This window comes from Melospiza georgiana, chromosome Z (genome assembly GCF_028018845.1).
Source record: "Melospiza georgiana isolate bMelGeo1 chromosome Z, bMelGeo1.pri, whole genome shotgun sequence".
Taxonomy (NCBI): domain Eukaryota; kingdom Metazoa; phylum Chordata; class Aves; order Passeriformes; family Passerellidae; genus Melospiza; species Melospiza georgiana.
Window position 1 is genome coordinate 63,045,019 of NC_080465.1, and position 549,276 is coordinate 63,594,294.

Sequence of the window (549,276 nt, forward strand, 5' to 3'; positions counted from 1 at the left end):
TTGTCTCCAGCATGCTTCATTTACTAGCCAACAAGGAAACTGCTTACATGCAGGCATTGTAAGATTGAAAAGACAGCAAGTACCAAAAACTGTTCAAGACATACTTTGGAAAGTGTCCTTGTGTCATCCTGCAGCCCAGAGCCAGAGCCTAAGCCTGTTGCTTATAGTAATCCACATGGCACATTGGCCTGAGCTGCATCTCTCCACAGATTGTGGAGATTCCTGTGATCCCTGTCTGCCTTCCCTATCAGGCACCTTTAGCCTACAATTGTTACCTACATTGTTAAGGACAAATAACATTCCTTCTTCATGGCTTTTTCTCCCTCTCAGCCTTCACTGTGGTGACCTCTGGTTTCTTTTTTTTTTTTTTTGGTGTAACTTTGCACTAGGAACAAACTGTCACGAAAGTATAGATCAGTTTTAGAGTCAGTTTGGTTTTTTGTGTTTGTAAGAATTCATACCTTTTTCATACCCAGGTTTCAATTAGAGATTATCACTAAACAACAACCTCAGTGCTCTTATGTATTTGGAATGCTTGCGGCTTTTTCAGTTCTCTGCATTTCTTCAGATACAGGAAAAAAAAAGCCTGATTAAATGATTAGAGTGCAGTAAAAGTCCCACTTTCCTACATTTAAAATGTAACAAGACCCAGTGACTGCTGAAGCAATGAATCACCACAATTTACATATACAGGTCAGCAGGGAACATTCTCACAGCTGAGAGCATTCCTGCAGTCAACACTTAGCTACTCCTATTGCAGCCACCTCTTGGCAAATCCAGATGCATTCCTGTTAGTGTCCCTGACCAGCTCACGGGCGGGAGGAGGAGGACACACTTTCCATTGCCGGGAGGAGGCCGGAGCCCTGCGGGACCCTTCCCTCTCTGGCATGTAGCAGGGCTTGGCTTGCTGCAGCTTGCGGAGCACAGAGGTGCTCCCCTTTCGAGCTGACAGTTCTCTTGGAGGCCAGTCACAAGTCCGTGGCGGACCAAGGTGCGGCCCCGCAGTTCAGGTGCAGGTGACAAGCAAGAACACCTTATCCAGCGCTTGTAGGAGCGGTGTTTGCAGGGAGGGGGAGGCGCTCCCACCATCCATCCCCGGGTCACCAACCTTCCCGTGAACCTGCTTTCTCACTCAGACTAAAACCGGCGGAGAGCGAGGGTTAGGGTGAGGGTTGGGAAGGCAAGGACCCCCTGCACGGCTCCTAGAGCGGGGCAGGAGAGGCCAGCGCAGGCCCCGCACGGCAGCGAGCAGGGCGGCGGGGCCGGGCCGGCTGCGGGCGGGCGGGCGGGGAGCGCCGGTCCCGCTGCCCAGGGTGTATCGCAGCCACCCAGGGCCGTGCCGAGTACGCCGTGTTCCCTTCCCGCCCCTGAACTGCGACTGAACTTCCCCAGCCCGCCGAGCACCGGGGAGCGCGCCCATTCCCTCCAGGGCGCGGAGGGAGAGGCAGGGAGGAGGAAAAGCAAGAGGGGCGGAGGGAAGGAAGTTCCAAAAGGGTTTATTTCATGGTAAGTACTTAAGGTGGGGTGTTGTTTGAGTTTGCTTTTTTGTGGTTGTTTTGGTGGGGGTTTTTGTTGTTTTTTATTTCTCTGTGTGTGTTTTCTTTCTACGTTGAAAAAAAAGCAAACAAAAAAATTTCAAGGCAATCAGCATCCCTAAGCGAACACACTTTCAGAAAATATGTAGAAAAGAAAAAGACATTGCTTTTACAGAAATATATTTATGGCACTTTTGTTTTTTTGCCTTCCTGCCATTGTTAAACAAGTACTTTTCCTTTACTCTTCTCTCTGACCCGAACATTATAATTATGTTTCCTTCCCGAAGGAAACCGAAAGTGTTGTGACCCCACACAAGAAGGAAAAGACCAAAGGTTTGACAAAGACCTCATGGCCACAAGTTGTTTTATTTTTATTAGGATGCCTTTAAAGCTGATGTCTTTCAGAGGTTCTGTGCCATTGTGGTGCTGGTCTCAGGCAAGTCTGTGTGCCCGTGAGAGGTGCAGAGGAGCAAATAAAGCAGTTTCAGCCTGCAGCAGGTCAGTGTGTCAGCAGGCTCAGAATTGTGCATGTGTTCCTTGGGACTGCATTACTGGGGCTGTCTCTGTGAAACCTTTGTTAAAAAGGGTTAGCAGCACACTTGGGTGTTTTCCTTGTTCCGTGAAATTAGGTTTGTGCCAATCTTGGATTAAAATGAATAATAGATCTTGAGAGATTTTGGTAGGCACTATTTTGTATAAGTGCCTGTATTTCATGCAAGTATCACAGTATTTGGATGACTTTTTGCCTTTCTCTGATTTGGTTTCATTATGGAGAACATGGAGAAAACACATTTGTTACAATTGTGTGGCATTCTTCACAGTAGCTAAAGTCACCACCTAGTCCAGTTTAATTCACTTTAAGTTTATTATTCAGAGCTATCTGGACACCATCTGCACATTTTGGGTTTGTCATTTTGTGGTTTTTTTGTAGTAAATTTGTATTAATATTATTGATATGTTATATCCTTAGTGTGTTCCTGTCTGTTAACCACCTCTTAAAATCTTTTACAAATATTGGTTTTAGCCTGTTCAATAGCTAAATGATGCAGCTTCTTGCAGTCCACAGTTCAACCAGATGGAGCAAGAGACTTTTTTTCTCTTCTTTTACAACTGTGCTGCCCTGAATATAAGAAAATTTCTTGCCTGTCAAATGCCAAAAATTGCAAAAAGCCCCCACTTTGGAATTCTTTGGAATCTTTCCTCTCACCTTGGAATTCTTTCCCTGTGAGATGGGTTATACCATGTCCCCTTTAAAGTCTGTGCATCCTGGCAGATGCCTTCAGCAAGTGCAAAGGCAACTTCTCAGGTAGCACTTCCTCCAAGCCTTGTTCCAGTCCAGTCGGGGGTGGATGCGCAGGAGCACCTTTTGGGCCTGATTTGCACCTTTGGCAGCTGATTCCCAGCAGTGCCCTGGGGCTGAAGCGACCAGTGCAGCCTTGTTACAAGCTGTAAGGCCATGCATGGGTGGGGCCTGCCTGATGCATTCCTTGCCTGCCAGAGAAGGAGACTCCTGCTCTGGTCCCTTGCTGGACCACATCTGTCTTACTCATTCTCTTTCTAACACAGGAACTGCTTGTCCTTGTCCCACAGATATTCTTCTCCCTCTGCTTTTCATCCTTTATCTTCCAGCTGCAATGCCTCTTGGCTTTTCTCAGATGATAGTGCTAGTGCCTAGCACTGCACTGGCAGCCACTTATCAATTCATGTGTTTGTTTCATCAGTCTTCTCATTTTATATTATACACAGCGATTGAAAGCTACTTAAGACCTCTTTCCTCATGTTTACAAGGCTGTGGTGCCATAACTAGACCAAAAGTACTAAATGGCTCCTTCCTTTCTAAGAAGCAGCCATGTTTCATGGGCTGTGGCCCAGAACTTGTGACCAGAAATGACCATTGCCCAGGACGGGGAGACAAATAAGCCAAACACACCTGGAGCCTTGCAGTGACTGGCAATAAACTCTTCAGAGGAAATAGGGAAGGAGATGTGGGGGGCTGTTGCCCTGAACGCTCCGGCTCTCACCTGCACATCCTCACAACGCTCTGCCGACACGGTTTTGCCATATTTAGCAAAGTTGACAACATTGTTTTGCCATTTTTAGTAAAGTCAGTGGCCACTGAATGTCACTGTTTGGTCTCTGACAGACAGACACACGGACATTTTTCTCTGTCTCAAAATACAGGAGCCGGCATCCTTAAGGACAAAACCGAAGAAACAAACCAAATCAATCCAGGCACAACGACAGAGCGCAGCGGTGCATCCCAGGACAGCTGGTCGTGGCATTCTGTCCTGGAAGAGCGGGTGATCCAGGAGCTCTGGGGACAAGCCGGGGCCCTGCTAAAGGAGAGGTGACGCTGCAGGGCTGGGATTGCTGGCCCCCGGCTGAGGCACTCCATCAGTTTCGGGTCTGTGGAATTTGTGCACTTGGTTCACTCAGAGAAACCATGAGGACTCCTTCACATGCGCGGCACGGGGAGATGGCAGATCACTTTGGCACTGGCCGTGCAAGGTAGAAGCACAACATTGCTCCCTCCAGTCCTTTCTCAGATTATCTCTTCTGACAGAAATCTGTGTGGCAGATACTCATGTTTCCAATTTGCTGGTCATTCTCCCTGCTTGAAAGCTGCAGTTGTGGAGCGCTCAAAGTCTGCAAGGCTGGATTGAAGCAGGTCCTGCAAGCTGGATTTCTTGCTCTGGCCTCTGAGGTGTAAAAGTTTTGCACAATCCCTCACGAGCCAAGCCACAACACCTTCCCCTGCAAAGGCCTGCCCTGGCTTTAAACTAGGCCTGGACACAGAAAGGCTGAATAGAGAAAGCTTGTTTCTGTGAAAACCTTTTTCCCTCAAGGGAATTCCAGACATCTGCTGAGACAGGGAGCCACAGCAAAGGCTGCACTGACCATGTGCTGAGCACCTGGCACCTCTCTTGCACTTGGGGAGTGCTGAGGAACCCAGTCCTTGGCGCTTGTTCTTCAGAAGAAAAAAGCCTTGAAAGACAAGGAGACATGATAAGGTTGTCCTTCTCATCTTCTGAATTTCTGACACCATTTTCTTGTGTGCCATGGGGCTGAGCGCTCGGCGTGGATGGGAGCCAGTGGGAGTTGCCTTCTGAGCCACTCAGCAGGACTATAAAGATCTCACGAGGTTATGCAGGGAGAACACGAGAAGGGACAAATCCCAATTAGAACTGGATGTGGGGAGAGAAGTGGGGACACAGGAGGAGGAAAAGGCTGAAGTACTGAGTTCCTTCTTTGCCTCTCAGTCTTGAAACACGACCAAGCTGTTCTCTGGGTAGCCAGGATGGGGGCTGGAAGACAGGGACGGGGAGTGGAAGAAAGCTTCCAAACTCCAAGGTGAAATGATTACAGTCACACCAATTAGACACTCACAAACCTCTGGGGCCAGAGGGAATTCACACAAAGGTGCCGTGGGAAATGGCAGAAATGTTCTCCATGCCACCTGCCATCATTTCCCAGCAGTCCTGGCTAACTTGAGAGGTGCCAGGTGAGTGGAAGTTAGCAAAAGGGATGCCCTTGCCGTGGGCACTGGGGAGGTCAGGGAGCAGATCCTTTTCAAAGCAAAGACACGGCCCGTGCAGAGCGAGCAGGGGATCAGGGCCAGCCTGCGTGGCTTCCTGAAGGGCAGGTGCTGCTTGGCCAGCCTGATCTCCTTTTAGGAGCAGGTGACCTCCTCCAGTGGATGAGGAGCAGACTGTGGGTGTCGACTGTCTGGATCTGAGGAACATCTTTGACACTGTTTCCTACAGGATTCTCTGGGAGAAAGTGGCTGGTGCGGCTTGGAGGGCTGGCACTGCTCATGGAGCCAAAAACTGGCTGGTTGGCCAGGACCTGCATGCAGCTGGCAGCCAGGCCCCAGTGGTGTTGCCCAGGCTCAGTCCTGGGGCCAGTGCTGCCCAGCAGCTGTGTTGATGGCCTGCATGAGGGGATGGATGCCCCTCAGTGGGTTTGCAGCGACACCAAGCTGGGCAGGAGTGCTGCTCTGCAGGACAGCAGGAAGGATCTACGGAGGGCCCTGGACACACTGGATTGATGGGAGGAGGGCCGTGGTGTGAGGTTCAACGAGGCCAAGTACCGGGTCCTGCCCTTGGCTCACAACAGTCCCTGCAGCGTTCCATGGGCTGGGGCAGAGTGGCTGGGAAGCTGCCCCCTAGGAAGGGGCCAGGGGCTGTTGGCCCACAAGTGGCTGGACCCGAGCCAGCGTGTGCCCAGGCGGGCAAAAGGCCACTGGCATCCTGCCCTGGATCAGCAGGCGTGTGGGCAGCAGGCCCGGGGCAGGATTTGTCCCCCTGTGCCCGCACTGGTGAGGCAGCGCCAGGAATGCGGCCCTGCGCTCTGGGGCCCTCAGCACAAGGCACTGGGGGCTGCAGCAATTCCAGAGAGGGGCCACAAAGCTGGGGAAGGGTCTGGAGCACAGGACTCATGAGGAATGGCTGAGGGAGCTGTGGAGCAAAGGAGGCTCAGAGGGCCCTTATCACTCTCTAGAGCTGCCCTAGGGGAGGCTGTGGTGAGGTGGGGACTGGTCTCTTCCTCCAGGGAACTGGTGACAGGACAAGAGCAAGAGGCCTCAGCCTGTGCTGGGGGAGCTTCATCTTGGCTATGAAGAAAACTGAATTTTCACTGGATGCTTTCTCAAGCCTGGGAACAGGCTGTGCATGGAACACTGGAGTCACCATGCCTGGAGGTACAGTCTAGGAAAGCTGTTTGGATGTGGCATTCAGGGACCTCTTTACTGATGCACTTGAGAGAGTTAGGTTCATGTTGGACTCCATGATCTTTGTGGTTATTTCCAGCCAAAACGACTCCATGATTCTAAAGCAGTATTCAGAAGCATACTACTTCGGAAGTTACTTGGGCTTTTGTGACTCTTGTCCCTGGGCAGCATCCTGAGTAAGCAAGAGCTTTGCTCTCCATCCTCTGAACCTGCAGCCAGTTCTGATCAAGCGTCCATGCAGCTGATTTGGATGAGGGAGTTGATCTTCCTGAAAAAGGGTGTTTTCTGTGCTTCAGTTCTACTGGATGGGGCAGAGCTCAGAGACCACAGGGCATGGGGGTAGTGGGGAGAAGGATGTTAGGTGAACAGAGGTCTGGAAGTAATTGGTGTGCTGCATAAGAGGCTCTGATTAGGCACATTGGGCTCCAGGATATGTATTTGGGTTTCTTGTGCCAGGAAATGTTGAACTTAAAGTCTGGATGAAAAGTCAGGGTTCAAGGCACAACTGTCTTTCAGGTATATAATATATATATAACTGTATTTAGTGTTTGTTTATGGATTTATATATTTTGTGTTCTTGACAGTTTGTAAAAACAGGGTTATGCCTTCACAGAGCTGTTGTTTTGTTGTGTTTTCTTGTTATGTGGTATTCTTGCTAATTGCAACAAGGGCATTTTCTGATGGTTGGTTATTGTTTCATCAAATAGATTGTTTTTACATCTGCAGTAAGAGTTGGCATATTTCATTGCAACTCTGCATTGCCTGCATATCCTTCTCTGTACATATTATTGCCTCGGTTCAGTTTTCCGACACTTAATAATGTCTCACCCTTACATTCCCAATTTCCACAAATACTGCAGAGATCTTATATTCTTCAGATGGATGAGACTATTTGTCATAATAATTCTGCTTAGTCCTGACTATTGGCTATGACATGAACTAATTTAATCCCTAATTACTCCACTTGATAGCTCTTTAAATTCAGAGGGCTTTGTCTTATTCATCAGGGTGTTGTGGCACTTCAATCTTATAAGGAAAATATTGCTTCTTCAAGTGAATTCTTTCAACATGGCAGCAAGTATCAAATTTTACATCCATGGAAATAGACGGTAAGTCTCTAACAGCTCAGGCTTGCTGTATGCAGCAGTGTGGAAGATCTCACTAATAATTATTTTCCTTCAGTTTCACTTTATTTGGAATAATGGGCAAAGTTGCAACCATTTCTGACAATCTTGTCAAGTTTCCTCCCAGTTGGGATGTTGCAGGCAAATAAATATATTCGCTCAATTTTTAGTTGTCTTTGCATTGTTAATTTGGCACTAAATTAGAATGGTCCCACTGTCTGACATGGAGTAAGACTGTTCAAGGAGGAGGGAGTTACAGCTCAGTTGATTGCTCACATCAAGCTGTTATTTTCCTTATGTCAGGCCTCCAGCTAGATGGGCCAACCAGCTCCTCTGTGCTGTGTTGCTCTCTGCCTTGTTGGAGGTAGAGCTAGCAGGGTAGGCAGCCACTTGGAGTTAGTAATCTCTAGTGTGATGACAACTGATGAGCTGCACATTGATGAGAGAGAGAGTGGACAACAGTGCCTTCCACTGATGCTGTATTGCAGCATCAATAAAAAAAGCCAGACAGAAGTGAGAATTGCAGAAAGGGATGGATAATCAATGCCTGCTCTTGCCCCTTGTTTCTATCTGCAGGTCCACAGATGTAAATGAATGTAAAGGTCATTATTCTTTTAATTTTCAGAAGTGAGGCTATTGCCCGTGTCTGTGAAGGAAGCAGCTGTATGCTGTCAGCTTGAGGCATTGTGGTCGGGGTGAGCTCAGGTGTGTGGAATCCTGGGGGAATACACAGATCTCTTTTGATGCCACTTGGAAATGGGGGTGCTGTGTCCTTCCCCTCCCAGAATTGCTCTGCTCTATCAGGCTCCTGTCTGGCAAGGCTCCAGTGCTTCCATCAGCAGTAGCATTCCCCACCCTTTGGCTTTTTCAGCTGTTGAATCCTTGTCTCCTGTAGGAGCGAGTACTGATGGCTATCTACAGCTCTTTTCCCTCCACCTTGTGTTTTGTTTGAAGGAACAATGAGACCTGACAGTAAGACATTTCATTTCTGTAATAGGGATTGTTTGTATAGGAACATCAAAAATGTAATTTAGACATTAAACATGTATGAATATTCATGTTAAATGTGTATGTGCACACACAAATATGTGTGCATACATATTTCTTATATGGCTGTAGCAGAGCTTTGTCTTTCTCTCGATGTGCTTTTTGAGAGGCAATAGTTGGTAACTTTATGAAAGTTTCTGATATAATTAGCCCATCAGAATGGCTCACTAATCCTCATTTCTATTGCTTGTTCAGAACTGTTCCAGTTTTTGCATCCATTCTCTACAGTCATCTCTGGGCCTTAGTTTTAGCATGAGATCTTTAGCCTTAATGACAGCATGTAGCTCTGGCTGAACTCTTCTTCCTCTTCCAGAAGATAGACAAACTTCTTTTGTGATCAGTCATTGGAAAATTACACAAACTTGCATCAGAAGGCTGAGCAGTGTTAAAGCAGGACCCATATCTTTTTTAAACTCCTGAATATGAGTATAGGGATGCTTTTAATCTCTGACAGGTTTTTTGAATATATAATGTATATTCTGTGGAATCTATGTGTCAGGTCTGGCAAGGCAGAATTTTCTTGGGAAGTGTTCTTCATCCCGAGAAGAAGCTGCAAAAGAACCAGTAGGAATTGCTTACAGTGGTGCAGCAAGTGTTGAAAATAAGGGAACTTACTCAAACGTCTGAATGTGAATATAGATACCTAGATTTGAAATCTTGAGCCATGATAGAATAAACTCAGGAATTTTTACAAGCAGTGCTCTATATCTGTATCATGTTGTGAACTTTGAATTGAAGAGTTTGACTATGGTGTTTATAATCTTTACTTGCTTAGCTAAACCATATATGTAAAAAATCGTGTTCCAATTATCTGGAACTACTTTCCCTCCCCAAATAAGTAATCTTTCAGCTAAAGATAAGAGAGAAGAAGTTCTAGAATTAGTTTGGGCAAGCAGAAGTTAAAGTAGTATTAGTTTACAAGTCTAGCTATGAGATTTGTATCACACCTTTACAGTGAGTGTCTTCCACATAGAGTCATTGCAAAGGACCTTTATTAAGAACATTTTTATGCCAGCCATATGGAAGTTGTGGATAAAAGGCAGAAGAGTAACTCTGGCCATTTGCCGTCTTTCTCCTGCTATGTACTATACTATAGCACAGTCCAATAACTTTTAAATGATTTGCAGCTTCAGATAAAAGGCTGATTTTTCCTGAAAATTAAGTAATTTTGTATTTTTTTTTTCAAGAGTAAAAAGGAATCATTAGGACCTCTATGACTGTCGTGCTCTACAATTAGACAAAGCTCTTTTATGGATCAGATACAGCCTGTATATAGAGCAGGTGTGCTCACAAAATGTGCTTGAAAGAAAACAGGATGCTTAATGGATTTATGCCTAGCCTTGTTACATTTGCAAATTCTCTCTTTGCATTGCCACCAAAGATGCTATTTCAGGTTCCCAGGTTTTCTCCAGTACCATTTGAACTGCACACTTTGTGCTTAAACCCCTCTGAGAGGTGACAAACAGGAGAATAGAACTCCCTGTCTATTTCAAATACTACATGCAGACAAAAAGAAAATACCAGGTCATTTACCCAAGGCATGGGTTATACCCACTGCCGGGGCCTGTGCTCCTTGCAGGATCCTCTCAGGGAGAGACACAGCCACATTCCAGGCTGCTGCTGCTTGCACTCATCTCTCTGGGTGAAGCAGAGCTGCTGTTCTTGCTCTGTGCTTGTGTTATCACAGAGGTGAGGAGCCCAGGGCGGGGAGGAGGACCTCTCTGTGCAGCACCTGTGCAGGTATCAGCTAAAAAACCAGACATGCACGTGACAGGCCAATGTGATAAGGGAAAGTGGGAAACAGACAAGTAGAAGGAAGTAATTTGACAGCACCATACCACTCCATCAACAGCTTGGCTAGATGAGTTTTTTGTAGGTATTGAGCCTTGCATATAACCTTGAAAGACTTCTGGTAGAGTAATGAGATCCCTCAGAAGTCCTTCCCAGGCATGGAAAGCAGCCTGTGAGGGAGGCTGGCATCATGACTGACTGGAGAAATAGAGAATAAGCAGGGGCGCAAAACTGGAAACAAATACAAGATCTAGACATGAGAGTGGCAGTCATGTTTGTGCAGTCATAGCCACAGCATATGTTCCTCTCCTCTGATTGTTGGTCACTGCTGAGAGTCTGCGATGGCAGTGAGCACAAATGTGCCTCAGACCAGCAGGAAATTGTCTACTGCAGCAGTTTGGATTTTAGAATTTATGGGGTTGTGGTTTCATTAACAAGTTTGGAGTTAAACTCTAGCCTAGCCACTCTGGGGTTTACTATTGCAGTTTATAATTTTGTACAGCAGTAAACAGAGGAAAAGGCAGCTCCCAGTTCTGCTGATGGGCAAGATCAGATGCTTGTGTACAGGCTATGGTATTGAAACCAGGTGATGAATTAAAGAGGTCGCAATCAACTTGAAAATCCTTTTTACTTTCTGACATAATTTTCCATATTGCTGCTGATAAAAGGAAGACAAGATTATTTCAGTTGCAGTACCAGCTGTACTGTTTAGTTAACATTTCCATGTGAGGTGTAACTTCTAGATTAAACTACCTTTTATTTTTTCCTCAGGATATTGTGTTTATATAGGTCTTTCGCAACAGTGCAGGAGTTAAGGGCACTGAGAATCTTGTGAAATTCTTTAAAACTAATTTCAGTTGTTTAAAAAGGAAATTTGTCTGTCTCCTTTTAGAGTCTGTGTATTGCACAAATTCAAACACTAACCTATTTTTTTCTCTTTTAATCTGAAGGTAAGCCCGGATTAGCAGTGCTGAAGAGGAATAAAATATAATTGATGTGAACTTAAAGGTAAGAAGGAGTCCTTTCCGGCATATTCCCTCTCAGATTTTTGGCAACACAGAGAGTCTTTACTTTCTAGCAATTCAATTTTTTGCAATTGAAGTAATCTGCTTGAGGCTCAGAAGGAGACCTATTGCTCATAGAACCATTTTCCATCTTCTTGGCCTTCTTTGATGTCTGAGAGGCAGGACAGAGGGATGAAGATGGACGGATGGAGGGGACAAGTGGGGCTGGGAGCTGGGCCGGGGCAGCTGTGGGGACCTGGTGGTGGGGAGCTGTTGGGCTGGGTGTGTTAATTGTGAAAGGAGAAGGCTGGCTGCCCGTCCTGACTGCTGACCCTGAGGGTGACGCCTGCTTCCACCAGTCACTGCATCAAGCATAAAGCTCCATCTGTGCTGTAATTCTATATCCTGCATATGAATGGCCTACACTTTGAGGTGCCCATATAGCCTCAGTTACACCCCTGAGGTTTGTGTTCAGCAGATTTAATTATATGATTATTTATCATTTTGTCCACAGGATTTTCCTTTAGACTGTGTGTGAGATGGAATTGCTCTGGGGATGAATAAGACGTGTGCAGCAATAGAAGCATTTGTCTGCAGGAGTCAGATTTCATTTCTTTCTGGAGTCTGAAAAAGCTGATTGGTACCTAACAACACTTTTTGTGGGGAAAAATGCATTTGGGGTTTGATGTGGCTTTTAAAAATTTTCTTCTTGAATTGGTATTAGAATTATGGGGTTTGTTTTGCTTCCTTGATGCCTGATGCATAAACTAATTATGACAAGACCCTACCAGTCCTGTGCTATTAGGTGAAGCCTCCCTTCCCCTGCCTGACTCACAAGGAGGCAGAGAAGTCTAGAGGGGAGGCAGATGGCAGAATGCACAGACAGGGAGGAAAATGGTCTCATTTTGGGTGAGCTCTTATGCTTCTGCAGTTTTTCTACATCCTAAATAATGTATAGTTTTCCAAAAGGGACATTTTCTGTCACAAAATACTTCCTCTGGAAAGTTTACAGTAAGGGGTTCTGATTGACACAGGAGATTCCAGGAAAAAAAAAAGGAAATTATGAAGAAGGCATGGGTCAGTCCATGTTTCTGCCACAAAGCTGTGTTGGTTTTGGTTAAGTTGTTGTACATTAACTTTTCACAGTCACCAAATCTCCCCTGTTTTACAGGCAGCTGCATTGAGGCCATTTGTAAAGGCAACATATGTTTACAGATGTAGAAAACACCACCTAAATTCAGTATAAAACACTCTAGAGGTTTAGAGGTCTCAATGACAAGTTTTTCAAATAGGATTTTCACAAATACAAGCCCTTTGTTAAACTGAGATTATCACTATTTATTCATGTTGAAGTTGTTGTGGAAATAAATTAATTAATGATAATTTAAAATTACTATCACAGAAAAAGACATAATAACATAGTGACAAGTTGAACTTTGAGAGCAGACTGAGAAAGCTGTGCAGGCATTGATGAGAAAACAGCATAGCTGCTCATACTTTAAACCAGTGCTATGGGTGGATTGGGACAAGGAAGGAGAATTATTTGAACAAGTCACAAAGGAAATGCATGGAGGACCTTTTCAGGGCTTTGCAACTTTAATAATGCTTTTTGTGGAACATAGAAAAATGATAGTTGGTAAGTAGAGCTCCCCTAATACAATAAAAGACATTCTAGTATTTATTTTAGTGGTTACAGTTTTGAAGGACCTGCAAGCTTGTAGGACCACTGAACTGCCTGTATTAAAACATGTATTGTATCTCTCTCATATAGTCTGAATAACCTACTGTGCCTGGTCTGTAACCCTTTTGAATAACCTCAACAACTCAGTTGGAAAAGGTCTATTTTGCTGAAGGAAAAAATCCAACTTCTTGGGTATTTGCATTTTGAACTGCCCAGGAAGGATTAGGTACTAAACACTTTGAAACATCCAATCCCAACTTACAATTTAATTACGTTATAATAGAAATATTAACTTCTGATTTCCTTGACCTGGCTGGGGAGAAGACCCACTTTATCCCATCAGCTAAAAGCTTGTGCATTTTGTAAGGCATGGATTTTCCTTGAAGTCTTAACTGAAGAAGAAGTTTCAATTGCTAGTTTCATAATCTTTTAAAAAACACACCTCAGATTCATATGTACAAAAATTAATTTCCCAGAGAAGGATTTTAATATACTGCAATTTCTCAAAGAATTTAAAATGTCCTGTTCTTTTATTATCTGGTCAGAGAGAATGAGCTGCTTGCAACTAGTCAAGAGCTAAGAAACCATTTTTCAGATATTTGATAGATCATTCAGCAGACAATGACTCAAAAGACCAATATCTGCCCCAAAGTCCATGTACTGTATGCTAAGAAAGGTGAACTTAATAAAAATAAATTACTGTATTGATAAAAAAATTGGCCAAAACATTACTTTAAAAATTGTAACAATTCAGAGCTTACCCTAGTACTTCTATTTACTTGTAGGACATTTCTTTCTGACTTTTATCTATTTGTATGTTTTCCAGTGTTTTTTTACAAAAATAAAGTAAATATTTTCAAGATGTAAGATAAATGTTACAATTTTTCCTGCTATTTTGGGGGGTTTTTTTTGATGGCAGCTGCGTGTTGAACAAATGGAGGTAAGAAGCCCATAGAAATGCATGTCTATGGTTTTAGAGGATGGGGAGAAGTCTGAATTAAGTACTCCAGAGAATGCTATTCTAACATGAAAATGGCAAGATCTGATAGTGGTATGACCCTATCAGCTGGTGTTTGTAATCCACCATCTCTACAGAAAGAGGTACAAAGCAGGTGCAGAACTCAAGAAACACATACAACCACACCCATACCAGATACCAGTGCAGAAGGAAACTATTGTAACATTGTCAGTGATATTAATCACTATAAATTGATTAATAAGATGGTGCTCCTTCTGTGCATCAAAATCCAAGCAGATCTGTGCCAAGAATGGTTATCAACAATCTGCTTACTGAGGTCCTGTGATGGGCCACCTGTGGTGGTTCGTGGTAGCAGCAGTGGAGCAAATGAATGCACATGAGGCAACAGCATGGTAAGAAATTATCTGTAAAGATCACTTGTGACCCAAAGACTGGCAACAGGAGCAGTGGGACTTTAACCACAGTTTAACCCTATAACCTCAGTCTGAACTTACGCGCTACAGATTCATCAAAACGCCCTCCTTGACTTGTGCTCAGCACTTCTAGTCCATTCCTACCTCTGGGCCTTTGGTTTGGCAGCTGCTCTTTTTTCTTTGGGGACATTTCCTCACTGAAAGGGGGTGGTGGTTTATCTTATGCCCCCATTTGGGACAGCAGTAACCATGCAACTTAAAGCAAGGAATCTGTGATCTCCCCAGAGCCTCACCTGCTGAAGCCCCTCAGTTTGCTTAATTGCACCTGTCCTGAAGGCAAGGCAGTACAGATTCCTCAGGGGTGAGGCAGAGCACTCAGCAAGTGAAACTCTGGCTTCTTGGGAGCCTAGCATCACCACCGTGGAGCACTGGGACACTGGTGCTAATGGGGATGGGACCTGGCAGCACGGAGCCCTGCCTGGAGTGGGGCTCGAGGGAGTGCAGCGCAGGGGTGGGTGACGAGACTGGCGCTGATGAGCGAGCCCTGTGCTAGCAGCGTTCTGCTCCCCTCCTTGGTGACCCTGCGCCTGCAGTTGGGTGCTGGGGTCTGGACTGTGACCCCTCCACCCTGCAGGGGAACGTGCAGATGGAACAGGAAATGGGAAGTGAGGTGTCCCAGGTTGATGTGGCAAAGAGACAGGCGTGCTTGGGATTCTGCATAGCCAGGAGGCCAACAGTCCCAGGGGATCGTGGAGAAATCTTCTGCTCCCCGTAACACCTTAAGGTCAATTTGTGCCATGCACTGCTCCCATTACTCTGGGATGACCTATTTTTTTTTTTTTTTTTTGCAGGGAGGTGGATGGCTGGGATATGTTGTCCAGTGCTTTGATACAGTGCAATTTCACCTAAATGCTGCCTAATCAGACACTCTGTGCCCTCCCATCTCCATGTCAGCTAATTTTGCCAGAAGGAAAGGTGGCAGCTGGCTAGCAGAGCTCATCCTGTGCATCCATGTTGGCCTTGTGAGTTTCTTTTGGGCACAGGGTACCATCTGTGTATCTGTGTCGACAGGTAAATGCTCTATTTCTTTAATTTCCAAGATTATGCTCAGGAAGTTGCTCAAAAATGCTAGCTTAAAGGAGAAGCCAAAGAGATTTTTACCCTTACCTTTTCATTGACTACAGCCTTGGCTAATCATCTGCTATGAATTAAAATAATTTGTGGGCATAAGCAGGTTCTAGGAGTCTGATGTTGAATTTAGAAATGTGGCCATCAATAATGGCAGTAATAGAAGTATATGCCTGTAGTTTGCTTCTATGCCTAGAGTAGGAGATAATTATCACTCCTCTTCTTTCAGCCCTGAATACTGCAGCTCTTGTTCTGATAGCTGGAGCAATGTTTTTCCTTGTTATTCTGAACAATAGCTTTCACAGAGCAGGTCAAGGATATTAAGCTAGGTTGCCCGTTGAAAGGAGATGAAACCTTGCATGCAGCTACTATGTAAATTCTGATGAATCATTGAGGCTCACATGGTTTATGCTTCACTAGTTTCACTAGTTTATATCAGAAGTGGGCTGTAGTGTTGGGTTTTTTTGTTTGTTTTCGTTTTGTTTTGTATTTTCTGGTAGAAAGCCATAAGAAAAGTAAGGTGGGTACATCCTTTTAAGAGAAATCTGAGGTAGTTCTTAGTCATGTGAGTTTAGGTGGTTCTCTCTTTGGAACAAATAGCCAACATTACTGATCCCACTGCATTACCATTTCATTTTTTGTGCCAAGTTTCACTGTTAGTTATTTAAGTGCCCAACTTAAGAAACTGGTTTCATCAGTGGAGCAGCAGTTGAGCAATTTGGGCTTAAACAAGGTGAGACTTTGGTCTTCAAATTAGATTTCTCCTTCTATTTGCATTTTTGATACACTGTTCAGAAATCACAGATATTGTTGTTGCTTTTTCTAGGGTAAGACAGTTTTTAGAGTAGAGTTTGTTTTTGAAAGTTTTGTTTTATTTAGATCATAAAATATTGATTTTGATCTCTGTGTTCCTGCCAGATGTTCTCTTTCATCAAGATTTATTTGTTATTTGTATATCCATATTGCTGTGTGGCTCCTAGCCTGGACACGCACCTTTGGATCCCATTTCAATTCATCTGTGTCTGTTCTAGTGGTCACAATGGGAAGATAAACTGGATAAAAGGAGCATAAGAAGTGTTGCTTACTGAATATTTCTGAATGTTAATTTAGTACTATTTTTGATATTTTGATAGCAAAATCAAAGACATGAGGTGTGAGGAGTATTCAGTGATAGAGTTCTGTCATTTGGTTTCCTGCTTTAACTAATTTATATTTGAGGAAAGCTGCAAGTGCAAAGCAGAGGAGAGACTTCCTATTGTAAAATTAGGTGAACTTTGGTTAGACTTGAGTATTGGGGTTTCAGACAGATAGACTAGCAACCAGGGATTCTCAGTATACCTTTGCAATCCCGGATGGTCTCCCTTTTTATTATTATTATTTTTTAATTTATTATTTATATGCAGAAGTGGATATATTATAGGTGGTACTCTGTCGCACAGAGAGAAAAATAAACCGGTGAGTCTTGTGATTGCTCAGCTGCTTGGGTAGATGTAGTAGTCAAGTTCCCTTGTAGTTAAGGTTTTGCTCTGCATTAAATAGGTACTAGTAATAACCCCACCCAAATTCCAGATTGTTAGACTGGTTGAAGATGTGCTGTTGTAGGGTGTTAAAATCTTTGATACCAGCTTTGACCATAATCAATCCTTTTTCTTTTACAATAGTTCAGGTGGCAAATATGAAACTGAAGGAGAGTGAGATTTAGCCCTGGACCTCCATAACATCTCATCATAATGGCTGTCTGAAACAACTATGTTACAAAAGTTAGATTGGTAAACCTGCCTAGTAGTTGCCTAGTGCATAAGTCCATAACTGCCTGTGTATTCCCAAAATTTTTTGGGAAGGGCGTATCCATTACCTTTTACACATTATTTTTTCAGGTAACCAGGAGCTTTGGCTAATATATGGAGTCCATTAAAGAATCATTAAACAGTTTTTTCCCCGCCTATATTTTTTCTTTTGATTTCCAAGATGAGGAGGCTAAAAATAGGCCCACTCAAAAAATGTATGATAAAACAGGGAGCAGGAAAAGCAGCTGGTTATATCATTGATGTTCCTTTTTTATACATCATATAAAATGCACTCTGAACTTTGAAAGATTTCCAGCATTTTGTGATACCGCCTCTGCCTGAAACCCTTCAAATTGCACTATGGGAATTGCCTTAAGGTAACTTTGGACCCTTTGGCTCAGGAATACCTTTTAACAGTTTCCTGACTGAGAGTGCTTTGCCTGAGAAGATTCACAGATGGGAAACTGAAGAGGTGCTTTCTGGGGAGATGTGAGAGAGGTATGTTCTTAGACAAATCTGATGTAAAGGGGGGATTGTACTCCATTTTTCTATGTACTGGATGAATGCTGTGAAAAGAAGGTTCTTAGCTCTTGTATATTGGAGCAGGAGGACAGATGGAAAAATGCTTTGTTGGGAGATTTAGGTCCTGATCAGGTATATATCTGCTCAGGAGTTTCAGCATTATATGGCAGTGCACAGAGAGTCATAGCATTGTTTAAGTTGTAAAAGATATTTAAAATCCATAACTTGAAGTAGAAACCAAATTCACCACAGCATCACATCTTCTAAATACCTCCAGGAATATTTATTTTAAGCCTGCCCACTTATATGAGAAGCCTATTTCAAGTTGGAATGATTGCAAAAGATAGTAAATAAAAGTTTTATGATTGAATGTCTGTTCACCTAACATCCCTCTCCCCACTACCTCACACCCTGTGGTCTCTGAGCTGAGTCACATCACTGCCCCATCCAGTAGAACTGAAGCATAGAAAACACCATTTTTCAGGAAGATCAACTCCCTCATCCAAATCAGCTGCATGGACGCTTGATCAGAACTGGCTGCAGGTTCAGAGGATGGAGAGCAAAGCTCTTGCTTACTCAGGATGCTGCCCAGGGACAAGAGTCACAAAAGCCCAAGTAACTTCCGAAGTAGTATGCTTCTGAATACTGCTTTAGAATCATGGAGTCGTTTTGGCTGGAAATAACCACAAAGATCATGGAGTCCAACATGAACCTAACTCTCTCAAGTGCATCAGTAAAGAGGTCCCTGAATGCCACATCCAAACAGCTTTCCTAGACTGTACCTCCAGGCATGGTGACTCCAGTGTTCCATGCACAGCCTGTTCCCAGGCTTGAGAAAGCATCCAGTGAAAATTCAGTTTTCTTCATAGCCAAGATGAAGCTCCCCCAGCACAGGCTGAGGCCTCTTGCTCTTGTCCTGTCACCAGTTCCCTGGAGGAAGAGACCAGTCCCCACCTCACCACAGCCTCCCCTAGGGCAGCTCTAGAGAGTGATAAGGGCCCTCTGAGCCTCCTTTGCTCCGCAGCTCCCTCAGCCATTCCTCACGAGTCCTGTGCTCCAGACCCTTCCCCAGCTTTGTGGCCCCTCTCTGGAATTGCTGCAGCCCCCAGTGCCTTGTGCTGAGGGCCCCAGAGCGCAGGGCCGCATTCCTGGCGCTGCCTCACCAGTGCGGGCACAGGGGGACAAATCCTGCCCCGGGCCTGCTGCCCACACGCCTGCTGATCCAGGGCAGGGTGCCAGTGGCCTTTTGCCCGCCTGGGCACACGCTGGCTCGGGTCCAGCCACTTGTGGGCCAACAGCCCCTGGCCCCTTCCTAGGGGGCAGCTTCCCAGCCACTCTGCCCCAGCCCATGGAACGCTGCAGCGACTGTTGTGAGCCAAGGGCAGGACCCGGCACTTGGCCTCGTTGAACCTCACACCACGGCCCTCCTCCCATCAATCCAGCGTGTCCAGGGCCCTCCGTAGATCCTTCCTGCTGTCCTGCAGAGCAGCACTCCTGCCCAGCTTGGTGTCACTGCAAACCCACTGAGGGGCATCCATCCCCTCATGCAGGCCATCAACACAGCTGCTGGGCAGCACTGGCCCCAGGACTGAGCCTGGGCAACACCACTGGGGCCTGGCTGCCAGCTGCATGCAGCTCCTGGCCAACCAGCCAGTTTTTAGCTCCATGAGCAGTGCCAGCCCTCCAAGCCGCACCAGCCACTTTCTCCCAGAGAATCCTGTAGGAAACAGTGTCAAAGATGTTCCTCAAATCCAGACAGTCGACACCCACAGTCTGCTCCTCATCCACTGGAGGAGGTCACCTGCTCCTAAAAGGAGATCAGGCTGGCCAAGCAGCACCTGCCCTTCAGGAAGCCACGCAGGCTGGCCCTGATCCCCTGCTCGCTCTGCACGGGCCGTGTCATTGCTTTGAAAAGGATCTGCTCCCTGACCTCCCCAGTGCCCACGGCAAGGGCATCCCTTTTGCTAACTTCCACTCACCTGGCACCTCTCAAGTTAGCCAGGACTGCTGGGAAATGATGGCAGGTGGCGTGGAGAACATTTCTGCCATTTCCCACGGCACCTTTGTGTGAATTCCCTCTGGCCCCAGAGGCTTGTGAGTGTCTAATTGGTGTGGCTGTAATCATTTCACCTTGGAGTTTGGAAGCTTTCTTTCACTCCCCGTCCCTGTCTTCCAGCCCCCATCCTGGCTACCCAGAGAACAGCTTGGTCGTGTTTCAAGACTGAGAGGCAAAGAAGGAACTCAGTACTTCAGCCTTTTCCTCCTCCTGTGTCCCCACTTCTCTCCCCACATCCAGTTCTAATTGGGATTTGTCCCTTCTCGTGTTCTCCCTGCATAACCTCGTGAGATCTTTATAGTCCTGCTGAGTGGCTCAGAAGGCAACTCCCACTGGCTCCCATCCATGCCGAGCGCTCAGCCCCATGGCACACAAGCAAATGGTGTCAGAAATTCAGAAAATGAGAAGGACAACGTTATCATGTCTCCTTGTCTTTCAAGGCTTTTTTCTTCTGAAGAACAAGCGCCAAGGACTGGGTTCCTCAGCACTCCCCAAGTGCAAGAGAGGTGCCAGGTGCTCAGCACGTGGTCAGTGCAGCCTTTGCTGTGGCTCCCTGTCTCAGCAGATGTCTGGAATTCCCTTGAGGGAAAAAGGTTTTCACAGAAACAAGCTTTCTCTATTCAGCCTTTCTGTGTCCAGGCCTAGTTTAAAGCCAGGGCAGGTTTAAAGCCAGGGCAGGCCTTTGCAGGGGAAGGTGTTGTGGCTTGCCTCGTGAGGGATTGTGCAAAACTTTTACACCTCAGAGGCCAGAGCAAGAAATCCAGCTTGCAGGACCTGCTTCAATCCAGCCTTGCAGACTTTGAGCACTCCACAACTGCAGCTTTCAAGCAGGGAGAATGACCAGCAAATTGGAAACATGAGTATCTGCCACACAGATTTCTGTCAGAAGAGATAATCTGAGAAAGGACTGGAGGGAGCAATGTTGTGCTTCTACCTTGCACGGCCAGTGCCAAAGTGATCTGCCATCTCCCCGTGCCGCGCATATGAAGGAGTCCTCATGGTTTCTCTGAGTGAACCAAGTGCACAAATTCCACAGACCCGAAACTGATGGAGTGCCTCAGCCGGGGGCCAGCAATCCCAGCCCTGCAGCGTCACCTCTCCTTTAGCAGGGCCCCGGCTTGTCCCCTGAGCTCCTGGATCACCCGCTCTTCCAGGACAGAATGCCACGACCAGCTGTTCTGGGATGCACCGCTGCGCTCTGTCGTTGTGCCTGGATTGATTTGGTTTGTTTCTTCGGTTTTGTCCTTAAGGATGCCGGCTCCTGTATTTCGAGACAGAGAAAAATGTCCGTGTGTCTGTCTGTCGGAGACCAAACAGTGACATCCAGCGGCTACTCACTTTGCTAAAAATTGCAAAACCGTGTCGGCAGAGCGGTGTGAGGATGTGCAGGGGAGAGCCGGAGCGTGCGGGGCAGCGCGGGAGCGGCTCGGGCTGCGCAGAGCGCTGAGCGCGGGTGCAGCCCCTGCGCTGCTGCATGAAGGGCTGAGCCTCTCCCTTGCCTCTGAGGGAGGTCCGATAACTGTGGAAATGAGTTTGAAATCACGCGTTTCCTTACCCTATGTAATACGTGTTTTCCACATGTTTTTCCTCCAACCAGCTTTTGACAGGGTCTGTCTTTCTTCTTGAATGTCTTAGGCTTGGGTACTGCTCACTGACACCCCCTGCCAAGTCTGGCGGGTACCGAAATCGGAAATGGCGGTACCCATTGTGCCATGCTACCAAAACACAACTGGGACCCTATGATCCTGTCAGTATGACAGAGACATTCCGGTTGGTGTGCACTATCCTGTCGGGCTGTCCTGCCCTTAGAGCAAGGTTTGGAGGCACAGCCCTCAGCTCTGATTGCACCCTTAGGGGAGGGGGCTCCCACAGACACAGGCGTGTGTGAACCAGAGCACACATGGCACCACGTTTGGCCAATCTTCCCTGGATCAGGTACCTTGCTAATTCCTGTACTTAGCATCCAAGGGGAAAGAATGAGTGGTTTTTCCCAATTACCTCAGGTCGTAACTTCTATTAAAACATGTTAGCAATTTAAAACTATTTATTCTGTAAAATATTGGAATATTTTGATTCCAACTGAATGGAACAGTGTAGTTATTAAATGCTTCTCTCTTGGTAGAGGAAAGATGAAATTCTTGGCCCCTTCTTGTATATTTCAGAGCAGTTTTAACAAATAATGTATACTGTGTGTTATTTTGTATTTCATCATAATATGCAATTTTAAAAATCCTGAATTGAATTCCAGTGTTAAAATTCCACAGAATAGCAACTTGTGTCATTATTCATCCTTTCCTGATTAACATATTTTAATATATATTTATTTTGTGCACCTTCTTCTGAAGCCAAAACATTCTTGATCTGCTGTGACATTTTCTCCTGCCAACATAATGCTGAAGCTAATAGACCCAGTGGATCCATCCATCCCCCAAGGGGATGGCTTGCACCCATCCCTGATGCTGGTGCAGGGAAACAGAAGCATGCATTGTACAGTTGCATAAGACAGCTTAATTTATCCAATGGCTAGGACAGCACTCTGAGACTTTGGAGCTGCTGTGAGATGAGTAGGATCAGCTACTGTTAAGGGAACTTGTTTTGCTGTAAACGTCCATGGTGATGTACTGTCTGAAAATAGTCAGACATTTTAGAAGAGATGGACTATGACTCACCTAACATAATACTAAAATAGGCCTAGTTTATTTTATAGACTTATTAAGAATATAAAAAAGTACACAAAATTTCAGATAAATATTTAAATTACTGCAGTAGCAGTGTAGTTCCTTGGTGTGACTGTACAGGGGGGAAAGGGAATGTCCTTGCATAGCTCTGCACTTCCTGCTGTGGCTGCAGTTCCTCTCTGATTTAGCTGAACTGGGGTGGGAATGCAGGCAATCTGTTCTGGGTAGAAAGCCAAAATGTTTCAGGGAGAAAACAATCCATGGGGAGCTGAGGACCAGGCTACGTTTTCTGAAACTTTGGTCCTTTCTTGAAACAGGGCAGCTAGTCACCACCCCTCAGATAAGACTGGAGCAAAGACACAGAATGTCCTTTTAGACACTCACCAAAAACCACTCATCAGATCCTCTGAGATGTGGACTATTTATTCTACATGAAGCACAGATTAGCCTTTGTTGCTGCAAGTTGTTTGTCTAAGTTATGATTCTCTGAGGGAATGCTACAGTCTTAGCAAAGTAAATAGCACGGTTGAAATGGACTAATTGTAAACTTACACTATTGACAATTGACAAGTTTGCTCCGCAGATGTCCACTCAGGAAAAAAAAAGGTGGAACTTCGCCATATAGTGTGAGAGTGATGTGAATTTTAGAGTTCATTGTTCGTATGTTCCTTTGAGACTAACTTTCTTCCCTGTTCATCATGTGCTCACACCCCTCATCTGCTCCCCTCCTCCAGAAATTACAGTGCAGTTACTGTGGTTCAGCCCTTGTGGGTTATAATTCAGATCTGTGACTAATATTTCTAAGGAGTTTTTGCAGAATGTAATTCTTCAGTCAGATTTACTGTTTTTACTGTTACTTTCAGAAGATTTATTAATTGCTAAAGATGTGTTTTTAGTTTCAAGATTTTAATTAGTGACCAGCAAAATGCTATATTAATAGTTGATTTTTTTTTGTTGTCTTTCAAATAAAGAAAAAGATTGTGTGTTAACATTTTCTCTAATGTCCTTAGAGCCTTGATATATTATTTTCCAAAGCTTCTTAAGAAAATTCTAATCTTGCATGCTATGAACAAAAAAACCACTGGAATATTTTGTGAGGATAATTATTATCTCTAGAGACTGATTCTGTGGTGTTCATGTGGCTATTGAACCTTTGGCTACATGTTTGATTGGGGAAAGGTGTAGCTAAAGAGTTTTAAGTTTTAGAAGGTGGTACAAGCAGAGCAGTCTTGCCACAGGTGTCAAACTTCTTGGTTTGGAATCCAGACTAGCAAAGGCAAAGGCAGTTTCACCCACAGTTCTCTGCAACAGCAGCCTGTATCATCTGAGGTGTGATGTCTGTAACTGTTCACAGACTGCTATTATTATTTCACATAAACAACCCTCTCTGAGATAATGCTTGTCATTATTGCCTCCCAAAAGTAGAATCCAAATATACTGTATTTATGACCTCAATCAGTTATTTGAAAATTTCAAAATGGAATCATGTGAGCTTACATTTTTTTGTTGTTCCAGAGGTATAATATGGCAAATTCGAGCTCTGAATGCAAAATCAATGAGGGCTGGTGTAAGTCTAGGCTTGTGCTGCACTCAGTCATGAGGATAATGAATCATGGTGTAAGTTAAAAGGAGTTCTTTTCCATTGCGTACTAATGACATTAAGACACTAGATCTTTGCCCTAAAGGCTACAAGATAACAGCTCATGGGAGTGAAAATCAAGGCTACTGATTTTTTTGTTTGTTTGTTTTGTTTTTTGGTTTTTTGGTTTTTTTTTTTTTTTTTGCTTGCTAATTGGCTGAATTTAGGTGAAATTTGTTACTGTGAAAAATCAAAATCCCAGGGAGACTAGAGATATAGTGTTACCTGGAGAGTGGCATAATGACAACTCTTTGGCATAGGTTTAGTTTTTGTTTTGGAAAACTTCAAAGCTCCCAGTCTTCACTGAATGGCAGTCCCTGAGAAAGGATGAAGTTAAATCTGATCAGAAAGTTTCCTTCTTAGATACCTGAAATAAAGAACAGTTCTCTGAACCATTCCTCTCTTGAAGTACAACTGATGTATGCAGAACTGTTTTGAGTATCTCATGTCTTTCTGATTCAATTGGATGTTTGTTTTCCTGTGCTTCTTTTCTCTTTGGCTAAAACATGATATTATCTCCGTGAAGGCCTGTTTGTAGAGGTAGAAGATCCTGACCTTGGCAGATTTTGTGTCAGCAGTGTTTTTTCAGCATTTTTGTGAGGACGTATCAGAGCTGGCTGTAGCTGCATGAAGAGGGAGACAATGATTTCTTTTTGAGGAGCTGAGATGCCAGTTCAGAGTCGGCCATGGGTACTAGTGGATTGCTGGGTGTCCTTTGTTTTTCGTGGAGGTTCTCTGGCTGCAAGAGATTCGTGGAGGTTCTCTGGCAATACCACCCAGTTGCCATACAAAGGAGCACACTTCTTCCAGGCTATGTGGATGCAATGCAGAGAGGATCTGCAATCAATGCTTTTGTTCCCCCTTTGCTGGAATGGTAGCGACAAAGCAAAGAAATTATTTCCTCCTTTTAAATAAACCCACTGAAAAGTGCCTCTTTCTTGGTTCTGATATTTGCCAGAATAAGGGACACCTTGAATGAAATCTAATCTCAGAGTGGAAATAATTTGCAACATTCAAAAGGCTGTGTGCAACATAGTAAATATTTTGGTTTCCTTAAAGTCTGTAAAGTTAGAACAGTGAGAGATCTTAGAGAAAAGCAGCTACCATTGCATCACTACTTTACTGCCTTGAAAACAAATGAACATAAATAAATGCTCCAGCAAGAACAGATGTTTTGATCTACATATCTTTTTTTTTTATTGCAAAACAATTGTTACAGAAATTTCAGAAAGTTCTACTGTAGTAATTGCCAACTTCTGCTTTTTATTACGCATCTAAACACAGTCTAAAAGTGCATTGTGAATCCAGTAGACCTTTGGAAAGGACCATTTTCCCTAGTTATGTACATTTAGACAAATCATACTTGAAAAGCTTTGTATTAGTAGGAATTTGTTTAAAATAACATTTTAGTAATTTTTATCCCTTTATAAATGATTGTTATACACTTACAAATGATAGCCCAAATAATAAATGATTAAATAGCTATTAGTAGAATATTGCAAACACTGTTCCAGACAGCAGTAGCAGCAAATAGACTCTCGTCATGTACAACAACTGCAGTGGTGGAAAAAAGATATAACTTTAATACAATTTACTCTTGTGCAGGCATAAAACTGTATTTCACATCCAATTCCCTCTTCTTTCCCTTCCCCCTCCCTCCTAGATATTAAAAGAAACAAGAGTTATACTTCCCTGCAGCAGAAACAGCAGCAATTTAATAATCAAATGTTTTTACCTAACAGCCTTTTGGAGTAAGTATTGTGTGGCTCTATGAATGATCTGAAAGCATACAGCAAAAATTAAAAGGTCAGAGACTGTTTCACAACCAGACTGGCTCAATGGCTCCATCATTAGACCTCCACCTTGAAGATGATATAGTGGAATCCATGCCATAACTCAAAGTAATATTGAGTTAGAAATGCAGAATAAATCCATCTCCTGACAGAAGTCAGAGTATGCCACTGAAATCAGTGGATTTTCTGCAGATTTGCACCAGCATTAGTGAGCCCATAATTGTAGTCAATCATGGAGACGAGAAGCCTGTGTGACCTGTAGAGTTCTGTATGAAATGTACGACTGGCTAAAAAGCAGAGTGCAGAAACAAAGTCTCTCTGCATCCAATACTAATGCCAACGTGTGGCAAGGACAGTAATTCCATCTACAGTATTGAAGGGTTTCACTAGGTAAGCAGACACCCCCAATATTTCACTTCTCATCCCAGTTTGGACTGTAATTTTATCTAAGGTGGTTGAAGGGAAAATTCATGCTAGGAATCTTACCCATTTGTTTTGAAGAAGATGGTCTATACCTAGTATCTCTTGACAGAACTGAAAATGCGGCCTTTGTTGAACCAAATATGCATATCTGTGCAAAAAATGCAAATAAATTGTCACTTTTAAGCAGGGGAAGACATCACAACTACCTAAGTGTTTCAAGGGAAATCCAGGAAAAACCCTCTCACACTTTCCCTTTGGATGATTATCAGATCCACTTCACTGTTTAACCTGAGCAATGTAATAAGACATTTATGCTTGTTTTGAAAACCTGCACCCCGACTTTACAGGGAATTTTGTTTCACTGGCTCACTCTAATACCTCTGATGATGTCTGCTCTCAGGACAGATACTGGCTTATGCCCACTGCAGTCATTGGACTAAGGCTGTGTGCTGCTACCAGCACTTTTTTTTTTTGAGCAGTTATTCACATAGTTGCATTTTCCATATACTGACAGTTTCTAAGAAACAAATCGTTTTCTTCTCATACAAAAAATATACCTAACTAAGATATTTATCCCCTGACAAAAGGCTATCCTTTCCGCAAAAGGTAAAAATCGGTTTTGTTGGTTTTTTTACCAAAAAATCTATAGATGGAAAATTAAAAAAAAAAAAGTAATCTATGTCTGGAACCCAGAGGGATTTCCTTATGTAGATGAATGGATGTTTTGGTTTTTCATTATATTTTCAAATTATCCCCTCACTGCCATTTGCTAACTGGCACTTGTGCTAAGAAAATAGTGTAGCACCTGATCTCTTCCAAAAAAAAGAGAGAGCCAAATGTCTGAGCACTGCTGTAGGTTCGCATTTTGTGTTGAGTATTCAAATTTCATAAAATACAGTTGTCTTTTAAAAATAATAAAAAAAATCACTTGCTTTGCTAAAGATCAAAAATAATGGAAATAATGTAAACATCCAAAAGTTTGAATTCATTCCTAACTGGATTCATCTTTACAGGCAGGCAATAGCAAAATGTTAAGTCTCCTAGCAGTCCAAAGAAACTCATGGAACAATGCATGCATTTTCTTTGACACAAAAAAAGACTGGACTTTAAGGAAGAGAAACTACTTCAGTCATATCACACTGTTATTGTGAAAGAATAATGTGCTATAATACAATACTTAGGACAAGTGTATACCCCAACTGTAGAATAGAATCACTTAAACTGGAAACAACAGAATGGATTACTATAGGAAAATATTTATAAAATACTGCACACTGCTTCCTCAGTCAACCAGCGTATGTAAACAAACAGCTAAGTTCAGTTGAGATTTAAAATATTATTAAAGTTCATATATCTTATAATCTTTTGCATAACATGCCAGTTTGTCTTTCACACCATCACAACTCATCTGTCACAGCCCACAGTGGCTCGTTAGAGGTTTATACATCAGCCCATACAGACATTAAAGTGGAGCTATACAAAGAAATGTGCGAAACATACCAAACTTACACACCGTGACCAGAAATACATATTCCATACGTAAGCTAATAACTGGATAGTGGAACTTAATGTTTGATGCAACATGTGCTATTTTATTGAATGTTACAGATTTACAAACAAGACCATGTAATGAGATATTAAAACTGTCCTGTAACGTTCACTAATATTACCACATGTCACAACTACATATGTGTCTATTTCATAAGCTATCCTTTGATACAGAATACATCATATGGCACATGCTATAGCTACATGATGATGGATGATGAGACTTCTATCTCACTAAATATGGGAGAGAGAATGGGAAGTCTGGTCCCATTGCAAGAAATGGGAATGTTTTATCATCAAATTCAAAAAGGAGCCGTTTGATGCAATGTGTAAAAACCAGGTGAAAATAAAATAATCTAACATCCATCATAATATATTCTATAGACATCACATTGTAGAATAAATGGGAAACATTCAGGAAAAGTAGTGTTCTGACCTCTTGCAATCACACTTTTAACATTTGAATATACATTTTATATATAATGGCAAATTTTAAGAGGTAAATAAAGTGTTCTGTTTCATTTTGCCTGGAATGTGTGCTCCAGATCAATAAGGTGCTGTATCCTAAATATTTATACAGCTTCTAGGCTTGGCAAATTTCTTTACCCTGACAAACTAACCAATGGAATCTACCCCAGAGGACAGCCCTATCCCTAATTCACTAAGCGCTGTTGAGGAATTTCTAATGAATCTGAAATTCCTCTTGAGTAGACCAGTAATACAATGAAGATGAAAGAGTCCACAACAGTTTTAGCAGACATTCATAAAAGTAACAAAGAAAACGAAGTAAGAATATCCCCCTCTACTCTCCATAGATAGATAGATTTGGAGAAGCCTTAGGAAAAGGCTGCTAACAGAAGGTTGGCACATTTGAAGCATATTGTTAAACACAAGTTCCTTTGCCCTTGGGCATTTTGCTATTGTTCAACAATCAGCCTGCCACAAGCATGCTTCATAATGCACAGAAAGGTTTCTGACCTTTCTTGGTATCACCATGTGACTGTAATTCTGCACATGGCCTGCAAGGCAATTGCATAAACATGGTGTCTTGGTGGAGTTTAGTTCACTGAAAGCCTGATCAAACAGAAGAAAGCAAGGAACACGTTGGTGCAGGAAGTGTGAAACACATTGTTCTTGACATCCCCTTGCTGCATTTCCTTGTTTCCTGTCCTGTCCTTCCAACGCAGTGACTTGTTAACTAAATGTTTTCACCTTCTTTGCCTCTTTTCTTGAGGCTGATGATTATTTTTCTGTCTGGATTAGTCGCCTTTTGGACTTAACTCTCAGATGGTGCTCAGAGTCTCCCAGAGTGAGGACTCAGTGAGAAAATATCAGCTTGTATTCTCAAAGCTGCCTAATTCAATTTAAATAATGTAAAATATGTACCCCACTCACAAATGTCAATTTTTAATAACAAAAAGGAGCTGGTTCCACACAGATATTGGTAACTGTTGAGATATTTTAACTTCTGATAGCACTATTGTCAACTTTTAAAAAGTTTAAGAGTTGTGCCGTCATAAAGGAGTGTGAATTGTTTTTCCAGTTGCAGCTTATGCTTCTCCACCCTTCTCCAGTCTTCTGTTTTCCCTTCCTCCTATGACCACCGGACACTGCCTCATGAGAAGTTTGACACTCTTGCTGACCATGAGGGCCCTCGGGACGTGGGTGGAGTCAGTGGAGTTACACTTGTCTTCACCCAGCGCCCGCACCTGCGCTACCCCTCAGACACGCTTTCCCCGCGCCAGCGCTCCCTGTGTGCTGAGCTGATGAGCACACTGTGACGATGAACACTGCTGGGCTGCGGATGCCTACTCACAACTGATGGCTTTTGCTCTTTACACACACTTGCAGTTTCACTTTGGTTCTTTTACTTACCTTAGAAGCATATAGAAATTCTAGTGTTTTCCAGTCCTCTGCCAAAAATACTTTGCTTTAAGCAGCTTCAGTCTAATTACATGAGTCTGGATTCAGACTTATTGATAAATCCTGTATAATTTAAAAAGTCCAAATACAGCTATGTTCACATGAAAAAAAAAGGGGAAAAAGGTGTGAATTTTATAGGTGGGGGAATGATGTGAAGAATCGGCAGCTCAAATGAAACAGCAAGAAGAACCTGGTAGCAGCATGGTGGATAAATCGCCCCAATTTCTATATATAATTAAACTGATCCATGAGAATTGGACACTATTACTATGCTCTGCTCTGATCATCTTATTCTTGCTGTTTCATTATATCCTTTGATTTAGTGAGACAACATACTGATGACAAATGTGGTAAAAAAATAAATATATACTATTCCACTTAATTACATTCATCCTGAGCTTGCTCACCTGTGCTAGAATCTAGAATGCCTGTTTTACACAGGAAATCACCTGACATTTTAACATAAATTCTTCTTCCATTTAAATTGCAGTAAAAAAGGCATTTCGTTTCCCTTTCCGCTCTTGAAAATATAAACTTTCTGTGGCACTAGAAGTTGATACAAAAGGAGACAAGTGAACATTTATAGTTGTTGTTGTGTTCATCTTTCTTCATTTTCACAAATATGGGATGAAGGGACTTGGGAGACTTTAGGGTTTTTTGCTGCCAGTTCCAACAGAAATAACAAATGCTTTTCACCAGTCATCACAATGGTGACATAGATGAAAAAGAAGTTGTGATTGAAGTTTGGAACACCTAATTTGTACATCTTTTTTTTGCCAGTTAATTCCTGCATCTTAAAAACTTGAATAATGATAAAAGGTCTTAGGATACCTTCTAATAAAAGGCAGATATCTGGAGCTATTAATCTAAGTCTTCTGACTTCATTATGGGGTCTTGTTATTCCTCTTGTTTACTGAAGGTTTTGTAAAGCTTTCATCCCTCCCTTTTTTCTTAAGTGCAAATGTCAATTGGGTCAAGATGGAGTACATCAGTAGTGGTGCTGAGATTGAAAATGTGCTCCCTTGACCCATGGCTAATGCCAATTGGACTCAACATGGGGTGATGTGAGGGTTTTTTAAAAATTCTGCTAAGAAAAACAGACTGAAAAGCAGATGACCCTTAGACTGCTGGTGAGCTTTGTATAAGCCTAGCTGTGCTTGCTTTCAAAGCTGCAGAAGGCTCCAGTTCTTGACAGTCTCCTCATGGACAGGTTGTCCCCTCTGCTCTCTGGCCTCGAGGACTTGCTCCTCTCCAAGGGGTTCCGTGGGCTGGCTGTGTTTCGCTGCCTGTCAAGTTTGTCACTGATGGAGTAGCTCTTCCGTGTGTGCTGTGCATACAACACGCTGGACTCTTCTGCAGAGTAGCTGTTGGCTCGCTCTATCTTTGGGAGTGGGATGCTGTTGGGCAGAGTTGTTGTAGCACTGCTGTCTTGAGGAGATAAGGGGATTCCCTTCTTGTCTTTGACCTCGATATCCTCATGATCGGAGCTTGGGTGGGTTAGTTCAGCTTCTCTCTCTGGGTGGCAGCATCCCAAGTCTTCCACTTTGCCCCTGAGGCTTCCAGGGAAACTGGCCCTCTCTGCAATGGCCTGGGGAGCGCTCACACACCTCGTGTCTATGCAATCTGTAATACTTGTGTACTCTGCTGTTTTGACTGGGACACCAAGGCTGCTGAAGTAGCTTCGAGAAGGAGAGAACATGAAGCTGTGAGATTTCACAATTGGTGTTTCCTCCAGAATAAATGGAGTGGTAGCCAGGTAACGACTGCTTTTTGATCGCTCTAAAGTATGATACAAGGGAGGGTCTGAATCCCATGGGATTTGGCAGTCTGTGATTTGTGAATAGTCTGAAGAAAATGCTCTTGTTTCTATTCCAGAAGTTTCCTCATAATCAAGACTCCTGCCAGAGATCTTTTCACCAGCTGTACTGCTGATGTATGCACTATTAGTTAAAAGGGAAGAGGCTATGTGAGCTGGCAGAGCTGCATCTTCAGGACCAAGAATATTTATGGAGCTCTCGAGAGGTTCTGTGTCAGAATGCATCTCATCCATGGCAGAAACATAGATGTCTATACAAGACGAAGGTCTTCTGGAGTCTGGGGCGATTGACAAAGTGCTGGTAGGGGGTAAAGGAGCCTTTCCTTCTTTTGCTATTGAGTGGGAACTGATTGCCCGATGCAGGCTTGGAGATCTTTCCTTAAAAATGCTTTCCAGCTTTTCCAACCCACACTTGTCCTTTATATTTGTTGCATAGAAGGAATGGCTTCGCAAGCGGGGTGTGATCGTAGGTGACGTTGGGGACATGGACTCCTCTCCTGTGGGATCAATGCTCTCTTGAAGCTTGTAGGCATTTCCTTCCTGACTGTTGAAGCTGCTCTGCCTCACAATGTAGGCTGCATCAGTGCAGTCGGATGAGGTCCTGGATCGGATCTTGGTTGTCTCGCCTCTCTCAATGCCAGCCATCTTTTCCAAGGCAGTCACCATTCGTCCCATCATGTCTTCCAGCTGAGCAAGCCTGATGTCAACAGTCTGCAGAGAGGCCTTCATGCAGTGCTCTCTCTCGTTTACTTCTTCCAGCCGCATGGCCATGTTCTCCACCCTTTAGAAAGGGAAGAATTAAATAGGTAAATTTCTACAAAGCAGTGGGTGTTCAGCTAACCAGGTCAGGTCACCAAACCACTTGGAAAAAAATGCATCTCAAACCCCAAAGGCACTGTACACCACCTCATCTACTTCAAAATCCTGCTAAAAGAGGTTTTGCAAAAAAAAAAAAAAAAAAAAAAAAAAAAAAAAAAAAAAACCAAAAAAAAACCAAAAAGCTATGCACTCAGGGAACTGGGGAACTGATACAGTGGATTAAACCATGGGCATCATCTATGTAGTGCAGAAGGGGCTTGGGTGTTCCTCAATCCAGGGAGAGGAGACTTATTTAATAAATGTTACTATGAATTACTGCCTCTTTGTTTCCAAAGCTTCTAATTAGGTTATTATGAATGAATGACACTTAAAGCAGATGCCGCATGATGTTGTCCCCAGTTGTGCCACAGTCAGGACCATCACAGGTGGTTTAAATGAAGTAAAGAAAGCAGGAAATGTGCTACAGAAGAGAGGCACTGCTGTATTTTTTCCTTGAGTTTGCCCCAGATTTGCACTACCTAGTCCTATGCCGATCTAAGGAGATAGTTTCTTTGTTCTCGGATTAATATGTAGCTCCAATTTGTAGAAAAAAAGAAATATCAGCTATTTTGTTGAATATATATAATATTGAGTTAAATATTCCTGAACACTGCAAGGAGGAGAAACACTGATGAAGCCGAATACGACCTGCAACAGGGTACACGCACTAAGATTGCTCCATTACTGTGGTTGTGCTTTGGGTAGTCTGCATTCATAGCTCGAGGATTGAAATGATGGATTTTAAAGTTAGTTTTCAGCTGCTATCATAATACAGAAATAAAAAGTTAGATTAAAAGAAATACGTAATAGCTGAATGTAAGATTCAGTATTTTTAATTTAATTTAATTTAAATTTTAGTATGTCTTTTCTAGACCATTTATCTGCCACATTTTCAAATATTTTCAATTTTTAGGGAATTGTGTACAGATTTATGCTGGTGGCTTCTAACCACTTCAATTTTCTGACTTCTAAAGCATGTCTCCTGAAGGATTTATAGAGTCTGAAAATTCTACATTATGAAATTGCCTGTAGCACATGAGAAACTTCTATAATTATTTTCTCTGTTTGTAATCCCTATGACAGGCTGGGACTTCCACTTTCCATTGAAGAAGTACTAAAAGCTACAAGTTTATGTACTTCTCTGTGTCTGATAGATTATAATTTTGTTTTTTGCCACTGCTGTCGACATTGAAAAATGATCAGAGATGCAAAAGATAACAAATGGCAAAATTTCCACACTCTTTTTCAGTACAGGCCTCTTACTCTCTTCCAGTTAGTGCAATTCATGCTCAAGTATTACTAGTCACACTGCCATAGTTAATAGGCACACAATTACCAGGATTTCTGATGAGGTAAATATCATGTTCCACTACTGCTAGTTATTTTTTCAACAGGACAAGTGATTTGGAACTGACAACAACACCATAACTACTCTTATTTGCATAGAGGGGAAGATTATTGCTAAGAATAGAATATTGGCACTAATGCCCTGTTACCTAATGCTCAGAACTTTTTCTGGTAAAACACTGAAGTCTGACTACCTTGTGGCGATGAGCAACAGAATCTGCCCACTGAGAGGAGAGGAGAACAGAGGACAGGGAAGAGTGTGACTCAGCTCCCTACAGCAAGTCTCACATTCCTGGGAAATACAGGCTTTTCCTGTGAAGTGTGTGAGTTTTGAAGGCACAAGCACAACAAATTAAATGTGCAGCAGCAACTGTATTGCTATCATCAGTCTTCAGGAGACAAATGATCAAGTAATCACTGCTAAGAAATGAACTGGTAGCTTCAAGGAATCTTATTCTACTCATTATCATTTAGGGACCGGTCTGTTTCTAGTTCTACCAGCTTCTCCAACAAAACAGATTAATGTTATTACAAGTACAGGATGTAATTCCACAGTGAGAGCAGTTTATATGGGAAGCAGTTGAATTTTCACTCATGTTATTACTTATATGAACTGCTATTTTATAAAAGCAATTATACTTTTGAAATATTTATTAGCCAATAATTGAGTCCTTCACCCCACATTCAGATCCTATAAAAACTGCTTCAAGATGATGAACAGAAAAAACTTTGCAATTTTAGGGCTGTCAGACATAAGGAAAAATTCTACTGGATTTCACTAGACAATTACAGCTCAGATTACATGCCACAAAAAACCTTTCACCCCACCAACAGTTATCAAGAATTGGAGTGAATTTATAACATTATTTAAAGCTAACTGGATAATCTGGTTGTGGTCTTGCTACCTTGTTGTTACTGTTGTTTTTGCTATTGTTTTGGTTTGATTTGTTTTTTTTTTTTCTTTTCTGCCTTGACACCTGTACACAAGTGAAATATTTTTTAATACAAATGCAGCCAGTTGGTCTATCAGCGTAACTGCCCACAGTGAGGTAACTTTTGTGTCTTGCATTCACGTGAGGCCTACACAATGCTACTGAACACAACCAGGAGAACCTAGAATAATACCTGGCTGGTAGGTGTTCATGTATTTGTTCTGCCTTCCCTGAATGTGATCTTGCAGCTTCTGTCAGTGCCAGAGAGCATCAGACAAGACGAAGAGAGACTTTCGAGTTACGTGGTCTCTTGGTTGCTATGGAACTGATGACAAATGTGATTGCATTGGTAGCGTGGAAAATTTATGGAGAAAGGTAACAAGATAAGCACCGAGCAGTCTGGTTTTGGAAACCACGGGTAACCAGAGATGTGCATAGGTAACTGAAAAATGCATACACGTGTTTGCACTTCATGAGCCTTGACTACAGAGTTTTATTTGCAAAAAGAAAGCTTGATAGATGATGGTCTCCTCCAACCCCCAATGATACTAACTTAGTCACTTGATGTTCAGTTCTGTAACCATTCATCCTGCAGAACAGCACCATGTTCTGGGAGTGAGTCTATTAGAAACATGAGAAACATGATAAAATCACATCAGCCTGGTACTGTGGACACAGGAGGATATGGTCTGGAGAGATACACCCCTAATCTGGTCCTTAAAATGTCTTAATCAAGTGATTTTTTTCTATTTTCCCATATTCTTGGGAAAATGTTCCTGCAGTCAGTGAATAAACAGCCTGAATTGTATTTCCTTTAGGAATAGTTTTGAATTAAAACACAGTTTCAAAATGTGATTGCCTGTTTTGCTTTGTTTTTTTTTTTTTTGTTTTTTTTTTTTTTTTTTTTTTTTTTCTCAATGGGTATTCAGGCGCAAGTATGAACCTTTTAGCAAATCTCACAGTATCCATTTATGATGTCTCCTTTACACCTGTGCTTAACCTTGCAGCAAGTTTCAATGTATTAGAAACTGTATTATTCAATGTGTTATTCAATGTATTAGAAAGTGCCCAGCCATGCTAACAGAATGAGAAGAAAAAAAGAGGATGCTACATGTAAAACATGCACCAAGGTGAGCTGCTGAAGCTCAATAATTTCACATAGTGAAACAAACATGGACTTTACCAGGACAATATGCAATAATGAGGGGAGAACTCAGTACTGACTAAGATTTTGTATTATTTGCAGTAAGACTTTTTAATTATGGTTTGGGAGATGATGACTTTTGCTGGCATTCATTTTGGTTTCTTTATTTTTAACCTTTGCACATTAGTTCATCAATAATTTATTTAAAATAATTCTTTAATGGGACTAAGTCACTCTTTTCAGAGGTAGACCTCTTAATTGAATGGTAGAATTTGGTTCACAAGTCTCTTAGTTGACCTAGGTCCATTTCTAAGACATCAGTCGTATTTCAAAATCCTTTTCTAAGACATCATTCATACTTCAAAATTGTTTTCAAAAGCCACAACGACCATTGACATGAAAGTCACTTACAGAGATCCCCCTGAGCTTGTGATAGGCGATTGTGGAATGGTTGTATTTAAGTAAAACACAGACAGCAGTTCCCAAGCCTGTAATAGGGTACTTTGCCTGACATCTTTTGGTAAAGCAGTGCTGATGCAAGCAGCCAGCCACTTTTCCCGGGTGCAGTGGTTTTTCCTGGCTAAGGGAGTTGGGTTGTCATGGCTGCATTCCCACTGGAGCCTAAGACCACTTAACTCTTTATGACCACAGAGAGATGCCACAAGAGTCACAGACCTTTCCTGCTGTCATTTTTCATGTCTGGGTCTGGTAGGGTCAGTCTTTTTTACCAACACAAAGCTATTTCTGTGCACTTCAGCCTGCCAGCTCTGAAATCAAGATAATAGCTATGTCCTCATCCACACAGACGCTGTATGTGTAATTGCACTGCAGATTATAAAGTGCTGTACTAATGGATACCACAGAGTACCAAAGATGACATAATAATATCTGCTCTAACCAGCTTATCTGCTTTTCAAATACTGTTATGATGTGACCCTGCTCCTTTTGAAAGCAACATGATGTTTTGCACAGGTATGAAAGAACTGGGACCTGTTCACATGGAACAAATGTGCTGGGTTACTGAAGTGATTGTTTCAGTGACTTCATGCCAGATCAAGAAAAACAGTGCAGTATTTTTTGATCATATTCCACGTCTTTGTTCTGGTCAAGATAAAATACAGTGATTAGAAAGGAAGATTCTCCACAACAGGTCATGATTCTTCCACTGCAATGAAGTGAATTTGTCCAGCTTAACTTTCCTCACAGGTTTTCAGAAGATTCACCATGCATGCTTTGATAAATGCATTCAAGGGAAAAACCTTACAGCCTTGTACTGCTTTGTATTTTTCCACTTAGCCCATCACTTCATCTGATATGTATCAGTAACCTGATGCTACTTCCAAATGCTTGTGTGAAATCCCAGATAGTGGGCTTCTGTAGCAGAGCATCTCAGCCCCCACAACTGTTGTTTGCTAGCCAGTCAGATAACTCAAACAGGACAAGCTGTCTTGTATTTCAGGGGGTATAACCTTGAATAATCACTAAGTGATTTTGGTGCCATGGTCACTGGTCTAGCATCTCCCGACTGCCAATAAAAATCTTAGAGATCTGGCAAGACAGACTGCATTTCTGACTGACATCCACTCACTTTACAACCATAAAAGCCACACAAAACCTTCACAAAGCAGAATTCTTGTATACATTTTCCTGGAAATGCGTGAAGTTTCTCCTGCTAGTAGAAACCTACTTTGTGGTTACTCCCCAGGGGTCAAGTGAAGGTATTTGTGTCCATTATCATCGCTTTGGTGGTAAGTTGCATTTGACTCCTAATCAATACTCTTTCTTTTGTTAGCTTTAATATAGGTACCTTGATACAGGGCGCTGTTTCATACTGTAATCCACTAGTAGTTATTTTAGTTATATACTGTGGACTAACTAAATCTGATTAAGGTTTTTCATCTGTTATCTACTGTCTGTTTAATAAATAATTCATTTTTACATAAATATATCTGATTTGCCATCATTAAACTTGCCAGACAAAGTGATTCCTTAAATTTAAACTGTTGCCAAAATCTGAGGTTAAGGAAGGACTGATCTTGATTTAGACCCCTTTCTGTGAAGGAATTTAAATACACAGTGTAGTTCTTTCTTCCCATGAGAGTCGGAAGGCAGAAGAACCAGGGCTTCTTTAATAAACTTTGTCTGTAGTTCCCACTCTCCCAGCAACTCAGTTGCTTAGTCTGAGGTCAAGGAAAGACAAACATCAAAGTGCTGTTCTATGCTTTTAATTTCTGAATGTGAAGTGATCAGGTAAAGGAGGGATCCTGTCTGGTGACACCAAATATGGAGACTTTGGTGGTGTCTGTTGTTACAAAAGAAGTAAGGAGATTCCTGAACTGAGGCAGGCCCACAGGATGCCAGGGTGGACTATCCCAAGGCGAGAGCATCAACTAAAGCTTGTTGCAGGTGAGTCAGACAAGACATTGTGGTCCTGCCCCAGCACAGCCCCTGACTGCACAGTTGAAATAATTCATTGACACCCAAGTCAATGCATCAACGCACAGGATCTCTTCTTGCTTTGATTTCCTGAGCCCCTTCATCTGTCTCTGTCTCTCGAACCCATTGAGGCTTGAAGCAAGACTCTGTTCCCACCTTATGTTTCCCTTCCAGTGCTAGCCCCCTACTCCTGCTTCCAGGTATGCTGGGCTTTGTATGCAGGGTGTGCAGCTGTTCCTCCTCCTGGCAGGACCTGGAGCTGCTCAAGCAGAGGGGAGCATTATCACACATGCACAGAGGTGAGGGAAGGCAGTGACTGGTCCAGGTCCAGGTGCAGGTGCAGTTATGTCACACAGGGCCTGTCCCAACCCTTCCCTTCTTGAGCCTAACAGCATGCTCAGCTTCTTGTAAATGAAAGGTATTTGGGAAGAACTTCACTCACATTTCCAGGGTTTTCTGGTCCCATTTTACACCACATAAAGCTGACCTAATTGGACAGATGACTAAATTGATATCTCATGGCTCTAACATGGGTCTTATACCTGGTCTACTACTACAGGCTAGTGACTGGGCATTGGAAGAGAAACCATAGTCTTGCATCTTCTCTGCTTTCTTTGCTTGGTATCTTGTTACTTGTGCAATGATAACTCTATAAAGAAACTCTAAAGTGCAAATCTGGATTTTACATATTTGAATGTTCCACAGGTTACAAAAATAATTCTAGTGATGTCACAGTTTAGGAATGGTATTCTCCAATTTAGAAGACATGATGCCACTTCCCCTCCCCTGCTTCAATTGGAGGCACACAAGGTGAAGTTTGAGATAAGAACAACGTACTGGAAACAGCAGTAAAGAAGCGAATAAACAGTAACAACAACAAAACTACAACAAAAGGTGGAAGAAAGAGGAGGAGAAGAAGAAGGAGAAGGAGGATAAATATTTACAGTGAAAATGTTCCATCCATCATGTTTTCTCTACCAGAAGGAATCCCTCCTCCTAAGAAGCAAGAGTCCCTTTCCCATGCTCCTGACAAGGACATAAGGTGGTATCAAACAACCTCAGGGTCCTCCCACCCCTTCCTGGCTACTGCAAAAGTTAACCTCACCCTGGCTGGAACCAAGACAAGTGGTTTAGATTTAAGAGGACTTGGTCACGACTGCAGGCAAAATAAAAGACCCAGGCATGCTGTTTCTAAAATGTGTTATGTACAATACTCAGATAGCCCTGATTCCTCAAGTATCTTTTAAATATTCTTCAGACCTATTATGTAGTAAGAACTGCATTCACCTGGGATGTCAGTGATTGGGCCTGGGAATGACCTGTGTATCCCACAGGGTCACTGCCTGGATCTCTCTTACAGAGCTGGGGCACCCTGGTCTCCACATTAAACTATTGGCTAAGATAAATGGATTTTTAAAGAGCTATTTCTCTGTGAGGCTCAGGTGTTTGCCTTCACTTAGGATTCATATTCAGGAGCTTGATTCTGGAACAAGGTGCTTTAAGCTTTTCATTTAAATTAGAGATAAGGGCTCTTTTCCTACAAAAAAGGGTCAGCACAGAATGGAAAGGCAGCCTGTTATGGTTTCATTTTCAAGGACTTACAGCACTTGCATGATGTAGGAGAGGACCTAGCTACATTACTTCTTATTTACAGCTCTTTAAAGATACCTCTTTCTTCCTTGGCCACCAAATGAAAAGCTATACTCAGAGATTTGAACCTGCATCTCTGACTTTTCAGTTCAGTTCTGTGGCCACCAGACTACAAGAAAAAAAAGGTACTCAGTTGGACCACAGACCAGTTTATCTACTATCTTACTTTGAAGTATATGTAGTTCTTTCGCCTGTATATATTTCAGTCTTTCATATTTTTTGCTCAGGAACTTTATGTGCTCAACATGATCTCTATGTATTTAGCAGTCCTTACTGGATTTCTCTTTCCTAAGCTTGTCTAGTCTTGTTTGAATGCATGTAGCATTTTAGCTGACATCATCAGCTTCTTTTAGACCTCACCATCTTTCAAAAATTTGTTCTGTTACACTATTTAGAGAGTGAAAAAAAAATCACCTATTTTCTGTTTATTTTGAACACAGGATCCTGCTAAATTATTCTCTTACTCCCCTATATCTTGTTCTGAGCATGACAGCAAACAATTGATTTCTGTTCACCCTTTCCTGGCTCTCACACTTACACAGACCTCTATAATTTCATCCCTCATTTGTCTCTTCCAGACCCAGGAATGCCGTATTACTTGGCCATCCTTTACAAGGTAGCCATTCCATGCCTTACCAACTTCCCCTCCAATATCATTTGAATTTGCAGACTAGCAACTTCCACTAAATTACTGTATTGCTTTTTCCTTCTGTGCATTACTGTAGGTGAAAGTTCTCATTCCATCTAAAATCCATGTTGCTATTGGTTCCAATGAAACTAGCTTACCTAGCCAGGCTATCCCAAAACAAGGCTTGCTTTTTATCTGAATCACTCACAGATAAACTCTAAAGTCAGGTTTTTCATTGAGGAACTCTAAATTACTCCCATTTTGTTGTGTCTACTTGTGCCCTGAAATCCTGTTTCAAGAGCTGAAATGCAAGCATAATTGGTGCCTCTCACTGCATCAATTATACTTTAATACAACTGGATAAAAGATCCCCCTTACAAAGCTTATCATACAATGATGTGGGTTGGAAGGGACCTTAAAGATCATTCAGTTACAACCCTCCTGCCATGGGCAGGGACATCTTCCCCTAGAACAGGTAGTTAGGCGTGGTTTCCCTCAGAGCCACACCTAGCCCAGCCTTAAACACATATGCTTCAGCAAAACAAACAAACAAACAAACAAACAAACAAACAAACAAACAAACCAACCCCAAACCAAAACAAACAACATCAACAACAAAAAAACCAACAAAACCCCCCCTCAAAAAAAACCCAAAATCACAAACCAGAAAAAGAGAAAATAAACTCATCACATTTTATCACTTTACTTTTTAATTACAACTTACCAAAATTACTTCATTTCCTTTTACAAGAAAAAAAGAAAGAGTGAGGGTGGTGACAGAAACACATTTCCAGATTAACTTATGAGAACAAAGAAGTGCACCTTTCTGAAGTGACACGGATTCTTTCATCATTGGAGGAGTTGAATCTGTCATCCTTTTCTCTAAAATACTCTTCTATGCACTGCTCTTCAAAATCATGGACCTTTTTCAATTCATCCTCAGTTATGAAAAGTTCTGTGGAAAAAAATTGAGAAATAAGAATTTGGCAAATATTAACATGTGAACTAACTACATTCTTATTTGTGAAACTCATGGACTTAAATTTCATAAGCAAGTATGTGGCATTTTGATATGAAAACAGATAGATGCTGTTAATTATGGAATTAGTGCTTTAGTTATATATGATTCTGTAGACAGAAGCACCTAAGCAGGCAAATGCTGACCAAACATGAATATGTTCTGATTTCATGAGATCTAAGCACAGCTGCTGGTCATGACTGGACAGATGGTGAAAGCCAAAGCCCACCTTTAACCTAACAGAAAAATAATGAGATTAGCAGACTGCTAGGAAGGAGTCTGAGCATGCAGGGGTCTGTCTGATGTGGCCAGAAGTGACATCTGCAGGCAGCAGTGTGATGGGAGTGGGAGGAGAGACGTCTGGCTGCATCTCCAGGGCCACAAGTGATCCTTCTCCCTCCTCACAGAGAAGTGGGCTGTGGCATGGGCTAATGCTGGGCAGAGATACACATCCCTTAGCTCCCTGCCTCTGGCATGCACATTGGGCAAGGTGGAGATATTCTAACTCAAAGATAGAGAAGAGGAAAGCATGATCAAAATAATCTGACGGGTTTCTCATCATGGTTATGGGACTTCATTTAAAGCCTGTTGAGGAACTACTCCTCCAGTCTGAGTCAGAGTCAAGGAGAGATTATGTAAACAAAATTGCATTTTACCATCTCTAAGCTTATCTAGGAAAAAAGTGTGCTCAGGAGAAGTATGTGCTGTTTGCTCTGTAATTTCAAAAATAAAGCTGGAACTGTCATGGAGTGAGAAGAATTCCAGCAATAACAGACTAGTAACAGCAAAACAAACCTCTCTGCTTTGAAGGAACAAACAGGCAACAACCCCAAATAGTTCCAGAAAAACACAGCCTCCTTAACATTGCAAAGAGAATGAAGGGTTGGGCAAATCAGGTAAAACTAACTAAATTAGGTAAGGTTTTTGCAGGTGAGAGTTGTTACTTTGCTGGGAAGGTTATCAAGGTTCAGGGCTTTGACTTCATGCATGTCAAACACTAGACATTATGAAAGGAATTGTAAAGCCCCCTTTCTGCATCATCTGAGTCTTACTCAATCCATAGTCTCTCTCATCTGGGTCACTTTCATGCTTCCTCCATCTGCAGCAGAGGTGTTGAAATATCATTGTCATGTGGCTGAAAATGATCAGAGGTGGTGGGAGAACAGGTCTTTCGTGGAATGTCATGATGAGCTGGTACCTTTGAAACTTCCAAACTTGGTTTGATATAGATTTGACTTCGAAAAACGTGTTGCTAGAAGGCAAGAAGAAGAAAATAACATCAGACTGAAAATGGTTTTGGGTGCTTTGCCAAAGATGACATGACAGCATCATAACTAGATACATTTCAATAACGCTGGCAAATGTTTCCTTGTCACAAGAACAGGAAGCAGAACAAAAGAGGAAGTTTTTGCCTGGGCAAAGCATGGTGATAATCAGCCTTTTTGAAGTACCTTATGATTGTAAATGTCTGCACGGCACAACCCCTGGGTCTTACAACATCCGATTGAGATGGGCAAGTATTTTTACCTTTGTTTTCCCTATTGGGAATGAATGATGCCATAACTGAGCCTTATTTGGCTTCTTTGCCCCGGTTCCCATCAGGTGTCTGTCCTTGTAAATGAGCACAATGTGAAAAACTTGGCATTTCCCTTGTTTCCTGGAGACAAGCCTCTTTCCCTCTCCCCCTTACATCCTAGGAAAATGTATCTCAGCCAAAGCCAAAGCTCAACAGTCTTCATAGGCTGTGAACAATTTGCATCCTCCCCAAGTCTATATTTTGCAAAGTGTCACTCACTTGAAAACTGCAATGAGGAGATTCACCAAAAGGATGTTTGCTACCAAGAGGTAGCAGGCCATGATGGCAGGAACGATCCATGCTCCTGTCTTGCAGGGAGGTAGCTGGATAATTTTGCCGTCTTCTCTGGTTTCATTTTGACCACAAGGTGCTGGGAACAAAATTTAGAAACAAAAAAATGCAAAATGGGAATGAAACTTATTTTTCAGTAGTTTGTGCGGAAATATTTAAATATTTATAATGGCCTGCCTGCCAAGGCAATATCATCCAAATAACAATGGCATTGACGTTCTCCCCTCAGAAGTTTATGCTTGGTATCACAGATTTTACAGGCTGTAGTTCTTGTTATTGTGTGTTATGTGCTATGGGTATCAAGATATTTCTCTCAGGACACATGCCTTGTGTGAGTAAGCTGCCTATTTGCATACATAATACTAAATAATATGGTAGTCTGGTGGCAATTAGTGGCTGTGAAAATGAAATTATTGAATTGTTTAATCCTACAAAAAAGCTTGCATATTATTTATTTAACAGTGAAAATCTTATATTTTTTTATTGATTGAGAAGGATGTGATAAATAAGGAAAAGGAAGCCCATGAAGTAAATGAAAGAGTAGACATTTATTGCTGTGCGCTGCACTGTGTCAAACCCCTCTAGGACATAGTCATAATGACTTTCTGCTATTAAGGACTCTTGACTGCATGCCTAGAAACAGTCGGGGAGATTATCAAGTCTTTACTGAACCAGGTACAGGGACATGTATGCAGCAGAGATGCCACCTGTTTATTCCACAAATACATTGGAATCAAAATGTTCTTGATATTAATGCTGTAGAACTGAAGTAAGGGGAGAGAAAACATGGTGAAATAGTTTTCCCTGCTTGTGTTTTAATATGCCTTCATGTGCAGTGAAGGATAATCTTCATCTCCAAGCACGGGTTCAGTTTATGTCACTGCGGCTTCAGTCCTGGTGGTTCTATGGATCTCCACAATCAGCTCTTCGAGAAATTATGGAAGCAGTAGCTTACAAATACAAGCCATCTTAGTAAATTTTGCACAGCACTACAGCTAGCTTTCCCTCATCCCCATCAAAAAGAAGTTTAAGTGAGGAATTTCCAAAGTTCTCAGCACTGGCTCAGTTCCTAGTGATTTCATTGGAGGTTTTGTACAGACTTCATGGAAAATGAGGTTTGATGATGCCATATATAGAATTTCATTGTACGGCAGGAAATTCACATTTCCAGTACCAACCATTGCATCTTCTTGAAAATGTTCTTCTGAACTTGGTTCACTGAGCTTGACATTCACTTGTGGATGTCTGTAATGGCCATCATATTACATTAAGTGTGATTTTGGTACTTCGTTTTGGGCACTATTACACACAGAACCATTGTAGCCATATGTGACACAAGACTACATGACCTCTCCAAAAATATTCAACTCACTGAAAAAGAAATCCCAGAGTGGAATACGGGCAACCCTGCTTTTTATCAGCAGCTCCATTGTATTTGGGCACATGGTGTTACCAGTCCTTCCTGTTTGCAAAACCACATTTTATTACTGGAGCAGGCTGAGACTATGCAATTCTTCATTTCTCAGTAAACATCACTTTGCAAATCATTTTAAGGCAGGGCTATTTCCACACTGCTCCAAGCACTGGTTTCATTTAGACATTCAAAATACCATCAGTGTAGTGCTGGGAGGGTGGAGCTCTCTGCTCTTGGCCTTCATCCAGCAGAAACTGCACCATTCAATTCCTCTTGCTATCAGCACTCAATGTGAAACTTACGTCTCTGTTTGTGTGGAAACATTAACTTGCTCATATATTGAGTCAGAGGTACAAAGTCCAATACAACAAAGTACCAAAACCCATTGTGATTTCACCAGTGATAGAACAATCACAGTATCTGAAACCTGTTGTCCTCTTTTGTGCTGGAAACAGAACAAATAATATCTTTCCAAATAATGAGAAAGATTTTGAAAAGCGTTTCTCAAACCTTAGATAAATGAGATCAAAAACTCGGGTCCAACTCTGGTTCCAATTCTATTATCCCTTTTTTTCCCCTAAAAAACATAGAATTTAATCTAGGGAAAAAAACAGTTAAGAAGACAAGAAATATTTCTCCAGCTCCACTTGCTTACAAGTGGGTAATCTCTGTTGGTATGTGCCACTCAGTGATGGCCAAATTAGATTTCTTTTGCAGACATGTTCCCACAGTCTATTCTATCATATCCATTGTGGTTCAGCTTGTCCTGAAGCTTTGCAGTAGTTTTTCTCTTTTCTCTTTTGCATATTTTGTTGTGGGTGCATGGGAATACTCATTTCTTGCCTTACTAACGGAGAGCTAAGCCACCACTTAATTTTCACATCTTCAGCTGCAGGAGAAAACATATGACGTGTGCTCAAAAATGCAGAAGTCTGTGTTCCATGGCATGTCATTGAACATCTTCTTTCATATTTAAACTATGACATGTATTTTCAAGGATTTTTTTCTCTATGGTTAATTGAAGGTATGTACTCTGCCTTGCCCCTGAGGAATCTGCTCTGCCCTTCATGTATAACATCATTCAAAATATGAATTATTTTTGGAGAGATGAAATAATTTTTGTAATATGTGCATTAATATATTGTAATATATTTCAAAGCCCAATATTAACATGTATGCAAATTTGACTCATCTGTTTTACATTATAGCCTTGCTCTAACACAAACTACAGAACACTTAATTCTAGCAAAATGCTTTACAGAAGAAGCAAATTCTGGTAGCATAATGATATGCCAATCTCAGTTAGCTGAAAAAGCCAACAGCTCTGATACCTACAGGCCATTGAATAAAGTTCAGAAACTATGTCCTGAACTTAGGCTTTAGAAAACAGTAAATGGTTGGAGTTTTAATTTAAATTATATCAATTAACTTCACAAAGCTTTCAAACATTGCCTCTTGACACGTGTAGATGTACATACTTTTTGCATCCCTTGCTTCCTTTTTCACAATCTCTTTCCATGCTTATTTTTTCTTTCTGACTCCCATTTACAGTTTCCTGCTGGCACTTCCTTGCTGCATTCCTAACACTTCCTCTTTCCTGTCCAGGGAATAGTTGCAAAAAAAGCCAAAAGTGATTCAAGCTGCTGTGGGTTTCAGGCCCATCGTGGAGGCAGAGCTCAGGAAGAATTTCCCTGCTGTAATTACTGTCATGACAAGGACACTGTCCACATTTAATGTGTGTTGGGTGGAGGGGTTGGAAAAGGATGCTGGTGAGTTTCTGCATCATGACTCTTACCCCAGCTGCACCCATCCAGAGCAGGTGTGGGAAATAATGAAAAGACCCAATGGCACAATTGAACAGCTCTGCCACTGAATAGCGTTTTGCCTTTCATGAAAACTTCTCCTATAAAAATGAATACCACTTTTACAATACAAATTGATTTGTTTGAAATCACAATAAACTGAGGGATGCTTTCCTGTGTTCACAATTATAAATATAGTGGAAACACATAAAGTGCAACCAAATAACAAAACAAAATTTTTTTAAAAATACAAGTCTGGTTATTTTTAATGCACTTCCATCATCCCATTTATGAGTATGTAGGCACCTTCCAATTTTGACCCACAATGAACCCAAAATATGTGAAAGTGTTTTATAATTTCTGAACCAAATGTCTAAGCGGCCTTACCAGCTTACCAGGCTGGTAAATATTGAAACGCATTGCCCCCCCCCCAAAAAAAAATTAAGTGGCCTCTCTAAAGTTGTTGTCTTCTTCAATGATGGAGAAAATGCTAAAGTCTGCAAACTCTGAATTTCACAGAATTACTCTGTTCATCAATAGAAATATCCAGGGAGTTGAACAGTGTCTCCTTACTTCAAGAACATTTCTTCAACTGTAGCATCCTGACCATGTTGTTTCTTGACCCAGGCCACATTAAATGTGACTTTGAAGGGTCTCTTCAATCTGCTGGTATTTTAATAATAATTTATAGTAAATCCCTGTATTTTTCTTGATCACTCTAGTGCTTTATTCCTCCTCTACTCTACTCCTTACCCCATTAAAAATAGCCAACCAAATAGAACTTGAATTAGAACATCAGGAGTGCTAGATATGGGAATACTGCTGCAATCCAGCCCAGAGTGACTTTCAAAATTGTTTGTAGTCTGTGCAAAAATCTTATCCACCACCTTTGTCTAACAACCTTAAAATTATTGCCACAGGTACGATTTATTCTGTTTTGTACAGAGCTTTCTGTTCTGTTTGTTCTAATTCCAGAAATGTCCATGCAAATGACAGGCCAAGTAGGAAGCTCCTATTGAAAAGCATGCAGCCTGTAAGGTCATAAAGAGTTTACTACGTAATTTTCGTTTGTACAAAGAAATTTTCAAGAATTGTAAAACTTAAACAGATATAAAAGATTAAGAAATTTAAAGAATTTTAAAGTTTTTCATATTAATTATAGTTTACTCCGAAGATCATTGAGTAGTTAAAACCTGTGTATGAGAGTCTCTCATCTTCTGAAACTATTGCATTCTGGTTACTTGATATTCCTGTAATACAATTGAAACAGAAAGAGGTCCCATCTTTTCCTCTTAAACTAGGTAGGTTTTTCCAAAACAGAAATAGACATAAGAAATAAATTCAGACTGATCTTCAGATTCCAGATGGCACGTGAATTACTGTCAGCTGGTAAAAAAATCCAGATGGAAATCCAACCTGTGAGACACCAGGAAAACCTGAAAATCTTCCCAGAAGCCATGTTGACTAACAGCAGGTTCAGTTTCTTGGCCTTCTGAATACAGGAAAATGTGAGCTCTCATGTTCATTTTGTACAGATAACTGCCATTTCCCAACCTGGCATTTACGTCCTCGACCTACATGTTTTTTACCAACAAACTCACATTTCCATTTCAGTATTTCTTATATCCTTCTGTATCCATAGTATTCTGGAGGGGCAGATAGTTCTGTAAGGTGAAAAAAAGTTCTTCACAGGTGAGAACTGTCCTATGAATATTCCTGGCTAAAACTGCTAGCACAAGTGCCAACATGAGGTGAACTCAGGGAGAGATTTTACAGTATTTGTGGGAAATCCACTTCTGGACAGGCATCCACTGAAGCAGTTACATGGCTGGCTGCTGCCCCACAGATCCCATTGGGCAGCACAAGGCACAGATGGATTAGGAAAGACAGCCTCCAAGTGAGACAGTTGCATGTGCCAACACCAGCTCCCTGATTCAGATTCTCCTTCCTCCCCCAGCTATCAGTGGATAATAATATATTTTTACTCAACTACATAATTGAGATCAGTCTATTTTTTTCAATTTATCAAGCTCTTATTATTATTCCTTTCCTGAAATATATTAATTTTTAATTTCCCGACCTTTAAATAATTTATAAATTTGATTAGCTTACTGCCTGCTTTCAATTCTAAGGTCTAAGTCTTTATCTGAATCCCAATAGTTGGTAATTGGAGTTTTCTAGGCCCAAGTCAAAACTCAATAGCTCAAGTTGGTTTCAGTCATGATTGATATTTCACTTGGACTGGTTGGACTTTTCCATGAAGAAGCTTGACTATCATAGTATACTATAGTAGCTTGACTATTCCTTGATCATTACATACTTTCAAAGACTGTTTCATGAAATTGCTAAAACTTCCTGAGTAGACAACATGGTATGTGAAACCTTCTGACAGTGCCAGATCAGCTACATGGAATGTTCTGAACATCCACATACAGTTATGGGGAAAATATGGTCTAATTAACTGTAATTGCACGTCCTTTGTTTATAGATCAAATTCTACTCATTTCCTGCTCAAACACCTAGAGGAAGACCATTATGATTGCACTGTGATAGTGAAGTCTGTCTTTTCTAGTTCCCCATTCCCCAGGCCACGCGGAGCTGGGCTGTGGACTGGACGGGACTGAAAGGGCACCAGGAGACCAGGATGTCCCCACTGCTGGCAGCAGTCACTCTGCCATGTGCTGCTGTCTGTGGCTCTTCCCTCAGCATGTTTCAGGCACATTCAGCAGTGTTCTCACTTCTCACACTCTCTTCATCCAAGAATCACTGAAGCCTACCATTCCAGTTCTACATCTTTTCATATGGAGCATCTGTTTAATATGACAAGCCTTTTAGATGTTTTAGTGGTCATATGATGAACTGCCAGTCTGAGAGGAACTACTTGGAGAGTGGTTTTTCTGTTTTGTCGACTTAACCTGAAAATTTGAACACAGATCTAAAAGATTTACTCTCTTCCACCCCACTTTACAACTGATTCTTAGTCAGAAATTTGTAGGTTTGTAGCAGTTATGGACATCACTGATAATAAACACCACCACTTAATAATGTGTTCATAATCCCAGAAGTGAGGATATAATGTGTCCTCACTTTTGAGTTGAAGATGAGATCACATACCAACAGGACATTAACACATACTCCAGCTTACATATTTTTCCTTAAAAAATGATATGAATACAGAAACGATGGGTAAAAAAAGTAAATATGCACTGATTTAGAACAAGACACTTAGCAGTGTGCTGAAACAAAAATCACAGTAGACCCACTGGATGAAAAAGCTGCCAGCTGATGAGATGGACTCAGGCGTTGTATCTGGTCAGCCTTGATGGCATGTTTCACAAATAAAATAAAAATAATAATCTATTAAATAGATAAAACTGATTTTTCTTAAAAAAAAGTACATTAGAGATGTTAGAGTAGCCTACTTTTCTGTACATTTCTCAGGTAGCAGGATTGATTTCCAGGAGAGTAGCTCAAATAAACATGCTTTTCCATGATCGGCACTTTTACTGAAACCCAAGTTTGCTAATAATGTAGCAATATTAAACATCAAAATATAAACAAAATCACAAAGCAACCCCCTGTTTTTGTTGTTAAAATAATACTGATTAAAAAAAGAATGTGCTCTAAATCATGAAGATAAATTGCAATTTAGATGTAGCATAACAATTTTAGAACATGCTTATCTTATTTGAGAAAGTACAAACACTGTAGCACTTAAACATGAGCACAGTGGCTGATTTAGCTTAGAACAACATGGAAAACATAAATAACAGCAAATGTTTAAACAGTGAAAAAATGTGAGTATACTAGTAAAACCTTCTGGCTGTCCATTGGGTCATTTTGATTGTGTAACAGCATCACCAACTATTGCTTGTGCTGCCAGTCTATTTCACATATAACATTTTTGAGACAACTGAGCATCAGACAGACATGACATTGTGTACACAATTTGTGTAAGGAGAGTGGCAGATTCTAATTCCCTGCATCATCTGGCCTCTCAGGAAGGAGGAAGTAGGTTTTGCTTTTCATTTTGACATCATCACTTTTGCTGCAACTCCAAATTTCTGCGACACAGGTAGAAAAACAATATGTATATGTAAAGCTGGAGTTTAGGCCACCAGGAATTTTACTTTCCCTAAGCTTCAGAAATAATTACTCTGCATCTTTTTGCATTATTTAAATGTTGTGCATCTAAATAACACAAATCCTCATGAAAGGATGTGCAGTCTGCTACCCTGTTTCCATACTTAAACACCCTTCAGTTTCTAAAATTTATGGGTTCTAAACTGTAATCAGCCCTTCATTTAAAAAAAAAAAAAAACAAGAACACTTTATTCAGCCAATTGTCATGTTTGTTGCACTATGGTAGTTACTCAGTACAATATCAATAAATGGCCACTTATAGAGGGACAGACATTATTCTACTTGTAGAAGGAAGTATTGTTTTAATGGTACAAATCTTTATTGCTCTAAAATATGCCTTCAGATCAAGACAAAGTTTTATATCCCCAACTATTACGCCTTTTGAATTAATGAATTTTTAAAAATAAAACCATAGGGTAAAGGATAAAAATGAGGGAATTGGGTAAAAAGTGAAAACATAGTGAGAAATTTTGTGATTATAGGTATTTGCTTACTTCCTTGCATGCCACGCTGCCTCTGAAAACCAAGCAGGGAAGCAAAGATAAAAAGGAGGTTTCATCTGTATCCAGAATAATGATACTGTGCTAGCCAAGAAGAAGATGTCAACATGAAGCTGCTGCAACATCTATCATGGGATACTGAAACTGTATTCAACTGGGGGCATTATTTGTGATATAGATACATTTACTACTTTTAATCAGATCAGGAAAATTTTTTTTCACTCAAATTTTCTCACTACTGAACAAATATCAAATAAATTTTGAAAATAATGTCATTTCCTAAGATGGTACATAGAATAAAATGAAATATTCTAAACAGAGCTTTAATGGAAGCCATCTGCCACTGGAAAAGGTACTGACTTCCAAATCCTGCCAAGACTTGCATGTAGTTAAGTAGGAATGATGAACATCAGTTACATGACAGTAGCTGCAAAAGATGACATTGTTTGTGATTCTTAGTTTGGTCATCTACTGCATCGTTTCTCATGACCAGATCTCTCATTTGGTGGCAATGCAATGAGTGGGACCCCAAGATTTAATTTAAACAGCAAACCAGCATTTTCCTGATCACCTATCTGATGAATCCTGAGGAGATAACATATTTAATACTGTCTCTTTTCCTGTTTGCATTGGTGTGAGCACAGTTTTGCTTTCTAAACAAAAAAAAAAAAAAAAAAAAAACAAAACCAAAAAAACCCAAACAAACAAAAAAAAAAAAAAAAAAGCAGCAATATTCTAAAAATGGATCTAATTATTAGACCCAAAGAATTGCATCACAGGGTTTAACTTAAATGCAGTACTGAAAAGGTAACAGAGAAAAGAAAACTCATCAGGTTAGATCCCTATCAAATACAGGAGCTGAAAGGTCTGACCCCTAATTATTAGACATGATCATCAATATGAAGTTAGAAAAAAGTATTTAGGTCTAAAAATAAACCAAGGAATGAGAAAAAAATAAGTGACCTTTTGTGTCCCAAGTACACCACCAAATTCATGTTGGATACCAGGAAGGGGATTCTTGCCACCAGGCTGGTAAAAAGGACACATTTATAACCTTCTCTACATGCACGATAATTTAGCATTACAGATTTCCAGTTAAATGATTGCCAAGTGATGCCAGAAGCATGTTCTGAAACTGACACCCCAATACTAGCTGAAAAAAATACTTTTGTGATCATTCTCTGTGTTGGAGAAGTTCCTCTACCCAGAGCCATTTATTGAGTAAACACACATGATCTAATAGGACATCATCTGATCAAAGTTGGATACCTGACTTTGGAGTATGAGAATCATAAACTTGCTTACGGTCTATCTGGTCTGCAAACACTTCCCCATAGATCATCCAGTAAGGCATGTAAAAAATGTTTTTCGCCAGCTTCCACGAAGGCTCCTCATTGGGGAAGAGAATGGCCTGTCTTGCCACACCAAAGCTCATCAGAACCACCAACATGATGATGACAAAGTACATCATGTCTATCATCTGAATGTAATGACAGGAAAAAGGAGAGAAAAAAAGAGAGAAAGGACAACAATTAGAGGAAATTTTTGTCCATATTCCTATTATCATGAACTGCAAAAATAAAAAGGTCTGTGAATCTTAGAAACATAATTTTCAGAAACAAATTTTGAAAAGCCGTTCTCATTTACACATAAAAAAAAAATTATTTTTCAAAGAAGTGAAGTGGTATTATCGTGTCCTTGGTTTTACCCAGTGTGACTTCCAAGAACAATTCAAATGTTATGAATAGGCTTGAAAATACAGAGTACCATCTGGTCACACCAGTTGCCTCTACAAGAATATATGGGTTCAGTGGAATCAGCAGCCGGGTCTGGGCAAGGGTCATGAGATGATGTTTATAGGCACCATGTGGCAACTGTACCTAAGCAAAAGGACTGACATGGATAATTTTATTCACTGGTAGTCATTATCTCGGAGCAAAGGGAGCTGCAGCTAACATACGGAGGAACGGGTGGCAGAACAGCCTGTTTCTGCAACATAAGGGACACCATGGTCGTAACCAGTGAGAAAGGAAAGCTGTGATACTGGCTGGGATAAAAATCCACTTGGTGGAGGAGTCTGACAAATGCCACATTAAAAAAACCCAATCAGATAACAGACAGTGAACTCTGCTCTTCTCCACTGTTGAGGGCCTCATTCGCATATGCCCAAGACTAACTAGTGTTTGCAAACAGTGCCCACCCATTCAAAATGTTCCTGAAAATTGTGGGACAGAAATCCTACAAGATGCTGAATAGATCTGAAGAGTAGAAGAAGCACTGTTCTAGAAAAAGCCCTCAAAGGAGCAGAACAATGGGCATCAGTCAGGTACAACAGAGATTACCCAAAGTGAATGTGAAAAAAATGGGAGTTGTGTTAAGTCCCTGGTAAGATCCCTTTAAAACTTAGAGACTTGCCAGGTCTTCATAATTGTTACAACTGAGCCGTTTTTCACAGTTCTGGACATAACTTTTGTCTCTGCCAAAACTCAAGTTGAGAATCCTCTAAACCTTATGAGTTTTATTCCCTCCAGTCTCTGCATTTTCCAGCTTAGCTGAATCCAGCCCTCCCTGCAAGAGAGGCGTGAGCCCAGCCTGCACCTCAGCTGGTGCCTGCTGGCTCCGTGGGGCTCCGCTGCAGCCCCAGGGCAGGGCTGCTCGTGGCACGGGGCTGGTGGAAGAGGGACCTGACTGCAGCAGGTGGAGCTGGAACTGCTGCAGGGGCTCTTCAATTTTAAAGCAACCTGAGGTCAAAGCAACACTGGGGAAGTATGTACCAGAGAAAAGAGGCTTACAGAGAAAACGCTATGCTCGTGTTTATAGAGAGAGGATCTAGGAGAAAGGCACCAGCGGAGCAGGGGTCAGATGAGAGAGAATCAGGAATATGGAAAGAAGGAACCAAGGACAAGTGCAAAAAAGCAAGGGAAAACAAAAGTCTTGAGGTTCATAAAAAAGCAGAAAAGATAGAAAATAACCTTGGGGACATGAGAGAGGAAAAGAAATGCTTTAAATAATTAAAAACCAGTGAAGTCAACCATCAACAGTCCTCTTTAACTCAGGGCATTAATCTCTCAAAAAAATACTCCTTTAAGAAGAGAAATTCCAGATCATTGTACTTCAGAAAGCATCCTGAAATGGGAAAGTTGAATAATGACATTTAGTTCTCACTGCTTTTAGGGAACAAACCTGGAGGTGAAAACCGATTCCTCCTTTCTTATCTGATCAAACTTTGTTTCAGATGGCAATATATAACTTGATATGTTGTAATGTAATAACTATTTAAAAATTTCATGCAAACAAATAAACAAAATCAGTATTTTGAGGCAATTTAAGACAATGTATTAAATGCTTCAAATATTTTTGATCAGGAGTCACACGGGTGTGACCTCATGATCTCATGTTGCAAGAAATAAAATTTTTAGTGCTGTTCCCCATTCAAGATCCACATTACTTTTCTCCTCCCTCAGTTGGGTATCTTCTAAACTCTCAGTAACTTGTCTGAAATACAATAAAATATATGGACAAATTTCCACTGACTTTAATGAGCATTGTATCACGTCCTTTGGCCTGTGATGTCAAATTACAAATGGTGTTTTAGCAAGGCAATCTAAAGAACTCATCAGTTATCTGTTTAAAAAAGTGTTAAAACACAATTTTTTGGGGAACAATTTAATAAAGAATTGACTGTATTTCAACTTTTGTATTTGCAGAAATGCTAAAAAAGGCAGATATTTCCACACATTAAAGGAACTGATATACCTCTGACTCTCTTGACATTCCACAGTCATTTAATTCAATTTAATTCCTGAAATTTCCTAAAGGAAATCAGTTCTATCACTGTGCAGAAATCAGAAAAGCAGAAGCATATTCTGTTACTGAAATCAGTAGATAATAATAGGCTTGGCCATTCAGTTTCCTCCTTGTATCTTCATCTTTGCTTTAACCTATTGTTTTTAAAAAACTCAAGCCCATTCCTGCTTCTTGCTTAATTTCCCTTGCATGTTTGCTCAGAGTGGCCAGAGGTAAAACTTATTATGGGTATTTCATTGACTGCAAGTGTAGAGGCAGACAAAGAGAAAGCTCCTCAACACTGCAAAGATAGAAAAAGCCGTAATTTTCCTCCTGTGTCTAAAATTTACAATAGAAGCTCAAGAAAAGGTCTCAGGCATTAAATATGGTCTGTTGAGTACCTCAGTAGTTGTGATGTGCTTACTTTGTAGAAATATGTATAATCAACTTTATGTCCTTCACAGTGCTGAACTGAGCTTTCAACACCATTTGGAAGAATGTGAGGAGGTAGAGAGACACATGATTTAAACAAAAATACACAAGAGAGCCCATGCAGCAGCCTAGAGTCAGCAGGTGCAGCTCCCAGGGAGTGCGTGTGTTGCACAAGAGAGTAAGCTGGTGAGAAAACAGATGTGAGAGGCTGATCTGAGTAACTCCAACTGGTTGTGCATTGCACGTGGGGGCAAAGGGGATGTGCCAGAGTGGCTGAAAGTGCAAGGAAAGTTGGACAAATGATGAAAATCAAGCAACTGGAAGGCACAAAATAGAAGAATTTGCCTCCTTTAACAGCTGCCCAGAGCTTCAGAACAATTTGGCTGCTAAATTCAACACCCTCTAATGTAGAAACTGAGCACACAGAGGTTAGAGATTTTCCTGCATTTGTTTTCCACAGAAAGTGGAGTCAGGTTTGATTTGTTGTACACATGTGAGTGACAAAGGAATGAAAATGCTATTAATTTCAATCACTTCCTTTCTGCCTGACATAGCAAAAAAATGAACCACTCTTTGTACTGCTGGGGGAGTTGGGCTCCTATCAGCCACCTGTAACACTGACTACTAGAAGTTTGTTGCACATGGGCCCTCTATTATTGAACTGTTGCTCACTCTGCCTGTGTTAGCACCACAGAAACTTTAAGTGCATGTATCTGTGAAAAATAAAGCAGAGTACAGGGGTAGCTGTTTTTTCAGAAGTTTTATACATTTTGTATTGTGTAAGCCCCAGTGACCACCAGATCCACTGGCAGAAAGAGAGTCCAAATGTGGCAGAAAAGAAACCTGCTAAAGCAGTGTTTTCTCTTTGATCTGTATTCCTGCTGAGTATTTTCACTCTGGAGCTCTGCAAAACCTCATGCCAACCTCCTTTATGCTTTCTTGGAGGAAGGGAACTTCAAAATCCCTTTTCCAGGACATAACAACTCAACTATCACTTTCATGTTTTCCCTCAATCTCTCTCCCTGGCTTTTTTTCCACTAAGCTCTTTTTTCTTTGTCAAACCCAGCACTGTGGGCTTGCAGTAGAAAGCTGGTAAACTGAGGGGATAAGACAATGGTTCCCTGTTGGATAGAGTGTGTAAGTGGAAGTATATTTTGCATTTCAGTTCTACACCTGCTCACTGTGCCTGCTGTGACTAATGTAATACCAAGGAGATATTGTAGCCCATGCACTCATACATGTCCCCTTTTCTTATGACAGTGTCCTTAAAGGACAATTGTGAGATAAATACAACAGACAGCCTGTTTGGGCTTGCTGATTATTGTCCCATACCAAACAGATAGCAGTATTCAATCTAGAGGAGTTAATGGTAATTTTACTTTTTTTACTTAAAGTGAGCTTCAAGCAGCTTTAATCTATTTAGAAAACCCCAAATCTTAAACCTCAAAATGCATGAAACAGACATGATTTACACAAGAAAAGCTGGATACTGTATGTGAAATGTGTACACATGTATCAGCTACATATGCAGGTATCCAAATATCAGGGATGTGTGCATGTGCATCTGTAAATCCAGCCATTTTCTTTAACTGAAATAAGCAAAATGCTGCTTAATTGCAACACTTCAATGGAAACATGAAAATTGAAAAGTCAAAAGTCAAGCATGTGGAAGTAAATGTCTCTTGATTCCTTGTGCATGCATTTGCTATTACACAAGCTGTTAATATTCCTGCTATGGTGTGTATGATTGATGTGGCCAGGGTACAGAGGTTGCACTTATGCCAACGGATTTCTCATGTCACCAGGACACACTTGAACTTCAAAGATGGAAGACCATGGGGATGTGGATCAAACTGTAGAAGGGTCAGTCTTCACCATAACCATTACAGTTTTGAACACACCATGACTAGCACAACACATTGAGAGTCTCAAGGTACTACACTCCTGAACAATTTTTTCTTTACCTTAACAAACCACCTTCCTTTAAAATCACCAAATCTCCTTTGTACTTTCTGCAAGTGAGGCACACCGGGCTGTAGGGTGGCTCTGCTGTTGAAGAGTGATGTCAGAGAAAGGAAAATTATACATATCTAACAGAAGAGGAAATACCCATCCTCGATTCTGGAGGTTTTGATTCAGTAAAGCACCAATTTCTAGCCTACATGGAAACACTAATGTAAAAATCATATGGGTGGATCTGCAGCAACGCTGCTGGCTAGGGACACCGAGCCAAGAACACGCTGCCAAAGAGAAGAGGATTGCCCAGTGCTGTTACCATTTTCCCGATCATCATGACGTAGGGCCCCAGGTACTTGTTGACACCGAAGATGTCCAGCAGCCGGATGTACCAGTAGATGATGTTGACGCAGTAGATGACGCGGCCGTCGCTCCGCAGAGGCAGGTCTTGCAGGCGGAGAACCATCCCAACAGAGAACAGGAGGATAGCTATAAGGTCAGTAACATTCCAGTACTCCTGGAGCCAAACTTTGACTTTTTGCAGCAGCTTCCCAGGCTCTGACATGAGGATCTGAAGGACAGAGGAAATGCAGAGGAGAGGAGCTGAGCTGTTTTCATATAAAGGTGAAGAAATCTGTAGTAAGTAGATAGATATATGCCACAAAGGCCAAAAGAAAAGCTGATAGATCCTTATCATCCTTATCATACAAATATCTCAGGGACTCTCTGTTATTTTTCTGCTGAAACCTCCCACCATTCAACCATTAACATGTATCTATGTGCAAGAGACTTTAAAGGACAAAGCGGACAAAGGACTCAGTCTACAATCCTCACAAAATCAGTAGAAATGTGTGTATGTATTTCTGTTTTTCAAATGTATTAACTCTACTTAGGGTCTTGGAATGGAGGGTAAAATACGGAAAGATTTTTTCAATCAGAAAATTCACATTTAAAGAAGCTATAGATTTGCAGAAAGTTACATTAAAATATGCATCAAATGACCAAGAATAATTAATAACCATAAAGCTCTGCATCAGAAATTTAATAAAGAGAGACACTAAACAGTACTTGGGCCTGTTTTTAGAAATTAGGTTACACAGCCAAGAATAAAGGTCACAAAAATAAATAATCTTACCTTATGATAATCTTACCTTATAATTTATTGTCATTCTCCTTGCAAGATCATTTGTGTAACTCGATTGTTTTTCCAAACTACTCTTAAAACTATTATTCAAGTGATCTCCATGAATAAGTCCCACCATTTAGAGAGTTAACAAGCTGTTGGTTTTCATTTTCTATATTTAGCCCAAGAACATTTGAACATGCTCACACAGTTCCTCAAAAAAGATGAATTTGTTTTTGGAATGAATTTTGGGCTCATCTGTGAACAATTCCAACATCTACTTAGAAATCAATCGTCACAAATGTTCTTGGTAAACTTTTGTGGAAGTGCCAGTTTGGGCTGAATGATTAGGCAAAAATCAGGTCACACAACTCCTGAGTGCAGCCTCGTACCTGCTGAGCCAGCAGTGCCTTGGCTCCATTAGAATTGCAGAGTCCTCGTGTGGCAACTGCCACTGCTTTCCTTTCTCTTCTGCCTAACAACGTGTACTCATGGGCCACTCAAGCAGGGTCTTTTCCTCTGCTCTTTTTATTTATTATGTAGCATTTACCACGCAGTGTCAGAAACCTGTCTTTGAAGCCCAAGTGTGGCAAGCCCATTTTTAGTCTAGTCCTCCAGAGCTCTGGCTTCAGAATGTACAAACACAACTGGTAACAGATTCAGCCCAGGGGTACAAATGTGCTCTTTCAGCTGAGGTCAATGGGACTCGCATTCACTCACATTAGGGCTGAACAGGGCCTCTGGTGTCACTGTGGAATAAATGGACCTTTGGCTAAGTGAAAGAGGACAACATTAGGTGGGAGAGACCATGAGGGCAGGGTTAACAGAGCCACTTCACTCACTTTATAGACCGAGTGCTATTTTAAATGCTCTGTCTCTGCTCTATGTGTCTGCTTTTGCATCCTTAGGCAGATGCAAACTATTGCTTGACACAACAAAAAAATTTTAGAGTCACATTTAAGGAATTTTGCCGACCTTTAAGGCTTGTCAGAAGATCCCCATGTACTTGTGAATGCTATTAAAGGAGCATCACACTGAAATTTGAACAAAGAAATTTTGTGGGAGTAGAAAGAGGAAAGGAAGGAAGTGGCAGAAGAAAGTGGCGGAAGGAAGGAAGGAAGGAAGTGGCGGAAGGAAAAGGCGGAAGGAAGTGTTGGAAGGAAAAGGAAGGAAGGAAGTGTCGGAAGGAAGGAAGGAAGTGTCGGAAGGAAGGAAGTGTCGGAAGGAAGGAAGGAAGGAAGGGTCGGAAGGAAGGAAGTGTCGGAAGGAAGTGTCGGAAGGAAGTGTCGGAAGGAAGTGTCGGAAGGAAGGAAGTGTCGGAAGGAAGTGTCGGAAGGAAGTGTCGGAAGGAAGTGTCGGAAGGAAGTGTCGGAAGGAAGTGTCGGAAGGAAGGAAGGAAGGAAGGAAGGAAGGAAGGAAGGAAGGAAGGAAGGAAGGAAGGAAGGAAGGAAGGAAGGAAGGAAGGAAGGAAGGAAGGAAGGAAGGAAGGAAGGAAGGAAGGAAGGAAGGAAGGAAGTGTCGGAAGGAAGTGTCGGAAGTGTCGGAAGGAAGGAAGGAAGGAAGGAAGGAAGGAAGGAAGGAAGGAAGGAAGGAAGGAAGGAAGGAAGGAAGGAAGGAAGGAAGGAAGGAAGGAAGGAAGGAAGGAAGGAAGGAAGGAAGGAAGGAAGTGTCGGAAGGAAGTGTCGGAAGGAAGTGTCGGAAGGAAGGAAGGAAGGAAGGAAGGAAGGAAGGAAGGAAGGAAGGAAGGAAGGAAGGAAGGAAGGAAGGAAGGAAGGAAGGAAGGAAGGAAGGAAGGAAGGAAGGAAGGAAGGAAGGAAGGAAGGAAGGAAGGAAGGAAGGAAGGAAGTGTCGGAAGGAAGGAAGTGTCGGAAGGAAGGAAGGAAGGAAGGAAGGAAGTGTCGGAAGGAAGGAAGGAAGTGTCGGAAGGAAGGAAGGAAGTGTCGGAAGGAAGGAAGGAAGGAAGGAAGGAAGGAAGGAAGGAAGGAAGGAAGGAAGGAAGGAAGGAAGGAAGGAAGGAAGGAAGGAAGGAAGGAAGGAAGGAAGGAAGGAAGGAAGGAAGGAAGGAAGGAAGGAAGGAAGGAAGGAAGGAAGGAAGGAAGTGTCGGAAGGAAGTGTCGGAAGGAAGGAAGGAAGGAAGGAAGGAAGTGTCGGAAGGAAGGAAGTGTCGGAAGTGTCGGAAGTGTCGGAAGGAAGGAAGGAAGGAAGGAAGGAAGGAAGGAAGGAAGGAAGAAAGAAAGAAAGAAAGAAAGAAAGAAAGAAAGAAAGAAAGAAAGAAAGAAAGAAAGAAAGAAAGAAAGAAAGAAAGAAAGAAAGAAACCACTAATTTTAAAGAAGATAGATATTTTTCCTGCTTTTTTTTAAACAATCCATTTGTCTTTCTGAAAAAAAGGGCAATTTTATGATATGCTCATTCATAAAAATGAACCCTGAGAGAAATAATTAAGAAAGATATTAAAATGAAAAAATAAACCTCAAATCCCATGCTTATTCCTTTTTTACTATTTCTTGGCTGGGGAGACTTTACCTCTCTCATCTTCTCTATTCCCAGAGTGAAAATGTATGAGATGACAATCCATTCCTGAATAGATGGCCAGCGATCCATCTTCACCAACACAATGTAGTTGAACAGCATCAAGTAGCCTATGTATGCCAGCTGTAAAGAAAAAATATGAGTATCAATTGCCACTATCTACACAACTGAGCTAGGATATGATATGATATTCCTGATTCTACTGTAACCAGGATTTCACAGACAAAAGAACAATGAGACTGTCCCGGTTGTCTGAGAAAGCTCATATTAAGTCACATACTGTATGGCATCTGCAAAACACATGCACATATGTCCAGCTATCTCCTCAAAAAGACTTTATTAATGCAGTTCCCTTAGATCATCCCACAGTGATGGCAATCCTAATACCACTGTGTCAACTACCCAGTTAAGTAAGCTATGAGAGATTTCTCCCTCATCTGCTTCTAAAGGCCTTTAGTCCTCTAACACCCCTTCTTCGTGTTCCCCCCCTCCCCTTCACCTAATCTGAGCTGTCTGGCATTCTGAGTCCAGATTTTAGGCATTATTAGAGGTCTTCTTACCCAGTGTAGTACTGACCTAACCTAAAGTAGGTTTCCTCCCCAAGACACTGCTACTCCTACTAACATGCTGCAGCAAGGAGCTGCCCATAGCCATGCATTTATTTGCCTTATATCTTTTTGCAAATTTTTGAGTGTGAATGTTTTTCTTTTCCTTCCTAATAAATTCACCTTCCAGGTTAATTTTTGATCCAGAGGAAAAGTGAATTCTGTTTTTAGTTTATTTTTCTTTGTTTTTCTGCATGCTGAATGTAATTAAATGGTCTGTCAAAAAAGACAATGTCAGGCAAATTGAATCATCAAGTTCCTAAAGTTCCGAGAAACCCTAGAGTCATTCTGGAGCATGGGCTGTAGCAAGGATTCCACTCTGGTTTGTAGAGGCCAGAATCCAGCCTCCTGTCTACTTTGCCTTTCAAACAGCAGCCCTATAAGAAAATGCATCTTAAGGCTAAATATAAGTCAGAGAAAAGATGACTCAGCTCTGTGCATAAACATTTAGTCATTGTGATAGAAAGCTGTAACAGATAAATCTATATTTGAATTCAGTTTTTATCTCAGTTGTATGTTAGTCACTATTGCGCACATGGGCTCACAAGCTGAAACAGCCACAAAGGGCATTGAGACTTTTGGGTAGGATTATTTCAATACTCTGCACACCACAGAACAGAGTTTATAGCTCTATTGTATTTGTTAGAGAACATCACTTCCACTCTTTGTAAAAGCCACAGGATTCTGGCCTTTGTTCCAGTTGCTGGCTGAGGACACTCAAGAGAATTTGTTCTGTGGGCCATAACTATGAGTTTAGAGGAAGCAGACAGTTGAAGCACTACTTCTTGTCTGCATAAAACAGAGGAGGAAATGATCTCATTTTTCTTTCAGTTTGTGAGGGATGATGGATTGCAATGCACAGTCATTGGAGGCTGCTCTTCCCTTACACCTCCTAAAGAAAAAGGAGACCAATGTAGACCAACACATAGGGTGACACTGGAGTCAGGAGAACCTCTGTCCGGGCAGGCAGAACTGGATACACACCTCCCTAGTGGAAATAGCACCTTCTAATACAGAGCAAGAAGCCAGGTGATACTGTTACTTAACACTCCTCTTAAACCTTATTGATTACTAATTGTCAGGAAATCTACTTTGATCTGCTTCAGCAGCCTTTGGTGAGCACTTGCAGTCAGTACGGCAAAAGAATGAGGGCACAGAGGTTACAAAAGTAACTGCAAGAATCTAACTGTAACTAGGGGGTTTTGCTTCTTCCAGGTTTTCTTTTGAAATGCTGGCTTTTTTGGTTTTGGTGGGTTTCTTTATGTCAATTCAAACTTCTTAAAAATTGCAAAATATTTTTGCTTGACAAAAGAGAAAGGAATCTTGATTTGTGAGTAAACTTATACTGAAATGTCTCCACTTTGACCCAAGAAATTAGCCCTTGCGTGACAGGGTGAATGATAGTCTCCTCCCTCCCCACACTTCTAACTTGCTCTCACCTTCCCGGAGGTGACATTGATCCAAGACTGTGGTCAAACTGCAGTGTAGCTGCTTGAGCTGGTACTCAAGATTCTTTAAAAGTGCCACTACAGAAGTAGCTGAACCCTGTCTTCTCTTGCTTTTGCCTGGCTTGACAAAGAGCTAGGAGCTGCCACTGTCACCATTGAGGACTGAAGAAGCTAAGGAAGGAAGTGCTATTAAAAAGTTTCAAGTGTGGATTGCACCTGGCCCTTTTATGGATGCAGTCCCATTCCACAGAAAATACTGGAATACTCATAGTGGTAGAGGACACACCTGGAATTGTACCAATAGGTTAATGCTTCACGAAGGAGATCATCCTCCTCTTTTCTGATTGATTGCAATAATTAAATGATCATAAACTCTTACTTCCTGCTAGTATCTTAGTTAATGCTAGTAGTAGTGATGCCTAAATATTTTGCTTTTTATGTATTTTCATATATTTGTAGCTTTTTCGACTACTATTACATAGTTATATAGTTCCTAGTATTTTTGCTACCATTTCTCTTAGATTTTAGAGTAGTAAGTTAACCTTCTAACACATTCTTGAAATACTGTTTATTTTCTTATTCTGTCTTATTCTTAAGAAAAAGAAGTCTGACAAGGAGCAGGCTTCTGTTTTCTGATCAGAATCTGATGAGACACAATATGAAATGGGGCAAAGAAGTCCTAGATCAACTCCAGTGGGTGGGTACCCAGAGAAAATAACCTAATCAACTACTCTTCTAATTGGACAATATTTGTTAGTTAGTTAAACTTATAAAAATTGTAGGAATCCAATGCCATGTGAGCTCATCACCACCAGGATACCTGGAGATTTCCAATAAAACTCAATTTTTTATGTTACTATTTTAACATTGCTGCAAGCATTTTTTGATATTAGGACAGTGGGAGTAGTCAACATTAGGAGAAGATCATCCTCTTCTGCTCAAGCAATCTGTGGGATGAAACATTTGCATCATGGTTTCCAATGCAACAGCCACAAAACACAACAAAGCAGTTGACTTTTGAAATTGCTTCATATCTAAAGAGAAAGACTGAAGTTGGTGGGGAGCTGTTGTTTTGTTTGTGTTGTTTTTTGGGGGTTTTTTTGATTGGTTTGTTTTGGGACTTTTTTTTGAGAAAAAGTTGCCTAGTGTCTGCTGAGCCAAATGTTTCTTACTCAAATATCTGATTTAACTTGCTCTTGTGTATTTGAAGAATGAATACAGCTATATAGTAATAGAGATACGTAAATGCAGAATATTCAAATTGTTTTAAGTGGCGTACAATAGCCATAGGACCTTTACATGCATTTTGGACTACAGAATGTAAAATTTGAACAATTTCTTTTGAAATCCATAAATAATATCTGTGCCCATGTATTTGCAAAATGTGATAGGCTGTACAATTTTAATCCTTCTCTGAAACTTGTTTTGCTTTGACTCTCCAGGAGTTCTCAATATACACAATAGGTCAAGTATGGCAGCCAGAATCCACCTTAACTTGCTCTCCAGGTTCAGTGTATCCAAGATCCAGTTTTAATAAATGACCTTGATTGAGACCTGCCTCAGGACATCAAACTGTAGGAACAAGCCTAAATGGAAATCCAATATTGATTTCTCTCTCCCATTTAAAAATTGAACTAACAGGATGCTTCTTTCCATTTACAGTGTAAAGACTTTTCTGTTTGTGCATAATACACACTGCAATTGATAATGAGACTAGGCTGCTGATGAGTAGTTTCTGGACTTGTGGGCTTGATTAATGTTCAGTGGCCACTGAGTTGAGCAATAAATTACTCCAAGTTGTTACACTCTGCAAGTCTACAGTGTCCACCACAGTTAAGACTTGATTGATGTGAGTTGTTCCCAACATCTGCAAGGCAATTTTTCTTATAAGAAGTCACTTGCAGAAGGATCCATTCTTTGTGATTTGCTGTGCTTTCAGCAGAATGATGGAAAATATGACTGGGAAAAACCACCTGAAAGTATCTAGCCAATTCCATTGGGTTGAGGCATGATTAATTCTAGTGTACCATTATGAATGCATGTCTTGATTGAGATAGTTTAGAAATCACTAATAATGGAAAATCTAGTATGTCCTCATACAGTTCATGACAGCACTTCTTGGAGCAGTTAAAAACCGTTTCCTAACTTCTTACCTAGAACTGTCTGGGTGTTATTTTTTGCCCTATTCAGCAAGAATTTTGAGGTACTTACACATATTCAAAAACTATTACATTCCTTCTGCAGACCTTTTTTTCTTTTAACAGAGAAAACATTCTTGCTTCCTTAATCTCTCCCCTTAAGTATAGCTTTACAGACTTGAAACATTCTCCTTTTTTGGGGTGTTTCAAAGCAGTCCACACTTGTCACATGATGCAGAAGCTGAATTGGAATGGAACATTCCTGCTAAGAAGACTGAAAAGATCGCTTTCTGTGATCTTTTTAGTTTTATTTTTCTACATTCTAGTGTAATTTGCAAAATAATTAATAATAACTAAATAATAACTAAAATAATAACCAATCTCTACTCCATCATCCAAGTTTTGAATAAAAATATCAGATAGCACTTGATACAGAAGAAAACTTGAATCTTGGCTTCCAGCTTGATAATGAATAATTAATATCTACTCTTGAGGACTAATTGTCAAAAAGGTTTTTATCCACATAGTAACTTTAATATAACTTTATTAATTTAGCTGTGAGAAAACCCTGTGAAGTTTCTGGTACTGTTTTACTGTAGTTGAAATCCACGATATAATTTTTTTCTGCTCCTTCTGGAAGCTTAATTTATTTCAAACACAGTGAATATCCTGACTTAACTAATTTGTCCCTGAAAAATGTACATTGGTTGTCAATCATGTTTTTGGTATCTTGTGGGTACTTACCTGCACATTTTCTCTGAGAGACACTCCACAGACTCATCAAAACAGAAAAACAAATAAAAATGTTCCAAGGAAAGAAATGCTCTACCTCTTTTTTTCATCAATTATTAGATAATTCATATTCTGACTCAGACCAACCTCCCACTGGGCTTACCATTGGAAGCAATCCTATTTTGAATTTTCCTATTGGGAATTCCTTGGGAGCACTACAGCAAACCGCCCCTTACCATTTTAGTGAAAGAAAGACATACACAATAATTCAAATTTTAGCCATTAACTTCCTGAACAAAATGGTAATCTTTAAAAGTCTTGCAATGCTAGCAGACTTCTACCAGATATTTTTATTAAACTATTTCTGTAAGCCCTCCAATACATATAAGTGTAGACATCAATGAAACACAAAAGATTACTTTAGTCCAATTTCAGTATTTGTACAAACATTATTAATATAAGAGGAAAGATTTCTTACAGTGTAAAACCAGAACTTCACTATGGGAGCATTGTAGAACTCGTAGATCTTTCTTCCAATGGGGATCATTCTGTGCCTGCTCTGAACTTCCTCATCCTCCTTCTTTCTTGAGGACTCTCCATTGCCCCGTCCAAGCATTGCCTACAAGAAAGACATATTTACGTTTCTTTCTTGTGAAAGAAAAATTATACAATTTTTTGAAATGTCAATAGGAAACTGTTCTTGATCTCTAGACAAAACCAGGTGACCACAGCTAGGCATAAAATGCTTTGCTTTCAAATTACCTTTTTGCAGGGAGGCTTCTCTTTCATACTTTGAAAATGGAAAGCTATAGCTTTAGCCTCAACCCTCAGCTTGAGAGGGTGATTCCTGGCAAAAAATAAGTGTGATTTATTTTTAATTTTTGCTGTGTGGACAGAAACACTTTTACCTGACAACAACTTTATGTGGTGTACTTCTATACAATAAACAGATGCAGACAGAAAACAGGTAAATTTTGGTTTTAAACAAAGAGAAGTTCATAAAGCTGAGATCGAGAGAGAACGACAAGGGAAAAGATGAGTTGATAGTCACTGAACTAGAAGCAAAGGAGACAGTGGCACTTTACAGGTTAATCACTGGACCTGTCCCAGGCTACGATCCCACAGTGAAGCTTACATGGATGCAAGAGGACTTACTAGTAAAGCTCACTGCAGCAGAAAGGCCTTCAATTACAATATTCATGTACATGATTTTAACTTCTTCCATAGTGAAGTTCCAGATTGCTCATGCGTTGCCTTTGCTGGGCTTGATCTCACAGTTACCATTTTTTAGCAAATCAGACCCACTGAGAAGCTACACTGAGCTAAATAAACACATACATAAGAAGTCCCCAGCTATGAGTGCAAACCTAACAGTCAAAAGAAGGCAATATTTTGTTTGCTTACCCTTAACTTTCATTATCAGCTGCAGAGAAATGGAAGAACTAAACTACCATCACTGAGTTAAGCACTAAGTTAGTGCTTAAAAGAAGTTCCTTTGTATTTGAAGTGTAATGTGACATATTAAATGTTCATTCTGAAGCAGTTATTTAGTGAACAGTAGACTAAGCCTGGATTTTAGCTCACTGTGCCTATTGCAAGTTCTTACTGTTTAGTTTGTGGATGCAGCACCCTGCACAGGAAATATCTGCAAGAATTGAGACAAATCTAAGTATGGAGGGACTGCATAACAATGCATGTTTCCATGCTTCTATAATGCTTTCCTACAAGTAGATGAAGGCATCCTTGTGCTTTTGTGTTACTTGAAGCAAACCCTCACCATCCGTGAAGACAGCATTGTCCTCATCTACAACTTAAATGGTGGAAAACCAAGGGAACAATTAGATGCCAGATGTGTAGTCCTTCCATAAAAAGGTCCTTCTTGTCTCTGTATCTGTACTCTCCAACTCAACAGGATGCACAGCACATACTTAACTCTTTGGCTTCAGGTGAGCTATCTGATCACTTTCTACAGCTCTGCAGGAACTGGGGATGCATTTCTCACATATTTAAAAATAAGAATCACAATTTAACCTTTTCTTCCCTTTTCCAGCCTCATGTGGAGCTATTCATATAGGTCTTTTTCCTGTGAAATAGTAATTTGTAATGATAAACTTTTTTCAGTCAGTGCAGATATTTGTAAATTATTAGGACTGGGCTTGGTCCATATGGCTTCTTCTCTTTCATTTCTGAAATTTAATTTAATTTAATTTAATTTAATTTCATTTCATTTCATTTCATTTCATTGTTTATTTATTAATTTCATTTATGCAAAGTATTATTAGTCTAGTATTATTACTTTCCTTGTGAACCCTTGTATTGTTGAATCTGACAACATACAGATGTTGCTGTGCACGTTTTCAATAAATACAACAAAAATTCAGGAGAGAAGTATACTGCACTAAAACTAAGCTGCTGTCACTGTCTCAAAAACTAAAGCTTGCTTTGACCAAGTTAACCTATTTCCTTTAGTTTTAATGGCTGAAGATTTTTAATTTATTTCCCATAAATATGGATAAAACATAACCTATTAAAAATTTAAATGTACCTCCTGTTGGCTCTCACAGAGCCCATAAAACACCTTGAAAGTCCATCAAGACTTTTATAAAAAAAGAAAAAGACAAAGTGGCTATTAAGCAGAGGAGAAGGGTTTTTATGGTTATGAGACTTACTGAATATAACCACAGTAGCAGAAGTTACACAACACCCACAGAAGATATCATTACCTGAATTCCACAAAATCAAAGTGATCCTTTGATCCATATCATTGATTGGGTTTTGGGGGGGAAATTTGAATGTGATCGGAATGCTTTGGGAACACTAGAGCCCAAGAAGGTAGTAATTTGTTTGCTTCTCTCTACTTACTGAGGCTGTTCTGGTAAAACTGCTGTCTGGAGCTACAGAGTTTACTGTAGCTTTTCCCAAGGCTTTGTCTCTGCTGTCCCCTGGTGCTCAGGAATTTTGCAGCAGAATGAAAATGAATGCTGCCTCCTTTAACAAATGAGCAATGCCGTGCTTTAATGAAAGGGATTATTTTACAGAGTTCAAATCCTTCACAATTTTACAAATTTACAAATTCTGAGACAGACTTAATTCTCAATGAAATCAGTGAGTTGCGGGTATTTTTATAATAATGCTCTTTCAATATCTGGACTTATGCTTTAGCTTGTGAATTCTGACTTCCTGTTTGCTACTGCTTTCTTCTTGATAACAATGTGGTAATTTTGTCTCATTACAATTATTTTTGAATTAGTTCTATCATATAATAGTACCTCCTTCCCTCCCCCATGCCACAGATGGGGAATTTCTCTGAGATGGCTAGGGATTAGGTTTGACCTGATGTTCCTGACTGTTAATTATACCTCAGTATTAACAAACTGAAAAGCTTCCCCATTAGAAAGATTCAGAAATAACCTATGTAACTGTGTTAACAGAATAACTGCAGTGCCAAATGTGAACAAATGTTTTTCTTGGAGTGGGATGCAGTAGGGTGGGAACAACTCAATACACTGCTCTGTGTGGGCGGCATCTCTTTCGCTAATACATGATTTTGTCCATGATTCACCATGAGTCATGCAAGGTAAGCTTGACAGCAGCTCAACCTCGTTGTGAAGTACAGTACAACTGCATCATTTTAGCCTGAAGGGATTGATGTTTTCATAGTTTTTACATGGAGATTTTATTAATCTGGTTTTTGTTGTTATTGTTGGGCCAGATTTTGTTTTATGTAATTGAGGACTGTTTGCTGATAATGAACTATCAGGGGAGAGTTTTGGGTTGTTCATTTTGTCATTAATATATGTTAACAATCCTATACTATGCTTATGTGTTTCATAATTAAAGAACAGGAATTTCAGTCATTCTGGAATGAATACAGGCTCTTCCAATTTCATCCTGAGTGAAGTCCACATGCTCTATAGAGACTTACCCCAGTTCACAGAGAACTGGTGTGGAAATTAGACATAGCTGTGTAGAAACACCTTCCTCAGCACACCCTGCTGGATCCTACACGGTGTGTGAATCCTACACGGATCCTACATGCTGCCCCCATGGTAGTTGTTCTAGAATTACTGTTCTCTGCCCTGAAACACTGGTAGAAAAATGTTTTAATGTCTTTGATTGACAGACATATAACATTAGATTTTGCACATGCTTGGTGGTTACAGTGAGCACAGAGGAACAGGACCAAAGTGACAGGAGCTCAGGAATCCTGTCTGCTAGAACTAGACCTTGCCAGGGCCTATATGTGGTGGCAGTGGTGGTGGTATGGAGGATTTCCAAATTCCTGGGAGGAAGAGAGAATCTCTTCTTATGGAAAGGGTCAGCACTTCCTAGACACCACTAGCAGTGTCTCCCAATTCCATTTTCCAGACGAGCTGAAGGGGAGCCTGGTTGCTGGTGTGTGAGGTGCTGTAAGAGTTGTCTCCCACCAGGAAGGGTAAGTTGGGCCAGGGGCACTAGGACATGGATCTTCAGACTTTTCTGTGCTAATGACTGTATTTTTAGTGATATGATTATTATTGTGTTATTTCCTGCCATTGAGAAAAGACTAAGTACACATACTACAGATGAATTAATGTGATCCCAGAGGCCAACAGAACTAGCTGTGCTGCTGCTGAAGAGTTCTCAGACTAACTCAGTGATGTTCTGGAAGACCAAACTTCCTATTCATTGTGGAATATTGAGGCAAAATGAAAAAAACAACAACAGAAACCTTTTAAAGGGCTTAGATGTATTCTGAAATAAAACCATTTACTGGGGAGCTCTAATATCTAAACAATAATGCACTGAATGGGGTTAAGGATGCTCCTAGTTATGGCTTCCAGAATGCTGAGTTTTCTGACTTACCTGAATTTCAGCAACTAAGGCCTTGATTGGGACACAAACAGAAAATATCCCTGGCTGTTAGACTTTAATGCCCTTCTACTTCTCTGTGTTTAATATTCAGGATTAATGACTCTCACCTCCATACATAAATTGTGGTAAATTTCTTGGTGCTGACGAGCACTGACAAGAGCAGTATTCAAATGTATTTTTGTGAGTAGCTGCTATAAGCCTGTTTCTTAGCATCTAGGTGTAAAGAAATGTGGGCCTATCGCTCTCATGTATCTGTTATAAAGTTAAGAGCAGTAAATAACAAGTAGTTTACAGTGAATAAACACATCTTCATAGTATATCCACATGTTCAGTCACCCACCTGACCCTTTAAGAGGAGCATAAAGCAAATACATACTTGCAGCAGACGCACCCATGTGGAGACTTAACTTCACTGTTGCTGTAGTCTGCTGATCACATTATTTGTGCAAATGAGTTGTAAAATAGGGAAAAGATGATTGTGGCCCTGTACCTCATGTACTCTGCAAAATGCAGTACAGAAGAAGAAACTGAATCCTTGGCCTGTCTTTAGTCACCTGGGCTTAGTGCAAGACACACAGGAAATCAATGAACAGACCTTGCCTAGATGAGACCTCTTTGTCTTCATTTTAGCAGAGAGAATATGGGTGTGACATGATGAATACAGAGACTTGAGAAGTATTCATAGGGAACGGCTGGAAGGAGAATCAGGAATACTATTTCAATTATATATTATTTACTGGAAAAGGAACTTTGAGTTAAAAATGATTTTTTTAACTTTGCTTTTGTTTGTTAATCTTTATGCTGAACAAAACTCAGGGTAGGTGAGTGACTAATCTATTGATTCAAAGTTCAGCAATGGATTAAACATTTATGATATTCCAGCGCAATAAATTATTAATCTTATTGAAGTATTTATAAGGTATCCTTAATACACTAAAGGATACCATGGGTAAGGGGAAACGTCACAAAGGGACTTCCCAAAACATCTTTCAGGCATCCTCTGATCAGTGGAAAAGAAATCTGACCATTATGCCAGATCATTTGACTAAGGCGGGAACAGTATGAAACTTCAGTCTAAATTATTTTCTTATATTTAAAATATGTCAGGTGACTAAATGTAATTGCCTGTGGCATCTAACCACAGACATGCCAAGAACTCTCTGCTACCAATTCGTCTCTGCTCACCACTGAGGGGTACCTGAGTGAAACAGCTGTGTTAGAAGTTCTACAATGTGGTATAAATTATATGCAGAAATACTAAGTGAGCAGTGCTGACCAAAGATATTGTTTCTAAACTTGCTGGACTCCACATGAAGAAATACTATTTTATGGAAAATGTTTCAAGTGCCTGAAACTTCACTGGAGTGATACACTGAATTTGAAGGAATTAAGGGAAGAGCCAATGACAGAACAGAGCAATAGGACTGTCAGCACATGGAAGGGAGAAGTGAGGGAACATCTAAGGTTCATCTGGAATAGCAGGTCCACTGTACACACCATTTATTTGCAGCAGGAGTCAGAAGAGAAAAAGGAAACAGTATTGTAGACAAGAAACCAGGAGCTGGGATAGCTACAGCGGGATGGAAAACACATCTTTCCCAAATCTCTCCCCATTGCCAGGTAAAAGGCAGCTTGCAAAGTGCTTATTTGATTTGAATAGGCACTTCATAAGGGAATCAGAAGCCAAGGGTTAGTAAATCGCAATCAATAGCTAATGAGCAGAGAATGCCCCATTGCTGCTATTCTGGCTTCTGGTCCTTCCCAACAGCCAGGTTCTTGCCTGCAAACGGGTCCTGTAGGTGGGTCTGGTGGGCTGCTCCTTCGGCTTGCCTGTATATTGGGTCTTGTAGGCAGGTCCTTCTGCCTGCCTGCAGTCGGGATCCTGCGGGCAGCTCCTGCTGTTTGCCTGTGGGAAACAGTCTGGGTTTTTCTGTTTTTGTTTTTGTTCTTTAACTTAATCAGGCAAATCTCTTTTATGTCTCTATGCTGACCAACAGGGGCAGAGTTTTAAGTCTTTCAAAGACACCACAATCAAACCCAAATAAACTCAAACCAAACTTGACTAAGGCAGATGTAATAGCCTGTATAATAACAAACGAAAAAGTGTGAGGACAAGAGACAGAAGGTAGATGACTTGTGCAGTTTTCAGAGCTTTAGTTGTCTGATTCTTCGTGGTGTAAATTATTCCTCAAAGGCTATGCTGCTAATATTGACAAGTGTCTGCTTACACAATTCTGTTGGATTGTAGAAGGGGAGCTGTCTTTCTGCTTGCTAGTGTCTTCAATGGATTAAAGACTGGATCTGTGTGTGAAAGGCAATGACCACAAACACAAAAAGAATTTTAGACTAAGTTTTCATAATTTTTCTGGCATGTTTGCACACTTGCCTACTCTCTAGTGAAGTCAACTAAAAGAAAAAAAACCTCTGGCTTCCATGAATGTTTGGGCATTTCCAGCCAAAGGTGAGCCCTTTTCATACCAGAGAGGTCATCTATCTTGACTGAGTGCTTCTAAAATCTAATTCACTTAGTTGAGACAATGTGGCATCAAACTGAGTCAAAATATGAGGATATTTGAGTCAAAATACGAGGATATTTGAGTCAAAATATGAGGATATTACAGCACAGCATCTCCATGCACTGCTGCAACATGGAGGCAAATGATGGCAACTTGTGCGGCTTGAGTCTCATGGAGGAGAGAGGAGTGTGAATTGTGATATCCTATCATGTGCTATATTTAGCCATCAGATGTTCTGCAATGCCTACAGAGGCAGGAATTACAAATTGACCGTGCTGAGGCTGATGATTTATTGTGAGCACTTACAGTGAGTTCCATGTCTTCCTCATCTTTTTCTTTCACTGGCTTCTCTGGTTCTTCTGGATCTTTTTCTTGAAGATGGATCTCATTGGCCTGGGTCATGTAGGGCATATCATCTTTGTTCTTGAACTCCAAGCTGAGGATTGAAGGAGGAAGTAGAATTCCTAGAATTACCTAAAGCAATAATAATGATAACAATAATCATCACAGAAAGCAGATTATGGTCATAATGGTTACTTAGCATCAAACAGAAAAACTCCCTTGGGAGATTTAGGAAAAGAAAGATACATGCACATGTGAGTTTCTATGACAATAAAGTATTTGTCATTGGGGGTAATGTTACCAGAGCACTGAATCAAAACATGTGACTTCTACTAGTGCTGCTGTGAATGCTCTTGAATGTTTTATCTACTTGCACATCACCAGGTGCGTACTGATACATACTAGAATATATTTACAAAATATTATATAAGGTCAAAAGTAGGTGGGTCCATGTGGGTGTACAGACCTACAAATGTCTGCATTTTACATAATACAAAACACCAGTATAAATGACACACAGAGAATATTTATTTCTACAGAGAGGGTTAATAGCTCTTTGTGTCCATACTTAATGTACACTGGCAGTCAATGAAGTGCAACTGTGTGTGGATCTGAGGAGATAAGGCAAAGCCAGCAAAAGCAAATGCTGATGTGCAGTCTCCTTAGATTATGTTCCAGTAACAAGGCAGCTGTGTAATGGTCATGTTAATGTCAGCTCTTTCTTTTCTGCCTTCCCCCTCTTAGATGCCAGAGTGTAGAAACCACTAAAATTTCCTTTTCGGGATTTATATGTAATGAACAATGCTTGGGTTAAACCATTAGTACAAGTGAACAGACATCACAGTAAAACAAAGCAAAGTCTGTATTCACAACCACAATAACTTCTCCTGGTTATGCTGCAATTTGATGGAGAATGATTTTCTGATAAATCTCTCCCTGAAAGAGAGTAAAACCAGATAGTTAACTTCTTGGCAGGTTAGAGAGGATGCTTGTGATCATCATATCAGCAGACAGCTTGTTGAAACCATTCAAAGTACACAATGAGGAGCAGGTAGGGTGTGCAAATGCTGCACTTAGCCTTGGAAAAGCTTTCTGCACTGTGCTGTGCTCACAAAATGATGGGTCCAGGGAGAGGAGGTTACAGGCAGACCTGGCTTCACAGAAAGGCTATTTTTAAGAGCAGGTAGGATTAACAGCTGCCCCTAGCCCTTCCATTGGTGCCATACATTCCTAGCAAGAATCTAAATAATTATATTCAAACTTTCTACCGTTTGTCAGTTTCAAAGGGAAAAAAATGTTCTTGGGAAATAAACCATGACTCATGCTTGCAAATTTATTTCTTTGTCATGCTGCCTCATGTAGCTTGTAGCCTTCTCTAGCTTTAACAAGCTCTGCTAATGAGCTTCATTGAAATAAAATACAGACTAGAAACTGAGTAAAGGGTCCTTGTGAAGCCCTGATGTTAGAAGAAGCTGAAACAGAGCCTGTTACCTTCAGTTATGCGTTATGAAAGAAAGGTCTATTTTAGGGCTTAAGAAATGTGCTGAAAAGTGGAATGCATGTAGTGGGAAATCAGTTGCTACACTGTCCTCCATGTACCTAGACTGAATTTCTGCAAAGCTAAACAGGGAACAAAGCGGCTGTCCCTCTGAAGGATAACAGGCCCGTGAGTTCAGGAAATAGGTAGGAATGTCTCCAAATATGAGAAAGTTTTCTATCTGTAGCAGAACAACGTGTATGCACAGGTCCTGCACAGGATTGCTATCAGCCACTTTCTCTCACTCACCACTGTCACTGGATTAAGAGCCAGTCTGGAAGCAATGTGCGCACTCCTAAGCACTCTTGCCATTACTGAACATCTTTTCACATGGCAACACAGCTGAGTAATTACCAATTTTCACACAGGCAATTAGTGCAGAAGAGAGAATCCCTTCACTGAAAATATTTCTCTGTGATCTAGGAGGGAGAGGCAATTGCTGGGTATGTTCTCACTGGTGACTGCTCTGGTGAAACATACCAGGGACTCAAATTCATCTCAGAATTCACTTTGCACTGTTAGCAGTTTTGTCAACCGTGGAAGTAAAGCTGTAACAGCTTTGAAAACTAAATTATCCTTTAAACCCTCTAAAGAAGTCCCTTCAGACGCCATCAGGAAGATTTGCAAGGGTTTGTGAGGAAATTTGTGCTGCTTACTTTGCCTGTTCTGGGAAAGGTTGTCAGATCAGCACCTTTCACTGATGGTTAATTCACTTACACTTCCTTTTCCTTTATTTATCTTTAAAACTCTTGACTAACTCCTCAAGTATACAGGCAGGATGACACAATAACCTTCTAGCTCAATTCTTGTTCTGATAAATGATGCCAAAGAGGACTTTAAGAAAGCAAATGAAAAAATCTAAGCTGTGTGCTTTGAACTTAGGCTTACAATGAGCCCCATCTGAAAAACTGAGTGCAGGAAGAATATACCATGCTTAATGTCACTGCAAATAAATATCTGAAATATGGTTACTTTAGACAGTTATTACTGATTTTTTGTGAAACGTGTCACCATCTATTAGAATCCTCTGAATGTTAATTTTATTTTAAAACAGGAATGACCTTTAGGCCAGAATTTTTTCGCATCCGGAGACGACCCATCCACATGTCAGTGAGCAGCATCTGGCTGCAAGTGTGAGCGATGAAGTCCCTGTGCTTGGCTGCCACTGCAAGCTGCAGGCACGTGGCGTTGCTCCAGTTCTTCAGCTCATAGGTCAGCAGTTTCATGGCCAGCTGCTCGTCCTGCTTGTATGACTGGTCCAGCAGCTCGACCGCCAGCTGGCCGAAGTCCCTGCAACAGAGGGACACAGAGGGACACAGAGGGACCCCGCTCACTCCGTGGGCACACACAGCCCCGTGCTCAGAACGCGCCTCTGCCAGGGGCACGGCGCCTTCCAGCACGCAAATCAACGTGATGTTGACTCGACTCACGGAAACCCACGTTTTCAAACGTGAGTGGCTCATGTCAGGCATATAAATAAGTGCCCCAGCTTAGCAGCGATGAGCACCCACACCTACCAGCTGTCTGCTCCCACCTCCCTGCCCACCTCCCTGACATTTTCGAACTGAAACCCTCTGGTTATCTGCAGCTTAAGGGATGGCTTCTCTGCTGTTTGCCCACAGCTTCATGGTCAAGCCTCCTGGAAGGAGTGTCCAATATCCTTCCTCAAATCCTAAATTTCTGAAATTTTAACATCAGGAAAAATTCTTATGAAATCTAGAATCTTGCCTTGTTCATCTAAGCATGACCTCTTGGTTAATTAACACTTCTGCCTGAATACTTTGCTCATAAGGATTTCAATAACTGTTCTGCTGGGCAGGTACAGAGTATCCTGAAAAAGCACAGAGAAATGTTGCAGTCTGACTCTTGAGGCTGCAGGGAGAACACATGAACAATATAGATATTTCATTGTCTTCTTGACATCTTTTCATTCAGAAGTTATGCTGCTAACAACTTTGCTATTCTGGCAGACAGACTGTTTAAAAGCCATTTGGATTTTCTCTAAAGGGACTGCGCTTCCACTACAAGTTAGAAATGAAAGCAAGCTACAAATAAGAAAATTTTAGGAAGGTCCAGAAATCTCTCTTTCCTCCTTTTTTTTTTTCTTTCCCCCTCAGGAAAGTGTACTCTAAAGGAAATTCACCTGGAATTGTGGTTCAGCTCTTGGGATATATCATCCACCATGTCATTTTCTGATGCCTCGTGGGCCATGGCTTTGCAGAGTTTGCAGGCCACCAGAGCTTTAGCCATAGCCTCTTCCCCGTGTTGCCAAAAGAAGAGGGCCATCTTCTGACGTTTCATCAGCACAGCCCACACCATCAGCTCGTGGAATGGGAATGGAAAGTGATTGATCTCAGGGTCATCCATATCAATATCAACTTCTTCTTCTTTTTTCTTTGTTGGTTTTCTGCCTCGACGCAAAGGGACATCATCCTGTGGGAATTGTAGAGAATTTTTTTCATCAGTGAAGGAACAGTTCACGCAATTCATTGAAATCAGAACCTAACACGTTTCCTGCAGGCCAGCCCATTCATCATTTTTTGGACAAAATATTTAACATAGGTAAACAATAAAAAAGGTATTGGCGCGTGCACTGTAATTAGAAGACAGTAAACAGGGGAACAGAGCCTTGGACTATCACCCTGAATCAATAACATTATCACTCTGAAACTAATAACACAGAGTACAACCACACAATATCCAGAACTATTTTGGAAAATCCACCATTAAAATAAAGGTAAGAGCTCACTGCAAATGTAACATCTGCTGTAACGCATCTGCCTCTTTCCACCTCCAGAAAGTACATATCCAGGGGATTTTCTAATCTGCTGAAGACTCCTTCTATGCTTATTCTTGTGTTTTCTCACTTTATCACCTTACAAAACTAGCAATTTCCCTTCTTTACTCCTATTCTGTGTGTTTATTCCTTTCTTCTCCATCCATTTGTTGCTTCTGTTGCCTTTAGTTTCTTTCCCATTTTAGCCTTTTGCTTTTATCAGGTGTGCTGACCTATTCTGTCCTATGTCTATGGATGGAAAAATGAAAGTGGTTGTATAAAATAAAAAACCATAAAAATACTACCATACCCTTGAAGCATCAGGGTAGCCAAATGTGCCAATAAAACTGAGATAACTTTGGATGTCTTCCTATAAAGATTTCTGCATCATTCTCTGCAAGTGTTTCATTTCTCTGAATATGTTTTGAAGTTAGATGCTATCTGACTGAAATTCTGCTTGCCCTGCTGGACCGAAACACTTTGTTTAATTCTTATTATACAAAAAAACAAGAAGATCTATAGCTGGGGCAGAGTCCTCTTTTTCCTTAGCCATCTCCTGGACTTTAATTAAGAAATGTTTCTTAATCTGCCCCTTGTGTAAACCAACTATCTGGATGAAAATACTAGTCATATTTTCATTACATTGAATTTGAACATAATTTGGATATAGTTTATATTTATCAAAGAAGGAAAAAACATTAAAATTTGTCAGAGGTTGCCTACCTCCATTCCCAACAGCTTCAGAGCTTTTGGCTGTACGAAAAAAAAATTAGAAAAATGTTATTTCTCAGAGAATAGTGATGAAAAACTACAGCTATTTGTGTATACATATACACATACATACACATGCATGTAGAGTGATGTAGAATATACAATAAAATTTAGTAATAATAATAATAATAATAATGAAAATATAGAAAATAAAATGTACTGCAATAGCATATATATACATACACCAATCAAATTATTACATGAATATATATATATATATATATATATATATATATATATATCACACACATATACCAATCATATTATACACATACAGCAATCAAATATGCAATTATTTCAAACTTGAGTTTGACATTATTTCACCAAAACCACATCAGAAGACATATTTGGATTCAGGTAAAAATTACAACTGGTTAGGGCTGTTCTAGCAAGAAAGTGATAGGGGCCACTGATAAGGCATCAATGGATTTCTCTGGAGTACATCAGCATTTTGGCCACTGCCGTGGAACACTTTTATTGACTCTTGTGGAGCCCTCTGTGTGTTGCTTCAGTATTGGTGAAATCACTGCTCAAATGCTTTTGTTAATGGAGTGACTTTGGGAAGGAATTCTCTCCCACCAGCTACAATCACTGTCTTTCCTTTCAAAAGTGAAGAATCTTAAGGAAAAGCATATGGAAACAAATAAGTCCATTTTAGGTAGCTGTCTGCAAGCTTTTCACAGAGCTGTTGCTATTTATAGCTATTTATTAATACTTTCATTGTTGTGTATTGCTAAAATCTGAAATGTGAGGCAAAAGTAGGCAAAGAAGGAACTGGGAGGAACTGGGAGTCATTCTGGGAGGAGCTGAACAGACTCTTGTTCATGGTGAACTGGGTCAATGGCAGTATGGATGATAATTAACAGTTTTTGTGTTTTAGAAAGACTTTGTATTCACTTATCAAACAAGGAACCCACAAAAATCACAAAAATACTTAACAGTGGTGTTGCCATGAACCCAATGACTGCTGGAGCCACATTCAAAAAACAAAACATGTTTTGAGTTATGGGTTTCTTTGCCTTGAAACCTTCAGAATTACGGTATTATTGGTTTAGGTCAAAAGACTTGCCTTTTAAAAGCTGTGAATACTCATAATTACAGGTTTTAGGGTCAGAGGAGACTGTTTTATGTGCTGGTTTCAGTAGGGCAGCTGACTGCAATAATTTTTTCATTAAATTTATAAAAACCATAGCTTGTATCAGTGTCTGGCTTGTGATGCATTATGGTGAGATAATAGCAATGCACATAATGGAAATGAATCTGGACCCCACCAGCCTGGAACCATCTAAGAAGCTATGGTAATCCCTGCCTTGTTACAGTCCTGAGGATGGCAAGCAGCTTGTTTCTTACCCTCTTGGGCCCGAACAAGTTGTGGTACAGTGTTCTGAACCGCTTTCGGGTGTAATTGCAGCGGTACGCTCCTCCCATCAGGTACTCTATCACCAACCCAATATCAATCAGACTTATCCGGTAATCAGGAGGTAAGTTTCCCTGCAGTGAAAATAAGGATGGTGGAAAAAGAAATGCTCATTACTGACATTGTTAAATGTACTTTAAAATGGAGTTAGAATAAAACAAATTAAATAGGTAAAAGCAGGAATGTATTATTATGCTGGTTAATTAATTCACCTTAAAATAGATCCAACCGAAACCTGGATATTCTCGCTTGGAAAGAAGACATAAGTTAAATAAGAAGGTGAAGAACTTGTTGGAAGTAACAGAAGATAACGTCAGTACACAGTACTCATATTCTTCAGCTGGGGAAACAAGGAACATGACTGCAGAAACAAAAGCATGAGGATCGATACACTTGAAAAGTCAGGCACAATTGCTGGACTCTAGTTCTGCAAGATAGCACTTTTCCTGCACCAGCTCTCACCCACAACTCATCCTGGCACCTCGCATCTCTGCTGGCATCTCTCTGGACTGCCTATTCTGAACTGTCAAGGCATGTGAAGCAACATCACACAAAATCTCTTGTTCACATGGGACCAACTCCTTCCCATCCTGCAGTGTTTCCTTCCCATGTTCCAGGAATGGAAGAGCAGGAGGTAAGATTGGTGTTACAGCTCTAGAGGACTTAGGACATGAGCTATCATTATTACTAGTTGCTAAGGGAAAGGAGAGTCTATCAGCATTCAGTCTTGGAGTTGTGTTCAAAGAATACACACCCTTGCTTAAGTTTCACACCAAGAATGAGGAAAGCATCTGTATGTATGAAAGCTGTAATAAACAAAATACCTATGTGGCTAATTATTTTGGGGTTTTCTTATGAAGAAAACTACAGGCCTAGAAATTTTTCGGCATATTCTCTACCTGAGTTCCTTACATATTTTACTAAAAGCCCCTTTAAACACATTATCTAGTTATGTAATTTCCAGCAGAGCCATGGAGATTTTCTCACAAGAAATGAACTGAGTTTGTGGCAAGGGTCATTAGCACGACCCTGGAAAAGATGCCTACATACTTCTCCTTTCATTTCTTTTCCTTTCCTACCCTCTGTTAGATATTTCTATATACCTATATCTAAATAGATATATGTGTGTATGTGTACGCCTATGAATATCTATATGCCTGAGTCTACATGATGTCTTCAGCGTGTACTTTTTAACTTGAAAGGAAACAGAATGACAAATACGTCCACATCTTACTGTCCTTTTTATGGGAACTCCCTTGCACACATCTTCCTACTCTTCACTTTCAAATCTGAAAATGGCATCACTAAGGTTATGAGTTCCCCAGTGCTTGGGGGTTGCAAAACTATGAAGAATGATTTCAGTAACAGATTGTCTCCCACTGCATATGAATTCACTCTGAGTTAATGGGGCATTTCTATTCTCCAGTTGCAGTGAACCCAACGGGACATCTTGTATGTGGAACAATTTCAGGCTGAGCTGCACTCACAGATGTGCCAGTCAAGTCTCTGGGGGAGGTCTCTGGCAATGGAGGAACAAAACCCCAGTGTGGGCACACCTGCTCTTCTATTCTCTTCAGAAAAATCTACACAAGGTAAACTCTGACCCCTTTACAGGAGAAAAGGACTAATGGGAAGGGAATGAACCCAAAGGAAGGTTTGCCTCCTTCTCTAACTCTCTGCTTCTGAGTTGAAAGGTCTTGTTTCAGTAAGCATTCCCTACCAGAAAAGAAGGCATGATTCAGGAAATTGTGAATAGATCACCTGGCTCTAGAGACCTCACCAAGAAACCTTTCAGATTTAGAGAACCCTCTCTGTTCTGCATGTCACTGTGCAAAAGAAATGACTACAAGATAAAGGTGGAGAGACAAATTATCCTTCTGTGAACAGTAGCCTTGAAAAAAAGGAATATTACTCTAACAAAAAATTGTCTCATATAACCAATATTGCAGAAGGACCAGAAATTGTAACTCTTCAAAGCTTCAAAATTTTTCAGTGCACTGTAATAATCTATTGTTCTATAATGATATACAGTACAGATTACAGGGAGCCTGTAGCTTTTTTAATGTGTTCATTAGGAGAAGGTTAGTAATTCACATGGAGCAATTTTATGACTATCATGTCTTGCTTGAAATATCTGCATGTCTGGAGATATCTGCCTGGCTTCTCTGGAGATGTTCTTATTAGATTAGAGCAGAGAATCACTAATGGAGAGCAGATGGCAACTGGCTCTGCAGAAGAGAAAAAATGGATGCAAAGATCCTCCTTCCTTTTCGACTTCAGCCATGAAGGACAAGGCTTATTTCCTGCCCTGCTACCATGGTACAAGCAGCATGCTGCAAAGGCTGAGGAAGGAGAGAGGGAGGTTGTGCTTTCACAGTGTACCATGCCCAGCAATAGGCTGGCATTCAAAGGGACAAAAAATCAAGCAAATTTACTGGAAAAAATTGAGCTGCCAACAATTTTCAAGTAATGTCCTCCAGCATATCTTTTTGCAACCTTCCTAATCTTGTTTAATTTGATGAGTGAGGGAATTACTATGGTTGGCAAGAACGTGTATTAGCTTAGATAATTTGGACATGGTAACGTTTATGCTGAACAGTTTAAGAAAGATAACATCTAAAAATTAAATGAAAAATAAACCTAAAAAATGATATTTCAAAAAGTAAATTCTGCTAGGTTTGGTTGGTTTTCCCCCTAAAATGTTGTTGTCTTCCCAGAATTCTACTAGAGCAAGGATGAAAGGATTAGCAGAAATGGGAGTTGCACTTCCAAGGCAGGACTCCTTCTAACTTAAGGTCTTCACTCAAACTGAAGGCTTTAATGTTATTAAGTGGCAAAAAACATTTGAGCAGTTAAAGAACAACAGGCATCAGGGTGCTATACGTACTATAAAGCTGAGTTTCTTGACACAGTTTTGATTTTTAATTTTCATGAAAGATTTAGATAGAAAGATTCCAGTAAAATAACTTTGATAAAAGATGCATCTAAACCTCCCAGATAATACTGAAACACTTCACTAAAGAAAATTCCCAAATCCACAGGAAAAATACGCACTTCATAAACATTCCTTTTCCAAAGTGCGATACCCTAGTAAAGAAGACTGGACCATCCTTGTGACAGGAGTTACACACATGCCAAAGCACTTGCTCTGTCAGCAGACAGCTTGAACCACCCTGGCAGTGCTAAGAATGCTTGTAAATGAAACACCGTGGTGCAAGTGGGACAGAACTGCCCCAAGAACAACAAGAATTTGGATGAACTAATTCTAGTGCAGTCTAGGTGGTCAAGAATAATCAAGGAAAAAGTTTGATTTTGAGCTAAGATAGTTGTTCTGGTTAATAATCAACAAATCTTTTAATGCTGGGACAAAACTCTTCAGTGTTAATGCACAATTCTTCTCCTGAAGAAATTTCAGGTTTAAACTGTAGCTAGTCAGTTGTAGTAGTTTTTTCACTTCAAGTGCATTTCTGTGTCACTATGTATCAAACCTCTGAGTCTGCGTGCTGAGAAAGAAATAATACTGCCAAAATTCTATATATTGCTAGTTTTTTCTTTGGAAATGCAGATGTGCAGTAGCAGTCCAAAAAAACCCCAACTTTGAAATGTAAATAATCCTGAAGTGGAATTGAGATCTGTTAATTATATACAATGTTTTGGATAAATGGAAAAAAAAATTCATCTATTAGTTACTACTGATCTTCATCAGCTAGTTGAGGCAGGGAAGGATTTTTATTTTTTTAAATTCATAGAGGGCAACCTCCACTTGCAGACAGGGTGTCCAGGAGAGCCAGTGTGTGATTCTTTCTGCTTAGCTTGGGTACATTCCTGTGTATGGTCTATGGAAGGAAGCCAAAGTTAAGTTTGAAATCCTGGACCCTTGACAGGAGGTGGCAAAATGGCCATGAGGCCAAAACTGCAGGCAGGTTGGCCCTGCTATGTAGCTGTGAAATTGAGAGGACTGAAAGGTGATCTGAGGCAGAGTCATTATGACATAATTTGTCTTGTTAATACATGCAAAATTAATGCACATCCAGATTATTGTAAATTCTTTCAGATTTTATCTCCAGGCCTTTACAGTATGCTGCCTAGGCTATCAGTCTTCACAGCAGTATTTGGAAAACCAAAGGGAAAATATATTGTTGTATTATATGTTTTGTGTGCACATGTGTGTCTACAGGCTGCCACAAATGGAATGTGATAATATGACTTCTGTTGTTCTCATTATTTTCTTTATGAAGCAGGCAAGATTGTTTTTCAAACAAAACAAAACAAAACAAAACATAACAAAACAATACTCTCCTACTGATTTACAAAGCTATATAGTACAACAGTAGTAAATTACTGCTCCTATGATTTTTAATATCCATTCTCTATCTGAGAATCCACAATGCTCAAGATGCAAGTTTTTTAGCATACACTCTTTTAAATAGTGCAAGTTTTAAAACTGTGAGGTACATGTATATGCAGTGTATTTCATATCAATTAGGTATTGTCTCAAGGTGGTGTAGTACATATTTTGGTATTTATATTCTGTGATGCTGTAATTAAATCTGAGAGGCTAGGTGTGTGGCATCAAAATATACATGAACTCAAAAAACTAGCATCAGCAGTGTGGTCTGTCTTGCATGCATGATGGGCCATCAAATTGTCAAATGGTGATGTGTCCATTAAGAAGTTTTTTCCAAAGAGGTGTTTTCATTTAAACTGTTGTCGGATCTGAGGACTGATTTATGGCTTGGTTGACTGGTAAGGGATCTGCTCAGCTGTCAGGGCTATAGTGAGCTGTCACCTCTCCTTATGAAACCTGGCTGTTCTTCATCCTGGACAAAATGAGAAATAGAGCCTCAGAGGTCCAGTTTTCCTCTTCTTCAGGAAGGTGCTAAAGAGCCATACCAGACTGTCTGTTTCCAAAGCCCTCACCTATGCTCATAAGACTGATTCAATGTAGTTGGAATTACTGAAGATTTTAGATATTGACAGAGGAACGAAAGATAAATTTATGGAAAGATAACCATCACTTACTAGTTAGAAATCACTATGGAACAAATAATGTCATCAAATATACAAATATAGTGTAAGTTTATTCAGTGTCTATTCCTATACATCCATGAGTACTGGTCATCTTTGATTACTTTGATGCCTTTCCTTTCAAGAGTTTCTTTAAACATACATATTTAGTTAGGGCCTCAGAAGAAAGAGATACATATTATTTAGTTACTCAACATACAATTTGCTATGCCTTTGAAGAAGATCTTGGAAAGGTGATTCTGGCGAAGAGAAGGCATTTGGAAAAAAAAGTAGAAGACAAATTATGCTTCTTTCAAATTAATAAAGGCACATAAATAACTGCATATTAAGTAATAAAATATTCTGGAAACTTCAGCTTCAAGAGCAGTATCCATTCTAAATAGATTCTAGCTTCACTCTGCTCAGTCCAAGGGGATTTGTGCATAGTTTCTTTTTGTAGGCATTTCACACTTCAATGGTCACTTAACACCCTATACATAATTGGTCAATGATGATGCATTTTAACACACCAACCAAAGAATACCACCAGAACCTTCCTAACATGCTACTGATTACTCTGTAAAATTACTTAGTAAAAAGGTGCTATATGACACAATAGTACTCTCCTCTCTTAGGTGGCTTCAATTCTGTCACTGTCAGAAAAAAACACTAAAACCTGTGCTCTTAGAAAAAATATCCTCTCCTTTTAAAATTTTCTGTCTAGTTCCATGCACAGAGATATCCCTTCTCAAGTAGGCTACCCTTGAGGTCTGTCTTACATAATGTGCAAGGTTGTAATCCGCACATGCTCTGGGGGAATATTCAAGTTGATGAGGTCATTTGCAGACTCAATCTCCTTACTTGATCCATATATTTAAAGGATAAGGGATTTTTATTTCTTGCAGCCACTGTAACTCTTTTAATCCTGAGCACATTGGTAAAGGTATTTGATATCTCCTTCCTGCCACTAGACCTTTCAGTATTTCTGTCCAGCTCTTCTAATAGATTTTTATAATTCAAGATTCTTGAAATTAACATGATAAGGGTCAGGGGAAACTTGCACTGTTAATTTTTATATTCTGCTGAGGAAGATGGCTAAAATGTACCACACAATACAGAATGAGGAACTGTTTCAAAAAGCCAGGATCCAGCACAAGGGTAATAGCTATTTTACAGGCTTGGAAGTAAAGTAGCAACACAGAAAATAGCTTAGACAACAGCTGCAGGTATGGAAAAATACAAGTAACAGCATAAATCCACACAGTATGTAAGAGCCTACAATTACGGCAGCAGACACAGTATTACTCAAGCATCTAAAACCACAGAGAAAGCAAGCCAAATAACTTGCTAATTGTGCTTTGTATGCAAAAAGTTCATATTTGGAGCACACAAACAGGACATTCTGTACTGGCAGGAAGGAGAAGGCTCTGACTGAAAGCTCATGCAGAACAGAGATTGTATCTAGCTACGAAAAACCAATAACATTATTTTCAACCTACCGTCTATTGGACTCACCTTTTTCACATCTCTGACTAGATGATGCAGAGTGTTGGATGGTCCGTGTCTCTGCAAAGGACAAATGAAGAAGAACAAAATAGTTTGCACAAAATATAAATGTTGAGATAACTTTCTCACTTTGCTGGTTTAGAAATCAGGCAGCTGAGAGCACTTCAATTGTACAGTGTTATCAATTAAAAAAACCCCAAACAATTACAAGAGCATTATTTCACCCGTTTTTCTCTTTTGTAGAAAACTCTTCCTTAAGAAAACCCTATGAACTGCCACAGTGGATGAAAATGGAATTCCTATGTATTGGGTTAGGCTCCTGGCTTAGAAAAACCAGTAGCATAGCACAGCCTCTGGGAAAGAGTAGAAGCAAAACCAACTGCTTTAGTCTTAGCCTTCCTGCACTCAGGACCTCCAGTTCCGCCGCTGGTGGCTCAGAGGCACTCTGGGCCTGGCATTGCATTGAGGCTGTCTCATCTGAAAGCTGCTCCCTGTGAATGCACACACATGTGAATGCAGAATGCAAGGTCTGTGAATTTTTCCAATATTCTTTTGACTCCAGCTGTCATTGCAAAAATATTATGCAGAGGAGTCCCGCAATTTTGATCATACTACTACTACTACCACTACTACTATTATTACATCTTACTTTATTTTCTTTGCTTTGTTTTGACTGTTGCTGATATTTTAAGAGACTTTTATGAGAGGTCTCCTTGGTTGTAGCTGATATGGATGAGACCACTACACATGTGTAGTCGATGTTTCCGTATATGCATTGCTCTGCACTTCCCAACACTTAATTTTACGTAATCCCATCTCTGAGCATGATGAGACTTACCTGTGATTCTTCATATGCTGCTTCAGATTTTCTAAAACACCTGAAAATATTACTGTCTCTTCTGTAGGTACTATTTTTCAGATCTTACATAAACAAACTGAACAGAGTCTTCCAGAGTCTTCCATGACCCTGGTCATAATGTCCTTTGTGGTAAAAATGGACCATGTTTTCCTTCTCCCTGTTTTTTAGCATTCAAGTAGGTTTTAAACCAGAACTGTCCCTGATCTTCTAAACCATGGCAGCTACATTTCTTTAATAACCTTTGAAATTTTAAAATGCTGTCGAAGTTTTGCAAAAATAAAAAAATGGAACCAAGTGCAACATTCTTATTCTCGTGCATGCCAATTGCAGAAATAGATTTCTAAGGCTTAACGTTTTCCTATAGAAGCTTGATAAACTCTTTGTTGACATAAAATTGATTCCCTTGCCTGTAGTTCTGTACTTCATTCTATTTTTACAAATTTGCCATAGCAGAGGTAAGATTCACTGGTTTGTAGCTTCACAGGTCATTCCTAAATCTTATGCTGAAATATGGTCATTTTTAACTGGCCATGTAATTTTTTTTGGTGCTAAGGCAACTATGGATGCATTTGGTCATACAGTATAATTGGTAGTTCAGGCATTTCAGAGCCTGGGTCTTTTGGAATTTGTGCATGAAAAAATGTACGCTGATTTCTATAGCAATAAATTTGTTCAAAAAGCCCTTCTTTTAGCTGTGGAACTGAAGATTTCTGTCAAACTTATTCCCTGTAAAAACTGGCTTTTGCACAAGAACTATCATGCTTATCCCTGTTACAAGGAAGCTCGTAGGCATTCTGCTCTTAATACATAGATGCCAGTCAATAGGCAAAATGTAAGCTGACCAAAGTTCAGATGGGATCTTGTCTCTAGGGTAGCTCATATGTACCCTATATATATACATATAGACACATACATACATACGTGCATACATATCTATCTATCTATCTATCTATCTATCTATCTATCTATCTATCTATCTATCTATCTATCTATACCTGCCCCTCCCTATTTGGCCCAAATTTAATGAATCCTTTATGAATCTTTGATATTTTGCAAGACTGACTTCTGAAGGTCACCATCAGTGTGATGCACATCCAGACAACAGTCCAGTGCAGCAGCTTATGACAGCAAAACCTGGGAGTTCTACCAACTAGATTTGCCTTGAAGATTTTTTTTCATTACACATAAGAAGTTCGAACTTTCTGAACTACTACCTAAGTAAATAATAATACTGTGAATGCTGGAATGTATTTTGCATTTGAGAATTCAGAAGCAGACTTAATTTGTGCAGTTTTATATTCACTTTAATTGTAAGGATTAAAACCTTCCAAATATTTTTTTTAAAGTCAAAGGTCTAAGCTTTGGAACTCAGTAGGGGCATGGGGAAACCCTTCATTGTAAGAGAGACTGATTAAGAGTTGGAAGATTTTTCTGAAACCATATTGTCAGGAGTCATATAACACCACTGTATCAGTCCTAAATTGCCAGTGACTGTCTTCCAGCCAGTACCACCTGCCTAAATCTTAGGTTTGTCATATTGGAATTACAATGACAAGAAATTAGCTGGCACTGTGTGAAGCTTATTTTATGTCTTTACAAAATCCATACAGCAGATTATGTGGACAAGGCACAGCATGTTACATTATATGAGAGACAAGCAAGAGAGACAATATGGACTAATGAAAAATTTCTGCAGCAGGTGTTGACTGCCTGGTGTATCATCATCATCATCATGCCATTACAATACAAGTGGGAGCTAGAACAGTGAATATAGAGACAGAAAATTTGCCTTAGGCTGGCCCTACCGTATTGTACAATTCCTCTAGCCGGGAGATGGTGAGAAAACGATGCATGCTTACTCCATTTTCTATGAGTAATTTCACAAAATCCACTCTGTCCAACACCAGTGCATCCAGCATTGCTTGCTCAAGGGAGCCCACCTGCAAAGAAGTGATTAATTGAAGCTGTTCCTGGGCGTGGCAGGCTACACCCAGCTGGTTCAGTCACTCCAGCACAAGCAGAGGGACTAACAAAATTCTGAGGGTTTCTCTTCTAAGCTTGGAATGGGATAATCACGGTTTTAATCTGTAACAATTTTTCTAATTCAGGGCTCCATTTCAAAAAGGAATATTGGAGTGCTGGTTAAAATACTCTAGGAAAAATTGTTTAGGACAAAGGAACTGGAATATAGTAAACTGGAGACCATATCTCTACCTTCACCATGTCATTATTATCATTATTTCTTTCCCTGTTAAACATTTTATTTATATTAGATACACTTGTTATGTGCACAAGTAATCACTTTAATTCTGCCTTTTCTAGAGTTTTCTTGTGTTTGTGATATGGAACCTCAGGGAAATTTGAATACCTGGGAAACAGAAATAGCTTCATAATTTGCATTCCTTTGAAGGCCCAAATGCAAGAGGTCTTCTTACACAAAACCTCTCCTTCTTAACTCTTGGAGGTCAGGCAGAATTAGAAGAATGAGAAATTATCTCATTCTTTCAGCTTTTAGCTTCCAAAATGTTTGCAGTTTGAAGATTTTTGCTATGATGTGGTGATGAAGAGATAACAATGAAGACAGTTCAATGCCATTATAATCCCTCCTGTGTTTTGACACGTACTTATGCCCAATATCAAAGACAAAATAAATAGTCCTGCTCACTCCATGACTGAAAAGGCAATGATTTTTTACTAGCTTTTAGGGGTAGCAAGCTGTAGAAAGCTACATTTAAAGCAAGGATACTTAAACAGAGGTTTTTCCCATTGTTATAATTTTTCCACGGGGAATTGTAAATGCTCATGTAATGATAGCACGTGAAATTTTAATGACAGTGATGAAACAAGTGTCACAGCAGTGAGTAATCTGGTCCAGTTGAAACTCCTGACTGAATAAGTTGGACTTTAAGGAGATACAGGTAAGGATGTAGACCTTCTTTTTTTTTTTTTTTTTTCTGTGTGTGACTTCTGCACCTTTAAAAGCTGTAGCACAGTCAAGGAGTTGACTCTTCCTCCTCTGCCTGACACAGTATTCAATAACTCCTCTATTTACAGTCTTCCCACTCCTGAAGAGAATCCACACCCCTGGTGCTCCCTGAGAATGGTATTAGCCAGCGAGGAGCTGGAGCACAGGACGGTGCAGATGTAGAGCAGGCAGATCAATGCACAGCAGCAGTGGGAGCAGAATTAACACCACCAGAGGTCTGGAGCCACAGCCCATTCCTGGTGACACGGCTGACCAGCTCCTGCAGTCTACCTGACCTCCAACATTTGTATGGTATCTTTTATGTCAAACCTTCACCTCAAATTCAGTATTTGCATATAAAAGCGTGCTGCTTGAAGAGAAAAAAGGAGTTTTGACTTTCCTTGAATTTGTAGTCTAGCACTAAAATATGGCTGTATACTCGTTTTCCTCAGCTCGCAGAATCATGTTGGGTAGCATAACTCTGGTACTTCCCGTTTTTTCAGAGGTACGGTGTTCTACTGTTAAGGCATCGCTAGATGTCACCATTTCCTTGGACAACAGAACACATTAACCTCTCTGCAACTGTGCCGGCCTTCGGCTACTGTGCCTGGGAACCGTGAGCTTGGCAGGACCCAGAGTATTTCAAACCACACTAAAACCACCACTGCAAACAGAATGGATTTAATACTCTGTAGGGTGCAAAGTGTTTCTAACAGAAGATGTTGTACATATATATACGGTACCGGCCACTGCTGCCCATAAATAAAGATCTGGCTGCGGGCGATGTCCACTCTGTTCCAGGCTAGCGCTAGGCTCAGCTGGTCGGGAGCAGATGCGTTCGCTCCTGTGCACACAGACAGGGGAGCAGGAGGAGAGCAGGAGAAAAAAGAAACAAGACATTAGGCTCAGTATGCCCTGGTAACTCCTCTTTGTGAAGAGTCTCACAGACGTCCATGTGATTTCTGCAACTGATCTCATATTAAAACAAAACCAAACCTTCCACTGCACCTGTAAAAAAAAAAAAAAAAAAAAAAAAAAAAATCCGTTTTCAAATCTGCATCTCTAGTTCTCAGATTGTCTTACATACATTAAATATTTCCTCATATTTCCCTTCAAAACACTGCAGATACAGGTGATATCAGAAGAGGCAATTTTTGGTTTCCCTCCTACTGAATGTGAGCAAGAGAGCAAGCCAGGATACAGATGGAACTGCAGGAATACACACACCCCCACATGTATCACATGAACCTGCACACACACACACACACACACACACACACACAAACATACATGCCTCTAGCAATTACAAGCAGATTCAACTCATACAGACATCATTGATTTCGGTAGTTCTGCATTTTTTTGGCATCTTACACATTCCATCTGGATAAGAGGCATAGGAGTTTCTCCCCTGTTTGTACTGAGGCATCCTGGTGGGACAAATTTCCCTTCACATATGAAATATCCATGTAAGTAAGCATTCTATAAAGCTTGTATCAAGGTATAATACATCCAAATTAAATGAGAAACCATGCAGATGATAAGATGGATTTGGAGCTCTTTGTATTTGGCAGGGAGGGTATGATTTTCCCTGCAGTTTTAATGGACACTGTGGGACATTCCTGTCCTGCTGTGCTTTTTTATTTCACAGTTCTCAGCTAATTTGTAATAATAAAACAGCATTTGTTCTTCAATGTCAAAGGGAGAACTGGCCTGAATGAACTGATCAACCAAATAAATAAAGGGCTCTTTGACTTTTAACTACATATCTGGTTGCAGTGGTTAGGTGATTGTATAAGGGCTTATTTTTTAAAGACTTCATACCTCTACTGTTATTTTGTGTTTATTAATTCTTATACTGATATCATAGAGTGAGGAGAAATAAAAGCTCTTCATTACTTCAAAGCATTTGTGTCCCCATTTCAGTACTATTCAACCCACACACTGTTCCAGTTGAAAGTGGACTCTGAAATTGGAGGCAATGAAAACAAAAAGCTGCCTGCTGAAATTCTCTGTGAAAACCTTAGTAAAAAACTTTGTGGAGCTTAGCCTATAATTTAATTTCATAACTCTCAACTTTGAGGTCAGTTTACTGCTGATATAGCCAATTCCTTGTCAATGCCTACAGTAATTGTTTGGGAGATGGTGAATTGTGAATCATCCAAATCACATTCATACAGAAATGAGCTCTGATAAAAAGGTAGACAATGCAGGAACAGAATAGAATTGAAACAAATGAAGAAGGTAAAAAAAAGTAAAAATACTTCTGTGACTTCTGTGGCTAAGATGTATCCGGAATGCTCCTTTTCATAAGACACAACTTCTCATTCTATGTACTGCAACACAGACAAGAGCTCTCACAAGAGACCTCAGGGGGGATGCCAACAACATCTGAAACTTTTGGAGTTTCTTACACAAGCAATATGCAGCATTCAAGAACAGAAAATATTTACCTTTGGGAAAGGCAAAAATGTCTCTACATTTCAACATCCCAAGATTTATTTATAAAAACAGAAAAAAAATACCTGCAGTGAGTATGATAGTGTAAGTTAAACACAGAGAGCAAATAATGTTCTCCCCCCTTCTGAAGCAAACAAGAGATGTTCTCATCAGATCTCCTCCTTCCCAATCATGTGCCTGTAGGAGAAGTGAGAGCTTTAGCAGGTGATTAGTCAAGGTTTTTGGGGAGCCATGGAGGAAACACATGGGTGAACTCTAAAACCTGGGGGCAGTGATGGTGATCCCACAGCCTGAAAACATTTCACACATGTGATGAGGGAGCTCCAGTTCCTGATTTTCCTACAATAGCCTATGATGGGTAGCCAGAGGTGTTTCATCTAGTTTCATCTAGTTAGAAATAATTTTGGATCAGATGGACTTGGGGAGGGAAGTGGGCTGTTTACACTCCCCCACTTGAGGCAGAAGTCAAGCTACATCACTGAGGCTCCAGATAAATAACCTCTGAGCCCTAGCAGGGAGTGCTCTCCAGCTTGTGGCAACTGACCCTAGCAGTCCTGGCCCTTTTCATGCTTTAGAAAAGATTCAACTGGCAGATAAACAGAGGGTCTTCTGGTGCATTTGATCACAGGAAGGAACAGCTGGCATCCATTCATCAAAATTGTTTTCTTTGAGCATGCTGATTGCTCCAAATACTGAGCAGAGGGGAAAGCAAGCTGTGGTCCAACCTGTGTCATTCCCATCTCCCTTCATTGTGCTTAAGGCTGCCAGCAGTGGCCAAGTTTTCCTGTTGGAGCACGTGCAGTCCCAGAGTTGATGCTCTTCTCAGCACTTGGTGCCGTGGTGTTTGAGTTCATTGTCTCACAGAGCACTGCAGGTACCTGGCAGTAGAAGGAAATGCGTGGCTTTTCAAGGGGATGTTGTACTCCAGGTCTGAAGCAGCCCATCAGCTAGGGTGTAGTCTATGGACGTGCATCCTGGGGCTCTGGCGCATTTGGTTGGATGGGTGCTTCCACAGTACAGTTTCTTGCCGGAAAGCCCTTGCTTCCTTCTCTTTCCTGTCTTCTCTGAGGGGTTTTAAGATGAATGTGGGACACACTGATTTTACTTAAGAGGAGAAGGAAAATCAAAGCTATAAATGTTTGTACAGAGCAGCATAAGGGCTGTGGATGCCTTTTAATTTATTTTATTCTAGGACAGAACTGATGGCCTTTGTCTCACATGGAAAAGGAAGTATTCAGGCTATTTTAGGTGGAATTCTACCCATGATTAAGAAGTATGAATGATTCCAGTCATATAAGAAAAACTCCCCAGAAAAAAACATGAGATGGCCTTCTTAAGATACAGTCTGCTTTCAATTTCCTTGACTGCATTTAGTGCCATAGAATATGGACTTGAGTCAGCAGGAAGAATCCGAAATGTGACCTCTCTGGGGATGCCTGTCACTCATGAGTGTCACTGTAACGTGCCCAAATCAAAGCCAAAGGATAACTGGGAAATAAATAAGGTAGAGTTAATAACCTGTTGCATTGTATTATTTTAATTACCATATCATACTTATTGCATTAAATAATGTTTTGGGTAATATGACTAATGTCTCTGTAATATTTACTCAGTATTCTGGTGTCTGGCTGATTCTAAGGTATGTTCCTCAAAAGAATGTTTTGAGACGATGACAACATCTGCAGTGTGACCCTTCCTTTCATCTGCTCCTAGAAGAAAAGTTGCAATTGGGATGCAATACGTTGTTTTGGCAGTGTTTTATCTTGGTATAGATACCACTGGATATAGATAGACTGCTGGGACAGCTGTTAGTTCCTGTAGATGTTAATTTTATGTTCTTAGGCTGCCATCCAGCAGTGCTTGCATAGACTCTTTTGCTAAAAAGTCACATTGTCTACTCAATATTTTGGACTGAAAATGTAATAACTCCTTTATGATACAGCCAGGGACTATAAACTCAACGCTGTCTCCTCGGGGAGCCAGGGTACACATCAGAAAATGAGTGCTGTGCACTTGCAGGATTACTGAAGAGCTTTTATATACTTATTATTACAGGCTTTTATGTACTGGCTAAAGCTTACTGTGACCAACACAGACCCCCTAAAGGATTCTCCTGGAATAGCCTATGATCTTGGTGCTCAGGTATCTGGAAAGATGAAATGACATGAAACATCTACCTAGACAGAAATGGTTGTGGGATATCCATTTCCACAGTGCACCTAAGCATGTCAGTCTCCTCTTTGAATCAACATCTAAAGACAAGAACTAGATTAGGGAAAATGAAAAAACAAATTAACTTTTTGTTCTGTGTCTCTGCAGGTCCAGTGCTATCTCCTGTTTCAGCAGCTCTCTAGTGCAAAGGCTGCCTTTCCACAGCATTTGCTACAGAACCATCCGGGCAATTAGGAAACCAATTGACAATATGAAAGCAGATAGCAAAAACAGCTACAAGTGCAGGAACCAGATAGCTGACCTAATTCTGAAACCTTTTTGTGTCTGTGATTTCATGGTTGGCAGACTATCCTTAACCATCTGATACTACATGATGGCTATTCAGTGAGCATGAATCATGACTTACTCACAGGCTGGAAAGTATGCAGAACTTCAGCTCTGCTGCAGCCTAGCATGGTTTATCCCAGCAGGTACGTGGCAGTAATATCACTGTATGCACACACCACACAGCACCTCTCCCTTTCCCCGTGCTCACAGTAGCACTGGGGAGGCTTCTGGAGCACCATCTGAAACAGGGCTGGCACTAGTCTGCTCCAGACATTGCAACAGCTTCGTGAACTAGGATCTTTGAAGCCACTTCAAAACAAGAGTTTTTTTAGACCATCTCCATATGCTGTCTTTAACTTCCCTGTCGTATGCCTTCTGCTTCACTAGCAGCTGCAAAAGGACAAAATCCATTATGGTGTGAGTTCCAACTGCTCAAGTTAAGAGAGCACAAACAGCTAAACTGTATTGATAAACTTGCCTGCTATAAACTCATGCCTTTGGAAATTTACTTCCCACATTTGTGTCTCTCAACATTAAAAAAAAAAAAAGAATTTGCAAACCATATGCTGTTGTGACATCCATGCAATGTAAATTGATAACCAGTTTGGATGCCATTCTGTAGTTTATTGAAGATCACTTCCAAGAAAGATAAATCTTGCTGACAAGATTAAACAAGAGACTTGTGAAAGCAAACAAAGAAATAATATGTGGTGCTGAGTTTTGGGCTTGTGGAATGTGCTGTACAGGAGAGCTCCTGAATTGGCAGTGTGTCTGGTGTGGATTTAAAAAGAGATTAGCTCATCACAAACTTTACACAGCAAATAGGAAGTGATATTTTGTGTTTCCAAACCCTTGTCCCACTCTTCCACGACCAAATCACTCACGCAAGGGTGGGACGGTCATTAGCTGATATGCTCCTCTTGCACTACCAAAAGCTGCAATTTCCTCATCAAGAAGACTGAATGAAAAAAAGTTACTGGTAATCACTCACCAGTTTCATACACTGCTCTGCACCTTTTTTTTACACAGTACTTGAGCGTAGGAAGAGATGAATTCTTAAATTTAAATTTATGAATGCCAAGATAACTCAGACTCAGTCTTCAAATCTCTTAATTTACTGATTACAATTATTATTTTTCTTTAATTTTAGAGACAATAAATTGTAGGAAGTAAGTTTTCAATGCTGTGGAAACTCTAATGCCATGAAAATTTCAATGTCATGAAAATTCCAAAATAAAAAAAAAATCCATTTATTTTACCTATTATAAATAAATTGCTTATTAAAAAGCAATAGACAAGTGGTTCAGGATTGCCACCCTAGACTTTGATGAAAAACCCAAGTATCCATCAGGCTAGTGCGGTATATTTTCAGAAAATCAGTATTTCTTTCCAGATGGGCCAGAACACTTGTACAAAGACATGGTGTGAATAAGGGCAACTGACTTGGCTGAGACAACAGATCTCATCTTTGCACATATTGATAAACACCTTGTGATCAGGAGGCTTACATGAACCAGAGGTGCCTGATGAATCTGATCTTCATTATGTACCTTCATAATCAGAAAGTCCAGAGGAGCAGGGAAGATGAGGTGTAAGTCTTAGTTCCTCTGGCTCTTTCTTGAGCAAGAAACAAATGTTTCTGCCACCAGCAGATTTTCAAATCCAGGTTCTCAGACAAGCATGAAAGGAGATGTCAAAAGTACTTACACAGATCCAGGCACCTCCTGAGCTAATAAAAGTTTCTTATGATGACTTGCACTCTTAACACCAAGAGAAAAGGAAATTTTATTTTACTAAGAGGCCAACAGCACCAATTAAGTACTTGCAAAATGGATATTCCAGACCAGGGAGGACTGCTCATATACTGAGACGGCAACCACTAAAACAGTTGCTCATGTAAATACTGCAAAAGAACATTTCAAATAGAAAACAATCCCTCACAGGCATGTGACTTATTTACTTCAGCTTCCAAGAGTCAGTTTTCAGAAGACTCCAGGGATCTACGTTGGGATACAGATCTTAAAAACACATTTAGAAAAAGCGGAATCACAACTCTAAGACATTCTTTGCCTTATTAATAGAAAACAGGAGCAGTACTTTCAGGGATTGTCTTAAGAACAAATGTGAAGAGAATACCTTCACACTAAAGGTAATGAAGGATTCAGTTACATTTAAGATAAAAATGAAACCTACAATTATATTATTTCCAAGGGACAAAAGAGAAATTTGGCTATAGATGAAATTCTTGATTTTTGTTTTGAACTAATTTTTTAATTAATATAGATCAGGGTCTATCATGAACTGTAGCAATAGGAAATTTAAAGTCAACATTTTAAGAGCAGAAGTGTAACATGTAATGGCTTAGAAAGATGTAACAACCAGCCAGGTTTAAGATTAAAAGCCCAACCATCCCAATAGCTACACTCTTAAATCTACAAGTGAAGGCTGAAAGAAACCTCACACTACTTCCAGACTTTCTAGGGATGACTACAGGTAACACCTTACTTTGTCAATAGAGCCAGCTTAAACTAAATGGATGTTTTAGCTACCAAGGTAATCTGAATCTGAGGAGTTCTTTGGCTTCTCATGAATACTGAGCTTCTCAAGTAACTGGTGTTGGGGGTCACCACTGATATTTCTTGTGACACATCAGTGATTGTGGAGAACAAAAATTCAGAAAGGAAAAACAGTAGCTGTTTAAACATTAAAGAAAGAGCTGGGTTTGTATAAAGCAATTAGAGCAAGAAGCATACTTCAGTTTCACAGTATAGATTTATCATCTTGATAGATATGTCAATAAATGCAGGTTTCAGGACACCAGAGACACAAAATGGATTGATATAGATTCACTCAACTCTGTTACCTTTTAGTAGTGCTGTCAGGATAGCTAAATCAATATCCTGGTGTCCTTCTGATCCCATTCGAAAAACTGTGATCTGCAATATTAATAGACAATACCATTATTGAAACAAGGGTAATTAAAAAAAAGCAACTTAAATTAGGGCTGCGTGATTTGAATCTTAAAATGTCCTGATGTCTATGAGATAATCTTACTTTATTTGCTTTATGAGAAGCTAATTAAATTGGATTAACACACAGTATATTTTGTAACATAAAATTTGGGAAGATAGAAATTGTATTAATCTTCATATGGAAAAAAACCACTCAGTGACACTTACAGGGTGAAACTAGAGATGAAGGAATGTTCCTGTATTAGAGTGACATTAGACTTAATGTTCTCAACAGATTACAAGAAAGATTTAGGTGTCCTATGAGTGTGGACTTAATTGATAGCATATGGAATAGAATAAATATTTTCAAGTGATATTAGAAACCTATTCAACCTTGAGATTTTATACAGGAAAGCCTTTGATAAATAATCTAAGAATTATGCTTCTAACAGGTCTGGGAACATCTTCAGCCATGTATGGTCAATGACCTATAGCTCTAAGTTATAGGCTCTGAGGTAGTGAGGTGAGATTCACAACCCATGAATTACAAGAATGAATGTGCAGCTGTTCCTTCTTGCCAGAGTCACTCTTGGTTAAGACTGCACTGAAACATACAGAAGTGTAAATCCCCTTGCTCCTTTTGTTGCCATAGCAATATCTTTTTTTGAATCTCTGCTTCTTATCAAGCAACACAGATTGCAGCTTTTAACTTGTGCCTTTCCTTTACCCATGAAAACTATGCCATCATTTTGATCTGAGCTGTCTGAAAACTTGTCTGATTTTTCTTTTGCTGGTATGGACTGCCTCAATTCCTTTTTTTTTAAGAATAAGTGACACCTTTAATTAGGAATTACATAAGCATTTTTTATATTCATATTAAGCAACATCTGTTGTTTCTGTGTTCCTAGATTCCTACTCCTACAGCACTGAACTGCAGCAGCATCTGATATTGAGTGAACGTCAGGGCACCAAGTACTGTCTACTGTCACAGGAGAAGGAGAGATACAAGGTCTGAAGAACAAGGCAAAACTTCAGTGATAAGCTCCAGTCTGACAGCTGAAAAGTGCTGTAGAGTGTATCCCAGGAAATCCAGTGCAGCCCTCCTTTAGCACCTATTCTGCCTTCATTTGATCCTAGAGTTTCAGGGGCTTTGGTAGCAGCGACAGTAGAACAGCATCTTAGAGGCTTAAAAGCAAACTGGATAAAGGAATAGGAAACTGGCTTAGCTCAATTAGTCAATTGAGTTGGGTGATGTAAGACATTACTTATGTTAGGCAATCTCCCCAGCTTAAGTACACTATTTCCAAGTTAGACTTGATTTGATCCTTCACAGTGCTCTTGATACAAAGCATAAATGATACTTTAATGAAGTGTTTTCTCTCTCTGGAATATACAGATGTTTCTGGCAAACTACTTGATGTCTATCCCCAGATCACAACTTCAGAATGGAATAGAATAGGACAGAATTGGAATTGGAATAGAATAGTAACAGAATAGATTATTTCAGTTGGAAAAGACCCTCAACAATGATCTAGTCCAACTGCCTGATGCAGAGCTGGCCAAAAGTTAAAGCATGGTACTAAGGGCATTGTCTAAATGACTCTTAAACACTGACAAGCATGAAACATGAACCACCTTTCTAGGAGCCTGGATTTGATCAGAGTTGATCCTGGGTTTGATCACATTCTTGTAAAGAAATGTTTCATTATAATTTTACATTTTTTTTTTATTTCCATGATGTCTGGCAATGAAGATTTCCTGGCAATGCAGGCACTCTGCCCACATGTAACGTGAATAGAAATACACATTTATATGTATGTCTCATCTCAAAACACAGTCAGTACGTGAGCTGATGAGACCAGACCCTCTGCTCTACATTGTTATGATGTACTTCCCTTGCCACAAATGACAAACTTGGAGGTAGCACGAAATGGCAAAATGTCCTTCTCTGTCTTCAGGCATCAGGAGAAGCAGTCTGCACATTGGGGACTGAATATAATGGATAACACAGCTTGGAGGAGGAACAAACAACATCTCAAGCTAAACACATGATCGGTGAACTCCCAACTTAATAAAAAGTAATCATATAAATTGCAAGCACTGAACAGCTTATCACCACAGGAAAATTAAAGAAAGTATTTTTCTGACATTGGACCACATATAACCTTAAACTTCCAATTTCTTGTTCAACCCTCTTCTCTGCATGCATCAGAAAAATAAACCCATTAGAAGAATGAAGTGTTGCTGTATTAAAAATAAAATGGAAATATGTAAATTAGTTACATTAGAATAAAATGGCTGTTCTTCCACATCAACTGTTGCTTTATTATTTTTTAAGAGGCCTAGCATAATTCAAGTAGCAAAATAGAGAAGATAAATAATTGGGGAAAAAAAAATGGAAACTGAAAGATTGCTCAGACCTGACATTAGAATTATAATTTTGGGGTCATGTCTGATATTGAATTGAATTTCAGACAGAATCAAGGAAAAATATGATACTTCATACAGTCACATAATCATAGGATTTTTAGTTTGGAAAAGATGTCTAAGATCATCCAGTTAAACTGTTAACACAGCACTGTCAAGTCCACTGGTAAACCATGGGCTACATCAACTCATCTTTTAAATACCTCCAGTAATGGTGACTCAACCATTTTCCTGGTTTGACAAGCCTTTCAGTGAAGATTTGTTTCCTAATATCCAATCCAAACCTGCATCTCCCACCTGGGAGAAGAAACTGATCCCTGCCTCACCACAACCAACTTTTAGGGAGTTCTAGAGAGTGATAAGGCTCCTTTGTGTCAGGCTAAACATCTTCAGCTCCCCCAGCTGGTCCTGATTAGATTTGTGTTCCAGACCCTTCCCCAGCTCCGCTGCCTTCGTCTGGACATGACTCAGCACCTCACATTATCACAGAAACACAGAATGTCCTGAGTTGGAAGGGATCCACAAGGATCATTGAGTCCAACTCCTGGCCCTGCACAGGATGCCCCAAGAGTCAACCCATGTACCTGAGGGTATTGTCCAAATGCTCCTTGAACTCTGTCAGGTTTAGTACTGGGACCCCTTCCCTGGGGAGCCTGTTCCAGTGCCCAAACACTCTCTCAGTGAAGAACCTTCTTCTAATATTCAGCCTGAACCTCCCCTAACACAACTCAGACCCAAAACCAAACACAGGGCTCGAGGTGAGGCCTCAGGGAGTGACTCTCACCTCAGGCTGAGCACAGGGGGACGGTCACTGCCCCGGTCCTGCTGGCCACACAAGCCAGGATGCCACTGACCTTATTGGCCACCTAGGCAAACTGCTGGCTCATGTTCAGCTGGCTCTCAACCAAATGCTAACTTAATTTCAAAATGCTCTGTGTTTAGGATCTCAAAGACTCAGCTGGCGCTGTGGATTTCTGTATTTTCTGCATTCACAGAGGCAGTAAACAAATATGTCCAGCCTCTTCTTATGGTTTAGATTTACTGTCACAATCCATAGCTGCTTGCTCTCTGTGGCAGAGGCACTCCTACTGTTTAAGGCAACTGAACTTTTGTCCAGGCAGATACTCAGTAAAAGGAGAAATTGAAGGTAACCCTATTGTGTGAGGCTGTCAGTGAGAACATAGAACCAGCTCCAAATAAACACTCTGGCTGGAGCCTCAGCTGAAAAGCAGAGCACAGCAGAAAATCTGATAACATATCAACCACTTTACACTACAGATATGTGCAGACACAGAGCTGTTTGAGCTATCCATCCACAGCAGCTGGCTGGGTGGCATCCACCTTTCCTTCAGCATAGATGCCTCTCACTGGTATTGCTTGACACTGAGAGATTTTTTACCTGGTGCCAGATATTGATGGGTTGATAAAAGACATTTTTCTGCAAGTATGGAAGGTTTAAAATACTTGTAGCAGCCTTTAATTTCTGTAGTCAGAGGCAAGAGGAAATGCAGACACGTCCTAAAGTACTTATGCAGAATTTGCATTTAGAAATGTCCAATATCTTTAGGTCTTAAAAAAACCCCTCTGTTTTGCTGGAGACCTCTTGTTCTGGTGTCTTCTTTCCCCTGAGTTCACAGGTAACAATTTTAGGTTTCCAATGTGGTCAACTCCAAGAATCATTAATGTATGCCACAACCTGCCAATGCAACTTACAAGTACATTGGTGGGTGAATCTCTGCAGAGAACTGATAAGGAACACACTGGGGACATTGGCTGGACCCTGTTAAAATGGGATACAGATGCTTCTGCACTACAAAACATGCTGTGCTAAAGGAAAATATCTCAGTCAGTAAGCTCTATTCCCAGCTACCTCTTTCTGGATGAGTGTCTTCCACCATGGTAGATGCCAAAATAACAGAAAATTAAAGCCTTAGAAACCTATTTAATAGCTCATTGCTAAGAAAAAGAAAAGCCTTTCTTCTTTCAGAGAAGAGACAGTGCCTAAGAGCACCTATCTACTGCAGACCGTTTAAGCCTGTTGAGTTTTACCCTCTGGACAACTTTAGAAGAAAAAAATACAGAAGGAAGAACAACCTAGGAAGGTGTGCATATGGAATCCAGGACATTTCACTACAAAGTAATAAATCCCCTCTATTTAAAAGTAATATATGCCAAGGACTTGCTCATGTACCAAAAGGAAATCAGTGGATAAGAGTTGCAGATTTAGTCAAACTACCACTAGACAGTCTTCTGTATTGCTGTGCAAAAGGGAAGATTAGTTTTAAAAGAAATTTTGTCTGTGCTGCTATGTTTCACATTGTATCTATGAAAACATTCCCTATTTCTCATAGGAACATAATGAAAGAGTGTTAGAAAGTAGAACTACCATTTACCCTACCCTGCTGTTTCCATTTACCATTTACCCCACCCCTCCACACCCCACTATTCTTTTGAGCCAAAAACCAACTTACATCCAAAGAAGAAAAGAAACCCTGAAATCAAGTACTCCTTTTTTCCCATAGTGATTTGGATCCAGATTATTACCTCTGTGTAGCTGGTATTTTCAATTGTTGGTGTTAAACTCAATGATTTTAAAATAACATTTTTTTCCTGCTCCTCTGCCACCCCATCGGGTAATTTGGGGATGGTCTTTTTCCTATTTCCTCCTTTCTTTCTGCAGCGTTCACACTATTCATAGGCTTGAAACAGCCTTTTCAGGTAATTTTCTGAGTCATCTCAGTGAGAAACTGTGATTTTCAACAGAAAACATTTTTTTAGAAAAAGTATTTTTCTTTTTTTCTTTGCAAATACATCAGAAGCCGGGGTTACCATTCCTTACAAAACCAAAATTTTATTGCACTGCACTGAAGAGACAGATCTCCAGAAAGGCATACCTGAAACAGGCAAATGAATCATCAGTAGAGGTTTCCCAAAAAGCTGCAAAGCAGTTGATAGGCAACTGGATTCTTGCTAAATGTCTTGAATTCTTTTGGTGTGCCCATAGTGATCTCCTTGCAAAATACAGTAGCAGATACTTTCAAAGCTGGAGCAGCTGGACTCCATCCAGGTGGAGGTGCTTGGAACCTGACAGTCAAACTTTTGCTAAAAGAAACTACTTCTCATTTCCCTCCACAAAACCTGCCTGAGTAAAATGCAAGAGATTTGCCCTCAAGAAAGACACACATGGTCCCCTGCCCCCCCCACTAAGTCTCCCCCCACAAATCAACAGACCACAAACCAACAAACCACAAACAAACAAATAAATCCAGTGACAAAAAGCTGGGAAGGTTCTACCTCATTGTAGATTTTACTGAAGTATTTTAATGTGAACAGGAATAACTTCCTGGAAAATAAACTAACTGCATCCTCATTCTGCCTAGGAAAACGTGGCTGGAAATCACTGAGCCAAAACAGAGCCTTTGCAAGCAGGATTACAGCACACTGTGAAAGTTGCCAGCAATAATTACAGTCCAGCAGGGCAGAAACCTAATTTTCAGGCAGGGTAGGTAGAAAGCAAGTAAAAACCAAGAAGATGGAGTAAAGAAGAGCAGCTGGATAGAATGCAAGGTGGGAGGAGGCTGGAGAGGTGCTGGGGGGAAGTAGAAGGAAAGTATTATCTAACCTTGGACTCTATCAAAAGCACTTATTTTAAAACTGCTTTGCTCTGTTTATAATCTGTTCCATCCTTGTTTGATTACTTTTTCTTTCCTTTTCTTTTCTTATACATAGTTTCTGGCTCAGCAGGGTCAGTTTAGTCTTATGTGTTTCATTCATTTTTTAATTTTTTCTGCCTTCATGCTGATATTGCATTGAGCTCCTAAAGGCAAAGTCGGGTAACAGCATTTTACTTGAGAGCAGTGAATATCAAACAGACTTTCCAGACTGTGTCTGGAAAACCAACGTCCAGATTAGCAAGTAGTAAAACACAAAATTTTGTTTTGCTTTAAAGAATGCTCCCTAAGCCATCATAACTGTGTCACAGCTTGCCATATTCCGGCCTAGGTGAATATATAAATGATTAGCTTTCATCAATATGAACTTCTATGCATTGGACAGTATGTACAAGTCTGTACTCCACATAAGCAAAGTTGATTTTACTCCTAGAATGAGAAGCAAGAGCAACAGATAATAATCATCAACTGTAAACTTCCCAGCCCATAGGATGGTAATGAGTGTAAAAACTGTTCTGAAATAGTCTCAAGCAGTGTCTGGTAAAATGAATGACAGATCATAAATATTCTTTCAAAGTATCAGCATATTCAGTTCCTCTTTTCATGCCTTTACTAGCCAAAAAATAAGTCTCTCTGAAAATTCTACAGAAATGAAAGAGCTTATTCTGCTTGAGGTAATTGTAAGGTGCCAGGATTAAATTGGAATAGCTATGTAGCACAAGTCTGCATTTGTATTTATTTTGTAACAGGTGAATTTTTTTTTTTTTTACAGTATGGTAAACCTTGACCACTTCAGAGTATGGAGAGCTGAAATATGGTCAGATTTTTAGCATGTATTTGTTTGGAGAGGGAGACTGATGTGCACAATTGTACAGAAAGATGTTTTACTCTGTGTCATGAAAGAGACAAGAGATGAAGGAGAAAAATAATTTTTTAAACCTCAAATTCACTGTACCTGCTGACTAGACAATGGATAGCTGAAGATGAAGGAAAAAATTCAGGACAGCAGTGATGAGAGCAAAGAAAGCACCAAGTGTGCTCACTTTACAAACTTAGCACTCGAAGAATGCTGCAAATTATTCATGCTTTTAGAGATGTAATTTTTTTCTCATCATCATTTCATTATGACATCGGAGAAACTATATGGTGATTTAAAATATATTTAAAGTGCTCTTTTTTAGTTACCTTCAGAAGATCTTTTAGTGTCTTTAAATTTCACCTCTGAAATATAAATATCACCTCTGACATATAAACTTTTTTTATGCACCTCAGTTATATAAGAATAAAACCTCTCCCTTTTCTAAAAATAACACAAATGCAATTGTGAGTGCAACCTGAAAGTCTCCTCTTTTAGAACACAGTTTGGTTTGGCTAAACAGACAATTGCTTCCAGAGTACATGTTGACATTCATAATTTAGCTAGGCCAGGCCTACTTAAATATTTCAGCAGAAAATTACCCTGAAAATAAAAATGAGAGTTTGATAAAACAAAACATTAAAGAAGGTCAGTTATGTAAATTGTCAAAAATGTTCAGGTAAGATGGGAAAGCATTTCCCTTTTTCTTGGAAGGAATAATACTTTTTAACACAGAGGAAAAACTGTTTGAAGAGGAGGCATTTCAAAGATCAAAGTGAGGAGGTGAGTCAATGGGTCATACTGCAGAAGAAGAGGGATGGCCAAGTAAGAGAAAATTCAGGGACAGAAAGATTAGAGGGAATTGTGTTTAGGGAAAACGTAACTTTAGTAGTTTGTTATTTTGAGGAATATGAAAAAGAATTCCAAATGAGGAAATATGAGGGGGAGAAGTTTGAATGTTGGTTGAAAAATTTAAAAAATTTTACCTCTCCTTCATTGTGCAAGCACTGCAACAGTTCATGTTTTAATTTGAGTTTTCATAGACTCAATGTCTAGTAAAAAGCAGGGAACAAGCAACATAATCAGTGCTTATAAGAAAGCCAGCAATTCTGCAATTGAGCCATCAATTGATCTAAGTTACTGCAAATGTCTGGCTTTCCCTGTACCTGGTACCTTTCCTTCCAGACTGGGCATCTGAGACAGCCTTAATGACTGGGAGAACAGGTTATGTAAATCTCACTGCTCTGCCCCATTGAAAAAAAAAAGAAAAAAAGATGCGCACATACTGTTTAAGTCTTACAGTACTATCAAGAGTTTGGAATAGAATATGCATATTTTCCAGTGGAATAAATGACCAAAAATGTTTTGGTAGTAATCCTATTTCTTTTCCCCTACACAACAGGTTTCACACTGGTACATTAGGACATTTCACTGCCTGAATTAACAGTCCCCGTGGTTAAAGTTGTAGATTGATAAGTAAATATAAATTGTAGATCACAAAACATATAAGCTGGCTAATACAAGTCAGACACTGTCCTATAAAACTCTGGGCTGTGCGCACCACAGACTGTGAACTTAAGCAGAGATGTGATTTTATGTCCACTTAGCAGAAACTTGTTAGGATCAGGCAAAATAGAGTAATTGTTTTAACTGCTGAGATAGACATCTTTATTCACACATTCATATAATCCAAGGTCTGCCATTACCCTGTTTCAGACCAGAAATGTGGAAGTGTAATGTAGCTCACTTCCTGCAACTCTTCTACTACAGAGAGAGTTCTTGGAGGTAATGGCAAGGCACTGACATAACAGATATTCTTCTGAAACATAAAAGTCCCAAGTTATGGAGAAAGTTCATCACTGAGATGGATATTCTGTTACTCTAGGAAAACAAGAATTCAGTTTGGTTATTCCCATTGATGCATATCCAGAAAAATTTGTGTAATGCAAGTCATGGCCATAAAAATATTGCCTGCAAGTCTTACATGCACTCATATGTCTTCTGAACTGAAAATGCTGACCTTAGAAGGAAGTTCTGTGAGTTGATTGGGTGGCAACAATATTGATGCTGGGGACTGTTGCTCCATGTTAAACTTCAGTTTCTACTTTTCCTTTGCAACAGTTTTCAAACAGTCTGATGAGACATGGATGCCTGGATGCTTTGCTACGGATGATGCAGACATGGCTATTCTGTACTGAGGGTGACAGTGTCATGACAACATGCAGAGACCAAGCAACAAAAATAGCCACAAGCCATTAGTTTCTTAGCTGGCTTGCTGGTGAGACTAAACAGGCAATATCTGGAAAAGGCAGTTTACATAGTGCGAGATATTCCTGCAGGACAGTAAATTTGCAGTTCCTGCTTTATCTACAGAAACGCTGCATCTCATACAGTGAGCTCCTCATCTCTGGCTGAGATATTATAGCACTAATGAATGAGTCTTTGTGCCCCATGTGAAGCCACAGAAAGGATAATTTTATTTTCTAAGAAAGATAAAAGAAATTATGATTTCCCAGACACAACACATCCTGGCAGAAATAAAGGTTTCTGAACATTATCATGGAATATATAAACTGCATGGAACCCTTCCAATTCCCCGATTGCAAAAACTGGTTTATATTATCTAACATGGAATTTTGCTGTGCCACCAAGTACTGCTTTGCCTTCACTTTCCTTATCCAGAAAATTTACAGAGCTGTATAACAATTCAGTGTGTATTTCCCAGTGTCCCTGTTAATAGTGTAAATGGGGTCATGGATATTTTCAGAAGCTTACTTTTTTAGAGAGAAAAGAAACATTCTAAATTTTATTTCTGTAGCTGCAATTTTAACCACAAAATATGTAGGAAGATAGGAAGTAAAGAGACGGGTAGTAAGTTTCTATAGTATCTATCAGATGACTTCACTGTATGCACCAAATAAAACAGAAAATGTTTGCTTACTGAATATAAGCCACAAAAGGAATACTGGTCTTTGCATGTTCCAGATGTGAGGATGGTGCAGCAGAAGTTTAGGATGGACCCAATAAATTGTACACTTCTGCTTCTATGGTAGGTCTGACGTTTTTGTAGTTTCTATTAGCAGATGCCCTGCCTCATCTGACAGTAGCTGGGAAGCAGATGGTATGATCAAACGCTTTTCCAGGGTTCAGTGTAGTACAACAGCTGCCTTTGTTGTTGTTGTTTTTTTGTTGTTGTTTTTTTTTTTTTTTTATTATTTTTTTTTATTTGGGGCTTTTTGGGTTGTTTTGTGGGGTTTTTTTCGTGTTTTTTTTTTTTTTTTTTTTTTTCTTTTAAATATAGCTCTTTTTTTTGTGAAAGTTGTTCTCTGAGTTACTGAAATGAAAAAAAAACCTAGCATTAAATTTTTGCTCTCTGTGGAGTCAATGACTAGCTAAGTTAGCTTCAACTAGTTTCATCTGGCTTTTTGGCAGCTGAAAGCAAAAAATATGGTCTTGGTTCTTCTTGGTTCTTTACCACAAAAGAAGTCAGGTGGGGTTTGGAGAATTAAAAACCACTACTCATTATCTTAACACTTATAGAGGTAGAACCTAAGTACTAGATTAATCCTATTGATTTGTATGGGCTGGATAGGGAGGTTTAACCTTCTCCAAAATTACTAGAGTGTCACAGTAATTCCTGAAGTGGATTGGCACATCAGTTTGGATACAGAGGACAAACTGCATTCCACTTTATGCTGTAAATCTCACTGAGTGTTTCCATGGGAGAAATGAGAGCTGTTTTAGCAACCAGCAGGCCAGCAGTTACATGATGCTTTCCTGCTCCAAATGCCTGTTGCCAAATTATATGCTGTTCACGGCAGCTATGCTGCAAGAGCTACAGTTGACTTTTACTGTTTGAGAAGACACCAAACCCTCTTCAAATTCCTCTCTAAGAGAAAAGAATGACGTGAGTAAAAAACATTAGCTGAAATTATTTTGTTGTTTCTGAAGAAAAATTTCTTAAAAAAACCAGACCTAAATGAACTTCTAACCTCTGGGAAGGGCCAAAGAAACCAAGCGACAATATGCCAGTAAATTCTTAAAAGTCCATCTTATTTAGCTAATATTTAATTCAGATCAAAGTGTATGCTAATAAACAGTTGCAGCCAGCATTTGATTAGCATGTGAATTCGCTGAGCTTGCACATCCAGCTGAAAGGCACAACGTTTTTTGCAGCTAGTATATGATCAAGTCAAACTCTTCCCTGTATAAACTCTTCCAGAAACACGGAGAGGTTTGCTACAGTAGCCTTTTCTGTCACGCAGATCTGAAGCCATCAAGGATCAGCAAAGCCTTATTGGTAGTCCATGCAGAGAAGAAACTGCTAAATCACTGTGAAATGCTGGAATGTTGATGACTCAAACAACCATTTGCAAAAGCTGAGGATGCTTTGCTGACGATGCTCCAAGTAACTGCAAAGGGGGTGCACACCCAACTGTGGACACTACAACTGAGTGGTGAACAAGATAAGGGAAGAGGCTGAAAGGGGGCAAATCCTGCGAGGTGGGATAGTTCTTTTTATCATGCCAATGTCCTTACACAGGTGGCTCAGCTTCCCACGTAGCCTGAAGGTACTCATCCTTTCTGATAATTGACTCAACTACACCGAATTAAAAGGCAGCCGTAATGCTGTTGTGTCCCATGATCTACAGGATTGCATTACTGTGTAAAACTCCCTAGTCCAGCAGAGGAGTAGGGCATTCCCACGGAGCCCGAGTGTAGCATCAACCCACTGGACTTTGTGCTGCATGGCCTTCCCCCAGCCCCAATGGATCGAGACTGCGAACATCACTTCAACCAACAGACACAGAAACTGCAACAATCAGGTCTCATCTTTGGACCCACAGGCGGTGAATATACACCTTTCTAATCTTATCCTCTCTTTTTCTTTCTTTTCCTTTATACATTTTCTTAAGTGTTAATTTTTATGCTTTTATACTGCTGAATTTCTAACCAAAACTGCTACATTTTAAAATTAGCCAAGTATCTTATTCTACCTTAAAAGTTCTAAAGTTTGCAAGTAAAAGTTTGACATTGAGCTTCCCAAGAATCTTGGGTTTTTTTTCCCCATGCACTGCTCAGAGTAAATCAAACAACTTTTTTCAACAATGACTCAACAGCTTCCCAGTACTTTGTGTAAGTAATTAAGAAGAGTCAAAGCCCTACAAAAGTGTGGCAATACTGGCATTTGAATACTGGCCATGCAAGGCAACTTTCTCATGCACTGTGTATTTTGGGAAAATGGGGATCCACCTCTGTTTGACATAAAAGCACAATAAATAGCAAGCACCTGCATGATGCAGGTAGTCTGGATCTCAGCGCAATGTGCTCAGTTACTACAGCATGACACCTCCTTTGTTTCAATCTGACAGCACCAGAACTGCAAGTTGCACATTCAGTCATCTGGAACTACCTACTGCCATACCCATCAGCAGCACAAAGCTGAAGTGAGGTTTGCACTGTCCCTGAGCAGCCATCATGATTGCCACAGCAACCATACACTGGTACAGGAACAACAGGGAACACTAGAGGCCAGAGGAAAATATCTATTACTTGCTGCTGTGAGCTAGAGACGGGATTTTATTTTTTTTCTTTTAGTGGGAAATTAATCAAATTGGATCTCTTTCCTCTTGGTGGAAATGTGTTCCATGAATGAATGCATGCACACAATGCCCACCGACCACACTCTCCTTATTCTGCAATTCCTCCTTGTAATGCAGTAGCAGGCAATGATGTTATCAGTTTGCTTAATGTAGTCACTGAAACTTCAACTATTCAAGGAAACAAATTAAGTGGAAAATGGCCATGGTAGTAATAAGAAAACAAATTTACCCAGCAGGTGGCACATTACTGCTGCAGTTAATGTGCCACTTCTTATTACTAAGGTGTTTAGATGGGACCTATCCTGATTCACAACAATTTCCATTTTCTATTAAATGAATAAAAGATTAGGTGTATTTACTCTCAAAACACTATTTTGGAATAATTAGTTCTATGACAAACGTCTCTCACTGCCACAGGTCTGGTTGTTTTGAAGGACACAGACCTTTCTGGCTTGACAAAGTGGCCTTTCCCAGTGGCTGCCCAATGAGGCTCCACAGACAGACCCATGCAGCTTGCTGGAAAATGCATTCTGGCTTCTGAGAAATTCACATAATGATTTGTGGAAAAATCACTCCAGCAACATGCCAGTCCTAGCTGCAAAATTAAGTGTTTCCAAAGAGCAGAGCAGCCTGTATTTGCCAGAAAACTCAGACACCAGATTTACTATCTTTAAGGGAAAATACTAAGACAAATTTTTTTATTGAGACAGAAGTAAATACTCCTTTGAAAGCTGAAAACAGACTTCTGAGCTATTACCCAACACAATGTGTTTTTCAGAGATGGCTTGAAGTGGAGTCTCCTAACCTGCTTTCTGAGTACTTAGCTGTGGTGACTCCTCATGCTCTCATTTTAGCATAAAATAGGTCTTGGCAGAATCTTTTTAAAAGAATTACGTGTAAATACGACAATAAAGAATCTCCATAAATAAGCTATAAAATAGTATCCTACCCTTGTCATCTACAGCTATATGTACACAGACATGTGTAGTCTACTTCATTTTAAATAGATTTTTATACCTTAGCCCACATTAAGCACCTTGGTCCAAATACATTTCTGAACAAAACTGGGATGCTTGTAATGTCAATTCAGATAAGCACGCAATTTCATAAAAATTATTCATTGAATTGAGAAGTTAAAATTCTTCTGTCTTGCAAATCTAACACACCTAGATCACTCCCCTTCTAGGGCCTCACTTTATCATTCATCGTGTGTACTTCAGCTTTAATTCAACAGAAAATTTAAACTTAATCAAGTAAATGAAACATACACTTATTATTATTATTATTATTATTATTATTATTATTATTATTATTATTATTATTATTATTATTATTATTATTATTATTATTATTATTACTTTCTGGATGTACAATTCAGAGATCATTATTTAAGAGTGAAATCCAAGATGTCAGAGCTTGAAAAAATCTCATGATCTGAGAAAAGAGGTAATTTTTGCTATGATTATGCCTTTTCCCTGGCTACAACACTTGCATCAGATTTGTATAACTGATGAAATAAACAGGGCAGGAGAATTTTATCCTTTTAATGCCTTTATTAAAAGTGACCAGCCCAGGGTTAGGAAGCTTGACAGGTGTGCAGTCTCCGTCGTGACTTAGGGAAGGAGAATATGCACAGCTTTGTTCGCTAGGGTCAGAACTGGGGGGTCCCATCCTCACGAGAGCTCTAGGATGTCACCCCGATTTTGCAACTCTGCAGTGACTCCTGACTCGGGGTCTTGCTTTCAGATGAGGTCTTTGTTCAGGGTGAGGGGCAACAAAGGTTTTCAGGTCTCTGCAGGCTCAGCACTCTGCTCCCCACGTCTACACGTCACTCTGATATCTAAATTCTGTGTTGGCTCGTTGTTTTTGGCGTCTTTTTGGTAAGTTTGATGAGGTTCCCATGGCATGCTGGTCCCGAGGTTATTTTGCAATCACTCTGATGCCTCCCCTCCACTCACTGTCTGGGGAGAAGTACAATTTAGCCCCAGGCAGGCTTTACCAATACAAAAGGGGGAATTAGCGAAAACGACCGGTCATTACAATAACAAACAGGTAGAACTTCACCTTGCCAGCAACTAGTCCGACTGGTTTTGCAACCCTTTTTTTTTTCACAAAAAAATTGGCAGATTTTTGTTTATAACAACTGATGCCAGACTTTTCACACATTTTAAGCATGTAGAGAAGGAAAAATTATTTCCAAGAAAGCTTTTTGTTCCTTGCATTTGTTACTTGCATTTTATGTTCGTTCTCCTCATCTGTGATTCATCTGTATTGATGTACTTTACGAGCATCCTCCTGGCTGCACCCTGTTTGCACTCAATTATTTAGTGGCACACAGAAATAGGACAAGCCTCTCCGGCACTGTCTAGTTTGTTCTCTATCAATCCAGCAGCTACAGAATAAGATGGGCAGGCACACTGACCACAAACATAGAGAAAAGAGCTAGATCAATCTATCTGCTGCTGAGCTCTCTGAGACAATCTGTTGCATCTTCCTTCTATTTTTTCAGGAGTTGATCAGACTAATGAAGGTCAGCTCATCAAGCAGAGTTTTTCCTTAAGTCAACAACCAAATCAGAGGGTCAAGCTTGAGGAAGGACAAAATCTGGGACAGATGTGGCAATGTGAAGCATCTAGCTTTGCAGGAACAAAGGACATCTTTGAAGTCACCATTCACCCTTGGAAGTACTTCACAACCCCAAGTTCATCCATTTCCTCTGGTTATGCTGTCTGCAGCACCATGAGCACCACCTTTCTTTTACACACATACAGGAGGCTGTGAGTTTTACAGGACCATTAGCCTAGCAACCACACCTGAGACATAAAATCTTCCTAGCATACTGATGTTGGAATTACCTGAGTGCAACTTAGGTACTAGACAGAAACAACTGTTCTAATGTATTATATTTACATATAGTTAGGCTAGTGTTACAAATTGAAATTCAGAATACTTAATTTTGGGCACACCATCTCCTCACTAATAACTCTTCACAAGATTAGTAGGTGGAGAATGTCAGTGGTTACAGATGTTGCATATCTGCAAAAAAACCTGTAACAAATGCACAGCCTTGCTAGGACTAAAAATCTTAATGTGAATACTGTGGACAGAATCTTCAGTTATTTCTCAGTAGCAGGGTTTGTTTAAAGCCTGACAACCTTTTCTGGACTTAGGTGCCTGGAGTAATCAAGAATTGCATTTTTCTAGTCTAGATAATTCAACATCTGCCTCTGCTTTCTATCTGTCATTCCATTCTTGTTCCTGCCTTTGTGTTCGTCTCTCCCTTCCTCTCTCTCTTCCTCATTCTTTTCTTTTATCTTCTATCTATAGGTATGCTTTTTATGTCTATATGCAGAACAGTAGTTTACAAGTAGGTGCTATTATTATTAAAATTATATATTATTATTGCTACTATTGCTACTACTACTACTACTACTACTTCTACTACTACCACTACTACTACTACTGTTACTACTACTACTGAAATGGCCACAAAATAATGAATGCTGTTGCCCTAAAAAAACCACTCTTTCTGATCAGTGGATCAGAAATGTTACAGAAAATTCACTTTACAGCATTTTCATCAACCTGGAGTTCCCAGAAGCTGTGATGTGAATCAAACCCAAACCTTAGAAGACAGATTAAGTTATAAAATTTGAGCATGTCTGTCCAGTCAGTTTGTGACAGATGAAATTCACAGTCAGTTTGTGACAGATAAAAATTTGAATCGCAAATTTTTTCAATGTGCTTTTTCTTCAAAAATATTCCTGCAAAAGCAGCCTTGTTGATCTCCAAGAAACTGCTAAAAGATCTTGTACTCTTCAAGAGAATACAAGGATGTGTTCAAGGGTAGCCTTGCCACGGCAGTACATGAGCCTCAGAGAGAAGCTGCTTTCATTTCATGCCATGTATCCCCACAGTAAGGTAAGAGCCCTCCTGGTACCTCTGCAACCCTACAGCGTCTTTAAAATACAATCCCAGGGACAGATGCATAATTATGACTTTTCTGCTTTCTGTAGTCACATGAAGTAGAACTGTAGTCATGATGTGCCTGAGGATGACTGAAAAATAGTAATATCCATATCCTACTAGCTACATTCTATGCTGTCAGATGAAGCGTAGAGGAATTTACAAAAGGGAACAGATCTGTTGCATTAGTCACTTTAAATGCAAAAATATCGAGTAAACAAAAGTCAGCATGATATCACTTTAGAGTCTGGAAAACAGAGATCAGATTTATGATACCTTCCAACAGGCACATAAAAGACTTGACCAAAAGAATGCATTGAACTCAACATACCAGCTCCTTCTTCTTCATGCACTCCATGAGGATAATGAAGAGGTGCTGTGCCTGGGTTCGGGTGTATGTGAAAGTCTTCTGGATGGTAACTAGCAACTGGTCCCTCAAAGACTCGTTGATCACTCTGAAATTTAAAAAGAGAAGATTAAGTAAAAAAACAGACATGAGTGAACACTGTAACTTCATTTCAACTGTTTTCAGGGACAAAGGTCAAAAAAATAAGAGTCAACAGATCACTGGAGGTTGTTTTGGGCAGGTTTCAAGCTCAGGAATTGCTGAAACTATAAGAGATAAATTGGAAAACACTGTTCTAGGAGAAAATGTTGATTGTGCTGAGGTCCCTCATCTACAAAGTTTTCATACCAGTTCCCACATATTGCATGACAGAAGGTCATTCAAACTATCAGCTCAGTGGGATTTCCTAACAAAAACAAGAACCACACTGACAGTCTGAATTTGAGGGAGACCAACACTTTTAAGTGAACTGAAGACTCCTTTCTATCAGTGAGTTAGAAAAATTCAACTTGTATTTAATTTTATGAAACTGGAAACATTTTTGTTGTCAGTGGTTTTGATTTTAGTTTGAATGTCAACTCACTACAGATGCTACACAAGACCTCATAAGCAAACAAACAAATTTCTCTGTTTCTCACTCAACTCAAAGAAAACATTTTGTTTGGCCATGTTGATCTTTCTGAAGCTCAAGAGAACCCATTTTATATTTCTCCTCAATGCTAAGGCCAGTACTTGCAAAAAGTGGCCTAACAGCAGAAATAAATAGTAATAGTATATGAAATAGAAGTACTGCCTACCTCTTCATTAAAAAAAATCTATTTCTCAGGACTTTTCTGGGTGAAACATTTCAATTCTCCATGTCAAAATTACAAAATAGTGGGATTTAATTTAATTTAGAACATGTATCCTTTGATGCTTCTATACTACAGCAGTTTTCTCACTTAAAAATTATATCTCAATGTTTTAAATTAGCTAAATTGAAATATTTTATGGGATAAGTCATCCAGTGGAGTGAAAATCAGAGAACCTTCATGTCTCATACTTTAGGCCAGAAGATAAAAACATATTTAGTCCTGCAGCAACTGCAGAGAAATATCAGGTAGCTAAAAGCCATTGTTAGCTTAGGGCAGCTGCTTTGGGAGAACAATGACCAAATCCTTCATTTTGCACACTGTTGGCCTACTGCAGTGAAGAGGCACAAATGAGACTGCAGGATATTCATTACACCACTGATTTTCAAATCTGATTTAATTATCTAGTCTTTATACCTGCAGCAGACATGTTGTTAGAAGAGACAACAAATGGGAATCAGAGAGAAGTGCATGGAAGTATACAGAAGACCTGACATATGGAATGCATATGTTCTCTACCACATGAATTTGATTTTGGCAGTAAATATTCCTGTTGAACTGAACTTTGGCTTCAAAAAGAAGCCTGGAAGGCATATGTCAATGTGTTTGGATTAAAATGAGTTTACATGGGATTTTAGACCATGGTGTGTGGATGGATCACTGTTCTTTCCATGCCTGGCTTCTTCTGTTGTCCTCTACTCTATCACAGACTCCCTCTGAGCAGTAAGTCTTCCTCTGCACTTCCTGTTTTCATCTGGGAGCAGTCTGGCGCCTGGATGTCCTATTTCCTGGGATGCTGGACAGGTGGCAACCCTGCATCTACTGCTCATGCATTAGGCAGCATGTAAGCCCACTCCTTCCCTGGAGCACAACCTGCCTCCCTCACAAAAAGGCCACACTTGATGAGTTAAAACTTCCAGCTCTCTTGGTGGACAGCACTGGAGCTGGCAGCAGAGGACTTGCTGTGAGGGAATTGTAAGAGAGATAACCCTGACCTCCTGTACAGAAGCAAGGATGTTGCAAGCACATGGGGACATGAAACCCGATGTCAAGAATACAAGAAGAAAGGTAGGACTCCGTGGTGAAGAGAATCAGCTTGGAAAGACTGATACCCGGACAAGCACTAATATACTTTGAGTTGCAGGCTAGTAGGTCATAATTGATATAAATTTTGATTTTAGGCTCTTGAAAAGAAGGTGTTGGAAATTTGCTTTAATCAAATTTAAACAAAATGGTGCTATCACTGTATTTATAAGTAGACCAGAACTATGCAATTTTCCACCCTTCAAATGGAGAAAGAAAAAAGAGGTTATTCGCAATGAACGAGTTTTCCTAAAAACATCACCAGGTGAACCTAAAGAGCTATTTATATTTTCATATAAATAACTGATTTTCTTGGAAACGACATATGAAAGTGAAATATAGGAAAGAGTGGGAAAAGTATATGAAAAAATACACGGACTTGGAAGAATCTCAAAAATTTCACAAAACATTTCCAAAGTTTCTAGAATATAAACCATCCCACTTTCTTGTAATAATCTAATTTTTCCTTAAAAAATGTGTAGAATCCAAATCTGAAATTTCATTTCAGAAATTGTCTCTCTTTCAGGCCAACTCACACAGAAAGCAAGAGAAAGTTGCATTGAGTGAAAGCAGAATTGTATCCTCAGCAACCATCACTTTTCTTTCTTGAATTAAAGCTCTCAGAAACTCTATAATAGCATCAGTTTAAGCAGCAAGAAAAGCAAACTTCATGTGAAAGATGCAGCATTTGAAAAACCCAAAAAATTAATAAGTGTTTCCTTAACTACAGGGTGAAACATGTGTTGAAGTACTGCTGCTCAGAAACTTCCTCTAGTCATAATTTGATTTATGCAGTTTTCTACCCTCACTAAATGTTTTTCTTTAACATCTCCTTGGTCTGCAAATCTACATCAAGCCTATTCAATGTCTTTGTGAGATCAAAAACTTGAAGTGATTATAATCAAAAACATAAACAAAACAGCAATCTTTCCAGTAAAGTAATCATAGCTTTGTTTGCACTGAAATCAGTTATATCAAGAATGTATCACTTTTATTCCTTGGGAGTCTATAAATGTTAGAAGATATCAAATCAAAGTTCCCAATTTTGTAGTCCAGCCAGGACAAACACAAACTGTTCCATGCTATTAAAGACTCAATCTGTGAGGCAGACACGAAATCCAATTTGTGTTAAACAAGTAATTTCACAGAGTACTGTGAGGAAAACAACTGTGACTTGCAGGTGGGGGGATGACTTATCTCCTTTGCAAACACCACTACATTTCTTACACACACACCTTAAATTCATGCTTTTTAAAAGCAAAGATTCCTAGTTTTAGATTCAGAAAAAGAGATGAGCCCACTTTACCTGACAAACACTACACTTATGACTTCCATCAAAGTCAGCATAGACTGAATAGTGTCAGTAAAAGATAGTATTTTTATCATCTTTCTAGCAGACTTCAGTTCTAAAAATATTTTGCAACATGCCAGTAAAATCCTCTCTGGGGCATTTTGATGGCATGATTCTCTGAATTCCACTTACTTGACATGGAAAGAGTCCTGGTCCTGCCTAAACAAAATGTGCTATAAAAAAAACCGTGTAACCTGTTCTGTTTCTTCCTCATGTAGTTTGAAACTATTCTTTCATTCCATAAATGTATAAGACATGCCCATTATCCTACCAGCCCAGATCTATTCAGCTTTTTCTTCTTTCCCAGAGATTCTAGCTTGCTGATAGAATTTAGGTAGCTAATGTAAAAAATCTGTCATCTAAAGTAGAGCGATATACATTTACATTTATTTTCAGAACCAAAATTTACTCATAATTGTCATCTAAGAGTGTGTGGGTATGTTTGTTTGCTTGTTTGTTTGTTTTCAGAAGATGCCAACCATAGTTTTGACACATCAGATTATCAGAACCGAACTGTATGGCTTTCCAGAAAAGTCAGGATCTTGAATTTTAAGAAAAAGCCCTTGAATGGGCTCAAGGAGTTAGTCAATAGGACCCCCTGGGAAGTGGCACTCTGGGCAGCAGAGCTGCCCTGGGAAATTGCTCTCAAGGAGCAGAACAGAGCTGGCATATTTCTAAGGACACTTTCCATACAGCACAAGAATGAGCCACCCCCACGTGAAAGAAGTAGGGCAAGGAAGGCAAGAGATCACCACGGAGGAGTGGAGACCTGCTGGTTAAACTAAAAAAAGCAGTAAATGCACCATCAGTGAAAAAGGTACAGGTAACCTGGGCAGAGTTTAGGGACACAGCCCAATTATGCAGGATGGGGTGAGGAAAGCCAAGACAAATAGGAAGCTGAACTCTGCAAGGAATAAGAATAACAGGATGGGTTTCTACAGGTATGTCAATGAGAAAAGGAAGGTTGAGAAAGCACTTACCCCATCTGGTAAGCAAGGCTTACAAACTCACAGTGATGTACAAAGAAAAGGCTGAGGTATCTGACAACTCCCAAGGCCAAGTGCAAAGGCCTGCACCTGTGTTGGGGCAGCACCTTAGAGCAGCACAGGCTGAGGGATGAACAGATCACAAACAGGCCTCTGGAGAAGGACTTGGGGCCCTGCTGCGTGAAGGGCTGGACAAGAGCCCACAGTGTGCACTCACAGCCCAGTAAAACAATCATGTCCTGAGCTGCACGCAATGCCCTGTGGGCAAGCAGGGCAAGGAAGAGGATTCTGTCCCCCTGCTCTGCTCTGATGAGAATCCAGTGCAGTGCTGCATCCAGCTCTGGGGTTCCCAGCACAGGAAGGACACGGGCCTGCTTGAGCAGGTCCAGAGGAGGCTTTGCTGTTGATCAAACAACTGGAGCACCTCTCCTGTAAGGAAAGGCTGAAAGAGTTGAGGATGTTCAGCCTGGAGAAATGAAGGCTCTGAGGAAACATTATTAAAGCCTTTGAGCACTTGTAGGGTGCCTGTAAGGAAGATGGGGACAGACATAGGAGCAGAGCCTGTTGTAATAGAACAAGAGTAATGTTTTTAAAATTAAAGGAGCGTTGATTTAGATTAGGTATAAATAAAAAGATGCTTACAACAAGATTGTTTACAACAATGATAAAACAGTGAAAGAGGTGTCCCAGAGAGCTGGTAGGTGCCCCATCCCTGGCAATGTTCGGGGTTTGGTCAGAGAGGACTCTGAACAACCTGATCTACTTGAAAATGAGCTTGCCCAGGGCAGGGGAGTCAGATTTGATGACCTCTAAAGAGGCATTCCAATCGAAACTTTTCTATGTTATTATGATTTATTGTTTAGGATCAATCAGGAAAGGCCACTTCAAAAACCTGAACTGACAAAGTAAAAAAGGCTATACTCTGTTTCTGTCCGAGACATACTGGATGAGTAAACAGTAAAGCAAAACTTTCTTCATTGCTTTGGTTGATGCAGAAGACTGATGACAACATTTTGGCCTACTCCTCAGAAAGAATTAATTTTTTTAAGCTATGCTTAATATTTGAGGTGACAAGAGACATTTCACTTAATCTTTCAAACTCATGGCATATGATTTTGTAGTGATTATTGGAGAAAGATCTGGCATGTAGCCCACCAACTAACTTGTTTAACTTTCTTTTTCCTCAAAGATTTTTAGTACTGGAATCATACAATATACTAGAGAGTTAAAGATTATGCACTAGCCCACTTTCAAAATGCAACTCCATCATAGATTTTTAAAAATGTATTGTTCTCAAAATGCTTTGAAATGTCTTTAAATAATACAATTCACTTAATGAATTGCACATAATCGGTTTCTAACTCTTCAGTTTTGAAGTATTTTTTTCCCAAGGTAAATATATCCATAAAATATCAGTGGAATATGAAAATTATTCCTTGCCCTTCCTTTTAGGAAGCTTAGGGGATTTTTTGTTTTAGTTATAATTTGCACTCTAAGACAAATCACATCTTATGTAAGAAATTTGACCAGAGGTTCTACTCATATTTTTTTCCACTGGATTACAAATAAGTTGTGCAACTTTGCAGGACTGGCTTACACATTTTCAAATTCACACGTTTTGCATATCATTGTTTGTGAAAAGACAGAAAATAAATTATTTGTAAGAAATAAATTATTATTATATTATTATTTGCAATAAAATAAATTTTATGTAATTATTCCTTCACTGTATTCAAACATGGATGATTTCTGTGTGCTTTTATGAAGAATCACCTTTTCACTGCAGACCTGCACTGGTAGTTGTTCTACATAATTTTTCCCTGACCACAGTTTATTGAATGGCTGTTTCTTCACCAAATGAGAGATGAATATATTGACCCTCCCAAGGTCAACAAATTGACTTTCTTGTGTCCCGGTTTTGATTTGCAAAGTACTTTGTTACAAGAGAAGAGTAATGTTATAAAAATATGTAATGTGAACATAATTTTACAAATTAATTCAGACATGATTTGGATCAATGATTTCCAGTAATGTGGTACAGACCATGGGGGATACTGAAGAACCATATCATACATTAGGATCCCTTTTGCTCAATGTGAAAAATTCCTGTATTTTGCGTATAAGCAAAAAGGGATTTAAATAATCTTCAGATTTGAAACCTAAAACTATGCCACCACAGATCCAGAAAAAGATCAGTCCAAAGGCAATCTTTATTGATTCTCATATGAGGATGCTTATTTAAAGCACAGAGAATGTTTGATATTTCCTTGCAAACATTAGGCAAGAAGCAAATTTTTATGGCATTAAGTTGAACTCTTAAGAGTGTCTTGCTTGCAGGAGAAGAACTGATAGAGTAGTTAATGAGGTATAATTTCAACTTGGAGACTGCATTCCAATACTGCAAGTAGTTTCTCATTCAATAAGGAAATAGTTTTCTAAGAAGTGACAAAAATTCTAACCTAGTGTTTTGTTTCTCTGATTTTAAATTCAGTATATAATAAAGAAAAAAATCTCTGAGAATTAGAAGCTTCAAAACATTCCTATAAAGTTGCAGTTTGCATTTATTTTACTTTCAGCTTTTGCTTTTATGCAGGTAAATGAAATGAAAAGGCATCTATCCTTGATTATACAATCCAAAATACTCCAGCTGTATGTGAAGGAGATTTACTACCAATGAAGATATTCACTTAGGGCTTAGTAGAGACTAAATTTACATTTTTATGATTGATCTTATGTTCTTACTCCTCAATGCTGTTCATCATATTTTCAAGTAAAAGAAAAAATAAGTGCTTCAGAGCCTGAAAATCCCGACCTTTAAATCAAGGCCAATTGTGAAAAGCAGCAAATAATTCTACCAATTTACCACATGGGGAATGTTGCATTTAAGATGCCTTCTTATTAAAGTTATACTGTGGACATAGCTTGTTTGTCATTAAAATGTAAAAGGTACCAGGAATTTACTCAGCTCTACTAAATTACTTCTGAGAATTTTATTTACTTGTACTGAAATGTAGCCACCTATTGAATTCTTAAAACTCTGTTACAGACTTTTCCATACCAAGGAACCAAAATTTAGTTTCTGATATTAAAGTCCTAATAAACTTAAACCCTCCCCCCATGTTAGTTCTGTGCATCTGACACTTGAAATGCTAAAAATTCAGCTGCACATGTGGACAACCGCACACGTGCCTTACCTTCCCCTGCAACTTCAATGAGAGAGATGAGGAAATGAGACCCGCAAGCTGGTTTTGCCCCAAAGACATCTTTCCGTCAGGGTGCATCTTTCAGCAGGCGGCTCCTCCGCGGGGCAGTGCGGGCACCGCTCTGGGCCCTGCTGGGGCCGCTCTCACATCAAAAACTCCCACCCAAAGACTGTCCTACGGGAGTGAAATGCCTGCCTTGTCATGAGAAAAGCCTACAATTAGGCTTTAAAAAGGCAGATTGAAGCTTGTCTCCTGTCCTTTCAAAGATGCACCAGGCATTGGCATTGCACCACACCTCCATTAATATAAGAAATCATGAATTTTTCTGCTATGTGGAATGTTCTAGGAAGAATAATTAACAAGGAGGAAGGGCTGGCACCGCACAATTCTTTGAAACCCACACAAAAGGACCTGTCAGGCAGATAGGCAACAGCTCAATGCACTAAAGGATTTCTTTAAATGGAAGGATTGGCACAACACTGATCAAAACTCAAGCAGAGAGAGGTATTTTTTCTCTGTCATTTCCAGACATAGTTATTTTCCCCATGGAAACAAACTTTCAAATTAATTTAAAAGCTCACAGAACTCACAGCAGTGCTTAGTAGACACACACACATTTTTATGTGTAGAAGATTAATCTTTGTTGGGCTACTGTGAGTTAGAATTTAAGATTGTGCAAAATAAGCATAATAACATAAACATGCAAGTGAGTTTGTTTCTGCCATTACTGATCTAAGTTTTCAATTATTTAAATTAGATACCCAGTCCATAGAAACTGGAAGATATGCTGTGTCTCAGAGAACACCTTGCTTCTGACAGGTGGCCAGAATTAAAAAAGGCTTTTGATTTGATAGTCTGATTACACAGAGACTGCAGAATTAAACTTTGCATGCAACTTAGATGTACTACCTTGATTTAGAGTTTAATAAACACAGTTTTGTATAACCTACTTAGATTATATCCAAAAGAAAAAGTTGTTAGCTGAATTCAGTTAACATGGCAATTATTTGATATTCTCCTCATAGTGCTAAGCACTACTCAAACATAGGCTAGAGATGGGGAAAATGGATTCAATTTGTAGCTGAAGTCTAATGCATTTGGATAAAATATTTTAATGAATATAATAGTATTCGTGTTTTACTTCTAGTATTATTGAAAATATCACTACATGCCAGACTGATGTTTTCTGAACCAGGATGAACACATAGAAATTTCCACTGGCTAGTTTGGCAAATTTCATAGTTTGTGCATTCTATTTAGTGCAAAGTGAACAGAAAAAAATGAGTAATTTTGTTGGTTGATAATGCAGGAAACAATCTGGAATGGGACCCCGACATCCCCACATTAACAAGACCAAAGCAAGACAGAATAATACCTTTCACAAAGCCAGATATGAGAGTTTCAGGTAAGAAATTGCATGTTCTGCCTCTACTGATACTATAACTTGCCTTTTCTACAGGCAGGAGTTTGTGATGATGAAATAGAACCACAGCACCATAAATTCATGGAATCATAGAATGGTCTGGGTTGGAGGGGACCTTTAAGGATCATCCAATTTCAATGTCCCTGCCTTGAGCAGGGACACATTTCACTGAACAAAGTTCCTCAGAGCTCCATCCAATATGCCCAGGAACAATTCCAGGGCTGGAATTCTCTCAGCAGTCTGTGCCAGTCCCTCAACACACTCACAGTGAAGAATATCTTACTTATATCCAGTCTAAAGCTACCCTCTTTCAGTTTAAAATCATTGCCCCTTGTCCTGTCACTACAGGTCCTTGTAAAAAGCCTTTCATACAAGCCACATTTATTTACATTTAAATACATTAATTTAAGTCTCCTCCTGTATTTTTTATGGTGACATCGGAACACAGACAAGGTAGATGTACATAATAAATACAAGGATAAAGCATATTTGAATAAGGTTATGTGAAGTGTTATCAGTGAGGTCACTGAAAACAGAGAAATAACTTCTCAAAGAATCAGTGAAACCTGCCACATTCTTATGTATCACAGATGCAATGCTGTACTAAGCGTGAACCTGAATATAAAATGGATTTAAGCATTTGTGGAAAACGATCTCCTTCCCAGTAGGAGTTTTAGGTTGAATGAGTTCATGATCACATTTAGTTCTAAAAGACGTAATACTGCTTGGTCTAGAGCTCAGTGTTTAGAGATTTATATTTTTAAATTGTTAAATCTTCTCTTTATTTGTTATTTTCTAGTCTGGGCATCAGACTGAGTTATGATTTGGGAACTTCTGAGAGGAAAAGTCCATGATCATTGCTGAGCACCTGGAAACCCTCTGAAGGTGCTTGTGGCTGTCAGGTAAGGAACAGGTTAGGGCAGCCACAAGGCTGTGGACCAAGAAAGCTTCAGCATTTTCTAGTGGAAATGCTGCTACTCTGCTGATCTACGATGCCTGTAGCCTTATTTGAAACTGATCCCTTATGAGGCAGGGCCAAGTCCTCGTTAACTGGTGCCTGGGAAAGACCTATTCAAGAAACAGACCAAGAGCACAGCCAAACTTCTGCAAGAGGGTGGAAAGAAGGGGTCCTCAGATTAATTTTTTCCATCATAAACAATCTCCTGTATGGTGGTGACATACTGCAGAGTAGCTTTCTCCAGGGCTGGAGTAGCTGTTCCTGTCTGAGCTGGGCCACTAAGATGATGAAGGGACTGGATCACCTCATACATGAGGAAAGGTTGAGGGAGCTGGGACTCTCCAGCCTGAAGCAGAGCAGACTCAAGAGATGAGGCTTGTTTTAAGGCTTATTTTGTTATGTTCTGAATACCTTCAGCATTTCACCCATATCAAAGATGGAAATGGCCATGTGAGGTAGGTGTTGCTTCTGTGCAATATTGTTAATAATTTCCTGTGCTCCGCTTTACCATGGAATTGAACCTGTGGATACAGAAAGAACATATGTCATGAAATGACTTACCCTCCTTCCTCAGAATATTTGTGGCCAAAGGCAAGGATGTCAGACGCTCGGCCACTGCCATCACATATCACAACAGGAACAGGGGGAGTGTCTCGCAGGTACTCCAGAACAATGGAGATGACGTTGGGACCTCCTTCCACAATAAGGGCCACCACAGGAACCCCTTGGCCAATTCCTGGAGCAAAAGAAAGAAGGAAACAAACCAAACCAAACCAAACAAAAACAACACAAAACAGACAACCAGCCAATAAAAAAACCACAAACACACACAAAACAAATAAGTAAATAAATGCAACAAAAAAAGAAATAAAAAAAATGCAAAGCCAGCAAGGCAAACAAGACATAACAGAAGACAGAAGAAAAAAAAATCAGACTGAAATAACTGCATTATGACTGTACAGCGTAATGTCAGAGAAAATGCATTCAGTAAATCAGGTATTTTGAGGACAGATGGGACCAATGTAGCCATCTCCTCAGTTTCACTGCATAAACCATTATATTCTGGAATTATCTTCTATTTCAAATACAATAGTTATGTTTAAATAGACCATGATTTTCTTTTAAAGATCAAATCTTGTTTTGAAATCATAAAGAAACTAATATATGTCTTCCTCACATGTTCATAATCAAGATTGGAATCTTGCTTGTAGTGTAGCTTTTGCATGATGTCAGCTTCTCATCATTGGGTCTTCCAATAGTTTTGCTTGCTGTTTCAAAATTACCTCTATGATATTTTTCCTGCTGTGTGGGATCCTCTTTGAGGTTGCAGCTGGGCAGCCCTTTAACCTTCTCTTCAACAAAATAAACACACTCTCTTGCAAGTCAGTTCTATATTTGTTTTTCAGCTTTAGTCAGTCTCATGTTTTTTTCTCTGAATTCCCTCAAATTTTCAGCATATTCCTTGATTTGCAGACCCCACACCAGGTATACTGCTCCAAAGAGAGCTGAACTAGTGCTTAACCAAAGGAGAGGCATATTCATTTTAGGCACTTCTGGTGTAATTACATGGAAGCGCTCTGCAGAAGTTGTAACACAGACTGCCAGGAAAGTTGTGTGGATTTAGAGAAAGGCAGTTTGATGCCAGGCTGCTGTTAACACAGCTGAAAAAGCTTTTATGGTATTCACTTCTTGACCAGCTGAGATTGGGGCATTCAAAAGGACTCAGGCAACAGAAGTTGAACATTTTCTATTAGCAATTTTTTCCTGATAGAGGCTTCTTTTCCTTTTCAAGTAGCTTTTTCTAAGAAAACCTAAATATGTTCTGCAGAAAATTCTGACATTTCATTGGAAAAACAAAAATAATGTCCTTCACTATTAATAGCTGGGTTTGGAAAAAGTTGCACGAAGCCATGTAACAACTGTTCATACGTCTGATGAAGTTTTCATTTAGAGAGGGTACAATTCTCCAAAGTAAAGGTAAGCCTGTGAGGCTGGAGCATTAAATCTGATTAGACGCTCTAGAAATATTCACAGATCAAATGGTTTTTAATAATTTTAAGGATTTGAATTACTGTCAAAAATTAGATAAACTATTCTTTAAGAAAGAATGAGAAAAACCAAATTTGTATATATAACAGTAAAATATTCTAGGCATTTCTTGAACCATTTTGAGGGAAACATTATGTTTCCTGAAGTGATTCTCAGCATGCCTTGTTATGTTTGTCTCTACTGTTTGTCTGTGGCTTTTTTATCAAATAACTTAAGTAAAACGTGTGCTGCTTATTTATGTTAAGAAAATTACAGGTAGAATTATAAAATGTAGGCTAATGAAAGAGTGTACGAGGGGTGGAGTATAACAAGGTGATTAACAGAATGATTTGCACAGAGATCAAGGGTTAATTTTTTGCATAATATTAAAGACTTCCCTGAATTGCTGTTCTACCCAATCTAGACACCTGCTAATAAGATAATATTAAGAAGTACTCTTAGTAATTTGACAAGTCTGGATGACATTGAGGATTAATAGGAAGTGGGAAAGTTCACAATTTGAGATGCAAAGCCATTTATGTGGTATTTAATAAATCCTTCTGTAAACTAGGAACTCATTAGGAGGAAATACTCGAAAAGCTGATGAAAAGAGAACTGTCTTTGGTATACCAAGACTACTAGAATACACAGAGCAAAACATTTTCAGAAGGAAATTGGCAATTCAGTGCCATTGTTCAAGCCAGTCCAGAAATTCCATCCAAAATACTATCTGTACCTGTGCTCAGGCTTGTTCAGAAAGAACAAGCTGGAATGAATGGAGGAAAAAGCCAAAAAGAGTGTACGGGGAATAAAGATGTCATCTCATGAAACACGATACAATGAGTTTGACTCATCTTCCTTAGCAAATTAGGAGATAAAAGACTCCATGACTGAATACCACCATGACATACAGCACATTAGAAATGAATAGTTTTAGATGGCATTCGGAAGATTTTTGGTTATCAGAGGAGCGAAGTCCTTACAGTCTTCTTGTAAGACTACAAGGGAAAACTTTGTATTGAAATTATGCTCTGATGCTCACCAATCATCATAATTGCAGCTGTGTTGTGAATCTCAAACTGTTCCTGAGTCAGGTTCTGTCCTTCTGCTGGAACTCTGTTCATTCCCAGTGTTTTCTACCAGACAAATAATTCTCATAATATAAATAATTACGGTTAGTCTAAATAGCTGAACTATTTCTGCCTTGTTGGGCCATTTGAAAACACATCTAAAATTTCTCGTGCAACCTTTGATTTTACTTATAAATTTTTAAACATATATTTTTTTAATTTACAGTCACAAGAGTTGCCTGGCATATAGAAGGCATATTTCTGCAAGTGTTCCGGTTGTGTTCACTGTAGTTAATCGGATGGCAATTTTTCTGTACTCTGGTTCTTCAAAAATACATTCAGCATGAAAACAATCCTCTAATTTGGGGTTAGTAAAATAAAATAACTTTTTGCCAATTCAGACTTCAATGAAACTATGTAGCTTTAAATTTAACCCCCCCCCCCCAAAGTCATGTGAGCCTTGGTTTATCATATACAATTGAGTTCCAGATTGAACTAAAACTGTTTTATAATTTTGGCACATTTCTTTCTGAGAAAAAAAATAAAGATTTAAACACAAACTTGATGTCTACATCTCATTTTCATTTGGGAAATTCTCTCTGGTTTCAGCAAATAGATGATTTTTTACTTTACATTTCATTGTTCTCCATAAATAATTTTGATTTGGAAAAATCTACTGTTTCTTTATTTGGTGGGCAAATTATTCCAGTTAATTTTTGGAGTAAGAAATAATATTTTAAATCAGTTAATAGCACTTTGTTGATATTTCTTCAAAGTATATCAACTTATGGCTTTCAGGAACATTCTCTTGATTACAGCTGTCTTAATCCTAGTGTTATGAACTTCCACGGATTTATGATAATTAATTTCTGAGCAGTAATGGTGTCCACTGCATGAAAGAAAGTCAATAGACATGATGAAATAACAAAAGGTCATGCCTGCTTGAGTGCTACAGAATTTCAAGAAATGGGTAAATGGGAATTATCACATCCTCAGCTTTCTATGATGTTCCCAATCATATTTAAATTAGTTATGACATGATATTAATTTCAGAATAAAAAAAGTATCTACTTACACCAAGCTCAATAACTGTAGCTCAATAACTCTCAGCCAAAATGCAGAGGATATTTGAATTGAACTTCTAGTTACCCTGATACTAAAAATTCCTGGATGCTTCCTTGCTGCTAAATATTAGGAATTTGGAAATTAATATAGAGGATCTGCAGAATAATTTCAGTGTGTCTGAAGACACTGACTGACTATACTAACACTGCATTTATAACTATGATGATATAAAACTGAGAACTGACTGTGCTTTGCTCTAATATAACACTGGGACAATTTGGGGAACATTAGCATGTGATGCAAGCAAGAACCTCTGACTTTGAGAAGAAGGTATCTGATGGACCTCTCTTTAACTGCTAATCAAAATCTGCTTCCCATTAATTCACCTCAGAAATAAAAGAATGAGAAATTCTTTGTAAGAGCTCCATTTCAGGTTGTTCATGCACAGTAAACAACAGCCTGCAAAGAAAGGGCTGGCAGTGCCTCCACAGGGACCCTTTGGTTTCAGACACTTCATTTGGAAAGACAACATCAGGCTGTGAGGTGGGATGCCAAATGCAGAGGTAATACATTCCTTACAACGTCAAGGAGACCGAGACCACTGCAAAAAGAGTTTCTCGCTTGAGTTGAGATTGTCAGAAAGGAGGCAGTGCCAAAACGAAACCTTGCTGACATAAAACTGGACTACAGTACTGCAGCTGCTGCTTCCTAGCACACATCCACAAGGTGGGAACTTTATGCCAAGCACTATAATGGGCAGTCCAATAAATCAACAAGGAAAAAGTTTTCTCTTCATGTGTTTTTGTGGAATTTACCAAAAAAAATTGCCTTAGTCTGGGAAAAAAATAAGGATAGCACTCATCCTGTTGGGCTATCTTCAATAAAACTGTTGCTTTCGCTAATAAGTACTCTAAAAGTATACAACCTTAAAAAAAATGTGTGTTTCACATTTTATTAACTAGAAAGGGAGTTGTATTAACACACTACACTGAAATATTGCACAATCTGAAACTGTGAAGAACCTTTTTTGGTACAGGGCAATGCACTATTATCAGGAAAGACTATCACTTGGTGTTGTCATCCAAACACAGAAAGTACAACACATTTTTACATATCTGAGTACTTTTTTGTTTCCTAGAAGGCACTATATTACATATTAATCAGCTTTTTATTTAATATTCCTTGTAGAGAAACATTTTAGGTTTGGGTGAATTATTTTTAAATATCTGAAAAATTATGATCATCTGATAATTACATGGAGGATTAATTTTTAAATTTAATTAGTTCAATTTCTAAAGCATTTCTAGGATGAGCTTTGGTTTCAAAAAGCCTTTTTTCCTTCTCCCTTTGGAAGGAAGAAAACTTCTTGTCTAGCAGTGTATCTGTGAACTTGAAATTGGCTGTGAATGCTGACTAATGTGTTATCACTGTGATGTTTATGATTTAGTTAAATAATAGTTCAAGATGAAAAATAGCTGGTTGCAAAATCAAAGGTCTTGCAACTTAAGAGTGGTGTCTGCATTTTTATTCTGTGTTATTAAAAATAATTTTTTAGACAGACAGGAGATTTTTTTTTCTCTCAGATTTTCCAAAGAAATATTAAATTTGTATCCAATAGCAGGTATGTGGGAAACATCTCGTACTAGCTGGCATATTACTATTTAATAAGCTCTTCAATTCATGTATTAAATTCTTGATATTTCTGCTATAAATCCAAAAGTATAGGTAGCCTCTCATGACTTCATTAATAGAATTCAGAAAAATAAGCCATTATTTTCATTCTATATGATGATTCATACAAAAAGAAGAAAGTACCAAAGACCTGGCGCTCATCACTATACTGATTTCTAAAATAATAATTGCATTTTGAGTATTTCAGTAAGTATGGATTTTTGTAGCGTAGATTAGACTGCTTAGTATTTCACAGTGTCAGGTATTGCTGATGAAATTAGACTGCAATATTGTGCAAAAGATTTATGTAGTCAACTTAAAGCTTTGTTACTGTGTTATTGCCTTTGTGGTCAGAAGCAGAGCCAGTGTGACTTTCTGACAATTGTGATTCCAGGAAAGTATGTACACATCAGAACATTTTTCCCTATATGCACCAAATAGCACTTGTAGTCTTTCCTGTTAATATATAAAAACCCCCATAATTTTACCCTTGACATAGCTGTAATGCATAAATATGTAAATTAAAATAATAAACTAGAAAAAATGAATGCATTTGGAAATGCAAGGAATGAAAAGCTGCATAAATGTCTGTGTTGTGTGAAAAGGGACTAAAAAATATCTACTATACTTTGCGGAAGCCCGATTTTGTTTTCCCAGTTCTTGGAAAAACATTAATATTTTATACTGTGAGTATATTTATAAATAATGTATAACTGCCTTATAAATTATTACTACTTCTTTTAGTGAAGAGCTAAGCATGAGTTACCCACATTTTTATAGACCAACAAGTGAATAAAATGCCTCATTTACTACAAAATGCATTTACTACTCATGTTTTTAAGCATGGTTTTAGGAGTAACTGGGAAATATCACTATGCTGTATACTATCCATAAGTTCAGTCATGAGTTCAGTCAGATAAAACAGAGGCTCTCTAGTTGACCAGCCTGACAGAAATGTGTCTAATTTCAGTATCATAACACTACACGGTGGTAGGCATACCTGAGTTGATTTCCGGCTGGCCACCTTTGCTCCTTCATCAGGCCAGACATTTTGGTCTGAGTTGTCCGACGTTAATTTCCTTTTTCTACCTGGAAATTCTGACTGCAGAATTTGGTAATTATTCAAACTTGTTTGGAATGTTGGGCCTGCGTCCGTCCTGCTGGAGGAGTTACTGCACAGCAGCTAGCACAGGAGTGACGTACAGCTGGAAATGTGTCACACCTCATGCACAACATGCAGCTGGAGAACCAGATCTCCAGAGGCTGGATGCAATGGCAGAACATCAGGATTAAGGTTACACATAAGACTGTGGACATACTGAGAGAGCTCAAGCTGTCCCAGAGGAGGGGCAGAGTAAGTCTGCACAAACCTTCACACGGTGCATGAGCAGTCAACGTCTTTTCCTAACGAGGCACACACTACTCATCTATGCAGCGTAGAAACAGGGCTCTCAGCCTTCCCAGAAAACCTGAGCCTACCCTAGGCATCTACAGGGATGTGTGTGGCATCACTGAGCTGGAAGAGTTCGACAGGGCTTCAGGAAAGCAGGTGTATTCGCATGATCAAGCAGCCTCTACACGATCAAGGCCTACTCTCCAGGTCCACAGATGGCTAAATCTTCCTGGACCTAGATGTACTGCAGATGGTGGGGTACACAAATTAGCAGGTTTCTCTGCTGGTCATCATACCTCGGGTTTGCATGTGCCTATCTCAGATAATGAGACAATAGACTCTTAGCAGTAGACAATTCCAATGACAGGCTTTAGACTTGTTTCTCACCAATACCTTGTGAACATCTTGCAAAGGATCTGCTGCTTGCAGACAAGAGCTACCTTTATAACTGTAAAATTCTCCTAGGATAATGGCTTCTGTGAGTGGTAAACTCAATGCTCCCTTACTGACTGACAAACAAACAAATCCAAAAATACAAATCAATAGATTTAGCTGTGTTAGAGTTCCTACAAGTGTTTGTTAGTGCACAGTGAATGGAAAGGCACACAGACCATTTTGCACAAATGCTCCATAGTGTAAAAAAACTTTAATTGCATCAAACAGATGACATGTTCCCAGATACAGGCTATTAATTCAACAGATGAGGTTATTTTACACAGGGCCTTTTAATGCAAGGATTGTTTACTTGAGGTATTTAGCAGAAAATCTCATTTAATTGTCAGCGGATAATTGATAAAACTGTTCTGAAGCTCAATAACAATACTGATGCAGTAATAAGAACTTAGCTGGCTTTAAACTACATTTTGATCAAATCTGACCTTAGTTTTAACCTAAATATATATGATGAACTATGATTTTTGAGGGGAAATTGACTAATAAGCCTTATTCATTTGTATTTGAAGCACCACAAAATAGCATTTCCTTCCAATTTTTTTGAGAGGCTTAAGGTGTCTTGAAATTTGTATCAGAATTTTGTGGTTCTGGTAAGTTAAAGAAATATAAAGAAAGTCCTTAGCTCAAGAAGTCTGTCTTAGAAGTCCAGTTTCTAGGCTATTGCCATGCTCCATGGGACAAGCAGAGTATGCAGCAGCGTGATGTATTAACAATGGCTGAAAGAAACTCCACATGAAACCTGTGCCTTCCAGAAACATTTCAGGCCAAGTGTTTACATAGTACCTGGATATATCCTAGCGCAAGCTACCTGCACAGATTGGATAAACAATTAAACATGAGTTGGAATCTTAATAAGCAGAAGAGCTGGCATAAGCCTAAAAGATTGAGGAAAATAATTTTAAAATTCTCAACCAATATTTGCCTTACAGAAATGCAGAGTCAAAAAAAATTGCTCTTCTGCTGTTAATACAGCAGGTAAGTGATGCTCAAATAGATTTAAAATTTACAATGAAGTCAAATTCAAATAATTTATATTGAATTGACAACAGTCATTAAAAGGTTTGACCACACAAATGTGTTTGCTTCACCTCTGGACATCTATGTGGTACTCCCTATGGTCCCAACCAGCTTAGAAAGGCTAAGTGATAACAGAACATCATAAAATAGTCCAGATCCTTCATATTAGGTTACACTGAAATAACATTACAACTTGGGTCTTTTTCTAGGCATTTGTTTTCAGGAAACTTTTTGGAAAAACCTTCTAATGTGTATGACACCTTTTTGGCTAAAATACCAATAGCAAAAGGCAGAGGGATAAGATCACCTGCCCATACAATCTGCATGCTCCAGTTCTCCAAATCACAGTTGCAATATGTTTACCACTAGAACAATTACATTACTAAGTGATCACAACTGGAAAAAAGGGAATGGATTTTGCTTTCACAGGATGATGGGAAAGAATGCTGGGTTTTATTACCCAGAAGTACAGGAACATCTCCCAAATGTCACTTCTAGTTCAAACCTAATTTCACATAGCTCCACTTTTTAGTCAGTTTTTCCTTTTCCACATCCCTTGTCTCGAGCATCTTCACTAGAGCAGAACCTCTTATTCCAGATATGGCATAGATAAGAGGGGTATTTCTTTTAGCCTTTCAAGAACTGTTACATAACAAAAGGAGAGAAACTTACAGATTAAAAAACAAAACAAAACAAAACAAAAAAAAAAAAAAGAGAGAGAGAGAAAAGAGGTCAAAGTCATTCTACTCTTTTCTGAGCAGGTTTAGTAGTTTTGTGTATTCAGAAATTAAGGGGAACATCCATTTTTTGGAGACTCATTACCAGTTCTATGTCTAAAGAAATCAAACTGATCTGGAAAGCCAATAAAAAAAAATCTAAGAGTATTTGCTGTGTTCCTGAAATTCACAGAACTAGAGGATTATGTGTGATTGAATGATACACAACCACTACTAATAAAAAGAAGCTCATAACAATTTGACTTATTTTTTCTTTTCAATTTAGTTTTTGACATTTCTACAATAGGCTTGGTGACTATCACAGAATCACAGAATTTCTAGGTTGAAAGAGACCTTGAAGATCATTGAGTCCAACCCATGCTGAGTTGGACTCAATGATCTTAACACCTCAACTAGATGATGGCACCAAGTGCCACGTCCAGTCTTTTTTAAACACATCAAGCGATGGTGACACCACCACCTCCCTGGGCAGATGATTCCAGTATTTGACCACTCTTTCTGTGAAAAACTTCCTCCTTAATTCTAGCCTGTATCTGCCTTGGCACAGCTTGAGACTGTGTCCTCTTGTTCTGTCTGTTGTTGCCCGTAGAAAGAGACCGACCCCCAGCTCACCACAGCCACCCTTCAGGAAGTTGTAGAGAGTGATAAGGTCCCCCCTGAGTCTCCTTTTCTCCAGGCTGAACACCCCCAGCTCTCTCAGCCATTCCTCACAGGGTTTGTGTTCCAGGCCCCTCACCAGCCCCGTTTCCCTCCTCTGGACACGCTCCAGCGTCTCAATGCCCTTCCCAAACTGAGGGCCCAGAACTGGACGCAATACTCCAGGTGAGGCCTCACCAGTGCTGAGTACAGGGGAAGAATGACCTCCCTGCTCCTGCTGGCCACACCGTTCCTGATACTGGCCAGGATGCCATGGGCCTTCTTGGCCACCTGGGCACACTGCTGGCTCATGCTCAGCCGACTGTCAACCAGCACCCCCAGGTCCCTTTCCACCTGAGCACTGTCCAGCCACACCGTCCCCAGCTTATATCAGTGCAGGGGGTTATTGTGGCCAAAGTGCAGGACTCGGCTCTTGGACTTATTGAACTTCATCCCATTAGATTCTGCCCATCCCTCCAACCGTTCCAAGTCCCTCTGCAGAGCCCTCCATCCCTCTAACAGATCAACACACCTTCCCAGCTCAGTGTCATCTGCAAATTTGCTAATTAAAGACTCTAAACCCTCATCCATGTCATCAATAAAAATATTAAACAGAACTGGCCCCAGTACAGATCCCTGAGGGACACCACTGGTGACTGGTCGCCAGCTGGATGCAGCACCATTCACCACCACTCTCTGGGCCCGGCCATGCAGCCAGTTCTGAACCCAGCAAAGAGTGCTCCTGTCCAAGCCACGGCCTACCAGCTTGTCTAGGAGTATGCTGTGGGAGACAGCGTCAAAGGCCTTGTTGAAACCCAAGTAAACAACATCTACAGCCTTCCCTGCATCCACTAGGCAGGTTACCTGATCATAAAAGGTGACCAGGTTGGTTAAACATGATCTACCCCTCCTAAACCCATGCTGTAATTTCCTTTTTATTTTCTTGTTTCCCAAACACAATTTAAAATCACTACTATGAATTTTATTTTGTTTGGCTATGTTTTTTGCCTTTGTAGTTTCCATTCATTCTCCTTTGTCTCCTTGTTATGTTCACATCCATTCTGCATTCTTATCTTTATTATTTTCTTTTTGGTGGCCCAATCACATTTTCACTTCCTCTCTGTCTCCTTCTGCTTAATCCATAGTCTTCTTTTATCTCGTCTTTGCTAGGAGTGTGATTGTATTATTTTGTCCCAGTCTGTTCTCCTTTCTCTTCTGCTCTACCTTGATACTTTAATTTTCATGTCTATTTGTTCAGTGCTCCTTTCTCACCTCTCTAAATCTACCTACTGATGTATCTGCCATCCTGCTAGACCTGACATTGAAGAAAAATCTGTGGACCTGACACCTGGAGCCATATCTTCATTTAATAATAGACTGATCCTAAAAACTTCTCAAAAGGAAATTCATCATGGTAATGAGAAAAGATTTGTGGTATCTTCTTTTGATTTTTTTACTTGTCTTTGCAGAAGCATAAATTTCACAGAGTCCTCAGAAGAAATGTGACATGGGAAGGGCCTATGTAAGACTCTGCCCTGGGATTTGTGAGCCTTACAAGCATCCAAGCAACCACTTGGATAAAATGGCAATACATAGTTCAAAGCTGGCACTTCAAGTTCAAAGACACACACACACACACACACACACACACACACACACACACACACACACACACACACACACACACACACACACACACACTCTCACACACAGGAACCTTTGTGGATTTCAGTCAAAACTTACCCTATCTGTCCTTACAGTTAACTGCTAATTAGGGCAGCACCAGAGGACCTAACAAGTTTCTCTCTTGGAGCTCATCACCTGTAGGCAATGGCCCAAGAGACACAGGAGCAACTACAGTTTCAGAAATTCTCACATTTTCTCTGATCTCCCCTGATGCTTTCCCTGGCTCCTTTGGATGTGAGCACTACCATATATTGTATGCAGCACTTTCAAAAGCTATCGCATTGTAACATAACCAAATTCTACATTACCTCGTATGACATATTGAGGTGATTTTCCTTGTCATATTTTGCTTATTTTTAACATATTTGTCTCTAGAAAATCTAGAAAATTATCCCTTATTCTCACCTGTTTCAGGAAACTACAATAGGTGAGATAGAGAATAGCAGAAATTTGGCAGAAGTGGATTAATCCTAAAATAATGTTTCTTAGTTTTGCAGCTTTATGAATTCAATAAATCTAAAACATCCAAAAATTAGGGAGCTGAAATCACCTGTACTCTTTTTCTTCTATATGAATCATATGAAAACACATGTTTTAAATAAACTGATCTGTTTAAATTCAAGTTTGTGAAAGGAGTTTATAGATCCACTTGCATGGATCTATTGAGTGCTGCAATAATGATTTGTAACATTGTGCTTTGTCAACCCTTTCTGAGATATGTTTGTCTTCAGTGTCTGATCAACAAACATCATGATGCTTCTCATGAAAAAAACCCAAGTTTCCAATCTCTAACAAAATCTGAAATGAGTCAAAACTTCAAGAAGTTCTGGGGTTTACTGAAATTTCACAGTAGTCAAATTTTTGATTTTGAAGCAGACTTCTTCTCCTAGAAAGTAGTCTGTACCTAGATATGTACTTATGAAAATGCATCTAGGACTGCACAGGACATGAAGGAAAAATCTGAATCAAATGAGAATTCCAATGCATTTGATGATGATGTAATGGTCAGAGAAGGTGCCAGTGATGACAGTTGAACGTCCCTTTGCCTCCCCAGCCCCCTTCATATATTCTCAGGCATAGGATGACAAAGGGAAGTCCACGGGTCACATGAACAGATATTGCTGACATATTATACTGTCTAAACTGTCTTCTCTACCTAATCAAATCACCCATCTTTGTCTATCAATTTCTTATTCAGAGGTAATGTTTTTCTCACAGGCCTACCAAAACTCAATTACATTAACCAACTCTATAAAAAAGAAAGATTAAATACAAGGTCACAGGTTCCAATGCCTATTGTCTGTCTGTTTTTCAAACAACATACAGGTAGAACAAGCCTTCAGCACCAAATGGCATGTTTGGAATGAGAATAACTGCAGCATGGTAATGAACAGTACAATTCTACATTTAGTCCTCTGTGTCTGGGAGACAATTCCTCCAGAAATGCACTGCTCAAAGGAAGAGTATTAGTTTCACAGGGTGGATCTACACACCCTGAGGATTTGGTGTGGTCATCTTCTCAGAAATATTAACATGCTTCAATGTGTAGGAATGGACCTAGCAGTGTAAAGTGGTTCTTGCAAGCTCAAAAAGGCTATAGAGTATACAGGTTAAAAGATTTATAAAAGGTTGAAAAGTTTATGAAAGATACAAAATAAAGCAAACTACTTCAAACTTTCTGATTTTTTTTGAAGGGGTCTATTTCCACTTACACTGCCTTTACATCCTCTGGCTCAATATTCTTGTTTCAAATATGTTTTTTTGTTACATATCCATATTTTTACATTATTTCTGGTTCTCCTGGAAATGGAATTGTTAAAAATCTAAGAAAAGAGCTTTTTTTTTCTTTGCCTTTTTATTTTTTTCCAGATAACTCTTTCTGAAGAAGAATGTGGTAGCTAATTTTATGAAGAGAAAAGAGTTTTCAATAGCAGAAAAAAGTCTTCCCTCCTCATTAGCACAGCCTCGACTTCTGCTGGCTAGGTGACATTACATATGCTTGTTACACTCATTCCTCATGTTAGTAAAGTCCTTGGGCACATTTTGTTCTTTTCACCTGCCTCTTTCCTTCTCTGAGGCTGTGTCTAATACTATAAAATGTCAGAAATCTAGCAAGTATGGGATCATCTTTTAAATCATTAGAGGAAACGTTACATCTTCTTACATTTTAATCTGTGATGGTAGCTGTTAACCCCGATTTGAACATCACTGCTTTACTGACTGGACTTCATCTATTTCCAAAGCACATTGTAACAATTTTAAACCTCTGTCAGAGAGTTACAGAGAATGGAAAATTCTGGCAGTCTTCTGACAAAGGTTTTAATATTTTGATGTACAAAGCCTTCAATATAAGTAAAATATCTGGATCTAAAAATAAAACGCCATTAGCAGGTGGTCAGTATATTTTCAAGACATTTGTCAGGTATGCAAATATCACACAAAGCTTTTCCTGCTCTTTGAACCACTCACTACATTGCCATTTCCTGACACATTCCTTCCTAACACATGCTGAACACAAATTTTATTACTGACCCATATGTGGTATAAGACATGAAATGTACACAAAAGACAGACAATGACTGTATGTTTCACCAAATGGTCATGCACACACAAGAAGATGCTATGAGTGTGTGCTGTGCTGCAGTGTGGTGGGCTATGCTAGCTTCTGTGTCATGTCCACATTCTGCTTCTGCTGACAAAATTAGATGTGTTCTTTTAAAACGTTCAACATTCTTATTAATTCACAACACCTTTCATTCAAATTAAAAGAGTTCATACATGCAATGTGCAATGTGCAATGATCATTATATATATAAATAATCCCTGTCCTTGTCTTGCTCCTCTGCTCCAGTAAGAGCACTCATATGAAGAAGGAAAGTAAGCATTTGTGATGCAAGTGCTTGGCAACCGTGCTGTAAGCTCTTTAAAGACTTGAGAATACTTTGAGCACCAATAAAAAGTCAGTTAACACCAACAACTATATCATGTGAAAGGAAGGCCATAGTGCAAACAGAAGGAATGAAATTAAATGAATATTATAAAACTGCAAACATGAATCTGGAGCCAAAAGGGACAAGCTTTAGGTAGGATTTTTGAAGATTCTGCAAGTGCTGGTAGAGGCCCTTTATATGTAATATGAAGTAATTCTAGATCACACTTGTTAATGAGAAAACATTGTTCTGTGTAATCACAAAATGAGTGAAACCCACGGCATGTCAACCTATTGGACTTTGTTTGAAAATGATTAACAGACCTCAGATCAAATGTATTATCTGAGTTGCTACATTGGTAATTACTCTAATCTAACCATCTGTGGAGTAGCAGGAATGAATATTTTATGACTTGTAGCTTCCAACGCACATTTTGTAGACAGATTTCTTTTATATTTCTGGTTCAAGGTACAACTGATGTGCCTATTGCATTACTCAGGAATGCTCTGCAGAAATGGTAATGAAGTACATCTTAGCAAATGACCAGGCCATTCTACAGCTCTTTGGAAAAATAGCTTGCTAGTGTCCAGGAATGGTATAATTGCAGAATTTGCAATAGGTAATCTCTAGTAATTACTTCATTTATTTCCTTTCTCTGCTAATAGATTACATCATCTGTTTGGTGACATACGAAGTTCTTTTTCTGTATTGACCACTAGTACTTCCACAGGATGGGGAAAAAATAGACTAGCTGCACTTCCACATCTTGAGTGATCATAAGATATGCATTCATTTTGAAACCAGTGACCATACTGGTGAAAATTATTCTGCCTTTTTTTTTTTTTTCTCCAAACAGCTTCTTTGGAAACATTTCTTTGAACCATTGTGACCTATTAGAAAGAAGGTCTAAGTATACAATATTTTGGAAAAAGCAGTTGTAAAGGGTATAAAAAATTTACAATGCACTGAAGACTTCTCAGGCATCAGGGAAAAGAGAAAGAAAAGAAGAAAGTCCTTGTATTCGTTCTGAATAAAATTTAGCATTGAAACATAGCACTTCAGAATGACTCCAACCAAGGAATAGTGTAGACAAGATGACATTGAGGGATGCACATGAACTTTAGAAAAAGAATAATTAAATCAGAGGCTGCAACATCATGGCAGACTGTGTCCTGAGGAGGGATGCCTAATGTCTTTTAGTTATTTTTATAAAGATAATCAATTAGACTTCATTGTTTTAAATGGATTTTAGGTCTCAAAGACAGTAAGGACTTGTATGATATTTAGGAAAATCAAGTCCAAACTTGAAAAATCCCACATAAATTGCAGTTTTTCTGTGTTAATTCTTAAAAGACAATTCCAATGTAAATTATAGCTGTTCAGAGTAAAACTTGCATCTTTTGTTCTAAGCAGATAACCATATCCTTAGGTCATGGAGTCAGGGTTACAGTGAGTGCCCACTGTATGAATGTGAGGCACCAGCACGCTCTTGGTGCACACGAAGCATGCCAGGCACTTGGGCTGCAATAGACCAGTGTGCCATGTGTGGGCCCTTACCCCATGCTCACTCTGTTCATCACCAGCAGGGCTGTAGCTGCAGCCCTGGATGCAGGTTTGGGCTACCCATGAAGGATGAGGAGAAACTGGCAAGGATCCAGAGGAAAGATGCATATGCCTAAGGAGGAGAGTTCGAGACAGCAGTGCTTGTTTAACCTTTTGAAAAGGAGTCTAAGGAGTTATCCTATACCTGTTCTACAACCTGCAGTGATGTTAAAAAGGTGTCTGAGCCATATTTTTCTTGACAGGGTGAGGTTCTCTGAAGGGAAAATGTCCAAAAGTAGCAGTTTGTTAGCTTCAGATAACACGCTGGTGATGGGGCTGGGGAAAGTTTGTAAACCTTTTGCTGGAGTCCTTATAGATTGGAGTAGGTTGAATATTAATATAGGAGGAAATCAGCTAAATGAAGGTTGAATATTAATTACTGAAGGTCATCAGCCAAATGAAGCTATAGATAAACTTACTCAGCATTGCAAATACTTCTCTTTGAGAAGAGACTCACACTGGGGACCTTCAGAAGTCTGTTCCAGTCTATGTGTAATCTGTCATTCTACAAACAGCTGTGAGCTGTCTTGTGTCCAAGGCAATGAGACAAAGTTTAGTCTCTTGAGCAGTTCCAGAAGCAGTGAATCAGAAATCAGTAAACTGGCAGTGGTGGATTACATCAGCCTGACATGCTGTGGATCCCTTCCTGCCATGGAACAGTATAAGGAGAGCCCAGAAATGGAAACACAGCTGCCCTCCAATTTCTGCATCTCCCTATCGAGCTGGGGCATTTTATTGTGTTAAAAATCTCTATACCCTTATCCTGAGAATCTTCTGCTCATTAATACAATATTTCTGAACAGTATAGACTCCATATTTCAATGTAAAAACTTTTACATGAGCTACTGAATTAACCATGTAATGCTATATAAATAAACTCTATGGCAGAGATAGTTACAAAGATATCTTTCCTTCCTTCCAGTGTATATCTTCAAGTGATCTCTGTTCCTTGAAAATTCTGCAAAAAGTCCAGGACCCAAATATTTTTTGAACTGGAAAGCAGAAACATTTCTGATTAGATTACTTTGAATATTTCCTTTTGATCTTAAAACACTATTAGAAAAGTTCTTATTTTCAAAATTTCATGCTTCAAAATGATGCACTTTGAAATTCCAGGACTTTGAGACAACTTGAGGCTCACTTCAAGAGATGGTTGCTGGGCTGTGTTAAAATAGTCTTCCTTTGTGAAAATAAGAAAAACCTGTGCTGAGCATTAAAGCATCAAATTAACCTCCAGGTAGTTGCTCAGCTGAGTGACTCTGCACTGAACTTGCAGGCTCAGGGCCACAAATGTCACTCTCTGCTTTTCTAAAAACTATTTTTTAGTTCCTGAGTATTTGCTAAGGACAAAATAAGAGTAGTACAAGTGGTAAAACCTAAAAAGGTAGTGGAAAACAGAATACTCGATAAAATATTTTCCCTAGTGTTTGTAAGGGGCATAATTGGAGATTCTTCTTCTTCTTCCTATTATTATTCCTGTTCTTATTCTTATTTTATAGTACACTGATTCAAGACATTGGATACTGCTGAATTACTAATAATGATGCCATATTAGGAATAAAAAAACCTAAGACTAACAGAATTATCTGACATATTTAATGATCCAATTTAGTCTTAAGTTTTATAAAAGAGACTGCCACTACTGTAGTCTATATGAAGGGAATGCCATTTTCTGAGTCTTTAATATATGAGAACAAGTTTAAAGCTTGAACTATATGTGACCCCAAATATCCAGCAGAGCTATCACTGCACTGGAGAAAAACAAAGTTAAAGCAAACGAAAACAGATAAGAAGAAATGACAAGCCTAGCGTGTCAAACTCAGGCAGGCTTAAAAATAAGAATAAAATCTACTTTCAGCACTACTGTTGAGGGGCAGGCTGTGAAATAAAAAGTTATCAATTGTTTACGAGTTCCTAAATCTGTTCTGTTTTCTAGAGCAGACTCTCTTTTTTAGTGATTAACTAAAAATTGCACCTTTTCCTGAGCCTCTCACAAAGAAAATTGTGATGCTGTCAGTATTTTTCCTCACTCCACATGCTTGCCAGTGGAATATGGTAAATAAAGACATACATGCATGGCTGCACAGACTCCCATTTGGATAAAAATCCCTTGGCAGCAAAGCCCAGTCATGCACAGGATGGAGGATCTACATTGCTCTGCTATAAATAAGGGTAAAGAAAAGCATCAGAAATTGGCCATCTGTTTGGCTGACCCAACAAGGCAGGTGGTCTTTCTCATCCATATGGTCAACTTCCTAATAACGAGAGTGTGGGCAGGACTCAGTCACCCTCTTTTAAAGCAAAGAAAAACAAAACATTGCAGAAGCATTCTGGATGCCACTGAACCAAGATGTACAAATCTTATTGGCAGGCTTCTTTTTGAACAATTTTTTCAGGTTTCTATTTTGAGGAAGTGCTGTGAGATCCAAGTATCTTTGTGTTTATAAGAGAGAAAGGGAGCGAGTGGTTAAATGGTGGACAGTCTCTGTCACAGAGGAAAGTGAAAAGGAGGGTGCTTACTTTTGTTTGTGGGGCATACTGCAGAAAGAAACCAGAGAAGAGAAGTTCTTAATTTTTTTAGATGTTTGAAGAAGTCGAGCAAGCATTTGACTTGAACCACCAAAGTTTATAGTTTCATCCATCACTTTTTAAAAGATAAACCTCTTGACCAAATCTGAATTTAGTTAAATCTCTCTAAAGAGATTTATTTTTTAAGATAAGATTTTACCACCATAATGTTGTGACGTAAACTATAAAAGCTCACACATTTCTTTTAAAGGCCTTCAAAATAACTGCTGTTTATACCACAATCTTATGTATTTTCATGATATGCCATTTATGGCACACACACACAAAAAAGTGCCTTTTTGCTGCTGGTCAAGCAAGGATTAGATTACACCATCTTCATTTTCTAAGGAAGCTCCCAGGCATGCACCCACTGCTTATGGTGCATGCATTTTGTGCATATCTATATAGTACTCTGAGAAAAAACAATGTAACTGTGATAGCCTAAAAACAATAAGCCTGTAGTGAGTGGAGTTCATGCAGTGCTGTTGAAGGCTGTAAGTGGCACAACATTTTAATTTAAGGATTGCATTCATCATACAGAAAACTTTATCAAGCATGAAGAGCATTCTGATTTCTGTTCACCCAATTGTGCCTGCCTGTAATTCCTTGGCATCTGATGTCTGAGAGCTAAATGCTTTTCCTAGTCTCATTCCAGTTTCACGTACCTATGTCACAAAAAGTTCCACCATTCCTCAAAATTGCGTGTTTCAAGAGAGTTATTAGCAGAAAGGCTGCATATGATCACTTTTGAAAAACTAGATCTGTTTTATTCCTAAAGAAATCTAATGGAGGCACAACACTGATGTTAATTTGCAAGACCAAAACAATAATTAAGTCACCATCTCAAAGCATGTGTACACTACATCAAGCATCAAGAGTGGGTACACTACATAAATAATAATGTTAGTAGTGAGATATGATATTTTATTTTATCCATGCACAATGCTTACTTAGGTGATTATTTTTTCTTTTAGGTATGAAAGTAGTACATGAAAAGAAAAAAAATATAACTTTTAGAGAAAACTGGGGCTTCAGTCTGGTCTGATGTGATTTCATCAGAGTTGCAAAAGATGAAGTGGAAGGAACACCTAGGTTCATAACTCAGCTTCTGGCTTTGGCTAATGACAGCTGCCTAGGAGAAACTAATATACACAGTGCAAAGATATAGCAGCACTTTTATGGAACGCTCTCACAGCCTATAAATATCAGTGTCTCTTCAACCTGCAAAACCCTTTTAATAAAAAACTCTCCCTTACATTTTGTTACCCGTTTCTGTAACTGTACTAATTTCACCTTATTCTTTACTAAATGAAGGAGAACCTAACTGTACAAAGTTCTAAGGAAGAGAGGCTACCCAAGACCTCAGCAGAATCTGAAACTTAGCAAATACTGCTTGAAACTTAGCAGAAACAAATCCAGTTATTTCTGCTGTGCAGTCTAAAACACATTGCACTCTTAAATATAATTTTATTTTCTTTGTTCATTATTTGCTTTCCTTAGATCATGGTCACCATAGACAGTAGAACCACTCCCCCAAATGTGCAGAATTATTGCTTCTTTAAACTGAGTGGTTTTTGCAATTATAAAGCAATACAAGCAACATGTTACTCACTTGTATTTATCTTCTGAAGTGAAATGTGCTTTTCCAGGTGTCTACGAAGCTTTACCTCTGCTCCATATTTACCAGTAGTACCATTGTCAGCCAAAATAAAATGAGAATGCATGCTGTTGAGCACTGTCAGCTTGCTCATGGGATTGGACATCGTCTGGTATGGTCGGACCACCTGCATTTTAGAGACAGAGGAAAAAGAAGGTACACTTAACAGAAGAGCGTCTGAACTAAATAAATTACAAGATATGAGCTGACAAGATGAAACAAAAGAAAAAAAAATCAAAATTAAAGTACTGCACTTGAGTACTACTGTCTTTTGTGTGTAAAGTAGAAAATGACCTTAACACTTCCCTTTCAGATGCAGATGTGGCTTAAAGGGTTTTCCATGGTAATCTGTTTCAATAGTATCAATGTTCACTGCTTCCTTTAAAATCCAGCTAATGCTCCAAAGGTCTGGGTGCCTACACACACACTGTACACCCTGTCTGATGCTGACTATCTGGACAGCTGGTGTAAAATCTCACCTTGCTCTGACCAAATTCTTTGATTTGTCCTTCACAGACCCCACCCAGCATCATGCCTCCAGTGCCGGTTCATGCAGAACCACCAGCACAGGAGATACACAAATACAGGTGAGTTCCCCTCCTGGAGAGGTGTATACATGTTATTACATCCCATTTTCAATTTTCTTGGAAAAACTATTGGCCCACTCCTAGCATCAGTGAAAGGGCAGTTGTGTGTGTTGACAACAGCTCTAAAAATTTTCTGTTCAATGGGGAGCTTGCTTCACTTCCTTTGATTTGACTTCATCAGGAGAAACTGTGCAGCAGACTGAGTAAATTGCCACAGAATTATCCCACTCATAGCTACCAGACAGACCAAATAATAGCATGGGGCCACATTTGGCTGTCAGCTGCTTTGGTGGGTGTCTATTGACATAAGCAAGACTGTGCTAACACAGCAAAAGAATTGGTGTTGTGTCAAGGCATTCTGACTGATACTTCAAAGGGTTTCTGGCAATACTATTCCTTGCCTTTCTTATGTATGTCTTGTCCTTTTGGAGAGACAAAACAGAAAATCCCTAAAATGAAGTCCTAGCTGAAGAAGTGATATAAGGACTTGTTAGAAAACTCAGCTGAGCTATCCTTCATTTGCAAGGAATTTTCTTCAGACTTCTGATATCATTAAGTTTTCAGATCTAGTGCTTTTAATGCATAAATATGTACACTCAAAATCTGACATAGATGCTTGCAGACAGAAATATAATAGGTTATTGATTTATTCCTAAGCTTTTCTCTCTCTGTAATTCTAAAGACATCTCCAGCTGAGACACAATTCTTTAAAAATAATATGTATTAGCAATTCTTTAGCCAGAGATCTCTCTCTATACATTATTTTCATTTGCAAATGTCTGTCTAAGTTTGATCAATTCTTAGCCAGCAAGGAGAAATACACAAACTTCTTTAGCTGTTATAAACTGTCATGTAAAGGGTACTCTGTGAGCTCTTTGTCCTGCAAAAGGAGCGAATAGGTCTGAGTAGACCTGGAGGGCAGCTGGCCAACAGCAAGGGAGTGCACTACACTCTGTGAGAACAGGTGATAGCTCTGGCTAAAATTTTTCTAATGCTGTTTCTTTAGGTAACCCATTCACAGCAATTTATTCTACAGCTGCATATGACTCAACAAATATCAGTACACTGCTGGAATGTGTTTAATAGCTAGCTTCAGATACAGAAACCATGTAGCACATGGCACTGTCAGAAAGAGAAGGAAGGTTCTTTCTCGCATCCCTAAGAAACAAATAAAATCAAATTAAAACAGCGCAGATTTTCTACACTGTTATCTATCCCAGGTCTCAATAAATGGACACCAGCAAGGCCTTACAGAAGAGGAGTCCCTTGAGTTGCCCATTCATTGTATGAGTACAGGCCACTGTGCAGGAAATTCTCCTGGCAGCTTGTGGTTTGTTCCTGAGAGTCACAGCTAAAAAACTGTGACATCTTGATCTGCAGCTCTAATGAGCTGCAGTACTGAAGCCTTCATATATTGGCTCAGTAATGCTGCTGCAGGACAGATTAGGAAGCTATGCTTTTGTTCTGCGCTTAGGTACAAGGTGAGTTACATTATTAATAAATTTAATGGATGCAAAAATGAGACTACAATTATTTTCAATTGAATTGTTCACAGCATGCACAATTCAACATCTGAATTATTTTTTTAAAAAATAAATTTTTCTTAGACCACACTGTGAGACTTTTCCTGAGAAAAGGGTAAACAAAATCTTCAGGAAGTAAGAACACACTAGGCTTTGAGGCTACTTCCTTGAGGTTACTTGCTCTTCCACAACGCTCAGCAGATTTGTGACTTCTGACTCTTGCAGTTTCCATTCCTCTGTTTTTTTTTCAATCCCTTGCATTTTACAAGCAATTTAAATAGTTGGGAAAAGCTATGACTTTAAGCTGTGCTCTCACCCTCTTTTTACAGATATAGAATTGCATGACAGTTTGGGCTGGAAGTGACCTTAAAGACCGCTGACCATGGGCAGGGACACCTCCCACTAGACCAGATTACTTAAAGTTCCATCCAACCTTCCAACAAGAATAGGGAGAATAGGGAATAATGTCCCTTGACATCTTCCTCTGTGGAGTTGAAAGGAATAGCTAGTGCTCAAGACAGTCTCTCCAAATAGAGTTTAATGAATGTGACAGCAGCCATGCCATGAAGCAGTATTCATGCTGCATGAGCTGAGGGAATTCTGTCAATAGGTAAGTGGCTGGGCTGACCCCAGCCCTTGCCTTTGCACCCTGAGGTGGCAGCAAGCTTGAATGAGAAGCATTGCTGTTCTCCTTAGATTCCCTGCAGGCACATGACACTGAACATAGAAACTTGAAAAATCTCTCAGGGTAACTCACCATGACAACGAGCCTGCAAGTGCCATGTGAACCAGTGCATGAATCTGAGCAGTCTATGTGGAGGCAAAGAGTTTGTGACAAACAGTGAGCTCAAAGTAGTGATGGAAAAAGAAAGAGATGCATGCCTTGCTTCCCAAGGAGTGGCAGCTGTCGTTCAAATCAAGCCATTTCTGCAGCCTTGTTCCTCTGGAGCATACCAGGGAACGGAGTAGTTCCCGATTTAATGCAGAGGTTCCTGGACCTTTTGGTTCATGCTCAAAAATTCTCCACATATGCTACAAATATGGCACTCTGTATCTTTGACCCTGGTCTCCTATTGAGGTGACTTGGAATTAAACCCAAATGAGGACTGAACAGACCCTGAAAATAGAGACATTCATACTACAATGACTTACAAAGTGAACTCTTTTAGAAGGGAGAATGGTTCAATGTGTAGGAAGAAACTTGTTTATAATCACAGTTTTCTACAAGACTGAGCAAGCCACTTTGCTTTCTCAGTTCTATCAGAAGATATGGGGAAATAAGGCAACTAACTCCCTTGTGTCCTTTGTTTCTAAATTAGAATCTGAGAGTGTTAAGAATTGCACTATTTTCTGATATATTGCTTTCACAGTACTGGAGTAAGACATGTATCTTTAGGGATCTTTAAACATCACAATATAACAAATAGCAAACAGCAATAATATTTCCTTTAACTTGGTCAGTTTTCTTTACGACTCTGAGGAAGTCCCCCAGGATTCCCAAAGGCTGACTGACTTGGAAGGGCTGGTAAACACAATTAAAGCCCTCAGCTCTGGCTCCTGGATCCATAAGGCTGAGGCATTAGCAGAGGAGCCCCTCTGCTGAGCACAGGGAGGCCACACGTGCTGGGGCACCTGCAATGACCACAGCTCCCCCTCTGCACCCCCTGGCCCTCCAAAACCCATGACCACAACAGTCTTCTGCCTCTGTCTGATGCTGGAAGGGTATGTTTTCATAACTCTTCAGTTCTGATCATAATTTAACTAGACATAGTGCATATAGGCATAAATCCACATTGATGCCAGAGTTCATCAAGTCTTTTACTACTGGTAGACTTTTTCCCCCCCTTGTATAATCCTTTGTGGCCTTTGTTTCTTGCTTAATGATGATTCATTTTACATGCTGAGGGTACTATTTACGTTTCCCCTTCTTGGTTCATTTCACAGCATTCACCTCTAATGAGCCAGTCAATATAGCACACTTTGATTTTTAAAAAGCTTCCAAAACAGCTTCCTCACCAAATGCTTCTAAAGAAACTGCATGCATTCAATAAGAGAGAAAGTCCTTTGAGGCATAAGTAACTGAGGAAAGCTGGGGGGAAGCGTGGGAAAACAGTGAGAAGGAAAAGGTAATTTTTGTGAAGGCTCTTACTAAGAAGATTTAGTGACATAAATGGCCTACCTCAAGCTGTGTAATATTCTGTTTGACATAGGTGTAAGGGATTTGTGATTGATTAGAGGGTGAAAAGCTTACAAATATTTCAGTGGACTAAAGTCTTCATAAAACAGGCTGAGGAGGTAATTAAATGGAAGATGAAATTTGATATCAGTAAGCATAAAGCAATTTCATTACATGTGCATCAGAGACGGATAAAACCAGAAGTGCTTCAGCATTACATCATGCCATTGATCAATAATTTCATAAAACTATTTTGGCCAGGAGGTTGAGAGAATAAATTTTATGTTGTCTATCAAAGGTAGAGTTTGAAATATTTTTGTCTTAGTGATGACCCTGTAATTGTAACCCTACTGACATACTTGTGTCTGCCTTAATAGAAAACCCTACTCAAATTAGTTCTAACTTTATATTAAACATTTTTCATTTTGTATCTGATGATCAGAGTAAGTTTTAAGTCTTTTATGATGTAATCAGAAAGGCTTTTTTTAAAAAAAAGTTGTTTATTTTAAAATAAAATTACCATAAAACTTATTGGTTTCCTGATAAATTGAAAGGATATTTAGAGGAATGCATAGCTTAAAGAAATCAAAAGTCAGGGGAGTTGCTCTCTTGGCTGGAACATCTGGGAAATCAAGGGTATTTTTAGCTTTTTCTGCAAAAGAAGGCTCCAGATCCCCTTAAACAGGCAGTGACTGCCTCAGAACTGAGGTAAGTTTGCAACAGGAGGAAAAAAGTAATAAAGGAATAGAAATGTTTGAAAATTCATGGCTAATTTTAGGTTTTTCTTAACTTTGTTCCTGTTATGTTTCCAGAACCCCATGCCTAATCACTAAAGACTATATATTTGAAAATGATGTGTACATTACACTTCTTTAAGGAGATACAACACATCCTTGTGATTATCTTTTACTGCTAATTACCTTCTCCACTGCACCTCAGAAGAGCTCATTGGTGACTCAGAATTACTGTGGCAAACTCTGATCATGCCTTTTTTTGGGGTATTAGAGCACCAAACTCCATGCTAATACACTTCCCCCTAAGAGTTGCACTTTCATAATGGATTGCAAAAAATTCCAGTTGGATAATTTTCTTTATAACTTCATTGTAACTTCCCTGACTTAAGAGATACTTGAATCTTCTTCCCCTTCCCAACTTGGACATGGATACAGAACATACAGAGAAGAATGTGTTAGGCTAATGAAGACCAGGAAGAAGTTCTTCATGCAGATTTAAAACTCCTCCACTCACAGTTAGTCACTAGTTCTCAGACAGATTTCTTAGGAATGAACCAGAAGAGAGAACAAAAAAGGTTCAGAAAAGTTTCAGATAACAAATAACCAGTGCAGACGAACTATTCATTCATTTAAAAATCGAGGAGTTAATCTTACTGTATTACAATATTAAAAGAGAAGAATGATGTGAAAGAAGAGGAGAAACACCCAGCCCTGTCCTTCAGAAAGTGGCTAAAGGTGAATTATTTGAGGTCGCTCTTATCTACAACACCCAATAGGACCTTTCAAAATTACATCAATAAAAATTTGTGGAGGGAATATATTCTAAGGAGGATAGCCTGAAATTTTGAATTTGAATTGAAACCAAGGCATTATAGTATTGCTTGAAAATAAGCCAGATTTCAAGTTTTGCAATCAGTATTCTCTTAAGCATCTTTCTGGGTTCATAGAGTTCTAAGGATGAAGCTTTAATATATTTTTAAGAACAGCTTTTAATGAATTGCCCTGATAATTTATTTTTAAATAACATACAGTACAGAATTTTTAATGCTGCCATGGCAAAACCTGCCATCAACCCTAATGGAAAATCTGTGTATATATTGACTTTTTGCTGCAGATAAGATTTCTAAGAGAAATTGCTAAGTGAGAGATGGAGAGGACAGGAAAAATAACTGGAAGATTTATAGATATTGGAGGTCATCCATGTCTATATAGGTCTTACATCTTTGCCGATCAGATCCTCTTGGTTTTCCACAATCCCCCAGGGAGCTATACCGATGGTGCAGATCTTCCCTCGAGATTTTGAGGCATGATCTTTCAGGGCATCTCCAACATGCCGAATGACCCCTGGCAAAGAAGGAGCATAAAACAGAAATTTATAATTATGTCTTTTTCGTTCATTATCACATGGATTTTGTATAGACCTGGTTTTTTTTAGGGAATACCTGTGCCTATCATTACAATTAAGTAAAACTATAAATACAGTCCTATTTCTTATTATTAATTTCCTTGAATCTGTTTTATTAAATCCAAAAATTATGAAATGAAGTAATAGGAAAAAATACACAGCTTTAGAAAGAAGAATGGAAATGCTGACTGTTCATTGCCGCTTATTTGTCTGCACTTGTGCTCACATGTGCATGCAAGCATTTGTGTATTTCCAGGCACAGAAAGAAGCATAGGAATTAATTGTGCTCCCCGCCCCCCACCCCCCAACTCCCTCAGAAGTGCAGCTCGTACACAAATGCTCCCAATCAAGGATGGAAATGTGAAAACATCATTATGCTACTCTGTGATGAAGCTATTCTGCCACTCTTTCCAAACAAACTCAGTCACCTGAGATAGCTCCCAGCAGAGTATTAGTACCCACCCTGGGAACCAGTGAAAAAACAGAAATTAGTACAGAGAGAATGGCTACCTCCCAGCATTCTTCCAAGGGCTTCTTGCTTACCCTAGACCAGCTTTGGCAGTGTTTCAGTAGTATCTCTGTGCAAAGGACAAGTGCAATTTCTCCTTTTTTTAAAATTAAATAATCTTTTAAATTATAATTTAAATATTTTTAATTATTAATTTAATCTATGTATTAACAACTATTTTTAGAATGTGGCTGCACTGAAGCAGACCTGTGGGTTTGCTGCAGATGGTATCTGATTTTCAATTGCTGAGTTTCCATGTTGTTTAAATTTCACTATTTCAAGATGACCAGATAGAAATAGGATTGATAGGATTTTGGTTTTAGTTTTCTGAACTGTAAATGACTGTAAATGTAAGAAAACTCCCCATAACCTAACACATCCCGTGTCCTTGAGTCTAGTATTATTCCTGTGGTGGAGGTTAAAAAATCCCAACCCTGTATACCTGCCATCAGCTATGAACTAAGCTGTTATCCAACAGCCTGAAGGATTTAAAGCAGAAAATCTGCCCAGACTGCAAAAATTTATCTTGTTTAGAATAATCAATTTTCAGCATGACATGAATATTCAGAACAACATTCATGTTTATAGCCAGGTATGCTCTGTCTCTCCTATGTCACTGATTCTCAGCCCAACAGCAGTATTTCAGCATATTTCAGTTATAATTTTCATTAAGAGAAACTCAGTTTTAATATTCATCTTCAACAAAAGAGACTGTACCAAGAAATTCTCAGTTTTTATGATTTCACAAATAATTTTCAGCTATGCAGTTTGAAAACCTAGTCATTGAGCAATCAACTGCTTTCCTCCAGAAATTAAAGACAACAATGAGAGATTACTGACATTGAAAAATTTCTTTTTAAATTGTTTGTTTTTAAAACAGCAGAGAGACACTTGAATTACAATGTTTTGTCTAGGAAAAACAGTCCTTTCTGACAGCATTTATGATGACTTTCCTGGTCCATTTGTATTGTTTTGACATTTGCAAATATGAGGATTTGAAAAACGGTAGGAAGCAGTTATGCATTTGCCAAGTACAAGTGTTATCATCTGTCCTTTTTTAAAAAAAAAATCTATATTTTGATTTCTACAGTTGCTGTGGTAATCAACTGCATTAAGTGTACAACACGTACACTTTTCTGATGTTATTTTAACATAAAGCTTACATCTATCTTTCCCATCACCATGACAAGAGTGTCTGACAACTAATATAATTACCACTAGATTGCACAGATCAAATTTAATCTGATTTTATTCTTTATTTTAAGGAGGTATGAGGCATATTACATTTCTGTCTATTTCTCTAACACTCCAAAAGCTATGCCTCTTTGCTTTCTTCAGGCACCAAGCCTGCCAGAATTCAAAAATTCTTTGGACAACATTCACAGACACATGGTGTGACTCCTGGGGCTGTCCTGTGCAGGGCCAGGAGCTGGACTCTTTGGTCCTTGTTGGTTGCTTCTAACTCAACATATTCTATGATTCTGTGCTACTTGTAGTGCTGCTGTGATAAAACTGAATACTGCTTTAAATCTGATGTGCTCTGAAAACCAAGTCCAAGACTCCTATTAAGCATTTATATTCAAACATGTAGGAGTTGATCCACCATGCACTAAAATTAACGATAGAATGATTACATTGTTTTTCAGAGACAATAAGAAGATACACTCTTACTAAAGTAAAAATTATAGCTTTGTTACTGCAGCAAATGAGAATGACAAAAGAATTTACAAGTTCATGTCCTAGCTCAAAACCTTTTGCAATTCTCTGTAGCAGAACTTTTTTGACTTTTCCCCGAATCTCTCCCCCTTTCTGCCTCCTCCAGGGAGGGTAACTGAGATGTCAATGCCACAATTTTCTGTCTAGGGATCTATGTTTTGCAGCTTATTCCCAAAGTGTACATGCTGTCTACTAGCAGTGCTGGGCCAGCTGCTGTCTTGCGTCTCTGGGACACGTGATTGGTGTATCACAGATGCTCTTTGACTAGAAATGGCAGATATAGCTCTTGATGAAAATGTAATAGCAAAAAATTAGGTTGAACTCTCTACAAGTAAGGAAGAAGTTTCCCACCACATCCAAAACCCAGAACTTTTTTCCTTTAATACTTTGGGTCACCTGACTAAATAAAATACATGTCCTTTCTGGATGAAAGTGTTTTCGGTTTTGTGTAATAAGAGCTGGACTTTGACTAGTAGTCCTTCCATGCAGCTTACAGCTGACCTTATAAAAGTCTTCCTTGGTGATATACTAATACAATTGCCTTGCAGAAGGTTTTATTTTCAGCTCCAAAGTGTGCTTTTCATACTTTAGTGAACCTTTTATTCTGTTTTATACCTACCAGCTGCCAGGTTGGTATGAACTTTGCATTTTCTTGTTTTCAGATAGTACAGAAATTACTAAAAAAATAAAACATAGAATGGCTTTCTAATGTCATAATTCCTACTTTCCCCACCTTTTTTTTTGTGATGAAGTCTCTTAGGTGCCACTGTGCTTTTTTTCAATGTTGCTCTTACCTGTGTTTACTCCTCCAGTGAATATCCATGCTCCAGTTGTCATTGCAGCCTTAATAAGTCCTTTTCCAAAGACCTGTTTGAGTTTTGGCTGAAGTTCAAAATTCTGAAGGCCCCCATGCACAGAGATGAGAAGTTTGGGGAGCTCAAGTTGCCACTCTTTGGTCATCAGATGCAGAAGAAGGTCAGGCTTTGTGTCAAAAGACACACGTACATACTGCAGGAACAAGGGCAACAGTAGAGAGTAGAGAAAAGAAGATTGGTTATACCCGCTGGTTTCTAATGTATATTATCTGTGCCCAAGAGATCACTTTATTGATGACAAAACCAGTAACTATTTGCTAACCTGATGATTAGTTTCCTAGTTGAGAAACAAGGAATAATGGAACACTAGCACTTCACAGGCTGGACAATTTTCTTTGTTTAGGAAATTAAGAAATTAATTGTTTTTAAATCCTTAGTAGTGTTTGAAAGATTAATGTTTACAATTTATAAATGCAAAAGCTGGACCAAAAATATAAGAGGTCTGCCAAAGGTGACCTAGGTAGTCAGGGTCACAACTGTATTAACTTACACCTCATTTTCAAATTACTGAAGTCAAACCCTCAAAAGGTAAGAAATAATGGATAAAACCCCATTCTTCAAGCACACATAGGTTTAAACTGAGCAAAACTACCAAACTGATACTTTCCAGATGAAAGAATGCTAACTATGTACAATTTCATGATCTTGCCTTAGAAAACTCTAGATCCTAAAAGAGCTGTGAAACAAATTTTTGTATTTCCAGTTGCTGACTGTTCTGTGCCACACATGCAGCAATTTGTGCCAGGGGAGATCATACCCATCTGTGTGTGCTCAAAGATAACAACTGCATTCAAAATTCTTACAGCACTATTGTGTCACACAAATACATGTCTCTCTCTGTTACAAGCCTTTCTCCTGCTCTTTCTGTTGCTGTTTCACAAAGCCCATGACAGGGCACGTAATAATTTTTTGATTTCTAGTTACGTAGCAAAAATGGGAAAAATTCTTTCCATTTTTGCTAAGATCCGGAAGCTCCTCTTAATGAAACAAAATAGGTTGCAGAAAGCACTCACTCATCTGTCAAACTTCTGATTGAATCAATACCTATAGAGCAGCTTCAGCAGTCTTTCCCTTGATGGGTTGTCAGCACAGGCATCAGGTGCACACCTTGGCCTTCAGCCTGTGGAATAACTTGTCCTAATTTGTTTAATGCAACATGCCAGGTAGTATAATATCCATACACATTTTGTAATAATTTTGTCACTTTTTGACACATCTAATCAGTATTTCTTGCCAAAAGTTCATGATCTTTTAGCAAGAAAAACAAAAATAATAACAAAAAACATATGATAGTAAAGTGGTTTCCTTTCTAGTTGATTAAGAAATAAGGACCTGACATTTTCCAGAGGAAACTACTAATAAACAGTATTTTTTGCAAGAATGGGTTGTTGCACAGTAAACATCTACTGGTAACATTTCTGGAAGCAGAAACCTGTTTGCACAATTAGTGGTGGGGGGAGTGCAGCCAAACTGAAAGCTGATTAAGAACTTGGGAATGCACATTCACCCCAGGGCACCAATAATGTTCTCTGCAGCAGCCAGTGAAACCCACAACAGCTACTGGGCATAAAAACACAGTGTTCATGTCTGTCAAGCTCATTAATATAGATGAACTGCCTCCTCAGTAGCTACTCGGGCAATTTCCAGTGTGAAATAAAATCTTGTATGGCACCTGATCCCACTGACTAGACTGAGACATTAAAAGTTTTTAAATTGGGATTTGAGGGTTGTCAAAGTTTTAACACACCAGAGAGTGTGGAATAAGAAGAATGATCCTTATTCCCCTTTTCATGTCTTAAGGGAGATCTGAGGCTGCAAAGGACACCTGGAGGCATTCACAGACAGCATCCTTCATGGGGCCAACATGAAAACTCTGTTGGTCAAACTACAGAGCTTCTGGTTTGGAATCACTGGTACCTCACTCTGCTTTGTGGTGAAGACAGACTGCAAGTCTTCAGAAGATAATTAAGGTGAATTCATACTGGTAATGGCCATATGTTGAAAATATGTTGAAAACATGCCGTTGCATCATCTGGGATGATGCTAAGATGAAGGCACAAATGGCATCAGATGTGTATTAACTAATCTGGACAGTGACTACTTTTTTCTTCGTTTTTTTATTCTTTAGATTTTTAAAAAATTACCTCAGAATGTGTGATTTCACTGTCCCTACCTTCTTAAGTCTGTGTGTTACTCTTCTTATACATGAAGACCTCTGAATTCCAATAAATATAAATCTATAAAGTGATTACAAAAGAAGTATTTTCTTGCATTTATTTGAAATGTAGACAATTTGTATTAGAAGCAACTGCTTGCTTTTTATACTACAAGAAAATTCCCTTTACACTTAGTATAATTTTACTTTACAAAGTGGAAATTTAATGAAAAATAAATATCTAAGGTTCTTTCATGTAAATTAAAATTTAAATCAAGGAAGATAAGATTTAGTGGTTTAGAAGTTTTTGGTAAGGATGCCAAACATGATTTTTTTTTTGCACATAGCATTCAATTTTTATGGCTATTTGAAAAATTTTTCTCTTAGAGAAGGAATTTTTAGTTTGGCATACTTGAATTTACTCTTTTGCCATTACTTAATAGGTTAGCTAGTAAGTAAAAGAGAATTCTTCTGTCCTATTTTTAAAAGTTTACATTAAGTTATAAATCACACCTTTAAGGCCACTTTAGCCTGTAACAAAAATTCTTGTCTTCCAATCTTGTAATAGAATATTTATTGCTATCAGATTTTGCTTAGAATGTTAATGAGTATTTCTTTTGTTTCTGAATTCTCTTGCTATAGCCTCTGGAGGTTACAATTTGATATAAGGATACAAAATTTGAATCTAAGCCAAACCACTATGCTGTTGTGCTATGAACTTCCATGCCTGGGGTATCTGTCAGCTGTAGAAATTACCAGTTCTAATGGGGAATGATTTAGCCCTTTCTTTATGGGAGAAGTATATGGACAGGATGCAAGAATTCAGTTTTTATGTGTTGGCAAATCAGAGCAAGTTAGGAAGCAAAAGTACAGTTCTGAATCACAAACCCTACAGACTGGCCTGACTGGCATCAACACAGAACGTGAAAGGACAAAGCATCAAGCTCGAGCTGCAATGCCCATTTCATCCCAGACCAGCACGGTGGTAGTCAGCAAGGGTGCATTTGTTGTTTCACTTTTTTTGTCAAGTGTTCTCTAAAACAAACCTATGCCCACCACCAGTCAAAAGGCCAGACACTTCCAAGTTTGACTCCAGTGCTCTAGGGCAAAAGTCAAAGCTCCTGAGAAAGAGAATTACTACTCTGTTACTTAAGCACAGCTGTCTCATTAAAGCACTTGGTGAATGATTGCAGATGAGACCGTCAGAGACGGTCTCATTAAAGAGACTCAGAATTTTGTTGTATTTCTGAAAGTAAATCTATTCAGACAACATTCTGTGATCTGAATTCTAACACTGCTCCTATGTTTCTTTTTGGTAACTTAAATAAGTTTCTACCATTACAGATATACCTTCAAATTAAAGACTGGTTGCCCACCACTTGCCCCAAAAGTGTGATCCTCACCAAAAAAAAAAAAAAAAATTAGATGTAATTGTCACTGAATTAAACAAAAACTCTGCTGCTTAGACTGAAACCAAATTGGTTCTGTATAAGTTATTAAGTTAATTCCTCTTACACCTTAAGGCCTAATCCTAGTTCCACTAAACAATCAGTGAAAGGACCCTCATTGATTTAAATGGGCTTTGGACAAAGGTTTTTCTGTGTTATTTCCCCTTTTTCTCCATGTAGAACACCATCTTTTAAATTATGTAAATATTTTTTAGGAAGTAATTTACTATAACAGAAACAATATTTGCTGTCTTTTCATGGTTTATGAAAGTTATATGATTATCTTTTTTTTCTTCTCAAAAGCCCTGATGACTTTTGGCATCCTTTTAATACAGTTTTTATAAAACTCAATGCATTTTAAACCGAGAAAAATACCTTTTCCTTGACTGACTTCCAAATAATAAAGTTTTAAGGATCTGAATATTAGCAGCTTTGGTTAAGTAACTGTTAATGTTGGAATCTTACTGATGCTTTTTCATGTTTCCTTACACCATAAGAGAAGTTAAGCAGATAACACTGAACTAAACTTCCTTTCTTTTGCAGCTGCAAACTTATTTTAGGATTTTACTCTGCATATGAAATGTATAATTGAAATGCATTCAGTGAGGAGGAATCTATTTAACTCACCAAAGGCTTTTCAAACAGCCATCTTCCATTTAACCCTGAAAAACCATGAGGAAATTTTAGTTCTGCAAAGAGCAATCCTTTAAAGAAGTTTATAGACAGTCCAGGCCCAGCAGTTAATGAGAGAACATTAAGGGGGTGTGTGTGTGCGTCTAAAGGCAGATAGTGTATTATAAAAAATGGGTTTAGTTTGCTCAAAAGTGCAGTGCACAATGCATCTCTGCAAGATTGTCTTAATTGGTACACTGATGAACAGAATACATTTGCAAATTTTTTAGAATATTGCCCTTAAATGGAATGGAATCACTCACATGAGTTTGATAATTGCTTTCTGATTTAATAAAATGCTAGTATAAAGTTAGATAAGCGTGTTACTTAAGCTGCAAAGAGCTGACTATCATAAGCAGATAATATTTTATTAGCTTTCTTGAATTTTTCTCAATTTTATTTGCAAAACCTATTAATAAAATTTATGTGCATCCACATGCCTCTCACATCTTTTTACAGTTGTTAAATTTGAAAATCTGCTATAAAACTAAAATAATTGCAGACAAGCAAAATTGTTAATTGCATTTCTTACTTATAATGGGATGAGTCACTTGTAAAGAAAATATGAGATTGACAGAGATCTAAATACCACAGTCTTGTTGCAGAATCATCTGTGGTGGCATGAAATGGAAGGAAAGGCCTTTTTAGTAATTGACCTTGTTAACCAGTGTTACCTAACCTCACCTATGTGTTTCTATATAATATCCTGCACAAATTATTAAGATATTTGTATAATTGATTTAAGGAGGATAATGGAGATGCACTGAAGATACTTTAACAACTCCATGGCATTAGCAGAAGTTATTCTGTTAGGGAATTTTTGTTCTGCATGGCTGTGGAAATGAAATTAATGGCTCAGTAAATTCTATTTACAATATGTAAACCTATATCTTTGTTGAATTGTTCCAAATCCATATGTTCTGTTAGAATGTCAATATATTTTTCATTTCCACAGCTAAAGATCTGTTTGTTGTTGTCTGGTGGCAACTGATATAATATTTTATTATGGAAAGTATTATTACACTTACTATATATTTTGTATTAAAATCTAATTCTGTTACTTCAAATTGAGAAAGCAATTATCTATCAGTTTTACATTGAACTAGTCTGTTCCATTAATTGACTCCTGGTTTCCAAATTATAAATCTAAGGTTATGGTTCCTATTAACAAACCCCACCCAATTCTCTGAAGTCCAATTCAGAAAAATTTAACAATTTTGCTGTTAGCACAGACCCAGAAAATACTGCTCAGTTTGGTGTTTCCTTAGCTTAGTGATTTTCATGTGTGGGCATCCATTTCAGGAAATAAAATAGGGAATAGGTGGAAAATTTAATGCCAATTTTTTCCCTTGAGGATTTTCTTGATTTCGCCAGCTTGCCAAATCTTGCTGCTTTGTAAGGTTATTTTATTAGCCAATAGGTAAAATATAAACTTACCATGATTGCCAGCAAAAACCAGCTTATATGCTATAGCATTATTTGATAGCCAGTATAAAAAAACATTTTTATAAATATTTATCATGTTTTCTCCCCTTTATCTTTCTTCCCTTATCTACACTGATCAGATTCTCTGCATTTGGGCTTGAGAATGTACAGCTGAGCAAGAATACTTCCAGTAGCTACTATGTACTCGCTCCTTTTTTTTCAAGCCTTATTTTATCAATAAGCCTCCTCTTTCCCTCCTCTGCTGAAAAAGTTGGTGGTTTCCTTTGGTTGATCAAATTCTTGGCTTCCACAGAAACCTTTGGATTTTTAAAATTTTATTATTTGTTATATTTTATTATTTTATTATGGGAAAATCCTAGTACCTAGTAAATGCAAAGGTAGGAGTTTAACTTTCTATTAATAAAACAGCAAAAGCAGTTAGGCAACTTTTTGACCATAGTCTACCCTAAAACAATGTTTGGGCATGGAAATATGAACACAAGGACATCTTCATGTTGCTTTTGTGGCAAAAACATTATAACACAATTATTTTATCCATTTCAATTTAAATTGTTATGCAAGCCTCCTTGTTTGTGTTTTGGTCTTATGTAAGGCATTTTCCTCACTGGTGGAAAGCAATCACAAAACTCATTTGAGAGGTATTTACTGGATTGTTTAATTTGAAGCACTTTTCCCACCAGTGGAATAATCAAATTTCAGGAGATTCTATAGGCTTTTTTTAATGAATGGAGAATGTGTTTTATTCCCATGTTTTAGGTGGGGTTTAATGATTACAAACAGATGGCATGTGCAGCTTTTTGATTCTATTTATTCTGACAAAATAAATCTGGAGAATTTATTCTGACACAATAAATCTGGAGAATTTCCAGCAACAAATGCATTGTCTTTATCCCTAAGTTTTAAATTGTTATTTAGTTTTCTGGGAGTTTAAGTCTCTTTTTCCATTTTCTTTTTTTCTGAATTGTTCATGGTTTCACTCCTGACTGCACTCTGGGACAATGATTTTCTTTCCCTTTTGCTGACTTCCAGTTTTATCTCCTCAGTTGCACTTCAACTGTAGTTCTTTGAGCACACATCATGAAACTTAGAGTGTGTCCTGTCTCTTCTGGCACTATGCCAGGACATCAGAATCCCAGCAAATATGAGAAATCCTCTAAAAGAATTGGTGTCAACAGCTTCCATAAAACCTTTATTATTGCTTGGCTCTCCAAGACTACTTTTGTCTGGGCAGAGCTGTTTATTACTTTATAGCAATCTTCAAGGACATCACTGAAAAAGCTCTTATCCCTTCTCATAAAACTGATCCAATGCAAAGAATCCATATAAGGTTAATAACATTCATTACTGTATCTTTGGACCTCTGGCCTTGCAGATTTTTAGATGGCTGGTTATCAATTGAACATATGATGACTGTGATACTCTCAGAGAAATTACCTAATTTTCTGTTTCTTGGTGCAGTAGTGCTTTCTAGCTTCTATCAAATAAGCAATCCATCTGCACAAACAGAACCATCCACTTCAAAAGTCACTTCAACTCCAGCACTTCTGTACACATCTGAGGAAAATACTTTGCCCTCTCTAGCATAATACCTGAGATTTCCACTGTCTTTACTCTCTGTTTTTTATGACAGACCTGAGTCACCTGTTGGGAAGAATTCATGCACAGAAAACAGCACTGGATTGCTGCACAGGTAATTCTGCAAAGTGCCCAGGAGCTCAGCTTCTGCCCTCAATGCCAAAGCAGTGTATTGGCCATGAAGTCCTAGGCACATGCTCCTCTGTCATTCCCAAAGATCCAGGTTCTGCAGTTTAGATAGAGTCAGAGAGATTGTTCCTTTCATGTAATATTACATAGAAGAAATACAGTCATGGGTTAGTGTGTGTGCTGGAAACGTATCTCCAAGTTAGTGGAGCAAAGCCTTCAGATCAATGCACTTTGATACCAGTCCGCAGGGATGGAGTAACTACTTGATCAAGACGTTTTGTAGTTCCTAGATTAGACACTTCCTGGAGCCTCTTACTTCACTGAAATATGAACCTATACTTCCTATACACATCTACCTCCTATACACGTCTGGAGGAAAATTAATGGGAATTTGGTATTTTTAAAATCTGTCAGCTTTACAGACACAGCCAGGAATGGGAAATCAAAGATGAATTCTAAAACTCCTCAGAAAAAGAGCAATGAGTAGCCATTGGAATGAAATTAAGACAGCAGCACATTAAGGCCTTCAGCCTTCATAAAGGTAGCTCCTCTTGCACTGCACTCCAGCTTTTACAGTTAATTTTGTTCACCCACTCTTTGACACGTGACACATAAAAACATACATTCCAGTCCTACAGGCAATAACACTTTAGCATGAAGTTAAGAAAGAGCACTGTCCATTCTTTGTGAAGGCTGACTTTTAGCTAGCAGCATTATCTATCTAAGAGAAAAACATGGTTACCATGGCTTTATTGGAGTGGCCTCCTCCCTGGAACTCAATGGTTCCGAAGGCGTCCGTCGGGCTGAGCTGCGTGTGCTTGCTGATGGACCACTTCTCCGACTGGATGTCATTGCGAGCCAGCCTGGTTTCACTTTTCTCATTCTGAGTAACGGAGGCGCTTGGAGGCTGTCCAATGTGTTGGCCTGTCAGACGCCCACAGCAACACCTATGACATTAAACAAACAGAAAACCCGCGTCATGTGCGTGTATAAACTGGACAGGGAAAAAACTACAAAAAGAACCCAACCCCTTTCCAGCTCTGCTGATTCCTTTCCTGAAGCCTTTAGGTATGGAAGCAACAAAGTATATATATTACCTTTTTTCCCCTGTGTCTTGTTTACTTTGGACTCCTCTGTATTTCAAAAAAATCATGCTTTGTTCTAAATATGTACAAAATGAAATTAAAGAATATCTCTTTTCTTCAAGTAACATCAGGACAAGTAATCAGCTTTTGCATGGATTTGCACAAATTTTAAATTGCTACTTTAATGCATCTGTTTGCTTTCAACAGTGTTGTCATGTATCCAATTTAGGTAAATATTCAGTGCACTGAATATTGAGCTAAGAAGATAAGGAAATTAAACACAGATGCCGATCCACCCTTGATTTATTTTTTTTTTCTTATGAAATAAGTTTTGAAATGTAAACAAATTGTTCTCACAGGAATCCATCACTGCAGATGTAATTCAAACACCTTCGGAGTAAGTTTACAATACTATACCGTATCCATACTATGCATACATATATAGAGTCACTTTTTTTAAAAACAACTTTCATTTTTCATACAAGTAACATGCAATTACCTATGGGGGTCTTTGGTGCTGGGTATGATATGGACACATTCTCGCTTGTAAAATGCTCTTTCTATCCATGATTTCTGTGCCTAAAAAAGAGAAAGGAAATGCCTTGAGCTCTGGTTTTGTATTATATACAACCTTTAGCACAACTGTAGAAAAATTTTAAACAGAAGAGGAAATTTCACTGACTCTTCAGATAAGCAGTGCATATTTTGTAGAGGGCAAACATTCCATTAGAACTATGTTTCCCTTCTAGAGCTAAGAAGCCAACACAAGGTTTTAATATTCTTTTCTTATTCACTAGCCAGATGACCTCTTTGTTATTACCATATTCTCTTAATAGAGGAAGAAATCTCTGGAGAAGAACTAACTCAAACTCTAAACCTTTCTGCATGGCAGAAAAAGCCCTGCGCTTATTCACTAAAAACGCCTCTGTTTCCATATCAGTGATACAACTAAGCCAGCTCTAATTAAAAAAACCTACAACCAGACCAACAAAATTACCTGAAACATTTTTACACTAGCACTGAGAGTACTGTTTAACACAGAGGCAGAAACTACAGTTTCTATGTGGACACTTAAAAAAAAAATTCTGTTTTTGAAACAAAACACAGAAAATTTTAACATATTTAGTCAGATGATTAGCAGGTAGCCTCTAAAATAGTAGCTGTGGTTGTTCATAACACTCAAGCTCTTCCATCACATATTCACAAAAAAGCAGGAAATTTCCTGCAACATAGTCTTAATTGTCAGATACAAAAGAAGTCCTTTCAAACAGAGACATGGGTAGGAAAGAAAAAGGGGAAAGGAAAGAACCAACACAAAACAAGAAAGGAGAGAATTTCAGAGCTCTGAAATATTTTTAATTATCTAGGAAATCCTCACTCCATATAATATGAGTTATGGCAAGCTCTCTAAAACACTCACACACATAGAACTTAATAAGGTAATTTGAAGCTTTCCTTTGAAAATTCATTTAAAACAAATTAACTTAATACATTTAAATAATAAAATTACCCACTTAGCTGCACAGCATAAACAGAACTATAAACTATGGACTATGTAAAAATTATCTGAGAATTAAGTAATGTTATGAGCATTTTTCCTCTATGAAAGGACAACTTTTGAATTTGCCTTTGTAACTAACTGATGTTAGTTATTACTCTACAATGATATAAAGGTAATACCTACATATTACTTTAACTAACTAATCTTACATCACTGTCTAATGTTATCTTCTTGTCCACTCAATCTGTATCCTGTTTTCCATGTTTAAAACCAGAACCCTCTGCTTCTGAAAAATGTGAAAATTACTGTGAAGAAATTTCTTGGAGTTGGTGAATGTCAGTAGCACAAACTATAAAATAACATCACAAGAATTTCTAGCTATGTCTACCACTTACCAGTCCCAGTATATAGAATTTATTCTTATGCTTTTTACAGAGAAAAGAATTCCTTGCTGGGTCTAGTGGTTACAGGTGCTATTTAGCAATATTTTGTCTTTAGTCTCCATACATTTTTATTTGAAAAATCTGCTGGACTTAATATCTTGTAGGAATAGCATATACCAAAAATAATAATTTGTGTTGGAATTTTCATCATGCTTCTTCAAAGGTAATATTGTAAAAATAACAGTCAGATTTAAAATATTTATTCACATCAGAAAAAGATACTTTCCAGTTTTTGGATCTCAGACAATGTACTCTCCTATCCAGCAGAGTTGTGATGACAAAATATGTAATTTACTAATCTCATAATTTCTTGTCCTGCCAAATTTAAAAGAAAGCATCTGGTTGTGCTGCCCCATGCCAGTTATCCTTCTGCAACTGACAGAATTTGCAATGAACTATAAACCTCAGAGATATAATAAATTATACTACTTGCTGTAGAGTCTTCCTAACAGAATAACTTCAGAAAATCAACATATTAATAACTATACTGTCTGCACTAAATTCTCACTTTTAATGCAAATTAGTAAAGTAAAAAAGTTTAGAAGACTATAGCAAAGTATTTTCAAGACTAGTAGAGCAAGAAGTTTATCTTCTCTTTCTCTTCAAAGTCTCCTTCAGTAATGGTTAATGAGACAATTTAAAGTCCACAGTGAATTCATAAAGTACACGCCATACTTGAATTCGGGTTATTCACAGTTTAACTCTCCAGGTGCGTCTCTCTTTTTATTAACCTCGCTGCACAATCTCACCAAGAACATTTTCTTTCTCTCTTTCCTTTACCTGGGTGTCCCTTCCTCGGCGTTGGAGGCTGTCCTCCCGCAGCGAGCCCTGCCAGCCCGCGCCGGTGGCTGCGGACAGCGCGGCTGCGCCCGGCCCCGCGATGCCCGGCGCCCGCAATGCCCGGGCACGGCGAGCGCAGGCAGAGCCGGCAGAGCCCGCGCACCCATCAGCCGCCTGGAATGTGCCGCTCCGGCATTAGCCCTGCTAAGGGTTCACTGGGCACTCGCCCATGGCCCCACAACACCGCGTGGTTTGAACGTCTAATCTGACACCAAAAGAAAAACAAATCCCTTGAGAGCTTGGATTTAACTGGCGCAAGCCTTGATGGGGTTTTTGTCTCCTCTCTTCTTCGCCCCTGAGAAAGCGAGCTGGTCAAAGTGTGATAAGATGCTTGGAGTTCTTAAGTTTGACTCAGGAAAACCAATCCATCAAAAGAAACACTGTACTAAGCTGGAAAGAGCTTGAGAACACAGGAGAAACTGTTACGCTCCAAAGAATGAAAGCAGTGTGTTTATTGGGCAACTGTGAGAAATCTATACACAGTTGAAATATATTGCAAATAATCAACAATAGCATTTTCCCAAAGAAACTGGGGTTTTGACTCTGTTTCCCACCAAAACTGCTGTACTGTAGTGCATATAACTTTTCCTAAACACAAACCTTTGTCCCACAGAAAAAAGCAGCTGCATTGTTTTCATCATAATTAAAAGCTGGTAACTTTAACCAAAAGTTGAATATTAACAAATCTGGGGACTACTTCTTTGCTCTGCCCTCTTGATATTAACACAGATGAACAACTTTTTCATATGAACATCTTAATTTTTATTTTACTACCTAGCAATAACATAGGTTTAGTTACTTACTTAAAAGTTTTTGACACATAAAGTATTTTGACTCTTAACCCCCACCACCATATTTACATTAGCTCATATTTATGCCTACATCCCTTCCTTTCCTTATCATTAAGGTGCATGCAAAATATTCTGTCCACCCTTGGTAATGAAGAAATAAGCTCAAAACTGTTCTGCATGTCCATTAGCTCTGATGGGCCCAGAATGGGCAAGGCTGAGAATATGCATCAACTTTTAAACTTCTTACACTATCACACATGTGGAGAGCTTCTGCTAGGCTGGCTAATCCACGGGATTGCTTTTGTCTCTTGGTTTCCTAAGTTTTTGGGTAAAATACAAACATATGTTTTGTAAATATTAATGAATATATTAAGAATGTACACACACACACACACACACAAAACCATACATTCTTTTCCAGCAAAACAGAGAATGTGTGCTTATCTTGTCAGATCTCTTAAACACAGGATTGGACCAACGATGGTCTGTGGATATTGATGAAGGTGATGTTGGAGCCAGGAAGGCAGCTAGTAAACAGTTCAGTGAGGTAAAAAATATGATGGGGAGTCAGCAGGTAAAGACAGCTTGCTTTTTAACACAAGGGAATTTGGTTTGGTTAAGAGGATGGAGAAAGAGCGAGGCAAAGAAAGGAAATATCTAAGGACTGAGATAACTGGTTAAGAATCTCCATTGACTCTGAAGTGAAACTTCAGTATTTCAACCTGACAAAATTATGGAGATTGATCCTGGATTCAGGTTTCAGCTTGCAGAGTAACATGGGGCAATAGCCACATCTTTTATCTTAAGAACAATGGTTATATTAATTCCTACCGTGGCACTAGGACATTTTATAGGTAGGGACTTCAGAGTTGGCATACACAACTCATGCTAAGGTAATTACAACTGTCTTTGCTTATTTAAAGATGCATTAACTTAGGACTGTGTGGCAATGAAACCACCAGCACCATACTTATTTCTGTTTTCTGAGGCGTAATAAAGAAAGAGTCAGTACACAGAGACAGGTATTTGTTTCAATATTGTACAACTGCAAAATAGTGCTTTCAGAGTGGATGCTGCCCATTCAATGATAAAATCTTCCACCCACCTCACTGTTTATGAAACAAAATATTAAAATAGCAATTAGCAATGAACTCAGTACTGGCTGCTTATGGGAGGTGAGGGCAAATACTTAAAGAAGTTTCACTGGGGAAAGAGAAGTGTTTGAAGCCTTTTTCTACTTTGCAGGGGGAAAGAGAAGCTGGATGGGCAATGGAGTATTAATGAAGCACATTACAGAGAGGATCAGAGGAGGATATGGTGATGGAGCAGCATCAATGCTATTGCAAACTGATGTGATTAGTATTCCTTAACCTAATGGGAAAATTCCACTGTCTCTGAATAACAACCCTATACCTGTAAATTTTTATATCTGTATTAGTATGAAGGAGGGCAATGCTTCGGCTTAACCTTATTACAAGGTGTGCTTGGGACAAATTTCTAAGCCTCATTTCAACACTGTGCAATTATAAGAACTGTAAGCACTTTTACGTCATTCTTGAAGCATTAGGAATTTACCTGTCTGAACATTAACTCAGGAACCATTGGGCTGTCCCAAAAGATTTAGTTTTCTAACAGAAATTTATTGCTAGTAGCCTCCTAGAGGCTGGCAATCTGACCTTTACCCACTAGAGCTGTACTTATGTATGCTTTGTTCTTTTTCTAACAGGCTTCTCAAGCACTTTATCACCAGACTTGTTACAAAAACAATGCTGAATTGTCTTGAAAACCAAGTTGTATGCAGTACAGAATAGGAGGGCATAGAATACAGTCATTTGCTGTTACAGTATGTTACAGAAATTATCTTCTAGCATTGTTTATCACATGCAATTTTTATATGGTACTTAAAAGAAATAAAGTAATTTAAAAACAATTAGGAGCTTTTCATTCAAAGGTTAATTATTTTAGTAATTATATCTGACATTTTTCTTACTGCAAGGACACAGAAAATGCTACAGTGGAATGCTAATGCTAATGCTACAGTGGAAATGTGCATTTATGCTTTATATAGACATTATATGGAACAAGCATATGTCATTATTATCCATGCTATGACAATTTGACTGAAAGCTTAACAAATATTTTAAAAAGAACTAGGGAGAATGATTAGATCCAAAATTAGGTTCCTACAGGCTTCCTGAAGATCTGTAGAAGTGTAAGGGGAAAATTTTAAAGAAAATGTCATTAAAATGAAGGATATAATGTAAAGAATACTTTCAAAAAGTGTTTTCCTTCTATGAATTTTAACATATGAAAGGAAGAATGAAGCCTATCAACCTAATTAATGAGGTTTCTTCAGATACATATTTATGATTTCACCAAAGTTGCTGTGAGTTTAAACTTCTTTAAATAAGTAAATAAACCCTTTCTAATAAGAAAGATTTACTTGATCCCTAAACCTAAATAGGTTTATCTAGACCTCTGTTTGATCCTTACCAGTGTCATAAATAGGGGCTATAAGACAGGGAAAACACATCAAATGTGTATAAGGCTTGTGGAAGGGGCTAGCAGCGGGCCTGCTAGCTAAAGGAGCGAGAAGTAAGAAGAAGAAGAAGAAGCTGATAAGGAGCTTTCTCCAAGGCCGTAACCAAGGAGATCGAGAGAAGGAAGATAAGAACATTCTTCAGCTGGATGAAGCATTTTTAGAAAGTTAGGTGGAGTCAGAGTAACTTTTCACCAATGGCATGGTATTGAATTATTGTGGCCAATAGCTAAGGTAGAGGAAGGGTAAACAACTGAAAAGTGTATAAAAGATCAGCCATTTTCATTAATAAACTGTTGCCAAGTGTTACTAACTGAGACTGCTTGTGGTCTCTGCTTTGTGTCGTGACCGCCTCGACTGCGACATTTTGGTGACGCCGACGTGATAAGAACAAAGTCGGTGGGGGCCCACACGGGGTCCTAGTAATTGGCAACCGTGACCCACTGGGACGTAGTGGGGGAGGCGGCGTTGGTGCAGCTGAGAGTGGCAGGTGGAAGCCACAGGGAGGTCCGGACCTGATTCCCTTCAATCAAGACACCTGGAAGTAGGTGAGCCACCAACTAGTAATAATGGGACAAAATTTATCTAAAGAGGAAGAAAGTGTTCTGGCTACATGGAAAGTTTTGTTAAGAAATAAGGGAATTAATACGTCAGACTATGAGCTTCGTAATATATTGCTGTGGGCTAAATCACAGAATTTTGGCACTGATCCCAAAACAGCATTTAGTGTTAAGGCATGGAAGAAAGTCGGGGACAGACTTTGGCAAGTTATTCGAGTGGGAGATAAAACAGCTGTTGATTTAGCAGTAACCTGGAACTCGCTCTTTGAGGCTTTAAAGGAATGGAGAATAGAGAGAGAAACGGAGCAAGATGCGGACGAAGAGTCGGGGCTGATATCTGACGGGGGGGCTGAGGTAGAAGGGGGCTCTGATGGGGAACTTGGTGAAGAAAGTTCGGATGCCATGGGAGTTACCCGGCATGCTGCCAGAGCTTCTGGGAAAGCTGCCAAAACTTCTGGGCAACCTGCCCTAGCCTCTTCTTATCAGACTTCTAAGCCTCCTTATCTCACACCTGCGCAGCAGCTCAAGATGGTGCCTGTATATACTACACCGCTACGCCAGGTAGCTGAAATGTCTTTAGCAGAGAGAAAGGTCCAGCCATCTGCCCCCCCGCTTCCCTCCTCTCTGGTCCAGCCGTCTGCCCCCCCGCTCCCCTCTGAGATGCTTGAACAACCTGCAAGGCCATATCCTCCTTTACCTGACAGTGACAATAACAGTGAGTCAAGTGATGAGTCGCCTGCAGTAACACCTGAGTTGGGGCATGGAGCTCTGGTCCCTTCATCTCCTAAGAGCTCTAGTCTTACTGCCCCATGGACTTTGCCTCCATGCCAAGTCACTGTGCTTCCTCGACACCCTCAGGAGTTTTGGGAATTTGTTAGGAGGAAAGCAGTTGAAGAAAAGAACTGGGACATCATAGAAAGGTTAGGTGCTCCAAGAGTACCTCAGGAGAACAGTGCCATTGCAAATGTTGCTTGTGATAACCCTATGGCTTTTCCAGTTTTCAAAGCAGTTCCTGGAACAGGACAGAACGACAGTCATCATACCTTTGCCTGGAGGGTTGTGCAAGACCTCCAATCAAAAGTAGCTCAATTTGGTATTAATTCCTCAGAGGTAATGCAATTAATACGTGTGATTAATGCAGATTTGCTTGCACCTTATGACATCACTCATCTTGCTACAATTCTATTCCAGCCAGTACAATATGGTGTATTTCAAGAAACTTGGAGGCGAGTGGCTGAGCGCACTGCTTTAACAAATATGCAGTTGCCTCAACACGACCCTCGTCATGCTGTGGGTGTTGATGCCCTAATGGGCTCTGGGCCTTTTGCTAATCCAGATTTACAGGCAAGGTGGGATCCTTCGATTTTGGCACAAGCTCAGCAAATTGGCATGAGTGCCTTAACTAAAACAATGGAAATGGCAGCTCCAAAACAGAAATATGTTACTATACAACAAGGAACAAGAGAACCATTTTTGCAGTTTGCAGAAAAACTTGCTGCTGCTATTGAGAAACAAGTAGATGATGAAACTTTGCGAGACAAATTGTGTGTACAATTGGCTAAAGAGAATGCAAACCCAGATTGCAGGAAGATTATTGATACTTTGCCTGGGGAACCCACCTTGTCTGAGATGGTTACTGCTTGCTCGAAAGTTGGTTCAGTCGAGCATAAAATGGCAGCTCTTGCTGCAGTGTTAAGACCTTCAGCGAAATGTTATAATTGTGGACAACAAGGGCACGTAAAGTCACAGTGTACTGTCCAGAAAACAACATTTAGGCCAAGTGCAAGTAGCGACGTTGTATGCAACCGTTGTGGTAAATCTGGGCACTATGCTAAGCAATGCAGAAGTAGATATCATGTAAATGGTCAGCTATTGCCGGGAAACCCAAAGAGGAGCGCGAAGGGGCGCGTGGGGAAACAAATACCCCAACAACCACAACAGCAAATGCGGGCCTTCCCAGCCCTGCAAAGCTACTCATTTGCGAACAATACTCAGGGGCAACAAGCGGGTCCGCAGGGATTGATATACCCACCGCTGACACAGTAACCATTTTAACAAAAGAAATATGTAAAGTGCCTCTTGATGCCTATGGTCCGATAGGACGGGGATTGAGTGCGTTTTTGATAGGGAGATCAAGTGCTACACTTAGAGGTATTCATGTGCATCTAGGGCTTATTGATGCTGATTATTTAGGGCAGATTCATGCTATGGTATCCATTGATGACCCTCCTGTCACTATTCAGAAAGGAACTTGCATTGCTCAGCTTGTACCTTTTGTGAGTTCTGTTCCAAATGCAGTGGACCAAAGTCGCGGCACAGGAAGCTTTGGATCGACAGGAGTACCTCAAGTGTTTTGGACTGAGAAAGTAATAGAGAGCCGTCCAGAAAAGACATGCACTCTCACCGCCAGTGGATGTCATCCAGGAACTATATCAGTAACAGGTTTGATTGACACTGGAGCAGATGTCACAATACTCTCACGACTTTGCTGGCCTCAATCGTGGCCTCTCACTCATGCAAGTTTTGGACTCCTCGGGTTGGGTGGTGCTACAACAGGTGGCCTGTCAGCCATTGTAATTAATGTGAAACATCCTGATGGCCAACAAGCTAACATCAGACCCTATGTTGCCGATGCTCCTCAAAGTTTGTGGGGACGAGATTGTTTATCTCAATGGGGTGTCAAAATTACTACGGATTTTTAATGGGGGCCACTGTGTTGCAGGGCAATGAACGTCCAGTTGTACCCCTGGCATGGTTGACAGATAAGCCTGTCTGGGTTCGCCAGTGGCCCCTGACTACTGAAAAGCTTACTGCCCTGCAAGAATTAGTTACAGAACAATTACAAGCAGGACACATTGAGGAATCATTCAGTCCCTGGAACACCCCCGTTTTTGTAATAAAAAAGAAATCGGGAAAATGGAGACTTTTACATGATTTACGGCAGATAAATGCTGTAATGGCAACAATGGGAGCCTTGCAACCAGGCCTTCCTACACCCACGATGATTCCACAAGAATGGCAAATAGTTGTCATTGATCTAAAAGATTGTTTCTTCACTATTCCATTGGCTGAGCAGGACAAAGAAAAATTCGCATTTACGGTGCCTTCTATAAATCATGCTGAACCTGATAAAAGATATCAATGGAAGGTACTCCCACAAGGCATGAAAAATTCGCCAACTATTTGTCAATGGTTTGTGGCACAGGCCTTGTCAAAAGTGAGGGAGCAATTTAAAAACTGCTACTGCTATCATTACATGGATGATATCTTGTTGGCATCGGACAACAAACAACAGTTGTCAGCTCTTAAACAATGTGCTGTGACAAATTTGAAAGATTTTGGCTTGATTATTTCTCCAGAGAAAGTGCAGGAACACATGCCTTGGAAATACCTAGGTATGTTGGTGACCAACACTCAAGTTATGCCTCAACCTGTAAAGTTAGACATTGATGTTAAAACTGCTACTGATGTACAGAAATTGGTTGGTTTAATAGGTTGGATTCGATCATATTTAGGCATAACTAATCATCAGATGCAACCATTGTTTGATCTGCTGTCAGGCATCACTTCCTCCACTGATGAGAGGCAATTGACCTCAGCGGCAAAAAAGACCCTAGAAGAAGTTGAATTAGCCCTAGCACACAAATTTGTTAACAGGATAGATCCCTCTGTTGGTGTTCAATTGTTTATTTTGAAAGACCATGAAATACCATGTGGAATACTGTGTCAATGGAATGATAATTGGGAAGATCAATTGCATATTTTGGAATGGATATTTTTATCTTTCAGATCTCGGAAAACAGCTCCAGGACTTTATGAGCTCTTTGCAGATATTATCATCAAGGGTCGCAGGCGTTGTCATGAGATTTTGGGACAGGATCCTGTGACCATTGTGATACCTGTGCAACAGTGGTATTTTGAATGGTGCTTTCAAAATAATCATGAATTGCAATCTGCCTTATCTTGTTTTACAGGCCAAATCTCGTATCACTTGCCTTCTCATCCTGTTCTAACACTGACTAAAGAGATTCCTTTTGAAGGCAAGCAAATTTGTTCTCCTGTTCCAGTGGAAGGTATAACGGTTTTTACAGATGGGTCCGGGAAAACCGGAAAAGCAGCTGTGGCTTGGAGAAAGGATGATCACTGGGAATATCAGACAGTGATTCAGCAGGGATCTCCTCAACTGGTTGAACTTTCTGCTGTTCTTTTGGCTTTTACTTTGTTTCCTGGTTCTGTAAACATAGTTACTGATTCAGTTTATGTTGCAAATTTGGTTAAGCATTTAGATCAAGCAGTGTTGTATAATATTCAAGAAAAACCATTGTTTACTATATTAGTGAAGTTGTGGACCGTTATTGGTGCTCGAAAACATTCTTACTTTATCATGCACATTCGCAGCCATACATCATTGCCAGGATTTTTTGCTGAAGGCAATGCCTATGTAGACTCTTTAGTAGCTGCTGCTGCAATCAAAACTGTACCCAATGTGTTGCAGCAGGCAATTTTATCCCATCAATTTTTTCATCAGAGTGCTCAAGCTTTACAGCAGCAATTCAAATTGTCTACTGCCGAAGCAAAATCTATTCTTTCCTCTTGTCCCGACTGTCACATGACTCATGTCACTCAGTATTATGGTACCAACCCTAGAGGTCTTTCTGCATTAGAAGAATGGCAAACTGATGTTACAAAAATGCCAGAATTTGGTCGCTTTAAATATGTGCATGTTTCAGTTGATACTTTTTCTCATGCAATGGTTGCTTCAGCATTCACAGGAGAGAAAACTCGAGATGCTATTCGTCATTTTTATCATGCCTTTTCTATTCTAGGTGTTCCATGTCATGTAAAAACAGATAACGGCCCAGCATATGCTTCGCAGAACATGCAGGCATTCTTTTGTGCTTGGGGCATTGAGCATTCAACAGGTATTCCACATGTTCCCACGGGCCAAGCAATTATTGAAAGAGCTCACGGACTTCTTAAACGTCAGGTTCAAAAACAAAAAGGGGGAATGCAACAGGAGTCACCTCAAGTGAGATTAGATAAAGCTGTTTATGTGTTAAACTTCTTGCGTCCCCTACCTGACTCACAGTTATCTCCAATCTTTTGCCATTTTTCTTCTTTGAATTCTAAGCAACCAAATTTCCATAGAAATGTTAAGGTATGGGTCAAGGATTTGATTACTGGTATATGGTCTGGTCCAGTGGAACTGGTAACCTGGGGAAGGGGTTATGCTTGTGTTTTGACAGATAATGGTCCTCGATGGGTTCCTGCTCGCTGTGTCAAACCTTACCTAGAGCGTGCGGGAAAGGACAGGATCAATTGCTCTGCAGCTGAAGCAGAACGTGCGGATGACACTGGCTAAGACCATACATCAGTACTTAAAGATGGATGAAGGAAGAATGGGAATTTTGTTGATGGTTGTGATTGTGATTTTGTGTGTCCCCTCTCTGCTTGGGTTTTTGCAAAGGGCCCTGCAAAAATCCATAGCAGCTGTATTTACAGGTCAAAAAAACAAAAAGGGGGAATTGTGGAAGGGGCTAGCAGCGGGCCTGCTAGCTAAAGGAGCGAGAAGTAAGAAGAAGAAGAAGAAGCTGATAAGGAGCTTTCTCCAAGGCCGTAACCAAGGAGATCGAGAGAAGGAAGATAAGAACATTCTTCAGCTGGATGAAGCATTTTTAGAAAGTTAGGTGGAGTCAGAGTAACTTTTCACCAATGGCATGGTATTGAATTATTGTGGCCAATAGCTAAGGTAGAGGAAGGGTAAACAACTGAAAAGTGTATAAAAGATCAGCCATTTTCATTAATAAACTGTTGCCAAGTGTTACTAACTGAGACTGCTTGTGGTCTCTGCTTTGTGTCGTGACCGCCTCGACTGCGACAAAGGCTTTCCACTAGGACTTCCTCAGCTAACAATTATCCTCTGCTCATGGACTTTCTGCATATTTGTGATTTCTACATGCTCTGTAACTCTTAATGGGATTTCTCCTGTCAACTTGCCTGCTGATTTCTTCCAAGCTTTCAGCTTCTTCACCTCTTTCTCCTTGCTGCAGAGGGATACACTTCCTTCTGTGTGTTTTGAATATGACTCCTCATACTTTCCCATTGCAGAGAGAAGCACTGAACACTCAGTTCCCACTCATCCTCTTCATACCAGTCACGGTTTTCAGGATACCTTCTGAAGTGATGTTCTTCCCCAGATTAATAATTTATCAAGTATCCCCATCACACAAAAACTTTTGATTATCTTTTATCATCCTTGCTGCCCCTCTCCAAACCTCTTTCAGCTTGATTCTTCTTCTGGGAGGAATCAGAGCTGTGCACCAATGGCAGCCTGACTACAGATTGCTGTTGTGGCAAGTGGATATTCAGTGGTTTGGTACGTATTTCTTGCCTAGTAACTCTCATAAAAGATTGATTTTGTGTTCTTGACCATCACAACTGAGCACTGTGGTATACTTTCACAGAAGTAGCTGGCTAAATCCCAATACTTCCCTTAAGTGTAGTAAAGAATTTACAATATTAATGGTGAAGAACAGCTATAAAAATCAAGCTGTTTTAATCAAATCTTTATTACAGAGCAGTATTAATAAACCTATATGAAGTTCTAATTTATGTCAAATGCAGCTTAAAAATAATAAAAATGATATAATGCAAGTCTGTAGCTGCAAATACATGACTAGAAAGCAAAACACACAGGAAATATTGTTCTGACAGTCTGTGTTGATAGATTATTTGTCTTTTAAACTACTAGGCTTGTTTCTTGATTCTAAACGAGTACAAAATTATTCCTAACTCTTCAAACTAAGGAAAGAAAATATCTTTCACATTCAGCAAGGTCCTATGCTGTCTAATAAAAATCGTGAGGTTAAAATGCACACGTAGGAGTTATGCACTGAATCTAATTCTGGACTGAACTAGTCATTCTACCTCATAAATGTGTGACAGCTATAACATTGTCTGCTTTTTCATTAGATTGAGGCGGTTTTGTTAGCCACTGTGTGGGTGATGAGCTGATGAAGGAATTAAAATTAAACTGTACATAGCTGCGTGAAAGGGCCTGAACAAATGAGGATTCCAGATGTTCCCCAACGCAAAACATTCAGCTGAACCAATTTTGTGTCCCTGTTCACATTTCATCTTATCTAACATGCTGTGTTTACGCCCAAGCCCCTCTTGAGCCCCCTGGGCACATCACATCAGGTGTCCTCTGACTGTGGTAAAACTTCAACCACATCTCTCAGCTGTTCTTGTAACTAACTTTGTGTCACACACATCAGTGTGTGCCAGCTGTGTTGGAAGCCTCCTGGACCATTCCTGCCATCTTTATAATGCAAAACAAGAGTACTAAATTGCACAAATCCTGCACAGATGCAGCTATTTTGTTTTCTGTCCCACCACCTGTGTTTCTTACTTTTCTTTTCCTAAAGCTTTAAGCACCAGATTTTACTGAATTCTAGGGAACCCTAGGGAACATCAAATAACAGAGAGATATGTTTCAGGCATGTGCCAAGCCCCATGTATTGTTTAGATTTCAACAGCCAAATGGTGGCATTGACAGGAGTATTTTTAATGCTAGCTTGTTTATATATGTTCTCTTCAAGAGATAGTGGACATATTCTGAATTAAGTTATAATATTTCTCCCTCATTTGACATTCAAATTTCATTAAAAACAACATCTTCAAAAGTTCAGATGTAATTATTGTTACATGATCCATCGCAACCTTTGATTTCAGTGACATTTGAACTGAAAATAAATGCACTACTTTAGCTAACTCCTAAATATTACAGGGAAATATTTAACAAAAGATGCCAGTGATTTATCACTTGAAACAAAACTAAGTAAAATCTTAGCAAGTCTGGATACTACCATCAGATCTAAGGAAAACATTTCTAGCACATTATCAAAATGAGTATTTCGACTTTTACTGAAACAGCTATAATTCACCAAACAGGATATTGAAAAGACAAGTTTTTAGGTTTGAGAGTTTACACTCAAATCTGACATCAGCACAAAGCATGAATAGAAAAGCATTCAGAAATATGATACTTAACAAGAAGTAAATGCTTTATTTTTAATTTGTTGTCTGTACCTGCTCACATAATAGTATTTCAGAATTATTATAATCTAGGCTTAGCTGTATGGTTAGCATTTTTTCCCCTGTTAAGCCACACAGACTTTTAATATTTGATTTTCCTGAAAAATATCATTGAAGCTTCAATGCAAAGTCTACCTAATGCAATATTTTAGTTGAGGAATAAATAAATAAATAAATGAATAAGAAAAACACAACTAAAGTATCATCTGATTACTGAATTCCTGAATTAATCAGGAATATAGTAATAACATATAGATACCTTTTTCTTACAAAAAGATGGTTTCATTGTATTGTCTACAGCCAATTTACACAGCTGTGAACTATGAAGTTCAAAATACCTAGAGAATACAAGCGTTTCTGAAGCAATGGGAGTGAATGATCAGTTTGAAACACTGTCAGATAAACCTGGTTCAGCTTTTGTGAACAGTGTGAGAAACTGTTTCTATGGATTTTGCTTCTGCTTTAAACCTACAATGCTGTTGTGAGGCAAGAGTGTGCAATTGTGTGATGATACAGGCATCGTATTTAAAATATCATAATTCAGCAAAACTGAACACTTAGACCATTGTAGAACTAGAAAGATTCTATACTTCTGACCAGATGTTTATAGCATTATGTAAGTCAGTAGTTTTTCAAAGAAAGGTCTTAGATTTGATACTATTTTGTAAGCTACATTGCTGTGCCCATGTAAAAATGACTCATGTGAAAACTAGTGACACATTGATGTTTTTTTAATCATATTCTGCCCAAAAGAATTCTATGTCAAGCACATAGCTGTCAGGTTCAAGAGACAAAACATTACTTTTTTTATGTCAAGGAGTTTTCCTTGTCTTTCTAGTATTTCTCAGAATAACAAATATGTGAGAAAACTTTCAGGCCTTTGTGTACTACACTAGAATATTTTTCATCCAGGTTAGGTTGATGCTCTAGTGCTGATCATTGCTCCTTTACTCACTGCAGTGGTGCAACTTTGCTTTTGCCTTCTCTTAATCAGCAGTGTGATTCAACTTCAAATGAGAAACAAAGACTGAGTGACTACTGCTGTCAGCTCTTCTCCCTCTCATGTGGAAGCAGTCAGACTACCTGATTCAAGAACCCCATAACACCCTGAAAATAGGAAAATTACTCAGAGATAAAATGAAAAAGCAAATAAATCCATCATATTTTGAACCCAATTTTACAGAAGTGCGAGAGGCAAGGTATTTTTTTGCCATATAGCTCCCTATGGCAATTTCACAGGTTGTCCTCAGCATGCACTTCCTAAATAAGAAAAGGAAGTAAAACCTTGTAAGTTACATACAAAGCAAGATATTCCAGTGTTCTATGACTCAAGCATGACTGTAAAAGCACACCCATTTTTCTAAGATGCATTAGTATTATCACATTTTTTTCTTTCTGTGCACATAAATCCATTATTCCTCTTCTGAGATTTATTCCTAACCACATACCTTAAGCAAAAGTAATATTATAGTATTTTTTAATAATAAATTGGCAATCACCAAATAAGAGCTTATAAAGTTACATTACTTTTCTCTAGGGTCAAAAAGGAGAGCCTTGAGACATAAATTCTTATTAAATCTCAGACTAAGAAAAGAATAAAGTCACTAGAAATATAAATTTAGATAGGTACATTTCATGTTTCTTGTTTGATCTGAACAGAGTGTCTTACCTTAAAAGGAATGTTGCAAAAACGATCAGCTAGTATTTCTGTTTCAGTAAATATTAAACTTGGTTAAATCTGCGGAATTCCATAAGGAAAAAAAAATATATAAAATTTCAAGCAGGATTTTAATTTTAAATTCTTGTGTAAAAAATTACTTTGAAGGTGATCTATATCAAAATTTAATCATATTAACCATGCTGTGTATCAACACATAATTACGACCTACATTATAGATAATAGAAAATACTTCAGTGGATTTTCCATTCTGTTTTAATTTACAGAATGAGCTTTGATGATGTTTGAAAGGTCTACTGAAAGGCCCTCATTCAGCCTGCTCTGGCTCTGATTTAACAAGACTATTAAGACAGTCCTACAGTTTCATTTTTAATCCTTGAATTAATATTAGGATTAGAATTTTATAGTGAACCTGGGTGGGCTTCATTAAATCTCAAATCCTGCAAATTCTTGCTTTTGGGCAACCCACAGTTTCATGACTGGAAAATTTGAAGGACTGAAGCCTAACAATGAGGAAAACAAGCCCCATGCTGTCACACTGCTGCCATAGTTTCTTGTTCTCTTAGCCACAACAGGTAATTTTTTGTCCTAGTTTTGTTAACTAGCTGCCAGAAATGATATAATAATAAAAAAAATTATTCTTTGCCATGTAATATTTCTCACATGCAATAACTCCTGCAACTCTGTCTATATACGCATAAGAACAAAACACAATTGGAGTGGAGGATCCCCACTACAACAATGTAGAAGTAAACAATGTAGAAGTAAGCAAGCATGAATAATTTTGTTGAAGCCTTGGAAAAGGACTCAGACTCAAAGGCAAAAAACCCATTCATCCTCCAGTATCCCCATTCTGTGGGTCTGAGCATTGTTTTCTCTTTCTCCATAAAATTTTGAAATTAATAGTCACGGTAAAGGCTAGTGATTGATGATACAACCTGCAGAGGATTAAGATTATATTTGTACCATCACAGGAAACATCTTGGAAAGCCACTGTGAAGGCATTTGAACATGAAGACAGGAAGAAGACAATGGTCTCTACTTCTTGGTAGATCTTCTGGTTTTTTCCTCCAAAATCCAGTAAAATATTTTCATGTGAACAGACAGATTTTGTGGAACAACCTTTTATGAAGAACTGAAATATTTTCTGCAGGCTAGTCAGTCCCTCTCAGAAAAGCCAAATGACTTCCTTAAACCATTCTTGACCTCACTGCAAGCTATGGGCCTAAGAAAATAGGCATTGGTGCGGCTTCTGAGTCAACTGGACAGTCTAGGTAGTCACAGCTGACTCTTCCTACTTGGAAAAGTACACAAGAGAAAGAGACTTTAGGTGATCTAGGATGGTTTAGATCATGTAGTGTAAAATGCTAACACCACTGGCATGGCACTGCAACTTCCACCCTGTCACTCCATGAAAGTTGGTGGGGCTGCTGAAGGGTTATACAAGACTGCTAAAAATTGCCATTATGCTCATCCACTGGTAACAGAGTTGCAATTTAAATTCCTAGACACAAAATTACTTATATGAAATCTTATACTAGGCAATTCTTTTGGGGGATTTTTGGGAGTTATTTCACTGAGGTGGTTTTTTTGTTTTGTTCTCTTTGGGTTTTTTTGGTTTTTTTAATCCTTGGTTTTTTGGGGAGGTTGGTTTGGTTTTGTTTTGCTTGTTTGTTTTATGGGGTTATTTTTGGTGTTATTTTTTACTTTTCCATTCTGTGAGACTTACTCTGAGATTTGCAGTGACAGAAATCAGAATACCAGCATGTCTGAAGAATCTTATTCCTTTAGATGGAAACACTTTGGAAAGCAAGGTGGTATGGGCCTTTCTTTAAATTAATACCAATCAAATATTGTCTGTTAAAGACAATGCAGTGCTTATAATACTTGAACTCTACAAGGGTATTCAATACTATGCACCCAAATACATGTGACTGAGGACAAAAATCCCTGCTGCTCTCCAGTGCTCTATGCTGAAGGCAGCTTGCAATGTTCTAGAGGATTCTGGAAGGAATGAAACATGTAATTTGTGATTAACTAGAGTTTCTGATTTTAATGAATTCTCATAGTACAGATAATGTGAGAAGAACAGTTAAGAAGTAGGTCTTACTATTTGCAAAGTTTTATTTGCAAAGTTTTATCCACAAGGAGGGCATACAAGTAGTTTTCAATTACTTTCTTGTTTTGACTTGACTTTGAAATGAAGGTTTTAATGTAATTATTTTTTTTTTTTTACTATGCTGAATATTAAAATCTAGTGACCAGAAAGAGAACAATACAAACCCCTTTTTACTTTAAAAAGGCTTAAGAAATTTCTCCTTTTTTTCTTGTATTTTGTAGTTTAAATCTTCTGGAATTTGATTACGCAGCACATTCCAGCTATCTGCCCCAGCAGGCCCCTGTATCAGGGCTTTCTGATTACTGCTTATGCATTGTTTCAAAGTGAACCCTTGAAGGATTTAATTTAATAGAGATTGGTACTTTTATTAAACAGTGGTTAATTGAAGCCTCCAAGTTCTGCTAAATGTTGTTCAATGAAGTGAATTAGTTGCTTTAATTTTTGCTCTCTCACACAAGAAAATAATATTAAGTGAAATAAAGACCTTTTCCATGGGTCTACTAAGGGTGACATTATTATAGGGCTTTTACCTTATGTATTTTAAGCTGGAAGTTTTCTAATTTACAGAGGTACCTCTGGTTCAGCAAACTTACTATGTTCAGCAAACAAACTATGTTCATCCTAAAAGCCGTCTCTTGGATTGGTTTAATTTTTAAAAATAATAAATTAAGACCACTGTCAAGAACACCTTACTAAATGTATGAACAAAACCTGTCACTGTTTCCTCTTTCTGATACAAAAAGAAAAAAAAATCAGAAAAAAATTGTTATGGAACATTCATAATTTTTATTTTAAGTTTGATTGTTTCCCTAGGTTTTCCTCTGAATAGTTTTTTTATGTGACAATTATTTTCAGTTGACCCCTCATATTAAGAGGGATTGTAAAAACTTGTAGAATGTCAGTAGCTCATTAAAGAATATTGGTGGCTCACTCAAGACCAGTTTACTAAACGCTTATTTATAAAATTTTACATTCTAAATGAAGATGTCTGCTTCATTAATTTTATCTGTTGACTTCTCAACGAATGATAACTCAAAATTTAATTAAATGTAATAGGTCATAATAATTTTACTGCACTGTTCACTGGAATTCCTTGCTTAAAGAAGAAACCTAATTCTTAGTAAGATCTGGAAGAGAACTAAATAAAAGAAAATAACTCATCAAAAGCAACTGTACCAAAAACACTGGGAAAAACACTTCTGCTTTTATGAGAGTTGTGATAATAAAACAGCTCCTATTTTTGCCAAGCAGAATAATTCCTGCTGAGCTCCAAGGGGCAGTGAGGAAAGGCTCAGTTCAGAGTAGAGCAGGCATTCCTCTGGTTGCTGCCTAGCACAGAGCCCTGGCCAGGTGTGCAGGGAGGTAAGAGGCTGCTGTGGGGGCTGTGTTACACAGGTACAGCCTGCAACACCACCTGGCTGCAGCATCCCGAGGAGCTGCTAAGTGTGAAAGATGCTCACGACCAGCTTTAAAAAAAATAATTAATAAATAGGCTTAATTAGCTACTGTTCCTGTTGTCAACCTCTGCTATGTTCACCATCTTCAAAGTAACTCCAAATAAGTAAACTTGTTATGGCAAGATAGGTTTCCAAGTTTAGAAGTTAATACTCTAAGAACAGTTTCTAATTTCATAAACAAGACACTTCACACCAAAAGGAATCCTGGAAGTAGTAATGAAAAGGTTGTAGTGGATATTATTGATATTTTACACAATTTTTAGACAGATAGGGGAGAGGAAAGGAATACTGTAGTAGAGATGACTTAAGTGGATTTCACAGGGAAATGCAGGAGGACACAAATTAGTTTCATCTTTTGAAAAGCATTATATGAGGACTGCATTTGGCCAAACTTTAATATTGCTTCTGACAATCAAAGATTGCAGAAGGCAACCAGCAATGCAGCTTCACTGAAATGCAGAGACAAATTTGGCCCTGAACTTCTCTGCTTTTATGTCAATGCTGAAAATACATTATATATTATCAGATTTCATTTATTGCATTTAGTGCTTTCTAGTGTCACTCCCCCAGGACTTGCCAGGCAATGCTCCTGGATTAAAATGTCATTAACAGCACTAATCTGTCTGCTACCTCATCTCCAGAAGAGAGTCTGCAACAGGAGATATGACAACTAAAAATGAATTCATCTCATGCAGCCTGCAGAATTTACAGATTCACAGCAGGAATGAGGCTCAAATCAGCCACATCTGCTTGAAAAGTCTGCAGACAGAAGTGACAGGTCAAGCCAGAGTGGCTACTGATGTGGAGGGAAGCCTGATTTTTCAGCAATCCAAATGACTGCACTGCAACACAACCAGGAATATAATTCTATTTTCTCTTTTATGTTTCTGCAGCAATTTTACACCTTTTCAGAAGAAAAATAATAATACAATAATAATACCTTCATCTCTGAGGATTTAAAGTGCACTTGTTAGTTCATAATTATGCACAGAGAAAACACAAGAACTCTTTGATGGTTTGGGAAGGTTGCAGCTCCAAGGGCACAGATCTCTGCATGAGAACAGGCACATCAGGTCAGCAACCCCAAATCAACAGTGGCAGCCAAGGAAGGAGATCTGAGAAAGGAGCATAACTGGGCTGGGTTTTCTCTGCTCCTCCAGCTCTTGGAGACATTGGGAGCTGGTTGTGGGGATGATGCTGGTGAAGGTGGCCGATTTCCATTTCCATGTACTGGAAACTTCTCATTACAACCACAAATCTGACAGAGATCTGATATAGATTTCCTATTCTCTTTGCTCACACTTGAATGTTACTAGAGGGCAAATCACTCATCTGCAGTAAGCATCTGCACTATGCAATGTCTTGCAAGCCTTCCATTCTTTAATTACTTTTCTGCATATTATAATTTTCAAAGACTTCATAGCAAAGGAAACATGCAAGATTAAACTCAGTAATTCACCATCAGTGAACCAGCAATTCAGCACCATGGCTCTAGGTGTAGTATGTTTTGAAGCAGCCATTTAAAATCAACCTGAGAAAGCTGGATCCTTCACCAAGTGGAAAAAATCTAAATGTTTCCCCATGAAAGCTCCCCATGGATTCTCGCACATGTCACTATTTTGTTGTCCATGCCTGCAAAATGCTCAAGTTAAGGAAGAATCAGAAGCCTGCATTTATGAAAATCACACTGCAAGTCTCAAAAGCACAAGGTCTACTTGTGAAAAATACTCATCTCTGTGTTATTTTCTCATGAAATCACATAATCAACACAGGACTTTTAAGTGTATGTTTGCACTAAAATGAAGTTTTTAAGAGCCTGAATGCTGATGGACAATTTGCTTGTCCAAATAAACTGTGTTTAAAATTCCAGCTGTGATACTGAAAAGTACTTCACAGTGTTCTTTGGTTTAGGCTTCCTTTTCAGCACAGATAGCTGTATTCTATAACATAAGTTGTACTTCTTTTGTCTATATCAAACAAAATAAAAAGTTAAGATACCTCTAAAAACTCAGTGGCCAAAGGATAAGTCTAAAAGCTGGAAGCTACAACCTCAGAGCTGAGATTCCTTTTGCTATGGATGTCTATTTTTCACAACTTAATGAAGAATAAGACTATTGCCTTATTCGATAAGGCAATGCTAACAGGATCTAGGTCACATGGCCTGCTATATTACATTCATATGCAGCTAGCTAGCTAAAACATGTGAAAAAAAATTTAATAGGGAAAAAAACTCACGAGAGAGGTAACAACACAGAATGAAAAATTAAAGGATGTCACAGGAGCTGAAAACTTACACAATATATCTTAAGTTTCTGAATATTTTATTCAGACTGTTATTACTTAATTTCCCCTAGAGCTTCCTCATAAATGTATTAGGCCTCAAATATGGTGGGAAAGTATAGAGAAACAAAGACAAGAGGATATTTTACAAAGACAGATGCCCAACAGACTTGCTATTTTGTAATGTACATTTGCAATGAGAACAATTTGCTCTCCATTTAGCTTTTTGATGTATCTTGACATTTTTACCACAAAGCACATATTGTCATATTAACATTTTAGATAACAGATCTGAAGACACCAAACCAAGCATTTTTGGAGACCACTATCAAGCAGACTTTCCCTCTAACAACAACAGAGGGATCTTCCAGGATAAAAATTGTTTGGCTCAAAGCACAGAAGCAGAGCATTGCCTGGAACACTTTTCTGCTATGATGGAATGGATCCCATTGATGGAAAGAAGCAAAATAATCCTGTACTTTCTTTCAAAATTACCCAAATACTGGGTTACCACTTTCCATGCACTCAACAGCTGCTTCTTCTGAGGTCTAACGCAGAACACAGTGAGCATCACAATGATAAAACCTACTTCTACCCTCTCCATCAAAAACTGCATTTAGAAGTGGTTCTGTTTCCTAAATACCTTTCCTAAAGTATCTTAGCTGCAACCAGAAGGCTGCCAACACTGGCAATCTCTTGCCACTGTAACGAGCTTTGCAAACTGAGTCCGAGTAGATTTTTGAGTGGCAATTTGGAAATTTCATTTATGCTTTTTCTTCAGCATTTTTCCTCTGTGAGTATTATAGAAAAATAAGATTGTCTATTAAGCTTTTAAAAACAAATTCTATCCCGTGGCATACTTTCAAGCAAGTTTATGCAGATATTTCTCTTACTACTACCCTTTTATTGCAACAATGGAGAATGAATGATTCCCTCAGCACTGTGATGGATTTTTTGTTTAATTGGAACTTTTTCATGGGCCAGAAATAATCAAATGTCTCTCATGTCTTCCCTCCATAATTATAAGTATACTCTGCTATGAATCTATCATTAATTTAACATTATCACTTCTATCTGTAGTTACACTTAAATCCAGTAACTTGCAGATTTTTAAACAGTTTATGTAACTTATCACTTCTCCGTGCAGATATTAATCCACCAATGTTCATTTCTAAGCCTCAGATGCATGAGTCTTAAAGTTAAGCACAGATCACTTGATTATCCTTTGTTAAATGAATGCAAAAAGCATACCATGAAAAAAAGCAAACATGACAGAATTGAAAAAGAATGTCCCTACTTACACATATTTAGCTTTGTTATAACTGAGTATGATTTTATTAGTGCTTGGACACCTATAGGTTTATTCTGTTAGGAAAAATCCCATTAAATGCTATTAAAAGGTAATGAGAGCACACCCCTCTACTCCCTATAATCTGCCCACTAAACATTGTCCAAAATGAAGAACCTTAAATCTGATATAAGTTTAAAAATTTTGATTAGCAGGACTTGACAACACAAAGTACATGGTTTCCCCCTAAATATTTTGTCAGCATTCAGAAGGCCCATTTTCTATGCCTCTGTAAGGGCTGATGCTGTTTAGTGTAATTGTTTGTGTCATTCGGAAGACCATTTTTTACGGACTTCACCAGGATGAGAATCTGTGATTAAATTTCATTTGGGGTGTTCATGGAACAAAGAGGAGGAAGACCTGGGCTGTGATTACCATCTGCAGGTGTTACACACACAACCCTACACGAGAGAGTTGGGTTGCTGTCAGAAATTAAAGGTAGCTATCAATTCCATATCGATCTCATGCATTTGTAGCCAATCATGTAGATTTTTATTATTTTATTTGAAGGAGCTCAACTACTGTTAGCAATTAGTCAACATAAAAAAAAAAAAAAAAATTAGAGGGTTTTTTTTAAAGACTTAAACCAACATGACCTTCACAAAAGTCTCCAGTGACTATAACCCAGCTTGAAAAATTCTATTTCAAGTAAATATCTATGGTCCTGACATTTTGAAGGACTGTAAAATGCAAGAGTACAGGTGCAAGTGGCATGGAATGTGGTGAGGTGACTACATTTAGTATGACTTCTTCAACACATGTAGCATCTCCAAACATAGAAAAATCTATCACTGACTCATCTCCACCTACAAATGTTTACTTAAAAGCCTGAGAAGGACTTTCCTATTAGCAAATGATTGCCAGAGTATTACCAAATGGCAACACATAGAGTGCAAATGAACATCCTGGAATTTGAGGAGTTTTACATATTTATGTATGCATTCATATTTAACCATAGATGATCCAACTATGTATTCCAAAAACATTATTGGTCATAGATTTCAATGCACAAGGCAGGCAAGATTATACCATTTCTTGACATCTGACATAATTCAGTTTTTTTAAAACATTAAGTTAATCTTTGGCAATTAATCAGGACAGCTTCAGACTATAGCTTCAGCCATATTCTACAGTTATTGGCTCTGTGATGCTAGTTATCCATTTCACTGCATGTTAAAATGTTCCATATAATGAGTTGACTCTACGCGCAACATGAAAAGTTTAAAAACCTCAGATAATTCACTAATCATTAGAAAACATGTAGAAATTGGTTACTACTCTAGTTTTCAAAACAAACACACCTTTGGAATTAATATCAATCAAAAGACTGAAAAGTTATCCTAAGCCTTCAATCACAGATTTTCTTTTGTGATTAAATGTGTAAGTGATTGGCATCTGGATCTAAACAGTGAATCAAATTCAGTTTCAATCTCTCTCGACTGAAGTGAGATTTGTGTGCTTGCATGAATGGTGAATTTGATCCATAATACACAATTATTTACCCAGACAGGCTTAATATCTTGCAAAATTAATTTTCTTTGCAACCAAATATACAATGTTCTTCCTGCTGTATTAAATCTTCCAGGCCTGAGCTACAATATGAATGATTTACACAGCCTGTGTGCAGAGCCTTTCAGGTAATCTGCTTGGGGGAAAAAAAAAAAAAAAAAAAAAAGAGGCTGTATGCATTTATTCTAACTGCAGCCAGAAATTAATTATCCTTTTGTATTTGTGTCAAGGGCGAAAACTGAAGGTTATTTTTAAACCTTCAGTTTTTATTTAATGATGAGGTAAATGTCTTTTTTCCCCCATGGGCTCTACATGTGTCAGGGCTGTCCCTGTGCTCTATAATTTCTGAGCTCTCACTTACAGGATGTGCAGTAAACACATTATCACACTTTCAACAAACTGCCAGAAAGATTCAAAGGGAAAAGTGGTGAAACCTGCAAGAGGACAACTTGAACTCCATGTGTCTGTAGCTATTTTTGGAACAGAAATCAACTCTTTAGGCTTAGAATTATGAAAAATAAACACAAATCCTTTTTTTAACCTGGTTCAATATTTCAAGCAGCAACACATTGGGGATGCTTTAGCTCAGAAGTTTTAGTTCAGCTTATTGTTAACACCTATGTTACTACTACAATCAAAGTATTCCAAATTAGCTCTCAAGAAGTTTTCCAGAAATCACAGAAATATTCTTAAAATTAGGTTTATTTCCCTTAACATCTTGAAAGTAGCATATAATAAGCAGCCAACACCAACACAAACAAACAAACAAACAAGTGAAAAAAGTTGTCCACAGCTATCTTTCTATGGTAGTCCTTTAGAAAGCCGCAGAATTCACAAAGAATATTTGTGGAAAAGCTGTGCTAGATATTTTACAGCTGTTATGGCTAACTCACAACATTGCCAGAGAAGACTTTTTCCAGTCACATGGGATGGTTTCTACCCTGTCTCTTTCTACTCAATTTCATGTTGTGCACAGCTGCACAACAGACCCTTGTGCTCTTGCAGCTGCTGAGCACAGCAGCCAAGCTGAAGAAGGCTGCCTCCCATGCTGACAAGGAAGGCATCTGATGCTTTTGTGAAAATGAAGTAACATAATCAGACCTCATGCAGTCTACCTCTACGTAGCAAATTTGGTGAAATCACAATGCTTAGGCCCTATGTGATATTCTGCCCAGCTATGTATATTTGGATAAACAGGTTCAGTTGTCTTACACTGTGCATTAATTCAACAGCACGTGATACTTTAATGGATACCAAGTCCTCCCCACTTCCCTTTATTTCCCTCCACAGAGTCCTCCAGCCTACAACAATGTAACAAGCTAGAGGACACATCCATCTGTTTTGCTGCAAATGAACTGTACTTCATTTAACTTTCTGAAAAAACTGACCCTAATGCAGCAACAGGGACCTTATGCTGCCTTAAGACCTGAAATCATAATAAAGGCAATTCTTTCATAACAAAGGCATTATGTTTTAGTGGTGCCTTTAAAGAGTTATGTATAGAAAAATTTCAGCAATTTATCGCAATTTACTAATCTCCAGTTTATTATAAGTGATTCATGATCTCACTGCCACTCATACACACAGTCCTGATATTTTTTTAACAATCTCACACATTGAAAAAAAGTCATGTCTCTCTCTTCACACTACTCTGCTGATAGCTCATATTTTCACTACAAAATGTAGTATATTATAGGTGGGAGTGCTGCCTTGAGAAAAGCAGCTAAGAAATAATATTAGCAATTTTGCTTCCAATGCAGAGTCAGCAGGATATGTATCTGAACCACGCAGCACCAGCTTCAGGCTTGTAAAATACATTGGCACAAGAAAAACTCATGTTTGCTGCCTTTCTGAAGCCATCAGTGGAGATCTGAGCTACAGTTTACCACTGACAAAATAATTAATGTGATTGCCCAGACTCTGAACAGGAACCTCCACCCTGAATTAAATAAATTAGTAAAAAATAGTGAGGATATGCTGTAAAGCACTTTTATCTTTCACATTCATCTTTGTCTTCCTATGTCACAAGACTGTTTAAAATAAAATTCACTGTAAAGGTAGTATGTTATTGTGAGACATGGGCATTATGTTAGAATTAAAGAAAAATTAGGCGGAAATACGAAGAAAAGCAATCAAGCAATTGAAGAAAACCTAAATGAAGATATTAGGTTTTTAAAACCCAATTAGTCTTTAAAAGCTTCAAAATACAAGAATTAATGGAGACTATTGAGTGTACTTCTAGAAAACTTAATTCCATTGTGAAAGATTGGTATTGATCAAACACATGTATAACTAGCCTTGCATACTGCACATGTATATTTAGGGTGCCAGTGGCCTTTTTTAAAATCCAAACGCTGACAACTAAAAAGTAACATGCAAAATCTGAGCATGGGTCTATTGCAAATGCTTAAGCATCATAGTGAATCAGCAAGCTCTTCCTTTTTTTTAAATTAAAAAATACTTTCAAAACTACAGCTAATCAAAGGATCGGGTCTTAAGCTGCAAAATATAAATTACAATCATTGAAGAAGACCAATTTTTGACATTTAAGTAAAAACCATTAAGTTAAATTCAGATCAAGACCACTGGAAGTCGGTGATTTTATTTTTACTGCTGATTTCTTTTACAGCAACTTAAATTTTCTCTTCAATATGGTTACATAAAGTAGTATGTGAAAATTGCTACTTTTTTGTATGTCTTAAATACACAGCTTATCCTTCTCATTCATATATTCAGAGGCACTTTCCCCAGGAATCATTGATATTAATGCCTCCACACAATATTATATGGCTTTCTGCAAAGCAAGTATAAGTGGAGAAGTGGTGCCAACAATTCTGCAACCAGGGGTTGCAAAATATGAATATCTCAATTGGTCTACTGGACCAGAAAGATGAACCCACTTTTAGTAGTGTCACTTCTAATACAGTATAGTAGTAAGGAAAAGCTGAGAAGATTATTTCCCAGAGATATTTTCAAGGCCTCAGAAACTTCTGTTTGAACCAGTGTTTAATTATTTCTGGCACAGACTTCAGAAAGCTCTGTGCAGTCAAAAGTGAAAGCATTAAATGAATTTTGCTCTGGTTCAATAAGAGTAATTATGATTCTCATACAATGTAAGAGTCAACTTTGTGCAGTATGTATTGTTGATGTGAACATTAAATAATACTGGAGATTAGTTGGAAGGTCGCTGCTTTTGTTATCTGAGAGTACCTGGTCTGGAAAATCCTGAATGATCTCAATACCCATTGAAATTTATGGGTGTTGTAACCATTCCATGCCCTATGGAAATGGTATTTCAGATCTAACTTCTCTCACTGAACAGCTAAGCCATCACACAAACATTGGGTTGGAATCTCCCTATTGAGACAAGTTGCCACCTCCAGTGAAAATTCAGAGGACATGTGGAGGGAGGCTGCTGTTCTACACATCGGATGCACAATTTAATTTCTCATCACATCTTTGGCAAAACACATGGGCTTGCAGCTTTTCCTTAAGAGCAGAAAAAACCAAATCTGTTGAGTCAGAAACAATTCTCAAAGACAGTTTATTAGGGTTTTGATTTGACAGTGCTTGATGCATACTCAAATTCAATAGAGCTGTCTTCATAAATCTAAGCCTCAAAAAAGCATTATTTTCTCTAAATACTTTTCCAAATAGAAATGCTTTCCTGAAGACTTCAGTCTGCTAGAGTGATTAAGCAATACTATAAATACAATCTTGGATTTCACAAATTCTTTCCATTTAAAAAATTTTCTAATAAGCTTCAGCAGGTGACAAATGCATCATTTGAAAGGAGGGAAACAAATACTTTTTCTAGACAGCATGATAATTTATTGCCATGGGCAATTATTTACGTTAATCCATTAAACTGTAATGAAACATATAAGACATACAGGAAAAAAATAAGAATCCTTATTTGGAGTAAGCTTTTTCAGAACAAACCTGTCAAAAAATTGCTACAAAGTCTTAATCCGAACCAAAACCACCTTGCCTTACAAGTATGAAAATACTTGTTTGAATATAAACAGCTTTAGTTTGATGATTTTCCATTGGCTACATTTCTGCAGCTTAAAGTAAGTGGAATGGGATACTACTTCATACATAAAAAATAAATTATATAATATATATATTATATATATAACAAAGCAACACATATATAAAGCAATATATATATATTATATATATATAACAAAGCAACCTTATGAAGTTAGACTTCTTTTTAATGCACTTCTTGCTATCATTTTCCCCTCATACTTGTTTTCATTCATTCCCTTCTCTATAACAGATTCATCTTTCCCTCAAACATTTTCACCATCTCTCTTGCTTTCTCCTTACTGGCTTTGCTACTTAAATGATATACCTCCTCTGTTCAGTTATCTCACACTGTGTTTGTTCTGCTCTTTTCTAACTTGTTCTGTCAGCCTCTGACCTGGCAACATGGGCAGCCCACAGCTGGCTGAACACCACTTCAACTCAGTGGTGCCTGGTCACACCTTGCACCATTTCCTGATGGCTTAGCAGCCTCCACCGAATACCTCATGGTCCACAAAGCAAAGCTTTTGCTCATGAGTGCCAAAGAAGATGGCAGACTACAATTTGAACAGAAAGCCAACACTGTATTCTCCCTAATATGAATGGGGTTTTATTTTGTCTCTGAGCTTCTTTTCAGGATTGTCAACTTTAATTTTAAGCTCTTTCACATTTCCTATTGAAACCATTAGGCCAGAGTATGTGAATTTGCAGTGATTCTACCATGTGTGAAAGGATATAAAGAATAAATGTTGTCTGCCAGAGATGCTGCCTCAGCTATCAGCAGCTTCCAACATTCTCCATGGAAAATAAGCACACATGCACAAGTGCATCTGTGCAGGCCTGGGTTGGTAGCCAGGTGAACAACAAACCAATGTTGGCAATATGAAATGATAGGACTGCCAAACCAGCAAAGAGAGCAGTGTTTGCGCATGACAGTGATGGAGTTTTACTCTGGAAAACTGGGTGTCCACCTACAAACATAACTTCATCCCTGTGTATATTTGTGTTGAGGAGAATGTAACCCTCCAGAAGCAGACCAGTGATTATGGTGCGATGTAATAACTTCTAGTTTTGAACAGTAGTTATTTCCTATGAAAATAAATCTAGACCTTGCTAACTGTAACTTTCAGTCCTGACAGAGGCAAGACTATAACTGTGAGTCTGTGTAGTTAAATATGAACCAGGGTTTGATGACTGGCCAGGAAACAGAATCAACTACCCAAAGCATATTGCAGGAATCACAGTGTTATTCCTACAAAACATCAAAGAAAAATTTTATGTATGCTGCATTATCAGTGCTTCTTTAAATAACAGGCTCTCAAATGTCTTTCCTGGCCTCCCTAGGTCATATTGCAGGTTTAACTTTTCACACATGAAAATAAATAGCAAACCAATGGTCTGTTTTGCTCTGCAAAAAGCCAATGGACTGAATGCAGCTTGTGCTTTGGTTGTTTCTCTTTTACATTCTGTTGGTAAGAAAGTTGTACGTCAAATAAATTTAAAATCCGTGGCTCGAGTAGCTTGGCACATAAGAACTTGTGCTTAGCATATCAGTCAGAAGCAAAGATTTATAAACAATCTTTAAATACTCTTATTAGGTCAATATAATTCTCCCACATGAAAGAAAAGTCTCTTTAGGTTAGGGCATTTCTAAATCAGGTAAATAATTTTCTGAAGCTCTTTTTGACTAAAATTTCAGTTGCTCTAAAAACTATTTTCTAGCTTATCTTTAAGCAGAGAAAGGACACATTTAAAAGTATCCTTAAACAAAATTTATGTTTAGTGCTATTTAGCTGAGTTTTTTTCCTCAAGTCTTACATAAAATTTGTCCTGTCTTTTCTCCTCTTTCAGTTCTATAAATCTTAAATCATTCAATATGCTGTCTTTTCCCTTAAGGTGTATAACACAAATGTTCAGAATTGCAAATTAGATATGTGCACTAGATATTTACATTCAATCTTTTCTATTTCTGATAATTTATCTGTTTTATAATAAAACTAGATGCTCTGATTATATTCCCTGAAACACTTTTTCAGTCTTCCTGTTTATTTGGTAACAGGAGGAAGTAAAAACGATTTTGTTAGTCAGATTTATCTGATGAAATTATGTAATATTCTTTAGGTATCCCATTTTTCCTTTAATTTTTAACTGGCTTACAGTCACACAAACCATAGGTTTGCCCTGTTTTTGCTGGCAAGGTAATCCTTTCAATCTGCTGTATTGGACTGTTCCACCGTGCAAACAAAAATCGAACAGTGCATTTCCATGGGAAAATTACAGTGATGCAGTTTTTTCACCAGTTTTCACCTGGGGTGGTATTTTAGGTAGAGTTGGAGGGGTTCAGCTAAATTAATCCCCTTTAGAAAAACAATCTAGTGTTCAACCCAATCAACTGATTAGAATGCAAAATAAAAGTCTCCAAACAAATCTGGGATTTTAAGCATTGTTATGGTTAGGTTCACAGAAAAAGATGAAGGTGAGCACAAGGGAGGGATTAAGAAAATATTAAATGAATTTTATAGGAACAGCAATCACAATGGATTGTCATAGCTCTGTTGCTCTACTTTGCGGATTGATATATTCTCCCTCTAAGTGAACACTGCAGGCACAGTTTTGGCAATGCACGGTTGATGCCTTCTTGGAAGCAAAAATAATGCTTTTTGCTGTGTAGACGATAAGAGGATAATTCACTTCTGATGATATTTTCCCCCAACCTTTCTGTGATGGCGCAGATGCATCTTCATGTCTGCCAAACACAGCTGGGCAGGCAGACACTCATTCAGGCACAGGGCAGCGGGATATGAGTGAGGGTTTCTATTACACTACAGGAGAGGAGTACTGCGTTAACAAAGATGACCAACTGCAAAGAAGAGTCTTCAAATTCCAGAGGCAACTGGATTTAAGCAGGATTTACATGGACAAGTAGTCCTTGGTCTCTTAAGGGACGTGCACAAAGAGAGCTGTTCTGTTTCACGCAACACAGCAGACACACACCATCATGAAGTATAAATGTACAGAGTAAAAAGGAGAGAGATTGTAAAGCCATTTTACTTTTGAGAGTATCTTGTAGAACACATTACCTGAAGAAATAAGATTACAATAAGATAGTGTAACTTTAAAGCTCTCTATATTTCCTTTTTAATTCCTAACTAGAAGACATCTTAGTAAACAAAAACTGTGGCATCACCATCTTTATATTGCTTTACTGAATCACTAGAATACTCGATTAGACTGCATCTATCATTCAAAATTTAGAATAGATTCCTTAGCAGCAGTCTATTCATGGTCTTGAAATAATTAGGCTGCTATCCTGCTGTGCTTGAGGCAAGTTAGTTCTATTTGGCAAAAGCAGGTGATTAAACAGCCCTCAGGTAGCTCTTGTCCCACTGCTGCTGTATCCTAAGTGGGAAATTAAATTATCTTGGCTCAGCAGCAATGCCCCATCCTAACTTGGACTAGTACCTCAAAGCTGGTCTCTATGGCTGTTTTCTTGCTTCCTCCAGATAAGGATCATCTTGTCTTTAACTCCAGACCTGGTCAATACTGGTCTGCCAGAACTGCATCCAGAATTTTCACCAGTACTTTCATCTACAGTCAGGAATCTCAGTAGTAAAGTCTTTGGCCATTCTTTACACTGACTAAAGGACATTTCTTACATTCTTTTTTACAGTGAGTTTCTGATCCAAAGAATATCAAAGATTCTGCATGCTCCTTTAACTGCAAAATTAGTTTCTTACTTACTGGGACCCTCTTAAGAGACTTTTGCTCATCCTTAGCGAGGACAAAAATCTTTGCATTTCCAGCAGTCTGAGCTACTGAAACAGCCAGAGGTTTGAGTCTCCTGGGAGTTAAACAGCTTACTGCCATACGCTCTAAAATTCCTCACTTGAAACACGGGATTTAATGGCTACACAACAGAGACACATTCTGAATGGGGTGGCTCTTTTTCAAGTCCTGTTCCACACACATTTCTGTGGTTAACTGAGGTTTAGAGTTCTTCTCTTTACCATGACCTATTTTTCATCCTGAGATAAATACACACAATGTCACCTTTTACAAATAAAATAATTATCAACTAAAGCAAACTCTTTTCTCCAACCTCAGTTAATTCACAGAAGCTATCAAAATATAACTGGACGGTATGTTTGATATGATGGTAGTGGTTGGGAGGACTGCTTTCAAACACAAGCTTTGCCTTAGGATTTCTTTTGGCAAAGTGATGTGGGACTTAGAATTTATGATACTGAAACAACACCTAAGATTTCTTAAAAAAAAAAAAAGAAATTCCAGTAACTTCCTCCACTAATTTTCAGGTAACAATTTCTGCATCCACTTCCAGATCTTTCTATTCACAGGAAGCTCTCCAAGAGCAGAGTATCACTGAGAATTTTTACCAACACTGGCAGGTCTGCAAACATTTTCATCCTTACCTGTAACCTCCCTTACTTTGTCACCAGCTGAGTGCCCTCCTGTCCTCTTCTATCTGCCACAAGTACAATAAAATAGAGAAGGATGTGGAAACCACAGGAAGATTTCCCCTACCCAGTCTTTCAGTTTTCTGTACTGTTTTGGTAGGGAGACCAGAACCTCAGTAAAGACTAATAATTTTCTGAAAAAATACTACATAAGAGTAATTACATAAAATGCAGACAGAGAAATCAAGTTTTAAGCTGTAGTTGTCTTAATGAGATATTCACTATCTGAAGTCAGGGTTTGTAATGCAAACACATTGCATATAATTTTCTATATCTACTTTGTGGTATTAAGTCCTTTCTCATGGAAAAATAAGTAAATTGTTCACTTTAAATATCTATTATTGCTTGAATTTGCTAATTGAAAAAAGTTTATCATTAGTTGCTATTGAAACAATGGAACTCTTACACCAAGCAAATACAAAATTTCCTACTTTTTTAGCTGAAAATTAGAAGTAATTCAGGTCTCACTAATTAACAGCATTCTGAAGACTACAGCCAAAGCATTGGAGAAAAATAACATCTTGTCTTTCTCATTGCATACAAAATAGTACTGCTTTTGTTGCCTAATCAATATAATGCTTTATCAAAATAAACTCAAAAAGGCACTGAAAATTGTATATGAAAATATGGATACTCTTATGCCTTCTTCCCTGTCAATGTGCTTGTTGAGCTAATAATGATTTGCCTTTCTTTCTTTGCATTTTCCATTTTGAGGTTTCATTTATATACCCATCAACTGATGACACATACATATACATGCATTATAGAGAATAATTTAAGAAATCATCAAGCAAACCCCAGCAGCTTGAAATTAATCAGGGTCTTCTTTATTTGTTCTCTCCAATGATAAGCACCAAATACGTATAAAAGTTTACAAATAGAATTCAGAATTTGGGATGATATGGTCTTTAATATTAACACCCTATACCATCTATAGTAATTTCCCTTTCCTCCTGAAAGTGGCATCCAAATATGAGATTTTCTGAAAGAAAGAAACCCATGACAGTTTTATTTTCCTGTGCCTTATAATATCAATTTTATCACACGACTTAAAGCGTCCTACAAGCATTTTCTTATCTAATAATACTTAAGAATACATAATCCTCTAGTCATCGTAATAATTTGTAACACAGTAGTAAAAGTGGAACATGGTTCAGAGATATTTAGTCCAACAAATCCTACTTCCATTACTTGAAGAGGGGAAGAAAGGAGAAACTTACTAGCTCTTTTTAGACTGTATCAAAATTAAAGAAGTTTTGTCTAGGAAGGAACATACAAGAAGCAGTATCTTCTGAAAAGCACATCTGTTCCTCTTGCCACTCACAAAAGCGTGCTGGGAGCCAGTTTCTCTGGTTGATTTCTTATGCTACACTGAGCAAACCAGCTTGTCTCACATTTGTTCCTCAGTGAGCTGGGGATACTATTTCTTGAAAGCCTTATAGACAGGAAGCATCGTGTCTGAAGTATAGGAATTTAGTTATGCAATATTAATTGCATTATTAATAATTTAGACCGCACTAACTCATACGACCACTGTCTGAAAACAGAATCTAGTTGTTACAGGTACTTGCCACACAAATACAGGGACTCAGAGCTCAGCCTAGTCTAGGCAGAGAATAGAAAGACAAGCAGATGTGGAGAGTAGGAATACAAGACTGCACTGAAAGCACCAAAACGAAGATCTGAACTTGATTTTCATCAATTTCCACTGATGTCGTATCATAAAATTTTACCTTGCAATCTGATATCTTTGTTAACAGTCACAGCCAGTTTTGAGCCACAAATCTATCTCCCAAGACCTCTCTTGGATATATCTATTTCAGTCAATTACTTTTGGCTGCACCTTGCTTTCTTCTTCCCAGTCCCTGTATATATGACAGTTGTTTGTTGTTACAGACATTCCTTGCCTTTACGAGGCACATCCGTCCACACATTTTATTACTAATTGGACCACATTTATCCTGTTCTTTGACCTTGAATTTCTGTCAGCTCAGTTCTTTCATGCTATAGAAGTATTCCTATTATCTCAGCTCTCTTATGCTGTAAAAGATCATAAGTTAGACAAAGGCCTAGGATTACATCCAGTTTTCAGGGACTGCTAGTTTGATACTTGTGTATTTTTAATGTTTATGCCCCAGGCATGCATAAACAATTATAATAATCTCTTTTTTATTTTAACAAGTCACAACAAAGCAAGAGCTCAGTCAGCAATAGGAATTCCAGGGGAGGCAGGAGATGTTTCACAGGGATTCATCTGTGACACTGCTGGGTCCTACGTCATGGGAGACACATGCCCACATGAAATACCATAAATATGCACTGATACATATGGCTTTTGAAATAAGTTTCTTCAACACTAGGCAACTTGATCAGGTGGAAATCTGTTCACCTGCCACTCTAGGAGTGGATATGTCATAAGAAAGAGGCATGTGTAATAAATGATGTGTTATGCATATATACATATATATATATATATATATATATATAGTACACATGTACTCCAAGAAAGGGATACTAAAACTCATAAAAATCTAGACACATCATTGGTTGCCCTTGAATAAAGAGATTAAAATGTGCAACATGTTGAATCGCTCCAGATGAAAGTACCCTAATGACCTACCCAAATTCTGAGTTTATTGGTCGTGTTATCCTGAAAAGAACATGGAATCCAAATCATGACACTGGATCTCATATACCTTGCACACAATAGCTCAGGGCAGATTCTGTGACAGTAGATAGCTTGATATACAAGCGTTATATGGATCCCATACACCATTGTAGCAACAAATGCAGCCTAGCATGAGTCTGAGAAAGAGGCATTGTACATGCTTTACTGACTATTTAAGCATCTAGTTATTTTTCTGTGCTTCCAGCTAACAAAAACTCCCCTTTTCACCCATTATGTGTGTTTCATGATAAGTAGAATTGTGACTGAATGGTGGAGTCTGAAAAAATTCTGTTTTCTGGATACTTCAATTCAATGCCTTCCTTCTTGCCAGGACAGCTGCAGAGCATTTTTTCTCAATGGTCAGAAATTCATCTCCATTCATATACCATTATCATGTAATACTTAATCAAGACACTAAATCAGAATATGTTTACAAACACCATATAGCAGAGAGCCATCAGATACTCTGCATTGTTTTAGGCTAACACGGATGTTTTATATTGCCCTCAGACACATTCTTTCCCCATTTAGTATATATGGCACAAAGATTTTTTGCTTAAGGAAGCTGAATTGTATCTCACATTTGTAATGCAAAGTAAAACTCATCACTCTTCATCAATGAAGTGGCAGTGTTGCCAGCAGCTGGAGGGAGGTAATTCTGCCCCTGTTCTTTGCACAGCTGATGCCACACTTGAAATGCAGAGTTCAGCTCTGGTCTCTCCAGTTTAAGAAAGATATGGACATACTGGAGAGGGTATATTCAAGGGCCAAAAAAAAAAAAAAAAAAAAATTACAGGACTGAAGCAATCTCTCCTACAAGAAAAGTCTGAGAGAGCTATGACTATTTGCTTCTAGAAGACAAGACCCAGAGTGTCATATCAATGTATATAAGTATTCAAAGGGAGGGTGACATGAAGATGGAGCCAGGCTCTTTTCAGTGGTGCTCATAGACAGAGACAGAGAAATGAACCCTCACTGACATATATATGCCACTTAAACATAGCAAAAAACATTGGAGCATTTGAACAATGGAACAGTTTCTTTGGAGAGACTGTACAATATCCATCCTTGGAGATATTCAGATCCTAATTAGACCCAGAACTAAGGAACCTGCTTGCTCACCATGCTTAAGGAGGAGAAATTGACTGGATGATCTCCAAAGGTCCTTTTGAATATCTCCTGTAATTCAATAAAAAGGATAGTATCTCCCCTAACTCCTTTTCACTGGATTTTACTTTGAAAAGCATCACCCTTTCATCATCCTGGCTCAGTTGCACAGGGTGTGTGGAGACTTTGGAGGGACTGTCACTGATCTGCATAGATGTAAATCATGGTGTGATAAGGGTGTGATATAATTTGCAGGGTGATAGCAGCTCACCTATGCTATCACTGCAAGTGGTTTGTTTACTAAACAGAGATTCTCATCTGTTGATATGAAGAAAACTGTGTAGCACAGTAAGAACAGCTATAATTTAAAGCAGACTTCAGGCCATGTAAACGTTTTTTTTTTCTTTTGATTTTACAAATACTTTTGAGGATGTGCTGAGTATGCACATGTCTCACTGTATCCTTTTCCAGAGATCACTGGGTGCATGCTATCATCTCTTTGGATAAAGCAAGAAATCATCCTGACATTACAGAGAAAGCTTCGCGAGATGAAGCATCTCAGAATAAAGAGCAGGCTGAGGCTGTGGTGGAAATTAATCCATGGACCATCTTCACAAGGAAGAAAGGTTCACTGCAGGGTTGTGGTGGAAGGAGCATTATAGGGCCAAGGCTGTGACTAACAAACAGGCAGTGGTTGTCGGCAGTGTAATGTTACTTCACCATGAATCCATGTTGTTAGCACAGCCAAAAGCCTGACAGCAGGCAGAAGTACAAAGCATGGTTCTAGCTTGCAAGCTCAGGTATTGATAGACATGTAATCACTGAAATCAAAGTAAAGTATGGGTTGTAATACTGATCTTGAGCAAACACTCAAGCAGTGAGCCATGCCAATCTTTGGGCTGGCTTAACCTTAACTAGCAGAATGCTCACTTGAATGCAGCAGCATGAGTTGAATCAGCCTTTTTATTAGAGCATACAAATATGTAGAGTCAAGACATCTGAATTACAGGTCAGCAATTTTCATAATCTTTCTCTTCCAGTGCTTACCAGGAATAAAAGCCAGTTGTAAGTCTGGGGTTTGGAAACATATAAATGCATATCACTACCTAAGGAACTTCAAAATGGCCTATTTAATACCTTCTCTCAGTGTTTCCTTTATGGAGTTGCTTCTTACTAAACTATTCCTTAGAGAGAATAATAATAAAAAAAAGGCTTTGCTGGAGATTCTTTTAGGAAGCAAAATGTAAGCATCAAGCTACATGCAAAAAGCTCCATGTTATTACTCTGTTGCATTCTGTATATTGGAACTCCTGGCATTTCAAGTCCCTCTGTTAGCACTCAAGCTCTTGTTTCTAGGTCACTGACCCTGGACAATGTGGAGGACTTGCATATAGTCTGCAGTTTAGCAAAGCTCTGCACTTGAAACAATTATCAGTTTTCCTTATTGATTAAATGAGATCCTACTCCTCACCAGATTTCTAAAAACCTCAGCAGATTATTATGGTGGAGGATAACTGACAAGTTTGGTCGTGGGGATTACAGTTGTTATATGTAGGTGACAAATCAGGACCACTCATGAGAAAGAAAAAAGGAGAGGCTGGAGAAGGATGTCCCAGATCCTAAATCTGAACTCGGTTCTGATGACTACTCTGCTCACTGATAATCTCTATAGGATCTCATTTTATTCTTGGTTATTGAAAATCATAGATTCTGAACTTTTACAACAGGGCCTTGAGCCAAATTATTTCTATTCACTTTTCCAAAGTAAAATTAGAATTTAGAGACTACATCAGGCAAAATGAACTCCATCAAATGTTCTGCAAAAAACACGAAGGTGTTCACCTGTAGCCTTTGTTTTCCTAATTGGTGTTACTTTTATCTCACTGCCAAAAAGACATACTAGGGATTTGTAAAATTCAGTTTTGAAGAAATGCAGGTCATTAATAATTATATACATGTAAGCAAAAAGGGAAAAATTGTGATAAACCCTAATTTCAATTCTGAATTTATTATTATTATTTCTCAGCACCTTCCACACCACTGAATGGCTGCATTACTATTTTTATAAAAGATATTTGTGATTGGGCAGTGAAGATGCACTGTGTTAAGTACCCCAGATTTTTGCATAAGTTTACTCTGAAGCATTTAAACATGGGTCAATTCCAAGTCATAACAACCCTGTTGCTCCTTTGTCTGTGTATAAAAAGGCTGTATCTCCCAGGGCAGACAAGAGAAGTACAATTTTTCCTTCACAATAGCTCTCTTCTACCTCCTTGTTGAGATTGCAAAACAGTCTCCTTCTGGAGATGAAAAGGAAACTACGAACATTAAATAACATGCCTTCAGTACATAGCTGATGGATGAATAACAATATTGGATCTTTAAGCATTTCAGCATGAAAATAACTTTACTGCTATGCTGTTAGCAATTTCAACAGAAACAGCCTTTGGGGCCTCATGATGCCAATTGAACAGTACCCTCTTCAATTCATTTGAAATCCTACCAGTGTGACACTTTATTTTGGCTTTCACTGAGAAACAGCAAGCTTCCATCCTCTTCTAGTGTGGAGAATAGCTTTAATACCCATCTGATTGTTAAACCTTAAAACACATAGTTGATTTTTTTTCTGGAAATTTGCATTATACAAGGTTAGCTTTATAAACAAAACCCCAAGAAAACATTGTTTTCTCAAAAGGCACTAACCAAACTAAAAGATAGAAAACATTTCCATATTTTACCACTTATTATGTAACAACATTAGCACTTAGACCTGTGGTGAATGCCCATATTACTTCCCTTACTAATCTGGGATTTGAAGCAGTTTCAGTGAGTGTGAATCATATTCCTCTTGGAAAACAGTGGAAATGGAAAGACCAGCTTGCTGTGTTTTCCATACATGTGCAAGGCCCCAGTGGGGACACAAGGCTGGTGAATGGATTGTGTAAGTGCAAAGAAGTTCTCTGGGATACGAAGCACACTGCATGTGCTAGCACACATCTTCAAACCTTCCACTGCCACAGTAAACACACGACAGTGCTTAGCATATGTAAAACAAGCCAAACTGCACTGGTTATTTCATGTTCTTACACACTCATCTATAGTGTCCCATGGCCCTCATAAGGCCCAAATCTCATTAATACACAGATATGGCAATTCTTCTGCTTTATGCACCCACTCTGCCTTCTCTTCCCACCATCAATTGACAAGCCATTGTTTTTGTTGTTCTTTCTTTTCTTAATATTTTTCTGATGGCAAAGTCTATCACATTGGACTCCTAAAAGATATAGCTTGATGCAGTCAGTGGCCCTAGGCAAGCAGAAAATTCATAAAATGTTGTGAAGGGCAGATCAGAGTCTTCTCTGATACTGGGTAATTTCATACTTGGCAAGTCTATGAAAAAAAAGTTAATAAATGATCACTTAACCTGAACAACAAGAAGAGAAAAGAGCTAACAAAATTCAAGAAAAGGAAAATCACAGAACTTGCAATCTGGGCCAACAGACACACTGCAGGATGTGCCCTGCTGTGGCTCTGTTGGACAGGGCTCTTGGCAGAAGCACACCACAGATCCTGCTGATGACAGGTACCTGCCTGTGTACCCACAACTGCAGACTCAGGCTTACTACACTGGAGAGTCTAGAGGGGATCCCATCATCTGAAGTTTGCATTCCTTGACCTGGTATTGTCTCTCTGTGGTGTGCTCATAGCCACTGCTAATGCCAACAGCCTCCTGTGCCAGTGATCACAATTCCAGGAAAAATTTTACTCATTTTAAAAACTGAGACGGTTGGTAGGAGGACTTGGGGCTTTCTGGTAGCCCTTCAGCACCAGGAATACACCATGGGAATTCACTCATAAACCCAGGGCACAGGGTACCATGTAACATTGCCACAACATGGATGGGTACGTTCTCCAGATGATCCTGGTGAGAGGAGGTCTCCGCATTCTCCTTTAAAGCCAGCATGACAAACATCACAGGGACTACGGGTCCTCCCAGGACAGGCAGTACAGCTGTGCCCAAATTTTGCCTGGTGCTCTCCAAAGGTCTGCATAACAACAGACCTGCAGGCCACCCTGAAGTTTTTAGCCACTGATTTGCATACTCCAACAGTCCCAAGGTTTCCTTGCTAGGGTGACAGGGGTGTTCGTGGACATAGATATAGGCAAACTCCCAAAATATCACCAAGGGAAGCGAAGTCAAGACATTGGCTCTTGGCAGAAGTTTTCAGCTGTACTGCTCTACATCAGAAAGCTTTGATTTAACCACTGATTATTCAGTGCCTTTGAGTAAGAGTAGTACCCACACATTAATATTCCCTGCCCCTTGCTCCACTTTTTCTTTGTCATTTTACTTCAGCCTCGTCAGAGTCAGGAAGAGATTCAAACCACAGGTACTGTTGTGACACTTGGCAACTCACAGGGACAAATAGAAATAATGTGAGAAACTAAGCAGGGACCAGAATAAATGACATGTTACCATGGTTGCAGTAACATGTACCACCATCTGCAGGAGACAGAAGAAAGGGCAGTGTGGCACACCTTGGACCACTGAGCATTCACAGTCAAGTGAGCAATTTTTCTTTTTGCAGTTTCAACCCCATCCACAACAAATATATTGTACATAGGGGACTGGTCAGAAGTTTGACTGAAGTAAAAATTCCAAAATGCACATCACATTAATGTAGGTTCTCAGCATCAACTGCAGTAGTGCACCACATTTCTTCTGAATGTAGACCTGGTTCTAGTAGAGATACCTCTCAGGAAGATCTATCTGCTCAGCAGGCCTATGATGACGTAACATCTTCATTAGTTATTTTAAACTGCCTATTTAAACAGACAGACAAACAGAAGCTAATACAAAATAATTTTAAAACTTTTGCCTTTTTCTACTAAGTGACCCAGATTTAACTATATGTACAATATTTCAATCAAAATGTGTAGAAAAGGACATATGCACATTTGTTTAAATAAGTTTTCTTGATCATCTTAAAAATTTAATTAAATTCTAGTCCTATGACACTTTTGTGTTAAATTATTCACTGAAAAGCTGAGGAATAGTAACATTCAATAAACAAAATTTGATAATTAATAATATATTTACTCTCAGCTATATTTTTAACTATCGTTTATACATAATTATATATATTCTATTGGATATATATGTACATATACACATTACTCTCAGGCTATCTTTATTTTGCTGGGACAGGTAGATATCTCTTGAGACCACATTTCAGATTTGAGATGCATGTCACGTATATTTTAACTTCTAGTTTTTTTGTGGATTGAACACCTTCCCTTCACAACAGAGATAACAAGTTTACCATACTGCTACAGAGGACTAAATAATTTTCTGGAGCACAGGCACAAAAGGTTCCTAGATAATTAAAACTATGTGTGTCCATAAGAAATAACATTTTTTGGAAGAAAAGAAATCCAAATGTTTCTCTAAAAACACAAATAAACATTAACATCTCAAACATGAAATGCATTTCAGAGCATAATCAAGTATTTTCTTCCTGAATTATAATGGCCAGATGAAAATATTTGAGTCATCTTGTAAGCAAAATCATTAATTCTTAAACATTTCTTAAATCTTAATTGTTGTGCTTCCATAGCTGATAGTGACAAGAGTAATTTTTATGCTATATGTTGTGCTGCAAATATTCAGCAGCACTGTGCTTTCTTGAGCAAAATAACTGCCTTTACAGACATCAGAAATTGCTGACTAAATGGAGAAGAAAGCAAATTGAAAGTGATAAAGTAGTTCACAGCTCATGGCAAACTAAAATTTAAACCTTGAAAAGAAAATAGAAGCCAACATTGAAATACACCTGTGAAATTGAAGTTAACAACACTTATTTCTCCTTAGTTTGAAGTTATCATTACTCATGTCAGAACCCTTCCTGACCACATAGCACAATTTGTGTTTTAAAGTCAGAAGTATAGTGTGCCTGAGAAGTAAGGCCACATAAGGATGACAACTGAAAAAATACAGAAAAAGTAACTCTGTAGATGTCTTGCTTCTAAAAAGAGATCATATAATTTATCTCTTAGGAGCAAGAACTTTTCTCATTTAGAAAATTTGATCATAAAAAGCTCTCCAGTAACTGAAGGCTCAGAAAATGGACTCAAAAAGTTCACTGAGCAGAGCATACATATCTGCAGATAAAGTAAACAAGATTCATAAATAAGTAGTTATCTAGCTAGTTTCTTAATTATTATTAAGAAACTTAAGTTTCTTAATATATTTTACCAGACGTGATCAACTGAAATCACTTTACAAATAATAATTTTGAGCCATCAACTCTCAAGCCTTTTTTTCACTGCTATTAAAATGACAGCTTTTGAATACTGAAGGACAGTTTGTAAACTTAATTGGCCACTCTAGTATTAAGATCTGAAGTTAAAATAGGCATTGTCTTCTCAGTGAAACTTTTTTTGCCCTTATTAATTGTATGTTAAATTAATTAGAATAAATTATTTACTTGATTGACTCCAGCTGTATGGGATATAAAGAATATCAAATTTGGATTGTTGTTCTTTTTCTTACTTGTTTATGAAGATGCTTCTGACAAAGTTTCTAAGCTAAGATTAGCACTATGCCTGAGAAGGCTGAGTTAGAAAAACTTTGGGAGTTTAGATAAGAGATCCATTGATGTGATACTCATTTTTCCCAGTGATCCATTTTTATGGATCTCCGAGCAGCAAAATGATGTATTACTTCAATGAAAACAACTGAACAGCAGGCAAGCCATTTTAACCAGCACCACCAAAAAGGCTCTGAAAACAAAATGACAATGACCATCTGCTGACACAGCTATTAAAACTAACCATCTCCTTCTGGCAAAATATTTTAAGATAATGCTATAATGGTTCATGGATATATTTTGCTAACTTTTGCTGGCAAAGAGTGAGAAGAAATCTAAACGCAAAAAAGGTGACCTGAAATCTGGCTGACCTAATGTTAAAGCATGAAGGGAAGGTTTAGAAGTCCAACAGCTTCCTCTGCCTTCATCGCCTCCTATCTCTCAAATAAGATGTGGAAGGAGGTGAACATGCATTGCTTACCACAAGAACCAGGACCTTTGTGAGTAGAGTTGATGCAAGCATGTGCTTATTATCTCTATGGAAAGAAAATATATTTCTTCCAGTCCAAAAAGTATTAAAATCAACCTCTGAAACTTGTAAACTACTGTGAAATCAGGACATGAGCCTTTGCTCAGGTTAAGTCATAAAGACATCTTTAACAAAGAGGTTGAGTCTATTTCATGTGGAATATGCCCTTCCAAAGGTATCAGCATGATCATAGGCTACCCAAGGGATCAATTTCCACTAGGGTTATCAATCCCCCTCTATAAATATTTTCTGTTGTTTGTGACTTTCTGCTCCACTGTGTCTCTAGCTACCGTTCAGATCCTTAAAGACACTAGTGCATTTTAACAATGTAGTGCTCTTTGCCCATATCCTGAAAGAGAATTTAGCATCAGTACTATTATTACAAAAAAACAGTTGGAACGTTGTTTCCTGGTCCTAGAATATATGTATTTGGCCACAAGACTTCTAACGTCACCTGTCCTTTTGGATGCCTTTTATATTATATTGCTTTCTATGGAATTGTTCTTGTTATGATTTCTTCTCTGCTTTGGCAATGTTACATTTAATCAAAAAAGTTTACAGATGCAGAAATCTTGAAAATGACTGATTGATTTCTGCTATCAAAGAGGCACAAATGTTATTTTTTCCATTAAAGTGAGCCTTACAGCCTTGTGTTTTTGTTCAACAGAGACTTGGAATGTTTTCCTTGCATATTTCCATTTGAACTGATACGGGCAGAAATAAACCATTATGACTAACTGAGGATTAAGACTGCCAGATCATGAATAGCAAAAGCACTGTCCTTCATATTTTTAAGACCATCAGTTTCCCTCATAAGCATATAAATATACCACCCAGCAATTTGTTATAAGCACATCTCTCCACTGTTTCCTTGTAGCATCTAAAAAGGCTATTCATCAACCTAAAGCCCACTGTCAGCTTTTTTCCAGCTACTGATTAAGAGGAGGCTATCTCCTTGATAATTAAGAATATTATGACAGGTGTCATGCCAGGTGAGAGCAATGCCTGGGAATCCCTTCACTAAAATAACTTTTGAAGCTCTGAGTAAAACAGACCCTTGGTTCCTCCCACAGGACTGACGTTATTGTTGTCCTTAGGTTTGAGAGACATCACCAAAACCCACGCCTTGGAGACATCTTTAGAGGGGTGCCACCCAGCACACCTGGCCATGGTTGTTGTCTCATTCCTGACTGAGGCTGTTTCATGGGGAGGGTCCAGCCCCTGCTGTGCCAGGAGGCCAGTGCCCATACTCAGACTTGCTCCCCCACTCCAGGCATTGCACTGTGGGGTCCCCTGCCAGGCTGTAGCTATGCTTTTTGGGGGTGAGGTAGCTGTGGCCAGCTGAAAAGTAAAAGAGTGGCAAGAACTGAGTGCAAAGACACAACAAAAATTAATTCAGAACTTATCCTCGAGGTGGATAGTGCTTTCAAGGATCACAGACCAAAAAAACACCCAAAACATAAGCATACCATCTCAGAAAAGAAATCCACAGTGGTGGTAACAAGCTACAAAACCAGGGATGATGAAAACAGAAACCACCTCTTGATTTACACTGCCTGTTTTCTTCTAAATCTGTGTTTGGTATCTCAGAGCACAATGAAGTTACAGAAAAAGCTTTTCTGGCAGATTAATATGAAATATTTTCAGTCTGTGTCCTGTCTTTCCCGAGCTTGCCACTTAAATACCATTTAACACTGCAGCACAAAAGGTTTTATGATTGAGATTCCCAATGACATTCAGTATAACAAGAAAAGAAACATGGTAAGTCAGTAAGAGAGGGTTAGCTGTTGACAAGCAGAGAAACTAAGAGAAGTGAGAATTTGCCATCCAGAAAAGAAAGGGCTATTTGGAAACTTCTGCTTAGGTACCAGTAGGTCTGCACTACTTTTCAGCAGATGGCACTACAGTCCTAGTGTTGGACTTATACGTGCAAGTCCTTTGGACTCCCAGAACAGGACTGCCTCCCTGTTTATACATATGGCTTCAAAAAGCGGCTTCACACTTTGTAATTGTTTGAGAAACAATGGCCAAGCAGAGCTAATTCCCCCTATGAACGCAAATTGTTCTTAAATTGTAGAAGTCAGAAAATGTTTACAGCCATAAACAAATTACCAATTATTTTGCAAATGTAATCTGACTATGTTCTATTTTAGAACCACATTGTGAAAATATCAGTGTCAGATAACACTAGTTATTTACTAGAACATTGTTTGTGAGCTGTCAAACAATATAAAAGCTTTGGAGAAAGAATAGAATCTATTTTGACATATACATTGATTAGGACCAAAAAGCAAATGCAAATTGCATAGATTCTATTAGGGCCTTACAAGTCAAAGACACTTTTAAAAGAAAATAACATAGTCTACTGAGCAAAGAGCAAATGCAAAGAAGCATTTTTCCTGCCGAGAACAATAGGCATTACAATGGGAAAAAAAATCACCCTCATCTAGGGCAAGGACATGATAAATTTTTCAATAGTGATGGCAAGAATTTTCAAGCAATTCCTTTTAATTACACGAGGAAGGCTCTCCATGCATATTATAAACATATTTTCATTTTATAAAAAGCTTACTTCTTGAGGTAGATGCTAATATTCAAAGAAAATTAGTTCACCTGAATAAAAACCCAATTTCCAAACCCCCAAACCTCTAGGGGGTTCAGCACTGATTAAAATAATAGTTCGGAATGCCATCTAACCAAGACCATTTGATACTACACAGGAAGTGTGTACTCTGATTCATTTTAGAGCATTCTTCTCACTCCCAATTGAGTTCTTCAGCTGCTTGGGATTACACTGGATGCCTAAACTCCAATATGTACTCTAGGTACACTGACATTGACTTCTAGAAAACACAAAATGCTTATTTGAGTCACCTCCAAGAAAATCAGAATGTGACAGTCAAAACCCCCACAACTGGTTCAGTTTCTTTTGATTTCACATGATTCCTAAATAAAACTTTTCACATTCTTTTTCTCTGGAGACTTTCATGGTTTTCATGTTTCTAGAGAGACCAGACTCTCTAAAATGTTGAAGCAATAAAGTTTTTATAAAATGCAAATTCCAAATTTTCCCCAGCTCCAGCATGATTTCAAGCAGAAACATTTAGCCTAGATGATAAAAAGAAAATTTCTAGTAAAAGGTTTTTTTTTTTTTTAAAGGGGGAAAAATGGTACACTAGGGCAGTTTCCAAAATGCCAGAGATGATCAAAGAAAATATATTAGGACACAAATGTCAGAATCAGTTGAAAGTCCTAATAATAGCAGCAGAGAATATGCCCTACATTTACACTCTGATAAAAGAAGTCTTAGTATTTTAAATTACTGAAACACAGCAGATGCATTTCATAAAGGTCTGCTAATCAAGTTAGACTTAGAGCAGAGATGCTCCTGCTTACACAGAAAGAAAGACAAGTAAATTTTTCTCCAGCATTCATTTAAATTTTAATCTGTTTTTCAGATTTTACCAAGCAGCTTATATGAGCCACGGCTGAACCACATGAAATGCCTAGCACAGATCATGTTAAGATACCTCCTTATATTCCAAAGCTGTTTACTGCATCTCATGGTCCAGCACCCTCTGATGTGTTATTTGTTACTAAAACTCTCTTCACAGCAGGATTTCTTTGATTAGCTTTCTACAGGGAGACTGCTCAGAACGCAGGCTAAGTGCTGTTGATTTTCTGTATATACCAGATCATAATCTGCAGACAGACCTCAGCAAACAAGAGGGCTGGACAATCACCAACCATACGAAATTTCACAGAGGAAAGTGCTGGATTCTGTAGCTGGGCTGGGTCAGTCCTGAATGAGTGGACACACTGGAGAATGAGAGGCTGGAGAGCAGTGCCATGGAAAGGGACCTGGGGCTCCTGGTTGACAGCAAAGTGAACATGAGCCAGCAGTGCCCTGGCAGCCAGGAGGTCCTGGGGGACATCAGGCCCAGCATTGCCAGCCAGGCAAGGGAGGGGATTGTCCTGCTCTGCTCTGGGGCAGCCTCACCTCGAGTGCTGGGGGCAGTTTTGGGTGCCTCAATGCAAGAAGGCTATAAAGCTATTGGAGAGTGTCCAAAGGAGGGCCATGAGGATGAGCCTTACAAGGAGTGGCTGACGGCACTTTGTTCAGCCTGGAGAAGAGGAGACCTCGCTGCAGCTACAACTTTCTCATGAGGGCAAGAAAATGAGCAGACACTTTTCTCTGTGATCTCTTCTCTGTGGTGGCCAGTGACAGGGCCCATGGGAATGGCCTGAAGTTGCATTAGGGGAGGTTTAGGTTGGATGTTAGAAAAAGGTTCTTTACCCAGAGGGTGGTTGGGCACTGGGATAGACACCCCAGGGAAGTGGTCACAGCACCAAGCCCGTCTGGGTTCAAGAAACATTTGGAAAATACACTCGGAGCATGGTGTGACTGTTGGGTATGGTGCTGTGCAGGGCCAGGAGATGGACTTGATGATCCTTGTGGGTCCCTTTCAACCCAGCTTATTTTGCAATTCTGTGATCTGAACAGTAAAAGCAGGAGCTAAAGCAATGCCAAACAATGAGATTCTTTTTCAAATATCAACAGACTTCAACTAAAGAACGAGGAGTGAAAGCATTTCTTTTCCTTTCCTCAGATGAACGCCTCAGACCACACCAAATTTGTATAGTGGTGATTATTTCTTAAGATTCAGCTTGGGCATTGTTTCTGCTTACTAAGGAAGCACAGTAGAAGATAAAGCCAGATAGGAAAAATTCTCTTCTTTGATAATGGGCCACTTTACCTTGGATTAGCTTAAGGCTGTATTTTAGTTCCAGGTAATCCAGTTTTTTTCTGCGTTCCATCACCCAGCTAGATAAATACAATTTTTCTTAGCTCAAAACTAGCTAAAAGTAAAGCTTTTTTGCTTTATATCATCACTATTTGATGCTATGATTTGCCTAGTGAGCTCTCCTTCTGAAATCTGAAATTCACATTACCTACTATATTTCCTTCATATCCATTCTCATACTGCAACTAGTTTCCATTTTGCTTTTTGATTTTTAGTATTTTTTGCCTATTACCCTGGAAATAACAGCATTTATTGATTTATGTCTGTTTACATCACAGCTCAGGCAAGTATTTTATTACACGTTGCCTGAGAAAACTTTGTTAGCTTTTTACTAACTGATTCACTACCTAGATTAGAGGGCAAGCAATGAAAGGATCTGGTAAGGCATTTACTGCATTGAGCTCTCACTTCAGTCACATATGTGGAGCAGGACCAGTACCAAGCCCAGAAGATGCAACTTTTTGACATTCTGCCACACACCCAAAAATGTGCCAGTACATATTGATGACATTTAGTAGATTTTCAGTGGGCACCTTTGATATTCCAGTTTTAAGCTGCATTTGACCTGAAAGGAAATTCACCTTTTACAGAGCCCAGCTATTCCAAAAAACACATTCCAAAACACTATTTTAAGAGGCTAAAAATAGGAAGTGGTCTCGCCATGAAACTATAAAAAGGGAAATAGGGGTTTACAAGTTGGTATATATTAAATTATTTTGTGACTTTTTGCCAACAGAGGGAAGTCTGTGTGTTACATAAGCTTGGCAGTGTCTGTGTTCAGTGGTACCTGAAGAATTATGTAAGTTTTTCTTTTTTATGAGCTAAATGTCTTCAGCATCTGCCTTACTCCCAGTACATTCTCCTAAATAATCAAGACAACATGTTTACAGTTTTGGCAGCACAGTTTTCAGCACAAATATTAATCTTCCCAAAACCTGAATACCTTGTTGAAGGATGAGTGATCACCGATTAAAGTATTAATATTCTAGTACTTAACACTAAAATATCTGTAGGCCACGTGGTCCATGTACCCATGGTTATAGTTTTCCTAAAAAAAAGTCTTGCTTGTTTATTAAGTTAGAAATATTTTTATGCAGAATAATAAGAAAGATAATTTATAAATCAACTATTTGGCAGACCAAGACATAGAAAGCCATTGAAACTGCATGACACATTCAAGAGCTTCTTTATATATTTATAAGGTATGTATACATGTATATAAATATTTATACCTTTATGGTTGTTATCTAGTAATTAAAGCAGTTAGTATGCTGAAAAAGTTTGAGATTTTAAACAGTGAAGTAAAGCAATCATAGGCTCATAGGATCATCAAGTTTAGAAGAGAGATTTGAGATCATCCAGTCCAACCACCAACCCAGCACTGCCCCAAATCCCTAAACTACATCACCCAATGCCAGATCCAGATGCTTCTTGAACGTTTTCAGGGACAGTGACTCTGCCACCTCCCTGGCACATCCTATTCCAAAGCATGACCACCCTAACAGCAAAAAAGCTTTTTCTAGTATCTAATGTGGCTCTCCCTTGTCTCAGCCTGAGGCCATTTCCTCTTGTCCTCTCATTGCAGGCACTGTAGCAGATTCAGGCCCCGACTCACCTCAGCCCCTTACGTGGAGCTGCAAAAAGCAATGAAGTCCCCCCTGAGCCTCCTCTTCTTGAGACTAAACAACCCCAGCTCCCTCAGCTGTCCCTCATGAGAGATGTTCTCCAGTCCTTTCAGGAGCCTCGTTGCCCTTGGCTGGACAGGCCCCAGCCCCTGCGTGTCGCTTTTAAAGTGAGGGGCCCAGAACTGAGCACAGCCTTGAGGTGAGGCCTCCCCAGTGCGCGGTGCCGGGGCTCGATCTCTGCCCTCGTCCCGCGGCCGCGCTGTTCTGGGCACAGGCCAGGGTGGCACCGGCCTCCTTGGCCACTGGGCACACTCTGGCTGATATTGAGCCAGGAAATAAAATTAAAAAAAAAAAAAAGAAAGAAAAAAAGGGGAAAAAAAGAGTAAAACAAGAAATAAAGCTATACACTTGACAAGTAGAAATGAGTTTGTTCCACACCCATGGTTACTTCTGGACAAAACCCGTGACTTTGGCCAAGCTACACAGGGGTATGGTAAAACTGCTAACTTTAATTTAAGTATAATTTGTAAATATTTCTACATACTCAGAACAGGAAGATTTTCATTTTTTACCTAATCACAGTCTGCTCTTTTCAAAAACTTTGAGAAGAAACAACCATCATTTTGCAAGTCATACCCTTCAAAAATACTATTCCACCCTGTCACATATGAGAGATATCTAAGAGCAGCTGCCCAGGGCTTATTTCTTTGCAGTCTCTCCTTTGATGCTTCATTGGAGAAAACAAACTGGATTTTTCTCCGAAAGCATCAAAACTGCTATGTGAGTATGACAGTATGATGGACAAAATTTTATAGCATTATGGGGTATTGCAAGAACTGCTTATGATAGCTGGAGTAGAGTCTTACTTCCTGAACTTGCAGGAATAAAATAAGCTTGTTTCTAGGACAGCTCTGTGTTACAAGTTAGTATATGATACATCTGATACATCTCAGGCTATGTCCATCATTGTCTCAGATTTAACATTTTATGTAGCTGGTCTTTTACTGTGGTAGACTCAGCACTTCAGGAGTATGACAGAAGGTTTTTCTGGAAAGAAAAAAATTCCGTGTCTACCTCATACCAACTGATACAATTCTTCCTTTCATTCAGTGTTCTCTCCTTGCAGGGCAACCAACAGAAGGTTGAGACCATCAGTGACACTGATGTGATAATGCATTTAAGAAGGAAAAAACATGGCTGCACTATAGCAGCCATAGAAGTGAGACTGTGACAGAAGGAACTCTGCAGACACCAAGGTCAGTGGAAAAGGAGGGGCAGGAAGGGCTCCAAGCTGGGGCAGAGAATCCCATGAAGCCCATGGTGAGGCAGCTGTGTCCCTGCAGCCCCAGGGGGCACCGAGATCCATCTGCAGGCTGTGCAGGACCCCACGCCAAATGGGTGGATGCTTAAAGCAGACTGTGATCCCATGGGAAGCCTGCAGTAGAGCAGGGTCCTGGCAGGACCTGTGGAGACCAGAGCTGACATAGGAGCAGGATTGCTGATGGGACTTGTGACCCCACAAGCTCCCCACACTGGAGCAGCCTGTTCCTGAAGAACTGACCCCATGGGAGGGACCCACAATGGGGTAGCTTGTGAAGAACTGCAGCCAGTGGGAAGGACTCATTTGGTGAAGTTTGTTGAGGACTGTTTCCCATGGGAAGGACCGCACACTGTGGCTGGGGAACAGGCTGAGCAGTCTTCCTTGGGTAGGAAGGAGTGGCAGAGATAAGGTGTGATGAATTGACTTCAGACCCTATTTCCCAAGCACCTGTGCTGTTCAGGGGTAGGAGACATAGAATTTAGAAATTACTCTGAGTCCAGGAGTAAGGGAGGGGTTAATGGAACCTAGTCTCCTTTGATTGGCAAGAAATTAAATAATGTTCATAAGATGGGCCTCTTTTGCCTGTAACAGTAATTACTGAGTGATCTCTCCTTATTCTTATCTCAACTATAATGAGCCATTGGTTAATTTTTTCTCTATTCAGCTGAGGCAGGGAGTCATAGAACAGCTTGCGAGGGCATCTGACATCCAGCCAGGGTCAAACCAGCACAAATGCACATGTGTAACACCAATGCAAATATCTGTGTGTGTGTGTGTGTGTGTGTGTGTGTGTGTGTGTGTGTGTGTGTATACATACATATATATACACACACATATATATAGAGTACCTTTTTATTTATATACATTTAATAGGAAAAGTTATTTCAGAATTTACTTGGATTCTTATGGAATTATGATGATATATGAAAATGCTAGTACAGGAACAAAAATATTTGTCTGAAAAGAGGAAAAACTATTTCCTCTGTGAAAGCAAAACCTCTTCTTTTCCAGAATGCACTCAGAGTGGCTGAGAGATAAAGGCCCACAGCACTTCATGCAACCAACTTGTCAAGAATGAAAGATGCTCCTCCACACTGGTCTCCAGATGTGAGTTTTTGAATTTTAAGAAGCTGAAATATAGTTTAAGAAAGGGAACCACCAGTTTTGCCAGAAGTATCACAAAATATGCCAAGGTGGATGAGACTGACAAGGATCATCAAGTCCATCTTCTGGCCCGGTATAGGGCTATCCCCAAGAGTCACACCAAATGGAAGATGATTCCATTTAAAGAGTAAGTAAAGCACTTGATCCTTTGCACACTCCATGTTACTGCTTCCCCTGATCATGGCACAGAGCTACACAGAAAAAGCCAAATGTATATGAAATTTCTTATTGAGAAATTAACGTATGTGTGAAAATTGTACTATGGAACCTTTTCCACCTGAAGGAATAGTGTAGGAGAAGTAAGGAGATGAGCTTTTCTGAAAAAAGCACAGCCTGTTGTAACAGTGATTTGTCGGAAAGTGTATGGGATCTGTGAAAACCTTGAATAAATTGAAAGGAAATATTTGTGGCTTTTTTTTTAGACAAAAAAGATTACAGAAATAAAATTATCTAAAAGATGCACTTTATTAACTATATTTTTCAAACAATTTCAGAACAAGACTAACGTCTTCAACAAAACTTCTACAAGACAATGTGGAAATTCTCCTGACAAGACAGAATTATCCTATAAAGAAACATTTTGTGAAAAAAAGAATTGCTAGTGAGTTAACATTACCATCTGCTCTTGCACTCTGTAGATATATGCAACTTATTGTATCATTCTGATTGTGGCTGGATGGCAGAAATACAGACCTTGGAATCCAAACCCTGCTAAGGTGCCAACAACCCTTAGGCAAGACTGCAAAATCAATTGCAGTAGACAGGTTTATTTATTTCTTTATAATATAATACAAAAATATTTCTATTTAAAATACAGGATCTGAAGAAGAATAAATTCAGTTTTGAGTTTTGGTTCTTTGAATTTTTACTGAAGTGAAGACCGATCAAGCAGTATATTTTTGTGTAAGACATTTAAATCTCCTTACTCTTTTGGTGTGAGGGGAAACCTCACACAGCATTACTCTCTATGGATCACTAGTTATCTGTGATTTTCAGCGTAAATTAATGATTAATTAATGATTTAGCTAATTCCCTGCATAAATTAGGGCTACAATATTTTTGAATTAGCATATTATAAACTACTTCAGTAATTAAGAAAATTTTGAATTCACTGTATATAGGTCCCTGTGGTGATTTTTGTATATTTCAAGAAAATATATACTAGCATAGATTTAAAAATCCTGATAAAATACAAATGGTCCTTAAAATAATTAATGATTGTCTTAATGAAACAAAGGGATACAATGCTTTAAAACAGCCTTCCAAAGCCCACAAAAACGTAAGTGGTGATAGATACAGGAAAAAAAAGATATTGAGGAATTACTAGTACTCTTCTACAGCAAAAGTGGTTTTTCCCAAAACTTTGGAGACTGAGTGGAAATATAGTTTGCAGGTGGGTATGGTGATTTTCATTTTTCATTACTATTTCCCTGAGACCACTTTAACCAGCAGTCCAGTAGTCTTCCTCTTATCCTCAGTATCTTTTCTTTGTTAGCTGTTGATGGTAAGTGGGCCTTAAATTCTGGAAGATAGTTCCTTCACCTCCAGCCCTTGAATTAGTTACTTTGGGGAACATGTATTTCTCTGGTAAAAACTGTGACTTGATAAGACTGATAATAACAACAACAGCAACCACCACCATCTTCATCATAATCATCATCAGAATTGACTTACTGAGACTGTGGACAGTTTGCAGGGGAGATGGTAATGGGACACCAGTACTGCACTTCTGACTCTAAGAAGCACTAAATAATTTAGATTAACTAAGCCAATGTTTACTTCTCTTTCCAATATCCTGGAAAAATAATCTAACCAGCAGACAGGTAAGAAGGGTATACCAACTTTTACTTTGATTTGCCATTCTATTGTCAACAATAGCTAGTCTAACACAATAATAGGGAAGCCATTTTTAAAAATTCTGTTCTGAAAGATAACTAAAAAAAAAGATATTTTTCAGAATATTTTTCATTAAATTGACAATGCTTTCATTTGAGCTAATTAAATCTTAACCTAACGCAATGCAATATGTACAATGCCATATGCTTTTAAGTATTAGCTCTTTAATACTTGCTTATTCTTTGCAATATCTCACACTATAAAGCATTTGTCATGAAAAAAAAAACCACCATGACATTATTGAAGAATTGTTAGACAAGTACTTCTAAATTTTGGAGAAAACAGTAATTTTGCAGGGAAATTACTGAAAGAGGACCTCGTCAGGGTTTATAATTATCTGCAGAAAGGCTGTCAAGGAGCCACGCTCTTCTTGGTCAAGTAATAAGACAAGAAACTGATGCTCAATATGTTCCAGTTCCTGCATATGAGGAAGAACTTCTTTACCCTGTAGGTGACTGTGCACTTGTACAGACTGCCCAGAGAGGCTGTGGAGTCTCCCTCACTGGAGATACTCAAGAACTGTCTGGACAAAATCCTGTGCCAGGTGCTCTGGCATGATGCTGCTTGAGCAGGGGAGTCAGAACAGAGGAATCATTGTGGCCCCATCCTGACATATTCTGTGATTCTGTGAAAGTGCTATTCCTGCTGAAGATCTCCACCGTACTGATCTTTTCCCTTTGCTTTTATTTGTCTCCACAATTTTTTTGTTCATACCTTTCCTATTTTCCTTTTATAGAAAACAATCTGTTTTAATGAAATATGCCATTCCCCCAGTTTTTCTTAGAAGTCGGTTAATCATCAGGAAAGACAAATCTTAAATGTTCCTTTTTTATTAATATTGTACGTACTACATTCTTTCCACATTGTTTGGAGATGTGACAAATTGTCTTTAATTTCCACACACAAAAGACTTAATTTACAATTTTTTCTCTTTAAATACACTTCATTACCAGCTGTCACAAATTATCTAAATAAAAGATATTTGGATTAAAATCAGAACTCGGCAGAAAAAGCAATAAGAATTCCTTATATTCAGTGTGGTATGGTCTATTGCATTTGTTTCTGAGTATATTCCACTTACAGATGTGCTAACTCAATAAATGCCTGTATTAGCAGCTCTCTTTAAACTATGATGCAGTGATTTTTCCTGGGTATGGGTTTCATAGGTATTGTTAAATATGTTCATGAATAATAAAGAAATTCCAAATGACTGTAAGTACTTGTTCATATTGGCTTATTTGTCAGTTGTCTGGATGTTTGATAATCTTTAAAAATTTATAGTTCACGCAGCCTTAGAAAATAATAATTTGAACTCTTTTGTATACCACAGTTTTCCAAAGTGTTCTTTTCCTGTAACTACCCTAGAAAATTCATCTAAAAATCCATACTTAGATCCATATCCATCCCTTTAGAGTATTTGTGGTAGTTACTTCCCATAAAAAATCAAAACTTCCTTACTTTTGATATCAGCATTGGTTAAAACAATACACTTCATTTTTTTCTGCTGATGTGTCAGTACCTATAACAGCTGAAAATAATGAAAAAATAATGTAGATATGCTATTTGCAAGCAAAGGTAACTAGAAAGACAAATGGGTCTATGTTGCATAATATGCTAACCTGAGCAGGTTGGGGGGACGGACAAAAACTTATGTCCATCCCAAGCACAAGAACATGCTGGGTAGGAAATGGATTGAGAGCAGCCCCATGGAAAAGCACTTGGAGGTGTTGGTGCATCAGAAGGCAGACACGACCCAGCACCAGCAGCCCAGAAAGCCAACCATGACCTGGGCTGCCCCAAACCCAGCATGGGCAGCAGGGCAAGGGGAGGGGCTCTCCTCATCTCCTCTGCTCTGGTGAGCCCCCACCTGCAGTGCTGCACCCAACTCTGGGGCCCCCAACACAAGAAGGACATGGAGCTGTTGGAACTAGCGCACAGGAGAGCAATAGTGCTGATCAGATTGTTGGAATACCAGTCCTAGTCAGGCTAAGGGACATGGGGTTCTATTGAGCCTGGAAAAGAGAAGGCTCCAGGGAGGTCAAGGAGCACCTTCTGCTCTATAAAGGGGCCCCACAAGTGAGGTGGAAAGGGACTTTTATAAAGGCATGGAGTCATAGGAAAAGGTGGAGCGGCTTTAAACTGAAAGACAGCAGGTTTAGATTAGATATTAGGAAGAAATTCTTTAGTGTGAGGGTGGTGAGGCACTGCAACAGGTAGCCCAGAGAGGCTGTGGATGCCCCATCCCTGGAAATGTTTTATACCCAGTTGGATATGGCTGTGAACAGCCTGGTCTCATGGAAACTGTCCCTGAACATGGCAGGGAGGCTGGAACTAGGAGATCCCTAAGGTCCCTAACAATCCAAACTATTCTATAGTTCTGTGATCTTTTATTAGACCACAAAAAGGAGACACCCACTCACTCAAAGTAATGGTGATCTCAATACACCAGGAATAATTCAAACTCTGCTGAAGGACCAGAAGAGTATCTCCTGTTTGCTTCTTTTCTCACATAGCTTTTGGGTTTGGCTTTGTGAGCTTCTTCTATCTCCCTCTCTGAAACACCTTTAGGCTTCATGCTTTCACTTCTATGTACACAAGCATCTCAGAGAGATTAAGTTGGATGAATACCACTGATTTAGTCCAAACAGGGATTTCTATTCTTTCACATTCTTTACAATTTGTCAGACTGCCTGCCCTCTCATTTTACACCTCATGCTCTCTCTCAGTTGACACAGTAAGGAAAAGCCACAAAACCTTTGTTTGCTTATGTTGGGTTGGACCCACTAATTAGAACTCAAAGACCCAAACTAACAGCTAAATTTGACATCTCATCAAAATATCATGGAAAGGTTCATTACCCTGATGCATATTAGAGCTGCCACATTCATCTGGAATTCAAAATGAACAAAGAATACAGGAGAAATGCAAAAATCAATTTTCAACATATTATTTAACAGGAATAGAGAAATGCTACCAATGCTACTTAAGAACAGACACCAAGTGATACATGATGTCTATATTGATAATCAAAAATCCTGGAAGAAAAGAACCCCAAACTACAAGCAGGATTCTCTAAGTAAATGGTGTACAAAGTTGGTTATATATACCCCACAATTTTGTTCTTTGTATTTAAAGGCTTTATAGTGCTTAGGGCTGACAAGAAAAACAGCATTTGTAAAATACAGAAATTTGATGATTCTTGACAGAAATACTTCTGGGAGTAGTTCACAGCTGTATGCTTTGTCTTGCACATAATCATTCCAGATCTTAAACAAGACATGCTGGCCTGATTTTTAGGAAGAGCATTCAATGCAGCTGCCAGGAGAGGAAGCAGGGGACCACTCTGTACCCTCTGATACACAGACGCTCTCTAGAACCTCTGCGCTCAGCTCTAACACGATCCAGAGATGTTCTGGCATCACCTCCTTTCCCCTGTTACACAGGAGCAGCCAGAAGGAAGCGGGAGCAGCTGCAGCAGCTGGTTCCCAGGTAAGGATGTGCTCTCAGGGCTGGTGGCCTCCGAGCAGCTGCCTGCAGGCACAGCAGCTCCCGGGCTCACAGCCCCTGGGCAGGCTCCGCTGCCTCCTGCAGCCCTCCCGTGGGGGCATGGAGATGCCAGTTTCCAAAATATCCCCTCAAACCTTGCTGTCTCCTCAAAAGCCTCCTGCAAAATGCACGGAGAGGTCCCCAGCTGTGTTTCCAGCAAGTTGGTGCATAGTTAGGGCTCCTGTCTCAGCAAGGTCAAAGTGCCATTCAAGCATCGTGAGCTCCCTGACAGCACTGCACCTCATCCTGGCACTCAGCTACAAAGAATATGCAGTGGCAGAGATGGGAAAAGTTAGGTCCTCTAGCAGATAGCAGAGGGATTTAAAAGAAGTGATAGAAATTTTCCTTCTTTCCTAATATTTGTCAACTCCATACATTGCTTTTTTTCATAGACTTACAGAACAGGCATGCTGACACAAGAATGTCCAGTTAAAAATACAATCATTTGAACAAGGAGCAATTTATCACATTTAGGGACTTCCCTAAAGACCTTGGTCAAAATTTCCAATGTGATGAACTCTTCAAATTACATTTAATTACAAAGTTATTAGCTCAGTAATAGCACAATCGAAAAAGAAACTGCATAAACCCATTAATTTCTTGCCTGTCAGATTTTCAATTGTATCTAAATAATGGTCAATACTGCCATAGAAATACAGTGTAGAAACAGAGGGTGAAACAGATTCTTATTGGGTATGTCCTTTTATGAAAATTCATTCAAATTAAGATTTTGGATACAAGCTTCAACACAGTAGAAGTCTTGCCTTCAAAATAATCTAAAATGCAAACTTCCTCCTACCACTGATGCAAGAATATAAGGAGGCAATGGATCATTTCATTAAATAAGACCAGAAAGTAGCCAATTGTCAAATATTTAAATAAGTGCTCCCTGCAGTAGCATGTCTTATAGTGCATGTAAATATTTTAGTTGCTTTTAATGGCACATCAATCTACTCTCAGAGGTAAAACAAGGACAACCTGTGAGACCTACAGCTAAAGTAAAGATTTTTGAATATTGGATCCCAAATTGAGGCTGCAAAAAATGAAGTGCAAAGCTTAAGTATGCATTAGAAAGGGGATCACCTGAGGCCACTTCTCAGGAAATATGTGGAAGTGCCTAATATGGAATTTTATGAAGATAGATAGATAGATAGATAGATAGATAGATAGATAGATAGATAGATAGATAGATAGATTGATTTCAAATGAAATGTTATGTTTATGTTAGGAGGAACAAGGGTGTATTACACAAGGTCAATCAAAGATGAATATTTTGCAAAGTTATCTAATTTGTATACTGGGTGCTTGCATATAAATTATTTAGATAAGAGCCTTGGAAAGATGAGTGAGGAGGTTTGAGAGAATTTTCACTGACTACTTTAAATCTTTTACTTAAGGACAGTAGAGTTATAGGAATGGAGAGTTCTGAAGGTGAATAGAAGGCAATTCATAGATGCAAGCTCAGATTAAGTCATGCAAACTGGAACCTGTTGGGCTGGTCTTCAAAATGTGACATTTTGCTTAAGAAAAGAAATAAAAGAAATCACATATTAAAGAGTAAGAGAGAGGAACAAGATTATCTGTAGATCATAAATAGCAGCACAAAAAATTTAGATATTCCATAAATAGCCAAAACTTATGTGGTTTAACCCCAGCTGACAAAAAATGGAGTCACTCACTAACTGCCCTTGCTCTGCCCTGTCAGCAGTGAGATTGGGGGAGAGCAGGAAAAAGATAAAACACTTGGCTTGAGATAAGAATAGTTTAATAATTGAAGTAAAGAAAAAGATCATAAATAAACAAATACAATTACCAAAGTAATATTTACAATAATGAAAGAGAGAGAGAGAGAGGAAGAAACCCCCAAACCCCACAGGTGATGCAGACTACACCTGGTCACCATTTGCTGATTGATGCCTGGCCTGGCCCCCAGCTATGACCTGCAGCTCCCAGCCAAATCCCCCAGTTTATAAGCTGGGCATGACCATCTATGGCATGGAATATCTCTTTGGTCTGTGCAGGTCAGCTGTGCTGGACCTGCTTTCTCCCTGGTTTTTGTGTGCCTATACACTGGCAGAGCACAGAAAACTGAAACTCCTTGATTTAGGGTAAGCACTGCTTAGCAGCAACCAGAACATCAGTGTGTTGTCAACATTCTTCTCACAGTAAATCCAAAACACAGCACTAAACCAGCTACTAGGAAGAAAACTATAACTCTATCCCAGCCAAAATCAAAACAGTGAGGTAGGACACATCCTTTAAAACATCCTGGCTAGACCTCATTAGATTCAAGCACAGTTTCTTGCCACTCTGTTTTGATCAATTTAGATTCAATTTTAAGATCCATATAACTGATAGCTTCTTTGAATTTATTCAAAGAATGACTTTTAGTGTATGATTATGAATTTCTGTAAATGAGCCATTTAAAGATGCACATTTATTCATGCAAAGCCCTAGACAATTACTTTAGGGATAATAGGATAATTTTCTCTTAGTTAAATGGGTAAAGTGAAATAAAAGAAGAATTTACTGTGAGAAAAAAGAAGTTAAACTGTTCTTTCTGAAATTATTTTTCATATTTACTCCTGTAAATTTTTATCATGGCTAGATCTATGCTTGCTACTATGTATGCTTACTACATAGTTGCTACTATGTCAAGTTTGCATAGAATCAGCAAAACACAAGAAGTCTGATGAATAAGGACGATATATAAACTGCACTTTGAGAATACAAATAGCTCATGCATACACACAAGAATTAGAAGAGGACAGGAATGAAAAATAACAGGAGCAGGATTGAATAATACCCTAGTAATGTCACAGATCATTTAGATCCATGACTAGTCTGATGACATTTGCTACCTGAAGAATGGTATGGTAGGAAAAGCCATAGAAATGGCAAGAAAAGCCTCAAAAAACATGTGCCTTCAAGAAAAAGACGTTAAAAAAATAACATACATGAGTACTCTTTGCTGGTTTGTGAAAGACCTAAAGTATCTCTTATTACAGTATAAATGGAAAACCTGCATCACAAAGAATCAATGAAAAGGGTAGTTCTCAAAAGCAAAGACCATTTTTCCAACCAGAGCATGGATTGTCAGATGGGATGTTTTTTGTGTTCAGGTTCTTAAAAAAAAAACAAAAAAAACGAAGGCACATGACTACAAATGACTACAATACAATATTTTTATAGATACGTATGGAAAACTTACTTACTAGACTTACTGGTTTCAGTCCAAATTTATGCAATTTGCAATGACAAATACTTACACCTTAAGAGAGGGGGAAAAAAGAGTGTAATGAACCATAACTGAAAACATTAAAATTTGTAGCAACAGCTGGAACCAAACCAAGACCCAAACCTTCAGGCCATAAAAAGTACTTGGCAAGCTTCTATTTGCCCTGTCATCAGACCCTGTAGCGGGAGACATTCTGTTGATGGGATAAGTACAACCTTAATGGCTGAAGATGTCTTGGTTTTAAGACTGAAATTTGATTAAACAGTCTGCCTTAGTTTGTACAGTTAAAATGGTGACCGACCATTAAAACAAGCATATGAACTGAAGAAAATGAACTATGAAAGAAATGGATTTTGCAAGAGCAAATGGATTTGCAAAAGCAATTCCAAGCACAAGCTCGTGGAAAAAATCCCCCAAAACAACAGAAATAGGAGGAGGCAAATATGTGGTGGGGTGGAAGAAAAAGAATTAACATCAAATGAACCTAAAAGCATGTAATTGATTAATAAGGACTCTTGACTACAGCATGAAAGAAGCTGTAGACATTTGATGTTGCCTTCAATTCAAATAAACAAATTGTTCCCAAGGGATGGCAGAGCACCAATCCAAAGTCACTCAGACAAAACTATTTAGAAATTCTGAATTCTATATGAACGCATTGCTCACAAAGTAGGAACAAATAAAATCTATCTCCTCCCAACTCCCACAAACAGGTCTAACAACAGCTACTCCAAGAACTAACCTTTCCTGACCACCTTGGGAAATCGTGATTTGGAAAACTAATGGCTGACTTCACAGACCAGCTGCTGATTGAAGAAGTCACAGTGTAATTAGTGAATTCTTTTCAAATATACACATCTGGCTAGCTCTGATTTTCTCTAGGATTCAGGCTGACATGACAGGGAACAGGGCTTGGCGAGGGCACCTGTCACATTATTCCTAGGCCCTGTGCACTATCATAGACATCGTATCCCATAATCTCCTGACTCAATAATGGGACGTATCCCTAGAGAAACACAGTCTTCTCATCTACAGCTCTCATTGTAATGCTATTTCATAATATTACTGTTGACAAATAAATGGTACTTTTCCCATGCTCCTAAAATACATAATATTCTGCATTTAATAATGCTCTGCTTTTTTACCATCTGTTTCTCCATCAGTTGCCATAAATATATTTTAAAAATATCCCTTAGGTTCTCACAGATCATCAAACTTCCTTTTCCTAAACGCCTTCCAAGTTTGGCAATGCAACCTGCTACATTGCTTTGCAAAATAGCCCCCCCCACCCATAAAAAAAAAACAGAAAACAAAGCAAACACCAAAAAATCCACCACAAACTATCCTAACTGTCCTTTTCCTAAAAGCTGCACTCAGTCAGCACAGGCGGGAGTTTTGTCCCTACCACCATACCTATATCTTCCTTAGAATATTGCATCCTTTATAAAGAATAATTAATGTGTATTGATTGAAAAAATTTTCCAATGTTTAAAAACGAAAAATGGAAGTTTACCTGGAACAGCTGAGTACAAATTGCTCATACTTACCTCAGGGATTTTGCACTCTGGGACATTTTGACCTCCCACTTAATTGCTTCTGACTCATAAAAAAAATGCAAAAGAATCCATTAACTTCTTTTAGATATTAGTCAATTTGTTCTAACTTTTCTTTGTTGATTAAGAAGGATCTTATAAAGATTTGCAACTCAGTAGGTTTACATCCACATTTACGCCCATGTGAGACATGAATTGGGGGTGTTGGAGAGTAAGGGCCACTGGGAACTTAGAACAGCAGCAAAACAAGAGAAGGATTGTAGATGCTTCATGACATGCACTGCTTCAGTTCTGGAGCTAGTTCTACTGCCTCATCCAATGCTGGAAAAACAAGATAATTCACCACTAGGAGTAAGCTCACCACATACGTTTTCTTTCTTGGCTAGTGCTTCCTGGGACCTGAAATATGCAGTATGCTAACAAGACCAACAGCACAGCATCAGTGAGTGTCGCAGGCCATACACATGCTGAGCATTACAGAAAAGGAAGCTTTTTTTCACATACTTCCTCTAAAAGCACTCCTATAATTTGGTATAGTTACAGATAATTACACAAGCAGGACAGAAAAATGCTCTGTGTACCCAAAGCTGATGATTTTTCAACAGTTTGTAAGGAAATAAAGCAAACAGACCTCAAAACAAGTTGTTGGTTTAGATCAAGCATTCAATGCATCACAAAGGGGGGAAAATTCAGAATGGTCTGAGACTGATGATCTCAACTGCAACAGTGCCAAGAGAGCTATCTCCAGTGACCTGAGTGAAAGTTATATAAAAAAAGTATGTCTCCAGTCTTTCTGAGGAGGCAAATTATCATAGCTGAGGTTTCAGAAAGCTAATTCAGTCCTTTGATCTAGAAACTGGCAGTAGGATAATGCTGGATTATCTCTCATCTTTCCCAAAAGAGCAGGGGGACATACCATCACAGATGAAACAGTACCTCAACGAGAGTTATGTTTGCTACAGGACAACTAAAGAAGCAGGAAGCAGCACACTCCAGCATTGAAAATACCCATGCAGACATCTGAGAGCTCGGAATTACCAATTTACTGCCAGTTATATTAGCTTAATAATTTCTGTTAAAAGTCAATAATTAACTTATTGTTTATAAATAGTTTTTTCTGGTCAGACCTACAGACAAAAGCATTTCAGTAGCAGGTAGAGCTGAACACATATGTCCTTGATACATTTTTCTGACAGAGCCTGAAATCTTCAGCCTGAACTACTGACAATGACAAGATGATTTTCATTTTCAATGTATTTCTTTTTCCAGATACCAGACTGCCACAATTGAATATTTAACATCAGCATTTCTTGTTCAGACCCAACAATATCCATATTCACATTACTGCTGCCTCCATGAAGATGACACTGACTTAACTCAGGCAGGACAGTGGCAAAGAGCAAGCAGCAGCAGGCTGAGCTCTAGAAGAATTCCAGTGCCATGTGAAAGTTTCAGTTTTATTGTACCATACCTATCTTTACCTTTTTGATTCTTTAATGAAAATTGAATTAGAAAATGATAAATAAAGTATAATCCTAATGAAGGCAACCAGAATAAAAGACAATAGGTTCAGCGGTGGAACATGAACCAGCAAGCATCTAAACCTAAGGTCTTATTTAAGGTCTGGCTACAAGATCAGAAAAGTCCCAGTTATCTTCTTAGAAATTGATGGAAATCATTCCCACTCCCAAGCCTCTCAAAATACACATCTCTAATAGCATTTGTTTTCTGCAGCTTTCATCCTAGTGAAGCCTTCCCTTCTGTTTTGAAAAGATTACCCAATTAAGAATCAGTCTAGAAGAACAATGCCTGTTGCAGGCCACGAGTATTTCTTAATAAGCACATGGGGAGAGTCATCAGAGAGGCTGCCTGAAGTTTTTGTGTAGTTGGGGATCACCCTTCAGGATGATGAAATCACTCCTCATCTAAACACCATGCAGTCCTCTGCTATGACTACAATTGGACACAACAGGAATTCCTGCAAAGCAGCTCTCCAGAACTGTGTCAAGAGAGTGTGTGATATAAATGCATTTTAGTTTCAGTAGAACCTGGTGGTTAATAGTCTAGAATTACATCTGGCTTTCTATAAAAGATTTCCTATGTAATTACGACCAGATGTCTGAACTGAGGCACGTGCTCCAAGCACATTTCTTTAATCTAGAGGTAAATACCTTCTGCTGCTAGACCTGTTAGGTTATTAAATTGAGCACAACCACTGTGACAGTTATGAACTTCCTTGCAAAAATTGCTACAATATACATTAGAGCATAATTTGTCATTGAAAGGACATTTCAGGGTTACCACTTTACCACTTCCAGTTAAAGCCTTCTGTTATCACATTTTCCCACCATAAACTCACTTGAATTAAAGCAATTCCTAAAATGGTTCCAGAACCTTCTGCACGTTTTGGGCTAGAGTATCAAATAATAAAACAGTCTACAGTGCTGTCAGTGATATGGAGAACTAAAGCAGCTAGACTGTATGAAAATTAGGGGGTCAGACAGAAGCGAACTATCTGCAATTGCAGAGCAAACACATGCCCTGACAGGTGCCTGATGAGCAGACTGTCACCTAAAATAACTAGATGAAGACATACAAAAATACTAATGCAGAGCAGCATATACTCCCTCTCAAGAAAGCAACACCAGTTATTTCTGAGACAGAAACAGGAATGGCAGAATTTGGCAGTTCACATGTTTGTCCTGATGGCACAAAACTCTGTGAAAGCTCAAATAACTACCAAAATCATGGTCTGCTTCCTTGGATATCAACACAAAATGCCCAGAATAAGAAAATTAAAAGGAACCAGTTAACTTTTTCAATATATACACCTCAAAATACATTTTTGAGGATTACTGTATTCTGCAAGAATATGTAAATATATTGAATTATGGATTGCCTGTAACAGAAAATTTACAACGCAAAGAAGGGAATGTTCCACTCACTACTGAGTCAGTATTCATGGCACCGAGGGACAAAGGCGTTTTCACATTTGCATTGCTCTTGAATAGGTATTTAAAGTGAATGGAGAGAGTCTGGGAGGAATGCAGAGACATCATATGAGAGCATCTGGAGATGAGGCTGGGAAAGCCAAAGCCCAGACGTAACTGAATGCAGCATGGGATGCCAGAGGCAGTAAGTAAATCTTCTCTATGTAGATAGGTAAGCAGGAAAGCTAGGGAGGCTGGTGCCACTGTTGAGAGAGGAAAATCCTTTTCAAAGGGAATCACTATTTAGTATTTTTTTATGAAGTGATTTGTACACTTTTACAAAGTTTTTAGGGGGTTGTTTATCTCAAATAGGTGTCACTAGAATTTTGGTTTGGCTGGTTGGGTTTTCTTTTTTTCTTTGTTCAAATTTGGATAAGCAAGAGTTCAAGACACTAGCGGCTTTTGTATGTTCCATGACAAGCAAATTACTGTGGATAGGAAAAATTCAACCTTACATATAGTGAGCTCATGTCATGTCAGTAATTACCAAAATTTACTGTACCTTTCCTACAAAGAGTCACTTGATGTTTGCCAATTTTAACAAAATTTTAAAAAATACATTTTTACAGCATCATAGATTAAAAAAAATCACTGCTTTGGCTTACACTGCAGCATTTATAAAAATCAAAACTCTTGAGTTCAACATTTTTCTCATTTCCTTTGTATGTGTGTATGTAATATAAGTCTGGCAAGTCTTCATTCTGCCATCTAATCCACTAGATAAATCTCTTATAGCAAAATTGAAATCAAATCTCCAAAGGGAAGCATAGCAAGCCAGTTTTCAGAATGAATACTAAACACCTGATGCCCTCTTAGTTGATCGGTTACAGAAAACTTTGGAGTCAGCTTCCATCCTCCCTGGTTTTCTGTTTTTTCAAGATACCCTTCCTGAAGAGCATTATAAAGATGTAAGCATGTAAACAGATCTTGCTCTCATTCCTACCCACAGCATCCTTAAATAAAGAGAACCTCTTGTCCTGCTGGCAAGGCAGGGCAGTTCTGGAAAAACGTGGCATAGAAATGTGACAGCACATCACACTCTGTTCCCTTCACTGTAAGAAACCACAGTTTTTCTTGCAAGTTTGTAAAAAATACACTGCTAGTAATACAGTTGCTTCCCACACAGGAAGAGGAGCAAAGGACTTTTCCTTCAGTGTTAAGGAACAAATGCCACAATGTTCCTGACACTTGCCAAACTTGGAAAAGTCATCCCACTGAGCTTTCTTTTCCCTCTAGCCCACTGCAAAAGGCTTTGCCAAAATAAAAGAAATGCTCTAAAGATGAGAAAGATTAATTACTTTTTTCCCAGATTCTGCATTTAAGTAGAACATGGACATGCCTTTAGGGAGGGATCCTTGTTCAATATAAACAATTCCCTCTTGTCCCCCTTCTGCCCTGCCAGACCAGCAATACATTCTTTCCAAGACTAAGAGGGAATTAATCAGTTGTCTAACTTTTTGTGTAGTTACTTTGCAAGTGGAAAGCTAGCAAAACATGCTGGTGATCTGATTTAGTTGAGTTTTTCTTGCCACTTTTGTACCCAAAAGAAGAGACCTGGCTACAAGACAATAGCAAGTAGAACTCCATGACTATTGCCTCACAGCGCTGTTACAAAAGACACAAACAGAAAAGTCAGCAATGCTATCTAAACCACACATTTCTCCTGATGACCCTCCTACACAGACTCTTCATCATAGTCATTCCTTCCTATCCCAAATATGTAGCTAAATAGTAGCAATTATTAGCTACTATTAATAGTAGCTAATAGTAGGTAAATAGTATGAAATTATTTTATTTTGTAGTTAATATTTGTGAAGTTTTATAGATTTATATTCAGGATACCTAAAACATCAGGTGCAATCCCTGCTTATGTTTTAAAACTAAATTTTTATTCTCATTTGTCTGTATTCCCCAAATACTTTAAACTTACTTCTTATAAATAATCATTATTCAATCAGAGTCTTCTTTTACGTGTGTCTGTGAAATTCAATGTATTTCAATCAGGTCATTTTTAATTTAAACTCATGTCAGGGAAAGGAAACTGAGACTCATGAGCACAACCAAAGCTAGGAATTTAATATAACATTTACTTAAAGCATTTTTTTTTCTTTTGAAATGCTTTTTGCCCGGAGCTAAATTAATTACTTTCTTGTAGCGACATTGTTCTTTCAACTTTATTTGAACAATGCTTTCGCATTGTTCATTTTATAAAATTAAAAGTTTAAGCACAGAATGCCAACTTTTCAAAGCAGGACTGTGCATAAGTGTCTCTCTTCAGATGTTTCAACCAAATAGCAAACACCCATAACACTTCCAGTATGGGACACAAGAGTCTTGTACAGCAAAGTGAAGATCTGCTGATATTTCACTGAATTTTGAACACCGATCCTTTGTCTTAGACACATCATGAATTATCCTAGTTCAGTTTCATAAAGAATATCATTAGTAGTAGAACTGATTTGGCCCATCTACAACACAAGTATATTTTTCATAAAAGACTTAAATGCCTCTGGAAAAAAAAATAATCCTGCCACAGCCATGCCTTTATAACACCACACTAGATGCACTGGAAGGAAAGAAATTCTGCTATTCCTCAAGTACCCACCTAGAGATAAATTATCTAGAAATTAATTTTAAATGGGTTCACAGAAGATGATTTGAAAGAGGTTTTGTGATCATAGTGTCATCTGTGGGCTTGAAATACAGTAGTTATCAGCTGCACTACAGGCAGAACAGACTTGGTTTCCATTTAACCACTAGTATCTTACACCATCAATTTTATCATAAGCATTACTTCAGGAAACTAACACCATGTATTACAGAAGTTTTGAGGAAATTATAGTCATTTAACAAATATATCATGTCAACCAAGTACAATGTAGCCCTTCACGAGGTGCTGTTCCATGAAATATTCCACTAAATAATGTACACCAAATTAGTAGTAAAAGACTGCAAAGGGGAAGTGAGAATTTTTCTCTTAGAAAACCTAAAATGTTGTGCATTTAAGGACTGTAAGTAAAATGTTAATCTAATCAAGCAACAATTAAAGCCTCTTTTCACATGTGTGTAAGTAGAACTGACAGATTCAATTTCATTCTTTCTGCAAGATATTATGGTGCTGAAAATGTCTGAAGATTGCTCCCAGTGCAATTTCTAGAGCAGTACATACAGTTTCTATTCTCATTAAACTTGATTCAGCACAATGAACATCCAGCTGCTGCTCTGCATGCAATGACTCTTGGGAGCATCCTTGGAGCTAGCAAGGAAACATCTAAATTTTACTCCCTTGCTTTGTTTTATCAAAGTCTACACTGAGTCTTTTATTCATATTGTAGAGGAGGAGGTGATAGATGTAAAAGTAAGCAGTTGAATCATCTGGTGATAATGAATCATGGGATAAGATGATTTTTTTAATATCTTCTAAAAATGATAAAGAAAAATCTGGAACCATGCTGTCTTAAAAATTAAAACGAAATAAATAAACAAAAAGCCCTCTGAAAAAAAATTCTTTTCCCCCTTGTCTTTTTCTTTCATTTTTTCATGACCATTTGTACATGACCCCACAACCCTTTCCTTGAGTTATTCCAACTTAAGAAAAGTAGTGAATAGGTGAGAGAGTCATTATGATGACCATTGCTTTGTCACTTCATTGTTTCGCTTTTCACTTATATGTCACCAATTTTTCAATTAAAAAAAAAGAAGGGAAATCTTTCTGCAGGTTTTCTTTTTTATGTGTCTTATCAATACCTCTCTATAGAATTCCCTTTCATAACATTGGTTTTTCCATCTAGCTTTTTCTTTTACTATTTCCTTTGCTCAGTTGTCTCATTTCTTTCCTGTTCCAACCCCATGCTTTACATTTGCTTTTCTGGACTTAGGATACTTGTAGATACATGTAGATGTAGACTTAGGATACTTGTAGATATTTGTAGATACATGTAGATGCCAATATGAAGTAGCTGAATTTTACATGCCTTTGTCTATATCTGCCCAAATATTCAGAATCTGTCTGTGGAGTTCAGCAGAAACCCTTCAATACTTTGATAATGGTACAAAAATATCTGAAAACAGGAAGAAGTTCAATGCTTGAGTAAAAAACCGTCCTCATTCAGAGATTTTTATTTGCAAATCAAAAATACATATGTCCTTTTAAGAAGGATAGCTCCCCCCCTCCCCAAGTTGTTCAAAAGAGTGCAAAGGTGATTTTGTCAAATTCAATCAGATGGAAAAAAATGTTCACAAAGAACTATGGCGGTACAGCCACTTCCCCTCTAAATGAATAATTCAACCTCAATACCCTTCTCAGCCTCAAGGAATTTGAATCTAAATTGATTGGTTCGAAGACGCTACAGGATTAGGTACTCTAAGTTCTTCTTAATTTTGCATTCTCAGACAGACAGGTGTTCACTGCAGTCTGATACTCGTCTCCTAGGTGGATGCACTGCAAGCTCTGAGCTTGGTCTCCCATACTCACTTTTGGGTCAAACACATACAAGAACAAGCACAAACAGGACAATTGCTGGCACAGTTAATGAAAGAAGAAAAGAGCACCCCTGAATGCATTATTGTCACCTGAACAGGCCTTTCAGGCCCAAGACGGTAGGAAACGCCATTTGCATGCATTGCCAAAGAACAAATGTAAGTTGGTGTCTGCCATTCTTCCACTCTGCAAACTCCAATATCTCTGTTTCAGGAGGCTCACAAGTACCTCAGTCAAGTACTTTATTTTAAAGTTACTATTTCAGTTGCTAGAGTGTTTTCTGGACATGAACCATTCACCCCAAATATCAGTACTACTGATTTCCCTTTTCCATGGACTTAGAAACTGCCTTACTTGCCAATTTTTAATATTCCCTAAAGACAATAAACCTGTGAAAGTATTTGTTTGAGACAACAATTTCAGTTGACTGTGTGACTGTGTGTTGACTATTGATCTAACTCAATTTCACAGAAACTCCTTGTCCAAGAATCTGTCATCAGAGTGACTTTTCCTTATATTTCTCTATTTCTTGTCAAATCCTCAGATCCTGTTGACTCTGAAAGCAGTTTTTAAGCTCAGCATGAGGTACAGGACTCACTATCATAAGCAAAGTAAAATTCAGGTTCACAAAATGTGAAGTCAATAAATGTGAATTTTACAATGGTCTCCAGTATGGCTATGGACCTAAATAAATTTTGCCTAAACCAATTCAGATGTAAGATGTTTTGCCCTCCTGTGGGAAATTCACTACTTCTCTGTTTCCTTCTTGTCTCTAAGACCACAAATACAAAAAATTATAAAGTTCCTAAAGGAAATGTAGCAGGAAGTGTCTGAGTAGATCCGGAGCTGGTATGTGACATTGCTGGATATTCTAGAAAACTCTTGAGCTCTCTTATTATGAAATTTCCATTCATTTCAGAACCAGACCATCCAGAGACTGGAAAGTAAGATAAGTCAGGCAAGTGTTCTTCCTATTTTTAGCTTGGCTCCTCAGACCTATGTTGTCAGGTTTTGTGTTCCTTATATCCAAGACTTCTGACCCAAGTGACTGTATTCACCCACAGTGGTCAATTTTAAAGAAGTCACAGAGGAGTGAGGTCCTAAAATAGCTTGAAGGGGAGAAGGAAGTGACCCCCTAGGTGTTGGCAGTGGTAGGAAGACTGCAGAAGCAGCATATGCACTGCTTGGCACAGTGAGTCCGTGGAGAAGAAAAAAAAAAAGACAGGGAATATCCTCAAAAGTGAAAAAGTTTGAATAAAATTTTCTTTTATCTTTAAGACTAAAGTCAGGCACCACAGAAAGGTAAATCTGGGAAACTCATTTAAAGTCTTACAGAAACACTTGTTTAAATGACACTGTTAGAAAAATGGAACAAATGCTCAAAAGAAGGAAAAAAATATACAAACAAAATGGGTTACCACAAAATGTAGATATCCCTGTCTCAAAGCAATTCAAAGTTATCTAACATCAACAAAGCATATAAAAAACACTCCTTAGAGGCTTAACAAAAAAGTGTAGAATATTTTGAAGGTGCTATAATTTGGTGCCAAAATACTTTGTATCTTCATTACATATATAATGTTAGTTCCCTCTCTATCAAACTGACAGCTCTTTTAACAGTAGTCCATTTCCCGCCCTCAAGAAATGCACTGTGGTGGGAAGCGTTACAGAGGGGATCCCAAAAGGCTTCCAAGTATTAAAGATCTTAAAATCAATGACTGAGTGGCAAGATAATCCATATACTTTTTATCATGAGGAGTTATTTTCTCATTGCTGTTTTCTTTTAAATCAGATATCTCAAAGGACAAAGTTAAATGGGTAATACTAAAAATAGACTGACACCATGTACTGCAACAAAGAGCAGAAAAAGGGAGCCAGACCTTGAGTAAGTTTTTGTTTTCCATGGAAGGAAAGAGCATGACAACTTTTAAGAGTGATCTCTAACCCCAGCTGCCAAAAATGAAATACAGGCACAGAAGCATAAGCATCTATACTGCTCTGCTGGAGACTGGAAAATGATTTATTAAAGCTCTTGTCAAGACAGCTCTTGATTTCTTCCAGAAAAGGTACAATATAAGATGGCTGGGCAGGGTTGTTGCTGTTGGATATACACTTTAAACTTTTACACTTTACATGGAGGGTGATTACAGAGCATGACATATTTCATCATAAAATAAATAAGGACATTAAATTCTGTAATCATTAGAAAATAAAAAAGTTTTATGCTTGCTGGGTCAGAACCTTCAGGTTTTAATGACTTTCAATTGTAGACAGATGGGCACCATGAATTGTTGCGATGGAGCTGAAAATGTCCCATTCTTCTTTGTAATCTCAATACATCCAGAAATCTATATTGCTTTTCTGCATGGTCAGAAAGCTGAAAATCTCTATCCTGGAGGAATTTATGGAAACTTAGGGAATGAGCAAAATCAGAAGGAAGAAGAGGATGGAATCAACTTTTCTTTCAAAAGCATTTGTAAACAGTGGGTTTTTTTAAGTCTAAGTTTCTATTATTTCCAGTGATACTACTATGTTTCTATTAGAAAAGGCACAAAAAGCAGCATGGGCAGCAGGGTGAGGGAAGGGATTCTGCTTCTCTGCTCTGGTCTCATAAGAACCCACCTGAGGATACCATGTCCAGCTCTGAGTCACAAGCAGAAGGTGTAAGGACTTAAAGACAGCCTGTCTCAAACACTGTTAAGGCCACAGAATTACTTTGCCATAAGCACAGAATGGAACAACACGATGGCACTAACTCCAGGCCTGGTGGAGGCAAGATCTGATTAGTGGCTAATGCAGCCAGACAAAAATTCCCACTCTGACAAACTAAAAAAAGAAGCTGCTTGTTTGTTTATCATGCTCAAGCAAAGACCCCCCCCAAAGTTATGGGACAGACCCCTGAATGTGCCCACCCCCAAATATGCTTCTAAGGACACCTGGAACTTGAACTGCAAGTTAAGTCACCATTGCAGGAACTTGAGATAAGATAAAAGTGGTACTGTTTTTTGGGTCTTATGTTAGACCTAGGGGAAGATTAACAAAGCTGGGGGAGAAGAATGTGTCACTGGTAATGGACACAAAGAATGCAGAATGTATGGGTCAGAAGGAAAGCAAACTCACCAAATGTGTTGAACCAGCTCTGACTGACTAACAGGTTGTGTGTTAGGTTAGATACCAGGAAAAAGCTTTATACAAGGAAGCTGATTATACATTGGAACAGGCTGTCCAGAGTGGTCGTAGATGTCCATCCCTGGAAACATCCAAGTTCAAATTGGATGGGGCTCAAAGCACCTGATATGAAGATGTTCCTGCTCATTGTGGGGGGGTTGAAGTAGGAGGAGTAGTTTCTCCAACACAAACTATTCTAATATTCTATGCTTCTATGATCAGGAGGTTCCCTCAAAAAGATTCAAGTCTATTTCTGGAGGGGCATCATTAGGGGTCACAAAGGAAATTCAGAAATTTTTTTCTTCCTCTTTGTTTTTCCTGAGACACATGAAAGGGGAAAAAAAAGTTAACTAAAGCTTTCAGGAATGCTTTCCAGATGTCGCCCTCAGAAAGAAGCAATGACAAACATAAAGTGAAGAACACTTCCCTTCAATCTTGGAGTCACCAGCTAGCAAGTCACCTCTAAGTTATCCCTCTTTTTGATAAAAAACCTCTTCACTTGGTTAGTAACATCCACTTGATCTCCCAGAATAAAACCTGGAGTCCCACAGAAACCATCTCCAACTTTTTTCTTAGTCAGAGAATAAGAAAATTAAAGTTATTTGAACAACTCCAAAAGGTTGACCTGGTTAACTTCAAATCACACCTCTGTTTCAGAAAGGTGTTTTTCTAATAGGAGAATGGCCATACTCAACCCACACCAGCCTTCTCTGAGCTTGAATGCTCAGATAAATCCTGCATGTAACTTCTATATTGAAATCTTGAAAGCATTTTTTGGCATATGTACAAATTGAAAAAGAAAATCATTACTAAAGTTACATAACTGTTTTGATTTGTTTTATGAATGACATTTTATGTGAAGACAGTTCTGGTAGCTTACATTTCCCTTGCTCTCCTCTCATTCCTGCATTGTTTTCAGAGTATTTTTGCTTTTATAGCTTGATATTATTTCTTTTCTGAGCATAAAAACATTAAATTTCTCTCTCTCTTTACCCAATGTGACAGTCATTTTGTTTCCAGACTATCCAAGTAAAGTATACTCAATCCTGTCTAGAAAGCAAACCAGCAAGTAAACCACAGTCTAAAATCTTTCATTGTAGTAAAAGCACGGTTTGACTAAAGTATTCAAAGCATGGTTTGACTTTTTTCTTCACAAAAGTCAGACCATTCCTACTTTCATAAGGAAAAAGTATTTTGACACGACTGGTACCTGAAAACGTCAAGCCAGTGATAGTCAGACATCATCACAGCTTGGAGGGAGTCAGAGGACACCACACAGACATACCAACGTGGCAGGGAAAGCTCAAAGCAAAGGGCTTTCCTCTACACTGGTCAAAATAAGGTCAAACTTAGCAAAAAACCCAAGACTGTCAGAGAACACCCTAAAAACTGCACAGGGAAACAAACAAGAGTGCTCACTACAGACATTTAGCTCCACACTTGGATAAACCCTGCCCTGGGTATGATCCTGTATGGAGGAGAGCTTGGTACATGAGTGGCTGGAAAGGAAATCTGTGGATCTAAGTTCATAAGGTATCACAGAATTTGCATGAATTTTAATTATATTGATAATAATTAATATTTTATAAGGCAATCTTTCTTCATAATAGTCTTATATTTATAATTTTTTTATTTGGCATAATCAGAATTTACAGATATTATTACAGATATCTTAGTATGGGCAGAGAAAAGGAGTTATTCCTCATATTTTTTTGATCTATCTGTCCATAGAAAGGGAGTTGGACTAGATGATCTTTGAAGGTTCTGTCCAATCCAAGCCATTCAGTGCTTCTCTGGACACTACACAAGTAACATATATCCACTTTACAACTTCTATTAGCTCAATATGAACACCTTGCAGGCAGTCTTTCTGGAAAAAAGAGTGAGTTCTAGAAGACAACACTTCGGTTTGCAAGACAACCAATCTATCTAAAAATTTGATCTGCAAAGGTCCTTTAGTCATGACTGCTGGTAGGCAGGAAAGTTATAAATAATGCAAAGAAGCCTGACTTCTCAATTTTTCAGTCCTACTCTGTTCAGATAGATCACCACCAAAAATCTGTCTCCTGAACTACAGGTCTTACAAGGCCAGCAAACTCTACCTACAACGTGTGAAATTTGTTTGGAGGTGTATGTTCAGTTGTCAGACATGACAGTTTTACAGTGGAAATAAGTGAGACTGATGCTGGAATTTACTCCAAGAGAAGGAAAAAAAAATGAAGCTTGCAAGCAAAGAGAAAGGGCAAAGCTTTAGCTAAAAAGGTATGAGTACATCCAAGGCAGAACTAAAGAGCTGCTGTGCTCTTCCAGGACAACTCTTAACTGTGTAAAATTTAGACACAAAGAGTGAAATTCTGCTCTACCCTCTATCCTTAAAAATGAATGCAACAGGTAGATTAAAACTGGAAGAGTAGATAGCCAGAATTTCTGGCCATTTTAAGTATCCACAATAGCTACTCACTCCCTGAGCCTGTCTGTATAAATAACATGAATCTCATCATCTCAGTATCTGTCTCTATCTGACAGAGCCTTTTATTTTTTATTGAACTTGACATTTATCATACTGTTTGGACAGATCCTAGTGACAATTTGGAAAGATATTTGCTGGGCTTTCTGTCAGTATTTCATGTTCACTCAGCAGACCCCATTAACACAGAATCAGAAAAAACATCTCTTGAATGCAAAAAAGAAACAAAATTAGTTCCTTTCAATTAAGTCTGTCAAATTTTCAGAGATTTTTAACTCAATTCATGGGACATGAAAATCTAAAGCAATGGTTTATATGTTATTTAATGCTTCAGGAGAAACTTGAAAAAATCACATTATTTTATTAAGCAGCAGAAATATATTTCCAAGAGCTCTGATCTATTACAGGTTCCTTTGATTTTCAACTTCATTTGGATAGCAAGGAAATCACATAAGTAAATTACAGTTAGCTTAGGACAAATATTGTGTAAACAGCCTCCTGTAAAAAAAGTCAGCAAATTCGGTGAGATTGGAAGGTAGAATAGAGAGCAAGATCTAAAAAACAATGTTCCAGGCTTTCTTCCACAGTATATTTTGGATGAAAAATACTGTGTTCACATGACTTTATATAATATCTGAACATGGCTTGTATCATCCAGAAAATTTAAACTTCCAGTACACCTTAAAACAGAACTCCAGATCTGAATCAGTTGTAAAGGTAATTCCTGCCTAATTTCACATTGCAGTTACTTCATTTCTAGGTAACAAGAAGAGAGAAACTTCAGTATATTTAGTGGATTCAAACAGAGACACGGAGAAACTAAGAAAATATCATGTTTTACAAAATTTTAAATTTTAACTACTTTAAGAAGGTAAGTTCTTTTCTGGAAGCTGTCAATTTTCATTATTGAGGGGAAGGTCTGCTGAGATTAAGCACGGAAGTTTTCTAGGTGAATGCAGGAGAGATGATCTTTTTACTTAGAAAGTGGTCAGAAGTGCTAGTTTAAAACTTCCATCATATCAATATTCTTTGTTTCCAATTTAGAAACATCTGTACAAAAGTGCTCTTATTTATGTAATTAAGTCTCCTTTAGTTAAGTGAATATGCATCCATTTGAATGATTATATCATTAGGCCTCATATTTTTGTAGAACTTCAGTCACTACACTATCAAACTCAAAAATACACATTACTGTTCCATTTTGCCTAATTCCACTTTGTGAGAACACTCACAAGAAGATTCACCTTTTTTGACAGATGGGTTGTCACAATACTTGTTCACACCACCAGATTTTATGAAACTTCTGGCACAGGTGAATGTTGCAGTACTATATTCTGATCTATAGAGTTTTAGTCATCAGAAAATGTAAGGAAAAGAGGTTCTGGTGTACCCAGAAAGTATATAATTAACGCTGTGCACTATGTTTATGATTTCTGAAGAATATTCATCCTACACTTACATTTGCGCAAATTCTTTAAAAAATCCCAATTGATGTTCTCCACTCTTTCCCCCCAGGGAAGTAATCCAAGTGCTTTAAAGGCATGCAAGAACAAATAAAGAAAAATAGCATTTACTGTCTTACAATTATACAAGGAAAACCTATCAGGGTTTTGGCTGTAATTCCTGGTTTTCTTTAAATCCTCCATGGTTTTTAAACGTATTAATTTTCAGAACACTTCATTGTTTTATTTCCTGATATCTTCTGATTTTACTTATATATATCACATGAATTTCAAAAAGAAAATTATTCTAGTGTATTCTTTTCTGACAAGGTCATGGAAGAGAGTAAAACAAAGAAAAGCCAGATCAAATTTTCTGAAGCAGGTAATATACAGTTTGTAAAGTTTTAAGTATTGTAAACTAGGACAGTGAGTCCACATATTATATCAAAGGTCAAAATATATTTAATTTATTTACAGTTCAAAACACTGTATTTGGAAGCACAGTAATGGGAGCAGCCTAGCTATTTGCCATAGCATGGATGTCTGGAAATATCTATTTTCTTTGGGTTTACCACCTCTTTTCTTTGTGTTTACCACCTTTCAAATCATTGGTTGTTAGCAGTTTCACTGTCTCTGACATTAAAATGTATCTTTTCTGTTCATTTTTCTTCAGACTGTTCATTGGCAAGATCAGTTTGCTATCAGTATTTTTGTAAACAAACAAATTAAAAATAAAAGAGGACTATCAAGGACTAGAAAATGTTCATATGCTAATTGCATTGAGTGATTGTCTGTCCCAGCGGGAGGTCAAACAATAAAAACTCATGAACTTTCAAGATAAAGCAAATGTATGGCCTCTATCAACAGAAAAAAAATGTAAAATAACACTTAAACAAGGTGTTGATATATGCCAAACAGTAAAGACAAAAAAAGGAGATATGGTTATGCTGGATTCTGTATCAAACATGAATTTCGTCATCCTAGGTCTGGAGAAAATTTGAACAAAATAATAGTTGCAAAAACAATTTAGAGCCAAGTAACAATTAAGAAGTTTAGCAGACAAGACAGGTTCCAAAAAAACTGATGTTCGGCACAGCTCTGCACTTCAACAAACTTTTTTAAAAACAAAGGTATAGTGTAGCTGGTTTTTGTTTCATTTTTTTTTCGTACCAACAGAGATGACACCCATAATTATTTCAATCCTTATTCACACACATATATTAAAAGGTACATAAAACATTAGAAATCTATCTCTACATGTGTAACATTAGTCAAGACATGAGCCTTGACATGATCACTTGAAAAAAAAGTTAGAAAAATTTAATTTTGCCTTTGAAGTAACTGCCTAAATAGATGGAGTTACTGGAGTTGATAAATTTATCATAAATATTTTCATACATATGATGTGAATTTATTTGGACAGAAATCTGAAATTCATGTGTATTCTTTGAAAGAGCTCATGGTTCATATAAGTGAGGCAATAGTCAATGATTTCTGAAATGAAAAGCAATACAAGTGGGCACCATATAAGTTTATGGAAGGTTGCCAGTTCACATGTATTGCAATTTCTGGTACCTATCTCCATATTTTCTTTCAGGAAATGTTGTTAGAACTCAGATTTATTTACTGCTCTCAGTTGGTTTTGTGACTTAAGTGGGTGTTGAAAGGGCACAGTCATTCTTCATTACATCCTCAGTCCTTCGAAGAAGCGAGCAAATGATTTAAAGAACTAAACCTGCCCTGAGCACCTGCCTTGAATCACCTCTTCAGACACCTTAAAATACTATCAAACGCTCAAATCTTGCAACTAACTTAAAATAATGGCAATACTCCCTAAATTCATTTTGTTCAACAGTCTGGATGAGAAACTAATCTTAGATGAAATATGGAAACACTAACACCTTGTGTAATATGTGCTGTGTTTCTAATAAAAACTGATATCCTTAAAGGCAAGGGAAAAATCCAGAAAAATATCATTGGTCAACCAAATTACTTTTGCTGGGATGGATTATATGAACTGTAGGACTGAGCATGTGAATTTTGCAGTGTGGATGTTGGTGTATCATCGTGAAATGCCTAAGTGAATTTCCTGCATATAATGAGTCATTTGCACACTTCAAGGGAAAGTCGTGTGTCTCAATAGGCTGGAAGATCTGAGGACTCTTCAGCTGAGCTGCAGGTGTACAGGTTGATCAGAGGAAAAAGATCAAATGGGAATTACTCCACTGCTCTAAAGGCCTGCCCCACACACCTCAAGAGGAAGACTCAAATGAAAGAGCTGTATTTGCATTTGGGGTCAGGGTCAAGGAGACAGATTACTTTGTTTGCAAAGGAAAGAGAGAGAGTGAAAGGTGAATTTATACACTCAATGAACATAGTAAGTAAAATGTATCAGGATGAAGATGCAGTGGTAATAGGAGTGCGGGTAGGGAAGGAAAAAAAAATGGGAAAGAACGCAAAATTTTTGTGTGTGTGTTTTGCAGTTCTGAGTGTTTATGTTCAGGCATTAATACTGAAATAGTATGTTGTTTTCTGAGAACCAAAGTTTAAAACTTAAAAATAGTTTTTGAAAAACATCTCTTTAAAAGAGTTAGTCAGTATGTGGCACAAACATGCATTGTCTCAGAAAATCAGATATGACACTCCAGATCATAATTTTAAAGAAATCCTGAAAATTTACTGATATTGTTCTGCTGTGTCCCCTCCTGTTGTGCTCCCCCAAAAGAGCACGAAAAAACCTCAAGAAACCACCATCACCACCAGTAAAAAAACTCCAACAACAAGACAAATAACAAACAAAAAACCCAACCAAAAACATGCCAGAAAAAAAAAATCAAAAACCAAAAACTAAACCGCAAACCAAACGAGAAAGAGCTAACAAACCTCAAAAAGGCCGCATTCTAGACATAGGCCCCATCTCCCTGTTCTATCTGAGCTAACACAGTTTAGATTCTTCACCCTGACCGTGCCCAAACTGACCACCCTTCTGGCCAGAGCACAAAATCCCTTTTCCCCATCTGTGGAGTGTTTTCCCATAGATGATTTGACCTGACTGATCTTGTAGAGAATGCTGAGTTAGCCTTGTAAGGGCTTCAGCTAAGAAGAGGATAAAATTATATCAATTAATCAATTAATCATCAACTGAGCCACCTCAAATAACTCTTGCACCTGTAAGGGAGAACGGAAAACTTTTGCTCAACTGCCTTCACCATTTTTTCCACCTGAAGTCCCCTGGAAGCACTGTAAATTCAGAGAGCTCAGAGGCACTGATCTTCTCTTCTTTTTTGTAAAGCAAAAGTGGTAATTGCTCAATCTCTACACTGACTGAAAATGCACTGGTGTCCCATGCAGAGAGAGGGGTTTCTTTAGGACTCAGAGTTTGAAAACAGTTAGGGCTTTCTACATTTAAGTATTATCATTAAAGCATTTAGAAGCCAGCACAGAAACAGAGACACCACCAAAACCCAGTTGCTGCAAAAGCCATAACAATGCTACACACATTTGATTTTGGATTCACGGATAAACAGAGTTCATGTAAACTATACTACAGTAGGTGGCTCCTGAGAGGAAGAGTGCAAAGAAACAAAGGTGTACTATATCTTAAACAGGCAGAGATGTAAGAGCAAGGTTGCTTAAAGATGATTAAAAAATGTAAAACAAGATACTCCAAAAGAAATTTGAAATTAGAAAGTTTAGCAAGTATCTGTTACAATAAAGTTAACAAGATAGATAATTGGCTTCTATATTTATAGTTATTGTGGATATTTGTAAAACTATTTAGGATAGAAATTTATGCTATTTATGCAAGATATCATAACAGGAGTTACATCCAAAGATCAGGACAACCACTTAACAGCTCTCGCCTGTGACATGTAAATTCCTTCTCTGCAAGTCCTCATACTATTTAAAGAAAAAGATTCTCTAGAATTAGTTGTCAGACATCATAGAGGCAATTCAAGTTCCCCCGTTAACTAACCAAATTAAGGGGGCCACAGTGTAATTCACAATTGTTGATTTCAACAGGTTGAAAGTTCATAGTTTTTCTGAGAAAAACCTGGGTCCTGAAACTAAGAAGACTGCAGTCTTTTGAGTATTCTTGAGGGTCTTGGGACTGCAAGCATTAGAAATAAAATTTTCAATTTTCACCAAAAATCAGAGATGCTGCTTTGCAATTTCAGAACCTGGCTTTATTCCTGCTTAAATTAGCTGTAGCAGATGCAGTCACTCACTTTGTATGTTAGCTATGAGTATGTGCTTAGTACCACAAATGTAGAAAAAAATCCATGAAAAAAAATATTAATCCGAGTTTTGAAGAACTGTACTGGACAACTTTCCTAACTGCAATTAAAATCTGCAGTACCTACAGCTGAAAATACGGTTGTGCATTTACAGTATGCATTTGACATGCTGTAGGTGTTATCAAACACCTAGAGTTCCAAAGTTATTTAAGGAAGATTAAATGAATCTCTGCAAAGCCTCTGAACTTTGTTATGGCAATATTTAAAGACAATCCAACGTAACATGCATACTGCTGCTTCCATCATCAAAAAGCTACATCCCAAACTTCTGGAAATGCTCTTATCTTTATGTTATCTCCTGTCTGTTCATAAGCCAAAGGTTCTGATGCACAACACTGCTGATACTAAATAAATAGAGAATATTCTAATTTGCATTTGTTATTCTTATTTTTTTTTATACCAAACATCTATGTGTCATATTGAGAGGGAGGTGTAGACTGTGAGTTGTTGGCTATTGTGGCTTTTGATATAACAATAATTCATGAAACAACACTGACAACTAAGACAGCTAAAGGAAATAATCACCAAGTACTACTCTAGTAAAACAAACATATTGCATATATCATATCTGATTGTATTTCCTATGTATTATGAACAGGTACCCTCAGCCTCTCTGACAGAGTGATCAGAGAGGAAAATCCCGGCCCTGTGCTAACAACACAAGATTACAAAATCATACCCGGCAATTATAGGAAGAGTCAAGACCGCTGTGTTTGTGACATCTACCAAGGCAACTAGTGTATAGTACAATGATGAAACAGAGAAAGTAAAAGGATGAAGACACTCTATACGAGAGTCAGTCATCAATACAGCTCTGCAGACAAAAATAACTCAAAAAGATGGTAGAATTCTGTGACAGATCCAATGAGCATGTGGGTGAGCAGATAGTGTCTAGGAATATTGTGGGAAGTCTGCTGTGAAGTCATCATGTAACAGAAGGAAGAGAGTCTCCACATCCCATGTCGAGGTATTAAGAAGATTCCACAATGTGGGAAAGGTTACAGGCGCTGTCAAACCTACTGTGAAATGACCTGGAAATGGGATGCTACACCACACAGAATTACTTTGAACACACAGTTCCTAAAGGCATACAGGGAATACAGACTTCCTGCAACACTGAATAAATTGGTAGTAAGATGGAAAGCACAAATACTGCCTCTGACTCAGGCTTTCCAGAAGACAAGTACCATCAGCAAGTCAACAAGAATCTTACAAGTCGTTGGGAAAGAATCTGAGTGCAAAACAAAAAAGTTATATAGCTCTATTTCGTAAATTTTTAGAAATATATAATAATAAAAACAAAGATGATAATGATAAATGACAACAAAGATGACTACAGGTATGAAATACTTGTATAGTGCTACCCAGTAGAGGAGATAAGGCAGTTTCCCCAAATAAACGGAGGAGAGGGAAAAAAAAGATAAACTACCAAACATTATTGTGAACATTGTTGAGAAGGCCCTGAGATGGTAATTTCCTATTTCTCATAAAAGCAATTAAGAATTAATAATTTCACTGCAAGTGTAAAAAAAAACCTCCTCCAGCTAGTATTATTTAAACTGTAAACCACTTTGATACAGTACGTTAAATGAAATAATTAAAGATGGATGAGTTAAAAGAATAATAAAATTATAATTTAATGAAAGAGACCATGAATGTCTCTAAGCAAAGTTATCTAAACCACACTGCTCTGGAAGATGCTCCTGATTGACCTATTAAACTACTGTCTATCACAAGCTTGAGGGATCCATAAAGAAAAATAATTTTATAGTTGTCCTACATTTAATATAATTTCCCTTTTTAACTGCTGCTGCTTATCATTCTCACACACAAGAAGAAGAATATGCTTCTTGTAGACATTCAAAAGTTTTATACCTCAGCCAATTAGCACGGTGCTGCAGAAATCAAGAGATCGTGATGCTGGTTCTGACTCTGCCCAAGGGGTCTCTGTACAAAGATTTCAATTTCTCCTTCAACTTACTGTGATTGCTGAACTGTGATTTTTTTAGCTCTAGCTCAGTTTTTCATATAAGCTTATTGCTTAGAGCTTTTCCCCTATTTCACCTAAGCAGTTGTTACAACACCCTGTGAACTGTGGGACTGACCACAGCAACCAGTCCCTTAACTGGGACCTATTCATACTAAAATACTTACTGGAAATGTAAGAGAGGCTTGGACTTGTATTAGTCCTAAAAGCCTTCCCATCTGGCAAATTCTGAGCTCTAAAATATCCAAGAATAAGCTAAGAAATAGTAAAGGACTTTTTCAAAGGAGGATGACTTGTAACAGTGTCCCTTGCGATGAAGAAAGAAGAGTTCAGAGGCAAACCACAGAGACTGAATTGCTGGTCAGGTGGGTGAATAGCCTCATTCCCATTTTTATTTGTTTCCTCATGTGTAGTCTTCCTGTCTAGCACTGTACCTTTTTAAGAACACCTTTATGTGCCAGTATGGTGTGTGCTAAAAAAAAGTGTACTGTTAGGGTGAAGATACCTGAAGGTACCTCCTTAATGCATCACATCTGTTTTGAAAAGGATTGTTTCCTTCAGAGCTCATGAAGTAATGAAAATCGTAACACATGGATTTGTAAAGAGCTATCATCACACATGTGCATTCAAGGAAGGAAGGAAGGAAGATGAAGGGAAAGAGGGAGAGAAAAGAGGGAGGGAGGGAAGAAAAATTGAAGAAAACAGAATGAAAGAAATACGAAATAATTCCGCCATTAAAATATGATCACTATCTAAAAGCTTAAGAAAAATATTTTTTAAATAAAGCACGCAAAATCCCAACTTACTTTACTCAAAATTGCTATACAGGTATCTTAACAACTATTTGAAAATGAAGACAAATCTGGCTTTGATATGCAATGTGTACCTCTCCATGACTGAACTGATCTATTTAACTTCATTGTGCATTCTCCACTTTTGTTTTCAGAGTTGCATTTTCGCTCCTGCTCCAACAAACAGCTCAGTACTCATTTGCATCTAGCTTCAGTAGTTGCACATTTGCGCACTGATGGGTAACAAATATGGAAGAGATACATCAAAGAGGTCTTGTGCTTGCACGAAGAGATGAGGTGAGCCTGACCACAAAGGGTAAAGCAGCAGCCAGCAGCAGCAGTGCTGTGACCAGCAGTGGTGTGAGCAGCAGCAGTGTTCTTGCTTCAACACTGTGGTATCACAGCGTTCACCAGGTTACCGGGCCCTCCGGAGACCGCCCACGCATGGTCATAAACAAGGGTAACACTGATGCTGGAAACACTAAAGCAGGATCAGATCTACTTCAAAGAACTCACACCTGTATCAACTGATTAGATATCTATGTCCAGAGAAAGCATTTTCTATGCTAATGTCCATTACTTTCTCCAGAGCTGAAATAAAACTGGTAAATAACAGCAGTTGTGATGAGATCAGTGTAATAACACAAAAACAAATAACATGCTGTTATCTCAGACGGATCTAAAGTGATTAAACCAGAAGGAAGAGGGGTAATTTATTTATCTGTATATGCAATGCAACACTTCAAACATCTGCAATATGACCACACTAATCTTCTTTTCAGTGCAAATAATTTCTCTTAATTTTCACTTTTACTAAGCACTGCATACCCTCTTGATGTTACTCAGAGATTTCTGGTAGAAATACTATTGATTAAAAGAAGTAATTTTCAGTCAGAAAAAACAGCAGAAGTGCTGGAAGTTTTTTGACAATTGTGGTAACACTGTCCTTGAAATTTGATCATTTTTTAAAAGGTAGCTGCACACTCCCCACATTGAATAACATTGAAAAACATTGAATAAGATATATGTAAGATGAAAGTTATATGTTATAACTTAGATGTAAGAAACTATTGTAGTGATTTCTTTTTTAATTTTTAGTAACTGATTACATTACAGTAATGGGTAGAACAAAGGCTATGCACTGTCTCTCATCCATTCTCCAGGTCACAAGAACTACAGCCTTTGATTATGCCTCTTCTCTGCCTTCATTGTTAATCTGATATAAAATTACTAGAAAAAAAAAGGGTAAGGTTTCTTGTCACTAGCATATGAATATTTGAAGAATAGGGTAATTAAGAGGACTCCAGACCACATTTCTGATTTTTTGAAAGCAATGTTAACCCTGATTAACTATTTCAGTTAATGGAACTATCTCTGCTTATTTAACAACTAATTTAACTCTTAATATTTCATTTTCCTGTATTTGTATGAAGGAACTAGTTAGCAAATGCAGTGATTTGCCTTCTTTTCTTCAGCTGTCCAATATAAGCTCAGAATAAACAACTTCTCCTTGGGAGAAGAGTAGGCATCTATCCAGTGCCTTCAGCAATATTATACAAAGAATGTGTCAGAAACAGATACTCTGTTTTCTTTTTTGCTAATATGATGGTTTGGCCCTGGCTGGAAGCCAAGTGCCCACCAAAGCCACTCCATCACTCCCCTCCTCAGCTGGTCAGGAAAGGAAAAATGTAACAAAAGTCTCATGGGGCAAGACAAGGACCAGAAGAGATCAGTCACCAATTACTGTTGGGGCAAAACAGACTCAGCTTGGGGAAATTAATCTATATTTTCTCAAACCAGAGTAGGATAATGAGAATTAAAAATAAAACTTCAAAGACCTTCCCCTCACCCTTCCTTTCATCCCAGGCTAAATTTCACTCCCAGTTTTTTCCACATCCCACCCCCAGTGGCAAAAAGAGACAGAAAGAGCTGTGGTCACCTCACCACATTGCGTCTGCTGCTCCTTCCTCCTCAGGGAGAGGACTCCTCACACTCCTCCCCTGCTCCAGCACGGGACTCCTCCCACAGGAGACAGTCCTCCATGAACGTCTCAAATGGAGTCCTTCCCATGGGCTGCAGTTTTTCCCAAACAGCCCCAGCGTGGGTTCCCTCCCATGGGGTCAGGCCTTCAGGCCACTCCAGCATGGTCCCCCACAGTGCCACAAGTCCTACCAGCCCTGCTCCAGCATGGGCTTCTCTGCAGGAGCACAGGTCCTGACAGGAGCCTGCACCAGCATGGGCCTCCCACGGGATCACAGCCTTCTTAAGGCACCCTGCTGCTCCAGTGTGAGGTTCTCCGTGGCTGCAGTTGGATATGGACTCCACCATGGACCTCCATGGCTGCAGAGGCACAGCTGCCTCACCGTGGTCTGCACCACAGGCCGCAGGGGAATCTCTGCCTGTCCTTCTCCACTGACCTGGGTGTCTTCAGAGTTCTTTCCCTCCCATATTCTCCTTCCTCGCCTCTGGCTGCTGTTGCACTGCTGTGTTTTTTCTTGTTAAATACATTATCCCAGAGGTGCTGCCACAGATGGGACCTGCCTTGGCCTGCAGTGGGTCTGTCTTGGAGCACTCACGCTAGGGCACACGGGGAAAGCTTCTAGCATCCTCTCACAGCAGCCACTCCACTGGCTGCCCTGCTGCAAAAATCTTGCCATGCAAACCTAATATATCTAGATGATAACAGTATCTCATTATGTTCCTGATAAATGAGTGAATATTTTATCTCTCCATCTTAAATCCATACTGCACCATGCAATGCATGCAAATATGAATGTATAGAACAGACTCCCAGATACCACAGAGTCCATTGAAGGATCCCCTCCTGACAGTTCCTATATATTATGCAGGAAACTACTGGCTGTACAATTTAAGCTTACTCAAGACTCAATTGTCCCTTTACTCCTCCCCCACTTTTATATAAGCTCATGACTTAAATTATTTGAGCCTTATGAAAGCAGCAGATCCACACTCTACACTCACACAAACACAACCCAAACCACTTCAGATGAATAATGAAGACAAGGAAACAGTACCACAACTATCTCTGTGAAGCCACTGGAGTGTGGTTATGGAAGCTGAAGTGAGATCAGAAAGTCACCGGAGAAGCAATACCAACTACAAAGTTAACCGTACTGGAAATGTACTGGAGGACACTATTACATGAGGACTTCAGGCAGGCAAAGGCTGACCTATAGAGGGAGTGAATAAGCTAAAAGGGAGGGAGTTGTTTTGTTCTTTTGAGGCTTAAAGGAAAAACAGGCATGGTGAACCTGAGGAGTTTCAGCTCCACAAAGAGAAACTTTGCATGTCCATGCAGTTACACTTTGCCTTCTGTAATTGACCTTGTATGTACCAAGTGAAGAAAGGGATATCTTTAAATTCAAGCTCTGCCAGGATTGCTATTTTTGGCATTAGAAACAATAACAGCTTCCTCACCAAGGAGTGTAATTATTTACCCGTGTTTCAGTTGGAATTTTTAAGCCTCTTTAATTGATGGTGAAGGACATCCTAGAAAGGAAGGCTTTGAATATATCCCACTGATTTTCAATGCATAATATTCAGCCCAAAGAATGTTGAGTTCACATTGTGTATAACTAACGTCTTCACTTACATTAATAATGGAATTATTAGTCTCACCATGAAATCCTATGTCTACTCAAACCAAACATTAAAAATGTCGATTATATTTTTTATTCACATTTTATTTACTTAGTACTCCCAAGTCAAACATAATTTCCTTGGCTATGCAACATGCCATACAATGTAATTTTGTCTTAGCACCTGCAGTGCTAAGACCCTATGTGTTTTGCCTAGCTGTAGTGAGTTGACTTTTGATTTGTGCTAGTAATGACAGATGATGGGTACTTTCCCCTTCCAGTGATAAATATAGCCTTAGTACATACTTAGTTTGGAAAACGCACTGACATTTTTGATGATAAAAGGTTCTCTACAAACAGAGAATATTGCATGCAACACTACATTTTTGTCATGGCAATTATTAGGCTTACATTATTACTGCCTTAAATGAAACATGACTATTTTGCCACAAAATGCAATGAGAAAAAATTTTAGTCTGGAAGATTAGATTGGGCTTGCAGTCAGAAATAATAATCAGTGCTTACCATGTGATGTTTTTCAATTTTCTGTATGACAAAAACAGGAAACTAAAATTGTTTTTTTTACTTACCTAAGGGCATTACGTCCCTCCAAAAATAAGGGCACTGATTTTTCTAGGCATATATGTAAGACAAAATAATTGGTAAAGCATGGCCAGAAGTTTTTAGTGAACCATACACAAGGCAATAATTTTTGTTATAACCATTGTGGACCATTTTACCAGTCCAAAAGATAATAAACCAACAGACATGCAAATTTAATATTCAAAATTAATGTGCAATAGCCATTTCTTGCATTGCCAAAAAGTCAGCTTACCCAAACTAGGAAAAGAAAATTGGCACTCCAACTGCTCTGAACAAAACCAAAAATAAATCCCTTTAAATTGAGTTAGAAAAAAAAGTGTTCTTATAGTTCTCCATAGAACTATAAGAAACAAAAATAAACTAAACAAATACCTTAACTGCATACTCTGAATATGAATTTAGATACATTAGTAACATGGGTGTCCAAGCTTAGAATTCTGTCTATATGAAGTTTGATTTCACTACAGTAAAAATTGAATTTTTTATATTTACCTGCTAGTCTTACCTAGAAGAATGCTTTTCTATATACCTAATTAAAACAGTAGTTTTTTAGGAAAGTAATATCTCAAACAGATATACCCCTTGTCTTTTCAATTCATATGTCACATCTCTAAAATGTAATTTCAGACCAGTTGCTAAAATAAAATAGCTTATTTAAATAATTTGATTCAGTTATCTTTTAGTTCAGACCTAGTTAATTGAATGACCCCATATTAATTGACTAGATATAAAATGAATTATAAAATTGACAAATAGTTTCTTTAACAGGAATACATATCAGGTGACTTTGTAAGGTCAGCCTGATGACAGGCAGTAATTTACACATTAATTAGCAGCTGTGGGACAAAGAACAAAAAGGCATGAAATGTAACTGTCATATTGAGAATACACAGCTGGGTGATGTTTCTTTGACAGTGATAATATCAGCTTTTCTCTTGTTCTAAACACAGCAGAGTTCCTACTTTTCATTTCTATAAAAGTTTCCTCTCTTATCATGTACATTTTCAGTCATCAGTTTACTCCCAAGAGATACAAGATTATTATCCATGTGTAACACAGCATTTATTATAAGTCTTGTCCCCTCTGTATTCCCATGCTGTCATCACTTTGCCTGATTTTAACATTAATTGATAAGCAGGTTTTGCTATGTATGGGATCTGTGGAGATTGGCTCCTTTTGATAAGGGTAAAACCACTGTGATGTTAGGAGATACACATGGCAACAACTAGATTTGATTAGAAGAAAGTAGTATTTAATGACATTTAAAGGAATAAATAGCCTGTTTGACAGAACTGTGTTTCTATTCTATGGATGGCCACACCATGAGATGCTCCTCAAAGAGTTTAGATATTATGCTCACAACAGAGTGGATTTATTGTGGACAGATGTGGTCACATGTTTCAGTATCCCTTAAGGGAATTTCTCTCCTAAAATGTGTAATAAAATAGAAAGAGCAAAGCATCCAAGACCACTACTAGAATATGCACATAAAGATGTGCACAGACACACAGTTACATGTCTTATTCTGCAAGCTCTCAGCAGGTCTGAGTCAGCCAGTGAAAGGATCTTAGCCCTGTGAGCCTTTGATCATCAATCCAAAAATACAATCTATAAATTATAATCAGCAGAGGCATAAAGCAATAATTGCAACCAAGGAATTTCAAAGCAGCCCTGATGCCAAAATGGTTTCATAGACACTGAAGAGTTTTTTGAGCAATGCAAATTTTTCAAGATCTGTTTTTCAACAGAAGATGCTGAGAAAAAAAAAAAAAAAGGGCTAAATTAGTCTAGTCTATATTTGGATTACTGCTGCTTGCCCAGAGGATAGAAAAGTCAGAAATAAAATGGGTCTGACCACTGGATGTCACTCTCTCGTTACATTATCTGTGTTTCTGGCAAAAGGAAATTCGGGATTTTTCTGTCATTGTGTCTAAATTACAGCGTGGCTCAACCTTCAGAGGGATGACTGAAGGCTGCTTTGCCAACAAATTCCTGAATAATCTTAGCATTGGCTGGATTTTGCCTCAGTTTTCAAATCTGCAAATCATTAGCAAAATGAAGTCACACTTTTTTATCTCTAGGAGATAAAGGTTTAAGAACTAATAAAACAGAAGAACTGAGGCTGAGAAGTACTGTGAAAATACTGTTACCAATCCATACATAATCAAGGAAATGTAATTTTTACAACGCTGTGGTAGCATATTGCTTTATAATATGGAATTACAGAAGGGTTTGGGTTGCAAGGAACCTTGGAGATCCTGTAGCTCCAACCTCCCTGTCAAGAGCAGGCACACCATCCTCTAAGACCAGGCTTCTGAAAGCCCCATCCAACCTGGCCTGGAACACTTCTCCAGGGATATGGCATTCACAGTTTCCCTGGGCAACCTGTGCCAATGCCTCCACATCCACACAATAATGCCCTGCTTATGTCTAATCTAGAACCACCCTACTCTACTACTGCAGAAGGACTTTTCAGGACTCTTTGAGTACTCTTGTCAGCACTATGACTACTACTGTACTTTCCTGTAAGCAACATGCATTTTTGGACAGCAGACAGTCCCACTTTCTGTCAGGGTAAATATATAAAACTAGAAATATAATGTTTTGTGAACTAATGCTCATAGATTTTTTTTAGATCTGATGGCTATCAAATGAAATATTCATTTGACAACTGAAAATCAAAATCTCTGTTGTATTCAATTCAGTAATTTCACTAAATTGTCTTGGAAACATAATGGTCAAAATACCAGTGTAGAATTTTTGTGAGATTTACCAACACTCTCTGGACCTTACTGGAGAACTTCTCTGAGCAAATTTCTGAGTGATTTCCCATTAGATTGGGGGTCTCTTGGAGGGCCCTCAAGGAGAGTCTTGGATGGCAAATCAGCTGCAGGTGGTCCCTAAGCAGGAGTCAGAGCTTGCAGGATCAAAACCCACACCCCACTCTGTCTCAAGCCCTAGTTCTCACACAGTTTTAGAGCTCCTCACATGCTAGTAGTCCATTATTTACCTGGGTTTTCAATGAAATGTATTTTTTCTAAAGAATCCAGATTTTGTTTCTGTAACTGTTCTCCACAAGCAAAGACAAGGGAAAATCAGATGGGGATCCATGGTGGGTGACCTCTGCTGATTGGGCTCCTCAAGTGGGAGCAGGAGAGCAGCCTGCCCCACCAGGAGTCCTGAGATCCATTGTCGCTGCAGCCCCACACTGCGAGGCTCTGGGGCTGTGGACAACAGAGCCATGGGACTTCATGGTGGGAAGAATGTTTTGGGCTCGTGGAAGATTTATTATGGGACATTCAGCAGAAGGACCAGGAGTGACCTGGTTGGATGAGGGGGAAATAAGCATGGAGGAGAGCCAAAAGAGCATGCTGTACGGCCAAAAAAAGTGGGGGGGCGGGGGGCAGTGAAAGGGACCATCCAAGTGCAAACAAGCGTGGTCAGGACACTTATCTGATGCGGACTGTGCCTGATCAGGGTGTTCTGCTTTGTCTTCTCATAAAACGCCATTTCTAACTCTTCCCTTGGTCAAGGGACCCTATTCTGCATGTGTCGGGCCATGGCAAATCTACATGCCAAGCAGCTGACATGGAAACCACTGATCATGGGGCCTGATCTGTCTTTGAAAATGTACATGAAGACAACATTTTCCTCTTGCTTTCCCCCAGTACTGTAAAATGGAAAAGGCTTTTGAGAGTACTGCAGCCATTTACAGGAAAACTGACTTCGACACCGTTAGTCTGCTAGAATCACAGGTACTCCCACTTACTGCTTCCTGCATGCAAGAAGGAAATTATTATCAAAAAGCAAAACAAAAGGATGTGAAGCCACAACTCCATAATAGTTTTCTTTGTGTCAAAAGCTCACACTTAATTGAGGACCACTAAGAGATGTATCACATGTAAAGACAAAACTCTAACGATGGTCCCAGGTAGCCAGCGCCGTCCTTCAGCATTTGGTGTCTTCTCCTACTTCCTGCTTGCAGCAAGCACATTCAACAGTGTGTTTGCTTTAAGCAATTAACTGTCGCTTAAAAGATGACCAAGCCTTTCCTGGCAAGGACCCTGCAGGTATTATTCAGTGGTAGTGATGATGACAGGGTTAAACACCCCAGTTAATGAGAAATACTGTGTAGGTTAAGTGACCAAACTCATTGGAACTAGAACGAGGAAAAATGGGTAGGAAGCCAGAGGTTAAGGAAAACAGGTAGAACTAACTACTCCTTTTGTTACAGACCTAACATAAAGAAATACCAAACACGTAAGTCTGTTTCCGTATAGTTCTCATTTCCAAAGGAAATTCTATTTAAATTTTGTTCTAAAATACTACCAGCCCTACTTTTTCTGATGACAACTTCTCAAAGCTGGCTCTGAAATGAAAGTATTAATATATCCTATTCTCACTAGTCTTCTGTGAATGAAAGACTCTGCAGTTTAAACTTCTCCATTTCCTGTTTACTTTCTCTTCTCTCAAAGCAGAGAAATCCTATTATGCGTCTAAAGTGATAATTTTCTATGCAACATTAATTAGGAATCTAGTGTCTGATATTATCTGCCCTGGTACAGTCATTGCATTTGAAACATGCAAATAATCATCTTGCCTATAAGACCATATATATGCAAAAGTCCAAATTGGTTGAATGTTCTGTTAATCACTAATAGTTTGACCAGCTTGTTTTTCCTAAAATCAGGCAAAACATTTTTCTTTCTCATGGAACAACAGAGATTTCCTAAAATGGCAAGTTTCCATGGAGAACATATGCAAATTTTGTCAGTTTGAATTTTCAAACTCCTGGGCAATGAGATTTTCTTGCTAATTCAACATTGGGAGCAATGACAACAGCAACAACAAAAAAACCCAAACCCAAACAAAAACAAACAGACAAAAAAAAAAAACCAAATCAAAAAACCTCCAATAAAACAAAAACCACCAACCAAAAAGAAGCAAACCAAAGACAAAGTAGGATAAATTCCCAATCATTTATAAAGAAGAAACAGACGAAGCTGCATGGTACTGCCATAGATAGTGTGATTACTGCCTTCTTCTGTGTTTCCTAGCTTCTGCAGGATCCCCACAAGTGAACAACATGAAAAGCCACTACCACCAGTCAAATCGAGGGTTCCAAGGCACACATACCATTTATGTGTTCTTACACATCTAAGTATGAGATATCTTGACTCAGATATATGTATAGAAAACATTAGAATTATTTCAACCTGGAAGTAAAACTTGTTTGTTTATGCACATGTTGTGGTGTCAAGCAGATTACCCACACCAGGATGGTGTACTGAAGAATCAGCCCCAAACTTTACATTCACTCTGCACCGACTTACACCTTTTAGGTTAAACTTGTGTGTCAACTTGAAGACATCTCATCTTCTCCCCATAAAAGTACTACTTCATTGAAATAAAGGGAATCTGAGTGCTAAATACCCCTTGTGTGCCCCTAAATGAAACCTAATTTTGTGTTTGATAACTGTCTATAATTAAAAAAAAATATCTTCTATTTGCTAGCAGTCTTACCTCCCATCCACTGGCTGAACACAAGATGAGATTTGTTGTGTGTTTCAATTTGAGAACTTAAAGGTTGCGGCTGGTACCATGAAGTTTAATTTAATATTATTATTATACACCTACCAACTGAGGAAAGGAGAAAGTCTTAAGCAGATCATCAGAAAGCCCCTCAGTCTGCTAAAATATAAGCAAGAAACTGAGATGTGACATGAACTAAACTGCTACATTGAACTCAGAAATGAATGCATAGGTTACGGAAAGAGATATAAATATATTTTCTGTTTCTACACATGAATATCCTTGTATTTAGTGAGTTCTATTTCACTGCCAGCCTCTAAATGGGCTATATTGATTTAGGGCTTTTTAATGTGATATTAGTAGGAGGCAGGAAAACAGAATTGGAAAAGAAGCAGGATCAGTGTGTATAAAGATTCACAAGCACTGGCTTAACATTATGCTTAAATAAAATTTAATTAAATTACTGTTGCTTGCAGCTGCTTTTTAATTCTATCAAGAATGTAATAAAGAATGGCTTTACATAAAACAAAGTACTTTTAACTCCTTTTGAATTAACTACACAATGTTTAGGCACAAGATATTTCCCATTCAAAAATTAAGCTTTAGAAGACATTTTGTTATTTCTGAAGGCTAGTATCTTATATTTTCAGGAAGGAAAAAAAAATATGTATTGTTTTCTATAGCTCTCTACTTCTCTTGAAAAAAAATACCAAATAAAGAGCCATGAAAAGTAGTATTTTGCTCAGAGGAAAAACTGATTATCACCATCACCTTCATCATATAAATCCACAAAAAGAAAAAAATAACAAAATTAGAAAAGGAGTACCTGTCATTAGCATATTTAGCACTTTACCCTTTCTCACATTGAGAAGGCAAGTACTCTGCCATGGCCTAAGGAAGCTGCATTTCCACTACTTAAAGTAAAGAATTTCTTGTCCTATAGGTGAGCTCCTGTACTACATTATAAAATCCTCTGGCCAATACCAGACCAGTGCATTCAAGTCTCGTGCATTCAGAACAAGCCTTATGCATGTGTTTATCATCCCTCTTCATGCCAGTCACGCCTGATGTTGTGCTGCCACATTGCTGCTGCTTTCATGCTGGATGAAACTTAAGCTTTCTCACTATTACAGCAGTTTCAGTGTGGCATGAATCGTGAGAGCAAGGTGAGAATCCAGGAGATCACTCACATATATATGAAAAAAAAAATTCTTACTCTTGGTGGGAAGGATACAACTCAATCCAACTTCCTGGTACTACTGGGCTTTTTTTTTTTGTTTTATTTTGTTTTGTTGTTTTGTTTTGGGGTTGTTTGTTTGTTTGGTATGTTTTTTGGGTTGGGGTATTTTTTTGGTGTTTTTTAATTTTTTTTAAATCTGAAGCAGTAATCCAGGCCCCAACTCCACCATCCTGTGCTCTCAGCTCAGGCATGGGAAAGCTGCATTGACAGTATCTGTTTAATGCATGGAAGAGAGTTGGCTCCATCCCTGCCAGCAATCACTTGCTGCTGGTTTTCAGTAACCATTTGACTCCTAATCCTTAGAGTTCTAAAATTTTTTAGGAGAGAAAGTCAGAAGACAATTCTACACCAGCAGCAAAGGATAGTTCTTCATACATGAGTAGGAAAATGCAATGAATATTTTTCATCATGAAATTGTAATGCAATTTTAAAAGTAACTACTGGCAAGTTCCAGTTACATGAAAATTCAGCCTTTTAGCACACAGCTATTTCTCAGTTATATGCACAAGAACTGTTTATGGAAATAAGTAGATATCCATTTTCTTCTCTCTTGCATAAGACTATAAATGAGGAGCAGTCTATGCTAATGATGTTTTGCAACTATCTTTGCTGGTGTCTGAGAACTTCACAGATAATCAATTTTCACAAGACTTGTGAAATCAGCAGTTGCATGATCTGTCTGCCAGAGACAGATTCATGCCAACATACATTTTATTTTGGGCATCCAAAAGAGCAAACACTACGGGGTTTGTTTTATACTTTGTTTTTAGAACACTTGACATCACAGAGAGAGCTTTGCTATTTAAAACATACCTTTCCCTCGACTGCAGCTGCAAGTGTTTTACATCTCTGCCTAACAGAGCCTAGATTTTCAAGGGAGTTAGACGGATTCTATTTTGGATTAGTATCCCAAACATCAGGAAGCCAACAGGTAGTCTTCTCTACTTCAAATAGAATTCTTAGTCTATACAGTGCAGATATGAAAGAAAAAAATCATAGCAGGAAGGGACTGTTGAAATTTATAAAATACAATAACATTCCCTCTTCATGTACAAAGAATTATCTAGTATCTCCAGTAAAGCAAGTAATTTCAAAGAAGTAGTCCAGTCACTCATTGATCCGATGATGCCAGATGAAACCCTACTAAACACTTCTCATATCAAGTACATTTTCATACAGGATAGTAAATGGACTCTTGTCTCAGTGAGTATTTAGACAAGGTCTTTTCAACTCAGCTCAGAAACAGTGAATAAATTATATTAATTAGAAATTTCATGAAAAATACTAATTATCTGCTGCTGGGGACTCTGGCATGTTTTGCCTACTCAACATCTGTGTTAGATTAAAATGTTCTTTGAGGCACAGACTGCTTTATGCCTTATGCAACATTCTTCATGCTTAGCAAATAAACAATATATGTTTTGCAGATCCACTATTGGAAAGAAGTTGTCATCTATTAAAGGATTTTTTTTATCTCTGGTTTTAAATGGCATTATAGAAGGAAACAAGATTTACTGTAATGTTCATTAGAAGAACAGCTTTCAGTTCTTTACTGTGCTATAATTATATTTAAGCTCTTGCTTAGAACATTTTCAGCTGCATTAGGTTTGTTGAGCTAGACCAATTCAACTTAAAATATCAAAACCCAGCAACTTAGGCACAGTTCACCTCTTTCTGCTCTACCTTTTTTTTTTTTGCCATAAAAGCACTGTCTTTAAGAATTAAAAAATCAGATTAATTTCATGAGGCCAGCCAATGTGAATTTTTTTTTTCCTCCCATGTTTTGCAAACACAAGAAGGAATAGGATCATTGTTAGGCACAGACATGGAAATTAATTTCTGCTGTCATAAATTTTGCATAGGCAATTAAGTTATCCTTGAGAATTGAATCTAGTGGGAGAAGTCTCCAAACTCCAAAAGCTTGGGAGTTTTCCTTATGGGTAGAATAACAAATTCAGCAGTTCCTGCTGGGACTGTTATTGTGACCAAAGTGATCTGTGAATGCACAAACATGAGAGAGCTACTGACTTTGGCTTGGGGAGGAAAGCATTTTATTCAATGCTGTTTAAGGACAAATTAGACAAACAGCCAAATCATGGTGTCTTGTGTTGGTACATATTTTCATAAGTGATTTCTCCAGCTCTGTTGATCATGGGACGTAAGGGAAAGATAAGGAAAGTAAGAAAATTCTGTTTAGTACTTTGCTATGTTCTACTCCCAGCAACTAATGCAGGTTGGTTTCTTACAATGTTGTGTATAAATATAATACATACATAGACAGAAATATCACATTTTCTGTATCACAGAACTTACATACACCCACACTACATTTAAATACTATTAACTTTTTTAAAAAAAAACCTGATTTAGAAGTACTATAAAAGAGGAAACCAAATAGGAAGCAGCTGACAAGAACGTGTATATTGATGATAGTTCTGTAATGCTCTAAACTGAATTTGAGACAAACTACTACTGTTGGCATTTCTATTTTTGTTCTTCTCACTGCTAAAAATTACAATCAAATTATAAATGTTTTATTGGTGGCTATCTTATAAGAGTGGAAAAATTATGGAATCCACAGAGGAAAGAAGATTTTTCCTACCGTATATTCTACAAAGCGATGCAAATTTAAAATTCAGGATGGTACTTTTGGCCTGATTTCCCCTGCACAATTTCAAATTCAATTCAATAAAGTTCCATATAAGATCTTGTAGAATTCTGCATGGTACACTCAGGATCTGCTCTAATTACAGTTAACACACTTCCCTGAGAGACTGCATGTATAATTCAAAGTTGAACCAGGTTATTGTCTGAGGCAGATTGGCCACTGGCTCATTATGAAAACCACAAGGAATACTGTGACCTGATGGCACTTGTACCAATAAACTGATACAGAATGCTCTGCCAATACCCAAACTTCTGTGCTCAAAAGAAGCGGGCCTTAGGGGATGCTGGTCCTCAAAATGTACTCAAGCCTTTTGTCTAGTTCAGCCACTCAGCCTAGCTGGTGGAATTTAGGTGACACAGTTATCACAGGCAGAACAAGAATGAATGGTGTGGTCAGAGACTTGATGGAGCTGGGTGGTCAGACATGGCAATTACCTCTATGTATAATGCAGAGGAAACAAGCTGAAAATCATAAGGAAAATTAGGAAAACAGAAGGGCTGGGGTTTTTTTCATTTTAGAACCAGAACTGTAATTAATAAATGTTTCATAAATGTTATTTCTTTGTGACAATTTGGTTTTGTTAGCTAAATCAATAATAAAAAGGGATCTAGAAAGGCAATAGTCACATTAATCTGCTCTGTGGAAGTCAACTTCAGTATTAAGAGGAATGTGAAAAGCTTAGTACAAGAGCATATGACATATAAGGAGCAGATAGGGGATTGGTTAATGCGGACTAAAGAAGGTTAAAGGTGGGAGGTAACTGATGTGCTTCACAAAAATAAGAAACTTCAAGAAAAGACTGTCAGAGTTTGCTCAGAGGCGCAGTGAAAGGACAAGATGCAGTGGTTGCAAGTAGCAATAAGCACAATTTACCTAATGTACAGAGGTAAAATATTCTGTTGGGGTCATCAACATGAGGAGAGACTGCCCAAGCAGTACCTCCTTGAAGGTTCTCACAGCTCAGCTGAGCAATCTGACCTTATTTTGAAATTTGTTTTGCTTACCACGGGGCTGGACCAGATAAGCCCCAGATGTCTACAACAGTGAAGAGCTTCTTTCTCATTACACTCAAGACACTAAGTAAAGTTCTTCACACACATGCATCCAGACAGAGGAAAAGAAAAAGTCTATGGCCCTGGAAGAAGGCAGCAATTCAAATATCAGTTTACTTCTCCAAACACCACCAGTAACTGATAAGGGAAAAGACATTCTATATGTCTGACATTCAGGAATTTTATCACTAGACAGTTTGAAATCCATGCAAGGCACAAGCCAGCATGGATACAGCAATACCAATAAGGCTGGGAGTAGCGCACAGTTAGTAGTAGTGCACAGTGTTGTATGACTCTGGCTCAGCTTACCAGATTGTTTCAGACTAACACTAACCATAAGAAATATGAGTTTTTACCTCCTGGGGGAAAAAACCCAAAATCCTAAAAAGCAAAAATCTATGGAGAAAATAATAAATACAATACACTAGATCAGCACACAAGAGCAATGAGACCTTTTTCCAAAAAATACATTGGACTCTGAGGTGTTCAGTATTTTGCTTTGTCTTTAAGGGGAAAGACTTGAAAGTTATCTGCAATGAGATGGTTCACATTTTAGAATAAGCATAATCTATAATTGAAAAATCAGTTTGTTTCCTTGTGCAAGGTAGGTTGCTAATAAGAATTTGGTTTGAATAGTTAAATGTATTTCCCAATTGTACTTAATTGCAGTTTTTAAATTGTAGCCATATTTATCTGAGTATGTGGGGTTTTTTACATATTTCTAAGGACTAACAAGTACATTTCTTGTCTTGGTAACAAAACTAAGTGTTGTAAAGAAGCAACAAGCAGCGTAGAACATTATATTGTAGCCTGTTTAGAGGGAGAACATCATGCTTTGAAGCAATCACAGGGGAAGTGCAAGCTGAATCCAACATAATTTCCAGGTTTGCCACGACAGCAATAACCCCCTATATATAAACATAAGCAAATACATTGTAGTAAAAAACCCCAAAAAACCTAACCAAACAACAAAATAAAACACCAAAAAAAACCCCAAAAAAACACCAAAAAACAAAAAACCAAAGAGACCAAATCAAGCAAAACAACTATAACAAAAACCCTCAAAGCCAGAAGCGTAAGAGGGTGGACAAAGAGTGAATTTTCTTTTCCTCTGTCCTTAGTCTTAGGTAGGATTAGAGAGCAATATTCAAAGAACACCCACTTTTCCAGTCCCTAGAGTACTACTTAAGAGAGAAATATTTCAGATAGATTACAGGAACTGCTGCTTAGTTAGTAAAGACAGAGAATCTGAATAATCTCTTAGGGGAATCATCAGCTTTGATTTTCTTTCTACTTCTAGAGGTCATTGCTTCCTACCTCCTGCAATGAAGCACAGCAGTTTTGTAAGGGGCCATTACAGCAAATTATAAAAGAAATCCGGATCCTCCAAATTCATTATCTCCATTTCTACTGTCACAAAAACTAGTAATCTGAGGAGGCACCAGATCTGCTCTCTGCCCTGGTACAGATGCGAAACAAGATGTTAAATATGTGCTCTATCTCCACATAAAAATAGATTACCAGACATAGCAAACAAAACATGCATCTGAATTATGCTTAAGACACTATTATTTTATTCATATAGAAAATATAATTGAATTAAGCCAAAGTATTAAAATATAATCGAGAACTACTTAAGTTTTGTAAGCTTTTCCATTGCATGTGGCACTTCTTTCAGACACAAGACCTCTTTAATTTACTTCTGGTGAAAGAAGAAAATTAGTTCTTGCTTTCCCCCTAATGCTATCTGTTACTAATTGCAATCATTCCTTCCAGTGCAATAACATTAAAAAGATGCAGGAAGCCCAATTCCTAAAGCATTTTTAATGCAACTTCCATTCTAGGCAGTATAATGACATTAAAACTCTCTGATGCACTGTGCAAATGGGTAGAGATGTACTGTGCCTACTCTGGCTTCTCAGGGAGAGTGAAAGCAATAAAATATTGATGAGGTGGGATCTGGCAATGAAGAAAATTCCCTTTCGCTGAAGCAGCCAACAGTTACAAACTAATTCGCAGAGCTAGCTCTCTTCTGACAAGTCCCTTCAGTGCAGCTTCCACTGACACAGAAAGTGACAGGCTTAGGAGCTGCGTCTCCAGCAGCGTCTCTGCTAACGTCCTCATGGGCTACCCTGGCAGAAGATAAACAAAACTGAAACACGGATGTTATCTGAACATCGAGCCCAAACAACATCTGCAGTGTTGCACACACAGTTGGATTTTTAAATTTTTTTAAAGTAAGGGGAGTGAGAATGTTATGAAAAAGCTGGGTCCTGATTAACAGTGCAGGCAAGCCACTCCCTGGGGAGTCCCAGGAGAAGGGGGTCCCTGGGAGCAGAGCGCAGCTGTGCCGGCAGCTCCTGGCTGCCTGTTGCTCTGGCTGCAGCACTGGGGCTCCCAGGCCAGCTGGGGACAGCACAGGGACATGGGCACATCTCTTCCAAGCAGCCTCCGCTGCCAGGGCTGCGCTCCCTGAGGAGCACAAGAATGTTGACTGCAATATGAAATTGGAGTACGAGCTGCTGGTAGGGAGCTCAGGGAAATCAGGCAGATGCTGCTGCCCTGGCAGGCAGAGGAGACAGGAAAACACTTGCCTCCTGTGTTACCAAGGCAGAAAATCCCTCACCACTCTTTCTGATGATGGCCCACACTAGGGGAAAGAGAAGAAAAGCACCCATTTTACAATTAAATATGAACAAATAATTTATATGTAACAAATTTCAATCATGTAAGTCTATGGGCAAGAAGAAACAATGATCATAACATTTTCCATTCAAACACAGCCAACTACTTTTATAAGAAGTCCTAATTACTCAGACAAACATGCATGAGAAGATTAGTCAAATCTATAAAGAAAGTAAGTCATGTTGGATGAATAGTGAAGGCTGAGTTTAAGGAGGCAGTTTAAACACAGGTGGCTCACTCAGTTTCATTTAGAGTTTTTACTGTATGCCAAAACCCCCAGCTGTAATACAGATGAAGGAAGTATGGAAAAGACATCGTGTGTGTGAGAGTGAACACCTGAACTACTCATTTTGAAGAAGAGATTAAGATAGAAGATCACAAATCACTAGTGAAAACTGAAAAAAACCACTGAGATATTAAATGAAACTTAAATCCAGTAAAAAATAACTAAAATTAACCAAAAGGACTTTTTTTCCATATACTATGGAAAGAATTATGATTAGATATAATTCAAACTAATTGTGCCATTCACTCTTCTGTTAGATGTGATTGTTATATATGCACATGATTATGCCTTTATAATATGCCAGACATTTACCATGCAGGGTAAAGCTGAAAAATTTCCATTTATATCTTCTGTAAGATATTTTGAAGAGCTGTACAAAGATGGAAGCATTAGTCAGAGACACAATGTTATTTGGAACATGTCTTTGCTTTCTGACACTTACATACCTTAACACATAAAAATTTGTACCTCACTTTCTATATTCAGACTTACATTTCAGTATTTAGGAAATATTCACAAGCAAAATTTCTTAAGCAAAACCCGTACTCACAAGCAGAGAAGCTATACGTTAGCTTTACTAAACACATAGGATTAAAATCATCAGGTTAAGAGGTCTCAAGTCTTTTTAAGTTCAGTTCTATTTAGGACATCTATAGTACAGATTCACTGCCAGCTCCAAACTTTCAGCATGACTCACTTCCCAAAGAGCTGTGCCACATTGTTTAGGAAATGAAAGGAAGGAAAATGTAGGACTTTTATGAACAACCCTTCACACATTGAACAGTCATTCCTAGAATGAGTAGAAATGCTGTTAATGAGCAGCTATCTTCATTCCTCTGGGTACTCTACACCCAGAAGTGTTGTAATCCACTTGAGCCTCGCTCTTGTGGATGCACAAATGGAGATTATATGCACAGTACTTTCACTCTCCTCAAATCCTGTGCAAGGGGTGTTCAGCCTGTACTCCTGTGATTAAACATTGTGCTGTAACCTACACTGGTGTCCCAGTGGTTAAGGTACCAGTTTCTTCAAAGGTGAAAAAAAGGAGTTTAAAACTAGGATAATCAACAACCAAGAAAAGGTGTTCCTGTGGAAGGCAGCATCCCTTCAGTGGCTAAGAAGAGGATGTTACTCCTTTGCATGTGCATTTGATGTCAAGGAAAGAATACTACTGCAAAGTCCTCTAAGGACACCAGTCAGCAATAAGGTATCAAGCCATCTCACACACATCCAAAATCTGCAGCCTTCCAGACATGGTCTGGCCTGTAAGAAATTGGTTTAAAAAAATATTTCAAATGTGTTAGCCCTTGTGAGAACATCTCTCACTGGAAGACTCTGTAGAAAAGACCTTTGGAGAGAAAGAAAAGGAAAAATTTTAGTATCTTTGTTTGTGTTATTCAGAATGCTATGAAAAAGGAAACGTGTAAATATTTATGCAGGACAACCTGTCCTGCCAAAAAACCCCAAAAACTTCAAAACTGAACAAAACACAGAAAGCCCCAAGATATGAGTGAGATCAGCGGAATCCAGGCGGGCTGACTGAGGGATGTGTTCCAGTATTGCTAGCTGGTATTTGTTTTAATGCTATGAGAGTTCATAAAAGATGCATTCACTTTTGTCTCGCATGAAGGTCACTGTACCAGTTCACTTCGAATTCCATCTGTTTTGCATTTTATTTTCACTGATGAAACAAACAGTTAAAATAGCTTTCCTCTTTCTATGTATCTTTGAAATATCTGTTTGGGTTCTTTTTCATTAAAAACAAAATCATCAAGAATTCTGTGCTAGTAATTTTTAAAAAGTGCCATAATCTTCTCTAAAACCATTTATGGATTTAGATGTAAGAATTTCTGTGGGAAGTTAAATCATTACTGGGTTTTGGGTAAAAGAAATGGGACAGTGGAGGAAGAAAGAATTTCCAAAATAAAGGACTAATGAATCTTAGCAAAAAGACTTAAAAGCACCTCATAGGCCTTTTTTCGTTGGAACTTTTAGAGATGGAAGAGAGCTAATGGTCAGTAGAGTCTACTCACACTACTGACTTGCACACCTAATTTTTCTTCTTGGTACCCATGATAGAGACAAAAAGGCTACTCAGACCTTTCATTTGGATTCCAAAGCTTTCTCTGTCCCAAATCTTGCCTCAACTTCTATCTGAAATGATTTTGCATTTTCCCCCGCTATCAACTGCGTGTTGCCTTATTTTGATGATTACAGATTTCACAGGTAATTAATTTTTCTATATACCTAAGAATCATTCAGAAGAACAAAGATACTTCCCATCTAAGTCATAAAGAGACGTCAGGTATTGTATTTTAAAATCCTGACTGAAACACTTTTCCTGCTACTCTAACATAGCACAGCAAATGAATAAGTGTACAATGTGGAACAGTTCCAGTGAGGACTTTGAATATTTATGGTCCTGACAGCTGTAGTCCTTCGGGCCATACTAAAGCCCAAGATATCCTGGATTCAATATAGCTGCTCATAGTACTCCACACTGTTTCCGGTTTTCCTTGCAAAATCCATCTTTCCCCATGGAAGGTGTGGACATATATTGAGTAGAGAAGAAATGGAAAGACTGGGTATTTCACAAATGAGGTTCTCAGCCTGAATAACACAGAGAGAATGTTTTACAATTTTTTAATGTCATAAAAATATCATTATTCTGTCTGGTTGACATTAGTTAGGATAATAGCAGTTATGAGTTAGTATAAATTAACTAAATTGTGAGGATTATTAATAGGTACTGCTGTATTAAATTCTGCTGCAATTCTGCCTGAGTTCAATAAAGAGAGAGATGTGTAATACAGGATACCAGTGAATAAAATACAGTTTCTTCAGACAGATGGAAACAGAAAGATTTGAGTGCCTAGAAGGAATAACTTATGGCATATAATGAGTGGATGTTTCCTTTTTTTGTCATTCAAACAACTTCAGCAATCAGCATTCTTCCCTACTATAGTGGCAGTGGTTTATACATGGGTAAGAAACATATGGGCTGGGAAAAATGACCAATAGGGAAGCAGGAATTTATAGTTGACACCAAATTGTCATTGCCACAGTAGGAGAGATTGTCCATGGCTTTTATGGATGATGTCTGCCTTTCTCTCTGCTATCAGCTCTGCTCCTGACATATCCACAGATGGCTATGGCCGTAATTCACATTTACAAATAAGAGGTCTAAATTCTGGTTCAATAATGACTTTTTCTACGCAATGTGGAACCTTTGAATAATCTGTTCAAGCATTTGCTCTGAACAGAAACACCTTCCTGTTAGTTCAATACCATGTTAAGTTTTTGTTCAGCTATATGATATATTACAAATCACTTTTTTTTTTCTCTCTCCTTTCTGGTACACTAATTTAAAAAAAAAATATGAAGGCTTGTGACTTAGTTTAAAAACATATTCCTCTTGCAGTAGAAAATTATAAACAATCTCTTGTATTCTGAAGTCTAGTTGTGTGCTGTCAATTTTTTTTAAAATTATTTTTTCATTTCCACAAAAATAGATAATCTGGTAGAGAGTCAGTATTCAAGTTCATACAGTTAAATTGAAATTTCTCTTTTAAACTAAATGCTTCATTTCTAAAGTAATTCAAAACATAGCCATTTACATCAGTTCCCTGAAAACAAATTATCAGCTTCATCATCTGTTGAAATTAAGAAATAAATCAATGTGGGTAATAGAACCTCTATTCTCAGGAAGCCCTTTTGCTCTCAGGAAGACATTTTGCTTTATCTTCAAGACAAAGTATCACCAAAAAGACTGTTTAAAAAGACTGTTTACTTGAATAAAACCCAAATTCAATATTGCTGAAAACTGTGCTGTTCAAAATGAAAGGGCATATATTAAAAGAGCTCTTCTTCATGAATCTGCATGTATACGAATGGTGAAATATTTAGCTGACTCCTAGAATAAAAATCATACAATCATAGAATCACTCTTGTGTTTGCAGAAAATTTGCCTCAAATTCTTGACATTTCACTATTGTTGTCAAAGATTTAATAAGCTTTCATAGGTAAGCTGTAGGTGTCAAAAATATGTCATAATATGCTAGCTTTTAAGAAAAGCAGTGTATTTTTATCCATTTCATCACTTTCCAAATTGAATGTAGTTCTGAGAAACCGTCATTTTGTACCATGAAACTAGAAAGCAAGGACTCCCTTCACGATGACATCTCCCTAGAGGAAGTCACAGTTCATTTCTAAGAAGGCTGTGTTAAAAAGGAGGCTGCTTCACAAAACCTGCCAACAGAGCTCCTGGCATGTGCAGCAGTGATAAAATCTCCACAAATATAGGTATGATGTGGAAGGGCAGTAAACCGTCATAGTAGCAGAAATGTGTCTGGATGACCAAGACTTTCCCACTCTGAGAATGCAGTACTGTGTTTTATTATTTAACTAGAGCAATGACAATGGAGAAAAAACCCTCAGAAGGATGAAAGTGCTTTCAGTTTGTTTTATCTTGCTTCTTGTATCTGGTCAAGTCAGCAGCATTCCAGTGTAGGAGAGCAAAAACTAGGATTCTAACAACTCTGAAGAATCTCTACAGTCTGTTGCAGATATTCCCAGTGATTTTAATTCACTTGATAATATTTTCTGGGGACAATGCTGATATTCTGAGGGCTTTGCTGCTTGTTGTGTTTGAAGCTATGCTTGAAGCATATCTACTTGCTGTGTTTGAATTTGATGTGGGTACATTATGACACTTTCATGCTCCTTTGTTTCTGCATAGTAAACACACATGAAGGATAACTATTTCCTGTCTGGTTTATTATAAACATAAATGAGATCTAAGCAACTCAGTAGATGTAAAGAAGTACTGGCAAATCTTGTGGGGAGGCAACAGATGATTTTTGGTTAAGGACTACTATAATTCAGAAAGCCACAGATGACCTTATAAAGAGATATTGGTTCAATGAATACAGATGTTTCACAGAGTTTTCCTTAGCTGAAAGCTAGGAACGCTGTTCTAGCCTATGTTTGATCTCAAAGAAATGATTACTATATTCATATATTATGTTTGTAAAATGCCCATCGCAACATCCTGCTGAGCTGTAGTTTTCATGCATTTTACAATATCAATGTTTGTAAAAAATCACCTAGAAATGAAGCCATTAACTACCTATTGAATGAAAAAAATTAATCATAATTTGAATACACTTCTTTAAGTATCCCTCACTTAAGCTGTATCTTAAATCCTGTTCTACACATTCTGCACACACAAAACATGTAATCTTGAAATCTTAATTTCTAGTTATTTGATAAGATGATATTCAAATATTATGTGTATATATACATATGAATGTTCTCATGAGGTAACACAGTGAAACTCAGGGATAACACCTCTCCACTCTATCACTGTAGTTACTTTTCAAAGTCATTGCTACAAATTCATAAAGACTTCAAGATATTACAAAATGATTATTTTTTTCCTCTTCAGAAAAGACACACAATAATATTCTGTCTTCCAGTAGGTGAAAGTTTTACTTTTTACTTTTTACTTCCAGATGATGTCCTTGCTGAGGCATGAGTCTTTCTACTAGCATCCAGCAATTCTGTAACTCCGTCATGCACTTTCAAGAGTAGCTACTCTCGAAAGATGACAATAGAAAACACCTTACACTTTCTTATCAAAAAGAGTATTCACATGATATCTAACTCCCATAAACACCAACATTACCTGAAGTTTTACAGGATTTAAAGACAAAAGCTTTCACCAGGCAAGACTGGAGGGGCAGACAGCAAACAAGTTAAAATAGCAGATTGTTCTGAAAACATTTGTCTTTTTTTCTACAGTCCATAGACACAACAAAGTTACAACAAAGATTAGCTCAATATTAAAAATCTATATTCTGAAAAGAAGTCAGTTAAATCATGTGGCAAAGATCCTTACATTATTATTATCTTGTGGATGAGGACAAATTCACTTCCACACCACCAAGATTAAGAGCTTCTTTTTAAGTTCATACGTAGAGGATTTGAAATACAGAAAGATAGCATCACTGGACAGATGAGATAATAAACAAAATGTTTTGATTCATATTTTAATAAATATTTTAATAAAATGTAGCAGCATAATAACAGCTACAACTGTTAAAGTTAGACCAGTAATAATACAGTGAGCATTAAATATAGTTTAAGTATTGTATTATATTGAAATGAATGCGCAATGCCATTATTTTGAGATAACCCCGGCAACGGTACTTTCAAGTGAATCATTTCTGTAGACAGTACCAAGTTTCACAATAACCACGTACAGTTTAAAGCTGCCCTGGAGAACCAGAAATCACCAGCTCTTTTTAAACAAGTAAGGAAAGCAGCAGGGTTTCAGCTACTCTGCTCTGTCTATTACAGCTTGGAGTATGGGTTATACAAACACCCAATTTCTGCATCTGTTTCTTTCTTGGCACCTTCACTGCAATAATTTAGGACTCATTCATATATTATGTTTGCACAATGCCCATCACAACATCCTGCTGAGTTGTAGTTTTCATGCATTTTTACAATATCAATGTTTGTAAAAATCACCTAGCATGCCAAACTGCATTTGGATGCCTGCCTGCAAACCTCAGCCTTCAAAACTTACAGAATTCCCAAAGTATTCAGGTTTCTGGCACTCCTGGGTATGCACTACAATAGTGCCCCTAGTCACTCCCTCTCTTGCCCAGCACTTACTGGGTTTTTAGGCAGATGTCTCCCCTCACTCTTCAAGGACAGAAATGGAGTAAGGAAGGCTCTAAATTCTCCTTTCTAGGGAGATATGGTGGGGGAGGGTGGGGGACAAATAAAAGAAAGAAGCAGCATTTACCAGTGGCCAGCATCTTCCCTACCAGTTAATCAAGATTTACAGAAATCTCGTTTTTCTAACATTAGACAGAAAACTGTGTCTGCATTCTCATACTTCCTTCCTAGTTATGTAGTTCACTCATAGACACAGAAGAGAAACTGATCTCCTTGTCTGTATTTTCTACAACTGGGCTATAGTGTAATTTCTCCACCCAGTCAGGATAAAAACCCCATGCTGATCATCTTCAGGTTTCTTTAGGGGATCTAAGGCCCTAAGGCTACATTTTTTCAAAAGGGGCACAGGAACATAAAAAGCCACAGCAACACAGTGAAGAAACATTGATCTGTATTTGTAAATGGCTCGTGCAATTCACATGGATTTAGTGAACAGGTGTTTTTAGGTTTTTTTACACCAAAACATTTACTGATAATAGAAGAGAAAGAAGGGAATAGTTTCAAAGGCAAAAACTCGTATCAAAAAGAAAATAATAATCACTGCAAGCTGTATGGAAATAAAGGCATTGTTGTAGATACACCTGTCACTCTACTTCTCTCCCTTTGAAACAATTACTTGTGTCCGTGAGGTTTTCAGCCACTGGTGTCTTAACATCTTAACATCTGCCACATGCTTACTTGTCTATATGAGCACCGCTGTTGATCCTCCTGCCGGCCACAATTTAAGATGATTTAAAGACAGAGAGAGCATCTGGACCTGATTGCTTATCCAGTCTTTGTAGGACACTTTCGCTACTGATCATGTAGAGGAAGAATTGCATTTAAGTATTGAACTTACATATAGGTAAACTGCACAATTTATTTGTATACAGAGGTGTATGTCCACCTTTTGTACTCAAAATAAAACAGATGAAGGAAGAAAAGTTCTCTGGTTTTAAGTTGATTAAATGTATTTATTATGAAGCTGCACTGTATACAAACGGCAGCATCAAGTGGTTTTGACTTGCTAACTGTGTAAAACTGATGCGAGACAGTGAACAGCATGGCCTACCAGGATTTATGTTTTCAGAAGCATTTAAAAGTCAGATCAAAACTTAAGCAAGGACTGATGAGTTGTACTGACACAATGAAAAAATAAACGTAATGATAGAAATGTGTTTACTGACCCCTTCAACATAATTTTTGACTACTTCTGCTCAAGGAGAAAGATAAGGAATGCAAAAGCCCGAGATCAAAACACATCATTAAAATACAGACATTTTCAGGCAAGGATCACAAAATATTTTCTTAGTCAATTACGCACACAGCCATTGGAATATATTTCATTTACATAATCAGACATGCAAAGAATGTATTTGGTTGAATATTATTGCTGTTGGTGGCAATCCAATGGATGTTGTGCACAACCCGAAGAATTTCAAGGCTCAAGAAATGCAGAAATTCCTAGAGTATTTCAGCTGAGTATTGGATAAGGAGGGAAGTTCAAAGCCCAGTTCAAAGCTCTGGGTTTTTAACTAAATCCTGCCACTTTACAAAATCTATTCCTGTTATTTCCCTTTTTATTCTTGCAGAAAACATCCTGTTGATCTGTTGCAGAGACATGTAGATAAAATGCTTTGTCCTTGTTTCACAGAGGTGTGTCCAACTTCTCAGTGGTTCAACAGACTGTCAGTTACACAAAAAGCTTTGCATCTATTGCCTGCATTTCCTCCCATTCTAAACCAAGACAAAAGACCATAAAATATAAACAGAACATACACTTCATGTGTAAAAGAAGCAAAAAAGTATTTTCTATTTAAATATGGTGGCTCATCATATGATGTATGTCCATAAGACAACCTAATGCTGGCTTCATAATCAAATGTGAATACATGGAAATCAAAGTCAAAAAACTTAAGTTTCACAGAAGAAAATTTGATCTGAAGAAATAACTTTCTACATTTCTATTGTAAATAGAAATGTCATGGCAAAGACAAAAAATCAGCCTTATAAATCTCATGTTGCAGAGCAGACAAGCAGGAATGCCTAATTTACAGGGCTTACAGGAAAAATATGCAAACTAGGAATGTGCAACAAAGTGCATGTAACCTGAAAAGACAAATCACTCAGTTGGAAAAGATGCTCTATAAGAGTAAACCATTTCACATGAAAGCAAATGTTCTGTATAAAGGAAATTTTTGGATTTGTAGAGATTTACATTCTTATAATGAAGGCAGAAGTCAACTATCAATGCATGCTCTAAATCCTCACATTGTAGGGTTTTAGGTAAGATAATCAAACAAAAATGGGTTTCTTCAAGCAATGTCTCATGATACTCCATAAGGTGATAACAAAGAAGTCAACTGTATCTTCATATGCTGTAGGCATCCCAATGAACTGGAAGCATTGTCAGCCTCCAGAACAGCAATCAGCCAGCTGATCTGAGCAGAAGTGCAGATGCCCACACATAAGGTGCAAGAGCAACCAAAGCCTACAAACCTTGCCAGTTAAGATCAGTAACACTGTATTTGGACTAGATGTATTCAAATATTCTCCAGATTGGTGCTCCCCAGGGCTCAGTATTGGGGCTAGCTTTGTTTAATATCCTTTGTTGACGAGAGGATCTGGACAAGGGCACCGAGTGCACCCTGGTGTGGCAAGTTTGCAGATGGCAGGAAATTGAGTCCTAGCATTCATCTGCTAGAGGGTAGAAAGGCTCTGCAGAGGGATCTGGACAGGATGAAGCCAATTGTATGAGTTTCAATAAGGCAAAGTGCTGGGTCCTGTCCTAGAGTGACAACAACCCCATGCAGTGCTACAGAACGGGGTCAGAGTGGCTGGAAAGGTGCCCAGTGGGAAAGGACCTGGGGGTGCTGGTTGGCAGCAGCTGAACATGAGCCAGCTGGGCCAGGTGAGCAGAAAAGCAGCAGCATCCTGGCCTGTATCAGCAACAGTGTGACCAAAAGGAACAGGGCAGTGATTGTCCCCCTGTGCTCAGCCCTTGTGAGGCCGCACCTCGAGTGCTGTGCTCAGTTTTGGGCCCTTCATGACAAGGAAGATCCTGAGGTGCAGGACCAAGGGCAAGAGAGCAGGTGAAGGGTCCAGAGCACAGGTCCTGTGAGTGGCCGAGGGAAATGGGGTATTTAGCCTGGACAAAAGAGGGGGGTGGAGGGGAGGGATTTATCACTCTCTACAACTACCTGAAAGGACTTTGCTGTGAGTTTAGGTCTCTTCTCCCAGGTTACAAATGACAGGACAAGAAGAAATGGCCTCAACTTCTACCAGGACAGGTTTAGATTATATAGCTGGGGGGGGAAAAAATCACATAAAGGAATATAAAACATTGGAATGGACTGCCAGGGAAGTGGTGGAATCATCATCCTGGAAGTGTTCAAAAACTTTGGAGATATGGCACTTGAAGACATGATCTACTGTTGAACATTGTGATGGTGCTGGGTCACTGGTTGGACTTGATGATCTTAAAGGTCTTTTCCAATCTTAACAATTCTATGATTCTATGAAAAGGGAAAAGATTGCATTATTCTCAAAACCAGATTTTTTTGTCATAAAAAAAATGGAAGCTGCCTTGTTCTCACTAGTTTCACGCAAGCAACAATCGCAACTGAAGCAACCCCAATGTCAAATATACTTTAAAGCACGAAAAGGATAAGAATGTTTGTAAGTGCACTAAAATATCACATTTCTGTCACATGTTTGCTGTAAAATAACACATAGCAGACCTGTGAGAGAAAAGATTTTCACTAGTGGCTCAAAGTAATTTTTTTCAGTTGGTCATAAATTATTTGCCGATAAGTACACAAAAATAGACCAAATAAATTCTACAAAATTAGACTACATCTAATGACTGTCTCATCCAGTCATAGAGACTGAGATATTAGCAATATTTGAGTGGGACCTCAGCATAGTCTGTATAAGCACCTCCTCTGATCATCTCTGTAGGATCTGGAGTAGAATTCCACAGAATCTGAAATATTGCCAGATATATCCACATCTGAGGATACCACACAAATGCATCAGACTAGCAATACCATCCTGAAAAAAGACAGCTTTATCTCCATAACAATATATTAAGAACAAATAAAAGGAAAAAAACACATCTGCATGACTTAACCTTATGAAAATTTAGACAACTGAGTATGTTACAACTTGTGTTATCTACAAGACCCAGAAAAAATCAATTAATAGATCAGGTTATAGAATACATTATCTATTAGAGAAAACATAACAAAAAGCCACAAACCAAAAACCCCAACTTATTGTGGTGTTAGCCCTGAAACTGCCCAGGGATTTTATTTTTAAAGAACCATTCTTTTTTCTACAACCTAATTAATTTTATGTGTTCGTATCCGAGCACAAGAGCAAGATGTTTGTGCCATAGGTAGAAGTAATCAAAATTCTATGAAAGGACAGAGGACAGAGGCAGAATTATGGGCCTAATTTCTCCCAATTTCTATTTTGCCATTATATGGTTCCAGTCAGCTTTAAGGACTATAAATTACAATAAGATGACATCATACCACAAAAGTCGAAATCAGCCAAGATTGCAACTGCAAACAATTCATGTTGTCTAATAAACTAGGTTTCTATGCTGGCTGTACATGCACCTCAGTAAAATCAGGACTCAGAATTTGGAGGATGGTTGAAAGAGCAAATATTCAATAACAGGCAATTATCACCTTTCTTGAGGTGATATAATGATTTCCAAACAAAGAGTCATTCAGAAGAGCATGATAACATTTTTTCTTAATTCTTTTTCCTTTATCAGGCATCTGATTGCAGCAATTACACGATTAAACAAAAATTAGTGTTTCACTTAAGCTCATTTGTTGATACCTTTTGTTTGCTTCTGCACAGACACTGAGCATGATAAATATGTTATATTGTTTTATTCATCTCAGATATATGTATTTTTGTGTGATTGCTGCAAGGATTAAAAACAGGCAGACTATTATTTGTAGCCATATAGTTTTTGCATTCTGATAAAAAATCTAGTTTAATCAAGGCTTCATAATTATGTAGTTAATTTTCACATTTAAAAAAAATAAAGTAGCTGTATCTGAAAATTAATTTTTTAGCTAGAGGCATATTATTAGTGTTAATATACTAATAGTTATATATACTTATATTATACTGACATAGTATTTTATTTGTATCTTTATTCTGCATGGCATTGGAAAGAGTAACTTATGTTTATCACCTTTGCCTATTAACATTCAAAAAAATTAATAACAATCTGAAAAAAGAAAAAATACTTGTATTTGTGTGAACCATGCATTCTGTCACAACAAAGCATTAGGTCTGGGCTGAAATATGCAGGTGATTAGGTAAGCTTTCTTATCAATGAAATACAGATACTTCAAAGCTGAGAAATGTTTACTCACTCCAAATTAGATAGGTAATGTGCCAAAAAGTGTATTTGCCTGAGACACAGATGTGGGTTCTTAGTGATTAGATGAATGAGCTGAACCTTATATTTCTATGTTCCATCAGAAAAACCTACACAGTGCATCTAACTCTATATTGAAGTACTGGTTCAGCTCACTGGCTCAGAACTTGTAGAATTACATTTGAATCATTAATGCTGCCAACCTTCTTCCCCTGAACTGTGTCTCAGTCAATTAATCAATCTCAAATTAGTCGGCTCATACAACATGAAAGCATCACAAACTGAGAAGCTACTCCCCTAGGTTCCCACTGCTTTTCCTGACTACAAATCCAAACATGGATTTATAAAATATTGAGATGAATACAATATTTCTTAAACAACAATTGGAAATGGGAATAATAACAGAGTACATCATATTAAGTCATGATAAATGATCAAAATATTAAGTTAATTAAGAATCCAAGTATTTTGTTTTAAATTTGAATTGTATCATAACTGATATAATTTATCACACAACAGACCACATATTTACTAAGAAAGATATAATTTCTCTCTCTTTTTATCCAAATACAAAGTAAACCTTATTCAATGCAATGAGTTTTTGTTTCCAGCTCCTGTTGAGAAAATATTTTAAGAAGAAAAATGAGATCTGTTCCTATTATATTTAAATAATTCAAAGCCATTCCAAAATCATACAATCTGACCTTCAGTAGATTGTAGATATCCACACTTCTCACAATTATTTTTAATTAAAACATTTCCAAACTTGTCTTGGTTTCACACTGGCTAAAAGCCAGGCACCCACAAAATACCATTCACTCATTCTCCTCTGCTACAGTTGAGCAGAGAAAGGGGAAAGAAAAATCAAACGGCTCATGAGTTGAGATGCGGATTGGGAAGAAACACTTTAAGGGCAAAATAGGCTCAAATTTAAATGGTATAAAGAAAATTTATTAACAGAATTAAAAGAGGATAATGAGAACTGAAACAAACCTTTTAAACACATTTTTCTTCCCTCCAGCCCCTCCTCCCTTCCCACCAACAGCCGATGGAGACAGGGCGTGGGAGTTATGGTCAGTTTTTAATCTGAAATTATTCCTCAGTTTGCTTTGGGAGAGGAGTCTCTTCTACTATGCCATGGGATCCTTCCCATGGGAGACAGTTTTCTGTGAACTTTTCCAGCGTGGTGCTAATTTTCATGAGCAGCAATCCTGCCCAGCCTGCTCTAATGTGAGTCCCTCCCCCAGGCAAAAGACAAACTACATGGCATGGGTCATTTTAGTTTATGGGGTGTAGTCTTTTAAGTACAAGCTGCTCTAGTTTGGAAGCAAGGGTCCTCTTTTTCTATCTCTGGAAGCAAGGGTCTGCTTTCTCTGTTTGGGTTTCCTACTGGACTACAGCTTTTTAGCATGCACCTGCTCCAGTGTGAGCACTTGTTCTCGTGGGCTGCAAGTAAGATCTCTGCATCCCATGCACTTCATGAATTACAGGAAAACTGTTGTATTAAAGTCCTCACCACAGCTTGTAGAAGAATTTCAACTCTGATGTTTGAAGCACCTCCTCTCCCTCCCTCCGTTTACTGCAACCTTAGTGTTGCCGTGTTGTTCTCCTCATGTGTCCTCACGTTTCCTTTTCTCTGGCTTGGAAGAAAATTGTTGTCTGTAGGTTTGTTTGTTCTCAAGTTTTGTCAATTGAAAAGTTCTCGTAGGGTTTTGCAGCGCTGAAAGGTTGATCTCGCCTGGGCTTCCTATCAGGGAATTGCTCATTATGCCCCTCTCTCTCAGCCACATGGGCCCCACTGGCAGCACACGGGGTACCAGCCACCGCAGTGCTGGCACCATTCCACACCTCTCTTCATGTGGGGTGCCAAAAAGAAGGAGCTGCTGCAGCCACCTCTGCCCTTCTGCCTGCATGCTCGCTAAAAGAGGTAAGCAGGCAGAGTTCATTGTGAGCCGTGCTGACACGGCCGCACGGACCCAGCCCACTCCTGGTACTGACTCCATGGCTGCTCCTGGGCCCAGAACAGCCCCAGACCCCGCACCTCCACACTCCCTGGAAAAAGGGCATGCATGCAGCTTTTATTCTTCTGAAATATGTCTTCACAGAGGTGTTACCAACTTCTCTAACTGGGCCAATTAGCAATATGTCCAATGCCAGAGCCTTCAGGGACTGGCTCTGCCAGACACAGTAGAAGCTTCGAGGAGCTTCTCTCAGAAACGACCTCTGTGGCTTCCCCCACCGTCACTAGAATCACGCTGTATTAAGCTAACACAAATCTTCACAAAACCCTTTGCCATGTCCTAAAGGGAAGAAAAAGCAGAGCTCAAAGCATCATCAAGGCCCAAGGCATGGTGAGTAATTGGTGAATAACTCATATCTCATTTAGATGGATAGAGCTGCATAATCTTAACAGGGGATTAAACTTCCACGCTTCAAAAATGGGATTATCTAACTAGATCTTCTAGCTTTGGGGAAAATGCAGGTGTCACTACTTCAGTACTTCAGAAGGATCCTCCAAGATCCCTCAGAGGAAGCAACCGTGAGTTGATACTACTTTGCTTTCACTTAGGCACTAGTGCATCTTTCAAGGAGAGAAGAAGAAAGAGAAAGCAATCTTTGACCAATTGGTGGGAAAATGGAAGGAAGATAATTCTTCCAGAGCATTTGAATCCATCTTGGGTCAAGAGGTCTGAGTTTCAGTATCTCAGTACAGAACTATTAGCAAGTTGGGGACTTCTGAAGATTTTTTGTTCCCTGCACTGAACAAACAGACCTTTGGTGGACACATATTTTATTTCACATATCCTTACAAGACAGGATTGATAACTACAGCTGTGATTTCCTACACTGTATGCCCTGCTTCAGATTGTACCCACAATCACTCTAAAGCGCCATGAGGCACAATCTACAAGGAGATGTATGATGAGCATACATTCAACTCAGTTGGAACTGAGTGACACTTCCACAGCACTGGTTTAGTAATGCATAGTAGGCTTAAAAGAAAACTAGTTCAGATGATGAATGTGTAGCACCAGTAAATTAAAAAAAAAAAAAACCTGCACTACAAAAAGCAATTGATGGGTATGATTACCAGTATCAATACTGAAGAAATAATTCCCCAGCTTTTCAGAGAGGTATCATTCATGTTTTCCTTTGAAAAAGCAACTGTGAGGTTGAAAGTGAAGAAAAATATTGAATTCCTAATTTCACACCTAATTTCACTAGAAATATTTTGCTTCTATTTTCCCTATTAATACCTTGATTAATGCTTCAAACACTGTGCAGATTTTTGAGAAGGAAGCAGTGGCTTAGTAGTTGGCTGCTTAGTAGTTTACCCTGAAAATTTGGTCATATCAGTGCACTCTGCAAGGGGGAATATTTAACCAAAAAAATATTTCTCCTGAATATTTTTCTTAATTGAAGACTAAGGAAAATAGAGCTCAGGTTTTAAAACAGTTTTATTCCGTGAAGTACGCTTTAACCAAGTATAAATGTACAACATGTACAAATATGTAGAAATAAAGGTATTTAAATTGTCCACTTAAACAAAATGGGAAACATAGCAGGGAACTAATGTACCATTCAGATTCCTCAACTGCTTACAGTTCTTTTACCACTTAGAATGATTCAAGTGAGACTAGGAAGTCTTCCACAGCTCCCCTTGGCACTCTGTTCCTCCCACCTCCAAATAAACAATAAATAAGTCTGATCACTTTTGCATCCCCATGCAAGGATTCATCCAAGGCCTTGAGCTCTGATTGCCCCAATCACTATCGAGATCCTGAAGCTGACTGTGTACACTAATGTGGGGGAGCGAGCCCATCACAGCTAGGGCTGGAATGAGGCCATTGATATTGAGATGACTGGGGACAATCTGACCCAGAGCGTGAGGCCTCTGCCAGAGCTGCCTCTCAGAGCTTTGTGGCCTTTCAGTTTCCACCCATCTGTGTTCCACATCAACCAACATCAGCCAACATCAACCACTGTCTCTGTGGTAGGCAGCAGAAACATCCAAATGAGATCTAAAACACCAGTGAGATCCCAGAGCCTTTGCTCTTTGTCATCCTGCACACCATTTTCCTATCACCCTTGCTGCCCTGATTGCAGCAGCAAAACCTTGTGGTTAACTGACAATAAGGATCCTCCTCCTGCTTCCCTCTGGGAAGGAGATAGATGGAGCCTGAAGATAAAACCCTGCCTCAGGATCCTTAGGGATGCTTCTTCTACAATAGCTGTGAGTGGTGTCTTAGACTCATAAAGAATCTAAAGAAGTCCTGCTAAAGAAATGATGGATAGCCTCACTGTGCATTGCTGTGCAAAACAAGTAAATATTCAAATTTAAATTAAGTAGGTCACAGAAAACAAACAGCTTGACAGCATGAGGCTGATAAAAATTGCTAGCTCAACTGCTAGCCTGTGTAAGAGCCAGAGACACAGCAGCTGTCTGAACTTTGTGAAAGCTGTTGGTTGCTGCAAATCACTTTCTTCAATCGTGATACAAACAGTCATCCCAACAAATTTGTGAGACACTCAGCTGCAAAGACATTGCTGCAAAATCAACTCTAGAACATAACTGCAATGTAATGTGTACCTAGAAACCACTCTGCTTCACATCTACATTATACATACCAAGTTTGCCACCTTTCCTCCTTGATGTGTCTGCTGCCACCAAACACTGAGGATAACTTCAGAAGATTCTTCTGACAACTCCTGAATTCAAGAAGCTTCTGTGATAACAGCCTCACAATTGCAGTACTGTTCTGCACTACTTTAGTGTTTAAAAATATATCTTTGTCCACATTTTAAAACAGAACAGACACCCAGATATGTTCTTGGAAGATTAACAGCCTTTGCTCCATTTTGAAGACTCAAAAAAAAGTTTGAGTGAAAAATCAAATCACAAGATTTCTCCAGTTAGATCTGCCTGCTCAGGTCCACAAAACCTGTTTTAGTTCTTAGCCATGCTTGTGATAACAGCTTGTTCCCATCCTCTTGTCCTGATCCTCAGCATCCTGGAAAAAACTCTGGCTTCATCTCCTCTGGACCCTCCTTCTAGGTATATAAAGGCACAAATATTATTTCCTCTCTACCTTCCTTTCCTATAGTTGAACAAACCAAGTGCTTTTTTTGCATGTCTTGTGTTAAACTCCCTGACAAGTTTAGTGATCTTCATCAGACTCAACTTCAGAAAGTCCATATGCTGCCTCCTGTTCTGGGCACCCCAAAACTGGACACAGCCCTCAGATATGTTCTCACAAATAGAGAGATGGCATTACTTCATAGTATCCTAGAGTAATAGAATCTTTTAGATTCCATCACTTCCCTTGACCCCTGCTCTCCACAGCCCTAACAGAGTGCAAGATGCAACTTTGCTGAAACAGCATGCTGCTGCCTCCTCTTCAATGTCGCTGTTCACCATGAACTCGTCTCCACCACTCTTTCAAGTATTGAAAGTAAAATAGCATTTGGGAAGTCGGGTAATGTTTTAATGTTTGTATAAGTGATCTAGATGCAGCAGCTGAATGTAAATTCGGTCATTTTGCCTACCACACTAAACTAGGAGAAACTGTGAACTCCCTTGAGGATAGAGGGGCCTTAGAGAGAGCTCTGGACAGATCAGAGGGGTGGGCAATCACATTAAATTGAACAAGAAAAAGAGGAAGAATGGCTAATCTCTTCTCTCTGGTAAACAGTGACAGGACACAAGGAAAGGGACCGAAGCTTCCTCAGAGGAAGCGCAGATGGGACATCAGGAATAGGTTCTTCACCCAGAGGGTGGTTGGTCACTGCTCCATAGGGAAGCAGTCAGGGCACCGAGTCCGTCAAAGTTCAACTGGTTAAGTCATACTATTTAGTTTAAAAACTTCTGCGAGGACCGAGAGTTTTGGAGTGAATGGCCTGATGATCTTTATAGGTCCCTTCCAACTCCAGATATTCCGTAATTTTATGATTCCAAGTACACAATTTAGCACAAATAATTTTAGCACAAATCAGGAATTATTAATCTGCTCTCTCCAGAATGAGATCAGGAAGCAGACAGCAAACAGCAGCTAGTGAAAGGATTAACTTGATTAGATAAACTTTCTGCAACAATCTGATATTAGAGATATAACATTCTAAAACGTATTTGTATTTTATATTGTACATGAAATCCAAAGAAATTTCTTTAATTTAAACTTCTCTGTTTTCATCTGCTTTATTTTGTTTATAAAGCCTTGTCAATATTTCTGTTGTCAACCTACTTCAATTTTTTTTATTTTTTAAATAACCCACTTCTATGCATGGTCTATGAATGGAATTAAAAAAACCTAAGTGAACAGAGATCTGCTAATATGTATGCTATCCAAAGAGATGGGATATATTAATAATCACAGCTTTAAGCATAATGTGTTTTAGCATTTATGTCTTCAGAGAGTATTCAGATCACAAATCAGCTGCACAAATGAGTTATCAGTACCTCATCCCTTACTGAAACTTACTTGGGGCTTTTTTTGTGGTTTTTTTTGGTTTTTTTTTTTTTTTTTTTTGTTTTTGTTTTTGTTTTTTTTTTTTTATTATTAACATTGAAACAAGTGTGTTATGTTTTGTTGCCTGTGGCCTCCCAGTGAAAAGCTGAAAGTCCTCACAGAAGGAAGCAAGTGTTTTAATGGCAGTTGATTTGAGTTTCTGAGAAATGTATCAAAGGAAAAATTCACGTAGCATAACCTATTGCCTTGTGGAAGCACACAACAGGAAACCCACAAAGAGCTGAAATTTTAGTGGAATGGCTTTAATACAGACCCATTGTACAGACCCATGGAGCTCCTCATTTCATCAATTTCAATTTCTTCAGCTTTAGGAAACAAGATAACAGGCTGCTATTGCTAATTGGAACTGTTACTTCCAGAGTACGTTGGCTCAGCAGTTTCTGCAAAATCAGTCTACATTCAAGGGATATCAATTCCAAGAACACAAAAATAAGGCACTATACAGCAACTTTGAGGATATTAATGGTAGCCTTACTCATGATGATACACAAACATGCTTCCAAACTGGGATTTTTCATTGGCAGACAGATTTTTTAGAGTATTCACACATATCCATTGCTTTCAACACCATTATGGTAGAAATGCTATGGGAGAAGAGACTCATACCATCTGAGTTCAGCCTGTGTTGCAGCATTAACCTTGTTTTGTCCAAGGCTAAGGAAATAATTGTGAATTAGGGTTAACACCCACATCAGCCAAGCTTAAACCACCACTGGAGAGAAATCCTTCCTGACATGAAATAACATCTGCATTTCAAAAGAGCATTTACTACCATGTGCTAACAGTAGAATTGGGCTTGGGATGATTGTCACAAAGAATCTAGTTATCAAGGCTTGAAGCAACATCACATAAAGTGATCCCATTGCTACTGAATAAATTGCGTTCCACCAAACAAACTAAAGGAGTTTGTTTGGTGGAATGCAATTTCACTATGCATTTCCAAAGCACCAGGAGCCAATATTCCCCCATTTACGCAGTTTTAATGTGATAAAGTCTCATTTTTCTGATTACATCAATGCAACCAAGGGCTGGAATTACCATGGAAAGTGAACATATAATTTTTTCTCAAAGAAAATTTAAAAACTAATTTTTTCTATGTTATGCTTCTAATCAATTTATTTAATAAATATTACACTTCTTGGCAGATACTCATATTTAGTTAATAATATTAAATAGTTTGGTTCAGCTGTTTGCTCTCCTTATTTATTTTTAGAGAAGTATGCATGGGATTTGATATGGAAAAAAATTGCAGCATTGGTTGTCCACACAAGCATTTGCAGCAGAGAAAAACTGCCACAAAGTCAGTCGTGAACCAAAATAACAAAATGTGCTTTATACATATCCTGGACTATTGAACTGTTTCCCCTTAAAGCTTCAAGCTCTGCTATCTGGCAAATAAGGGTCACACCCCCAAAAAATGGGTGTGTCTTCATTGAAACAAATGGATTTCAGATGAGTTGGAAATTGATAAATGGAGATGCTGAGATGCTAAATTTTCCAGGTCATTTTGTGCAAACTATTTGCTCATTTCAGTACTTGCTTAAAGACTACCTATTGTATTCACATCTGTAGCAGACTAAAATACTGAGTGAAAAGTAGTTCCAATCATTTGCTCTAACTCCACAGACATTCATTTTATCATGGTATGTCTTAGTAAGGAATTTTTGAATGTTGAATAAGACATTCAAAAATTTGCACTTCTTAGGAAATAAAAGTAACGAAAAGAAAATAACCTCATCCTTAGATTTTATATGATAGTAGTAGCAGTTATCAGATTCTAAGAGGAAAAAGCCCCTCTGAGCAATTTACTAGTCCCATTCTGAACAAGCTAAAACTCCCACAGTTACCATTAATAAGGAACTGCAAAGGATATTTTTGTCTTGATAGATCAGATTTTTATATTTCAATTATTCTTAAGTAACAGCATGTATCAAGATAAAATAAGATGATCACATTTAATTTCCCACTAGGATATCTCTGAAAACATTTTTTTTATTCTGCCCCCAATACCCTCCAACTGTGTTAGAAGGCTCAAAATCACCTTTTTATTCCAGAGAAATGCACATAAACATTGAATTTCCTCATTTGTATATAATAAAGGTAGCACACATGCTTGAAATTCAGTGTCTTAATAAGTACTGTGCTTCTGGTTGTCCCCCACACAGAAGTTTAAAATTTCTTTGCTAATGTGGGCATTAGAAAGCATTAGTTTTATTGCTACACAAAGAAACAGGAGTATTTCTGCTATGCAAATAGAAAGAGACTGTGCTCTCCCAAAACACTCCCTGAAGTCATCGGTGCTAGTCAACTCACATTCTTGTAAAGTCAGCTAGATTAGCAAAATGTTGTAGGCAATTCAACAGAAGTGTTATTGAGTCTCTTCAGGACACTGAAACGAAGGAGGGTTGTGATACCCTGTGTTTCCTTGTTAACCCTTCCCCAGTCCACAGAGCCAGGATTAGAATGGAAGGCTGAGCAGGAGTCTCACATACCCACGCTGGTCCTTTCAGTCAGACACCTGACATCCAGAGGAAGAGAGAAAAGGATGAGCAGCAAGGGACTCTCAGTCTTACTTCTGTGGGGGATGTAGTGGAATAAAATAATCTAATCATCTTTATTGGAAGATTACAAAGAACCATATATCATGTATCTATTAAACTAGCCAATTTCCACACACTGCAAACAAGAATTTTTCAGCAGGAGAAACTGCCACATCCGTCCCCTCTGCTCATAGTGGACAAAACAAGAAATCATAGATTGCAAGTGCAGCAAAAAAGATCCAGGCAGATGCCTCAGAGACATAGATAGGATCACTGAAAAGATTGCCTGTGTGGGTTATGGGCTTAGGAACTTAGAAAAATGTCTATAAGAAATCATGCATGATGAAGCAGTTCTGATGGCAGAGTAGAATAATCACGTCTCTTTTCACACATATCTCGATTTATCCTGGTCTCATAGAAGAAGGTGAGTGTAGGACCTCTAAAAAATTGGCACTATATTCTTATTTAAGACAATTTTGGATTTGAACTGAATAATTTAAAGAAGTACATGGCTTCCAAGAAGTATCACTTTGCAGCCAGCAGTATCAAGGACAGCACAAAATTAAAGCAGTCACATCCAAACCCAAAGGGATACCTTTAACTACTGCTCTGCTTGTCTAACAAGCATTTTGGGCCATCTTGATACCTGATTTACCCATCCTTCAGCCAGAGACAGCTGACCTCTTCCTTGGCTGGCTCAATCAAGCTGGATTGCATGTAGCAATTTTGTTGTCACCATTATTGGCATCATAACCTGGCACCACTACTGCTTCTGTGAGCACAGGCTAAGATAGATATCTGAAAACTTCTTTGAGTACTGCAGTTCAGGAAAAGGGCTAGCAGAGAGGTGGGCAGAAATGCAGGGAGGAAAAAACTGAGAACAGATGTAGTATTATGTCTGGGTTGGGCAGATATTCACAGTTTTAATGTAAGAGTGCACAATTTGCAGAAAAAATGCTGTTCATTAAACCTGTTCATCTCCTGAATAAGACACTACCTAATAATTTGAAGTACTGAACACAAAAGTTGGATAGGAATGTATTTGTAAAATTCCTTCTGCTATTCAGAACACTAAGAAAACGCTACATACAATCACAGGAAAGTCAGTGTGAAAGGTCCTCAGGTTACTCTGCAATTCATCTCTTCATTTGTTTTGGTCTCACTTTTAAGCTCTATGCAAAGATGAACATGCAGCCATTGCTCTGCAAAATAGCTGTGATATTTCATTACAACAGACCCAGTGGCAACATGCCACACCAATTTAATACTCCAGTAAGTTAAAAATAGGGCATCCTTCTGAAACAAAATAATGGATCCTCCCTAAATTCTTAATTATGATAGATTACTAATTTTCTATCTCTCCTGTCTGCATTTACAAGCAACAGGTGAAGAAAAAGGTAAATGAAAAAAAGTGTTTCAGTCAATCACCTTCTCACTAATGAGAAGTCAGTCTGGTGATTGTTCTAATTACATAATAGAGTCCTGATATTTTCTTCAGTAACTTCATTAACACTGTTAAAAGCACTTTGTCAAACTGTTTCTTGTCATTATATTATTTGGGGGATCAAAGATATTTTTGATGAAGTGATTTTGTTTCATGCTTTTTTTACCAGCTTTGACATAAATTTCCAGAGAGACCCAAGGGCATTCCTTTTTACACTGTAGCATAGTCTTGTTAGCAATTCAGGTGGAATAAAACCACTCAACTTCACTTTATGGTCTTGTGCCCTGAATTTTTCACATGGCACCCTCCCAAACATAAGGAACAGTATAGCAGAACTTTAAAATCTTATGCTCTTAGGACAGGATTCTTCTAACACATTGTACCTGTAATCTCTTGATCATATGATTTCTACACTTAGTAGCATTTTAAAATTATTTTAAAACAACACTGTGCCCAGAACAAGTTCTCTTTTTTCTTCTGTTTTATTAATATACATCAAAAATACTTTTAATTTTTTTTATTTCTCTGGAAATTACTTTAAATTATCTCTTACACAATCACAAATTAGGAATCTTGCATCTGCTTTCTCATAAGCAAGTTAACTGCAATGTTTCACATATTATCAAATAAAGGCCAGCGGAAAATGGTGCCATTTTCCACCTTTTCCAAGTCTGAAAAGGCTGGACCTCATGAGAAGCAGAGATCAAGCCAAAACCACCTCTGTGCAGAAAAAAAAATGTAAAATCCTGGAATTGTTCTCTGATACTCCATCTTTGTCACTGTAACCCATTGGCCATGTGCACAGAGGAAGCCAAAACCTCACAGCAGTGTTTAAGATGGAGACACTAATGAAAGCTAGGTTAAGGGAAAACACAGAATAATATTGAGGTGCAGGAGGATAAAAACCTGCACCAGTTGCAGAATCCTCATTTTATACAGCCAAGTATTTTTCTATCATAGCTGCTGCATCAAGACCATAAATTTAATATTATCTTTTCTATCACTTCTTTTTTTTTTTTTTTTTTAAAGCACTCACATGGTAGTGACATACCTAGAAGTAAAAATATTGTGGTTTTATCCCCTAAAATTTTCTGGTTTAAAACAAGAAACTTTACATTTGCAGAGCCCTCTCCAACTTGAAAACCAAAATTATTTTTTCCCTTTACATGACATTAGTAAACTACAGACTCTGCCATCAAAATGGCACTGATATGTCTACCTCTTACATGTAGGTTTTTCCATGGAAACATGACTTCCACTGCTACACTCTTTGTTTTTATCCCTCACTTTACTTTTTCCTAATTGGGAATACATCCCTTGTTGTGGAAACTGATTTAATGCTACATCTCTTCCAAGTCAGTGGCCGTCAGCCCAAGTCACGCTCAAGGAAAAGATTCAGTCAATAAGGCAAACAGCAAACAAGCTCTGCCTTGCTCTGCATCACATAAAAAATGTACACTGCACATAAGAATTAACCACAGAGTACTTTATATAAAATGGAAAAAAAATTATCAACTTCCACATTTAATTTCCTTCTAGAAGAAATGAATTGGCATAATCTGTCAGAAAATCCTTACACATGAACATGCCCAGTTACCACATTAAAGGGATCAGCTCAACTTACTCTGATGTGAAGCACGACTGCAAGAAAGAAGCAGTTTTTGAGAATGTGCAACCTCCAAAAGGCATATCATCAGTTCTTCAACCTGGGCTGTGAAATGTCCCCACCACTCTGCCATTACTGGGTGATAGAATGCGAAGTACTCGAGGCACAGCTGGCAGCTAAGCAGGGTAATGCGAGCACACCTGCACAAAGGCGTTCTGAAGCTACATTGCAACAACCATTGCTCCCCTGATTTGGGGTGTAAAATGAATTTTTAAATTAAAATGGGAGACTGCAAAGACACAGCAATGCCTTAGCTGCAGGTGTCTTTCCTGCCATCCTTAAATGGTGGAACTGATGGCATAAGGAGCAGAGCACAGAATGGAACGCTGAAGCTTTCTCTTTGCTGGAAATATGGTTTTTGTGCTTCTAAGGAAAAGTAATACACCCCAGAAAACCTGTGAATGAGAATCAGAAACATGCAACATGTATTACAAAGGTGATAGATACAACTATGTTCTTTCTGACAGGAAAACAGAATTTTACCAAATAATTTCTTCCTAAATAAAACTTACATGAATGCATAAAACTCATCTGTATTTCATACCATACACAGCATCCCACCATACACAGAGGTGTGACTAGTTTTTCTATTAGTGAATTTATAAAAAGTTTGTCACACTGACTGATACTTTCTCCATGCCTGTGTGTCAGTCTGATTTTAAGGGCTTCCACAAATGCATCAAATCCTCCTGAGGGATGCTTACTGTTGAATTTTAGTGTCTGATCTCTTTAATCTTAGTTCAGGAGCTAGCATAGACTACTACTCAGGTCAGGTAAATCTTATTTATTTGGTAGAGCTAAGGTGGCATTTTTGCCAAGCTGTATGTTGGAGAAGAATAGACAAAACATTTTGCCCAGTGCTTCTTCTGGTTGACTCTGTTTCTTTTTCTCTGGTCCTTCCAAACTTCCTGCCTTACAAGCTCAGTTATTGACATGCAAGCCAGAAGTAAAAAAAATTTACTGCTCTTTTTAAGAAAAAAAGGTGGGTAATCAGTTACATTTCAAATATTTCTTACAGTATTTCTACACTTGCACATCTATAAATCTGTGGTGTTAAAGCTTATTGCACATTGCTGACCTTTTGTTATTCAGTTCTCTTCTACTCTCAGCTTATTTATTTATTTATTTATTTATTTATTTATTTATTTTCCTTGAGCATATTGCCCATTTCTTGGTCGCACGGCAGGTATTATATCCGTTTCAAGCAGAAGTCCAACATCTGCAGCCTCTCCTAGGGCACAGTGCCCTCTGAGTGCAGTCTTTAGCATGATGACATTCATTCATTCATTCAGTCATTCATCCATTTGTTAAGAACCCAGAACATTGTTCTAAAATGTCGGGGCTTTTTAAAACTAACCTGATTATCTCAGGAGAATGACAGTTCTGCACAAAGCCACCCTCTCTGCAAATGTGCTCAATGCACTTCTTAGTCCTTACTCCAGACAGGAAGACATTAGGCAGCGTGTTAGCGTGTTTTAAGCATACTGAAACAACTACAAAAAATACCAGCATGGAATGTGCTACAGGAAGTAACTCATTAGAGGAAAAACCAGGAGCAGCGAAGGATGAGCCAATGACACAAGAGGAAAAAAACCTCTCCGATAGATTGTTTCAATCTGTACTTCCAACACAGCTCCTGTGCTGTATCGGAGGTTCCAGATCGGAGTTCCAGATCCTGGAACTCATGCACCTGTCAGAAAATGGAAAACAGGATTGCACAACTACACCTAAACATGAGGGTATTAGTGAAGTGGGTTAGAACAGAACATGTGCCTGGAAAAAAAGCAAAGGGAGCAAAAACTGGACACATCTACAGTTCGAGCTTATCTAAACTAAATGAGACCACTGTGGCCAGAGCTCTATCCAACATCAGTTGATGCAACTGAGCACTGCTTGTCCATTTCAACAGGGTGGAACAAGAGCTTAACCTACCTGCTGAATAACTCCTCTCAGTACCTATTTACAAAACAGAAATTGCAAGACAACACAAAAAGCCTTGCCTCCATGAAGTTCTAGATTTCAGTGTTTATTTAGTTCCATCACTATGAAAGTACTGATGCTACATGCAAAATTTTATCCACAGGATAAGGACTTTTTACTTTTCATTAAAAAACATGGAAATAATTCAAAAGTTCATTCCCTTTATTAGGAAGGTCCAGGTAATGTTACCATAACATATGAGGCTTTGCAAAGTTTATTTTGTTATTGAGAGCATTGACTGCAGAGAAAAGCTGTATAGAAAAGGGTCTAGTGAATGCCTACTTAGAAACAATATTGCATTAGCCCTTAAGACCACTTAATCCAATCGGAAACTGAGCAATTAAAAACAATGAGCTTAGATTATTGCACTTGCCTTTCCAATGTTTTTGGATTTAGAGGAACACCTTTCATTTAGAAAAAGCAAAAGAAAAGTTTCTTCTTTATTTTGGGAAGAAAAACATGAAATAGGAAAGAATATTTTGTATGCAGTAAAATATTCATACTACTCATCTGGTAATTTAATGCTGCTGTTATTACACTCTTTCCTCGATGGCAGGAAAATTTCCTTGGGTTGGCTGATGGAATTCAGACAATGGGTCCCTGTTCTCATGCCAGTCATTTGCTTTAAACACATTAAATAATAAAAGACAAAGAGAAGGAGCAAAAATTAACGCTTTTTTGGGGGAGCCTTGAAGATGCTGAAGTAAGCAATTCCCTCTCCAGCCAACAAGCACTGCTCATGAGCTGAGAGAGGAGCGAGTTCCACCTTCTTTGCTCTGGTCTTTCCCACACCTCACACACCCTCTGTGCAGAGCTTGCTTATCTCTGGTTATTTTCCCTGCTCTTTTTAACTCTGCAGGGTCCAGTCACTATCTTTCCCTAACGGGTTACAGCTGTAGCTTCAGAAAATCCCTTTTAGTCAGCTCTTTTAATAATGAATCACAACGTTCATCCTTAATAAGCAATGAAGAGAAACCATACACATGGGGCAACATTCGTCTGCCAAAGAAGAAATACTGCAGACTACGCCCCCTCAGCCCCTGATCCACTGGTATTAAGAATGGCAGTAAAACTCCTCACATCTGAGTCCTCACACCTTGCCAAAATTTAGTTGTTCTAAAAACACAGGACTTGTGGAATTTGCATATTCTCATGAGTGCTTCTGGGGCTGGGGGGGAAAGCCTTTACAAAACAATCAACACCACTTTCTGATCTGTTCTATATTAGTTATGCTTTGATTTTTTAGAAATCTAAGTTTTACCTTTCTTTTGTTCTTTGGAGATGCTCACAATTTACCCCCCCAGTAGCCATACATCTGTTTTGGAAATAGAAATATTTTTTCAACTGTAGCCACTTCCCCTGAGGATGTGAAAAGTACCTGCTAGGATACACAGCATGGTCACTTGTGAATCATATATGCAACAATTATACATACAACATATGTCTGCTAAGTGCAATGTCATATGCTACACTACTGCTCAAGCATGTTGCAGTAGTAAGAACTGACCTAATTTCCAAGCTACTCACACAAAATCAAACGGTTATATCAAGCATTACCATCTAATGCACTGTCAGACTAGCCATGCTTTACCTGGCTGCATGTTAATTTCAATGCCAAACTATCAAACACCATGATGAAATGAGATAAATATTATAATGAATAAAACATTTTATAAAACAAAGCCTATAGGGAAATGAGTTTATTGTTTAACATGTCATTGTACAATCCAGTTAAGATATTCCAAGAACCAAGTAGACTTTTCAGGTTAATGTAACCTAATTTTTTCAGTTTGATGTAACCTATTTGTCACCAAAAAGTTGATTCAGGAGATTTTTTTTTTCCAGCTACAAATACCTCTAAAACGGCTTCAGTGGGGCACATGGTAGTAATGGCTCTTTGCATGCTGAGAATAAGAGCCCTCCACATTATATAACCCCACATCATTTTTTCAAACAGAAAATAATTATTTCCTAGGAAAGTGCATTTTAAAACACTTCTTTTAAAAGCACCTTCAAAGATGTGACACTTAGTTTAAACAAATTAAAAAAAAAAAAAAAAAACAGAAAGTTTCACTGATGCTGTTTGCACTGCCAGTCTTTAACTGATCCTATTCTCATGTACAGCTTTCAGAAAACCAAGATAATTTTTTTCCACCCACATATTGCTCCCCTTACAAGTTGGTCAGAGTGGTACTGGATCTTCAGGTACTGCCTTAGGGGCTAGGTAACCCAAAGGAACAGATAGTAGAGGGCTGCTCACAAAGGAACACGCCTTAGAAACAGACACCTTCTTCATCCCTGGAAGTTCACAGCTTGATAAGACAAAGCAAATTGAAGCACAGATGGTATCCACCATCCCTTATTTCCCTTTTTACCCCTTTCACAGACCTTTATGGGCAAGCACACACACTGAATAGAATACAGACGCACAATATTGGTACCTTCAGGTACTCACAAGGGGTTTTAAAGGCAGCAGGCAAGGTAATTAATAGTAAAGTTGGGACTATTTCTAAATTAACTTTCCAGCAACAGCGACCGCAGCCCTCCAGGCAGGTGCTCAGCGGCAGACACCGGTTCCCGAAGGCAAAGCGGGCTCTCACCGTACCTTAAGGAGTCTGACAGAGGGGAGGAAGGCGGCGTGGCACAGCTTCCGGATGGTCCAGTTGAGCGGCCGGGGTGCCTCGCTCTGGTTCATGACTGTCCGCAAATCCCAGCGGGCGATCCGCCGCAGCCCTGGCAGCGCCTACCGCGGCAGCCGCGCTCCGGGGCGCGGGCATCCCCCGCTCGCGGCGCCGCAGGGCACGGCTGGGCTGGGCTGGGCTGGGCTGGGCTGGGCTGGCTCGCGGTGAGCGGGGCTGGGCTGGGCTGGGCTGGGCTGGGCGCGGGGGGGGGGCAGCGGCAGCCGCCGAGCCGGCCGCATAGAGCAGCAGCCAACTGCGCGGGCTCGGCGGGCTCCGTGCGTGCCCCGGGCGGTGCGGGGCGGCAGGGACACCGGGATGAACGGCGGGATGAACGGCGGGATGCAGCGCCAGCGGCCGCTCCCGCCCGCCTCCGGGAGCAGCAGGGCTGGCCAGGCTCGCCGCCGAGGCACCTGCCTCACTCATGCGCCTCACGGGCCAGAAGCAGGGCAGGAGGAAGCGGATTCAAATAAAGCAAGGGAGGGGTACCTGCACTCTCTTTCCCAGAGCATTGCGAGCAGAGGGAAACCGGCATGAGGGGAGGTGGGGCCAAGGCTCAGAAAAGAGAGCGACCGAGGCGGGGGTGAAATAAATAAATTCACTCTTGATTTACTGATACAATGGCCCTAAGAAGCGTTTAATTGATCTGGCACAGTGTCGGTGTGCTAGTGGCAAGTGGCTGTGGTTAGAACCTGTACTATAAGGGCATGAGTGCTAACCTGCACATCCTGGCAAAAAACCCTCAGACAAAGCCAAACCAATTCAGCTCGTTTGAATATTAAATATGCTTACTAAGTAATTCTATCAAAGATATGAAAACACATGAAGTAGTATTGCTTGGACAATTCAAGTATGGCAAAATATGTTTCCATTTGTCCATTTGGGGCAGTAAATGGCCTTCCCAGATAATGGAGATGTTCTTAATAGCAAGCAGCTCTCCAGCCAAAGAAGAAATACCTTTTTCCCCCTACTTTTTATTTGTTTTTGAGCAAGAAGATTACATGAAGGAAGAGTTAGGAACTGTAAAAGAAACATTCTTTAAAGCAATGGTGACTTTTCATGTTGCCAGTAATGACCAGTTTTTACTTAGATTATGGATGAAGACACCATCTTAAAACTTCACTGCTTCTCAGTAAAGTTTAAATCTCTCATAACTGAGGTTAGGAAATAGACATTCAATTTACTTAGCTAGGATTCACTGATCTGCCATTTTCACATTTCCTTTTAATCCCCTTATATTTCCTTTTAATATAAAGCACATATATTTCACCTCTATTTATAATTTATTCTTAGAATTGTGTCTACATTAATCAGAAAAGCTGAATAATTGTCCAAATGAGGTGCAAAGAGATGAAGACTACTGTTTCTTTTGAACATAGGTGTACCAATCAGCTCCTCTTCACTGTAGCCTCTCAGGAACTATATAAAGGTTCTTGTTCAATGTCAGTGTTGGATTCAAAAATGTTCTGCCCAGAATATAAAGTTCAAGAGCAAAGTGCAAGACTGACTGTGCACCAGAAGAGGTCACACTTGTTCCACTCCACTGTACATGGAAACATTATGGAACCTCAAACATACAGGGACTAGACCATGAGTTGTCTGTAGAATGGAGTGGGTACAACACCAGGAGACGTGACTTAGTGACAAAACTTGTGCAGGTGAATTTCTGGTTGTGACTGAGCAGCTAGTTAAAACGATATCTATTTAAATACCTCTTGAGTTCTGAATGCATTTCTTTTATGAAAGGAGGAAAAAACCTTGCGTTGATAGTGAAATTAAACTTGAGTAAGTAAATATTATTATCTGCAACTGCTTTTCCAAGACTGTATAAAGGAGACAGAATTAAACAGGTAGAAAAAAATAATCCTGACTTAAAATAGCACAGACCATGGAAGATGCATAGCATGGTAACTTTGTTCAGCTATAAAGGTAATAGTGCTTAAGCTTTTGGGGTTCATAGTTAAAAGAAAGAAAAGAACTCAAATCAGAAACAAGAACTCAAGACCATGGCTTCCCCCTGTCCCACGCCCCCTCAAGTAATGCTCAGATCTTTTTTCTACCTTTGAAGTTCAGGAAGGAGTTTCCTGGGAAGGTACCATACTCATCATTAGCTTGTCCCTTTCACATCTACTTTGCATTAGGTATCTGCTGTAAAACAAAATGTTCAGCCTGTGTGTTTGGCACAAAGAAGACAAAGGAGTCAAAGCACACTGCCCTTCTTTTCAATGGGTAGAGTAATAACTCTCTGAAGATGCTAGGGAGCTAAACACAATGAAGAAACATAACAGATAGCTTTAATAAACTGAAAATAGTGAGCCCAATGTATCTTCTAGCTTCCACAGGGCTTCCTGTCTTTCAGATGAGTTCTATCATTGCCTTCTTCTGCAAACAGTACCTTAGGGATGAGAGTGTTTATGCTGCAGTGTTTAATACACAGCAACCCTTATTCACATGTCTGTTTTCCTTGGCTTTGTACCTTGCCTAATCATTTGTACTTGCACAAAGTGAGTGCAAGAATATCAACTTCTGTCTGTGGCAGTGAGGAAGCTATGATAGCAGGATATTATCACGAGATAGGAACTTCACTTCCACTGCAAAATCCTTAGGTGTCTTTGGGCAGACCATTTAAACTGCTTGTTCTTAAGGCCAAGCCTAATTAGTTTTATTTTTAATGTATGATTCTTACCTATAAGCAATATTAGAATTATTTTGAGGCTATTAAGTGTAAATATGAGGAAACTGAAGCAAGGAGATTTCTTTCTATTCCCAGTATGCCCCCACTTCCCTACCCCCATATTTGGTAAGCATAGATGGTGAAGATTTGGAAAGTACAGAGGAAAATTCTGAAAAGCTTCATTTTTTTCCCCAAGATTCTGACAATAATGATTAAAAATAGTAGTGAAATATTAGGAATATGATTTTGGTGGGGGGAGGTTGTGTGGTTTGGGGGACTTTTTTATTACTTCAGTGAAAAAGTCAAAGTTTGAGTCTCATATTTCTGTTGGAAAAAGCAAGTGCTCTGATCAGATCAACTCCTACAGTCTGGGGCCTATTGGGAGAAGCAAAGATGTAGCAGTCCCACTAGAATTTAAGACTTGCTTTGCTAGATTTAAGAGACAGAGCTGCCACTTTCATATTAAAACTTTTTTTCCTTGAAGCATGCTCCCTGAACCATCAGTATTCACCTCTGGTTCTTTGTCTCTTGCGAAGGAGCACCTTTGGTACCATAGAAGAGAAAAGCAAACAGAAGACAAATGCCATTGCTTCCTGCAACATAGACAGATTTCTACTCGTCTTAAAGCCATTGTTCATGGAAAGCATTTTTTTGACCAGCTCTTTTTGGATTCCTGCAATCCAACATGACAATAATTCTACTCTTAGAAAGCTCTGATACGGTAAAATTTAATACCTCTGGAAATGCTACAGAATGAAAAGCTTCTGAGAAACACATCAGCAATTCCAACATTTTAAGCCTGAGAGCAAAATTAAACAAAAAGGTATTATAAGCAAACCCCAACACTACTCTCCTATCCTGTCCAAGTAACAATTCCTTTATGAAACAAGAGATGCTGTGTAAATGAAAGATGGAAAGGGCAGGACCAATAAATGAGAGAGATGTATTGGTCACCATGGTAGAAAACCTCTTCTACCTACCTGTGGAGAAACATCAGGCAGAAGAGTTTTCTCATTATATCACACCTGTTTTCCCATGTACATCATAGACCAGGATCATAAAATAATAAAATCATAGAATATTTTTGTTTGGAAGGGATCTTTAAAAGTCATCTAGTGCAACATCCCTGCAATAAGAGGGACATCTTGAAGTAAACCTGGTCAGAGTCCTGTCCAACCTGACTTTGAGTGTTTCCTGAGCTTAGGAATCAACCATCTCTCTGGCAGCCTCTGCCAGTATTTTACCCCTTCTCACAGTAAAAAACTTCTTCCTTATATCTTGTATAGATCAATCTCCTTCAGTTTAAAAACTGCTGCCCCTATCCCCATCAGGAGACTGTGATAAAACGTCTGTCCCCGTCTTTCCTAGAGGCACCTTCAGGTATGGAAGACTGTCGAGGGTCTCTCCAGAGACCCTCTTCTTCAGGCTGAATAACAACAAGTCTCTCAGCCTAGAGGTGCTCACAGGAGAGGTGCTCCAGCCTACTGATGGTCTTTGTGGCCCTCCTCTGTCCTTGTGACCCCCAGGGCGTGATGCAAGGCTCCAGATGGGATCTCAAGAGAGCAGAGCAGAGGGGCAGAATCCCCTCCCTGGCCCTGCTGGCCTTGCTGCTTTGGATGCAGCCCAGGACACAACTGGTTTTCTGGGCTGTGACTGCCCCTGGCAGCCTCTCATTCACCAGCATTCCCAAGTCCTTTTTTCGCAGGGCTGCTCTTGATTTGCTCATCACTCAGCCTGCTCTGATACTGCAGCTTGCTCTGACCCAGGTGTAAGGCCTTGTGCTCGGACTTATTAAACCTCATGAGATTCCCAATGCACCACTTCTCAAACTTGTCCAGGTCCCTCTGGATGACACCCTGCCCTTCAAGTGTGCCAACTGTACCACTCAGCTCGGTGTCATTTGCAAACTTGCTGAGGGTGCTCTTGGTCCTGCTGTCATTGATGAAGACATCAAACAATACTGGTACTACTACAGACCCCTGGAGAACAATTATTGTACAGATGTTGGTCAAAAAATTCACCACTACCCTCCAGATGTGATTATCCAGCCAACTCCTCATACACTGAATAGTTCACCTATCAAATCCATATCTCAAATTTAGAGAGAAGGATGATGTGGGGTCCATGTCAAAGGCCTCAATGTGACGCATGTGAGAAGAAAGACATCTTCACAGTGTAGCTAGAGGGCCACTTTGTCAAGGCTGCCTTGCTCTTGGACCAAAGAGCTTGCACTTCACAACAAGATAGCAAATACCAGAAAAAAATAGGGCTACTCTTGTATTTAGAAATAGAGCTACCTTTGCTTTCAGTGGCCACCATGGGTCTACTAAAAAATATGCTGAGGTGGAGGTGCTAGTTCTTCATAAGATATTTTGATCATCTCCTAGGGTTGCGGAGGAAATGGCAGGATGGCAATAGAAAAAGAAATAATTCAGAAGCTCTTGTTTCAAAGTCAGTGCTAACAAATTCTTCCATTGGTAAAGAATCACAATTCACCTTAGTATCTGGTCACTTTGCAGGGCTATTAGTTAAATAGTTGAAAAGTACATCAATGAATAGAAAGCTATGATAATAACAGCAAAAGGCTATTTTTCTACCTACTCATATTCCAATTTGTGTCCATTTCATATCATTTCTTGCAAAAATCAGGGGATAGAAAGATAAGTTTGTTTTATAAGGTTTGGATAAACTATACTTAATTTGATGCTTGCTATAACTTCTTAGGAGACACAAATTTTATTGATACTTAACTGAACTGATAATTAAATTATAAAATTAATCCACTGCTCTCACATCTTTTCTATTCATTGCATGCCTGAGGTGGTTTTTCTGCTGTTATCTCTGCCAAGATATTTCACAGGTCTTTTGCCACATGCTCATAATTCCCTTTTCCCTAGACATAGACACAATGTAACGTCTGTCTACTTATTAAATATTAATTAAATAACTTGCTACAGATGAAGATAATTCCATAGTTTCAAGCACATATATAAACATTATTGTATGTAGCTATAAATCATGTCTTCTGGCAACTGACTGAAAAGATTAAGTAAAGGGTATTCCTTTTATCCTAAGTTTTATAAGGCTGTGATGAATATTGAATATGATTATTTTATATCCCTACTACCTTGAGATTTCGTTACACTGATCTGCATCTGGCTTTTGCCTAGACAAGCACCTGGCTGGGCTGTCACAAGAGATCCCCGTGGTCCCACAGCGCACAGGAGTGCTGAGAGCAGGGGAAGCAGACTGGGGAGAGAGCAGGTGACCTGGGCAGAGCAGCACACCCACTGTGTCCCTGCCAGAACTGTTTTCCTAGAGACCCTGTTTGATTGTTCCCAGTTCCAAAATACACAAGTGGAGGAGTCTCAAAGTCACACTGTGGACTGAAAATGTGTTTGTACAGAGAGGTCACAAGGAGCCTTCACCACTATTTGTGGTTTGTGGTTTCTGCAGCTACTGATAATTTGCACCACTTTGCCTTCAGTTGCTCTCCAAGTATTTGTAAATCTACCTATCCTTAAATAGTGAAGCTGTGTCTTTGAATGGTGTACTACATCAGAAATTCCTCTTTAATTGCAGGCTGAAGCCTTTTAGAATTTATCTTTGAAGGAGGTTAAGACACATAGGCATGTAACAGTTATATTTTGGGACTAGAAATGTCCATGGTTGATTGTTACTTAGGTACAAATGCCACATTTTAAATTGCAGTCTGTCTTAGTTTAAATAGAATTTCAAGTGTAGGCAAGCTGTCAGTTCTTTAACCTCTGCAGCATATGACAGAAATAAGGATGCTCATACATTTAGATTTATGTTTATGTTAAACATTCTTTCCATCTTAGCCATCATGTTCTTATCTGAACCGTTTAACTGTGTGTAAATACTTTATCAATTTTGACCTATAACATAATTTTCTTTATAATTTCCCGTTCAGATATCAAATTTACTAAGTTATTTTGGTGCAGTGTTTTTTAGTCTTGATTATTTTGCTAGAGAAAATGCAGAAAAAATACAAAATTTCCTGATAGCAATTCACCCTGACTGTTATGCCTTTCAATGGAGACCCGACAGCACAACTCTCTTGCACTTCTGTACCTCACTTGACTCAGACAGAGGCAGTATGAGACAAGGGCATCTTCCTCACTTCATCTCACAGTATTGCTGAACCAGAAAACAGTTTACCCTTTGAAAGAAGCAATGAATTACAAAAAATCTCTAATGCCTTCTTCTATGGAGTTATAAAAAAACCCAAAATAACCAAATGATATTTTCCACAGGTACTATATTCCTGCATACCTCACTCCCACAACTTCTGCCCTCCTCCCAAAGGTGAAGAACCTAGTGCAGACACCACGTCTGATGATGAAGCCTCCTGCAGCCACTTGTTTCAGATGCTTTGAGCACATTTAGTGTTTCATTACTGACCTGTCTGCTTTCCTGAGTATTTCCTTTCACTATATTTTTATGATTTTCTAATGCATCAGTGTAGACAACTAATCCTACATTGCCTTCAGTGCTTTCCCCAGATACTCAGTTGGCTGGGTACCACTGTTCATCCTGGTTTGAGGAACCAATCTGGCCCCCAAGCCCTTGTGGTGAAGGGCCTGTCTCTGTAAATGGTTCAGTCACCAACACTGAGAAGACCACAGAGGGGCACCCTCACACTTGTGAGAAACACACCAGTGGCTGAAAGCCCAGAAGAGACACAGCAGGCAGCACAACAGAAGCAGCTGCAAGGAAAATTGCCAAATCAATGTAACACAAACAGGTATAGTCCTAGCAAATAACAGCTAAATGACTTGCTAAAGAGCTAAAATTGTGCTTATTACACAGGTACTATGAATAAACTAACAGTATACTTGAACTTTCACTAGGAAATCCTTCACAGAAACTTCAGCCTCAATGAAAAAATGAAGGTTGACTAGAATTTTAAGTAATTTTTCCACACACATCTTGCAAAGCAATGTCTTCTACTAGGCAATGGGAGGACAATGTATAGAGTTCGTGATCCTCTGCATCACCTGAGAATTTGTGATTTTTTTTTTTCACAGCCTAACACAAGAAATTGTGTAAGGCTGAGCTCTGAGCTCTTAATGAAATTAAACAAGGAATAGCAAAATCTGGACAAAAATACTTCAACAACGCTATTATTCAAAACCACACTTCCTTCTCAAATAGACACAAATTACTCCAGTGGTCTACTTTAAAATACACTTTCAAACTGATAACTTAATTGGGTCCATTTTCAGCACTTTGTGGATTTTATTTTGATTTATTTCTAAGTCATGTACCAAGCCTGTGTATATTCTTTTTATATTCTAGACTAACAAACACCTGCAATTTTACACCCTATTTTCCCTGGAACAATTATAGGCACATCTGGAGAGCAACAAACTCTGGATGGTGTTTTCCATGTAGTCCATTGCAATTATTATATATTTGCATACAGTGTGATGTTGGGAAGAAACCAAAGCCTGGGGGCTTCTGGACTGGTCACTGATCAAAGCTGCAGGAAGAGTAGTCAATGCCTCTGGAGACAGCAATCTAGTTTCCCAGTCAGAGGCAACAGATGGGTGACACAAAAAGTGCCAGATGAGAGCAGCAGTAAAAACCACATCAATTGTACCAAATAAACTGTAATCTCAGCTTGCATTTGCCAAAAACTTCCCGAGGCTGATTTTTTTTTTAAAATCTCTTTTGTTGTTATAGAATTTGGACCCTTTCCCTGCTTAGATGTAAAGTATAGCGTAGTTCCTTCCTCAAAAGAAACCACAGAAATTTAAACCACCAGAAACTAGATATTCATTGTTACCTCTACATTGAATCACATTTGTTTCATGGTTATAGCCAAATTAAATCAGTCCATTTGAAAAGCCATCACTCATAAACCAAAAAATCTGCCCAAAATGTGTTAATTTCTATGTCAATTTTCAGGTTGCTTGTGAAGCCTCATACTAAGTGAATAGCAACAAGAATCTCTTATTCATGCAGTTCTAAACCAGACAGCAGAGTCAAACTGGAACATAAAGATACACTGAAAAAGGATCTATAGGTTTTTTTGATTGTTTTTTTTTTGTACAACACAACTGTAGTATTACTCATGACAGACTAACTACTAGTTTATTTAATGAGACAAGTTGTCCATGCTTAACTTCTCCAAAGAAAATACACCTAACTATTGGGCCACACCAGCAGAGTCCATGGGAACAGGAAAACAGAGCAAAAGAAAATGGAAGATGATTTTTTTTTTTAGTGTCACTCAGTTATGCAACTGGTCTTTGCAATAGCCTTTAATTGAGTTGTCTAATGCTGCATTGTGCTCATGGCTCCCCTATCACTACTGAAACATTCCAGCCACTCATACCAATACTTAAAGGACAGATTCCACTGGCAATATAAAGCTGCTGGAAGGCTTTTCTGGAGGAGCTTTTTTGGCTTCCCCAGCAAGAGTTTGTCAGGTCAATGTCCCCACTGTAGACTGTTTTGTAACATCCAACAGGCATTGCATAATTTGTTATTTTTAAAGTTATCTGATATCTGATATTTGAGTCCCATAATTTGTACAACTGATACAATATCTGATATTTGAGTCCCATAATCTGTACAACTTCACTAAATTCTACTGATATTTACACATCCTTATTAATAAGATTTTCAAAACACATGCCAAGATAGCACAGGCATATTGTATTTTAGGCTCTTCAGTACTAGAATCTGAAAAATTTGAGAGACAGCAATTTCCTAATGTTTTATCAAACAATGGTTATCCTGCTAGCCTTAACCAATAACAGATTCTCTCCAGGATCGTGGGATTTCACTTGCTCTTTCATGTTTTTAGCACTTTCTTAACACGCTAGATCAGAAATTTCAGCTCCGTGATTTATGGTTTAGTCCCAGAAGGCAAACAAACAGATTCTTCCTGTGCTGTTGGCACTAAACTTGATGCCCCTATTATGTTCTGTATAAAGTATCTGTTATATTGAGGACATAAGTAATGAATTATTTTTCAGATTTATAACAAGGACTTTCTGATTCATCTATGGCTATGATTTACATATCATTTCAATATAGTAGTTAAACTAGTTTAGAAGAGAAGAATCTGAAAACTGTTGAAACAGGACAGACATACACAAGTTAGAAGTTCTTAGGAGAAAATACCTCCTGGAAAATAATAATGAGCATGTATTTTTAACAACATCTTTGATAACCAATTTTTTAAATTATTTGATGTTTGATAAAATCTTCCAAGAAGTCAGCACTTGGGATTATATTTTCATATGTAGAATTTTAATGAAATTTTTAGTTAACAGTATTTCTGTGAAAAGAACTGCACAAATGCTAAATACAATCTGTTTTTCTACCTAAGTTCATACAACAAGCCAGAGACATGAACATTTATGTACTCTTGGAAAAATTGTGACATTTTAGATAATTCATGTTATTTTGTGTTTATTCCATGGAAATCCTCTATTTATCATCTTTAATGGCTTGGGGGTTTTTGCTTTTTTGGGTTTTTTTTTTTTTTTTTTTTTTTTTTTTGGTTGGTTTTTTTACTTTATATTAATACACACAAACTTCCAGACCTCTGAACTAGCATTTTCTCTATTTTCTGTTTTATCAAAATCTACAGACAAAATGTGTTAAAATAATAATTTGTTTAGTACATTTTTATGACTATGAATTGCTCCCAGCAATCTATTTTTCCTTTTAAAATTACTGTTTTCTCATCTCTTTTTTTTTTTATCAGAGGCTTATAACTTCATGTTTTACAATTACCACAGCAGAAAATTTTGTATGAGGGCATTGCCTCTTGCACTAGTGATGCATCAGAGAAGAGAAAGAAAAATGGCAGATGTGATACCAGAAGGTATCTGCTGACTTGAAAGTTCCATGAATTATTTAGGTTATCCAGTCATATGTCATAATTACTGTGTTTATTTTAACTAATGTGAGAGAAAAATGGCAGCTGAATGTTGTTCAGTCCTGAAAACTCTGCTCAACCCTGTGCTAGATTATAAACTCTACCTTTCTAACTGCTGGTAAGCAATATATGAATTCCACTTCAGGCATACTAAGTACAAAGTGGGGGTAACACAGGTGAGAAAAAGCCCAGGGCCCTTATCAGCCATTTTGACATCCACATAAACCTCCTTGTTAAAAGACATTTTGAGATAATGAAGAGGAAGAAACATAAATGTATTCAAGTGCAATTAGAATAACCAATAATGGCCCTGGTTATATACTACATCTTTTTTTCTTTTTTGAAAATTCTACTAAAAATAAATTGTCAGACTCGTAACATATTTATAAAGAAAGCCTTCTTATGCGTGTATCCATGACAACCTAGATTTATATTTTGAGCTCTAGAAAGTTGTTACAGCACAGCTCACATAAATTACTTTGAAGAATGTAGCAAGATAAGATGGTTTGCTACCTGAGGTGTTTTATTTGGCATAATATATAATATATCATATTTTGACTATACTGAAGCATAAAGGAAAGCAAAAGTATTATGTAGTGGTTAGAAGCCAGTCTTGCCATAAAGTAAACCTATTTTTAATACAAGGAAAATATATAAGCACTTTATGACAAAGAATGCTGAAAATTGAAAAAAATCCCTGAAGACTTAGTAACTGAATATTAGCATATCATAATTAGGAAAGCAAAGAAACATGTCAGAAATGTGAAGCATACAGTGCCTGAAATAAACAAAACTTCTATTTACACTAGTTTGTCTCCTACTGTGGTTCCATCTGGACTGCTTTGGGCACACAAAATCTATTTTTTACTCTCTCTCTTACCTTGGGAAAGGAACCTGCTTTCACTAGACTAAGCATTATTAAATTGCATTTCTGTTACACATGTTTTCTTTTTGCATTTGACTTGAGAGTCATAGTACATTATTTACATAATAGATTTACACAGTAGGCAATTCCCAAGTACAGCATGGAAACAATAGGAACATAGTTCATGAAATTTGTTTTCCAAAACAAGTATCAGTGACTTACCTAGAATTTTGCTGTCAAATAAATGCATTACCTACTTTGGAAAGACACTTTGAGGGAAGAGAGATACAGTCACTTCAATAACTGTTCTGTACATTGTGAAGAATTCAAGTGGTGTTAACGACCACAGCCTCTATGAGCTTTTTTTCTGAGCAGAGCCTACTGCTTAAGGTGGCAAGCAAAAATAGCAGACACGTTTGTAACAGAGCCTTTCCATGGTCTATCTGCTAAGGGAAAAAGTTCCTGACCTCAGAGACACAATGGCTGGGGGACACACCACCAGGCAGCCTGGCACTGTGTGAATCCCTTATTTCTAGACCCACACCAGCACCTTGGGGGTCCTGGTCATGGGGGATCTCCCTTGGAGAGTTATCTAGCTGAGAGCTACCCAACAAGATTAAAGTGAAATTCAACCCCTCCATAAAATGCAGCAGCACAAGTTTCATCTAAAAGCCCATGACTGCAACCCAGCCATTATCTGCACCTTGTGAATTCTTATACCCTGAGATTAGCTCAGTTGGTTAAAGCATGATGCTAAAACCACGAAAGTTAATCCCTCCGTAGGCCATTCTCAAAGAGTTAGACTTGATGAACCCTGTGGGTCTCTGTCCCTCAGAACATTCTGCGATTCTGTGACAGAAAAATAACAAAGTAAGCTGATATAGGGGTGGCAAAAGTTTTGCAGCAGATGTTCCTGAAGGAGAGCCAGCAAGTGAGAAGGATGTTTACCCTGCACGTATCCCTAGCTGGTCAGTTGTGGTCTTCTCTGGCCTGTTGTCTCCTCCCTAATTTCCTGATAGATGGGAAATAATTACACTATGACTCCATTTTCTTGCCTGGAACAATGGCCTGTATGTGGAACATAATAGTCCTGAGGGTCAGAATCTTTGCTCTTTTTTCTTAATTGCATAACAGCAACTTGAGGGCTAATTTTCTGCATGAGCCAAGTCTAGTTTTAGTCACTTGTATAAATATTTCTGGGCACATCATGCAATTTAGGAATACCACCAGAGCCTTAGGTAGTCAAAGACAATACTTTTATGGGGAGGATTTCATAACAAAACATCATTATAAACACATAAACCTTTCACTCAAATTCCTTTTCGTTCACATTACAGGATATTATTCTCTACAGTGTAGCATCATGTTTTACATAATGAAATGTCATTTATATCAACCAAAACATTCTAACCAAACTAATACAGTAAAAATTTGAGTCTGCCTTCAGTTTCTTTCAGTTCTCCATGAAAAACAGAAAATGTGCAGTAAAATGAAATGCCTTAATCAAGAACCACCAGCATGAACATTATCTTCTGATTTTTTGTTACAATAATGTGCAAATAGTGAGATCTCATGATGTGTAACAGAAGGTACTTGAGTGATTGATTTAGCAGAAAATGACATTATATTTTAACTAGAAATCTTGGCAATGCAGCTACTTTATATATGTACAAGATGATCTCAAGTCTGATGTCCTGCGCTGCCCCACCATGACTGAAGCGGACACCTGTGCCTATAAAGAAAATTTCATCCTTTCTAAAAAGCCTGTAATAAACATATAGCAAGGCATCACAAAGGCCATATTTGAACACAACCATATTTTAATTTGTTATTAATCAGCTACAGTCAAGTAGCAAGTAAATTTACAGTGGTAAAAGGGTTACACATTGCTGTATGTTTCGCAGTTTTAGAACATTGTAATTCAACTGCCTTTCTTCATATTCTCAATGGTAGGTTTATCATAACTGATTAAACAATCTATTCCTCTGACAGCCAGTAGTTTTCCATGGAAATTAATTTGTGGCCCATTAAATATATTACCTACCATATGCCCATGAACCAGCACAATTGATGTATAAGGTTTTTGTGCAGACAGCAATGACTCAAGAGCCATCATGTACAAATACTTATGAGAGCTAAAATCAAGAACAGATGCCATGCCATGCAAGTGTGATGCTACATAAAATTCTGTGAAATTTAAATGCATTAATTGAAATTATCGAGCTAGCTTATGTGATGTATTTCCTCTGGTGTTGATTAAAGAATATCAAACAATTATACATTAAGTACTGGAAAATCAGTGTTTTGTATCAATATCAAAACACTGAGAAGTTACAGCTATTTCCCTTGCCTATAGCTATCCTCTACAATTTGCACTGTTTCAATTATAAGAAAAAATTACCTTGAAAGTTACAATTTTTCAAAGACCACTTTGAAATATTGTCCCTGTCTATTAGTTTTATGAAGCAGCCCTGAACAATGCCACATGATAAGAGCCGGTCACAATGAAATGTAAAATAGAATTAAGTGCTACTAGTACAAATTTCAGAGCCCAATTGTCTGCTTTGGTGCTGCTTTTCCCTGTTCATCTCAGTTAGGAAGACCAACTTAGTGAAGTTACATCTGGCTCTACTTGAAATAGTTGCTTAGACATCACTAATCAACTCCAATTAAAGAAGGGAGAAGACCTTCTTCAAACAACTGTGGAAAAATGACTGGGGGTTTGGAAATTATGGGGGAAATACATAATAATAAAGAAAAACTTCAAAAAAAATTTTTGCCTTTTTACAGGGGCATTTTGTGATAGGACAAGGGCAAATGGTTTTAAACTAAATGAAGGTAGATTTAGGTAAGATATTAGGAGCAAATTCTTTACTAAGAGGGTGGTGGGCCTCTAAAGCAGGTTGCACAGAGAAATTGTGAATGTCCCATCCCTGAAAATGTTCAAGGCCAGGTTGGATGGCCCTCTGAGTAACCTGGTCTAGTGAACATTATCACTGTTCATAGGAACTAAATGACCATAAAGGTCCCCCATGGAATAATTTTGGTCATGATTTTTTGATAAACATTCATTCTCCAAAATGCTTACTTACTGTATAACTAAGCAGTAATTGAGTGCACTGAGTACACAGGCACAGAGCAGGGCCAGTGGGTTACCCAAGGCTCCATACAGGAAATTCTCACTGCTATCAGACCCCTCTCTCTGCCCTTGCATGTGCATCTTATCAGTGTCCATGAATCTGTGTGTGTCCAGCATGTTTAAATGCTTAATAGTTCTTCTGGACTTTTCTGGACTCTCGGCACTGGTCTGTGCGGCCATGGATTCCTTACAGCAAGACTTACCACTAAAAACTAAAGCAAAGAAAACTGCAAATTTTTCTCAGCTCCTCTGTCATCACATTCTCTTCCCAGCTCACCAGGGGGTCCATACTTTTTCTCTTCTTCCTTTTTGCAGATATATCAATAAAAGTCTTGCTACTTTCAGTTTTTTCACTGGATTCAACTCCAAATGGATTTCTTCTTTCTGAACTCTATTCCTGCATGCTGATTGTGTCTCTGAATTTCTCCTGGACCACCTGACCCTACTTTTACCTCTTTTGAACTTCTTCTTTTTTTTTGCCTTTGTCAGAAACAACTTGCTCATTAATGTTATCTTTGCTTAAATCTGTGATCAAGTTGTCATCAGAGCACTCCAGAAAGCTCCTGGATTACTCATGCTTTCAGTGCTGGCGCTCCAGCACATAGTAATGCATTTTGTGTCTCTCTTGGGGACCAATGCCTATGAACATGAGTTTTCCTCTCAAGTTTGAAGGAAACTCTAAGTGATAAGGCCCAGTGTTGAAGAAAAAAATCTCTTCCTATTGATGAAGCTTTATCCAGTTTTTACAGAGGAGAACCAAGTGTTTTCACACCTTCAGAATCTGTAGAGGAATACTTGAAGGTAAACATGCAGTTCTTGACTCACAGAAATAGTAACTGGTCTCTGACCCTGGAGTAGTTTACCTCCTACCTCCTGCCTCTTGCCATTGCAAGACCATAAGCTCTAAGATGAGATGGAGTCAGGTGCATTCACACAAATAAAGGCCTGGGGGGTTCTTATTTTGCAAACTAAACCCCATGTTTCTCAACGGGTAGACTTTACACAAAGTCCATTTCAATTCTTGAAGTGTTTTGCATAGGAAAATTTTTGGCTTTGGCTTGATTTGGTTTGGATTTCAGCAACTCTAGGTTTTTAAAGAGTGTGTTTAGATAAACAAGATTTTTGACAATGGCACTTTATTGACTGCAAATTTATATTTATACAAGCTTTTAATCCTGAAAATTAACAAAGTTCATCAATTTCAAATTTAAATTTTTAATGCCCTAGTGTTCTCACATCCCTCTTCTTTAAAATGTGGACTTGTACATAGGATATGAATGACTTGTACATAGGATATAAATTACATAGTATATGAAAGGATCATTGCAGCCACACTAAGAGCTTTCATAGGTTTCAATATCAGAGACTGTTGTGGTTTATTAAGTAGCAATCAGGTAATAAAAGCCAGGAAGATTACATGCACCTTGACTTTTTTGAGGAGAGGAATCAGGATAAATAAATCTAAGTGGAAACTTGTAAGCTTACCATTAAAATTAAGAACTAGTTTAATAAAAATGTGGTGAAAAATAATATTGATTACTTTATTAACATGAGGGCCCTAGCTAGCTTTTTGTAATTGTAGATCTTCTTCAGTTTGTAATTCTCAAATAGTCACTGAGGGTGCTTTGAAAAAAGTGATGGTTTGCCTTATATATTTTGTATAATATGCATTTAATGTTTTCAAAGAAGGAAAAGGTATTCATACTGAAAGAGCTAAGAACTAACCAGTTATGGAATATCTTTGGGCTCTGCAGCTTCCTGGGAGTTACAGACTAGTTCTGGTGTATAAACTGTGCCTCTAATCAGCAAATGTCATTCCCACACCATTCCCTGAGCCTGTACAGTCTGCCTGGCACAGCTGCCAGACCATGTACTTTCAAGGACCTGTGTGAACACTCTGTGCCTGCTCACAAGATGCTTCACCCACAATAATCCTGTAGGCTTGATTCAAACCTCCATTTTAGCTCTGGATTGTATTCTACAAGTAAGGAATTAACTGCTGAGAAATTCATGGATGTGAGGAAGAGCATGAGTCTTATATTAGTGAGGAGTGATCACCAGTAGCAGCACACAGGTGGATAAATCAGTGTCCATGGATGAGCTAGCTTTGCTATATTGCTGTGCACAAGGATGGGAGCACATGGAGCAAAGTCAGATTCCAGTGTGAGCCTGCTGTTCAGGAAAAATCATAGAACCAGCAGTAACATGTATTTAATGTTTCATGAATAAGGAACCTAGTAACGTGCTAAAAGGACAATTCTGAGTTTACTTAAATTTCATCAAATACTACCTATTTAGCTTAGTGGATTGATTGTATCTAGGTAGATTAAATGGATTGTCTCCTGAAATATAATTTTTGAGATTTAGAATTTATATTGTTAGGAGTGAGAAGAATTATGATTGTAACACTAATTCTTTCTCTGTAAAATTAAGAAAAGTAACTTTTCTTTTTACATCTCCAGTCTTACTTTTTTCTTACGAAGATAAGAAAAGTGACTGTGACTTTTTTGAGAGAGATCAGTGTGTTTAGGAGGTTAAGAAATGTGATAACAGAAGATGAGTGGGTCTACCTCCAACTAAATTCAGTCCTGATGAAAACAAAGTCTAAGGCTGAAGCAGAAGGATACAGGAAACCTAAGAAACAAAAAGCCATTCTCAGTAGCACACAAGACATTATTCAAAATGTTGGTAGTGAAAAGCTTTCAAAGGGCGGCAAAAGTATATTTTGATTCAGTTTCCTTGATGAGGAGAAAAAAAGAAAAAATCTTCATTAGAATAAAGCTGAGAAAAGTCTGCATGGCACTAAGGGAAGAAAGAGGATATAAGAAATAAGAAGGTATCTTTAAAAATCTGAACTCATGTTTGAGGAAGGCTAATAAAAAGGATTATAAACTCTAGCAGGTTAAAAACACAAGGCAGCAAAAAGAGAATCTGAGAAGCACTTGCAGAGAGTATAAATAAATAAACACATTTAAAGACTTTAAGGAGAAGTGGGTTTTTTAAAGTTTTTTTCCCCAGTTTTTTTTCTGAAATAACTTCTTTTTCCCATAATTCCAATCAGCTTCCATATATCTAAGACAAATTGTCCAATTAATTAATGTTGAACTATGTTCATTGACAGAAGTTATTTAAATTGTCAAAATAATATGTTTGTGCTGAATAATCAGCTTGACTATGCACTCTTTCCCAGATCTGTATCTTGAGCAGGCATCTTTGAGTGATATCAGTGTGAACATATACTCTACAAGCTCTACAACACCCTGAGATTACTCTGATGGAGAACACATCAAATTTAAAGGATGACAACTGAAAAGTGGGAATTTCCTATGAAATCACAGATGGTTGTTACAGACTGCATGGGCACCACGTCAATGTGCACACAGATATGAGGAGCATAAGAAGAGAAAGGCACTCAGACCAAGGCGTCCCACACGTTCTAAAGGCAGTGCCCATGGAAGAGTGTAATAGGGCAAATACAATGGTGAGGGTGATGGTGTCCTAGAACCCCGACACTTACAGCTTCCTAAATTTGGGGTGGGGCCTAAGTTCTCAGCAACCCTGAAGCTGGCTTCTGTTCTGTGAACATTATCCAGCCCGCAACCAAACTCATTTAGCCTTTCTGTATCAGCAGCACCCCTCAGAACAGATTCCTAAAAATACTTAGGCAATCCCAAAGGGTCAGGGATCAGTTATGTGGAGGCACTTAAAAATCCTTACTATGATGTTTAATCAGTTTCAACAGATAAGTTAAAAAAGCCTTAACTTTGTAAAAAATGGGAAGAATTGGCAAAGAAAAGCAAAATTTTATTTGCTTTTTATACTTATAGACAAATAGATCTTTACATTAAATACTGTGCAACATATGTATATTAACTTCCAGCATCACAAACATTTGAAAAGATTACTTTCAACTAAACCTGGAATAAAACACTTAAGAAATACTAATTATGAGATTCTAGGGAAAAGGGAATTCTTCAGAAGAAACTTATTACTTTCTTTAAATACAAATTAGAAGAGTTTTTAGCAGCTTACCCTTCATTCTGCTGCTGATTACATGATTTCAGAACAGCAACAAAAAGATGATAACCAAAGCCCAACACTAAAGCTCATTGAAGTTGGATGATTACTCCCTTCAATTTCAATAGGCATTGGAAAATACTTAGGAGAAGCAACACAGCCCAGAACATCTGTAATTACATATCCCTCTATAGCTGCAGTTTGGATGGAAAGCAAATTTTCAGTTTGGCCAGATCCCCTTCAGCAACTTATTTTGATGAGTGAACAGGATAATAATTAAGTTTCTAATGTTTGTGCCCTATACCCCATTTCTTTTGGGAGTTATGATTTACAGATATGGTGTCCAACAACATAACACCATTTCTACGGGTAAGGCCTTACTCTCCTTGGTCAAACACCTAGACAATTATCATAGCACTGATTTGTTAAAAATAAACATACTGCGAAATCACTCATTATTAACAGAATGTAAATTAGAATTTGTATGGAAGAGTCTGAAAGGAGCCTGCTAATGTGTAAATATTCACATTCGATCTTAATAGTAAAATTGTGGCTTTTAAAGCCTCTTCAGATTAGAGACCGCAATTCAGATTGCATCATGAAGAAATTTTTTAAAGGGCAGAAAATGGAAATACTTCTCATGCAAGAGAAGGATGCAGAAGTGTCCTGGTGCTACCTGGGTGGATTTTAAGAGGGTGATGCATAAAAAAGAATTGCTTTATACATCACTACTTGGGAGACGGCTTCCTCCCTCATGACATATTACCATGGAACATTCAGCTTGCAGGAAGATTTGTATTTCTCTCCCACTTCATGAAGAGAGCTGCTGGAATTGTACAATATAAAGCACTCTTTGCCTTGACAACAGGAACATGCTTCACCAAAACAGACTGGAACTTTTGGCTCACTGAGTCTCTTCCTGAGCTATGAGAGACTCATTTAGTTTATGGAGTATTTTGCCTTCCTGAGTATCTCTGTCATTGGCCTTTAAAATGTCCTGAAGTTGCAGTATGCTCAGATGAGTAAGGCACTTGAAGATGCCTTGTAAGCCTGTATTAAAGGACTTGAAACCTTAAGTCTCCAGGCTATTTATTACCTGACCTGTGGTAAGGTAACAAGGAAACTATTTTAGCAAGATTTTTTTTTTGTAAAACCTTCATGGTGTCCAGACGGATGTTGATGGCATTTCCTTGTGTGTGTGTGTGTGTGAGCAGATTGTATGAGCTACGTGACAATAAATATGTTATACACCACTGAGTGAAAAGGATGCCATGGGACAACCCCAACCTGCTGCAGTATTCTACAGCTTCTCTTCAGCTCCTCCCTCCTAGCTCAGCATGGACAGGGTGAAGAGAAAGAGAGAGACAGAAGTTACTTTTGGTGTATAACAAACATGGGTGAACCAAGAAAAATGTTCTCTCTGCATAATTCTGTATGGCACATTGGTGTTTTCACAGAATTACAGAACCACAGTACATCTCAAGTTGGAAGGGACTTGTAAGATTCATTAAGTAAAATTCTCCTTTACTCATAGGGCTACTTAAATTTAAACCACATAAGTAACAGCTTCCAGGACACTCCTAATTCACTGTTTTTATTAGATTGGCATTTATTACAGAAAAACTGGAGTTGCACTAGCACAAAAATAGTTTTATTCATGTAAATATAACCCTCCATAATGGAAGTGGAAGGAACTAATTGTGCATATGCCATACAAATTGTACAAGAGCAAAAACTAGAAAGATTCAGAGAGATTTTACTGCCTCTGTATGTATTTTGAGATAAATGGTACATTTTATATAAATAAATAAATAAATATACATATACATACATACATATATATATATGCTTTGTATCCATTAAAACAAAATAACAAAATGCCATTAGGAAGTTTGATTTTTGAAACATCATGTGTGCCAATCACATTTCACTGATTCACACTAATCAGTGTTATGGACAAGTACAAGGACTGCAGAAACACTTGTCAGTTTTAAACATTTCACTGTCCAAGAGTATTATTTTCAACATTCTGTACACTCACATAAAAGACTGAATTTTCTCAGTAGCAAATGTTGCAAATAGGCATGCAAATAAAATAAATGGAAGATGTTTGAAAGTGCGGTGACACTTTTGAAGAGAGCATAATCCTTATTGTCTAGGCGGGGTTTTAAAATAGAAAAAAATGGTGTACAGATTCTATGGCAGCTAGCACCTCTGTAAGAAGACCATCGAAACTGATCACATTGATGCTTGAAGGCTCAGCTGGTCACTGTATCTGCAAACTTGCTAAATTGGATTACCCCCATTAGAATCCTCTGCTGCCAAACACAGGGGCTGGAGAAATTGAGGAGCGGTGAGAGGCTGAATTTTTTAATCCACTGGAGAGACCAGCATACACTGGATATGACTTATAAAGTATTAATTAGCATTTTCATATGCAAAAGTGAGAAAAACTTCATTGTATTCTTCTATTCATATTCATTATTTTTCTAGAAAAATACTCTTGTTTACCAAACAATACGCAGGAAAGCAATGAACATAAATACAGTACAGGTAAGAGGAAAACGAAGCAGATTATAATAGAATGACATGTCAAAGGTTTCAGAAAATAAAAATGTGTACAAGAGAAATTGTATTTGAGAAAATCATATTACTGGGAATATACCACTTAGGATCTACATTATCTTAAATCCATAGTGTATCATATTTCCACTCTAAATGTGTAATTAGCAAAGCACTTTCTCTTCTGTGCATTTATAGTCTTGCTCTCAACAAGAGTTGTCAAAGCAAGTGGATCAAAAGAATTTTTTGAAAAAGAAAAGCAGCAAGTTGCGTGTAAGCCTCACCACTCCATCATTTCTTTTGTTCTGGTCACCTGAAACACATAACAAGAATTTTTTCTTATTCTTTGTTAAAAGCCTAGCCTACTTCTGGCACATTACACAAAAATGAAGCATAAAGAAATGCTAGTAGACTCATCCCTTTTCCTATTTTAATTTCTGCTTATTAACAAGAAATATATTTGTATTGCAATGCAACAGAATTCTGTTTGGAGTCTTCTGTTTGGAGTCTTCTGTTTGGAGTTTTTGTTTGACTGGGGTTTTTTTGGGGTTTTTTGTGCATTTTTTTTGTTTGGTTTGGTTTTTGTTTTTGTTTTTGTTTTTTTGCAGTGCTGCGCTGATTGTAGCTTGGATACGATTAATTCTCTCCAGAGTAGCTAATATATGGATCTGTGTTTGGATTTGTGCTGGAAACAGTATTGATAACAGAAGGATGTTTTAGTTACAGCTGAACAGCCCTTGCACAGAGCCAAGGCCTTTTATGCTCTTCAACTCCACACTGGGGAGTGTGCTGGCTGTGCACAAGAAGTCTGAGGGGATGGCCACAGGGATATTCCAGACCATTGGCATAATGCCCAGTGTATAAGGGTGGGGGAAGAAGGAAGAGATGTTTACAGAGCTGGTATTTGTCCTCCCAAGGCACTGCTACGCACGATGGAGCCCTGCTTTCCTAAGGACGGATGAACACTTGTCTGCCCATGGATAGTGGTGAATGAATTCCTTATTTTGCTTTGCTTGCATGCACAGCTTCATCTTTGCCTTTTAAACTGCCTTTTATCTCAAGACACGAGTTTTCCCACTTTCACACTTCTGATTGTCTTCCACGTCCCACTGGGGAAGACGGAGTGAGGGGCTGGCTGGCGTTGAACCATGACAGGTGCCCAAATTGAAGGGGACAAAATAATTTAGGAACACTAAAGTGGAACAGAAATTTCAGAGTATTCCTCCTGTCTTTCTCTCTTAATCATTAGGGCTTAGATGGCCAACAGTATATATAATATCACAGACAAGGAACAGTACAGAAAACAAAGAATTAGAAGGGAAAACCACTTGATTTTTATTACCTCAATTAAAAAAAAAAAAAAAAGGAATCCAAGAGCATTTCCGAAGGTAATTTATAATAATATTTTATTCTAAAAAGATGGTTTGCCTAATTTGTATAACAGATGCCTTTGACAGACATCTATGTAGACTTTGTCCGTACAGATTATCTGCAGCTATACAGAAATACAACTTGTTCCAAAGAGGTGTGAAGAAAGCAACACTCTCCTCTGAATTTCCTCCCTATGAGGAAAATTTTCTTTCTATTTCTGGTCTGTTTCTAGTTCAGCTAACATTTTGTTTGAAGGCCATTTCTTATTTTGTCAGGTCTAGACAGCCTATATTTCCTTTAAATTTTTAAAGAAGAATCTAGCTGAAAGCAGTTAATAATTAATATGTTTAACTTTCTTTCCTTTGGAGATAGATTTCCATGGCTGAATTAAACAGTGTCACCCTTCTGGCTCTTGAAACACCCAAACTACTGTGAAAAACAAAAGATATGTAAAAACTTATTGCAAATATCCATACACAAGAGCATTCAGATCTCAGGCTAAAGCCAGGTATTTACTTAAGGTCTTTCAGTTGCTGAGTCCTACGGAACAATATCTGTACCCTAATTACAAAAACTGCTCATGAGTTTTTAGAATATATAGGTGACTGAAAGGATTGATAGAAGATAGTTTTTTGGCACGAAATCTGTTATAAAAAGGGTTACTTTCTGAACAAAAAAATCCTCAAGATACCCTGTTAAAAAGGGTTATTTTCTGAACAAAAATCCTAAAGATACACATTAATCACTTTTTAATTCCTTAGTGAAAAGGAGAAGCTGACACAAAAGCAAGAGTCCCACTGTAACAACTTCTGTCTTTTGCCCCCACAGAAATGTAGGACCTAATTAGTTGTATTGTTTAAAATAAAATCAGTACAAAGTAGCTTACTGCTGCCTTTGTTCCCAGATAACATGTGGGAAGCATATTCCTGAAAGGAGTAAGGACTTTCATTAGATATGAGCAGGTTATATAAGAGAAATAAGCCTGAACAGGACATCATTATTTTTCCCTACAGTCTTTGAGAAGTTTAACTTTTCACTTTAATTAGCGACACATCACCAATGCTGGCTCAAACTAGAACCCAAATATTAACTCAAGAAGTTAGGGAACATTGCACTGACCACACATTCTGTGGATGAAGTCTACATAAAGGAAAAAGAGATCTCTTTATGCAATGGAAGATTTACAATTTGACACCAGTGACCAAAAGGCAGTCACTGAAAGATTTTATCAGCCATCCTGGCAAGGCACTTGGTGTTTTGCCAAGACTGTGCTTACCACTAAGCACAAGTCATTGTTTCAGATTTTAATGGTACCCTAGGCAGACATTAGGGCTACCATATCAAGGTGCATGTGTCCCACACAAGCACAGCAAAAACACCCCACTGTAATTCTCATGCATTGGACACTGTCTGCATCAGAGTGGTGGGATAGAACTACGACTAAAGTCTGTGTATAAGTGGTTTTCCTCAGGGCACCTTGTGGCATTTTGCTGGCTGTCTGCCAACCTCAGCAAAGCAGCTCCAATGCATCTTGAGCATTGCATGCATTCTCTGGAGGTTAGGGAAGAGTGTGGTACAGCAAGTCAGAAAACCAAACTAATGTCTGGAAGATAAGGGAGCCTGAAATGATAGTAACAGCATCCTAGAGAAATCCATGGCTCTGTTTTTAAGGACAAATGCATTTAGCTGTTTTGTGTTTTTCCTTTATGTGTTGTGAACATAACTTTTACAATAGGCTGCTTATACTTGAACATTATATATAGATTGCATTGTAATAATATTACAAGATTGTAATTTCTACAATTAGATTTTTAAAGATGTCTTCTTCTCTGTCTTCTCTTATAAATTGAATCTGAATTCACAAGAGGAAAAAATGAAAGATGAGTACTGAGCCAATAACTCAAAATTAGTTTACTTCTGCAACTATGAATATTTCTGTTTCATTCCAGCTAGAAATAACATTTTCCTGTCTGTTCTGAAAATCTTTACAATGTGGTCTCCATACTCTTTTCAGTGAAAGACATAGGTACTACTTATTACTATGGACTACTTACAAAGAAGTAAGTAAAAGGCACATAAAGCTCTCTGATGACGATCTCAAGAGTTCCTTGCAGTTATACTTTCTATTCCCTTTGCAAGCTCACTTTGCTCTATATGCCTTTTATAAAGTTATAGGACTTAATGCTCAAATTATTGTGGTTTATTTTATGTGAAGTTGGCTGCAAAGAAGCCTCTACTCTCTACTTTCCCCACTGAAAACAGAACTCAAAGCCCAGCATTTCATCACTACTACTAGATAAACAAAAATTATTGGACAGCGCATTGCACAAAGGTAAGAAAAAGAGTAAATGAGGAAGTGATGTACGTGGGCTTCACTGAATTATAGTAGAATTCCAAAATGAAAAGTTGTAGTGTAAATCAACCCAAGATACAGACCTTCCTTCCACCAAAACCAGCCATGTTATTTATACTGGTGATTGGCAGCAAATAGCCAATCACCAGTATAAATAAAACAGTGAGGAATAAACAGTGAGGAATACAATTTACTTCTTTAGATAGCTGTGTAATCTTTTAGGTCTAAATGCTGATTATACTAACTGGGATTCTAAATAAGTTTGCTTGGGATGTTTTTTTCTTTTGTGTGGGTTTTTTTTTCGTTTTTGTTTTTTTTTTTTTTTTTTTTTTTTTGGCAGGTGGGTTGGATTTTTTTTAAGCTTCATGGAAATTTGTTTGCAGTATTTCAGTTATGTGTGAAGGAGAAATTGACTGGTTCATATTCCATATTTGACACTATTCTTCTCAAAAACCCCTTCTTCTATAAATGTGTAGGGAAAAAAGTCCACTCATGATGTAACAAATGGTTTACATTTTGAAATGAATTAGATGCAGAATGAGAATAGCACATTTTATACAACTTTTAGAAGGTCTCTCACTATTCCATTAAGAAGGAGAATTATTTTTCCCCTCTAGTTTTTTTATGGAGTTTCTGTGGGATACCACGTCCCACATTTTCTTGAAACAGGTCTATATATTTTTATGGCAACAGCATACACTGAAAAAATTCTACTACAAACAACATTTAAAAATCGCTAATGCTCTGCTATAAACAAAACTTGATGCATTAATTTTTAAAGCATGAAGACTAATAATGCAGGAGGTTTTTTTCTGCAGGGGAAAATAGTCTTTAAAGCTAAATAACATACTGTGTTAGAAACAAAAATATTACTTCAAGCAGTTCAGTATCAACCTATCTGCAGTAATTTCATCTGTTGGAGCTAGAAGTAAATGTACTTCCACATTTTTTATTTAGAGGAAAAACTATTAACTTTAGTCTCTGATGGCACTGAAATCTTTCCACAGCTGAAATTATTTAGCACATTCATCCATCCATAATGAATCCTTATCCATACCCTCTGATTTTCTTGACTCCTCTAAGCCTCTCTCTGCTTCCCTGTTTTGCTCAGTTCCTAACTTACAGGTCTGAGGTTGTCCTACTCTTCTTTCTGTGGAGGTATATTGGAATTAGATATCAGGAAACATTCAGTGATATTTTCATGGTTTGCAACATGTATGATACATTGGGGATTATGCTGGATTTATGAAGGATAAACACAGGCTTCTGTTATAATTTCCTAATGAAGACTACCAGCAATATTTTGAAGAGTTAATACAACATTGTGATATTGTTTGTATTCCTGTAAGAATACTCCAGTCTCTGGGAAGTTTTCTTACTTTGCTCCTCCACACTGGTATCACAGATATCTACAAGAAGCCCCTCCTGATCTGGAGGGAGCAAGCTGGAATCCCTGCAGAAGGAAACACTGCAATTTCTGAGTCAGTAAATAAGCAGCTTTGCATACAATTTTTCAGAATAGAAACCATTTGATATCATTTCCTGATTGTGTTAGAATTCAGTATTTATTAAAATTATTATTCTTATATCTTTTATTTATTAACAGAAGATTATATTGGATTTGGGGATTTTAACATTATCTTCTACCCTTTTTTTGGAGATTATCATATGTTTCTGATGCTAAATATAGTTTTTCAGACGCCTTCAGTTTTCAATGCATAATTAGATGTGAATCTATTGTTATCCCTATTTACTAACAGCTCTGATGTAGTGGTATTTTCTCTCTGAACACTGAAATTAAGGAGTATTATTGTCAATGCTGCAATAGTGTTATATACCCTCACTGAATTCCCATGACTAATGCTGTATGAGACAATCTGACTGCCTAGCTGAGAAATGGCCACTGAGCAATGAAACTGAATATTCACCAGGGACACTGTTCTTCACTAATTTACAAGCATTGAATGGGTCAAATGAATCTCAAAACTAAGTCACTACCTTTTGCTTTGCAAATGCTTCTGAACAAGTTATGGCTACACCTGTTAAACAGTATTTCATTACAAAATTAGAATTAAAATAGTGATATTCCTAAGCCATCTCCTCAGTAACACATTGAAATTGCCCTTTAGGCGGAGACTTTTAATCAAAATTATTGTAAATCAAACAAATAAATGCTTTGGACTCTGCTTCATCTGACCAGTTCTTTGTTCACTTGCTTGTTAAAATCAGACCTGTAGGTATCTAGGTTTTCATACTTATGTTTAGAGAAGACATTCAACGTGAGGCGTTGTTACACGGACTGACAATCGATGCAGATTGACAATCTGCATTACCCCCTAAAACCTGCCCCCAGAATATTGTCATTTTGGCTTATGCTAAAGACAATAAATGTTTAATTATTGATATTTAAATGCGTGAATTCTGAATTTTTTAAATAATTATCTCTAAATGAACTGTGTGTGTTAGCTATAGATCAAAATAGATTGCCAAATGAGAAGAACATTAGAAGACTAATGAAAAACTAAGGAATGATATAGAAAAGAGGCTATCTTCACTCAAGTGCACAATGCTTTAGGAAAGTGAGATAAAAAGTCTTCATGTGTAGAATCCTTTCATCTCATCAGAAAACTCTATTCCTTCAAAGAAAAAAACACTATAGTGAATGAATAAAATCTATTGTTGTTTTTTTTCCTGTACAGAGCTTAATTTCTTAGACCATTTAGACTACAGCATCTCTAGCACATGGAAAATTGAACTGAAATAATTTTCTTAGCACTTTTAATAGCAAGTAATTGCAAGCACATCATGTTGCCCTTTCTTTATAGATATGTTTCAGTTTAACCAAAAATGTACGTAAGATGAAAGGCTTTGAATGACCTGTGGTTTGAATTCTATGCAGAATTTTATTCTGGCCAGGAACTGAAGAAAGTAATGGAAAGGTGTCTATTCTGATCTGCCACTGTGTTAGGCTATTATAGGTGCTGTTAAATTGGATTACTCACAAAGCTGAATTTAGTGTTGCACATGACAAAGCAAATAGCTACAAGTACAAATAGCTGCTTCAAGAGATTTATTTCAAGAAAGTGCTAGTAAGAATGAATACCTCACTGATGTTAAATGTTTCAAGAGGGCAAGCCCATCTAACAACCAAACGTGTCAGAGTTCTATTATAGAAAGGCCCACCCAAGATATTTAGAGAACAAATTCTAAAATTAAATGTTGTATTTAAAGCAGATTGAAGAAGGACGCAGAAAAAAATACAGCGACATTTGAAAACATAGATATTTTTGTCATCCCATGACTTCATTAGGTAATTTTAACTGCTATTTGTCTTAATATAATTTGGATTACTGACACAATACAAACACCAAGGAACATGCAATCACTTGCAAATGATTTTTTTCTTATCTAATAAAATCTCTTTAGCATTCTAAGGGTAAATCTTCACCAAGCATCATCACAGCTTCCACAGGGGACCTTTTCTGCCACTGTCATTCTTTGGGCTAGAAAGGAGTCCCTTCTGGTCCTGCTTCTCAAATTCCTAGTGAACAGCATCTTATGACCAACCATGACCAAAAGAGATTTACCCAATTTTCACAACACCTTTACTCATGTGCTAGCATTTCTCTCTCTTTCTTTCTTTCTTCCCCACCATCAGCTCATTGAGATACAGTTGCAGACCCATGCCTTTACATGTAAAATGAAAGAAGGAAAGCAGATGATGCAAATGCTAAAAATGTTTATCTATGGTTTTCATTTTTTCAGGAATGGAGTGCATGGATTTCACTAGCAGCTTTAGAAAGTGGCAGAAGCTGGAGTACTAGACAAAAATCATAAGAGAGCAGAGAAAAGCAACAAATTTTATGGGGATATTGAAATACTGGCTTAATGTAGCAAGGGACAGACTCAGGGAGGTCACAGCTGAACTTCCACTCTTGTTGTCAATGTCTATCCCTCTGTTCTGCAAGCCTCATCAGACTCATGTTCTTGAAATTTCTCCTTACAGAGACTGCATCCCTGCTAGCTCCCCTCAAAATCCTGCATTTCTTTCTGTTCTTCATTGACAAAAGGAAGACAAAGTAATCGTGTGCCTGCTAACTTCTAACCACTGTGCTTTAATAGTTACGCACTCTTGCAGGGCACTTGAGAGCACACTTGCAGCACTCAAAAGCAGAATGTCCTGCATATTGCTTCTGGCATCAGCTGCATCACACTCAAAGCATTTATCACCACTGTGGCTCCTTGATCCTTCCCAGGATAGAACTCCCCAGTGTGATGCCCCTCTGTACAAAACTCTCAGTTATTCAGTACTTGTACTACAAGAGCTCATGCTGCACAAACACCAATATTATTTCATGGTGAAGCAGACATTTTGAGAATGCACCTAGCAGCTTCAGGGAGAGCTGTTCTACAGCTTAACTTCATTTAAAAGATACACCAAGAAATCCTAAAATATAAATCTGCATAGCAAAAGAATATATTACTAAGCATAATAAAGCTTTTGCTATATTAGCAACATAAACTGCTTCACAACAGACAAAAAATGGCAGAAAGAGAAGCCTAGACACCAATTTAATAACTACTTATTTTGTGAAGCATGAGACTTTTATACAAGACCCCAGACCTTTATATCTTGAAAATCTTTCTCTTTTTTTGTAGTATGCATTATAAACCACTCACAGAATTCAAATTTTAAAAATCAACCTTTGTCCCTCTTAACCTATTTTTTCCTGTATTGCATTAATTAATGCATGATTCTCTGAAAAAATAAAATGAAAGTGGAAATATTTTTACTTTCACAGGTGTACTGTCAAACTAAAATAAAATAACAAAAAATTAAACATTTAAAATATAAATATAAAAACACTTATTAAATTGGGAATTAAATAATACAATGATTTCTGAAAGAATATAGGCTTCACTTTTTCTTTTTCAAAGAAAAGAAAAGAAAATGTATCTTTTTCCTATGCTGAAGAATAAATTACTATTTTAGTCCTGTGGTTTGGGAATTCTGTTTCTGCTACAATCAAGCCATCCTGTCACCCCATGCAGAACCTCATTCCCTGAGAAGGATTTAGGTCTAATAAGAGGTCTTACTGATCTGTTTCATTACTTGCTTACTTGGCAATTTCTTGAACACTGTAGGAGGATTACATTAGCTTTGCATGTCATAGGGAAAGAATATGTAGAAATTCCCATGAATATTGAACTTCAGGGTATTGTTGAATTTTTTACATTTTGAAGATCACTTTTTGAATAACTGGGTGAATGATTTGGAAATGGACAGTGAAGACAGCATGAGAGGATCATAAAAATAGAATTATGATAATACTTAAAACAATAAAAAACATTTTTTGATCTCTTATTGTTAAAAGAAACATAAAAGAAACAAACCAATCCTCCACATTTCCTTTCTGAGGGACAGTGACTTGCTACGGCATTCATGTCTTGACAAGAGAAATTACTTTTATCTGCATACATTTCTCTTCAGCATTAAAGGGGAATGTTAATTAAATTAATTAAATTTAAATCATAGTGCTCTGAATGCTGAAGTATGCTGAGGTGCAGATAAACACTCCCTCTCCACACACTGCTGTGCACAGGCAGGGCGACGCAGGCAGCAATCCCACGGGACTGCTCAGTGGGAGGATCAGCAGGGTCCGGTCACTGAACCTTGTGTCAGTGTGGTTGGAATAGCAAAGGGCTGAGCCCCTGACCATGCTGCATTGGCTTTCCAGACAGAGCAATTCACAGAACTGTGAATTAACACTACATCTGCACAGTATCATGACATAAGGTATTTATACAAATGAGTTTTTCTCCCATTTAATGAGATATTTTAGCATGCTGTTGAGATATTCTTGCAAGAATTATCTAACAATATGTCCAGCTGTTCTGCCAACACTTTATTATTACTTTTTGTTCATTATTACTTTTTAAAAAAACCCCACTGAGGTAGCAAAATTCAAGCCTGAAGTATTGTCTATTTGTTCAGAAACAACAATAAATTATGCAAATTTAAGCAGCAGTAGATCCCCTGAGTATTTTTAATTAGAACACCTCTTGCTCTATATAATACACCCACATTTTTTTTTTTCCATACACAACTTTGGAATAGACAGTGATTTTGTATTATATTTCCTCCAACTTTCCAGGCAGCTGAACTCCTATGATATTTTGAAATTCTCCATCATCTAAGGCAACTCTTTTAAATGCAGTACTGGAGCGACCAAGACCACAGTTACAGCACTGCAAATTCCTGAGCTTAGAAGTCCATTTATCCAATATCTTGCAAGGGCTCTTTCAAAAAGTTTTGACAGGTGGCTAGAGTAACAGCCAAACATGAAAACACTCATGGCCCTGCTCCTTCTGGAGCAGCTACAGAATCAAGTACCCGAGGAGCTGTTAGTGGCTGGGGATAGTGTAATATAATTTGATGTAGCAACCTTCAGAACAGAGACTGGCACTATTGCCACCCTGGCAGAAGTGTCTGCACTAAGCTCTGCAATGTTTTCCTGACCGTAGTGCTCCAGAACAGGATTAAGTGACAGTACAATAAGTGTACTGTCACACATGGCCCTCTGACCAGAGTATATCCATCCACCCTAAAGGAATTTCCTTTGGAAGATTTCTGAGATGAGTTGCATGTCAAAAAGAATACAGATGAGCTGATGGATATACAAAAATGTGCCTAAAAAACTGGTCATTTTTTCACCTCGATCTTGCCACCCTCATTACAGGCTGTTACCTCTCACAAAAGCTTTTGTTTTGAAAACTGCAGAGAGATAAGCTTCTGTGGTGAGTTATTTTTTCCTGAACTGACATTTCACCAGAACATGCATCCACAGGGCTGTTCTTTAACTCTGCCATTCAGTGTTTGCATTCTATTTCCTGGAATATCTAGAATGTTTTTCAAAAGATTGTGAGAGCTAAGCTGACAATTTTAGAGGAGAGGAAAAGGCCAATCCTATAGCCAAGGTGAGATGCAGCTCAGTTCATGACTTAAACAGAACTTATAAAAGAAGGAGAGGAACCTTCTTATGCAGATAGACAGTGATGGGATAAGGGGAATATTTTAAATTAAAAGAAGACAGATTTATATCAGATTTTGGAAAGAAATTCTTTGCTGTATGGGTAGTAAGGCACTGGCACAGATTGCCCAGAGAAGCTCCATCCCTGGAAGTGTTCAAGGCCAGGTTGGATGGGGCTCTGAGCAGCCTGGTCCAGTGGGCTGCATTCCTGCTCATGATGCGGGGATTCAAAAGAGATGATCTTTGAGGTCCCTTCCAACTCAAACCCTTCTATGCTTCTATAATTACATAAAAATGATTCAGACTGTGTACCTAGGTAGCAAAATACAAGGAAATTATTTCAAAAAAATATGAGGAAAGGGGATAAACACCTCAATGTTTCCGGGACACTGAAGACTACTAATGGCAGTCACAGTTAAAACCAAATATACTTATCACAAAATCAAAAGACATATTTGGGAAAGCTACCAAGCTCCCTTTCTCATAAACAAATTACAATCAATATGGCTCATTTGGGAGTGGAAAGTTTATGTCCGGTTAGGAAATGTGATATGGAGTGAGTAGGAGGCTCAGCTGGAATCATTAAAAGCAGTGAATCAGCCCTGGCTCTCTACTGCTTACATGTTTTTCTCCCCTGCTTGACTCAGCCTAGTCTAGTTGGCCACTGGAAAATTTGTAGGATAACATTTTCACAAAAACAGTAATATCAGCTACAAGTTGCAGCCGGTTAAAGCAGGTTATTCAAAAATCTCAGTTCCTCCGTCTATATGCAGATATTAGAGATGTCTGCAAGTTTTTGATTCTTTCTAGATTAATTTCACTTACTATACTTAAAAATTATTTCACTGCCAGTTTTTCTTTTTTTTTTTTGCTGTAAAAATCAGCCCAATAACAAGAAGTAAATTAATAATACAGAAGACATTTGATAATGTCCTGCCAAGTACAAAAAATAAACCAACCAATCAAGCAAACAAAAAACAAGAAAAAATGAAGTTATATCTTTTAAAGATCTTAACAAAGATGTAGAAAGATCCTTAATGCTGGTTACATACAGTGACAGAGACAAATAACATCTCAGAACATTGGAAAGTCAAATGTGAAACTTTACAATCATAGCAATGTTATTGTTGAATAATTACATATCTCTCTAACCCAGAGAGAGAAATAATCTGAAAAGGTTTGAAAATATATGAGAAAGTGAAGGCCATGTGGGTTTAACACCATGTGGGTGCTACTATTTTGCTAGTAAGTTTTGCTAAAATGTATAAATTTTGCACATAACAGTCATGCTGGCACTGGCTAAAAACTCCAAGGGATTATACAAAGTGCTTACACTGACAATGTTCTAAATTACAACTAGAAGTTGAAGGAAAAATAATGATGTGTCAGAAAATACACCACTAACAAAGACTAATTTTAAGTATTCTTAAAGTAACTAATTAAGTATTAACACATTAACAAGGTCGCACCACGTAAATAATTAATGACAAACACATTTGAGTTTTTGAAAATTTACCTATGGAAGCTATTTAAAAACTAGATGACTACAGAACTCCCAGTTAAAAAGTCCCAAACAAACCAATCAAACAAAACCTTGAAAATGCCAAATGTTAAAAATTATAAAGAAAGCAAATGCAGTAGACAAGGCCACTTTTTGGCAATGGTCTACAGAAGTTCAAATATTGTTCCATGTGAATATTTCTGTTAACAGCACAACTAGCAGGAACAGGAGCAGCAACAGAACCAAAGTATACTTCAATTATCCCTAATGCTGCCCTACAGAACATTTTGTTTTAAGGGATAGATAGCAAAGAAACAAAGTAGCAACTTATGTTAAATTAAGAAAGGAAGTAAACATGGTACATTAGCAATATCGTGAGCCACATGCCAGCAGATCAGCTTGGCTCTCTGCAGTCAACGAGAAAAGAGGTGTGTTTTCTAGCACAGAGGAAAAATAAGGGTTTGAAGGATTACCCCACCTGTGCATTAGATGATTTCCAACTATATAACAGTAGCCCAGTTGTGTAAACTCTTGCTCTATAGAGTATTGATAACACCTGTGCAACTTTTTAAAATCTGCAACTCTCTGTATCTACCTATCTCATTGTAATAAAATGTTTTCAGAAGTCAGTTCTCCAGGGTATAAAAATCCTTAGAAACAAAAAACACCTGAGACTCAAGTCTTTCAGAGAGCATGATAAGATATACCATGTCTTTCTCTAATGATACATCCTGGGGTCTTGAGGCTATTGGCTGATGTCAAGACTTCCCTCAAATTATAACAGCAATTGCTAACAACATTCAGATTTTCAGCTTGCTGTATATAAATGCTTTATGCTAATTTTATTCTAAACACTAGCCTGTCCTTCAACATTTTTTTTAAATACCTCAAAACTTCATTATCTGAGATAGCATTTAAAAATTTTTTTTTTATTCTTCCCTTTTGACATAGTTGCTTAATGTCTTTTTTCCCAATTTTCAAACCCCATCTATCAGGATCACCTGCCACCATAACTTTTTTCAGAGCAACAGTTTGAGGTAATGGTTGATTTCAGCACAAGTCTCATTGCATAGTCCACAATTCTATTTCTGGACCACAGAGATGGAAGAGATGATGATGACGATGATGATGATGATGATGATGATGATGATGATGATGATGATGATGATGAAGAAGAAGATGCCTTTAACCATACTGTTCTCCTTCTACACCATGCTGAGGCAAACAACTGTGCTTTGAAGCATGTCAAAGGACCTGCTAGGTGAAATGCTGTGCTGTGATTATTATTTTTTCTCCAAAAGGCCCCTCTCACTGCATGTTTTATTCCAGAATTTGAACCAGAATTATTCTTTCATGGGAAGATTTGTCTTGATAAATCGTTGACTTCCCTCTTAGACATAAGTACTTTGACAGACTCTGTCTCCATTTTTTAACCTCAGTTACATTAAAAAGCTTATTGCTTATATTTTTATACCAATATGCTTTTAAGAGAAAGTTCCTCAAGTATTCACAACGTTGTTTCACTTACTCTTCTTTGAACTGAACACCCATGTAGTGCCAATACCATCAGAACTATGGCTGCTAATTTATTTTCTGGCAGACTAAAGGATTCCCTCCAGCATCATGGCATTCTGGGGAGGCTTCAAATTAGATGAAGTCCTTAAGTTGCACATTTCACTGAACACTTTTCCATTTCATTTTAGTCATTGCAACTTGTATTATTCAGACCTTTGAAAATCAGACAGATGGATTTCTAAATCCAACAGGTAGACCAGTAAGAAGTATGAACATGGAACTATGCTAAATAGGTGATGAAGTAGCCTCAGTGCCTACAATAATGTGTCAACCATTTTTCCATTCCACAGTCCAGAGACTGTGTGGCTCTCACACAGAACTTTTCTCTGTACTTCCCTACTCTATGCCTGCACTTCTCACCTGTACTTTCTCAGGAAGAGTAAAGGTCACTTCCCAAACTCACCTTGAAAATAAAATAATCACAAATTAGAACCTGGAAAACAGGAATTAAAGTAATAAGTAGCCCTCACACCAGTAAGTTCTTCCACTTCTCATATAACTTAGTGTTTTCTATCTTTTAAAAATAATTATGCATACTGTTTCCATGACAACCAACCCAGATTCTTAATTAGCTTCCCTTGGTACTACTACTACTACTACTACTACTACTACTACTACTACTACTACTACTACTACTACTACTACTACATGGAAGAACAGTAATTTCCTGTGGGTAGTTTTCCCATGTCTGTGCTCTAATTCAAAGCCTGATCTGTCTGTCCAGGGTTATATACAGTATGCAAGGAGCCTCCAGCTTTGAAGAGTTTTTTCCTGCCAAACCCTTTCCCCCTCTCTGGTTTGGAAAGAGATCGGCAGCTGAAGAGATGCTGCAGCAGCATGGAAAGCAGCTAGAAGACAGCCATAAGCGGGTGTTATTCAGGTTGGACAGGAAAATTAATTCTAGTCATATGATCAAACATGTATGGATCCTAAGGGAAAATCGATATTTCTAGGAGACAAAGTTTCTGTGTCTCTGCATGATTACTACCTTCAAGGTCTTGTGCATTACCAGGACAGCTACAGTATCACTGTTTTATTTTGGTCTTGTATCTCACATAACATTCAGCAACTTTAAGAGGTTGAGCTCCGCTCCAAGGTGGTAACACAAATCCATTCACTGTTCTATAAAAAGTCCTTCAATCTCTTCTGATAAGCTTGTTTAATCTCCCCTTATTCAATGATAACATTAACATTTCATGCTTAGGTAGGAAACATTATTTTGTTGCTGGCTTGTGGTGCTGTTTTTCTTGGGGTATTTTGTTGAAAATGGCATAAAACACAAGCAAGACTTTTCACTTAGACATTAAATCAAATTAGTTAGGAGAAAATTTATGAGGTTTTAAAATGTGAAAACTCAGTAATTATCAAGTGAATACTACCAGACTGTGAATTACCAAAGTATGAGTGGTCTCACTACAAAGTTTATAGGAACATGGCTAGCCTAGATGACTAGTGCTATATCTTTTCTTCTGCTTCTAAAGTCTGCAGTGGTAGGCTGAACTCTTTTCCTTTGAAATATCCATGAAACATCATAGATTTCTCATATTCCCTCTCAAGTGCTTGATACAACACCACCACTGAAGTGGTGATGCAAAAATGAATTCTGAGCAGCTTTCAAAAAAACTCCAGGTATTTCCCTCAAGCTTTCTTATTGACTTTTTTCCCAAATGGCATGTGGTACATATATGAACACATCTTTTTCCTTTAGGGGTTTCATGGTCAATGGAGGTGAATTTTGATGTCTGCTCCACAGTTAACAAGTTCCACTTCCCTAATTCAATCATCAACCTTGCATCAATTTATTTTCATTTCTAAATCATGAATTGGTTCAGAGATTATAAGATGTTAGTTCTGACTGGCATAAAAATCAAAATCACTCAAAATTTAGGTATAAAATCCTTTAAATTTATTCACTTTTTTATACTTCAAAGTGGTCATAAGCAGTGCTGCTACTTAAAACCAACCTGTGCAGTTCACAAGGCTTAGACTATATTTTTCCCAGGTCCCTCTAGAAACACTTTGTCATATTGTTTATGTTGCACTTCATAGTGCAGCTTGTATTCTGTATTTCAGGGTGCCTCATAACCTGTGCCATTCTCCCATCACCACTACTGCCACAGTGCCTTGCTTTGACCAAGGACAAATTCTTTTCCCTTGCAAAGGCCATGAGGGGGCAGAGCCTGGAGCAAGCATGGGAGATGGAGCAGTCAGGCTGGGATGCTGCTGGCGGCAAGCTGAGTCAGGCTGGGCTCAGTGACATTTTCCATCAATTGCCCACTGTTTTTGAACACTTTAGTTATTAATATCAATGCTGGTATTGTGCATTTCCTTATCTCATTAGTGTTACCAGAAATGTTCCTATCTCAGCCCCATGATCTTTGCCTTTTGTGCCTCCAGCCACCCACAGGAGGTGGGGAAAGAGAAGGGAAGGGGAAGCAGGCAGTGTGGTTTGGAGAGAGAGGGGAGCACTAAGATGTGGGGGTACCATTCCTAAACCAGGACAGTCACAGGGCTTTGTGGACACAGCATGAAGACTTAATGACAACTGTTTATGTTTCTTCAAGGATACTCATATTAAAACTTGTTTGCAAATAAGAAGATGATGTTTATAAAAAAGCATAGCCAGTAACCTCAAAAAATCCAAAACTTTTTTTCTCCTATTTGGCCACTCACAATCACTTTTTTTAAAGCCTCATCCATCTTACAAATTGGTTGAGACCTTCCTTCCACCATCACACAATTCCAGTGAGAACTCAGAAAGGGAAACTTCTGAAAAATGGTGGTTTTTTAATTTTTAAGAAAGTAGGACTAATCACATGACTTATCCATGTCACAGAAATCTAGAATTTTTCAATTACATGCAGAGTACTAAATGTACCTGTAATTCATTGATAAATCAGAAACCTGGACTGCTATTCAAATTTCATTGCAATTTACCATGAAATTAAATCATTTATTTAACAGTAACAAGGATAATTTGAAGAGTTTTCTTCTGCTTCATTTTATGCTTTGCAAACTTGAAATTATTCTCGCTACCATATAAATCAAAAAGGAATTTCCTTCTAACTGTTGGCAGGGCTTTCTACCTGCAGAAGACCGTCCAGTGCAAGCTAACTCTGCTGTGATTTATCTATCAATTAATTTGTCTGGCTTGCGTCATACTGGATGATTTGATCTTTTCTATCACTGCTCTAAATTAAGCAAGTCTCAGTGCTCCCAACAACTTTGGTGACATTTGCATGTACTATTTTGAAAGCAGGACACCAGCTTCATTGCATTCAAGAAACACTTATAGACATCCATTAGTGCCCTCAGTTGTTCAATGACTTTTATGCAAGTATAAATTAATAAATTAACTAGCATCATCATAAAGAAACCTTAACTTTAAAAGCAAGCTTTTTTTTTTTGCAACAGTACTCTGAATAATATATTATTATTAGGTGAAGGAGAAGTTATTTATCCTATATTGTCCAAACCAACTCCTAACAGGTTTTCAGTAAGGAATGCTCCATGTAATTAGGATTTGATTTGTCATGCTAAAAAATATTACTGTATCTTAATTGGAAATAATTAGTTATTTTTGTACAACTATCTTTACATCTTAGCTGGGATCTTTTAAAATGAAACATAATTCCTTCTGATGGTGGTTGTGTCCAAGCATTTTGAAAACATTTGAATCTGACTCATGTCAATATAGCATCAGATCAGATGTGTTTTCTGGAAAACAGGTAATTTATACTCATTTAGCATGTCCACTTGAACTATATGCATCAGCCAAGTCCCCAAGGTTAGCCATGAGCTCAAAATGATACAGTTTGTAATTGCTGAAAGCTTCCATCTGACTTCACATCTACTAGAAGTGCATCCTTTTCCACAGTGCCCCGGTTCACCAATAAACTGGTGATGTGCTTAGTCTGAGCTGCTAAAACCAAACATCTTTCACACATTCCTGGCACTTGAGGGTTTGATTTTGACACTTGAGAAAGTCATTTGCTGCCCTTGCACAGTAGTCTTTTCTACTTCAGCTTGAGAAAAATATTACCTTCTGTCTATGTAAAAGCAGCAAAAAATAAGTACTTGAACAGGAGGCTTCAGGAAATAGTGTTAATTAAAGCAGTATGTTAAAAAATTAGTGGCACAATATCAACGCCTACTAAAAATGAAAACAAGAGTTTTTGAACACCATTTCCCCTTTTCTTCTGGAGCTCATTTACAGCCTGATTATCAGCTGTGACCTCACATGCAGCTCACAAGCACTGAGAGCTGCAGCTATACATTCAGCTTACTTGAAAATAAGGCTGCAAGCACCTTCCTGGTGCTCCGTTTATTTACTCTCAAATCCAGGCCTGCTGCCACTGCTCTTTTTACTTCTTTAAACAAATGCATTTTAAAGACAAATCTCTAGAAATTATTAAAAATGTATTTCTTGGATGAGTTTAATAATTGAACTTAAGAGCAATTTTGACATTAAATTCCTGGAAAGGTCTCTCAAGATCCTAACCAGTGCATGTTTAACAGCTTTTCTCCTGTTTGAGGGTCTTATTTTAGGCTGAAATACATCAGAGGTTTTTTTGAACTATGCAAATTTTGTGAGTTATATTATTCACAAATATTACATAGTTAAAAATGGTTTGGGGCAAAACAACAAGTATTATTATATTTTTGTTATATTATCTGATTATTAGGGTTTTTTGTCAAGACCAAAAATAACCAGCTAAACTTTTCTTATGCAGAAAATATTTTCTAGTATTTACCTCCTCTAGGGGTGAGAGGTGTGGGCTGAAGTGGTAATAGGTGCAGGAGCAACCAGAATTAAAATTTCATGGCAGAGAAGTAACAAGAGGAGAGGGGAGAGACGTACTTTAAAAAGTAAAACCAAAACCTGCTCACTTCTGAAACATCTGCTGACTAGTAGCTTCTCAGCAGTGAAAACTACTTAACAAAAAACAATGCATTTTATTTCTGTATCATTTTAAAAAAATCAGGTTATTGAAGTGCAACATGTTAAACAAAATGGTTTTTCATATTAACACATTAATTATTATTATACTTTAAAAAAAAAATCCATACCTTTGACATAGAAAGATATTAAGGAAGTTATGTAGTGCATGTCAAAATATTCATTCCAAATCCTGCATTTATCATTTAGTTACTTATTACTCATTATTGCTCTACTTCAAAATCAACATAAGAGTCACAAGACAAGGGATTTACTATTCAAAATGTTATAGCTCTCTAATAGGGCCACTATTAGATTGCCACTAGGCAATCAAATAAACTTGTATTTCAACACTGAGATTTATTTTAAGAAGCTGAAAGTAGAAGTAACAATCATGACCATAAAAGTATAATTCATTCATTCATTCATGGATGCTGCGGAATATCTTACGTCTGAAACCCACTAAAAGTACCCATTAATATTGTATTTCAATGTTTACAAAACTAAAACTTATTCTCTAGGTTACCAGGAGCCAGATTAAAAAAAGAAATTCCACCCAGACTGCAACACAAAACCAGCATCAAAAAGGATCAACATTTTCCTGTACCTCCTGCAGGAAAAACAAATATCAAACTTGATTTAAATTTACTGAAAATTTTCAGTATGTCTGAAAGATATTTCACCAAAAAATTCTGAACCTACTTTATTGCTGCATAGACATCAACAGAAATAATAAAGATAGTGAGTAAAGAGTTCTACGGCTTTAATTCTTGTTGAAATGAGTATCTGATTAGATGAGAAGGATTAACGTGTCTTAGACTTTAAACTGCAATTTGGATTTGTAAACACAGCTGTCTGATATATCCGCCATGAGGTAAAATGAAAATACCAATGCTCAGATATTACCTTTTTTTTTTTCCAAGCCTTAAAAACAAGAAACTCCACAGACTATCCCAGGAAGATTGTAAATGCAGGACAAGATTGTTCTAATGCAAATGTGACTATTACTGCTCAAGAATCAGAAAGAAGAAGTGAGCTATAACGGCCAGAAAAACAGGAGAAGACTAAAACATTGAATTTTCATTAGCAAAAAAAATCATTTTGTGTACAAAATGGCTGTCAAGAAAGTAAGAATATCTATGGCTTACTGCACTATCAACAACACATTAAGATGGAGAACTGTCAAATTTAAATGTCTATCAGACAGGCCTTTTTCAAAGTGCCTCCCCGATGACACAATCACAATCACAATCACATAATCCTCTATCAGAGCAATTTTCCCTTTCGGTTTCTAGGAGAAGCTGAGCATGTATGAGAAAATAAAACATTAAAAAAAGAGAAAACTACCTAAGGAATTTCACATTTTGTATTAGTGAAGGGCTGGCACCCTTGATAATTACTGTCAGAAGGGTCTTGCCTGAAGGACTTCCTTCCATTGAAAAACAATTGAAGAACACTACTACCAGCAAGAATAATAAGTAAGCTGTCAAATTCATATTTTCAACACCTTTTTTCCATGTTACTCTCTTTTTTTTATCCAATTTTAATTTTTTTGCCACTTCCATTTGGAATGTCTAACCAATTTGTAGGTTTTTCTGTCAAATTTGTAGAGTCCTATTAGAACAGCAATGGGCAAACAATTTCAAGATGTGTCAGTATTTTTTCCTGACTTCCTTACTGTTTCCAGTGCAGTATCCACTGAGCACCTCAATTCCCTATCACTTTCCCCCCCTCCTTTGCACCAAAAGGCTCAAGCACCTTCAGACACTACATTGGAATCCAGGTAGCAGATTTCAAAGCAAGAAATATCGAATGCAACAAAAGTCTTAGCATGGAGCAAAAGAAACATGGAAAGCTTCACAGCATCATGGGGAAGCTTTAAACAACAGACAGCAATAATCAGGAAGTGTAGGATTGCATATGATCCTTAAGAAAGGATAGAGAACTTGGGACTGGAAAGTCTCTTGCATATGATGAGACCAACTTAGAGCAGAGCAGATAAGAGTTTCAGGCTTCTACCTCCCTCAACTTTTACACCCCTCCCTAAAGAGCCCCACTGAACCACACTGCTTAGCCCAACACCCTTTCTCAGCAGCAGATATGAAGACCTTAGGAAGTGTTGGCATTTACAGGTTTCCCCTCAGGATCTTTCAATCCTCTAGCTGCTGTAAAGTTCAACAGTGTTCTGAGCCAGAGATAATTGAACATGTTCTCTTCAAATGTTCAATTCCTGTTAACTATGCCTTAGGGAAAGACATCACCACACCCACTGTCCATCATGCCTGAAACCCATGAGCTTGGAGTTTGGTTTACACTGTTTCATGTGATCCAGTTGCTTCCAGCTCAAGACAAATTGACTTTCTCACACCAATGAACCTTTCAGATCCTGGCAGCCCCCCCATCCAGTAGTGGTCCCTTAGGCACAGCATAACATTGTTAAGGTCATGGCTGCACCAACTTTTCATATTTAGGGAGGTCAAACACTTATATCCATGCTCAAAGCCTTAAGGCTCAAAAATATAAACCTGCTCATTTCCTTCACAATGATTTTTTTAAGAAAAAAAAAGTCTGCCAATATTTTACTTTTTATTATATATATATATATTTTTTTTTTTTACTTTTCCTTTTTTAAAAAACCACTAATCTGGTCTGTTTAAAGTAATAAATTATCCCCCATTTCTATACTCAAAATGTCATTTAACAGTTCTTCAGAAACTGAAATTTTGTACAATAATGAGTGGAATCAAAATAAATCAATACTATTTATTTACTTGTTCCCAGTGCCTGGATTGAAAAGGTAGAATATGAATGGAGCACTCTGCACTCAGTAGTTTAAAGATATTTTACTTGACAGTAAAAATATAGTCTACATAGTACACATGATTGTCAGGATGTACAGCAAAACTTATTTAGTAAAAATGGGGTTCAATGTTATGACTAATCTCTTCAGAAAAAGTCTCAGTGTGGAAAAACAAGCAAAGTGGCTGAGTTTCTGAGCCTTGTAAGAAATTGAAGAGGGGTTTGGGCTGGGGGTGAGGATAAAAAAACATGTTGGCATGTATTTGAATAGCTAATACCAAGATCTGTGAATGGAGATTTTAAGCAACAACTTAATAAAAAAATGCAACAAAGTAAGAGCAGGAATGTGGGAAGGACAGTGGTCATACAAATCAGGAAAAAAGAAATAGGACAACAGGACAAAAAAAGAAATAGGATAAAAGTTAAAGAAACTGGGGAAGAAATTCAGAATACACTAGAAAGAAACAAGACATAACATCAACGCTCCTACTACTATATATTGTTAAGTCTCCTATGAAGACAATTAATAGAGAAACAAACGGTATTTTTTTTTCAGCATAAAAATCAATGAGATTTAGTATTGCTTCCTTTAAGACGAAAGGATGAATAACAGCAGCTCTAATAACAACAGCTCACAACTGCAGCTTATAAAGATCTCCATTTTCTAATTAATTCACAGGCACATTCATGCCCCAGCTTTCCCTGAAACAATGCATCACTTTGTTTGGAGACTACTATGTTTCTTAAGTTGGTGGTTCATCATTCAAAATTTATCTGTAGAGTGCAGCAGACATTCTGCTGGCACAAAATCTAACGCCTACCTAGAGGAAGTTCATTCTTGGCTATGAAAACAAAATTTGTTTCCAGTAATTGGCTTAAAAAGAGGAAAAAATTCTTTCATAGGTTGGTTGCAAAATAGGGCACTTCTGTCATTCTGCTGAATGTATGCTAAAGGATGTACCCACCCACTGAGACCCTGACAGTGTCTCTTGATTCAAGAGTGGAACTGTAGAGCAAAGTCCAGAGTCTAACAGGTTTCTGTGATGACTCGAGAAGGGATCAATCTCTTGTATCACTTCCCTCCTTCCACTGAGAAGTATGGGCATCTCATATAACATCATTGAATTGGTAAAGTACCACTAAATCAGGAGCTTAATATCCATAAACATGTTCTGTGGAAAGGAGCACTGAACACACCAGACCTATAGTGTTTTGTGAATTGAGAAAGAAACATGATTAAGCACTACAAATCATGCTGGGGAAATTGGGATTTATTGACGTGCTCCACCTAAAGACTGGGATGAAATTATTGCTATTATACAAGAGCTCCTCTATGTTGCTTAATATATTTTCTCAATTTCTCCAAGGTATATAATAGTGCCCTAGTGCTCTAGCCATAGAATAAAAGTAATTTTATAATGATCAGCAGAACAATACAAAAAGATTAATTTATGTAATGTAAAGAGAATGCTTTGGGTTTTCCTTTTCTATTTTTAACTTCACGGCATTTTTATCACTTTCTCTACTTCAGTACTTCAGTGTCCAAGTGTCCAATAAGAACAAAGAACAAAATGCAATTAGAGAGATCTAGAGTACTGAAAAAGCATGAATATGACATTTTTAAAAGTAAGTTTTAAACCACTAATATCCTTCTCAACATCATCCCACAATAAATGCAAGCATCAAATACGTTAATGCAATAAGAAGGAGAAAAAAAGACAAATTATCATGCACAGTTACTGTTATGAAGAATCTCAAACTACTTTGAGAAACTTTCCCTTACCTAGCCCCAGTAACATACATCTATAATAACAAATGCCTCTTCTTTTCACATGTAAGCCACATGTTAATAAAAGTGTTCAGTTTCTTTAACAAAGTGTTTTATAGCAGTTCATGCTGATAAGAAGTGTATCAATAGCAAAGACATGAAATTCTGTATTTCATAGAATGTCATGAACCTAAACTGTTTCTGCTTCCCTGCTTCTCACCAAAAAATGAATCTGGGTATCATATTGCACTTGAAGTAACCTTGATTATAATTTGCTCCTAGAAACACTCTAAACCCTAGGTCATTAAAAATTTTCAAACTGAGAACGATAAATATGTATTAAACACACATCCTGCACAGAAACAGCATTCGCTCAGCATTCCAGCCACCAGTTGTTTGCATCAGTGATCAAGTTTAATTCTGAGATCTCACACTGTGTCAGTTTCTTGCAGTTGATTCGTCTTTGTATTCTGAAAATAAAATCTCAGTGGCAACTGAAATGTAATTAAAACATTTCAGCATCTAGGGAAACATAAAATGGCTGACTAGAATATAGATGCATAATTAAATCCATCTTATTGCAAGGGGTTTGAGGGATACATGGGTTTTAGCTTTTCAGAAAACTCAGACAAATCCCCCTTAGTTCAAGTAAACAAAAAGACAGCACAGTACCCATGAGGAGACAAATTTTAAAATGCAGAATACTTGGGGACAGGTGGAATAAGTTTTGTTTGGTTTGGTTTTTTGTTCTTGTTTTTTCTTTTTAATATAAATAGTTTCCCGTATCTTCAGAGTGAAACATTGCAGTAAACATTCTTAAAAAAATTAAAAAGTGAAAGCCATGAGCCAAAACAGATAATGAGTTCATTAAAATAGCCATATCCCTTAAGTATTTATGACACTTGAGGAAAAGACTAAGTTTGTTTTTCAAAAAAAATCCTTTCCTGTAGCTTATAACTGCTAATGGGATGATTCTGTCATCCTTGTGCATAAATAAGTAATGGCAACATATTACTTTAGCCCCTTAAAAGGGCCAGGAAAATACAATTATCTCAAAATGTCGTAGTATATTTAACAAATAGCTACGTGCAAGCTGGGCACATCTACTATAATTTTAGATTTCCCATAAGTTATCTATTGTAGCTTTATTCAGCCTTGATATTTTTCAAGATTCAGAAAATAGAAATTTAAATAAATTCAGAACCTTCCTAAAAATAAAATCAGGTCCAAAAGTGTCGTTAATTGAACATTAAAACGTACACTTAAAACCTTTCAGAAGTTGGGCCATCTCCCAAAATATGACACCTGAAAATTTGAACAATTTCAGATTTACACTACAGTAAAAATTTGTTTGTAAATATTTACAAACAATGTGACAGCCGTGCACAATATATTCATTATTAAAATAAATGTCCTGTGCAATCTTAATGTTATAGATACTAACAAAAAGGGAATTTCTGAGCAGTTGAAAATATCTTGCATTACAATAGTATCCACTCAAACTGAAATTTTTACACTAACCATATGGTTTCTTTTAGACAAATGGTGCTGACTTCCTTAAGGATTATCCTTTTCTTTAGTTTAGCATTTCCCTCCATCTCAAATTTTAAAAATGCATTTAAGCTGCCTTTAAAAAAACTGAGTAATTTTACTGCCTCATATAATCACATTCTCTATCCATGAACGCAACATGGATAATACCTCTGTGGAGGTAATTTTTCCATCGTAAAGTGCAAACACACTTTTAGATTGCATCTTTTAGTTTACACATGCTTCACCTTTGCTCTACAAATGTTCCAGCACTCCTGTGCCCTGTGGACTGATGCAAGGACTGATACAACTTGGACACCCGAGTACAATTTATCATCTTGGCACTGACTGTGAATGTGCATGGCAGGCTTTCTCTGTGCATGGCAGGGTCTGTCCCAACAGCATCCTGTGTGTGGTGGCTTCCCCCAAAACAATTCTCCTGCTCATGAAACAACGCCTGTAAGAACATAAAAAAGTAAATGTGTCCTGCCAATGCATAAATATCTCAACTAATGGGGCTGAATCCCATCTAGAGAATGAAATGTGGGCCATTACAGTAATTTTATGTGCAATAATTGAAATCAACCAAAATTGCACTAGTGCTTTGCTTTTCAGATAGATTCCTGCTGCATTTAGAAATGTCAGAAAAGGATATTCAGTTCAATTTCCTGTACGTATATGAACGGCAGCTCTTTTTGAATGAATCACTGCTTTTTGGAAATGCACACATGACACAAAATGTCTATTTCTGATTTTAAAATTGTCAGCGCAGTAGCTTCTGGAAACTTATATTTTGCAATGGGCAGTGCTCTGATTACTCCAAAGATGGGTTTTTATTAGATGTATGTAACATTGGAGTCCCTGAGTGGGCAAGGATAGGCTGGATTTAAATCTACACAGAGACTTCACCTATCACATCCATCCCGGGCTGCAGACATCTCACTGATCAGGAGCTGGGCTGTGTGGGGACCAGACCAATCAGCAGTTGAGATCCAGGCATTTTGAATTCCCTACTTAAGAAGGCTCTCAACAGTAAAACATGCTGTTTGTCACATGGACCTTTGAGGTGTGTGTGTTGTCCCTGTCTCCAACCACCAACCACATGGCCTCTAAATGTAATAGATGCAAACTTGCCCTCTCTCAACCACAACTCCTGGCATACTTGCCTGTTAGAACATAACATCTTACCAAGCCTTTCCTGAAACTTGTCAAATCACCCCCTAACTTTCCTCTTTGAGGAGCTGCTGGATTGAGCTCTGTGAGTACCTGCCTGACAGGGTCTTTAATGTCACTCTGCATCCTAGCATGGGGGAAAAAATCCTCTACAAGAAACAACAGCTATTTTTGACAAGGTATTTTAGTTCTTGGTAGGGTTGGTACAGTATTTGTTTGTGTATAGCAGTCTTACAACATTAGATTTTGCTCCTCTATTTTTAACTGCACCATAAATGCATAAAACATGCACTGCAGTTGAATTATGGAACCAGAAAGCTGTCTCAATCGAAACAGACACTTCTCAAACCTCAGGAGAGCAGCTACTCAAAACAGTCTGTACAAAGTAAATTTTGTCACTGGTTTTGAAAGCATTTACTCACAAATCCTGACAGCTGCCAATACTGAAGCTAAGCTTCACCACACATCCTTGAAGCATCACACAAACACCGCCTTTCCAGTATTGCAACAAAATGCATTTATGTGGGGAAAAAAATCTATAATGTCACGAATGCATCAAATACATGAAATTCCTAAAAAGTAAGCAGGCAATACTTGCAAAAGAACCACATAAAAACCCAAGCAGCCCTAGGCACCTGTAAGATTCACTGCAGAAATGTAAGGTGCCCTTAAGTCAAGCCTCGCATAGAAAAGGAAAAGATCTTTGGGACAGAGTTTTTGCTCCTCTGACTCTAAGCACAGTCACACAAAGCCCTTCAATAAGTGCCAGTTAACATATAGTAACAACGCCATCTCAGGCTGCCTAACATAGATTCCTGCTCCTAAAAGCATTTAGACAAAGTACACATCTAAGAAAGCCTTTTAATTTCAGAAAGGAAACAGCCTTCTGCAAAAAGGCACTCTTGGTGGCCAGCAAATTTAAGTCTCCTACAGCGTTACTGATGCAGATTTTGTAAAAAGGTGTGTTCAGTGACCTTAAAATTAAATAAGGCATTGAACAGAGAATGCAGCAGATAACAACCTAATAAGATACTCATCTGATGATAGTGTTTCAATGTCCTTCTCTGTAAAAATACCTTCTGATATATGGAATAAAGCCTACTTGAATAAAAAAACTGCAATCAGTTTCTGATTGTGCCTTGGTTTGGTTCTTTTACTATTATGTTATCACTTACTATAAAAGTCATATGAAACAGGAAAGACTAATGCAAATGATACATTTTCTTCTCTGCATTTTTTTTTTTAAATTTTAATTCCCTAGTTTCTCAATTATTAGCTAGCAGATAAAGATCATGGGTTTCTTCCTCTGAAAGGCACCAGGAAACAGTAAGTAATAATTCTCACACAAATTACATTACAGCAATTGTTGTATCTCTTTAAATCACAAATTGTGTCAAAAATATGATAGAAATTGTTTTGCATTTTATTCGTGTATTTGTTTAGCAAAAACATTTTTTTATTCTGTAATTATATGGTGGCACTTGTCAGTTACAACACCCACAAGGGACTTTACAAGCAACATGAAGAAACATTTCAAGGTTATAACAGCATCCATGTTTGAACACAATAAAACCAAATTTGATGGAATATATTCAGGGCATCTTGCTATGAATTAGTGCATGAAAACAAGGCAGAACAGTAAAAGCGGCCTGAAAGCTCCTTAGCTCTGCTGCTTCACAGAATATATTTCAGTATGGCAACACACTGGGTTCATGCAGACACTGAAGGGCTGCAGTCCTGTGTGGGGTACGTCAAACAGCAAGACAATAAATGAAAACAGTGACTAAGCATAAAGCAGCTACTAGAATAAAGCTATTTTTCTGACCTTTAAACACTATGCCTAACACAATGGGTTGATCCAGATTTCTTTTCTATGTCCCTTTTTTGCAGGGAGTTCTCAATTGATTCCTCTTAATGAAAACCGAGGTTTTTATTTTTATTTATAAACTTCCTATGATCTATACTTTTGCATTGTATGTGAGATTGTATGAAAAATATTTATTATGCTTTTTAACCCTGCACAGTGGATGGGAATTCAATATACATAAAGGTTTCCCAAAGGCAGTAGAATATGGTTTAAGTCCTTGAGCATTCCTTAAAAATCTTACAAAGTAGGAGAGTTCAGAAAGGCTAAGACCACCTTATAAAAATCTCAGATTTTAAATATAGCTCTTTTACCCTCAAATAATACTTTCGTGTTTCTCTTTATAGCAAAAGAGCAAAGCAGTTGCAGAACAACTGCAAGGAAAAAAATATGAAAAAAAGCGTGGAATAGACATGGAATAGACTATAGAATTTCCCAGAGAATTCAATTATTAAGTTCAATTCACTGATTGGCATCTTGGTCTCAACAGAAATGTATTTTTCTATATTAAACCGTTATTTATTTCTGTATTAAACTATTATTAAACAGTAATTATTTCTGTATTAAACTGTTTATTACCTAGTAAAAATAAAGCAAAACAGATAAAATTCTGGTCTCTTCTGAATGTATTTGGAAACTCAGCATTTCTTCTTGTAATCCTTATTCAGTTTACAGAAAAAAGAAATCTACCATCTAAAAAGGGCAGTGAAAAAAAATACATGCAATTTTATTGGGCACAAAAAAAGTTTTAGAAATATGAGGAGAAGAGACTAATGAGCAGATTTCATTTACCTGTGCTGAAGAGTCAGCAGCAGTACAAAATGAACTTGTTACAGAGAGCTCACACCACCCCCAAGACACCTCAGTAATGTCAATGAAACAACAGAGGAAGGCCTTGGCCTTCAGTCCAAAAGCTGCTGGTTTTATGCAGCACCTGCCACAGAGGGCATGGTGTCCCTGAGTGCTGCAGCACCCAGCCAGAAGGAGCAGGAGAGCTGAAATTCCAGCAGTGTAATTCCTGGAGACTGCCCAGAGCAGCACCAGCTCTGCCCTGACTGCATGGAGGGATGGGAGCCACAGCTGGGGCTGGCACGGCAGGGAGTGCGCATGGAAAAGCTGAGCATAGACAGAGAATTTAAGGAGTCTTTCTTGTCACCAAGGAAATTGACAGATTATGGCGCAAAATGTTCCGCAATGGAGAAAGCCACCAGCCTAAAATAAATAACTTGAGATTTAATAAAAGACTGGATAAGCCAAATCTTGCTCAGTTGTTTGAAAAATGGAAATGCTGCAGATACTACCCTACAATCCATATATTAATGGATTAAGTTACTCTGATCTTATGACTAAAATGATCAGTGACTGAACTGCTGATTCAGTCTGCTTGTTTAACTTTTCATTAATTAATTAATGCACTCAATTTATTGAAACTTTTTGCTTGAAAGCATTCCACTGAGGCTTCATAATATTCCTCTGATTTCTCAGGTATTCTCAATTATGTTGGCTGTTGAGACATGAAGAGATGCACTTGACAGGTTTATACCTCTCCCATTAAGCACACTGATGTGTTCTTGTTAATAATTAAGGGTAACTGCATTCCTCTGCTTCTAGGTGTGACACAAAAATCATTGCAGAACAGACCATACTTTAACTCTTAGGGAAAGAAAGTCATACCCATGGACGTTCTCTGGAAAAAAAATCTGGTTTCCAAAAAGAGGGGTGTGCTTGTTGATTGCAATTTTATTTAGTGGCTGAAAGTAGTTCCTCTGCTCTGTTTTCTAAAGGCAGGTGATCATTCACCAAGGTCTTAAACTAGATTTACAGATTAAATTAACCTTACAGACCACAAAAACATAAAGTATTTTTTTACCAATTATTTTTGTGTTCTAAACTCCTGACTAGCTAAAGATACTTTACATACAGGTGGACCTGGAGATACTTGACAAAACAATCTAGTGTGGGCTAGAAAACTGTGTTTTGGCCTTGTTCAAGTAAAAAGAAATCAACAGACTACAGACCTATTCCAGTTTGCAGCAAAATAAGTTTTTTTTCTGCTTCAACAATTACGGTTTTTTGTGAAAGATGGCTCAAAAAGCAACCTGCATATGACATTTTTAACACACTTATTTACTTAGAATACCTACTTTGAGTAGCTATCAACATGAACTCTTTAAGAAGATTAATTTCACACTGGAAATGAAATTGCTTGCTATCTTGAGACATTTTAAAAGTACACTTAAAGCAATACATACGTGAAGGCAAGTGATAAGTGGAATTTCGTTTTTGGAGGAAGGGTTTTTACATTTCCCTGCAGGTAAATGAAGGAAATACTGATGTATAACTAATAGATTCTGTGAATTTGAATTTTAAAAAGCCAGGCTGAATTTATCACTGAAGCCCATGGGGCTTGTTAAAATCTGTGTGAAGACCTAAGCATCATCTTCTCTTATCTCAATGGGCTTTAAAGTTGCTCTGATATAATATTAAACAATGAATAAAATGATTCTTCAACATGAGAGTATTACAAAAATAACTCCATAAGCAGAGCTGGGCTTTGAGATAAAAGCAGCGCACACCCCTCCTGTGCACCTTTGCTAAGAGCCAGAGCCCATCAGTGTAAATGTCTTGTGCTCACAGGTATGCAAGAGTGTCCTCCAAACTCCAGTTTCAAGGAAGCAGAGGTACTTGCAAAGCTGCTGCTGTAGAGCAGTATGCCCGAAAAAGATCCTGTGCGCAATGTGGCAAAACTTCACTCAGTTGTGCATAGGGTTAACCTACAGTCAAACATTGTAAGCAAGCAGTGTAGATTAAGAGGGCGAGCAAAAAGATTTCCTTGCTGCCTCTCAAGGGAGGAAGGGGCTGGCATAACCTCCCTCCAACATCAGCACAGATGGGAGTCACTTGTGTGTGTGAAGGGCCCCAGTCACCTCTCAGCTGCAGGTGATTGTCATTAGGCACCATCAGCTCATCTGCCCACACAGCCGGAGCAAGGTGTTCCAGCCAGAGCTGCAGGCAGATCTCACCACTCCGCGCTGCAGCTGGGAGGCTGCAGGCCCTGCTCGGCCTGTTCGTACCGCTGGGAGGCTGCAGGCCCTGCTCGGCCTGTTCGTACCACCTGAGCTCGCAGGAAACCAGGAAAGTGAGGACAGGGAGAAGAAGGGAAGGAAATAAATGTGAAGGGATGCACCTTTGAAAAACCTTAGACCTTTCAACCAAAACAAACCTAAATGCTTTTTCAAACATTTCTGTTGCTGAAAGGCTACATTTATAAAAGAACCTTTGCCCTCTTATCTGTCCTAATACTAAAATAGGTTTTATTACACTTACTGTTCAAGGTAGATGACAAATAAGCAAATACACAGATGCTTTTCACACCACAGTAAGCACAGTACACTGCATGCTCATAGACATGAAATTTCTCTTCTAGGCCCAGAGAACTCTTCAGTGATAATGCCCCTGACCCTCACAGAAACTGCAGTACAAGAAACAGAAGAAACCTCCTCTCAAGCAAGACTGCTCTTTAGCTACTGAAATGTACATCTTCCCTGCTCTCTTCTAAACATTATCCTTCCTGACCTCATTAAAAATCTCTAATTCAAATACTCTAATTTGTTGTTGTTTTTGATGTCTGCAAAGAGAACACAGCCTTTTAAAGACACTGTGGCATTAAATGAAACATTAAAATAATCTGCTTTGTGTGAATAAATTAAATATTAAAATAATCTGCTTTGTGTGAATCTGCTCTTTAAAAACATTGCACCTGTAATCAATGATAAAATGCCATCCAGTGGCTGAAGGCAACCCTGAATTAGCACAAAATCGGCGGGAGGGTTCAACTACAAGGACATCTAGTGGTAAGATATCAAACTGGTCGAACAAGTTTCGAAAATGCAAGGTGAAAAAAGGACGTTTCAATAATATTTACTTTTAAATTTAATTCAACCACAGGTCATTCCACCGTATGACTGAAGATATACTCTGCTGATTCTATTGTATTTTCTTTCTCTTTCATTAAAAAACATGGCATAGCATGTCATCCAGAATTATTAGTAATTTGGACTATTACTCGCAAAATAAAGCAAGAAATTATTATAAAAAATTATTATAATAATATTCTAATACTCAGAATTAGAATTTCTTGTAAAGCTAAGTGTCATATAAACCAGTTAAAGGTAAATTATTTGGTTCATGAGTCCCCTGGGGTCTCACCCAGAAGTTTCCTTTGTAGAATGCAAGGTATAAGAGGCTTTAGAATCCCTTTTAAAAATTCTCTTAAGAATTGTTATATTTTATAAATTACATTCCTAAAGGCTCATATTTACTTCATTTTTACATTGTTTCTTTGATATTATTTCTTCCATTTATTCTGGTTTCTAATAAAAGTCTTAAAAAAGAAGAGGCTGATTTCATGCCATGCAAGTATTGCAGATTCTGAGAATATCATGCTCAAAGAAAGTTCATCATTTGTGCAAGAGGGAAAGAAGGGGAAAAAAAATTTACAAAAACTCCACTATGACACAAGGCTTAGATCCTACTTACTTCAAGTATGAATTATCAATACTGATTTGTTGTATAGCAGCACAAAAGAAACCTGACAGATACTGATTCTAGAGGAATAAAATGAATAAGGGCTTGCATTTTGAAAAACCTATTAGTCAAGTGCCAAAGCACACTGAAAAGCATTTTTAAAGACAAATATTAACTGAAGATGATAGTGCTAGATTTTCTCTTTGCTTATAAACTTTGCATTTTATACAAATTACATTTACCTTTTATTAACCACTATATGTCTCTGAACTGAAGATCTGGTTCATTACCAATAAGAATTCCAGTTCAACGCATTACACAGCAGAAATTCTGTGTAAATAAAGAAAATAAAAGCACAAAGGAAGTCTGTGCTTTCTTGCCAGAGATGTGGTATCACCGTCAGCAGTCCCCAGTGACCCAGTGCTGTAAACACACGCCAATTCCTCAGGTGCAGTGATTTTCACTTTGGAATATGGGATATGGAAGGAACAGCAGACAATTTATGAATCAAGTCCTGTGGGAGTCAGGTAGTTTCAGCCTTAAGAGTCAAGTTTGTAAAAGCATAGGAGTAAGAACATAATCTTGTTGAAAAATAAGAAGATAAGCAATCTGAAGAATAACAGATAACCAGACCACTCTGAAAAAATAATATTCATATACATGCATAGGTTTTTCCCCTTTGGATTCAGTCTAGAACAAACTGCATATATAATAAATGCCGGAAAAAGTCCCAAAAAACCATCAAAAACACACAAAAAAACAATGGGGAAAAAGATCAACATAAGAACAATGGAGTACCATGGATGAGGAGGATGAAAAATACAACAGGGAAAAAAAATTTTAGCACAAACACAGTACATCCTACAGTTTGGCCATGGTAAATACGTGGTGTCAAACAGCAGTTCCATTATAGTAAACAGGGGTTTGTTTAGCTAAACTTTATCTAGTTTACACACCCACAGCTCTACACAGATGATATTTTAGGAGTTTTGAAGCGGTATTATTCAAATTAATGAATCACCACTGTAGAAAAACAATCCCGTAAAGACATGGTCCTTTTATAAGGGGCTCACTTTTAACACAAATACCTAACTATAGGACTTGAGACTGTATATCTAATTGGAAGTGCACTGCACAGCATGATTTAGCAGGTAAAGAAACTTTAGCTGTAATAAAGAGGTTAAAAGCATAAAAGACTGCCAAAGGAACTTGATGCTAGATCCCTTCCATCCTCTAAAAGCATTTCTGCGGACCAGTCCTTGATTGTTGCAGATGTTCCAATCTGTCAGAGCAACATTTCTTAACAAAAGGTCAAAGTAAATATAAATAAGATAGTTACCTGAACATCCCCTGTGTCAACTTTCTTGCAAGTAAAGATAGCAGAGGTAGCTTTTCTTTATAATAAACTATTAATCTTACTTATTTAAAGAAATGTTCAAGCCTAAGCAGTATTCATTTAAAAAAACAAAGGGAAGATAAGAGAAGAGCAATTGCTGGCCTTGTGCAAAGAACTTGACACTGTTCTGTGTACCACCCCTTATCTCTAAACTGGAGAGCCATGGGTTTATGGATGGACCACCCAGTGACTAAGGACTGGGCTGGATAGTTGCACTTGCAGAGTTGCAGTCAAAGGCTCAGTATCCAAATGGAGACTAGTGAGGAGCAGTGTTCCTCAGGGGGTCGAACTGCTCTTTAATATCTTTGTTGGCAGCACGGACAGAACACACTCTGCAGTGTGACCTACCCCACAGGGAAGGAGAGAAGGGATGGTGTTCAGAGGGACCTGGACAGGCTTTAGAGCCAGGTGTTAACTCATGTAGCTTAACAAGACCAAGCACAAGGTCCGGCACCTAGCTCAAGGCAATTCCAAGTGCAAGCATAGGCAAGGTATAGAATGGATTTAATGTAGTTCTAAGGAGGAGGGCTTTGGTGGCTTTGATGGCCAAAGGGCCTGACAAGTCTCAGCAATGCACATTCGCAGCCCATAACGCCGACTGTATGCTGTGGCCAGCAGGGTGAGGGAGATGACTCTGCCTCCCTGGTCTGCCCTGTGAGACCCTGCTGGAGTCCGTGTCCTCTTTGGGTGACCCCAGCATAAGAAGGATGTGGACCTGCTCAGAGTCCACGGTGAGTTCAGAGCAGGTAACAAAGATGCTGCAGGACTGCAGCACCGCTCCCTCCAAGTCAGGCTGAGAGCTAGAGATTTTCAGCCTGGAGAAGAGAAGGCTCTGAGAGACCTTAGAGCACCTGCCAGTACCTAAAGGAGGCTACAACAGAGCTGGAGGGGGACTTTTTAAAGGGCACATAGACATAGGACAAGGGAAAAATGGCTTTAAGCTGAAGCAGCATAGGTTGGTATTAGATACTAGGAAGAAATTCTTTACTGTGAGGGTGATGGGGCACTGGCACATCCACAGAGAAGCTGTGTTTGCCCCATCCCTGGGAATGCTCAAGGCCAGTTTGGGGGTTTGGGCAACCTGATCTAGTTAAAGATGTCCCTGCTCATTGCAACTAGCAAGCTACTTCCAAAGTTATTCAGACTGACTCATGAACTGGAGTTCAGCAATGGAGCCAAAGTACATTACATGTCTTTCCCTAAGAGAAAAGCTTAATTTCATTCCTGTAGTTGTGAATTTGGAAATTAAAATACTGAGAAAATTGATACAGTAAGAATAATTTAGCACTAGTGATATTTCTAAATATATTTCAGTATATTGAATTGTCATAGGTGTATAATTTTCCATAAACAAATATTAGGTGCTTCTTAAATCTTTTCCTACAAAATGTTGTTATCAATTGATCTACAATTCATTACCACACAGAGATGTTTTTGCCACAAAGTGCAACACACAGACAATATGAGGGGGCAAATATAATATTTTGGGAAAAGTTTAGCGGAGAGTGTGTGTATTATTTTCTGATGGAAGCTTAGAACAAGAAGATAAAATCTGGTTGTGAAGCATTTTGTTAAAAATCAAAATTCTATTCGCATGATAATTGAACAGTTTGTTCCGTCTGCCTAATATGTAACACCTACCCAAGTCTCTCATATGGAAATTGATTTCATATTTTACTTCAGTATGAACTCAGAAAAAGCTGACTTTGAATTTTCTTGATGTAGAAGCTGGAAAGAGTTATGTCCCAATTTCACTGTTTCTTTCATTCAGTACAACTAATTTTTTTCTGCAAAATATTAGTCACATTAATTATTTACTTCAAGATTCCTTTGGGGAAAACCCCTTGAGAGTTGAAAGGAGTTGGTAGTTATGCTTCTGAAATGTCCTAAAAGTATCAACAGAACTAAAGAATCCTCTAGGACAAAAGAATCCTATGAGTGAGCAAAAGCTGGGAAAGCAGCTTCATAGCCATATCTTCTGATAAGAACTTCAGCTTTTTTAAAAGAACAGAACAAGATGCTGCTGAATTTTGCTTAAATTTTTATATGGGGGCCAAAACAAAAAAAAAAAAGGTAATTAATTTGCACCAAAAATTAGCATATTCATTACAATGAATGCTGTTTTACCAGTATATTAGGAGAAAGTGTTAAAACAGTATAGGCATCATAACAAACACATTTGCAGTACAGAGAAGAAAAGGATTTTGAAGGATCACATTTAGCATCAATATGCTTTTCAGAATCCACTGAAGCATAACTTTTATGATATGAACATAAAATCTCATACAGAGATGCAAATTCATTGAAGATCTAAATGTTTAATTTTATAACCTAAGTATGAGCAGCTGTTTAACAAAACTGATTTCCATGGAATACAGTAATGTGTCTGTGTTGCATTGAATACAGTAATCCATGAAACTATGACCAGAGAAGTCCAGTTTTAAATGAAGAACCAGTTATTTAAATAGCCTTAGTCTCATTTTGTTCTACATTTCTCAAGCTAGAGTGCATTGCTGTTCAACAGTTACTTCTCTGGTAGCATTGTTTCAATGCTGCAGAAGGGATCCTTGCATGCTCTTTGTTTTATAAGAAATTCAATTGCTAATCTCAGCATTCTGAAATATTCAAATAAAAGCTGTAGCAAAGTTAATAGATGTTAACAGAACTAGCACTTAAAAATGTTCCAGTGAGAAGAAGCCTAAACCCATATATTTTAATGCAAAATTAGTTACTGAACCAAGACCATGCTGTGTCGAGTGAGTCATGCTTTCTTCAATGATTTGGGTAGTCCTGCTTTCATTTTCTGTACTCCCAGCACTGCTTTGTCCTATTTATTCAGAAAATTTTTAAAGTTTTCTATATTCAGTTCTCTAATCTCAATAGACCTATTTCCTTGATCATGGCCTCTGCCAATTATAAAAACGAGCTAGCAATCCTTAAGCAGTCTGAAGCATCTGCTAGCCTCAGCCCAAGAGCAACAGAGTCACATGACACAAACGTGGAAAACAGATCAACATTAGAAACAGCACCTTAGAAGTTGGTGGTGCATTAAAAAGTTGTATGTACACAGAGATATATTATTTATGGAATAGTCATATTATTCAGAGTTCAGGGTTTCAGAGCTTGCCAAATTTTGCAGGAAACTAATATCCATTTTCCAGTGCTAATTCTTCCAGATAAGCAAAAGTTCAACCTCGCTATAAATATTTAGGACAACAGAAATTAAATATGTTATCTCTTCACTTACATAGAATGAGATACAAAAAGGTAAGAAAATAAAATAGAACAGCAGACAAGTAATGCACATTGCCAGCAGCATACAGGCTTTTTCTCAGCAAACATAAAATGAAAAATCATGAGGGACCTGTTTTCAGACCATAACTTGAATTGGGTGGAGAAACAAGTCAAACAGAAATTCAGTCTGACCAGGCACCAAATGTTTTTTGCTTGCTTGGTTTTATCATATGTTTTTCACAATAACTTAGCTGCTTTCAAAATCTACAGAGGAAATTGCACAAATGAAAATATCTTTGTGGAAGATTGTGAGAAGAGGTAGGAAGGAGGAAAAAAGTATGTTGAAAATTATTGTATTAGTCAGAATAATTCAGGGATAAAAAAAAATCAATGTTTAAGGCAGAAGAGTTAATTTTCAAAAATTTCTGTGATTCTCAGACATGTAGAAATATCCCTAGAAATACAGTTACTGGATTTAATAGAGAACAAAAGGAATTAATCTAATTCTAATAAATAAAAATCTTCATTTGTAACAGTATATAGTTTGGTGATTCAGATTATTACTGTTTGGATGGATAGTACTAAAACAAATAAATGGGGCAGATTACAAAAGGAAAAGAGTCACATGGACATACATTTTCTCTTCAGGAAAAGTTATTGTTGATCATTGCATTTCTACCCCTGGGTAATTCTTTGAAAAATTCCTCTGGCTGTAAAGAAAGAAATCTGTACAGAAGCAGAGGGGAAACTTTTTTTCTTTTAATTTCAACCCAGTGGTTATACTGTTTTCATTGTTTGTTGTGTAACATAAAAAGAATAAGACAGAGGGGAAACAATGCAAGCATTGTGTGAGAAGACTGATTCACCAATGCCTTTTTTAAAATCTTGTACTATCATTTCAGAATATGTTCAACACCTAAAACTGTAACAGCAAGCAAATGAGATCTTTGCTACAGCCATTCAGTAACACACACTTCATTCTTAGGCCCTAATTATATTTCTTGCTATTCATAGGTAAGAATTTTTAACATAATTCAGAACACCTATTAAAAGTCAATTGCTGATTTATGCCTCTGAAACATTTACTAAACCTAATGAGAGTCTTCTGGAAAATAGGGGGAGGAAGAAAAGCTTTGAAGTCTTTTCTTGTTCTCATATTAGGACACAACTTAAAATGAGTTTGCCTCACATGGTTTGAGCAGGCAGTTGGAGTAGAGGAACTCCTGAAATCACTGCCAATGTTAAATACCCTATGATCTTAGGCTACAATCGCATACATTTGTTGCACGATTATCAGTGAAGTCTCTGTGCATCTCCTTTCACATATTTCTTCAAATAACTTTTGGTAGAGATAATAATAAAAAAAACACTCTGAGATCTTAAAACTTCATAATCAGGAGGTTTGGGCCTCCTCAATAAGATAGATGTGCAGCTCACTTTTAGTACTAGGTTAAATAATATTGTCAGTTTCTACTTCTCTTGGCATAAAGACTTTTTATTCAGTGATTAAAAAGTCTTTAATCTAAAACGGAAAACTCTAAAACGGAGTGCTGGCCAGAAATAAATATTATTCTCTGCAGCTGGTCTTCCTAGACATAAAATATATTTTCCCTAGGTATTTGGGTCACTATTACCATCACTGATATTTTAAATGAGTGAAAACAGCTGCTCCTGTTTCCCTCCCATGACTTAGCAAAGTAGGTGAATGAAAAGATGTTGACATTCTCAGTATAAATGTATGACCTTATATTTTTATGAATGTTACTCTGAATTAAGTCTACATATGTTCTGTGATTGGCTTTACTATGCCTACTACCAACTATTAACCTACTATTACTATTGCACTGTTCTGTACAGTGCAATAAATTCAATGGACTCTGTTCAAGATTTCAGTGGCATTAGGTAGAGTGCAAAAAGATAAATTATCTTGCACTTTCAAAAAGTAAAATGCTGTTAATTATTTGACTGAAAAAATAATTTTTAAAATTAAATTACTTAAAATTATGTTGCAAAATTCTCAAGAATTCCACCTCAAAAATTCCACTTAATTACTGGTGATACAGTGTTCTATATTCAAACTTGGCTAAATTTTCAACATTATTATTGGAAGTTTTGTTGTATTACTGTTGTGTTTTTCTGTCAAAGGTTTTGTTTCATCTTTACAGCAAAGATATTCTCCACAATATTCAGTTCACTTCATAGATTTTAACTGTGTTGATATCTGAATTGTCCAACACCCTGTTGGTTATTGTTAGTTCCACATTTTAAGTAATCATATATGCCCCTAAAATGAATTCAGGTTCACTTTAGAATAGCCAATGAAACTAAAATATGTTGGTATGAAACATTAGATTTTGCTTATCTATTGAAACAGCTTGTTACAATTTCTTTTGCAGATTTTTATATTTAATATTTGTGATAAAAAGCTGCTATTAATTTTACATATTTTTATTCTGACCACTTATTCCATTCAGAAAACTTTAAAAAAAATAATTCGGTGTTTTGTTTTATTTCAAATGGCTCCTCCTCTCACCCGTTTTACACACAGTTATTGATGTAACAGGAAATAAATGCAACATTTGAAAGTTTTAAACTTTTTTTTTAACATTTGATGCTAACAGATATTCCCAGTGAGTGTCTATTAATTTACACCAGACTGTTTTTTAGTACAAGCACAAATCTCATTTTTAAAAGTATTGCTTCTGGAGAAAATCAGAAAATTACTGGATTTAAAATGCACAGAGGCCAGCAAGTACATGTGCATTCAGAAACAGAAATAGCAATCTCGTGATGGGGACTTTCGTTCTTTGACGGGGTCTTGATGTCAGGTTGCAGGGTTGACTCCTCCATGGATGGGCACATTGGTGAAGGTTTCAACTGCACTGCCTGCTCAACATCTCTATAAACTCAGTGACAAGCACCCAAAGCCTCACTTGGAAATAGATCACTTCCATCCACTCTTTTATTGACACTCACATGGAAAAAACTCCTTCTCTTTTTTTAAAGCAAAAGTAGTTTATATCAGTATAAACTGCTTTTTCAACAAATTCTTCCTGAAGGCAGTTGTTAATTTGGGCCTTATGTGGAATTTTACATATTACTAATATATAGCAACCGCGATGAGTATACTGACCTATGACCAGTGGGAATGATGCAGAGAAAACAGAAAAGATCAGGGTTAGTTCCTGTAAGAGGAATAAGAATTGGGAACCAGCATCTTCAGTGTACCAATGAGAGAGGTTTTACCTTGTCTTTCTTAGCCACAGCTCTGAAGAGGTTTTAGAACAGGCTGAACATATCACTGTCATAAGGTTTTCTTTTCTATCCTTACTTGCAGCACCACTGCAAGTGTGGAGAATGGATATTATCAAAATGTGATAAGGACGGGAGAGAGGAGAGGAGAGGCCAGCAGGAAAACCCTGATCTTCTCTGCGGATGCAAATGTCCTTAAGTGTTTCAATAACTGGTTCATCAAAGTATCCTCAGAGCCACCACTGCAAACACGCCAGGAAGGAACCTCAGCCAAGACTTAGTGGCTGATAAGCAATTCTCCATCAGATTTTTCACCTCTAAGGAATCTTCTAGGGATTTAGGGTTTTACTCTGCAGCTGAGACAGGTCATAGGTCAATAAAATGAAAATTACAGAGCCACCAATGCCAGAACATTCAGTGAAGTGTGACTGTTTCTGAAATACTGTTCCCAAGTCAACCAGACACACACATGCTGTGAGTGGGTTTCCATTAGAAAAGAGATTTTTCAACATCAGCATATCAAAACTAATGTTTCCAAAAACACTTCACTCAAGAAATCAGCACAAAACACAGGGCGGGGGGAAAGCAAATTTTTAAAATTCCATTTTGCATTTCATTAAACCAGCCATAGTACTGGTTTTAAAAAGTAGATCTGCTTGTAAAAGTCAGTGTTAATTGAAAACTATACATATAACTATACAAATAAGATGCACTTTAAATATGTTCTGAAGAAAATGAAAAATTTAAGCTGTGTCTGTTAGCACAAGAAGTTTCTAAGGAGACCACTCTCTTACCTAAATCCTAAGATAAACAACACGAACATCTAATTTCTGGAAATAGGTTGCACGATGTTACAAGAGGAAATTACAGAAAAATTTATCTGCATTGCAATTTCTAGCACTGTAGGTTTTCAAGGAGTGGTAACTAGGCTGTTGTAGTATGTTACAGAAATACTGATACAATATGATAAATTAAAAGTTTTATTTTAGAATATAGAAAGATTTTAAGCCATTTCCAGGGAAGAAAAAAATCTAACTTCTGGAGGAGCCTTTTTAGGAGCTATTCCAGGAGTTTGCTACCATATCACATCTCCTGAGTACAGGAGGGAAAGCATCATTAACACAGCTTCACAAAGGAGATCTCCTGCTGACAGACAGATCCACTCTCAGGAGCACATGAATTTAACTTTGAATATAACTTCCTGCAAGTTTACGAGAAAAAATAAAAATACTTGTCTCATGCATATTGTAAGACTAAAAGTTCAATTTATTGACTAGTTGTGGGCTCCCTAACCCAGCAGTGAAGAGATGAGTATGTAGCAAACACCTCCTCCAGAAAATGCTCCTGGTTTTCTTTCCTTTTTTTCCATCTTTTAATTTATACATCTTTTTAAAATGTCTCAACCTTTCTCTTATGGTCTAGATTTAGCAAGGTTGTCAGAGACCTGAAAATCAAATCTCTCTGTCTTGTCTCTTAGTGAATCATCCTGCCTGATTTTCTACCAGGAAAGCTCAGGCACAGGTAGATGCGTGGCAGAACTCCAATAAATAAAATAATGCACTATGAGTTGTTTTGGCTTGAAACTAATTTGCAAGTGTACACAGTTTTCAAAATACTTAAAGGCAGATGGTAAGTATTCTTCAAGAAAAATTATTTTTACCAGTACCTGCACCTAAAATGCAACCAGGCAGCAATGTGAAGATCACAAATATATTTTAAAATACTAAGAACAAATAATGTGCCCAGGTGGCAGCACCCCAAACCCAACCAGAATTCATGTTTTTCACATATGTCTATATCCAGATACAGAGATGGATCTCACAGGGCAGCTTTGCATTTGGGTAGCATCTCTGGTATAAAATACTCTTAGTTTGATGTTATCAAGAAGGTATAGTAGTCCAGGCATTATAACCTTTTTAAAGAGTGAAATGTCTCTATTAGCATCTAGAGACACATACACATTTTTTCAGATCCAATTTTCCAAGAATGACTGTACAGACAAGTAGTACACACATCACCATGGCCTATAAATGTACTTAATTTACTTCAATAATTTTCATGGAAAAATATGAAGAAATATATTCTTTCAGTACTTAATATAATGTCAATGCAGGGCAGAATTCATTCTTTGCAAGACAAAAAGCTTTCTCTGACAAGTTAAGACTTTTAAAATGTAATTTATTTTTTTCTTTAGCATAACATCAAAGCTTTTGTCTTCATAACTTCAAATCTCAACTGACAAAGAGAAACATAAATTAGTTTGCCAGCTAGCAAGCTAGGTGCATGAATGCTTGCATGCAACATTTAAAAGTCTAAAGCCATTAGACCAATGCATTTCTTAGCTATTCTAGTCATAGTTGCATACAGCTTCACATGCAAATTTGTGCCAGCATCTGAAACACATACCCATTTCTGTAGTTACGAAGAAATTTATTTTCTTTAAATGGGATTACTTAATTTTCAAAACTTTTGCAACATTTGCAACATTTCCAAAGCATTATGTTGGAGAAAACACAAGGAAAAGAAAAGAAATGAAACCAAACCAAGCAACAACACCCAAACAATCCCTCAACAAAACAAAACACAGGAAAACAAACACAAAAACCAAGCTACAGAAAAAAGAAAGAAAATAGAAGAAAAGGGAAAATCACAAAAATACTTTCATCTCCATTTTTTGAAAATATTTTTCTTTATCTACACATAGGAGTAAAGAGTGATATGAAGTCTAAAGACACAACCTAAGATGAAAGTGAGAAATGCTTTATAAACATATCGTACTTTGGAGTTCCTTACTTGAGTGTGAAAAATAGAATTGTTTTCCTCTGCATAGCTTTAGTTTATTGTGTAGACAAATCAGAAGTGATCTGGTAATAATGAAGATGTCCATAGGTTTTACACTTCTGGTTTAAGAAGGCCTAACAAGTAACATTGGATAATTTACCAGAGCTTCAGCAAGAGAGGAAAATAGATTTACTTCATCACTGGCTTGCTGGCTTAATGTTTAAAATACTGATTTTTCTTTTGTTTGTTTGTAGGTTTTTGACCATTAACTTTCACCCTATGACTACTCTCTCTGCTCCTGTTTGCTACATGCTTACCTCCATTTTCATAGTCATTCACCAAAAATCCCTTCACTGCTGTGTTCTTTATACTGTCATCTCTCATGATTCCCATCAATGTTTTCTCATAAAGCATCAAAGAAGGACCCTTGTACCCAGCCAGTGATGTTCTCACAGGATTCTGAGACTTTCTGCATATTTTTTTGTACACCTACTTGTTGAGTTTGCTATACATATAGAGAGTAAATTCTGGAGTGAAAAGTCACACTCTGGCAATAAAAATCACTAACAAAATATGAAAAGGAGATGAAAAGGAAAAGTGGATTATGAAAAAAAAGGGTTAGTTCTGAACTTACACAAATTCATAAATACAAACACTTATCTTTAAGTGTCTAAGCAATCTATCTTCAAGTTCAGTAGCACAACCTCTATTTTGGCGAGGCAAACAGTTGTAATTTTAATTCAGTGAAGAATTTTTAAAGTGAATGTATTTGTGCATATGGTTTGGAGATGGTGGCAGGGTCACTCTGGGCTAGGAGGGTCAGGGTACAGACAGCAGATGGATCTCTGCCGGACTGCCACCTCCTCCAGCACAGAGAATATGTGTGGGAAGCCCTACCTGCCAACACAGGTACCATAACGCCTACAGGGAACCACGCTCGTCTGCTAAATTAGTTTTATGCGACCTACAGGATGTGCAGAATTGAACTATGTTTAGCTGAGTTAGTCATTTATGAAAGTGAACAAATTGAAACATATTTGGAATTTTGGACTCCAGTCTGAACTCTTATCATCACATCAGATGGAAAAATCACATTGTGGGAAACCTGTGCAGTGAAAATTAAACAGTCTGCTTTACCAGTCTCTGAAGAAAGCTCTGACAGATTGTTTTTAAAGTGTTCCTGGAATATTTTGCCATGGTATTTAACCCTTCACTGATATTTTAGGCAAGGTGTCTCTATTTCTGCTAAGTTAATCAGTAAGATGTAAGGTAGCAGCAAAAATAATTTATAATCATAAAGCAACTTTCACCTTGCCTGTATAGATCGGTGTCTTTCCCCAATACAATTTGTGCCAAAAAACCCCAAAACAAAACAAAAGGTCTTCCATATTTATCTACATATGTAGAAAACTTCAAAGCAGAACTACAAGCAGAAATTAGAAGCTATTGGCAGGAGACATCTGTTGTACCATCTGCACAAAAATTGAAGCTATAAATCCACCTTTTTGAAGCAGAGCATTTCTCTTTCCTTTTAGGCATTGTAAATCACTGAAATCTTAGTCAGTGATAATTACAGCTCACCACAGAAGAATATAATTTTAACCCAATTGTTAAAAGAACATTTTAATGACAGGGTGAAGAAGCAGTTGGAGTAGACTGTAGTAGCATTGATATAAAAACACTTTCTGATTATAGATTCTACTAAAGGTAGCCACAATATAAGAGCTAGAAGGAGAAACAAAATGAGAAATAAAAATGTGGATTGCAGCAGTTTCCTTAAAGCTGGAATTTTCTTTCTGTATTCTCATCTACAGCCTCTCTGTAGAAATCCTTGAAGTGTCAGGAAGAAACTAAAGTTCTCAGAAAAAAGCAACCAGAAAGGTGAGAAAAATCAAAATAGCAAAAGCTGGAACTAAAATGGATGTTTGTTGTCCTGAAACAAATCAGATACTTTACAAAAATACTGAAAACAGGAAGAATCTATAAAATCAATGGCTTCAGGAAAAGCTGTATCATCAGTTATGGACAAGCTAAGTGAAGGAAATACATCCAGTTATTCAATGAAGAAAAGAGTTGTCCACTCAAGCTAATTCCACTCAAGCAGCTATTCATTACAGTTGCAAAACAAAAACTATTGCACTCTTCTAGGCACCGGGAAGCTTTCCAAGGAACAGAGAAAATAGAATAACCTAAGAGAATTCTTTAAACAGGCAACAATTATAAGCTCATATCAAATGCTAGTAAACATCTTTAAGTTTGTATGGCATTGCTGGAGCTGATGTGCAAGGAAACAGATAAAGCTTTGGTTACCAAAGTGAACATCAGAAGAAATCCTGTTTATAAGTTCCTGGCAGCTCCCACGTCCAGTTTAAAATTGGATTAGAGCTAAACTGTTCAGCTAGAGAACAGAGCAGACAACAACAGATCATTTAAAGTGTGCAGACCACTGTGTTGCCATAGCCACCACCAAACTGCAGATAAACTCACATCTTTTTTGGTCTCTTATAAAAAACCTAAACTAAATCAAAAGGCTCCAACCATACCTAATCAAACCAACAAAGTTTTACGTATTTCTGCCCATCTAAAACCATACCAAATCACATAAAGAAATATTCCTGCCAATGAAGAGCTACCAAGCAATATTTTTAATTCCTGGTGGCTTCTGTGTTGTTATAAAAGCAAATATATTACTAGATCTAGCTTCAGCACCTGGTCTTGTCAGCAGTCTTCATAACAGACCTGCTTTTGAGCTGGCGAGCAATGATCTACCAGCCACCAGTTCCTAAAAAAACTACAAAACACTGTTGATAGCGATGAAGTTACAAGGATCTTCAGCAATACAATAAGATTGCTAATGAAGGATTGTTACCAAACAGAGCTGATTAAAGTTATGATCAAGAAATTAATGCAAGCATAAAATTTTTATTCATCTCTAAAATATTTCCTGTTAGTGGAAGGAAGCTTCACGGTGGAGTCGTGATATAATGAGCATGTGAGTTGCAAAAGAGAAATTGTATCTCTTACATTTCATTTATCTTGTCTAAGCAGTAGATACAAGTAAAGAGGCTGACAGTACCTCTGAATTCACAAAGGTGGCCCCAGTTTTGCTGGGTTTGTTTGTTTGGGTTTTTTTCCCAAAAGAGACTGGTAAGTAATTTAAGAGCATTTCAGTATTAAGTATTATTTGTGTATTAATATTATTATTTATTATGAAGGGTAAATTTTGTATTAATTTGGACCAAAAAGTGGGAAGAGAAAAATCAGAAGGGTAGTATTTAATTGACCAATTTTCATCCCAGCAAAACAAAGAACTATACTCTGTTTCTCTGCATCAACAGCAGAGCGTTATCTCAGCTCTCCTCAGGAAAACCAGTGTTCCTTGGGGTGTTTTGTACTGGTGTAAAACTGAAAAAATTTCTGGATGACAGTTAAAGTTAACCACAGCCACAAAATTACATGCCAGCACCTGAAGGCTGTCATGCATATTTTCTTGCAAAATTTGGATAAAGATCTATCATCAGCCTCACAAAGCAGTCCTTTATGTGGTAAGATACTTAGGAATGAAGCAGTACTGCCAAAGGCACACAAAAAAATGTAGACATAACCTGAGCCTTTGTAATAATCAGAACAAATTTATGAATGAATTTGCAATTCCAATTACTTTGAAAAGTGAGTCAAAAAATTTGCAAATTTTCAATATTCTTTAAAAAAATAAGTAAATGGACTAAATCTATTCAAAATTCATTCAAAACAAAAGTGAAAGTTCTAATTATATATCAGAGTTAATTTTGTTATTATGAAATTTTGCATATGGTCTTTGTAGTGCTACTTTGATAATGGCTAATGTGAGTTTCAGCACTCTATAATGATCAGTTTGCTGAGTGGTTTTTTTTTTTTTCATTTTAACCACTAGATGTCTCTAGCTCTATTCATGATAAAGGCAAATCTGCTTGGAAACACTCGAGCTGTAAAAGCAGAATCCCACAAGTTTCTTGCTCTGACAGTAGAAAGTCAATGCTCTGTATGAAAGGTGCTATCTTGTTGTTTTAAAACAGAAAAGGAAATACAAAAAACTCTGTCTGCAGAATAATTTTTAGCTGCTAGTAAAAAATTAGAACAAGTATGTCCTGCAAACCAAGCAAAAATTCTGAGGCCATGAGTAATTCCATTCAGTTTTCAAAGCTGGTCATCATATGAATGGGAGTCTAGATCATGTCATTTCTGAACCAAATTATTTTGTGCTTCCAAAATATATGAAACATGAACATTGCCAGTTAGGTTCTCATCAGCTATTTAAAACATGAAGCATTAAGCATTGGAGAAGCTCAGGATGATATTTAAGTTACAAATAGTTTGACAGTTCCCATATATAAAATCCTTATGCCAAACAGGACATTCAACTTAATTGTTAGATGTATACAATCTCTATATGCACAAAACTCCATTGTCATTAATCTGATTAACCTGAAAGGAGGACTTTCTCAAGAGAAAAAAAAAAAATTTAACGGCAACAGATAAAAATCTTATTTAACTTTTAGTACGAGACAATCAGAAATAAAATATAAACTGAGTAAAGGGATTATGTAGTAGTAGAAGAGAAGTATCACAAAATCTTCATTAAAAAAAAAATCAAATCATCAACCAAAGCCCACCGCAAAGATACCAAACCTAAAACCAAATTAAAAAAACACCAAACCCTAGTCTGACTCTCAAAATTGTCTTATCCTTCCCTTCATTCAGTCAGCAGTTGAGGCAGGAACTTTCAGCGCCTTCACACACAACTCTGTCTATAATTTTAATTCTTCAGAAAAGCATTAAGACAACACCAAAGTGAACAGACTCCATACTCAGAAAATTCCTCCTAACCACCTGAAATTTTTTTGTTTTCTATCTTTCGTTTTAAACAGAACTTGTCTCACTTAATGGTGCTACTTCATGACACAGCACAAGGACAGAGAAAAGCATATTTTTAAGTCCAGATCCAACAGCTGCAGGGTTATCACATTATTAAGTGTTTTGGTTTTGAACTTTTTCAGTTCCAGAACAAATTATTTCCCTTCTGAAGGGACCTTTTGATCTACCAGTATGCAAAGGTAATATTTTTTTTTAAATGGACAAACAGGCACTGTACATTTTTGTCATAATTGTTGAATAAGCAACAATTAATTATACGCAGTACTTAGGTTATGCTATAAACACAAAAACAACACAAAATTTATAAAAGCTCTGGGAAACATCTTCATCTTTCTGCAGTTCAACCCAGGTTTTCACTTTCTGTAAACAATGGTGTTCTACCAATGGACTGAATTTTTCTATAAATATTTCTTCAGATAATATTTTGAAGACCAGAGAACAAAGTGAGTTCATGCATCTCTAGTAGGCAATATTATGCAGAAGAAAATAGATAATTTCTTTTGGATTCGAAAGTTTTGCTCTAGCAATAAATTGAGGAATATTTCTTAAATGAATCACTTAATGCTAATGCCTCGTCAGCTAAATCAAGGGAATTATTCTAATGCACTAGTGAATAATTCAGACTATTAGCTTGCTAAAAATTTACCTTATCATTACCTTATCATCAGTACCTTATTACAGTGTTTTAACACTTATCTGTGTTTTAAGTTTGTCCATCAGTAATATTTACTTACTTTTAGCACCAGAATACTAAATTTTAATTTGGATAAATATACCAATAAAAATTTTAAGAAATTCTAGGAAAAACAAAAGAAATCAGATTCAGTTCATGATGATGTAAGATTGCACAAACCCCCAAGCCACCCAAAGGCCTTCACAATAGGAGCAGTCTTTCCAATCTTAAACCTTTCATTTAATTACAGTGCTACTGAATGATCATGTCAGAGAGCAATGTACAATAAAATGCATTGCATAGCAAATAAGAACATTTTAAAGCATGCCAGTGTTGTTAACAAAATAACATTCCATCCCACTACATTTCTGCAAATATTTTGTTATATAAAATTAGTTGCTGAAGACTCAGCCTGAGGATGACTCACTTCTGGCAGGTATGACACTGCAGAACAAAGATGATGTCCTTAAAGACAGTAAATTCCTTCTGTGTTACATATCATGTGTTAAAAGCAGCATTCAAATATAAAAGTACAGCCTACTCACAGATCACAGCAGGGCAAAGACCACTATTGCAGAAGCAAGTTTCACAGATCTAATGTATATTTACATGTTCACTGCATCTTGGAGAACAGGATGCAGAACCAGAAAAAAAAATCTAAAGAATTTAACAATGTCATCCGCTAATCAAAGGAAAGTCTGTTCCAAAGGCATGTCTGAGATTTCCTTAAACATAAAGAATGAACACCTTGAGTATTTCTCCTGCTGTGTTTTGAAACACAGCTATCACCGTGAAACTGTCCAAAATAAAGTCTTGCCCAGCAATTTTTAAGAGCAACAGCATGCAAAGCTGCAAAGCTATCCCTCTGCTTGATGGATGTCTTTAATGACAAGTCACAGCAGTCAGACAAAGAACCAAATATTTAGAGAAAAGGAAACATTGCACGCATTTTTAAAAGAGGAAAAAGAGGACCCCAGGGACTACTGACAACCTCAGAGACCAATTAAATAATGGAACAAATATCCTGGAAGATATTTGAAACATACAGGAGACAGGGAGGTGACTAAAGAAAGCCTACATGGCCTCACCCCTGGCAAATGACGTCTGACTAAGTGACTGCACTCTAGGATGTCATGACTGCATCAGTGGACAATGAAAGTGAATCTATCATCTACCTGGATTTCTGAAAGTCCTCTGACATTGTCCCACACAACCTTCTTGCTGCCAAAGTAGAGAGCTATGGATTAGATGGGTGAATTATTGGATGCATAAGGAACTGGCTGAATGGCCACATCCAACAAATTGCAGTAAATGGTTCAATGTCCAAATGGAAATTGGTAATGAGTGAGTGGTGCTCCTCAAGGGTCCATACTGACACCAAGGCTTTTTAAAATCTTCATTAGTGACATGGACAGCAGGACTGAGCTGCAGCCTCAGCAAGCATGCAGATGACACAAAGCTCGAGTTGTCACAGTTGATAAGTTTGAGCAGAGGGATGACATTAGATGGATCTTGGTGGGCCTGAAAAGAGAAACCATGTGACTCTTGAGAAGTTAATAATTGCAAGTGCAATGCCTGATACCTGGGTCAGAATAATCACCAGTTTTAATACAAACTGAGGAATGAACTGATTGACAGCACCCCTGCAGAGATGGACTCAGGAATACTGGCAGATGAAAAGTTATACATGAGCCAGCAAAGTGCTCTTGCAGCCTGGAAAGCAAACCTTATCCTGGGCTTCACAAAAGGGGAAATGTGGCCAGCAGGCTGAGAGAGGTGAATCTGCTCCTCTGCTGTGCAGCCATGATATCTCATGTGGAGTTCTGAATCCTCCTCTGGACTTCTCAGTACAAAAAAGCATTTTTTAGTTAGGATCTCACTCTTGGAATAAAAAACTGCAGCCGTTCCCCCACAAAGAAAGAGTTAGGGTTATTCAGCCTGGGAAGAGAAGGCTACAGGGAGCCCTTAATGTGGCCTTTAAGAATGTAAGAGGAAGCATAAAAGGAGAGAGAAAGACATTTACCAAGCTCTGCAGTGATAGGATAATGGGGAATGGCTCCAAACTGAAAAAGGACAGGTTTGGATATTAGATATGAGGAAGACTTTTTTCTACAAGAGTGGTGAGGCACCGGCACAGGTTGCCCAGAACAGCTGTGGATGCCCCATGCTTGGAAATTTTCAAGACCAGATTGGATGGGGCTCTGAGCATCCTGGTCTAGTGGAAAGTCCCCCTGCTTGTCATGGGGTGAGACTTTGAGGGTCCCTTCAAAGCATTTAATGGTTCTAATTACCCCACATAGCTTACATGAATCATCAGCAGACCTTTAACTCCATATTTAGGGGAATAAATCAATTAGATGTCAGTGACTATGCAATATTCTACTGTCCTTCTAGAAATCACTGTTACCTTTAGATCTGAAATACAGAAAACCCTTCTGTCCCTATTCTAACAGGAAGTTCTAGTCAGGTAGAACAACTGTTACAGTGACACATAATTTGTTGACAGATATCTAATACTTGGAGAATACTGAGAATACTGTTGAGAAAAGTATACTGCAATTCCACATTCAAAATGCAAATGAGCCTGAAGAGCTTGATTAAAGTCAAGCACTCTATGTTATTTCTCTACTAATAATGAAAGTGCTCAAATCACTGACTAATTTAACCTGAAATTTTAATATCTTTTCTTATACTCTAGATATTTACATTAAAACACATAATTATGTTCTCATCAGGAAAGAAACAGAAGCACAGCAAATGCCTGCATGTTAACTATATTAACATATAGCTTAAATTCAATTGATCATATAAATTTTCATAAATGACCAACAAGGTTTTAGTCAATGAGTACCTCTTACACATCACAGTACAAATCTCACAGCACATTAAAACTCTATTGTGTCATTAAAAGCAAAATCTCCCATGCTATGGCTGTATATTAAATAGACTTTGCACCACATATATATTTTAATCTAAATATTTAAATAAAATTTCTCTTTATTTCAACTAAGACTTTAAGTGAGATTAGGTGTCATGCTCTAGCTTCAACTCAAACTAATTTACCTCAGCAACCAAAGAAACAAGGGTTCTTTGACAATAATAGTATTGCTGCACACTGTAAATTGAACTAACAAATGGCAAGCGTGGAATAAAAAAAGCTAAAAACAAAAAGAGATAGAAACAAGGAAAGTTTCAGTTTTAAAAATTCAGTGAGATTAAGTAAGAAGGGGCAACAGGGTTCCACACTGTGCTGAGATAATTAATTCCTTGGGATCTGAAGTCCTGCCAACTGTTTCTGTTTATCTTCAGATATCCCCAGGATGAAGTTTTTCCTTATTTCCATTACAATTAGACTTCATGGAATGGCTGAAGATAAATTCTTTGCACTAAAATCCATTATTAAATTCCAAGGCTTATTTTGTCTGTGCTGTAAACACAGACCAAGCCACTCAGCCCACACTTAAAGTCAATTATGTTGTACTGATTCTCTGCTCTAACATATTAGCACACACAGAGCCCAGTCATGTTAAATATGCCACTTTCAAAACTGCTTAGACTGTATTTCCATGAATTGCTTATGGATTAGGACACAGGGTAAGGCTAATGTTGGACACATGCATAATGCTCTGGTTATCCCTGACTAGCTACAAGGGCTTTAGTGGAGCAATGCAGCTTAAACCAACTGCCTAATACTTTCTGCCCTTGCATCCCTTGCAGTACACATCAATTCCAGCAGTGTCTTGGTTTTATTTCTGCCTTGGTTTTATTTCTGCCTTTTAGAGTAGATGCTCTTGGACAAGTGAAAAGTAAAAAATGTGCCTGTTGTCATACTATGCTGTTTTGTGAAATGCATGAAAAAATAAAATGGAAAAGTAGGAAATGTTTTTCAGTCACAGTGACAGTAAATACTTATGCAAATATTAAAAGTAATACTTAGGCAAAGGCATAAAAGGAAAATACATCCATCTACCTCTAGGCATCAGGCCTAGTCCACACATTATGTATGCTTTCTCCCTCACTGGACTGTAATATACATCGCTACAATTTTTCCTACTTAGAGGACACAATCCCATTAAAAATGGTGTTACTTCACTGAGACCTTCCCAAAAAATTAACATCCTTTATAACAAAATCAGTACATCTACAACATGATGAATTTAATTTTACCAAGGCACGCATGTCTAAAGCACATCTGCATATGGAGCCGAGAAACAATAGATTTTGGACTTGCTCTGGTTTAATACCTGAAGATGTAAAATTTTAATTACACTGCCAAATTTCCAAATCTAGGCAACAAGACAAATTGCCAACACCCCCAATACCAAGCAACAGGTAGAATAACATTTGATTCATTGTGCATTCACTACTCTCTAGACTACCTAGTACCTGTGTGACCCACATAGCTATGAAAGTACAGAGCTGACTTTTCCCACTTTTTTGTTACATTTTCCTGTAAAAAGAAGCAGAGCCAGAAGTCTGAGTACCCATGAGACTTGCTGGAACACAGTGAAAGATTCTCACACCCCATCAAATTTTGTGTCCTAAATTACAGGCCCAGGTTCCTTATGCTTGAATACGAAATAGAACCACCACGCTAAACCACTGTTCTTAGCCTTCAAGACCAGTGATGAGTACAGCACCTACGTGATAATATATTTAAGAAGTGGCTAATGTTGCCATGTATGAGCAGTGAGAAAATGTGAGAACAACTCTGCAGGTTGGTGCAGAGGCAGGGGAAGGAGGTGCTCGGGGTGCCAGAGCTGAGATTCTCCCACAGTCCATGATGAAGACCGTGGTGAAACACCTGTGCTCCTGCAGCCCATGGAGGACCACAGGAGAGCAGATGTGGACTGGACTGAGGGACTGAGTCCTGGAGGACTCCATGCAAGAGCAAGTGGATGCCGAAGGAAGCTGTGACTCCATGGGAAGCCCATGTTGGAGCAGGTCCTGGCAGAAGCCGTGCCCTCATGGCAAGGGAAGCCCAGCCTGGATCAGCTTTGCTGGCAGGACACGGGAGCCTGCAGAGACCCACACTGGAGCAGCCTTTGAAGAACTGCAGCCTGTGGGAAGGACTAACACTGGAGAAATTCATGATGACTGTCTGCTGTGGGAGGGTTCCTGCTCTGGAGTAGGGGAAAGTGTAAGGAATCCTCCCCCTGAGGAAGAAAGGGAAACAGAAAATATGTGATGAACTGGCCACAACCCCCATTCCTTGTCCCCCAGTGGGTAGGAGGGGGAGGAGATCAGTAGTAAAGTTCAGCCCAAGAAGGAAGGGGTGGGGGAAAGGTATTTTTAAGATTTGTTTTTATTTTTCATTATGATACTCTGATTTGATTGGTAATAAATTAATGTAATTTCTCCAATTCTAATCTGTTTTGCCCATGACAGTAACTGGTGACAGATCTCTCCTGGTCCTTGTCTTGCCCCTTGAGCTTTCCATTATATTTTGTTTCCCCTGCCCAAGCTGATAGAGCAGCTTTGGTGGGCACCTGGTGTCCAGTTATTCCAGAAATAAAATCTTTTCAGTCCAAGTGAAATGTTCATTTGCCTTTTTCTACTGTGGTAGTTACTAAGGGCATCTACAGCCTATTAGGATTTAAGGCAAATCAGCATCTTTCAGAGAAGGAAGTTGTATCTGTTGCATAACATTTAAATAAAGGTGCAAAGTGTTTATAATTTTTGACTACATGTATTTTGGATGCAATTTGCTATCCACTCTTCTTTTTGAGATAAAATTCAGTTTTAAAATTCCAGCTTATCCAGGTATTCTAAGCTGAGAGTTTTCATTTTCCTAATATGGATTATCAGCTGCTTTTACAGCAATCTAGAATGGAAGGGAAAAGTACAACATAGACAAAATAAGAATCATATCCATTAACTTATCAGTTGAAGACAGAACTGTTATTACAAGACTTGGACCAATTCCTAACCAAGACAGCAACTTAATATCTCCAGTAAGTCAGAGAATCATTAAGTCATAAAATACTCTGAGTTGGAAGGAACCCTTTCCACCAAAGTCTGACTCCTAGCCCTGCAGAGGACTACCCTCAAGTCACACCACATGCCTGAGAGTGTTGTCCAAACCCTTCTTGGTGCTGTGACCACTTCCCTGGGGTGCCTGTTCCAGTGCCCAACAGCCACTGAGTGGAGAACCTTTTCCTGATACCCTACCTAACCTCACAGACACAGCTTCAGGCCATTCTCACTGGTCCTGTCACTGATCACCATGGAGAAGAGATCAGTGTCTGTTCCTCCTCTCCCCCTCTTGATGCAGCTGTAGTCTGTGATGGAGCCTCTCCCCAGCCTCCTCTTCTCCAGGCTGAAGGAGTGACCTCAGCCCCTGCTCAAAAGGCCTCCCCCCTACACCTTTTACTTGGGTTTAAAAAGTCTCAGCTGCTCTTCCAATAACTGCTCACATTTACTGAGGCAGAATTCTGTCTGAGGTAAGACTACCAGTTCCCCATACACTTTCTCTGAGTTTGACTGTGGTGGTCCAGTTTTGAAAGAACCAGACAACTGCAGATGTCCATGGCTCTGAACTGAAACCCATCTCAGTGAAATTCATGTTTATTTGGGGTGTTCATCTGATATTGGTAGCAGGAAATACCATTGGTCTGGTTGTTTAACCAGTTAAACCAATTTGTTCAACAACCTTAAGTTGACTACTTTTGTCAATCCTTTCTCTTCTCTGTGCAAATTCAGCCAGGTCACTCAATCCCACAGTTGCTCTGTAGATGTTTAAATTCACCGTTGCATTGTTTCAATTTATTTATAGTTTTAACAGTGGAAATAGTTTGTGTCATTTAACTCTTGCGTTCATACCTGGTTGGAGCTATGACAGACAGTACTAACACTAGGCTAGGACTATGTTGTTTCAAATCCAGAAAGGAAGGAACCACATTGGGATCACAGGAATACAAAATCACACCATTTGCATGTCAGAAATAACAGGAAATAAATACTTGTAAGTTATACAAGTGTCCAGGTCTCAGAGAGCTTGAGACAGGTATTAGGCATATTCAGACTTCTGTGCCTTCTGGTTGCTAAAGACAGTGATTACACTGAAACATGAACAATCTTACTTTCTTGTAAAATTTCCTGCCGCCCAGGGAGTGCCAGATGCCTCACAAGTCAGAGATGGTGCATATGACTGTGTAAATGACTTAAGTTAATGCAAATAGCTGTGAGTCACACTAGAGGCTAGTGCGCTGCCAAGACAAAAACATAGTAAAGCAGCACCTTCAACTTATTTGTTTGATGTTTGGTAATTTTAACTAAAAAAAAAAAAAAACAAAGTAAATATACTCTTTGAGATAAATACCACAGTAACATCTCTGTTTTCTCTTCAAATAACATTATTTTTCTATAAAATTGGTCTTTCTTTTTTTACCTCCTGTAATGCAACCTCAAAACAACAACAAAAAAAAAAAACCCACAACAAAAAACAAAACAAAAAAAACACCCCAAACCAAAAAGAAAACCATGAAAACCCCACAAAAGTACACAAAACCAACATAAAACTAAAAATAACATTATGATCTAGACTGGAATATTGAAAATACTTTTAAAAATTCAAAATGTTTGTGGAATGCTATTCCTGGAGGAGGAGAAACTATGTTTATATATAATTTTCCACCTGTGCACGTTCTCCTGTTAATTAGTTCTCATAATTTTAATTAATATATGGAACACTGCAGATGTAGCTCTCAAAATCCAATTTTAATTAAATACATCAGATGCAGCCATATTATGAAAGCTGCTGTATTGTGGTTAGTTCAAATATATTAGCTTAAACCAATTAATTTGCTAAATGATTACCTAAATTTATCTAAATCTGCCAAAAATCTTCAAAGTGCATTACATTGTCCACACTGCAGAATTTGTCATAAGAAAAAAAAATCCAGAGAAAATAGGAATGATAACAGAAATATTCAAGAAATATGAACAGGTAAGTTGTTTTGATCCACAGACTCCTACTTTTGCCTATATACAAAGAATAGCTTTATTCGAAGACAGCAAGCATGAGCACAGTTCTCTAAACTCCTGATGGGGCATCAGGGTGCTGGTACTTCTACCAAAATATATTTCCATGAATTTGACTATTTTGTCAAAAAAAAATCTTAACTCTTCTATGTAATGGTGGAAAACTGCATCTGCTTCAATGGTGATCACATAATAATTACTCGAAGACTTGCTTTTTAATATTTAACAAGCTTAATTTGTGTACTAAAAGGTTCTCTCCGGCTGTAAAAGAAAATTTTCCTTAAAGATTGATATCTGTGTCTCAAAAGCTAAATGAAGTCATTTCTCTCCAAGCTATTCTGTTGAGCTGTCTGTAAACTCACAAATATATTTTGTCTATTTATATTTATAACATGGTTTTTATTACTATAAATACCATAAAGTTTTTGATGTTTCTTTCTAGATAGCCTTTTCCTCCCTATTAATTATTAGCCCATATGAAACTAATGAATTCTCTGCCTCAGACAGGGCTTCATTATTTATATGCTTTGAAGGTCCTAAATGAAAACTTAATCACTGCATATAATCCATCCCTACCTTCAGGACAAGAACTCTTGCTATACTAATATACTCACAGGAATCTACCTTATACTTACAGAAATCTACATTAAATAAATAAAATTATTCTGATTTTACAAACTATTTCCAGGCTTTATTTCCTTCAGCTATTCAATATGAGACAGCAATCAGCTCAAACCCTTTTTCATTTTTCGGGAAAGGCTTCCACAGACTCCATAATGTACAGAGAAAGAAAAATTACACTCTAGCATACACTTCACAATGTTTAATTCTATTACATATTGATAAGAGTGCTTGGATTTGCTCTTCATTTAGTACTTTCAATATCCCCATATCTCTTCTGCTCCACGAGTTTCAGATTTTATGGACGACATGTAAAACAACACAACCCATCAAGGAAGATGAACAAACTTTTTGAAACAAGATGCTTTCCTGCTTCTTCAATGTCTCTCCTGCATTTTTATAATTTGCCTTCCCTAATTCCTCTTCATTCATATCAATAATACCCACCTGTCATCAAAATGGAACTTCATCCGACAACTCAAGAACCAAAATATGCCATTACATCCCCACCTAAAAATATTAAATTTGTTAGCTGAAAAGAGGGGTGAGGGAAGAGCATTACACTCCTTTAAGCCATAGCTGGATGCTTCCAGAGCAACAACAGCAATTATTGGCTGAGGCATAGATACAGATGGGCCTCTGTCCTAGGAGAAGCCACAGAAGCATGAAATGAATGAAAAGTAATTGCACCATATCAGCAAAGTAATATCCTTCCTTAGACTGGAAGTCCAAAATAAGAGAAGTCTTTTCTTTTGATCATGCTAAGAGTATATCTTACTGGAAAAAAAACACAAATCAACCCAAAACAAAAACAAAACAAAAGCTTATATTTAGTAAAATCTATTTAGGGAACAAATATATTTTTCATTACAAAAACAGCAATTGCATCACAGAATCTAAATTCCCCATTCTACTCTGGAAATCTTTATAAGTCCTCAAAGATGCTGAGCAATTCTAGACAGAATTTATTTTAATCCCTCATTTTCATACCAATATGTATGTGAGCTATTAAATGTTTATGACACTGGATAAAGAGAGAGCAAATCTACATCATCAAGATTTGGTTTTGCTCTTAAATGCCTAACTTCAACACAACATGGTTATTTCATGGGTTATTGCACACTCTGTGCAACTGGCAGCAGGGGAAGTATTTTGTGGCTAGTTCTGATTGACTCAGCAGGGATGAGGTACCCAAAGAAAGAGGCAGGATTTCAACTCACTGCAAAATTTAACAACTATGTGCCATACAAATCCAGCTCCCTCAGTAGAACACTCAGCAGGCAGCTAAAATCCTGCTCAGGGCCCAAGTGTATGATCTACAAACCTACTCCGTGTGTCAAAATCATAAAGAAAAACAATACTGAAAACTGATACTGAAGGACACTTATTTTTTGTGGTCATGAAGCAGCATACAAAAAAATATACCCTCAACACCATCCTGGTGCTGGTTATGACCTGAGTCCAGTTACAGAGGGGCAGTCTGCCTGCCAGGAAAGACTGTTCTGATGGAAGGGTTGGTGTTCTCTTTTTCACTCATGGTTGGACAGTGCCCAGTGCCAGGCACCCAAGGAAGCTGCTTGCTCACCCTCTCCTACCACAGCTGGGCAGAGGAGAAAAAAACCAAACCAATGAAGGCTTCATAAATTGAGGTAAGCACCAGGAGAAAACACTCCAGGGGCAAAACTGGCTCAGCTTAGAAGTGCAAAATGAATTTATTACTAACAGAGTCAGAGGAAGATTATGAGAAGCAAATTAAGCCCTAAAACCACACACTTTCCCCCCACCCCTCTCTTTCCTTCCTCTTTTCCATCAGTGCAGAGAGACAAGGGAGTAGGTAGTTTGTCACTTGAGGTTTTCTTCTGCTGCTCCAGGAGAGCAGTCCTTCCCCTGTGAGGCCATGGGGTCCCTCCCACAGGATACAGCTCTCCATGAACTTCTCCAGCATGGATCTATTCTTATGAGCAGGAGTCCTGCCAAAACTGCTGAGACATGGGTCACCTTCCACGGGTGCAGTCCTCCAAGGACAGGCTGCTCCAGCGTGGAACAAGGGCCCTCTCTCTCCACCAGGTCTCCCACTGCATCACGGCCTCCTCCAGGCATCCATCTGCTCCTGTACGGGCACCTCCCCCATGTGCTGAGAGTGGATCTGTGCATCCCCCATGGATCCCCACGGGCTGAGAGTGGATCTGTGCATCCCCCATGGATCCCCACGGGCTGTGGGTGGATCTGTGCATCCCCCATGGATCCCCACGGGCTGTGGGTGGATCTGTGCATCCCCCATGGATCCCCACGGGCTGTGGGTAGATCTGTGCATCCCCCATGGATCCCCACGGGCTGTGGGTGGATCTGTGCATCCCCCATGGATCCCCACGGGCTGTGGGTGGATCTGTGCATCCCCCATGGATCCCCACGGGCTGTGGGTGGATCTCTGCATCCCCCATGGATCCCCACGGGCTGCAGGGGCACAGCTGCTGCCCTGCCCCATGGTCTCACCACAGCCTGCAGAGGAATCTCAGCTCTGGTGCCTGGAGCACCTCCTGCCCCTCCTTCTCCACTGACCTTGGCGTCTCCATGTTGTTTCCCTCACATGTTCTCACCTCCTCCTCTTCTCTGACTAAAGATAAAACTGTGTGCAATTTGTTTTGATTTTCTTCTTAAATATGTCATCACAGAGGCGTTACCAACCCCTCTCATTGGCCCAGCCTTGGCCAGCGGCATGTCCATCGTCAGAGCCATCTGGGACTGGCTCTGCTGGACATGGTGGAAGCTTCCAGCAGCTTCTCAAGGAGCCACTTCTGTGGACCCCGCTACCAAACACCAGGCCATGCAAAACCAGCACATTCACCCATGCCATGTGTCATTTATGGGCTGCACTATAGGCGGCTATAACTCTACGGGCAGACAGCCATGGAATATATGTACAAAGTCAAAGTGTTCAACAAGAGGCTAAGTAAGGAATATATTACCAAAAAGAGGTGAAATGTTTTATCCAGAGGATGCTTTGTAGTGAAACTACTGGATCTACAGGAAGTACTGCTGAAAATTTTCAGATAAAACTGCTAAAAAATGTTACTGTAAAAAGTGCTGTCTCCCACATTAGCACTTTCTGATTCAAAGCCTAATTATTCAGTACATTATGTCACTCCACAAGAATGGCAGTGAATGTAATGAAGGCACACCTTAGTTACATTTGTAGAAACTAAAATTTCTACAAATCAAAATTTTATAGTCATTTACCAAAGAGACACAAGCACTTGCACAATCTAATACTAAGTTTGAAATCTGCATTATTCAAATGCGAGAAATTCACATTTTAGGTTATATTTCTTTAGAGCAAGGATTTAACTTTTTTTTTTTTTTTTGGAATTATATGATTTGTGCAATTTGGAGTCAAGGGACACCTTAAAAATATAAAATACTAAGAGAATCACTTTCTTCCTCTGAATATACTGAATTCCCCAAAAGAGCCACGAGAGAACAACCATTCGAGCAAGCACTAAAGAAGAAAAAATTTGAAGCCAACTCAAAAGAGAGTAAAAAGACTTGGTATCTGAATCAACATTACATTAAATCAGAAATTTATTCAAATTAATGGAGTCCTACAAATAAAAATTTCTGTGTTCTAGAAAAATAATTTGAAACACATACTCCAAAAATTTTTCATTTTATCCAGGTATATAATTAATAATGAAGCTGTTGCTCTTTTGTCTGACTTGAGCACATCAGTCTGATCATGATATCATATCTTTGCTGAAGTGCAAGGAAAATGCAAAAACAAAAGCTGTAAAGAAAAAAAAGTGGACCATTATTCCATTTAGAACAGAAGAACTATATTTAACACTATTTGAAGTCCTTATACAGGGAAAATATTTAAAATAAATATAAAATATTTATTTTAAACTTTAGAACCTACCCCATCAACAAACACTATTCTCAGTTTAGGACTAGCTCACCAGTTCCAGTAAAATAAAAGGTAAAACAGGGTTGCTGCCCTGGTTTTGGCCGGGATAGAGATAGTTTTTTCTTCATAGCTGGTACAGTGCTATGCTTTGGATTCAGTGTGAGAATAATATTGAAAACACGATATTTTGGTTGTTGTTAAGCTGGTTTTATTCTAAGTCAAGAAGTTTTTCAAGTTTCATATTCTGCTAGTGAGGAGCTTCACAAAAAAGTTGGGAGGGAGTATCACCAGGGAAGGTGACTTCAACTGGCCAAAGAGATATCCCACACCATAGAATGTCATATCCAGTATATAAACTGGAGGAGTTACCCAGAAGGGCTGTAGATTATAGTTGGGACTGGCCTGGCAACACTGGAGAGTAGCAGCTATGCATCACTTTGCGTTGTTATTTGCATCAGAGAGTTTCTCTTTCTTTTTCTCTCTCTCTGTCCCTATTTTTATTCTCATTTTCAGCAGCATTACTACTGTATTTTCTTTGGTTCAATCATTAAACTGTTCTTATGTCAATCCACAAGTTCTTTATTTTTTTTTTTTTATTTCCCTCCCCATCTCTCTGACATGAGGGGAAAGTGAAGGAATGGCTGTGTGGTACTGAATTGCTGCAGTTAATCCTCAACAGTTGTGTCAGTCATCTTTCTGTGACCCTGTCCAACAATATATTGGATGAGGATCATTTAATTTCCAGACCCTGGTCCATCCTTAGCATTGCAACAAGTGCAGGAAGCGTCACATTTTTTGCAGCTCTAAGATGGAGCACGCAGTGTGTCGTGCCACCATGGCCTCATGGCACTTACCCCACTCTACCAGCCTTGAAGAACATAGCAAAATAGTGACATCTGCCTGAGACTTTACTTAAATTAAAGCTAGAAAGGACACCTAACAGTTTTATTGCACATTCACCACAAAACAGAAGTTCTCTAAAGTTCGTAAGACCCTAATCATACTGACATGTGTTTGCCAGGGAACAAACACACCATCTGTAATACAACACCAAGCATTTAAGTATGAGATTAAAAAGGTAATTTTCCAGCTGCTCTTCCCTTCTAGGTATTTGCATATAAAATTTACATAGATGATAAAGAAATTAGATTTCTTGAGAAAGATCAATTTGCTTATTTACAAAGATTGGAGACTCAAATTACAGGAAATTCTTGTCCTGGATTTAATGCTCCTTTGTAATTGTGTATATTCTGTAAAGTGAACAACATGAATTCACTGTGAGATACAGCATTTTCTGATTTTAACTCAAATAGTAGATTACAAAAAAACCCAAACCAGACGTGAAATACATGGAGAAAAGAGGAGGTTGTTTTAGAATGCTTGCCATCACAACACTGAATATCCTCAAGGCTCACCCCTGTGCTCTGAGTTCATATTATGTGAGCAAAGTAACTTTTACACCACTTTGTCCTACTTTTGAACAATTAGTCTTCAATATTCAGTACTCTGTGGCACTTCAGAAGTGTCAAACTCGCCAATTTTAACATTTTCTGTCTTATAAACTGTTACTGAAATACTAATTGATTTGGCAGTGTCCTATTGTGTGTCTTTCACATAGTTCCAATTAATCCTATGTCTCAAAACAGCTTCTGGAGAAAGAATTCAGAACACTAATCTAGCTAAGCATGTATCTATCTCTTCATCAAATGATTTTCCACCATACAAAATATTATTCATTATTGACTTTTAATAAAGACAAATTCAGTATTTTCTTCAGACTTAACTTGCGTGTCATAGGATGAGATATTTTTTAAAATAATGAAAAGAGGGAAAGTAATTCAGCAAGAAGCTAATAAAGTAATGGATAGCACCATCACATTTGGGACTCCTTAGAACAAAATATGAGACCAAATGTAGTAAAGTTAATAAATTTACCATGTCTGTCATAGACCCCTAAGTTGCCTGAGAGCTGAGTGAAGTACTTCTAGAAATTTGTTATGTAAAACAGAATTTGTGGGATTATGTGTTTTTTAAAGCTATATAAAAACAAACAAAAATGTTATGAAGCTGTCATAACTGTTTCTATAATTTAAGATGATGAACTTATGAATTTAATTTGAAGTGAATTTTGGGGGAAATGGGAGGTGTCAAGAGATATCCCAGATGTTAATGACACAACAAATATTCAGAGTATATATACATCTATAATTAAAATATCACCTCAAAATTAATCCATTCAAAGCATGTTGATTTACATAAAATTGTAAAATTGACTGATATTAAATAAATAGAAAAGAAAAAAAAAACCCCAACAAGTGATCTCTGTGTAAATAGATTTTTTTTCTTTTGTTTTTGTGCTATATTCAAAACAAGTTATGCTCCTCTAGATTTTTATTTTCCTCATTTTCAGTCTACAGATGTGTTCCCAGAACAAAAAGAATTTAGGGTAGGCTCACATATATAAACAGAAAATTTCTGACAAGGAGATCACTGGTGCGAAGAGGGTTACTTATACATATGTGTCAGAACATTCATTAGAAAGTCTAGCCTAAAACATTTACAATATCACTACCAGTTTCTATAGAAATAGATGTCAGTCACAAATCAAAACATTTTGGACTTCAAAGAAATCATTAAACTACACAATCAAAAGTGCACTTCAAAGAAATCATTACACTATGAAACCAAAAAAAAAAGACCAAAGGAAAAACCCTAATAAATTCAGTATGCCCGACATATTTTTCTTTCAGCACAGTCAGCTTCACTCACTGTACAAAACAAACTTTTGATCTGGTTATCAGCAGGTTACCCAAAATCTTAGCAATTAAGTCAATACCTTATTCTGAAGCGACTCCCAAAGATGAGTCTCCCAGCCTGCCCTAGAGAAGAACAGTGAGGTTTTGCTATCCACAGATAGATCTCATCCTTCATAGGGCCTCACTGCCCCTTGGCAGACAAAGAATACCTCTGCTGTGGTAAAGTGCAGCTTGTCTTCCTCCCAGAGACGTCAACATCTACAGTGAACCACAGAGGGCCTTCCAAGAAACCTAGTCAGAGTGGCCAGGTGAATGTCTTCACTTTCAAACTATGCTTATGGAATTCTCATGCTGAAACTTAGCTTCAAATTTTCAAGGGATTTTGTATTAATATATTAAAAACTATGTTTTCTAATTCAGTGAGGAAAATGGAGTGGAGCATAGGCAATGTACTCAAATACTGAAGGGGTCAGGTGTGGTGTACATGCATGTACATTCCACTTTTCAAATGTAATAATTTGTTTTCAAAACAGCATCCATTGATACAGAATTTCCAAAACACTAAGATATTTCAGTAGGTATCTGTGGAAGACTTTTTTGTGAAACATTGTGGGAAATTAGTTATTTATCTACCCTGACAGACTGTGAAACTGATGAGTAAGAGCCATACTTATTATTCTATTTAGACATGTTTAAAGGGAATAACAAGCACATCTAAACATAATATTAAGTATATACACCACATGTTGAGACACATACCTAGCTGTCTATGAAGGAGGGAGGGAAGAGTAGGAAAAATAACATAAGGAACAAAAAGTCAAGATGGCTAAATGTTTGCACTTACACACTTGTGGAGGTAGCTTCTCAGACAACAGGAGGGAAGTGGGTGGATACAAATGTTAGTCAAGGCCCAGGATAAAGTATAAAACAGCATAAACAGAAGAGAGAAAGAGTATTACGAGGCCTTTGAATTTTAAGAAGAAAAGGCAGAGAAACAAAAGGTGAGTATTGAATAAGGCTTGTTAAAACTGGATAGGGCAACAGATCTGTAGGTGAGTCACAAGCAGGAGCATGTTGGGAGCTACCTGTATGACTACCCAACAACTAAAAAGCCTGGAAGACTGACTGAATGTGCAGGACAGAGTCACCATCAAGACTGACATAGAGAACAGGCAGTAGGAAGGGGTAGTGCTTTAGATGTTAATTACTCTGAAAGATTCTGACTACAGGAGCAGCTGCTTGTGCATTGAAGAGAATAGTAAGAAGATCAGGAAGAGGTACAGGACTGGCATGCAAAGAAAAAGACAGCAAAATGAAAATGTGACCTGAGACAAACAAGATGCTTTTTGGTACAGAACAAATGTAAACTCCCCTGAACCCCATATATAAAGACTTTCTGTCAAATTCTACAAGAATTTGGGATGAGCTCCAAACATGATGCTTTGACTTGTTCTACCATGGGACTAAAACAAAGGTTCACATAGGGCACTCCTCTATACCTTTCCCTTCCTTCTAATATACTCTGCCTTTCCATCTGTACATCATCTTTTTTTCACCACAAAGCACTAAAAGCATCTTGAAAGAAAGGATGAAGAAATTGCTTGTGGACTTCTTGTTAGCAGTATTTGTGACATCAAAAATGGAAGAAATACTTATCCATCTAGTGTTACTGTTTGGGAATTTCCAACATAACTCAGCAATTCCGCATAACTATTCCTTACTATGCCCAAGAGGCCGTTATGACACAGAAGAACTCATGTCCAGACACAGTAGAATAAAAGCTTGGCTTTGTGGAGTATATAAAACTCGGTTTACAAAAGTTTTGGAGGCTTGGTTTTCACTGATCTGCACCATTGAAGGCAATTGAACTTAATCTTCTTATTCTGATCTGAATGAGTTTACATCAATAGGTTTTGGTTTTTACATTATAATTTGTAACACTGGAGATCATACAATGTGTACACAAATGTATGTACAGATATCCACATATTTACACACATGCTGAACTACATGTAAACTAACTGAATTTAAAACAATTCATCAGCACTACCTGCAGGCAGTTTGGGGCCTTGGCTCCTTTCAGAACTGAGTGATTATCAGAAGACAACACTGCCATAACCATGACCGCCATTGGCATGCTTGTTTTTCAGCATGCTACATTTTCTTGGAGAATCTGCACTTTCCCCTTTTCCTGCAAAGAGCTCTAATTCCCTTGACTTGCCACACTGCTTTCCTGCTCATGCCGGTTCTTCACAGCACAGACCAAGAAACAGCCAGGAAGTTCCAGGGCAGGAGATTCTGCATGAGCCTTTCCACTCCATCAGCTACTCCAAGAAAACTGATCAGCAACTCAAGATACCCAGCCACTAAACCCCAAACAGTGACAAACTCCTTCTAAGAACTTGCTTTTAGCATCACTAACCATGTACCACATCATAGGTCTCAAATTTATTTTATCAAGGCTAGTCTGAATCAATTTTTTTTCCTGGCAAGTTTAATGCTTTTAAATCTCTGAAAAGAAAAGTAATACAGTGATCAAAATATTCCCAACATTCCTTCTGAGCTCTTGTTTTTATCTAAATTCTTAAGCAGAAAAAATGCTATATAGTACAACAGTATTTTCAGGGCACAAAACGTAAACTATACATTCTTTCTTCACAGTCTATGATCAATGGGGTTTTTTTCCTGACTTGTATCCTGAAGTGACTATTTTTGGTCATTTTCCTTTTTAATATGCTTGTCCTCTTTGAAATTCAATCACTACGCCAACTGTGGTAAGTACCCAGCTTGTTCTGCATAGTATAAAGATGAGTGCATTATTCAATTAAAAGATTTTTCACAGACACAAATTATTTTAAGCTTAGTATTTAAAACCTGTTCAAAAATGCCTCATGGTTGACTTGCAGATGGATCACAGAATCAGTGAGTGGTGTGATATTTCATTTGAGAAATCTTTTGAGGAAAATACCCAGCAGCGTAGAACACTATTAACTCTTGGAAAAGGACCGTGACTTTGAAGTTTAAATTTTATTGAAATGCAGACTGCATTTCACATAAGCCTAATATAATTCCATAATTACAGGACTGATAAAGTGAACTGAATTTCTTCCCTACTGGAAAAGACTGAGAAGGGTAGAACTGTTCCATTTATAATGGAGAAAGTTGAGGAGAGCACATCTGGGACTTAAAAAATCATAACATCTGTGGATGCAAAACATGCCCTTGATGACACTGGAGAGTGCACCTATGCTGCTAGTTTTTCTCTGCTCAGCCTTTTATGCTGCATTGGACAAAAAGGGACTGCTGGAGAGCAGCACTGCCGAGGAGAACCTGGTGGACAACAAGTTGTCCATGAGCCAGAAGTGTGATCTTGTGGCCAGTGAGGTTCCATGAGTGCTGTGGGCAGCTCTGGGTTCCTCAGAACAAGAGACACGGAGCTCCTGGGGTGGGAGGGGGTCCAGCAGAGGGCAAAAAAGGTGATTAAGGGATTGGAGCATCTCACAAGGAAAAGCTCACCAGCTGGATTTGATTATCTTAGAGGGGTTTTTCCCAGCCTAAAGGATTCTACAATTCTGTGGAAGGCTGAGAGTTAGGTCTCTTTAGCCAAGAGCAGAGATCACTGAGTGGGGATCTTATGAATGTCCATGAGTATCTGAGATGAAGATGTCAGGATGGAGCCAGGCTCTTCCTGGTGTTACCAAGCAACAGGACAAAACAAAGCAGGCAGAAACAGATGCACAGGAAGTTGAGGAACAAGAGGAAGATGAGGAACTTCTTTACTGTGCAGGTGATCTCTTCCATGCATTGGAACAGATTGCCCAGAGAGGTTGTGGAGCCTCCCTTACTTACTCTTACTTACTGGAGATAGAACTGTCTGGATACAATCCCATGAAATGTTCCCCCATATTTTTTTTCCTTGGCAGTAACAAAAATTAATTTTTTATTCTTTCAGCATCAACATTTAGGTTAGTTCATAAAACCTCTTTCCTAAAAAATCTAACTTCAGCCTTCTGTTTCATAACAGTGGTGTCACCTACTTTTGACAAGTTTCACAAAACAAGAGAGACATTGGTGGCTGTTCACTGTCTCTAAGTGGAACTGGACACCAATGGCAGATTGCAGGGAAGTCTGAAGTAAACAGGAAGGTCCAGAGTCATCCAGCTCAGATTAACAAGGAGTGATGCATGGGATCCATGTCACACCTATCTGAAGCAGTAAATGACCAACCAGTTTCAGATGCTGGAAGGTCACTGCTGAGAAGAGCACTGTCCCCACAAACTCATACTGTCCTGCATGCATGTGTCATACAGAAAAGAGAAAAAACATATCTTCTATATGGGTTATCTCAGTCTGCAAAGGTCAGCATTCTATTTCAGAAAGTTTTCACAACAGTTTTTAATAAAGCTAATTAAAGACATGCTAGTCTAATCTGCAGCCTGGGCATATCCTTTGTTTACATAATTCCTCAGTTTTTTTCATTTCTGACTGTGATGCAAGACTATTTTAAAAATTCAATAAATCAAATGCACTAGTTCATCAAAACTAATGCATTTGAGAAATAATGGGAGCCAAAAGGATAACTACTTTCAATATTCAAAAATAATTTTTTTATGTTTTAAGTGACTGAAACATGGCAGAGACAAATTAGGAAAACAAGTAAATTTTTAGAAGTAGAGGTAGTAGATTTTAAGTAGATGCTTGTACTTGCACTAAAAGCTATGACATCACCTGAGAAGTAAACAAATAATGAGAAATGAGATGTTACATAGAGATTGATTAAAACTTGGATATGCAAAAGACACAGTATCTGTAAAACAGTGACAAATATACATTCAGCCAACAGTCAAAATTTTTCCTTTTTAATCATCTTAATTAATCAGAATTTGGGATATACTTCTGTAATCCACTACACCTTCACAACACTTCAACCAGGGGATAAGTTCTAAAAACCTACCTAAAAGGTTAAACATTCCAACAACTTTGGGATGAACAAAATTGTCCGGAGTGTCCTTGGCTGTCCAGTGATGTCCCCTCCCTGCTGCACCAGAGGCATGCCACATGGGTGGGAACTGGAAGGATGATTCTGACAGTAGCAGAGACCTCTTGGAGATTAACAAAATTCAGATAAACTGTGCATTAAGAGTACAGGGATGCTTGCATTGATCTATTAGAAATACTAACTTTGGAAATACTTAGGGAATGAGCAATTCAAAGGACAGAAAAATGAAGTTTTGCTTTTATTTCTTGCACCAGAATGTTATGACTCACCAATTAGTACTGATTATTGCTCCTAAAAAGATGAGAACATACTCTGCTCCCACTTTCAAGGAGGGCAAGCAAGAACATCAGCAAAGCAGTGACATTTAAACAGTAGGTTAAATACCCACCAATGCCTGAGGGAGCACATCCTAGCACATTTCCGATGCTAGACAGGACAGGAAAGTTCATCAAAACCATCTTTTTATCTGATCTCACAATTAATTTTCATAACAAATATTTACATCTCCTGAATATTGTCATTAAAGTCACCACCGATTTTAACAAAGGTGTTAAAATCACCTTTTAACACAAAGGTGTTAAAAAACACCTTTTAACAAAGGTGTTTTCTGATAAGCATCAGAAAAAGCCATAGCATTTCTGGAGTGCAACTTTTCTATTCATGTTTTAGGGGTTACAGATCAAACTCAAAACTGTTCTTTTCACCCTACTGGAAGAAGCTGCTTGTATTTACCTGAACTGCTGAACAGGATTCAATTCCATTCTGGTTGTTAGATGGTCTGTTCTCAACTATATCACATTTTTGAAAAAATATCACTGAAAACAGGTGTTTACCTTTCACTCTCTTAATCACTTAGACATGCAGAGATGTCTGTATCAAAATTCTTTTTTTTCTAGCGCATCAGCTTCTTTCTCACACATTTCTTCTATTGAATTTTTATACAATTTTTCTAAGTATTACTATAGTTATTATGGGCTATTGAAGCATAATTGAGTGAAATCTAATAGAACTCTTTCTGTCAGTTTCATTAGGATGTGGCAACTCATGACAAATAGAAATGAAAATCACTAGTCACCTTCAAGATACTTAATAGGTATTTTTGCTCTCGCTGTTTTCCACTTGGGAATATTTGCTTTGTCAGTATTTTCAATTGGAAACACATAACCCACCAGAATGAAGACTTACTATGGAATTCAAACACTATTTCTCCCTAGAATAAAAGAACATTGAAAGAAAAAGATAAATTTTAAATTGTACCCTTCGTGATATATTTAATTTTTTAACAGTCCAGAAAATGGTCTTCAAAATATTAAATTTCCTTCCCTATAAATAAAGCCTACCTGACCTTAGCTTTTCTGATTTTGGCCCAACATCTGCAGGAGTTAAAAATGTAACTTCATGAATCTTGGCCAACCCAAGGCAGAATCTGCATTTCCTCTTGGTCTTGAATCCTGTCAACTATATGTTGTTATGTTAATTTGATTGAAGAATGTGAAAATACCCTCTGACAGAGCAGGGATTTCCTCTCCTACGAAGGAGTTCCTGACTTCTTTTAGTTTCCATGGGTGCTGGAAATTAGTTTGAAACACCATCCTCTAAACTGTCTATTTTTCCCTTGCCTAAATATCTTCTCCAAAGTAGGAACTAATCTATTAAAATAGATTAGCATTTCTATTAAAATACCTACTCCTACATGCCCAAAGTGAAGTCAGGAAAGCTAAAACCAAAATTAATCCAATTCAGCTCTTTTGATTCAAAAGGGGGTCTCTAATAGACAGAACCTATGCACCACTCCCATGGTTTTAATTTATTCAAGATTTTCAACCAGAACTGTATGATGATAAACTGTCTTGGCCTGTAAAAATTTGCATTTAAATATATAACATGTATACTGCAACACTTCTTTGAGGGCAGCATGGCAAACTTAGTGATGTCAGAACTACATCATAGTATTTAAACATTGCTTCAATGTTTAAGTGTCTCATGTCCCTGCATACTTTGGAACAAAACAGAAAATGGATTTAGTTAAACTGTAGGTACTTGGCAGATTTCACTCTTACACACAGGCACTGCCAAGCACATATTTATTTTTGAAACCTCAGAATACCAAATATTGTACAAATACTAGAGGGCTAATTTGTTCTTCCCCACAGAACATATGCTCAGAGGGAAATCCAAGAAATGGTAGGAAACCAAGAGTTAGATTACTTAAATAAATAAAAGTAGGCATTGATCTGTCTATATATCTGCAAAGATGCAGATGGAGAAGCACAGATACAGCAAACTACAGTTAAGTCTGAATGCCTGAGGACTGTTCTGCTAAACCAGGAAAAATGTATAAATACTGTACTCATAGAGGCAGGGAAACATCTGTAGGAGAAACTACTTGCCAAATCCTCATTCATGATATGAAGAGGTAAGAATGATAAGAAGTAAGCAGATGAAACAGAAAGTTAGAAAAATTAGTGCATGAACTTGAAGGTTGTTCATTTAAGCATAAAGAAGTAGTGACAAATATTATCAACCCTCCCATTTAAGCAGCTGAACTACATTTGAACTGAAAAGCAGGAATGATGTGAAATCTGAATGATTCAGAAGGTGTCAGGAAAATAAAATATAGAATAGAAAGTGCTGAAATCAACAAATATACCAAAACTTTGGCAATATTTCTGAGAAGAGTGGGATTAGTTTGTGCAATAAGGTGAACATTTTGTATTACAGTCCTGAGAAACTACTCGATAACATCATTCATAAAGGTTCCCCAGTTTATCAAATTATCAAAATAAAGAATTAATCTGTTATTTTAACCTAAGCAGACTGCACTGGGGCAAATAAATAGAATGAACAGTTTTTGCTGATGAGCAGTAGGAGTCAAATTCACAGTTACTCAAACATTCCAAGGTATTCTTAAATAAAATGCCCAACACTACTGAATACGAAACACTGTAACTACTAAATTTATAATTGAACTGAATATATATTTTCAGAAGAATCTAACATTTTTCCCTGAAGATGCAAATTTAAAAAAACCTAGCAAAAGCATTTTAAATATGCAAGAAAGTGTGTGTTTTAATAAATATGTAGAGTGTGTGCATATTTTAAAATAATTGCCCTGTATAACACAAGCAATTTTTGCCAGAAAAATACTACAATATATTCTACCTATAAAATTAACAATGTTTTAATAGAATATTAGAACAAATTCCTGGTGCAGCTGTACAAAGGTGACACTCCTCAATGCATATATACTTATTAAAGTGGAATGAAATCAATTGACTTGTCATCTGACCTAAAATTACCTTTTGTAGTAGCTGTCAAAGCTATCTTAAGCAGAGAAATTGTTCATATTTTTGACATACACTGTATTCAGTAAGTTTCATTTATACAATATTAATTGAATAATATGTGATTATATTTTTGACTACACTATAACCTCATACAAATTAATTAACAAAGTCATCACTATATGAGCACACAGTGACATTATAGTTGCACTTTGGAGTTGACATTATAGAGCACTTTGGAGTTCCATTCCTTCTTCAAAATACAAAGGAAAAATTGCTCAAATTTCCAAAAGGACATGCTGTTCCAAATAATCTAATATTCACCTGTAGCATTAAACATTACAGTGCAATCCAGTTTTACGAAATCCACCCACAATAGAGGCTGAACACACCCAGTACTTCTCAAGAGGATATTCCTTCCATGTTCCTCAGTCTGCCTGTGTTAACGTCACTTATGACTTTCCATAAGGGATTTACACTGCAAAAGTGACACACATGTCTAAACGTATGCATATACACAGCATCACCTCCTGCTGAAAATTATGCTAAGCAAACACCAGAAAATACTATTCCTTTCCTTTCCAAGACTGAGTAATTTTTCAGTGATAATGATGTTTCCTCTGCAAAGTGAAAGAGTTATATTTTAAAAGTTATTTTAACCAACCCGCTGTTCTCTTGAGGATATTACATTATAACTGAAGGCTGGTTGGAATTATTTTATTTACTAGTTTCATAGAATTTTTCTCAACTATAGACGACATCTGAGCTCTTTCTCTGTATTCAACATACCAACAATAATTTTTATTTTCTACTTCTCCATGTTTCAAGTTGGAAGAATAATTTTTCCCATGTATTTAAACTGGAAGTGTTTTAACCCAACGCCTTACTCAATGTATACACCACTGCATAATACAATCTTACAAGAATAATAATGACAATTGTAATAAAAAAATACCTTTTGAAAAAGTGACAGATAAATAAGAACCTGTTTTTAATTAAATAATATTGCATTTAGCTTTCATTTGGCATCTTACCACAAAATCAGCCTGCAGGACAGGAGTGAAGCTATGCACAGATGAGCTGTGTTATCAAAAAGGAGCATGGGGCTTTGGAGCTCTATGCAACCATTAACTTACGCAGAGATTAAGGACAGGGTATACACACAATATTCTAGGGGGAGGAGGAGAATGCATCACTGTGCTTAGAAGGGGGATTAGCAACAACTATCTTCTCATTACCAGTCAGACACTTGCATATTACAAAAATAAAAAGCAATTGTGGGCTCCCTGCTGTGACTTACATAAGATATTCTTTCCCCTATTTCAGCAGCTTTCCAGTAACCAACCAAGCACAGCAGTATCCTATCACAGCAACACTGAAGGGAAGACAGCAAGCAGACAACTAATTTTCTTTGCTACATACTCATTTGGAACAGAAATAAAAAAAAAAAAAAACAAGCCCAACCTACACAAGCATCTAGGGAACCATGTTCTTTAGGAAAGAAAAAAAAAAAGCATCCAGTATTTTACTTCAATATTAACCACTGGATGCATCTCTTGGTAGCATTTGCACATAAACCAGAGCAAATACTTTCTGGCAGTTCTGAACTTCAGATTGTTTCAGTCACCCTATGCCTCCCATAAAGCCAAATACAGCAGCTTCCCCATCAAGGTGCTACTGTCTGTCTCTTCAAAACACAGCGAGAAGTGAAGATAGAAACTATATCTTCTATGAAAGTAGTAACTATAAAAAAAATAATTGAAGTGAAGCCTGAAATAATATAGGAAAATTACTAATCTTCCACTCTGATTGTAAAAATACCCAAGACACAGTGCCACACCGTTCACAGTCCTCTTCTGGTGTATTGTACTGTTTGTTTTGTTTCATAAGTCCTTTTATATCAAGTAGCAGGCCTGAATTACAGAAGCTACATGAACCTGTTACAGAAGGTTCACAGCTGTCCTATGAAGACAAGCTCCCCCCCAGTTGTCAGTGAAATTAAGGAATGGAAGAGGGATAAACTGTAACATTTAAACACAGACAGAACATTACTTTCTTAACAGAAAATGTATCACCTAAGTAGAGGAGGATAAGGAGAGACAAAACCTACCAGTGATATTGGAGAGCATTTCATATTTTGGTCCTACTTGGCTTGACATAGAGCCACACGTACACACCCACAGCTCCAGGCTTAGGCTGCTCCTGGGAAAGCTACCCAAGAACTCTGTTCTGACACCAAAGTACTGATACAGCAACCCTCACAAAACCAAACCCAAATCAAAGAACAAACAAATGAACCTCAAAACAAAACAACCACAGTCATTTAGTGTTAAATGTTAGATAACTCACACAAGATCATTTTCTGTGAGTTAGAGGTAAATGATTTTAGCTATCTCCATTCAAGGCTTACAAAAATTGGAAAATCAGCGTTGAAAAAGCACCTTATATGTCCCAGAAAGACCAAGTGCTACCAAGCTGTGCAATGTCTTTTCAACCTACTTTGGTTTTTTTATATTTTTTGTTTATTCGAAACATCCTGAACTGCATTGAAAAAAAAAAAACACCAAACCAATACCACATTTTTCAGTCTAGAATTCTAGGTGGTCTGAATCATCACTGCCACCTCCAGAAGATGGCACCAGCCACCTTTATTATATTTCAGAAGAATATGTTTTCACTTACTACTTCACTTCACTTACTAATGAAGTGTGTCTTCACTTCATTAATACACACACAACCTGTCATTTTCACTGACTTATTTGCTTTTGAAGGAGTAAAGTAGGCTACAAATGGTTTTCCCAACTTACATCTGCTTTGCAATGATTTAGTTGTTTTGCAGAATTAGACTTATATCACTAAAATGTATAACACCTCAACTGACATTGAGTCAGTTGAATTAAATTGAGTTAAATTTTTCTTGCAAGAATGTCTTTATGAAAACAGATTAAACCAGGTATCTCCTAGAAGTATGTGCATTTTCTTAGAAAGTATCAAAAGTAATTACCTTAAACATCAAAATACACTATTAGAAAAATATTTGTTTTGCCTTTATAGAAAATACGCTGTATAAAATATCAGTGGATTAAAAACATACTATTTTCTTCACAGATTGCAGTAAATTGCTCATAATTCTAAGTATTGCTTCTAGACCAGAGATTACTAAAGTAATGACAGTAACATTCCTTTGTGGGATTATTACTGAAATACCGTGATCTTTTTGCTTGATAGAAAGGGCACTGCAATAATTATTTTGGGGTCACATTTGCAATTCTAACTTATCTCAAGTCCAGATCACCCATGACCTTTGAGTCCATGTGTATCTTAGAACACCCCACTGAAAAAAATCTTTTGCAAAAGTAACCCCTCATATCTCGGAAATTTTTTTAAAATCTACAAATGTAATTTTTAAATGTGGGAAACATTCCTTCATTCTCTAACTGTTATCTGAATTAAATACAGCCACAATTTTATTTTCCCCTAATTTCTCCTCTCTGCTTGTGGCACAGAGACACAGAGGGCCGGCCACAAGCCCCTGCCTGTGACAGATTCAGATCTTTACCCTGCTTGCACTGCCATATTCCACCTTCTCCTTTGTTCCAATACTTACCACTGGAAGCTCTCAACATTTTTAACCAGCACATGAAAGACCTGTCAACAAAGTCAAACAACAAAACTACATATTGAATGAAGTTACCAATACTTGCTGATACACAGAAAGCTTCAAGAAATACTTGCAGTTTAGCATATTTTGTTTGGGTTCATTAAGACACTTTATCCTCTCATTGCTCACTAGCATATAGATTAATATGGCACCTACTATTTTCTCTCCACTTTTTTACACTCCAAACCGATTTTCTGGATATTTTTTTTCATTCCTGCATTAGCTGCAGAAATACTACTGAGAGCTACCACTCTCATCACAGCCATCAGAAGCCCCTAACTAAATAGGTTTCTTTTTCCCCATGACTCTCCTGCAGACCTGCCAGTCAGCAGCTTCCAGTACTTTATCTGAATAAAGCCTGCGAAATTACAATTTTCGTTTGTGCAAAGGCTCTTGAAGAAGCTGAAAGGCGTGTTGGTTCCTCACTGTAGATGTCAGGCCCAGGGCACAGCTCTCAGTCTGCAGATGTAGGTGGGCTCCAGACCTGCCAGGATTTGCATGGAGCAGCTGCCTGCACAGCCAAGGCATCTCCTCAGGGATGCCCAAAGAGAGGGGTGGGGTTGCAGGGCCCCCCTGGAGGTGGGAATGGTGGGCATGGTGTAGTCCATGAGACCTGCACCAGCCTCGAGCGGCACTGAGAGTGAGCCTGAGCAGCAGCAGCAGGGCAGGCTGTCTGCAGCAGCCATGGACACAGACTGCGCTGCTGTGCTGGAAAGCCAACACCAGCTCGGCAAGACTGGCTGTACCTAAAATCTTCATGGTATACTGGATTTGCAGTGTGCCTTTTGTGTAAGCAAAATGCCAGGCAGCGCACACAGGCAAACACTGAGTATGAAAGAACAGAGGTTTCCAGGCAATTTCATTCAGCTTTGTAATAATCCCACAATCAAAGATCAACAGAAGAAGAAGGTAATTTAAATGACAGGGTTTATTTATTTATAACTGCCTAGTCTAATTTCACGTATGCTTGTGCACATTAATGCTATTCAATGCAGTAAAGTATTGTATTTTCTTTACCAGGAGTAAGAATCACTAAGTATTAGAATCTCACTTTTATTTTCAGAGTGATAAGTCATAATACACTATATCTCATGTTGAAAAGAAAGGAAAGATGTAACCTAAAGACTTCCCTGGAGCATATCCCAAGAATTTGCAATGAATCTTTCACCGCAATTTATTCAAATTTGCTTAGAAGTGCTTATTTGAAATTAAGAGGAGCCAACTTACATCTAAGAAGAAAGAAAAATAAAGGCTGCTAAGAAAAGTTTCTATTAAATACCTCTCAAACTGAATTACAACTTACTCCTCAGCATAAATATCTGCTAGACATGTTTTCATTTCCCCTTGCAAGAGCAATGTAAAAAATATCCTGAATATCCCTCATCAAAACCCACATATTTGACTATATTTAATGATATACCACAAAAAAAGAGTTGCTCCACTATTTACTAAAAAAAATTCAAATCATAGTTCAAATCACATTGATATCAATTCATATAATTATGAATGATGGCCTGTATCAAGTAAAATAAAGAAGAAAAAGCCTAGCTATTTCATATAGCCAGATATAGTTTAAAAAGCAATCAAATATTGAAAAGAAGGCACTTCACTGGCATGCTACTGACCAGAGAGAACAAACCTCCTTCCTAGCCTGTAACCTATAGACTCTGAGACCCCAGAAATTGGGCCTGAAATTGTCCCTGATAATAGGAACATCTGATCAGATGATCCGTCTCCTGGAACCTCTGAATACCACAAAGAATTTCAGTGGCTGACCAACAGTTTCAATTACATATTCAAGGACTTCTGAGCTGACAGCGGATGTAGGATTTGTCCTTCTCACCATGGAATGTGGTAATATCCAAAAGACAGAGCTGAAGATATTGACAAAATTCATTCACAGAATCACATTAGTAACATCATAGAATGAAACATTTTGAACAATTTTGAAGCATTTTGAGAAAGGAAACGAAGTCATTTTCATGCAGCAATGTAGACCAAGGCAACTAGGTTTTTCTGCTCAGATCTATTTTTCATTAGGCCTGCAGATGACACAAATGTGGGATAAGGGCCTGCAAGCAAATGGGTGTTCTGCAAGCAAGAGGGACCCCGAGAAGCTGGAGAAACAGGCTGACAGCAGCCTCAATTGGTAGCCCTCAACGCAAGGAAGTACCAACTCCTGTCCCACGGGAGGAAAAACTTGAGGCTCCAGCACAGGCTGACTGGAACATGTCTTTCCAGAAAACGCTGTGGGGTTTCTGCCGGACAACAAAGCAAAGACCAAGGTCATCCTGAGTGCATTAGGAAGACCACTGCCAGCATGAGAAGGGACATGGTCCTTCACATATGGTCTACTCAGCACCGGCGAGGCAGCATCTGGAGTGCCACATTCAGCTCTGAATTCCCCGCTACAAGAGAGACGCGGAACCACTGGAGATAGACCAGCAAAGCGCCATGAAGAGGGTGAAGGGCTTGAAGCAACTGTTGTCATATGAAGAGGTGCTAAGAAGGCTGGACTGGAAAAGTGAAAGCTCAGAGTGATTTTATCCACATATATCCAAGTACCTGATGAAGGGAGAAAAGGGTCAAGGCTTTTCTCGGGGGTTCACAGTGACAGGACAAGAGGCAATGGGCACACACTGAGATACAGGAAATTCCACTTAAAAAGAAGGAGAACCCTTTTCAGTGGTGATCATGGTTATGGACTGGCACAACTTGTCCAAGGAATTCCTGTGTCTGTCCTTGGAGATATCAGAATCAAGCGGACACATTTCTAAGCAACCTGCTGTAGCTGAGCCTGTTCTGACCTGAGGATTGGACAACTTGCTCAACACCACTGTGGGCTCTCTCATGATGAATTTGGTGCCATTTCGTGATTGTTTATTGATGATAAGGACAAAAATTGTTTCTAGATAATTTTGAGGGTACTTTCACAAACTCTTACTTGGAAAATATATTGAAAGAAGAAATTCAGTGTTGTGAAAAGTTAGACCAAGGTAAAGTTGACTAGGACCTCAACAACAGCCCAATTTCTTCAAGGACTTTATCTAGATTCCACAAAGCAAGAACTCTGTCTCAAAAATGACATAATTTTTTCATATCGTATTTAGGAAATATGTTCAAAACTCAATTTACATTATGTAGTAGCTATAAAAATGTCATTAAACAGATATCATCTTCTTTCTCAGGTAAGGAAACAGCTCTAATTTGGTTGTGTTAGCCTAAAACACCTGTGAGTTCTGGGGGTAAATCAAGACACAGCAGAAAATATTAGAACAGAATTTCACTATGCTCTAAGTAGAAGGAGTTAATAAAAAAAAGCACAAAGGGGCCTGTTATCTCCCTTAATATGGTCCTTCAACCCAGAGACCCTAAGGTGGTCAGCAGATGAAGCCCATGCTTGAGCACACATCACTGCAGCACAGCTCAAAGTAACCCTTCCATGAGTCCTTCACGGGGGAAACAGCACATAAATTTACAACAGGGAGTTTGGTTTCTGGCATGCCAGCTTGCAGAATGAAATGCAGAAACTTTTTCAGGGGCCCAATCTGTTCAGATATAGTATGAATGACAGACAGGACTGTCTAAACACATCTGTGATTGTGAGATATTGTGCTGAAAATCATGTTGTCACACCCCTCCTGCCATGTGCTGAGTGGAGGTCTAATGATCCCAGGGACTCTGGCAGATCCCATTCCAGATGAGGAAATCATAAGGAAGAATGCAGAATATGCATACAACTAAGCCTCTTCCCCTTGGTTTTTCATATGGTTCAGTAATCTGTATAATATATGCAGGCTACAAATTTAATACTGATTTTTTAATAAATAGATATATGTTTGCATTATTGATATCCCTTTATATATATGACAATTAAGCCCTGGAAAAGAACAAACCCACAGTTTACACAAGGCACCTGCTCCATATTAGGATTTTAGTCTTTTCCTGGAAGGGTGGCAGTATTTTAGATCTTCTAAATTTTTGCCCTCTTTGTAACATAAATAATGCATGTCCTCATACTCCAGCAAGCAAAAGTTGGTATTCAATAATCTGAAGTGAGACAAAAAACAAACAAAAAAACCAACCAAGCAAAAATACTCCACAAAACCATAAAGCTCCATCTCATGCCTCATATTCTTGAAAATACATGCATTATTACTATAATACTGTTTTAACCACAGCACCTGCTTGCTTGGCAAAACTGTCTATGCAATCTGATCTAGTCTATCTTCTTTCTGTACTATAGGTTTCATGTTCAGCTATTGATTTCTTCATTGTTTTGGTTTGTTTTGTTTTTTTCTAGAAATACACATGTGCAACTAATTCAGAATTTATTTTCAAAGGATTGTGTAGTTGGCATAGTTTGATAATTTAAAGGCAAACCAACTAGCACCTTACACCAGACCAGGTTGCTCAGAACCCCACCCAGCCTGGCCTCTAACCTTCCTTATCTAGGGGAGTGTTTTGGTTTTTTACTCTGATTTTTGTAAAACTTGCATCTTGGCAGCTGAGCTTCCTCAAGTTGACTCTAAAATCAGGTAGATATTTCTCTTAATCCAGAGGGTTAAATTAAACTATGTAATGCAATGATGGGTTTTTTCTTTGCAATCATCCCTCTGCTCTGGAGAACAGTGCTACTAGATAAATATGTGTAAGCAGTTCAGCAATAGTGCGTCTAAACACTCTTGCATAAAACACTGTGCAATGTATTACAGCAAAAATATTAAAGCCAAGTATGTAAAAACACTTGTTAATGTAGGAATTTTTCATTTATTTTATGACTGCAAGTAGATCGAGAGAGGAAAGTTAGGAAAATTAGGATGCCCTACCATTTGAAATTTTTACTCCAAATTATACAGTAGCTTGATACATATAACAAAACACAGAATATATGCATCAAAATTAAAATAGTAATCGAAATTCTAAAGTCTCCTGTATGGATTTTGAAACAAGAATCTTAAACTTTTCTCAGCTCAATTAGATTATACTTTCAGACTAATTTACACTGTTTCTGCCCTTTGCCCATTCCATTAATTCAATTAATGCCATTCTATCTGACATTTCTTTAAATGTTGAAAATTCCCTTCAGAGCACAAGACTATGAAAAAGATTTAAGAGGAAGAAATGTTGTAAGAGAAATAGTTTTGGTTTGTTATTTTCACAGAATGTTCAGTATTGGAAGAGATCTCTGGGAGATCATGTAGTCTAACCTCCATGCTCAGGCTCAGTCCCCCAGGATTTCTGAGAGGATTCTCCTCACCAATATTGCACAAATCATACAGTGATACCCATGCAGCAATAAAGACAGCCAGGGAGTGTCTTTACCTCTGACAACAGCCAGTTTTTCTATTAAAGCCTGCTTAGTTCAAAAATCCTCCTGTAGAAGCGTTTCTACACAGTGGTCAAAACTACCGCTGAACCATTGGTAAACCTGAAACCTGATAAGGAAATCCATGGCAGTGAGTCACATGACAGCAAACATTTGCCACAAACAGGGGAAATAATGCAATCTTACAAACTGTAGTTTGCACCTAGGAACATTATTGATATCACTGAGGTGACCATAGCAAAGCAAAGATGTAAATTGCACTTCATTTAGAATACAAGAGGGAGTAGAACCTGGAACACAGATTAACTTCATCAGGTTCTGGAGGCAACTTTCAGAAACGTTAGGTTCTGCCAGTAGCAACAAGGGCCACACATTACTTTCTTCCCTCAGGCTATACAAATACGGTAATTTCTACGAAGGCAAAATCTGTAAACCATACTGACTGACATGTTTATTTGGAGTATAAAAAGAATGAGTTTTCTACTTGTTATTTGTAAATGCCTTGCCCCTTCATGGAGACTTTGAAACACTGCATAAAAATAGAATATAAGACACCTTCCAAAGGTTATCACTGCTCAACAAGGAAGAGGCATGATGGCTAGGACAGATTATATCTGGCTACACAGTATTGATGTGTCCAAGTTCTTATCAGGACACAAAACTAAAAACAAGCCACACACCTCTCATCAGTCTGCGGTTCCTGCTTAGCACTGAAACAATAAAAAACAATTACTGTTAGGCATGAGTGACTGGTCTGTGAAAGTGGCTTTAGGGATTTGCAGTGGCTCCTCCCAAGTATCACAGCATACGCTCTGCAGCATCTAAATTACAGCATGCAATTGATTTCAAGGTGGATTCATGTTGCTCAAGATGGACATATCAAGGCTTTGCCCACATACTTACATTTGGTGTAATCATGATGTGTTGTCATAATGCTCCTCTGCTTATGTGAGGCACATAAATCTCCTTTGCCACTTGAACTGTTATCTTCCAATTTCAGCTCCTTCATATGCTCCACTTACAAAATTCTTCTCCTGCCTCCCTGACTAGAATGACTCTGGTCTCTTCCCAGGAACCATCACACACACAAAAAGGAGAATAGAAGGCAACGGCTCACAACAAGAAAGGATGGGAGCCATCCTCTGCCAGCAGAAATATTGTCAAATGCATTCAGTACTTAAAACCTTTATTTCAGTAGGAAGATTCAACTAAGTTGTCAAATTTGGATGACAAATGACAGTGCTTGCATTTACAAAGTCTAGAAATTTATGTAACAGCAATGTAAAGCCAAATATATGTCAGGTTTCAGGACTATTTTTTAATTATAAGTTATTCCACTCTAAGCAGAATACTTAAGAGAAAAGATACACATATGTGGGAGTTTTTCGACATTTTAATGCAAATGACAATCAAAAGGCTGCTTGAGGAACATAAATGCCACACCTTATCCTTGCTGTGGTCTCTCTGGTTCTTTAATAAAATTAAACTTTTTATACAGTTAAGTGCAGGACTAAACTTTATCAGTAGCTCTTTATCAGCAGTGCTTTGGGAGTCTCAGGACTACTCAGGTAACACTCCTCCCCAAAACTAAGAAAAAATTAAAAATAAGAAACCCCCTGAATTTTTCACACAGTTGTGCAGAAAAAACCAGCTAGCTGTTTCCATTTGATTTAGGACAATAATTTGAGGAAATCTGGCACAAATTAAGCTTGTTGGACAGACCAAACAGCCTCCTTGGATAAAAAAGGCCATATTTCTGACTAAAGGGAAAGTGTAACAATATTTTTTACTCTTCTGACTGAAAGAAAACATTTGATATGACATGTAGCAAGAGATTAAATACACTACAGGAGATTAAATTGTTAAAGAAAGTCAAAACTACATGGAAGGATAAGCATAAAAATGCATTAGACAAGAGAGAGATTACAAGAAGGTTTCCTCATGTGTCATTCTGAAGCACAGTCTTATTCCTCAGCTATGTAAGTTGCCTTCATGTAAAAAAACTGTTTCACCAGCACCAGTCACATTTTTAAAAGACAGAATTTTGGAAAGTATCAGTCCCACAGAAGTACCTGGATGACTACCCATGTTAGCCAGCAGAAGAAAGATCATTTGGTAGTACAAAGGGCAAGATTATATGCTCAACAGCTATTAAGTGACAAGGGGGATTAGAGGATAAGACTATATGCCACCAAGTCCTAGGAGGTATCAAGAAACAAACCCATGGGAGAGAGAAATTTTGAAATTCTGTATCAGTAAACTGTACTATCTAATCATTCATGAAAAGAAAATGGGGTGAGGGGCTGAGAGAGGATTTGCTTCTTTTAGAGTAAGCACAAAGAAGGGCTCTTGAGTTAGAAAAATGCCTGAAGAATAGAGAAGTAGACAGAGCAATGCAGAGACACCTTCCACAATTTCAATAAATTTTGGCCCCTTATGGTTGTAGGGCAGACAACTGGAAGTAGGTGAGGTTTTGGCCACGTTAAACAAGCTCTAGGCAGGTGATGTCCTCTAGCAGGTCTCTAAAGACGTCTCAAACCATGAAGGCATTTCCTAAAAAGTCCTCCAAAGAGGTAAAAACAAGCTTGTGTAAGTGAGCTCTTGAGCCTAAGATGAATCACAGCATAGATGTTAAAATGACTAACAGCCACAAATTCGCTAAAGAATGCTTGCACAGTTATCTGTCATCTGGAAACCGATAAGGAATCTTCGAAGTCCCCTCCAGATTGTTACTGGATGCATCTTAGAACAAATGAGAGTTGAGACTGCATTTGTCTCGTGCATCAGCCCTTTTTTCTCTTGGGATATCTAGCACATCTCCAGGTATTCAAGGATACATATGCTCAACACAATGCCAGGTTAAGTATTTTTGACAAAGGCAATTTTTGCACCATGTAGACTGTAGAGTCACATAGTTATACTATATTAGTACAAAAAGAACAGCCAGATTCAGAAATGGAAAATAATTTCTGGATTTCTTTCTTCTGACTGTTTAGATCCTACTAATATTTACCTGACAAACCACTCTTATGCTTCACTTCCAGGTACTATCCTGGCTAAGCAAGGACAGCCCAATGGGCTTGGAGTATCACACTGAGAATGCAGCTAAAATGCAATCAAAATCCTCCAAGTATCATGGAAGGAAGTCTTTGTGGAGATGGCAGCACCCATTAATCAGGGTAAATCAAGAGTTGCTGTAGTCACACACACAACTTCATTAATTAGATCATTTCCATCTGAGAAAATAATCTCCATCACAAAAGAAAACACAATGAAGCTCTGCAGAAGTCCAGCACCTGTAGCGATGTAGAGCACTCTTCACAGTAAAAATTCAGAAGAAGTGATAGGCAAGAGAATTTGAAATCACATTCTGCATATAGGTCCCTTGAAACCCAGAAGATTAATATTTGTTCTCCCATGCTGCTTAGACAGACTATTTCTGCTCTTTCTGAGAACTCTGTTCAAGACTTACTTGCAGGCCAGGAACTGTTTTCCAACAAGGCTGAAACAAAATTACTTATTATTATGAGCTGTAATCTAATCTTGTATATCTACGTGTGTGAATCAGTTCTCATGTGATGTTGTCAAGTGGAATTACATTTCAATGGAAAATTTTGTGCAATATACAAAAATTGGATACACACTTTACACTGCACGCACTCAAGTAAGATTCCTTCCAACAGAAAGAACTCTGATCCAGAATTGAATAGCCTAAATATTTGACTTGACATTGAGGGTTTTTTTCATTATAAAAATTTTTGGGTTTAAGTCCATTTGCTGCAATAGGTGGCCCGTATAATTTATGCATGTCTTAACTGTGTGTTTTTCTACAACAGTAATGAAAGATCTCAATTTTTTTGCCAGTGTTCTCCAGACACATCCCACAATGTCTGGCGAATGCATGACTGTGTTCAACAAAAATTTCAGTTCTCTTTGTGGAGAGAAAATAGCCATGAGAAATGCCTTTCAAATATACATATAATTTTTGTTTGTTTGTTTCTCTTCTCTCCGAAAAGCTTTTTTGAAAGGGCAGATCTAGCTATACGTTGAGAACAGATTAATTGGAATTTCTTTTCTTCTGTTGTTGACATATGCTGACAGGTTCCAAATTCAGTTGAGTATTCTGTCATAAATATTTCTAAGTTTACAAATGAAAAACTAATAACAGGGTATATCAGGAGTAACTTTTTCTTCAAGCACTTATTTTAAAATAAGTTACAAGTTGCATATATTTCTGTAACATCTATACACTTTAAATTTACGGACTTTGAAATCCAAAAAAATAATCTTTGAGTTGTCATGTTTTAAAATATATTCTAATTATTATTCCCTTTCCTAATTTCATCTTACCTCTGTGGTAGTAACAATTCAGCAGCTCAGTTGTGACCTCTCTTGCAATGAAATAAGGCAAATTATTAGGCCAGAATTTCTCACCTCTCACATTCCTCGTACCATGCTAAAGTAGACAAGGAAAAAGCACATGGTCATCTGCACAAAAATATTCCTAAAAGCAATGTGAAAATAATGGTGCTTGCCTTGAACTTTAAACTAACTGAAATTAAGACTATTATATTTCAGAGCAGTCTTTAAAAATCAAAAGAACAGGTTGCCGACATTACTGCAACTTGGCAAAAAAAAAATTTGTAACACACTTTTTAAACGTCCTATTTCTTATATTACATCAGCCCTCCAGGAGTTTTAGAATAACCAACAGGATGCATTCCTAATATACCAAGTCACTGCTTAAAATTTGGGAATGAACAAAAGGTTCATTCTTCATTGAGAACTATAGCTGCCCTGCCCTTTTTTCCAAGAATAAAACAGTTGACATGCCGTTGACATGTGTGAACCAGTTTACGTTTCACATGTATGAAAGCCCAGAGCAGTCAAAGTGCATCAGATGCCAAATGTACCACTTATACACAAGCCACTTTTGAAAACACTTGTTTTTTAGCAGATCTACCATGTATGTGCTAGATTCCTTACCTGCACATGTACCCCAGATATGCTGGATCTCTGAATGAAAAAAATAGCTGTGGGATATCTAGAAAATTCCATAAAAATAAAAGAATTCCACTGAACAAGGACAGGTGGAGGCAAGTTGAATACTTCCTGGGTAATATCTGTTAGCTATACTTTTAATATCTACTTCATTATGCACTGAATCAGCTGTTTGCCCATTACCAGCCCTTAACACAAATTTTAAGTGTTGTGTGAATAAATACACAGCTACCATACTAACAGTATGTTTCCAGCAGAATCAAGATTCTAACAACCAATTTACCTCATAATATTTGAGATTTATCATCTCCTCTCTATCTGGCAGCAGAGCATTGATTTCTCTTTAAGGGGAACATCAAGATCCAGAGGCCTGGCAATTGCAGCAGCTGAAGTTCAGCCATTAATAAAACAAATTAAGAAAACATTTAAGGATTTTAACAGAATGAACCTGAGACCACACTCTCAGTGGTTTAGATCTGATTATGATGGTATGGGCATCTCCATCTACTCAGATTACTGGAACAATAAAGATCCTCAGTTTTCTCAATTTAACTTAAGTGTTCCTTTAGCATCCACTCTACTGAGATAAGCAGCTGTTAGCAGAACACCCATCCCAATAAACAGCCTAGCAATAAACCATGATCTCCCTTGCTGCCTGCATTAACAGCATCATATGCAGCAAGGTCATTAGCAGAGGAGGCACAATCAGCTATAGCTTTCTAATGCTACATTATTAAGTGAAGCAAAACAACTCTTGTGAGATGGTAGGATTCAATTTTTTTTTTTAGATTCGCTACCAATAGAAAATTAAAAATATTTTAACCTTTATGCAAATAGAACACACCTTATATTTTCAGCACAAAACTGAAGATTACCCTCAAAATCATGACACTAAATAATATTAACTATGAGACTAGTCCTATCACAGACCATCTCACTTTCTGCCCAGAAATGAGAATCACTTACTATCCTGCTACAATAACAAATGAGCAGCTGGAAATGTCCTTATACAAATCCATCATTACATTCCTTTAACCTTTGCCAGAAGTTTAAAAGTAAACAAACAAAAGAGGAAAAAGCCAGACAGAACACATATTTGGTTGGACAGGCACCTTTTTAAAGCCTTGCCTCCAGTTTCAACATTAAATGGCTTGTTTTATGTCATAAGATCCCCAGCTAGACATAGGAGTACCAGATATTTTCACCAGCCCCTTCTGGCAGGTGGAGTCTGAGACAACTCTAAGCTCCAGCCCACGCCTCAACTTGCCTGACTCAGAAAGAGCCAGGTACCAGTTTGAGCATCATATTAAATATACTGCTGTTTCTAAGAAAATGAAACAAAAGACGAAAGGCTGTGAGAACAAAAAAAATAAATTAGTGGGTAGGAGATGTTGTGGTAAAAAGACATTGCTTCAGGCATCCTGTACTTGTCTATAGATAAAAAACCAAATTAAAAAGTGGGATGAGCCCATCAATGCTTCTCAGTTTAATAGCACTTCTGCTTATTCTTCAAAAATAGCAGAATATAAATACATCCTTATGACTCATCTTTCAAAAATACTTTGTATGCATATCTATATACATACATTCATACTTATATATATATATGAAAATTGGAGTGGGAAGAGAAAAAGATGCACAGAGATGGTAGTCTCAGTGTTGCAGAAAGTCTGAAGGAAAGAATAGCACAGATAACTCACGCAAAGAACAGTCCAGGAAAGACACACACAGATAAACCACTGATTTCCAATAAAAACCTGACATTTTTAAAATACAATTAATTCCTTAAAAGGGAGACTGAACTGTGGGAGTTTCAGACAGTCCTGCAAGTGCTAAAATATAAAATGTGGAAAAAGAAGTGATTATGGTGAGAAAAGAGAAGCACAAGAATATTTTGGTGAGTGCAAAAAGCAATCTACAGAAGCTGGACGAGCCGCATTTTTTCTTAAGCCAAATTAAGTCATCCTGCATAGGAATCTGATTTCCTCTTTGAGTTAGAAACCCCTCCAGAAGTATGCAGCAGTGAGGATGCTGGGTTTTATCCTCACCCCTTTCTAAAAAGAGAGATTAAACAGTTAAGGCAAACTTCTGCTTTAACAGACATTTTTGTACAAAGCTCCTACTTTGCTAAGGCTCTCTCACTGAGGTACCACAAGGAAAGGGCAATGCTGTACTCAGTAAGTAACAGAGATGCAAGTAGGAACCTGTGATTATATTTCATAGTAATTGTTTATTTGGCATGCAGTAATTACCTTGTCTCTGTAAGGAAAAAAAAATCCAAATCAGCATCTCTGTAGTGTAGAAGCATCTTGTTCATAACAATGAGAAAAACCCTTGATAAGCCAAACCTTGACAAACCAAAATCACACATATGTTTCTTTACTGAATTAAGATTCAACACTTTTTTGATAATCTACTAATGGAATGATCTTCATTAGTTCGGTATTGAATAATATCCTTCTGTGATTGTTTTGCAATTTTGCTAGTTGTACCCTCTTTAAAGCACCTCAGAAAAGTCACATTATTAACAGCACTGTGTCTCAGTTAATGAAATCACTTTCTTGTGCACCAAGACTGTTGTGCATTGCAACCCACTTCTTGTATTCTGCATTTTCCTAATTACTCAGCTTAGATTTTCAGCAACTGTAGGCAGTGTAACTGTTTGTAGTCTGAGTAATGTCACCCTAGCTGGAATGTGAAATGGCTTCTATACTGTCACACTCCAACACTGACAGAGGAATAAATTATTACTGCTGTATTTGCATTAAGATGTGCCTGATGCAACAGAGTGAAACAAGACACCTCAAATGTCCTCTCAGTACTCCAGAGAAACAACTACCTTAACTTTTACTAAGGTGTTCAAATCTACTTACAGAGAACAATCATAACTAAGGAACCTGCCTTCTTAATGGCCTATGAACCCATAAAAGCTTTATAGTACCCCTGGACTTTCACATTCTTATATTTAAAGCTTTTATAGGCTCGGCATGCAAGATTATCCCACCAACTTCAAACACACTGTGTCAAAAATGAATTTGAGCCTTTTTAGCTCTTGTCCATGTGGGTTGAATGCTTGAACTCTGATTAAATTGTGTTTTCATACAACACAGTATCTGTGTTCTTCCACAGCCAGTGTAAGAGATTGACAGATGTCTTTTAATAATAATTTTTAAAATAACTCTAATACCTAAACATTAGGGAAATACTTCAAACCAAAAAGCACATCTAAAGCACACCTTCAAAAGAGTTTTATTGAATAAAATGTATCCCTGTCACAATTTTGATAACTGAATGGGAGAACAAATAAGCTCATGCTGTGAGGTGAATCTCACTGCATCCATCCTCACTGCTGAGCTCATTAAAGTCTCACTTGCCTGTCTTATTGCCTCAATAGCTTTCCACTTGTCTCCAAGCTTCACTCACAACTTCTGACACTACTATAGTCTTACTCACTTCCTATGACAACTTTTTGAGGACCAGAGCTTCCTACCAGGCCATTTAAAATTCTAAGTCATCCAGTCACAGGTATTTCCTTTTCTTGTATCCTACTGTCTTGAGAGACGACTAGCAAAATTCCCTAGGAGCACATCTGACTGTTGAGAACTTCTGGTATCTGGGAAACCTTTAACAGCAAAAGCTGGCTTACACTGCACAAGCAGAGAAATCTGAATGAGTAAAGTTACTACAGATTTGAACTCTCCATGATAACAACTTTCAAAATAAAAATAAAAAGAGCAAATATGGAAATCTATTCTAACCAGTCAGCTTTTCCAATGAGAAAGCTATTTCAGCATTTCAGGTTACAGTCACCTTAGTTCTACTTTTAACCTACTTGGCTGCATCCCTACAAACCTATGGGGCCTGACGAGATTCATCTGACAATACCCAAAGAGCTGGATTATGCCATCATAAAGCCTTCCTCGATGGGTTTGGAGTCGTCTTGGAAACCCAGAGAGGTCTCAGCTGACTGGAAGCTGGAAACTCTCCTGATTTCCAAAAAGATCAAGAAGGAAGCCTCTGGAAACTACAGGCTGTCAGCATCACTTCAGTGCCTGGTAAAAGCATGGAAAAGATTATTCTGGGAGGTTTTGAAAAAATACTGGGACGACAACACAGTCATCAGTGACAGCCAGCACACCTTCATGAGGGGAAACTCCTGATTATCAAAACTGACTTCCTTCTACAACAGGGTAACCCACTGAGTTGATCTAGGAAAACCAGTAGAGATAATTTTTCTGGCTTCAGCAAAGCCTTGGAAACTGTCTCTCCTTCTAGACAAATGCCCAGCAGACAGCTGGACGTTACCTGATGAGTGAGCAATTGGCTCATGGGCTGGGCACAAAGGGTTGTGGCAAACGAGGTGACATCAGACTGGAGTCTGCTCATTAGTGGGGTTCCACAGGGCTCCATCCTCAGCCCACTCCTCTTCAACATCTTGGACAAGGGATTCAAAGGCAGGCCAGTGACACTAAGAAGGAAGGAATTAACACCACTGGAAGGTGGTGTTAATTCCCTTAAGGGTAGAGAGTCCCTCAGACAGGCCCTCAAGAAATTAGTGAGCTGAGCATCAACTATATGAAACATGAACCATAGGAAGTTTAACAGGCACTGGATTCTGCACCTGGGAGGGGCAACCCTGGCTCTGCACACAGCCTGGGAAATGAGAGGCTGAAGAGCAGCACCATGGAAAGGGACCTGTGTTTCCTGGTCAGTGACAAGTTGAACATGAGCCAGCAGTGCCCTGGCAGCCGGGAGGGCCAAGCGTGTCCTGGGAGGCATCAGGCCCAGCATCACCAGCCAGGCAAGGGAGGGATTGTCCTGCTCTGCTCTGCTCTGCTCTGGGGCAGCCTCACCTCGAGTGCTGGGGGCAGTTTTGGGTGCCACAGTATAAAGCAGACATTGAGCTGCTAGAGAGCATCCAAAGAAGGGCAAGGAGAATGGCGCAGGAGGGGAAGCCATATGAGGAGTGGCTGAGGTGCCTCAGTCCCTTCAGTCTCAGGAAGAGGAAACTGAAGGGAGATCTCTTAGTGGTCTTCAACATCCTTATGAAGGGAAATGAAGAGGCAGGCACTGATCTCTTTACTCTTGTGACCAGTGAGAGGACTCAAGAAAACAGCACAAAGCTTTGTCAGGGGAGGTTTAGATTGGATATCAGGAAATGGTTTTTTTACCCAGAGAGCTGCTGAGCTCTGGAACAGGCTCCCCAAGAAAGTGGTCACAGCATTAAGCCTGAGCTCCAGAAGGCTTTGGACAATGCTCTCAGGCACATAGTGTGATTCTTGGGATGTCCTGCACAGGGCCAGGAATTGGACTTTATGATCCTGATGGGTCCTTTCCAACTGAGTATATTCAATTAATCACTGAGGGGAAATATTTAGAAATTAGGAGAAAATAAATAGTTGTAATGAACTAACATATTACCATTATTACAGTATTTCTAGAGAGTAAGTACTTATAATCTGGCAATAATAAGCAGAAACTTTTCATTTTCTTCTTTATTTAGACAAAACATTCCAATTATTTTTCTCCTTTCACCTCTGTGGTCACTGTGATTCACAGGGTTTCATAACATGTCAGTTTCTCTGCAATTCACAGTAAACTTAAAAAAATTGCAACAGGAGATTACCTGTTTTGAATACTCTCCACAAAACACTTCCATTATGTCATTAAAGCAATTATGTTATCTAAAAGCAAAAAGAACATAAGAATACCAGGAAAAAAATACATGTACCAGCAAATAATAAGACTCTTCTTCTTTCCACATTCATTTTGAAATGTCACAGGATTGTTGAAATGCTGCTTCATCAGAAGAAATAAATTATGTCTGGAAAGAGTTGCTTTCAGCTACACGGAAAACAGGTTATAAGAGGACACATCTATCACTGTCCAGCCAGGTTAGACTAAGTTGTGCTTTTATAACCAATATAACCATCTCCAATAGATTAAGAAGTCCTTCTCTGTATTATGTTGTTATGAATAAAACCTCTCATAAGCCTCATATAAATTCCAAAAGCCTACAAACATGCCTCACAGTAGCTGCATCCTATGGCAAAAACAAAACCATAGAGGAAAAAAAATGTGAAAAGTAAAATTGTCCCCTGATCTAGACAAAAGTTTTCATGCTCCTTGTCAAAGGTCTAAGATTTCTTATCTCCTTACACTGTTGGCGTTTGTTTTTCTCCTTTTTTCCTTGTTTCTAAGTGTTCTCTGTAATTTAAAAATATTTATCTTTCTAATTAATTCCATTATTTTCGAGGACCTCTCAGCCAGTGTACAGTAAGATAACAGATAAAGCATCCTAAGGGAAAGCAAGTCTTCAGAAGGTTTTTTGTTTGGTTGGTTGTTTTCTTTTTTCCTTTTGTGGACTGATCATGGACAACAGCACCTCCTACATCAGCAACTCTCAGACTCACAAGTTTATCCACATCCAGCATACAACTGGAAGTGCTCAAGATTTAAAAGAAGTCTATTGATTCTGGATATTCTGGAAATCAATCTCTTAATAAAAAGGGAGGTCAGCCACCACTTAAAAATTATCAGGCCCTAAGGAAGTGAATCAGATAAAGCCAGAAATCCCCAATTATGAATAATTTTTAAATTCTGCTCATGGAGTTTGACTCTATCATTCTAATTATTAAACAATCACCTTCTTTTGAAATACATGTACTTTCATTTCAGATACAGAATAGGCTATACATTAATAATTAATGATTATTATCTCCATAAGAAAGGAAGAAAAAGAGCAAAATAACTCCAGTCTTTGGGATTTTCTTACATGCTATGCGTTCAATATAATAATCCCTTATGTCTTTTCAGGGAGACAAGCAGATGAGAATTGTGAAAATTGAACTACCGTTCAGTTTTGTTCTTTTAATGAGAATTCATTTCCCCTCTTCACTTAGTTTTGGAATTTTTTTCCTGTTTTTCTTATCTTTAGTGCTAAAAATCACATGATTTGCATTACATATAACTGTGGTCACCTATATTACACTCTGCTCTACCAGGTACAGAAAGCTACTCTTAAAAGCTAAAGTCCTAGAATAAATTAGCATGGACAGGACTTCTGAGGGCTGTCCTATACAAGCATTTTCCAGAATTATTTAAATCCAAAATCAGAAACTTTTCCTTCAGAACAAAATTTAGCTATTTCAAAATCACCTCAGACTAATCATAAATTAGTCTGATCCCTAAAATCATAATGAATTACTAACCTTTAAAAAATCACACTACTTAACAGACTAGTCCACACATGCATCAAAGAAGTAATGAATAGAATATAATATTTTTTCCCCCCACCCGCTAAAGGAACAAACTCAAGATCAACTATTCAGACAAATATTTAGGACTGGTCAGCTAAAGGAGCTTCTTGACCGGTTTCCTCACTGGAGACCAGCTGCAGGGAGACACCAGGCAATATATTCAGGAGAGATTCTATAAAAAGGCAACCTCATATATAGGTTCAGGAAACCCCATTTAAAGTGAAGCTTAAATAGTTATAATTTCTAGCTTTATTACTAAAGCATCCAAATAAGCAGTCAGGAATAGTGTTGCTCATCCATAGCACACAGAAACAAATGCAGGAAAACATGAAAACACTCTGCTATATACTAGATAAATTTTAAAGCCACGTTAAAGTTGCAGAAATTAGAAGAAGTAGCATCTGCCTAAAATAAAAGCTAGACAAAATGTACAATTTGTCATACATGACAAATTGTTCATGCACAGGATTAGTTAGACTCCCTTCTGCTACCAAGAACTTAAAAAATTAACAACAAAAATAAATATTTCTTTCAGAGAGAGTGTGTTATTTTCCATCTTACAGTATTAACAAATTATTCTACCAGTCCTTGCCCTGGGCTAGAACTACCATTTTTATTTTTCGTAAGAAGTGCATTTTCGCACCTGATAACCAGGGTAGGCACGCTTATAAGATTTTCAGGCAGGTAAATGTAGGCAACAGTTACTATCTGTGCTAGTGTACATCTTGTAAATTAGTTCTCAAAGGACTTTGTGATGTAGATTTACACAATCCCAAGGTAACTCAGGCTGGCAGGGACTTGGGGAGGTTTCTAATCCCAGCTGCAGCTGAGAGGGACAGATGAGGTGGCTCAGGGCTTCACCCAGTTGGGATGTGAAACCCCCAAACCAGGAAAAGGCCCCCTTTCCACCGGCCCTGGCTCCCTCACCAGAACAACATCCCTCCCAGACTATAATGTCACAGCCCAGCCACAGAAGCCTGGCTAGAGCAAAGGCACTTGGCGTCCACTGCTCTCCTCTCATCCCAATTACATTGCAGAAGGCGTGAGGGCTGGATCCAGCCCAACTGATCCTTGGTAAATCCTTACTCACTGTTTCCTGTCACTGTCAGCTCCTCCACGTGCCCAGATGTGGGTTCCAGGAGGTCTCCTTCCTTGGTTTCACCTCAGGCTGATGGCCAGCTGTCCTCCTCCCCCAGCCAGGCCAGTGAGTGCAGAGGCCTGGCAGACACGGGAGGTGAGGACATGCCTTATCCATGTCTGCTGCCACTGTATCACCTTCAGCTGCAGGGACCCTGACAGGAAGGCCATTGCACACCGAGCAGTCAGTGATCCACACACAGGTAACAACCTGAGCACAGCCTGGCCTCTGCTGTGCAGGACTGCACACACAGCTGGGCCTTCAAGCTGCACTGTGCTGCACTTGGTTGCCAGACAAACTCCTTTTAGGACAGGGGCCTGCAGACAGCTCCCCACCATCAGCAGCAATTACAGCATCTGCACCTCCATGCCTTCATCAAGAACTACAGAAATAAATTCTTGTAAGAACAATGTTTCTGCTTGCCAGCAGAAAATACAAATATATTTGAGCTATTGTTTGGGAAAAAAATCATACAATAGCTAAAATGAGCAAACAAGTCAGCCTTGTATGGACAGGGTCACAGTGTGCTGTTCAAGCACCATTCAGGAACAAAATGTTTTCCTTACCCTCCAGCAATCTCCTGCATGGCTGGTGTTCTGATGTATTACATTTCCCAAAGAGGATGGAGGTGTTCAAAGAAAGCTCCATCTGCTTCCTTACCCTGGTCAGTGAACTGTAGCACAACCCACAACACCCAACTAACGCTCCTCTGACCCTGACCCACAAGCTCTATGCAGACCTGAGCCCTACACATCTGAGCTGCTCCTCCACGTGAAGGGCAGCCCTATTCCTCCTCTTCCCTGCCTGCCGCTCCTGAAGGGCTTGTCTCCATCAATCACAGCACAGCCACGTCACAGGTATCCCAGCAATATCCCAGCAATGCTGCCCAGCTCTGACCACAGGCTGAGCCCTGGGCCCTGCTGCTCAAATCCCCACCAGTGTGCAGACAGGTACACACCCTGCACCCTACTTTAACAGGCCCAAGCTTTGCCTTGTTACTCCCACACCGTGTACTTTTGCTTTCTGTACTTGCTCCACCATTTTATGATACAGCTCAGGGCTGTAACGTGCCTCCCATGTCACCGCTAGTGTAACACTCTCCTCACCAGACAGGCCAGCCTCATGGCAAAGGTGCTTTTGCTATAATAAATGAGAAAGGGAAAATGACATCGGATTTCTCAAATTCACTAATATGAAACTCACAGGTCAAGCTAAATTTTGTCCAATCTGCTCCCAAACAAACCTGAAATTCAGCTCTTCACTCAGTGGATTATACCTGTCTACATAATGTTCCTCACTCACATACACATGGTTCTGTTCTGCCATCTTTGGGAGAGATTGCTTCTCATCAGTCATCTGTACTCGGCCCATCTGATTTTCAGCGTCCAAGACAGGACCAATGACCTGGTTCACAGCTATAATTTCACTGGTGCCACAGCAAAGTAAAGTTTTATGTCATGTGGTCTTATGTTTCTCACTTGTCATTTTGTATCTTAGCTACTGTAAATATCCTGGGGAAAATTTCACCTCAAAAGCAATTTAATCTTTGAACAAAAGAAAAAAAATCTGCTGTGATCAGAAACTGTAGAGCAGAGCAGCCAGTTATCTCAGTTTTTACTGAACTAGAACATTGTGCAGTGTCTGCTTAAAATGGGTTGGAAAACTCACATAATTCAGAGGCTCGAAGTACAAACGACTCTCAAGATCTTTGGCAGAAAACATCAAAATTCCCTTTATGGGCAGAAATTCAATGTGATCCAAAATGTGACCTGCTGGTTTGCATGGCAAAATTTTTATCAGTTTGAATAGGGGGGTTCCACACTCTTTCCCCTTTTCAGAGTTACACAAGCAGATGATAGAGAGAGGAAAAAAGCAGAAAAGGCTTAATTTCTAAAGCTATAACCATATTTCACTCCTTCAATATGTAATGCCTTCACTCAAAATGAAACCAGGGTTATTCTAAACAAAGATCATAGCTAGACATCGTTTGGAGTCAGCCACATGTGTGCTCTATGCAGCATTGGCTCTTGCAAACCTTTTCCATCTCAAATATTCTTCACTTCTTCAGCTCCTGTCAATGCAGCAATTTCTTCTCTATCACTCAAACACTAATAACAAAACAAGGTAAATAAAATTTAACACCCCTCCATCCCACCCTCACCCCCCCAAACCCCCTTCCTGATCCTTTTGGTAAAGAAATAATATTACCAATATTACCAAATAATATTACCAATATTACCAATTATCCTTCAGGAATTAACAAAGTAAAAAAACAGTAGCCAACCCTTGGGATTATTCAATAAAAACATAACACGTAATGAATAAGTGTGAAACAACAGTATCAGCAGTTTCAACAAGTGTGTAAAGAAAAGGAAGGCCAGAAAATACAGATTTGGAGGGGGGAAAAACAACCAAAAAGTACACATGCATATCATCACTTGTACCAAACTCCTGCTTCAGCACTGCACCCCAAAAATTCTCCTCAGACAAGTCACCTTTAAAAAGTAAACTATGGCAGACAAACAGAAGTTAGCACAAGAAAAAAAAGAATTCAAGGAACAAGGCTGGGGGGATGAGGCCAAAACACTGATGTTAAAAGGACTGAAATATTACACTTTATTTACCCCCCTTCCCCCCCCCCCCCCCCCCCCGGGATAGTGTGGTTGCAAGTGGGAAGGGAAAAAAAAAGGTGCTGGTGGAAAATGTCTCAAAAATTACTATGTTCTGGCATTTCTTTGGAAAGTGGTTCCAAGTGATTTATTCTTAGTGTTGAAATGTGATTTGAGAAACCCTATTCTCTCATTAAAAAAAAAGGTATAAACGAAGAAGACAAATTAATAGTTACCCATTCTCAACAAAAAACACATGTTTTCAAAAAACCTGGCAAAAATAAAATAAAAACTCTAACAAATTACCAAACGAAAAAATTCAGAATCTGTCATTCCCATCTGTCCTGCACTCTATGAAGTTTAGTGGGCTTAATGTAATGAAAATTCATTAACATAAAAACCACCAATATAGTACTACTTTAGAGAAAAGGAAAGAAAAGGAAAAAGTTGCTCATCCTCTCAGAAAGATTCTGCAAAAGCAAAGATTAAGCAAAGATTAATACAACCTTTCAATTCTGGCGAAACACTTGCAACCTGAATCCCATTCAGGGTTCTGGCTGGAGTAAGAATTCATCTCAGCTGTAAGCCACAAGAACAACAACGTTGTTTAGAACAACAGAAACTCAACAAGCCCTCAAAAAAAAAACCAAAACAAAACCCCCCCACAAACCATCCAACCAACACCAGTCCTCAACTGCACAGTGCATTTTTCTGATGAGTTCTAGCCATATGATCCTTACCTGGGTTTAAGCCATGTATTGCAAAGTTTGTGTATTATTGGAAAAACCCACTCCAAAACCCCACTCTAAACTACTGTATTTTAATCTACAGCATGGTACAGATGAATGCAATGCTACTCCCATTCCCCCTCCACAAGATAATATTGTTAATTTGTATGATGCTTTCTTGTTGCCATGACATCCTTTATACCGTAAGTCTCTTTACCCTTACATTATTTTCCCCTCTGAAATTCAACCCGTGGTCATTTTACCCCCAGGTCAAAAGCTTGTGAATGTGTGTTTATTTTCAAAATTATACATTTGATCTGTTGAATAAGATTTATAACTCCAGACCTCAGACAGTCTGCTTCAGATAAGAATACACAATGCTCTTTCTAAGCACGTGAGAACTGTCCTTGGACAGTGAGAAGTTCTTCCAAAAGCTGTGCTTCTGTGTGTTTGTTCAGCACTTACCTACAGGATTCCGATCCCAAGGAGACAGGCCATCAAGCACTCTAATAAATATCACTCCTGTTTAAACGCTCAATTTGTTCTCCCAATTTTCCTTTATGGTCAAGATGTTCGTTTTCCTAACTTACAATCTATGCTGCAGCATGCACCTCCATTAAAATGTTTGTCTACGCACCCCGGAGTTTTCCCGGCACATCCCATCGATCTGGCTGAAGGCAGATACACCAACAAGGGGGCACCCACCCGAGAGGAAAACCTCTGGTTCCCAAGGGGCTGCTTTCTGCCTACATCCCTTCGGGGCTTTCGCTTATGATCGCTCCCACTGTTCCCTCAGCCGCACACCGAGGGCGCGGGTGGCCGGCAGATATTGCCCCCACGCCATCGGCGCTCCGGGCCGAGCCGAGCTGAGCCGAGCTCCGCTCCGCAGGGAGCGCACGGACAGAGCCGGGCCGGAGACCCGCACCTGGGAACAGCTACAAAGTCAGGCTCGGCGCACGGGAAAGGCGATTCCTCCTCCCGAAGCGCAACAGGTCGGTGCTCACCCCCCCGTCCCCAGCCCTCGGAGCGAGGAGGTACCCGAAGGGTGCAGCATGGCCGCGGTCACTGTCACTGTCGCGGTCACTCACCGGCAGCGCGGGCGAGGAGGCTCCGGTGCGCTTGGAGCCGCGCCGGGAGCTGAGGCGCCGCCAGGACTCGGCCAGGCGCCCCCGGCCGCCGCTGTTGGCGCCCTCGGCGGCGCTGCCCCGCTCGGCGCTGCCCCGCTCGGCTCTGCCGGGGCTCAGCCGCCGCTGCTCCATGCCCGCGGCGCGGCTGAGCCCCGCGGCCGCCCCGGGCCCGCCTCGGGCGCTTTATGGGCGCGGCGGAGGGGCGGGACGGGGCGGGGCGGCGGGGCGGCATCCCCGGGCCCCGGCGCTGCCCCGAGGGGCTCCGGGCGCTCCGCCCGTCCCGCGGCGAAACCAGGTTTCGGGCTGCAGCGTGAATTAGAGAACAGGCACAGAAAGAGAAAGGGACAGGTAGGTGTACTGTGCTCAGACGTGACAAGTTGTGACACCTGCTCATCTCCCGTCTAGATCGTGCCAAAATCGTGCCAGGAGGCTTTTTCCAAATACACTACGTTAACAGCTCTAGGGAAATAAATTAGTCGTTTCCTATAATAAAATATCTTGATGCTTAATGTCTAGCAACAGTCGCATGTGCGCAGCCTCCACTCTAAGCCAAGCGTTTTCCCCTACTGTTTGCACATCGGAGGGTGAAAACACCAAGTCAGGGAAAGATGGCAAAGTACCTGTTGTACTGTGACACACCTTGGGGGGCCGTGTGGCCTGCTTTTCTTTCTTAAGATCAAGAAGGAGCGCCTCTGAAATTTAGTCTCGTTACTAGTACCCAAAGGGCTTCTGCAGTGCTGGTCAGGGTCCTGGTTCATTACGCCCTTTCAGGCACTTAAGAACACAGGGGTTCATCATCTGTGCGTGCTGAGCACAGGACGCTGCTGCAGTGCCACGGAGGAAATCTGCCTCATCTCTGCCCTCCAAGCTCACTGCTGATTTTTCTTCCCAAAGGGAGAGGATGCTCAAGTCTCCACAGCTGAAATAACAAGGCAGCTAATCTCTGTTTTCCAGGCAAGATTAAAAACACGGGGAGTGTTTTGCAGGTATTAAACCATTGATTTGCATTTATGATTTAACCCTTTTTTTAAGGATTTATTGAAGGGCCATTTTACTGATAAAGTCAGACATATCCCTGCTCCTTTCTCAAGTAGCTTAACTTTCTATCTGAAAAGATGTTATGACACTATAATGAATGATATTATTCTATCTATAGCTTAAGTGATTTGTGAAAGCATGTATTTTCATCACAGTGTATCTAATGTCATAGTATTAAACAAAAATACTGGGTCAGAGTTTCCAAAGAACGTGTTAAACTCCTTACTAAATACATGTTAGAAGAAAATGATTAAGGGGTTTGTTGTGACTTTAGGTAGTCTGATGCTCTGCAAACCCCTAGTCACACTCCAGACTTCCATTCAGGGGAGACAGGCATTATTGGGAGGGTCTGTTTTTCCAGTTCCTGTGACTATAGTAGGAAGCCACTTCATTTGGGTGAATTATGGTCATGAATGCTTTTATCTTCATTTATTCCTCTCTGAGGCACATCAGCATTTGGTCAGCTTTGCTGATTGTGTTAATTAGCTATATCATTTTAATGGTGATTTTAAAAGTTTAATAGATTAATGGATTAATCTGTAGATTAATTCTCTGACATCTCCTCTATCTCTTAGTAATAACTATTAAATTTCCAAAATTCCATGTTTTCCTTAAAATATTCTTTAGAGGAGTCTAGTGATTTTCAGATCCCACAAAAATCTGAAAGCAAGTCAAAAAGTCAAATTACATAAAACTCATTAGACATGTTCTTATGGATTCTTGTTGGGACAATGGGGAAAAAGAATCTCAAGAAATCAAAAGAATTAAAATGCTGTTGTTATGGTCTTTATCAACATATTATATGCCTGGCAAGAAATTATTTTCATTCCTGGCAGAAACAGACACGACTGCATGTTATGAGTGCAGTTGCCTGATATTGTCATTTCAGCCCTTCTTATTCCACCTACAAACTTATTCTTCACAGTCATTCATTAGTATGTTCAAATATTTATCAAGAACTACATGAAGGCATGTCAATAAGTGGTACAGGGTGGTGACATTTGTCTGATTTAGATCTTCTGACTGAGCAGAGTCCAAGATCCACTGAAGTGTTTGGAACAGTTTGAACTACTGAGAGGCTTGGGAGCAGTCATTCAAGGCTGATGAAAAGCTTTCTTTTCACTTGCCATTAACAAGACAAAAGTTATAGGGAGATTTATGCTGGAAGGGGCCACTGAAGGTCACCTAGTCCAAGCCTCTCCCTATAGTAGGTTTGTGTACATCAGTTTGCTCAGGGCTTTGTCCAGTCAGGTCTTGGAAAAACCCAGAACTGAAGATTTCATTGCTCCTCTAGACAATGTTTCAGTGTTTAAGCATGGTCTCAGTCAAAAAGCTTTCCATTACACCTAACTGGAATTTCTCATGTTCCCACATTTGTGTGTTTCTGCTTGTTCCCTCACCATATAATTTCATGGACAGCCTGGCTCTCTCTTATCTACACCTTCTCACTCAGCAGTCAGGGGCAGCAATTCAGACTCCCTGGAGTCTCTGTCCTTGAGACTGGACAGTCTTATGCTCCCAGCCTTGTCAGTCATATGAGACTCTCTGCAAAGAGCTGGAAGTAACCTCACATTTTTCAGTCCTGGTGTTCATGGGGGAAGTTCAGCCACCCCAATGTCTGCTGGAGGCACTCTACATGCCAGCACAAGCAAACATTGGCCTGTTCATGAATCTGCTTGAAAGAGGACAAGCACCTCAAGTTAAAAGGGGTGCAAGAGAGTTGGTTGTTACTCGAGGAAGCAAGGAAAGGATGGCCTCCCCCATGCTCCAGAGCAATCCATCCTGATGAGCAAGGAATTCAGGAACACACCAGGAGGCCTGCATGGAGATTGGGGCAAGGAGATCAGGACAAAACACAGATGCAAGGAAAGTGTACCGAAGGCAAAGGCAGTGACAGGATGCCTGGGAGGAGTACAGAGATCCTAGCATCTTCTAGCATAAAGGGTTGACATCAGGAAAGCTGATGCCCAGCTGCTGTTGGGTCTGGCAAGGATGTCTTGAGGAAAGACCTGTGAATGAAGGCCCTGTGGATATTTCATAATTATGGTACAAGAAACAGAAAAGCAATCATAAGCACCATGTAAAAATGTGCTATTCCTTGCCATGTTTATGAGAACAGTCCTCTTCCTGTTAGTGAAGAATTTGTATTTATATCTGCTTTAGGTGTACTCAGATTGCTGTCACAGCAGCATGATGCTGCCACAGCTGTTACTGAGAGTCTTCTGTGGGACTGTCATCTTTGCAAGTTTGCCATTGCTGTGATGATGTAGGGCACAAACAATTCATTATTGGGCTTGAAAGTGCTTCTGCTTTTGCCTCAAACTCATGAGATTCCTTTTCAAAGTGTGGGTCATAATGTAAAATACACATTTTTCAAAGGCCAGTATTGAAAACAAGATTTATTTTCTCACCCTGTTATGAAAGATCTCAAGGCCTCCATGTTTGTCAACTTTTGCTTTCCCATACCAGCCAAGGACAGAATGTTTACCTCTTATGAAAAAACAGCCTGAGAACTCTGCTGTTTACAGAAACAGACTGTGTGAATTTGCTCCTCACTGCTGCCTTTTACTTTTCCATCAGCTGTATATGATTATGGCATGTCTGAACAAAACTCTATAAGCCATTTCTGAGCAAAATTCTCCAACAGCCAAGTACTCTGCCAAACTTTTTTTTCTTTTTAGTAAACAAATTCCTCTCAAAATTTTCTACTAGTACAGGAAAAACCCAATAACTGATGCTAATGATTCACTTCCCTTAAAACAGGAAAAATGTTGTAGTTTCTTTCATATATCTTCTACTATGAGTGGGTCATACACCTCTGCTTTTTATAAGCTGCACTGTTGAAGATCTTTTTTCTATTCTCCACTTTACAGAATTTTAATTAAGGAAGTTAAATACACTGAAATCAAAAGCTGGCAATTAGAAGTTTAGAAGTTTAGAAGTTCTGTACTAGAGTTGTTGCATACTATTCTTATTTCCTAACACAAGTGGTCTTCTTTTTTTATAACTTGCAATTTTGTAGAGAGACAGATAAATCCTATCCTGTACTATATTTTTTGGTGGATACTAAAAAAAGACTTGTTTAGTTCAACCAAGTTGAACCATAGTTCTGAGAGTGGCAAAACTCCAACAAAATACAGCTTTGATTTTGAAAGCAGTAACCAGTCATAATTGTCTTATACAAAGAGTGAAGGTGATCATACACTTTTCTGAAAGTCAGATAACAAAATCATCCTTGAAACTTACCTAGAATTCATAGTCTGAATGTGCCATGAAAATATCTCAAATTCTAGATTTTAGGTCATAAAGCTATTTCTATTGAAATTTTTGGAAAATACCATAGTACAATTTATTTTCTAAAGCACAAATCAACAGCAGTGTCCGGGTTTTGAAGGTTATAGGTGAAACCTTTTAATTTAAGTATTGTTTGTATCATTCACAGAAAAAAAAAGTTATTAACTAAATAAGAATAAGCTTCTTGTTACAAACAGACCAAACATCGGATGAAAAGTGTTGTTTTTCTGAGCCTATTTTTTTCTATTCAATGTGAATGATGTGGAGGTAGAGCTTTATGCTACCAGATAACTAGAAAATGAACTTTGTATTTTTATGTTTATCTGAGTCATCATCGTAGGATAATGGACTAAACAGAAAAGCACTATTGCCAATTTATGTCTGGAAAATAACATTGAAGTGACCTCTGGTGTGTCACAGTAACTTTTAAACTTAATCAGGTATTATTAATGGCTATTTTTTTAAGTGCATCTAATGTCTTAGCCACTTGATCATTCTTGCCTTGCAGTGTTTAGGCACCCTTGACACTGGGAACAGATAGATTGTTTTCTGGGTCACCACTGGAAGAAGCTGTATAGAACATTGGTGATTAATAACTTCTTTTTCTCAATAATGCCTGGTCACCTCACTGAAGCATGAAAGGACAAACAATAGGAAAATTTTTATGGTTTCTTAGAAGCCTTTAGTGTGGTGTTTATTCAAGCTGAACTCTCTCTACACAGGGAAGTCATTTTGAGCAGAGACTGCAAGATCAACTTTCAACATTTAAGTTTTAATTACACTCAGTTTTTCTTTCTCCCATCTGTTCACATCAAAAGTTCACAGTCTCCAGTACAACATTGTGAGAAACATTTGCAATACCTTAGAAAGTGAGCAGACATCATGAAAAAATACTCCACACTATTTTTTTTCTGGGGCTGTCATTCATTATGCAAAAAAACAGGCAACAAATACAGAACAAAACAAAGAATTGCTCAGCTTGGATTTTACCCTATTTTTACATAAAAATTAAATTAAGTACTCATTTCAAGACACATTTGGCACTTAGTAATACAGCATTTGATGACACAACATATTTATGCTTAGACCATGAAACCTGCATGTAACCCAAGAAGTGAACAATTTTTGTGCCATTACGGATTCTCATTCTGCCTTCAGGTGAGGGGCCTTTAGAGTTCAGATATGTATGGAAGCAATGCTACTCTTAGGCCTCATGCTAAGACAAAATATCAAGGTACACCCTGGCATCTTCACAGTATTTAAGGTTTTGTTTAAAAAAAGCAAATGTCAATTAATGGAGACAAGTAAAGAATCAATATAACAAGTCATCAAATCACAGAATTATTTGAGTTGGAAGGCGCCTCAGAGATTACACTGGTCTCATCATAGATTGGGCCAAATTATTAGGTACAAATATCAGTAGTTTTTCTTGACCAATATTAACTTCGAGAGTTATAGTTTAAAAATGTCACTTTCTTTAAGAACTACAGTTTCTCTTTATACAGTCATTATAATAAATCATACTTTCACCAACCAGCTGAATGATGATCCTAGCCTTAAACAAGTTTGTGTGAATACGAGTCCACAGTATTTTATCCTTCAATCACAAAATAAGGCACAATACTGAGATTAATCTTAGTACAATTACTTGGCTTTGAAAACCCAGGTCAGTATTTGAAAACTGAATGCATTGCTTCAGCACATAAATTAGTCACCCCATATTGTTGCCTAAAAACCCCAAGTATATTAGTTTGCCATATGACTGACATGGGAAAAAATCTACAACTGTGAGGAGTTGTTTTCATTCTTACATTCTATCTTTGAATTAATTCCTCTCAATTAAAAAAATTATAGTAAACTAAGATGTATCTGTGCAAATTTATCTGTTTTGCTTTTATACCCCACTCTTGTAATAATATTTTTTGTTAATATGTGCAAAGCTTTGGGACACAGTAGCTTAAATGGGTGGTAATGCTGAACTCCACTCTGTGATAATTTTGGATTGCTGAATTAATTGTGAATCAAATTGTGAATAAGAGATCTTTGATGGCTATATAGTTGGCTGTCAGTGATAAAACACTAAATGCCAAGGGGAACAGAAGAGGTGCCAGGTTAGTCTATTCAGCGTTGAGTCCTTTCTCTGATTTTGCATTTCCATTTCCCTTTTAGGCTATCAATGCCTCAAATCATAACTGGTTCACTGTTCTGTTCCCCCTGTAGAAATCTGTCATACAAATGCTTGAATAGCAGAGCACTACACAATTCGTAAAAATATCTGCAAGTAAGGAAATAAAGCTTTTAGGAAAAGAGAGAGGGACAGTATATTTTGACTATTTTTTCAGATTTTCCTGTATAGTGTACAGAAGTTCTCTGGCCCCTGCAACACTCTTTCAATTTTTTAAGGAAGAAGTAGAGATATTCAGTTCAAAAGTTCTGGAAATCTTGAAGATAAACCTAAGCAATTTTTTCCTCACTTTTCTTTATGTCTAAAAGAGAATTCCTAGTGAGTGCCACCTCAATGTCCTTTCCCACAGAAAACTTTCCAATACCCAGAGTTCCCAAGCTTGAACGAGGTGTGTATTCTTCTGATAGATAGAACTGGTTTATCTCACCCAGGAAAGTTATTAATTCCCCTTTGTAGATAACCACATCATAATCTTTATCCATCACTGTAGGTGTGCCTTCATTCTCCTAGACATTCTGCCAGGCCTACTGCCAGGCTGGAATGGCAGTGACCTCAGAACTGATTCAAATGCTTGCCAAGCACCATTCTTTGGAGGAGAGAACTCCTGAACAGCATCAATACTGAAATGATACAACCACCATTAGCTGTTAAATCCATGTAAGAGAAATTTCACAATCCTTTAATGTAATTCTTACTTCTGACACCTGGCAGATGGGACTTTAACAGTTCAGTTATTATTCTCATACATAAAGAATTTGACTTTTATTGAGTTGATCATTGTAACATTTTCTTTCAAATAAAATGAATATCTTAGCCCAAAAAAGCACTGGGACCTATACTGAACTTCAAAGCCAGTAGAAGTGCTAGTGATTTTTATTGAAGCTTCATGAAGTACTGTTGAATATGCAAGTACTGCTACATGGAGTACTAATGTGCCAGCTATTAAACGTTTGATTTTCATATTACCAGTGTTTTAGATAAGAAGACTGATCTTATACATTGCATTCAGTAAAAGTGTTATTAGATACAAACCCTGAATACAATAATTACTTGCTCTGCATGAGTAAGTTTACCTCTGGAGCTATATACATATTTAAGTAGATTAGCACTTGAACCTTTGCAAACTTTTGCAAAATAAACCCACTAACATTATGCTATTGTATTCATCCCTTTGATTATAGCACTTTGGGGGAATTTACATAATGAGTAGGAAAAAACCCATTATTTTATTACATCCTTCAAAGCCAAAAAAGAGCCCATTGGGGCTGTTTCTAGTTAATGATATATCTATAGGCCTTAAACTAGTAAATGTTACACTGCAAGAAAAAGTTGTTGGTCTTTCAATGCATTTAAATTTTTTTTTTTTTTCAGTCTTAAGCATAAAGACTGAAATTTTTTCATGACTGGGATAAAAGAAATTAAAAATTGATTTCCTGGACTTTATTTCATTAGCCTATAAAAGTATCTTCCATAATTAGTGACAGATTTATTTTTAATTCCAATTGTAACTTGTGAATTCTGGAAATAATAGTTACCATGGTACTCGTGTTCTTTTAGCAGCTTAATTCTCTCCCATATTTGGGACCTCTGTGTCTTTTAATATGATCACATACTCAAAAAGACTGATGAGTTCTATGAAGAGGAGAATGTTTGCTATCATCTAGCCTTCGTTTCTGCTGAAGTGACAGCCACTGTGATCTTAGAGAAGAGATATGTGTTACATTAAAATACAGGTGATTCACTTTTTCCCTCTCCTTATGACATAGTCTGTACAGTAGAAAGAAAAAAAGCAAAGTTTTCCAGACTTTTTTTTTCCCCCCAAATACTTCGCTCTTTGATGCTGTAGATTTTTAACAGAAATATTAAAGTTGGTGTGTGAATGCAGCAGATATGGATGGAAATACCCGCATGTCCCCTTGGACCACACACATCTTGGTGCTTGCAAGTACGTGCTTAGTGCTTGTGTGTGTGTGTGTGTGTGTGTGTGTGTGTGTGTAAAAGAGCGAGTGCAAGAAGAGCACGAGAGAAAAAGTGTGAATACATAAAACAAGCTTGCCTAAAGATTTCATAAACAAGAATCATATTTTCTATCCAAAATATTTCATGCGGTGTTGTCTTGTACTACTTTTCCTGCATCATGTATGCATGGATACTGGAGATTGTTTGAAAGGGAGAAAAAAGAGCCTGGAGTCTAAAATTCCCTGTAGCCATTTGGTGACCTGGGTTGGAAGAAAAAAAGATGGAGAAGACAGAATCTGTGCCACAGTCCTCTACTTCAAAGTCTACAAATACTGTAATGTTTAATTTTTGCTAAAACTTCCATCACTCAGCCAAGGAATTTAGTGTTTAAAATGAGCAGTCCTTATGAGTGTAAGGGTCTGGTTCAATGTACATAAAATGAAGCTGGAACAAAAGCTTCTGGTAGAGAGTGGGACAAAAGGAGCAATGCATTATTTTACCGGTATGGAGCTTTCAATGTACAGTGTGAGAGTTTTCTTTCAGAGAGTGCCAGAATACAAAAAGCAGAATACAAAAATCATTAATTAGGTTACTCTTTTATTAAAAAAAAAAGATCCCAGCACCAGCAGCATCTTAGGAGACGTTGTTTTAAACATTCAGATGTTATAAACAGTACTGATCATTTAAGGGCATTGCACTGAGGCTGACTTCTTTTAGGTCTAATCTTGTATTATATCTACTGAAATAAGAAGTGAGGGAGGTGGTGGAGGGTGTGTGACAAAATCTGGGGAGACAGTACTATTTTAGCTTAATTTATTAAGGAAATAGAGAGCCTGGGGCCATGAGGGAGAAGATGGGGAGATGAAAGAAAGGAAGATAAACGACATGAAAAAAGAAGACGAGTCAAAAGAATTTTACATGAGGCAAGGAGAAGAGTGGTATGCCAGGGAGGAGCTGTCATAAATACATGGTGCAGAGGAGTGAGGAAAGAGATGTTTTTCAGACTTCAAGGGGTCTTGCATGCCGCAGAATTCCCATCCTATAAAAAAGAGAAGGGAAGTGGGTATTTGTTCTTTAAGGGATATTTGGTGTTTCTGAAATTATTGGTGGCCAAAATGGTTGTGTACATACTTGTCAACAGATAAAAGTGAAAATCAGAGGAACTGATGGTTAACTCTGCACTACTGGTAATGTCATTGCCCTACATGTCCAGAGCATGGCCAGTACACCACTCCATGGCAATTATAGAGACTGGGGGAAATATTGAGATTGACTCCTGCAATCTCCTGCCAAAACACCGAGGAGAGATTGTGGCTAAGCCATGATTAAGCCATGCCAGATTGCACTGACATTGGAATCCATATAACAGAAGTTATTTTTGAAAATCCATTAATCAGAGGTGATAAAGCTGCTTTTAGTTTTACTAAATGATTCTGCCCTATACAAATAAAAATTTACAAATACAATTATGCTTTTGACACCAGGCAAAAAAATTAACACTGATTTACATAACTTTCTAACTCCTTCTACAATATTTTTTTAATTAGCCACCTGCTCTTGTTATGAATAACATCTATTTATGACTCTGTAGCTGAGCAGTTTTGGGAAGTAATGGTAGCATGCAAAGCAAATAATTTAGTCTGACCTCTTCTGATCCCCATCAGTCTGCATATAAAAAATTAGTGTGTTGATCTGAGAACCAGCTGAACCTCTCAGAAGGTAAAGAAAACCACCAAACACACAAAAACTTGAACTACCTATTGTGAACACATTTTTCTATATACTTAAGGAAAATAAAGTAATTCAAATAAATTGGTTTTATGCCTACTGGTTCTGTTGTTGCAACAGACTCAGTATCCAGAAATGTTAAGCTGTTTAAAGATTATGCACAAAAAAGGATTAATATTTAACTTCCAGAAATAATAATTTTTAAATCTAATTTAGACATATTATAGTAATAAATCAACGACTTTTGACATGCTTCTAGACTAAAGTTCAGGAGAATTTATCCTATATTTATTTGAAAACATGCTTCCTAAGTTCTTTGCCAATGTAGAAACTACTGCATATTTCGTTTACTGTAAAACTACAGTCTAGCAATATTTCCTTAATTTAATGTCTCCCACTACACATTTTAAGTAAAAAAAAAATCTAAACTGTTTACACCAAAATCCTTATTTATGATCATGTTTTGAAGAAGGAAAGAGTTTTTAAGAGATTTTTCTTAGAAACCTGTGAAGAGTTAAACTAGAGTTTAAAAAAGGAGAGGGAGAGGAAAAAAGGAGTACATTCTTCAGTAAAATAAACAAGAATCAAGTCTGCCGTTTCACCAGAAGCAGCATTAAAGGTGTGGCTATGTTGAACATTAAGATACTCCATTCATGCAGACTGCAAAACTTCTGCCATGCTTTATAATGCTGAAAGAGCAATGCAAAAAACTCTGCACTCAGCATATTTTTTGGTAGTAGTTGGGGGTGACTTAGTACAGAACACTTTCAAAAGTTATGTAAATTTCATTGGAATTGAAAGACATGCAAAAAATATAAGAAATTTAAGCCTTCTATAATTAGATGTTATGGGAGGTTTCTCTGTTACTGATAGTACTGGAGAACTTGATACATACCAGAATGCATCTGAGCCCATGTTTGATGTACAGGCAAAGATATTTCAAAACTGACAAATGTCCAGATGTCCTATACAGATATTCAGTGTGCAGGAGGTATGTGGGGGAGAAACACCAGCCAGTCACAGAAGTTTAAAAATTGGATTTAAGAGCTTTTTTTAATAATTTCAAGATGGTTGCATTCTTCCTTCTTCTTCAACAAACACCCTTTTGATTTATATTTGTTAATTTAGGAGAAATTTAACTTTAGTAATAAAGCACGAGGAAGACAGTTTACTGACTTCAATCCAAAAAGGTGAAAAAAAAAAAGTAAGATAGACACGCAAAAGGAAAACAGGAGACGAGATGTTCTGTATAGAATGACCCCTCATGCAGAGACTCACACAACTAATGCATTATGGTTCCTGTTAGAATCCCGTCTGCTTATTTTTAATGCTTCTAACTGAGATTATCCTTCCTGCAGCTGTAGAAGGAGAATGGAAAGAATGATTAAAAGAACTTAATGAAAAAAGAATTGTATACATATTGGCATTTTTAGGCTCACAGCTGAAAATCAAGTGGTGAAAATAATCCAGCTCTGATGACTTGTGCTGTGTTTCTTCTGCTGAGCCTGTTAACTGGTGCAAAATGAAGCAGTGTAGCTGCTATGATTGACAGCTAGCCCTGGAAAACTTCCTGCAGCTTTCCCAAAAACTCTTCAGAGGTGAAATGCCTCAGCAGAGGGCACCATATTGTGGATTTTAGTTGGAGGAACTCACAGATTCTGTTTTCAGTAAGTTCAGTAGGTTTAATAAAGGGGATAGTTCCTGCAATCTCCTGCTGAAGCAAAGAGAAGGACATCCCCCTCCGCCCCCACCCCAATTTGTATCTCTGGAAAGTAGGTCATTACAGAGATGTATTTTATTGCTTAAAAGCTCTGGGACTTATTGTGAAATGACATAGAACACGCTGTCCACAAGAACAGTTTGTGAGAGTTCTATGCCTCAGCTCTCCTCTTGTCTCATCTTGCTGTGCCTACAGGAAGCTTCGCTGCTGCAGGACGTTCACTTCTATAGTGAATACTGACTTCTATATAGTCAGGGCGTGGGTGAAGTTAAAGCCTCTAGTGAGAGCCCAGAGTCTGACTGACATCAGCAAGTGGCATTCACTGGGATAGTGAGAATGGACCTCAAACGGAGAACTGCTTATGCCAGGCTTAATAGCAGTCAACATGGGAATTGTTTTGCACTGACTGAGCTACTCCAATTTAACACACTTCACATTTGGAATCCTTCAGCACAGCTCCAGTATTTTTTTGCTGTTGTTGTTTAATTCTTTTTTCAGATACTGTTTTACACACAGAGCAAAAAATCTCAATTTCATCTTTATATGTCCCACTCTTTTTTGTACTTAATGCTGTGCTCAAGTCATCTGTCATTACTTGCAAGGCCTAAAAGAAAAAAAGTTAATGAAATAAATCTCATTGATTCTTGATTTAAAGAGGAAAGTAATATGTCATCAGAGTCCTCCATACCTCTCACCCAGGTTTAGGAGCTGGAGGACAGCAACCCTTCTTGACAGGAACTAAGACCTTTTACCCACCAAGGAACACAAAGGCAAAATACCATCTTAGCATGATTATAAATGACTAAGTACGACTTATCAAAAACCTCAGTATCACTAAATTTATCTAAGAAGCTCCCTTAGCATTCAAAGGAAAATACATTATAAGAGTACCAGTTGCCACATCCACTTTTAAGGAAAGATATCCACTCAGTCTGCTTTGATAATTCCTGGTTGAGAGAAATATTTCTCACAGAGGTTGCAGACTGATGCCTGCATTCTTTGGGTCCTATCCTGTAGGGGACATTTACACCTGGATCAGCATTCATATGAATGAATCTCTTTCAGCTGGTCCCTTTCCAAACCAGTTTTTTTTAAGTTTGTCTTTCCATATTAACACATCAAATATTTAATGGCCTTCTGGTAAACTTTTGTTCCTCATGTTTGTGCATAAGGTTCTCCAGCAAGTATGTTTCAAGAAAATAAAAGGCTGAAAAAGATGTATCTGGGCTAACTGAGCAGCAGCTCTACTAAGTTGAAAAAGATAATTTTCCCTCATAGACATAAATAAAAAAATATATTGTAAAATATAGGTTCACTTGTCTCATGATATTAAAATTGATTAAAATACAAAGAACTAAGATGATTGAAGTATCTGAGCAAATCCAAGCCTGAAGAGTCCATTCATCCAAACAGATGAGCTCTGAGTTGGTATGACCTCTCCTCCCCCACCCTCCCCAGTTCCTTTTCATCAGTAAGATCTTTATCATAGCAGCTACATACAATCATATTTTCTTGACCTACAGCACAGATTAATCTCAGGTGCACAGTAAGTGAGGCCTATCTTAAAACACATGAAAGACTAAAAAGAAAATTTTTGCAGCTGGTCACTTAACCCTAAATGCAAGTCAAATGTGACTACTTTAACAATTAGTGTAGGAGCAAAAGAATGTAGCCAAGAGTTTAGAAGGTTTTTGTTGTAACAGGGTAAAAATTGCAGTTGTAGGTGTATCAGACGCAACAGCTCCCTTAAAAGAGCATTAGAAAGGCATGGGAATTAAATGGCCGTGGAAATAACACTCTGGCACATTATGACATACACTCTCTACAGAGCTGTGATTTCCTTTCACTCAGGACACAGAGAAGAAGGGAAGGATACAATTAACTGGCAATTAACAGTGATACAGTACATAAATAACGGGAGTCATGGCTAGTGACTTTGGGCATGCCAATATGTTTACATGGGAGAAGTGCACTGCTTTTGTTTTTAAACAGGATTTTAGTGATTCCATATCTTTCAAAAGTGACTGCAGCAGCAGAAACCAGAATTCATTGCGGAAGGAAATAAAGAAAACAGGTTCCAGTTTGCATCCTTGGGGCACATTCTCAGGCTGAATTTCATCATGTGGTTTCTTACCCATGGTTCATTAAGTGGCTTGTCCTGAGTGCCTGTATTTTCAGCGACAGGATATGGTAAGTGTACATCAATTTGATTCATCTTTACCCTCTTAATGTGGGCTAAGCCCACGAAGGACAGATCCTGCTGCCTGTAAGCACAGACTGGCTGGCAATAGCATGGCTCAGATGCCTGGCAGCAGTTATGGGGGCACAAAGGACAGGACCTGCTCTCTGGCTTGGAGGGTCATGACGTATGGTGTATGTAGACAGGTATTTTGAGCTTCAGTGCTGTGTTGTAGTGTCAGCAAGACAGATTATTCTAGAGGGCCACAGCAACCTTTGTGGGCTTAGATAAGCCATTTATGTTATAGCAATGATTGTCTCTGTGATTCCTAAAGTATGAAAATAAATGGAAATCTCTGTCAACCTGAGGCCTGCTTTCATAGGCATGAGTTCTTCCCTTTCTCCATGCCAGAGGACACTCTTTCTCCTCATCTCTTCTGGAAAAAGTAGAGGGAACTCTGGTAATTCACTACTTTGACGAGCAGGTTGAACTCTGTGTGGGAAGTTATAAGAAATATTGGATCTAAGAAATGCTACAGCATATGTTTCTTCCTAAGACCACAATGTTTATTCCTAAGTGAGGAAGACCTAAAAAGTTTTTTCCTAAACAAAGGCGCATGGAAAATAAATTATGAGTCAGATCATTAAAAAGCAAAAAGAACTGTTGCTAGCAAACAGAATAATGATGCAGGAAATATGTATCAGTGGAAATGTAAATATGTCTCCCTGTTACTTCCAATCAGTGGCAAATAGTCAGTATTCAAAAGAAAGAAATAGAAGTATAAAAGGAGTTACATTAATGATATATCATCCTAACAAGTCCAGGAGCAGGGAGCCTGCACAACCTAAGTATGACAGAAGTAAACAACATGACATTTGACAAAAGGTTCATTAGCTACTGGACACTTTTTAGAACTTGGCCTACATGATTCTGTGATTATAATGAACTCATTTCATATGTATTTTTTTTAACAAGAGGTTCCTGAGAATACCCAGAATTTACAGAAAGGGTAAACAACTATTGTGACAACTATTTCTTCAACTATTTGCTTTCCCCATTTTTTCTTCTACAAAGTTTGGACTCCAGAGCAAAGAAGGGAGGGGAGAGGAGGACAGGCAGAGCCCCCATAGCCTTTTGTCTTCTCATTTCCAATTCTGAGTGTATGAAATTGCAGCAAGGCAGAACCCAGCTTCCCTTACTTGTAGGTACCTCAAATGTTTGGGTCCCCCAGGGAGAGAATGATCTAAGCCAGGTCCATTATCTGAAAGGGTGAAGCTATCTGTTACGACTTTTCTGCTCAGCCCTGTTGCCTCCAGCAAGGTGAAGGGTGATGAGGTGATGCTCTGCTACTCCAGTGCTCTTAGCTGGTGGGCCGCAGAATCATAAAATAGTTTGGGTTGGAAGGCACCTTCAAAAGCCTTCTAGCCCAAGACCCCTCCAACTAGCAGGAACATCTTTAAGTAGATCTGGTTGTTCAGAGCCGAGCCTTGTTCGACCTGATCTTGAGAGTTTCCAGGGATACGGCACTCACTACCTCTCTAGGCAACAAGTGCCAGTGTTTCACCACCCTCATTGTGAAGAACTTCTAATAATGGTCCAAATTAACTCTCTTTTTAGGTAAAAAAAAACATTTCCCCTTGTCCCAGTCCAACAGGCCCTGATGAAACATTTGTTCCCATCCTCCTTAAAGGCCCCCTAAAAATACTGGAAGGCCACAATAATGTCTCCCCTGCACTCTCTTTTCTGCCAGCTGAACAATCCCAATTCCCTCAGCTTCTCCTCTCAGGAGAGATGCTCCATTCTTTTAAACATCTTTGTGGCTCTCCTCTGGACCTGCTGCACAAGGATGAGGCAGTTCTCACTGAGGGTGGGGAATGAGCACTTCCAGGCTGAAAACTTCTCCCAATAACAGCATGCAGCTCAGTTAGGAAAGTGCCCTTTGACTTAGTTTCTACCTCTGCCTCAGTGATAGCAACTAGTATTCCTAACCTCCAACAACCACCACCTAAAAAATAATATTTTTTGTAGTATATTTAACAATCTTAGAGATGACACAGAGTGATATAAGAGTTCTTTGGTGATATCAAAACAACCTGTAACTGTGTAATATTAAACTGGTACTGATTATCATAATGAAACAGATGCCTCTAAATAAACTCCTATCTACATCAAGTTCTATAGGTGTATATACTTGGAGATGAATCCATTGATGCTCTGATCTCCCTCCATCCTCTGTAGGATTGCTGTTTCTGTGATACTCACATCCTCTCTACTCCTAGGAATCAATCAGCAAGCCATGTTCATGCCCTAAGCCTGATTCAACAACCCATGTAAAACACCAAACACCACAGGCTTTGGGTTGAAGACTTCCTTGTATTCAGGTGGGAGTAGGGAGAAAGATGGAAGACCTTTCCCCTTAACATCTACTTCTATATTTTCAAAAGTCAAAAATCAAGACAAACATTTTCACTTTTCTCCATTTCTGATGTCAAAGAACAACCTGCTGCTTCATTCTGCTACTAAGATGTCAGAAAAAGGAAGATTTGATTACTGTTGCAAGATTGTTGGTCCCACCTGGGCTCTCCAAAAGCAGCAGTAACATTGCTCTATTAACCACCATTGACAAACTTACTGCAGTCTATTGGAAGACCAAAAGGAGAAAAGAGGGAAAAAACCCCACCCGAATACAAAGGTTGCAGGCAAGCTTAACAGATAGAATGAAAGACATGTAAACACTTTTGAAGGATACATTTGTTCTAAAGCTAAAAGAAGCACAACTTCTCAACTACATTCTGTTATTCATCAGCAGGAGGGCAGATAGCCTGAAATATATATTACATAGTCAGTGTGAATTTATAAGAAAACTTAATTTCCCAAATGCTGAGTTTTGAAAATGTCTAAATTTCTGATTTTGCAAAAAAAACCAAAAAAAAACAACAAAAAAAAACACCCAAAAAACAAACCAACCCAAAACCCAGATATGCTAGAAAAGCTGCAAGTACTTTTTGTCGCATCAGCCAACATAAATTGAGCTTATATGCAACTTCTTTTAGCCAGACTTTCTTTGGTGACACAAGCTGGAAAATCATCTGCCTGCAAGACCATTCTTCAACATGAAGACTGAGCACTTCTGACTAAAATTTTAAAAATCTTATCCAAATTTCACAGAAAATTACATGAAGATCCAAAGTTTCTCCCTCTTATATTTAAAGGACAGAGTTAAACTCTATCATTTAAATATAAACTCTTAAATTTAAACACTTGCCATTATTTACAATTCTACAATCACTGTAGAAACTATGAGAGAAAATCCCAATCCGTGGAAAAAAATTGCATTAACACCATTTAACTTCATTTTATTGTTTTTTTACTTACCTACAAGTAATTAGGTGCTAACAGTTTAAATCACAGAACATGCTGCCATAGAAAATGGGAAATTTAATTTTCTCACTATTATTTATTATTATGATGTAGAGTTATGAGACCAGAGCTGAAACATCCCACTTTGAATAGTTAGCTCTAATTAAAGCATAGAGTAGTGGATAATGTGTTGCCTCTCCATACGCTTTTTCATCTTGTGTTTTGATAACTAGATTTTAGCCCATTCCTAGGAGATTCAAGTCTTATTCCAGCATCTGCCTACTTTGTAGGCTAACAGCTATGCTCACATCATTGTCCATTAATATTACATCACAATTTGATGTACTTCACAGAATCTTTAACATTAATAAAACCAATTATCTTTTCCCAGAATTTGCAAACTTAAAAAGTTATTATTTTTTGATCTTCATTGTATCTGAAGAGGAAATAGCTTAGCTTTTTAGAAGTTACTCTATTGCATCTGGGATTTGTCTAACAAGTTAATGAGTCACAAAAAGCTTAATGCTCCAAAATCAATTTTAGTGTCTAAATCAGAATGTATGCCAGACCCTCTGTGACAAGGATTTTATGAAGCTAAGAGCAGTATTGTGTCTCTGGACAGGCTTTTAGTTTATCACAAGTAAGGTGAAGGTACTTCGTGGCACGTGTATTTGAAAGAGCCAGTTTTGCTTCACTGAGCATGTTCTGCTTTAGAGGCAAATTCCATGCTCTGATCCTAAAACAGGATATTAAATAGAACATGAAAAAAAAAGAATATGCACCTCTATAAGGAGGCAGAGAACAATGGAATTGTGAATAAAGCATCATCAAGGAGAACACAGGGATCTTTACAAAAAACCACTCTAGCAGGAAGTAAGCCCACCTGTGGACATCATACATCCTATAAAGCCAACTCCACACACTCTGAAGGGATCTGCCCCCTGCTCAGACGAGTTTCCTGATCATCAAGCAGGGCTCTCCCACGCGTTACAGGAGGTATCCAAAACATGTTAGCCTGGGCAGAGTAAATACTCCAAACACGACCGGTGGTGTTGAGCAGATCAATCCCTTCTCTAGTGATCACACTCCTTAAGAAATTTTGCTCAAAAATGATGTATTTTGGGAAGGCTCTAATCATGCAAATCTGTGTGAGAACAACTATGAAGAATAACTAAATGAGACCTGCTGGACCCTTGGGTGTCTGTAACAAAGCTCTTAACCTGCTTTGGCATAAAAGTGAACTTGGAGAGATTCAGAGCAGGAAGCAATCTGGCAATGTAGCCAGAGCAGCCAGGTGAGCAGCTTCACATACCTCTAAATTTATTTATCCACTCCTTGGTGGAATATTCATCAGTTACAATTTTGTCCCTGCTCCAAAGTGGCAAAAAATAAAAATTTAGTCTGTTCTACTGCTCTTTGGTTTCAAATGGAAAGTGTTGGTTTTAAGAGCATAATAACAATATGAAAAGTAAAATTAAAAAAAAAAATTAAAATGAATAAATAGAACTAGTTTACAGTATTTAAGTTAGTTAGTGTGACTGAGTTCTGGGTCAGCCTTTCTCTATAGGAGAAAAAGGAGAAGACATTTTATCCCAGAACTGTAAATAATGTTCTCAAATTTATCATCCATGTAGTCTTATGTAGGATTTAAGCCATGTCAAACTGGAATACAGCTGAACTTTTACTATCAACTGCTCATAACAGGCCTAAGTCTTTTCCAGGTCGCTCATGTGACTATTTTGAATTACTGAAATTTCAAATCAGCAAAAGTATCCTGAAGCCAAAGGTTCATTGATAGTCCTTCAAAGATGAGATTTTTTTAATACCCTTTATTAGGGGTAGGGTATAAACTGGAAAGCTGCAAAAAATAAGAACAATATGAGGACAAAAAGATTTACACGTATTAGAATATTTAGGAAGCTCACTACAGTTTAAATCAGATTCTCTGAGAAGGAAGATTTCCATTACATGCTGTATAAATGCCAACCCATACTCTATTTACAATTGTTTGTGATTAAACAGCTGAGCTATAAGATTCTTCCCAAGTTTTCAGCAAATGTTTTCCGTAGCAGGGAACTGTGAGAATTCTTTGTTTGGATGCTTTGGTAAAATATGCAGGATGATGTCTTAAACTATGATGTGGAAATAATCACTAAGCTCAAGTGATCTTACTAGGGAATTTACTGTTCCTACACTATTTTGTACAGTAACCTGCAGAACTGGAAAAATAATGTGGCTAAAGAAAATGGCAAGGGATTTTTCAGATAGAAGGGTGTAGGTATTTGCAGTAGAGAGAATGAGCTTGGCTTTCTAAACCAAATCCCAATTACCAAACTGTTTGTTTGGGTCTTGCAGGTCTAGGTATTTGTCCTGATCTTCTCTCCTTCTCAAGATCCTGCCCACACCCACTCAAGTGCTGGTCATAAGCCATTTACCTCACCCACAATTTTCACCATATTTTAATTTTTGAACCCCTCCAACTGCATAGATACCAAAATGTAAACATCCTAGCACCAACTTTAATTTCAATTCTTTATTTCATCTCTCCTAATTTTCTTCCTACTCTGTCTCATTTATCCATTTCTCAGCCTTTTCACATGGTTTTAGATGCTGTACACTAAACATGGAAAGTCTTTCTTTTAAGTATCCACAAATCTCTCCACTGTTATTGCAGTTTTAGAAGGCACGTACTAAGAAAACTGAAGTGATTCCAAAGAGTAGTTAGAAACAGCTTATATTTTTGTTTGGAAGTGAAATGCATAAATATGAGCTACCAAAGCTAGTGCTCCCAAAGTACAGAATATATATTATTCTTACCAAATAACTTCAGAAATCCAGAATTATTGCCTGCTTTGAAAGCCTATATTCATACAGTTATTAATTTCTTTATCCTTTGAAGGAGAAAAATGGCCATGTAAACACGTGAAAGTTTAAGAGAAAGAAGAAGAATCAGAAGTATATTGCTTATTCATCTTTAACAAGAAGAAAAACCATGTTTTAAAAGAGAGTAACATTTCAAATTTATTTCTCCTTTAAAAAAATTGCTGTGTTTTGAACAGACTATTTAAAGAAGTAATTTATGCTTTTGTCCAGAATTTCAATGTGAGAAACTAATAGAAATTTAAGAAAGAATGCAACAAATTCTTACATTTTAAAGCACGCAAGTGATTCTTCCCAAATATACAGATGCTATCCAATATATCAACTCAGGTAATACAGTTTATATCTCTGGCAATTTTTTATGTCAGGGCTTTGCAGGCATGGTTGTGTTAAGAAGAAGCCCTATTTACTAAACGAGAGCATCAAAAATTTGAATTCTGAAATCAGAACTGATAAAAATCTGGATCCTTTGCACTCGGATAAAAGAGAAGTAGTTTTTTTTCTTTTGTTGCTAAATACTAGAAAATTCGAAGAGAGCAAGAATGATCTCATTTTATATGAAAAGATTCACAAATATGTATATTTCAGGTTTTGATTTATTCCTTCTTCTCCCATGGGTGCAAAATACCTCCAGAACCCTGTTGCAGTTAAATGGACAGCGTCAATGTGGGTACACAGAATCTTGTAATTTCTGGTGTAAAAACAAAAAACTGCTGATCTGTGTGAACAGAATGCCATTCAGAGTTTTTTGGCTTTTAGTAGTGCTTTGACATCTTTCTTGGGACACCATTTTCTGACTGTAGGGATCCTTGGTTTCATGTAATGAGATACTGCAAGAATAACAAGATTGTACTGTTCATTTCTAGCACAGTGCTTTGCAAGGCTTAAATAGCTAATGTCAGGGTCTGAATGTAAAAGAGAAAACAAATTTTTGAAAGAAGGGGGGTATATGAAGGGTGGTCGTATAGATAATGGGAAGGATCATTTTACTGGTCTTTATTTCAAAGCCCATTATACAGGATATGATAACTGCAATGTCCAAGCAAGTCCTGTCTCATATAACCAGACTCTTTCAGAGAGTGGAGAAAAATACATAATTTGTGCCATGCCCTACATTTTCAGTAATTTCTTCATAGCAATTTACACAAAATTATTGCAGTGATTAACCCTAAATTTGCATGTCCTCTGTAAGTACATTGATTCTCTTTTTACTGGCAATTTCTACGTGTAAATGCTAAAAAAAATAGTAAAAAGGGAGGTTCTGTATTGCTTTTTTTATATGACTAGATATAACAACAACTGTTCCAAATATTTTCCCTAAGACTAAAAAGAACCACCTTTCCCTGAAAAGCATAAATCTCCATGTTTCCTAATTTAAGGTAGAAAGAAAACAGCAAAAACATTAAATAAAGCTGCATCTAGACATCAAAATAGGTATCTTTTTTAATATTGCCTAAGACAGTTATTCCCCTCAAACTACAACATTCTTTATTCTAACTGCTGTTCAACACCTGATTTACACCTCAATTGCATTCTCAGATAAGCATTTTGCATTTCTTTCCCTTCTAGGCTATAAATAATTGTTTTTTTTCTCCAAGAGGAGAAGGAGAACTTCTATTCAGACACATGCAGAACTGCCAGCACATAAAACACCCAGGCTGTAAAAATAACAAACTGTCTCCCATCAGAAACACCTGAAGTTAAATGAAAGGCCAGTCCATGAAAACTCATTAGAATTACTCAGAGCTTTCTGAAGGCTGGGGAGAGGATGTCTCCCATTAAAGTTCCCAATTCCCCAGAGTTCTCTCCATTAAAAAGATATAGGACAGCCTTTTCAGGGTGTGTCCTCATCATCAGGAAAAGAGTGGAGCTTCAATAAGACAACACTTGGGATATTTTTCAAGTGCATGTATTTGTCATGTCAAAGGATTGGTCAGAGCAGTGAGGAACTGCATTTTTGGCAGAGAAAAACTCCTTCTCGTTCGGCTTACCTCGATGAAGGAGCACTAAACCTTTCTGCCTCTAACTTCCCTGGGATCCTGTTTGGCATCCACAGCACTGATGTCTGCAGGACCTTTCCCTCTTTTAGTGTTCTTTTAGTGTCCATCACACACACCTGCTGTTTCCCCAGATCTTTCCCGAGTCTCCAGAGGCTTTATCTCTCCCGAGCTTAGGGAATCTTTCAAGCGGGCACCGCCAGAGGGCAAAGCCGGATCAGGAACACCCGAGCTCATCCCGGCTCATCCCGCAGCCCGGAGCGGGACGGGGCTTCAGGAACAGCCGCCCACAGTTCACACACTAATTGCAACTAATTGCAATCACCAGCCAAAAACCCCTGTCTCCAGGAAGGTCGCAGCATCTCCAGGATGTTAAATTAAAGGCCTGGCAGCACAATTAAACAACAGCTTCATTACCTTGTTTCGGTATTTGTGGGAATCCCCAAAATTTTGCTATAAGAAACTACGGAGAACAATATGAGAGGCACTAAAGGAATGATTCATGTAACATATTTAAACCCTTAGTTTTGAACTCATTAAAAGATACTCTGGTCTAGAATTTATTTAGAGAGAAAAAGCATTGTAACTTCATCTCTGGATGCCTTGTCTCTATATTGGAGTGACCCTCAAGCCTGGATGCAGTCTCCATTTAAAAAAGACACTGTCATCCTGTACATATGGCACATTTAAAATCATGATAGGGTAGCCAGCTATCACAAGACCATCCACCTTATTTAAAATGATTAGAGGATGCCTTTCACTTGATGCTGATGAGAAAAACCTAGAAAATGTGCATTTATTCCATAGAAAGTATTCAGTCTCCAAAATGTGTTTCAAACCATTCATGCACCTGGTCTTTCAAAGGTAAGTTCTCACTTAAAGAAAACCAAAATTCAGCTGCATCTCACTGTACTTCAGGCAAAACACCTATCCAGGTTGTTCACATAAAATCTGCTTCCCCTCTCTCTTTCTCATCAGCAGATCAGAGATCTTCCTAAGATTTTACATTTTCCCCTGAGACTCTGTGCTATTCATACTGAATAAAACTGGCCATCGGACAAAAACAGTTAATGATCAGCACAGTCAATGTAACTCTAGGTCTAATTTTGTGAGTACAGTGTTTCTCGGGCAGCAATGCCCTTCATAGCAAAGTGAGGAGAGGGTGTTGCATGCCACGAAAACTTCACACCTGCTTCTCAAGAGAACCAGCAACTCCCACACCACACTCACACACCCATCACCACAGCTGGTTCTCAGTTATGACAAGTTTCTGCAGACCCAGATACTGGCATATCACCCCTCCAGCAGAGAAAGTGAGTCAGCTTGTTAGGCGAGCACTTATTTTCCAGTGAGAGATGATCTCATGTGCACTGAAGATCCATGAAACATACCTCAGGAGCAATGAGCACTCCACAGGCAGAAAGGCAATCCTTCATCCAGCAGAGCAGAGTGTCAGAAAGTGGAGCAGATCGATACCCAGACGTGCGGAAAATGCCAGACTTAACAATCACTTGAAGAAAATTGGCTGCTCTGCCCACAGTCTAGAAAATTATCCACCTGGTACTGCTCAGGGATGCACCCATCCATTTAAAATCTGTGGATCGAAAGTGTTGTGGTGTCTAACTCACAAATGCTTTTGGGCCTGACTGCACTGAAAATGTGTTCCTTGAGGTACCTTGCTAGGTGATTTCCTGAAGGACCTTCTGTGAGCTGGTGAGTTCTGATCAGAGGACACCAATAGAAACAGATTTCAAAAGACCAAAGCAGCAGAAATATACTTTAAAGATACATGATACTGAAAAGCCTGTCATTTTCTTTTTTGTGTTAGTCACAGGAAAGCTTTACCAGAGCCATCGTGGGCAAGTTGATCCTCCCTGGCCAACCTTGACACTTCAGCTTCTTGCAGAAGAGATGTCATGATACAACAGGAGTTTTTGAATCATATGCTCATATTGTTACAACCATCAGGAGGACCTTTTCCAAGATGCTTCCTTTAAACAGCAATAACAATTTTCAATATGTTTTAGGGTGAAGATAGGGTCACTACTGTTCATGCTAATAATGTAGAGTACCACTAAAAATCAAAAATACAGCAGTACACATAGGCACTACACCTGCTCTTTTTGTAATAAAGATATTTAAGCTGGGAAGAATGCCATCATATAGCTGAACTAGCATTTTCAGTGGCTAGAAACAAAACCTGTAAACAATTAACCCTTTAATCTCTATTATAAATTATATCTTCCAAATTACATTCTTAGCCATTTTAAAATATACAGTTATGTTTCTGAAAGTAGTCTAATCATTCAGAAAAATTCCTGATATTGGACAACATTGGGTTTTACTTTTTTTTCTTTTTTAATATTATTTTGCTCCCAAGTGAACTTATGTTTATTGTTTTAGCAGTACTGTACTCCATGTATATAATCCCTTTACCATTTGTGACAAAACAGTCACAGGATTGCTGCAGAGAGCACTGAGATCAGCAGGTGTTCAGATACCTTAAGTATGTGCAATTTTTTACATTAAAAGAGGAAATACAAAAAATACAAAAAGCATATCAGACCTTCACAAGCCAACTTCATGAAAAGCTAGTGATTTTCAAAGGGTATTTGTACATTTATAATTGCATGAAGAGAGTGGAATTAGAAAAAGTACTTTTCTATCACTGGGTTGTAAAAATAAGATCTCTAAAATAATTTTCATATATAATTTTAACATACTATGTTTGAGGTCCAGAACCTACAAATCAAAATGCCAGTCCTAACTTCTCCTCAAGCCATCTTCTCCATACAAGTTCAGTTAGCATAACTAACAACAGAAACAGCATGTATTTTTAAGAATCCCTCAGAAACACTGAGATCTTTTGACCATGCTATTCACTCGCTGGGGAAATACTCCTGGATGTCTTCATCTCCTTTGCTATGCACTATAATATGACAGCCTCTGCGTCTCTGCCTCTGAGGCTGCTCACAAGAAAGACAGACCTGCATATTTTGCACCTTGAAATATTTCTGCTCTTAAACCTGAATAGTAGTGGAAAAGACCCAGATAATCCATTTTACATTTCATCTGTCCCTTCTCCCAGTAATGAGAATGTTATCATTTCCAGCCGTCTATAGACAGGTCCTAATGCTGTCAATAAATCAACTTTTATGTTTACAGAAAGCCACAAAAATAAAGTGCAGGTCCCCACTTTTCTGTGCCAGAGGACTGTGATGGCTGTTCCATACAATGCTTATTTTTAAACTTGCTCCAACCCTACTCTGTCCAAAGAAGCTCCTTCTGCCCCCACCTATAACACTACTGTCAGACATCATCTCTCAGCACTTACCTCACTAAGAGTGCCTCTAAAGCAAAGTCACAGTATGGAAAATAAAAGAAGCAAGACATTTCATTTCACAGTTAATCTTTTAGGAAGCAGTAAGATCACTTACCATATTTGGAGCACCTTTCCAAATTAGCCTTCTTTGGGAAAATTTGTTTGTACAGTTTTAGTCACAGAAGGACGTTTTCTGTGTAAAATCCATTTCATAGAGCAAGAAAATTCTACATTCTTGTCACCCAAATAACATAAAGAGTTTTATTGCCCCTGAAAACCTTGTCTCTTTAGTCTAATAAACTGTGAAGTCCAAAGCAATAACAATCAAAACCCCTGATGAAAACATCTCACTCATCCAAAACCAATTCCGGTTGGTCAAAGTTATCAACACAGTTAAGTATCAGCCCTTGAAGTGCATTTGCATATTGGTACCAGAACAGGGTGCAGAAACTAGCTGTCATTTAATCAAGTTCCTACCCCATATAACAAATGCTGCTGAAAAAGTAGACAAATTCTACAGGCAACAAAGACCAAAACACTGGCACTCTGTGTATACACTCTGTGTACAAGAATTAAGCATTAAGCAATCAGAACAGAGAAGTCAAAACACTAGTATTCTTTCATAACTGAAAAAAGTAACTTTTGTTTATTTTGTCCCTATTATTTAAAAGCATCATGAATTAATTAATGCAGTTATATTACATTAAACTGGGTGGTAGTTTTGAAATTAATCTTTTCCCTTCTATGACAGTGCTAATTTATTTAGGACATTTGAAACCTTTCTGTATTCATCACTTTGTGTGCCCATTCTGGAGCAACAAATCTATAAACAGTTAATTGCTATATGATACAAGGTCTCCAGTATCCTGATGCAGCATCAGTCAAGAAGAGTGATATTTTCAGGCATTTGTAGCTTTGCAGTCATTCTACTCCAGCCTGCAGCTGATCTCAGAGGTTCAGCTTGAGCTATTTCAGTAAATTGCCAGAGTTTCCTAGCCATGCCACTCTAGAGACTTAGGAAAGAGCAATCACAACATCTGAAATTGACTTTTAAAAAATTCCTCTTATTTCTTTTCAATACATTTAAATAGAACAAGAAACTCACCAAATTCACCTGTTTATTCTTCATTTGGGCAGCCAACACTCTGCAGATGAGGTGCTATGAATCCAGCTGCCTTTCCCTCATTCTAGGAGATGTAGGAGATGTGAAAGGTTCAAGTCTATCAGCAGAGTGCAACACTGGTGCATTTCTACATCAGGGAGGCAGAAAAAGCAGAGGTGGAAGGAGAAAAATCAGCCCTCACAGCAGTTTAAGAGTTCTGGCATGTTGTTATTGCCACAGATTGCTGTGACTGGCTTTAGCTGATCTCCCCTCCTCTGACATTGCTGCCTGTAGAGCTGGGGAGAGCAAAGGAAGGCTAATCACTGCGCACCTCAGGCTATCTCCTGCAGTAAGCCCCAGGGGTTTATCAATACCTGGGGAGGAAAGAAGTTTTACCACTTGGCATCTGGGATAAAATGATCAATTTCCTAATTCTAGTACTAATGTTGGATTCAAAGCCAAGCTATAATTATCCCAGCTGGTTCTTTAAACAGCCTCTGAATGGCATGGTTCATGATCATTAAAACTGGTGTGAAAGGCATTGTGGCATATGAGTTTATTTGGTTTATTTATAGATTAATTTTACTCTGTTTACTTTCATGTTGAATTCAGGGGTGGATAGGAGTTTTCCCCTGTGAGAAGAGCTTCCTCTTTTCCTAGTTGATATCATTACTTGCTAGATGCATAAATTGGCAAACCTTTCACACTAATGGCAAAGTACAATAAAACAGTTGGTGGTTACTTAACAATTCGTTTTATTTATTTATGGCTGTATAAATAAAGGCTTGAATCAGCTTTTCCAGGGTCACAAAGAGAAGGAGAAGATGAGAAGGTTTCCTGAGAGGTTGAGGGGCACGAGCTACCAGACAATACACCCCTGCAGCCTGAGCTCTGCTTTCAGGCATTGCTTATTGCCCTCAAAATCAACAAACTCATGAAATCATTTCACCTCTTTGTAAGCAGGTGAAGGAGCAGTGAGAAATTCCAAATCACTGGTAGAAGAAGAAGAACAAAATCATTTGTTTAAGCTGAAGTTTGTCTGACAGTGCCTTTGGACAGGTATCAGAATATTGAAGAATATTCTTGTAAAAAGTACAAGTACAAAAAATAATACCCTGAGCAGAAACAGTAATAAGAATGAGACTTTTCCCCCCATTCATTGTATGTGACTTTATTTAATTTTACTTTATCAAATATGAAAAAGTTCAGTGACTCAATAAACTCAGACCTGTGATTTTTTTTTTCAGTCACTCTCCGTAATTTCACATAGTTCCTTAAATGCCTTCCTTTTTTATTTTAACTTTCTAGATATCTTTAGAATCTTCTAGATACCAGGAAGCTCTAAGAACCCTGGGTACAGGTTTTGCACCATTGGTCTGATGACATTCAGCCAGAAGCATTCCAGCTTCTGCTTCCGTATCAGTGCCCTCTGGTAGATAAGCAACACTTCAGACTGTGTAAGAACCTTTTAGAAGAACCTCTGTCTGTTCAGAACACACTGGTAAACTGCCCTCATTTAAAATAATCACTGAGAACTGGAGAGGAGGAAAACATTTCCGTCAAGTAACCTGGGTCACCTCTTATATAACAAAACCAAATTCCTTTTCTCTCTCTGCTTCTACATATCTAAAACTTCTCTCCCATCTCACAACTTTTACCTAACCACTTCACTGCAGTGCATGAGTCAAGACTGATGCAGGACTGAGAGAAACCCCTTGGGCAGTGCAGCAGTGACCTCCAAGTGTCCTGGAGCAGGTACAGATTCTCACTCCCATGTGAAGTCTTATTACATATGCCATAACATCCAGTGGCTACCAGAAATGCTTGGCATCCTGGAAATAGGAAGCAGAATTTCCTGCTCACACAACACTTGTTCTTGTAAAATATCTCCTTGTCCCAGCAGACCTTGAATGTTTCCTCAGCCTGCTCCCACTGGGATGTTCCTGGGTTACCACAGGCACCTACCACTGATTTACACCCCTCAGCAGGCAACATGCATTCATATACATTTGGATTTCTATGTGTGCATCTCCACAGAAAGGAGATGAACTTGTGCTCCCTCTTTTTAAGGAACTTCTAGACACTACTGTATACAGTTAGATCCAAACACAACTTTCTACATCTGTAAGTTAGGCTGGCAATTTTGCCTTGAAAAAGCAGAATACCGGGACTATGTCCACTCAAGAACTTATTCTGGAGCAGATGTATACAGCTCTCTGCAGTTTTATGTGTAGCATTTGAAAGTCCCTGATGAAAGTCCCTGTTCCTATTGGCATTTTCTTCCTGACTAACTTTGGGCAGTGCTGCTCTGGGCTGGTGTGTTTTTCTGGGACAGTTTGCCGTCCTGGGTTAGTTTGCTGTTCTATGTGAACTGACTTTGAACTGAGGTCTAAGGTGTACCATACATAAAGAGTTCTCATGCAAAATTGGATTTCAGGTAAGGAAAAACATCTTCCAGATACAGAAGATCCAGACCCTTTCTGCACTACATCTCCTCTCCTCTCCTCTCCTCTCCTCTCCTCTCCTCTCCTCTCCTCTCCTCTCCTCTCCTCTCCTCTCCTCTCCTCTCCTCTCCTCTCCTCTCCTCTCCTCTCCTCTCCTCTCCTCTCCTCTCCTCTCCTCTCCTCTCCTCTCCTCTCCTCTCCTCTCCTCTCCTCTCCTCTCCTCTCCTCTCCTCTCCTCTCCTCTCCTCTCCTCTCCTCTCCTCTCCTCTCCTCTCCTCTCCTCTCCTCTCCTCTCCTCTCCTCTCCTCTCCTCTCCTCTCCTCTCCTTCTCCCCTTTTTTCCCAAAGATTGATGAAAATCAAAGCCTTAATTTTTTCTTTATTTGCAAGAACTTACATTTTTTTACAGTAAAAAGTAAAAATTTCTAAATCATATGAATACTGAAGAAAATAGAAAGCAGAGAAAGATATTATCTTGTTGACATACAAGGTTCTTTATCCTTTTCATTTCACTCATGCTATTTTCTTCCAATAAAGGTTTTGACAGCTAAGATAACATGTGGATAAAACAGCAGGTGTGAGTCAGACCTTACTCCAAATTTCATCCCGGAGAGAATAACAAGTACATTCTAGTTTATTTTAAAACAAAAGATAGGAGGATTGGTAAGAAAAATTACATAATGAAGTTTGTTTTGTTAATATGTAAAGCTACAGTACAAATTTAAAAATTTACAATACAAAAATACACTTTACCTCTCCCACCTCAAATAAAGTCAATCAATGCTAAGAATTTGTCCAGACAAAATATGTGCTCTTTACAACTCAGAGTTTTTAACTTGTAGCAATGAAAGAAAATAATGATATGATTCATGGTGTTCTCTTTCAGTTCTGCAGCAACGTCTGAGTTACAAACATGGTACTATTTGAGAAATAGTTTTCCATTTTATGTATACTTACATATTTATAGTGCAGTGGGGAAAAATTAAAGCATTTTAGTGTGTTTAAAAGCTTGTTTTCAAACTTCCATTTTTTGGTGGACTGACTTCTAAGTTGTTTGGATTGTAAGGTACAAGATAATAATGAGAATGGCTTAACTGTAGTGTGGCCACTGAAATTTTAATGTGAAAGAAAATGACATGGTAAACTCCAGAAACAAAGCCCAGCCTGCTACTGACAGAATCCACCGTTCTCTGGATTTAAATTACAATAACATAATGCTATGAATAATTAGTTTTTGGTGGAAGTCAAAATTATATTTGCTTTTAAATGAGGGTGGATCTTTTCCCTGCAAGCAGCAGAGTAATCCAACCACAACTTCACAAACCTTGCTAAAATCTCACTGCTATTGTGAGTGACATGCAGTGGCAGCATAACACAGCAGAGTAACACATGACAAGGAGGCAACTCATAATATAACTCACTCCATTACTTTTTTAGACGCACAAAAATCAATTCTGTTTTCAAGCAGACATAGGTGTGCACTGTATTTATCTCTGGACTTTGCTACTGTTCCAGATTTGCTGAGATCACCACTGGCAGCTTGGGCATATAGGAATAAGCTACAATTTTCTTTATACTACCATTTTATAAACTTCTGCTTTACTTTAGTTGTTCAATGTTGGTTTTTTTGCTTGGTATGTAAATGTGCACATACATGTTTAAGTCTGATACATTTTTTGAGTCCTTCAGCTACTGAAAAAGCCTTTGATCCACCAGTGTAATTAGTACAAAACCTTGAAATAATCTTATTAGATACTCATCTACAGTTAAAAGTGTCTGCTTTACATTAATGACATTAAGAAAGCTTTTTCCTGTCAAAGTCATATATTAGATTTGAAACTGAACATCTCTTAATCCTCATGTGCTCAAAGAAACATTCATTGCAATCATGTAACTAAATATCATGAGGCAGACTAAGTATTTGACTTAGAATGAAAAACACCCTCAACATTTCATAGAGCATAGTCTTCCTTGTCGTAGCTTGTAGAACTACTGCCAGTGAAAAGTAGCTTTGAAAAGGGTTGCTGGAATATGATTACTGAACACTAAAAATTGAAGTGGAATGTTTCACCTGAAGAAAGACTTTGAAAGTAAAAGATACTAATTCTTATTTGATTGCTTATTTATATATTTATCTTACTATTTGTTACCAGGTAAGCAGAAACTTTATGAATTCTCTAATTTCAAACTTATTTTTTCTTCTCAGGAGCAAAACTGGCAATGAGGTCAAATGTATTAATATATTGAGCTGAATAGCTTTTACACAGTATTGAGTGCTTTTGCTGAGAGACACCTGAGACCAGTTGCTATAGTAATATTTCAAGAGAGCCCTGTGTTGATGTTGTTCATATGGGGTACAAATGCAGAGAGGAAATGAACTGCTTTGTTTTTCCATGCACAGGAAGGCCAGCTTGCACAACTGTTAACAAATGAGCAAAAAATGTCACAGATTGGTAGCCATTTGGAGGTGGGTGGAGTGGGAGATGAGTGGAGAAGAAACAGGTCAGTTCCATACCACAAAGTTGGGGGAAGGTGTAAATAATGACTATATATACATGTATTCTAATTAACTCATTAGCTGTCAGGGTAGATACCAAGAAGAGCATTAGAGAAATGTGTTTCAGCTCTCCAGCATGAACAACACCTCTTGCTTGAACAGCTCATCTCCTTGAACCAGCTCTGGCAGCACCTGACAACCTGGTTCAGAGCTTTTACAGCCAAGCTTCATGTCAGACATTTTTTGCTTGAGACAAGGAGCTGGCAAGCAGCACAATTATTCTCGATTTTCTCCCTTCTCCTCATTTTCCTGCACAAACACTTCCCGTATTTGTTGCCCTTACTGGCCAACAAGTGGTGCCACGGCCAACTTTCTGATTGTGAAAAAAAGAGAATAAAGTGTGCAGTAGCATTGAGGGTATCTTACTGGACTGCTATAAAATTCTCTTTGATGCAGTTGGTCCTTAAGTTTGATTCTGTCAGAACACAAACTTTTCATCTTTAACTTCTCCCACACAATGGCATTCATGCAAGCTGTGATGGTGCAGGCTCACACTTTTCTTGAAAATCTCCCACTGAGGTGAAACAGGACAGGTGGAGTTTCAAGAAAAAGTGGTTTTTTAAGTTAGGCAAAGCTTGAGATATGACTACTAGTCTTACAAGGCAGGAGGTGATCATGCAGTGAGAAATAAAGGTGCTTTCCTGGTACGGAGCTCTTGTTTGATGTGGGACTGGCTGTCAAAGGAAAAATATTGGAAAGCGAGGGGGCAAGAAGAGAAACTGAGACTGTACATTGGCAAGGAAGCTCCTTGTAGGCTTGGGGGTCCTGGACTCCTGAGGAACCCATGGCCAAGAGTTGTGGAGAACCTAAGATAAGCAAAATATTTGTGGAGACATACATGGTTTTGTCAAACATTTTAATTTGCCGCTAAGCTTGTTTATTGTCTGTTTTTCAGCCAAGTCACAGTTGATGCACCTTCACGTGTCTGAGGATCTAATTATAAACCAAGAGCATTTGCAAGCTTTGGGCTTACAAAAGGAGCACTAGATAAGGGGAGTTCCTATGGAATCAGAACTGTGGACTTAATACCGTGGACTTAATATTTTGGAAATTCATTCCCTTTTGGCTGTAGTTCATGTGATGATGGATTAAGGCAGAGGTAGTGAAATGAGTGCTGATCTACCTTTTTATACTTTGTGTACTTGTTAACTTCAGAGGTTTGAGAACAATTTCGCAAACAGATTTTTGTCAGGCATATGCTGGAGGATTACTAACCTTGTCAGCCTTTCCAATGAGCCTTTTCTGCTCATGTCTGAGCCAAGACACACTGAAACCCATCCTGTCTCAGCTACAGGGACAGCTTAGAGTATGTTGAACAGGGAAGAAAGTTGACTGTGGTCGTGACAGGCACAGGGAGAGGGTGCAGTGCCAGGAGACTGAATGCTGACAGCTAGGGCAGTAGCAGCAGGGGCTCCTAGCGCGGGACAGACAAGGATCTGATTTTAAATTTAGCCATATTGGTCTTGGATGTGTACTGGGAGTAAGCCCTTAGACTCTGAAGAAGGCAACAGTTGATTGTGCTGTTCTGGTTTCCAGTGGTGGGCAGGAGAAGATTGCTCTGGCATAGCTGGTCAGCTGCTTTGAGTACCCAGCTGCTGGTACTCCTGCACCACCCTTACTAGCAAAGTGTGGCTGCCCAAGTGATGTCAGTCTGGACTCCTCTGTCATGGGCCCACTTTCAAGGTCCTCCGTCAGAAAAGAGAAGACCAAGTACCTGTGACCATGCTACATCAGTTCAGAGGCACCAGTGAGTACTGTCATAAGAGGCAACTCTGAAGTAAACTGCTGTATTCAGAAAATAAAAGCAGAAGGAAAAAAAAAAAGACAGTTTTGTGGATTATGTTTTATAAATGTTATAAATCAATTGCTTATTTTTGCCCCTAGTTTGATTCACTTCTTCTGATTCCATCACAATTTAATTAATGCATATTAAATGATGCCACGAGCTGTGCAACTAGTCAAGTTCCTGAGAAGATGGAAATTGATTGTGCAAATCAGTGCTCAAGGCTAAAACTGAGATATATAAGTGACATTAGTCACTTGCTCTGCTCTCATCAATGAGTGCAATGTCATTTTAGCAATACAGATAATTGTAAATGAGAATATTTTAAAGCCAGTTTTACTATCTGTTACTTCATTCAGCACTACAAATCTCAGTCTGTTTTCACCAGATAGTGCCAGTGATAACTTAAGGAACACAAAAAACATGAAGAATTATGTGCAGGACTTTCCAAACTTAGTTTCATGAGAGTTACCAAGTGATACTGTAATGCAGGTAAGCACAGTTTTTATGCACAGTTATGGACTGTGGCTTCTTTGGCAAAGAAACATTGAAGGAAGGATCAGAAACACAGTGCACATATTCAGGCTAGACGAGCAGATACAGAGTTATATTCTTGCTGTCCTTAGTGGATATGCTTATTAAATAATTCTAGCTTTGTCTTGTGTCTCACAGACACCAAGCTGAGTATAAAATATATTGTTATTTCCGCACACTCAAGTAACTGCAATGACATGAAGAAAAGGTAACATTCTAGAGGCAGTTGTGGGGTTGATACATACAAAATAAACAAAACATGAGTGGATTTATCTAACCAAAATTTTCTGGCTGTTTAATATTTCTCTTGTTCCATGAGATCGTGGAATCACAGAACAGTCTGGATTGGTAAGGACCTCAAAGGAACACTTGGTCCAATATTTGTGGGAAAAGGAAGCTATATGAGTGTCCTGCCCAAAAGCAGCATGGAAGCCTCCAGCAACAGGGACGCCACCACATACCTGGGGAAGTTGTTCCAGTGATGGGTTGTCCTCACTGTGAACATTGTGTCAATATGAAATTTCTCTCAGTGCAAATACCATTGCCTCATGCAGTCTCCTTGTGTCTACTTAAGAAGAAAACTTCCATTCTCTTTATATTCATCCTTTAAGTATCACCACCTGGGATGTGGTCTCCATGAGCAATCTCTTCTCCAGGAGGAAGAGATAAAACTCCTTCAGCTTTTCCTCAGGGAAGCTTCCTCAGCCCTTTGACTGCCTTCATTGCTTTCTTTGACTGTCTCCAGTCTTTCTGCATCTTTCTTGATCTGTGGGGCCCAGAACTGCGTGCAGTAATCCAGTGCAGCCTGACAAGCTCTTGAGAAGATTGGGATGATCCTGTCTCTGTCTCCAGCAATGTCCCAGTGGATGCAGCCCATAACATGATTTACCTTGGCTGCTGCAGTGCTGCACCAACACCTAGGTAGAGGAAATAGGGCAAGGTTTGATGTCAGTACTGGCTGCAGCAGAATGGCTCTTGTGGGACACAAAAGTACACAAGCACACTTCCACTTATATACTGTATGCATCTTAGCCATCAGTTACAGTACAGGAGAAGTTAAAGCATTCCAAATCCCACCAATAAACAGTTAATCCATTTCCAAACTGGAACTGGGAAAGAAAAGAGCTATCAGAAAAGAAGGACCAATTAAATATTTTGTCCTTGTATAAAAGGTCTTTCTAGCAGAAGAATTTTTTATAATTACATTTACCCTCCGGTGAATTAAAATACATGGTATGTAGGTAGAAAATTATCTTCCTGTCTATTGTGAACTTTCAAAACTTTCAATAGAGTCTATCCCAATTTCAGATGACAGTTTGATTTCTGGATATTAATGGAATTACTAAACAATTGCCCTGATTGTTTGGTCTAGGTTTCAGCACATTTTATGTAATTAGGCTGATATTTTTAGGATGAAAAAATTATCTGAGATCTTGCCAGTGGATTCTGCTGGTTTCAGAAGTCTTTTTTTAAGGATTCTTTCAAAGACAAATTATTCAGAATATTTTATCTTTGACCATTGATAATTTTCCCACTGGTCATAAACATTCATATATCTTCAAATCACAGGCTGAAGAACACAAACTGTGAATTTTATTTGAGAGCATTCCAAGGATATAAGGGTATGAAATAAGCATTAAAAATCAGACCAAGAAAACATTTGAATATTCCACAGCATTATTGATTCCCTAGGACAGTGTAGGCAGTCCCAACTGCTGGCATGTTCTTGAGAGGTATTAGTATTTCTACCTAACCTGATTTTTCAATCTGTAGATAAGGAAATAGTGCAAAGAGATCTGTAATAACAATTAAATTATTTTGTTGGCAGCTTTTCTGTGACACTTTGACTCTTTTTTTTTCCTGGTTGTTAGGTTTAGCTAAAAAAACAAAACAAAACAAAACAAAACAAAACAAAACAAAACAAAACAAAACAAAACAAAAACCCTTCAGCTTTCTATGCTTTCCTGAAACAACATGATATTTTAACCAGTTCTCTGATCCTCCTCCTTCTTTATTTATACAAAACAAAACCAGAAACAGAGTTATAAAATTTGAAAGTCACATAGGCCTTGTGATTCTCATCTTCAGTTGTTTGTCAGGTTTCTTTTTAGTTTAACTAAAGTCTTTCAATATGAACTGGAGATCTTCTGATGGTACAAAACTTAATTTTGCATTGTACCTCTTGTTTCTAAACTACTTTGCAGTCTGTCTGTCTCATTTCATGCAGCCACACACAAACACAGAGCATCAGCCATCTCCAGTGGGAGGGTGACAGCCACACAAGCTCACTGGTAGCCAACCAATGCACTGCGTGGCAGTGGCAAATGGGAATATTGGCCAGGGATGCCACATCAAACCCTCCTCTGCAGAGCACCCCACAAGGTTTTCAACACCCATGAGGAGCAGGTGTCTCAATTTCTGATCGCTCATGCCAAGAACATGAGTTAGTGGAAGGAGAGGAAAGACCAACTTGTCAGCAGTCTGGGCCAGCAACCTTCCAGAAGTGACACAAGGCAAATGATTGGAGCGTAAAAGCTTCGCTTTGTCCTTGATGAACAGTCTGAGAGGACCAAATCCCTGAGGAAGCCATGGCCGTAAGGTACAGCAGGAGACACACAGATTTGCAGCCTACACTAAGGTGCTGCAAAAGCCCCAGAATTCAAAAGCTGCCGCAAAAATCTGACTTTGGCAGAGCCACAGAAAGGACAGCTATATGCAACCAGTGCTAATGTTCCTCAGGATTGGATTTCATGCTCCTGCACGACTGATTAGGCAGCTGGCCTCCAGTGTACACTAACATGCTGTGAGTGCTCCCAGCAGAGGGTCCAATCCTCCATGGTAACGCTCTTCAGGGAGCTCTGGAAATGCTTTAATTATTAAAATGAATAATTCCTACCAACACATTTAATTGGAAAATATTACACGTTTAAATGGGCTCTAATGGAAGAGGTCTGGAAAATCTGACTATATAATAGAGTATGCTGTTTGAAGTGAATTTTAGCAATATTTTTTCAGTGAATAACACCATGAATTATTTATCCTCTCCCTTTTTAATCCTGTCTGATAGTTTATATGAAGAAGGAATCACTGGAACCTCAGAAATAAAATGCAAATCTGTGAATTGCCCCCTACGAGCTTAACCTGCCAACACTAGCCCATCCTCCTTCCTTGCTTCCTGTCCCCTAGCTTCCAAGGAAATAGTTCAATGAATTTATTGCTGCAGGACAAACTAAACCCCTTGTTTCTGCCTCAGTGCTGGAAGGACTGTGCAGGACTGACCAATTACAGGAACACTTGTTACCACAGTGTGGCAGAGAAGGCCAGTGTAGGCGCAGACTTGTGGGAATCACAAGGGAAGAGGGCAGAGAACAAGGGTTCAGGACATGGGTATCAGCCACACAGAGGAAGCAAGGATAGGTGTGGACAGGGATAACCAAAGGAGTCAGCAAATATCTCCAAAGAGGTCATACTACCTGAAGCTCTCAAGGCAGCAGTTTGGCTCTTTAAGGTGCTTTCTAGCCCTGGTCATTCTATAATTCTATGATTATTAAACATACAGCTTCACAGCTGGAGTTATCTAAACTTGCATTCTGTCATGAGAGAGTGGGACTCAAAGAAGGATTTATGCCTCTGGATTAAGTTCTGTCAAACCCAGATCCTACAGTGAGCCTTTCCAAAGGGAAGGACCCACTGGGTATACAATGTTGTAAAGCAATTGGACTGTCAGACTTTGCCTGATCTGATTTTTAAAAACTCAGTCTTCATATTTCCTGGCTTTTTTTTTCTTCTTCCTTGGAATGTAAATGTTACATTCTGGATATAAGTATGGTGGAAAAGTCAGGAAGGCACTTTTATCTGAAAGTTGCGTTCTTTCTCCCAAAGTCTAGTAGGAGCATAAAGAGATGAGGAAATGGACATTCAAGAGAGGTATTGTTATTTATAGAAAAAGAGAATTGCCAGCAGAAGAGGGGAAGTCAGAGAACATTTTCTACTAAATAGAACTTCAACTTGAAAATGGCATCTATTATTTTAACTACTCTGAGCAGGACCCACGGACACAAGTGCAAACTTGTTTCATTCTGCCTATTTTCTGAAACAAGCAAGCTCAATACTTTTTGAGCTCTTTCTTCTCATCTCAAACCAGAGCATTAGTTTGCACATTTTTTCATTTATTGTGGCACTAAATCAAAATTGTGGTTTTTTTTTTTTTTTTTTTAATTTGTTGCAAATAAAGCACTTGTCAGCTCTGTCTTTTCTTTTTTTTTTTTTTTTTTTTTTTTTTGTTCTCTCTGTGCATATTCATTAGCTGCAGGAACATGCTGAAAGTAAGAGATTTTCTGTGTAGCTGCTGAAGAGTTCACACTCCTGGATTCCAAAACGAGAGATTCTGTAGGTATCTGCTCTGCCCAAACGATTCAACACAGCACAGCACAGCAAGTGTGGGAGGGGAGCTACACTCTACTGCACTGTGCAGCACTAACACATTGGGCCTATTTGGGACTACAGTATTCAAATTCAAATACAAATTCATCACACTGTTAGTAGCAGTTACCAAACAGCCGTGCTGCAGCTCACAGAAGAAATTCAAGCATTCACTGAGCTCTGAGATTACCACAACCCCTCCAGTTCCCTCAGATTTTATTCTGCTGTAGCACTGTATCTTGTCTGCAGTTTGGCTATTTTTATCAACAGCTCGCCCTGAATCTGTATCTTTTGCCTAACTTCTTTGTTTAATATTTAACATGCTGTGGTTCCTTGAGTAAACAGCCTGCACACCGGAATCTCTTGTGGCTGCTTCTGCTGAGTCAGACATCAAAATCCAGCTTCTGGTAAGGAGTTTGTGACACATGGACAAAGCTGTGTTTAATCCAAACCTCAGGCGTGATTTGAAGCTCTGGTTAACTCAATTATAACCAATTTCATAAACTCTCAATGCATTTGAAAAGGAAAAGGAAACAAGGGAAAAAACTAAGACCAGGATCTTTTCCAGATGAGAAAAATAAATGAGGATGCAATAATGGCTTCAACAGAAAAAGACCAAAGTTTCTGTAGACACCGAGTTGTGTGAGCTCCTGGACCATGGTAAAGCAGGAACTGAACCCACTGCTATATATGCCACAAGGAGAATTTCTGCAGAAACTTTGAGCTTGCTGTAAGATAAATATGAGTAAAGGGAAGTAAATAAAAGCTGTTGTACCCTGGTTGTTCATACTGCATTTCCCTGCCCACATGGTGACTTGTCTGACCAAGCCAGTTTTACCTTCAGGCCTCAAGAGATACAAAAGACACAAGCTTTTGGATCTGCCTGTTGCTCTTGGGAAGTTTCAATACCCACATTTCATTTTCTTCTCCATACAACCAGGTTCTGAAATGTATCAGGTGTAGCATGTCACAAAATACTATATATCAAAGTCCTGTTATGAATGAATTTTGTCAAAACAATTTTGTTTAGCAAGCCTAAAACTCATCAGGAATTTTCACATGACAGATACTGTTCTTGAAACACTGATAAATGTTCAAAAAGGCACAAAAAATGTAAAATCACGTAATGCAGACAAAATTATTTTGATGCTGCATAAATGTATTATTGCACATAGAGAAAGGTTTTAACGTTTATTGGGAGAAAAGAACTGCCAGGCCTGGAGGACTTGGGGAGGAGGAGGGAAAAGTTTAGCTCAAAGTGACCTTGCAGCTGGGAATGCCAAAAATGTCAGTATGAAAAAATGCCATTTATTGTGCCTAATGTTGTTCATCCTCCACCTACAGGGAGCCTGTGACCCCAGGGAGCAGGGAGTGCGTCCCCAGGGAACAAGAACCTGTGTGCCCAGGGAACAGGAGCCTGTGTCCCAGAGAGCAGGGAGCCTGTGTTCCCAGGGAACAAGAGCCTGTGTCCCCATCCAGCATTGTTCGTGAGGTAATGACATAAATCTGCTCGGCATTTTGGATGTGATTTGATGTTGCCCTTGGTTACCTGTATGTGTTGATTTACACAATGTTATAGGTTAAGCAGAGTAAATACCTTTCATTTTAGACAGTTTTGAATATGGTGTTCTTACCGAGCCAGAAAGCTAAAACAATACTTTCTGTCCAGAAACATCATTTTCATATCAAATCTCTGTTTCCAACAGGCACACAGAGCTAAAACTGTGCAACTAGCATATAGCTCATATCTATAATGATAATCAAAAAGCAAAATTCCTGTGACAGGAGAGCACATTTATATTACATGCCAGTGAAGCACAAATTAATTTAGATGTGATGAATATCCTTTTCTCTTCTTTTATCTTTGATGTTCTAGAAACAGGTAGGTCTTGAAGGCAAGGCTTCGCCAGGCTCTGGGCCAAAAGATTCTATCTTTTGACATTTAAAACTTGAAAAGAAAAGTAAATATAAAGTAATTAAGCTGAAATCTATTTTATTTCCTAAGTTAAACATATTACAGTATTACCAGATGCTTGCTCAATCTAGCTATGCAGAGAAAAGCAGGGCTGAGTGTTCAGATAAGGTACTGTAGTTGCACTTTGAAGTTGAGGTAAGACTTGAATCCTTGCTATTTTAAAAAGAAAGTGCTAGCTAGGCAGGCTTTTACAGAGAAGATGCTGAGTAGAGAGCTGAGGGCTAAAATTGCCATTAGATTTGGAGGGAGTCAAACTTAAACAGGGACATCCTCATGTTTAATCGTGAGTGAATAGAAAAAATTTTGAGGGGTGCATTTGTTGTTGTTGTTGCGCAGAAATACAGTTTTATAAAATACATAAGACCAGTCCTCCTGGGTATTGCAAAGGTGGTGGTGTTGTTGACAGAAAAATGAGAAGGATTTTTGAAGGTTTTTTACACTTAGATTGTCTCAGCTTGACAGTTTGATTTCTCAAGTTCAAAGAAAATCATATCAATATTGACATATGCCTTTCCCCATCCCTTTATCTTTGGCTTGAGGCTGTCAAGCCATTTCATCATGCCAACGCAGAACCCCTGCCTTGTGCTCACTCTGCACCAGGAGGGAAAGAGCTCTCCAACTCTGAACACTTCAAGATGACATGAAGAAGATGCAAACAAGTGCACTAAAAGGTCAGGGCTTTATTACATTTTTTAAAACCAGCATTGCATTCTTGCTGTTTGTCTGTTTTACCTGCCTGAAATCTGGGGAATGCTTTTTGTGTCATCAGTAAGCTACAGCAATTTTCTTAGCTATTTAAACAAAAGCCCTTGACATTTGTTCTAGCTTGCAAGCTCTCCTTACTCAAAAAATACGTAAGTATGGCAAAGAGAAATGCAATTTTCAGTCATTTTGTGACCTCAGAGGGAGAAACTGATAGATCCATTAAATGGTAAGTGCTTCTTCCTTACATGGCCTTAAACTGCCTTTCCCTCCACATGAGCTTGCACTTTTCTTAGTTTCAGTGAAAACTCCAGGCTGCTACCCTGTCCCTTCCTTTCTTTAAGGTTAGTGAAAATATTCCAGCTGGGATTTATTTTAAAGGTGTGTCCTTTTTCACAAAAAAATGCAGCAATCTTAGGCAAACAGAAGAACAGCAGGCAAGAGGAATTCTTTAGCTAGCCAATGTTCCATATTTTATTTTCCAACAGAGAATCTTAACAATCACCCATTGTGTTAGAAAGCCACATGATGATAATATAAATTCACTGATGCAAACCAAAGAGCTACAGACCTTTCTAAATCAACATAAACATGTCCCCAAATCTGCGTGCAGACCAGCCGACAGGCGTTCCCTCTGTTTTCCTAGGAGCCTTGCCCACGGCTGGTTGTGCTCAGAGCCACGGGTGAGCGTGAAAGATCAGAGCAGAGCTGCAGCAAGGCACGAGCCACCTCCTCAGCCAGAGGGTTTGGCTTCTCCTTTAGCTAATGGCAGCTGAACCATCTCTCCAATAATACATTCATGCTGCCGTATAGGAGCAGAATCTCATCCATTAACATTTTGTGCCCCACAGAGGCTATGGTGACATTTCAGAAACCTCTAGGGCTCTCCTCAGAGCATTATTCTAGTCCATGGGCCTCTGCTGCTGCAGCACAGCTAGTCTGGAGGCTCAGGGCAGGTTGTGCTGCTGCAGAGCCCAGGGCCAGGGACCTGTGAGTCCCATCTCCAGGCTGTGACCAGCACACTTGTGCTTTATGGGGGGAAATCATCACACATTTCTCTGCTTCCAGTTCTCCATCAATAAAGTGAAGGGCAAAAAAATTATAAATTTTGAAAGGGTGCAGTAAGAATTAGTTATTTGTATACAAAATTGTGTGCAAAATATGTACTAAAGATTGCTATGTTTTGTCATGCAGGACAGAGCGCACATGCTGAAGAAACTCAGCCACTCAGTATACTTCAAATGCACTTCAAGTATTTAAACAGTAAGGGGCACTTATCAAACAAACTCTTCCCCACAGAAATAAGACATGTGAACCAATTATTTATACTACGTACTTTGTATCTTTTATCTCAACACCATATATGAATTCCACTTCCTTGAAACTAGGAATTGTCTGGACAGGGGTTGATTCTAATATGATCAGAGTAAGCAATCAAAATAATCAAAGTAATAAATTTGTTAATATCAACATAATAGTATTGTGAATGGCCCATAAAGCAAAAAACTTTCAAAATGAGATTGAAGGTGCTGGGTGTCTTGAGCTGTTTGAATAATTAGTAAAGCTGTGTGCCTCCCTTTTTACTGGGATTTTTATCTTATTTATAAAGGAAATAAACAACCTTTTCAATAATCAAAAAAATATCAACAGTGCAATGCAGTTTTGAATTTCACTTATATTTTTCCTAACGAAAGGACCTCTGTAGATTTTCAGTGCTTTCAGGTGGAGAAGATGAGATGCACAAGGAGTAGCTACACTACAGACTCTACTTCTGACGTATTTTTTGACTGCAGGAAATTATTTTTTTCCCAGCACTGGCATGGAAGTAGTGTTGCTTTATAAAATAATTTTCAATTCTTCTCATAAAATGTGTATATTAAAAGAACAAAACCAAAGTAGCTAAAAACAAAAAAAAACTATCTGGGCTACTCCCTCCTTCGACCCTGGAAAATTAAAATCTGTTTTCACTTCAGAAAGAGTCAGAGCTTTGTATTGGTTAAATACTACATTTTTCCAACTACACAATGAGTAAGAAATACAGTTCCTAGGCAATATGAGTCACTCATGATCTTTCACTTTTTTCCATTATTTTAAAATCAGAAATTTGTTTGGAAATCTTATCTCATTTTGTTTTGGCATGTATACAATTTATCCTTTAAACAGAATCTGGACCAAGATTTAAGGAGCTAGCTAGATGGCATGTTGTTTTTAATGGCACTCACACACACTCTTACCTCCAGAAGGATTCCACAGCATTTTCAAACCCCATGGTTTGCTGTTGGGTGGCAAAAGAGAATCCTGCCCATGGTGAGACAAGAAAAGCAGCTGTCCTAACTCACCACCAGTGTGCAGGAAATCTTTAAGGGGTTCTGGCATTATTGGGGATGCATCCCTCAAGGAATCCCAGACTGCACATGTCTTACTGCCCACCTGCTCTCAGAACAATGTTTCTCAATATCAGAAGTGAGAGGGTGCTGACAAAATGTTAATAGGGTTTTTCATTTCAGCTTCAAATTAATAGTTGGATATTGATGGAAACACTTACTTGAAAATGGATTAATTAAAAAATAAGGCTACTACTAAGTTTGTCATTCAGCAAGACCAGAAGACTTTAAAAAAAATATTTAATAACATTTCAACATCATTCTGTGCACTAATGACAGGTACTTGCCTAGTTCTGTAGAAAGTCAGTCAGTTTTGTACATTTTTAATAACCTTCCCTGCCACTACTTTATGACTATGGAGGACTTGGAAAAGTCAGTCATCAAGCAGAAAGTATAGGAATCACCCTGCACATATGCAAAAAAGGTCACAAAGATCACTCTTCTATTTTACAGCATGCCAGGATGTGTGGCTTCTGTGAAATCCATGTTGAATCTCTTTCATTTTTTTCCTCTACTTGTACTTTACAAGTGTGATAAGAGATCCACTATGTCCTGACCATGCTATGCATACAAATATTTACATAGTTTCTTTTGCATTTGTGGGTTCTGCTGATTAAATGATCAAAGAGAAGTGAAGAGTAATTACAGATTGGAAATGGTTTTGCCTTCTTCAGCATGTAGTCACAGGATAGAGGGTGCTTCTGGCACTGCAGATAATGTAGAATAAAAGCCCAAAAGAGCAAAATAGATCATGCCATTGAAAATACAGTTAATTTGCATCAACAATCAGCTGATAGAAGAGGACAGAGAGGATCCACAATCCTTATTGGATCCATAATAAGGGCTCCCTAACAGAGTGTTGCCATCAGTCTGGAAATGTTTGAATGCATACAGAAATATATCAGACATTTTTCTTCAGATGTTTCTACTTTATACTTAATTTATTTTCAAAAGGCCACCTTTTTTTTTTTTTCCCATAACTGTATATCGCTTCTTCTGCCATCCATAAAATTCCTTAGGATGGCTAATGAAGCATCCAAACTGAAATAAGCATGCCACATGGAAAAGCCAGACTAGGAAGTCAGGATGTCAGACCAAACACCTGGAGCTCTGCAGAACACAAACCATCATGAGAGGGTGTGAGCAGAGCGATGGCAGCGGTGCAGTGGAAGATGTGCCAGCTGCACCACAAGGCCTCTCATCCCCTCCCAAGGAGACATGCAGCACATGCTTTTCTATTCAAAGAGTACCTCTGGAGGAAGAGAAATTTCCATCTCCAGGTGACCAAAGATTTCTTGAAAGACAGCAAACATCACCTTGACTCCCAAGGAGGCCGTGTTCCTCACAGCCTGAGTTCTCCCTGCCCCAAAACTACTCACCATTCTCCAAAACTTTGCCTCATTCCTGTACCTAGACCACTATAGCTGCTTCATTTCCACTATCTTCTTTCTAGTGGTTGATGTCTTCAGAAAACTTTCTTGTGCGTAAGATGCATGTGTGATTATCAACATACTGTGGTAAGATTAGAACAAGGCAGAGGATGCTGGTTGTGAAAGAGTGCATGGATGTTTCCAAGTGTTGTTTAAATTACTTTAAAAGACAAAAATAATCCAAAACAAAGAAATTTTATCCCTGGAGGAACTGGACTGCCAATATGACTCTGATTTAATGCTTATGTATGAAACATTGATGAATGGATCTTTCACTGCATACTCAAGGCTTGGGTTCACATAAAAATTAGTGATACCTGAAAACCTCATGATTTTAATTAGAGTGAAAAGTTCTAAAAGCCATGTGCAAGTTAGCAATTCCTGACATTTAAAACTACTGGAAAAAAATTAGGAAATTTTGATTTATGCTTCCATCTTTGAAACCACCCACGTTTCTGCTGCCTGATGTTCTTCCTGAGGTAAAGTTCTAAATCTACCTTCCAATCAGAACAAATGGAGACTATCATGTGTCTGTTACACTTCTGTCTTCACCCAAAGCCTCAAATTATATTATTAGTTTCTAAACATGTCTCAGACTGAGCCAGAAAACTCTGATGAGCTGTACAGTTTAAGCATTCTGCAATATAAACATGTTCAGGTTATCTAGAATGATAGTTCAATAATTTCTGCCAAGCTGCCAAATTTTCAGAGGGGTTTTCTAGCTGCACTGCAAAACGTTTAAGACATGTACTTGAGGAAAAAATATCTGAAGGGTCAGACACATATGTAGGCTTCTGTGTGTAACTTTTCATTTATATAAAAGCAGGTTGCTACATGGCAAGCAATTAAGTTTGGTTAACATACTAAAGAATGTTAACCTACCAAAATTTAAACAAAATTACTCTTTTTATTATTGAATAGCAAAAGGTTTCACTAGATTAACCTGCTAATTATTAAAGTACTCCAACAGATATGAAGGAACACATAGGAATGGATAAGATAGCTGGACTTGATAGGACAAAGAGCAGAGGCATTGCTACCAAGCAAAAACCTGTTAAATCTAGCTAGTGGGCACAGCAGCCCAGCATGTAATTTAACTAGCTAACAAGTTTGAATATGACAGATTTCCAGGGGATGCCCCCTATTTTGCTTCAAATATCTGTATTTCTTTTGCAGGCACAGCAGAAGCGTACCATACAAACATAGTATATTTACAATTCTTATAAAATTCAAGTAAAACCTCTCACAAAGTGGTCAAGAAAAACCTCTTCAGAACAATTCACACAAGTGGGAGAAAGTTGCTACACAAAATGTCCTCAGACAGATTTGCATGCTCAAAAACATGTTGGCAGGGTCTGTAACTGGTATTTTTTTTTTTGCATTTAATGATTCTAAGTTACTTTCAGAGGAAAATCAGACAAGAAAAAGGAGCAGGCAGGGTGTAGGGAGCAAAAGTGCTGTGGTGTCCTCAGAGGAACATCCTCCAAGTGTGGTTGCCCTGCCTCCCTCATGCACCAGGTGATTTACCTCAAAGCTCTTTCCCGTACAACAGGTTTTCATCGGGGCCTGTTTAAAGTCTCCACTCACTGGTGGTACTTTTGATGTCCAAGTGTTCGAAAGAGAGATTACTATTTTGGTAGAATTGCTTTGTTAAAGTTTAGGGCTTGACACACTTCAATGATCTCAGACCTAGGTGGGAGTTAACAAAGCTTAGGAAGGAGGATATGTCAACCATATCAGACACAAAGAATGCAGAATTTATGGGCTACAAGGACATTTGGCAGAGCTTTGTACTTGTGCATTACTGGAACTCCCGGCTCTCCAAATCAAAGCCAGAGCAGCAGCTGCGGGGCAGGAAAATCGAGGAATGAATCTCATCCCACCAGCAACCGCTTCCTGGGATAATCTGCTGTACCAAGAGCACAGGGCTGGCCGTGGGAGAGGCCGCGAGGGCTGCAGCACAGCAGCGTGGCACCAGGCAGGCAGAACACTGCCCTGCAGGCCCTGGGATGCCCTGTCCCCACAGGCTGGGCAAGGGGAACCGAGCTGCGAGCAGAAAGCAGCCATGGGACTGCAGGTGGAGCGCCCAAGGAGCTGGGCAGCAGCGGGACACACATGTCAGAGGGAAAAGAAGGTGGTTATGGAGTGGCTGCCAGTAAAACCCACAGGGCTGTCCGACTGTCAGCTATGGAAATCAGGGAGGAGCAAAGGGCAGTCAGCCTTTAAACCCCGCTGCCTGACACCTCAAAATTTCCCTTTTCCTATTCAAGTATAGAGCAGTGGCTTCAATTCCTTCTGCAGCTGATTACCCGATTAGAAGAAACTTGCACATGAGGGCTGCTGATACTGCTCTTTGCAAGACCTGTCTATTGCAAATACCTGCACAATTTGCAATCCAATAATTTTGCTGGTCGGTTGGATTTTAGGCACAGAACACGCTCTTCTGTGTAAGTCTATTTTGTGCCGCTTTTGCAAACAAAGAAAAGGGAAGAACAATAGAAAAATATTGGAAAGTTGAGAGAACAATAAAAAACAAAGGAGGCAAAAAGGAAAAAAATATTTGGTCCACAAGTTCCCCAGAAATAAATCACAATAAAAATGTTACTTATGAAGTCCAACATACTAGGCAATGCAGTAGTGACATGCATGGTTAACTTGGCTTGCTTTAACATAGCTGATGAAAAAATAAATCTTGCTTCAAAATATTTTTTCCCCAAATTCTCCATTAAAGATTTATTTACTAGATGCTGAGTGATTTGACAGGAAAATTTATTTTCAGGAAAGGAAGTCTTCTCATCAACATTATATATGATACATGAAGATTGAGCTGAACAGAGAAGAGTCTTGTGCACCAACAAAAGACTGAAATTGGAGTTTGGATATGAAAACTTTCATGTAATTATCTCCCACTTATGAGAGATAATTTCATGAATCCAATGATACTTAAAATAGTGCAAATGAGGGCCCATAAGAGCCACTGTGGTACATGCTGAATGAGAGGACTGAGAGGCAAATTTACCACCAGGATCCTGACAAGTGTTTGTGTATTTATACATCTATCCCTCTGCACCATTTCTACTCTGTCTTACAGAGCATATCTCCGTACCTGAACTGCACAAAATAGCATGTTCTAAAATAATTGTATTGTAATAACTACTTGTCCAACACTTTTCTCCTGGTAAGAGTAGCCATCAAAACTCTTGCTGCAATGCAAAACCACCAATTACAAAGCAAGAACAGCTGCCTGAGAAATGAAGATGTTACAAAGCAGCACATGTCAAAATGAATGCCTTTTCCACTGAAAGGTTTTTTCAAAATGCAATAACTTCATCAGATCCTGATAGTACTAAGGAGGGTCACTGGAATAGGCTCCCCAGAGAAGGGGTCCCAGCAGTCGTCCCAGGCTGACGGAGCTCAAGGAGCACCTGGATGCTCTGAGTCACATGGGTTTAATTCTCTGAGGTCGGACTCAGTGAGCCTTGTGGCCCCCTTCAAACCTGAGATGCTCTGTGGTTCTGTGATTCTCTGTGGACCTGCCCGCAGATCTTCGTGCCACATCAGCATTGCAGGGTAGCAAAGCCGGGTCTTGAGGTAAACACAGGCTGCTGCTCTTGGCTCTCGGCTGTGTTTGAGAGCGTTTATAGTACAGTGCTGCCTGCTGGGCTAAACATGTGCTTAGATTGTCAGCCGGTGGCTTTGAATGACATACTCTAATAGGCAGCTGCTTTGGGGCAACTCAAGATTTTACTCTCCTCACTACACCACTCTTTTCAGGTCAAAGTTTCCAAGCCTAAGCACAAAGAAAATTCATCTCTTCAGCCAATATCTCAATAAATTTTCATAAAGTCCTGATTGCCTCGTAACCAGCTTTGTCTGAGAGAATAAGTCCTCTTGGAGAATCAAGTCATATTAAATCACAACATCTGGGGCCTGAAAACACTTACTACATAGACAACATTTACTGGCACCTCAGCATAAAGAAAACAGGTACGCAATTTTCAGCTACCTCCCTTTTTATGACACAGTGAAATGCATGTGTGGTCATCCTGAGAGTTTCTAACTACTGTATTACGTGTGTGCACACAGCAGCAGATGTTACAAAAATTTGCAAAAAAACTGTGCTGGGCAGGCTAGCAAAAAATCTGCATTAAATATTGGAAGATGGAGAAAACCAGAATGAAATCAGCAAAAATTGCTGGATTTGTGCACAAATTAAAGTGAGATGCCACAGACAATGTTAAATGTGAGGCAAAAAATCATCTTTAGGCATCGAAATTCAGTAAACTTGATTATGAAATTAATAATTACAATTTAGTGACATGCTTGTATCACTTTTAAATCAAAATTTAATCAAAAGCATGCTCAGAGAGTCTGCAATATTTCTGAAGGGAATACCATTAAGCTCAAAATGGAGTCATTTAAACCATTTGCACTGCAAGAATCAAATTGGCTTGAGGGTTTAAATTAAATAGTTTATCCAGATTCATCAGTCTAACTAGCATGATTGATACGGACACTGGGAGAGCGGCTGCCCAAGGTGGAGCATGGAGGAGGAGCATGTAAGGAAATTAAGGAAATGGGCAGAGGAAAGGACCTGATGTGGAACAAATGATGAACCAGATCACATTTCTCTTTCCTGACATCCCCACATTGGTCTCCCCACCCTCTCTTCTGCCCTGCAGGATGTCCTTTGCCTACCAATGGCTGCAGCAGAAGTGTGTCATAAGTGTGTGGATGAGGGTGGCTCCCAGAAACCTGCTCTGCCACAGGGTACTCCTACCCTTGGGAGATCTGGACATCCCACTTGGGCTCTGGGACAACGAGTTCCACGGCCAGCCATGGCTCTCCATGGCCACTGTGAGCAATTGACCATTCCCCCATGCCTGCTCATGGCCCCCAGCGCTCCTGTGGCTGATGGGGCCACTCAAACCTGCACGGGTGTTTCCCATGTCTCCAGTTCCTGCTATCTTCAATATTGCCCCCTCTCAGGTAGCTGTTTGCCAGGACACAACTCCATGAAATGCAGCCCTGGCAAACTCATTCTTGTCTGCAGTCTGCTGCAGCCTGACAGGGCACAGCTCAACTTTCATGGGGGCAATTAGCAGTTTTACCCACAAGAAATACAAGGGGATGATCTTAGATTACTAAGCTGCTATTTACACTGACAGACTGCAGTTCTAATTAATTTCTGTTGCAATGGATGTGCTACAAATTACTAGAACACAATTAAAAATTTTTTGCTCAGTTTTGTGTGTTTTTTTAATCCATAGATATAAATGGCAACATGGCTACATAAAGTCCATCTTCACATGAAGGAAAGGGTTTATGCCAATCATGTAATAGTTTATTCTCATCACTCTGGTCATCACCTGTTTCTTTTCAAACCAGTACAAGTGCACAGTGTTGTCTCCTTTCCTCCTTATTCTCACATAATGTTAAATAATTTAAAAAAATCTGAAAAAGTTAAACATTTAACCTTATTTTCCACGCTTCCCATTTTATACAAGCGTGGGGGTGACAAGTAAAAGGCAGTGTGGATCTCTTTGTGTATTTTATAAGACAAAAAAGAGGAATAGTAAGTGGCAGCTACATTGTAAATGTCAGCGTACAAAGGCAACACTGCTTTCTCAGAGACCTGCACAACCTAAGGCTCACAGAAAGACACCAGAGAAAGACTTTTAAACACAATGGAAATGGCATCACTTAGAATCACAGATAGGGGTAAGTGTATTTTTTGAATTGCTTGGTTTGGCCATGCAGGGAAGAATGGCCACAGAGGTTATTTCTGTGGGGCAGAGGGGGGACAAAGGGAGTCACACAGTGAAACCCATCAATCCTCTGAAAGAACAAGGGTGGTAACACGTCAAAGGAAGAGCACAAGTAAAAAAAAAATCAGGCATTGTTCTCACATTGTCACTGAGGATTCTGTTAGGCTCAGCTGTCATGTTTACCCCCAAATAAAAGACATAAACAATTTCAGAAAAATTGTACTGCTGCAGCTCTTCCTGTGGGTGGAATAGGAACAATAATTAGATAGAGGTCACTGTTATTTGACCTCTACAAACAGGTAGATTTTTTATTTAATACATTTTGAAGGAAAAAAGTTGTCTTATTAGAAGGATCCTGCTGACAGCTTCTTGTTAAGGCAACCTGACAACAAAAATAAACTTTTGCCTAAAACCAGCGCATAACTATTGTGTTTGTCAGGTGTATTGCATATGCACGGGGCTAGAAAAAATTCTCAGGACACATGGCTACATTAGGGCAGGACTCTACCACACAGCCCACGGGGAAGCTCCCTTTTGGAATTACCTGTTTCCAGTATTGGCATTAGATACCTGCACACCACAGAGAGCCTCCCAAGGTCTCGCAAGGTCTCTCCCAACCTTCCCAAGGTCTTTTTGGACAAGCACTGTAAAATGGACCAGAGAAAACACCAGCAGGACAGCCAAAGGGAGTGGATCTCATGCCAAGAAAAATAATAGGTATCTAGCACCACAGCACCCTGCAGAACCCAGGATTAAAAACCTGATGTCTAAAACACAAGGAGCTCGTGTTTCTGTTTTGCAAAAATATCATGTTTAATCCAGAGAGGAAGGGAAAGAGGACCATTCTGAAAAAACATGTTGTTTTTCCTAAGACATTTGCTATCATCCAAATCAACTGGGGATATCTTGAATAAGATCTTCTATCTGAAGACCTGAAAGCAATCCTGCAAAGTCATGTATGATCTGTGAGAAATACAAATACCACCTTTGGATAAAATAGCATTAAATAAAAATAAGTTTTGGACTCAATGAAGAAAATGTAAAGGATGGAATTACTAGCCTATATTAGTTTCTTTTTGTTATCCTGACCTCACTTTTTCACACAAATATGCACATACACTCCTGAAAGGTTTGACTGACTTATCTCAGGGAATCAGCTCCCTAAACTGCCTCATATGAAAGGTCTCATTGCTACCCTTTTACTGGCACTTTCTGTCTAGCAGCTGAATGAATGGGATCAGTCGGAGTGCAACTGATAGCATCACCTCTGCTTCCTATTCACACAGGAGCTGCGCAGCTCACAGACCTCAACAGAGCAGGGGCAGCCTGGCAGCTGAGGGTGCTGGAGGTGCAGTGGCCAGTGTACCACGGCAGGGCTACAGCAGGGACAAACTGCTGCTTTTGGGGTTTTGCTCTTCGTGCTCATATCCTCTGATACAGGAGCTGCTGTAAAGTCTTCATTAAAATGCCTACATTTTACTGTTAAAATGCCTACTCAAGACATCATTGTACTGTGGGAAACCATGGTACTCTAAAAAAAAAAGTGGCCAAGCCTTTACTTAGCTAATTTTTCCCTACAGAAAAGTCAGGAGATTATTTTATTTTTAGGTATATTAATTCAATAAGTTGTTTTTCTTGCCTGCTTCTCATCTTTTAGCTATGATGAAGAGGCAGTGATTAAACTGGAGAATAAGTAAATTCTACATGTATAGCCTAGTGGCTTAAGGACTGAGGAAAAACAGAACAATATTTTTGCATTTTCATGTGACCCTATCAATGGATTGAATTCTATGTATGGTCACAGTGCCCTCTGCTGAAATATAAAGCCCTACATGAAAAAACAGACAATGTTTAAAAACCCAAACAGGCATAAGAATAACATAATTTCTATTCAAATATGAATGATAAAAATAATTTTGAAAAGCTATTTGGGACCGTAGGCTTTCCTTCCACAGCAATGTTGTTGGGAAACATTTTTTTTTCCAGTTTTGTTGCTCTGCTATGAAAACTGGGCAGCACAACTCACAACAAAAACCCCTTGTGAAGGGGCCTTCCCAGCCTGAGCATTCTCGAGGCTCTGGCAGTCACACTGCCGCCACCAGGGACTGCCACTGGAGCCCCTTCATGGTGGCCACGCCCGGGACCTGGCGGGTCCCACCTGACTCCCACGCATTCTCACAGGCTCAGCCCAGGTATGCTGGCACTTTCTTGAGCCTCCTTTCTTAGTGCCTGAGGGAAAAAATGACAGCTAAAACCAGGAGAGAGAAAAATATCCAATAGATGCTAAATGTGAACTAATGTCGACTAACGAGCTTTGTGCTTTTGACATCTCTTGAAAAAAAATTGATCTGGAAGGAAGAACTTTGTAATGGGCAAGGAAAAAAGTACTCAGATGTCCCTCCTGATATGGTGTGCTGGGCAGTGCATGGAGCCTGACTCCCTGCACAATATTTAAAGAAGATATGTAGGCAATGGGTTAGGAACAAACTCCACAGGCTCAGCTACAAGCATGTTTGGAGCAGGCTGCTGTTGCAATTATTAGCTGGCATCAGCTGTCCCAGTGCAGTTGTTGTCCTATACCTCCACCTGTACCTTTCAATCTGCTACTGAAAGGCAGAAGCTATCTTTATTGCCATGCATATCTACTCTTCAGAGCCCACACACTAATGTTTGGTGAAAGAACAGCTTCTAAAGAAAAAAACCCCAAGACAGGAAAAACAACTTACCTCCAACCAAGTTCAATTTCTCCTGTCTCCAGTGGATTGTTGCCATGCTTTATACAAGAGGCAACTGCTTCTGAGGTTTTGTTGTTGTGTTTTTTAATTGCAATCTAAAATGTCATGAGAGCTATGGCAGAGATATCTGAGAACATCTCTGCTGGTTGATTACTCCATGATCCTCAGTCATGCTGAGAGTCAGCCTCAAATTTTACTTGAAACCCTGCTCTCAGGTTTGGGTTTGAAGATGGACACGCGTGGAAATTTTCTGTGAGTAACACCTGCAGTTTAATGCTCAGGTTGGAGTGGGAGCTAAGAGGCAAGAAAAATCTCTTCTCCAATAAATTGTGTTGTCTCTTTAAATTCTTTCTCCATTCCCCCAGCACTGGCATCCAAGATACTCCTTAATCTGCACTCATGGCAATGCACGCTTTATGTTTCCTCTTGTGGTGCTCAAATGATAGCTTCAGCTAAGTTCACTCAAAGGTTATTCTAATTCCCTCCATCAAGATTTCAATTTAGAGGCTTACACTAAACCATTAATTAAAGTGACCTTTTTTTTTATTACAGCAAATTCATCTTAACCAGTTAATGTGGTGGCAAGTCTTTCTTTGTTGTTTAGCCTGGCAGGGAGATCTCCTGAAATTGCAGTATTTGCTGGACAGGTGCCAAGTGGTAAAGCAATCCACACTCCCTGGCATTTGGCACTGCCTCTTCTGGCTGCAAACAGCTGGAGCTGCCAGCACCCCAGCAAGGGACCCCTCACCATTACAGGCTGTAGCTGAGACACACCAAAACCACCTTTTGCAAACAATCACAAGCCTCCCAGGGTCTGAGATACCATGCACTGGCTGACACTCCTGAAAGGCTCAAGAAAAGTTGTGCTTCAAAGAAGCCCCACTCCAAAATACTTCACTCCAGAAATACTTGGCTACAGATTCTTTTGAACTGAATTTCTCAGCTGCTCAGCCATATCCTTTCTCTCTCTGTCTGCTGGCTCCAGCCAGACAGGTGAGACACTTCCCTTTTGTGAGTTTGTCTGTGGTTTTTCCGAGTATGAGACCACAGCCCATGAAGGGTTTTCTCTGCCTCTGATGGCAGTGTTTGTAAAATCAATAGGAGTAAACTTTAGTTTTGCAGATCATACCACTTCTTGCTTCACAAGCATTACCTTGCCGGAGGCACAAAAATGTAAATTCTACTGGTCAAAGCATCCGTAGCCTGAGGCCAATCTTTTTGTGAAAAACTTTCTTCAGAAGAGAACTTTCTTTTTTCTGTTAATACTCCTGGGATAATTATTTTGCTGGCAAATATATTCATTTGCCTGCGTTTGCTTTTCCATATCTGTTACCTTTTGATCTAAGAATCTGCTAGGATGAGAGCATACATTACTCTGAATCAGACGAGTGTTGAAAGCTGAAGCATTTGCTTCTCTGCAGTTTTGCAATGAATTATGCATGACAGAGGAAGGAAATCAGTAGCCACTGTACTTGTTTTGCTTGCTCTGCCACTGTCTTGGCCTAACACACTCTGTTCCCTGACCCCTTTTACAGAAGAGCTGTTTCCTGCAGAGGAACCTATTCCTGTTTGTGACATGCTTTATCTCAAAAAGAAAAATCATGCCAAGATCTACAAATATTTCTTTCCTAAACTAATTGTCTCCCACAATAAATCAACTCTCTTTCTCTATCCTGTGATGCCCCCATACTTTCTCTGGGACAGTCTCTACACAACCAGTAAAAGGAGCTTTGGGGATGAGCTTTGGTGACTGTGCTGGAAACGAAAATATGTCTACATATAACTACTGCATGGGCTTTCAAAACCAGACCTGAAAATCTGGATATCCCATTCCAAGTGGATTATTATATGGACTGCATATTCTTGGTATCAGTATCATTGGCTTCCTGTCTTCCAAAAAATTATGCACAATTGTGTTCCTGTAACTTACCTGTTACATAAACAATAAGCTGTATTACAGCAAATGTATCAATGCCAAGGAAGGGCAGAGAAATCTGTGAAAAGTCAGTGAAAATACGTACACACACACAAATCCTCCCACACACATTGCTACCGCTGTTACATGGAGAAAGGTGGGTTTTGTTTGCTTTTTTTCTCTAAATCTCACTGAGGCCTCCTCTGGATGCAGTTGGGTTCATTAATTTTTTATGAAGAAGGTTCACAGTATGAGAACTTGGTTTACAAGGAGTAGAATTTAAAGTAAGAATTAACAGACTACAAAAAGAAAAGCAGAATTAAATACTCACTTTAGATACAAATGGCCAAATTACTTCTGCATCAATTATGAACAAAACCCCCCACTTCTATTCAAACACTTGTTCCTATGACCTTACCCTCACATGGCGGATTGTGCACAAATTAAGCATTTGTTGGATGACACCTTAAAAAAATTACAAAGATGGCCAGGGTAATTACTGTCTTTAGAGATGAACGATTTGCCTGTACCTATATTGTTGCATCTCTGCCTAGTGAGAAACTTCATCTCACTTTGTACTTTTGTTATGCAGGTATATACTGGCAAATAATATATCTCTGTACAGCTTCATTAATTTTGCATAACATTTCTGAAAATTCTTAATGCTTACAGTTAAGATACAGAATATTTGAGTCTTTTAAACCCTTGACAAGAATTTGGTTAACCGCATGTGTGGGTTCACATATTGGTTATAGTGCATGTATAGTCAGTCACCTGTGAGAGACAAAACAGGATTTTTACTCAAATTTACCACATGCTGTGCTCCTAACAGAATATTTGCTTCCCTATTAAGCTCTGTGTTGAGACTTCATGCTCTGAGTGATCCAGCAATGACCTTTTTATCAACTTGAGTTCTAGGCAATTCGTAATATCATTTACTCTTTCACAGATCAGGCTTTCATAGGCAAACAGGGGAACTGTTTGCAAACAAAAATATTTTTGTAATTTTCAGGATCTTCTTTGAAAAATAGAGTAATACAGTTCTTTATGCATGTACATATTAAACATACACAAATCTAAAAATTGCAATTCACTCAGGACCCCTGTTTTCTACTTGTATAGTCAATAACTGTTAAACATATGCATACTAATGTGAACTTTATTTATTATCTTCATTTTGGAAGGTGATGTTGTGTGTCACTACAAAGCGTGATGTTATTTGTGTCCAACTGCCGAGGGTGGGAGCATGCAGGGGGTAAAGAGTGCACAGTGACTGAAGTGTGAAAGCAAGGGAGATGAAGAATAAGAAAAAACCCAACCAATTGTTCCTACAAAGAGGGGATATCAACATTTCTAAGCTTCATATTTACACTCATTCTAATTCCATAATCTGCACTGCAAAGTATTTAATCTGGCTCATTCAACATGATGCCTGTGGAAGAACTGAAACCCACCCTGACTCACAGATTACAAAGGACCTCTTTGATGGTCAGCAAGCAATACTGTACACAAAAATAGGGAGGGGAAATGAAAATTTTTACACAAGTTCTGTGCTATTAATTCCTTCAACCTGATGCTGAGATGTTGTGGAGTCTCCCTGATTTGAGCTATTCTAGAAAGATCTGGATACAGTGCCATGTGCTCCAGAACAGCCCTGCTTGAACAGAGGTTGGACCACATGACCCGCTGTGGTCCCTTCCAAGGTGACTGATTCTGTGATATGGGCAGTGTCCCCCCACCTGATTCTGAATATCTATTCACCAAAGATATTTCTATGCATCTCTTTGATTTTGAACATGTTGCTACAATGTCAGTGACGAGGAGAAGAGAATTTTATGAAGGAAGTATATTTTGGGTGATCACTCTGTTTGGAGAGTCTGGAATGAATGTATTAAGTTGCTCAAGGAATCACTGGCAAAGGCATTTGTAAAGCAAGTTTAATATAGAAGTGAAAGCGTAAAAAAGTTTGTTGGCAAAGTTCACTGTTTCATTTACTGAATAGTTAGAGCACACAGAAAAATCAGACTAAAATTTGAATCAATCAGTCTAAAAATAAAATTGATTTACATTATAGAAGCTGGGGATGAAAAAGGGTTAAGGATGGGAAAGAATAAGGATTAAAAAAAATAAGGGAGACTCCCCTATTGAATCACAAGATTCAGAGTGAATGCCTTTGCCAAACTGAGCCTTAGACTTGATCAAATGTTTAGGCCTAAAGGTTTTAACATCACTTAAACCTAACAGTACTCAACAGCACTCAATCGATAGCCTGACTTAAATAATTTGTCGGAAGATTCTAGAGAATTTGCTGCAAGCACAAGAGTAGCTCACTTATAGGTCTAACTTACCAATCTGAAGTACCTAAGCATCTAAGAGCATTCACAAGTCATTTGCCATGACATATTCACAGCTGTACGCACCTGTATGACCCAGAGGAATATGTACAAGGTATATACCTGGGAAAAACTGCCCTCAAGTTCAGTGAAGGACTCACATGGGATGCCTTTGTGCCTCCTCATTGGGTGAAGGGTTGAGCAGGGGGTCAGTGTTTGCTGCGATCGCTGAGTATCCTTCACTGGCTCCAAAGGGTACCCACTCCCAGGGGATTTCTGGTCACACCCCACAGTGGCCCAGGGCAGTTCAAAGGGTCTCACTTGGCACCACTGTTTTTAGGGTTGCAAGAAAATTGGCTTTGGCCACAGTAATTTCCCGCATGAAGGCCAAGGCCTAATGGGCATTTCTGAAGTCAGTGGAGCTCGAGGAGACAGCAGGAGATGCGCCACCACAAAGAGGTTACATCCTGAAACTCAAAAAGGGTAGGAAAACAGGAGAGGTCCAACCCACTCTCTAAGAAGCTTTGTAAATAGATTTAATGGAAAAGAAGGATTGGCAGTTACTCAGACAAATCTGCAGGCAAAACATTGGAAATATCAGAAATGGAAAATTCTATGGGAATAAGATACTTAACCAGAGTAACATCCCAGCCCTCAAAACTGAGAGACAAGTGGTGAAGGTCTGTACAAAGCAAAAAGAGAAAGGTGTGAGTAGCTTATAGGGAATAGAGACTGCAAACAACTTGGTCTTATATCTTCATTTTTTTTAGCATGTTTGGCTATTAAAGCCTCACAATGAGTGCTTACTGTATGTTTTCTGCTGGCTAGCAGAATCAACCCAGTGGCAATTGTGAATCTACTGTGATTCATGGGATTATAGATACTCATATCTTCTAACACTTTGTATTTCACTGCAGTGAAGGACAGAAAAACCTGTTATCAATGGAAGAACATTAAAAAGAAGAATGCAACCAAAACATGCTGCATATGGAAATTTATATTATACTATTAAAAAATTAAAAAGCAGAAATGTGCAATATATACTACTGAGTGATGCTTATCACAGAATAATTTTTCAGAAGTATAAATGAGACCACAGATAACTACAGTGTTTTTTGCTGTTACTACAAACATACACCAGTCATTTGCACTGGAGCTGAAGGAAAACTATTAGATCATGGTTCACACCCTACAGATGGAACAAACCATCTTCTGCTCATGAACTTCACAGATATTAAAAAGATGATATCATCTGAGATCCATCCCCAAAAGCTACCAATTACACAAAACACACCCTGAACTCACTTTGGGGTATCTGTCAAAAAAATGGGAAAAAATAGGCATTTCACTGGAAATGCTGCATAGAAAGACACTGCTGTGTTTCCATCAGTTTATAGCAGGTCTAGCAAAGAACTTTTCTACACAGAATAATTGCACACATTAAAATAATCCTGAAATACCACTTTGCTTTGATTCTCCAATTAGAATAAACTATATATAAAGTCAGGCCTTTGTATGCTCTGTTAACAATTTCTCAAAATTATTATAAATTAGAATACTCACCTGTCAACCTATTCAGCTTGGAAAAAGATGAAACAAAGAATTCCCTCTCTAGGGAAAGCAGCTGAGTCTGCTTGGCACTTGTAAATACAAAAGAAATTTTAAAAGTTTCAAAGTTCACATTTAAGGAGAACGTTTATACAGACTGATTACTTTGAAATTTCTCTATGATCTGACTATGCCAATTTCTCACTAATATATCAAACATGACAGCTACAAACCTTTCAAGAAAAGTTAAAGTTTCTCTGAATTTTTTCATTATGGGTTAAAAGCACAAGATCATGTATCAAAAAGGCTAGGCTGATCTCAGAAGATCCCAAGATTGCTGTCTCCCAAAATTCACAGATTCATAGAATGGCTTGGGTTGGAAGGGACATAAAGATCATCCAGTTCCAACCCCCCTGCCATGGGCAAGGACACCCTCCCCCCAGACCAGGCTGCTCACAGCTCCTCCAGCCTGGACTTGAACACTGCCAGGAATAGGGCATCCACAGCTTCTCTGGGCGACCGACCCTGTGCCTCACCATCTTCACAGCAAAGAGTTTCTTTCTCCTGTCTGACCTAAAGCCACACTCTTTCAGTTTGAAGCCATTCCCCCTTGTTCTATCACCATATGCCCTTATAAGAAGACCCTCTCCAGCAATCCTGTACCTTCAGGTACTAGGAGGTAGTGGTAGTATCATCTCTGTCTAAAATTGTTTCTATTATATACAACAACTACTTCCCCCTCCCCACACCAGGATTCCATAATGGAAAAAAAAAAAGAAGGGGAACTCTATTACTTGCTTCTCCCATCACTCCCTGTCATGCAAGTAAGTGGCCAGACAAGCCCTTTTTTTTTTATTTAGCAAGTTACAATTGGTAGTACAAATTTAATCTGCAAAATAGTAGTCCCCAGCCATACAATTAAAAATCTCATAAATTTTCTCAAGCCAGAGGTGGCCTTTTGTACTTCAGTGTTGATTACTATTTTAGAACTTCAACTAGCTGAAGACACAGGGAAAAGAACAGGCATTAGGAAAGAAAAATGTATTTGTGAACTCTAGGAAGGGTCAAAACCTTCCCATAAGTGCTAGAACAAGTATGACCAGAACATAGAAAAATAATGACTGGCTAAAGCTCACATTTTGAAGTAGGAAAGGTTACTGCTTTTCACAGATATTCTGGCACTAAGGTGACATAAGAATGAAACAAATGCAACCATGACAAACACTAAGACCTTCACTGATCAGTGCAGCTACAGATCCAGATAGCATCAAACCCAGCTGACAGCTTTTCAGTCAGAGCTGGATGACTATCCCTAGCTCTACATCCTTCCTACATAAGGTGAAAAGGAATTGAGGGGAAGCAGAGGAAATCATGTGATTTGCTCTGATCAGGAAACTCATGGCCTGGGTCAGAAGTTATCTGGGGCCTCAGCTGTCACTGCTGTCCCACAATACACAAAATTAAGTCTGTTCTCCCAAGCATGTCCCTGCCATCATCCTGGCTCTTCGAGGATGGGTCTCTTGTTCCTCATACACTGGACTTCCAGTGGTGCCTTTGGCCAGAGACAGGGTCTTATTGATAGCACACTTAATCTGCTACTGGCTCCAAGAAATTTGTTCCTCAGTTTTTGGGGTTTTTTTTAAATTTCTTTACTGCATAATTTGAGCCAGGAATGGAAATCCATCTACTTGTATACAAAGCCTGAGCATGAAGAAGAAATTACAATGCCTTTTGGAATGGGTTTGGGGACTCACCATGTTTCAGACATGAGAAGTGTCTTGCTCAGTCCTTGCAGGCTGCAACAGCTGGTGCACTTGAAGAGAGAGGCTTAGGTACATCAGTGGCCTTAACTTCCCACAATTACAACATCACCTGGCTGGCAATCACCACTGGAGAGGGCCCAGGACACTTGCTGTCCCAAAGCAGGGTTAGTTAAAGCTGCTCCTCCATAGAAAAACACTCCAAAGGTGCACTGCCAATCAATTCCAGTGCCTGACCACTTAATAAAAACATTCCTTCTGTTTTTGTGGAACTGCCTGCATTTCAATGTGTCCCCACAGACTCTTTTTCTCTGCCACTGGGCCTCACTGAGAACAGTGTTCACCTTTTTCACCTTCTTCACTCCCCACGAGGTAAAGATATGGATAGGATGCCCCTGCATCAGTAACACCGCTGCTCCTTGCTCCCCAGAGCTGAAATGATTGTAGACTCAGCAGCTGAGGACAGCTTTGAGATATGTGGCTTCCAAGACAGACCCATAACTTCAGTCACCATCAGTGTCTCCTTTCCAGTGTTGCTAGCTTGTCTCTGAATGAAGAGTAGGATATGCTCCGCAAACTTCACAAGTAAACCAGTGTTAAAATAAGACAGTTTGTATTATTGACACAGCACACACTACAGAATTACTTGATACAAGAACAGAAGACACCCATAATTTTATTGCCTTGTCAGACATAAAAATTTATTTATGCTATTTCTCAAGTGTTTAAATTTACACAAAAGACAAACACTTTAACTTCAGGTCCAATTGTTCATCAGTAAGCCCTACATCAGAATACCCCTGACGCTTCCAAGGACAACTTTTACAAGACGCTTAAAACAGCAGAATATCATAAATAATGGCCAACTTCACAAGCCTGAGGATCACCACCTCATCACTATTTCTCTGCCAAGCATGAGAATAGAGGAAGCCTTAAAGCCATTTTAATCCCCAAACACTATCACTACTGCACTCAGAGCATTTACATCACTGCCCTGCATTAATAACACCAAACATTAGTTAGTCGTAAAGATTTATCACAGCTTCCCCTAACAAAATTACTTTTCTTTTAAACATAGAGAGAACTGTGCATCAAAACAACTGCAAAATACACAATCATCCATTTGGCTTGGTTTTACAATAAAAATAGTATTGGTCATCTATCTGTTAACTTCAACTCTTGTGTCATACTCCTTATCCCTCCTTTCTCACTTAGACCAGGCAGTTTAATTGTAGCACTGAGGTAGCATATTTTAATTGAACAGAGTAATATGTTTGATATTGTGCCTCTTCTCCTTTAAAGCACAAAAAAACATCCCCACAGTTTTTCAACATCTTTGGAGAAGACAAGCATATAGTTTATTTACAACAGACACTATTTTGAATTCAAAGCACAAAGCATCTATGAATGGTAAATACATTATACCAGCTTGAATGAATGAGAACATATACAAGAAGAAGGAAATATGTCAGTTTTATTAGAACTAGGGTTACATTTTAGCCCTATGGCACCTATTGTGCTCTATTATGAAATGCATCTTTACTGTCCCTGAAATTTAATTTCAAAGACAAAGATCCTGAAAAAGGGCAGCTGTGCCGCTGTTCTAAGTGATTTTCACACTATTGGCAGAGACAATTAATTGCAACAAAACCAGATCAAATCAATGGACCTAATACAAAGTCAACAGGAATTAACAACATGAGTATACTAAGAGAATCAAAGTTAAGGCAGAAGGTATGATTTAATGAACTGAAAGCACTTTCCATTCACTCACAAGTTAAAGCTGAGATAGCCTTAAAATAATTAAAGAAAAATCAACACTAAAAAACAAACAAAAAGAACAACCCAAAAACCAATCAACCAAACAACCAACAAAACAACAACAAAAAAATTTAAAAAATCAAAACAAAACAAAAAACCCACCACTGCAAGAGTAGAAGCCTCCTTTCCCAACAAATTGAGAGTAACAGTATCTTAGCTTTGCCCTTCTGGCTAAAAGCTTTAAAAGACTAAGCTGAAGTCAAGCTGTACTCAAGACTGCAGCCTTAACTTCTAGACTGTTTATCAAAGTAGCTCTTACAGTCACACCTGTGTATTTAGAGAGACTAAACAGTGATCCTAAAGAACAGGAGTAATTTCCTGCTCTGCGTGCCACACTTGTACACAAAGCCTTGTAAAGCTCCGCTGACCCAGGCTGGGTCTTTGAATTCCTTCCTCCATCTTTCACACAGGAAAGCAAAAATTTTTACTGCAGTTAAAAATCGCTTGAGTCAGCCTCATGCATAGGGGAAATTGGGCTTTAAGACGTTAGAAAGCAGACTGAGAATGTAACTGAGCTGACAGAAAAACATCCATGGAAACACCCAAACAGCTGAGGGAAAAATGCTTAAGGTATAATGACCAATTCAAGCTGTTTATGAAGGCATTGATGCTAATCTTTCAAGTAACCCAAAATGCACTCCAACACCTGTTACTAAAAACTTAAGGCTTTTATGAATACCCTCTTACATACAAAAGGAATATTAAACAGAAGGAACTTGTTTACAGTAAATACAAACATCTGAAAAATCTCTGAAACCTGTTTATACAAATACTAATAAATTCTTTAATATTTTGTACAACTAGAAGGTGCACAGATTGGCATTCAAGCAGTCAATGCTGGCAAACATCTCTCAGACAATAACATGATTTACTTGGATAACAATATAGTTTAAAATGCCATAAATTAAAAAATAAGTTAGTTCACATTTTTCCCCCAGATTTTATGTACATCTTAGTCTTTAATGAGATCGTGCAGCCTTCTTCAGAAGCTCGAGGTCTTTCTGACGGCTTTTAGTTGCTCTGGCACAGCCATACTCTTCCAGTTGCAGAGGGATATACTTTTCTATCTGAACGAGCCCATGCCCAGCAGGACTGGTAAACAGCTTAATCCAGGATGGCTTAATGTTTCCTCTGAAGCCCAGAAAGGCCAAGCTTCCTGTGAAAGAAAAAGCTCAGCATTACCAAACCAGCCAAGCTCACTGCAGCACCATACAGGACTGGTTAGGTAGGCAAAGGCAAAATTCTTTTCCCCACATTATTCAGGACATTTATCCACTCTCAGCTTTACATGCACCTTACAAAGAAATAATCATTTGCCTTTTCCTGTCTCAATATTTAATATTAAATACCCTGAAATCTTAATTTGAAAACACAGCTAATTGGACAGTTATAAAACCTGCTTTTTCAACCACAACTTGTGGCATCACTCTGAACAGATGAGAGCTACTGCCATGAGGCCTATAAACTCATCATGCCTCAAAATACCAATAGCTTCTCATTTCTAGCTTCACGTTATTTTAGATCAGGAAACGCTAGACAGGCACAGGAGATTGCTTAAAGATACAATTGCTGGGTGAGGCACAAAATACAGGCTTTAGGAAAAAAGCCTGGGACTCTTGTGTGATCCACAGCCACAAAGAACTGCTAGTTACTTCTCTGTTTGCAACAAGCTTCCCACAATGGGATAAAGGGGTTTTCTGCCCCATCTGCTAAAGGACTGCTCAACAAGAGCTGACACACAGCAGCCACACACACACCTTCTCACACACCCCATAAGAAACCCACCACACCAACACGAACACAAAGACCAAGGTGGTGTCAAAGAAATGCGCAACATTTCCACCAACCATTGCTCTGAAGATAAGGTGGTTTCGCTGTCCCCAGGGACATTAAGGCTTCACCTAAATTATTAGGAATTGCTACATCACCTCTTGTGCTCAGCAGAATGATAGACCTGCAACAGGAACAGCATGACACAGCAGCTATTATAAACACATTTTTTTCATATTCTGGCTACACACCTTTCCAGCTAACTGCCCTCAGTATCCAATCCCTTATGGATGCTTATGACATGGAAATAGTCAGCCCTTTATGAAAGTGGTACTTAGAATTTCTTGGTTTTAAACTGACTTTAACTTCAAAATCATTGGAAAGTGTTATTTAGATACAGCTTAGTATTTTGTATCAAAAAAGTCAAGTTTGGATATTGATCCAAATTTAGAAAATTAAAATACTGTTTATTAGTATATAATAACTGTTAGTTATACACTAACTATCTTTATTTAGTAATAAATAATTCTCTCCCTACAGGGAGAAAACAATATGACATCTTTCACATAGTTCTTACCACTGTCCTTATTAAACAACAAGTTATTCTTGTTTAAAGCAAAGCAGTGTTATTACATGATGCTTTATTAAAGAAAATTATTTTTGAGGAAAAAAGCAACACCAGAAAAATTTTAAGTGCTCAAAATCTGCTTAGTTTTCTTAAATAAGGATACACTGTCCAATAAATTGCTTCTCTGTTTCTCCTTTTGCCTGAACTTCGACATATGTTTTGTTCACTTTCAGCACTCAGGTATCATTATCTATTTGTCATTATTTAAATCCTTGTCAGAGAACAGAGCTACAGCTTGCAGGACATACTGGAAATGGCTGGTCATTGCACATACCTTTGTGGAATTCCAGATTTTAAATATCCATCTACATGCCTAATGTCTACTCCAGAAAATAATTTGTTTCCCAACACTGTGCCAGTGCAGGCATCTACTACAACAATAAGTATTCCATTACCCTTGAAGGAAAACATGGTGTCATTGACCTCAATGGGAAGAAAAAGAGAGAAAAATAAGTTAATATGAATCGAACAGCAATTCTATTGCACTCAGTGGTAATCAATCTTACTCCGGTTTAGACACAGTAATTTCCTTACAAATACCTGCTTCTCCCTAGCAACTCTTCAGTTTTTCCTTTGAAAGGACACTGCTTAATGGGATTTCTGAAATTGCATGGGAGTCTTAAGCCTGTAGCTTCTACAGGAATATTGCACATTCCAGGTGACATAGTACTTGCCTCAGTCATCGCTCCAGCTTTGGGAAGCTAAAATTCAGACACTGAATCCCCTTGACTTCTTTACAGTAATACAGTTAATTGATCCCTGCAGCAGGTTAGTTCCAGCCCAGTTTCTTCCTGCTGCTTTGGATATGGCACACACATTCCTGGAGAAGTTTGCAGCTGCAAAGGTTAAGCTGCTCAAGTTCCATTTGTCTACCTGAATAACTGAAAGTTCAGCCAGGCCAACAATGACACTGCAGAATGTAAGGAAGTACCATTAAATGGTACGTCACCTTCATGTGCAACTCTACTTCAGCATCTGAATGGAAAAGTCAAACTAAACTACTTGTTATACAGTATCACATCACTGGGCTCATTTGGGTCACACCAGAACAAATACAGAAATCTACTGATTCTTTAGCAATTGCCACTTAGAGGACTTCAGCAAAGCTTAATGGCTCATGTGACCCATCCCGCTGATTTACTAATCTGCTTGCACAAGGACAATTTCAACAAAATGGATTTAACTAACAAATTTTTAATTTATGTCTTCTGTTTATTTCCAAAACCAGCCATAAATGTATGCCCACACATATTTAAACCTGAACTGAACATTTTAAACTCTAATGGGAACACTTCTCTCTTCAGCAAATAGGACTCAAACATAAAATGGGGCTTTGAAGCCTCACTTTCTAATGTTTAAACATAAGCTTTTTGACTTTACTTTTTAAACAAAAACCAATCTTTTCATTCAAGTGAAGAAAACTGAGATGTGCATTATGAAGAGCTGTACCACTGCTACAATACATACTGCTATAGTGATATTTAAGAAGAAAGCCGTAAAGAATACTTACATATATAAATGCTTGCTGGCCTCTGCTTGACTCTTTTTCATCAGATGAATTAATCTGCACAAGGAGGTAGTTTCTGTGAGGGTCAGTGGTGAACACCATCTGGATATCGAACAAAACAGTTAAGCACACATATTAATGTTTCTTCAACACTTTCTCATGCCAGTTTACAACAGACAGCCGATGCTCCAAAGCAAATATATCCATTTGTCAATGGCATTATTTATGGTACTACTAATACTAATAAATACAATGATACATAGTGGAACCTATTTTATCTCTTAATTTTAATATTTTACTCAGCTTGTATAGGTGAGACAATTTCAAGTTCATGTTAATTAGCAAAGATCCAAACAGAGAGAAGGTTTGCCATGTGGATCTATGCAGCAAAGCTCTCCATGTATCACAGACAATACTGCAGTGCAAGACATCAATCCACCTATGTCCCTTTTCTGTAGTACTTGGAGCAAGAGTTGCACAAAAGAAGAAAAAAAAAAAAACCTTGAAACCATGCTACAGAAAGGACTCCAAACCTTCAAGGAGTCCAAGAAGATTAACAAGCTGACCACTGCAATTTGCTAAGTACAGTATTCTGCACTGAAAGACTGAAATTTGAACTTAAATTGAGTAGACAGCATCACCAATCCTACAGTTCATGAAAGTTTTAGCTTATTTTATTTTACCTGAGTTGTGCCACATTTTGAACATGGTACAGTAGTTTTTTCTGGCATCTGCTTTATGACGGTTGGTACTTGGTAGTACTTTGGGTAAGCTTTTGCCATGCAATTACTTATCCCTTTTGATGAATCTTTGGTCACAATCTTGATCCTTTCACATCCCTGAGATGAGCAATAACTGTGACCATCCCTATTATATTTGGCTTGAAGAAATAAAAACAGTAATCTATACAAAAAGGGGAAAAATAATCTAAATTAACTGATGAAATATAGGTATTTATATTCAATCTTAGCAGCTATATTTCATGATTTTCAGAAGCAGATGAACTACAGTATTCACTTCTGCACCACTATTCAAAGTTCTATTACACTATTACAGTTCACTATAGTGTAGGAAATACCTAGCAACTTATCTAAAATTCCCCACAAAAGAGATATCAATATAAATGTAGATGCTTTGCAAAGAAATAACAATCCTTCCTCATATCAGTGGCTTACAGGAAACAAAAACCATATTGCAGAGCATGAGTTTTTTCCTTCCTCATAGATCTTTGCAGATATGCAGCAGAAATATTCAGTTTCACCCATCAACACTGAACGATATGGTTGTGCTACTTCAAATGCCTGGAAAGGCATTTTAGGGTGAAAAGCTCTTACACAAAGCAACATAAAATGTCTGTTCAAAATTCATTTGTGAATTTTCACAATTCATTTGTGTATTTATTATAGACAAGCACAGTAGCAGGTAACAGAACAAAATAAATAAGAGAATAAATTATAAATTCAGACTCAATGTTTGCAAAACTCGCAACTAATGTACACAGGACTTAATTTACTGGAAGCTGATCATATCTAAAACGTCTCAGAACAATCATAGTGGCATCTGTGAGAAGTAGTTTTGAAAGAGAGATTATGACTTTTAAGTTCTTTTGAGACAGCTGAAAACATATTAGGATTTTCAAAAATATAATTTTTAAATGTTGGAAGAAAAAGTTTCTTGGAAATTTATAGAATTTTCCGCTTAACAAGAAAACAGATAATTTCTCTGAAGACTAAGAAATTAAATCCTAAAAGGCACTGCTGCGCAGCACACCAGAAATACTGAAAATATAGTAATATTTTCCCCAGACATGGAGTAGGAAATATCTTTGGCCACTGTGGTGCTCGTGGAAAGTATTTCAATGACAACCATGGTGGTTTGGAGATTTAAAGACACATGAACATTCTTCCAAAGAGTTTTGGAGTCCTCCTCAACAGCTTTCCTCTTGGGCAGGTGCCTCAACCAGTTGCTTTTGACACTTTCAAACTGGACATTTCAAAGTTAAACAACATCTTCTAGCAGAGACAAATGAGAAGAGTTACCCAGTACTGTTGTCAAAGTAAAACCTCTTGTCTGATTGATTCTTTTCAAGCTCCATCATTGAAGATACAGGCGTGTAGCGCTCCACCTTGCTTGACAGAGCAGATGATCGCCTTTGAAAGGTTTCCAACACTATAAGAAAATCTGTCTTTGGTTGGTAACAAAGACCAACACGTATCCAGTCGTTCCTAAAACCAATATAAAATGTATAAGTGCTCACAGGAACAGTTTGGGTGTCAATACAGAGCAAAGAGATCATTCCAAAAAAAAAAAAGAAACAGGAACACAAAAAGCTCTTAAACCCTCAACCAGATGACCAAATTTGCATAGTAACTGATTGTCTCAGGATATATTTGATTATATACTTCAGAGATGTTTAATAAGTTCATCTGCCAACAAAATCAAGTATGATAAGCTATTCAAGTGCAATTCTGCTCGACTTCACTATTGGTACACCATCCTCTCCAAAGGCTTTTCCTTAAAGACACTGTACTGGACAAGTGTTTAACTTCAGATGCAGATCTGTAGTTTAATCCCATACTTTTGTATTTGTAACTATGAAAAAAAATAAAAAAGAAAACAAACCCAAGCTCTGGTCTTCCAGATGATTGCAAACTCATACAAAATAATTTTGCAGGACATAACTTCAGTATTGCCTTATGGATCAAAGCCACAAAAGAAAATAAACATACTTGTTGAAATTAATGAGATACAGATAGGTGACATTTGGAGCTTTTCCATTCCAATGTATTGTATAGCCCTTTTGGAGCATCACCACTGGCTGGTACTGCTGAAAGGCAGCTGCTCTCTGATTAATACCTCGAAGAACCATGGGATTGGCTGGATACTCATCTCGGACAATAGTCATGGATAGATTCTGTCCATTCCAGGTTTGGACATAAACCTATATGATATTTAAGAGGGTGAAAATAGGAATATTTGATCTCTTTTGCAAAAGGAAACGAAATTGGGAAGCACAATCAGGACATTATTAACCAAAATGCTGCAATCCGATGTTCTGACTTATATAATGCACAAATCCGTCCTTAAAACTATCATAGATTTTTCCCACCTTCCAGACAAAAAAGGGTATGAATGAGAAAAAAAATAATCAGCTATAACATCTGGCCACACAGAGCAGGAACCAGAATGGGAACCTGTAAGACTCATATTCAGAAGGTGTTATTTAACATCTCTAGAAAACAAACCAACAAAACAACCCCTTAAAATCTACTCTGGGAAAAAAAGCAGACAGCACTTGTGTGGAAGAAGACATCTTCAACAAAGATGTTTTAGCAGATACAGCTGCAACACAGAATTCTTGGCAAACTCATTTAGTTTTATCTTGCAGCTTCTGATACTCTACCCTCAGTCTGCTGAGAAGAAGCATGATGTATACACAACTGGCTCAAAAAAGTGATATGTATAGAAGTATCTTTAAAAGTCAAAAAATTTTGAAATGCAAAGACAGGTAATTTTTTTATTTGTTACACTACCTGACTCCACAAGTAGTTCATACTATACATTTGCTCCAAACAGAAAGCCAAAAGTACTAGCCTGTGCATAGTTCCCACTGCAAACCACTCCACTCCATTCTGTCATGTTAACGCATTTGGGGTGTTGAATCAAGTAATTATCCATTCGGCCCACATAGGTATCCCTGTAGTCAGTCACTGAGCCATCTAGATCATGAAATATTGAGTTCTTGTCACCATCCAGATCTCCTTCTTCAAACCAGGGACCAGGCTTCCCAAAGAAGGCTTTCAAAGAAACCTGACAACAACCAGAAGTTTTTGTTTTTCCAGAGGCTGAAACACAGACTTACATTTGCACATGTGCAGAAACATGGGAATTTGACAAAGCTGATTAAAAACTTTACAGCAAGGATAGCAGAATCTTGCAAAGCAGACGTGCTTGGTTTTACTAATAGGCTCAAGCCAGCTCTTGCTTCTGAACAGTGTTAATATTTGCTGCAGAAAATAAACTACTAAGGATATATACCAAACCTTAAAAATCTTATAAAAATTCCTTTTCAACTTTACCACAAGCCATGAATCATTCAGTGCAATGTATCCTACATCTCTGTTGGTATTGGATTTTTTGGTCAGGAGACAAAGGAGGTGTGACCTCCAGCCAGGAGATAAACTCTGAAGTAGGTAATGCGTAGAAAGGATGACATTCAACTCTTGTTTATGCATGTTAAATACAAGAAAAGAAAATCATTTGCAAGACTTCAGGAAAACTTGTAGTAAACTTACATTTGGACCAAACTTCACAAGAGAAATGTTATTTTTTGGAGTCATCTGCCATGGATTCTTCATCAGGAATCCAACTGCACTGGTAAATCTGTCTGGAGTTGGCACGAAGTTTTTAAATGTGCACTTAGTAAGGTGAATAGGTCCATCATAAATCTGAAAGCCTCTGATTGGAAATGTCCTGTTGATGCAAGCAAATATTTATACCATCATGTAACAAAATTCATGGTACACTTGAATCTGTGTCAAATACATCTCTTCTCAGAAATCAATAAAGTAACAATTACAGAACAACTCGCAAGATAGAATTTAGCAAAGGAAATATGATTTCTGTGCTTCTCTAATGAGTCAAAAAATCCCCTACTCCTAAATTTTCCCGTTAGCGGAGCTATCACTCTCCATGTGCAAATGTACCCCTTTTTCAACATGAGAAATACAGCAGAAAAATAACACCTCCTGCTCTTTGATTGATCATGATAACTAAAAGTGACTGCAGACGGGAAGAAAGCAAATGTCATTTCTAACTTGAGAAAGGAGCACACAGAGAATGGTAGGCTGGTAAGGCTTAACTTGACCCCCAGGAAGATGGTGGAGCAGCTAATCCTAGAAACCACTTCCACATGCCTGGAGGAATGGAAAGTCAGGAATAATCAGCATGAATTCACCAAGGAGAAGCTGATAAACTTTTGTGATGAAATGACTGGTCTGGTAGAGCAGTGGGAGAGCAGAGGAGAGGGTCTACCAAAACTGCAGTAATACTTTTGACACTGTGTCCCATACGATCCTCATGAGTATGGGCAGGATGAGAGGACAAATGGCTGGGCCCAGAAAGTGATGGCATAAAGTCTGCCTGGTGACCAATAATGGGTGATGTACCCCAGGGGTCAATATTGAGTCCAGCCTTGCTCATCATTTTCATTAGTCATCTGGATGATTAGGCCAAGTACAGTCTATGGGCCAAGCTTGCAGAGGGCACAACACAGAGGGAAGCAGCCGAAGCAGCAGAGCGTTGTGTTACCACCCAGACAGACCCTGACAGGCTGGACAAATGGGCGGATGGGAACCTCATGAAGTTTAACATGGGAAAATGCAAGGTCTTGCACATTGACAGCAACAACTCCTTGTGCCAGTGAAAAGGACCTATGGGTCCTAGAGGAAGCAAAACTAACCATAAGCCAAACAATATGCCCTTGCCACCAAGAGGCAAAAAGTATCCAGGGCTGCACTGTAATAAGTGTTATCAGCACACTGAGGGAAGTGATGCTTCCCATTTTTTCAGGACTGGTAAGACAACAACGTGGAGTGCTTGTCCCCAGTATAAGGGAGATACTGAAAAGTGCAGCAAAGGGCACAAAGATGATTAAGTCCCTGGAGCATCTCTCATGGGAAGAAACACTAGGAGACATGCTCAGCCTGGAGCAGAAAAGCCTCAGGCAGTAATCTCAATCTTCTGAAGGGAGTGTGCAAAGAAGATGGAGTCAGGGTATTCCCAGTGACAAGACCAGAAGCAATGTGCACAAGATGAAAAATAAGATGTCCCTACTAAACAACAGGAGAAACCTTTCACTGAGTGACTGATCACTGGCACAGGTTGCCCAAGAAATTTATGAAGAATCCACCCTTGGAAATATAGTAAAGACACCTAAACGTTGTCCTGGAACCTGAGCCCTAGGTGACAGTTCTTGAGCAGGGGAGTTGGACAAGATGACCTCCAGAGGCCCCATCCAGCCTCAGTTGTTAGGTGATTCCACTGAACAAGACTGAATATCTCATATCACCACCACATTAACTTCCCCTCTTTAAATGGCTGAACAGCAAAAAACTAGGGTGGCTGAGGGCCATGTCACCCTTTGTCCTACTTGGCCAAGGATATGTGGGGACAGAACCTGGAGCCATGTGGGCACAGCCAATACATTGTGCTACTTGATACCATCTGACATCACAGCTGTGAAGTGGGGGAAAGGGACTGTCTCTCATTTTCCGAAGGGAGAGCATTCCTTTTTCTGGGGAAGAAGTGGGGTAACACCAGTCCTGGCCAGAGGATTTGTCCACCAGGAGAACATTTGGGGTGCTGATGGTCTCTTGGCCATCTTGTTCTTCATCTTGAGGGCTACCCAGTGCCAGGTTGAGTGGTGAGCATTTTTGCTTTTTTTCACATAAATCACCTTTGTTTTGTATACTTTTGTTATTAATATTGTTGCTATTATTGTTAATATTAATTAATTAATTAATCTCATTGTTTCCAGTACACTGTTCTTGCATCAGCTTGAGATCTCTGTCTTTTGTCTTTCTCACCTGAGGAGCTGGGCAAAGGGAGTGGCTACATGGGGCTCAATTTCCAGCTGGGCTAAAACCAAAACAATCTTCTTTCTAATTCTGTTGCAAGGGTAGGACTTGGTATTATGTTAAGCAAGCACCAGTGCAAGTCAAAGAGAAAAGAGAAGGATCGTGGTCACAGACAGTGATTTGTCACAGACAAATTGCAGTCTCTAGTCCCAAGCTGATCTTTGAAATTCTCTTATCTGAAAGCTCTCTTCTAGACTCAAATACTATTTAAGTCTAAGGTTCAATTTGAGTAGGATAACTTAAATTTCTACAGAATAGTAACCTGTGGAAGCATCAGATGAACCTGCTTCAGTAAAAGGGTGAAAGTGACTATGCTGCACACATAGCATTAAAAAGAAAAAAAGAGCATCACTTTCAAAGGAGTCTTAATCTCTGACAGCTCAACCAAGAAGGGTCTTTACATCTGATACAGCAAATTTTTCTTGTATTTCTACTTCCTTCATTCTTGACATACTTACCGATTTCTAGGCAGCGTGCGTGTCTTGTTGTCTATTCCTCCAGTTCCCACATATTTATTTTGTCCACCTTGAAACCCATAATTCTTGCTCTCACCTATGAACAGCGACTCTGATACCTCCTGGCTGGCACCTTCATCATTTGGGAAGCTCCCATCACTATCAAAGCACATCAAAGACAAATTTTTAGCCAAGACTCTCCAGCTTGGTATAATATATACCAAGCCATAACACTACTGTTTACTTCTGTAACAGCCCTCCTCAAGCAAAGCAGTATAGATTTCATGGACAATACACAAAACAATAGATTTAATCATTAACATTAATAGAGGCTAACTCACTGAAATGTTCAGCAGATCCAAACATTAAAATTTCTAACTCCCTTTGTAGTGGAGCATCTTTTTATTTACAGCTCACTTTTCCAGTCCTAGAACTAGTTTTTCATAATCTCAACAGCAGTAATTTCAGTTCACACCTAAGTTTCTTGATATTCATCATTAGAAAGATACTCGACCCCTGTAAATGCTCGCTCCCCTTTCTTTACACACTTTCAGCTGTTCAGGAGGAAAAAAATACCACCTAAGGAATCATACACTACCAAGAATATCTTGATAAATATAGCTTTCTGGTAAAGGGGCAACAAGCTGTGGTGTAAACCAAGCACAGGCTGAACTAAAGCAGAAACTTTGGCAGCTGTGCCAGTTTACAGCCTCTATAACATCATCTGCATGACTGGAAATATAACCAGGCCCCAGACAAAAACTGCAGCCTTATGAAAGCATACCTATTAATTTTAATACATACATGTAGATTTTCTAAGCTTCTATACAAGGAAATACAGAAATTATTTAAAAAGTACTCACCTCGCAAATGTCAAACCTATTCCATTGTCTGCAAACCTACAAGAAAGTCCAAAACATCAGTTGTTTTTTCTGAATTATCCTACAATTGGTTAATATAAGAGCACATCCTGCTATGCACTGAAAAAAGCTTGAAGTTTTCTATTAATGAAAAATATAACCACTGCACAGTTAACTTTTCTAAAAGCATTCTTGTTAAAAAGTAGTAAAATTATTTTCTACACATTTTAAACAGGATTTGAGAGCTTCAGGAAGACAATAGAAATCCCAGTCTGAATTTTCTGTCTCTACCACTCTCAGGCTTCTTTTCACTACAGCTGTTTTTTATGCTGTTTAAGGCAGGTTCTCATCTAATCACATATAGACTTGCATATTTGAAGTAGTGGGATGGTATGAGAGCTGGTCATACTGAGAAGTACCTAAAGTTAACCATCAATCCTCTCCTATAACCTTGTTGTAATGCACTTTCATAGACAAAGCCTCAGAGAAAACAGCATGCAGCTATTTGCTTCCAAATACCTACCCAGAGTTCTGAATGAGGATATCCCCTCCCCTGACCCAGGCTCCATGATCATTGTTTTTGAAAGAGATTAATCTGTCAATCAGGGCAGCAACTCGGGGCTTTTCAGGGTCTGCGTCTTGATGAGGTCGGAACCTGGAAGAGATAAACACTTAGTACAAGAAAACTTTTTATTTTACATGTGCCATATATGCTGTGCTGAGTGAACCTGAAAGACAAACAATCATCTGATGGACAAATTTCACTCTGCTTAATGTTTGGAATGAAAGAAGCTAAAAGCAGGTACATCTCTGGTCTTCACTAGTACTAGAAAAGCATCTGGGGTACCACGAAGCAGGAAAGTGAAACATCTCTTTTCCAGTAATTCTAACAGGCTTAGTCTCTCTAAGTTTCTTGAGCTGTCTTTAGCCTTCCTTTATCCCCCTTTTCTTTCTGCCCTCCCTACTTGTAGTGAAGCATTAATGTGAAAGTTTGATGAAGGGAATAATAAACTCCTTGGAAGGACACACAGGGCTGACATTGGTTATGCAAAAACAGTCTGGACATTTGTCTAACTGATCCTTCAAATATTTCAAGTTTTTCTGACATACAGCAGTGCTGCTTCTTAGGGCATGCCTGAGTTTTTTTTTCATTGTGTTGCTACCAAGATGGTCTTGTACAGTAAATTATGACTGGAATCTAGTTTAAATAGTAGGAAGAAACAGTCTGATTAAGAACTGGTGGCATTTTCACTTGATTACTCCCAGGACCCCAGACAAAAAGTAATATATTTTAAAAAAGTGCTAACAGGCGTTTTGAGTGGGTAAAGATACCTATGTCTGTTATCCCAAACACCTGATACTCTTTTGTTGAGATTTGGATCTGCCCCTTCCCCATGCAAGGGAGAAATGAGAAGATAAGTAAATGCTAGGTATTCATAGACTCAGTCTTCTCAAATAACATTTAAATCTCTCCAGTCTGGTTCCATGTACAATGATTAGGGACCTCATGTAGTTATGCAGTGTCTGATTCCTTTTCTTTCTGCTGTGAAACACACATTTCATGCACTGAGTTTCTTGCATCCTCAACGCACTACAGGCTCTCAGAGGGCATCTTGCCCCTCTCAAGTTCCTCTCAATTATCTGTTACAACTGAGGTAAACCGCAAGGGCTATATGGATTTTCTGCCAAAACAGGGAACTAGCAGGTTCATTTCCAAATTTTGAAGTATCATCAAAATTTGGAACTTTCCTCTTTGCATTTGTAGCAGTCATTTAACTGTCTTTGTCTTAAACACAGGTCAATTGACAATAAAGACTCTATGAACCATATTTTCCATGCTAATACTCAGTTAACACAATAAAATGTTGACAGATACAGCTATTCAATATTCATATAACCAGTATCCCAGGCTATTTTATTTGAAGTCCAGGACAAGACTAAGCAGGTACAGTATAACCTGGAACTTCCTAGACTCTCCATTACCTTCTCTCACTTTGTAATCTGAAGAAAATGTGGTTGATTGTACCACCTCTGCAAAGAGCCTTTAGTAGAACTGTACTACCGCGCTATGACTTCCAAGTCTAGAAGGAACAGCAGAAACATTCAACAGTAGGAAAGGTGCACTACTGAGTCCTTTTTCTAACAATTAGTTAAAACTCAGTTATAATTCAGAAGATTAGATTTTAAAGGAATATTTTCCTATCAGCAGCAATGCCAGAAAACATTTTAAGCACGGCAGTAGAGCATGTTTAAAATGGTGTCCTCTAAGAGGACAGAAACTATCCTGAGCAAAAGCTCAGAAGAAACCCAAATCCTTTAAGAGATACCATCTCCGTTGTTCCCAAAACAGATTAATAAATGAAGGAAAAGAATACATATGAACTTACTGCCTGGTTATAATTTATAAATTATTTTATTGTCTTAAAATAATTTTTCCCCATTGGATATAAGAGCAGTCTCAAAACTTTGCCATTTTTCACTCACTTGAAAGAAAATATCCTTTACCTTGCATTGTTGTCCAAAGAGAGATATTCCCTGGGATCATCAGCACTAGCATTAGTTGTTTTAACACCCTTATCAATGAACAAACCAGCCTGAAATAAGCAAGAAAAGAAAATTCATAATACCCAAAATTTAGGATAGAGCAGAACTGAAACTTTAAAAATTTAGGCATTGCATTCTATACACGTATTAGAAACTCTTAGATCTTTCCACTTGGCTTAAATTGCATATTGTCTAATGAAAAACAAGCTAATTAATATAATAAACCAGTCAATGCTAAAATGATACGAATTATCTGTGATTTTTAAAAAAGGCAATGGAAAATGATCAAAGTTCACTTCAGATTTCTTTCACAACATCTATTTCAGGTTTTCCATTTATTACCAGATGCTGGAAAATCTGGAAGCCAATCCTGTGGTGAGTTCAAATTATTCTCATAATTGGAAAAGAAAAGAAACCCCAAAACCCACTGTGAAAAATCCTTTGTGTTTCACTTTAAAACTAAACTACCTTTGATCCATGCAGTAACAAGCTTGAATAATCCAGTATGAAGTAAATTACTTGAGAAAATAAAAGTGTGAGGAAGCATTTGCGCTCTTTTACTTGAATTATTTACAAATACCTGTGACTGACTACTTTCACCTCTGATCCAAATCAGGATTACAACTGAGTCTTATACACAAGCAGATTCTCAGACCTGCTAGTGGAGCTCTCCTTCAACATGGAACTTTAGCACACAAATTGCTACCCTTGTTTAAAGATGATAATAGCTATACAGGTGAAAATCTTTTCTTCACAATGCACTTTTGTATTCAGCATGTCCTAATTCCAATCTGAATAAAATGCCCTACGTTCCCAAAAACATTATTAACACAACTTATATCAAACACTGCATTTCTTAGTATCCCAGACAACTGTAAGGCAAAATCAGTTTCACTTGGCAAAAAAAAAAATTCAATAATGATTTTATGAGGTTTCAATTGTTAAACTACGAGAATCTCATGCAGCAAACAAACACAATTAATTATTTAGAGTTAGGTGGCTTTGTAAATGTCATTATATTTATACATACACACAGAAACTAGATTCCAAATAAAATACTTTAGGGATTTCAGCTGAAGTGAAACTTTAGCTGGATGTGGAAAAGGTTTAAAAGTCATACTAACAGAACACTCCTCAATGACTGGAGGCTGAGAACTTCATAAGAAAACTGTTGCAAATAAGTAATCTCCTGAAGGCAATATTAAACCCTAATCTCTAGCCAAGATTGCGTCACCATGTGCAAGCACCTGAGACTCAGAAAAATAAACTGTAGCAACTCCAGCAAGCTATTAGATGAATCACTGCTATAATAAACTTGATTCTTTGAGGGTCAGCTTTCTTCAGAGTAGGAAACAAAGCTGTAAACAGTAGCATCTGAAATGCTACTTCTGAAAAAAGTAGTTTATTAGAAAGATTAATTTATTTCAGTTTTTGTATCTTACTAGGCTCTGAAGCACTGAATATCCGAAACGCAACTAAAAAATATACCCATGCTGATTATACATTGGATTTTGTGCTGCGTTTGAACTCCAATGTAGAACAATCTCCTACCCAGCTTAAAATGCAGACAGGTTGCAATATAGAATACTGAGAGATAAAAACTTCACCTGTTTTTAAGTAACATACTACATTACCTTAAAATTAGAATGAACCCTGTTGTTATAGAAGATTCCTAGGGGTGTAAGCTCTGATTTGGTTTCGATGGCTAGACTATGAGAATCTCCTGTAGCAACCCTGTGGAACAAATACCAGATTCCTGCATCCTGCAAGTAATGAGAGAATAATATACTTATAAATGATTCTGATACTATTACTGGCGCTGATATGTTTTTTAAAATAAAGACTCAAACAAAAATTTAACCAGTGAAAATGCGAGATTTTGCAAATAAGGCTACATTCTAGTGGACAGTATCAACTAAAAAGTGTTTTGCTTCTTAGTGAACCATTCAACACCACATATTTAAGATGTTTTAATATTTCAAAGTAGAAAAGTGTTCAAATTAATGTAACTACTGCATTTCAGTTACGTCATCCCACACACTAGATTTTCTTTTACTAGTAGATATTACTACTCACAGTAAGATACTCAAAATCATTCCTCCTATCTTTACTCTTTCAGTCTGTTAAGGTTGGTTCAACTCTGCTCCCATCAAAATTTAAATGGCACAGCCAAAAACCACCTCAAGAGCTTTCAGTAGACAGAAAAAAAAAGCACATCAAGAAATCTGGCCAGTTCGGGGCACTGTGCCAATGACATGCAGTAATAATTTTAGTATCTGTTCCTTTTCTCTACTTCTTTAATATCTCTGCTCTTAAAGAAACTGGATTTATTTGCTAAATGAAACCCACAAAACTTCCCTCTCAACTACATCTACGTTTGCAAGAGGTGGCATCAGGACAAGACCTGCATTGGAGACATCTACTGACATCAAAACTTTGGCCTGACCAGAGGCCGTGTGCCCTTAAAAAAAAAGAAGAATCACCCCACAAGGCACATTAAAGAATTAAATGGTAGCTAAAGAGACTTTGGGTCCTCCATCTCATGAAAAACAGTCATCAACCTTTTCAAGAATCATGGATAAAGACAATCTACCCTGGCTTAAAAGATTCCATGCATTTCACTCCAAGAATATAATAATTTTCCAATGAGTGCTGGAAATTCTACTTTACAGAAATGTTCCCATCCCAGTGTGTAATGATGACGCACTGACATTTCTGGTGATTAACCATTACAAAGCAAATATGGATGTTCCATTAATAAAAATACCAAAATCTTACCTCACATATAATTAAGTACAGCTCTGTGTTTGGCAGGCTCAAATTCTACCCAAAACACCCCCTGATGCTTGAAAATAGACTTATATAAACTTAAAAGCTTGTTAAGCCTCTGCAGGCATTCAGAAATATGAAAAAGGTTGCGGTTTTTTCCTCTTCTCTCTCATACACACCAAAACATCTACTGCCTGTAGAGCCTTTCAATAGGTTTCACTGCATAATTAAAGATCTTGGGGAGGAATGGAACTATTTGGCTATGAATTGCTCTAGTTTATACCAGAAAAAGTTCTATATTGCAGAGTCTGTATGAACACAGTTGGATTATTCTATTTCTGAAACAATAAGCTGTGTTCCCTTTATACTAATGTGTTTACATCCATGTAAGGGATGTACATCAGAGTGGCTGAACTTTGTAAGACACAAATGTGTGCTCCAGTCAGGCACATCTTGCTAACTAAAGCAAGTAATATCTACTGGGATGAGCTACACAGGCAGAGAAAGACTTTACAGGACTTAAGCACCAGATAGAGAAGCAAATAAAAGCTGTTTAACTCAGCCTGCAAAGCCTAAACTAGGTATATTACGCAAAGCAGGCAAAATAGAAAGACATTGTGTTGGACAAAAAAGAACTGGTTTAATCTGAGAGGTGAGTCCAGATCCCTTCTAGTGACAGACAGTCAAAAAACCAAACAGAAGCAAACCCACTGCAGTAAAAGCAACAAGAATTAGACCACACAAAAAACCGAACAAAATTGTCTGACTTTTTATTACTCCAGATATTTCAATTCAGCTAAGTATTTTGAATCCTATTCTATTTACTAATAACAGTTACCTGCTAAAAAATAAATCATTTACTTATATAAATGTTATCATTTATAGATAAATGTTATCTGTGGCTAAAAACACACAGGCTCATATTCTTCCAACACCAGAGCCTTTGCAACAACAATCAACAACATTTCCCGTTTTCCATTCCCATTGATCTCTTCAGAAAAATCCAATTAAAAACCTTACATTTCTCAGCCTCTCATACAATATAGAACAGGCTCCAGCTCCATCCTCCACAGCATGTACAGAACTTTATATCACGGGCAGCTATGAGAAGACTATTTGCACTAAGGTTCAGAACAAGCAAAAGTCTATCAGCAGTCACTGGCTGAAAACAATTGCCTAACCACAGACAGAAAAGAAGCATTTTAGCTGTTTCTTACACAATGAACACCTTTTTGTAGCAATTTTTCATTCCAGTCACTACAGATCTTGCAGAGCTGTCACTAAACTCATGACAACCTACAGAAAATACATAAGACTTAATATGAAATGTACCAGTTCTGTGAAACTAAAAGGATTTTTACACAGACGCTACTACATTTCTACATTGACAATACTGTCAGGTCTATTAAGTAGAGAAGACAAGATCTCTGCTGCAGCCACAACAGATTTTTGGTGTCATTTAAATGCACACCTAGACATACCCTGCACTTTCAATGGCAATATGCTGCCAAACATAAAAAGATGCATATATATATATATATAAAGAAAATATTTGTATATCTGGCAGTGTACATTTTACAGATTTTACAAATGCCAGTGACATCAGTAGTTTGTCATGAATTACACCCATATGCCTTACCTGTGAGCCTGCTGCTGCATTATTTATGAGATGATTGTTGGGGTGAGAAATCCAGAATGTTGAAACAGCCCTGAAATATTATTTAGAAAAGAGTTAATAAAGAAAACCTCTATCTTCAACAGAATTATCTTCCCTTTTTAACATTATCAGAAAAAAGTAAATCAATGAAGTAACTACTTCACACTCAAAATACAAATCACAAAACCTTCCCGATCTAGAAGTCAAAAATACCTTTTTTTTAGTTCAGTGCACAGTATTGTATTTTAATGTTGTACAGTTATCCCATGCAATTATAAACTGTTTTAAGAAGCTTTCACAAGGAACAAGTAGCATTCAGAAAAAATAGTGGTGACAACTTCAGAATATGCATATATTTACGCAGTACTGAAGATGCTCAACAGACTTCTAGGGTCCCAAGTATCATAAGAAACAACAATGTTCTCATAAAATATTTTTTTTCTTTAATAGAAGTCTAAGTGTTATTTTTATTGCTATTTTTAAGCAGCAGTACTATATGAACTACATTCATTAAATTATAGATTAAATTGTTTCCACCTGTATTTGTCAAAAGATCATCAGCACTTTAACTGCTACAGCTGGCTGGGTTTTACTTTTTCATCATGACATACTCACATGCAGTCCGTGGCTGGCACTGGGACATAACTTCCATATACCTTATCCCTAATCCCAATACACATGCTGCTGTTTCTGTCTGTAGGTAGAAGAGTGCCTGGTTTTGTGACTAGCCCAAGGTTGTGGAACAAAGTATTCCTCTGCTCAATGCCATCTTCCATGAAGAAACAGTGACCTAGTGTGTCATAGCCAATGGTGTCCTTTATCTGTAGAAATACAAGTTCATTATGTCAGTAGTAACAGCATTTACTGAGATTTATTTGACAAATACCATCTAGTTTTACTATCTTGGCACAGATGCAGAGTAAAGTGTCAGTATCAGCAGCTCAGATGATTCAAGTACATAGCTTTATTCATCCCTTACAAACACAGTGCTGTCTGGAGAGTTTAGCTGCCTTGCAGTTGTTTTACAGTTAGCTGCTGTAAGAATCTCAAAAAAACCAGAATGATGAGAACAGTTAAATTACTATTTGTAGTAATTTAATTATCCACTGAAATAAGAAAATCATTGCTGAACATTGGATTTGCATAAGGGATGGGATTATTTTGACATCTAAAGCTCTTTATAATATTTATTCCAACCTAATAGGTTTTACGCTCTGTGCACCTACCAGCAAGCCATTAGTTGCATGAACATTCACACATCTAGAAAAACAGTGATGAATGGAAAGACCTTCCAGATAAGTTTTAAAAGTATATCCTCCTTTTTCATCCACATCCCCACAAAGGTGAAAGTGAACAGGATAACTTCCAATCTGCTGCTGGCCCATTTGCTTCAATTCCACATAGGAAAGGTGAACAGATGTAAAATTCTTCAAAATCTAAAAAAAAATAAGTCCAGAGGGAAAAACCTTGCTTTTTAATCAATGGAAATTTTAAGTTAATACATCATCTACCCCAGATGTACAGAAGATAGATTTATTGTGTTGGCCTGTAGCAACTTCATACAAGTTATAACAAACATTACTGTCTTGCTCTACAAGAAGCCTTAGAAAACCGTATCCTTCATATATGATTTCAAATTTTAAATCTCCATGAGGCTACAACAGAGGAATTTTCACCAGACATATTGTCAAATTGCTGTTTAGTCTTTACCAGGTGTCAGATTAAATATTCTTCCATGTACTGTCCAACCAAAGAGAAGTCACCCATATCTGGATGTGTCAGTAAACAAGGTGGCCCAGCATGGTCCATCTGGGACAGCCTTAGCTGAATAAAACCCACAGAATTATGCAGATTCAAGGGACCCTGTTGAGATACCTTCCCCAGTTGAAAGCTTGGTCAGCTTCATAAGACAGTGCTCAGAGAACACCTCCAGTCACAGAGATGCTCATGAAACCCCTTCATTTTCCAGTATGTGAGCATTATCTGCCTTCTTTAAGCCTGGTCCCATTGCCTCTTGTCCTCTTGCTGTGCACCTCCAAGAACTGCTGTAGCCACACTGAACCCTCACCAGTACCTGAAGACAGCAAGAAGATCTCTCCTCTCAACTCCCCATCACTCATCATCACACACTGCCACACCACTTTTCCAGGACTCAGACCAGTGCATCTACGTTTTCATTGCAATGAGAACCCAAAACTGGACACTGCACTCCAGAGAAATGTCTTTACTAAGGAATATATGAAATAATCCTCATAATCATACAACTTCACTATATTGTTACTATGTACAAAGTAAAGTCATAATGGGGTTGTAGCAGTAATGCAGGAAAGTATTTTCTTCCACCTAACCTGCTATGAAAGCATAAACCAAATGCAACAGCTAAACTGCAAGGAGCTAACCTGAGTTAAAACCAAACAAAAAAACAAACAAACAAACAAAACAAAAACCCTACTTTGTTTTTTGTAACTTCATTTCATTAATTTAGCTGTACTGAGTATTTATCAAAAATATCCGTTTTCATAGGGAAATCAGTATGGTTTTTTCCTCCTCCTCTAATTGAACCCTTAGGGTTTGCATACCTAACATATAGAGGGATGGTCAAAACCTGACCTTTTAGGCATCCTTAATCTCTAGTTCTTAACTACAGAGAAGCACCAAAACTGCAAACCATTGCCTCTCTCACTGCTACTAAGCCCCCTTTAGGCCACCAAACTAGTGACCAGTAGGAAATTTAGGGTGTTCAAAAGCTATTACATTTCTTAACATCTAGGATCTCACTGCTTGAGCATATAAGATTAGCATAAGCCAAAAATAATTTCAGTGCTGAAGTCTAGGTTTGGCAGCATACACTTGCTACTCAGTCTCCTGGGAACAAATTAACTTTGATGAGTCAAAATGTTTGTTTTCTTTTCTGCCTTCCAGACAACTGAATGTCTGCTTATTTACACTTCGGTCACACTTAGCAAGATTCACAGCTTGTCATTATCTTCTTTCATTACATTATCTTGAACCCTTGACATCTGGAGTCCACCTAACTTCTTCCACAAAACAAAAGCTGCCACATAGTAAGAACAGGGCTTATTTTCTTTCCTACTATTATGACCACCACTATGAAATTAAAATCTGTATCCAAATACATTAGAAAGAGATTTAAACTGTGTTGACCACATAATGAACACAAATATATTTGCAATTAAAATTTGAGGCCTCAAACTTCTCTAGCAACACTGAAGCACTGCTGCTCAAATCTTTAATCTAAAAATGTAATTGAAGGCCAGTTTAAATACTAGTTTCTAGAACTCTTCTTTCTCTAAGGTTTGTTTATTCATAATACAAGAAATTTGAAGCAGTTTCCTTTATAGAGTCTTAGTACTTTCAGACTTTTAAGACTAAATATAAAACCCCATAGTACAAGTCAGTTTCTTCCCCCTCCATGCCTCTCTAGTGCTCAGGTTCAAATGGGAAATCTGAATTAGCATTCAATGCTCATCACCTGGGGAGGTACAAAGGCAGTGGAAGGAAGGAAGGGAAATGCCAGGGAGGTCAAGTTTTATTCTGTAATGTTATAGGATGCACGTGCATGGATGTCACTTGTTCAATCCCTGACATACAATGTTACAGTACCTGCTGGATGTTTCTATGACAGTTTGAGCGTTATGTCCCTTCATTTAATTTTGCAGATTTAATCTTGAGGAGTTAAATCTAATCTGGGTAAAACTGAGAATGAAGTAATTTCCACAAAAAGCAACTGAATGAATTGATGTTCTTTAAGTTTTTAAATCCCTTGAAGTTAAACATTAATCTTTTTGTCCTTAACATGCCTTTTTGACAGAAAGTTAATTTAGAATGTTTTACAAACCTTGATATGTCCACCAAATGTATCATAATTGAAGAACTGACACTCCTTTTCAAGATAGCAGGTATTTTCTGTCTCCCCCTTTATTAGGATGTTTCTTGTAAGAACTCCAACTTCTGCTCTCATGTCCACTCCATCAATTACTTCTCCAACATGAGGAAACTGAGGGTTTTCTGTCCAACAACAAATTCCAAAGCAGGAGGAAAAAAAAAAAGAGACAAAAAAAAGGCACCACTGATTAAAACCAGAATCAACTTACACAAATAAGAAAGATAACCGCAGCAACAAAACCTATGCATTCGTCTTCCTTAACATGCTGGTCTCTTAGCTTTTCTTATGGTAGATGTACTTTTCATTTTATTAAGAAATCAATCCTCAAAAAATATCAAGATTTTATTTGCAAGTGCATCTTATAGTTTTGATCCAATAGTTTGTGAACAGAATGGGAAAAAAAACAAAGAAGAGTTTATTAATCCAATGTATCAAACTTTTAGTGAAACACAGATGCAGACTTGCTTTAAAAGAAAAAAATATGCTGGCTGCTTAATCTTTCAAAGACAAATTAGGAACGAAAGTGAAGCCAAAACACTGTTTGAAAATGCTGTATTGATCTCCTCCTACAAGAAAAAAGGACTTGCTTTCCTAACTAAATTTCCTTTTTATGTATCTTCAGAACAGCTACCTAAGAAAAAGGAAATTAGGGAAAAGAAGACAGTCTGGTTTTACACCTGTCTTCAAAAACCCAATCAATTTCTCATTGAAAGTAAGAAAATTATCTGGTTCTGTAAACCTTAAAAAATGCATTTATGCATTTATTGATACCCTGAACACACATTATCACTATCCCTCCTTAAAAAAAATCTACCACAACATGAAGCAGAACTAAGAGTGACACCAACACTATATCTGCTTCTGAGGATTTAAAAAGACAAGAAACACCTCTTAAATGGGACTGTGCTCCTCTCCCTAAAGGCTTGCCTATTGTTTTTCCCTATATTTGACTAGAAACTCAAGAAATCAAGTGCAGAAAGAACAACCAGGGCTCCTACAACTTTTTGGTTTCCCTAATACAGAAAGGTAAAACCAGCAAAAAACCCTAGTAAAACAACACAAGAAATAATTTCAAAGGATTATGCGTTCATCAGCATGTCAAGTTTACCATTACAGAGAAAATTCATTCTTTGTGGAACAAATATGTAGAGTGGAATGTGGATTTTTTAGAACTGTATACATTACTATGACAAAGAAAACTAAATTGAGGGTGGCAAAGAACCCCAAGTGGGAAAGTTGACTTTAAGTTCAACTCCTTTAATATCCTTTTAGTTAGGATTTACTTTCAAAAAAAAAAAAAAAAAAAAAAAAAAAAAAGCCAAGATTTTGTGTATTACACTTGTGAAAATGTGATTTTTTTAACCTTTAAAAGCAGCTGTTTTTTCACAGCACATGATTTCCAAGATAAAATAGAGTCCACACACACACTATGCAGTAGTGACAAGGAGCTTCTTAAACTTCGTACTGCAACCTTACAGCTAAGTTTGCTCTTTAAAACACTGTGCCCAATAAAACACACCACATGACACTTAAGAACAAAGCCCAGGAAATATCATATTCAATAGCACTAAGTTAGCTCTGCAGCTTCACTCAAACTGGTATTCTCTGATGGTGCAATCACGTAAACGTGGATATGCTTTCCTCACACTTGAGATTTCTCAGTGTAGTACAACATACACGACCTGTGCTAACAAATGTGAGAGAAGCAAATTTCTCCGCCAGCAGGACAGCCAGACTGGCAGTCCCTTAAGGCAGAGGTGTACAGGGAAATCTGAGGGTGTTGACAGAGAACTTCCCAGTATGATGAAGAGCACTTTGAAGAAGAGGAAGTTGCACTGTGCAGAAATTAATGGGACAAAACCAGACTGAAAAGAGCACTCATGAGCTGCTGCAAACTAACACTGCAGAACAACACTTGTTAGTTTGTGCTAAGGACTGATGCTGCAGCCCACCAGGAGTGAGAAGGGAAGCTCCAGACCAGAAGCTGGAGACACCAGGGGGGAGGATGGTACCATGGAGCAGGTGTGGAGCAGCAGAAGGAAAACACAGATGCCAGCATAGCTGGCAAGCCAGTCCCATGGGAGGCTCTTGTGATGTCAAGCAGAATGACTCAGATAATAAAAAGGAAATGGTCAACAACATGCATGACCATTTACTTGTGCATCACACCCAAAGGAAAAACAGATTGCAACTACTCAGGGATATCCTGTGAGAGCAGAATCTTGGAAGGGCCACTTATTTTATAACCATTTTGTTGGGGAGGTAGTAAAAAGGAGACCGAGGGAAAGGAGAAACAAAAAAAAAAAGGTACAGGTTCAAAGATTGCAATTTTCTTTTTTCCTTCCTGTTTTCATTTCTACTTTTTTAGTAACAACAGAAAAAAATTATAATGATATCAGTTCAAAAGATGAGAATGACACTAAAGCAAGAGAAACAAGAAATGACCACGATAGCTATTCAAGCATGTGAAAAGACAGAAAGGAGCCAAGGAAGGAAAACAAGTCTAACCCTACTGGAAAAAAAAATAAGGTATTCAATAAGCCTGGAAAGAAATGTGAAAGAAAAGTTAGCATGGTGAGCTGTGAGGCAGACCTGACATACAGAGTCATTTTATAACAAGGAGAATTACACATCCGTGTATGTGGTAACAAAGCCATACAGCGATTCGAGAAAAGGCTGCTCTTTACGGCTGCCACTGCAAGAGCCTGTCCAGCAGCAAACACATACTTCACACAGACCTTCAGGTGGTGACTGCTCTCATACCTTTGACTTTAACCTGATGCTTGGTGCACTCCGTGCAGGGAAGGAGGGTGAATTCCTCTGTCTGATACATAGAATAGTCTGTGCTCGCAACCACAATCTTGTCTCCAGGCTCCCAACTACTAACATCATCCAGAAGGTTCAGTATTACTCCACCCACCGCTTCCACCTGGAAGCCTGATATTGGGACACCTAGTTAAAGAATAAAAGAAAAGGAAACAAAGATTATATTCACCTTTATGTTAAACAATTCCCAAGAAGATCCTAACAAAATATATAAGAGATTTTGCAGGCCCCAAAGCCCTCTAAAGTACTGCTCTGCCCTCAAACATGCCAGTGTGAGATGTCTTTACAGCCTGCTTACTTATTGGATCTCAAACAAAACAAAGGGAAAACACAGAAACTAATGGTGACTGGAATAAACTATGATTTTTTTTTTCTTCAATAAACCCTAGTATCTTATGGCAATAATTCGTAGGTCCAGCTACCTCTGCTTGTTTCAAGTGACATTTTTTTGCCATTTTAAACTGTACAGACGTAATCAAGGACATGGAAAACAAAGTACAGGACTTTCTTTTTTAACTACAACTAATAGAACAGTTTGGCAGACTAAGCAGCACACACATAGAATTTCACTGGCTCATGATGAATTTGCATAAGTTCAGCCACTTTTGCTAACTCTTGAATCTAACTCTACAGCACCAGTAAGTAAAAGACGTATTTTGGTAGATTTTTTTTTTTTAATGTAAGTCTTTACATTTTCATGGGGCTATCAAGAACACTAAAGGAGTAGTACCAAATAGCTCAACTGCCTAACAAATAAATTTATAACTACCATAAAAATTTTTTGAGGAAAACAGACAGGGATTCTTACCATAAAAACTCAGATCTAAGATACCTTAAATTAAAAAAAAAAAAGGATAAAAGCAAGCAAGTAGTAGGTCTCCTAGGTTTTTATATCACAGATTCAACTTTGTACCTGAACAACTGCCTAAAGTTCAGCACTCTAAGAGCAACCAAAAATCTTAACAAGAATAAAGACTTTCTTTTGGCTTCTAAAGTTTGGGTTGTGTTTTTCTTTTTTTTTTTTTTTTTTTTGTACCATAATCAACATCTCAGAAGTTTAAAATCTACATGATCTGCCAGATTATGAAAATAAATTTTAAAAGTGTCAAAACTCATTAGACTCCTATCTTCATCTAAATATACTTGAATTTAAGACTTGATATTATGCTGCTCACATATTGTATACAGAGTGAGAAATAGGTAGTACTGAAGAACTGTATCCTCCTATTTCATCCATAGCAAGAAAAAACTACTTATAGGAGCATTCAAAAATTTAAATTACAACCAGAAGTTTCAGTGAAAAAACAGCATATGAAGTATTTTTTCTTTTTCCCTCAAACGTAGAATTTCACAAAACACTTTCCTACCATCATTCCATTCGCTGTAAGCTCTCACAACGAACTTCTGACCATCCACTGTGAAAAACTCTCTCTGAGCAAGAGCTTTCCCACCAGTGCTGTGGTTTTCATAGTTTCTCACTGATTCATTACAGGAAGAATTTCCACCACCTATGACACCAACTAAAGCCCAGGCTTGCCTGTGAAAATCAAAAGTAAATGTTTAAATATAGTGGCCCTTTAAAAATTCTTTACAAAACCAGGAAAGGCAAGGAGTACAGAAGTCATAAAAAAAACCCCTTTTGCCTTACTCTTCCAAATTAATTTTAAAATGTAACTTCAAAATGTAGAAGGAAATGGCCAGACATAACAGCAGTGAAAAAAGAAAAGTTTAAAATAACTGGGAGTCCTACACACAAATTGGCAGACAAGAGCTCTTACTGGAGAGGGCTTTCATATACATTTCTTGTAAAACATTCAACAAGATACACATTTTTCCAAAAGCAAATTGCTAGAGATGTGTGACAAAAGTCACACAGGATCCTACTCCCAAACAACTTTAGCAGAGCCCAGGAGGAGCAGGAGTCTGTGCCAATGTTCCTGCCATCTGCCAGCAACACCCCAAAGGAGCAGTCAGGACTCCAGGGGACCACAGGTTCCTCAGGCCAGAAGGGATGGACACAGCCAGCACCACCACAGCCATTGGTGCTCATCCCCATGCCGGACAGGCAACAGCTTTTGAATCTTTCAGGGTGCTCAGACCCAGAGAAGGAAGTGCATGCTGTTACACAACTTTCATACAATATACCACTCATGTGTGAGTGTTTGGAAATTGAAAGCAAACCACGCACCACAGATAGCTGCCACCAAGTTCAAAAAAACAAGTTTATTTTGCTGTCCTTTACTGCTCTGTAATGCCATAACCATGTGTGCAAAGGAAGCAGTAGAGATCATCTATAAAAAAGCCAGACAATTTTGCATCATTAAAGTTGAATCATTCACCCCAAGTGAAAACAGTGTCAGCTAGCTGGACTGCAGTCTGTTGCTAATGATTAATTAAAAGGCAGATATTAAACCCATCTTCAATCCAGTTGCCTTTATTTTAACCCCTCTTGATGTTTTTGTTGATTGGAATCAAAAAGCCAAACAATACTTAGCATTAACATGCTCACAGAAATACATATACATACATGTTTACAGAAGTACATACTGGGCCAGATTTTCAGTAGCAGCAGCGAACAAGCTGAACATTTCACACACCGACATTTAAAATAAATTTTTTTTGATGCATGCTTTGCATTCTACGTGTTGCAGAAAGAAGTAGAAGGGGAGAGGGCTGTAAAGGAGTATTCACCCCCATGCTGGTATCTTTTTCACTACCATGAGAGGTTTAAGAAAATGACCTGCTTTTCCTGAACAACCCATCAGGGACAGCTTCTTGCCTATCTTCCACTGCAGAACAAAACAGTTTTATGTGCTTACAGAGCTTTTACCAACTAAGGAAAGCAGACAAGGATTAGTTCAGCAGAAAGGCAAAAAAGGCTGCTTTTTCCCAATTACATGATGCAGTTCCTCATTTCAGACAAACTGTGCAGAGGTCATGGGAAGAGACAAATCCCAGAAACGTACACCTCTCAGGACACGCTGGGCTGGCTGCACCATAGCCTGAGCAATGTGAAGCCACACAGGCTTTGCTGCTTTCAGGAACTGGTATTCTACTATAGAACACCCAGATCCTGGCACTTTTGGCCAAACTGCTTCAGAGGCAAGAGCATTCCATTCCACACCCCTGCGCTTACACAGCCAGTGACACAAACGTAATCCTGACGGGAACTGAGGTCAGAACATGCCATCCTGACTGACACGCCTCTGCCAAAGCACAGGGAGGAAACTAACTGGAATCCAGATGTCAGGGGATAGCAAGGGACAAGAATAGAACGGAAAAACGAAATGACCAATTTCCTGGAAAACACTGGACAATAAGAGGTTATACAACACCATCCCAATAGAACAACAACACACTGGGTATACTTTGCACTTGTATTGTTAACTCAGAATCACAGATTCATTAGGCTGGAAAATACCTCTAAGATCATCAGGTCTAGCCTTTGACTGATGGCCACCTTGTCAACTAGACCATGGTACCAAGTACCACATCCAGTCATTTCCTGAACACTTCCAGGGATGATGACTCCACCATCTCCCTGGACAGTCTGTTCCAATGCTTAATAACCCCTTCCCTTAAGAAATTCCTCCTATGTTAAACTGTAAAACTCTCCTGATGTAGCTTGAGGTTACATTCTCTTGTTCTGTCACTGGCTGCCTAGAAGATGCTGACTCCCACCAGGCTTGTAGAGAGCAATAAGGTCCCTCTGAACCCCCTTCAGTTCAGGCTAAACATTCTCAGCTCCCTCAGCAGCCCTTCATATGACTTACTACACTCTAGACTCTTCCCCAGCTCCATTGCCCTTCTCTGGACACACTCCAGCACATCAGTCTTTATTGTAGTAAGGGGCCCAGAACTGGACACAGGACTCAAGGGGTGGCTTCACCAGTGCCCAGGACAGCACTGCCATGGCCCAACTGGCCACACTATTGCTGAAACTAGCCAGGACCTTCCTGGCCACGAGGGCACGTTGCTTTGTGCTGCCCAGAGCAGAGTGGACAACCCTCTGTGGCACAAAGCCAGATTCAGAACAGGCACTGCAAAAAGCCATTTGCAACAACAAAATGAAGAGCAATGAGGAGCAGTGTAAGTTTCTTGCTTTAATAACTCCTGTTATACTTTTTCTACTGTCTCACTATCCAAATCCCGGCCAATTGAAAGGAATGGTCAAAAGACATAGAAATACCTTGTAACTGCATTTCAGTCATAAAATAATTTGACAGGTCAGCTCCTGTGAGAACTCTACGGAGAGGTAACATACTTTTATTTCAACAGTGCAGGAGTATGAATAAGATGTTGACACCTGGGATTAATATTCCTTAGAAATAACAGTTTGGGTTGGAAGGAACCTTAGAGATCCTTTAGATGCACTCATTGCTCTTCCAATGTCATACAATTAAAAGCTTCACCTAGCAACTGTTGCCTATCTATGTCTTAGTTTAATTTCTATAAAGAACAGTGAAAGCAAGTAATTTTGAGTAAGTAAAAAAGTATGTCACACAGACACCAGTCTCTGCACTGTACTGCTAACTGAATGAACACCAAGAATTCTCTGAAAACTTTATGAACTATCAAAGTTTAACAAATCCCCCACAGCAGAATCTGTATGTCATCTTTAATCAACACAAAGAGGAAAATAAATTACTTACCTGTAACTTAATCCTCTGACAAACCTACTTCCCAGAAGATTCTGAATAGTCACTCTGGTTTCCTCCAAAAGATTTTTAGCAGCTGAATCTCCTACAGCAATAGCAATAATGCGACCAGGATGCCCATTTTTCAGCAAGTTCTGGAGCTTTAAGCTTTCCTCTGCAAATTCATGAGTATCAAACTTCAGCACTTCCAAAACCTCCGCTGTATCCTGATCAATCACTCTCACATTTAGTCCTCGGGAAAAATTCTTTTTAAATGTATAATGACCATAGGCCAGCCCTGAGAAATATATAGTCTTTGACAGAAGAGTCCATGATACCTTCTGGTGCCCGTGCAACTCCAGCGTTCCTTCAGGGCCCACGCCAATAAACTTTTTGCCAAATTCTGGCACATCAGCACCTTCGTTTGACTTCCCATACAAAATAATAGTTGCTTTGGATTTATAGCGGCATTTCTCTGCTCCAACATGAAGCATTCCACCATCCTTTATCAGGATAAATCGAGTTCTCAAGGTAATATTTTTAGAACCTTCTTTATCATCACCAAAAACAAGTAAACCTAAAGGAAAAAAAATATTTCTGTACATCAAAGCAAAATTCAGAGAGACTCAAATAACCACATTTTGCAGAAAGAACAACAGAAGAATTACAGATTTATTTTCACACCCATGAATTAAGCTGTTATGCTCTTACATTTATTTCAGAGTATGTGAGAAAGTAACTGCTACCAATTGTGATTCATCTTTCTAAGCATTTGCTGGTTTATTCCTCATCTTTTCTGTCTGTCTGGTAGGAATACTAATATACAACAGTTACCACTGGAGGACAAACAGATTGAGTACCACACAGGCTACTAAACAACCTTGGTTTCCTATATGGCCCAGAAAACCACATCAATGCTACCCTGAAAAGATACTAGAGTATCATCATAGAGAATTCATCTTTTGAATGATATACCCGACCTGGCAGCAGGCCAAAAAGTAAAAAAAGCTTGGGAGCTGGTCAATAAGCTGCAAGATAAAAGTTTCAACATATTTTTGTGCAATCACAGAAGTAAAAAACATGCAGGACACTGAAGTAAGGTGTTCATCTTGCTATTTCATACCTCCATCTTGTATAACTATAGAGTGTACTGTAGCATCTGTGTTCAGACGAAACAAATCCCCTTTTTTGATAATAACTTGTTTTTCAGGATCTTTTCCAGGGCTCCAGTTTTTAAGGCGAGGATTCTGATCAGGACAATTCTCTGCAATACCATGTGAAAGCATTTTAAAAAACAATCATCATCACATCAATCAAGGCAGTATTAGGATGAACAGAAGTAAGAAAGGGTCAGTCACCCATAAAGGACTCCCACATCCTTCTATGGTTTTGACACTGCAGTCATTGCATTTGAATAGCCAAAAAGACACCTGAAAAGCCAAATTATCAGGAGTAGGAAAGCATTCTCTACTGAATTAAACCAGCATTGACCACAGATGCTTTGGAACCCCATCTGATTTTTCTCTTATTTGCTAGCTCACCTGTAGTAGATAAGGAGAGATAAGCAGAATGCAGTCAGACAGAGAGCAATCACTGAGCACTGAAAGCCTTAGGCCAGCTAACTAGGCCAATGTGGTTATAGAGCATCTAAATACTCCACCTCCTCAAGGTCTCAACCCTGTCAGAAAGGCTGATCCCTTCTTACTTTTAAGCATTCAAATCATTCTCTCAGTGGAAGTTTGCAGGAGGGACAAGACTCCCTGAAGATATTTAGTATAAAACCTAACTAGCTAGAGCAGTTTCCTGGTACATGAGACATTTGGATCTAACTTACACATTTGTACCCTTTAGGAAGTCAGCTTAAATATCAGGCTACAAACAAGAGCAAAGACACACGCAGTCCTTGCTGAAAGCCGTGGCACTACACAGGCTATAAACTGAGCTACAAGGCCAGGGAAGAAGAGACAGCAGCAAGTGACAGGCTTGTATGATTTCAGACAAAGTTACAGCAATGTAGTATTTATACCATGCACCTCTTTAACAAATTAAGCATCTGAGCAATGTGGAAGCACAGACACACTATAAAAACTGGAAAGTAGATTCCTTGGATTATCTTATCAAAATGAAAAATGAAAATTAAAAAATTTAAATATATTTTTCCTGGGCAAAAGACAATAAAAAAGTTACCAAAATATAGATGTTAGCAGGCAAACTGAGGTCAACAGCCAAAATAGCCTTTTCACATCCTGTCTTCTGAGGAAATACACCCACACTTCTTAAGTGCTACTTCGGAGGCAAAAAGCTATCACAAATAGTCCATTCTTGCAATAACTAAAGAAACCAAAACCTATCCACAAGTTTAATACAAGTCAGCCTTAGTTTTGCTAGCAGAAATGTTTTTCCTTTGGTATTAACTGTCCGCATTACAAAGCCCTCCCAACTCAGGAAAGCCACATAAACCACGATTTGACTACCAGTGGGGGAAAAATTAGCAAACTGCAGAAATGGCAGAAGGCAGACAAGTAGTATTATGAAAATAAAAACAACATAAAATCTTTTGGGAGGATCCTATGAAGACAGCTTTTAGAAAATGTAATTCAACATGAAGGAAAACTGAAAAGCCAGGAGAGCTGCAATCAGCAAGACTGCTGAGCATTCACCAGATAAAGGCAAGTCTATTGCCTGACTCATGCAGAGTCCCTAATCCCCTTTCCCCAGACAACACACACACAAGCACTGTGAAGAAACACTTATTTCCTGGCTGGTAGCAAAGGGCAGTCTGAGGAAACCATGAGTCAGCAACCTGATGACTTCTGCTTAGTGTGATTCACAGAAGAAAAGATCTAGTGAGCATATATTTCCCTGCTGAATCAGAAAGAAGATGTATAAAACAGTGCCTAAAAAAAAGAGGATATTTTAAAATCTATTGTACATTACAATCCAGCAAGAAAGCTATCAGAATCAGAACCAGGCACTCTTGTAAAGTAAACATGCTTTTGGGGCACAGTGGGTCAACTTTTTGGCAAGCAGATCAGATGTTTAGCAAAAGTATTTTGAAATTCTCCCTTAGCAGTTCTGGTGGGCCACATGAAAACATCAAATATTTAGAACGTCACCATATGTTATCTCCGAAATTATGAAGTAGATTTTACAGATAACAGTAACTGCCTTTAAAGTTAAATAAAAACAGAAGTACAGACCAGAAACTGTTAGGTAGTGATGACCTTGCCAAATTTAGGCACTCATGTTGAAAATTTTTCAAGTCAAGCCTCTGCTTCAAAACATTTCTGTAAAAATGGGTCAGCATTCCTTCAGGTTTAGTAGCTTCTATCGGAGCTGAGGGGCAAAGTAGAATTTCTGCAAGTAGTGGAGGAAAAGTAAACCATCCCCCCCCCACACAAGAAAACATCCTGACCAAAAAAAAGGTCCAACGCTCGAACCTTTCATGGAGAGAAATGTGACAGGAGAAAAAGACAAGCAGGGAACAGTTCTCAAGATACAACTAAATAGTTACTTTCTACTTGTTTAGACACGATGTCTAGAACTCTTAAGGCCTCTGGGAAAAACTTTGAGTGTTATATTATGCTCAGCAGAAGTTTATAAGACTTTGGCAGCTACGTTTTCTGAGGATCCTGTTTACTCTAGGCAAGGTCCAGCTGAGAGCTGGAAGAGTGAAGAACTTTTCCCTGTCTCCCCAGCTTAACCTTGCATCAGAGGCCTGGGGAAATGGGGAAGGAAATTGCATTTCCATTGATCTCCAGTGTTCAGGACTCCTTAGATAAGTCAGGAATACAGAGGCATGGCGGAAACAGAAACCAGCTGATAAGCAAGAACAGAAATGCTGACAAGCAGCATCCTCCCTTCGGGGAAAGTACGGTGGAGGTTTAGAATTTACATGCATTTACTACAAAGTGCCACATTCCTTGCACTGCCTTTTAAACAGCCATTAAAAGTTCTGACAATATGGATTTCCAACTAGTCCTGGAGGAAAGCACACCTAAATGGAACTGGTGTTGATCACTGCAGTACCACACGTGCTTGGGTCGGAGTTATTATGTTTATGCACATTAACATTTCAACCTGCTGGGGAACTTCTGGGGAGTTTCTGCGACGTCCATACTGCAAGATTAAAACATCAGCCAGGCTTTCCTTAGTCCCTGTAGGAGTTTTTCTCATGTCAGGGTTTCAAAGTATCACAGAATAAATAGGGCTGGAACGGACCACAGTGGGTCATCTGGTCCAGCCTCCCAGCTTATGCAGGGTCATCCTACAGCACATTGCACGGAATCGTGTCCAGACAGTTGTGGAGTAGCTCCAGTGATACTCCACAGCCTCTCTGGGCAATGTGCTCCAGCGCACGGTCACCCACACAGTAAAATTCTTCCTCATATTAAGGTGGAGCTTCTTATTAACTCTTGTCTTACTGCACAACAGCACCGAGAAAAGCCTGGCCGCACTCCAAAGTACTTCAGAGTGTTAACTAGTAAGTCACTCTCCAGTCTCCTCTGGAATCTGTCTGCAAGGAAAGTACTTACTGCATATGTACCCATTACCAGCAGTATGTATCATAACAGAGGAATGATCCTCCATTTACTAGTCCCTAAGCTTTTGTTATTTTCCTTCATAATTTATTAGGAAAATTCAGCAACTTCACCCAAGGAGGTATCTCAGCAAGCCATCAAAAAGAGCATTTCAGTTGGATATGTGCATTTATTTTGTACTGTCATCTGAAACCTTCAGTTGGTTATCTGATTTGTTCAGCCTGTGTTGCACTGACTTTGGAAACAGCATCTTTTTGATTACTACGTAAAAACCCACTGTGAAGTCTGTTATTACAGTAGCCAACAATTTCAATTCAAAAACTTGTTTAGCTTCTAGAAAGCTTCTGACTTCCAAACAAAGTCACCAAAACAACCCACACTCCAAACTGTACTACCAATATTTAGCAACTACACTTCATACCATCTGCTAGGAGTAATTGACTAAAGGGATGTACACTTTGTGGCCACATGACCTGTTGATGCCTTAAAACCACTGACACATTTCAGAGATTCTCCAAATGCCAAAAGAGTTGCCCAGTTTTCTAAGATGAGCTGAAAACAAAAAATCAGGGCTAATATATGAAAAAAGCTCCCTGCCCAATTTGCACATAAACAAAACAAACACATACTATTAGCATAGGTTCTCAAAGACTTTTAAATTATTTGACTTTAACACTTTTTTACTATCTTCCTTAGTTACTGCTGAAACAGACAGGATTCAGTTTTGTCTACAATTCATGAACAGATGAGACAGCTTCTGCAGATAAAAATAACTATGCTTATAAAACATTCATGCTTCTTTCTCCCCTCACAACTAATCTTTATTTACTGCTATGCCTTTCTGTTTCATGTAAGTAAATTAAACCATATGTAATAAAAACAACACTGATAACAAAAAAGGAGCTGATCTTTGCCCCCAATCTCCGCCTCCTCTGATCTTAAAATCACAGTGAGTGTCCTATTATCCTTCAACAATAATCCTGACGCTAAATTATTGGGTTATGTTCACAACTAGCATAACTTCTAGGATGATTTTCTTAATGAACTTACCATCTGGAGCATACTTTGAAGCTATTCCCAAAAAAATCCCCAGTGCAACAAAAAGTGAAAGGCTAGAAACGGCAGAACAAATAAGAGTATTTTTGTGTCTGTTGGCTTCTGCCTGTCGGCGGTGCTGCTCCACTGGCAAGGACGGGAGTCTTGTCTGGGCTTCCTGTCTCGCCGAGGTAAATTCTGCTGCAGCATGGCTCTGCGAAGGCGGCGGGGGACGGAGAGGGGCAATTCTCCCCGGGACGTACCCCGAAGACCTGTGACTGCTCCCGTTCTGAGGACGGAGGAATGCAGGGGAGCTCCCCCTGGTATCAGTGCCTTGCATGTTATAAAGTCACTGGAACACAGACACAGAGGGGAAAAAATAAAGAGACAGGCTTTCAGAATACAGACCAAAATGCAGGAAATAAAAAAAGAAACAACAGCAAAAGGCAAATTTAAGCCACCTGTGTCAAGAACAGCCACTGGAGCTGTGAATATTTACAAAGTATCTGTTACTCAGTCGCTACTGGTCACTTGCCATGGTATAAGCGCATGGAACAACATATGTGTCTTCAACACAAATTCAAAAGCATGTGGTGTGGGAACCCAGTATTTGTGGGAACACAGACCATTTCTTCATAGTTCCAGTGGGTATTTTTCACTGTGTATTTTCACAGTTAACTTGTGTTATGAGATTAAGAAATCAGATGAACAATGAGAAAGCTAGCAACCCCTGCTTCCCCACAGTTATGCAAAGAATGTCTAAATATATTTTTTCTGTACACAGAAGCTGAACAAACTCCTCACTTTCCCTTCCCTTCTTTTCTGTAAAAGAAGCTTAAAAAGATAAGCCTGCCTTCTACACTGGAAGCTCTAAAAGCTGTTTATATTAAAACACCAAATACTTTTTTATTTCTAGTCATGCTGATACAACTTAGTCAACATTTTTAATAAGCTAAGGCGCATAGAGCCAGAAAGCTCTTGATTTACTCACAGCAAGATTCAATTGACAGTAAAGGTACATCAGGAATTGTTCTATAAGTCACCTACATCTTATTCAGGAAACCTTGTGATTTTTTTCTGCTGAGATACCTGGACACAAAGCGTGGAAGCAACATGCCTGCTCCAGATCTCTGTACCTATTGCCCAGAAGTGAGTGCTGCTTTTATTTCAGTTACTAGTATTGCACATTTTTCTTCTGAAGAATACCAAGAAGAAAGCATACCAGTGCCATCCCTGCCTGGCCCATCCTCAGCAGTAGCTCTAACTCACCACTCTAGTTTAAGAGACAAATCTGCATTTGATTGTTTTCTCTGGTTTTCCAGTCAACAGTGTTGCACAGAGTATTCACAAAGCTGGCATAATTTTTTTTAATCTTCATTATGATTAACACTTCTATAGATGAAATTTTTGAGAAGGATGTTCAAGTTTCAGTTAACTGAAACCTAACTTTTGAAACTAAATCCTGAAGGGGATTTAGGCATAGGTCAAGTGCATTAAACAGCAAAGTGTATGAAAAATAAAAACTACTAATTATGGAAGAGTATAAAGATCCTCTTTCTGTTCCATTAACAAAGGGAAGTCTGAGCCATACTCTGAAGTGTCAGGCACGCTGATGAAGGAGAAATGTGACAACTGTAATCTTATGCTGAGACGCAGCAAAGGAGCCTTTTGTTCCACATGCCGCAAAATCTGATAGTTCACTGTTTCCAGGAAAAAGAGCTGTTACTATAGAACAGGCTGGATTACCCTTTCATGGGATACAATGCATCTCCAGATGTATGCACAATGACAATGAAGGCACAGAAACATTAACTGGAGTAGCTATCCCAGAGTGCAAAAATTATTCCAAGTCCTCCAGAAATGCTTCTTGCACCTGTTCCTTATAACAAATTGATTTTCAGCATTCTCCTTTCTGTTCTTTGACAAACCAAATCCTCTGCTCTCACACTTAACTGCCCAACCAGTCATGTGCACTGTGGAACAGTTTGCTTTACCCTCATATGCTTTTAATCAATTTATCACCTCTCAGAAATGAAAGTAATCTCTGTGTTTTAGATGTGGTATTAAAAGCTGGGTAGAGATGGAGCTTTTCTGCTAGTTCAAAGACAGTATTTATATCTAGATAAACAAATGCTGGATTAGCTTCTTAATTAAGCATTTTAAGAAATCTGATCCAGCATTGAGATTTTCTTTTTTTTTTTTAAGGTTTGAAACCCCAACTCTTAAACTTGGCTAATTTTTCAGTTAGGACATTTTTCTGTGACACTGACAAAATTATTACAGTGTTCATTATAGTGTAATATCAACAGTTAAAAAGTTTTTAAACTACTCAGCTTTAGCAACCAAATCCAGATTGGCTATGCAAGAATTGAAACAGTTTTACAAAATAATTTTCCCACAATTCTTCCCACAAAGCTCTCCTAAAGTACTGCCAGACCTCTAAAGAAATAACAAAAAAAAAAAAAAAAAAACAAACAAAAAACATTCATTACAGCAGCCATTGGAAACACTCGTGTCATATTTCAAACATATTTTGTGTTGTACAAAGCATTCTGCTTTGTTAGCAGCCCTCACTTTGGCAATTGTAGAAGGTTTTCAACTGTGCCACTCAAGCGAAAACATGGGTCACCCCAAGGATGGGTGGGAAAGAGATGGTAGAATTGCTGTCTTAACCATTACTAAATAAAAATAATTACACTAAGCCAGTAAGGAGATACTCAGCACATTCTAAACTCACCATACAGTTTTCCATTACAACAGGGTAACCACTGCAATGCTTCCTTCCCTCTTCATGCATTATTTGAAATTGTCTAGCTGAAAAAGGATGTCTTCTATCCTGTAGAGCAGCTACTAGCTTTTTTGAAAGATAGACTGATAATCTGATTCAAAATATTGGCTTGTTTATTTCCACTCTGTGGAATACTTCAGAGAGCACCACATAAAAGCAAGTAGAGTAATTGTCTGTATGGCCAGGTATGCACCAGAGAATAACGCAATTATTTGGCTGCATGAATACAGTTTGTGTGTCACAAATACAGCACAAATTTTACTCTGCAAATGCATTTACAGAGTGAAATGCAGGACAAAATACCCAAACTGCTGAACTATTTAAATACTACATTGAAGATTCCTATGCACCTGAATTTTCCCATGTTTCCCTTTGACCTGTGCCTATGTCATGGTCTCGTAAAGGAACTCATGATCTGGGCATCTCTTCCTGATGGCCAGTCCCAGACAAGAACATCTCTCACTTTTGCAATCGTACTGTGGTGCCACAAATTTTACTTTGCAGCTTGCTTCAGAGCGCTTTCAATAACAGTTAAGTTATCACACCACATACAACCAATTAGCTAACATTTGTACAGAGCTCTATCTGTACAAATGTGTTATTTGTCATGCCATTTAAAAATGCTGCTTTCTCACTACTCCCAAATTTTTTGCACGTCAGCTTTCAACAAAGTATTATGCAAGATATTAAATCCATTATTCAACAGAGCTTTTAGTCAGAGCCACACTTAGGCATGTGCATCAAGCCCATCAGTAAGAGGGAAGCTTCCCTGCACAGACTCAGCTGGAGGATCTTAGATATTTCATTGCCACCCATCGCTCTTTTGCAAGAGTAGTGCAACTCCACACAATCCAGATTTCTGCTCATGCACTCCTTCCTACAGCATGAGCAAGCAAACAATTACTTCTCATACTGCTCACATCAGCCAAGCCAGCTTAAATTACCTTAAATTAGAAAAAAAAAAAAAAAAAAAAGGTTTATTTTGCACAGCTTCCAAGTGATTACCTGCAAGTCTGGATATGTCAACAGAGCAACTGAGCAAACAGATGTGGACAGCAAACCCCAGCTTGCAGACAGCAGCGAGCCACTGAACATCTGCAACATCTCCTGTCTCCTCAAGTATTCCTTCACCACTTTTAACTTGTGCCACTACCACACTCTCATACAAGCCCACATTGTTCCACACAGTCAGAAACTGGAAACATATACACTGTACAGCCAGGGCATAACATATGAACCTCCTGAGACATGCCTGAGCGCTCGGAAGCAAGCAGCGTGCTTATCCATTACTCATTTTGGGCTGGTTTCCTGGAAAGAAATTGGCTTATTTTACCAGATAATTCAAAATGTCACATGACACCACCCAAAAAGTGGGGAAAAACCCAAGATATTTTACACTTCTGTGTTGTCAAATGCTAAGTGTAATAAAATATGTCAAACATGCTAATAAACTCCCACACCTGCACCATCTGAAAATGTTGTACAGAATGGTTGCTTACCTCATAATTCATGCTCTCTTTAAGCACATTTTAAGGATCATAGGTCTTAAAAATAAAATTAAAAAACCAGAAAAAATTACACACTTCTGTTGATCTGGGCCATCAAACTACACCAGCTCTAGTGCTGACCTATTACCACACTGTCTAGTCTCAGAGTATACAATTACTGCTAAGGAAAAGACTGAGCAAAGGGTGGAGGAAAACACATACACAAAAAAATATATCCCCATGCAACACAGTAGTAAATTTGCAAACATTAATCTGAGTGCATGTGTTGATCTGTTGAAAGGTAGGAGGGCTCTGTAGAGACACCTGGAATGATTGGATGGGTGGGCAGAGTCCAATAAAATGAAGTTTAATAAGTCCAAGTGCCAGGTCCTACATTTCTGCCACAATTTCTTGCAATGCTACAGGCTGGGTACAGTGTGGCTGGACAGAGGCCAGGCAGAAAGGGACCTGGGGGTGCTGGTTGACAGTCGGCTGAGCATGAGCCAGCAGGTGCCCTGGGGGCCAAGAAGGCCCATGGCATCCTGGCCTGTGTCAGGAATGGTGTGGCCAGCAGGAGCAGGGAGGTCATTCTGCCCCTGTACTGGCACTGGTGAGGCCTCACCTTGGCTGCTGTGTCCAGTTCTGGGCCCTCAGTTTGGGAAGGGCATTGAGACGCTGGAGCGTGTCCAGAGGAGGGAAACGGGGCTGGTGAGGGGCCTGGAACACAAACTCTGTGAGGAATGGCTGAGAGAGCTGGGGGTGTTCAGCCTGGAGAAAAGGAGACTCGCTCTCTATCTAAAGGATATCTCTATCTACTGTAAAGGAGACTCACTCTTATCACACTCTACACCTTCCTGAAACGTGGCTGCAGTCAGGTGGGGGCCGGTCTCTTTCTCCAGGCAGCAACTGACAGAACAAGAGGACACAGTCTTAAGCTGCACCAAGGGAAATACAAGTTGGTTATAAGAAAAAGCTTTTTACAGAAAAAGTGTTAAAATACTGGAATGGTGTGCCCATGGAGGTGATGGAGTCACCATTGCTGGATGTGTTTAAAAAAAGACTGGATGTGGCAGTTGGTGCCACAGCTTAGTTGAGGTGTGTTAGGGCATGGGTTGGACTTAATGGTCTTGAAGGTCTGTTCCAACCTAATGATTCTGTACCACAAAAGTTATTACTGCTTTCCTGATAGAGGCAATTGTCTGGTATAAAACCAAAGCGCAGTGAGAAAAGGGACATGAAATCAGTATTTAAAAGCTCCTAATTAGAAACAATCACTGAACAGAATGTGATGTCAGGCAAGCTCCTAAAGCATGACATGCACACCTTTGTAGACCTTCAAGCTGGTCAACCATAAGAGAAATGCAAATTTCAAGTGTCTTGGAAGTCCTCAGGTCAACAAACCACCTCACCAGTAAGAACAATTCTAGGACAGGGTGCCCACATGCCTTCTTTCCTGGTTTCACATTTTCTCCTTCTGCCTTATTCTGAAATTACACCTATTCACTAAGACAACAGACAGTATATTGGAAGGAAACTACTTTTCCACCCATGTACAAAAGCTGGAAAGAATATGTGCACAGTAAAATGCACTGCTAAGTCAAGTAACTTTTGGAAATCACAATATTTAGAACAACCTGAAAAATCTCAACTGAGTTACAAAGAAAATCTTTAGAAACTTTACTGACACCTACACACATACATGTTTTCTGCATGCCTCCAACAAGTTTTCTCCCACGCTCCACATTTTCAGAAGAAAATTAGAGCATAAACCAGCAAGAAATAGAAATATAAGAATGATAAAAACTACAAAACTTAGAAGATAAGCTCTGAATTTCCTGTGTAGCAATTAATAATCTTTAGTGATTTACTTGGCATGTAGAAAACATGTAAAATTGCAAGGTCTGTATTTCTTAAACCAATTCTTTCAAAGTACAGAATCACAGAACCTAGGTGATAGGCAAAACAATTAAGCTATTATCTATGGATTCGTAAGGATAATGAGGTGAGGGGGCAGAGCATGGTGAAAAGATTGCATTCCAAGGGAAATAAGTAAATAAACACTCTGGAATAGAACTTGTCTGTGAGAAGAAGTACGAAATTATGGTCAAGTAAAACCACTCCCACGTCCACAGCTGACAGCATACAGGAGAGCCGTGAATTTCATTGCTATCCTCTTGTGCAGGTGTTTGGCAGATCACCATTAAGGATGAGACAAAGACCAGAGGGTATTTGTACAATGAAATGGTTCCCTGCTCCAAAGACAACTGGGCTTTTGTCCTTGAGATACAGTTTGTGTGAACAGGCTCTACAGCACTCAGCTGCTTCACTTACAGAGCATTTGATGCAGCAGATGAATATCTGATCTTGCAGAAAGTTCATGTACAAAACCTGGGGATTTTTGTAAAGCTGCAGATATGCATCTTACCATAGAAACTGAAGGGATATGTTTTTTCCAGTTCCTAGACACCATACATGTAGGTAAGCTTTCAAGAATTCTGAATTGACCAGCAGACACTGCAATTTTCAGTCTGCTCATGTAGAACTGTAGTAGCTTCAGATTTTGCCCATTGAAACAAAGAAACACAAGCCAGCAGCCACAGAAAACTGCAGTCAGCGTTTCTAAAACAGTATCTGACATTTCCAGTGAGTTCTACTTTCCTGCCTTTTGTTTCTTTTTGACATAGTTTATCTTTGTAAATTATAAATTGGTGGAAGTCTATTCTGTTTTTCATTCACTGTTTAAAAAATAGCATATTCTGCTGGAGGAAACCATGTAGAAACAAATGAATTATCGACAACTTAAATACAGCACATCCAAGAGCACACTAGGAAACATGGCATGTGCCAACATAGGCAAAATGAATGGAATCATTTTTACTGCTCCACTTTCAGAAATGAAATGTTTAATAATTCGTGTAAGAGATCAAGAGTGGAAACTTGCATTTTAGTCACTGTCATTAGCTTGCTGCATGAGTCACAGATTACTTGGGCCCCAAGCCTGTAACATGAGCAAAAAAGTGGTCGCCAGCCTCACAGGGACATTGTGAGGGTTAGTTTAGAGAACGCTTTGGCCTCAGCTCAGGGATGCATCTGAGTACAAGTCTACTTCTAGGTAAATAAATAGCTACACTTAAGTCAACAACTTTCACATGAAAGTGATGGATTTGCCACACTCACCTTAGGGAACCTGAATAAGATGGTAGGGAAAAATCCAAATAAAAATCAGGGAAAAGCATTTAAACTACTTCTCATACGGACAACAAGAAGCGGTATACAGATTTCTGCAGTCTCTAGAAAAACACAAATCCCAATCTAACAACTGCAGCTTAGGACTTCAAAGCAGAAAAGTTTTTATGTAATGGTAATACACTTCAGAGAGGTGAAGTTGATTTCTGGCACTACCTTGAATCACTGGGCCTACAACCCTACTCCAAAGAGAAGGACAGTAAGATTAGGTATCTATTAATAAATTAGAAAAGCTCCTATAAATAGATTAAAAGCATATATGAAAGTACAAACTATAACATGCAGTGGGGAAAAGAATCAGATTCGATATTTAGCTTCAGTAAACTGACATATGCAAAGCATTCCTGCATGTACTCACATAATCGCTTAATCATCAAAGGTTGTCATCTTTAAGTTGTATTTAAAACAAGAATCAGCATAATAACACACTCTCTTCCATATCAGCATGTGGATTTCTTTCTTTGGCAAAGCTGTTAAGTTCTTAGAATTTTTTCTTCAGCCCAACTCAAGCTTCAGTAAATGAAATGTCATCCCTCCATCCCTCATTCTGCATACTTGAAGGACTGCCTCAGCAGACTTTAACTGTGCATCAACCACAAAAAAAATGCTGCTTGAAAAACTGAACTGTTGGAGTCTCACACACACATTCTTTTGTCTTGCCTTTGTATAAGCCAAGTTAAATGAGTCCGCATTAAAAAATAATTAAGAGCTGCAAATCACATCCAGTAAAAACTCTTTGAATCCCCAAAGGACTCTTCATACTGGTGATGGATGATTAAGAGAGAGGCTATATGTCACTAGGTCCATAGAATCAGAAGTAGCTGGTAGAATGCAAAAAACATTTCATGCCTCTTTCCAGGAGGAAAAAAAAAAGCTGACACAGAAGTCTTTGAACCTGTCTCAGTACTATATGCTTTGGACGTCAAGCATTTACACAGCTTCAGGGAACAAGGTTGCAGAAGATAATTCAGTTGAGGAGTATTGGATAAATAACACTGCCCCGAGTTTAGGAAGTCCTTGAAACACAAGCTGGAAGCAGTAGCATCACAACGCAGTAGCTTCACCAGATGACTATTACTCACCACAGCCAGATCCTGGGTAATTGCCTGGATGGACACTTGTCCTGATGTGATGTGGTCATTCCTCTACTTCACTTTAAGACCTCATTTACCTGTCTTTCACCTTCACTCTTCCAAAATCACCTCTCCTCCTCTAAGGACCAAATCCCCCTCAACTCAGCCACTGCAACTGCCTGCTGAGATCAGCAACACAAAATACACCTTTACCTGATCGCTTACATCAATATGCCACACTGTAGCTGAAATACAGTACAGTTTTCATTTTGCTGTAGGAATTGTGGCAATGTAGCAGAAGGGCACAGTACATACCAGCTAAGGCATGAGGGCACAAAGTCTTGTGAAAGGAGTTTCTACTGATGAACTAAGAAGAGTAACTTGACTGAGTATCTGAATGGCAAAATAATCCATGGCTCTAAAGTATCTCAGAAATCTCAGAACTACATGAGTTAAGAACCCGGTGAAAAAGGAACAATGACTTAACTTACGCAATATGATGCCTTTGTAGAATTTTGTAAAAGAAAAAACATGCTATAATTCTTCTTTTGTAAAAAACACAAACAGCATATTTGGGATATCTCAAAACAGCAAAATCTCAATCTTCAAAGATCAAAACAAAGCCCAGTAATCCACCATTAGTTATGCATTCTACTGAGCTGGTGGCTACACTCATATTTTGGCTTACCTACAGTGAATTCCATTCTAGGAAACTCCAAGAACTCCACACCCTACTGCCAAGTACTGTAACATCCTGCCAGGTATAGCTAGTCATCTTGTATGACTGCACTACTCCTTTTTACTTGTTCTTCTTAATCCCATGTGCCAAAAAGATAGAAGAGCTACTAGCACATCCCTCCCATTAACCTACTTCACAGCAAAGCAATAAAATCAGTTACAAGTTCTAAAGTATGCATTCTTTAATGCCTTCAGTATTTTCTTTCCATATTGGCAAATACACCACTTTTCTCCCTCAGATCTTTGCTCAACTTTTCTACTCCTTTCCAATTTCTCAGTATTACTATTCCACGAAATATTTCTGTGGATTTCTACACCCACATCTACAAATAATTCATTCCCATTTGTCTTGCCAAAACTATCTCAATTAAATCGACAGTGAAATCCCTTTTCGTAAAAATAAGCTGAGAATGTATCAATCTAATCACAGTTTGACTCCAAACAAGAAACTGCAATTTACAACACAGACTTTTAATCATGTTTTGATGCATACTGTAGGTGATTCTATGGAACAGCCTTACTAATGCAAAGCATGAACCTTACTGATATACTTCAGATTATATTCCTATGGTTTAATTTTTTAATATATATAGAAAGCAAGATTTACTAGGTGACAATTTTCCCACTAATTTCCGTCTGAAGTTTTTAAATCACTGGTGCGTGCACACAGAAGGCAAAGAACAGTTCCTCACAAACACTGCGGGACAGCTGTCCCTGAAGTAGTCACGCACGATGTGGCCCGTCAGCCAAGGAGCTCCTTCAGCAGCAGGGCAGAGGCAGCAGAGGCGTCCCTTACAGCATCAGCCTCCAGCAGACAATGCGGACCAGGGGCCCTCTCCTCCCCGGCTCCCCCAGCTCCGGTACAAGGCAGAATCAAGAGGAGATGGAGCTCCAACCCTAGCACAGAGAGTAGCCAGAGCTGTCCCACGGGTACAGAAACAAACAGCTCCGTCCTATTCAACAGGTAAGATAAACAAAACTGAGTCACTGCTCATTTTCTGCAAACAAGACTTCCACAGCAAGAAACTGGAGTTACCTCAAAATATACAAAAAAAGTCTGCTAAAACTGTTTAATGAAACTTCTGAAACACACTGGACATATAATAAAGGAAGTTAATGACTGTCCTTTGTATTTAAAGTTATCCACAACTAAATAACATTTCTAGTCCAACTGTCCAAGGCAGGCAGACATTTCTTCACAGCCTTGGTGGTAAGAATGTTGTTTTGAAGTATTTAAATAAGACTGAAAAGCATCTATACCACTGCCCCCTGTCATTACTTAACTTCCACTGAAGTACAAATTATTCAAATATTTATCAACTCAAACTAAAAAAAAAAAAAAAAAAAAAAAGCTGTAAAATAACCAAAGTAGCCCCACAAGTTGTGTTCTATCTAATTTCATATTCACGCCTAAAGTAAAAACAATCTTTTTTTGGTCCCCTGGTCTCTGAACTTGGAAGAAAAGTGAACTGTACCACCAAAAGGCAACTTCCAGTTACGGGACCTGTAAAAGCTAGGAAATGTTCAGAGGATTTCATAGGCCCTTCAGTAATCAATGGTTTTTAGCCACAGGGGCCATCATCTTCTACTAGTTTCTATCAACTAGCAACAAGTCAGATGAACTGGCTAAAAGCCTTCAGCCAATCCTTAACACCACTTTCCCCAAAAATACCGTGGAGAAATGTTCTAATATCTGTAATTAAAAAACCCACAGTGTAGCACTGGAAAACATGTATCGCCATCTCAAAACAGCACACACCGCCACAGCTCCTGCTGAGACCAGACACTGAACTCCAGAAGACACTCATCTTAGCATGGACCCCACAAGACCCCTTGTCTTTGTCCTTTTCCCCTCCACACTTGCTTTCTTCCTCCTGAATCCCTTTGTGTTTGGGGGTATTTCTCATGCTTTACATATAACTTATTTCTCTGGCCTCCCTGCCTAGCTCAAGTCCCTGACATAATCTGCTGAATGTTTTATTAGTAGAGAGAGTGCAGGAGGAGCAGGCCCGACAAACTTGATCTGGCAAAAGACTTCACATTTGCGCAGGCAGTGTTCAAGATCCATGTAGACAAAGCACCTCGAAGAGCGGCAGACTCCTAAGAACAAAGATGAACCTCCCTCTCCTTATTGCTACCATGGGCATTTCACATCCGTAGCTAAGCCACTGCAAATCTTTCTCTGTGATTCATGAAAACAGACTAATGCCATAAAAAAGTGCCAAGTACTACTTTATCCTCCATATTACATTGTCTTTGTCTGCTATTCTGCTTTTAGAACCACTCAAAAATATAAAATCTCTTCCCATTCAAGGAAACCGTATCACTAAATGCACACTTCAGTAGCAGCAAGGGCATAATCTTCAGCACACAGCCCTCATCTAGTTGTGATGTAGCACAAATGCAGTGCATTAATCGCTGCACACCCTCCTTTCTCAGAGGGGCTGCGATGATGTACAACTCCAACTGCTTCTTCCGTGCCTCTGGGCAAATGAAGCAGCTGTTGGTTATCAGTCACAAGGACAGCATTCCACGACAGCCCAAGCTCTCGGCGATGCCTGTGACAAGTCCCAGCGAGTCACGCCGCGATGCGGACCCGAGCCCGGTCGCTCTCCACCGCGATCGCGGCAGCACCGGACCGGGCGCGCCAACAAAGCCGCGGCTCCGTGAGCGCGGCCCCGCCGCCGCACCTGCCGCGGCCCCGCCGGGCCCACACCTGCCGGGCCCGCGCGGCCCCTCAGGGCGGCCCCTCAGGGCGGCCGCGCCCGCCGCCGCCGGCCCTCCCCGCCCCGCCGCCGGCCCTCCCCGCCCCGCCGCCGGCTGCCGCTGCTGCTGCCGCCCCCGCTCCCTCCTTCCCTCCCTCTGCTCCCTCCTTCCCTCCCCTCCCGCCGGCCCCGGGAACAAAAGAGGCCAGTGCGGCGGAGCCCGGCCGCCCCGGCGCGGCGGCTCGGCCCACACCTCAGCCGGCCCGGCACGGCCCGGCACCGCGCTGGCCCCGGCCGGGCCGGGCGCGCTCTCACCTGGGCCCGGCGCGGCGGCGCGCTCGGGGCGGCGGCGGCGCGCTCAGGGCGGCGGCATAGCGCTCCCCGCCCCGGACACGGCGGGAGGCCGCCGGCTGCTCGCCAACCCCGCCGCTCCCCGCCTCGGCTGCCGCCCTTACGCAATTGGCAGCGGCCGCAAGCCCCGCGGGGCGACCCAGATCGCGGGCCCCGAGCGGAGGCGGCCGAGCCCCGCCGCCGCTGCCCCGCCTCCCGCGCTCCCGCCGCCCCCGCGCCGGGGGAGGAGCGGGGCCGCCCCCGCCGCCCGCCCGCCCCTCGCCCGGCCCGGCCCGGCCCGGCCCGGCCGCACCTCCGCGCTGCGCTCCGCGGGCTCCGCGCTGCCCGGCCCGGGCCTGGCGCTTCCTTCCTGCGGGACTGCATCCCTCCGGCCTCCCGCTGCTGCCGGGGCACCCGAGGCGCCGCCTCCTGCAGCACCCGGGCCTGGCGGGCAAGAGGAGGCAGGGGGGTACTTTGCATCCGTGCCCTGACCTACGGCTCTCCTCTGGGCAGAGTGAAAAAGTGCTGATTTTCGGTTCAAATACTGGACGCACCGTTAGATGCCGATGTCCGTGTTAAAGTAATAGTAACAACAGCAGTAGTACTACTACTAATCATAATGACAATAATACTTGTAATAATAGTAATTCCACAGTTATAAACGCGCAGGTGCTGCCTGGGCGGTGTGGAATGTGCGCGAGGAACGAGAGCAAGGCGACAGCGGGGGAAGAGACGCTGTGCTGTCTCCAGAGGGGAGGGATGGAGGGACGCCCGGAGGAGCGCATGAGAGGCGGCAGCAGCAGAGAGCAGAGACACGCGGCGGCGGTCGGTACGTGCGGGCTGAACGGAGTTACTTACGGCCGTTGTAGTCCGGGCAGTCTGACCAGGGGAAAGAGCCGACTGGAGAACCTGATGCCGCTTTCTGATTTGCTTTTTTGTTTTGTTTTGGTTTGGTTTAATTTTGTTTCGGGTTCTAATGTTTTTTAAGTAAAATCAAACTAAAGCCCAAAATGTTCTGAATTTCAGGGAACCCCTGCCTGAAGCTGTTACCCAGCAAAGAGCATCAATTGGTATAGACATTCAAGAGGGACTGTGAAGCCTCAGGGCACCTCAGGCTGTCAGCTTTGATGCAAGTCTGACAACGGGCTTCTCTTAAGTTTGGGACCTCCCACCATTTCCGTGCTGCAAGGTTGGGCCACACTCATTACTGATGAGGCAGTGGAAGAAAAAAAAAAAAAAAGAAAAAAGCATTCCCTGATCGGATTCCAGATGGGTCAATGAAATGCTTCGGGAAACAGAAGCATTTCCCAACATAGTTATTTCCTTGGGAATATTCCAAACAGATGAAGTCAAAGTGATAACTCACTTGTATGTCTATGAATACTGCCCTGCTAACTTTGCCTCTAGCGATTTCCTCTTTGTTTAAAGCACAGTAAGCATAGCCTGCGTGGTGTGGTGTACTTATAGCACATGGAGACATCTAGCGCCTAAATAACAGACTGCAAATCAGCTTCATTAATCTGAAATCTTGGAGATGACAGTCAGACCCATTGCTTGCAATGTTTCACCCCAGGGCTGCAGGGTGCTGAGCAGTTTTAGTGCAAACCATCACACCACTGGATAGCAGCTGTCCTTGGGCAGGGAGCACGGTGGAAGGAGCAGCTGCACTAGCTCAGGAGGAGACTGTGACTGCAGCTCTGCTGCACAGTTTGAGCTTCAGGCCTAGGAGTTACAGCAGTAATTGACTCAAGACAGAGATTTGCCTGTACAGACACAAAACAGGTTGAGACAGTTCCTAACTTGCCTTTGTCACTAAACCACAGAGAGGAAAGCTTGTAGGTGTATGAATAAGACAATTTCATCTTGGCTTTTGCAGTGTGTCTCTACTTCTATTCTTCCTTTGTTAGGCCAGGAGCACAATCGTTCTAACACGTGTAATTGTAAAACTTTGCCTCTTTTCAACAAACATATGCAAACTGAATACTTACATTTGCCTATTACTTTGGCTGAAATTAAACTGAATGTAAGCACTGCTTATCTACTAGAAAGATATTAGTCCAGGAACAGAAATTATTTACTTTTCTTATATACTTATCTAAAGAAAGAAGAAATACAGACTGTGATCAACATTCTCAGCCAGAAGCCTGAAAAAAGATTGTTTTAGTTATACCCAAGTACAGATGGTTTTGCCAGTACTACTATATAGGGGCATAATGTAAAACATTTCTACATACTTAAATAGTCTGCAACTAGATATATTGCATTAAGTGTGTGTGTAGGAGTGCACACGTATGTGTATTTTAGACAACCCACATAATATATTCTTTTTCAGTCTCAGGCAGGCCACAAACACCTTTGAGCTATAAAAGCACTAGATCATAGGACCATAGAAAAAATAAGGCTGGAAAAGACCTTTAAGATCATAAAGTCCAACTGTCAACCTAGCACCACAAGCATGTTCACCATTAAACCATGTCCTCAAGCACCATGTCCACAGTTTTTTTGAATACTTCCAAAGATAGTGACTCCAACACACTTTACCACCCTTTCTGTGAAAAAGAAAATCCAAAAATTTAGCCTAAACCTCCTCTGGTGCAACTTGAGACCATTTCCTCTCATCCTGCCACTTGTTATCCAGGAGAAAAGACTGACACGCACCTCACTACGACCTCCTTTCAGGCAGCTGCAGATCTCTTACAGAATGGAATTATCACCAAACAACAATAATGCTTTTAAATGATGGATGCATTTGAATAAAACAGTCCCTAAACCCTGTAAGTATGTAAAATGTTGGACTTTGAAATTTCCTGAGTATTTGAAATCTCTCCATCAAACCCAAATGGTGCACTAAAGCATTAGTGCATCTCCATTTCGTATCACTTGCTTCTTCATGCTGTTTGGGTTTCAGCAGACAAATAGTTGGTGAAGTGTACAAACCAAACTTTGAAAATTACAAAAGATGGACTTGAAAGAGATGATGGATGCCATCACTATGGTCTGATGATTTTAAAATAAGCAAGAAGGAAGTAGCTTTTGTCCTTCTGAATAAAAAGAGGTACTAGGAGAGAGTAAGGAGCAAGTTAGGAAGCAACAGGTGGAAGTATAGGCAGTTACCAGTTAAAATTATGTCCTCTCAATTCCCATGCAGACCCTTAGAAAATATTGCTGGTTTTCTATTTAGATAAGAGAGCAAATGTACCTATTTCTTTCCTGACCTAAGCCTTTCTGGCATATGTCCCAGGTACTCTGCAGTAATACCTTTTCCATATAGTAGCCATGTTTTAGATTATCATAAACTACACAGATTTTTAATTAACTTTCAGTGAGTTTAGCACTTGTGGCAAAATAAAAGTTATTAAAATAATGCAAACACTGCCTAGGGCTGGGGGAAGGTTTGCTCTTAGTAAAAACTTGATCTTACTTTGAAATACTGTGCTTCAACCAAAGGTAACAGTAGTTAATAAAATATAACAACAGTTTAAGGGAGAAGACAAGAGTGCAAAATGAATATTAGGGGAATGTAGAGGTAATTTTAAAGCAAATTTAGTCAGAAGCAGATTTGGTGCATCATCTTCCCCTGCTCGCTGAAGAGCCAATGTGGGTTTTTTTCTGTATGTCAAGACAACCCATATGAAACTGATTTACTTTTTGCAGGTTTACAAAACAGTGTGACCTATAGCTGAGTTCTGGTAGATCCTACCTGTCATTCTCCTCTGTCACTTTGTATGTTTCCAAAATTTTTACTGTGGAGAAACTTGTCAGAATTTTAAGATTCTGGGTCATATAAAGATGAAAAACTGTTGAAAACCAACAACAAAACCTGATACGTTTTTAGTGAATTTAGATTTCCTCCTCAGTAATCAAATGTTGATAGTGAATCAGCAAAATACTTTAAAAACTTGTGTAATGGAGTATTATAGGTTGCACTCAAGGGTGAAAGGAGAATTAATACATCAGGGTTTTAAAAGAATAGTTGAGAATAAGTATTAAGAACACATAAGAACAGGAGGGGGAAGCAGATATACGTAGATGGAACACAGGAAGAGGAGCACATAACTGAGACAAAAGGAGAAAAGAAGAAAACAACAAAATCACAAAGCCAATATGAGTACCAGAAAGCTGTATTTTGCATTTTACACTTCTAAAGTGCAGTCTGATGAAAGACAAAATGCAACAAAGCCATATTGCACCAGTTTTAAATATCATCAGAATAAAAGTCACAATTCCCTACCAAATCAATTCATTCATTCATTCACACTAAGAAACACAGATACTTGTTGTTTTTAGATTTTAGTCCAACATTATTAAAAACATTTGATTGTGATTGTGTTCCATATTTAAAACATTTTTCCTTGGGAAAGTTTCTAACAGCAGGTGTCCACCTTCCAAGTCACTTCAATATTTATTTTGATGTGAATTGGGTTGACATTTATGTCAATTTTACAAGCTAAGTGCAGCAGTAAATTTGCCTTGCATTTAAGGTAAATATTGATGGAAATTGACTGGCAAATGAGTGACGAGAAACACAGCCATAAGGACTGCTGGTTCTAGTTGCTTGTTTGGTTAATAAACATAAACAATGGCTAAGTCAGATCCATGAGAGTTGTATTTGGAGTGCTGTGCTCATGTAGCCACAGCCTACAGACTTTTTAAGATCTGTCAGAAATTTTTAATTATTAGGCATTCTGTAATTCATAAAGCAGACTAAAAATTGTTAACTGCATAATTTCCTACAAATTGCCTGCTAGACTTTGGCTGAGACTATTTGAAATATTTGTGACCGTTTGCTTTTTATCCCATATGCTTGGTGTAATTGCTTTTAAATTGTGCACATAATGTTTCTATGTGAAAAATTTAAGTCCTGGATTTTTTATTTTGTTTTTATCTTAACAGAGAAGGATTTTGGTTAAAACTCTGTGAATTTTACAAGAAGAACAGAGCTTAAAGCACAGATTTCTGATTTGCATTCACGTACTAGTAAGCCAGAAACATGACATAATTGGGTTCTTTTAATTTTTGAGGGAGACAGAGTCTGACTTCCACTGTAGAGAAATGCATTTAAGTGTTCTGCTGTTATAGTTATTTATTATATATCTGATTGAGGAGAAAGATAAATATTTTCACAAGGTGAAATGCTCAGGAATATTACTTATTTTAAAAGTATTTAAACATTTGGAAAATAATTAAGTTGTAATGCTTCTAAATTGGTGCCAAAACCAGATATGGAAAGTTCTAAAAACCTGTATTCGCTTGTACCTCATTTTGTCCCAGAAGAAACATATGTATGTAGGAACAACGTGTAATTGAAAATATTAAAGGCAAAGTACAACATTAGGACACTAAGATAACATTGTTTTCCGTGGCATTAAAACCAAGTTCAAAACAGAACTCTCCATCAAACACAACAAGATACATTTCTTGCCCATGGTGATTTGCTAATGTAAATCTTCTTACAAAGCTTTGGGCTTGTTTATTCACATTTACACCATAGTCCTCAAAATGTCATTCTTTTATAAAAACTTCTGTGAAATTCATCAGGAACACATTTGACACGTGTTTAAGTAACATTGTAGAATAAAGCACTTATGCTTACTTTGTTTTGTAACAAAGTAATAATGCACGTATATAAAGTCAGAGGGGATTGTTTCCAGTAAATTTTCAGTTTTCTGCCAACCGAGTGTGTCACCAAATGACAGACTGAACCTTTTTCCTTTTTGATAGAACAAATACAAATGTGAATCACTGTTACAGGAAAAGTTATCTGTTGGATTCTGTGCATAGGATATCATCCTGACCTTTTGATTTTTTTTACAAAAAAGTTCCAGGAACTGAAGTGTGTAATATGAATGACAGCCAAATGTAAAAACAATAAGTATTTTTTTGCCCAAGAGAAATGAATACTTTGATTCGCTGAGATGCATTTGCAATCCTGCAGAATATGATCCTTAAACATTTGGTTTAGGTTGAGACATTCAATAATCCTAAAAATCATGCTACTTTTAAAAATCAATTCTTTAAACAAGAGACTGAGGTGAAAGCGCCATGAACATGACTGGTTTTGCAGGTCTGTTTGTTTACAAAAATCATAAATTAACGTTAGAACAGGACTCTACACTAAAGCAGACATTCATCTAGCAAAGTATCTTCTTTCCAACAGCTGTTGACAAGACATTGCAAGAATATATTTTTAAAAGATAAGTAAACATACATCAAAACTTGATAGACTATTTCCCCTTCTTCAAGTGATTTGCAGCTCTGTGTCACCGTTGATATGCTGCTTTTTAGCTGCTTCTATTAAAGAATCTGTTGCCTTCTGAACTATATAAAGTCCTAACATCTATGATGTACTGTGACAAGGAGCTCTGTAGTAACTACCTGGGGCATATGAGTTACAAGAAGTTTATCTTGTAACAAGAAATATCTCTTTCAGAGGTTCCACTTATCTATATGATACCCCATAGTTCTTACATTGAAAGAAAGTTATTCCTTATTTACCTTTTCCATCCTTTCCACATGCCATCAAATTCTCTCATGCTCATTGAGATAATAATATATGTATTAACAGAACATCTTTTTCTGTCCCTTTCATGGAAACTGTTTTATATTTCAGCATCTTTATTTTTATTTTGCCAATTTTGCTGCCCATTTATTTAAAGAAGACAGAAGGAGAATTGCAGTATCCTCCAGAATATGGGTACCTTAGATTTAAAAAAAGTGCTTTCTTTCAATTGTATTTTTCTCCCTTAATCATATCTAAAATCTTATTGCTTTGTGGTCACCATTGAATATTGCATTGATGTTTCCTTAGTAGTATTTCTGAACAGTAAGTCTTTAGAGCCTGTAACTGTGTACATAAACTTCGCTTTGGATTTCCCAAAAACCTGTAAGTGCCATGTGTTATAACAATCACATCAGTGAGCTTTTGAGAAGGAACTGCATTTCAGATTGTTCATGTTCTGTTCTGAGCAGCGAGTTCCTGTTCTGTGTCAATTGCAAAATAGGAGCCACTCAAAAATTATAACCCTTGTCATAAACCAGCCCTTTGGAAAAAATAGGCCATCAGTTTCCTGTTTTCTCCTCAAATACTGTCATTTGATTTTAAGTAAGCAAAGGGGGGGAAAAAAGACAGGAAAAAATACCTATCAAACTGTATTGTGTGCTGAAGGCAAGACAATGTTCTCAGTGCAAGCTTGCCATTCTTTTTACACATAAGGCTACTCAGGGAAGTTCTTTTCTGCTGACTCTTTAATTTTCCTTCAAGTTCTCTTGCTACCAATCTTATATTTCTCTCTTGCTTTTTGGTTCCACTCCCTTAGCCTATTTCCTTTTTTTTTTTTGGCAGTAGGAGCATATTTACTTAGACAGGCAGTTGTACATGTGGGATTGATATCAACATTTTATTGTAAAGTCTTACCTCTGCAAAATTCCATGTAGCAAGCTGCATGGAAAAGAGAGAACAGGAAAAAAATAAAGGAAAATACTACAGATAGAAACGTTCTTCATGATTGTACAACAAACTATGACAGGTGAAACTTCAAGCTGAGCACAGTGAAGGTACAATATCTCTCCAAGTAATTTTCTCTATTCTGAATTAGAGAGCACAGACTATTTAGCAATTAAAGGCTTAACTGAAGTCAGCTCCTGGGAAAAAAACAATGCCAGACTTGGGAGAGGGTGTCTACAAGAAAAAAAATCACAACCAAGCCTCTAGAGACTCAAAGGTAATGACTGCACAGAAAAGGTCTTGCTGGCTTTATGTATGGTAGAGGCTGTCTAAAAGACTTATTTGGACAATATTCTTCATAAAGCCTGGTGTGTCCCACCATATGTTTACACTTTTTACAAGCATAAGGAATCGCCAGTGGTGCCAAGTTATGCGGTGATTAGACCTTTTCATGGGTTCAGACTAAAATTCATATGAGGTCAAAATAATGCGGCAGCTTTCATCAGCCCCTGCTGCAGGGGTGAGATTCATGCAGGCTTTGGACTGAACCTCCTCTTACATGGACCAGATTCATGCTGGACAGGCTGATCAGAGCAACAGCTGTATGAGACTGGGAGAATTTGTGTCCTCTCCTTGAAGCACTCAGCAGCTGGACATAAACTCTTAGACGTTTACATTCTGGCTAACCAAAAAGACAAAGAGCGGGATACAGTAATTTCCCAAATTTATGGACACCTTAAGTCAAATGCCTTTCTATGTAGAAAGGGCTATTATATGGTTATGGATTGTTATTTTACTTCATTTGTTATGTAATTAACAATTTTTACATTACTGTTTTAAATCATACACCTTTCAGGAGACAAAAATCAAATCATAAATGTAAATTGTTGCACTGGGAAGGAGTGAGGATACCTGAGAGAAAAAGACCTGCAGAGGGAGGGGCAAGAGGTGCTCCAGGTGCTGGAGCAGAGATTCCTCTGCAGCCCCTGGTGCAGCCCATGGAGAGGCAGCTGTGCCCCTGCAGCCATGGACATCCACAGGAGGGCAGAGATGCACCTGTAGCTTCACCTGTGGCTCCTGAAGCCCCAGTCTGGAGCAGGGTGATGCCTGAAGGATGCTGTGATCCCGTGGGAAGCCTGCACTGGAACAGACTTCTGTCAGTCAAGGAGTGATAGAGTGGCTGGGTGGACACTGGTCATCCAGCCAAGGTCAAGCCACCAGAACTGGATATTAACTTAATCTTTGTGGTGTGTCATTTTAACAGAAAGACTTTGAAAGAGGCTTCTGTCTGTTTATTTTGCTTTTTTGATAACAGCTTACTTTTGGTCAGCTTCATAAGTCTCTCACATGAAACCAGGGAAAGAAGACACTTTTTTGGAATCAGAGAAATGTGACAATAAATCATAAATTTTCTGAAGGCCAGAGTGTTCAGAAATCACATTAATTTTTAAAACTTATTCCACTTTTCAAAGTGTTGACTTCATGTGCAGATAATGAATTAAAATCAGACATAAATAGACACAAAAATCTTTACATGCTGTTATTTAGGACCTCTTCTCATAGAATTTCTTTTGAATTTGAAGCTGTATTACCTGATCCATCTATCTTGGGTAGCAAATACTCACGAATATGTTGCTATATACATATCTAAAGGATTATTCCGTAGTAATGACTCTACTTTTTATAAGTACATGGCTTTATTTGGTCTTCAGAGTTTAAACTTTGATTTACTATTTATCTCTCATATCCCCAAAACAGAATCCTATTTTATCTGATGTATTTATGATCCAGCATCCTAGTTTCTTGCAAGATACCATAAAAATATATTTAAAGAATCTTAATATCTCTCTTGGAATGCCTGCAGCGGTACAATTAAGTTTCAAAATATGCATATCAACTTAATAACGGATTGCTGACTGGTGTAACGAAAGACATGAGATGTGAATGGCTCCTGCATGTCTCATGGATGTTAATCCTGAAACTGAGTAACCACATTTTAAAGGGAAATATTAGTAAACATTTCATTACTAATTGGAAAAAGAAATGTTAGTGTGGCTAATAACTCCTCACAACTATTGGTTAATGCTATATTCCAATTCAAACTTGGAGTGGAACATATACTTCCTTGCTAACTGGAATTGCTTGCCAGTCAAATGGAATTTCTTCCTCCCTTTTAAGGAATTTAATTTTTATCCTGGCATACATGCTGTCCTTTTCACTAGCCATATTTTCAAATGTTCCCTCAAAGAGGACAGCAGACAGTTATAACCTTTCTCTTTCTTTTTTTGCAAATAAAATGCTGACTTTTTCATATGCAGTTGACAACACCCGAAATTTGACAGGAGGCTTGTTCCTTTCTTTGGACTAGTCTTGAGCTAGAACTCAAGTAAGAGAAGTATTTAAGATCTGAATAGATCTGTTAGGTGAATGCACCTTTCTTGGATAAGAACATGGCTAGGGAATAAGATTGCACTGAAAAAAGATGATTCCTAGACTTTCCACAGTAACTAGAAGAAACAGAACTTTTAGCACAAAGTCGTCTGCAGTTTAAGGATCTTCTCAACACTAGCAATGACAAAGCTGCATCTTACTATGGACTGGGTAAATCTAAAGAAGCAGAGTGCTACATTTGATATCTGGCTGACACAAACATTTTTATTCTTTCTTTTTAATCTTCCCTGAAATACAAATGGGTTAAACTCAGATAGAAGCCAAAGTTGTGATCTCCCATGTTATATACACCAAGGTACCCACTGGTTACAACCTCATGCACCTGTCCTTGACATCCTCAAGACCCAGCCTGCAGAATCTCAAATTGGTTCTGCAAGGAGCAGCACCATAAATCAATGTGGAAACTCAAGCTTATCTGGTGTTGTCAGCTCTCATGACCCTTTCATTATCTTGAAGTTTAATAACATCTGCCTCATAGTCTCTATACCCTCTTATTCTCTTTAGAATGCTATGGTTACACCAGAAACTAAGCTTTCTTTTAAAAATGAAGTACTTTAGCTTCTGTTTTGAAGTTGGAGCTTGGAAATATAACTTTTGTGTCCATTGACAGTTCAAAACACAGGAGGTCAATTAAAAGGACCAGTCTTGGGTTAGTTTGTATTATGGAAGAAGGATAAACTCAAGACTTTTTGTGGCCCAACATATGTTTTCAATATATTAATTAGTATATTAAAGAGTTTACTGTTTCTTCCTTTTTGAAAATACTCATAAACATGCTCTGTAAAACAGATCTCATACAAAACTTTATAGAATGCATTCTATTTACAACTAAATCTAAAAACCAGCTCTGTAGGGCTCTTTTTCTTTCCAAAGTTTATCTGATTGATAATGATCTAGGTCACAATGCAGTAGAGTCTTCCTACTACTCTGCCAGTATTGTCTCACAAACAGTACAGTCATTAAATACTACTTAAAGGATAGCAGAGGCCCAACAGGATACAGACCCTTTTATGTTTGAGTCAACTTCAACCAGCACTCCAGCAGATTAAAAGAATGATGGATTTGTGTTTATGAAGAGAGTTGAAAACAAAGTACAGAGGAATTGCCTGATACCACCATGGGGAAGCATACTAAAGACAAGCAATCTTCTCAGTCCAAGTCAATGCAAACCGGTGTCTGTTTTGTAACCATTACTGACTTTTCCAATATTCTCAGCAGAAAGGTCAGGCATAGGGAGATTAAACACCCCTTTTTGGGATCTCTCCATTCTGGCCCTTAAGCCATTGACATGACCAGTCGATAGCACTGATGGACTCTTACAAGGAAACAAAGTCAGAAACCTTTGTAGTAAACTCCTCAAGTTTAGCCAGGGCCCCTTAGAGAATAGAATGCTGACACAGCAGCAAAGAAGTTTCCTGTCTCCAGAGACATCCGCCTTGCACCCTATCCCTATACCATGTAAAGCAATATTGTGTTAACCCTACTATTAGTCACTTATAGTCACTCTAACACCTTTACCACTAGTCAAGATTAGATCCTTGCCAAGGGTATAAAAGTAGCATACTGTACCCCTACTAACTCGGAAGAAGAAGAGCTGAGACCCTTCACAGAACCCCTGCAATAAAGCCATACACGTGGAACAGCCAGCGTCTTCTGCTTCTCCTCTCTCTACCGTCTGCTGGAGCCTTAGGCCAAGAGATAGAGCTACCTAACAAGCAAAGAGCTTGAAATCATAAGAGCTGGCTAATCACTAAGAGCTGAATATTGCCTGCTTGCTAAAGCTGTCCCGCAGCCTTGGTCTGAGAGTGAGCTGGCTTCTAGCACCCAGTCCCCTTGAAGACTGAGCTCTAGAACTGTAATAGCTTGCATAAAATAAGACCAAGCAAAGCTCATTTAAACCTCCCCCCCAATGCCAGAATCCAATTACATATTTGAAATACAAGTGTGAATTTGACTAAAGGGGTTAATATAATTTGCCAGGTTTTGTGCTGGCATAAGTTCCTACATTTCTAGAGCATTTAAACCCAGCCTTTTGACTGAACTGCAGACTGCATTAGATAATCTGCTGGCAACAAAGACTTATTAGGCTAGGATGTTATACATAATGTTTGGTAATTCAAGTCTATGTCAGCATAGGGCACAAAGAAGGTCAGAAAGCATTTAAATATAAACTAGCCTGAAAATATCTATAAACGATTCATAGTTTTATCATAGTTTCGTTTCACTATCGGTATTTGCCTTTTATTACTGCTTCAAATTGCTGCTTCTAGACATAAGTAAAAGAATTATACAAACATTAAGTATAAATGTTGTTAAACAACTATAAAGAAATATCCTTTAAATACAAGCCTATGCTTATATTTTTACAGCTCTTAGCTTCCCAAAACCTTTGTTATATGAATTTCCACAGGAAAGCACATGAGAAAACAGCAAAATGAAGGTTCTTTTGGGGCTTACCCTTCGCAAGAAAGTCCAGTATAATTTATTATTGAAGTTTTGAATGTCACACTACTTTCAAATGTGTTCTGTCAGACACATTTGAAAACTAAGAGTCAACATATATAAATCAATTATGCTTGAATGAGTGGGTCTGATCTTCTCTGTGCAACTCAAAGCATGATTGCAGGTCTAATTCAAAGGATGTCCACAACTCAATTTGCTGATCCTACTTTGAGAAGAAACTTAGGAAAATATAAAAAACTAAATTGAATTCTTAATGTCTTTATCAAATAGCTGTAGGTCTACTTTGGCTGTAACTGGACTAGAATCTTCTAAAGTCATGGCCATTGCTTTCAGTAAGTTGTGCTTTTATTTTTGGAAACCATGATTTTTTTCCTTGTAGCTGGTAAATGTAAGAGAATACAACATAGAAAATTCGGGTGCCATTAGGCTGAATGACTATTTTTGTCAATGATTTTGACTGGTCCTAACCAGCTATTTCTAAATCCATTTCTGTGCCGTACTGTAAAACACTTATGAAGAGCTGAGGCAGCTCGGCATCATGTGATAAGGAGGCCACCTCCTCATCTTCCTCACCAAGGCCATCAGAAATGTAAGCAATAGCTTGGAGAGAGCTCATCACAAGGTTTTAGATATTGCATTAGTGTCTAGTCTAGTGCTCTCGAAATGATGTGTGTGGCAGGGAAATGTACAACCCAGGATGTATGCCAGACAATACACTGCAGTGAAGAAATAATAGGTTCTAGCATTAAAAACTAAAAAAAAAAATTTAAAAAAAGCAAATCTTCAAAATACTGTTTGTTTTTTTCATCTTTATCTCACATTATCTTAGTTCCTATTTTGGTAAATGTTTTTAAATGTACATAATACATTAATGGAATAGATCATGTGTACAATTTATAAATAAATATATATGCCTTGATTATGGGTGCGTGCTTAAAAAGGTCTTACTAATAGAGGTGCATGATCAAAAACTTTTGGAGGTCACTGGTGTAGCCCTAGCACAGTAACAGTATCAGTGCGTAAACACAGAGGAGATGCCATTGTTAGACATAAATTCTTTTATCATAATAAACTGATTTCCCAAGGACATAGGACAAAACAAAGGAATTGGAAAATAGAAGTAATGTAGGGTGTTCCCCCTCCCCTTTTCCACTTCCTTTCATTTTTACATTTCCCTTCTTCCTCTCTTTTTTTCATTGTATTTGGCATTTCTCCATCTACTAATTGCTCCACTCTCATTTGGATTAGTTACATTTTTCTTTCAAAAAAGTTTTATTTTGAAAAGACAAAAGCCTTAAGCTCCTTTTGCATTTTTCTTTTCATTTTTTCCTTTTCCTCATTTTGCCTAGTTCTGCCAAAATCTCCTGCTTCTCCCAGCGTCTCCCTTCTTCTGTCTCATTCTGCTGGTTCTGCTTTCCACTACCTAACCACAAACTCCTTGCGTCTGATCTGCAGATACTTCTTTAGGCCTTCACCAGGCCAAACATTTACCTTAACCCTTTTTCTTCTTCCCCAGTGGAACGTCCTATTTTCCACATCCTTCCTTTCCTCTTATTTTCTTTTCCCACAATAAGATGGAAGAGAAATACTTAGGAGCAGATAAGTGGGTTTGTTTCCTCCGGCCTTCAGGCTACTTGGAAACCAACGTCTTTATGAGAGCAGGAATAGCTGAACATTTGTTGCAGCAAGTCCCTTCCTGTCTGTGCTTCTCTGTGCCACCGAAATGCAGAATGGATTTGTAGAGTCCTTGGAGCCTCATCCACTTCTGGCTGCTGCTTGGAAGCTTTCTGACATGGGCTTGGGCCGCACTGAGATTAAGACAGGGGCAGTGAGACAAGAGGTGCAAGGGACAACAAAGAGCCTGCAGGAAGAAATGGAATTTTGTGTGAAGCTGAGGGACAATCTAAACTCAAGGGAAGACTGGCTACATCAGCAGGTGGCAGTTGCTGTGATTTGAGTATTGTAACAGCAGAAAATGTCACAATAAACAATCTGGCAACCTGTGACTTAATGATCAAGAGCCTTTGACGTCTGCCATTATTAATTTAGCTGCTTCTCTGCTGCTGCACTTTTCAAAAAATCATTAACCTAAGTGTTTCAAGATGCACAATGGCATAAGAAATTATCAGTCACAGTGAAGTACAATCCAAAAAAAGCACTGTAGATACTTATGACACTTAATGGGTTTTTTCCTCTCTAGAAATTTACTAGAATTAAAATAAAGGATTATACAGGAATTATCAATGTGTATGCACTGGTTTTTTGTCAAAAATATCACATCAAAGTATTATCGTACATATCAGAAAACTTTATTAACATGTTACAGATGCCACTTAAATTATTTCTCAAAGTATTTTCTAGTTCCTAGTTTCACTGCTTTAACTATGCTAAAAAAAACTAAGCTTGGAGATATGATTTCTTCTAATAATATATTTTTTAAAATATTCTATGACAGAAACAGTATCTGCACCTACATCCTATAGATAAGATATCCTATTCCACGCTAATGCTCTCAAAACATCAATAGAACTATCCATAGAAATACTGCTCCATAAAATACAGCAATGGCTAGATTATATATTTATACACTGTATTTTTCCATAGATAATACATATTATATCTCTTTTTATAAGATTATTTGAAAGCATGAGCATATATTGTCAATAATACAGTTTCTTAGTGCACCCTAAGTGTGTATTATATTTCAAACAAGGACAACTAAATGACTAACGAGAAGAAGCACTTCCTTTACTTCACAAGAAAAATTGTGATATCTACTAGAGAATAGTTGGGTAAGGTGGCAGCAGAACTGTTCAGCAAACTCTGAAAAAACAAAAGGGAGGACATTCATTATGACTGAAAATTTAATGAGATGGATTTGAAAACAGAGAAAAGGAAGTACATCTTTCAGAGTGATGAAATTGTTGGATTTGTCGCCATGAAATAACAGTATCAAGAAGTTCAAAAAGGCAATAAATACAATCTTACACTAAAGATTTTAAAGGGCATAGGTTTGTGTAGTCTTTTAACATTTCTAGTTCTCTAATTAAGGATGTCAGCAGAGCATGAGAAGATCTGACAACAGAAAATACACAGTCAAAAAGCTCTTTCTAAATCACACCTCTGACTAGCAATGTTGCTTACAGAGCAGTGGGACAGATGGACAACTTGACATATTACAGCACTTTTCAAGAGAATTTACTACAAGAACAGCATTTTCTGTGCATTAGTTGCTAATCTGTTTGCAGGTTCTAAGCCATGTGAAAATGTGATACAATTAAAGGAAAGCATAAGTAATCATGCATTTATAGTGAGTCACATGGTTATTGCAGAAAAATTGGCATATAAGAAATTCATAAGTTTACCTAAATAAAAACTTTATTGCAGACCCTATCCGTGTTCCACGTGCACTCTACACAGTGAAGAAATCTGCAACAGTGTAAAACTTAGATGTGGAAACAGATGTCCCCATGCTTCCTAAGCTCAATGCAGTGGATCAGCTCCCACCAACATTACCAAATTGGTTCTTTAATTCCTTTGTAACAGGAAAAAACTCAGATGAACCATGAAGGGGAAGCATGGAAAAGCACTGCAGCCAGCTGAATGATTCACTAATAAAAAGAATCCAATTTTTGGCAATAATAAATGATCACATGATTGACTACAATGAAACTATACAATTATTCAATAGCTGTATGTGTATCAGTCATGAGACATGGAAATGTGAATATTTCAAAACATTAATTCTTAAACAAACCTTAATGATTCCTTGTTACTTATAAAATCCAATTGTCTACTGAAGTCATACAGTACTAATTACAATTCAGAACAAGTGATAGAATAAATAAATAAAAAGACAAATTACCATTAAACTCACACATTCTTATGGCTATGTCCTCTCATATCACAGAGACAATTTGACTCAGAACAGCTGCTGAACACTGACAAAGTAATAATCAGAAGTAATAATGTTTTGGTCACATATGAACGCTATTGTTCACATATGATTATTTTTGTAAAATAGTTACTCCCCAAAGAATTAACCAAATTGTTAAAGATGCAAAAGACCTTTAAGGTCAACAAGTCCAATCACTAACGCAACACCACTATGTTTCCTGCTAACCCACGTCCCAAGTGCTGTGTGTCTACTTGTCTTTTAAATACCCGCAGGAAGGTGACTCAACCACTTTCCTGAGCAGCCTCTTCCAATCCCTGTCACTCTCTTTGGTGACAATACTTTTGCTAATATCCAATCCATACCAACCCTGGTGCAATATGAGGCCATTTTCACTTTTCCTATCATCACTTGCAGCCTGGAAGGAGAGACTGAACCATGTAAAAAAACCTGTTGTGCCAACTTCTGTGGAGAGCAAGCATAAATGTCACAAATCAGACACATATGGGAAAACACAATGTGATTTTACAATGCATGAACAGTGCCTTGCATAAAATCCATTTCCTTACATTCGAAAGACAAAATATGGCAGGACAATAATGCATTGTACCAGTAGCCTGAAAAATTTAAATTTAATATTTACCTTATCTGTATTAAAGTTAATGGTTACCTTATCTGCATTATTCTGGAGTTGCCTCCAGGACTGTATATTCAGATTTGCCAGTCCTTGTGGTTTTATCATGCCTTGTGATGTAATATGCCTCTGAAGAACTCTAGTTACTGATGAGTGAATCTCTCCTTGAAACAGAACCCTCAAGATTTTGTGACTACCAAGAAACACATACAATACAACCTACATCCTAACTTCTAGATTACTCAAATTGTCATCTGTAACGCAAAATGTTGTCGTATTCCAGATCTATTTGTTCCTGTCTCTTTCTGACCTGCAGCCGGGAAGCTGCGGTGTGAGGTGCTATCGGGCGCTTTTTAAGTCGGCTGTCACAAGCAGCTCATCCCCTCTTGCCGTGTGAGTTTTGGCTCGCTGACTTCCTGGTCTTTGCCCAGGCAGAGCCGTTTCCTTTTGGGATTTGTCTTCGGTTTTTTTTCTCTCGTATTGGAGAGTTTGCAGTTGGCTCCATGGAAGAGAATTCCACACATGTCGCCTGTACTGCCGCATCGAGTAGGGTGGCTGCTCTCCAGCAATCTGGTCCAGCTCCATCGGTCCCTGCTCCAAGAGAGAAGACTACGGAGTCACCCCAGCCCGGACATCTTGCCTTTACTGCTCCTGCCGAGAGAAAGGGGGAGTCCTTCCGCAAGTTTCCAGCCCTTGATCCGTGGAGCACCAGCCGGAGCTCCAGCTGGAGATGAGCAGAGCGCAAGGGGGATGGTGGGGGAAGACTGGCACCGCCTCTCCCTTTGTCCCTCGAACCGCGCACTCGGCTGTGGAGCGTCATCCTGGGGGCTGTCCCGGCATTTGGGTCTCTCTGTTCTGTGGAGTCTGCGAGGTTAAGCAGTTTTCTATCTGATGGGTATTTGCTGTTATTTCCTGACTGTTGCTGCACTCGTTGCTGCACCCTTTTCACTTCTACTTGTATTCATCACTTATTGTTGGAAAGGGATTGTTTGAACCTATAAAGGGAGGCAGCTCATTCCAGAGTATGTTCCTTCAAGTTGTTTTAAACCAAGACACAAATTCTTTTTGTTTTGGGACCCTAAGTAACATAATGACAGGTTATCTATTACACACCTGCTATGATGGGCAAACTGAGACAGTGCTGGGCTCTACAAATACAGCAGAACAGGAACTCATACATTTTTTCAAGTCAGAATTTTTTGTCTGTCTTCCTGTTCTGGCTCCAAGCATGGGGTTTGTGTTCCAGCACATCAGAGGACACAAAATCTCTGACAGGAAGAAACTTACATAAAATCTTGTTGCCAACTAGAAATGATACTACAACACAAAAAGAATTCTGATAGATACAACACAAACAGAATTCTGATAAGTAAGGCATACATCCCTTTGCTTTTCTTTATGCAGCGCACTATGATACACTTGGCCAAATACATGAAAACGAAGTAAAGTATATATTTAACTAGTAACTTCTTGAGAAGCAGAGATGTCTGAAAACTGAAATGCCTCATCAGCACTTAGATTTTACCACCCAAATATTTTGTGAACATTTTTCTAATGGATTAAAGTGTTGCCATGAATGTAACAAAACATCCTGGGAGGTTGTTTTAAACCAAAGATCAGATATTTCTGTTCCTGTTTTGAAAAGTGTGCAGCATCTACCAAATGGACCTAGCAAACTTTTTTTAGGAAATATTTGGGGCAAAATCAGAATGCATCATATGTGTCTCCAAATCAGTAATGCTCTTGCAAAGCTGCTGCTGATTTTTATACACACATTCCTTGCTCTCCTTAGAATGACTTACATAAATATACATTTATGTTGAAAGTGTACTTATACCTTTAAAAACAGATGAGTTGGCCAATCAAGCACCTTTGCAATACTTCAGGTGCTGGATAAAGAGTTGCAGTGCCATTATGTGCCCTTGAGCTACTAGATGAGTTACTGATTAAATTATTTTAAATGCTGTTCTAGTTTACAATTTATTCAGATCTTTGGTACAGTTCAGTTTTAGAATTTTAGTCAGCACAGTTCAGTTTTAGAAGTTTAGTCAATCTACCATTTACCTGACTCCAGAAAAACACATCTGGCAAAAAATTTTGTGGTTTGGAAAATTAAAAATGTCCCAGTATGACAGCCTGATTACATCCATATTACATTCACCCAAAGCCCTAGGAGACAAGGCACAGTTACCTACTTGAGGTGCACACAGCTTCTAGCCTAATATGAAGTTATATGGACTGTCTCATCAATGTCACTCCCATGTCTTCTCTGCAGTGCTCAATGAAAGTTAGAAAGCTATTTGCCCACTTTAAGCCAAAAAATTTGAAAATTAAACATTAAAATGACAAACATTTGTATGATGGCCTCCTTGACCAACCACAAAACCTCTTCTAAGCAACAAGACCATTTCAAGGTTTCCTCATAATTTAGAAAGATGTTACTAGACTAAGACAACTTACTAATGCCCCTGGGAAAAAGTTAATGCTGACATAATTTTTTATGGCTGGCCCTTCCCCACTGGAAGAGTAATCTGTTGTTAAGATCATGCGTTTTACAAAGTTGTCTTTCTTGAAACATTTTCCTTGGCATTTTACCAGAAGTTTGCAAAGATTTTACTCCCTTTCACAGAAAGAAGACCCCTTAATAGAGAAATAAATAAAAAAGGGAAGCAGATACAGTACAGAAAATATCATACAATAGAACTTATTGGCAAATCATTGTTTCTTTTTATGGCTATTTTACAATAATTATGAAGTTCAATATGTCAAGAGCTCTAAGGTAATGTCATGATGACATTTCAATCTGGTGGTACTCAAGCTGAATGGGTTTTCACACTAACTTGTAACAATCAGAGTTATCTGTACTGTATCAGTGACGGTGAGCAAGTCTGACAATTACTAGCTCATGACAAACTTGCCCACAAACAATTTTTCATTTCATTAATCAGGTGAAGTAAAACCAACTTTATTACCCAATTTTATCGAAACAACCGAAAACAACTGTATCTCATAACTTAATAGTAGCTGCGAATGCAATGTGAATTTCCATCTTTGACAATGTTTAAGATATCTTTCAAGCACTTTTTTCAGGATAGCATACTTATACTTCTAGCTTTTCAACCATTTGTAGTACACTGTAGCAATCTGTGATCTTTGATGACACTGTCTATGGTATAAAAGTTGGTATTAGTCTGACTCAGCAGCAGTGCATCAAACAATGATGGTCTCAGAACCAAGAGAAAAAGGGTTTTCTGCTGCTTTAAAATAAAGCGTCAAAAGTAGGGAACACCAAATGAAGACAATTCTTTTAAATAAACACTCTCCACTTCTGAGCTGGTGTACACACAATGACAGATGCTGAAAGGAACCCCTTGGGAACATCTACTTGTGTGCTCACAGCAGGCTCAGCTACAGCAGGTTACCTAAAGCTGTGTTCAGCTGAATTCTGACTATGTGTAAAGATGAGAACTACACAGTCAGTCCCAGTGTTTGATCTGCCTCACAAAAAAAAAAAAAAAAAAACCAAAAAAAAAAACCCCAACAAAAAACCCCACAAACAAGCAAAAAAAAAACAACAACCAAACCAAAACAAACAAACAAAAAAACACCTCAAAAAACCCTGTTCGCTTTCTAATTTCAGATTACATTTTCTGGTTTTTAGTGTGTCATCATAGGCTCTTGCCCTCTCAGAGGGCAGTACAGGGAAATGTTCAGCTCTCTTCACTCCCTCCCTCAGATATTCACACATAATAGTTAATATCCTGCCAAACTTCAAAGTTTTTCTTCCCCAGGATGAACAGCCCCAGCTCTCTCAGCATCTCTTCCTATGCTGGATGCTCCAGTCTTTCAGTTGTAGCTGTGGCCCTCCACTGTACATCCCTACCTTCCTGTTCCTTCTGTACATCCCTACCTTCCTCATGCAAAAGCCCAGAGTTAGATTCAGCATTTCACACACATCTGCACTCAGAGCAGAGAGGAGAGGTAGGATCACTTCCCATGATCTGCTGGCAAACCTCTGCCTATCAGGCCTGGAATGGTCTCGTTTGCCTTTGGCGTAAGGGTGCAATGCTGGTTCATGTGCAGCCGGTTGCAGCAGGGTCCCCAACTCCTTTTCTGCAAAGTTTTCAACCAATCAGCCTCCTACTTACATACTATTTTCCTTATTTGTGACTTTAAGATATTAACAATGCCTACAGAGTAGTGAGAAAAATTAGGACCTGTAGGACCTGGCATATTCCATGTGAGCAGTACCTTGTTGTCCAATGCCACCCAGTTAAAGGAGCCCAAAAATAAACATGCAATATTTTTCCCCAGTAAAAAAAAAAAAAAAACTTGAAAAGGAAAGTAAGTTTACAATCAATCAACAGGAGTATCTAACTGAACATACACTAGAATTCTTTGGTGCCAGAAGTGGAGAGTTAAGAGAGGGGAGTTACAGAGTTGTGAATGTAAAAGCAAAACATGTCCTAAATAGACCCCACCTTTAGAAGGTAATCACATATTTTACATATATGAAGTTCTTTTGAAAGCTGATTTGCCAAGGTTTGCAGAACTGAAAACAACAGCTTACTGTAAAATACATCTCTTTAAAAAAAACCAAACCAGGAATGACACCATGAAGCTTACAAAACGCTCTTTTCTTTTTCCCTAAAATACAGGCATTGTCTTTTCAATGAATGCTGAATCAACTTTGTTTATCAGGAGACAATTGCATCTGTAACATTAAACAACAGCCCATTGTCAATTTGACCAAAATGATGGTATAAGGATAAGACAATCAGGATGTCAAATGTTTTCCTCATCGTTGCAATAGCTCAGAGTTGCTTTCTGTCACTAACAAGTTTGCTGCCATAATACGATCTGCACCACAGGCTAAGCTATTTTAATTCCTTCACATATACAACTCCTCTGAAAAAATATTAGTATAAAACATAAATCAGCACAAAATGGAAATAATTAACCATGCATAAATGATGCAAGAGACGAGAATCTCTACTCACCAGCGCAATCCAGCACAGCTGCACATACTGAAGTCAAAACACTATTAGTCAGGTCTTTTGTTCTGCTTCAACAAAATACAGAAACAAAAGCAGTAAAACTACTATGACACCTTTTCTGCCTTTTTCAATTACAGGGTGCCACAATATCCCCTGGCACAATCAGATAGTTCTTGTGGTGACAGTTGATCATTTGCCTGCAAGGGGCAGGCAACCAAACTGCAGCCAATATATATCACTTAATATTGCACTTCTACACTCTTTATTTCTGAATTCCTGAAGGTGAATCTCAAAACAAGCTCCATTCATTACAAAGAAAGCA

At 38.6% G+C, this 549,276-nt stretch overlaps 2 protein-coding genes across 5 annotated transcripts; both read right to left on the reverse strand.

Moving 5' to 3' along the window:
* Window positions 1-29,778: 29,778 nt before the first annotated feature.
* Window positions 29,779-416,187, reverse strand: TRPM3 (transient receptor potential cation channel subfamily M member 3). Of its 3 annotated transcripts, none has more exons than XM_058043663.1 (26): window positions 416,017-416,187; window positions 164,333-164,412; window positions 163,491-163,695; window positions 155,243-155,456; window positions 152,039-152,163; window positions 145,755-145,926; window positions 125,848-126,022; window positions 115,417-115,540; window positions 98,475-98,547; window positions 91,399-91,499; window positions 89,496-89,630; window positions 86,841-86,891; window positions 80,531-80,566; window positions 80,252-80,392; window positions 78,854-78,883; window positions 77,498-77,787; window positions 76,416-76,644; window positions 73,782-73,949; window positions 66,584-66,724; window positions 61,177-61,305; window positions 57,849-58,100; window positions 52,661-52,835; window positions 43,425-43,575; window positions 42,682-42,881; window positions 41,434-41,566; window positions 29,779-32,397 (listed from the first exon to the last, which is right to left on the reverse strand). In XM_058043663.1, the coding sequence occupies exons 1-26, from the start codon at window positions 416,185-416,187 to the stop codon at window positions 30,948-30,950; spliced, it is 5,151 nt and encodes a 1,716-aa protein (XP_057899646.1). In that variant the 3' UTR covers window positions 29,779-30,947. The 3 variants fall into 3 exon arrangements, with proteins under 3 accessions (XP_057899646.1, XP_057899647.1, XP_057899648.1); XM_058043664.1 differs by lacking the exon at window positions 416,017-416,187 and adding an exon at window positions 295,728-295,911; XM_058043665.1 differs by lacking the exons at window positions 80,531-80,566; window positions 416,017-416,187 and adding an exon at window positions 295,728-295,911.
* A 61,604-nt stretch (window positions 416,188-477,791) lies between these two features.
* On the reverse strand, window positions 477,792-515,304 carry CEMIP2 (cell migration inducing hyaluronidase 2). 2 transcript variants are annotated; one of them, XM_058044069.1, is made up of 23 exons: window positions 514,719-515,304; window positions 510,251-510,391; window positions 509,143-509,704; window positions 505,858-506,027; window positions 504,428-504,616; window positions 501,617-501,786; window positions 498,984-499,193; window positions 498,373-498,578; window positions 497,740-497,809; window positions 494,966-495,094; window positions 493,293-493,381; window positions 491,311-491,442; window positions 490,791-490,826; window positions 489,931-490,086; window positions 487,130-487,307; window positions 486,429-486,644; window positions 485,564-485,775; window positions 484,874-485,059; window positions 483,518-483,737; window positions 482,838-482,936; window positions 481,602-481,750; window positions 480,777-480,883; window positions 477,792-480,085 (listed from the first exon to the last, which is right to left on the reverse strand). In XM_058044069.1, the coding sequence occupies exons 1-23, from the start codon at window positions 515,041-515,043 to the stop codon at window positions 479,889-479,891; spliced, it is 4,149 nt and encodes a 1,382-aa protein (XP_057900052.1). In that variant the 5' UTR covers window positions 515,044-515,304; the 3' UTR covers window positions 477,792-479,888. The 2 variants fall into 2 exon arrangements, with proteins under 2 accessions (XP_057900052.1, XP_057900053.1); XM_058044070.1 differs by lacking the exons at window positions 477,792-480,085; window positions 480,777-480,883; window positions 483,518-483,737 and having other exon boundaries at window positions 481,612-481,750.
* Window positions 515,305-549,276: the final 33,972 nt, after the last annotated feature.

Coding starts and splice junctions, on each gene's coding strand:
- CEMIP2 (XM_058044069.1), bottom strand. CDS start 515,043: ATGCAAGGCACTGATACCAGGGGGAGCTCCCCTGCATTCCTCCGTCCT. Junction 509,705..510,250: donor TATAGTTATACAAGATGGAG/GTATGAAATAGC, acceptor TTTTTCCTTTAG/GTTTACTTGTTTTTGGTGAT. Junction 506,028..509,142: donor GTCAGAGGATTAAGTTACAG/GTAAGTAATTTA, acceptor TGATTTTCACAG/GCAAGCCTGGGCTTTAGTTG.
- TRPM3 (XM_058043663.1), bottom strand. CDS start 416,187: ATGGAGCAGCGGCGGCTGAGCCCCGGCAGAGCCGAGCGGGGCAGCGCC. Junction 152,164..155,242: donor CACTGGAGGAGTAAACACAG/GTAAGAGCAACA, acceptor CTTCTTTGCCAG/GGGTCATTCGGCATGTTGGA. Junction 145,927..152,038: donor AGGATCTGATCGGCAAAGAT/GTAAGACCTATA, acceptor TCTAAAATGCAG/GTGGTCCGACCATACCAGAC.